Genomic DNA, 487587 nt, shown 5'->3' with positions numbered 1-487587 from the left:
TGGAGAGTTCTGACAAAACGTGGTATACTGGAGAAGGGAATGGAAAACCACTTCAGTATTCTTGCCTTCAGAACCCATGAACAGTATGAAAAAGCAAAATGATAGGACACTGAAAGATGAATTTCCTAGGTCAGTAGGTGCCCAATATGCTACTGGAGAACAGGAGAAATAATTCCAGAAAAAATGAAGAGACGGAGTGAAAGCAAAAACAAAACCCAGCTGTAGATGTGACTGGTGATGGAAGTAAAGCTCAATGCTGTAAAGAACAATGTTGCATAGGAACTTAGGATGTTAGGTCCATGAATCAAGGGAAATTGAAGTAGTCAAGCAGGAGATGGCAAGGGTGAACATCAACATTTTAGGAATCAGTTGACTAAAATGGACTGGAATAGGTGAATTTAACTCAGAAGACCATTATATCTACTACTGTGGGCAAGAATCCCTTAGAAGAAATGGATAGTCAACAAAAGAGTCCAAAATGCAGTACTTGGATACAATCTCAAAAACAACAGAATGATCTCTGTTCATATCCAAGGCAAACCATTCAATATCACAGTAATCCAAGTCTATGCCCAAATCAGTAACACTGAAGAAGCTGAAGTTGAATGGTTCTAAGAAGACCTACAAGACCTCCTAGAACTAACACCAAAAAAGATGTCCTTTTAATTATAGGGGACTGGAATGCAAAAGTAGGAAGTCAAGAAATTCCTGGAGAAACTAATGTCAGAGAATAAAAGGAAAGATATATCCATTTGAATGTAGAGTTCCAAAGAATAGCAAGGAGAGATAAGAAAGCCTTCCTCAGTGATCAATGCAAAAAAATAGAGGAAAAAAATAGAATGGGAAAGACTAGAGATCTCTTCAAGAAAATTAGAGATACCAAGGGAACATTTCATTCAAAGATGGGCACAATAAAGCACAGAAATTGTATGGAACTAACAGAAGCAGAAGATATTAAGAAGAGGTGGCAACAACATACAGAAGAACTATACAAAAAAGATCTTCATGACCCAGATAATCACAATGGTGGTCACCTAGAGCCAGACATCCTGGAATGTGAAGTCAAGTGGGCCTTAGAAAGCATCACTACAAACAAAGCTAGTGGAGGTGATGGAATTCCAGTTGAGCTCTTTCAAATCCTCAAAGACAATGTTGTGAAAGTGCTGCACTCAATAAGCCAGCAAATTTAAAACTCAGCAGTGGCCACAGAACTGGAAAAGATCAATTTTCATTCCAATCCCAAAGAAGGGCAATGGCAAAGAATGTTAACCCTACCACACAGTTGTACTCATCTCACACACCAGCAGAGTAATGCTCAAAATTCTCCAAGGAAGGCTTCAATAGTATGTGAACCAAGAACTTCCAGATGTTCAAGCTGTATTTAGAAAAGGCAGAGGAACCAGAGATCAAATTGTAAGCATCCATCAGATCACTGAAAAAGCAAGAGAGTTCCAGTAAAACACCTACTTCTGCTTTATTGATTGTGCCAAAACCTTTGACTGTGTGAATCACAGGAAACTGTGGAAAATTCTTCAAGAGATGGGAATACCAGACCACCTTACCTGCCTCCTGAGCAATCTGTATGCAGATCAGGAAGCAACAGAACAAGACATGGAAGAACAGGCTGGTTCCAAACTGGGACAGGAGTCTATCAAGGCTGTATATTGTCACCCTGCTTATTAAACTTACATGCAGAGTACATCATGTGAAATGCCAGGTTAAATGAAGCACAAGCTTGAATCAAGATTGCGGGGAGAAAAATCAATAACCTCAGATATGCAGATGGCATCACCCTTATGGCAGAAAAAGAAGAGGAACTAAAGAGCCTCTTGATGAAAGTGAAAGAGGAGAGTGAAAAAGCTGGCTTAAAACTCAACATTCAAAAAACTAAGATCTGGTCTTAGTGATGGAATCTGGTCCCATCACTCCATGGCAAATAGATCGGGAAGCAGTGGAAATGGTGAGAGACTTTATTTTCCTGGGCTCCAAAATCACTGCAGATGGTGACTGCAGCCATGAAATTAAAAGATGCTTGCTCCTTGGAAGAAAAGTATGATCAACCTAGTAAGCGTATTAAAAAGCAGAGACATTACTTTGCTGATTAAGTTCTGTCTAGTCAAAGTCATGGTTTTTCCAATAGTCATGTATGGATGTGAGATTTTGACTATAAAGAAGGTGAAGATTGATGCTTTTGAACTGTGGTATTGGAGGAGACTCTTGAGAGTCTGAAGATTGATGCTTTTGAACTGTGGTGTTGGAGGAGACTCTTGAGAGACCCTTGGACTGCCAAGAGATCCAACCCGTCAATCCTAAAGGAAATCAGTCCTGAATATTCATTGGAAGGACTGATGCTAAAGCTGCAGTACTTTGGCCACCTGATTCAAAGAACTGACTCACTGGAAACAACCCTGACGCTGGGAAAGATTGAAGGCAGGAGGAGAAGGGGAAGACAGAGGATGAGATGGTTGGATGGCACCACCTACTCCATGGACATGAGTTTGAGTAAACTCTGGGAGTTGGTGATGGACAGGGAAGCCTGGCATGCTGCAGTCCATGGGGTCAAAAACAGTCGGACCTAACTGAGCAACTGAACTGAACTGATAGGACCAGATGCCATGATCATAATTTCTTGAATGTTGAGTTTTAATCCAGCTTTTTCACTCTCCTCTTTCACCCTCATCAAGAGGCTCTTTAGTTCCTCTTCACTTTCTGCCATTTGAGTGGTATCATCTGCATATATGAGGTTGTTAGCATCCCCTGCCCCCCACAGTCTTGATTCCAGCTTGTGATTCATCCAACCTGGTATTTCACATCATGTACTCTGCATAAAAGTTAAATAAACATGGTGATAATATACAGCCTTGAGGTCCTCTCCCAATTTTGAGCCAGTCCATTGTTCCATGTCTAATTCTACTGTTGTTTCTTGACCTGCATATAGCTTTCTCAGGAGGCAGGAAAGGTGGTCTGGTATTCCCATCTCTTTAAGAACTTTCCACGTTTGTTGTGATCCACACAGTGAAAGGCTGTCTCCTAGTCGATCCTTTCTCTATGATCCAACAAATGTTAGCAGTCTGAGCTCTTGTTCCTCTGCTTTTTCTAAAACCAGTTTGTGCACTGGAAGTGTTTTGTTCACCTACTGCTGAAGCCTAGCTTGAAGGATTTTGAGCATAACCTTGGTACCATGCAGGAATCTTGTTTGTTTTGGTCCCTTATATACTCTTAGTGTATAGAATAATGCCTCCCACTCAGTACATGCTCAATGGATCTTTCTGCAGTGAGTGATGAATGATTAAACAGCCCATGTATCACCTTATACACTCCTGTGGCTTCAAGTACCAATTTTATGATGAACCCAAATCTCATTTCCAATCGAGTTCTCACTTGTAGGTTCCATACCCATGTGTTTCCATCTGGCCACTGAATATCACCTCTTGAATAGCTCCCAGACATCTCAAACTCAAAGATACCAAAAAAATAGAAATATTTCCTTCTTCCCTCCCCTGTTCAAGGCCCCTCTCCCTACTGGGTTCACTATCTCAGTAAATGGCCTCACATTTAAAGTCAGAAACCTGGGAGTTACTCTAGAGTCATCTTGCACTCACCCACATCCTGACAATTACCTGCTCTACCTTCTCCATGTTCACTTCATACCAGGCCCCTCTATTGTCCAGCCATCAACTTCCATGTTTTCATGGACACTGATCCTTCAAACTTCCTAATTCAACCCCAGGTTCAACATTTATACCAGGTATCATCTCCCTCCAGGATTCCTCTTGTGGTACCCAGAACATACAGACCACTATTACATTAATAATTGGCCTAGTTACTCCTCTCCAATACAAGGCTCTGTGGTCCTAAATGTGGAGACCATAGCTAAGCACATGCTAGTACCTAAGGCTGTATCTACCTCATAGTAGGTATTTAAAACGTGTTTGTCAAATAGATCTCAGTAAAACAAGTAAGATGCCTGCATTCCATATATTAGCTTAATGTATGATGAAAAATGGAGAAGGCAATGGCACCCCACTCCAGTACTCTTGCCTGGCAAATCCCATGGATGGAGGAGCCTGGTAGGCTGCAGTCCATGGGGTCGCTAGGAGTCGGACACCACTGAGGGACTTCACTTTCACTTTTCACTTTTCACTTTCATGCATTGGAGAAGGAAATGGCAACCCACTCCAGTGTTCTTGCCTGGAGAATCCCAGGGACGGGGGAGCCTGGTGGGCTGCTGTCTATGGGGTTGCACAGAGTCGGACACAACTGAAGCAACTTAGCAGTAGCAGCATGATGAAAAATACAGATTATCATTATAAAAATGATTCCAATCCTTCAGAGTGCCTGACCCATGGAAGTATTCAATACATATTTTGTTGAATCAAAGAGTAAATAAACACAGAGGAAGCATCCTTGTCTATGGCAAGGAAGCACAAAAGCAACATGAGATCAAGCAATGGTGACCAATTCTAAGACACCAGACTTCATAAACAGTGGTGGAAGGAGGGCAGAAGGGCAATGCAGAAGACAGAAAGAAGAATAGGAATAGACATAAAGGGCCCTGAGTTTGGGTTCTGATCTACAGGCAGTGAGGAGCTCTTTAAGATATTAAGTCAGAGAATGCAAATCAAAACCACAATGAGGTACCATTTCATGCCAGTCAGAATGGCCACGATCCAAAAGTCTACAAGCAACAAATGCTGGAGAGGATGTGGAGAAAAGGGAACGCTCTTACACTGTTGGTGGGAATGCAAACTAGTACAGCCACTATGGAGAACAGTGTGGAGATTCCTGAAAAACCTGGAAATAGAACTGCATTATGACCCAGCAATCCCTCTGCTGGGCATACACACTGAGGAAACCAGAAGGGAAAGAGACACGTGTACCCCAACGTTCATCACAGCACTGTTTATAATAGCCAGGACATGGAAGCAACCTAGATGTCCATCAGCAGACGAATGGATAAGAAAGCTGTGGTACATGTACAAAATGGAGTATTACTCAGCCATTAAAAAGAATACATTTGAATCAGTTCTAATGACGTGGATGAAACTGGAGCCTATTATACAGAGTGAAGTAAGCCAGAAAGAAAAACACCAATACAGTATACTAATGCATATATATGGAATTTAGAAAGATAGTAACGATAATCCTGTATGCATGACAGCAGAAGAGACACAGATGTATAGAACAGTCTTTTGGACTCTGTAGGAGAGGAAGAGGGTGGGATGATTTGGGAGAATGGCATTGAAACATGTATAATATCATATATGAAATGAATCGCCAGCCCAGGTTCAATGCATGATACAGGAAGCTTGGGGCTGGTGCACTGGGATGACCCAGAGGGATGGTATGGGGAGGGATATGGGAGGGGGGTTCAGAATGGGGAACACGTGTACACCCGTGGCGGGTTCATGTTGATGTATGGCAAAACCAATACAATATTGTAAAGTAATTAGCCTCTAATTAAAATAAATAAATTTATATTTTAAAAATTTTTTAAAAAGTTATTAAGTCAGCAGAGTGATTGAGAAGATGTGTGGTCTAGAAAGATCCCTCTGTCAGAAGAATGAAAGATAAATTGGCATGAATCAGGTGGGATGGAGTGGGTAAGGAGATGGCCTGACTTTGGAAGGTCCAATAGATGATAACTTTAGTAGCTTGAGGGTTTAAGCTGTGAAAGTCTACCTGGATTGAGTCCTGGATTTATGAGAGAAGTAAACCTGGATATTCCCAAGCTGATGGAAAAGACATTGATTTTCTCCCAAAGGCTGAACTATGAATGTACAAGGCTCCCAGAATCCCATCACTGTTATGGTAGAGCACCTATAAGTATGGATTAGGTTAAGTCATCCATCTTTTCTAATGAAATTCATGACCAGTTTGATAAGGCTGTCATAGGCGCCAAAAACCCATTCGAGCACATACGCTACCCATACTTCCATGGAAGTTACAGATGTTCCTCAAAAAGCTCTGGAAATACAGCAAACAGAACTGGCCAGTTGCTCATTATTTCTCTGGTTCAGAAATTAAGGGTTGCACAATGGGAAAATTGGGGTCTTTTTAGGCAACCACTTGCATTTACAAGATCTTTCTTCCTTCTCTGCATTTTTGCTCTAGTTTAAGTGAAAAGAAGCATTATTCTTTGGGTGCTGGTCAAAGTTTGATCCAGTTGTAAAATTGGTTTGGGCATCAAAAGATCTGTAAAACAGAGTGTTTTGAGAGAGCCCAAAACAATATGTTGAGGGGACTTGACTTGTTGTCAAGGCAATGCTATTGAGTCTTCACATTATTGATCTGACATGATCATTGGTTCTGGCTAGATCATGAGTCAGAGGTTTCTGAACTGCTGAAGCCATTCTATCAGACCAGTATTTCCTATGGTGCTATAATAAAACGGTCATTGTTTGTATGTGTGGTACAGTCTCACAACTTCGGTGAGTTGGCTATTGGCTAGAAACCCTGCTAGCAGGAATTACATCTGCCTCTTTCAATAATGATCCTCAAATGAGGAATGTACACTTGAGTTTTGAAGTGTACTTTAATAACATTAATGCTCTAGGAGAATATGAAAAGTTGAATTAATTTTAGTCATTTTAGGTAAAAACAACAATAACTTGAATGTTCCAGTGTTTATGTGTGTGTTCCAATGTTATCTCAGTCTCCTTTGCACCAAAGCCACGGGACCCACAGAAGAGTCTCCATTCTGTAGTCACCTATCCTGGCTCTGCCAAGCCTATGAACCAGAACATGAACATTCAGTGAGGGGCATGCTGCTGAGTCACTTCAGTCATGTCCGACTCTGTGCAACCTCATAGACAGCAGCCCACCAGGCTCCCCCGTCCCTGGGATTCTCCAGGCAAGAACACTGGAGTGGGTTGCCACTTCCTTCTACAATGCGTGAAAGTGAAAAGTGAAAGGGAAGACGCTCAGTCGTGTCCGACCCTCAGCGACCCCATGGACTGCAGCCAGCAGGCTCCTCCGCCCACGGGATTTTCCAGGAAAGAGTACTGGAGTTGGGGTGCCATTGAGGGGCATGAGTAAGTGTCTTTATTTACATTCCATGGGGGAACAAACTAAAATTAATGACCCTGCCAAAATTACAGTTGGTGATGGTCTGAGTCTTGAAGTTATACGCCAGACTCCAGAGGAATCCTTGTTCTATGGGAACCATCTCTGCTTTGAACTCATCAACTTGTCGAGCTGACACTCCATGCTACACAAGCACCCCCTAGGCTAGACTGCCTGTGTTCAATTCCAATTCTACCACTTCCAAATTTGTCTTTCTTTAGATTCAAAATTTTTATTCACTTAGTATAACATTAAATAGTCAAGTTTTTAAAACACTCTTAGTTACCGGGTAGAGGGTCAGTGGAAACAGAACTCTGTCTTCCCAGTCTTTGCTACTGTTGTTTTCTTTGTCTGGGACTCTCTTTTCCCTGTTGTATCACTGATCCTGCTCACAGTGCCAATTCTCTCATTGCATCTCACTGTGTGCACTGTTCATTGAACCCATTGTAGGCAAGGTGCGAGCTAAGAGGCTGGAAGAAGACGCATTTATTCTCTCCTGGCTGAGGCAGCAGCCAGTAGCTGCAGATATAATACAACATAACCACACACAACCCTCCAGGGCTTTTCCAGGGGAAGGTTGTATATACTTACAGAACAGAAGTAGCCTGTGGCCAAGCAAGTACCTTCTGAGGTGCATGCACAGTGCTATATGTGACCTCAGCTGTTGCATAATCATTATTCACAAAATGTGGAGCAAGAGCAGAGAGGCCAATGGGCAAAGAGAGCCTGACCACGACATCTTAGCTAATTTCTTTCCCTACACCTGCTTTCATGCCTATCTCACTCTTTAGATTTCAGTTGGAGCTTCATTTCCTTCGGAAAGAGTCTTTTGGCCCTGCAAGACTTGAATTAGGATCCCTTCTTCTGTGTTCTCCTGGCCTCACTTACCCCACCAGCAATTACCACCCCGGTTCCTGTTTCCGCTTGTCCCCCAGTGAGACTGAGAACGGAGAGCCCGACTTGGTTTTGCATCCCAAGCACCTAATAGTAGCAATTACTAGGTGCTCAGAAATTTGTAAAATGAATGCATGGATAGACAAATGAATGGACAGTCAGTGGATGAGAGAGTCAGAAATATTCTGCTTTGGACCCTGAATTCCAAGTGGGGACCTCCGAGGGCGCTTGACCTCCACCATGGAGTGCGCAGGGTCTAGTCTCCCTTCACAGGCAAGTTGGAGCAGTTCCCACCACCCTGCGCATCTGGCAGGCGCAAAGAAGGAGCGCACCTCCAACACCCCAACTTCTCCGACCTCAGCTTCCTCCCGGGTCTGCAGCCCGGGGTAGAGGTTCCACGTAGGGAAGGGGTCGGCGGGGCAGTGGCAGCCCCAGGAAACCTTCAACGGCTTCCATCCCCTCCCTGCGGCTGCGGCCCCTTCCTCGGGGACGCGCGCTGGGCCGGGGCCGCCGGGGCGGGGAAGGGTCGGCTCGGGGCGGGGAGAAGTGTTTATATAGCAGTGAAGAGGGGTTGGGAGCTAACTCCCGCCTGTGGGACACCGGGAGGCCAGAGGCTGCCCGCGCCGCCTCCGTCCCTGCCAGGGTCTCCCCGGTCACCGCGGGTCTCCCGGGCGGTGGGCACTGGGCACTGCGCTCCCGCGGGTGCCTTGCACTCGGCTTCGCGCGCTGCAAGGAGATCTGCCCAGACTCGGGAAGGGCCGGGGACAGCGAGGACGTTTCCCCGAGGTAAGTGCTGGAGCCGCGGTTAGCTGGACTGACCAGAGCCAAAACTAGGTCGGCAAGTGGTCAGTGGTTGCATGGAAGGGACGCGCCGGATGGAGGGGGCTACGTGAGGACCCCGGTAAAGGAACGGAGGTAAGAAGCTCAAACCCGCTTCTTCTGTTTCCACCTTCTCCAGGCTGCGTTCGCTGCCCTTCATTGCGACTTTTTCTCGCATCCTCCCCTTGGAGCGCGCACAGCACACTCGGGTCGCTCTCTGCACCCGGCTCCCTGTCCCCCACCGCACGACTGCCCCACTAACAGTGTCCCCACGCCCAGCACAGGGTCTGGAGTGTGGCAGACACCCGAGACGGCACGGGAAATGAATGAATGAGGTTATAACCAGCCGGGGTCAAGAAAAGTCCCTTCAAGCCCGTCCAGACCCTGCCTGTACGTTTGCTCCTGCAGTCACCCACGTTCATTAAAGTTGGTTGAAGTTTTATTGTTGACTGAAGGGAGGAGAGAAGACGGGGCGGGGGTGGGGGGCGGGGGTGGGGGTGGGGGCTGGGAATCCGCCCTTTTATGAATGCCCAGTAACATTCTACAATGAGTGGAACCCCAGCTTACTGGCTCAGCGTCAACTGTGCAAATGTGTCAACGGGGGGCGGGTAGGGGCAGGCAGGCGGGAAGAGGAAAAATATTGGCCCTAGGAAGTGATTTATTTTCTCCTGTGTCCTTTTGTGATAAAGATTTCTCATTTCTCTTTTTAGAAGTCTACTCTATGGAGATATTAGAGGTGGTCTTTGTCAGTTGGAGGAAAGGTTTCCATAGGGGACTAGGATGGTAATGTACATTAGCAATAGCTGAGGTGTCTGTAAAAATCATGAGGCTTAAGACAGGAAGGCCATTACAAGTCTTTCATTAAGAATTTCTGCAGTTAACCAAATCTGCAGTCATACTGCTTTTTTAAAAGAAGGATCTATTTGATGAGTACTATTTTAAGATAAAACTTTCCAGTATGGCATTGTGTAATACACAGGTGGCCTTAAAAGTTTTCCTTTATAAAGGAAGTTATCAGCTTTCTCTCTCCTCCCACATTTTATTTCAAAATATTAGAAGTGCAGAGGAAACCTGAAAGGGAAGCTTATCTTCTCCTCAAAAGGCTGGATTAGAAAACTGTCCAAAAGGCCGCTGTACCATGTGAAATCAAATTTTATAGTGTACATAAAAGACTTTAGGGGAGGAATCCTTGAAGAATCATCTTTAACCTTTTCTGTATCAAGAAAAACCATATACTTTTACTAAATTTTCTTGTGAAACAATTCTCAGAAAAGACCTTTGTTAAATATACTTGGAACTTGCACTTTTCACATCCCTTCAGATAGTCCAAATTGCAAGAAAGTTTGGATATTTGGAATGTTTATCAAGAATGAATTTTTTAAAATCTATTTACATGAACAGTGCCAAGAGCAACTAATTAAGACACTAAACAAAAGTCAGATTATAAGCACTATGGATAAAAGTTGATGCATTATGCATCTATATACATGGTATTCTATGTAGTCTTGCTAATACAATAGTATTAAAAATGACTGAAAATATCTTCTTTGACAGTAAATATCTACTGTCCCTGGAATTTCTCAAGAATATACCATTGCCAGGTATACAATCTACAAATAAATAAAAGTGATCCCAACTAATGAGGGTGTATTTGTAACCAAAAATCACTCATTCTTACAGTCCCAAGAAATAAGTATGAAGATCAGATTGTTCTAGGCTTCTTTTATAAATGTCATGAATATAAGACTTCTTCAGGGTGATCAAAAGTTGGACAAAACCTTTTTTTCTCTTGTCCTGACCTTTTTGTTGTTTCTTGTCTTTGCTATTTAAAGTAGGAAGTGGATTAGCTTTGCTATGAAAAGAATCCAGATTCAAATTATAGAAGAGCTTGAAGTGAAGTGAAAGTCGTTCAGTCGTGTGTCTAACTCTTGCGACCCCATGGACTGTACAGTCCATGGAATTTTCCAGGCCAAAATACTGGAGTGAGTAGCCTTTCCCTTCTCCAGGGGATCTTCCCAACCAGGGATCGAACCCAGGTCTCCCACATTGCAGGTGGATTTTTTACCAGCTGAGCCACCAGGGAAGTCCACAGAAGAGCTTGGACAGCCGCTTAATCTCTCTGAGTCTTTTCTCACCTGTCACAGGGAGCATGATACCTACATACCTCACAGGGATGTGTGAGGAAAGAAAAAAAAGATTCTTATAAAATGCCAGGTACACATGATCAATAAACGAGGATGATGGTGATGGTAGTGGGAGTCCTTAAGGGTCAAGGCCCCTAGGAGTGTTCCCAATAATTCATTTATCATTGGGCCCAATTTTAGTCCATATTTTGAGCTCACTGAAAAACCTTGTTGCCATGGAGTGTAAGATGATTGTAACATGATTCATAGACATGCATAGCTCACCCAAAGTTGTAATCTCACTTTTCCACCTGGAAGTGTTCCCTTTGGTGGAGATCATTTAAGGAAAGACCAGTCACTCAGGAATGCTGCCGTCCCGAAAGAGCTGCTGGGGAGTTGTGGCTGTTCTGATTCGTTCTGTGTCTCTTTGCCTCTTCTGCTTTACAAGCTAGAGGAAATTTTCTAGAAAAGTCCAGTGGTGCCTGCAGGTCAAAGACTTTGAAAAATGCACCCACTGTTTTAGTGTCTTTGGATAATGGTTTTGTGGTAACAAAAATATCTTCCTACTTTCAGCAGAAAGGCATTAGGTTTACATTTTCAGAATTTTAAATTGAAGGCCTATAAAACAACCTTCAGTTCTTCAAGGGAAAGGAAAATTTAGAAAGTGTACAGGATGCTTTACAGAACAGTCAAGGCCAAACTTTTTCAATGAAGAAATAGTAGTTAGAAAGATTTGGTCTTGCTCCTTTTCCAGATTCCTCGTCCTCCTTCCAAACTTGTCTTTTCTTGGGGTGACCCCAGGGTGCTGACAGGGAAATTTGGATGAAGATACCATGAGTAAAAATGGATACTGTTTGGCTAACATAAGCAATGCACAGAAGGAAAGGTCTCCTGTGGCCCTTGTAACCCTTATGTTTCCCACGGTACCTGGCACTTAGTCAGTATGCAAGAAATATTTGATAAATAAATGACTAATTTTAAGTCACTTTGCAATTTTAGTGAAAGAGTCTGGCTGAAGTACCCTTTTCATGTACATCTGGAGCAGTTGCACTTAGAAAATCCAGACAAAAGAATCGGGATCACCTCTTGCTTATGTCTTTTGCTAAAGAAGAAAGATTCTAAATCTTACCTTTATGAGTCATCTTGATTGACTGAGATAGCCCTAAAAACTAACACTTTTTATGATTCCAAATAGCAAACCTAAGGAAATTTGCTGATTTAATTTTGCCATGAAAAGAAAGTTTTCCCCCAAATGCTAAAAAGATGGAGAGGAGGCAAGAAAAAGAAAGCATCCAAACCAACTCTGTCTCAAGCCTTAGCATTCCCCTTAAGTCACAAAGAGATAATAAATATACATTTAACCATTCTTTTAGCCATTTATAGTTAAGGATGAGGTATTGATTTGACTCAAACATGTTTTTGCAATGCTTTAAGTACTGTATCCTAAACTTTAGAGGGGAAAGATTTTGCCAGAGTTAGTTGGCAAAGACATTTGTGTTGGCTTGAAAACCCATAAGCTAATCACTTATTGAGTCCTTTAAAAACAACTTGATGAATGTCTGGCAAGATATTATGACTGAAATTCTCCATTGCATGAGTCCAAATACAATAGAACTTTGAAGATTCTGGGCGAGTCAGAGTCATATTTGGCGATGTTTGTTTGGTGGGGAAAAAAAATACCAGAGTGTATCAAATGGCCCATGTGCTATCTTTCAGTACCCCACCTTACCGTAAGTTAGTAGGTGTGGATAACACTATGATCAATCCCATTTATGTATGCGTGTCTCTGGGCAGATGGCGTTTTGTGTTGTAGTAGATTTCCCTAATGCCCAGGCTTTTCTCTTCTCCGCTGGCTGGCAGAGGATATCAGAGCCTTGAGCATACCCCTTCTGCATTCGGCGTTTTGCTGCAGGCTTCTTATGTCAAGCCCCCCTGGAGGCCTTGAGGGTTTTCTCTGGCCTTGGGAGCATGGTCGACTCATGCAGAGCAGTCTAGAGGGGCCTGGAAGTTAATACTCTGGGAGCAACCCCTTAAACAGTAACTGGTGAAAGCTGGTGAATAAGTATCCTCTGGCTTCTCACACCTTGGGGGAGGCCACTCTTGAGGTCTGATCTTTATGTTCTTCCTGAAGTGCCCAAGGGGATGAGCTCCAGCTGCCCAGAACACTAACCCACTTGCTCATTCACAGTTCTACCTGGCTCCCTGTCTCACCTCCCTGACCCTCTACTAGTGATTGGAGGGATCCTCTCCTCAATAAACTTGTTGCACAAATTCTTGTCTAGACTCTGCCTTGAGGGAACCCAACCTACCACGTGCTTGTTCATGGTTTCAGTAAAGGCAGTGTTTTAGCCCTAAGTATTCTGTAGATTGTATCCTAGTCAAAAAGTGAATTGTATTGCTCTTCCTCCTGCTTGTGATGCTAGCTGTCTTGCTGTATCTCACCATGTACACTATTCGCTGAACCCATGGTAGGCAAGATGTGAGCTGAGAGGCTGGAAGTTTTCTTAGCATTTTTGCTAGGAGCCATGGGAACTGCAGATGCAGTTCTCTTCTGGCTGGTGCAGCAGCCATAGCAGCATATGTAACACAACATCACCACACACAACCTGTGTCCAAGCGAGTACCCTGTGGCATGCATGAAGTGAAGTGAAAGTCGCTTAGTGGTGTCCAACTCTGCAACCCCATGGACTGTAGCCCGCCAGGCTCCTCTGTCCATGGAATTCTCCAGTCAAGAATACTGGAGTGGGTTGCCATTCCCTTCTCCAGGGGATATTCCCAACCCAGGGATCAAGCTGGGTCTCCTGCATTGCAGGCGGATTCTTTATTCACAGGTAAAGAATTTTCCTGTGACATGCATGCACAGTGCTATAAATGATCTCAGCTGTTACACAGTTATTATTTATAAGGCGTGAATGAGAGCCTGAACATGCCGTCTTGGCTAATTTTCTCTCTCCCCACACTCTGCCCCTTCAGGGTCTCCTGTCCCACAGATTATGTAGGTTCTGCCCTCTGTAGCATCCCCCTAGCAACAGTGCCGCCAGTTGAGCACACATCCCGCAACAGCAGTAGAGGCTACAACAGCAAACAGTTACATCCCCAACACATAGCAAAACTCAATGCCAGGCACCACAAGGAACGCATGTTGCAGTCCTTGCCCTCACAGGGTTAGAAGAGCCACCCACTGCATGTGGAGCGCCTTTGTCTGCCATGGCCAAGTGCAGTCCACTGGCTGTCCTTGTGAGAGTGCAGGAAAGCCTCTGCAGAGGCAACTGCGCTCCTGCGGAATTTTATTACTATGGAACCACACAAGCCAGGCCCACCCCTTCAAGCTGGGGATTTTTCTTTTTACGGCATTCACAGCTCATCCATATGATCAATTTTCTAAATCTGAGGACGCAGCCTTCACAGTACACTGTCTACATAAGACACAGCCTTCACGGTACACTGTTCTCCATAGGACACAGCCTTCACAGTACACTGTCTACATAGGACACAGCCTTCACGGTACACTGTCTACATAGGACGCAGCCTTCACGGTACACTGTCTACATAGGACGCAGCCTTCACGGTACACTGTCTACATAGGACGCAGCCTTCACGGTACACTGTCTACATAGGACGCAGCCTTCACGGTACACTGTCTACATAGGACGCAGCCTTCACGGTACACTGTCTACATAGGACGCAGCCTTCACGGTACACTGTCTACATAGGACACAGCCTTCACGGTACACTGTTCTCCATAGGACACAGCCTTCATAGTGCACTGTTCTGCATAGGACACAGCCTTCACGGTACACTGTTCTACATAGAACACAGCCTTCACGGTACACTGTCTACATAGGACACAGCCTTCACAGTAGACTGTTCTATGTAGGACACAGCCTTCATTCACAGTACGCTGTCTACATAGGACACAGCCTTCATGGTACACTGTCTACATAGGACGCAGCCTTCATGGTACACTGTCTACATAGGACATAGCCTTCACGGTACACTGTGTACATAGGACATAGCCTTCACGGTACACTTTGTACATAGGACATAGCCTTCACGGTACACTGTCTACATAGGACGCAGCCTTCATGGTACACTGTTCTCCATAGGACGCAGCCTTCATGGTACACTGTTCTCCATAGGACACAGCCTTCATGGTACACTGTTCTACATTGGACACAGCCTTCATGGTACACTGTTCTACATTGGACACAGCCTTCATGGTACACTGTTCTACATAGGACACAGCCTTCACAGTACACTGTTCTACACTGGACACAGCCTTCACGGTACACTGTCTACATCATAGGACTCAGTCTTCACAATACACTGTTCTACATAGGACACAACCTTCTCAGTATACTATTGTAAATCTCCATCGTAGAACACAGCCTCTACAGTACAATGTTCTGCATAAGAAAGTGAAAGTGAAAGTGAAGTCACTCAGTCCTGTCCGCCTCTTTGTGACCCCATGGACTGTAGCCTACCAGGCTCCTCTGTCTATGGGATTTTCCAGGCAATAGTACTGGAGTGGATTGCCATTTCCTTCTCCAGGGTATCTTCCCAACCCAGGGCTCGAACCCGGATCTCCCGCATTGTAGACAGATGCTTTACCATCTGAGCCACCAGGAAAGTCCTATGTCTGCGTAAGACATAGCCTTTATAGTATACCTTTGCACAAATCAGTCCATATTTTCATCTGCATAACCCAGCTGGGGCCCCCGCCAGCTCGGGCCCCCTCTGGGGTCTTCACACTTTCAAAATGGCATCTCACATGCTGTTCCTTCTCAGTAAGGACCCACAAAACCCCCACAAGCGCTGGGCCTACTCCTGTGTCCCAGAGTCACAAAAGCCAAGCTGCCATGGTTCCCCTTGCTTTCGCCAAAATTGCTTACCCAAGTCAACCAACTCTGCCTGAGTATATGGTCGATATGTCATGAACTCAGTCACAATGGGGGCCCCTTGGGGATGCCCCCCTTGAACCATTGGCTGCTCACGCTTCACTTTCTGCTATGTGACAGTCCTCACTGCCAAGCGGGGACTGGTGGTCTCACAGTGCTCCTTGTCATCATCCCTCATTACCCCATAGTCCAAGGCACTGGGTTCCTCAAGGCCACACAGCTCTTGCTCCAGCATGCATATGCAATGCTCTAGCCCTCCTCCTGTCTCTGCAATGTGTGCCCTTGTGCAGTGTCATGGAGCTCACTGTCCATATTCACCATCAAGGCAATCAGGAACATCCACCCCCTGGTGCCAGCGGCAGTATGTGCCACTCTGTCCAGCAAATGGGAATTCACCCCCTGTAACACCTTCTCAAGGATGTCTGGTGACCAGTCCACCACCTCCCAGTCTTCCACCAGGGCCCACACCAAAAGGACCCTGGCCACCGTGTACCATATGCTGTATGGCCGCCACTGGCTTCCGCCATCCAGCGGAGTCTTAGACTCTTCTACCTTCTGCGTGTCCTGCCGACTATGCCCATTGTATCACTGACCCTGCTCACTGTGCCAATTGTTCTCGCTGTTCCTCATGGTGTGTGCTATTCACTGAACCCATGGTAGGCAAGGTGCAAGCTAAGAGGCTGGAAGAAAATGAGAGGAGGAACTTCAGACACAGTTGTTCTTCTCTGGCTGGTACAGCAGCCATAGCAGCAGATGTAACAAAGCACAGCATCACCACACACAACCCGTGACCAACCAAGTACCTCGTGATGCTCCTGTGCAGCCCTACAAAGGCTCTCAGCTATTACATAGTCATCATTTACAAAATGTGGGTTCAGAGGGCCTGAACATGTCATCTTTGCTAATTTTTTCTTTCCCCACATGAATCAAGAATGGAATTCTTGCTTTCCACAGGATTTTGAACAGAATTTTGTCCCCAGCTAGTGCTATTTCAATTGTATCTGGGTCAGTTGGCTTGTTGGTTGTGACCTGATCCTGAATTCCCATAAGCTCTCTGAGAACAGTGTCAGGAGCCTGTGGAGGGAGATATCAGCAAAGGCTCAGTGTGATCCCATCTTTAGAGACATAGCATCTTCCAGGGGTTATGAGAAGTGGCTCAAACCCATGCTCCACAGAATGGGACCAGTGTCTTAATATTTCTGGTGGATGTTCCTACCTGCTCACAGCTTTGGTCACCATTTTTTTCCTGCGGTAGTGTTCTCTCATAGGAGATATGGAGATAGGTAGAAGTGGATATTGATAGGAATTGACTCACATGATTATGGGGGCTGAAAAGTCCATTTACAAGCCGAGGCCCAGGAAAGTCAGTGGTGTCCTCAGTCTGGGTCTGAAGGCCTGAGAATCAAGAGCTCTGTTATCCAGCAGCAGAAGTAAATGGACTTTCTAGCTCGAGAAGGAGAGCAGATTCACCCTCCCTCTGACTTTGTGTTCTAATCAGGCCATCAGTGGATTGGGTGATGCCCACTTGCCTTGGTGAAGTTCATCTTCTTTATTCAATCTGTCAATTCAAATACTAACCTTTACAGGAAACACCCTCACAGGCAAACCCAGAGGTAATGTTTCATCATCTCTTGCACACGTAGTCGCTTCAGTCATGTCCAACCCTTTGCAACCCTATGGACTGTAGCCAAGCTCCTCTGCCTGTGGGATTCTCCAGGAAAGACTACTGGAGTGAGGTGCCATGCCCTCCTCCAGGTGATTTTCCTGGCCCAGGGATTGAACCCACATCACTTAATTTTCCTGCATTGGTGGGTGTGCTCTTTACCACTAGGGGCAACTGGGAAGCCCTTACCATCTCTTAGCTCAGTCAAACTGACACATGAAACTTACCATCACATTTCCCAGTTACTTACTAATCCACCTCCAACCCCAAGTCAGACCTCTCCATGGAACTCAGACCCAGACATCTAACTGTCCAAACATCTTCCACCAAAACAGCCTAAAAGCCCCGTTCTTCTTCTGAGTCTTCCTCAGTCCTATCTAATCAGTCTCTACATCTTGCCATTTGTTTCCCATTGATTTCTGCAAACCCCTCTCCATCCTCCCTGTCATCTCTGCTCTTGGTCCCCAAACACCATTCTCTTTTTCACCCAGACCACAATTGCCTCCTTGACCACCTCCCTGCTCTGATCTTTCTCCTAGCATTTTCCATATTTCAGCTTCAAGTGAGTTCCCTAAAACTGCCCACTCTTACTTTTTTTCTGCCTAAAATCCTCCATTGCCTTTGGATTTTAAATTTAAAATCCTTGTCATGATTGAAAATCCCTCACTATCCAACCTTTATTCACCTCTTCCTGCCTCCTGCTTATTTCTTTGCCACCACAGCCAATCCTTCAGGAGACATTGCTCTCTCACCTCCTGCCATTAACGTTTGGAATTTCCTCAACCTAGAACAGTACTCTCTGGACTTAAATCTGGCTTACTCCTTCTCTCTTAGCCTCAGCTAACACACCCATTCCTTGGGAAAGTGTTACTGAGTCCTGCCTACTAAGATACCCTTCCCTGAGTCCCTACTGTACCCTGTGTTCCCACCATTCCCACTGAACTGTGATTGCTGTGTCTTCCATGTTCACCAGGTTATCTTCAGTACTAACCACTTCTTAGATAATAAATATCCACTGTAGAATAAATGAACTGAAATCGGGGCTTCCTTACTAGCTGATGACAAAGGGCAAGTCACATAACCTCTCTGAATTTTCATTTTCACATCTAAAGTATAAATCCTATCCAAACACAAAGGTTGAGAGGATTTTGTTAGTTGGTACTGAACTACCACACAATTGCACTCATCTCACACGCTAGTAAAGTAATGCTCAAAATTCTCCAAGCCAGGCTTCAGCAATACATGAACCGTGAACTTCCAGATGTTCAAGCTGGTTTTAGAAAAGGCAGAGGAACCAGAGACCAAATTGCCAACATCCGCTGGATCATCAAAAAAGCAAGAGAGTTCAAGAAAAACATATATTTTTGCTTTATTGACTATGCCAAAGCCTTTGACTGTGTGGATCACAATAAACTGTGGAAAGAAAGAGATGGGAATACCAGACCGCCTGACCTGCCTCTTGAGAAATTTGTATGCAGGTCAGGAAGCAAAAGTTAGAACTGGACATGGAACAACACGCAGGTACCAAATAGGAAAAGGAGTACACCAAGGCTGTATATTGTCACCCTGCTTATTTAACTTCTATGCAGAGTACATCATGAGAAACGCTGGGCTGGAGGAAGCATAAGTTGGAATCAAGATTGCTGGGAGAAATATCAATAACCTCAGATATGCAGATGACACCACCCTTATGGCAGAAAGTGAAGAGGAACTAAAAAAGCCTCTTGATGAAAGTGAAAGAGAAGAGTGAAAAAGTTGGCTTAAAACTCAACATGCAGAAAATGAAGATCATGGCATCTGGTCCCATCACTTCATGGGAAATAGATGGGGAAACAGTGGAAACAGTGTCAGACTTTATTTTGGGGGGGCTCCAAAATCATTGCAGATGGTGACTGCAGCCATGAAATTAAAAGACACTCCTTGGAAGAAAAGTTATGACCAACCTAGACAGCATCTTGAAAAGCAGAGACATTACTTTGCCAACAAAGGTCCATCTAGTCAAGGCTATGGTTTTTTCAATGGTCATGTATGGATGTGAGAGTTGGACTGAAGAAAGCTGAGCACCGAAGAATTGATGCTTTGGAACTGTGGTGTTGCAGGAGACTCTTGAGAGTTCCTTGGACTGCAAGGAGATCCAACCAGTCCATTCTGAAGGAGATCAGCCCTGGGATTTCTTTAGAAGGACTGATGCTAAAGCTGAAACTCCAATACTTTGGCCACCTCATGTGAAGAGCTGACTCATTGGAAAAGACTCTGATGCTGGGAGGGATTGGGGGCAGGAGGAGAAGGGGACGACAGAGAATGAGATGGCTGGATGGCATCACTGACTCGATGGATGTGAGTCTGAGTGAACTCCGGGAGTTGGTGATGGACAGGGAGGCCTGGCATGCTACGATTCATGGGTCGCAAAGAGTTGGACATGACTGAGCGACTGAACTGACTGACTGACTGACTGAATAGAAAAATTTTGTTTTGTATTCATCAAGATAAGCATTATGCTTGGCCTGAGCCTGTGATATTCTGAGATGGTAAAGCCCATGTTCCAGGATGCCTAAGTTTAAAAGGCACTCTGACAGACGGGCTTTGGGTGGGAGCCAGAAGGAGGAAAGTACCATGTAGCCAAAATTATCTTGCTTTCAAACCCTAGGTGGAGTGTATGCTTGGAAATGAAAGTGATATAATAACAAATAAGGTGCCTAATTCCCTCACACACAGTTTCTTCCAAATAATCCTTCTCCTCCAGCTTCAAGATCTACATTTCCTGGGTTAATGCCATGAATCCAGTTTCTAAACTGAGGAGCTTTTTCCAAGAGTTTTGCCTTAAAATATTATTCTCCACTGCAATTCCTCCTCAGTTTCCCCCTTCTCCAGGACTTCTGTCATTGTTCTTGAAACACACCATTAAGCCTCTCATTCTTGGACTTCCAGGAACTTCTGAAAATCCTTACAAACCCAGTTTCACATTTGTAGATGTAACTGGGTGGAGGCAAGCATTAAATTAATTAACAGATTTGCACTGGGCAATGATTAAGGCAAAAAACTTTTTATATTTAAGTAATGGGAAAGTGGTTAAATATATAATTTGAGTAAAAATTAGGATAATAAAACACCTTCAAGAGCTATGTATCTGCACATGTTCAAGACTTTTATTTTTAATTTTAATCATTTAAAACTTTCTTGAAATATAGTTGATTTATAATGCTGTGTTAGTTTCAGGTATACAGCAAAGTGATTCAGTCATACATACATACAGATAGATTTTTTAGAATCTTTTCCATTATAAATTATTACAAGATACTGAGTTAGTTCCCTCTGCTATACAGTAGGTCCTTGCTGTTCATTAATTTTATTTAGTAGCTTGTGTATATTAATCCCCAACTCTTACTTTATCCCTCCCCTCCTTTTCCCTTTGTTAACCATACGTTTACTCTCTACATCTGTGAACTTATTTCTGTTTCATAGATATGTTCATTTGTGTTGTGTCTTAGATTCCACATATACAAGTGATAGCATGTGATAACTATCTCTCTTCCTGACTTATTCCACTTAGTATCATTATCTCCAGGTTCATCCATGTAGCTACAAATGACATTATTTCATTCTTTTTGTTGTTGAATAATATTCCATTGTGTATATATATGTGTGTGTGTGTCTGTGTGAAAGTGAAAGTTGCTCAGTTGTGTCTGACTCTTTGCGACCGCATGGACTATATAGTCCATGGAATTCTCCAGGCCAGAATACTGGAGTGGGTAGCCTTTCCCTTCTCCAGAGGTTCTCCAGGGGATCTTCCTAACCCAGGAATTGAACTAGGGTCTCCAGCATTGCAGGTAGATTCTTTATCAACTGAGCTATCAGGGACGTCTATCACATCTTCTTTATCCATTTGCCTGTGGACAGACAGGTTGCTTCCATGTCTTGGCTATTGTAAATTGTGCTGCAAAGACCCTGGGGAGCACATATTTTTTCAAATTATAGTTTTCTCCAGATATACACTCAAGAGTGGGATTACAGGACAGAAACTCATTGAAATTGCCTTTGGTTAATATTTTCAAGATTTCATTGTCAGTTTGTTGTTTAACTTTTCATTAAATTCCAGGATCCCACTCCTGGAATATGTTTGGAGAAAACTATCTTTTTAAAACTATAAATATTATAGTAGCTCTGTATTTAGTATTTTAAGAAAGACTTTTAAATATTATTTGGTAAGTTACTGCTTTGGCACACCTACCTAAGTCTATGGCAATCCAGTTTATTTTTAATATTAATTTATTTATTTTAATTGGAGGTGAATTACTTTACAATATGGTATTGGTTTGCCATACATTGACATGAATCCATCACGGGTGTACATGTGTTCCTGATCCTGAACCCCCCTTCCACCTCCCTCCCCATCCCATCCCTCTGGGTCATCCCAGTGCACCAGCCCTGAGCACCCTGCCTCGTGCATTGAACCTGGACTGGCGATCTGTTTCACATATGGTAACATACATGTTTCAATGCCATTCTCCCAAATCATCACACCCTCACCCTCTCCCACAGAGTCCAAAAGACTGTTCTATAATCTGTATCTCTTTTGCTGTTTTGCATGCAGAGTTATTGTTACCATCTTTCTAAATTCCATATATATGCATTATTATACTGTATTGGTGTTTTTCTTTCTGGCTTAGTTCACTCTATACAATAGGCTCCAGTTTCATCCACCTCATTAGAACTGATTCATATATATTCTTTTTAATGGCTGAGTAATACTCCATTGTGTATATGTACCACAGCTTTCTTGTCCATTCATCTGCTGATGGACATCTAGGTTGCTTCCATGTCCTGGCTATTATAAACAGTGCTGCGATGAACATTGGGGTACACGTATCTCTTTCAATTCTGGTTTCCTCGGTGTATACGCCCAGCAGTGGGATTGCTGGGTCATATGGCAGTTCTTTTTCCAGTTTTTTAAGGAATCTCTACACTGTTCTCCATAGTGGCTGTACTAGTTTGCATTCCCACCAACAGTGTAAGAGGGTTGCCTTTTCTCCACACCCTCTCCAGCATTTATTGCTTGTAGACTTTTGGATAGCAGCCATTCTGACTGGCATGAAATGGTACCTCATTGTGGTTTTGATTTGCATTTCTCTGATAATGAGTGATATTGAGCATATTTTCTTGTGTTTGTTAGTCATCTGTATGTCTTCTTGGAGAAATGTCTGTTTATTTCTTTGGCCTGTTTTTTGATTGGGTTGTTTATTTTTCTGGCAATCCAGTTTTTAAGTTCACTGAGCCTGGGATGCCCACCCCATCCTGAAACACAAAGTTTATGAATGCTCTTTATTTCTGTACATCCCCCAAATTTGTGCACACTTAGCCATTTACCAGCTTCCCTGGTGGCTCAGCTGGTAAAGAATCCGCCTGCGATGCGGGAGACCTGGGTTCAATCTGAGTTGGGAAGATCCCCTGGAGAAGGAAACAGCTACCCACTCTAGTATTCTTGCCTGAAGAATTCCATGGACTGTATAGTCCATGGGTTGCAAAGAGTCAGACACAACCGAGTGACTTTCACTTCACTTCACTTCAGCCATTTGTAATTAACAATCATTATACTGAGAAAAATGGGTAAATTAATGGTTGACAGTATTGTCTACATTTGAGACCCACTTCATAAATCCATATTTATGTAATCCCTAGATGCAAAGTACTTTAGATAGATGATTTTTTCCTCCCCAAAGCCTGAGGGTTTTATGTATCTCTTTTCTTCTTTTATTTATTTCTTGCTCCATTAGTTCTTTCCATTTCTTCATGAAGCAAGTTGCAGTTAGACATGGATGTTCTGCTGTTGTCTGAATCAACAGCTATCGAAGGAACAAGAAGAGACTATGACTCCATATTTGTATGTCTGTAACTCCCAGCTGAGAAAGATGTGTGCCCTGCATGCAGAGCTGTAGCTGTCCAACCAGCTTCATCCAGGAGCAATAGGTGATGAGGTTAGAAGCACCCGGGTAGAAAGAGATGGTTGCCTCCAGATTTTTTTCACACAGTGGATCTCCAATACTCTATGTCATGGAAATAGTCTGAGTGAACTCCGGGGCTTGGTGATGGACAGGGAGGCTTGGCATGCTGCCATTCATGGGGTCGCAAAGAGTCGGACACGACTGAGCGACTGGACTGAACTGAACTGATGGATACTCTATGTCAATTACCTTATCACTTATTAAGCACGTTACATGCATCATCACATTTCATCCACAACAACTCAATATGAAAAGTGGTACTATCATTATCCCCCTTTCACTGATGAGCGTCTGAGTGCATGAATTTCTTACAACCACACTGGCCTGAGGGGTATTTGAATTCACGATGTCAGAGCCACTGCTGCCTGTCTATTCTGCTGGGTCCGCTAGAAAATGTTTGCTTCTAAAGCCTAGACGATTCGAATGCTGACGCTCAACTTAGATCCCTGCATGATCCAAATAATAATTCATAAGTCGGGTTTTTCAGGATAAAGGGAAATTTCGACTCAATGTTATTTGGTTTTCATTTATCTCTTTCTTTTGCTTTTCAGTGGACTGAATCTTGGTCATTGAAATTGACTTTGTCTAATATTTTTAAAGCTCATTCTCATTTTGCTCTTTGACTTTTCATAGGAACCAAAAATTTCAGAGCAAAAATGAGTCTTACAAATTATTTCAAGTAGGTTTTGGGCTTCCCAGGTGGCGCTAGTGGTAAAGAACCTGCCTGTCAATGCAGGAGATGTAAGAGATGCAGGTTCGATCCCTGGGTCGGGAAGAGCCCCTGAAGGAGGGCATGGCAACTCACTCCAGTATCCTGCCTGGAGAATCCCCATGGACAGAGGAGCCTGGTGAGCTACAGTCCATAGGGTCACAAAAAGTCAGACACAATTGAAGTGACTTAGCATGCAATTGTAACATGGCCACATGTTTTGTAACAAAAGTGATGGTTTCTCCCCCATCCATGTCCACAATTAATATATATAATGTCCTCCCACTAATCTTGGGATAAAAGCAAAAATCATTAGTCCTGCAGATCCATGCATGCCCTGGCTACTTTTTCAGTGTCAACAAATGCTCCCTTTCACTCTGTTTTATAGTCATACTGGACTTCTTTTAGCTCCATGACCATTTTGTTCTTTCTGCCACAGGACCTTGACACAAACCCTCCTCCCCTAACACACTCCTTTTGGCCTGGTTAACTCTCACCATTCCTCCACATATCACCTTAAACAGCAGCCCCTTAAGGGAGCCTTTCCTGACCTCTGAATTAATCATTTCTCTTTACTACATGTCATCCCAGTGTATGATAATTTGACAAATAATTATTGAGTGTCTTTCTATGTGTTAGCCTTATTTTAGGTGCTGGGAAACAAGATGGACCAAGTCTTACCTCCAGGGAGAATATAAGTAATAAAGTCAACAAACGTGTTAAATGCTAGGGAAAAACAGAGGTGTTTAATGGGGAAGTGGCTGACAGTAAGGACATGGGAGGTTATTTCGGATGGGTGGTCAGGAAGGCCATCTCCTGCATCTCAGGAGGAGCTGACATTTGAGCAGAAAGCTGAGTGAACTTGGGAGCAAAGCAAGATTGCCTGAGGGAGAAGGGACATTTCCAGACAGGAACAACATGGGTGTGAGAAAAAGCAAAGGGGGCCAGTGTGACTGAAGGTGGGTAATGAGAGGGAGTGTAAAAAGGACGAAATCAGATCAGGGGGCATGCCCTCTGTCCTAGAGACTTGTGACCCATGCATGCAATACAGGGTTTTAATCTAAGCTTCGTGGAAAGTCATTGGAGATTTTGAACATGGGATATGGATCAAATGTATGGTCTCCAAAGATCATCCTGCCTAACGCCTAAAGAAAGTATAAAGAAGGGCAAGAGTCAAAACACAGAGACCTTCTAGCGTCATAGCCCGGCAAGAGCCAGTGGCGGAGTAGATCTGGGTAGGAGGTGGTAAGAGTGGTTAGATTTGCATGTCCTGTTGGCAGACTCACCGATGGATGGGCTGAGGAGCCTCAGGGAAACCTCTTCTTTTCAGCATATAACACTGCAGCCATTTTACACTTATTGGTGTCGTTCTTTCCAGAGTACGTTGCTCTCTCAGTGGATTGGAAGATCTATAAGGACGAAGACCACATCTGGCTTTACCCCCTGCCCACCTGCTGCCTACACAGGGCCTCATGTTTAAAAATGAATGAATAAATAAGTATATTGAAGTGAAGCGAAGTGGCTCAGTCGTGTCTGACTCTTTCCGACCCCATGGACTGTAGCTTACCAGGCTCCTCCGTCCATGGAATTTTCTAGGCAAGAATACTGGAGTGGGTTTCCATTTCCTTCTCCAGGGGATCTTCCCAACCCAGGGATCGAACCTGGGTCTCCCACATTGCAGGCAGACAGACACTTTACCATCTGAGCCACCAGGGAAGCCAAATAAGTATATTAAAACTACCTAATTTACAGATGAGGGAAATGAGTCTCTGAGAGTTGAAGTTAAAAGATCGGTCTAAAAGGTCTCTCAGTGTGGACTAAACCTACTTTTCCACCTTCTTCATACAAGCTACTTTCCCTTGTGCAGCAGAGCCCCTTCCAAACTCTGTATTCTTTTACTTGAGGGAGGAAGGGGTTACCAAATGTACTTCAAATACTCCTAATGGGAGACTCCACACAAATGCAGCAGCATTGTTCTAATAACCCTTGTGAGGCTCTATTGAGGCAACTTGAGTCTGTGACATTCTTTCTTTCTTTGAGCTTGTTTTCTTCTGCAGGAAAAAATAATTGACCTTATCTTAGTATGTTTTGTTTTATTTATTTAATTGTATTGTCTTTTATTGAAGTATAGTTGATTTACAGTGTTGTGTTGGTTTCAGATGTACAGCAAAGTGATTCGGTTCAGCTTCCTTTTCAGATTATTTTCCCTTATAGGTTATTACAAAATATTGAGTATAGTTTCCTGGGCTGTATAGTAGGTCTTTGTTGTTTATTTTGTATATGTTAATTCCAACCTCCTAATTTATCCCCCTTTCATAACTATACATTTGTTTTCTATGTCTGTGGGTCTGTTTCTGTTTTGGAAATGAGTTCATTTACATCTTTTTGTCTCATTATCGGTGAGTGTTATGCCTCAGACCAGGAGGTCAGCCTAAGCCATCTGACTTGAGCTGTTTTTAAAAAAAAAAAAAAAAATGCTACAGCTTCAGACAAGAGCAACTGGCGTGCTTAATCTTCATACAAGAAGCTAGCCATTCAAAAATGTTCACTCCCCAAGGGCATTTTGGAATAAAAGTCAGTTGAGGCAAGCTGTGATTAAGAGGGAAAAAAAGAACAGAATGCAGTTAAGAGTTTCTTTGGTTCATTTGGAAGGGAAAAGCGGCCTGAAATGTAACTTTCTCAAACAGTGATCACATCCTTGGACCTCTGCCTTTCTAATCAAATTCCTGAGATTAGAGAAATGTACATATGTACATGTATACGTACACACACACACATATATATATATATATTTCATTTAATGAACAGCTGGTAAAATTGGATCCTTACCCTCTGCTCTGTGGAGCTTTACAAACCACTTCAGTGTTGCCGTGTGACTGAATACTAATATTTAACCCTGGAATACAAAGAGAAGAAATTAGATCTAACCTAGCTGCGCCTCACCCAGGAGCTTCCTCACGGTACCCTTCCTGATCTGCACAGTAATTGGTCCTGTTATTTTCCATGTTGACTGGGAAAACACACGCACGACCTAAAAACTCTGAGTTGAGTTTTATTGAGTGTCTTACTGAGGACTATAGCCTGCAAGATAGCTTTTTAGTAGCTCTGAGGAACTGCTTTGAAGATATGAGGCTTGGGAGGTACAGGCCAATGTAGTGTGATTTTGGTTAAAGAATACATGCAACCCAAAATGCACCTCGGTAGAAGGTCACTGCTAATTGCAAGGAACAGACTTTTCAGTTAAAGATTTTTCAGTTAGTGCTTTTGTAGGTATGGGAAGATGTGAGGATGTGGGTTCATAAAAATTTCTCCTAAAATATATCTAATTTTCTAAAGTCTTCTTTGCCCTGTTTCCCCAAAGTGCAGAATATCTGTTCCTCTTCTTCATCCTTGAACGTCTTTCAGAGTGTACTGTAGATTAGCGACTACAGTGGCTAATGACTTAACCTTGTAGAACCAGATGGTGAGTGACATTCCTTTGGTTTACATCCGCCAGGTCGCCTCCAACATTGCCCACATTCCTCTTTCCATTGCCACTTCTTGGAAACACCACCCAGAGTGATTTGTACCTTTCTGAGCTCTTTCACATGCCTTGATTCCTAGCCTCCACCCTTGTGAAGTTTCCAGTCTAGCAGGGGGACAGACATGAATGAGATAAACACTCAAATGAAGGTTTAAACACAGATTTGTGATGTGGTGTGAAGAAAAATAATAAGGTGCCATGGGAGAAAAGTCACAAAGGAGATCTAATTTATGAGGACAGGAGAGGACCTCCCCAAGAAAAGAGGATTGTAATAAAGACCTGGAGGATGAGGACTCAGCAGGCATAAAAGTGGCCAGACAGATTTCCCTGGTGGTCCACTGGTTGAGAATCTGCCCACCAAAGGAGGGGACACGGGTTCAGTCTCTGCTCCAGGAAGACCCCATGTGCTGCAGGGCAACTGAGCGCATGAGCTGCAATTACTGAGCCTGTTCTCTAGAGTCCATGCTCTGCAACAGGAGAAGCCACCGCAGTGAGAAGCCTGGTCACTGCAATCAGAGTAGCTCTCACTTGCTGTTACTAGAGAAAGTGCCACAATGAAGACCCAGCACAGCCAAAAATTAAATAAATAAAATTTTAAGTGGTCAGAGAAACTACAGTGAGGTATCACCTCACACCAGTCAGAATGGTCAGCATCAAAAAACCTACAAACAATAAATGCTGGAAAGAGTATGGAGAAAAGGGAGCCCTTTTGCACTGTTGTTCCAACTCTTTTGCGACCCAGTAGACTGTAGCCCATCAGGCTCCTCTGTCCATGGGATTTCCCAGGTAAGAATACTGGAGTGGGTTTCCATTTCCTTTGCCCTCTTGCACTGAACCAGGGGCAGCCTTGATAGGAGGAGTAGATAATTGTACTCAAGTCCAAATACTGCAGTTTGCCACCTTGGGTCTTGGGAGAATCACTCATCCTTCCTGAGTTTCAGTATTAATATCGATAAAATGGGAAGAGTTGAGTCTCCTTCACAGAGTTGTTATAAACTTTCGAACTATGAAAGCACAGTATCACTGTCGTGTCCAACTCTTTTTGATCCCAAGGACTGCAGCATACCAAGCATTCCTGTCCTTCATCATCTCCTGAGCTTGGTCAAATTGATGTCCTTTGAGCGGTATTGCCATCCAACCATCTCATCCTCTGTCGTCCCCTTCTCCTCCTGCCCTCAATCTTTCCCAGCATCAGAGTCTTTTCTAATAAATCAGCTTTATGCATCAGGTGGCCAAAGTATTGGAGTTTCAGCTTCAATATCAGTCCTTCCAATGAATATTCAGGACTGATTTCCTTTAAGATGGACTAATTGGATCTCCTTGCAGTCCAAGGGGCTCTCTAGAGTCTTCGCCAGCACCACAGTTCAAAAGCATCAATTCTTCTGTGCTCAGCCTTCTTTATGGTCCAACTCTCACATCCATACATGACTACTGGAAAAACCATAGCTTTGACTAGATGGACCTTTGTTGGCAAAGTGATGTGTCTCTCTGCTTTTTAATACTCTGTCTAGGTTCTTCACTTTCATGCATTGGAGAAGGAAATGGCAACCCACTCCAGTGTTCTTGCCTGGAGAATCCCAGGGATGGGGGAGCCTGGTGGGCTGCCATCTATGGGGTCACACAGAGTTGGACACGACTGAAGCGACTGAGCAGCAGCAGTCTCATGTCCATGATAAAAAAGATTTGATTATAAGCCTAGGTCCAAGAAGTCAAGAAAACATTATAAATGATCATATGAATCAAGGCCAGCATTTTGGGCAAGCTCTCTACTTCTGATGTTGTTGTCTTCTCGCCTGGTGTGAGTGTAGTGTAGCTCCTAGGTTTGTTATAGCTTTTCTTCCAAGGAGCAAGTGTCTTTTCATTACATGGCTGCAGTCACCATCTGCAGTGATTTTGGAGTCCAAGAAAATAAGGTCTTTCACTGTTTCCATTGTTTTCCCATCAATTTGCCATGAAGTGATAGGACCGATCTTATGCCATGACCTTAGCTTTTTGAATGTTAAGTTTTAAGCCAGCTTTTTCACTCTCCTCTTTCACTTTCACCAAGAGGCTATTTAGTTCCTCTTCGCTTTCTGCCATAAGGGTGGTATCATCTGCATATCTGAGGTTATTGATATTTCTCCCAGCAATCTTGATTCCAGCTTGTGCTTTATCCAACCCAGCATTTCCTATGATGTTCCCTGAATAGAAGTTAAATAATCAGGGTAACAATATACAGCCTTGACGTACTCCTTACCCAATTTGGAACCAGCCTGTTGTTCCATGCCCAGCTCTAACTGTTGCTTCTTGACCTGCATACATATTTCTGAGGAGGCAGGTCAGTCTGGCATTCCCATCTCTTGAAGAATTTTCCACAGTTGTTGTAATCGAAATAGTCAAAGGTTTCAGTATAATTAATAAAGCACAATAGATTTTTTCTGGAACTCTCTTGCTTTTTCAATGATCCAACAGATGTTGGCAATTTGATCTCTGGTTCTTCTGGCTTTTCTAAATCCAGGTTGAACATCTGGAAACTCACGTTTCATGTACTGTTGAAAGCCTGGCTTGGAGAATTTTGAACATTACTTTGCTAGCGTGTCAGATGAGTGCAATTGTGCAGTAGTTTGAACATTTTTTGGCATTGCCCGTCTTTGGGATTGGAATGAAAGCTAACCTTTTTCCAGTCCTGTGACCACTGCTGAGTTTTCCAAATTTGCTGGCATACTGAGTGCAGCACTTTCACAACATCATGTTTCAGGATTTGAAATAGCTCAACTGGAATTCCATCACCTCCACTAGCTTTGTTGGTAGTGATGCTTCCTAAGGCCCACTTAACTTCCCACTCCAGGATGTCTGGCTCTAGGTGAGTGATCATACAGGTTCGTGACATTGTACAGGCAGCAGCAATCAAGACCATACCCAAGAAAAAGAAATGCCAAGAGGCAAAACGGTTGTCTGAGGAGGCCTTACAAATAGCTGAGAAAGAAGAGAAGCTAAAGGGAAAGGAAAAAAGGAAAGATATACCCATTTTAATGCAGAGTTCCCCATCTATTTGCCATGAAGTGATGGGACTGGATGTCACAATCTTAGTTTTTTTAATGTTGAGTCTTAAGCTAACTTTTTTACTCTCCTTTTTCACCTTCATCAGGAGGCTCTTCAGTTCTTCTTTCCTTTCTGACATTAAGGATGGTGCCATGTGCATTTGTTGTTGTTGTTCAGTCGCTCAGTCATGTCCGACTCTTTGTGACCCCATGGACTGCAGCACGCCAGGCTTCCCTGTCCTTTATCACCTCCCAGAGCTTGCTCAAATTCATGTCCATTGAGTCAGTGATGCCATTCAACCATCTCATCCTCTGTCATCCCCTTCTCCTCCTGCATATCTCAGGTTATTGACATTTCTCCCGGCAGTCTTTGATTCTAGCTTGAGCTTCATTCAGTCCAGCATTTCTCATGATGTGCTCTGCATGTAAGTTAAATAAGCAGAGTGACAATATACAGCCTTGACATACTCCTTTCCCTATTTGGAACCAGTCTGTTGTTCTATGTCCAGTTCTAACTGTTGCTTCTTGACCTGTATACAGGTTTTGCAGGAGACAGGTAAGGTTCTCTGGTATTCCCATGTCCTGAAGAATTTTCCACAGTTTGCTGTGACTCACACAGTCAAAAGCTTTGGCATAGTCAATGAAGCAGAAGTAGATGTTTTTCTGCAATTCTCCTACTTTTTCTATGATCCAACAGATGTTGGCAATTTATCTCTTATTCTTCTGCCATTTCTAAATCCAGCTTGAACATCTGGAAATTCTCACTTGATGTACCATTGAAGCCTAGCTTGGAGAATTTTGAGCATTATGTTGCTAGCATGTGACATGAGCACAATTTTGTGGTAGTTTGAACATTCTTTGGCATTGCCCTTTTTTTGGATTGGAATGAAAACTGACCTTTTCCAATTCTGTAGCCACTGCTGTATTTTCCAAATTTGCTGGCATGTTGAGTGCAGCACTTTAACAGCATCATCTTTTAGGATTTGAAATAGCTCAGCTGGAATTTCTTCACCTCCACTAGCTTTATTCATAATGATGCTTCCTAAGGTCTGCTCGGCTTTGCATCCCAAGATGTCTGGCTATAGGTGAGTGACTACATCACTGTGGTTATCTGGGTCATTAAGGCTTTTTTTGTACAGTTCTTCTGTGTATTCTTGCCACTTGCCACTTCTTCTTTTTTTTTTTTTTTTATTCTGTTTTTTTTTTTTAAGGCAGCCATGAGAAAAGGGCTTTTATTAATGTTTCTTTTTTTTTTTTTACTTTACAATATTGTATTGGTTTTGCCATACATCAACATGAATCTGCCATGGGTGTACACATGTTCCCCATCCTGAACCCCCTCCCACCTCCCTCCCTGTACCATCCCTCTGGGTCATCCCAGTGCACCAGCCCCAAGCATCCTGTATCCTGCATCAAACCTGGACTGGCAATTCGTTTCTTATATGATATTATACATGTTTCAGTGTAATTCTCCCAAATCATCCCACCCTCTCCCTCTCCCACAGAGTCCAAAAGACTGCTCTATACATCTGTGTCTCTTTTGTTCTCTCACATACAGGGTTATCATTACCGTCTTTCTAAATTCCATATATATGCGTTAGCATACTGTATTGGTGTTTTTCATTCTGGCTTACTTCACTCGGTATAATAGGCTCCAGTTTCATCGTCATTAGAACTGATTCAAATGTATTATTTTTAATTGCTGAGTAATACTCCATTGTGTATATGTACCACAGCTTTCTTATCCATTCATCTGCTGATGGACATCAAGGTTGCTTCCATGTCCTTGCTATTATAAATGGTGCTGCGATGAACATTGGGGTACATGTGTCTCTTTCAGTTCTGGTTTCCTCAGTGTGTATGCCCAGCAGTGGGATTGCTGGGTCATATGGCACTTCTATTTCCAGTATTTTAAGGAATCTCCACACTGTTCTCCATAGTGGCTGTACTAGTTTGCATTCCCACCAACAGTGTAAGAGGGTTCCCTTTTCTCCACACCCTCTCCAGCATTTATTGCTTGTAGACTTTTGGATCGCAGCCATTCTGACTGGCATGAAATGGTACCTCATTGTGGTTTTGATTTGCATTTCTCTGATAATGAGTGATGTTGAGCATCTTTTCATGTGTTTGTTAGCCATCTGTATGTCTTCTTTGGAGAAATGTCTATTTAGTTCTTTGGCCCATTTTTTGATTGGGTCATTTATTTTTCTGGAATTGAGCTGCAGGAATTGCTTGTATATTTTTGAGATTAGTTCTTTTTCAATTGCTTCATTTGCTATTATTTTCTCCCATTCTGAAGGCTGTCTTTTCACATTGCTTAGAGTTTCCTTTGATGTGCAGAAGCTTTTAATTTTAATCAGGTCCCATTTGTTTATTTTTGCTTTTATTTCCAGTATTCTGGGAGGTGGGTCATAGAGGATCCTGCTGTGATTTATGTCGGAGAGTGTTTTGCCTATGTTCTCCTCTAGGAGTTTTATAGTTTCTGGTCTTACTTTTAGATCTTTAATCCATTTTGAGTTTATTTTTGTGTATGGTGTTAGAAAGTGTTCTAGTTTCATTCTTTTACAAGTGGCTGACCAGTTTTCCCAGCACCACTTGTTAAAGAGATTGTCTTTTCTCCATTGTATATTCTTGCCTCCTTTGTCAAAGATAAGGTGTCCATATGTGCATGGGTTTATCTCTGGGCTTTCTATTTTGTTCCATTGATCTATATTTCTGTATTTGTGCCAGTACCATACTGTTTTAATGACTGTGGCTTTGTAGTAGAGCTTGAAGTCAGGCAGCTTGATTCCTCCAGTTCCATTCTTCTTTTAAGATTGCTTTGGCTATTCGATATTTTTTGTATTTCCATACAAATTGTGCAATTATTTGTTCTAGCTCTGTGAAAAATACCGTTGGTAGCTTGATAGGGATTGCATTGAATCTATAGATTGCTTTGGGTGGTATACTCATTTTCACTATATTGATTCTTCTGATCCATGAACATGGTATATTTCTCCATCTATTAGTGTCCTCTTTGATTTCTTTCACCAGTGTTTTATCAGAAAGCCACCTCTTCTTAATATCTTCTACTTCTGTTATGTCCATACTGTTTCTGACCTTTATTGTACCCACCTTTTCATTAAATATTCCCTTGGTATCTTTAATTTTCTTGAAGAGGCCGCTATCCTTTCCCATTCTATTGTTTTCCTCTATTTCTTTGCATTGTGCATTTAAGAAGCCTTTCTTATCTCTCCTTGCAGTTCTTTGGAACATAGGATTTTCCCCTCTAAAAGCAGAACAATTGCTTTCACATTTTTGGTGAAAGAATAACCAGTACAGGGAGTGAAATATTACCTTGAAAAATGCTAAACAAACAATAAATATATGAATTTGCATATCATAGTTTGCATTTTGTTTTAATTTATTTTCTTCTCCAATACCTTTTAGAGTAATGTAGGCAGAGTCCTTTCTGTGTCCTTCTGATATTAATATATAAATTACTTATTGGGACAGTTGCCAAGGCAATGTAATTTACCTCGTTATTGACTTCAAGTCTCCAGAAATGATGGTGCTCATTTATAATTCTACCTACCTCCCTTGTCCACGTCTTTATTTCTTTACTGAGCACCCATGAGTGAGTGAGTGAGTGCTAAATGACTTCAGTCATGTCTGACTCTCTGAGACTCTATGGACTGTAGCCCACCAGGCTCCTCTGTCCACGGGATTCTCCAGGCAAGAATACTGGAGTGGGTTGTCATTCCTTCCTCCAAGGGGGATCTTCCCAACCCAGGGATTGAACCCACATCTCTTATGTCTCCTGCACAGGCAGACAAGTTCCTTACCACTAGCACCACCTGGGAAACCCTGAGACCACCCATGCTTGAGACCAAATATTTGCCCTTCAGAATTGGGTGAGGCAGCCCTCTTCCAGAAAAATCACCTCGTCAACCCTCAGCCCTCTCCCCTGCCATGACATCCAGATGATGCTTTTATGATTTCCCGCAGCCCTCAAGGCTGACCACCTGCATCATAGCACAGATCTGGCTCCCTGCCTCCTCAGTCAGACTGCGAGTACCCATGGGGAGGGCTGTACTTGCTGGATTGGGTGTTCCTGGGGGCTCGCTGCCTCCCCAGTCAGACTGAGTATACATCAGGGAGGGCTGTGCTTGCTGGATTGGGTGTTCCCGGGGGCTGGCACGCAGTCTGGCTAAGCAAGTGACTGTGCTCATGAGTATGGTGATGACTCACTAGGCTTCAATCCCACTCGCCCACTGCCTACACTTCCACAATGCATGACACCAGAGATTTAGCACCTCAGAAAAGCTAAGCCTGGATCTTTCCCCCATGCCAGTTATTTAATATTGCAAAACAAATCAGTCCAAAACACTGTGATCTAAAAAATGGCAGTTTATCTCTTGTGGTTTTGTGGGCTCTCCTGGGCAGTTCTTGCTGAGGGGCTTGATTTGATGGTGGTTGGGACTGGAGGTATCAGAAAGCTTTTTAGTCATACATGTCTGACAAATGGGTTGAGGTGGCTGAATCATCTGAGGGCTAGCCAATTGTTTCTTTTTTGTCACTTAACTCTTCTATGAGTCTAGCTTCCTCAGAACATGGTGGCTTCAGAATCAGTTCACTTCAGTCGTTCATTTGTGTCCGACTCTTTGCGACCCTGTGAACTGCAGCACGCCAGGCCTCCCTGTCCATCACCAACTCCCGGAGTCCACCCAAACCTATGTACATTGAGTTAGTGATGCCATCCAACCATCTCATCCTTTGTTGTCCCCTTCTCCTCCTGCCCTCAATCTTTCCCAGCATCAGGGTCTTTTCAAATGAGTCAGTTCTTTGTATCAGGTGGCCAAACTATTGGAGTTTCAGCTTCAACATCAGTCCATCCAATGAACACCCAGGAGTAATCTCCTTTAGGATGGACTTGTTGGATCTCCTTGCAGTCCAAGGGGCTCTCAAGAGCCTTCTCCAACACCACAGCTCAAAGGCATCATTCTTCAGCACTCAGCTTTCTTTATAGTCCAACTCTCACATCCATACATGATCACTGGGAAAACCATAGCCTTGACGAGACAGACCTTTGTTGATAAAGTGATGTCTCTGCTTTTTAATATGCTGTCTAGGTTGGTCATAACTTTCCTTCCAAGGAGTAAGTATCTTTTAATTTCATGGCTACAGTCACAATCTGCAGTGATTTTGGAGCCCCAAAAAATAAAGTCTGACACTGTTTCCACTGTTTCCCCATCTATTTCCCATGAAGTGATGGGATCAGATGCCATGATCTTAGTTTTCTGAATGTTGAGCTTTAAGACAACTTTTTTACTCTCCTCTTTCACTTTCATCAAGAGACCCTTTAGTTCTTCTTCACTTTCTGCTATAAGGGTGGTGTCATCTGCATATCTGAGGTTATTGATATTTCTCCCAGCAATCTTGATTCCAGCTTGTGCTTCTTCCAGTCCAGCGTTTCTCATGATGTACTCTGAATATAAGTTAAAGAAGCAGGGTGACAATATACAGCCTTGACATACTCCTTTTCCTATTTGGAACAAGTCTGTTGTTCCATGTCCAATTCTAACTGTTGCTTCCTGACCTGCATACAGATTTCTCAAGAGGCCTGTCAGGTGGTCTGGTATTCCCATCTCTTTCAGAATTTTCCACAGTTTATTGAGATCCACACAGTCAAAGGCTTTGGCATAGTTAATAAAGCAGAAATAGATGTTTTTCTGGAACTCTCTTGCTCTTTTGATGATCCAGCAGATGTTGGCAATTTAATCTCTGGTTCCTCTGCCTTTGGACTTTTTACATGGTGATTGGTGGCTGCTTCTCCAAGAACCCCATGAACAAGGATGGAAGCTGCAGGCTTCTTTGACATGGTGTTGAAAGTCTCAAGACATCACTTCTGCCACATTCTACTGATCAAATAAGTCATAAAGATAACCAGAGTTCAAGGAGAGGGAAATTAGATCTCTGTCTCAATGGGAGCAGCAGCAAAGAATTCTACCACTTTTCTAATGAGTATAGTTTCTTGTTCCTGAAAATGATTTCTTTTATTTTTGTACTTATCAGTAATTTTTTAAGGGAATGTATAGTGGAATGAAATAGAAATTCATTTATTCTCTATCTGGGATATCAAGTTTCCTTACCAGCCTGGCTTTCATAAGACATGAACAGTCCCTTTTCAAGAGCCCCTGTTTCCTTCTTAATTCTTACACTCTATTGCTGAGAATTCTTTTTTCCTTTCTTCTTAATGATTAAAAAAATACACATAAAAGAACAATGTAATAAATATTCCTGACCCTAGTGTAATACTAACATCGTGCAATGGTTGTTTCAGCTGTAGTGGTGTGGGGTCGGGGAGCAGGGAGAATAGATAAGAAGGAGATGGGCTCAAAGGATTTATAAGACTCAGATGCTACAGTGCCTTAATGGACATAAGGAATTTTGAGTAGATGTATGATATAATCTTATTTTCTAGTTTAAAATAAATCACTCTAGAAGAATTTGTAGTTGGGTAAGACTGGAAGAGGGAAACCAATTAGGAGGCTTTTGCTATAACCCAGGTGAGACGATGGGGTCTTAGATTAGGTTAGAAGTAAAAATGGTGTTGAGACATGGTTGGATCTGAGATCTACTTTTTAAAATAAAAACACACTGGTTTCTGGGTGTGAAAAAGAGAAATCAACAATCACTCCCATAATTCTAGCCTGGACAACCTTGTAGAGGTCATGCATTTTACAGAGATGGCAGATGCAGTTAACAGGCATCATTTAACAGTTAATTGTTCTTTAATTATTGTATTTGTTACAGGCCAATAGTCAAATTGTTGGGGAAGGCGACGGCACCCCACTCAAGTACTCTTGCTTGGCAAATCCCATGGATGGAGGAGCCTGGTAGGCTGCAGTCCATGGGGTTGCTAGGAGTCGGACACGACTGAGCGACTTCCCTTTCACTTTTCACTTTCATGCATTGGAGAAGGAAATGGCAACCCACTCCAGTGTTCTTGCCTGGAGAATCCCAGGGACGGGGGAGCCTGGTCGGCTGCCGTCTATGGGGTCGCACAGAGTCAGACATGACTGAAGTGACTTAGCAGTAGCAGTAGCAATAGTCAAATTGTAGGTTTCTGTCCCTCAACACAGGCAAGTACTGTGTTCACACTTGATAGATGAGTTGATTCCACTTCTATCAGTTAATAGCTGTGTGACTTTTGGCAACTTGACTCAATCTATCTATAAAACAAGTATAGTATTTATTGATACTCATTAGGTTACTGAGAGAGTTAAGTGTTACCCTTAGAAAAATGCCTGGCATATAATAAATGTTCAGTAGATATTAACTCTTCTTATTCATTCTGTGAATCCTCCCTCCAACCAGGGATCTGATAAGTTGCTCTTTGCTGTATTTGCTCAATGTAAGGTCAGAATACTGTTCATACTGTTCATGGGGTTCTCAAGGCAAGAATACTGAAGTGGTTTGCCATTCCCTTCTCCAGTGGACCACATTCTGTCAGACCTCTCCACCATGACCTGCCCAACTTGGGTGGCCCCACATGGCATGGCTTAATTTCATGGAGTTAGACAAGGCTGTGGTCCATGTGATTACATTGACTAGTTTTCTGTGATTATGGTTTGTGTGTCTGCCCTCTGATGCCTCTCGCAACACCTACCATCTTACTTGTGTTTCTCTTACCTTGGATAAGGGATATCTCTTCACAGCTGCTCAAGCAAAGCTCAGCCGCTGCTCCTTACCTTGGACAAGGGTTATCTCCTCACAACCACCCCTCCTAACCTTGAATGTGGAGTATTATGAAAAGGCAAAATGATAGGATACTGAAAGAGAAACTCCCCAGGTCGGTAGGTGCCCAATATATTACTGGAGATCAGTGGAGAAATAACTCCAGAAAGAATGAAGGGATGGAGCCAAAGCAAAAACGATACCCAGTTGTGGATGTGACTGGTGATAGAAGCAAGGTCCAATGCTGTAAAGAGCAATATTGCATAGGAACCTGGAATGTTAGGTCCATGAATCAAGGCAAATTGGTAGCAGTCAAACATGAGATGGCAAGAGTGAACATCGACATTCTAGGAATCAGTGAACTACAATGGACTGGAATGGGTGAATTTAACTCAGATGACCATTATATCTACTACTGTGGGCAGGGATCCCTTAGAAGAAATGGAGTAGCCATCATGGTCAACAAAAGAGTCTGAAATGCAGTACTTGGATTCGATCTCAAAAACGACAGAATGATCTTTGTTTGTTTCCAAGGCAAACCATTCAATATCACAGTAATCCAAGTCTATGCCCCAACCAGTAACACTGAAGAAGCTGAAGTTGAACGATTCTATGAAGACCTATAAGACCTTTTAGAACTAACACCCAAAAAAGATGTCCTTTTCATTATAGGGGACTGGAATGCAAAAGTAGGAAGTCAAGAAACACCTGGAGTAAAAGGCAAATTTGGCCTTGGAATACAGAATGAAGCAGGGCAAAGACTAATAGAGTTTTGCCAAGGGAACGCACTGGTCATAGCAAACACCCTCTTCTAACAACACAAGAGAAGACTCTACACATAGACGTCGCCAGATGGTCAACACAGAAATCAGATTGATTATATTCTTTGCAGCCAAAGATGGAGAAGCTCTATAGAGTCAACAAAAACCAGACCAGGAGCTGACTGTGGCTCAGATCAGAAACTCCTTATTGTCAAATTCAGACTGAAATTGAAGAAAGTAGGGAAAACCACTAGACCATTCAGGTATGACCTAAATCAAATCCCTTATGATTATACAGTGGAAGTAAGAAATAGATTTAAGGGCCTAGATCTGATAGATAGAGTGCTTGATGAACTATGGATGGAGTTTCATGACGTTGTACAGGAGACAGGGATCAAGACCATCCCCATGGAAAAGAAATGCAAAAAAGCAAAAAGGCCTGCCTGGGGAGGCCTTACAAATAGCTGTGAAAAGAAGAGAAGTGAAAAGCAAAGGAGAAAGGAAAGATATAAGCATCTGAATGCAGAGTTCCAAAGAATAGCAAGGAGAGATACGAAAGCCTTCCTCAGCAAGCAATGCAAGGAAATAGAGGAAAACAACAGAATGGGAAAGACTAGAGATCTCTTCAAGAAAATTAGAGATATCAAGGGAACATTTCATGCAAAGATGGGCTCGATAAAGAACAGAAATGGTATGGACCTAACAGAAGCAGAAGATATTAAGAAGAGGTGGAGAGAATACACAGAAGAACTACACAAAAAAGATCTTAAAGACCAAGATAATCACGATGGTGTGATCACACCTAGAGCCAGACATCCTGGAATGTGAAGTCAAGTGGGCCTTAGAAAGCATCACTACAAACAAACCTAGTGGAGGTGATGGAATTCCAGTTGAGCTATTTCAAATCCTGGAAGATGATGCTGTGAAAGTGCTGCACTCAATATGCCAGCAAATTTGGAAAACTCAGTAGTGGCCCCAGGACTGGAAAAGGTAAGTTTTCATTCTAATCTCAAAGAAAGGCAATGCCAAAGAATGCTCAAACTACCACAGAATTGCACTCATCTCACACGCTAATAAAGTAACGCTCAAAATTCTCCAAGCCAGGCTTCAGCAATACATGAACCGTGAACTTCCAGATGTTCAAGCTGGTTTTAGAAAAGGCAGAGGAACCAGAGATCAAATTGCCAACATCCGCTGGATCATCAAAAAAGCAAGAGAGTTCCAAAAAAACATCTATTTCTGCTTTATTGACTATACCAAAGCCTTTGACTGTGTGAATCACAATAAACTTTGGAAAATTCTTCAAGAGATGGAAATACCAGACCACCTGACCTGCCTCCTAAGAAACCTATGTGCAGGTCAGGAAGCAACTGGACATGGAACTGGACGTGGAACAACAGACTGGTTCCAAATAGGAAAAGGAGTACGTCAAGCATGTATATTGTCATCCTGCTTATTTAACTTATATGCAGAGTACATCATGAGAAATGCTGGGCTGGAAGAAGCACAAGCTGGAATCAAGATTGCCGGGAGAAATATCAATAACCTCAGATATGCAGATGACACCACCCTTATGGCAGAAGGTGAAGAAGAACTAAAAAGCCTCTTGATGAAAGTGAAAGTGGAGAGTAAAAAAGTTGGCTTAAAGCTCAACATTCAGAAAACTAAGATCATGGCATGTGGTCCCATAACTTCATGGGAAATAGATGGGGAAACAGTGGAAACAGTGTCAGACTTTATTTTTGGGGGCTCCAAAATTACTGCAGATGGTGATTGCAGCCATGAAATGAAAAGACGCTTACTCCTTGGTAGCAAAGTTATGACCAACCTAGACAGCATGTTAAAAAGCAGAGACATTACTTTGCCAACAAAGGTCCGTCTAGCCAAGGCTATGGTTTTTCCAATGGTCACGTATGAATGTGAGAGTTGGACTGTGAAGAAAGCTGAGCGCTCAAGAATTGATGAACTATGGTGTTGGAGAAGACTCTTGAGAGTCCCTTGGACTTCAAGGAGATCCAACCTGTCCATTCTGAAGGAGATCAGCCCTGGGTATTCTTTGGAAGGACTGATGCTAAAGCTGAAACTCCAATACTTTGGCCACCTCATGCGAAGAGTTGACTCATTGGAAAAGACTCTGATGCTGGGAAGGATTGGGGGCAGGAGGAAAAGGTGATGACAGAGGATGAGATGGCTGGATGGTATCACCGACTCGATGGACATGAGTTTGAGTGAACTCTGGGAGTTGGTGATGGACCCGGAGGCCTGGCGTGCTGGGGTTGCAAAGAGTCGGACATGACTGAATGACTGAACTGAACTGAACTGAAGGTCAGAATATTTTTGAAACATTTTGAAGTTATTGTTCAAAAAAAAAGAAGAAGTTATTGTTCAGTCTTTAAGTCATGTCTGACTCTTTGTGATTCCAGGAACCGTAGCATGCCAGGTTTCTCTGTCCTTCACTATCTCCTGGAGTTTGCTCAAACTCATGTCTATTGAGTCAGTGATGCTATCTAACCACCTCATCTTCTGCCATCCCCTTCTTCTCTTGCCCTCAGCCTTTCTTAGCATCAAGGTTTTTTCCAATGAGTCAGCTCTGCATCAAATGACCAAAGTATTGGAGCTTCAACTTCAGCATCCATCCTTCCAGTGAATATTCAAGGTTGATTTCCTTTAGGATTGACTGATCTTATCTTTCTGCTGTCCGAGGGACTCTCAAGAGTCTTCTCCAGCACTCCAATTCAAAAGCATCAGTTCTTTGGCACTCAGCCTTCTTTATGGTCCAACTTTCACATCCATATACGACTACTGGAGCTGGTAGAGAAAATTCATGCTAACTTAAGCATGTTACCGTGTCTGAATCTCTTTGGTTATCTCTTGATTTTCTTCCAGAGAAGGCAATGGCACCCCACTCCAATACTCTTGCTTGATTTTCTTAACCTCCAAGTTAGGAGGTGAACAATTAAAGAGGATCAGTTAAGCCTAATTCCTACTTTCTGCCATCCTAAGCCATGTATGCTTTTCATTTAGCTGCAACAAATAAAAAATATTTTATCAATGACCCAATATATTTCATTACCTCTCTGGTCCTTCAGGGTATTGCTGGACAGCTCTCCAACTAGCTGAAGTCATTGTTGGCTTTTGTGAATTGTGTCAGTATGGCTGCCCTTCTGTCGATTCAGCCAAATAGAGAAAAAGAGAAACTTGGAGATAAAAGCCTTTATCCAGAGTTAATGGGATCAACTGCAAAGAGCAGGAATTCACAGTTGACATTCATTGAGAAAGAAGATAATTTAAAGAAATAATTTTCAGTAAAAAATAATTACAAACAGATGACCGGATACATTCTAACACACAAGATAAAATTCCTCCTTCCTCAGAACTTGATAGCATGCAAAGCTTTGCCCCAAGGGAAGCTCTGTGATGTAGTTTAAAAAAAAGTCCTGGACTCAGAATTCGGGGACTGGCCGGGATTTGGGCAATGTTTAGCTTCTTTAACCCTCACATATTTCCTCTGTAAAGTGGGAATAATAATTCCTGTCAGCCTCACAAGGCTGCTATCAGGATTCAGGGAGGTAATGGCTGTGACGGGACTTGGAAAGGTGCAGAATATAATTCCTCAGCAAAGGTTACGCCTATAAAAGCCTGTACAAGTATTGAGTCAAAATGTGTGGGGGGGAAAGCAGAAAAAGTAAATACATAGCCCTTCTAGGTCATTCTTGCTGGTGTTTAGTTGCTAATCACATCTGACTCTTTTGCAACCCCATGGACTGTAGCCTGTCAGCCTCCTAGATCCACGGGATTTCCCAGGAAAGAATACTGGAGTGGGTTGCCCTTTCCTCGTCCATGGATAAAACGTGCATCTCCTGTGTCTCCTGCATGGGCAGGTGGATTTTTTTTTTTTTACCACTGAATCACCAGAGAAACCCAGGTTATTCCTTAGACAGTGTGTTTTCTAGGTTGCTTTACTTATAAGCTGTCCCACTGTGAAGATGGCAATTACAAGAATAAAAATAATGCTGATAGTTAACATGTATTTAATATCAACTGCACAGCAATGCTACACCAACTCCTTTACATGTATCAGTTCATTTAATCCCAACAACAGTTCCTTGAAGTGGCTGTGGCTACAAACACCATTTTATAGTTGAGAAATGGGCTCAAAGGATTTAAATTACTTGCCTGTCCTGCAGTTAGTGGGTCACATGAGCAGGATTTTAATCGTTTAGTCTGATGACAGAGTCTGTGGGTCTAACTACGAGGCGACACAGCCTAGAGCTGAATCGTGGTGTAACTGGACTGCAACATCAGTGTAGTGAATCTCTCTGGGCCTCAGGAATTTTTTCTCACTCCCCTGTGCCCTGGTCACACCCTCTCCTGTTCCTCCTATTTCCTGCTACTCGACTAACGCAGATGTTGTGGTCTATATTGGTTTGGGTGAAACTTGGTACTGTAGCAAATACACCTCAAAAATGTACACTGGAAAGCAAAGTAAGTTACTTTATTACTGATGGATCAGAAGTGGGTGAATACACATGAATACATGAACACACACGTTCATGGGGCAGCCCCTCTCTACAGTCATTCTGACCCCAGGTGGACGTAGCTCCTCTCTTCCATGTTTGGCTTTGAGATTGTCTCCATTCAAGCAGACTAGAAGGGGAAAGGCATGGAGGGCCACCCTGCAAGAGGCATCAGGCTAATTGAAAGCAGGTGATGTCACTTCTGCTCATATTCCACTGGCCAGCACTCCATGGTTAGCCTCTGCAAGGGACATGCAGTCCCCAGCTGGCAGCCACAGCTCCGTAACATCTCTACAACATGGAGGAAAGCAGTACAGATTTTTGGTTAACACCTAGAGGGGTCTGCTACCAGACTCATGAGGCTAGGTGGTTTATCAGGGTGAAAATTTGTTGATTTGAGTTCCTTTATTTGGATCCCGTAAGATGCCGTGGTGAGTTATGTATTTCGGGAAAGTTTTTTTTGATCAAAAGATGTTCATGTTTCCTTGTTTCCCATGCCACTAAAATTAAACTTTTCACAGATGAAAGTCACAGGGGGAGAAATTTCTCCCTGTAACTGTTCCATATCTGCCCACAACAGATCACTAGGCCCTTGGCTAGAGTGCCCTTTTTTTTTTTTTTCTCTCTTTCCTCTAACTGTATTTAACTTTTAAAATTGGTTATTCTTTTCTATACATCTATTGGCTCTCAGGTACACAGATAGGATTAATTCTAAACATTAGTTCATTATACACATTCATCCATAGGTCCTTTCTATTTATTTGCTGCTGTGTAATAATATAACAAACCCATGAAACTCTACCCATGTGAAAACTAGAATATTAACAATAACATATATCTGTAATAAGTTCCCTGTCAATTCCATTCCCCTGCCTCCCACATCCTATACATCCTAGGTCATCTGTTTATTATTCTTTTGCCTTTTTTCCCATTAGATTTTATTTTTAAAAGTAGTTTTAGATTCACAACAAAACTGAACGCAGGTACAAAAAAGGCACAGAGATTTCTCATGTACCCTAACCTTGCCATATGCACATACATACCACATCAACATCCCCCACCAGAGTGGTACATTGGTTACAACTGATAAATCTACATTTACACATTATTACCACCCAGAGTCTATATATTATGGTTGACTCTTAGTGTTGCACGTTTTAAAGTGAGGTCACTCAGTCATGTCTGACAGTTCTATGTTTGAGGTTTTGAGGTTGAAGTTTCTGTGTTTAAGGTTTTGAGAGATCTCAATACTGATTTTCATAATGACTGCACCACTTTATATCACCACGAACAGTATACAAGTGTCCCCTTTCTCTATATCAGCGATTTCTTATGTCTTGTCTTTTTGATAATAGCCACTCTAACAGGTGTGAGCTGATCTCATTGTGGTTTTGATTTGCATTTCCCTGATGATTAATAATACTGACCATCTTTGCACTTGTGTGTTGCTTATCTGTATGTCTTCTTTGGGAAAATGTCTATTCAGATCTTATGACCATCTCTAAATAGAGTGGTTTGGTTTTTTGGTACTGCATGAGTTCTTTATGGGCTTCCCTGGTGAGTGCTTTATATATTTTGGATATTAACCCCTTATCAGATACATGATTTGCAAATATTTTCTGCCATTGGACAGGTTGCCTTTTCATTTTATTGATGACTCCTGAACACCTCACCTCACATATGTATGCAAGCGCTTCCCCAGGAGTAGAATTGTCAGGGCACAGGGCTTGAGGATGTTCACTTTTATAAGATAATGCCAAACTGTTTTCCAAAGTGGTTGTACCAATTTGCACTTGCACCAAAAATGTATATGAGTTCTTGCTCATCTATGTCTTGCTCATCTATTAATTTTGTGAGACTTTTAAATTTTTGCTGATTATAAGGTGACATCTCAATGTGATCCTGATTCATACTTCCCTGAGCATAAATGAATTTGAATATTGCTTCATATGGTTAGTGCCTATATGTTTTTTCAGGCAGGTCTATGCTTTCAGTTTATGTTTTTTGCCCAATTCATAGAAATTCTAGGAGTATTATATATTTTTAATACCAATTTTTTTTCAAAACTTTAAACTTTTTGTTTTGTATTGGGGATATAGTTGATTAACAATGTTGTGGTAGGTTCGGGTGAACAGCAAAGGGACTCAGCCATACACATACATGTATCCATTCTCCCCCAGACCCCCTTCCCATCCAGGCTGCCACAGAACACAGAGCAGAGTTCCTTGTGCTATACCATAAGTCCTTGTTGGTTGTCCATTTTAAATATTGCAATGTGAATATGACCTTCCCAAAGTCCCTAAGTATCCTTTCCCTCTGGCAACCCTAAGTTTGTTTTCTAAGTCTATATGCCTCTTTCTTTTTGTAAATAAGTTCTTTTGTATCATTTCTTTTTAAATTCCACCTGTAAGGAATGTCATATGATATTTCTCCTTCTCTATCTGACTTACTTCAGTTAGTATGGCACTCTCTAGGTCTATCCTGCTGCTGCTGCTGCTGCTAAGTCGCTTCAGTCGTGTCCGACTCTGTGCGACCCCATAGACGGCAGCCCACCAGGCTCCCCTGTCCCTGGGATTCTCCAGGCAAGAATACTGGAGTGGGTTGCCATTTCCTACTCCAATGCATGAAAGTGAAAAGTGAAAGTGAAGTCGCTCAGTAGTGTCTAACTCTTAGCGACCCCATGGACTGTAGCCCGCCAGGCTCCTCCATCCATGGGATTTTCGAGGCAAGAGTACTGGAATGGGGTGCCATTGCCTTCTCCACTAGGTCTATCCATGTTGCTGCAAATGGAATTATTTTATTCTTTTTAATGGTTGAGTAACATTCCATTGTACATATGTACCAGATCTTCTTTATCCATTCCTCTGTCGCTGGACATTAAGGTTACTTCCATGTCTTCGCTATTGTAAACAGTGCTGCAATGAACATTTGGGTGCATGTATTCTTTTGGATCATGTTTTTCTCCCGATATATGCCCAAGAGTTGGACTGCAGGCTCATATGGTAGCTCTATTTTTATTTTTCTAAGGAACTTCTATATTGTTCTCCATAGTGCCAATTTACATTCCCACCAAGTGTTAGGAGGGCTCCCTTCTCTCCACATTCTCTCTAGCATTTCTTGTTTGTGGATTTTTTAAGATAGCCATTCTGACCAGTGTGAGGTGATATCTCACTGTAGTTTTGATTTGCATGTCTCTAATAACTAGAGATATTGAACATCTTTTCCTGTTCCTATTGGCCATCTGCATGTCCTCTTTGGAGAAACTTCTATTCAGGTCTTCTGCCCATTTTAAAGTGGGTTATTTGTTTTGGTGCTGTTAAGCATCATAAGCTGTTTGTAAATTTTGGAGACATATCACTTATTGGTCACTTTATTTGCAAATATTTTCTCCCTATCTGAGGGTTGTTTTTTGCTTTGTTTATAGTTTCCTTTGCCATGAAAAACCTTTTGAGTTTAAGTAGTTCCCATTTATTTTTGTGTTTTTTTCCCCCATTATTCTAGGAGATGGATCAAAAAAAATGTGGCTGTGATTTGTGTCGTAAAGTGTTCTACCTATGTTTTCCTCTAGGAGTTTTATAGTGTCCAGTCTCATATTTAGGTCTTTGATCCATTTTGAGCTTGTTACTGTGTATGGAGTTAAAGACTAATCTAACTTCATTTTTTCACATGTGGCTGTCCAGTTTACTCAGTACTGTTTGTTGAAGAGACTGTCTTTCCAATATTGTGTAGTCTTGCTTCTTTGTCATTGATTAATTGACCATGGGTGCTAATGCTAAGTCACTTCAGTCGTGTCCAACTCTGTGCGACCCCATAGACAGCAGCCCACCAGGCTCCCCTGTCCCTGGGATTCTCCAGGCAAGAACACTGGAGTGGGTTGCCTTTTCCTTCTCCAATGCATGAAAGCAAAAGGTGAAAGTGAAGTTGTTCAGTCATGTCCGACTTAGCGACCCCACGGACTGCAGCCCACCAGTGCATGGGCTTAATTCTGAGTTTTGTATCCGGTTCCATTCATCTATATTTCTATTTTTATGCCAGTATCATACTGTTTTGATGACTGAAGCTTTGTAGTATAGTCTGAAGTCAAGAAGCCTGATTTCTCCAGCTCCATTTTTCTTTCTCAAGATTGCTTTGGCTATTTGGGATCCTTTGTGTCTCCATACAAATGTTGAGGGTTTTTTATTAGTTCTGTGAAAATGCCATTGGCAATTTGATATAGATTGCATCAAATCTATAGAATGCCTTCAGTAGTATAATCATTTTGACAATATTGATTCCTCCAATCCATAAACATAGTACATCTTTCCATCTGTTTATATCTAATAAAATAGACAACCTGGAAGAAATGGACAAATTCTTAGAAAGGTACAGTCTCCTTAGACTGAGGCAGAAAGAAATAGAAAATATTAACAGACCAGTCACAAGCACTGAAACTGAAATGGTGATTAAAATCCTCCTGGCAAACAAAAGTTCAGGACCTTACAGCTTCACAGGCATATTTTATCAAACATTTAGAGAAGAGCTAACACTGATCCTTCTGAAACTGTTCTAAAAAGCTGTAGAAAGGAAAACTTCCAAACTCATTTAATGAGGCCACCATCACCCTGACACCAAAACCGGACAAAGACAGCACAAAAAAGAAAATTACAGGTCAATAACAGTGATGAACATAGATGCAGAAATCCTCAGCAAAATACTGGGCAATCTGAATCCAATGATACATTAAAAAGATTTTACACCATGATCAAGTGGGATCATCCCAGGAATGCAAGGATTTTTCAATATCTGCAAATCAATCAATGTGATACACCACATCAACAAATTGAACAATAAAAAACATACAATCATCTCAATAGATGCAGAAAAAGCTTTTGACAAAATTCAGCACCTATTTACAATAAAAACTCTCCAGGAAGTGGGCATAGAGGGTATATAACTCAACATAATAAAGGCCATATATGATAAACCTATAGTTAGAATCATACTCAATAGTGAAAAGCTGAAAGCATTCCCTCTAAAATCAAGAACAAGACAAAGATGTTCACTCTCACCACTTTTATTCAACATAGCTTTGGAAGTCCTAGATACAGAAATCAGAGAAGAAAAAGAAGTAAAGAGAATCCAAACTGGAAAAGAAGTTAAACTATCTTTGTATGCAGATGACATGATACTATACATAGAAGATCCTAAGGATGGGACCATAAAACTACTAGAACTCATCAGTGAACTTGGTACAATTGCAGGTTACAAAATTAATTCACAGTAACCTGTTGCATTTCTGTACACTAATGTTGAAAGATCAGAAAAAGAAATTCAAGAAGCAATTCCATTTACCATCACATCAAAAAATAAAATACTTAGGAATAAACCTACCTAAGGAGACAAAAGACCTGTACTCCAAAAACTATAAGATGCTGATGAAAGAAATCAAAGAAGACATAAACAGATGGAAAGATACAAATTCTTTATCAGTATTGTAAATATCTTTTTCAAATATGTACACATTTCACATGCTAGCAGTGTTATGCTCAAAATCCTTCAAGGTAGGCTTCAACAGAATATGAACCAAGAACTTGCATATGTACAAGGTGGATTTAGAAAGGGCAGAGGAACCAGAGATCAAATTGCCGGCATCAGTTGAATCATAGAAAAAGCAAGGGAATTCCAGAAAAACCTCTACTTCTGCCTCACTGACTACACTAAAGTCTTTGATCATGTGGGTCACAGAAAAACTGTGGAAAAAAAAAAAATAGAAATACCAAGCCACCTTACCTACCTCCTGAGAAACTGGTATGCAGGTCAAAAAGCAGCAGTTAAAACCAGACATGGAACAATGGACTGGTTCAAAATCTGGGAAGGAGTACATCAAGGCTATATATTGTCATCCTGCTTATTTAACTTACATGCAGAGTACACCATGCAAAATTCCAAGCTGGATGAATCACAAGCTGGAATCAAGATTTCTGGGAGAAAGATCAACAACCTCAGATATGCAGATGATACCACCCTTAGGGCAGAAAGTGAAGAGGAACTAAAGAGCTTCTTGATGAAAGTAAAAGAGGAGAGTGAAAAACATGGCTTAAAACTCAACATTTAAAAAACTAAGACCATGGCATGTGTTCCCATCACTTCGTGGCAAGTAGATGGGGAAACAGTGACAGATTTTATTTACTTAGGCTCCAAAATCACTGCAGACAGTGACTGCAGACATGAAATTAAAAGACGCTAGCTCCTTGGAAGAAAAGCCATGACAAACCTACACGGTTAAAAAGTAGAAACAACACTAATCAAAGCTATGGTTTTTCCAGTAGTCATGCATGGATATGAGAGTTGGACGATAAAGAAGGCTGAGCACCAAAAAATTGATGCTTTTGAACTGTGGTGTTGGAGAAAACGCTAGAGAGTCCCTTGGACTGCAAGGAGATCCAACCAGTCAATTCTATAGGAAATCAACCCTGAATACTCATTGAAAGGACTGATGCTGAAGCTGCTCCAGTACTTTGGCCACCTGATGTGAAGAACTGACTCATTGGAAAAGACCCTGATGCTGGGAAAGATTGAGGGCAGGAGGAGAAGGGGACGACAGAGGATGAGACAGAGAATGGTATCACAGATTCAATGGACATGAGTTTGAGCCAACTCATAGTGAAGTACAAGGAAGCCTGGTGTGTTGCCGTTCATGGGGTCACAGAGTTGGATACGACTTAGTGACTGAACAATAGCAAAGCAAGGTTGAAAATATATCCACCTAAGTTAATACAAAATACTAGTTTTTACCTAATATTTTAAAGTTTTGTTTTTAACATTTAAGAACTTTATCCCTCTGTAATTGACTTTTGTATACAGTGTGAAAGAGAGATCCAGTTTCACTTATTTCCATGTAAATAACCATTTCCCTCCCACCCCACTGGTTTACCAAGGCTATTATGCATGTCATCTCTGGACTGTCTATTCCATTCCCTTGGTATATTGTTGTTCAGTAAATTTGTATAAACTTTGCTATCAACCCTTTCAGTTCAGTTTAGTTCAGGCACTCAGTCATGTCCGACTCTTTGCGACCTCATGAATTGCAGCATGCCAGGCCTTCCTGTCCATCACCAACTCCTGGAGTTCACTCAAACTCATGTCCATCAAGTCAGTGATGCCATCCAGCCATCTCATTCTCTGTCGTCCCCTTCTCCTCCTGCCCCCAATCCCTCCCAGCATCAGAGTCTTTTCCAATGAGTCAACTCTTCGCATGAGGTGGCCAAAGTACTGGAGTTTCAGCTTTAGCATTAGTCCTTCCAAAGAACACCCAGGACTAATCTCCTTTAGAATGGACTGGTTGGATCTCCTTGCAGTCCAAGGGACACTCAGAAGTCTTCTCCAACACCACAGTTCAAAAGCATCAATTCTTCGGCGCTCAGCTTTCTTCACAGTCCAACTCTCACATCCATACATGACCACTGGAAAAACCATAGCCTTGACTAGACGGACCTTTACATATTACATATTTTAATATTTTGGGGGGAAGAGGGTATTTGACGTTGATGCTATGTTAACATGACTCTTCTAAAAGAATTATTATGTTTTCTGATTCCTTATTGTATATATATGGAAACACAATTGGCTTTTATATCTTGATGTTATGTGAAGACATCTTGAATACTTGTTATTTTTAATAACTTGTCTAGAGATGTAGACAGTCATATCACTTGTAAACAGTGACAATTTTATTCATTCTTACTCTCTTTTTCACCCTTCAGGCTTTAATTTCACCAGAACCTCAGAGTAAAGGAGGACTACCTCTATGCTTCTTCATTTTAGAGAGAGTATTTCTAATATTTTCCCATTAGGTTGGTTATCTATTGCAGATTTTAAATATATATCCTTTATCGAGTTAAGCTTCATTCTATTCCTAGTTTACTAAGTTTTTGTAAAATTATGAATTAAGTGGTTTTCCTTTCATATTTACAGTTTATCTCCTTTAGTGTGTTGATGTGGTAATTAGGTATTTTCTAATTTTTTAGACCATATTCGGTCCTTTAAAAACTTTTTAATATACTTTATACAGGACTTCCCTGATGGCTCAGATGGTACAATTATAAATGTACTTTCATTTGCAGTTATTACAAAATATTGACTATATTCCCTTTGAGCCTGTCTTACATTTGTGCCTCCCATTCCTCCCACCATGTTGTGCCCCCTTCCCAAGTGGTAACCAGTAGTTTGTTCTTTGAGTCTGCGTCTTTTTTGTTATACTCACTAGTTTCTTGCCTTTTTTAGATTTTACACACAAATGATATCATACAGTATTTGTCTTTCTCTGACTTACATTACTTAGTCTAATGCCCTGCAAGTCCATTCATGTTACTGCAAGTGGCAATATCTCAATCTTTTTATGGCTGAGCAGTATTCCATTGTGTGTGTATATATATACACACCACATCCTCTTTATCTGTTCATCTGTTGATGGGCATTTCGATTGCTTCCATGTCTTGGCTTGTAAATAATGCTGCTGTGAACACTGGGGTGCCTGTATCTTTTTGAATTAGTGATTTGTTGTTTTGAATATATATCCAAGAATGGAATTTCTGGGTTATATGGTAGTTTTATCTTTATTCTTTGGGAAACCTCCATACTATTTTCAATAGTGGCTGAATCGATTTATATTCCTACCAACAGTGTACAAATGTTCCCTTTTCTCCACATCCTCACCAACATTTGTTATTTGTGTTCTCTTTGATGATGGCCTTTCTAAACAAGTGTGAAGTGCTAGTCTTGTTGTGGTTTTGATTTGCATTCCCTGATGACTAGCAGTGTTGAGCATCTTTTCATGTGCTTTTTGGCCATCTTCATTTCTTCTTTGGAAAAATGTATTTTCTAATTTTAAAAATCCTTGCATACCTGACATAAACCCAACTTAATAATGGTGTATTGTCTTTTTCATAAACTAAAGAAATTGAATGGCTAGTGTTTTATTTAGGATTTTTTTGTGTTTATACTCATGAATAAAATGGATCTTTAATTTTCCTTTCTCTTACAGTACTTAACTGGTTTGCATATTGAGATTTCACTGGTTCCATGTAATTGAAAGGATGAATACTCATCTTTTTCTAATCTCTGAAATAATTTATAAAAGTTTCAGATGATGTGTTTCTTAAAAGTTTGGTGGAACTTACCAAGAAATCCATCTGGACTTGGGATTTTCTTCCTGTGAATATTTCAAAATACTGTTTCAATTTTTTACAAGCCTTTGCCTTATTTATTACAGTTATATCTTCTTTTTCATTTATACAATTACGAATTCATGCCTTCTCTCTTTATTTTCACTTTGATCAGTCTATTGTGAGGTTGATGTTTTCAAAACTTAATTTTCTTTATGTATTTTTAATTGAATTTTAAAACTTAAAATTAATCAGTAAATTAAAATCAATTCATTTCAATTAATTTTCTTTTACTTTTCAATTAATTTCAACTTAATTTTATTTATAAATTCAGTTTATATTTTAAATTAAATTTTAAACATTATAATTAATTAATTTCAATTAAAAACTATACAGGCAATCCCTGAAAGTATTTTATGTTTGTTTTATAATTTGCTGATTTCTGCTCAAAGTTTTAGTACTTTAGTCTCTCTGGAGTACTTTTGGATTTATTCTGTAATTTTTCTAAGTTGGGCACTTCATTCCTAGTGGATCTGCCTCCTTGAAATTTGAGTCCCCTCAAGTTTATGTCAGGGGATCTAGGAGGATTTCAGCATCTTTAGACCTGGAAAGGATCAGTAGTCAAGATAGGCTCCTCCTCTGGCTGGAGTGAGCCCCTGCCACACAGAACCTACAGGGGTTCTAGGGCAGCTTCCTCCACAGGATTGTTTCAGAAGGTGGGCTCAGTATTTCCGTGTGTTCTTAGCTTAATTATCTGTGGGGTTTTTTTCCTCTTCTAGTACTATTTACTAGATCACAGAAGGGTTCCCTGTGTAGCTGCTAGAATTTAGAGAGAATGTAGCTCTTGTGCCTCAGATGAGAAGCGTACAGAAGTGAAGTGTATCTGAAGCCACATGACAGTTTAGAGACTTCATGAAACCAAGTCATGAGACTGTATAGCCAGAGCTCTTTCTGATGAGCCAAGCACCCGTCAACAGAGAAGACTGTGCATTTTATAGTGTCGAGGGCACCTGCATGACCTCGTTCAAATATGACCTCCATGCATAACCTCTTTCTGTGTTTCTAGAAATGCACTTGGGGGAAGTGTGACATGAACAGTAAACCTGTGAAACTGAGTTGGGCCGCAAGCGCTCACTCACGTGCTCTGTTTTGCTCACCATCACCGATTCAATGTGTATTTGTTGCTGCTGTCTGCCAAGGATTTATCCCATAGCATTTCAACATGAACCTAACTCTCACTTTGAATATTTTTCTTTTTAGTTTTTGACTTATAAGAAGGGAGGAAGGGAAACTGAGGAGACGAGGCATTTACTAAGCAAACAATCATTAGTCTTGAACTTTGTGACACAGACCCAGCGTTGTTTCTTATAATACAGAAGCTGACAGTATTCTTGTTACTGAAGAAAAGTAAAATTGGTACTCAGAAATGATGTTTTCTGGATGCTCATTTAAAAGGAAAGAAATGGCATGTATCTTTATTCTGCTGAAGTCTTTTTATATCCCGTACTGACTTTTAATATTGTTTCAAAGACATATCCTATTAAATAGATATGAATTGGCTCATGGGGCAGAGATCTCCCTGAAGCCCCTGGTTCTCATAGCCTCAGGAGAACTCTTGCACAAGTTCTAAATATTCTGGGTGTGGAGCCAAAGACTGGGTGACTGGATTGCTTTTGCAGCTGTAGTTTAAATTAGAAACATTCTACCTTCTCAACAGAAAGTTTAAAGAGATCCAGATTTTTTCACTCTATTTTTCTCAAATGAGTTATTATTAATATACATTACGTTAGTTTAAGGCATACCACATAGTGATTTTTTAACTTTTATACATTATGAATGGTCATTACTGCAAGACCAGTTACCGTCCGTCACCAGATAAAGTAGTTATAATGTTATTGACTATTGTGTATACATTACACCCTGCGACATTTATTTTATAGCTAGAAGTTTGTATCTCCTACTCTTCTTCCTCTATTTCATTTGTTCCCCACCTCCAGCTTCCCTCTGGCAATAACGACTTTGCTCTCTGTACTATGAATCTGTTTCCATTTTGTTTTGTTCATTTATGGTTTAGATTCCACATAAAAGTGAAATCAGACAGTATGTTTTTATCCATCTTAATCTAAACACAGAATAATGGATAAACAAGATGCACATATACAATGAAATGTTACTCAGCCATAAAAAAGAGTGGACTCTTGCCATTTGCAACCACATGGATGGACCTCGCGGGTATTGTGCTCAAGGTTTTGAGATCCATATTTTTTAAGGTTTCTCTTAAAGTGTTTAACTTTGGAAAAGGTATATTAGCCCAGTTTGCCCAAATCAGAATGAATAGAGTACTAAAAATTCTAAACAAGGAGATTTGTACTTTTGAGACTGTTTTTAAAATAAAGTGATCAATCAGACTATTGCTATATTAACATGGGGTGCACCATGAATTTAAGTTTTATGTTATTACTCTAAATACTATCTCCTTCATTCTCCCCTCATTTCTTTGAGTATTTACAATTTTGATTTTAAGTAATTAGATATTTTAAAAATTTAAGAATGTAAATCCTGACCATGTCTGGTAAAAGAACAACATACAGATTATAGGCAATCCATCATGTGGTTTGCCTATAATGGACCCATGGTTGCCCTGCTTTAGCCTGGGGATTCAATCTTCCTGCTCTCCCTGCTAGCCCTTTGTATGCTTTGTCACACTCCAAAGCAGTGCACATGAAACCCCAAGAGCCCCTTCCGCTGGTCTCCACTTTGTATATATAGCCTTACAGTACACTAGATTTTGCATTCCATTTAGAGGTTCAAAAAATTGTTTAACAAGATGCTATCTGAAAGAACTCAACTTTCCAGGAGATGGCAAGATTGAACACTGACATCTTAGGAATTGGTGAACTAAAGTAGACAGGAGTGGGCGAGTTTAATTCACATCGCCATCATGTCGACTACTGTGGGCAAGTGTCCCTTAGAAGAAATGGAATAGCCCTCATAGTCAACGAAAAGACTGAAATGCAGTACTTCGATGCAATCTCAAAAACAGCAGAATGATCTCAATTCATTTCCAAGGCAAACCACTCAGCATCACAGTAATCCAAGTCTATGCCTTAACCACTAATGTGGAGGAAGCTGAAGTTGAACGGTTCTATGAAGAGCTACCTTCTAGAACTAACACCAAAAAGGGAGAGGTGTCGTTTTCATAGTAGGGGTTATGGGGAGGGAGGTGGGAGGGGGGTTCAGGATCGGGAACACCCGTGGGGGATTCATGTTGATGTATGGCAAAACCAATACAATATTGTAAAGTAATTAGCCTCTAATTAAAATAAATAAATTTAAATTAAAAAAAAAACACATTTAACTTTTCACTGAAAAAAAAAAAAAAATAAGAAGTCAACAAGTTAGGCCTTGGAGTACAAAATGAAGCAGAGCAAAGGCTAACAGAGTTTTGCCAAGAGAATGTACTGGTCATAGCAAACACCCTCTTCCAACAATACAAGGACAATCTACACATGGACATCACCAGATGGTCAATACCAAAATCAGATCAATCATATTCTTTGCAGCTGAAGATGGAGAAGCTCTATACAGTGCAAAAACAAGACCTGGAGCTGAGGGTGGCTCAGATCATAAGCTCCTTTTTACAAAATCTGGACTTGAATTGAAGAAAGGAAGGAAAACCACTAGGCCATTCAGGTATGACCTAAATCAAATCCTTAGGATTATACAGTGAGGTGACGGATAGATTCAAGGGATTAGATATGATAGACAGAGTGCCTGAAGAACTATGGACTGGGGTTCATAACATTGTACAGGAATGGTGACCAAAAACCGTCCCCAAGAAAAAGAAATGCAAGAAAACAAAGTGGTTGTCTGACGAGGCCTTACAAAAGCTAAGAAAGGAGAGAAGCAAAAGGCAAAGGAGGAAGGGAAGAGAGATAAACCGACTGAATGCAGAGTTACAGAGACTATCAGGGAGAGAGAACAGAGCTTTCTTAAGAGAACAATGCAAAGAAATGGAGGAAAACAATAGAATAGGAAAGACTATAGATCTCTTCAAGAAAATTAGAGATACCAAGAAAACATTTCATGCAAAGATGGACACAATAAAGGACAGGACTTAGAAGGACCTAACAGAAGCAGAAGATATTAAGAAGAGGTGACAAGAATACACAGAAAAACTATGCAAAAAAAGGTCTTAATGATCTGGATAATCACATTGGTGTGATTTCTCATCTAGAGCCAGATATCCTGGAATGTGAAGTCAAGTGGGCCTTAGGAAGCATCACTATGAACAAAGCTGCTAGAGGTGATAGAATTCCAGCTGAGCTATTTCAAATCCTAAAAGATGGTGCTGTGAAAGTGTTGCATTCAATATGCCAGCAAATTTGGAAAACTCAGCAATGGCCACAGGACTGGAAAAGGTCAGTTTTCATTCCAACCCCAAAGAAAGGCAATGCCAAAGAATGTTCAAACTAGCATTCAACTGTGCTCATTTCATATGCTAGCAAGGTAATGCTCAAAATCCTTCAAGCTAGGCTTCAACAGTACAAGAACTGAGAACTTCCAGATGTATAAACTGAATTTTAAAAAGGCAGAGGAACAAGAGATCAAATTGCCAACATTTGTCGATGTTGTAGAGAAAGCACTGGAGTTCCACAAAAAACATACTGCTTCGTTGACTATGCTAAAGTCTTTGTGTGGATCACAACAAACTGTGGAAAATTCTTAAAGAAATGGGAATATCAGTCTTCTGAGAAACCTGTATGCAGGTCAAGAAGCAATAGTTAGAACCAGACATGGAACAATGAATGGACTGGTTCCAAATTGAGAAAGGAGTACATCAAGGCTATATATTGTAATCCTGTGTATTTAACTTACATGCAGAGTACACCATGTGAAATGCTGGGCTGGTTGAATCAAACTAGTTAATCCTAAAGGAAATCTACACCAACTATTCATTTGGGAAGACTGCTGCTAAAGCTGAAGTTCCAATATTTTGGCCACTTGATGTAAAGAGTTGACTCATTGGAAAAGACTCTGATGCTGGGAAAGATTGAAGGCAGGAGGAGAAGGGGCTGACAGAGGATGAGCTGGTTGGATGGCATCACCGAGTCAATGGACATGAGTTTGAGCAAGCTCCGGGAGACAGTGAAGAACAGGGAAGCCTGTTGTGCTATCGCCCGTGGGGTCGTAAAGAGTAGACACAACTCAGTGACTGAATGAGAACAGCAGTACTGACCACCTTCACGGGGAGATTTCCAGATGCTGCATGCTGCTGTGTCCTTACCTAACCCTCTTTTTCTATCCAGGTTTTAACTTGCCTTCAGTGCTATTTTCTTCCACCTGTTATTTATCCTATTGAGCAACCTAGAGCTTCTTCTCTTATCTCTCATAACTCCTAAAGATAGCACTCCTTTATAAAGTTCATAATGTAAACAGATGAGAAGTGAACAGCATAAAGCTCTGATTTGAAAAGCAAAAATAAAAAGGCATGAAAACAAATACCGGTATCCCTTCAGTCAGTCAGTTCAGTTGCTCAGTCGTGTCCAACTCTTTGTGAGCCCATGAATTGCAGCACGCCAGGCCTCCCTGTCCATCACCAACTCCCAGAGTTTACTCAAACTCACGTCCATTGAGTTGGTGATGCCATCCAGCCATCTCAACCTCTGTCATCCCCTTTTCCTCCTGCCCCCAATCCCTCCCAGCATCAGGGTCTTTTCCAATGAGTCAACTCTTTGCATGAGGTGGCCAAAGTATTGGAGTTTCAGCTTCAGCATCAGTCCATCCTATGAACACCCAGGACTGATCTCCTTTAGGATGGACTGGATGGATCTCCTTGCAGTCCAAGGGACCCAAGAGTCTTCTCCAACACCACAGTTCAAAAGCATCAATTCTTCGGCATTCAGCTTTCTTCACAGTCCAACTCTCACATCCATACATGACCACTGGAAAAACCTTAATACTTAGGAAAAAGAAGACATAGAACCAAAAACTTGGAGACACTTTTTGTGCTAATAATATTTTTTGGTATTGTATATAGAATGAATAAGCAACAGGGCCCTACTGTACAGCATTATTGTTCAATAAACCATAATGGAAAAAGGATAAGAATATATATATATTATATAAAACTGAATCATTTTTCTGTATAGCAGAAATTGACACAATTTTGTAAATCAGCTATCCTTCAATAAAATACATTTTAGAAAAATAATATTAGTTTGGGATGCAGAGGAGCTGAGTGCTGCAGTCCAGATTTTGAATCAGAGTGATTTGGGTTTTAGTCTTAACTAAGGCCCATTTTATCCATGTATCTTGAATAACATTCCCCTTTATGAATCTGATTCCTTATCTGCAAAATAGGGACAATAAGATGACCTGCTTATAGGTTTGCTATCAATATCAAACAGGAGAACACGTGTAAAGCTGCCGGGACAGGGCATGGCACATGGTCAAGGCTGACCAGAGGATTTGTACAGAGAGTATGACTTAATTTTCACTTTGGGCAATCCACGTTTGGGCTAAACTTTCTCTTAATGAGAGGATGGACTGAATATAACCTCTTAAGGGCCCCTTCCAGATTTATGATTTCCTCTGAAACAGAATGGATAAATTGACTCACAGCCTGAAAAGTTTATATCATCCAAAGTTCCTATGAAGGAAAGAACAGAATCCCAAATTCCAGAATGTCATAGGGACGATGGAGTAGGTGAGGAAATGGTGATGGAATTTTTTTGTGGCAAAGTTCCATTTTCTGAAAGGGTAAAATATTACACAACAGGAGACTGCCTGACAAAGGAATGAGATAGCCACATGTATCAAACACATGTTTGGGTAAGAATTAAGCAGGAAAGAGGAGATGAATGAGTGAATGAATGAGCCCAACCTGCTTAATTATCAGATTTATTGTCAATATCTTCAATATCCTATTTTATCCCATGAAATGAAAACTCAAGGTGGCTGAAAATGTTTTCAGTTCAGTTCAGTTCAGTCGCTCAGTCACGTCCGACTCTTTGCGACCCCGTGAATCGCAGCACTCCAGGCCTCCCTGTATATCACCAACTCCGGGAACAGACTCACATCCATCAAGTCAGTGATGCCATCCAGCCATCTCATCCTCTGTCGTCCCCTTCTCCTCCTGCCCCCAATCCCTCCCAGCATCAGTCTTTTCCAATGAGTCAACTCTTCGCATAAGGTGGCCAAAGTACTGGAGTTTCAGCTTTAGCATCATTCCTTCCAAAGAACATCCAGGGCTGATCTCCTTCAGAATGGACTGGTTGGATCTCCTTGCAGTCCAAGGGACTCTCAAGAGTCTTCTCCAACACCACAGTTCAAAATGTTTTAGGCCAAATTAGAATCAGAAAGCCCTTGAATCATATGGTTATAAGTAGTTGGAAGCAAAATGGTACAAACTGTCATTCTGAGGAGAAAGACATCATATGGAATATGGAGGATCACTACTTATTTCTTTATGTCTTCTCTCAAATCTAAGAATAAAGGGAAATGGTTACTTGCTAATTATGTAGGAAATGGAGTAAATAGAATTTTGACCACATCTATAAATACTTTTCAAATATGAAACATACCTATATGTTCATGGTGGAAAAATTACTAGTCAGGTCTTAGATTGTGTCCTAACTGTGAACTCTGAATTGTCTGTGTAACGAGTGGACAGAGGATGAGATGGGGGAAAATAATTACTGCTGCTGCTGCTGCTTCTAAGTCGCTTCAGTTGTGTCCGACTCTGTGCGACCCCATAGACGGCAGCCCACTAGGCTCTAGAAACACATAAATATTGGTGGAACTAGAATGCATCTGGCTACTTCCATTGACTATCCAAAATCTCATGTTTCTATGGGGTCTGGGGGCCAGAAGAAACTGTTTTATGATTCTGTAAATGTTGTAAATGATGGTGGTTAATTTTTCCACAAAGCACAGATCAAATAGTCAAGGAACCTCAGAAATTCCTCGTCTTCTGTTGCAGCGAATTTATTATGTAATTTTGTGTGCTCACATGTGTGTGAGTCTTGATTTCTAAGTAATATCCACAACAATTTTACATGTTTATGTTTTTGCCTTTTCAGATTTCCAGTTGGCAGTTTTTCAGGTTAAAGGATGAAAATGCTGCTCATTTTGTTCCTTATAATAATTTGTTCCCATGTTTCTGTCAACCAACATTCTGGTAAGGAAAATAATGAATTCGTTTCCTTAATTCTCATTATGGAAAATAGATAATACTCTGACTTGCTTAAAATTTAAGAGTCTTGTTTTGTTTTGACTGTGATGATGGTGGGGCAGTGGGGAGTGGAAGCTCAATTTCTTTGATGTCACCCCATGTTCCTTTGAAAATCATTTGTTTCTGGGGTTTATTCCCTTTTCGTGATAGAAAGATATGAGAGCTGTTTTCTTGTCCTCCTGTTTCAACTTCTTCTAGGTCTTCTGGGAGGTTGCATTTTCATGCAATCTTCTCTTATCACATTAAGTTCAGGCCTGGAAAATTTGAAATGTCTGTTCCTAGTTTGTTTGTTCCAAAATATTTGTCTTGGTCAAACATCCAGATTTGGCTCCAGTTTAAACTGTGTGTCTGCTTATTATAAAGCAGGTGCTTTTACCCTGAAGAGGGAACTCCAGAGCTGTCCACTGTCTGTCAGCAGTCTATATCCAAATGGACTTGAAGTCAAAATACTGGTCAAGCCTTCACGGCCCTTACCATCTCCTAAATAATCAGTCACTTCATGTCCAGGGCCACCTAGATTGGTTTTACAGTTTTGTTTTGTTTTGTTTTGTTTTCAAGGACTCTGACCTTGGAAGCAACTTTTCTGGAGAGATAAATTCTTCTTTGCCCTGAAAACATATTCCTTTGATGTCTCACTGGGCCTGATATTAAGCTTTTCAAAGAGAGGCGATGCTTTTTCTCCAGTTGTTCCATGGTTCAGATACAGGGATGGGCCCATCCTGTGCCAGTGGCTACATTTCTTTTCTCCACACAGGGTGTGGGGATTTGTCTATGAATAGCAAGGTCACTTTTGGTCCCCAGTTGAGCCACCCTGGGCAGTCCTCACCTGACAGTTCTCGGAGGGGTCCCGGCCTTCTCTCGTTGGTTCCCCCTCACTTAGTATTTTCCTGGAGATGCTGCTGGATATATGATCATCAAAGGAATCTCAAACTGGCTGAAATCAGGTTGCTTAGAAGAAAAGAATGGACGATTGGAATCCACTATGCCTTGACTGGACTACTCTAAAGAGAATAAAGTAACATGCAGGGGTACTAAGGCTGTTTTCCTAGCGGTTGTTGACAGGAAAAGACTGAAGTTCCTTTACTTTTATCAGAATTTATATAGTAACTATTTCAAATAATTAGAATATCAGAGTAAAGAGAGACCTTAGATATTTTCTAGTCGAATCTACCCATTTTAATTATGAGGAAACTGAGGCCCAAGTATGTCAAATGGCTTGACAGAGCTGGGAGAATTAGCTGATAACAAAGTTAAGACTCACATTGCCTGTTCAGTTACACTGTGTTTTCTTAAACACATAACATCCAGACACACACAGGTATGTCCCTCCCTTCCCTGGACAAGACATGGATCTTATAGTACAGTCATGAGAGCTCTGAATTCAAGCCAGCAGACAAACCACCAGCAAATTATATTTTGTGCTTGAACCAAATGCTTCTCTATCACATACAAATATAATTTCACATACCTAACATTCAATCTGGCATTGAATGAAGCCTTAAAAGCTCAGCAAAGTATTGCATTCCTATGTAAAAATTACATTATCAATAGAAACTTAAACTGTAATCTCTTTCCTAGTTTAAGGTATACTGGTTTCTGTCACATTTTTCATATGTAAGAATACATTTACCAATTATAATGCCCACTCATGACTCATCAAAAGGTATCATAAATAATTTTAAGATAGATTAATACATCTTATATTTATGATTTTAAGGATTTTGTAAAACTCATCAATTTGACACTTCGAATACAAAACTAATATGTTTATAAGTTTAATATGTTTATAAGTTAATTAGGTTACTTGTATTGTTTAAAAGGAAGTCAAAATTAAAGGCTATTTTTCAGATTTCTCCATTCAACAAATTTGATTCATTCTCAATGAAACTGTTTATCTTGTTTCTATAAACTGAGGTCAAATTCTGAAAGAAGAAAAGGACACGAAGGGAAATTATCCACTAAACATGTAAAAACCCATGATATTTTACTTCTTTATATGTAGCTACTTCTACTTAATTCCTTGCAAAAGTGGTGCTTAATTTCATGATCAATTCAAATGAGAAGGGATATAAAAGAATTAGCCTAAGAAACAAATACTTTTCTTGAGAGAATATGTATTATTTTTCAGTGCATTGGAAAGATATTACAAATACAAGTAAAAGAGGGAAGTCAGTTTCCCATGTGGTTGGCATTGAGCTTGGTAGTAAATGTTTGAAGTTTGCCCTCATTGTGTTTGTCTGTGGGTTTGCAGGCCCTGAGTATGCTGATGTGGTGTTTCTGGTGGACAGCTCCGACCACCTGGGAATTAAGTCCTTCCCGTTTGTGAAGGCCTTCATCAACAAGATGATCAGCAGCCTCCCCATAGAGGCTGACAAGTACCACGTGGGCCTGGCCCAGTACAGCGATGGGCTCCACAGAGAGTTCCTGCTCAGCACCTTCAAGAGCAGGGGCCCCATGCTGAACCACCTCAAGAAGAACTTCGGGTTCCTGGGGGGCTCCCTGCAGGTTGGGAAGGCTCTCCAGGAGGTGCACAGGGCCTACTTCTCAAGCGGGAGGGACAGGAAACAGTTTCCCCCGATCCTGGTGGTCCTGGCTTCCGGCGAGTCTGAAGATGCTGTGGAAGAGGCCGCCGAAGCACTGCGCAAAGATGGGGTGAGGATCGTCTCCGTGGGGATGCAGGGCGTGTCTGAGAAGACCCTGAAGGCCATGGCCACGGGCCAGTTCCACTACAACCTCCGGACTGTCAGGGACCTCAGCACGTTCTCCCAAAACATGACGCAGATTCTCAAGGATGCAGCTCAGTACAAGGACGGGGCAGTCAATGACGTCCTTGTGGAAGGTGGGTCAGGGCACGTGTGTAGGGATGATGATGATAAAATACTTTCAGAAAATCAGCATGAGGAAAGGATGCAGACTCTGTGAGCATCTCTTTCCCCAAAAGCTGACCTGCATTTTCAGATGTTAATTTCTGCATGCCCCACGACTGTGGCCTTTTTAATCCAATAAACTTGGAAAGCCTTGGTTTTCCATGTTTCACTTATCTTATTGCCTGTTGTTTATAGGCTGCCTCCTCCCTGCCACCCAGCTATCTAAGCTTTCTCCTTGGGCTTCAGCTGCTATGTAGTTTCATTTCTGGTTCATTTAAAAGGACAATTTGCTCCTAAAGAAAGCCTTAATTCCTAAAACCATATAAAGTCACCACAGGCTGTTACAGCTTGAAACAACTTCAGGAAGTCCAAAACCTCTGTTCCACAGAGAGGAAGCTGCAGGCGCTCTTGGAAGCGATATGACCTGGCCCTGGGCCAGCTGTGGTCTGGAGTTAGAGCTACACCTGTGTGGGTTCAGCCCCGCACTTGCTCCTTCCTGCAGCTCTGTTCTAAATTAGCTTTCCCGTGCTATGCTCCAACTCCAACCTGCTCTCTTGCTCTGTCCCCTTGTACTATTCTATTAGCAAGGATGGCCAAGCGTTTATGAACACCACTCAAGACAGGGACAGGGGAGAGCTGGTAAAAACAAAAAAACAAAAAACTTTGCTTTAAGTGTACAAGTCCAGACAAGTGACATAATAAACTCACATTATGTCTGGTTGTCAGAGTGAAGTGATGTATATTGACAACAGAGAATGCTTTCTTGTAGTAATCTAAGAAAACATAGAATCTTATTACTAGCATTTTCCCCAGATAAAGTATTAGAACATCAACTGCTATTACATTTCCATCCCTTAAGAATGTTTGGACTATAAACTGCTGATTTTAGTAGTGGGTTTTAATACGATAGCAGCAGCTTCTGTTAACTGAGTGACTTTTTATGAGCCAGGCCCCATGCTAAACTTGACATGATCTCATTTAATCGCTACAACAACTCTATGAGATCAATATTCTTGTTACCTGTATTTTACAGATGTAGGAATTGGAACCTGGAGGTGAGCTAAGATCCACTTTTTGTGCCCAGGACCCTTTGATCTCAGCTTCATCATCAGTTTGGATACCTCCTTCCTTAAGTGCACAATTGCTTGGTTATTCTATGTGTATTCTATTTATAATTGCTCATAAGTCTATGTGTCTTTAATGCTGAGCAGAGAAGCTGAATTAAAACTCTGCCTGTCCGTTCCTTGCCCGCAGTTTGCCAAGGCCCTTCTGTGGCTGACGTTGTGTTCCTGTTGGATATGTCCACCAACAGCAGCTGGGAGGACTTTGACTATCTTAAAGAATTCCTGGAAGAAAGCATATCTGCTCTGGACATCAAGGAGTACTGCATGAGGGTTGGCCTCGTGGCCTACAGCAACGAGACAAAGGTGATTAGCACGCTGAGCAGGGGCGTAAACAAGTCGGAGGTTCTGCAGGACATCCAGAGCCTTGCTCCCCAGGCTGGAAAGGCCTACACTGGAGCCGCCTTGAGGAAGATCAGGAAGGAAGTCTTCAGCGCACAGCACGGCAGTCGGAAGAACCAGGGGGTGCCGCAGATCGCCGTGCTCGTGACCCACAGCCCATCCCAGGACAACGTGACCAAGGCCGCCGTGAACCTCCGGCGCCAGGGGGTGACCATCTTCACCATCGGCGTAGAGGGGGCCAGCAACACCCAGCTGGAGAAGATCGCGTCTCACCCCGCTGAGCAGTACGTGTCCCAGCTGAGGTCCTTCTCTGACCTGGCTGCCCACAACCAGACGTTTCTGAAGAAGCTGCGGAATCAGATCACACACACGGTCTCTGTCATTTCCGAAAGGACCGAAACCCTCAAAGCCGGTAAAGCCTGTTGTGGAGAGCAGGATCAGTCTCATCCTTTTGCTTTTTTCCTTGTCTTGCAGGCGTTCTGTCTGCACAAGGGCTTGGTGGGTGTGATGCAGGGAGAGAGAGTTGAGTTCCTGGTTTCTTAATTTAACCCAATAGTTTCATTTAATTTAACCAATAATAGGAAATGTAAATTGGGAGAGAATAAAAGCTATTGAGGTGCTGGAATGGGAAGAAGGGATTTTTTTTTTAATTTCCTCTTTTGTGCAGCTTTACTTATATTCTTCATTATTTCTTGACACCCCGGAACACCTTCCTTAGCTATTTCTCCCCCTGCCCTGCTTCATTTCTTGCCTTTGCCTCTCGTGTTTCTCTGCTCTTTCCTTAGTTTCTTTTTGTGTGTGGACTTTTCTCTCCCTTCTCTCCTTCCCTCAGCCTCAAATTCCAATTTAGAGAATACACAGGAAGCATGGTCTGGACTGAGGACAGGGTAATGAATTTACTGGGAAGTATTATTCTAGTATCAGTGAGTTTAGAGGGAGACAGAGAGCAAGGTACTTGTATATTTCATACATAGACATGTATGCTACATAAATTATGTGTGCGTACACAAGGTGTACATATGTCTGCATCCTTCAACATGTATTTATAGCATGTTGACCATAAAAGTGTCATTGCCCAGTGTAAACTAGGCCCCTGACAATACCCCTGTTGTGTTAATTGAGCAGCCATGGATGAGGAGTAAATGACTCCTAGGTCCACCATGTCCAGATAAATACTTTCTTTAGTTAACAGAATGCCAGCTGACCTTTTGCTAAGCAGTTGCTCCCTGGTAAGAGAAGCGACTTATATAAAATGTCTTCAAGTTTTCTTTCTGATCTTTTCCTATATTCAAATAGACTCCAATTCTCAATGCAAATCGTCTTAAACAGTCACACACAATTGACCCACCCGATGCTAAGATTCCCCTGAGTCATGGCAGCAGAACAGGTCTTTCACGCCAAGAAGCTGTTTCCCTGTTTTCTGTCTGGTGAGGCCGGTGTTGGCCCTTCCTCTCTCCTGCCTCCGGGTCTCTGTCCCACTTGCCAGATGCCACACTCAGTTTTGGGTTGCATTTTAGGTTGTGTGGACACGGAGGAAGCAGACATCTACCTGCTCATTGATGGCTCCGGGAGCACCCAGGCCACAGACTTCCAGGAGATGAAGACCTTCCTGTCAGAGGTCGCAGGGATGTTCAACATCGCTCCCCAGAAGGTGCGGGTTGGGGCTGTCCAGTACGCCGACCGCTGGGACTTGGAATTTGAGATCAGTAAATACACGAACAAGCATGACGTCGGAAAGGCCATCGAGAACATCAGGCAGATGGGCGGGAACAGGAACACGGGCGCCGCCTTGAACTTCACTCTGGGGCTGCTGCAGAAGGCAAAGCAGCAGCGGGGAGGCAGAGTGCCCTGCCACCTCGTTGTGCTGACCAACGGTGCGTCCAGGGACAGCGTCTTGGGGCCTGCAAATAGACTGAGCGAGGAGCTCGTCCACGTCTATGCCATTGGGGTCAGGGAGGCTAACCAGACTCAGCTGCGTGAAATTGCTGGCGAGGAGAAACGGGTCTACTACGTGCATGACTTTGATGCCTTGAAAGACATAAGAAACCAGGTTGTTCAAGAGATCTGTGCTGAAGAAGGTAGGACTCCTTACCTCTGGACTTCAGCTCCCAAGCTGCCTCCCTGCAGTATTTTCTTAAATGTTTTGTTGCTGTTGTTGAAGTATAGTTGATTTACAATGTTCTGTTAACTTTTGCTCTACAGTGCCACGTATATAAACATTCTTTTTCATATTCTTTTCCATTTATGGTATAGTTCCCTGTGCTATGCAGTAGGACCTTGTTGTTTCTCCATTCTATATAGTTGGCTTCTGCACCCTTCAGCATTTGACATTGCAGGTGTGGAGAAAGGGCATAAGTATCCCAGCTGAAATTTCTTGACTTTGTAGAGCTGTTCATTCCCCAGAACAAAATGGAGGACCCATTAGAGTGTTGCTCTAACTATTATCTGATGCATAAAAAGAGTGTTTTATGTTTATTTAAATTGCTTTTTAACGAACCTTGTATAAAATCTTCTAGAGCTAGGTAAGTAGTTTTCAACCAGGGGTGACTTCCCCCCACCAGGGGATAGTTAGCAATGTCTAAAGACTTGGTGGTCATAACTGGGGAGAGTGCTAGTTAATTGGCTTCTGCTGATGCTGCTAAGTCACTTCAGTCGTGTCTGACTCTGTGCGACCCCATAGACGGCAGCCTACCAGGCTCCCCCGTCCCTGGGATTCTCCAGGTGAGAACACTGGAGTGGGTTGCCATTTCCTTCTCCAATGCATGAAAAGTGAAAGTGAAGTCTCTCAGTCGTGTCCGACTCTTAGCGACCCCATGGATTGCAGCCTACCAGGTTTCTCCATTCATGGGATTTTCCAGGCAAGAGTACCGGAGTGGGGTGCCATTGCCTTCTCCGAATTGGCTTCTAAGAAGTATTATTTAGTATCTCCCCACAAATTCCTATGAGGATAGATCTATGATTAGACCATTGCATGTGTAATATGATCAAATGATTTCTGATTTTAAGGAGTATTGGGGGTTTATTTGATAACTTTGTAATAAAACTTGTATGAAATCTTCTAGAGTTAGATCAGTAGTTTTCAACCAGGGGTGATTTTGTCCCTGAGGGGATGGTTAGAAATGTCTAGAGACATTTACTTTTGGGGGTCATCAGTGGGGGGCATCTAACAGGTAGAGTACAGGGATCCTGCTAAACATTCTTCAGCATCCTGCAGTGCCTGGATTGCCTTCCACAGCACAAACTTTCTAACCACAATGTTAGTTGTGCTGAGGTTGAGAAGCCCTGGATTATACGTTAAAGCAGATTTCTAAATAATAAAGAGGATAGGCTCCCCTTCATCATCTTCAACGCTTTACTTACCTGCTAACAACCCTTAGCAAAAACACACTTAACTTCGTATAGAATTGTTTGTGTTTTAGATTTTCCTGTTCACTCTTCATCTTTTCACATGAAGCCAACTTGAATAGCCCGTCTCCTTTCTCCCATGCAGCCTGCAAAGAGATGAAGGCCGACATCATGTTCCTGGTGGACAGTTCTGGCAGTATAGGACTAGAGAACTTCATCAAAATGAAAACATTTATGAAGAACCTGGTGAGCAAATCTCAGATCAGGGCAGATCGAGTGCAAATCGGTGTGGTCCAGTTCAGCGGCACCAATAAGGAAGAGTTTCAGCTCAACAGATACACATCCCAGGAGGAAATTTCAGATGCAATAGACCGAATGGCTCACATTGGAGAAACCACCTTGACGGGTAGCGCCCTGACCTTTGTGTCTCAGTACTTCAGCCCTGCCAAGGGAGCCCGGCCCAACGTCAGGAAATTCCTCATCCTCATCACGGATGGTGAGGCTCAGGACATAGTCAAGGACCCAGCAGTGGCACTTCGGGAAGAAGGCATCATTATCTACTCTGTAGGGGTGTTTGGCTCCAACGTCACCCAGCTGGAGGAGATCAGCGGGAGGCCAGAGATGGTTTTTTATGTTGAGAATTTTGACATTCTGAAGCACATTGAGGATGACCTTTTGTTTGGAATATGCAGCCCCCGTGAAGGTAAGCATGGGGACATTCACCAGGGGGATCATCGAAACACCACATATCCATGTGGGTCCTTGCTTCCTGAACTAAGCAATCTACTATTTGAACACTATAAACTGGTTTTGTTCAATTGAACTATTTATCCTAGTGGCTTTTGGCTCACATAGAGAAATGCAAGTTTCCTCAACAGAACTGTTAAAATCAGACAGTAAGGAACAATTCAGATCTACCTAGGTTCTTTCCCATTTGTAGACAAAGCACTAGGGGGACGAATCCTCCATTTAAGGAAAATAGTACCATACAGGATTTTAGGTCTGGTTCCCTAGTAGAATCTGAATCAGGAGTTCTTAAGGAAGCAATTTATTTACTTATTGCTTTAAAAAAAATTATTGAAGTATAGCTGATTTACAATGTCTGTTAGTTTCAGGTATGCAGCAAAGTGATTCAGTTACACATACATACAGTGTGTGTGTGTGTGTGTGCATGTGCATACGTGTGTGTGTGTGTATGTTCTTTTTCATATTCTTTTCCCTTATAGGTTATTATAAAATATTGAGTATGGTTCCCTGTGCTATATAGTAGATCCTTGTTGGTTGTCTATTTTATGTATGAGATATATATATATATATGTTAATCCCAGCCTCATCATTTATCCCTCCCCCCACTTTCCCCTTTAGTAACTGTAAGTTCGTTTTCTATGTCTGTGAGTTTGTTTTGTAAATAAATCTATCTGTATCTTTTTTTAAGAGTCTGCAAATAAATGATGTATAATATTTGTCTCTTTCTGTCTGATGCAATTTAGTATGATAATCTCTAGGTCCATCCATGTTGCTGGAAATGACATTATTTCATTCTTTTTATGAGTGAATGATATTCAGTTGTGAGTATATATATATATATATATATATATATATATACACACCATACCTTTATCCATTCATCTGTTGATAACACTTAGGTTATTTCATGTCTTGGCTAGTATAAGTGCTGCTATGAACACTGAGGTGCAGGTATCTTTTGAATTATATGATTTTCTCTGGATTTATGCCCAGGGGTGGAATTGCTGAATCATATGGCAGTTCTATTTTTTTTTATTTTAAGGAACCTCCATGCTGTTCTCCATGGTGTCTGCCCCAATTTACATTCCCACCAACCATGTAGGAGGGTTCCCTTTTCTCTGCACCCTCTCCAGCACTTATTACCTGTAGACTTTTTGATTTATTGAAGTGTCTTCAGAAGAGAAGTAGGGAGAGCAGGACAGGGCGTGGGTAGGAGTTAAGCAAGGAGGTTTTCTCAGCCGGAGTCTGGCTTCAGCCTGATCCAGCAGGGAGCACGGGAGCGTGAATTACAGCACAGAGTCGGTTCCACCTTGAGGCAGGGTCCCGGCCTTATATAATCTGAGTTTAGGAACTACATGTGGTGTGCAGAAGACAGGTAGTAGAGGGACGTAACCCCTGGACAAGGTGGCTCTCCTTTGACCTAACATCCACTATTTACATTTGTTCATTTTACAATTTTTTAAAACCTTTAAAATACTTATATGAAATGAGATAATCTTTGTAAGAAGATGTTGATATTTATTAAATCTTATAAAGGAGGGATAAGATATAGGAATTTGAGCAATGGATGCTTCAGAGGAAATAAATGGGTAGTCATCACGGTGTTCCCAGGGTGCTGCAGAATGAAAGTAAGAAAGGTTCAGCAGAAGTAAGGGACGCATGCGGCCTGACAACAGAGGCATTCTGGAAAACTAGGAAGGAGATGAATCTTAACGGAATTTTAAAGGAAAAAAGGGACGTCATCGTGTTGTTCAAATAACAGTTCTGGCCAACCTGCACTAGAAGTATTGGTGACTGCGATCTATGTTTTGTGGCTCGAGGAGTACACCTGGATTGTGCATCCCGGTAACTCCAACCCAAACAAATATGACCTCTTTGAAGGGTGCTTTGACTGAACAGCCTACCCTGCAGCCTCCCGGGTAATCCAAGCAGGCTCCCCTGAGCAGCTGAAGGCCCAGGGGACAGCGTTTCTATTTGTGTGAAGCCAAACTTCCTGGGTGATGTGGTCATGGCTCTGTACATATGGCCTCCAGTTAGGTGGGTAAGTACATTGGCTTTAGGGTTTGCAACAGCCCTACCGTGTTGTAAGGAAGTGGCTTCCAAAGAAGGGAATGTGGTGAGCCTTGGGGAAGGGTTAGGGAAACCTCTTCACAATTCCATTTCTCCAAAATGGATGAAGTAACAATTGAAACATACCTTCCTCAGGCCTGTAGACAGATGGTGCTACATAAGGACTAAATCATTCACCATCCTACATTTCCACTTCTCTAGAATGAATGAGTTGGAGTTTGGAACTCTGCACTTGAGAATACAATGTGATACACACATGGATTGCTTTACTTTTCCATGGCATTGACCCCACATTTAAAAAGTTAATAAGAGGTCATGCTAGGATCACTTGGTTGGGCCAAGTGTGAAATGGGCTAATTTCTATAACAAAGTCCAGACATGAATACAGATTATGTTTTAAGAAAGTCAGAAAAGGAGAAAATGCAACCTTGGAAAGTTAGCCATGAAGAAAATATAGTGTTGCCAAATTTATTTTCATTTGGTCATTTCCCCAAGGTTTATCTTAAGAATAAAACCTCATGATCCCTGTGGCTTAAAAAAAAATATATGGACGGATTTGTATAAATGAAAGCACATGTTGAAAGTACCACTTATACAGGAAAATTTCCTCAGAATTATGAATTGGGTTTTTTTGGTCCAAAAGCACTTGTCGTGTTTATCTCTGATGTCTTGTGACTGTCACCCCACCCGCTTCCCACCCACTGCAGCAGGCTTCATGTCACATCTGCCTTGTCCTAAAAGAGACACAAACGAGTATGTGTACTGTGTCTGTTATCCAGAGAGCAGACATTCAGATGCACAGCTTGATCCTATGGAGGGGACACCCTGGCATTTAAAATGCGGGGGGACAGGGTGGGGGATGTGAGTCCCCCATAATGTACAAGGCTAATCTCATCAGTTTTCCTTTTCCTTCCTCTTTCAGAATGCAAGCGCATTGAAGTTTTAGACGTCGTGTTTGTCATCGACAGCTCTGGCAGCATTGACCATGATGAATACAGTATCATGAAGGACTTTATGATCGACTTGGTGAAAAAAGCTGATGTGGGCAAGAATCACGTCCGGTTTGGGGCTCTGAAGTACGCGGATGACCCGGAGGTGCTATTTTATCTGGATAACCTTGACACCAAATGGGAGGTGATCTCGGTGCTCCAGAATGACCAGCCCATGGGGGGCAACACTTACACCGCTGAGGCCCTGGGCTTCTCAGACCACATGTTCACCGAAGCCCGGGGCAGCCGTCTGCACAAAGGGGTCCCGCAGGTCCTCATCGTGATCACCGATGGGGAATCCCACGATGCCGATAAGCTCAACGCTACAGCCAAGGCCTTGCGGGACAAGGGCGTCCTTGTCCTGGCCGTGGGCATCGCCGGTGCCAACCCTGTGGAGCTGCTGGCCATGGCAGGATCGAGTGACAAGTACTTCTTCGTGGAAACTTTTGGAGGTCTGAAGGGGATTTTTTCAGATGTGTCTGCCAGCGTATGTAACTCTTCAAAAGTAGGTAAGATTCATCCATTGCATTTTCTTAATTATCAGAAGAGGTCCAAATAAGCGGGAAACCAAATGGGGGCACTGAAGATTCTGTAGAAGTTCCCACCTTGTGAAATCTTCAACCTTCTACAGCATTCCTACTCACCTCTGCCTAAATTCTCCCAGTGATGGAAAATTCACCGTTTTTTTTTTTTTTTTTCTGTTGATGAAGAGGGGCTATACTTCCTTTTTTAATTAAAAAAATTTTTTTTAATTTTTATTGACACCAGAAACATTTTGTATTGGGGTATAGCCTATGAACAATGTGGTGGTAAATTCAGGTGAACAGTGAAGGGACTCAGCGCTTCATACACATGTATCCGTTCTCCCCCAAGCCCCCTCCCACCCAGGCTGGCACATAACATGGAGCAGGAACCATGTGCTACACAATAGGTCCTGCTATATTTAAAATGAATAACCAACAAAATTCACCATTTTTTTTAACAGGCTGTATCTATTGGAACACAAATGGGTTTTTGCATGCCACTTTTACCCACAGAAAGTTCTTCTTTCTGTTCTTTACACAAGAAATCAAGTCCCTCTCTTGCTCAGAACCACTGGTTGGAGTCCTATCTCCTCCAGTCCAGAAGTTCCCTGTGCCTTCACATGTTTCTGTTATGGCACAGGCTCATTTGAAACGTGGAGCCCAGTGCTAAACACCCCGTTTAGCCTCAGATGTTCCCAGAGCAGAGAGCATACAGGACTTCTGCCCTAGGTTCTACGTTTCTGTTCTGGCAGCTCGAAACTGCACTGCCACATCCATGTATGTATATATTCGTTCATTCATGTGTTCAGCTGCCAATTTACAGTTTCTTATCAAAGGGAGATTATGCTCTTTTAAAACTCCTTAGTATTTTTATTAGGATGTGCTTTACTAAAAATACCAAGTATTTTTGTTAGGAGTGTTAATATTAACCTAGGATTTCAATATCTTGGTGCAGTTCCTTTTAAAAATTATTTAACTTTCCTGTTTTTCATATGCTGTGCCTCCTGAGACTATAGCTACTATCTTTTTCGTTCACAAAACTAACAAAATCCATCTGGGTCTCAACAAAAGCTGGGATAAGTCTCTTACCTTCTATTGGCCAATGTCTTAAATTCAGTCTGACCTTTTCAAGTCCACTGTAGAAGTCGAAACTGAATTTTTATACTGAATATTCTCCGTTGGGCACAAAGAAAGTTCATTTCCTTTATTTGAATCTGAAACAAAGGCATTTAATGAACTAACCAGTTCCTGAGGGATCTATTCACCCGATAGTTTATCTCTTCCTTGCTTATCTCAGTTACAGAAATCTCAAGATATCTTTCATCTTTTCTGAGGCTAAAATGAGAATTAATAATGTTAGGTCAGTGATGAGCTCTATGGGGAATTCAAGGAAATTTTAATGCTTTCCAGAAGGCTGAAGAACACACATGAGCATGCGCCAAGCATAACTCACTCACTGGCAATGGGCTTTCACATTCTTTTTGTTAATTTGCTGTGATAAGACAAGGGCAGCATAGCACGCTAAACCGTCGTGAATTGTTCAAAATCACTTCTCTCAAGCCGACATTTTTGCCTGTATGCACCAGAAAATGGGCTGGTTAGGAGACAAAGAGACGAGATAGAGGCTGGAAGTCTTGTGTCTTAAAACTCAATTTGCCAGAAACGAGAAAAGTGCTTATTGACTCAACTGGCCAGCAAGGCCAAGTCAGTAATAAAGACCATCTGTCTGTGTGTTCGCGTCCCTAGATGGATGTCATTTATTTTTCTTGCTATGCTACCACTGTCACTGGGCTTTCTGGAAGTCAAGCCTAGACTGCAGGTGAGAGCTCATTTTCTGTCACATCACCCCCACTTCACCAGCATCTCAGAAAAGAAAACAGTGTGAAGCCAGACAGAAAAGAAGCCTAAAAGGATGTGGGACTATGCCTCACGCTGACCCTATGGCAGGGTAGGGTGTCTCTGTTTTCTCTCCAATTAATGGGACCACAGGGTGGCATAAGCTAAAACACCACCTTCAGAAATAGCATTTCCCTATCAGTTCAGTTCAGCTGCTGAGTCGTCTCCGACTCTTTGCAACCCCATGGAATGCAGCATGCCAGGCTTCCCTGTCCATCACCAACTCCCAAAGTCTACTCAAACTCATGTCGGTCAATTTGGTGCTGCCATCCAACCATCTCATCCTCTGCCATTCCCTTCTCCTCCTGCCTTCAATCCTTCCCAACATCAGGGTCTTTTCAAATGAGTCAGTTCTTCGCATCAGGTGGCCAAAATATTGGAGTTTCATCCATAACATCAGTCCTTCCAATGAATATTCAGGACTGATGTCATTTAGGATTGACTGGTCTGACCACCTTGTAGTCCAAGGGACTTCTCCAGCACCACAGTTCAAAAGCATCAATTCTTCAGTGCTCAGCTTTCTTCACAGTCCAACTCCCACATGCATACATGACCACTGGAAAAACCATAGCCTTGACTAGACGGACCTTTGTTGGCCAAGTAGTGTTTCTACCTTTTAATATGCTGTCTAGGTTGGTCATAACTTTCCTTCCAAGGAGCAAGCATCTTTTAATTTCATGGCTGCAGTTACCATCTGCAGTAATTTTCGAGCCCAAGAAAATAAAGTCTGTCACACTTTCCATTGTTTCCCCATCTATTTACCATGAAGTGATGGGAGCAGATGCCGTGATCTTCGTTTTTTGAATGTTGAGTTTTAAGTCAACTTTTTCACTCTCCTCTTTCACTTTCATGAAAAGGCTGTTTAGTTCCTTTTTGCTTTCTGCTATGAGGGTGGTGTCATCTGCATATCTGAAGTTATTGCTATTTCTCCTGGCAATCTTGATTCCAGCTTGTGCTTCAACCATTTTTTCTTCTTGAGGATGGTTTTGACCATGGCCGCCTGTACAGTGTTAGAAACCTCCATCCATAGTTCTTCAGACACTCTGTGTATCAGATCTAATCTAATCTAATCTAATCATAAGGGATTTGATTTAGGTCATACCTGAATGGTCTAGTGGTTTTCCCTATTTTCTTCAATTTAAGTTTAATTTTGCAATAACGAGTTCATGATGTGAGCCACAGTCAGCTTCCAGTCTTGTTCATTTGACTTCCCCTGCTCAGTTAGAGAAAGAATAACAATCTGATTTTGTTGTTGTGTTCTTTGTAGACTGTGAAATTGAAAAAGTCGATCTCGTGTTCCTCATGGATGGTTCAAATAGCATTCATCCAGATGACTTCAGGAAGATGAAGGAATTCTTGGCATCTGTCATTCAAGACTTTGATATCAGTAACAACAGAGTGCGTATAGGAGCTGCCCAATTCAGCCACACTTACCAGCCGGAGTTCCCCCTGGGAATGTTCATCAGCAAGAAGGAGATCTCATTTCAGATTGAAAACATCAAGCAGATCTTTGGATACACCCACATCGGTGCCGCCCTCCGGCAGGTGGGGCACTACTTCCGGCCAGACATGGGCAGCCGGATCCACGCAGGTACCCCCCAGGTGCTGCTGGTCCTCACGGACGGCCAGTCCCAAGACGAGGTGGCTCGGGCCGCCGAAGAGCTGAGACACAAAGGCATCGACATTTACTCCGTGGGCATTGGGGATGTGGATGACCAGCAGCTCGTTCAGATCACCGGGACCGCCAACAAGAAGCTGACAGTTCACAACTTTGACGAACTGAAGAAGGTCAAGAAGAGGATTGTTCGTAACATCTGTTCCCCCCGGGGCGACAGCAGTGAGTATCCAACAGGTCCCTAGGGTCTCTGCTTCTCTGGGGCTGCGGGGAGAATGCAGATTCGTGCCTGTTGATTTCAAATGGAACCTTGCACAGTTATCAAGTGTTTTATGTCCCTTGTAGATTGAGACACAGGATATGAGACTCTTGTCAGTTTTCTTCTCCTGGGAGAGCATGCCCTCTTTGTGATGGGAATGCCTCTCTTTCTGAAGGTCTGAGGACAAGGCCTGTTTACACTCTGGGTGGTTTCGGAGGCTGAAGAAGGTGTTCCCCGAAAACAAACTATTTGACAGATTTGGGTTGCCTAGCAGTGGGGCTCCCAACTGCTGCCACAGGTAGCGAGGGAGTATCTTAGAGTTTAGAGCCTTAATGTGAAACTTCAACACAGAAGTTGGTAAATATTTTCTTAAAAATTAGCACATTTTGACATTTTTTTCCAATAGATGGAAGAAAAGGTCTTGAAGGAGGAATAACTTTCTATTTTTATAAAAGTCCCCACTGGGTTGGCTGTGATTCTGTATAACTATCTATGGTAAAGAGTAAGCCTAGATTTCCACCAGGGAGAGGAAGGCTACCCGGTTGTTAAGAGGAAGCTCTGGAGATGAGTGGTTAGTGGACTATAAATGCCCATTTAATAGCCACTTTTTCCTGCACAAGTGGCTTAACTTTCCTAAGTTTAATTTTCTCATCTGTAGAAATGAACCACAAAGCGTCTAGTTCAAATGAAATGAGGAAACTCATATTTAACATTACTTTGAATAAACATGACACCTGGGACCTCGTCATCAAGTCACTGCACTTTTGTCTACTATCGACCCATTCGATTTATTCATGGGGTCACCTCTTGCCTTGCCCCCAGCCACTTTAAAGAAGTAAGTGGCCCTCTTCTTGGTGATGAATATGTCCATCCTTGGATAACTCTTCAGACTCCACACTCAGTCAAGTTCACTGTGCTTTCCCTGCTGCAGGCCAATCACCATGACCATTTTAGCTGGTCGGCATTTTAGCACCTGTCCCCCCCTCCCATGATGCCCCCTCCTCCCAGGCCTTGCCATCTCCTTACTGATCTTGGTGTCCAACCTCTCCAGCATGGCCAAGGGAGGTGGGCCAAAGAGGATCAGGAAAGTTCTTCACTTGATGGCACTTTTCAGAACTCCATTTCTTCAGCAACCCTTGTGTAAACTGGGCCCACTCATGACTGCTTCAAAGACTTCCCCTTCTGCACATTTGTCAGATGCATCTGTCCTTTGAGGAAAGTGAGCATCTCTCAATTCCAGCTATTCCCTTATGCCTTCCTCATCTTCGGGGCATCTAGGGATGCCTCCCGCTTTATCTTGGAGAAGGCAATGGCAACCCACTCCAGTACTTTTGCCTGGAAAATCCCATGGACGGAGGAGCCTGGTAGGCTGCAGTCCATGGGGTTGTGAAGAGTTGGACACGACTGAGCGAATTCACTTTCACTTTTCACTTTCATGCATTGGAGAAGGAAATGGCAACCCACTCCAGTGTTCTTGCCTGGAGAATCCCAGGGATGGAGAAGCCTGATGGGCCGCCGTCTATGGGGTTGCACAGAGTCGGACACGACTGAAGCGACTTAACAGCAGCAGCAGCACGCTTTATCTGCTGCTATCTCTTTGCCCCTCCAGGCAGCTTTCTTGGATGGGAGACCAGAGAAGCCCAACACAGCTCTTTCTTATGTGCAGCCGTATCAACTTCACAGGAAACAATTATGTGTCAGTTTCCCCAGGAAACTCTGGAAGTTCCAGCCCTCCAGTGTTGGTGTTCCAGTGTGGGTGCCTCTCCTTTATAGAAGGCAACATTACATCATGTCTCACTCTTTAGAATTTCTTGGCTGTATCATCTCCAGGTTGCTTCTCAAAGTGCCTCTCTCTTCACTTAAAGAGAACATTATCTCCTCTCTCTTTGTGTGTGTGTGTGTGTGTGCGCGCGCACACACACACTTGTGGGCAGAGACTCATGGCACACCAATTGTCCCCTCCATACGTCTTCTGGGCTCTAAGCACAAACCTTCCATAAGGCCCAGTGTGTGGGCCAAAGTTTAAGAGTCCTGCCATTGGTCAGGTCTGTCTGTGTAGATTGCACTCCACTTTCCTCCCATACTTTGTAATGTGCCTGGTGACCTCAGCCAAACCTTCCACATGAATTTCCTGTTTCACATGAAATGCCCCTTTCCATTTATTCATATCAGGCTGAAAATGATCTTGGAACTATTTAATCTGTCCTTAATAGGGTGAAAGAAAGCCAAGCGAAAAGTCAAAACAGAAGCCATGAATGTATAAATAAATAAGAAAAGTACACTTTAAAGATAATTCAAGTGATTACTGTAACAAACAAGAATGTGTGAGGCCTTTGTGGCCAAGCTGTGGTCTGAGGACTAATGGGGTTGGAATGATAAAGCCTGTGAAAACACAGTGGAGGATACCAGCTCCTCTTGAACAATAAACTCCCAAATCAAGGGAACTCAGACAGTAGCTTGATGTGTCTCAAAAGAAACCAGATTCAGAGCCTGAACATCCAACTTTGCTTCTTATTAAAACGTGCACCACTTTGGAGCGGTCACTAGCCTGTCTTAGTTTTCTCATTTGTGCAGTTAAATTATTTCTGTTTCTCTGATTGTACTTAGGATTTAGTTTATGGGAAAGGATGGTTAGCTGCATGGAGATATGAGGGAAACATCAGTATTTCTTGTGCCTCTATGGAGGGTCAAGCATTTTCAAATATTGTAAATGCATTATCTCATTAAACTCCCAAACTCTCTGTGGTTTGTATTTTCATTCCCATTTACAAATGAGGAAAAGGGAGCTCTAAGGAATATTGGAAGCCCAGCCCAAATTATACGGAAGGCAACAAACTAAGCAAACTTTAAAATCTGTGTCTGTCTGATTCCAACACATTTGTGGGTTGTTAAATTTGTTGATATAGTGGCTGTCTAGGTTATCTGGTGTTCACGTTATAAATATTGTGCTTCAACTATGAAGTGCTGGAACTTATTAAGACATCATGGGTTTATATCTCAAAAGCTTCTGCTATGTAAAGAAGCCACTCCCTGCTAGGCTGTCCCTTCCAGCAGCATAATATAGCACTTGAAACCTGCATGACCTAGCATCACTGGCCACCCAGGAGGTGGTGAAAATAAGGTCATTCAGTGTAGGGACTCCAGACAGGCCTGGATCTCATTCCCACATGCGAGGTCCACAATAGCAACCGTGAGACCTCGGGCAAGCCTCTCTAAGCCACAGCACCTTCTTCTGCAAAATGAGTATTAGAAGCATTTCTGCTTATTCTGTGTGTCATAGGGACACATGAGGAATGCATGAGAACAAGCTTGTGTAAATATTCAGTGAGTCTTAGTAACTCTCATAGCGTATTGCCAAAGGTATCTAAAAGTGATTTTATAAGTCCAGGTGCATGGAGTGATAGAGTAGTTAAGTTCACAAAAGGACAGTTTGCCAAGAGTTCCTTGGCTCAGCAACTCTAATTGTTTAGCAGTTCAGAGCTATATTTCAATTTACTGCCTCAATGTACACCAAATTCCCCTAAGCAACTAAACCGAACTCTGTTTTCTTATCTTCATCCATGCTAATCTCCTGATTTTTCTTGGAGTCTGCCTGTTCTAACCACCCAGAGGAGGCCCCCAGCAGTTGTCAGGATATGGACCTGCTACCTTTTCTGGCATGGAGCCATGACTAGGTAGCGAAAGAGTCGAGAGTGCCTCTCGTCTTTCACATCATCAAGGAAGATGAGTCAAAAAGGACATTCAGCCAAAGGCCAGTCCGATAAGAACGAAGTAGACACACCTTCAGGAACTGACTCAAGGAATATGGGAAATATAAGAAAAAATTGATGGTCATTTCCAACTTTTCTTGATAAGGACCTCTATGTCCCTGTCTTAATGGGGTCTCTAGAAAGCAGAGCTTGAAGCACAGTTTATGCTGCAGTGCTCCAGTGGGAGTACAGTCCCGGGGAAGCAAGAATGAGTGATACAAGAAAGAAGAAAGTAATATGAGCTGTGTGTTACCAAGCTCGCTACAGCTTCTGAGAAGGCATCACTGGTACGCTGGTCCTGCAGAAGGTCACCCGGGAAGTCCCGGAAACACTGCACAGACCAGCCAATCGGGGGAAGAAGAGCCGCTTATCTATTGGTTTTTTCCCACCTTCTGCCTTTCACTGGCCACAGTTCACCCCATGGAGAGCTGCCCTCCCACACTACAGAACTGTGTTATCCAGCCCTTTGGAAAGTCAGACACAGGAGTGGTGTTGAATCTGTGGCTGAAGTGGTGGAAGGGGCCAGAGCTCTCTTGAGTTCAGTTGGGTTGGACATGGGTTAGACCAGTCATTGAAGACCTACTGCAGGGAGGCTGTGTCAAACCCTGCCCAACACACACTGCGTGGGAGACCCAGCAGTGGTGCCACCGAGGCTCTCCAGGGGACACGTGTCCAGCTCCTGGGTGTGTGTGCGGACAGCAGATCTCAGAGGTACACAAACTAGGTCGTTACCTAACTGTGGGCGTCCCTTGTGGCTCAGCTGGTAAAGAATCCGCCTGCAATGCAGAGACCTGGGTTCGATCCCTGGGTTGGGAAGATCCCCTGGAGAAGGGAAAGGCTACCCACTCCAGTATTCTGGCCTGGAGAATTCCATGGACTGCATAGTCCATGGGGTCGCAAAGAGTCGGACACGACTGAGCGACTTTCACTGTCACTTCACTTACCTAATTATATTTTCTAGATCTTTCTTTCTCTTTTTTTCACCTAAGATATCCCCTTCTTTTAAATCTCCAACAAAATTTTTCTCTTATCCCAGCTAATAACCACCAACAGCCCAACTTTGCACTTAAGTGTTTTCTTCAGAATCTGTCTTCTAATCTTATTAATATATCCTACTATCTTGACTGTATTTTTTTCTTTTTTACAAAATTTTATTGAAGTATAGTTAATTTATAATGTTGTGTTAATTTCTGTTGTATAGCAAAGTGATTCAGTTGTACATATATATTCTTTTTCATATTATTCTTCATTATCATTTATGATAAAATATTGAATATAATTTCCTGTGCTACACAGTAGGGCCTTGTTGCTTTTCTATTTATGTATATGGTAGGTTGTATCTACTAATCCAATTTGTCTCTCCCCCGTCCCCATCCCTCTTTGGCAATCATAAGTTTTTTCTCTATGTCTGTGAGTCTGTTTCTTAAATAAGTTCATTTGTTGGACAGTGTTTCTTAATACTAAAACTCTGCCATCATTAATTCCAATTAAGGACTTTCTTTATAAGTCAGATAATTAAAATCAGCTTTGGGGTTTGGCAGGGAACCAGGAGACCGTTACTGTCTTGCCCAATCCTTTCTTTTCCCTGTTCTTTGGTACTTTTATCTTGAAATATATAATCTTCTTATTTTTATAGACAAGAAAATTAATGCTCAGAGAGGTGAAGAGATTTGGCAGAAGTGGTTTGGTAGTAACACAGTAGTGACCTGTACAGTACTGAAACTAAAGTCTGCCTCCCCACTCCGGGGCTCCTCGATGCTAGTTGTCAGATTCTCAGAGCACTAGTTTTTTTGTTTTTATCACCCTTGGTAGCCAGTCCTCACCCCCTTTTGATTCCCACTCCCATCCACTTTTAGCCTTCTTCCTAGCCCACTTCCAAAACCGTCTCTGCCTCCTCTTGCTAGCTCTGAAGGGCTCTTGATTTGAGGGCAGACATCTCTGTAGAGTCTGCAAGGTCATTCCATGACAGCCCACTTGACTTATATGATCCACTCTCTCTGATTGTATTTAGACATATGACTGCCACCTCTGGACTGTTCCCCAAATTCCATTTCTTTGATCGCATTATCATGGACTCATTCATCAATCTGAATTAGTTAAATAAACACCAGGAACTTATTTACTAGAGTTTGTAATTTTACTAATCTAGGTAAAAAGTTAAAATACTCCATTTTTCAAGAGGATAGTTCCTAGGAACACTCAATGATGACATTTTGGCATCTTTGTTTTATTTATTGGTTTTGAGTGTTTTCCTTGAAGGCGGTAATGTGTTCTAGTAATTCAGTGGTTTTCTGTTCAGGGATTAAATCATCAAAATCGTTCCTTTAGGAGTTTTTCTTTTTTTAATATATTTTTCTAAACAACTTTCTGTTTTCAAATGTTTTTCCCTTATTATTATAATTTAATATTTGTTGAATGACCTCAGTTGATAGGTAGCGTGAAATGAATTTCCTCTTTTGGACTATTAACATTTCCACAACATGTTTCAGCTATTTAAGTGACTCTTCATAGCTTCTTCAGTGGACACAATGAAATCTTTCAAAACTTTGTTATAGAATCATCTAGATTTTATAGATGCTGGGGGGAAAAAAAAGCCCCACTTTAACAGGTTGTGAAAGAGTGATTCTGAGCCTTTTCACTATTCACATTCTTCCTTGTTTTCCAGCTTTATAACTGGGATGGAAACAAGAATTCCAAGTCTCATGATTCAACCATGACATACAAGCCAAATAAAGTTCTTTATTGGTCTAATATACAATATGCTTTTCCCTTGAATCCTAGATTGCTTTGTGGACGTTGTGGTGGGATTTGACATCTCAACTCAGCAGAATGGGCAGACTTTGCTTGAAGGCCAGTCCTGGATGGAAACCTATCTTCAAGACATCTTACGTGTCATCAGCTCCCTCAATGGGGTAAGCTGTGAGGTGGGCACAGAGACTCAGGTTAGTGTGGCTTTTCAAGTGACCAATGCTGCAGAAAAATATTCCCCCAAGTTTGAGATCTACAGTGAAAACATCCTGAACAGCTTAAAGGATTTAACAGTTAAAGGACCATCTCTTCTCAATGCAAACCACTTGAGTTCTCTGTGGGATGCATTTCAGAATAAGTCGGCTGCTCGGGGAAAGGTAACTTAGTTTTATTTTATTTATTGGTTTTTGGTTGCAGTGACTTCCTTTTCACTCATTTTTCTTTTTTGAATACTCTCCTAGGTGGCCCTCTTATTTTCAGATGGATTGGATGATGATGTTGAAAAACTTGAACGAAAATCTGATGAACTTAGAAAAGAAGGTACCACGCATGGGGAGGGCTGGGAAAGGAGTGTTGGTGAACTTTGTAATCTCAAAACTGAGTCCTGGCTCTTATATTTGCAGACGCTCAGATAGCACTGAATTTGCAGCCTCTCCACTCTGAATGCACTTGGGAGGGCAAGCAAGCTCTCACAACATTTTGGCATCTACTTTTTTCCTCCTGCCCATATGAAATGGCACTGAATGGCACTGAATGTGTCTTATCCTTTCTCTCGTATTACTTTATTTCTTCTTCCTAAGCTTTCCTGGAGTATGTTCCTGCCTCCCTTGCCCCATGCTATCTAATATTTCTATGTCTTAAGTGCCAGCAGAAGTGAACCATGTACGTTTCTGCTTGACTAAGGAATGGGAGGGTTGGACGATTTTCTTCTAACACTCTTGAAGTTTTCAGAGTTCCAAGCGTTGGTGGACAAGTTTACTCATGTCTTGGGACTTCGTAATCAGTTCCTTCTCTCAGATGACAGATGGGCCAACTATGGTGTTAATGAGTTTTTCAAGCTCTGGCACCAGGCTTTTGGCTTTAGGAACCAATGCTCAGTCTGATTTATTGGCCATTTGTACTAAACTGTGGATCAGTGGAAGGAAAATGCACTCACATGTTTTGGTTTGACTAAGAATAGAAACAGATTTTTGTAAGTGGGTGTTACTGGTACCCCACCCAGACCCCCTTACAGACAGGCTCCCTCACCATCCAGCTGCTATGAGTGCTGGTTGCTCACATGTTACTCACAGGGTCCCCCTCTCTCTGAGGAACTGCCCTTCACCAACCTTGCCTGGAAGGTTACTCCCTGTCCCCATCTTTGGGCAGCAGGTGGAGTGCAGAGACTTGGATGCCAATTGTGTGGTGTAACTCTGGCTCCAGAGTTCCCCACGGGATCAAGCTGAAGCTAGACTTTCGCTGAAACACTGTCTCGCTCAGCTCCTTCTCCAGCCTGACCCTGCTTATCTTTGTTCCCTTCCTCAGAGAGTGCTTCCTCAATAAATCATGGGCATCTAAATGGCTATCTCAGGCTGTGCTTCGAGGGCATCTGACCTGTCTCTCTGGTTAACTATTAGAGGTGGATTGAAAGTGAAAGTGTTAATCACTCAGTCGTGTCTGACTCTTTGCAACCCCATGGACTATAGCCTTCCAGGCTCCTCTGTCCATGGGATTCTCCAGGCAAGAATACTGGAGTGTGTTGCCATTACCTTCTCCAAGAGATCATCCCGACTCGGGGATCGAACCTGAGTCTCTCATGTCTCCTGCGTTGCAGGCAGATTCTTTACCACTGAGCCACCATTAGATTTTGTCTTTTCACTGGTTCTTATTCCTCCATCTTAAACAGATTGCAAAGTTCACTGAAGTAACAGCTGAAGGGTAAGGGTTTTATTTTTATTGTATTTACTAAAGCTGTTTCTCTTTATTCTATCGTCTTGGCCTTTATTCTTGATCTGAAGAGGAAATATTAATGAAGACTGAGAACAGGACCCTCAGGTGGATAGGAAGGGCTTTTTCAATTTCAGCTTTTCTTTTGTGGGAGAAGATGTACCTTTGCAGACAAGATCAGAGTTTTCTCCAGAAAGTTTCTCTTGGAACACCCAGATTTCTAAGATCGATCTTCTTTCTTCCAACCCCTGAGGAAAACTGGTAAATGAATTTTGACTTCAGAAGCTAGATTTTGAATATCTTCAGAAATTTAGAATCTTTTTCCAGTATTCAAAATCAATTGTATTTGCAAATGCTGACAGTGAAAAAGTGGAAAACAAAATTTAAAAAGTCATTTGCAATGTACACATGACAGGAAGTGCCAAGGTATATATTTAACAAAATATCGTTGTCTGTTTGCTGAAAATTACTAAAACAATGATAAAGCAGACTGAATGTGGTAAAATGTCAATTCTCTCCAAACAGATCTATACATTCAGTTCAGTCACAATCAAAAGCAAAGCAGGATATTTGTTAATGTACCAAAAAAAAAAAAAAAAAAGGTTCAAAATGTATGTGGAAATGTAAAGGACCCAAAATAGCCCAAACAACTTTGAAAAAGAGGTAAAGGTTGGAGGACTCATGCCAGCTACAGCGTTTCAGTGGGAAAGATAAAAGAGTGTGGGCCACAATGTTCTTTGAAAGGTGTTGAATGTCTCCCAGTTGGAACAGAGAGCACCTCTGGCCGTGACCTCCCACATTTCACATAGATGCTGAGCCCTTGATCTGTTCACCCAGGAGAGCCTCTCTAACTTGAGGCCCAGACTCTGTACATGTAATCTGAGCCATCACTGTGGAACAAGAGGAGACCAGGAGAAAAGGATCCTCAGGGATGGATATCGCTTTATAACCAATCCATATAGATTGGGGTTTGTTTTTTTTTTATTTTATTATTTTTTTTTTATTTTTTAAAATTTTATTTTATTTTTAAACTTTACATAATTGTATTAGTTTTGCCAAATATCAAAATGAATCCGCCACAGGTATACATGTGTTGGGGTTTGAATCCGTTTTTTCACTTTAAAAAATCCAGTACTCTAGAATCTACTCAGTGATTCTTTATTCTCCCAATTTTTGAAAGCTTCTTTTTCTTAATTCATTTTTTAAGAATTCGAAACACTCTGTTTAAGATCATATGAACCAGATAAGTCCAGAAAGATCAGGATTGGAGTCCTCTGTCCTGAGAAAAGTGAAAGTGAAAGAAAGGGAAATCACTCAGTCGTGTCTGACTCTTTGCAACCCCATGGACTATAACCTGCCAGGCTCCTCTGTTCATGGGATTTTCCAGGCAAGAGTACTAGAGTGGGTTGCCATTTCTTTCTCCAGGGGATCTTCCCGACACAGGGATCAAACCCAGGTCTCCAGCATTGCAGGCACATGCTTTACCATCTGAGCCACCAGGGAAACCTGAGTTACAAATTATAGTTACATGCGTATTTCCTGCAAATCAACAACCCCGTGGTTCTCATAACTCTTAAACTTCTACCTTTCTTGGAACTTACAAGAAATATTAGATGTGAGATCTTTTCGCCTTCTAGATAGGCCCACTGGCATGCCTCCTTTTGATCATTAGACACGAGTTGATGAACCTGGTGCTCTTCGTGGCCTCTCCCAGCCCCGATCCTGCTTCTCCCCATCATTCTCACTCTTGGAAGTGACCTGTCTTTGTTTGCTTGAGACAAACCAGAGACTGTCAGCACTCAAACCAGGAGAGTTCTGGCACACTAGGACAGGTTAAGCACCCTATTTGTTGGTATTTCTTCCTTTATTTCGTGTCAGCAACCACATCGTTTGCTGTTGTAGAACTTGAGCCTTCCCACTATATCCCTGAAACTGTTCTCTTCACTCTCCTTTTCCTCCCAAAGTCATATAGAAACTTCTATAAGAAAGCACTCTTGACTCTGCCACATCCTTGGAATATTCTTTATCTATTCTGATCCACTGGTTTTCAAGTCCCATCCAAAGAATTCTTCACCTATCCCTAATAAAGTGAGAAAGGGTATGCCAAATAGTTATGTTTTCATAAAACTAAATTTATCCAACTTTAGGACTGGCCTTTATTATTATGTCTTTAGTACATTTTTGTTATTAAAGTGTCCTTTGAGTGTAAGCTTTGGAGTCGTGCTGTCGGATGAAAACCTTTGCTCATCTGTAAAATAGAGCTGTAATCACACTTACCTATAATGTTGTATTTATATCTTAAAAATAAGGTAATGCACGTAAAGCACTTAGCCAACGTCTAGGCACATAGTAATTATCAATAAATGAGAGCGCAGTTGTTGCATGGTTACCTCCACCCTAATGATTGCCCGGCTTATTACCATCACCATTTAATGTCCTTACTTTATAAAATAAGTCAACACTTTCTTAGTCGCTTAAAGTTTTCTTTGAAATATGTTGATCTATAAACTTCCAGAGTCTATGAGTCACAGCTCTGGTTGGTTATATGACATTTGCTCCTAATTGCCTTACAAGAGACCTTTAACTGTCTCTTGTACATGTAATTCCAACCAGATTGTCATTTAGAGTTATGCTTCTCAAGCTTTAATGTGAATCACCTGGAGATTTTATTAAAATATAGATTCTGATTCTGCGGGTCTGGATGGGGCCTGAAGTTCTGCATTTCTGATAAGCTTCCAGATGAAGACCCCACTACTGCTCCAAGGACCTCCCTTTCAAGTGGCAAAAATTAAGAATACTTACTTTCTTGACATATGAATTCCTCTGTGCTTTAGTATGATCTGTGGATTCCTTATTGCTGTTACTAAATATAGTTGACTTACAATGTGTTGGTTTGTGGTATCATGCAAAGTGATTCAGATATATGGAGGTGCAATCCTTTTCAAATTCTTTTCCATTGTGGTCCATTACAGAGTACTGGATACAGTTCCTTGTGCTATGTAGTAGGACTTTGTTGTCTATTTTATATATGGTAGTTTTTGTCTGCTAATCCCAAAGTCCTAATTTATCCCTCCCCACCTCCTCTCCCCGTTGGTGACCATATATTTGTTTTCTGTGTTTGTGATGACTCAAGCATAGAGTCTGTTTTGTTTTGTGAATAAGTTCATTTGTGTCGTATTTTAGATTCCACAGATAAGTGATATCATATGGTATTTGTCTCTAGGTCCATTCATGTAGCTGAAAATGGCATTATTTCATTCTTTTTTTTATGACTGAGTAATATATATACGATATGTATCATACCTTCTTTATCCATTCATCTCTTGATGGATATTTAGTTTGCTTCCATGTCTTGACTATGGTGAAGAGTGCTGCTGTGAACATTGGGGCGCATGTATCTTTTTGACTTATAGTTTTGTCTGGATATATGCCCAGGAATGGGATTGCTGGGTCACGTGATAGCTCTGTTTATAGTTTTTTGAAGAAACTCCATAATGTTTCTACAGTGGCGGCACCCGTTTACATTCCAACCACCGGTGTAGGAGGCTTCCCTTTTCTCTGTGGAGTCTTTTAAACTCACTATTTTACTTTAAGTCACCAGAGACCTCAAGGATCTGTTATAATTTATTATATAAATTATTCTCCACTTTAATTAGTTTTGAAAAATGGAAATTCTGTCATTCGCTAGTGATGACTCTGTCACCTGTCAGTTTTACAGTGTGTGGTTGGGGAGAGTGAATGAGGGTAAAATGAGTGTTCCTCTTGCAACCGGCCTCCTGGAATGGCAACTTTCATACCTATGCAAAGAGCTTAAAGGAGCCCTACTCTGCTTAACTGGAGGACTGTTGGCTGTGTTGGCTAGGCCTGAATGCCCTCATCACTGTTGCTCTGGATGGACCCACCAGTTCCAGCGACCTGGCTGATCTTCTGTACATTGAATTTGGGAAAGGATTTGAGTACAGGACGCAGCTCACTCTTGGGACGAGGGATCTTGGGAGCCAATTGTCAAAGTACCTGGTGAGTCACTCAGAAAATGCTCATGAGTTTAAATTTTTTATTTGTTTTGTATATAGGGTTCATATTTAGGCTTATGAATGTGAACTAATTTTGTTCATTTGGGAGTAGAACCAGGCTTTTCTGATTTTGTGAAAAGCCAAAATGAAGGGGTGTTTTGAAAGAAACATCATATCGTCATATTGTAGAGCAATGTCAAAGCATGTTTCTTTTTGTTATTGTTCTCTATTTATTTATCAAAGTATAGTTTATTTACATTGTATTAATTTCAGGTTACAGCAAAGTGATTAAGTTATAAGTGTGTGTATATATACATATATATATATATATATATATATTCTTTTTCGAATTCTTTTCCCTTATAGGTTATTATAAAGTATTGACTGTAGTTCCCTGTTGTATACAGTAGGTCCTTGTTGGTTATCTATTTTATATATAGTAGTATGTTTATGTTAATCCCAAATTCCTTATTATCCTTCCCCCACAACTTTCCCCTTTGGTAACCATAAGTTTCTTTTCTATGTCTGAAAGCATGTTTAATTTATGTGCTTAGCCAAGAGAAAAAGAAGAAGGAAGAAGAAACTAAATAGCACCTATAATCCTGCCCAAATTGCAGTCAATAAATATGCCACCAAAGGGTGTCTGAGCTGTAAGAGTGACTTGGCTGATCCCCCAGTCAGCCAGTTTTCACATTCCTTGCAGATACTAAATGCCAAAATTCACCACACTGAATATGATTCTGCTGTTTAAGATATGTGTTTTTTCTGCAAATGGCCTGTGAATAGAGCTGATTCCATAGAGTTCAATTGAAAAAAGAACATCTGTTCCAATCTTGGAAGAAAAACTAGTGATGTGATGATGGACCTCCCATGTTGTACTTTACGATGGAAAGATGTTTAAAGGTTGTCTTGACTGATGGAAATTTTTGCCTTATGATCTATCTATTTTTAGAACCTAATCCCTAAATAAGATGCATCACAATCCTTTTTCTTTTAGAAATATACAAGAATTCAAACTAGCTTGGTGAAGGTTTTCAAGTTATCTATGACGACTTTCACCTTTAATGAGAGACTGAAAATTTGCAATTTGCTTATAATTTATAAAATCTGTAATCAGCATATCAAGACACTTCCCAATAAGGTGCTGGCTCCTGCTACTTTCTGTTTTATAATTAAATTTATTTATTTTTGGTGGTGGTTTAGTGGCTAAGTTGTGTCCAACTCTTGAGACCCCATGGACTGTATGTAGCCCACCAGGCTCCTCTGTCCATGGGATTCTCCAAACAAGAATACTGGAGTATGTTGCCATTTCCTTCTCCAGGGGATCTTCCCAACCCAGGGATCAAACCCAGTCTCCCGCATTGCAGGTGGATTCTTTGCCGTCTGAGCCACCAGGGAAGCTCTATTTATTTTTAATGGAAGGATAACTGCTTTACACTCCTGCATTGGTTTCTGCCAAATGTCAATGTAAATCAGCTATGGGCATGCCTCTGTCCTCTCCCTCTTAAACCTCCCTCCCCACCCCACACTTTCAGATTGTTATAGAGCCCTGATTTGAGTCCCCTGAGTCATAGAGCAAATTCCCATTGGCTATCTAGCTTACATATGATAATGCATATGTCTCCATGTTAACTCTCTCCTTTCTTGCCTTCTGCCCACGTCCATAAGTCTGTTCTGTATATCTGTGTCTCTATTGCTGCTGCTGCTACTAAGTCACTTCAGTCGTGTCTGACTCTGTGTGACCCCATAGATGGCAGTCCACCAGGCTCCCATTCCTGGGATTCTCCAGGCAAGAATATGGAGTGGGATGCCATTTCCTTCTCCAATGCATGAAAGTGAAAAGTGAAAATGAAGTCTCTCAGTCGTGTCTGACTCTTAGCGACCCCATGGACTGCAGCCTACCAGGCTCCTCTGTCCATGGGATTTTCCAGGCAAGAGTACTGGACTGGGGTGCCATCGCCTTCTCCAATTGATGCTCTGCAAATAAATTCATCAGTATCATCTTTCTAGATTCTATATATATGCATTAATAAATGATATTAGTTTTTCTCCTCTGACTTAGTTCACTCTGTATAATAGGCTCTAGGTTTATCCACCTCACTAGAACTGACTCAAATGCATTCCTTTTAATGACTGAATAATATTCTATTGTATATACATACGACAGCTTCTTTATCCATTCTCCTGCTACCTTCTGACAATAGATCTTGCATATAGATATTTAAACAGTGTGTTCAGTGTAGTAACCATGTAAAAATAATTGCTTAGAGAATATCATCTCTAAGCATCTCTTGGCTTCCCTGGTGGCTCAGACGGTAAAGCGTCTGCTTGCAATGCGGGAGACCTGGGTTCGATTCCTGGGTTGGGAAGATCCCCTGGAGAAGGAAATGGCAATCCACTCCAGCACTCTTGCCTGGAAAATCCCATGGACGGAGGAGCTTGATAAGCTACAGTCCATGGGGTCGCCAAGAGTTGGACACGACTGAGCGACTTCATTTCACTTCACTTCAGTGTAGTAACCATGTAAAAATAATTGCTTAGAGAATATAGAAGTTTTCTTGTAACTTAATATGGAAGGTTTTTTTGTAATTCCTTTCTACATGGGAAAATGGTGTCTATTTTACAAAATTTTTTTCTGTCTCTGAAATTTGTAATTTAAAATTGGTAATTCATAGAGGGAGGAAGTTATTCTTCAAACAAGGTTATCAGTTTTTAGATGTCACATAAATGTAATACTGTATAAGAAATGTTTAATTTTAGAAATAGCCCATTTTAATGTTAATAGTAAAATATGCTGTAGGATGTTAGTGATCCAAAGAAAATTGATATCATCTAATATGAAATCACAGAATCCATTTTGTTGTTGTTGTTTGGTTTCACACATTTCAAGTTTTATTGGGTTTTCTGAGGTTTACAGGGTGGGGGGTGGGGGAACAGAGAATTTTCTAATATCAGAAAAGAAACAGTATATAAAAACAAACAATTTAGAGGAGAAATTGTGAAATGGTTATAAGAAAATATTTTCATTTTTCATCACACTAGAATTTTGATGGGAAACTTCTCAACACAAAAACTGATTCTACCCCACTGAGGCCAATCACAGTATTTATCACAGACGGAAGTTTCCTTAAAATAAATATTATGGGTTAATTGTTCTCTGGGCAAGAATACTGGAGTGGGTTGTCATTCCCTTCTCCAGGGGATCTTCCTGACCCAGGCAGTGAACCAGAGGGGATCTTCCTGACCCAGGAACTGAACCTGGGTGGCCTGCATTGCAGGCAGATTCTTTACCAACTGAATCACCAGAGAAGCCCCCAAATGTGATGGACTATGTCAGTTTTTCAGGGAATGACTAACTAGGTCCAGGATGAAATTCACTCAGATTTTTAAAATATATAACATGCTTCTTATCCAGAGTAAAAAAACATAACCAGAGTATAAAATCTCTTCATATGCCCACCCTCTACAGCAAGTGCTTCTGAATGTTGAACACATAATTGGTGTCTTTGAAACCCTGTCCCACACAAACTGTTCTAGAAGTGTTGACCATTGAACTCCATGCCAAGCAATGTGACAATGGACAATGTCTAAATTCTCCAGCATACAAATATTTCACAAAACAGGAAAAGGGAAAAATAAAAACCAGCATGTATTCTTTTTATTGAACAAACTGTTAGGGGCAGAATTATACAGGGTAATTAACAACAACATGGTCAATGTGGGCACAGGAGAACCCATTAATAAATTAGTGTGCAGTGAGTTGGCTGTGGCAAAACTGATGCTTTTTTGAGAACACAAAAACATCTTTGAGTTTATTCTGAATTCCTCATATGGCGGAGAATGCAGATCACAGAAGGAAAGATGAAAAGTAAAGACTGTCTCCCTCATCCTCTCTAGAGCACCTTGAGCTTGTGTGTGAGTGTGATTGGGCAGTGATACCACCAAATGTAATGTATTTCTACCCTCCTCCAGGTCAATGTTGCGGAAAGGACGTGCTGCTGTTTATTCTGCAAGTGCATTGGAGGAGATGGCACAAGGGGAGACCCTGGACCAGCAGGGAAAACGGTGATTTTGGTTGCAATAGTGGCTCATTTATTTGAATATAGTATGTTTTTCAGAAACAGGTTTAGGTAGAAATAAGGGCTCCTAGGTAGAGCCTTTGAGGTAACCATTTATCACACTGCTTATATGTCAAATTAGATAGGCTTCTTCTTGGTTTTCTAAATTGGAGTCTTTAAAAAAAAAAACCTTTTTATACAAGCATCAAGAGAAAAACTGCTGATGGGATGTCCCTGGCAGTCCAGTGGTTATGAGTCCATGCTTCCACTGAGGGAGTGTAGTTTCGACCTACATGCCAGGCGGAACAGCCAAAAGAAGAGAGAGAGAGAGAGAGAGAGAGAGAGAGAGACTGCCTAGATTGTTGATTATCCAGTGTCCTGGCAGTGATGACAAGATGCAGAAAAACCAACTGGGATCTCTTATGTTGAATAATGAAAGCTTCCTAAATACTAAGGAGTCATCTTAATTTCTGTTTCTAATGGCTGCAGAGTCATTTAAATCAGATAGGGAATAAGTTGTGTAGTCTGCTGAAAAGCTAGATCAGATCACCCTGTCACAGCAAGAGATGCCAAGATGTTTCATTCAGCTCTACCCAGACCAAAATACTGCCAGAAATATATAAGTAAAAACAGACCAAGTCTGAAAACAGTAACTAACAACAGATTCATATATTTCCTAACCCAAAGAAGTTAATGTACCCTTACATGAAAATATGATTTGGGCTTTGAGGAAATGTTCAAATATGCATAAACGTACTATAGATGTGTTTAACAATTTCAGTCCTACTTATTTACACGTGTTTGATTTTGGATAATTTATAGATAGCACTGTAACTTCCAAATCACCATGGCTGTCTCTCTGAAGAAAGTTTTTGGGCTAATTATTTCCTGAGTGCTTTGATTTCATGTACAGAGAATGGTAGAATTTTTTTAAACAGGTATCAGGAAAAATGGAAAGAAATATGTCTGGTCTATTTTACATGTAGCATAAATCCTCAAAAAGAATTTTTAATGAGAAGAGGATAATTCTAGCCTGTCAGGGGCAAATATAGCTGTGTTCATAGAATGTTTGTCTAGGAAAAAAACTCCAGCTGTATAAACCCCAGCTCTAAACCCCAGAGAGAGCTATGGAAAATGTTTCTCACACACCCACCCTTGAGTTATCTGGATACTTGTCTCAAAATTCCATTATTTTTATGTGTGTAAAAGTAGCTTAGGTTGGGGGGGCTGTATTTTGCAAACTCATACTGTTCTACATAAAGTAAAACTGTGAAGTTGAGGAATTCTTGCTTGATTACCTCTGAGTTTTGGTCTATGGATTGCTAATGTATCCTTCCTTTCCTTATTCCCAGGGACTTCCAGGTTTTAAAGGCAGTGAAGGCTACCTGGGAGAGGAGGGCACTGCTGTAAGTCAAGGTTTTTCCAGCTCCATTTATTCCTAAGAACATATCTATGCTATGAAAGCATTTGTATCAATTCAAAAGGAAGCGAAAAAAGTTCTAAGGATTCACTCGCAAAGTTTGAGGTTTTTCCAGGTCACCAATGTTTTATTAACCTACTGTCCCCTCTTGGACTATTCACCAACACTGTATAATCAACTCAATGAAAATCTTCTCTTTTTCACTGCTGCTGCTGCTGCTGCTAAGTCACTTCAGTCGTGTCCGACTCTGTGCGACCCCATAGATGGCAGCCCACCAGGCTCCCCCGTCCCTGGGATTCTCCAGGCAAGAACACTGGAGTGGGTTGCCATTTCCTTCTCCAATGCATGAATGTGAAAAGTCAAGGTGAAGTCACTCAGTTGTGTCTGACTCCTAGCTCTTTTTCACTAGGAAAGTCAAATCACTGCCATTTCCCCCTTCTATTCTGCATGAGTAAACCCACTCACCACACTGCTTATCTAGGACCTTGCCCTTTCTTGCACCTATTCATCCATTTATCTTTCCTTCCTTCTTTCCCTCCTTCTTTCCATCCATCCATTTAATAAGTGTATATTAACCATCTTACAATTTATCACATTATTTATCAAAGACTTCATCATAAATACACTCATCATTCATTTAACAGATACATCTTAAGGTATCTTTCCATGTGCCAGGCACAGTGCTAGACCACAGAAATAAAAATAAAGAAAAAAAAAGATCAATCCTATCTCAGGCAAATTCCAGACTATTGGAAAGACACATGAGAAGCAGTAGGTCTAGTTGTTATACACGAGAACTCTGCTCGAGGTATATGAGGTGCAATGCGATAGGGTGTGGAAGTGCAAATACTGAACCGCCTCAGGTGACAGCCTGAGAGGAAGGCTGCAGACAGGGAGTAATGCTTGGGTGGCATCTGAGGACAGATAGAACTTTCTCCAGGCTAAAGGGGGAAGAATATTCTACTACAGGGAGACCAGTGTGATCAAGGGTGTGTAACTGAGTCAGAGAATTGTGTGTTTGCAGAATGACATATGGTCAACATGGCCAGAATCCAGGACACAGTGAGAGATCAAGGTGCAAGACCCAGATTTCTGGGAGTCTCGAGTACTCTGAGAAAGACTTGGAGGTGTCTTCCAGTTGATGAGCATCACTTAATGATATTTAGTTAGTTAGTTCAGTCACTCAGTCATGTCCAACTCTTTGCAACCCCATGGACTGAAGCACGACACGCCTCCCTATCCATCACCAACTCCCGGAGTCTACCCAAACCCATGTCCATTGAGTCAGTGATGCTATCCAACCATCTCATCCTCTGTCGTCCCCTTCTCCTCCTGCCTTCAATCTTTACCAGCATCAAGGTCTTTTCAAATGAGTCAATTCTTTGCATCAGGTGGCCAAAGTATTGGAATTTCAGCTTCTGCATCAGTCCTTCCAGTGAATATTCAGGACTGATTTCCTTTAGGATGGACTGGTTTGATCTCCTTGCAGACCAAGGGACTCTCAAGAGTCCTCTCCAACACCACAGTTCAAAAGCATCAATTTTTTGGTGCTCAGCTTTCTTTATAGTCCAACTCTCACATCCATACATGACTACTAGAAAAACCATAGCCTTGACTAGACGGACATTTGTTGGCAAAGTAATGTCTCTACTTTTTAATATGCTGTCTAGGTTGGTCATAGCTTTTCTTCCAAGAAGCAAGCATCTTTTAATTTCATGGCTGCAATCACCATCTGCAGTGATTTTGGAGCCCCCAGAAATAAAGTCTGTCACTGTTTCCACTGTTTCCATGATGTTCAAGCACAGGATTAAAAATGGCTAGGGCATGGGTTTAGAAAGCATGCTCAGGCAACATCATGGAGGATGACAAGGTAGGGATTGCAGGTAGAAGTCTTGCAGCAGCAGGTGCAGGACAAAATTTAGGGCAGTGTGAATAGATATGTTAAGGAGGTTGAATGGATGTACCTTGGTGACCACTTGGGGAGACAGTGGCTGAGGATGACATCTTTGTTTCAGCTCACAAGACTGCACCGGCTGGTGGGATTACCAAGACCAGGATCACAGGAGTGGTTTTAGGTTAAAGATAGAAAGAGAGAAAGGGAAGGAATTTGGTCAAGAAATCTGCCCCTTGCTTAGGTCATACCTAGAGCATCATGCTCCAATGTCTCATCAATTCTTCACTGTCTTCCCAGAATGTCTTCTGAAATCTTGAGAATGCATCTTAGCTGCCAGTTGTTGTGTGTTTTACTTAGATACTATCCCACCCTGGAGAGTATCCAGGTGGGATCCAACACAGAGGGTTGTCATCAGAGTAGCTCTGATTTACTTCCACTGTCAGTTTTCATAAATATGAATTCTGGGTTATAAACCCATGAGCAGTTGCACTTTTTTAATCCAACACGAAGGTTGTCAGATTTCTAAGACAGATTCCAGATGATGATAGGAAAAGCTCTTCTGAGTGTGTGCTCTTCCTTAGGGAGAAAGAGGAGCCAGTGGACCTGTGGGAGAACAAGGTACTAAAGGATGCTATGGTACCAAGGGCCCTAAGGTAAGGATCGCAAGAAGCACTGTGAAGGCTTCCCAACGTTAATTCCTTTTCCTATACTAACCCCTGCTGTCCTTTCTATTTCCAGGGAAACAGGGGACTAAATGGACAGGAGGTATGGTACCAAACATCATTTATCTGCTCATCTGTTACTTAGAATTATTTTTGAGGTGATTGACCAGTAGATTGTACAAATGAAGCTTCGTTGACCTTCCTTTTTATTGCTAATAATTTCATTTTGTTTACTAATGCCTTTTATTGCAGACCATGTTTGGTTTTGGTTGACAATTTCTATGACTCAGTAATCTTTAATATGACCCAGGGCCAGCCTAGCAAAGAGCGCGTATATAGAACACAAAATTTGACTTTTAATTTGGTGTCTGGCTTCTTTCCACATAAATGCAGTGCACTATATTCTGATCACATCTGTCTTTTCAGGGAGAAGCTGGGGAAAGTGGAATTGATGGCTTAAATGGAGAACAGGTAGAACCTTCTCTTTGTATCATGAAAACCCTCTGAGCTAGTTCTCGTTAAGAAAATGAGAATTTGAGTTTATTGTTCTCTGTGTTTTAGGGTGACAGTGGTCTTCCTGGAACAAAAGGAGAGAAAGGCAATGAAGGAGCCCAGGTAGGCATTCAATAAAGGGATAACGTAGAAACTGTACTGGGAATTCAAGGTGTGACTTGTAAGGCAGCTACACCAGGTATAGCTGTCAGCTAGGATCATGAAAGTGTTTTAGGATAACCAGAAGACCTCAAATGCATGCAACAAGAAACAGTAATTTCTGATGTATCTGGGAAGTTCAGCTGATCTAGGCAGTGCGTGGCTGACCTTGGCTTATGTGTCTGTAGGTTGGCTGGGGGCTTTGTTTCACTTCTCTCTTCTTATTCTTCTGGGAGCAGAGAGCTGCCCAGCCTTTTATGGCCATGGCTGAAGCACAAGGGAGCAAGTAGAAACACACAGGCTCTCTCGAGGGCCCTTGGGGCCGAGGCTTGGAACTCTCATGGTGACACTGTAGATCTTACTAGATCTACAGTAGATCTAGTAAGATCTGTAGAATAAGTAGATCTTATTCTTTCTGTTGACCAGAATGAGCCACGACCAAACTCGGGGGGAGGGAGTCAAATATGGATAATCTCTCTGAATCTCAGTTGCCTCATCAAAAGAAGGATTAAACCAATACCTGTTGCATACAGTAGTTACAAAATAATGGACAAGACAATGAATCTGTCTGGAACACAGAATTTACCACTGTAGCGAATAATTGTGGCCACTGTTAAATTATTCACAATGTGCCTGAATCTATTGGTTGTTCCCCTTCTCTACAAAATAACTTTAGTAGGAAAACATTTAATAATTTAAATCAGGGAGAAGATAAGCTCCTTGTTTTTATTAATGTCACTTAAAATTCTTGTCCTTCTTCTCCTTTGTGTTGACTTTAGGGAATCCCGGGAGAGAGAGGAATTTCTGGGGACCATGGAGCAAAGGGCTTGCGTGGAGACCCAGTAAGTGTGCTTGGACCGAGGGGCTGCAAACTAACGTCACGTCAGGGCTCATTTCCCATCAGCGCTTCTGGTAGGGAGAGGGAGCGCTACTTTAAAGCATTACCATGGCAGTTCTGAATTGAAATCGTCATGGGCACAACTGTTTAAGAGTTTTAAAATCAAGTCCCTTGTGCCTGATACTCTTCATGTACAAGATGAGTATGGACAGTGAGACAGTCTTGCCACTGTTTGCATATATAATTTTTGAGAAAACATTTTCAGAACTTCCTTGTGCTTCAGAACTATGAAGGAATTCCACTTCATTCCATTATCTTCCTCAGGGTACCTCAAAATATGGACAGGATGAAAGAAATGGAGCCATCTCTTTTTTCTCTTCTCCAAGAGTCTTTCTCCATTGAGAATATTAGCTTCATTTCCTTGAGTCCAAGTCAGCTAAAAGTACATTAGGCAAAATGTATAGCCCAGAAATACCTGCTTTAATGGGGATGCAACCCAGTTGAGCAGGCAGAACCTACACCAAAGCAAACAGGACGCGTGCCAGCCTAGGGGATATGCCAAGTCCATTGGACATCAGTACTCTAGGACTTTGATCACCCACATGTCAATCTTCAGAACCTTAATGAATTAGGATTTTGTAGGTTTTTTTAAATATTCATTAAAACTTTAGAAGTTGAGATAAAATTGTGTATACAATGTGATACCTATATAACGTTGCATAAGTTTAAGATGTACAACAGGTTCAGTTCAGTTCAGTCACTCAGTCATGTCCGACTCTTTGTGACCCCATGAACTGCAGCAGGCCAGGCCTCCCTGTCCATCACCAACTCCTGGAGTTCACTCAAACTCAAGTCCAAGTTAGTTTGATATATTTACATATTAGGATTACTGCCTCAGTGTTAGCTAAGTCCTTTAACAGGTACATAATTATCACTATTTTTGTGTGGTAAGAATATTTAAAACCTAGTCTTTTAGCAACTTTGGAGTGTATAATACAGTATCACAGCTTATACTCACCATGCTATTCATTAGATCTCTTGAATTTACTGTTAAGCTGTAACATGCATCAGAAAAGTACACAAATTATGAATGCACAGCTTGGTGACTATAAATACCCTGTGCACTCACTACTCAGGTAAAGAAACAGAACATCAGACAAGAGTAGAATAATGCCCAACCCCCTCATGTGTACTTCAGTCACTACCAGCCCTCCCTAAGGTAATCACACTGTCTCAGGACCATGAATTAGTTTTACCCATTATTGAACTTTTCAGTGGTATTATACAGGATGTACTTTTCATTCCCAGATTCTTTTGCTTGAGTATATACTTGTGAGATGAATCAGTGTGGTGAATATCAGTAATTCATTCAATCTTACTCAGTTGAGTTAGGTTCAGTTCAGTCACTCAGTCATGTCCGATTCTTTGCCCCAGGGACTGCAGTACACCACACTTCCCTGTCCATCACCAACTCCCGGAGCTTGCTCAAACTCATGTCCATCGAGCCGGTGATGCCATCCAACCATCTCATCCTCTGTTGTGCCCTTCTCCTCCTGCCTTCAGTCTTTCCCAGCATCAGGGTCTTATCTAATGAGTCGGTTCTTCGCATCAGGAGGCCAAAATATTGGAATTTCAGCTTCAGCATCAGTCCTTCCAATGAATATTCAGGACTGATTTCCTTTAGGATGGACTGGTTTGATCTTCTTGCAGTCCAAGGAGTCTCAGGAGTCTTCTTCAACACCACAGTTCAAAAGCATCAATTCTTTGGTGCTCAGCTTTCTTTATAGTCCAACTGTCACATCCATACATGTCTACTGGAAAAATCATAGCCTTGATTAGACGGACCTTTGTTGGCAAAGTAATGTCTCTACTTTTTAATATGCTGTCTAGGTGGGTCATAGCTTTTCTTCCAAGGAGCAAGCATCTTTTAATATCACGGCTGCAGTCACTATCTGCCATGATTTTGGAGCTCAAGAAAATGAAGTCTGTCACTGTTTCCATTGTTTCCCCATCTATTTGCCATGAAGTGATGGGACCGAATGCCATGATCTTAGCTTTTTGAATGAATGAATATTTCATTGTGTGAATATTCCTTGATCTGTTTCTCCATTCTGCTACTGATAGATGTTTCAGTTGTTCTAGATTATGCTTTTATAAATATTACTGATATATACATTCTTGTATATGTCTTTCGTACACATTTCTACTGGGTCTATACTTTGGGAGTAGACCGTCTGGATGATAGTCACTTAAATCTTTACAGCCAAACAGTTTTCCAAAAAGTTTGCACTGATTTATACTCCCACTATCAGTGCACCAGAGCAGAGTACCACAACCATCAGAAACCCTAAAATGTATAAAATTAATGATACTAAGTGCTTATAAGGATGTGGGGCAACTGGGAATGTCACAGGACTTTGTCTTTAATAACCCCTCCTCCAGTACACGTGGTTGTTCAGAGAAAGAATTTTGTACAATACATACTGACAAATATCAATGTTATGTATGCATTGGAGATAACTCTATTTAAAAAGCAGAGGAATTTGCACTTGAAGATAACATTGACATATGATAATACTCTGATAATGCAAGAGTTTTAAACAACTTCAAAGTGTCTAATTAGAAATAAAAATCTATCCACAAATAAGGCTAATGAAGAAATAGTAGTTCAAATGCAAAGACATTTCAGTCATTGGTATATGATGGCCAAAAATTCACTTGGGGTGTTGCTATAAAATTGTGATTCAATTTAATCAGAATCCCCCCTAATTGTCTGCATGATTGTGTAACACCTTTAAAAGAATCTGAATAATGTAAAAATATGTTTATTTAAAGAGAAATGTTCTATGACTTCGAGATGGCTGAAAATTCAACCCATGGGAGCTTCCCTGTGCTGTATTGTCACTATACTGACTTCCGATGGTTTTTCAATAAATAATGACTCTTCTCAGCCACTTGGGAATGTACATCTCAAATCGATGAAAGCTCTCTCTACTTTTTCTGTGTATTTTTTGGTGGGTTACTATATGGGGAAAGCAAGATTGATAGAATAAATAGGACACAAGCATAATCTACATGCAAATGGCACAAATTCCTGAAAATATATGCTTTATTCAGAGTTTCTGATCACATAAAAGCTAGTTTGTTTGAAATTTACCATTTTGACATAATTCCTAAATTTATTTTATTGAAATACAGTTGATTTACAATTCTGTGCTAATTTCTGCTATATAGAAAAATGATTTTATATATATATATATATATTCTTTTCCATTATGGTTTATCAACAGGACATTGAATATAGCCCTGTGATAAGCCACTGAATATAGTCCAGGATTTCCCTGGTGGCTCAGATGGTAAAGTGTCTGCCTACAATGTAGGAGACCTGGGTTCAATCTCTGGGTTGGGAAGATCCTCTGGAGAAGGCAATGGCAACCCACTCCAGTGCTCTTGCCTGGAAAAATCCCATGGGTGGAGGAGCCTAGTAGGCTCCAGATCATGGGGTTGCAAAGAGTCAGACACAACTTAGCAACTTCACTTCACTTACTGAATATAGTTCCCTGTACTTGTTGCTTACACATTCTGTACATAACAGTTTGCATTTGGTAGTCTCAAATGTCTAATCTTTCCCTCCCCGACTCCTACCCTGGGCAAGCACAAGTTTTTTCTCTACGTCTCTGCATCTGTTTCTGTTTCAAGGTAAGTTAATTTGTGTCATATTTTAAATTCCACATATAAGTGATATCATATGATATTTATATTTCTCTGTCTGACTTATTTCAGTTAGTATGATAATCACCAGGTCCATCATGTTGCTGCAAATGGCATTTCTTTCTTTCTTTTTATGGCTGAGTAGTATTCCATTGTGTATATATATTATATCTTCTCTATCCATTCGTCTCTTGATAGACATTTAGGTTGCTTCTATGTCTTAGCTATTGTAAATACTGCTACAGTGATCAATGGGGGCATGTAACTGTTTTTATAGTTTTATCCTGATATATACCCAGGAGTGGGATTGCTAAATCATACAGCAAGTATTTAGTTTTTTGAGGATCCTCCACACAGTTCTCCATAATGACTGCACCAATCTGCACTCCTACCAACAGTGTTGGAGAGTTCCATTTTCTCCACAGCCTCATCGGTATTTGTTACTTGTGGACTTTTTAATGATGGCGTTTTGACCTGTGTAAGGTAGTAGTACCTCATTATAGTTTTGATTTACATTTTTCTATTAGCGATGTTGAGCGTCTTTTCATGCACCTGTTGGCCATCTGCATTTATTCTTTGGAGAAATGTCTGTTTAGATCTTCTGCCCATTTTTTGATTGGGTTGTTTGTTTCTTTATTATTGAGTTGTTTGAGCTGTTTATAGATTTTGGAAATTAAGCCCTCATTGGTCGCATCCCTTGCAAATGTTTTCTCCCCGTCCTTTTGTCAGTGGTTTTCTTTGCTGTGCAAAAGCTTATATGTTTGATTAGGTCCCATTTGTTTATTTTTGGTTTTATTTCTATTGTCTTGGTAGACTGATCTAAATATATGGGTAGGATTAAATTTCTTATAATTTGAGGGAGGGCTGAGGTAGGTCATTTGTCTGAGCAACACTTTAGTAAAGCTCATCATTCTAAAACATATCATTATTAGAAGCCCATGTTTAATCATCAGTTCAGTTCAGTTCAGTCACTCAGTTGTGTCCAACTCTTTGCAACCCCATGAACTGCAGCACACCAGACCTCCCTGTCCATTACCAACTCCCAGAGTTCAATCATAAATTTGTATTAAATGATACTCTTTTGTCTAATTTCATAAACACTTTAAGAGTGGGCCAGATCATACTCAGACTGACCACACAGCTGGTCTGCATGGAAAGTAGGACTTTCTGTTCTGTAGAATGTGCTGGCATATGGTTTTTTATGTCATCTCTTCAATCAAATAGTGCAGAGTTGAACTATAGTAAGCAGTGTATATACCCAGTGGAAGAAAATTTGGGACTTTACCTTCCTTTTTCTTCCTTGCTGTTCTAATGAAGATATAACTCTTTAATATTGTAATTCATCAGATAAATATTAAATAAGAATAAAACAGAAGATGTAAGGAAATAATCTTTGGCTTTGGTATGTGGGGAAGAGAAATAATTATTCATGTAAGTTTTAGTGCTAACAGTTGTAAAATAAATTCTAAGCCTATGTTTTGTTTTGTTTTGTTTTGTTTTTCACTCTGTCAGCCTATAAGCCCTGTGAGTATAGAAACTGCATGTTTAAAAAGGTTCCAAAGTATCTGGAATGATGCTATGGTCCTGTTGGTGATCTCAAATTACTTACTGGTTGATGAAGGTCATCTAGTCTGCTATCAGCCAAGCAGCCAGACAGCTGGCTGTCAGCAGGACTGGATAGTTGCCCTCCCCTCTTCATTTACTGATGAATTGGCGGGTTCAGTTGATCATCCGGGCATCATGGCTGCTCTGTTTGTGGTCTGAACTACCCAAGGGAGAAAGCTTTCAGTTTGACCTGCCTAGGATAACATCCCATAATGTGTGCCTGTTTCCAGTGCTCCTGCTAGAACATCTGTATAAATATTGAGAAAAACTCAAGATTCCAAGACTTTCTGAAAACCAGAAAAGTAGGAATAAGCCAATGGTGTTAGAAGGTGTCCAGGGACCCAGGAGGAGAAAGAGTGTGTGTGGCAAATAAAGCCCTCAGCGCTGTTTGGAGTCCTCATGTTCTTGGGGCAGAACCCATTACAAACCTTTGCCTTTGATATTACTCAGTCATAAAAAAAATGCCATTTGCAGCAATATGGATGGACCTAGAGTTTATCATACTAAGTGAGGTAAGCCAGAGAAAGATAAATATCATATGATATAACTTATATGGGTAATCTAAAAAAAAATGATACAAATGAACTTATTTACAATTGACCTACAGCCATCAAAAACAAATGTATGGTTACCAAAGGCGAAGGCAGAGTGGGGATAAATTAGGAGTTTGGGATTAACATACACACAGTATGTACTGGTCACTTGCTAAGTCATGTCTGACTCTTTGTGACCCCATGGACAGCCACACACCAGGCTTCCCTGTCCTTCACTATCTCCCAGAGGTTGCTTAAACTCATCCACTGAGTCGGTGATGCCATCCAACCATCTCATCCTCTATTGCCCTCTTTTCCTCCTGCTTTCAATCTTTCCCAGCATCAGGGTCTTTTCCAATGAGTCAACCCTTTGCATCAGGTGGCCAAAGTATTGGAGCTTCAGCATCAGTCCTTCCAATGAATATTCAGAATTGATTTCCTTTAGGATTGACTGGTTTGAATTCCTTGCTGTCCAATGGTGTCTCCAAAGTCTTCTCCAGCAGTATAGTTTTAAAGCATCAATTCTTCAGCACTCAGATATACACACTTCTATGTATAATGTAGATAAACAACAAGGACCTGCTATATAGCACAGAGAACTCTACTCAATATCTTGTAATAATCTATAAGAGAAAAAAATCTGAAAAAGAATACACACATATATATATATAACTGAATCACTCTGTTGTACACCTGAAACTAACACACTCTTGGAAATCAACTAGACTTCAATAAAAACAAATGGATGAAAAAAAAACTTTGCCTTCCCCAAGGGCAGGGTGTGGGGGGTAAAATCTACCAACCCTCAAATATAAAGTTGCTGAGGCCACAAGAATCAAGACCGGAAGCTAAGAGAAAGAGGGTAGTAGCAAGAAGGAAACACCTCCAGACCCAGGATAGGAGTTGCCCTAAACACAACTCATGTCTCCCTGCCTCCTCAGCTGTGTGTTCCATCACGAGCTCTCACTTGGGCCCCACGCACTTGCCTTAGGTCTCCATGCTCTCCTGCTAATGCAGAGCTTGGGAGGAAAGGAAGACATTTCTAAGCCGTTTATAATTTAGCCTACTTCTGCTTTCAAATGGGTTAACCTTCTCTTGTCACTTTTTGGGGGGTGACCAGGTATGTTACAACCATATTACATTTTTAAGGAGAAATGTTCAAAGCCTATTATTTTCTATTTTTTAGGGAGTTCCTGGATTTGACAATAGCATAGAGGGACCCAAGGGCTTGAAAGGAGAACTTGGAAGACAGGTAACTGTGGGCTTTTGGAAGTAACTTTGTAAATAAGTGACAATGGTGGGCTCAGGGCTTTAGTGATAGAATATGAAATGCGTATAAAAAACTTGGAATCAGAGTGAATATACCTGATACAGAGAATCTATTTTTTAGAAGCAGAAAGATTCTTTTATTCCTTCTTATTTGCTACACTGGAACTTAAGACACATTCTCTCTTCTGAATCTGATGCAAAGATCTAACCTCTGATTTAAAATGTAGGGCTAGCTGATAAAAAGCACTAGGAAAAGAACTCCAGGCCTTCCCAGAATCCAGAGGACACATGTCCTAAAAAGATATCATATTATACTTGGTACCTGATTTTAAAAAAAAAAAAAAAAGAAGCAGAGAGAGAATAAGATCTGGTAGATATCTACAGGCCGCACTCTCAAGGCAAGTCTCTAGAGATTAGTCTTATGGGATAGCATGCGTCTAAATCTGATCATGTAAGCTTGTTTTTCAGAACTTTCCAGAAAACAATTTTCTGGAAAATGTGTGTCACTGGATTCATGGTGGGGAAGTTCTTTGGTGACTCCACCTGTGAGAAAGCCCTTTGGGAAAAGGCCCAGCCTCCATTTCAGGCTCTGTTCCTTAGCCGCTCTGTGGCCTCAGCTACTTTCTACAAGCCTCTGCTTTCTCATCTTCAAAACTGGACAAGTAGCCTACTTTGGAAAGGGATGTGGGAATTAATGACAGAGCCTTCCACATCATAAACTTCCAGAGAATGTTACCTGTCATTTTTTATTAAGTGGCCAGTGTGTGTCTTGTTATAGACTCTATGTCCCCTTTTCCTACCTTGGGAGGATGTGTACTGGGAGATTTTATTCAGATTAGGGTTATAATTAGGCTGTTACACAGGCTAGCCAGACAGAACAGGAAGTTGCAGGAGAGAAATTCACACAAGTTGCAGCCACAGATGATTCTATGGCAACGCAGCGGGGACAGTTTGATTGAAATACTCTTAACTAAAAGCCCAAACACAAGTTAGACGGTGGTGATGAGCAGAGGAGGCCACATCATGCACACAGAGAGGTGTCGTTTGTGACCGGTGGGTTAGGGCCTCATCCCTCAGGGAGGACGTCTAACCTGTGTGTCCACATCCACCCTCCCGGGAACACAAGCGGGTGTTGAGGAGCGCACTCGTCAGTGCCGTGTCCTTACTGTCACACCTGTGTCTGTTCTTTTAACAGGGGAGAAGAGGCCAGCCAGGGCCCCCTGGAACTCCCGGCTCCAGAAGGAAGACAGTAAGGACCCACAGAGGCCAAGTGGCCGCTCTGGAGGAGCCTGAAGTGGGGTGATGAAATGGCTGATGTGGGGCGGTTCCCCGGGACTTATTACCCTGGGGAAACTGACTCAGGGCGGAGCTGGCAAAGGAGGCAGGAAGGGCCTGAAGCCAAGGCCAGACGGCGCTGGCTGCAGGGGAAATTACCACATCGGAGGAAAGCGCTGCCCAAGGAGAACGCAAGAGTAGCCAACTAGGGGAAGAGTAGTCAAAGTCTGGCCTGCTCACTAGGCCCACGGAGGTTTGAAGTCCAAGGCTCCATTCCTCTGCCAAGTTTTATGACTGCTTAGAAAAGTCAGTCCTGATGCGACTGCTCTGGTCTCCTTTCCATTTTCTCTGACTCGCAAAGAAGAGGAATGTGTTCCAAGATATAAACATATTTTCTTGGATGAACTACAATATATGGTTCTGTGAATTTCTCCTCAGAAAATAGAATGCATAATGAATGCAATATATTAAACTAGTGTTTATTTGTGCTAAATTTTTAAATGTTATAAATATATATTTTACTGAGATGTAATTGATAGACAATATTATATTAGTTTCAGATGTACAACACAATGATTCCATGTATGTATATATTACAAGATGATCATCATTCAGCTAGTAAGTCTAGTTAACATCCATCACCACACATAGTTATGATTCTTTTTTTCTTGTGATGAAAACGTTTTAAGATCTGCTCTGTTGTTGTGTAGTTGCTATGTTGTGTCCAATTCTTTTATGATCCCATGGACTATAGCCCACCAGACTCCTCTGTCCATGGGATTTCCCAGGCAAGAATACTGAAGGAAAAAAAAAAGAATACTGAAGAGGGTTACCATTTCCCTCTCCAGGGGATCTTCCTAACCCAGGGATTAAACCCATGTCTCCTGCACTGACAGGCGGATTCTTTACCACTGAGCCACCAGGAAAGCCCTTCTACTCTCTTAGCAACTTTTAAATATACAATATAGTATTATTGGGCTTCCCTAGTGGCTCAGCAATAAAGAATCTGCCTGCCAATGCAGGAAACGCAGGTTCAATTCCTGGGTCAGAAAGATCCCCTGGGTAAGGAAATGCAACCCACTCCAGTATTCTTGCCTGGGAAATCCCATAGAGAGAGGAGCCTGGTGGGCTATAGTCCACGGGGTCGCAAAAGAATCGGACACAATGCAGCAACTACACAGCAACATGCTATTATTGACGACAGTTACCATGTGAAGTGAAGTGAAGTGAAAGTCGTTCAGTCGTAGCCAACTCTTTGCGACCCCATGGACTAGCCCATGGAATTTTCCAGGCCAGAATACTGGAGTGGGTAGCCTTTCCCTTCTCCAGGGCATCTTCCCAACCAGGGGTTGAACCCAGGTCTCCCACATTGCAGGCAGATTCTTTACCAGTTGAGCCACCAGGGAAGCCCAGGAATACTGGAGTGGGTAGCCTATCCCTTCTCCAGGGGATCTTCCCCACCCAGGAATAGAACTGGGGTCTCCTGCATGGCAGACAGATTCTTTACCAACTGAGCTATCATGCTATACATTAAATCCCATGACTTATTTATTTTCTAACTGGAAGTTTATGCCTTTTGATTCCTTTTACCCATTTCACACTACCCCCCACTCCTCAGCTCTGTTCTCTGTATCTATGAGTTTAGCTGGTTGGTTTATTTGTTATGTTAAGATTCCACATATAAGTGAGATCATAGGGTATTGGTCTTTTTCTGATTTATTTCACTTAGTGTAATACCTTCAGGACTCCCCTATAGCTCAGACGGTAAAGAATCATCCTGCAATGCAGGAGACCTGGGTTCGACCCCTAGGTTGGGAAGATCCCCTGGAGAAGGGAATGGCTCCCCACTCCAGTATTCTTGCCTGGAGAATCCCATGGAGACAGGATCCTGGTGGGCTACAGTCCATGGGGTTGCAAAGAGTCAGTCACGACTGAGCAATTAACACTAGTGCCTTCAAGGTCCATCCATGTTGTCACAAGTGGCAAGATTTCCTTCTTTTTCATGACTGAATAGTATTCCACGGTGTGTATATACACACATATGTACACACACGTGGTGGGTATATCTTTTCGAGTTCATGCTTTTGTTTCCTTTGGATAAATACCCAGAAGTGGAATTTCTGGAAGATATGGTATTTCTATATTTAAGTTTTTTGAGGACACTGTACCACTAAAGAGATTATATATAATAAGTGAAAGTGAAAGTGATGTCGCTCAGTCGTGTCCAACTCTTTGCAATCCCATGGACTGTAGCCTACCAGGCTCCTCCCTCCATGGGATTCTCCAGGCAAGAATACTGGAGAGGGTTGCCATTTCCTTCTCCAGGCTATCTTCTAATATATGCCTATAAAAACATATCTGAGGGCAAAATTAGGTCACTTGCTTATGAAACCTTTTGGGATCTTTCTTGTTATTTTTTTCAATAAGTATAAGAGTTTCTGTGCTTGACTTCTTGGAAAAGAATTGACATTATAAAATAAAATCTTTATCCATTAAGAAAATATAACTTCAATAAAATATATTTAAATGCCTGCATTGGGTTCTGAACTAGGACCCTATGTCTCTTCTTATGGTGCAACGCTTTCTTTCCATTCTTTATTTAGTTATCCAGCCTTTTCTGACTTCCTTCATCCCTCCCTGCCCACTACATGTAGGGATAGATGTTAACTAGATTTATTAGCTGAATGATGGTCTTCTTGCAATATATACATATATGGAATCATTATGTTGTACATCTGAAAGTAATACAATTTTAATGTTTTAAATTTGAGGACAAATAAAAACTAGTTTAACACATTGCATTATTATGCATTGTATTTTCTGAGCAGAAGTTCATAAAACCAGCTATTATACTCCAACAGGAAAATATTTTTATATGTTGGAACATGCTTTTCTTCTTTGTAAGACAGAGAAAAATAAGAACAGGGATTATGTTTAAAACCTGCAGAATTTAATTGGTGGGAAAGCCCTTTCTAATGCATCTAAAGATTTTTAAAAGTACATTTGCTATTTATTTTACTTTCTAAAAGGGTGTAGCCAGTTTACATACCCCAGGAAAGTATTTTGAACTTAAAGAATATCATCCAAAAAATCCTGGCATGGGAGATGAACTTTTCTTACTTTATAGAGGCTATAATCTCTCTGGAGGATAAGGCAATATCACCATGTATTAGCTAAACTACACAACTCCTGAGAAATATGGCCCCTTCTTGAGTTATAGATTCAGCAGTGTCATTTAGGAGTAAAAGCAGAATTCCACCTAAAGATGGTAAAGTCAAGGGATTTTTTTTTATACTACTCCACTTCTATGCAACTCACCAAAAACAATAAAAGAAATTTAAGATGAATTAACAAAAAATGACCACAACTTCAAGCCACACATGATGACAGATATTGGCCAACTATTTTATTTTTAGAGGTTTTACTTTATTTTGTGGAAATACAGTTGATTGTTGTATTTATTTCTGCTGTACAGCAAAGTAATTCAGTTATATGTATACGTGTATATATGTATATTCCTTTTCGTATTCCTTTCCATTATGTTTTATTACAGGATGTTGAATATAGTTCCCTGTGCTACAAAATAGGATCTTGTTTTCTACCCATTCTATATACAATAGTTTGCATCTGATAATCCCAAACTCCCAGCCCATCACTCCCCCAAATGCCCTCCCCCTTGGCAATCATGAGTCTATTCTCTATGTCTATGAGTCTGTTTCTGTTCCACAGATATATTCATTTGTCTCCACTTCTAGATTCCACACATAAATGATACCATATGGTATTTGCCTTTCTTTTTCTGACTTACCTCACTTAGTATGATAATCTCTAGTCCATCCATGTTGCTGCAAATGGCATTATTTCATTCTTTTTTATGGCTAATATTCCATTGTATACATGTACCATGTCTGTTTCTGTTCATCTGTCAATAGACCTTCAGCTCACTTCCATGTCTTGGCTATTATCAATAGTGCTACAATGAACATTGGGGTACATATGCTTTTGAACTTATAGTTTTGTCTAAATATATGCCCAGGAATAGGACTGCTGGATCATCTGGCAGCTTGATTTTTAGTTTCTTGAGGAACCTCCACATTGTTCTGCATTGTAGCTGCATCAATTTACATTCCCACTAACAGGGTCGGAGGGTTTCCTATTCTCCACAGCCTTTCTCCACAGTCTCTCTCCACAGCATTTGTTATTTGTAGATTTTCTAATGATGGCCATTCTGCCTGGTGTGAAGTGGTTGTTGTTCAGTCACTCAGTTGTGTCTGACTCTGCAGCCACATGGACTGCAGCACACCAGACTTCCCTGTCCTTCACCATCTCCCAGAGATTACTCAAACTCATGTCCATTGAGTCAGTGATGCCATCCAACCATCTCATCCTCTGTCATCCCCTTCTCCTCCCGCCTTCAGTCTTCCCAGCATCAGGGTCTTTTCCAATGAGTAAGTTCTTTGCATCAGGTGGCCAAAGCTTCAGCATCAGTCCTGAATATTCAGGATTGATTTCCTTCAAGGTTGACTGGTTTGATCTCCTTGCAGTCCAAGGGACTCTGAAGAATCTTCTCAACACCATAGTTCAGAAGCATCAATTATTTGACATTCAGCCTTCTTTGTGGTCCAATTCTCACATCCATACATACATGACTACTGGAAAAACCATAGCTTTGACTATATGGACCTTTGTCAACAAAGTAATGTCTCTGCTTTTTAATACACTGTGCTGTGGTCATAACTTTTCTTCCAAGGAGCAATCATCTTTTAATTTCATGGCTACAGTCACCGTCTGCAGTGATTTTGGAGCCCCCAAAATAAAGTCTGTCATTGTTTCCATTGTTTGCTCATCTATTTGCCATGAAGTGATGTGACTGGATGCCATGATCTTAGCTTTTTGAATGTTGAGTTTTAAGCCAGCTTTTTCCACTCTCCTTTTTCACCTTCATCAAGACACTCTTTAGTTCCTCTTCACTTTCTGTCATAAGGGTGGTGTAATCTGTGTATCTCAGGTTATTGATATTTCTCCCAGCATTCTTGATTCCAGCTTGTGCTTTATCCAGCCCAGCATTTCACATGATATACTCTGCATGTAAGTTAAATAAGCAGGGTGACAATATACAGGCTTGACATACTCCTTCCCCAATTTGGAACCAGTCCATTGTTCCATGTCCAGTTCTAAGTGTTGCTTCTTGACCTGCATACACATTTCTCAGGAAGCAGGTAAGATGCTCTGGTATGTCCATATCTTTAAGAATGTTCTACCGTTTGTTGTGATCCACACAGTCAAAAGCTTTAGAGCAGTCAGTGAAGCAAAAGTAGATGTTTTTCTGGAACTCCCTTGCTTTTTCTATGATCCAATGGTGTGAAGTGTGTCTCATTCTAATTTTAATTTGCATTCCTGTAGTAATTAGTGATGTTGAGCATCTTTTCATGTGCCTATTGGCCATCTATTTTTCTTCTTTGGAGAAATGTCTATTAAGTCATTTTTCAATTGGGAGAAACCCATATTTCTGTCTTCCCCTTTCTTACAGCATCTGATATATTCTGTCTTGTAAATACTTGTAGTATTTATCTCCTCCCCACTAACCCAAGTGGTGAGGTCCTTCTGAGGTCAAGAACTTTATGTCACCTTTATGATCCTATGGTTCCCATCCTATATACTTTGTGGATAGTAGATGTTGGATAGATATTTTTCTGAATGAAATTGCTGTGAATTGAACCAGAAAAGATAAATCCTTGTGTGAAAGGAGTAGAGAAAACTGCTCTTCATCCCTCTGATATGGACGTTTTGACATTCATCATTTGGTGTTAAAGAAATAGGCCTCTAATCATATCCCCAGACACATAGTGTCTTTCCTAAATAGCAAGAGGTTTTCACTGAAATATAATTAGAAGAATTTAAAATTTTTGAGACCAGCCTCACATAGAAATTTGACTTGACTATCTCAAATAAATTTCCATCACAAAAATGTCTGATATGTATTGAATTTTACAAATCCTGGATATCAGTCATGCTCTAATCTGAGTTAGACAATAAAATGTCTTTGTCTCTTGATTCCCAGGTTTATGAAATATTGATCTAGAAATACTCAGATTTTCACTTTATACATGAGAGCAGCAGGAAAAATCCATTTAGTCTAGCCTTTTTTTTTTTTTGATCAAGTATTTTGTTAACATACTAAATTGAGTAATCGAGTGCTTAAGTTGATTTTTCATTTTTGACAGGTAAGCATATCTGACTTCTTGAAGGGGAAGAGGGATAAAATTAGTTTTGCTATCAATAGCTTCTGAAGTCAATCTATAATAATGTTGATGAATTCTCCTAGTGTTTCCTCTGGGTTCCTGCCTTTTGGCCATTTCTACACTTAATTTCTGGCTTACTTGGTAGCACTTTGGACACAATTCGAGTCAGCCAACTTTGGTGCTTATGCTAAGTTCTAGTAGTAATTTAGTAGAGGATGAATTGCTGACGACAGTCTGTTCCAACAAGTATGTATAGATTTACATTGTCTACGGTTTTACTCATCTGTTGCCCTAGGATAGAAATTCAGAGTTGGCAATATTTTGTTTTCATGGTGCAGTCAGTACTTTAAAGCAGTATGTGGTAACTTTTTGTTTTAATGTCGATGCCCCAAGGGGTCTGTTATTAATTTAAGTTAAACTTTAGAAAGAATTTTTCAGGGTTAATGATATCTACTTTTTTCCCTATTGTAGGCAGCTCATGGCCAGAGGGGACATACAGGCCCACAGGTACAGAGATCTTTCTTTTATTTTTTTATTTTCTAAACTGGCAATGATAAACAATGTGTGTCCAGTCAAGGAGCCTGAATAAAGCCTTTGGAAAGTCTAGATTTATTTTGCTTTTTGATAATATTGGTTGTGGAATCAAATTTGAGAAAACTTTTAGGCTATAACTTAACTCAGATCTTTAGAGACAATTAAATATGGGCACTTTGATAAAAAAAAAAAACTATAAATATTAAAGATAATAAATAATACTTGGCCCAGTTAGTATTAAGTTTAACTTTGTTTGGATTTCAAATGCAAACTCTAGTAATTCAGGTTGTTTTCAGAAAAATAACCTACAATTTTATACCTAGCTGTACTATGAGTGATTATAAGACATTTCCAGATAGACAAAGACCAAGAATTTACTGTCCACAGATGCTACACACACATACACACACACACTCCTTTCTTTCAAATTTTTGTTCAGTTAACTCTTAAACCTTATTCATAATTTACATAAACCCCTTTTTAACCAAGAGAGTACAATAAAACTTTAATACAAATTGGGTAATCTGAATGTTTTATTCAAAAGTTGACCATGCCAGCTATCATATCATATCCCTTTGTACATGTTGGTGAGATATTATACATGAACTTACAATATTTATAAAAGAGAATTAGAATTAGATTTAGAATTAGAATTAGAATTTAGAATTAGAATTAGAATTTAGAATTAGAATTAGATGATTTAGAATTTTACAAAATTGAAGAAGCACACATCCTCAGATTAAAAATACAATAAGGATAAATAATAAATCCATTCACAATCACATCATGGTAAAACTCACGAATGTTAAGGAAACATCGCAAACACTGCCAGAGAGAAAAAGCATTTTTACCCATGAAAGGAATAACCAATTAGAATTGCAGAAAGCTTCTGCTCAACAATGCTGCTGCTGCTGCTAAGTCGCTTCAGTCGTGTCCGACTCTGCAACCCCATAGACGGAAGCCCACCAGGCTCCCCCGTCCCTGGGGTTCTCCAGGCAAGAACACTGGAGTGGGTTGCCATTTCCTTCTCCAATGCATGAAAGTGAAAAGTTAAAAGTGAAAGTGAAGTCACTCAGTCATGTCTGACTCTTCGCAACCCCATGGACTGCAGCCTACCTGGCTCCTCCGTCCATGGGATTTTCCAGGCAAGAGTACTGGCTGGAGTGGGGTGCCATTGCCTTCTCCGCTGCTCAACAATAATACTTGCCAAAAACAACAAAGTAATGTTTTGCAAGTGCAGAAGAAAAATAACCTACAATTTTATACCTAGCTATACTATGAGTGATTATAAGACATTTCCAGGTAGACAAAGACTAAGAATTTACTATCCACAGATGCTACACACACACACACACACATACTTTTCAAAGTTAGATTGCAACAAAATGGATAGCAAATCCAAAAAAAAAAAAAAATAGCATGAAGTGAATGAGATGAGATTGGAGGGAGAAAGTGTTGAGAAATTTCCTCTTTATTATTTCTAGGAAAAGGCATCAGTGAGGGATAGTTAATCTCATCTGTGTAACGACTGAGACATAAATGTAGGCTATCCAATTTTCTAAATTAAACATTTTAATCTTATTTGAAATTCTTATCTGTGACACAGTTCAAAGGCAATGTGAAGGGAATGCTCAACTTTTGATCCCTAGATATTTAGGTATTTGAATATGAATATAATGTAAGATAGATGCATGGAGATCTTTTAAGAAAATGTGAATGAAGTAAGTTGTGAGTTGTTTTAGTTCAACACCCAAGTTTGGTACAGTATATAACCAGTGTTACAGGCAAAGAAGGGAGTGTTTGTGTGTTTGTGTGTGCATATGCACACACGCATGAGGTGTATGAAGAATGAAAGTAAATACACCAACATATTAAGCTGTGGTTATCTCCCCTTGATGAGATTATAGAAGAGTTTTGTTTCCCTTCTTGTATTTACATTTATTTTTCAAAGATCCTGCATCGCCATTATGAATAAAAAAAAAATTTAGAAACTTGCACATAAAGAAGACAAAGTTTCTCAGAAAACAATGTTAACAGTTTGATTTTCCCTCCCCATAGGGGAAACCAGGCATCCCAGGTCCAGATGGACTTGCAGGGTCACTGGGACTTAAGGGCCCTCAGGTACGTAACAAGACTAATCAGGCTATGAGAACAGAAAGAAGAATCTGAACCTTAATAGAATACAACCTCCTTGCAAAAGTACAGATGTTTCAAGTGATTCAGAGTAATGAAATAAGGAAGCAACACAGTCTTGACTTGTACAGCGTTTGTACATGTTGGTGATATATTTGAACTTACAATATTTATAAAGAGTTTTTCCCGGTCAGGAGGTGAAAAGGAAATGAACTCTGGGCAGCAGTCTCTGTATAATGATCCAGGCTGACTAGTGAATCCTAGGGAGACCTTGAGCCAAATAAAATGCTGGGCCTCAAAACTGGGAATTTTGGTCAATTTAGCTATGTATCTGGATGCTTGTAATGTAGAAAAATTGGCTCTACCCTAGCAAAGAGATCTTCAGTGGGGGTGATGTATAGTCATCTTTTCTAGCTCACTTCTCTAGGGAGCTGCCTCAAGCACTTTTTCCTTTGCAAAGAACAAGCCATGGTTGGCTCTTAACACTGCTTACATGAGGGGTAAGGAAACATGCCAGAAAGAGCAAAATGTAGCCTAAAGCAATCATGAGAAGGGAAGGGAAGTCCTCAGAAATGCTGAAAAAAGGTCAAGAATAAGACAGTAAAATATTTTTTTTCTCTCTGAATTTTTACTTTTGAAGTCTTGAGAAGTAAATTTGACCCTTGGCAAATGTAGGACAGCAATGATCCTGCAGCTTTTCAAGGTTGTAATCTATGTAGCTAAAAAAAAAAAAGGGTGGGGGGGCGGGAAGTAACTTCTATATGTTGTCAGCTTGCTGCATGGAAGTTGGGCAAAATATCCTTAAACATCAGAGGAGAAAGTTAATCCACATTTCAGAGCAGTAAACAGTCTACTCCTTGGACCTCTTATTGCTTTCTAGCTTGATTGCTTTTGTTTGTCTTACTTGGCAGCTAAGGATTGTTCACTTTTCTTACCTTCAAGTGAGAATATTTGCCACTGGGATTGTAGGGAGTCATTTCAATAGGTTGGCTGGCTTTATTTCATGCTAAACAAGTAATACTACATCTCTTCATCCATTTTATAGGCTGTTGCTTTTTTATGACATAATTTAAAATGAGATAAAAAAGCCAAACACAGTGTAAAGGTTTCTCTGCATAACATATGGAATCCAAAATTAATAGAAAACATAATACTCCAGATGTACAATTATCTAAATCTTGTCTTACAATGTGCTATGTCTTATTTATGACCAATCTTTAGTGTAGTTATTAAATAGAAAATCCACTTAATTATTCCAGTTTCAGATTTACATAAGTAAAAATTACTTTTAAAGTAACATACATGAATTTTAGTACAAAGATCCTTTAGAATAATTATAAAGCAATACTGGAAATTTTAGCTGTTCAGTGTTTCTTCACTTTGACTGAAAATGCCAAGCCATTTAGGCACTAGATTTGGACCCTTATGCCTTGGAGAGAAGGAGAACTTGACTGATCAAGACAGAACCAAAGGCATGAATGGAGTTTTCTTTTCAATTGCTGTCCATGTTACTGACTTAGCATTTCCATTTTTAATATTCAAGTTAATATTCTAATGTTCTCTTTTTGGGAGAAAATAATCTTAATTCTCTATATGTAGGGTCCAAGAGGAGAAGCTGGTGTGAAAGGAGAAAAAGGAAATCTGGGAAGTAAAGGTCCCCAGGTATGTAACAAGAGACAGTGTCTGCATCTGGCTCTAATCTTGGTTTGCATGTGGATGTCCTTGTGGTTGCCTCTCCTCAGATGGAGTTATCTACTGCCTGTGAACCAGCGAAGTGTATGAGGTTTGACCTTGGAGCTCAATATGGTGGCCTCATCATGTTCTGGTCACTACCTTGCAGAGTGGGTGTCATTACGTCAGACACAGAGGCGAAAGATAACAGCTCAGCCGTCACTGTGATGTTAAGAATTTCTTCTTTATGTAAATCAGGTCACATGACTCACTAATCCCAGTCCTCAGGGGCTTACCCTTACACCCAGAATACAAACTACTTCAGTGGTCCTCAGCTAACCACACATAAGAATCTCCTGGGAGGACTGTAAAACACCCTACCACCTGGAACCCTCTCCAGACCACTTAAATCCACATTCTCCTCAGGTGGTTCTAACATACACACCCAGGATTGGAAGTGGCTGTCCAACATCAACACTTCTTCACCTTCAAGATACTGAACGAACATAAAGAACTTAAACCGCAGATTCTGGTTGAGCAGGTGTGAGATGGGGCTTGAGGTGCTCCATTTCCAGCAAGCTCCTAGGTGATGCCAACGCTGCTGGTCCCTAGACCACACTTTGAGTAGTAAGTCTCCTACCTGCTATCATAGACTATATTTATTTTCTTAGCTTAGCTATTTATGAAATGGGCAAATTTAATCCGTATGACCATTATATCTACTACTGTGGGCAAGAATCCCTTAGAAGAAATGGAGTAGCCATCATGGTCAACAATGGAGTCCAAAATGCAGTAGTTGGATGCAATCTCAAAAATGACAGAATGATCTCTGTTCCTTTCCAAAGAGAAACATTCAACATCACAGTAATCCAAGTCTATGCCCCAACCACCAATGCCCAAGAAGCTGAAGCTGAATGGTTCTGTGAAGACCTGCAAGGCCTTCCAGAACTAACCCCTCCAAAAGATGTTCTTTTCATCATAGGGGTCTGGAATGCAAAAGTAGGAAGTCAAGAGATACCTGGAGTAACAGGCAAGTTTGGCCTTGGAGTACAGAATGAAGCAGAGCAAAGGCTAACAGAGTTTTGCCAAGAAAATGCACTGGTCATAGCAAACACCCTCTTCCAACAACACAAGAGACAACTCTACACATCAACATTACTAAATGGCAAATACCAAAATCAGACGAATTTTTTTCTTTCCAGCCAAAAATGGAGAAGCTCTATACAGTCAGCAAAAACAAGACCAGGAGCTGACTGTGGCTCAGATCATGAACTCCTTATTGCAAATTCAGACTTAAATTGAAGAAAGTAGGGAAAACCACTTGGCCATTCAGTATGACCTAAGTCAAATCCCTTACGATTATACAGTGGAAGTGATGAGTAGATTCAAGGGATTATATCTGATAGACAGTATGCCTGAAAAACTATAGAAGGAGGTTCGTAACATTGTTTAGGAGGCAGTGATCAAAACCATCCCCAAGAAGAAGAAATGCAAAAAGTCAAAATGGTTGTCTGAGGAGGCCTTACAAATAGCTGAGAGAAGAAGACAAGCAAAGGGCAAAGGAGAAAAGGAAAGATACATTGATCTGAGTGCAGAGTTCCAAAGACTAGCAAGGAGAGATAAGAAAGCCTTCCTTAGTGATCAATGCAAAGAAATAGAGGAAAACAACAGAATGTGAAAGACCAGAGATGGCTTCAAGAAAATTAGAGATACCAAGGGAATATTTCATGCAAAGATGGGCACAATAAAAGACAGAAACAAAATGGACCTAACAGAAGCAAAAGATATTAAGAAGAGGTGGCAATAATACACAAGAGAAATATACAAAAAAGATCTTCATGACCCAGATAACCATGATGATGTGATCACTCACTTAGAGCCAGACATCCTGGAATGTGAAGTCAAGTGGGCCTTAAGAAGCATCACTACAGACAAACCTAGTGGAGGTGATGGAATTCCAGTTGAGCTATTTCAAATCCTGAAAGACGATGCTGTGAAAATGTGCACTCAGTATGCCAGCAAATTTGGAAAACTCAGCAGTGGCCACAGGACTGGAAAAGGTCAGTTTTAATTCCAATCCCAAAGAAAGACATTGTCAAAGAATGTTCAAACTACCACACAATTGGGCTGATCTCACATACTAGCAAAGTAATGCTCAAAATTCTCCAAGTGAGATTTCAACAGTACATGAACTGAGAATTTCCAGTTGTTCGAGCTGGATTTAGAAAAGGCAGCGGAACCACAAATCAAATTGCCAGCATCCATTGGATCATAGATAAAGCAAGAGAATACCAGAAAAACATTTACTTCTGCTTCATTGATTACACTAATGCCTTTGACTGTGTGTATCACAAAAAACTGGACAATTCTTCAAGAGATGGGAATACCAAACCACCTTACCTGCCTCCCAAGAAATCTGTAGGTCAAGAAGCAACAGTTAGAACCGGACATGGAACAATAGACTGGTTCCAAATTGGGAAAGGAGTACATCAAGGCTGTATATTGTCACCCTGCTTATTTAACTTATATACAGAGTACATCATGTGAAATTCTGGGCTGGATGAGGCACAAGCTGGAATCAAGATTGCCAGGAGAAATATCAATAACCTGAAATATGCTGATGACACCACCCTTATGACAGAAAGTGAAAAGGAACTAAAGAGTGACTTGATGAACATGAAAGAGGAGAGTGAAAAAGCTAGCTTAAAATTCAGCATTCAGAAAACTAAGATCATGGCATCCAGTCCCATCCCTTCATGGTAGATAAGTGGGGAAACAATGGAAACAGTGACAGACTTTATTTTCTTGGGCTCCAAAATCACTGCAGATGATGACTGCAGCCACAAAATTAAAAGATGCTTCCTTTTTGGAAGAAAAGCTATGACCAACCTAGATAGCATATTATAAAGCAGAGACATTAGTTTGACGACAAAGGTCCATATAGTCGAAGCTGTGGTTTTTCCAGTCGTCATGTATGGATGTAAGAGTTGGACTATAAAGAAGGCTGGGCACCGAAGAATTGATGCTTTTGAACTGTGGTGTTGGAGAAGACTCTTGAGAGTCCCTTGGACTGCAAGGAGATCCAACCAGTCCATCCTAAAGGAAATCAACCCTGTATATTTATTGATAGCACTGAAGCTAAAGCTGAAACTCCAATACCTTGGCTACCTGATGGGAAGAACTGACTTATTGGAAAAGACCCTGAATCTGGGAAAGACTGAAGCCAGGAGGAGAAGGGGGTGACAGAGGATGAGATGTTTGGCTGGCATCACCTACTTGATGGACATGAGCTTGAGCAAGCTTCAGGAGTTGGTGATGGACAGGGAAGCCTGATGTGCTGCAGTCCATGGGGTTGCAAAAAGTTGGACATGACTGAGCAACTGAACTGAGCTGAACTAGCTCTTTGTCTTCCCTTCTAAACTGTAAGCTCTGTGAGAGCTAGAACTTTGTCCCAGAGCCCAGGATAACAGTGGTGCCACCCAACAGAATCAATGCATATTTGTATAATGAATCAATTATTAAATGAAAGAATGATTCTCAGTTGGGACTTGTGCTCAGGGCTAACATGAGGGTAAAGCAAATCCGTTACTTTGTGTCCATTAGTTAAACTGGGCAATGGTCTAACATTTAAGTGGATATGCTCATCTTCAAAATTTTTAAGAACCTCTTTGCATGAATGTGTATCTAATGACACAATATTTAAAAGCATATTAATTACTGTTCATAATGATATTTTTTCCTAATTTTGATGAATGTGCCCCTTCGAAAAGCATGAAAACCTTAAAATTTCATGTAGAATGAAATTAATGAAAAGTAACTGTTTTGCATTCACATCCTTGAATCTAAAAAAGCTTGCTGGTACCACAAATTGGGATTTTAAAATAACAGCAAGTGCCAAAGGAAATATATATATGCGGCAATTATATCATCTGTTTATGTGAAATATTGAGATGTAGATTGGTTGAAATCCAGAGCTTGATAATTCCCTTGCTCTAGAATCCAGAATTTTATCCAAGTGGCTATTACTCAAATAAGGTATTTCATTTGCTGTGTAGCATACTTCTATGGGTGGATGCCCCTTAACCTCGACTTGGCAGGATTGGTCATATCATAAATCATCCAGCCTCTTGGCATTGCCAGTTAGTCAAAAGCCACCCCCTCCCTCTAGCTGAGCTCTTCTGTTTATCTGCCTGGAAAGCATGGTTCCTTTCTTTGCTTTTCTTAAAACATCCTTGTCAACACAGTTAAAATACTATTTTTAAATGTATAGAATTTTCTCTGCTTAGGATGTGATGAACTAGATCTCAAAATTATTGCTTTCAGAGGAAAACCCTGGGAGACAAACAATCTGATAACAAGAGAAAGTTATTCTTTATTGGCTCTATAAATCCACCGACACAGGCTTCACAGTGTTTTACAGCCCAAGGACCAGTGTCTCAAATGGAATTACAGGAGTGTTTTCTAACTGCAGTCTTTTGAAGTTTTTCTTAGGATGTACAGTTAGAAAAAGGGATGTGATTTTTGTTGATGGTGTCCTGCAGACTTATCAGTTTATGCACTGTTGAAGCATTCTGCATAAATCAAACGTGCTGATGCAGGCAGGTATATGTGATAAAAGAAATACAGTCCATAGCATAATGAAAAGAAGAAAGAACTTTGAAAGGAATGGCATATTCTTTTGTACCTTCCTTTGTTCCCTTCTTGTTTGGTTTACTTTTAAGCCCTTTGCTAATGTAACCAATGCCTAGAAAAGAAATGGAAAATAGATGCAAAATACTAATTCCAGTTAGAACTGGCACTATTCCTTGAATACTTAGACTTATTAGTGAGATAATCACTAGCATCATATGAAATATCAAGGAAGGTTGAGATTATCCAGTGCAAATTTGGAATACAAAATATAATTTCTACTGTAAATTATACACTTCTACTGTAAATTATACTGTAAATGATCTATGTTTACAAAGCCTAGCATAATAGTGAAGGGCACAGAGTCTGGAGCCAAGCTGCCTGGGTTAGATTGCCAGATTCGTACCTTCTTAGTTGTGTAGCCTTGGGTAATTTATTTAACCTCTCTGTACCTCAACTTTCCCAGATGCAAAATGAGAATAGTAATAATAGCTATTATAATCATATAATAATAATAGCTATAATACCACATTGGATTGTGAAAGTTAAATGGTTTAATATATATAGGAATTTAGAATGATGCCTGCATTACAATAAGCATCATATAAATGTTTATTGCTACCATATTGTATCAACATTACCTAACAGGTACATTCTATACCCAAGGCATGCTAATGCCAATCCAAGGAAGGCCATAATTGTAGTACCTCCATGACAATACATAATCTGTATTGCAATTATTGAATTTCATCAGTCTGTGTAATCTAGGTTGCCTCATCGACCATTTCTTTCACTCACTTGACGAACAAGTACTGACGCACACTTCCTGTGAGTCAGGCCCGAAGGTGAAATAAAGGCTGAGATAAGCACAGACCCTAGCCTCAGATGCTCCCAATCTCATAAAGGAAACTCGTGCAAACACATCGTTGAGATGTGACGTGCTGAATGTTAAAATAGAATTATACCCAGGCGATAGAGTGGTGGGAGAGAGGGTGCAGTTTAAGGAGAAGGACAGTGGCTTAGCTTTTATAGGATAAGGAGGTGTTTTCCAGGTGACCAAGGGAGAGGCAGGCATGGGAAAGGCACCGTGTTGTACAAAAAGAGATCAAGGTGAATTTGGGAAGCCATAAATGGTTCAATGTGGATGGAGTGTAGGGTATACGAAGAAAGATCAGAAGTTGAGCTCGGGGGCTGTCTCCTAGACTAGAACTGTCCAGATCAGCATCTTCTCAGGTGTCTTGGCGTTTGTTTTTTGCATTAACCCTCTCCTTGCTGGTCTCTTGATTTTCATTTTCTCAGACTTAGCTCATATCTGGCTCTTCCAGAAGCTGAGAATTTTATCTCCTTGAGGTATTCCATCCTGGCCTGATATCTGGTGGTTGTGAGTGTAGAAAGAATTTTCCCCCCATAAAAATAGTGAGACGGATTTCTTTTCAGTGTGGAAAGGACCCACGTCTTCTGCCCCTGCCCTGTCATAGCCTATCCAAAGTCAAGGTGTTCTTGGCAGTGTCCCAGCCATTTATCCCAAACTCCTAGTGCAACCCTTTCTGATAAGATGCTACTTAAGACATTAAAAAAAAGAGAAACAACATTTAAACTCTAAGCATCTCCTTTCTATCCTCACTTAAGTGGTTGTGATTGCCAAGACTCTGTGTCAGAGTTGGAGGTTAGATCTCTCTAACCTGTTAGATCGCCCATGTTGGAGGTTAGATCTGTCCCAGCCTCCTGCATCAAGTTTGGAGATTCATGTTTTAAAACTCCAATCTCAGATGGTACATGTATGGTCAGTTTTGAAATCCTCTCTGAAACATGGGCCTCAGGACAGAAGACACAGTGGCTGGGAGTTCAGTCTCTAGAGACAGAATTGAGTTCAGTTCCCATCTCATCCTCTTATTAACTGAGTGATTTGGGGTTAAGTGCTTTGAGACTCTGTTTTTAACTGGAAAAATGGTGTTAACAACATGTATCTCATTGTGTTGTTGTAAGGGTTGAATAAGTCCATATACAAATATCCTGGAGAAGGGAATGGCTACCCACTCCAGTATTCTTGCTTAGAGAATTCCATGGACAGAAGAGCCTAGAGGGCTACAGTCCATGGAGCCGCAAAGAATATACACCTCTCAGTACAATGCCTTGCACAAAAGAAATGCTCAATAAAAGTCCACCATTACAGCAAAGCCGATGGAGACTTGACCTCTAACCAATGTCCTTTCCTTTTCAGTTCAGTTTAGTTCGCTCAGTCATGTCCAACTCTTTGCGACCCCATGGATTTCAGCACACCAAACTTCTCTGTCCATCACCAACTCTCAGAGCTTGCTCCAACTCATGTCCAGTAGGACTGATGCTCTGGGCACCTCTTTATTCTCCACAGCTGCTCTTCATCTCAGATCAAGTCAGTTTTTTGACTCAATATCTTGGGAGTCACAGGGAATTTTCCTTCTTTCTTTAGAAACATGTCCCTTTTACAATCAGCAGTATTTGAGTAGGTAACATATCTGGGTAACAATCCACTGAAGCTTGAGCACCACTCAAGCAGTCACAGAGCCCAGTTTGTGTGATCCGGCCCAGGAAATAGAATCAGGTTTTCTGATGTTCTAATTACAAATCTGTCCCTTTCCACCCACCCACCCATCCATCCATCCAAGAAATCTTTTACCTTGCATGACTTTCAAACAGGATAATCTCCCATTGTGCTTGTGTGTGCTTGTAGGGACTATACATGAGTAGCTCTGAGAAGTCTGCTTTGTATCATAGAGCCCTTTATGTCTAGGGAAAACACACAAAAAATGAGCTCTTAAATAAGACTTCCAATATATCCCTATTGTCAAGGAAAAATAAAAACTCTACTTTAGAAGTATGTTTCATGTCCATGTGAAATACACACAAATTTCATATGGAAAACCAACAAGTTAAGCACACTATTTCATCTCTCTTGGGGACCATTCTTGGATAAGTGGATGGATAGATAGAGGCATGGATGGGTGGACCGATTGGTTCTACATACAATACCAAGTTCCAGAAATACAAAGTCAATAAGACATGTCCCTTCCTTCAAGGATGGCATCTAGTGGATGAGAGAAATAAATGAACAACTACATACAAAGTAGAAGAATCTGTGGGACAATTATGAGGTCCAATTCATCCAGGGGATTCAGATCTTCCTGGAAAAGTGATGCTAAAAGTAAGATTTTTCAGGAAAGGGAGATTGTACCTCTCCCTAGATAGGAAATGGAATAGCTAAGGTAACAACTTGCCTAAGTGTGGAGCCATAAGACAACAAGAATTTGAGAACTTCACATGGTTTGACGAGCATGACCATAGAGTGACTGATGAATGCACAGGCTTGCAATAGCCACATTTTGAGGAATTTTACATATCAATAAAGACCTTCAGCTTTATTGTGAAACCTACTTAGAATTCAGAATTTCAGACAAAGTGAGAGCGTCATCAGCCTGACATTTTAAATCAAAAGGGAGAAAGAAAGGAGAATGGATTAGAGCAAGGCCAGGCTACATTTAGGGAAGCTGGGAATTGGGGCGAGAATTCAAGAAAGACCTGAAAGTAGGTGATGGCCTTGGAAATGAAAGAGAGATGGCTAGAGAAAGGAAATAGGATCTGTAGGACTTGTGGCTGAATGGCTTTGAAAGATGATCTAGAGGGAGGGGTCTAGGATGGTTCTTAGGTCTCTGACCTGGGTTTCAAGGGAAGTCAGGGTGGCAACATTCCTTATGAAAAGAATAGACTGAGCATGATTGGTGGTAAATATAACTATCTGGTAATCAATTTTTATGAAATACCCAATTGTTTAGTTGCTGAGTTGTTCCCAACTCTTTGCAACCCCATGGACTACAGCCTACCAGGGATCCCCCACCCATGGGATTTTCCAGGCAAGAATGCTGGATTGCCATTTCCTTCTCCAGAAATACCCAATAGGCATCTTAATAGACGAATCTGCTGGCCAGTTGAGTGGTTTGGACCAGAATCGTATATTTAGGATCATTTTATGGAAGTGGTATGTGAATCCATGGGGCTGTCACTCAGGAATAGCAGATGAAGTAAAACAATTAAGATCAGAGGAGCCCTGGGTACATGGAGATTTACGAGGCCAATAGAAAGGGAGTCTTCAGTGGTTACTGAGAAGGAACCAGAGAGGAGATAGGAAAACCATGGGAACTGGGTGTTACAGAAGTTAATGGAAAAGCTTCAAAGGACACAGTATTAAATTCAAATAAGAACATTATAAAGTTGACTGGATTGAACACACAGGTCATGGGAACTCCATGTAGCGGCTGAAGTAAAAGTTAGAAGGGAAAGGAATAAGAGCCATGGAGGGTGAAGAAATTGAGACTCTCCCTGTTTTTGGGTTGTAGGAAAACTATTATTATCTTCCCTAGTAACCAATTCGTTGTTCAGCAGTCTTTCCTATTAGGAAATTTTTTATGTCCATCTTATCAAATCTTTAATTTTTTAAATGATGAAAACTTAATGTTAGTTTTTTCATCTTGAACAAAATTAAGATACTAAGAATCATGCTTATTACACAGATTTGGTTTGTTTATTTTTAAATTATAGTAGCCATGGCAAAAAATGGGAAAATGACTCCAATTCACTGGTGTTTGGATTATTTACAAGTACCTGTAAACAGTTTAAACAAAAGAGATTTCTGTTGCCATATGTTTGGAAATGCCCAAGGAAAAATTCAATCCCAAGTGTCAATAACATAGGAAGGCAGTTGGGCTGCTCTGAGTTGGGATCTTTGAATGTTTCGCTCTAAAGCTGTTCCAACAAAGTGTGCTTTTCTCCACACCCTCTCCAGCCTTTATTGTTTGAGGACTTTTTGATGGCAGTCATTCTGACCGGTGGCGTGAGGTGATACCTCATTGTGGTTTTGATTTGCATTTCTTTAATGATAAGTGATGTTGAACATCTTGTCACGTGTTTGTTAGCCATCTGTCTTCTTTGGAGAATGTCTGTTCAGTTCTTCGGCCCACTTTTTGATTGGGTTGTTTGTTTTTCTGGTATTGAGCTGCATGAGCTGCTTGTACATTTTGGAGAGTAGTTCTTTGTCAGTTGCTTCATTTACTGTTATTTTCTCCTATTCTGAAGGCTGCCTTTTCACCTTGTTGTGAACAACGAGATGTTGTTCACCTAGTTTCCTTCATTGTGCAAAAGTTTTTAAGTTTAACTAGATCCCATTTGTTTATTTTTGGTTTTGTTTCCATCACACTGGGAGGTGGATCATAAAGGATCTTGCTGTGATTTATGTCAGAGAGTGTTCTGCCCATGTTTTCCTCTACAGTTTTATAGCTTCTGGTCTTACATTTAAATCTTTAATCCATTTTGAGTTTATTTTTGTGTATGATGTTAGAAAGTGTTCTGGCTTCATCGTTTTACACATGGTTGACCAGTTTTCCCAGCACCATTTGTTAAAGAGATTTTCTTTTTCTCCATTATATCTTTCTCTTACACTGTTGGTGGGAATGCAAACTAGTACAGCCACTATGGAGAACAGTATGGAGGTTCCTTAAAAAACTGGAAAGAGAACTGCCATATGACCCAGCAATTCCTCTGCTGGGCATATACACCAAGGAAACCAGAATCGAAAGAGACACGTGTACCCCAATGTTCACTGTTTATGATAGCCAGGACATGGAAGCAACCTAGATGTCCATGCAGACGAATGGCTAAGCAAGTTGTGGTACATATAAACAATGGAGTATCACTCACCTATAAAAAAGAACACATTTGAGTCTGTTCTAATGAGGTAGATGAAACTGGAGCATATTATACAGAGTGAGGTAAATCAGAAAGAGAAAAACCAATACAGTATATTAATGCTTATATATGGAATTTAGAAAGACAGGAATGATGATCCTATATGCAAGGCAACAAAAGAGACACAGATGTAAAGAACAGACTTTTGGACTCAGTGGGAGAAGGCGAGAGTGGGATGATTTGAGAGAATAGCATTGGAACATGTATATTACCACGTGTAAAACAGATGACCAGGGAAAATTCAATGCATGAAGCAGGGCACTCAAAGCCAGTGCACTGGGACCACCCTGAGGGATGGGGTGAGGAGGGACGTGGGAGGGGGTTTCAGGATGGGGGCACATGTGCACCCATGGGTGATTCATGCTGATGTGTGGCAAAAACCACCACAATATTGTAAAGTAATTATCCTCCAATTAAAATTAATTAATTAATTTAAAAAAAAGCATGCATGCTTTCTAGAATACTGAAGAGACTTCTATCACATCAAATAGATTCTCCATTTTGACACATAGTATGCTTATTTGTTTGTTTTGCTATTTTGTTTGTCAAGAAAATCTTAAAACTGTATGTAGATCTTTTATCTTTCTTGTTAAATTTATCCTGAGTATTTTGCAGCTTTTTTTCTCTTATTGGTAAATGGAAATTTATTTCAGTTTACTCTTCTGATTTATCTAAGAGAAGAAAATGTCAGAATGTTTATCTTGTACCACCTGTACATGTCTTATGAGTGTTAATTGTTTCTGGTAAAGTTTCTTGAGTTTTCTATCGTACTAATCATATTATTTACAAAGATAAGTTTACCTTAACAACAACAACACACTTTTTCAAAACGAGGAATAAGGAAGAATGCAGTCCTAGGCAAATGTCATCTGGAATGCCTTCTTCAAATGTTAGACATTTTGACAACATCTGCTCTAACAGCAAAACACTGAGAACCCAAAATCTCTTTGGAAGAGAAGACTCCCCGGGAAACACAGTCATTTAGGCAACATCTGGTCTGAATTACTTGATTAATTTTCTATTATTTACTAGTCTCCATTTGACAGTCATGTTTTTTTTCCAGAGCGGGAGTCAATAAAGCCGTAACTCTTTCTCCATCTGTGGTTCATTTTCCTCTTAGAAGAGATACAGAGGGTTTCAAGGAAAGTTGCTTTATGTTCTGCTGTATTTGCAATCCTTCTTTTATTTCAGGGGCTTCCAGGACCAGCAGGAGAGGCAGGGAGTCAAGGCCGTTTGGGAAGCCAAGGAAATAAAGTAGGTCACATTCTTTACACCCATGAAAGCTGAGGTTTTCTTCTCAAGGGAAATGTGTCTGGTTATATTAGCCAAAGCCCTTTCAACACAGAAGAGAACATATCTCATTGCCCCTGTACCCTGGCTTGATTCTTAGAGAGCCAGCAACATCTAAGGACGTGGGTGTGGACCCAGCTGAGGTCAGGGAATCCAGCTCAGCCTCAGCTCATGAGGGGCTACACCCAATCTGAGAATCTCGGGGAAGGGGGACTCTTCTAGGACAGCCCTTCCTCCTTTCTCCACCCCCACCCCTTCCTTCTCTTATTTCTATCCTCCATTCATACGAACATTTGCTGAATACCTTTAAAGACAAAGTCACTGTGCTGGCCCTCAGCTGGACTGACGTCAGCTCCGAAAGGGCAGAGGTCTTTGTTTTGCTCACTGATGCATCCCTAGAGCTTTGAATAGTACCTGGCATGTCATAAGCACTTAGAAAATATCTGTTTAATGAAAGAACTTCTGGGTTGTGAATGATAAATATGACAGAATCAACCCCACAAAATTGAGAGAATGTTCAAGACAACAATCTATGATGGTTCTCTGGTGGTTCAGAGGTGAAGAATCCACCTGCCAATGCGGGAGACACGGGTTTCATCCCTGACCCAGGGAGAGCCTACATACCATGGAGCAACTAAGCCCAAGCACCATGACTACTGAGCCTGTGCTCTAGAGCCTAGGAGCCGCACTACTGAAGCCCCTGTGCCCAGAGCCCATGCTTCACAGTAAGAGAAGCTGCTGCAATGAGAAGCCTGTGTGCCGCAACTAGAGAATCGCCAGGGTGGCCATGAAGACCCAGCATAGCCAAAAATAGAGAAATAAAATAAAATTATAAGAGCAAGAACCTATGACATAGGGATAGGGGACTGAACAAGGAGTTTAAACTCAGTGTTCATAGAAGTATTTCCAGACTGGAAAAAGAGGCATCATAAGGATATAGATTTTGCGTAGACTTTGGAAAATAAGTAGTGTTTGGCAAGGAGTGAGAAAGGGCAGGGGAAATTTACTGATGAAATATTGAAGAAATAAATGTTGGAGAAATAAATATTGAAGAAATAAATGTTGGAGAAATAAATATTGAAGAAATAATATTTCTTCAACAAATATTGAAGAAATAAATAAAACACAAGACTGGAAAAACGCCACGAGCAAGTGTTTGGGGGTGAAAATTATCCTCCTGGGGGACCACAAAGAACAGGAAAGTCTGTGGTGACTGACTGACTAGGCAGCCAGTACAGTGTTGTTTACAGGTTGTGATCAGCACGTGTGAACAGTCAGGTTTGGAAGCTTCTAAATAGGCAATTCAGAGTGGGAATATTTTGAAGATGGAGAGATTGTAAGCTGGGAGGAGTGCTGGCCCCCACAGGCTCCAAGACAAGCGAGACTGGTGACCTAACAGGGTGGGGCCAGGAGGGACTCAGGAGGGGCCTGTGGAGCTCTCCCAGGAGGGGACGGAGACACAGAGGAGAGGGCTGGGCGACTCTGGGCCCCGACTTGGGTGGGAACCCCATCTCAGAAGTGGGAAAGGCAGAGTGGGCAAAAGAGTGAGGGAAACCCCTTGGTCTGTGGGTGGAGGAGAGAGTCTAAGACTGACTGAAGATGCAGGTTTCAGAATCATTGGAATTTAAAAAAGGCTCTGGTGATGACTCTTTGTAAGAAGGGTAAGAAGAGGCAGAAAAGGAATCATTGGAAAGGAGGGGAAAGAAGCACATTGGATGCTGAGAAGGAGAGTCTTGGAGGAGCTGGGAGCCTCAGCTGGCATCAAGTAGGTAAGGAGGAAAGGACCAGAGAAGCCACCACTTCTGGTGACCAAGATGCACCAAAGAATAGATTGCAAAGTGTAGCAGTTGGCCAGCTGCATAGGACTAAACAGCATGTGTGGGAGGGAGACCTCAGTAAGGCAGACATGATAGAGCCAGCAGTGGACGGTCGCAAAGACAGCTGATCGCAGGATGAAATGAGATCCATCAGTGACGAAGATAATCAGCTCCAAAAGGGACTACTAGAGATGTGGCATAGCAATAACGGTCTGGAAAGGAGTTTGGAACAGATACAATGGTGCCTTCTCGCCCTGGAGAGGGCTGCAGGGGAAGTGGTGTCTCCGGAAAAACTCAGTTTGTCCTACAGTGAGGATGCATGCGTGCAGACATCATGGGCATATAGAGAAGGTTTGAGTGTGAAATGAAGGCACTCCATAGCGTGTGACAGAGGAGACCAAGACAGAGGTAGACAGAGACGGAGGGACCTAGAGCTGGATGTAGATAAGAGTGTAGAAATGTGCAAGGAGATAGATAGCAGCAGGGTAGTTGTGCCAAAGAATATCACTGTTAGTAAGAGAGATTTTTGAATGGGAGGGGCAAGAATTCGGGAGGCAAGTGCCCTCAATGCCAACCCAAACCCCTTGGGAACCTCAAGGTGGATCAAGTTCTCCAAGTCTGAGATGAGCCCCAGACACTTACTCCTGTCTTATTCCATTAAGCTCAAGTTCCCAGGGGAGCAACCAACCTGCCAGTTTATCCCAGGCTTGGTGTCTGGCTGTAACCAGTAACAAAGTGATCTTGAACAAGTCTTATGGCTTCCTTTGTCTCCCTATCTTCAAGCAGATGGCCTCAAACTTCAGTGTGTGTAAGAATCAGCAGAGAAGTGTATTTATAAAGGCATATCCCTGGGCTCCACCATCAGAGACTGCCACCAGTGGGATCCAGGAATTTCCTTTGGCGTGTGGACCCTAGGTATACGGGAGGCAGGTGGCTTCCAGAGCACACTTTGGGGGCCACTGCCCTGAAGAAAGTCTGCAAGGCAGGGGGTCTTCTGCCACTCTTCCATGGAGCCTTAGTCTCTGTGCCTGTCCGGGGATCAGTGTGGGTGGACATTTGCCCATTTGGACCCCTCACAAGTACTGTGTGGTCTTTCTAATCGTAACAACGAGTTCACCACTCCTTCAGTGTGGGCTGCACACACTTCCACTCTCTTGGAAAGGGAAAGGAGAATAACGAGACAGTGGAGAAAATTAGCCAAGCCTTCCTCAGCCAGATGGCCAAGGTCAACAGTGTCAGCCATGTTGACAGGATTCACTGTTGATGTGAGAAGAAGGACCCTTCACTTTCTCTCACTATGGGTCTTTTCTCCCCAAACTCATAAAGCATAGCATAATCATGAGGAAAACATCAAACTCCAATTGAGGGACATTCTGCAAAATATGTGATCAGTACTCCTCAAAACTGTCAAGATCATCAGAAACCAGAAAATCAGATAAACCATCCCCATCTAGAGGAGCCTACAGAGACATGGGATTCTGGGACTGGAAAAGGAAATTTGGTGGTAAAAACTAAGGGAATATAAATAAAGTATGGACTTGGGGCTTCCCTAGTAGCTCAGTTTGTAAAGAATCTGCCTGCAGTGCAGGATACCCAGGTTTGATCCCTGGGTCAGGAAGATCCCCTGGAGAAGGGAATGGCAACCCACTCCAGACTTCTTGCCTGGAGAATCCCATGGACAGAGGAGCTTGGTGGGCTACAGTCCATGGAATCGCAGAGTCAGACATGACTGTGCAATGAAATTTCCTTTCCTTTTAGTTAATAAGAATGATTTAATATCCATGGATTTGTTGTGACAAATATTTCCTAAGAATGTAACTAATGTGAAGTTACCAATAGGGGAGGCTAGATGTGGCCTGTATAGGAACTCTTTATACTGCCTTCACAACATTTCTGTAAACTTAAAATTGAGATTTTAAAAGCTTTTTTTTTTTTTTTTTTTTTTTCACAAAAAGGAGTTAACCTGCTTTTGTAAACCTATGTTAACTTTCCCAAGTAGCTGTATTTCCTCAGTGTGAGACTGAGACTGATTTATAACCCACAGTAGACGTGCTACTAGTCAGAAGTCAGAAACTGTTGCCAGTCATGTCGTGCTATCTTGGTTATCTTGATTAAAACTTGATTAATAGGTCAGTTTCTGCAGCATCCAGATCATTTGTACGGCTCCTCACAGAGAACAGCTTTGTTAATTTTTAAAACTGTCCAGAGCCGCCTCTTTGACTCATTGAGGTAAGACATTTCCATGGGTGCGGCTCATGGCCCCGAGTTGCTAAGATGGCAACTTGTACCAAACAATATGTCAGACTTGCCAGGGCTTCATTTATCAATGGAGGAGACTTCACTCACCACCAGCAGCACCTGTTGAATTGCTTACAAACTCAGTCCTGGCCACAAACCCATGGTCATGGATGCAATTGAAAATTCTTGTCTTAGTTCCATCATTTCTAATGTCCTTTACAAAAGCAACCTAATGAAGACATATGTCATTTTTCTGTTTGACAGGGAGAACCTGGCGATCTGGGGATAAAGGGAGCCATTGGCCTTCGGGGTCCTCGAGGCTTGCCGGTTTGTGTTTTATTCCTACTTTTGATCTGGCTTTTGGACTCTTTTTAGTTCAATAGGTATCTCTTGATGTGAGAAGAAGGGCCCTTCACTTTCTCTCACTTTGAGTCTCTAAAGTCTTTAGAGTGGTTCTCTAAAGAGAGTGATGGAGATAACAGCCCAATCTAGTTGTAGAACTTTCTAGCAATTGAGATTTCATCTTCGTCTTGGCCAGCTTTTCCAAATGACAACTTCCCAGGTCCCAAACATCCTGGGCAAGGGTGCTCTTAAAGCCAAACGACAAAAGGGACAAAGCCTGTGCTTGACATCCTCCAACCTGCTTCCACACTTTTGTCTCACCCAAACCCCTTCATGGGAAACCCAGTCCACCCTTTCACGCATGCTAGGGGCTTCTCACTGAGGCCTGTACAAGGATCCAGCAGCAGCCAATACCCAGACACTTAGGAGATCTTTCTTTTATCCAGCAAACTGAAATGCTTCAGATATAAGATATATCTCTATATAAATACAAATGTTACCCAGGAGAGATAACACTTCTGCCTTCTTTTATTAAGATTATTATACATCTGAAGTGTTCTCATTTCATTCTCAGAACACGATGAGCAGGTGTAATTATGATTTTTCCTTTATGATGAGACAAGTGAGACTAAGTGACAATGCCTTGTCTGCATTTGCTGCTGAGAGTTCCGTTGAGCGCCACTATGCCAGTGGTCTGTCCCCGAGGGAGACTCCTGCTGCTTGATTTTTCCTAAGCAAAACAAAAAACTGGCGGTCTAGTTCTCTTGTGAAGAAGCCTATCTGCATCTGCAGTTGGGGGTGTTTGTAATAATTGCTTCTTCTTGCAGGGTGATGATGGCAACCCAGGTTATGGGAGTGTTGGAAGTAGAGGAGCAAAGGTAAGACGCGTTGCCTGAAAGCTGGTCACTTTCAATTTTGTTGTTGCTTTTTTGGGCTGCATTTAAGAGGAAGAAAAGGAGTGAATAAGGTAGCCTTAGATCTTTGGAGATAGATTTTGATCATTTATTTGATGATATCTTATGGAGAATATGGTAGGAAAAAACTTGATAGTTTAAGGGGCATGCAATAATGGAAACTCGAAATTAATTTTCAGTTCTTTGCAGAGATGCGCATTCAGGGGCTGACTGGTTCCAGCCTGAACACTTCATCTAATCTAGAGCCTGAGGGAGGCTGTAGACATATTCCAAAATATGTCCTCTGAACATGTTTACTCCAACCATTTGTGAGAAGTTCTACAGGGCCTTTCCAAACGCAATGGGCCAAGCAGTAATTTTAAGATTAAACCTCATAACTTTATATGAGAATTATAACTTAACATTGTCACTGAATACTTAAGTGCTGGAAGTAAGACAGATAACTTTACCAAAAGCAGTGATTGCTATATACCAACAGTAACCACTTAGAAATCATAGTAACACCCATAAAAACATAATATAGTTAAGAATATCCTTTCTACAAAAATATTCAAGACCTATAACAAAAATTACTGGGATATAAAATTTCAATAATTGGAGACATACCAAATACTTGTTGGAAAGTCTAAAATATTACAAGGATCAATGTAATTTCAAGTGAAATCCCAATGAGAATGATGTAAGAGGCTGTCTAGAAGGATAAACAAACGCCCAAAAGCTAAAATTTCTTTTTAAAAAACCTTAAAGAATGAAGGATTTCCAGTGAAATTTTCATTGAAAGTAGCCTTAGTATTTGATAAAAGTGGAACTATTGAGTAGCTAATAGCCCTGGAATATTGAAAGTGTTAGTTGCTCAGTTGTGACTAAGCTCAGTTGAAACCCCATGAACTGTGACCCTCCAGTCTCCTCTGTCCATGAGAATTCTCCAGGCAAGAATACTGGAGTGAGTAGCCATTCGCTTCTCTAGGGATCTTCCTGACTCAGGGATTGAACCCAAGTCGCCTGCATTACAGGCAGATTCGTTACCATCTGAGCCACCAGCGAAGCCACTGAAATATTAGCCGCTCTTTAAAATGAATGTGAATGTTTTTATACATAATACATAGAACTTAGGTGACAATGTCAAGTAAAAATCAAAAGGTAATAAGAAAAAAAAATGTATCCTAACTGTGCTAAAATGCATTTTTAAAAGATTAAATAAAATATGGCAAAAAATTTATAGTAATGGTTCTGGGAAGTGAAATTTGGGTGAATTTTCTTCTGTCTTTTTATTATTTTAAATATATTTGAGGAGATATTACTTTTAATGTCAGAAAACAAACATTATCTTAAATACTTTTTTCATCAAGTTAGAATTATCATACGTTTACAACTATAGCCTGTGGCCAAAGTAAGGCAAATAGTACCAGAAAACAAACGATCAGATTTAGTCTGCAGGCTTCCCCAATTTCTCCCTCAAAGTTGAAATCCAGTTAAAGAAGACTGTTTCAGAAACACATGGTCAGATCACCAGCTCTCCTGTTGAATGTCTACATTTGAAGGAGAGCCAAGGTGTACGTTTTACCCATTGATCTTAGGTTGTCATGATGTTTTGGTGAGACCAGTCAACAGTTTAATTTAGAGACTGGAGTTAGTGTCTCAGACCATGCAGTACAGTTTATTTTGGCCCTTTCTTGGTTCAGAGGCATTTAAAATAAACAAGGCAGCAGGCAAAATTAAAGTCAATATGAACCGACGCCAATGATATGTGCATATATTAATTTTCTCAATTATAGGGGCAAGAAGGATTCCCTGGAGAAATCGGACCTAAGGTACTGTGTACTTTAAGCTAACTAGAGATCAGAGATGCTCCTGGGTTTATGAAATGTGTTATAGGACAAAAGAAGAAAAATTAATTATAAATGGATAAAAAGAAACCTTTACGGAACAAGGGAAGAAGAAAGAAGCAGGCTTTTAAAAATAATCTTTTATTTCTAGCTTTTTAATTCACAAGGAAGAAATCATCCATAGTTTTCTCCTCACGTGTCCTCCTCCCCCTCTACCCTATGTATTTTCTTCTTTGCCCAAAGGGAAGTAAAATATGAGAAAAACCAAAATTACCTGATCTCACTTGCCTCAGTTCTCCTAATGTGTTTGTAAGTCACCTTCAGGTAATAAGTTTAGCCATGCTGTCCTCTAGCTTAAGGCTTCCACTCCGACAGGAAACACTGACTGAGCCCAGTAAATACCAGCTCCTGTGATAGGGTCAGGGGACAAAGTAAAAAGCACAGTCCGTATCTCCAAGGAGGCTGTGTTCCATCTGGAGAGACAGAGAAATAAAACAGTGAGACTCCAGTGGGGTGTGCTGAGAATCAGAAAAAGGGGTTATCAGGGCAAAGACACTTCACAGAAGGCTATTAAAGATAAAAACATATGTGAAAAATGTCTTCATGTTGGGACCAGTATAAAAACACACTGAGATATACCTCTTTGGTTTTACTAACCGTTTTGTTTTATTTTTCTGAACTATTTAGGGTGAGGTCGGGGACCCTGGTGGCCCAGGACAAAATGGACCCAAGGGCGCTAGAGGCAAGACGGTGAGTTTTGTCGGTTGTAAAAGCCTTACAACCTCAACTACCGTGGGAAGTCCTTTCTCAGACTCTTAAAGTCGTTTGAGTTGGCACTCGATCCCCAAAGCTTGTAAAACGTGTAGTTTTTGTTAAGGCAAACTTGGGGCAGGGAGATGGATATTTGGCTCCTTCTTTGCCAGCAATAAGGCAACGAACTATTGACTCCTAGTGACCGGGTTCATCTGATCTGACTGATAAGGTACCATTCTTAACACTGGAAATAAGTTGTGCATTTTTTTTTTTTTTTAAGGAACCCTTGTGGTCCAAAACAGTGTTTGCACCACCAAATATGACCCTTTTAATCCTAGACCCTCAGCAGACCTCATAACTTACTGCCCACTGGCATCTTGTCTCCCTTGTTAAGGTCCCGTATAACTACTTTAAGGAGGTGATCTCCCAATTTAGCTCAGGAAAGTGCCTCTTGAGCTCTCTGAGAAAGTTTCCATTTATCATGTAAGACGGTGCCTAAAGCTTTGGGCCACTCAGAATAACCACCCATCTCCCGTACCCTAGAAGCATCCGCAACTCGAGCTTGCCTCGGGTTCTCGTGGGCTAACAATGGCTTTTGTCTTTGCTGACTCTATTTATCATACATTGCAAAAGTGAGATGGTCGCTTTATAAAAGACACAATCTTATGACAGTCATCTCCTGAGACTTTATCTCTTTTCATCAGAACAACTCCGACCAGGTAAATAGATCTTGATACCATGTCAATTTCTGGATAAGAAAAACACAAAGTCTGATGGAAAAAAAAGCTGTTACTTGAGGCAGCTTTTCAGTTTTGCCACCATAGTTAGTTTGACCCGGATCTGTTTTCTCCTACAAAGTACAACGAAAACTGTATGCGAAGAGACTATTCATGAGGGCTTTAGGGGCATGAAGTAAGGAAACTTCTTTCCCTCCATCCTGCTTTTCCCAAGAGGCCTGTTTCCTGGCTGTAATTCTTTTCCTTAAACATGTTTTTGGTTGACTGTCCCTTAACATTTTTGCTCTCAAAGAAAAAAAAAAAAAAGACTGATAAAGATAATTGGAAAAGACCTTCAAATTAATCTAGATGTCATCTGCATTGAAATACATCTGGATCTTTTCCCTCAATGTGTTGATGAGGTAGTTTACCCTTGAACACTGGAGGCCCGTAAACACGGCCAGCAGTTTCTTGGGTTCTCTTAGTGCCCAGTGACATATTCATCATTAAAAAAAAAAAAATAGCTAATGGGGAATATATAATCTTTTTCTCTTGGCCTTTGGTTACTTCATTTTTTTCCCCACATTGGACAATTTATCACTATCTTCAACTTGTTTATTTCACCTGCCAAGCTGCCTTTTTCTACAACTTGTGTTTTTGAGTTTGAAGTTTAGACACTGAAAAACTTCCAAGTTTTCATTGGAGGGTTTTGGTAATAAAGCTTTGAGTATCTCTTTAGTTCTCTTGGAATGATTACATTCCTAGTTTGCTGCTGCTGCTGCTGCTGCTAAGTCGCTTCAGTTGTGTCCGACTCTGTGCGACCCCATAGATGGCAGCCCATCAGGCTCCCCCGTCCCTGGGATTCTCCAGGCAAGAACACTGGAGTGGGTTGCCATTTCCTGCTCCAATGCATGAAAGTGAAAAGTGAAAGTGAAGTCACTCAGTCGTGTCCGACTCTTAGCAACCCCACAGACAGCAGCCCATCAGGCTCTTCCGTCCATGGGATTTTCCAGGCAAGACTACTGGAATGGGGTGCCATTGCCTTCTCCAACATTCCTAGTTTAAGTTTTCTAAATCTTTACCTTTTTTCACCCCAACTGAAGCATTTGTTTTTTTGTTTTTTGTTTTTCTGAAAATGCCATTATTTTTATCCTGCCTTATTTGGGGTATAAAGGTATGTTTGTATTTATACTTTTTATCAACTTTACACATGCACACCCTTCAAGGCAGGGCTTCTCAGCCACAGTACCACTGACGTTTTCGGCTGGGTAATCGCTGTGGGGGCTGTTCCTTGCATTGAAGGATGTTTAGCAGTGCCCCTGGCCTCTACCCACGAGAGTCAGCATCACCCACCCCCCTCTCCCCATCATGACAGCCAAAAATACCTCCAGACGTTGTCAAATGTCCCCACAGGAGTCAGGGTTGAGGGACACAGACTTCCCCCAGTTAAGGACCACTGGTTTAGAGAGTCAACTAATTTCACAAGGTTTGGTATGAAAAACTGGCAACTTGTCTGCAATGTAGCTCCTATTTCTCTAAAAGCTGTCTTGTTGCTCTACTTTCTGGGAGATTTCTTTGACTTTATCTTACAACGCTTCTCTCACAGTTTAATTTTCAAGCATTCTTTTTTTTTTTTTTTTTTTTGCTGCCTAAATATTCTTTTTTAAACTATCTTATTTTTGTTTCATGGCTGAAACATCTCATCTCTCTGAGGATATAAATTAGTACTTTTGAAGTCTCCTTTGCCCAACATAGCCTGTTCCCAGCAGTGTTTTTTTCTGCCCTGCTCTTTGTCTCTCTCTGCCCAGCTCACGAGTCTCTCTGTTGAAGAGCTGAGGACACAAAATCTAACTGGAAGCCCCAAGGAAATGAATGGGGCTCGTCAACTACAAGTTTCACTGAAGAGTGATCTGACTGAGTTGCTACTTAGCAAACATCTGAGATCTTGGGGTCTTTCTTCTCTGTCTAGTCAGATTCCCCTGAAAAGATTCTTTCAATCTTGCACCTAAGGGTGAAGGTCTGGCTGCCAGCTTTCCGGGAGCCCCAGCTTTCTAGGGGTCTCACATCTATTCCACAGCTTCACGATTGCCTTGTTTTCTGGACCGTACCACCAACCTTCAGCTCTGCCTGGGTTTCCTGGTGTGTAGCCATCTCAGTTTCACCTTTGCCATCAAGGAGAAAGAAGGGACATTCGACTCAACTGTTGAGAACGGGGAGGAAGCCCGGGAATTCCCCAACCAAGCTGCCTTATTTGCCCTCTCTCCTACACCTGCACTTCTAGAGGTACTTTATGAGAATGCATCATAAAACACTCAGCCTCCTAGCTTTCCCTGCTGCTGGCCTAGGATTCAGCTTTTTCAGCTCCAAGTCATTTAATGCTTTCCAGTTTGAAGGCTATTGTCTCATTTCTCATTCCCCTATGTTTGTTATTTTTTTGTCTTAAAAAAAGTGTGCTTAGTATTATTTTAGTAAAACACTGGAGGGAACAAAAGTAAACACTTATGTCCAATATACATTTTTCCCCCCTGGAGGTTAATCTATATCTTCTAAATAAAATAGTAAGGTTGCATTTTGTCTTGCTTTGTCACTCAACCCAGCATGCTGTGCATATCATTGGAAGACACCAAGGCCGTCTAGTAATTATTTGCTATTTCATAGGCAATGCTTTTACAGATTAAGTTGATTTTGAACAACCTTGTTTTTCACTCTCATAAAGCTTGTACATCTCATGACATTACGAATGAACAAAGAAATACTGTCCTAATTTTTAAACTAAATTCTAGCTTTCTTTATGATAAATTATATTGTTGACTGCACACACATAAAGTAAGTAGTCAACAGCTGTTGTCTTTTTTGCTGCTGCTATTCCCCATCTTACTACAAATATTTCCAGCCAAGTGTTCTATGCTTTCTTGTGGTTCTTTCAAGGGTTTTTATATTTAAATTTTTGCTTTTCTGAGTTTGTTGTTGTTGTTTTCATGTGTTTGTTAGTTTAGTCACCTACTAAATTCAGATAAATTGAGATAAAAAATTCATTTAGATAAGTTTCTCCCTTGACCCAGCAATTCTAGTTCTAGCAATCTTTCTTAAGGAAATAATCAGAATTGCACATATGACTTTATAGTGGCATGCTTATTTCAACAACAGCAAACTTAAATGCCAACAATAAGGGACTGATTAAATAAATCAGTATATTCATTTAATAGAATACTATGGCAGCCATGATGGAGAAGGCAATGGCAACCCGCTCCACTGTTCTTGCCTGGAGAATCCCAGGGACAGAGGAGCCTGGTGGGGTCAGACACGACTCAAGGGATGTAGCAGCAGCAGCAGCATGGCGGCCATGAAAGGCAATTTTTGTGAAAGAATATTTAGTTATATGAAAATGTCCAGAAATATATGTTTAGTTTAAAAGGCAGCAATAAAAAGTATATAAATGTATTAAGATGGAATGTAAAATGCCAGATATGAACTCTAATGTAAACTATGAACTTTGGGCAATTATGATGTCAATGTAGGTTCATCAGTTGTAACAAATGTACCACTCCGGTGGGGGATGCTAGTAATGGGGGCATCTAGGAGTGTGAAGGATCAGGATACATACAGGAAACGTCTGTAACTTAATTTGTTTTCTGAACCTAAAATTGCTTTTAAAAAATACTCTTTGGAATTAAAAATAAAGACCATGATTTATATATATATATATATATATATATATATATATATAAAGATATATATAGATTAACACCAAAAGGATAAATAAGTAAAGGACTAGAAAAAGAAACAACAAAATGTCAGCGAGTATTATCTGGGGGAGAAGAGGTTGCTGAGGATGTTTTTCCTTCTGTGTGCTTTTTGGGAATCTCAGTTTTCTAAAGTGAAAGTGTATTGCTTTTGAAATGTAAAACACCCACATAGCACACAAACATATATGTATAATTTTAAGGTAAATAAATTCTGCTTTAAGGTATCTGCTGGGCTTCCCGGAGAACCAGGATCCCCTGGGGAGCTGGGACCTCCTGGACGCAAGGTAAATCAAAAACCCATAAGTCACATCAGCTCCTTTTCCAGATAAAAAGTCAGTGCCCGAAGTCTTCATTATCCAAATGTGTATGATTTCTGTGTTTGCAGCTTGGCAATGATTTCCACCACTTTTCCACCTTCAGTGTCCTCAGGGAGAGGAGGAAAAAAAATGCTGATTAAATATCAGTTGGTATTTCTCGGGTGGTGGAGGGAACCGAGGAAGGAAGCAAAAAGACATTTCTTATTTCATCTAGAATGAGGTTTCTCAATGATCAGTGAATTTTATTTATCTGACCAATCCTTGCCTTTTTTCTCACAGTCAGTGATCAGTGAATGAAAGAAAGGGAGAGGAAATTAACAAATAGTGAATAAGCTCCCAACAGTGCATTCACATGGAACTTATTTTCTTGAGGAGTTTGGGTGGGGCGCCGTCACATTTTCCCCCGTCTCTTTGAGCTCAGCCAGACTCTTCCTGTTCCAACTTGAGACTGAACAGATGAAATACAAAGTAATTCCACTTTGTTCTTTCTATCCCCTACCCAGATGGATAGATATGTACATATATATATATATGTATATATATATATGATCATATACATATATATGGTCATATACATATATATGTATATTCATTTTTGGAAGACAGTGTGGATTACCTTTCCAGATATTTGGCCTGTCTAGTCCCTTTGTCATCCAGCTGATGATGGGCACAGATTCAGGCTCTGCTCAGCGGCTGCCCAGTGGCCAAGGCAAAGCCTTGGGGAACTCGATACCTCTGCATTAAGGAGGGCCCGGCACAGGGGATGGCCCAGCCTTATCTAGTTCTAGCCCCAGGATCTGCTGCAAAGCTCTCCCGGCCAGTGTCTCATTGCCAGCTCCGTCTTTATCTTCTGGACAACCCTTATTGTCCAGAGATACAGCAGGAGGACAGTGGCCGCTGGAGGCTCACTACATACAGTTCCCTCTCCTTAGATCGTTATTGTTAACCTGGTAATGAGTATCCTACAGGGAGTTTTTTTCTCCCTTTTAGAATAAAAAGGTTAAGAAGCTATCTTTTTCTTAGAGTAATGTTGATGCATATTCTGGCTCCTACAATGTGCTTCCAAAACCCTGAAACCACATTCTTTTTGTTTCCCCAGGGTGTGAAAGGGGCCAAAGGATTGGCTTCGTTTTCTGTACGTATCTGCTGACTCCAACAGAGCCCAAGCATCCCGTGACATTTATTTATTTCTCAACTTGCAGGACCTGGAGTCTGTTGGTTAATTCATTCTGTTTTATCTTTTGAACTGCAGACATGTGAGCTCATCCAGTATGTGCGGGACCATAGTCGTAAGTACCGTGCTTAGGATGATCACCCGGGGTGTCAGCATTTGTAGAAAAAAAGCAGCAAATTCTGCACTCAAAATTGAGACTAGTTACCAGACAGTTTCTTAAAATTAGCGATGTCACTGTGTGTATTTGGAGGCGGCATAGACTGATGTCTATTAACTCCCTCTATGGCTGCCAGCATATCTACTGAAACGTGTCCCAACACTAAGGAAGGATATATCTAGTGCTTTTAATCAGGGAAAAATGAATATATGAGGTCAGAACTCTCCTGATGGTGAAATCAACCAGTGAGGAGTCACATTAAACTTTATAAAATTATTAACCCCTGACAACAGCTAAGGATCGAATTCAGCTGCTGTGAAAGAGCCAGCCATGGCAAGGAGGTATCCTGGCAGGTGGGAACTCTGACGTTTATCATTCCCTGAGAAGGTGTGCTTGACTGCCTTGAATTAGACTCATTTGCTTCTAAAATTACCCAGTCTACCTGTATTTTCTTTACTTTCAAAGTTTTAATAGCAAGAAACGGGTTTTGATTTGGCAAAGGCTCTTTTGAATTTGCTTTGAGACCCTTAGAATAGCCTCTTCTATCAAAACACGTGTTAGCAGCATCAAAGGAATGCCATGGACAAGATGAGGAGACTTGGTTGCTTAATGTTCACCTACAAATGACTTCCTAGATAAACGTTAGGACTGAAAGAAATGTCACAGTTCCCTCAAGGCATCTGGGGGGAGAAAACAGACAAATTAAGATCCTATTTCTGGAGAGAGTATGGGTCTCAAAGACAGACTTTCCAATGCTTTGAATGCAGTGCCAATCTTAACTCTGCCTTGTAGCAGAATGGAACCATCCATTCTGGGAATCAAATCTATGCATTGGATCATGAAGATTGCTTGCTTTGAGGCTGGACTAACAGAGTGGGCTTTCTGACGTTGGAGCCATGTGACATATATTGGCTCAAGGGTAGACCCAAGTGTGATGAGATCTGAGCTTTCAAAATGTGAGCGATTTAATACAGAATTATAAATCCAAAGCGAGGTACAAAACTGCTTCAGAAGTGTCATTTGGAACAAGAAAGGAAATCACAGCCAACAACTTCTGCCTGTTAAAAAGTATGTGATCACGTGAACAACAGCTGGGCCCTTCTCAAGGCCTTGCCAGGGGCCCCTCGGGTGAGAGGTTGGCAGCAGCGCTGCCCAGAACTTTCTGCAATGATGGAAGTGCCCACTGCTCTGCCCAACATGTAGCCACTGGCCACAGGGGCATTTGAGCCTCGATGGATGGCTAGTGCAAGTGAAAAGCTGCATTTATCTCATTTAATTTAAATTAATTCAAATGTTGATAGTCACATGAGACTGGTGGCCTTCTTATTGGACAGTGTGGCCCTAAAGTTTAAGCTTCATTTGTGTTAGCCGCTCGTCGCATCCGACTCTTTTTAGACCCCCATGGACTGTAGCCCCCCAGGCTCCTCTGTCCATGGGATTCTCCAGGCAAGAACACTGGAGTGGGTAGCCATTCCCTTCTCAAGGGATCTTCCTGACCCAGGGATCGAACCTGGGTCTCCTGCCTTGCATGCAGATTCTTTACCGACTGACCCACTAGGGAAACCCACATCAGAGAGTAATCTGTCAACTTTTCACTTTCATGCATTGGAGAAGGAAATGGCAACCCACTCCAGTGTTCTTGCCTGGAGAATCCCAGGGATGGGGGAGCCTGGTGGGCTGCCGTCTATGGGGTCGCACAGAGTCGGACACAACTGAAGTGACTTAGCAGCAGCATTGAAGCTGAAGATGTTTGATACTCTGTGTCCCAGAAATTCTGTTTCGACACAAATCCCTAGAGAAAGCTTCATTTACTTAAGAGTAAATCTATCGAGGATGTTTACACATACACACAAGTATATAAATATGTATATATGTGTACCTATATGTAATCAATAGCTATAGATACCTACACGGGGAAATTTAGAGTGAAAAGGGGTTAAGACCTTTTAACTTTACAAATTCGGTGCCTCTCTCTGCAATGTGCTGCCCCCTCCCAGGCAGAGAGCCTTTCCCTCTGGCAGCTGGCTGCCTGCTGCTGACTTATGGCCCTCCCGAGTCTCCAGCCCTGTTTCTCTGTGGAAGGACCTGTGCTTTTACCAAGATGCTTGATCTGTCTGCATATCTTCAAACACTATTTGTGGCCTTGATTTATTCAGTCGTCTACAAAAAACTCACAAAGTACAGTCTCGGTTGCCATGATTTCTTACACAATACAGGATGCTGTTCTCCTACCAAATAATAACCAAACTTCTTTTGTTCTTCTTCCCCAGCTGGCAGACAGGGTGAGTAATTTTATTTATAGCATATTATAATCAAGCTCCAAAATGTCGCACATCTGGAAAGATGAGTTAGAACATTGTGTTGCCTGCCAAATTATAAAAAGTTTATCTAAGCCCTCTTGATAGTACAGCCGTATCCCTGCCTCCAATAAATCACTCTCGTTTAAGGTCTCACAACTCTTTGTCAACCAAGTGTTTGATCTTTTAATTATTAACATTTTAATGACTACCAGTACCGTTTACCTTACCAATAGACTTTTTGCAATAATATTTTTATATATTTAAAATAATATTTTCCTCCCTCCCTTTTCTCTCTCTATTTATGTCTGTAGTCTAGTTTTTAAGGATTAAGGGCAAAGGGCAAAAGTGCATGGAATAAAGCTAGGGATGATAAGATAGTAAGTAAGCTACATGTGTAGCTCAGATCGTGCTAAAACCTATGGAGATCATGGCTGATGTTGATTACCAAATTGGCTTAATATCTTTCTGGGCCAGTTTTCAGGAATATTATAAAAACTGGATACATGATGTTTCTGTTATAACCCAGAGGGCGATGGCCCTCCGTACCTTTATACTCTTATACTTTTTTTATATAAACGCATCTGTGCCCTCTGGTTCCTTGTTCACTCATTCAGCAAATATTTATTGGAAGCCCATTATGTTGCAGTCTCTGTCCCAGACAGTGCTGACTAAGAGGGGCACAATTCCTGTCTTTGGAAGCTTCCATTCTTGTGGAGGATCCAGATAAGTGAAAAAGCAAAAGAATTACAGAATCCTTTAGTTACTATGAAAGAGATAAAGAATGGAATATTCTGTTACAGAATCACATTAGAGAGGAGGGGAGAAATGCCTCTGAAGGGCGGGTTCATCAATAAGGCAATGACACTGAAGTTTGGATGAAGAATAAAAAAGAAGCTGGCTTTGCAAGATCCAGGCAGAGAATCCTGCAAGTGCAAAGGCCACGGCACAGGAGAGACCCAGGTGTTTTCAAGTTCCTGATGGAAGCCCACGGCCACAGAGACACGATGACGAGGGGGACATGGCATGTGAAGAAGTGAAGAAAGAAGCAGGGACTTTCCAATGGGCTTTGTAGGTTACATTTAGGGGGCCAGGTTTTATTCAAAATGGAATGGGAGGGCATTAAAAGTATTGAAGGTGTAAACGTGAACTGATGAACAAGTTTTTAAAGTTTATTTTGGCTGCTGTGGGAGAGTGCATTGTAGGGAAAGTGAAAGTCGCTCAGTTGTGTCCAGCTCTTTGCCACCCCATGGACTATACAGTCCATGGAATTCTCCAGGACAGAATACTGGAGTGGGTAGCCTTTCCTTCAGGGGATCTTCCCAACCCAGGGATCGAACCCAGATCTCCCGCATTGCACATTCTTTACCAGCTGAGCCACAAGGGAAGCCCAAGAACACTGGAGTGAGTGGCCTATTCCCTCTCCAGGGGATCTTCCAGACCCAGGAATTGAACCAGGGTCTCCTGCATTGCAGGCAGATTCTTTACCAGCTGAGCCACCAGGGGAGCCTTGTAGGGAGGATGTGTATAAAAGCCAGGGGACTCGCGTTAGAGGGAGGGGCTGTGTGGGGCTCTTCTAGGCCAGCTTGGCAGTGGCCTAGACGGGCCTCCGTTGCTGGGTGGTGGTCCCCTGGCGGGGCCTGGGTCCGCCTCCCTCTGTCCTCATTGTCACTTGCTCTGGGCCGTGCAGTGACCGTCAGCACATTGGTCCTCCACGTGGGGACTCACGTCTGGATGGGTCCTCCCCAGGGCCTCCACAGTCCAGCCCAGCATTCCTCAGAATCCTTGGGGTCCTGGCAGCACACTGGTGAGCCTTGAGGGGTTTTTCTCTAAAAACTTGAATTTTTTGTTATCATCAGCCAGTGTGCTTGTATCTTTTCCCGCCTTTACAGAGCTGAGGCTGCAATGCTGTTATTGCTGCCGTTGCTCCCATGTGAGATAGCAGCCCAAACAAAATACTAGCAGAAACTTGGTCGTGTTTGGTCACAATTTTACTTGGTTTTTAAGGTAAAATTGACGTGACCTTGATTTTTTGAAATTTCTGAAATTTTTAAGTTTCTGCTCAGCCCACTAAATTAGACTCAGAAGCTAGTAATTTTGCCCTTCTGCCTTGAGACGCGCAATTCAGGGGTTGAACATTTATTCTTGCTAGTCCTTTTGCCTGTGAAGGTCCCAGCGTCTAGGACCAGAAGGAGATGATAGCCTGGCACTAAGGTGATGGGGCTTCCCTGGTGGCTCAGTTGGTAAAGAATCTGCCTGCAATGCAGGAGACCCGGGTTCCATCCCTGGGTTGGGAAGATCCCCTGGAGAAGGGAATGGCAACCCACTCCAGTATTCTTGCCTGGAAAAATCCCATGGACAGAGGAGCTGGCAGGCTACAGTCCATGGGGTCACAGAGTCGGATGTGACTTAAAGACTAAACCACCACCAAGGTGATGAGGTCCAGGTGGACCAGCTGAGAAGGTGACCCCCTCTTGGGCCCGCTTGGCCAGATCCTGTGGGTCAGAGTCCTGAGCTTGCCTGGGAAGAGCTGACTTGCTAGCCTCTGAACGAGAGGAGGCCCCCCTCCAAGGGAAGGACATCCCACAACTTTCCTCTTTACCAACATGCATCTCAACACCAGGCATCTCATCCATCCTGAAAGTTCTGTTCTTCTTCCCGTCCCTGTTCCAAAGAACTGTCCTTCGTTTGCTTCTTTTTCATTCAACCTTTATGAGACCCCAGATACATGGCAGGGACTAATAATCTGGCAGATCAAGAGAGACCGTCTCTGTCTCCAGACTTCATAAATTGGTGGGAGAGGCAAACGTTCCTCAGATAATTAGATATAAATCTCTGACTGTGATAAGTGCAGGACACTGGGATTAGAATGAATGAATTGCAATCAGTGAATAAATCTTAACACATTCAAGTTTAACAGTCTTAAAGTTTCTCTAAGAAGGCATATTTATTGGTTAAGTTTGTTTTTCTAACATAAATAAAAATTCATCAGTTAACACTCTCCTCATTCTTTTAAGTAATGTAGCTCTTCTATCTCACAATGTGTAAGTCAACAACAATAATAGTAATGGCAGGCATTAATTGAGCGCCTGGTGTGTGCCAGGCACTATGGTCCCTGTCCATCACCAGCTCCCAGAGTTTACCCAAACTCATGCCCATTGAGTTGGGGATGCCATCCAACCATCTCATTCTCCGTCGTCCCCTTCTCCTCCTGCCCTCAATCTCTCCCAGCATCAGGGTCTTTTCCAGTGAGTCAGCTCTTCACATCAGGTGGCCAAAGTAGAGTTGATTACAATGTGGTGTTAGTTTTTGCTGTACATAAAAGTGATTCAGTTATAGACATACATACATGTGTATGTATATATATTCTTTTTCAGATTCTTTTCCATTGTGGTCGATTACAGGATATAGAATATAGTTCCCTGTACTCTACAGTAGGAGCTTGTTGTTTATCTGTTGTTTATATAATATTGTGTATCTGCTAATCCCAAACTCCTAATTTATCCCCAACCCCTTTCCCCTTTGGTAGGCATAGGTTTGCTTTCTATGTCGGTGAGTCTGTTTCTGTCTCATAAATGAGTTCATCTTTTGCTTTATTTAAGAGAGCAAAGTCAGTTTTTAGAACATAATCTTAATTATTCAAGATTTAAATATTTAAGTATGTGTTTTACTATTTGAGTTATTAACATGTAATGATTTAGTTGTTTCCATATTTTAATGTTTAACGTTTAAAATTACTTAGCCTTCTATGTACGCGTTTTGGTTTTTGTTTTTTTTTTCATTTTAAGTGAGTGGTCTCATGGTAAGGCGCCTGTTCTGGCCTTTTAGGAGCGCCTCAGTGCCCCGTGTACCCCACGGAGCTGGTGTTCGTGCTGGACCAGTCCCGGAGCGTCACAGAGCCCGAGTTTGTGCGGATGAAGGCGATGCTGTCCTCCCTGCTGAGCGGCCTCCGGGTCCGGGAGGACCACTGCCCGGCAGGCGCGCGCGTGGCCGTGCTGGCCTATGACTCCCACGCCAGGCTCCTCATCCGCTTCTCCGACACGTACAGGAAGGACCGACTCCTCCGAGAGATCGAGGCCCTCCCTTACGAGCGCTCCACGGCCAGCAGGGACATCGGCAAGGCCATGAGGTTTGTCTCCAGGCATGTCTTCAAGCGGATGCTCCCAGGGTCTCACGCCAGAAGAATCGCCACCTTCTTCAGTGGCGGCCCGTCCGTGGACCCCCAGACCATCACCACTGCTGGCCTGGAGTTCAGCGCCCTGGACATCATCCCGGTGGTCATCGCCTTCAATCAGGTGCCTGCCGTCCGGCGATCATTTGCGGTAAGAAGGGCCACCTGCCTCAGAAGTCTTCTCTGTCATTCTGCCCATGTTCAGGGGCATTTACAGGAAAGCGTGGAGCTGTGCGAAGTGTTTGTTACTATGTACCAGGGGCATGCCAAGCCCTTGATACGCACCTTCCTGTTTAGTTCACACAAGCAGTGCGTGTGTGAGATGGGAATCACGGTTATTCCCACTGTGTAGATGAGAACACTGAGTCTGCAGAGTGAGTGAGTTAGTGAAAGTTGCTCAGTCGTGTCCGACTCTTTGTGACCCCATAGAGTCCATGGAATTCTCCAGGCCAGACACTGGAGTGGGTAGCCTTTCCCTTCTCCAGGGGATCTTCCCAATCCAGGAATCAAACCCAGGTCTCCCACATTGCAGGCAGAGTCTTTAGCAGCTGAGCCACCAGGGGAGCCCAAGAATACTGGAGTGGGTAGCCTATCCCTTCCCCAGCGGGTCTTCCCGACCCGGGATTTGAACCTGGGTGTCCTGCATTGCAGGCAGGCTCTTTACCTGCTGAGCCACTGGGGAAGCCCAACAATACTGGAGTGGGTAGCCTATCGCTTCTTCAGCGGATCATCCCGACCTGGGATTGGAACCGGGGTCTCCTGCATTGCAGGAGGTCTCTTTACTCGCTGAGCCACCGGAGAAGCCCAACAATACTGGAGTGGGTAGCCTATCCCTTCTCCAGCGGGTCTTCCTGACCCGAGATTTGAACCAGGGTCTCCTGCATTGCCGGCGGGCTCTTTACCCGCTGAGCCACTGAGGAAGCCCGAGTCTGCAGAAGTGGACCCATATGCCCAGGTTCACACAGCTGACTCGTGGCAGAGTCAGGGCTTGGATCCAGGCCCCTATTCTCCAGGACTCCCTGAGTTGGCTCTGGTGTATAGATACCAAGTTGGAGGGCCAATAGACACTCAAGGATGTCACTGAGGTGGCCAGCGTGTTGGTCTCTGCTATGTGATGGGAACCTATGGACCGAGTTTATACCATTACCGATCGTGTAAATATCCACCCTTCATGAAGGAAGGATCATTCCAGTTACAGCCTCTTAGGTTGAAGATTAAAAATCTTGCCGCGTAATATTTCTATTGACACTTTATTTATTTTTCATTCTTGAGTGCCCAGCAGCCTGTGGGATCTTAGTTCCCTGACCAGGGATTGAACCCTCACCCTCAGCAGTGACAGCATGAGTCCCGAGCTCTGGACCGCCAGGAAATTCACTGTACTGTAGCATTTCTAGATAAACCACCCAGAACCACAGCGATGTTCAAAACTCCCTGTGAGTAGAGCCTCTATGGCAGAGGTTCCTTACAAAAAAAGAACACCCACTGGACCTGGCACAGTGTCCTTCTGGCCATCGGTGTCCACCCAGCGTGCTGGTTTATTCTCCATTCGCGGGAGGGCCATGAGAAGAGACTGCAGTGCCGCTGCAAAGGGTGTTGGGAAATACAACCTGAGCCAGGAAGACAAGTGTTTGAAAATTATTACATGGAGAGAAAGGGAAGTGAGAAGCAGCCGAGCCCCTGCCTTGAGGTGTGTGGAGGGTTATTACTGCAGAGAACTAACCAGCCCACTCCAAGAGAGCAAGCTCTCCCATCAGAGAAACTGGGAGCCATAGCAGTGGAAAACCCTGGTTTAGACTCAAGTAGAAACTTTCTGAAGGCAAGATTGATGGATGTTGTCACGGGCCAGGTGACTAAATGTAAGTGGGCAAGACGCCGCCTTTCTCTGAGGCCTTCTCTAGGAGTGGTCACTCGCCTGGCAAGGGCGACCTCATCTGTCCTGGAGAATCAGAATTAAGACGCCTTTTAGAGACCCTCTCCAACTTCCTAATATTTTCTGTGAAAGTGCTAAGCTAAGCAGATCAGAACTGAAATATAGTACTCTTCCATAAAATGCAGAAAGCGGTGCTTGTTTCCTGAAGTTGGTGCAAAGATGAAATGATGTTGCTCCATGCACCAGTGCCTGGGATATAGCAAACACTCAAGATGGTAGTTCTTGTTTTAGTTAGGACTGTGATCAGTTTCTTGATAGTGAACTGAACCTCATTTAATAATATTAAAGTCTGCATTGTTAAGGAGCTGAAACTGCGATTAGCATCATTGAACAAACTCAGAATTACGAAAAGAAACAGGTTGGTGTATGAGACTCACAAAATAAAATGCTTGCACATTGGAAGCTGGAACCAGCCTACACTAATGCAGTTGCTGTGAGAGGCAGTGGCTCAGGAGCTCTGTGAGTGGATACACAAAGAAAAGGGAAAGTCACTCAGTCCTGTCTGACTCTTTGCAACCCCATGGACTGAATTCTCTAGGCCAGAATACTGGAGTGGATAGCCTTTCCCTTCTCCAGGGGATCTTCCCAACCCAGGGATGGAACCCAGGTCTCCCACTTTGCAGGCAGGTTCTTTACCAGCTGAGCCACCAGGGAAGCCCAAGAATACTGGAGTGGGTAGCCTGTCCCTTCTGCAGTGGATCTTCCCCACCCAGGAATTGAACTGGGGTCTCCTGCATTGCAGGCGGATTCTTTGCCAACTGAGGTGCGAAGGAAGCCCAGAGTCCTCCTAATTCCCTGTCTTTTGGGGGAGCCCCCATTGTCCTTTGACTTTATTTAGTCACAGAAAAGGCAACTTAATATCCTGACTCAAATAATCGATGGTACCTGTGATACAAATTTAAACAGACACAATTCCACCCTCCCACTCACAGGTATGTGCATCGCATACAGCTTAAGAAAAATGTATTTTGTTGAGTTTTTCTTTTAAGCTTTGGAGGACTCACAATCCCACTTAGAGTTTCTACCCAAATCACCTAGAGACTCCTTGCTCCTTTATTGAAGGAGTTTATCTCAAAAGAACACCAGTGGAGGTTCAAATTCTTGACAATCACACTCATAAACCAGAGCAGTATTGTCTTCAACATCCCTTGGGCAGAAAAAGAGTTAAGACATGCAGACAGAAGTCAGGCTTGGTTCCAAGGTTCATTCATCCTACATATGTTGAGTGAGCAACTGAAATATACCAGGTGCCATCCGAGACCCTGGGAATGCAAGAGTAAGTAGAAAACCAAAAGACCTCACCCACTAGAGGATGGAGCTATGCAGGGTTGTCCAGAGGGCTCGGAACAAATGGATAGGAACCTAATATCAGGCATCGCTCAAGAGAGATGATGTTACTACTTTTCATTTTACCTTCGGCTTCTTTTTGAATTTATTTTTAATTGGAGAATAATTACACTATTGTAATGCTTTCCACCGTATAGCCACATGAATCAGCCATAAATATGTCATTTGTTAGTATTTTAGGAGCAGAGCTCAAAATTTTAATGACACAATACATTTTTATTTGGAGGCTATATTACAAAGCCATCATCTGTTTCATAACCATTGTGAGTCTTCTACATCTCCATTTGTCTGAGAGTTCAGCAGAATCCATCTGAAATTCAAAACTGGTGTAGACGTGTACGGCAGGTCTCAGACGCATCTGCTCTGACAACACAGGCTCATTCCCCTGTGTTTCTGAGTGAACAGATTGTGTGATCCCCATCGTGGACATTTTTCACGATGGTGTGAAGCTGAGTGATGAGCCATTCATTCTTCTGGAACGCAAGGCTATTTTGATTGAAAAAACTTTAACCTCAGCTTTGTTCTGTCCCAAAGGTTTTCCCTTATAATTTGTTGGGCAATTACCTCTTAATTCTGGTGGACTTTTATTTGCTGCATGTGAAGAATTCTAGTGTAGAATGGGCCTCCCTTTAAAATATACTTACAAGAAATGTATCCTTTTTGGCTAGCCTTATTTTCTTTCCTTTACTCTGCTGTTTAGCATTCCCAGTGAAAGAAACATTGGGTGTAATAGTTGACATGACAGATTTTTCTAGTGATGAGGCAGAGGTGAAATTGGGGGGGGTTGTGGGTAGTGGGAAACTTCAGCACTCTGAGCACCCAAGCTTTTTATTTTCTAAAGGATTTCCTTTGTTGATAGAGAATTGTCTAAAGAAAGAAGAGTACTGAGTATTAATTGTATCTTCTCGAATGCACACATTTTTGGAGCCCCATGATGTTGAGAAAGGAAAGAGCAAGGTATCACCCAGAACCATAGCCTGAAGATCATATCGCCCACCTGTGGACCATCCAAGCTGGTGCAGCTTTGAATCCACAGGATACTGAGCAATCGAAAAAGTGAACCTGACGCAGGGCGCCCAGCCTGGCACTCTGTGATGACCTAGAGGGGTGGGGTGCTCAAGAGGGACATGATTTATGTAGGAAATAGCTCAGCTGGAAATTCCATGGCCTCCAGTTGAGCTGTTTCCTAGAGGAAATCCTAAAGGAAATCAGTCCTAAATATTCACTGGAAGGACTGATGCTGAAACTGAAGCTCCAATACTTTGGCCACCTGATGCAAAGACTTGACTCGTTGGGAAAGACCCTGATGCTGGGAAAAATTGAAGGCAGGAGGAGAAGGGGATGACAGAGGATGAGATGGTTGGAAGGCATCACTGACTCGATGGTGATGAGTTTGAGTAAGCTCCAGGAGTTGGTGATGGACAGGGAGGCCTGGCATGCTGCAGTCCATGGGGTCACAAAGAGTCAGACATGACTGAGTGACTGAACTGAACTGATATATGCATGATCATGGCTGAGTTGTGTTGCTGTATGGCAGAAACCAACACAACATTTTAAAACAATTTTCCCCCAATTAAAAATGAAAAGTGAACCATAGGATACCTTTATTTTAAATCCCTGACTCAGCTTGGGTAATTTTTCTGTAATATGCTAACAGTAGTTTCTCAAAGCTGTGTGGCAGGATGAATGATCTCTAAGACCACATCTGCTGAACTTTATTGATTAGGAGATTACTTGGGGGAGGGGGAGGGGAGAGCACAGACCCCCTGGGGTCCCCCATGTTTAAAAAAAAACATGCGCTAGCATTGGTGAGTAGAAAGTATGGGTTTAGGTTAACACCACCATGTTGCCACAGGATTAAACATGAAGCCTAAGTTACCAACTAGCTGCCACATTTAGACTCACAGAACACACACTAGTGTACCAGGGGCAGCAGTCTCTGGGTGACACGGTGAAAGCTGTGTTCTGAGGTAGGTTTGAACCCTTGGTACAGAACTGCAGTCATCCAGGTAGCTCAGGCAGAGCGTGGAAGGCAGGTCTTACGTGCGGAAAAGTTTAGGCTGGAGGCGTCTTTGTTCCACCCTCCTCTGGGCTCACTGTGCTCATCGCTGAAACGGTAGAACTGGCTTCTGAGATTCCTTCTAGCCCAAGCGTTCTGTGACGTGCTTCCCTGCACCCTGACAGTTGGCAGGGAGAGGTGACTTTGCCCCTGTCACATGGTCTGATCCACATTCTCTGGATGTGCTTTCCTGGTCCCTGATCACAGTGCAGACGACGTCATGACACGATTCACTGGAAAGATTGCCCAGACACCTATTAAAAGCCACTAGTAATTAAAAACCATTAATGAATTATTAATAAGTAATAAAGACTGATTGTGTCTGCTGGTGGGTTGGGCAAGAGTCAAGACCCTGTGCGCACAGGCCCCTGTTGACAAAGCATCCCCATTTGGTTCCCGCTGCCCATCCCTTTTCTGCCGCCCGACCGTCACAGGCTCTTCCTTAAATTAATTTTTATTGGAATATAGTTGACTTACAGTGTTGTGTTAGTTGCTGCCATACAGCAAAGTGAATCAGTTACACAGTCACATATAACCCCTCTTTTTTTAGGATCTTTTCCCAAATAGGCCATTACAGAGTATTAGAGTCCCCTGTGCTATACAGTCTGTTCAGTGGCTCAGTCGTGTCTGACACTGTGACCCCATGGACTGCAGCACGCCAGGCCTCCCTGTCCATCACCAACTCTTGGAGTTTACCCAAACCCATGACCATCGTGTCAGTGAGGCCATCCAACCATCTCATCCTCTGTCATCCCCTTCTCCTCCTGCCTTCAGTCTCTCCCAGCATCCGGGTCTTTTCAAATGAGGTAGTTCTTTGCATCAGGTGGCCAAAGTATTGGAGTTTCAGCTTCAGCATCAGTCCTTCCAGTGAACACCCAGGACTGATCTCCTTTAGGATGGACTGGTTGGGTCTCCTTGCAGTCCAAGGGTTTCTCAAGAGTCTCCTGCAACACCACAGTTCAAAAGCATCAATTCTTTGGTGCGAAGGTAAACTTCGGTGGTATCTACCTGATACCAGTAACATGCTTTTCAGTTATGAACCCATTTTGTCTGCCCACTTGCCCTTTTAAAGAGTAACATGACTGTTCTGTTTCACAGATGAGAAAACAGAGGCATAGCTGCTTGTCCTCCAGCTAAAGGGAGAGTCACTGATTTAAACCCAGACCAGTGTTCTTAGGGCCCACTGACGTTCTGCCTTCCCGGGGACCCTCTGAGAGGAAGGGGGCTCTTTTGCTCTCCGTAGCTCTCTGAACCATCCTGGGAGGTTCCACAGCCCCACCCATGAAGCTCTTCTCACTTTTGCGTCTTGCAGATTGACGACACAGGCAGATTCCAAGTCATCATCATCCCATCCGGAGCTGACTCTGCACCAGCACTCGAGGGACTCCAGCGGTGTACTTTCTGCTACGGTGAGACCCCCGGGGAGTGTGTAACTTGCTCAGGTCATTCAGCAGCACAGTGAGCCACTATCGAAAGGAGGGGCTGGAACTCGGCAGCAGCAACGTGAGTGGTCTTGGGAAAGTCTCCCCGTGGCTCACCCTGCCACACAGCCTCGTCCACAGACAGACCCTCTCAGCTCATGCACGTTCTGGGAAACAGGAATCATTTTTAGAAAACCTCAGCCTGTCTCATGGCCAACTTCCTTGTGCAGTGAAATACTTTTATGAGCTTTCTAAACCTCAAATGTTCACAGTCCCAAAGAAATGCTTTACGGTGGAAGTGGAAGTTAGCAGAAATGGATTTCTCATTGGAAAGAGGCTTTCTCAAAGCCCCAAATGTTAGGGATCCGAAAGATTTGCGATGCCGATCTGCCTGTGACTGCTTTACACACAGTATGTAGTTCTAGCTAGAGAACTGGCTAAAACCTGCATTTGAGTGTTCTAATAATTTGAACATGCTAATAATTACAAGAATGGGAGTCGCTGAGGTTTCTGGTGGGTGTGAGAGCTAACGGTTGTCAGACTTTCGTTATTAGCCACACACTGCTGTAACTGCTTTACGTAACAGTGATGGTGGTGATGACAATTTTTACTCCTCAGGCTGTTGGGTTTAATGCATTCCAAGTGGAGTGCTGTGCAGTGCAAGTTGCTCAGTCGTGTCCGACTCTTTGCGACCCCAGGGACTTTACAGTCCATGAAATTCTCCAGGCCAGAATACTGCAGTGGGTAGCCTTTCCCTTCTCCAGGGGATTTTCCCAACCCAGGGAACAAACCCAGGTCTCCCACATTGCAGGTGGATTCTTTACCAGCTGAACCACAAGAAATGCATTCCAAACACCTTCTAATGGTTTCATTTGATCCTTATAATGGCCCTAAAGTTTTTGAATGATTATTAGATCCATTTTACAGATGAGGTGAAATAATTTGCTCACAGCCAAATCGAAATCAAGAAAGCTGGTTTTAAGACACCTGCAGTTTATGAGAAACACAGATCGCATTATACTGCTCCCTGAGACTCTGTACTTGGCCTTGAAGTAAGCCGTTAATTCCTCTCCTTCTCCACGTGTGTCAATGAGATGCTCCTTCTGGCCATGAGTGATTCATGGGCCGGTGGCAACTGAGAGAGAGAGGGATTCTCTCTTAACAACCCTCTCTTCCTGCTGTCTCGGCCTCTGCTGCCCTCTGATCAGTCATTTCCCCCAGCCTGAGGAGCTCACCATACTGCGGGCAGATTCTTCCCCCTCGAGTTCTCAGCTGTGGGTTCAGACTCCTCAGTGACACGTGCGCTAGTGTGATTTGTGGTCAGAAGTGATCCACGTGTGTCTGGAGATAGATCTGGGCTCCATTTCTTGGCTTAAAGCCTTGTTTTGTCTCTGAGGCACATAATGGAAGGTATTTTAGCTGTGGTTTCCTGCAATTAAGAAACCCCACAAAACTGAGCAAATGGGCAGGCTGCTGTCCCTGGTTTTAAATATGTATTTATTTGTTTGGCTTTGCTGGGTCTTAGCTGCAACACACGGGATCTTTAGTTGTGACACGTGAACTCGTAGCTGCAGCATGTGGGATATATTCCCCTGACCAGGGGCTGAACCTGGGCCCCCCTGCGTTGGGAGCTCGTAAGTCTTAGCCACTGGATCATCAGGGGCGTTCCCAGAGTTTATATCTTTAATGAGTCCATGAGCAAGACTGGAGTTCTGAAGTTTGCTCCGTCCATTAAGGATCTGCACTCTGGTTATTACCCTTTCATCTAATCGCTTTTATTCACAGCTGGGCCCTTGTTTAAGTACTGGCTGTCCACATGCGTGGCTTTTCATTTCTCTTTGTGTTTTTTTTTTTTTTTTTATGTTTATTTTATTTTTACAATTTATTTATTTATTTTAATTTTATTTTTAAACTTTACATAACTGTATTAGTTTTGCCAAATATCAAAATGAATCCGCCACAGGTATACATGTGTTCCCCATCCTGAACCCTCCTCCCTCCTCCCTCCCCATTCCATCCCTCTGGGTCGTTTTTTAACTTTACAATATTGTATTGGTTTTGCCATATATCAACATGAATTTAAAGAGAAAAGTCTCTTTAATGCTCATCCTTAACCATCAACTGGAGAAGGCAATGGCACCCCACTCCAGTACTCTTGCCTGGAAACTCCCATGGATGGAAGAGCCTGGTAGGCTGCAGTCCTTGGGGTTGCTAAGGGTCGGACACAACTGAGCGACTTCACTTTCACTTTTCACTTTTGTGCATTGGAGAAGGAAATGGCAACCCACTCCAGTGTTCTTGCCTGGAGAATCCCAGGGACGAGTCAGCCTGGTGGGCTGCCATCTATGGCGTTGCACAGAGTCGGACACGACTGAAGTGACTTAGCAGCAACCATCAACTGTTATTGAAAATGTAGGACTGCAGAGTGTTGGCTCTATAAGGGCTCTCGAGGTGCGTCTAATCCAACCATCTCATTCTATGCAACTGGGGCCCGGTGGAGGCTTGGACAGGAGCACACAGCATGTTTGTTACTGGGGACAGCCAGACCACAGCCCAAATATCCTGATTTTCAGGCCAATGGGCCTCCCCACCCTGCAGTACCGTGTGGCCTTGCCTCGAACAGTACAACACTGACTTCATATGCAGATACTTCTAGAAATACTGATGTGTCCTTTGGCAAAATGATTTTATTCTCCTGCCCTCAGGCTCTTTGGTAAAATTAGAAGATTAGATGACCTCTAAGATCCTTTAATTTCCAAGTTTTTTTTGTTCCTCTGAGTATTGTGGTCAGATTCAGTAAAATGCACTCTCTGTTTTATTACTACACCTTCTTTTAAAAAATGAGATATGCACACATTAAAATGATTTCATATTTTATGAAAACCCATTAACATATAGTATTTATATTCATTTATTTAATAAATACATACTGAGCTTTCAACTGATAGGTATAAAATATAAGTGGTAGCTCTGTCCTTAACGTCTCTACCAAAAAAAAAAAAAAAAGGACATGGAGTTATAAACCTTTATTTAAATTGAAATAAAAGATGCACTGCTTTTTTGCACTCTTACATTTTAAGCAGATTTCTTTTCGTAATAAGGTAGTGTGTGTAAAACGACAGGGGCGCTTGGTTTAACCTGTATATTATCAATTAGAGAGGTCATCCCTTTTTATGTCATGATACAGTAAACACACACACAAGCATGAGATCAACTGTCCAGGTCGATCTTTATAAACTTAAAACTCAGCCAAGGTGAAACTTCTGTTGAAAGCAACCTAATTTCAAAGAGTCAGATAGTGTCAGTGAATGGAACTCGAAACACGGGCTGAGTATAAAATCTGTACTTTGCGGATCAGGGTGCAAACCATATTCTAGGAAATGTTCTGTTGCTGACCTCAAAGTCATTCAGTTACTATATTAACATCAAAGATCATGCAGCCTCCAAATGTCGAAATGTTTGAGATGCTATCTTCCCTTTTTCTGTCCGTTTCTGTTTAGTAACCCTAAATGACTTTTGGTCTGCAGATGTATGCAAGCCGGACGCTTCTTGCGATCAAGCCAGACCACCCCCTGTGCAATCTTACGTGGATGCTGCTTTCCTTCTGGACGGCTCCCGGCATGTGGGAAGCGCAGAATTTGAAGACATACAAGGATTCTTGGGGGCACTGTTAGATCACTTCGAAATCACCCCAGAGCCCGAGACCTCTGTCACCGGAGACCGGGTGGCCCTATTAAGCCTCAGTCCCCCTCACTTCCTACCCAACACTCAGAGGAGCCCTGTTAGAAGCGAATTCAACCTGACCACCTACAAGAGCAAACGCCTCATGAAGAGACACGTGGAAGAATCTGTTCAGCAGCCAAATGGAGATGCTTTTATTGGTCACGCCCTCCAGTGGACTCTGGACAATGTCTTCTCAAGGACACCCAATCTGAGAAGGAATAAAGTCATTTTTGTGGTATCTGCTGGGGAAACCAGTCACTTGGACAGGGAAACCTTAAAGAAAGAATCCTTGAGGGCCAAGTGTCAAGGTTATACCCTGTTCGTGTTTTCCCTTGGGCCTTCTTGGAATGACCAGGAACTGGAAGATCTAGCCAGCTACCCTTTGGATCACCACTTGGTCCAGCTTGGCCGCATTCATAAGCCTGACCACAGATACGCTGTGAAGTTTGTGAAGGCTTTTATAAGCTCAGTCAGGCGTAAGTCATAAAATCATATTCTTTCTTGCACATTTCAGTATATTTGGTATTCCCCAAAGAAGGGCTGATGAACTGACATGGATTCTTGGAAGCCTCTGTCTTCAAGGGCACTGCAGGGTCAGAAAGGAAAATAGGGAATGTTGGATGGTGGAGGGAGGAAGCCTATGATTTCTAAGCATTGAATTCTCTAGCTCCTCTTTTTTATGCCTCTGGTTCCTATGGAGAAGCAGTCATAACAAACAGCTACTCACACATCTGTCTGCAGGGAGCTGCGTAGTCTGGGAGTGTGAAGTCACAGCCGGGATACTAGTTACAAAGTAGAAACCCTTGCCATGTAACATTATCACGCTGCCCTTTGATGGAAAGTTTGACCAGTTAACACTCCGAGAGAGAGCTAGAGAAAAATTCAACAATCCTTGGCTTTGCTTTTACAAGTTCTAAAGGCGGAGTTTGAAGTTTTAGGAGGCACCACTTTACATGTCAGAATGAAAGATGCATCCTTGCAAAACTTTCTTAGCTTTGTTAATGATTCTTTATGATGCCAGTAATTAGTGTAACTGTTGCCCATAAAAAAAGAAATGTGGGTTATATTTCTTGGCAGGAGCTTGTCTCAAAAGTATGCAATTCATTTTGAATGCAGCAGGATGGATTCAGAGAAGCCTGGTCCTGATATGGCTACGGAGGTCGAAAAGCACTGTCAGACTTCTGATGATTTTACTTTTGGAGTTCAGATAAGGGAAAGTGGACACGCAGGCTAAAGGGCACCCAGTGCCACATCCTAGGTTGCAAACTTGTCACTGACATTCACCGTGAGACCAGCTAAGGCTGCAAAGACCCTGACTGGTCAAGGCCGGGGAGGTCTGAGGGGCCTTGGGGAATGGTCAGTGGGGCTGATGCCGTGTCCTCGAGTTCTCTGCTACTCGAGGTATGAGTCTAGGACCAATGTCTCAGCATCTCCTGGGAGCTTGTGAAAAATGCGTACTCTCCCGCCCCACCTCAGACGTTTTGTTCCATAATCTGCATTTTATCAAGATCCCCAGTGATTCCTATATACATTATATGGTTTGAGAAACACTGATGCATGAGCCATATGCTCCTAGAATAAAATTTCTGTGGATTGGGTTCTGGAATAGGAACCAGAAAGAAGAGCTGGGAAAATGAGGGGGAAAAAATAAGTGAAGGCAAGGGGTCGTTTGGAAAGAAGAACTCATGAGGCATTTGTAAAGGTAAAACAAAAGAGCACCTTGAAACTCAGCCACTGAAAAGCCACTGACTCTGTTTATTAGCATTCCCTTCCCCCTCCTTCCTTCTCCTCTCTGCAAACGTGTTCTCCTGTCCTTCAGATCAGATCAGATCAGATCAGTCGCTCAGTCGTGTCTGACTCTTTGCGACCCCATGAATCGCAGCACGCCAGGCCTCCCTGTCCATCACCAACTCCCGGAGTTCACTGAGACTCACGTCCATCGAGTCAGTGATGCCATCCAGCCATCTCATTCTCTGTCGTCCCCTTCTCCTCTTGCCCCCAATCCCTCCCAGCATCAGAGTCTTTTCCAATGAGTCAACACTTCGCATGAGGTGGCCAAAGTACTGGAGTTTCAGCTTCAGCATCATTCCTTCCAAAGGAATCCCAGGGCTGATCTCCTTCAGAATGGACTGGTTGGATCTCCTTGCAGTCCAAGGGACTCTCAAGAGTCTTCTCCAACACCACAGTTCAAAAGCATCAATTCTTCGGTGCTCAGCCTTCTTCACAGTCCAACTCTCACATCCATACATGACCACAGGAAAAACTATAGCCTTGACTAGACGAACCTTTTGCTTGTGTCTTGCAATGTTCCAGACCCTGAATTACAAGTGTCTGCTGATCCCAAATCCATTTTCATGGAAAAACAGAACAGAAAACACCTTGAAAGACTGAGAAATTTGTCAAGAAACACTCCTTATAAGGCAAAAAGTTGAAAGGAGGTTAAGATGGAATTTACGTCCCTGGCCCCACAAAATTCTTAGTGGTGTTTGATGGTAACTAGTCAAACTATATGATTAGATAGATGACACCCTCACCACCACCCAGGGAAAGGGGAGGAGATGCTTTAAGAAGAATTACTTGGGGTGGGTGAGAAATATATAAAGTGCTTGTGAAAAACTATAGTCATGACACCACTTTTCTAAAAAGTATCTAGAAATCTCCAACATTTATTATTTTTTTTGTGTGTGTAATAAAGTTTTATTAAAGTATAAAGGAGATAGAGAAAGCTTCTGACATAGGCATCAGAAGGGGGCAGAAAGAGTACTCCCCTGCTAGTCTTCAGCTGGATGTTATATAGTCACTGCTGCTACTGCTGCTAAGTCGCTTCAGTCGTGTCCTATTCTGCGCGACCCCATAGACAGCAGCCCACCATGCATCCCCATCCCTGGGATTCTCCAGGCAAGAACACTGGAGTGGGTTGCCATTTCCTTCTCCTAGAAATCTCCAACATTTAAACTATAGCTTTCAAAGTACAAAAAGTTGAAAAGACTTTGACATTCCGTTTAGCTGCTCAGTCGTGTCCGACTCTTAGTGACCCCATGGACTGCAGCAGGCCAGGCCTCCCTGTCCATCATCAACTCCCGGAGCTTGCTCAAACTCATGTCCATTGATTTGGTGATGCCATCCAACCATCTCATCCTCTATTGTCTCCTTCTCCTCCTGCCTTCAATTTTCCCGTTATCAGGGTCATTTCCAATGAATCAGTTCTTCGTATTAGATGGCCAAAGTATGACTTTGACATAATCATATTCAATCCCACATCCTCCATTCAGAGCAGGCCCCTAGACCCACACGCACCTCTTCAATATTAACACATATGTAGGGGCTTCTCAGGTGGCTCAGGGGTAAAGAATCCGCCTGCCAATGCAGGAGATGCAGGATATGTGGGTTCAATCCCTGGGTTGAGAAGATCCTCCAGAGGCAGAAATGGCAACTAACTCCAGTATGCTTGCCTGAAAACTCCCATGGACAGAGGGCAGGCTCCAGTCCACGGGGTCACAGAGTCAGACACGACTGAGCAAATAGGCACACGGCACATTAGGTACCTACTTTGAGCCACTGACTGTTGAGGGACGGGGTATCAAGAAGGGACCAAAACAGACCTGGTCCCAACCCTCCCAGGCATACCCATCCAGCTCCCTAAGTAACTCCTGTTTATCACGCTACTGTGACAGAATTGGCTACCAGACACAATTCACAGAATAGACATATTTTCTAAGCAAAACTACTACTGACCAAAACTATTGCTGATACTTAGAGTGAAGACAGATAATGAAAAATCAGATGTGCATAAAGGAAACACCCCAGTCCGGGCCGTTCAGTCTAGAAGCACACAGCTCAGTCTGCAACAGCAGCTCAGGAGATGGTGCTGGGTCACAGCCCAGGACCAACTTGTAACTTACGGGGACCCAGGATCACCAGGAAGAGGTTTAATCATGTTTAACATGCAATTAAATTAAAGGCTTCAAGGAAATAAATAGTGCATTTTTTAAAGTTTCTCATCAAAAAAAGGCTTTTTAATGTTTTAAATGGTATTGGAAGAAGCATGCTTTAGTATTATGAAAAAATAATATGTTTCAGATGAAATGAATCATAATGAATTAAACCCAAAATGGACCACGGTTACTGTTGCTGTTAATGATGCAGAGAACATAAAAGGAATATCCTTTTCCCTTTGCAATTTGGCATTTCAAAGGAGCAAATAAAAAATAACTATTCTGATTAGTTCAGGTCAGTTAGAGGCCAGACTCAGGATGGGCTCATGATTTCTCCTCTAATGTTTAATGGACTTTGGGAACTAAGAGCATCTTATTGAAAAGTAAGTTGAATTCTCTACTTATACTTTTGGCAGTCGTGAATTTTCTCAACCTAGTTTTAGAGAGTCCGGTGAGAAATCTGCTTTCATCTCATATGGCCACCCTAGTTGGTCTTTCTTTCACAGATGCTGAGTACAGTGATGTGATACTTTGCACGCAAAGCAGATTGCGGTCATGTTAATTGCTGTGAATAAGAGTCTCCTCACAGATTTTCTTTTTCTTCCTAGGTGCAATCAACAAATATCCACCAATAAATATCAAAGCAAAGTGCAACAGACTCAGCTCTACGGAGCCGCAGCAGCCCCCACTCCAGTTTGTGCGAAGGTATAAACCTGCTTGGTATTTACTCGAACCATGAATGTGCCACCCTCTTCCCCTCCTTCTTTTCTCCTTCTTCCTCTATGCTATTTGGACAAAATATATCACCATGTGATAGTAAGATATAAGTTGAAGGAACAAGAGGTAATAAAAAATGCCAGGTTGATCTGAAAACAGAGTCATTTAAAATAGAAAATCTAATTGTTGAACTAAAACAACCAATGGGACACCCCAGTGGCAATGAGCACACAAAACAACCAGATCTTGGTTTCTAAGTATCATTCCCGTTGAAAGGAATCAGGGTTTCTTCCAGAAACAACTAATCCTAGGCTGTAACAGGGAAAGTACAATGTGAGCCTGGAACATTCATTATGCCAGAAAGCAAGAAAGTAGCAAAAAAATAAATAAATAAATAAATAATAATAATAATAACAGTCATGTCAAAAGGGCAAATGAGTTGTCTTGAAAGGGTTTACCACTGGCAGGATTTTGGGCTATTTGAACATTGCAAAGAATAATGATGGTCATGGATTACAGCACTGAATTTTAAAAATCTGCAGCTCTATGTAGAGACCCAAAAAGAGAGAAGGGGAGGAAATGTTCTTTTCTTATACAAGTATGCTAGCTAATAAATGCAGAAGTGGTAGAATTAGAAAACCACAAGTTTATAATCCCTGCTGTAATAACTGAGTCAGGCAAGAATCAAGGAACCCTAAACCCAGCCCCACAGAAGCCTTCCCACACTTACTAATTACAAACAAGGGATCCTAGCCTTTCCTGCTGAGGTCTGGCCACACCTACTGTGACCAGGATCTGATACTATGTATCTCCTGAGGGGAGGCAGGGGAGACACAGACACAGACAAATGTGGGATTCTAGCTGGAGAGCTTTGATCCAAGTCAAATAATGAGGAAACCACTGGACAATTCCAGAATGTGGATTGTCCTTCAAAACAGCCGGCCTGTCTTCTTTCTATGTGTCAACGTTATAAACAGCAGAGGGATGTGGGGTAATGTCCTAGGATGGGAGAGACTACAGACAAAATGGCCAGGTGGGGTGCTTGGATCTTAGAGCAGGAAAAAATAAAAAAAGCTTATATTAATGACATTTGGAGAAATGGCAACCCACTCCAGTATTCTTGCCAGGAAAAACCTGAGGACAGAGAAGCCTGTTGGGCTACAGTCCATGGGGTCACAAAGAGTTGGACACAACAGAGTGGCTGAGCACATACAACAACATTTGGGGGATAACTGGGGAAACTTGAGTATGAAAATATATTGGGTGATTTATTTCATGTGAATTTACTTACGCATGGTGATAATTATGTTTGTATAAGAGAATGTCTTTGTTTTTGAGAGAGGTATGTTGGAAAGTATTTACCATGCATGATGGCTACAACCTGCTTTCAGATGGTTTCATAAAAAGAAGCAAAGTGTATGTGTATGCATATGTAAGCATATATATATATATATATATGTACGTACGTATGTGTGTAAGGAGTATGACAAGACTGTATATTGTCACCCTGCTTATTTAACTTCTGCATAGAGTACATCATGCAAAATACCAGATGATGATCACAAGCTAGAATCAAGATTGCTGGGAAAAATATCAACAACCTCAGATAGGCAGTTAATAATGATTCTCATGGCAGAAAGTGAAGAGGAACTAAAGAGCCTCCTGATGAGGGTGAAAGAGGAGAGTGAAAAAGCTGGCTTGAAATTCAATATTCAGAAAACTAAGATCATGGCATCTGGTCCCATTACTTCATGGCAAATAGATGGGGAAAGTGGAAGCAGTGACAGATTTTCTTTCCTTGGGCTCCGAAATCATTGTAGATGGTGACTGCAGCCATGAAATTAAAAGACACTTGCTCCTTGGAAGGAAAGCTATGACAAACCAAGACAGCATATTAAAAAGCAGAGACATCACCTTGCCAACGAAAGCCTATATAGTCAGTGCTATGTTTGTTCCCGCCTCTTGAGAAATCTGTATGCAGGTCAGGAAGCAACAGTTAGCACTGGACATGGAACAAGACTGGTTCCAAATAGGAAAAGGAGTACGTCAAGACTGTATATTTTCATCCTGCTTAGTTAACTTATATGCAGAGTACATCATCGCTGGGCTGGAAGAAGCACAAGCTGGAATCAACATTGCCAGGTGAAATATCAATAACCTCAGATACGCAGATGACACCACCCTTATGGCAGAAAGTGAAGAGGAACTAAAAAGCCTCTTGATGAAAGTGAAAGAGGAGAGTGAAAAAGTTGGCTTAAAGCTCAACATTCAGAAAACAAAGATCATGGCATCTGGTCCCATCACTTCATGGGAAATAGATGGGAAAACAGTGTCAGACTTTATTTTGGGGGGCTCCAAAATCACTGCAGATGGTGACTGCAGCCATGAAATTAAAAGACGCTTACTCCTTGGTAGCAAAGTTATGACCAACCTAGACAGCATATTCAAAAGCAGAGATATTACTTTGCCAACAAAGATCCATCTAGTCAAGGCTATGGTTTTTCCAGTGGTCATGTATGGATGTGAGAGTTGGACTGTGAAGGAAGCTGAGCGCCGAAGAATTGATGCTTTGAGCTGTGGTATTGGAGAAGACTCTTGAGAGTCCATTGGACTGCAAGGAGATCCAAACAGTCCATCCTAAGGGAAATGAGTCCTGGGTGTTCATTGGAGGGACTGATGCTGAAGCTCAAACTCCAGTACTTTGGCCACCTCATGCGAAGAGTTGACTCATTGGAAAAGACCCTGATGCTGGGAAGGATTGGGGGCAGGAGGAGAAAGGGACGACAGAGGATGAGATGGCTGGATGGCATCACCGACTCGATGGACATGAGTTTGAGTGAACTTAGGGAGTTGGTGATGGACAGGGAGGCCTGGCATGCTGCGATTCATGGGGTCGCAAAGAGTCGGACACGACTGAGTGACTGAACTGAACTGAACTGATGTTTGTTCCAGTAGTCATGTACAGATGTGAGAGTTGGACCATAAGGTAGGCTGAGCACCAAAGAATCAATGCTTTTAAACTATGGTGCTGAAAAGATTGTTGAGAGTCCCTTGTACAGCAGGGACATCAGTCAATCCTAAAGGAAATCAACCCTGAATATTCATTGGAAGGTCTGTTGCTGAAGCTCCAATACTTTGGCCACCTGATGTGAAAGCTGACTCACTGGAAAAGACTCTGATGCTGGGAAAGATTGAGGGCAGGAGGAGAAGGGGGTGACAGAGGATGAGATTGTTAGATAGCATCACCGAATCAATAGTCATGAACTTGAGCAAACTCTAGGAGATAGTAGAGGATATGCTACAGTCCATGAGGTTGCAAAGAGTCAGACACAACTCAGCAACCGAACAACAACCAAATGTAAATATGTGTACACACACAGGGTAGCAGGGTGATAGCAGGTGGGAAAACCATTTAGATGAAAGGTATATTGGTATTTACCCATGGTTCTCTGTTCTTTACAATATTCTGCAAATTTGACCATTTTCAAAATAAAAAGATAACTTGTAAAATTCAATGGCTGGATCAAACAAAGCAATAGACACATCTGAAGAGAAACATAAAGAACTGGAAAATAAAGCTAAAGAAATTGTTCAGAATGCAGCAGGTGAAGCCATCACAGTGAGAAGACTCCAATGAGAGCAGCCCCTGCTTGCCACAGCCAGGGAAATCCTACTCAACAAAGACCCAGCATAGCCGAAAAAAATAAAATCAAATAAAAAAGAACTTATGACAGGCATGAATTAAAAGATGAAAAAATGCAAAGTGTAACAGGCAGGATAAATAGAAAAAGAAATGACAGTTAGAATGGTGCAGGGGAATGCAGAACACCAGGAAGAAAAAAACTTAAAAGCAGCCAGATAGAGCAGATCCACAGAGAAACTAAAATTAGGCTGATAGCTGAATAATCAGTAGCAGCAGTAGAAGCCACAAAACCATTGAGAACCTTCTAAATAATGGAAGGAAAATTTTGCCAGCTTAGAAAAGCTGTCTTTCAGTATTTTTAACAGAAAGAAAACCAAGTTGTACTAAGACTGTAAATGTGTGTTGATAAATATTTATTATTTATCAATAGACATGAGAAAAGATACCAAATAATGCAATTATCTTTCAGTTATTAAAAAATGAAGCCTTGAGCTTCAGTGCAGTGAGGGAAAATGGAATGAAGACAAACAATATAATATTTTAAAAATAAAAACGCAAGAAAGGAAAGAATAGAAGCAATAAGCACAAAGTAAGACAGTAGAATCCAATCCATTTCTATATGTCAGCAATCATAATAAAAATACACAGACTAAGCATGCCAGTTACAGTTAGTAGATTAAAGAAAACAAAATAAAATCCAGCTATACCTGTTTTTAAGATAAGGACAAGCTACAAGATAAGGGCATGGGAAAGTTGAAAGTAAACTTATGGAAAAAAGTATAGTACGCAAATATTTTAAAAAGAAAACTGGAATAGCCTTATATCCAATAAAATATACTTTATTTTTTTTATTGAAGTATAGTTGATTTACAATGTTGTGTTGTTTTCTAAGTGAAGTAAGTCAGATAAAATATACTTCTAAACAAACCATTTTGTATGGATAGAGTACATGATCACTACATGATGATAAAGTGTTTAATTCATGATGAAGATATAACAATTCTAAATTTATATGAGGGGCTTCCCTGGTGGTTCAGATGGTAAAGAGTCTGCCTGCAATGCAGGAGACCTGGGTTCAATCCCTGTGTCTGGGAGATCACCTGGAGAAGGAAATGGAAACCCACTCCAGTATTCTTGCCTGGAAAATCCCACGGAAGGAGGAGCCTGGTGGGCTACAGTCCATGGGGTCACAGAGTGAGACAAGACTAAGTGATTATAACACTTTCATAGTAATACTGAAATATACAAAGTGAAAATTTAAAAAGGAGTAGTTGCCATTAAAATATCATAAGAGTTGGAGATTTTAGTACATCAGATTTGAATAGTTAGGTCAAGCAGACAAAAATTAAAGTGATTTAATCATAAGTAACAAGCTTGAATAGACTCATATAGAATTCTGTACAGAAAATGAGACATTCTTCTGAACAAATGGAATGCTAATGACTCTCCATCAGGGTAGAGAGTGTACAGATGTCTATTGTGCAGTTTTATTTATAAAGCAACTATCAACAAATCTCTAAGAACTGGCTTCATACAGTCCAAATTGATCACAATCAAGTTAGAAATTCATACATGCAATATTTTCACAGTCCATATGTTTTTAAATCAAAATCACATTTCTAAATAACTAATGAAAAAATTCATAATAAAACTTAGAAATATTGTTAGAGCTACATAATAATCAAAATACTATATGCCAAAATTTGTGGGATGCTTGCTTCAGAATTCATATTTCAGCAAAGTTCATAGTTTTAATTCTCGTGTTAGGGGAATGTCTTTACAAACAATGTTATATTAGTTTCGGGTGTACAACACAGTGATTCAACATTTGTGTACATTACTAGACGATCACCATGACAAGTCTAGCTATTCTCTGTCACCACTTAAAATTATTTTTGAGAGGGGGGTTCAGGATGGGGGGCACAGGTGTACCTGTGGTGGATTCATTTCGATGTTTGGTGGAGCTAATACAATATTGTAAAGTTAAAAATAAAATAAAATTAAAAAAAAATTATAACCATATTGACTATATCCCATATTCTGTATGTTGCATCCCCATGACTTCTTTATTCTATAACTAGAGGAGTTTGTGCCTCTGAATCCCCTCACCTGTTTTGCCCATCCTCCCACACGCCCTCCTGTCTAGTAACCACCACTTCATGTTGATGAATCTGTTTCTGGGTTTTTTGTTCGTTTGCTTTGCTTTTTAGATTCCACATGTAAGTGAAATCATATGGTCTTTGCCTTTCCCTGTCTGACATATTACACGTAGCATAACACTCTCTAGGTCCACCCATGTTACAAATGGCAAGATTTCTCTCTTTTCATGGCTGAGTGATACAACATTGTGTATAAATTCCACATCTTTATCCATTCATCTACAGATGGACACTTAGGTTGCTTCCATATCTTGGGTATCGTAAATAGTGCTGCAGTGAACATACATATATCTTTTCAAATTAGTGTTTTCATCTTCTTCAGGAAAATACCCAAAAGTACAATTGCTGGATCATGTGACGGTTCTATTTTTAATTTTTTGAGGAACCTCCATACACTTTTCCATGGTATGTTAGGGAATCTTTTAAAGTCTAAAAGCTAATGAGCTAGACATTGCTCTTAAGATGTACTAGAAAATATATACAAAAAAAATTAAATAACAAGATTATACCATATAGCACAAAGAACTATATTCAGTGAAAGTTGCTCAGTCGTGTCTGACTCTTTGGAACACCATGGACTATACAGTCCATGGAATTCTCCAGGCCAGAATACTGGAGTGGGTAGCCTTTCCCTTCTCTAGGGGATCTTCCCAACCCAGGAACTGAACCCAGGTCTCCCACACTGCAGGTGGATTCTTTACCAGTGAGCCACAGGGAAGCCCATTTAATACCCTATGATATTCATAATGGAAAGGAATATTATTTAAATATTATATTGAATATTTAAAAAAGAATGTGTATATATATGTGTGTGTGTGTGTGTAACTAAATCACTTTGCTCTATGCCAGAAATTAACACAACATTGTAAACCAACTATATTTCAATTAAAAACTTTTAAAATACTTCAGTAAAAAAACTTCGATAAAAAAACAGAAACTAACACAACATTGTAAATTAACTATACTTCAATTTTTTTAAAGATGTAAAAATGTAATTAAAAATAATTAAAAAATTTTTAAAGTGTTATAGGACAAAAACAGAAATACTCAAAGAATGGAATGAGAGTAGAACATACTTTTTAAAATATCTTAATTTAAAAAATTGCCAGCAACAAAGGCAAAAGTTAGTTATTTTAAAACAATAATATACACATAGATCATATCCTTTGCATGTACAAATATTACTTATTTTTTTAATTAGAAATAATTGAAATCAAGCAGTTAGGAGAGTGTCTGTTTTCAGTATGAATCACACTGTACTAACACACATGTTCCCCACGTACAGCTGAAGTCAGAGTGCCCAGTCTGAGGCTGAGGCAGACGCCTCTGAGTGTGGCTTCTCTGGATGTGCAGAGGGTGCGTCCCTGTGCGGTGACGGGCCGGAGAGCCCTCCCTACCCGGCTCCATAGAGGGTGTGTCCCTGTGAGGTGACGGGCGGGAGAGCCCTCCCTACGCGGCTCCAGAAGCCGCAAGAAGCCTCTGCCTGGCGGCTGCTCACCTTGCTGGGAGGCAGGGGAACTGTCCAGCAGCAAGCGCTTCTGAAGTCAGGTTCCGTAAGCCGGCGCGGTCAGTCCGGGAGGGAGGGGCAGGGCTCCTCCTGCTGCGGTGTCTGTCAGTGTGGAAAGGGCCCTCGAGTTTGCATGTGCATCGGGCTTCATATATTATAGATAACCGCAAGGCACATGCGGGAGCCAGCCTATCAAAATTAAAGACATTTTTGGAAAACCTTCCCACCCTGCATATCCTCCTGCTTCTGCACTTTGCCCTAAGATGTACTCAGTTCAGTTCAGCCGCTCAGCCGTGTCCGACTCTCTGCGACCCCATGGACTGCAGCACGCCAGGTCTCCCTGTCCATCACCAACTCCCAGAGCTTGCTCAAACTCATGTCCGTCGAGTCGGTGATGCCATCCAACCATCTCGCCCTCTGTCATCCCCTGCTCGGATTCTCCTGCGTACCTGGAAGGGTGAGATGCCTGGAGACGCCGGGGCATATGGAGGAGACAAATCCACACTGCCGTCGGTGATTCCCTGACAGTGTGTTCAACCAAGACTCCCCGGGCGTGTCCTGTCGTCAAAGGCCGTAATAAAAGGTAACAAGCCACACGGCTGCTTCTGAAACTCCCTGCCTGAGCCTTTTAAGAACTGGGCACACGCGACTGAGGGAGACAAGAATGCCTGGCAGCAAGAGACCTGGTCACCAGGATGACTTCCTTCGTCCTCAGAATGACTTGCATGAGAAGTAGGTCATTCCACTGTCAGATTCTGAGAAATACAGACAGAAGCTGGTTCTTCTCCAAAGGAAAGAAAAAACAAACCCAAAAACATTGAACCAAATCACAAGCAACCAAGGAAACAGATGCCCATGAGGGAGAGATTGCAGGGCAGCCTCTACATAAGCACCTACATCCACTCAGACAATAAAAGACCAAAAGCCACCTGCCTATTCATCTCAGCAGGCAAGCACTCCTGCCAGACTTGGAGGCGATGGCAGGCCAGAACCAGAACAACTGAACTGTTAAAATGGGCACGGTTACCAGTGCCATGTAAATACACACCTGTTCTAATTCTAATTTCCAACGTGTGTTTTCTAGATGCACAAAATGTGTAAGATGAAAAGAATTCTTGAAATAAAAGCCATCTTGTCTGCATTTTCCACGCCACTGCATCCAGTCAAGTAATAAATGCAGCTTGACTGATTCCTGGTCATCTGCATAGTTGAAGGAACCTGTGATCACAGGGGAATGAAATCTGCAATTAGCCCCACCCGTTTTTCTTTCCCAAGTTTTACTGGAGCTGGGCACAACTGCAAAATGAATGGACAGTATTTCATTCCTGTTTCTTCATCTTGACTACATGCTGTTGAAATTACCCATCAACAAAGAAGTATCTGAACGACACAGAATGAGAGGAAGAAAATCAGCAAGTCTCTATGATTCCTGGAATAATCAAATCACTCTTACCTAGTGCTTAACCAATTATACACTCCATATATGATACAATGGAAAAGATGGAAGATTCAGAGATACAGTGTTTATTATGATCAACCCTATTAAGAATAAAAATACTCGAGGGGGAAAAGTAACATCACAATGCTGTAGAAGGAATTTAACTTTTTCTTAACAAAGAGGGAGGAGGAAGACAAAGACAACTAAATTTGAGGCAAAAAGGATCGAATATAAAGGGAGAGCATGAGGCTGGAGGGGAGAAAGCAGTACAGGCAAGGTAAACTCAGCCGTGTGTCCCAGGCCTGAGAGAATGTCCCCTCACTATTGTGGGGCCATGGTTTGTGCATATAGACAGTTACCACTTTGGAGGATTTGAGTTCATAACATTTAGTCTGGAAGTTAACAAGAAAATGGGGCTTCTCTGATAGCTCAGTTGGTAAAGAATCCACCTGCGATGCAGGAGACCCCGGTTTGATTCCTAAGTCAGGAAGATCTGCTGGAGAAGGGATAGGCTACCCACTCCAGTATCCTTGGGCTTCCCCTGTGGCTCAGCTGGTAAAGAATCTGCCTGCAATGCAGGAGACCTGGGTTCGATCCCTGGGTTGGGAAGATCCCCTGGAGAAGGGAAAGGCTACCCACTCCAGTGTCTGGCCTGGAGAATTCCACAGACCATATAGTCCATGGGGTTGCAAAGAGTCGGACACAACTGAGCAGCTTTCACTTTCACTTTAACAAGAAAATATAGAGAAAAGCACAACAGGGGAAGGTGTGCGGAAATTGCATTTGCCCTGGAATTGCGCCAGGGCTGCCATTCTTGGTGACTGAAGGAGCTTGTTAATCAACACAGCACATTCGTGAGAGCACGACAGAAGCCCAGACATGCTGTACACGAGGTGCAGCGGCCTCAGGGTCTGTGTTACAGGACTCCTCTGTTGGTCTGATGTCTCCCTTACCCGCAACCCTCACTACAGACGAAAGAAGAAAACGTGAGTGTGTGTGAGAGAGAGAAAGGGGGCAGCAAGATAACTTTCACTTCTTTTTACGGCCTTTACTTACTCATTTTCTCAATCACTGATGCTTTTGTGAGAGAGATCGGATTGACAGCTGGACGAAGCAGAAAAATCCAGACGCAGAGGAAGGGATGGTGGTGAATGTGGTGAGCGGCTGCTGCTGCCCTCCTGGGCTCAACATTTTGCAGTTCTCACGTACGACTCTTCCGCAATCAAAACACAGTGAGCCTCTCCTATGCCACCAGGCCCCTCTCATTTTTAATTTAAAAGTATTCATGAAGAGTTCATAGCTTCCTAACTTCTGCCCCTGGCAACCTGCCCTCCTGCGGCCCTGCACCCGTGCATCTAGGTCTTCTGACAGCATGACGTTCATCCTTTCACTTTCTTATTCCAAATATCGTGAGAGTCAGTTTCCTGGGTAAAAATCTAGTTTCACGGAAGTAACACAGGACTCTTAATCTCAGAAGGATCCGGTTGTAGCCTCAGCTCTGCCTCCCATGAGCCCCATACTCATGTCTGAGCAGCTGACACCTTGGGGCTTTGTCTCTCACAGCATTGGTGGTTTGTATTCTGACTTTCCACCTGAAGAAACAAGGATCCCTCTAGTTGAGTGGGCTGCTCAGCTAATAACTAGAGGACCTAGAATACAAGAGTGTTTCAGGACCCACAGCTCTTTCCACGGCCTCCCTGTAAGATAAGGTCTGAAACAGCTCCCTGTCCGTGCTGTGCACTTCTGTTGCCACCAGCTTTCAACTAAAAAAATCTAAAAATTCACTTCCTCTTCACACTACCCACATTTCAAGTGCTCGGCTGCAGGTGGGGCAGCAGCTGCCCGGCCAGTGCAGCCCACGGGACCTTTCCACCAGCACAGAAAGCTCGACGGGACAGGCTAGGACTTGTGGTCAGCAGCACTTGGCTTCTGACTTCCCTGACTCGCTGGTCTGGCATTCAAGGCCTCTCCGAGTCTGACCCTAGCTCCACTTTTTTGTTGGATTACTCTTGACTCCCAATCAAACACTGGCATGCCTGCCAGACTGGGCGCTACGTCTGCATCCCCCACTGTACTTAACACAGTGCTTTCGTTAGAGCGTGAACCTTTGGATGGATGGATGATGGATGGGTGGGAGGGAAACAGGAGGAAAGAAGGGGGAAGGGAGAGGAATTCATCCACGCTTTCACTGGATCAGTACTGACAGCTAACATGTGCTAAACACGCCTCTGGTTTCCTGGGGTTACTGCAGTCACCAAATATGGCTTCATGACACTTTCCATCTGGGGTGGTGGGAGGGTGGGGAAATCACAAAGAAGTTTACAAGTAAAAATTCAGATAGTGGTTAAGTGTTAGGAAAAAAGTAAGAGCATGTAGTGCTGAGTGTCTGGGGTAGGGACACCTGTACATACGGTGGTCTCTAACGAGGTACCACTCGAACCAAAATCTGAGCGAACAGGAGCCAATCATATGAAGTTCTGGGTAGAACATACTCCATGAAAAAGAAACGTTGCTGTTACACTTTAGGGCACTTTGACATGGTATCTTATTCATCCCCCACTGAATCATCTCAATGCACTTACCCTGAAGAAGGATAAAGCAAAGAATGGGTCCACGACCGCTTAGGAAGACAGGTTAATGCTGAGTCCGCTCCAGCTGACATGGTAATATTTATCTCCTATGTTGTCTCTCTTCTTTCACTGTGTAGCTTTGTTCCTGGGCCACACAGAGCTACCCTCAAAGAAGCTGCATTGCAGAAGGTGAAGTTCTTTCAATACAAAAATTACTTTTCAAGAATAGCAAGAGGCGGCAGAGATGGTACTGTTCAAAATTTTACCAGAAACATACTCCATGTCTTTGAAAATGGAAAAAGGGTGATAAAAGCAGCTCCCAAACAACATGATAAACGAAGCGCTCACAGAGTGTAACCTCAGGGAGCATGGTCAGACTCTCGGCTCAGACAACTGCATTCACAGTCACGTCGTCGGGCAACTTTCCTTGCACTTCTCCCTGCATCCGAGGCCCAGTCTGAACATGCCACAGGTGCTGGGTCACCGTGCAGCTTGACCCCTTCACTCATTGGTAGTTAAGATATATCTTGTGCATTTATTTGACCATTCCTGATAATTCTAGCACTCAGAGCCTGGTATGTTCAAGAACTGTTATCATCAAGACAGAAGAATAAGAGGAGTGTTGTGAGGTCTCATGGATATACGATTTGAAGATAAATGTTACATCACGTATACATGTGTGGACATGGGCCAGTGCTCATGCTTTTGAAACTGCAGGTCTGAGTCTAGTCCACCTTCTACAGGCTGAGCCCTTGCTTCTCAGCTTAGGACCAGTTCTCATCTATTTAGCCAAAGGTTCATGTTTTGGAAGATCTCAGCATCAACCCTAGAAAGCAATGCTATTTGTATGCCTAACTTTGAAAATCTGACCTTCCACACAATTCCGTTTCCACCCTCCTCTGTCTGCCGGGACTGACTGGACCTCCGACGGGCTTGTGCTGGAAGACTTCCTCCACCCTGTGTATTGTTGGCTTGGACAGAAACAGAGGTGAACTTTCCCAGCTCCCAATCCTGTTTACGCTCGCTGAAAATCAACTCATATTTGCTCAGAACATAAGCAGTATTTTGATAGTACTTTTCTTCTTTGCCATTACTGTCATCAGTATTATTTTTGTAACTAACCTGTGTATGCTCAGGCAAGAACAGTAAAGACCCAGCACATCGTGGGTGAAGCTCTGTGTTGCCGGCCAGGTAGCTCCTCTGTTAATCGTGAGCAGCACCAAAGAGGACAGGCAGAGATCTAAACAGGGCTTAAGTGCACACTGAGTTTGGAAAAGACAAAGGTGTCCTTGTCCTCATCTACAAATTCTTATGGGGGGGGGGGGGGGCAGGGAAACGCAAAAAGAGATCATTGTGAGTGACAGCAGGCAAGGTCTTCAAAGTGTATCTCTGGTGGCTCTTTCTTCTCACTCCCATCCAGAGCACATACCGAAGTTTTAATCAACTAAATAAACACTGAAGGAACAGTACTCAATTTAGACATAAAGCCAAGTTCTCAGAGCTTGCTCCACAGCCGGTCACAGGAGCCTGGCCACGTAGACAGCCGTGGTCTCTGGGGAGGGGAGCGCCCTGCAGGGGTGGGTGAAGCACACGGCTACGGACACCAAGACCGGCAGGGATCCCCTCTCCTCCCTACGCCTCTGCTCACAGAACCTGGGGAAGAGCCATCTGCAGTGTTTGCTCCAGATCACGCCTGCCATCCTTCCCCAGACAACTCCATAGAAACGGCTCCCAATGTCTCCAAAGAGCAAGGAGTTGAACCGCTGTACCCACACTCAGGTAACAGAGAAGAACACAGCACACTGGCCTTCTTTGTGTATCCTAAACGGTGCTTAGGGGTTCAGGAAAAATTCAAGTACTGGAAATTGATGAGCGATATGTAAGAGGTACTTGAATAAAAGGGATTTTCCTGGTTAGCTTTGGATTAAGCAAAAATTCTTCTTCTTGTTGTTTACTGTTGGAAATACTATTAAAATATTATTTGTCTAGCCTCTCTGTATTGGTTAAGTACACCAAACAAGTATCCTGTTGGCGATTTGAGATTATTTTAGCATTTTGCAGCATACTTTTAATCATCAGTAAGGAGTCTGAAAGCATTAATGTAAATATTAAGTTCCTTTAAAAAATATTAATCCCTAATATTAGCATTTTTCTGTGATTTATCTCTTAAAAGGGCAAGTACCACAAACTATAAATTAAATAAAACCCTATTTAAACCAAGAATCACACAAAATAAGCAGCGATGCTCTTGATAAAGAAAATCAAATTAACCAATTATAAAGGACAATTTCTTCTATTATCTCTGCACTGAATGTGAGTCAAATGTGTTAAAAAACAAACCTATGGACATCCAAAAGAGATGCAAACTTACTGTGGTAGCAGGCGGTAACACTCAGAAACGATTCAACCAAAGGGCCTTTTTTAAAGCGGTGGAGGGTGGAGTGTTCTTTAAGTGGGGAGAGTAAGTGGGGGGAAGACCGGGAGAAACGGGTGGCGGCTCCATCTGTCCCCTCGGGATCTCCAAGTCTGTCCCTCTGTGGCTTAGCTAACGGCTCCAGGCTTGAGGCCCCTTTTCAGCCTAAGTTGATGTCTCAAAAACTTCCCCCAACCTCTTCAGACTCTAAACCTGACTTAGTAGCTAGAAACTCTACCCATGTGGTCTCAGCAGAGCTTAAGGGAAACAGGCTCCGCAACGTGGCAGTGCCCACGTGAAACCTGCATGTTTTGGTGATCCGCTGGCGCCCGGCCCAGTCCTGACCTGATGGGGCTGCCTGACTGCATCACTGTTCACGTGTCTAAACACCAAGCGCACTGAACCCCGTGCCCCGCCAACTGTCACGTACCGTACTAGGTTAGGTACGTGATTACAGAAAGTGAAATTTTTGGCATACTTCTTAAACAAGTATTTCCCCTGGACTCAGGTTATCTGTTCAACTTCGTGGTTTTACAGACTCATGCTAACTAATTTCAAATCAAAATATTTGTGAACACCATAAACCCTTCGGCAAGTGGATGGACAGTGAGACGTGGATGGAGAAGTTCCGGTGCTAACAATGATCGATGAATTTGAAGGGTTCATTTTAGCGGGGAAGACCAAATTTTGGTCTCTTGAAAATATAAATTTTGGCATGTTTTTAACAGCTTAATCTTTTTATTTTTCTCTCTTTGTGCATTTAATAAATAATGCACACTGGATAAAAGCAAGTTGATGGGCCAAGTTTCAGAATTTATAGTAGAAACTATAAAAAAACAGTCATGATGACCAAGAAGAGACACATTTCTTTGAAGCTTACGCAGGAGATCAAGTCTCCAGGGTTAAACATCTAAGAAGGCCGGCTCTCAAACACAAGGGAGGAAACATGGGCCGGAGCAGGACACATGCCACAGGAGTGCCTGTGCCACGGGTCCACACACCGCTGAAGGTTATTCTGCCCACATTTACCATTAAAAACACCACAAAAACAGACAAAACCCCCTTAAGATGCTTGACTACAGTTTATTGGCTGGTTTGAATACCATTTTTAGTAGCAAAAGAAAAATGCGTTTATAATAGCTTACAACCAACATTCAACTGTCTTTTTTTAATACAAAGTAAATTGAGATCGTGTAAGTCATTTTAAACTCCTTATCTCTGTGATATATACAGTAAGAAAAGCGCCAGACACTGCTGTCTAGCTAATTCCAGCTGAGACACACACAAGGATGCCAGCAAGCTCCTTAGCCACCTTGCATGGGATCTGTTTAATCATGAAATAATAGACATGATTCTGAAAACTAAGCAAAGGAATCTGAGCTCACTCTGTTCTCTAAAGACACTTTTTCTCGAGTCACAGGGTATTGCTGTGTTTTTGCAACTTACACGCATCTCCCGGGCTTCACTTCCACACCTTAACAATGCCGTCCCTAGAGGCGGTCACGATGAAGCCCTGCGTGGTCTGGAAGGTGGCGACGTCCGTGATGATGTCGTGGTGGCCCACGGGCAGGGACTCTGGGCCCCTCCGTGGGCCGTCGTCACTCGGTCCCACCTTCTGCTTGTTCTGAATCTCCTGTGTGGTGGTTAAAAGCAAGAAGGCCACAGTCAGTGGTGGGAGCACACCCTGCCGCCTGTCCACACCCCTGCTTCTAGGGAGCGCTGCTCTTTGTTTAGGCCGGCCCTGGTTCCAAGGAGCCATGCTTTCACAGAGGCACTGCAGGGGAGTCCAAAGTGAGGGTCTAGGTGTCCAGTCCTGGACTCTATAAGCACCACTTACAGACATGGAAACTTACAGACAGGCTGATAACCTGTGCGTGTTACCTCTGTCAGCTTCAAATAACAAAGGGGAACAACTGAGAGGCAGCGACGACCGGGGCTTGGACACACGTAAAGTGTCAGATGCTCCAGCCCTCCCGAAGCTCGCTGCCACTCATGAGTCCCCGCACTGCCGCTTACGAGCCGGCTGACCTGAGACGAGCGACTCAACCTCGATGTGCTTAACTTTCTTATTTGCGGAAGGAAGATGATAAAGGCACAGAGTTTTTATAAAGGACCCGGCAAGTGTTGAAAATGCTTACTTTGGCTCATGTAATTATACACGCACTTTCTATGTTTATTCTACCTTAGTAAACTCGATTTTAAAAATACAGAAAAGTCAAGAGAAAATAAAATTTCTTAAATTCAGAGAAATACTGCCACTCTTGGCCAAAGCCATTTATGATATTTATGTCAGCTGTTTTTGTTCCTACAAGAGTTGACGGGAAAGCAAGGACTGCTGATACCTGGACGACTTCGGTGCCTTCAATGACCTTCCTGTAGTAGGACACGGATGGGGAGCCCGCGCTCCCCGCGACGATGTAGGACCTCTCTGGGTAGGCCAGGTCCCAAAACCTGTGGAGGAGGAGAAAAGGGGTCATTGCGTCGCAGGAGACAAGGGACGGCTGATCACTGACTGACACTCTTCAACACTGGTGTGTCCTTTTCTGTGTTTGGAATAGAGATTTTCTAGAAGAGCCTAAAATCAGTTACAAATGAAGTATTAACATCTGTCCCTACAGGGTGTGGATGACTGCAAACATCATCCCACTGCTGGTATCTACAATAAACACCACCTTGTGGTAACCACGGTATTCACACACATTTAACTGCCCTTCTCCTTTCAAGTGCTGAATATGAAGTCTCTTTACCTTATTTTCATGTCTGAGCCGGCCGTTAGCAGGATGGGGTTCCCATCTGCAGGACTGCAGTAGAGCCCGTGGACACTGTGAGAAGAAGGCTTAAAGGAAGTAAAGAAATAGAGTCAAATGTCGCCCATAAAGGATGCAGCCATTTCTAGAGATAAGTCAGCTATTAGCAGTTAACTGAAGAGACCAGAGACAGATCACTTATGGCTTAAATCTTTATTTGGGAATTTAAAATACATTTGTTCTGTATCACCCTGAATGAAGAAGCAAAGCCTCCTCAGCTTCCTAAAACTTTCCATTTGGAATGAGAAGGATCCCAACTAAAGGAGAGAAAAAACTTTCCTACCCTCTGCTGCCCCAACAAAGCAGCTTTAAAAAGTTATGTATGACAGGGTCACATTCCATTTTTCTAATGATCTAAGCTTTAATCTTTCCTTTTCTAATTAACCCAGATTCTACTGGGTTCCAAAGAAACATCACACACCTTATGGGGCTGGCAACCAGAACACCCGCAGAAGCAGACTTGGGGAACTGGAAAGCAGAGGGCAGCAAAGCCCGCTTAATACTTACTTAGTAAAAACCCAAACTTAAGGCACAACCCCAAAGCCCAACAAGGACCACGGCTGGCAAAGACGCCTGACCGAGCTGGGGATGTGGGACATGGCCTTACCTGTAACTCGGACAGCGGGGGCGCGCTGCTGGCCCAGAGAGTGAACCTTCGGTCGCCGGTCTCCATGTCCCACATGGACACCTCATTGTTGCCCTGGACAGCTGAGGGAGACAGGCCAGCGTTACTCGGACAAGGGCTCCACTCAGCGAGTCCACGTCCTGGCAGAGGAAGTTAGCCTGCACACATATCCATTTGCTCCCCATCCTGTAGGAAATGCTCACGGACACTTTAAGTCATGCTGTGACCCTGCCTCCACACTGAAGTGCAAAAAAGAAATGTTTCTGCTAACCTACTGGTCAGTATTTTACTGGTGTCGAGCTGAGTGTAGAGAAATGTCGGGTGGAAAGCAGATTCTGCCCTCAAGAAACCTACAGTCTAGCAGGAAAGAAAAAAATACAAAGCATAAGACAATGAGCACAGAAGAGAGAATGCAAAAGTCCACATGCACTCAAAAATGAAAGGTTACATCCAGCAGGCGAGATGGAGGCCGCTTCGGGGAGTGTGTCACTGGGACAGGCACGGGTGACACGCGGATCACGGGGGGCAGACAGAATGGAAGGAGCGAAGCACACATACCCGTGTCTGAGGGTCTTGGTCTGACTGGGGCACGTCTGTGATGGGGAGAGCTCAAGGAAGGGCAGAGGGAGATGCTGGGGAACGGTTCCTGCAGGCCTAGGAGGGGCTTTCTTGAAAGTACTTTTGAGCTGGGGAACGGTCCCTGCACGCCTAGGAGGGGCTTTTTCGAAAGTACTTTTGAGCAGCGTTTTGAGGAGTGACAATATCCCAGCCTTCACTTCTTCACTAATGTTTACTGAACAGACTATGTTTACTGTGAGCCAGTCTCTGTCCTAGGTCCTGAGGAAGAGAGGACAAATAATGCAGAAAAAAAAAAGAAAATTCCTTTTCACAGAACTCACACCCTAGTGGTGGCAACAACCCCACAAAAGCACAGAGGCCCTGAAGCAGGGATCTGCCCTAGCTCAGGGAGAAGTTCAGAAAGGCCCGTGGCTGGGACCATTTCAGTGCACCTTGGGAAACAGTCCCTGGATGGTACATCCGCCTCAAATGACCCTACTCTGGGCATGCCATCTGATTCCTGCTGGGACTGGCCGAGAGAGTCGTGAGGAAGCAGGAACAGGCCCCATAGAGCCTCTGGGCTGCGGGGATGAGCTGGGCTGTTCCGTGGGAGGCACTGGCAGGTATGGAGCAGAAGAAAGAACAGGCTGGGAGGAGGGACTCATTAATAGGAACACGACACGCTGTCATCTGGGCAAGGGGACGGTGGTGGGAACAGTACAAGGGGGTCGGCTCTGGATACACTTTAAGGCAGGACACGCAGAGCTGGCTGATGGACAGGAATTGGGAAGAGAAAGGGAAAAGAAACCAAGGACGATGTCAGGGTTCCTCGGGAGCTTCAAGCTGAGACGGCTGCCATTTCCTGGGACGATACTGCAGGCAGAGCGAGCTCGTCTGGGGGGAGGCGGTGGTGGGTGGGGGGCGGGTGGACAGGAGACCAAGGGTCCGGCTTGGGCAGGTCAAGTTTCAGCTGGCTGTCAGACATCTTAGGGAAGATTTTATTTTCTAATTATTAGACTTTTATTATTAAAAATGATGTTGAGATTTAACAGGAGTGATATAATCTTAGGTGATAATGTTGAACAATCTTTGTTGACTAAGTTGTCACCCTTCAAAAAATAATGAGCCAAACTGAACTTGAAAAGTAGAAGACCAACAAAATGAGCAGATATCCAGATAAGCAGTTCACTAACCGCTTTCCTTTGCATCGGTTTCCATGTCTTTAGAAACCTATGCCCTTCTCAATACACAGGGAGGCTGAGGTGCTGAAGCAAATCTTCAAAGATCAGTATTACAGAGTAATTTTCTTTTTGTGAGTGACAAAGCACTTCTATTCTTAACTCTCCTTAATTTTTTAATTAATTTATTTTAATTGGAGGATAACTACTCCACAATATTGTGGCTGCCTCTGCCAAACAGCATACATGTGTCCCCCGATCCCAAACCCCCCTCCCACCCCATCCCTCTGGGTTGTCACAGAGCACCGGTTGTGCAGCTCTGCTTCACACGTGGAACCTGCCCTGCCGTGTGTTTCACACATGGTGATACACACGTTTCAATGCTATTCTCTCAAATCATCCACCCTCGCCTTCTCCCAGAGTCCAAAGGTCTGTCCTTTGCGTCTGCATCTCCTCTGCTGCCCTGCATGGAGGATATCAGCACCGTGTTCTAAATTCCATATCCGTGGGTTAATAGACAGTCTTTGTCTTTGGCTTTCTCACTTCCTTCCCTCTGTATAATAGGCTCCAGGTTCACCCACCTCATTAGAACTCACAAATGTGTTCCTTTTTATATAAGTAGTATTCCATTGTGTGTACCACAGCTTTTAGGGAAGATTTTAAATAGATAGATATAAAAACATGAATAAATTTGGTACTGTTTTGCCTGGAACTGGATGTGCTCACACAGGGAGACAGCGCAGAAGGACCAAGACTGAGCCCTCGGGCTGGCCACAGATTAAAAGTAGAAAAAGGAGAAAAAATAGCAAATAAATCAACAAAAGAACCAAGAGACTGAGGTCCTCAACATCAAACAAGGAAAGTGTTTCAGAGAGAGGAAGTGATCAACCAAGCAAGCGCCAAGTCCTATAAGACGCAGGATGCGTCATGGCCATGGGAGGAGGCAGCGGAGTGACCATGACAGCAGGCCTCGTGGAGAGGAGGGGGCGGAGGAATGGAGGGGGCGCGAGGAGAGGAGGGGGTGGGGGAATGGAGGGGGCGCGAGGAGAGGAGGGGGCGGGGGAATGGAGGGGTCGCGAGGAGAGGAGGGGGCGGGGGAATGGAGGGGGCGCGAGGAGAGGAGGGGGCGGGGGAATGGAGGGGGCGCGAGGAGAGGAGAGGGCGGGGGAATGGAGGGGGCGGGGGAATGGAGGGGGCGGGGGAATGGAGGGGGCGCGAGGAGAGGAGGGGGCGGGGGAATGGAGGGGGCGCGAGGAGAGGAGAGGGCGGGGGAATGGAGGGGGCGCGAGGAGAGGAGGGGGCGGGGGAATGGAGGGGGCGGGGGAATGGAGGGGTCGCGAGGAGAGGAGGGGGCGGGGGAATGGAGGGGGCGCGAGGAGAGGAGGGGGCGGGGGAATGGAGGGGGCGGGGGAATGGAGGGGGCGCGAGGAGAGGAGAGGGCGGGGGAATGGAGGGGGCGCGAGGAGAGGAGGGGGCGGGGGAATGGAGGGGGCGGGGGAATGGAGGGGGCGCGAGGAGAGGAGAGGGCGGGGGAATGGAGGGGGCGCGAGGAGAGGAGGGGGCGGGGGAATGGAGGGGGCGGGGGAATGGAGGGGGCGCGAGGAGAGGAGAGGGCGGGGGAATGGAGGGGGCGCGAGGAGAGGAGGGGGCGGGGGAATGGAGGGGGCGGGGGAATGGAGGGGGCGCGAGGAGAGGAGGGGGCGGGGGAATGGAGGGGGCGCGAGGAGTGGAGGGGGCAGGGGAATGGAGGGGGCGGGGGAATGGAGGGGGCGCGAGGAGAGGAGGGGGCGGGGGAATGGAGGGGGCGGGGGAATGGAGGGGGCGCCAGGAGAGGAGAGGGCGGGGGAATGGAGGGGGCGCGAGGAGAGGAGGGGGCGGGGGAATGGAGGGGGCGGGGGAATGGAGGGGGAGAGAGGAGAGGAGGGGGCGGGGGAATGGAGGGGGCGCGAGGAGAGGGCGGGGGAATGGAGGGGGCGGGGGAATGGAGGGGGCGCGAGGAGAGGAGGGGGCGGGGGCCTGGAGACAAGAGACCATGAGGAAACACAGATGGTAAGCGCCACCGCTTATCAGGTACTCGTTGTGTACCAGACCATATGCATCACATGTGTTACCTCACATTCTTACAACTCTGCTAGACAAGTTTTTTAGCCACATTTTACAGTTGAGAAAAATGAGTTTCAAAGAGCTGCCCAAGTGTTTTGCCTAAGAATTTATACAAGGAAATCTGAACACCCAATAAGAGAAGGGGAGGGAGGCTTCAAGAAATACAACAGAAATGGCAGCTGAGAGGGATGACCTCAGGCTTCCAGCTCAGATTTCCAGGAAGATGATGGCAACTAAAAACAGGGAACACAGGAGAAAGAAGACAACGGGAAGGAAGCGGTGGTGGACAGGAATGGACGGTGGTGGTGTGACTGATGAGACCTCACAAAACACAATAAATGAGAAACGACAATGAGATATCCGTGGCAGGAACTTCCACGGAATCAGAACTGACCACAAAAGACAGCATTTGGCTCACAGGTAAAAACTCTTAAGGTCATGAACCTGGGCAGCAGGGTCGTCTGCCCCGGCCCCGCCAGCCCACCCGCCTCCTACCTGCGATCACCCAGGACTGGTAGAGTGGGTGCATGGAGAGGCGCCGGACGCGGGCCCGCGACGGGTGGCAGTGACTGGAGATGGGCAGCTGGAAGCGCATGTCCCAGCAGGCCATGGTGCCGCTGCTCGTGCCTGCGAGGGGAGAAGCGCAGACGTGACTGCCGCAGGCTCAGCATCAGTGCTGATTCCCGCCGACGTTACCTTCAACCTGGCTGGCCACTTAGGAAAGAGCTTTACTTCCAGGAAGCTGCCCACCCCACTCCTCGGTTCCAAACAGCACCTTAGCCCAAAGGTACAGAGTACTAGCACAGTGCTATCACAAACCTAGCAAGTGTGAAGCAAGAATGAATAACTGACACTTACTAACTGCCAAAGGCGCCCGTGGAAAAAACCCAGAAGGCCTAGAGAAGACATAAAACGAATCTGATAAAGCAAAACATTCAGACTGCCTTAAGTAAGCAGAGGTAGTTTACTGGCGCTCGGTAATCTCAGTCAGCCCTCAAGCAGCAGCAGCTCTGCAGCCGTCCTCAGAGCTCAATCTCTGCCACGTGCCCTTTTCTCTGAAACCTTCTGGAGACAGGCATGGCTGTCCGAGCACAGCAGACACTGGGGTGACTGCCTGCATGTGTGCCCATGACATCTGAAACCACACAGACAGAATGCCACCCAACCCGAAGAATAATGTGCACTCTAATGCCAAGGCTTGTCTCCAGGTCCAGTGGAGACGGGGGTGGGAGAAGACCAAAGGGGCGGCGGGCCCCTCTGCAGGCCCCTCAGAGCTGGTGGGGCTCTGCATGAGAGCCACCGGGGCAACTCACTAACCTTGTGGCGTGTGTGACAGCTACTTTTCCAAGCCTGGCACAACATCTTCCTGTGCCAGGGCAGCTTAGTCTCGCAAAAGGCAAAAAATAATGCACTTCACACAAACCATAAAGGGCTGATAATGTCACAAATGCAAGACAGGGAATCTATTGAACAGAAACTAATATTCAAGCGTAGCAGAGTCTAATTCTTCTGAAAGAGTGTCAAGTGACAATGAATAAGCTCCAGTACCTTCTAAAGGGGCAGGTTCAAAGCCTGGCAGGGGGGCGGGGGGAGTGAAACTAAAACAGGAGAGAAGCAAGTCATAGGGTGCTCTTCAGCAAGGAAAGGTGGGGGGAAGGGGTCACAAGGCCAGCAGCCACTGTTTGGCTCTCCTCCTGGGCTGGATGGACCCTTTCATCTCATTAAATCCTCAAAGCTGCCCTTGGAGGGAATGGGCCTATCTGAAGACGAGAACAGTAAAACCAGAAGGGTGAAGCAGCTTGCCTGTGGCTACCGGGATTTAAAACCGAGCTGCTCAAATTCAAATGTCCTCATCCTGTAAACCCAGCCTGTTGCTTCCCTGGCAGAGTAAGAAAACGCCAGCAAATCTGACCACCGTAGGGGCACGTTTAAAAACGAAGAGACAGAGTAAATTGTTACACGCACTGAATATTGACCTCACTCTTTCAAATTTGTTTTTTAATGAAAAAATTGAAATGTAAGTATTATAATAATTATAGGGGGGGAGAAAAGAACATAGGGGAAAATTAGCAATGAAGACAAAGGAAAAGAGCTTTCTTAAGAGGCACGCCCAACAGCAGCATCCAGACCCAGGCAAGGACCTGAAAGGCAGCTCCCTACCGATGCAGAGCCAGCACTGGTGGATGTCCACGGCAAAGGAGGTGATGAGGCCTGCCTTGAGATCGTGCCTCAGTGTCCAGGCGTTGCTGGAGGAGCGGAGGTCCCAGCCCACCAGAGCGCCGTTCACAGTGGCGTAGGCCAGCACGGACTGCGCCCCAGAGCTGAAGTGATGCAGGTCCACCACGCAGCCGTCCTCCTTCTGGTCTAGGACTCTAGGAGACACACATCAAGAGGCAAAGGCTCGTCCATCACGAAAGACACAGCACCCGCCTCCACTGCAGATCAATCTACGTCCATCACGAAAGACACAGCACCCGCCTCCACTGCAGATCAATCTACCTTCTGACCATAGTCAAGAAAAAAAACTGTGGCCCATCTAAGACAAGGATAGTTGAGCATTTTTAAAAAAATTACTTCAGAACTACAGGAGAGCTGCAAATGTAGCGCACAGACTTCCATGCATCTTCACTCACTCTCCCCTCATGCTGATCTTCACTCACTCTCCCCTCATGCTGATCTTCACTCACTCTCCCCTCATGCTGATCTTCACTCACTCTCCCCTCATGCTGATCTTCACTCTCTCTCCCCTCATGCTGATGACTTCTTTTATTAGAAAGAAGGATTTAAGATTCATTGCTGTTACTGCATGAATCAATCGTTCACTCCCTTTTATTACTAATAATAAAGTGAAGTAAATAAGATTAGTGATTCCTTTGTAAGTACTATTCCATTCCTTGATATACCTGTTTTGCTTTTGTTTTTTTTTCAAGCTGAGGTATTTTTAAACTAAAATAATGCCATAAACATGCTGGCCAGCTTTCTTGGTCAGTGCGTATCGGGCCTCTGCACACTGCTGTTTTGGCTTTGTTGAGGGTCAGCAGCATTGTCTGTGAGAGCCGGGCAATGAATCTGCCAGGATTTAAAGCCTCACGCATCTCTGCTGCATGTTCTTTTTTTTAAAACAACCCTTTGAAAATGCAAAAATCATTCTTAATATGGGCCATACTGCTGGCTGTAGCTTGCTAACTCCTGTCTTAGGCAAACAATTATATTTATAAACATTCTAACAATGACAATATTCCCTAAGGTGATGATGAAAAGTCCAAATGCCAAACAGTGAAAAGGATCCACAGATCCTAAGTATTCAGAGCCAAGGTGACATGGGTGGACCGAATGCGCGCCCCACGCGGGGTTTCCTGGGAGCACCTGCCGCCAGGCAAAGCCTCCTGGGGCAACCTGCCAATCCAGAGAGTCAGTGTTGCTCAGTTAAAGTTGCTCAGTTGTGTTTGACTCTTTGCAACCCCTTGGACTATACAGCCCATAGGATCCTCCAGGCCAGAATACTGGAGTGGGTAGCCTTTCCTTCTCCAGGGAATCTTCCCAACCCAGGGATCAAACCCAGGTCTCCCGCACTGTATGTGGATTCTTTACCAGATGAGCCACAAGGGAAGCCCAAGAATACTGGAGTGGGTAGCCTATCCCTTCTCCAGTGGATCTTCTCGACCCAGGAATTGAACTGGGGTCTCCTGTATCACAGGCAGATTCTTTACCAACTGAGCCATCAGGGAAGATATAAGTGTTGCTCAGGGTAAACAGTAAAAACTAACATTCGCAATGAAAAGTGCTGTCAGCTTAGAGGCTCTCCCGCACGAAACGTATACTCTGCTGCGGGGTCCTCACGCCATGCACTCCGCCAAGAGCCCTCTGGAGATTTACGCCACACAGAGGCTGCTCTGTAGCCGCTCTCTGCTGAAAGGACTTCTTAGTTCAAGGTTATTATAATGGGTCCTGGACAGAAGCTGCCCAAGTCTCTTTAGTGAATGCGTTTAAAAAAAAATAATAATAACATATCTTAATTGGTAAAAGCAAAACAAAGAATAAACAAAGTGATACAAAGAAATAATAAAGTGCCAGGTGACCCAATCATCACCCCCTTCTTCCTCAGCTGCCCAGTGGAGGTGAGCTGTAATCCACCGAAACTGTGATGAGGCGTCTGGGGGCTCTGCTTCCTCCCTGAGGGTCCCCGCTGTGCCCGCCCCGCCCTACGCCACCACCGTGCTGTGGCCACACCGGGTGCCGCCTCCTCCAGGCCGCCTCCCCAATCCACCTGTAAGCTGGTCCCCTGTCCCCGGAACAGGGCACGCTGTCATACTGCACCGAAGTCATCTGTTCGCTGGTCTGCCTCTCCCACTAGGCTCGTTTCTTAGAGAGTATAACAAACACATCTTACTCATTTCTGCAATTTTCCGTGTGCAGCACACACTAGTCAGCTGAAAAATTGTTCTGTTTGACCTTTAAATATCTTACCTTGCATGGGTTTAATCTACAAGCAACCACAATCTGTAAGAAGTGGAGGAAATTCTTAGATAAAGCCAGCCAGGATCTTCTTTTTAAAATGATAAGCAAACAATCTGACTGAACACTCTGCTCCATTCCCAGCAACTTCAGAGGCTTTACTGCCAAGTGACAAAATGCTGACACCACTTTTGAGCTTCCTTTACCGAAGAACACTCACATTTTCGAAACCAGCAGCCAGAGCTGAGACAGAAGATGTAACTGATAATTAGGTTATTCAGATTCCAGACTGGGATGAGCCACATGTTGAAAGCTGCCCTTCTGACCTTTGGACAAATTGGTAGAAATAGTTTCCTCGAACTGTGTGTGATAGATTTGAGTTGGAAACCCAATTTTATTCATTTCATGTGCTTAAAAACAGAAGCACATTGTCACAGGCCCTCAGCTGATCCAAACTATTACAGAAGGAGGGTTACATTATCCCAGGACACCAAATGCAGTTTAAAAAACACAAACAACAGACAGATACCTGCTTTGCAGAGGATGAATCTTGGGAGACTTGGGCAGCTTGGAGGCCTCAATCGCGAGAAGCTGGACGGCACCATTATCGGACGCTATGGCTAAGTAGTGGGAACCCTGGCAGAACGTGAGCGTCTTGACACGGCCCCCGACTCGGCTATAGGTGAGAATAGACCTGCACAAGGAGAAGCAGAACCGCGTTTCTGAAAGGCCACAGAGTATTAACACTGCCGACATTAAACAGCCACAGGACTGTTAACAAACAAAAAATGACACTCTGAGGTCTGTTTCCCTCCTTGATCATGTAACAAAAATAATCCCCCTCAGAAGCACTGGTACAAAACCACCTTTCCTTCTGATACTTTCAAGTGGCCGTCTTCACACGCTTCTCTCTGATCACGGAAAGACTGTCCACCCTCCTTTCCAGCTGGACTTCCCTCATTATGGCCTGACCCAGCCTGCTTCCTTTCTGCAATTCCTGAAGCCCTCCTCTTACCCCCGCGGTTATTCCATAATCCCGCAGATGCAGCCTGCCACAGCAGGACGGCATTGGCTTGGGAATCACAGGGCCGAGTTCCACTAACTGACCACCAGTATGATTTGAGTCAAGCCACTTAACCTGCACTGCACCTCATTTACCCGTTTACAGCCCAACACTTCTAAGCAGGACATAGTGTAGCTCAATTAACATGTAAATCATGAAACGTCTATTAACACACAGTATTACTGTAATATTCAGTCTCTCCCACACACACATTGACCCCTCAAGCTGTCTGTCCCCCTCCTTTAAATTTACCACCAAACTTCCTGAATATGATGAGCGGTGCCTGCCTCCCTCCACTGCAGAGTTCCTCCTTCATCATCCTCCACAAAGGTCACATACTCAGCCTTCTAAGTGGCCACTCCTTAAAGGTCACAAGCCCCAAAACACCAAATTTATTCACCTTTATCTTCTATAATTTATTATACAAGTTAATACATCTTAAATATACAAAAATTATTAAAAAAAAAAAGAAGTAAAAACATAATTCTAACACCCAGAGAGAAACGCTTTTGTTGTTTAGTCGCTAAGTTGCGTCTGACTCTCTGCGACTCCATGAACTGTAGCCCACCAGGCTCCTCTGCCCACGGGATTTCCCAGACAGGAATACTGGAGTGGATTGCCATTTCGTTCTCCAGGGGATCTTCCCAACCCAGGGATTGGACCCAGGCCTCCTGCATTGTTAGGTGGATTCTTTACCACTGAGGTACCTGGGAAAACCACAGAGGAACACTACAGACATTATTATATAGCTTCCCAAAGAGTTTTCTATGCATATTACAATATATTTATATTTGATTTATAAATAAATATGGAACATTTTATATATTAATCATGCCTCTCTAGTTCACTTTTTAATAGCAGCCTTGCTGAAATACATGTCATAAAGTATAACATTTTAAAGTGTACAACTCAGTGACTTGGAGCATGCATGGGCATTTTATCCCTTCTATGGCTAAATAATATTCCATTATGTGGATATACTATATTTGCGTATCCATTCAATAGCTGATAGACATTATGGTTTCCACTTTTTGGCTATTATGAATAATGCTACTATGAACACTCATTTATAGATTTTCATGTGAACAAATGTCTTCAACTCTCTTGGGTTTATACCTAGGAGTAAAACTGCAGAGTAATAGGTAACTCTATGATTAGCATTTGAGAAACTGCCAAACCTTTTTCCAAACTTGCTGCATCACTCTACACTCATACCAGCAAAGTACAAAGGTGCTAATTTCTCCACATTGTCTCCAGCACTTGTTCTTGTCTTTTTGATTAGAGTCATTCTAGTGGATGTGATGTGGTATCCCACTGTGGTTCTGATCTGAATTTCCCTAAAGATGCAGAGTACCTTTTTTGCATACCTCCCGGTTACCCTTTCATATTCTTAGGGGACTGGTTCCAGGACCCCCAGCAGATTCTGAAATCAGAATGCACTAGTCCCTCTAGGTCCTCTGTATCCAAGGGTTGCATATCAACAGAAAATATTCTATCCCTAGTTGACTGAATCTGCAGAACCCACAGGTATGAAGGGCCAACTCTATCTGAGTCCTCTGCTTTTTAATTACTTGTTTTCTTACTGTTGAGTTAAAACAGTTCTTTATATATTCAGAGTATTTATCTCATTCTGTGGGTTGTCCTTTCACTTTCTTGACAGTGTCCTTTGAAGCCTAAATGTTCATAATTTTGATGAAATCACATCTATTTTTGTCACTGTGTTTTCTGGTGGCATATTTCAGAAGTGAAAGTTGCTCAGTTGTATCTGAGTCTTAGAGACCCCATGGACCATACAGTCCATGGAATTCTCCAGGCCAAAATACTGGAGTGGGTAGCCTTTCCCTTCTCCAGGGCATCTTCCCAACCAGGGGTTGAACCCAGGTCTCCCTCATAGCAGGCGGATTCTTTACCAGCTGAGCCAGCAGGGAAGCTCAAGAATACTGGAGTGGGTAGCGTATCCCTTCTCCAGCGGATCTTCCCAACCCAGGAATTGAACCAGGGTCCCCTGCACTTTACCATCTGAGCTGCCTCAATCCAAGGTCATGAAGAATTACATGCCTATGTTTTCTTCTACAAGTTTTACAGTTTAGCTCTTACGTTCAGGTCTATGATCCATTTTGAAAAATTCTCTGCAAACCCATTCTTTTGCATGCAATTGCCCAGTAATCTCTACACCATCTGTTCAGGCTGTTCTTCCCCACACTCGGCTGTCCTGGCACCTGTGTCAGAAAGCAGCGACCATAAACGCACCTCTGCATGTCAGCTCTAGCCCACTGACTAATGCATTTATCCCTATGCTGGTAACACAGTGTCCTGACTGCTGTAGCTTTGTGGCCAATCTGGAAGTGTGATTTCTCCAACTCAGTTATTTCCTTAAGACTGTCTTGCTTTTTAAGTCCTTTGCATATCTTCATGAATTTTAGGATCAGAATGTCAACTTCTGTAGAAAAGGGCAGCTGGAAATTTCATAGGGAAAATCTGAGGATCAATTTGGGGATGTCAGCTATATTAACAAACAGCAAAAGTTTTCCACTGAATGAACATGGGATGTGTTTCTACTTAGGTCTTCTATAAATATTTTAAAATATTTCTTTCAGTGATGTTTGTAGCTTTCAGTATTCAAGTCTTGTATTTTTCTGTTAAATTTATTCTTCAGTACTTCATTGTTTCTGATGCTGTTACATATAGAATTGCTTTCTTTAGTTCATCCTTGGATTGTTCATTGTTGGTGGTGGTGGTTTAGCAGCTAAGTTGTGTCGGACTCTTGCAATTCTGTGGACTGTAGCCTGTCAGGCTCCTCTGTCCATGGGATTCTCCAGGCAAGAATATTGGAGTGGGTAGCCATTTCCTTCTCCAGGGGATCTTCTCGACCCAGGAATCGAACGCAGGTCTCCTGCATTGCAGGCAGGTGATTTACCAAGTGAACTATGAGGGAAGCCCATAGTTCATTGTTAGCATGCAGAAATCCAAATGACTTTTATACATATAAATACAATATGATCTTATGTTCTACAACTTTTTGTTGAACTCATTTGATAGTTCTAATAGGTTTTTCTTTTTATTGCTTACTGTCTGCCAATACAATTTTACTTCTTCCTTTCCAACCTGGATGCCTTATATTTCTTTTCCTTATCTAAATGACCCCACTAAGAACCATGAAAGCAGTCAGAGTGGACGTTCTTACCTACATGGCTCGCCTCAGGGGCAAGTGTTCAGTCTTAAGTGTGATGTTAGTGGGCTTTTCACAGACGTCTTTATCAGTACTAAACTGTAACTACTTGAGTTGCTTTTAATCATAAAACAGTGTTAGATTTTAACAAAATCTTTCTAAGAATCTTTTGAGATCATCTGTGGTCTTCATCCTTTATTCTACTAATGTGATATATTCACTGACTGATTTTCAAATGTTGGAAAGGGTTTGCATTCTTGGGATAAACTGCACTTGGTCACAGTATATTATCCTTTGAACATGCTGAATTCAGTTTACTAGTATTTTGTTGAGGATTTTAATGCCCATATTACCTATGCGTCTTGGTCTACTGTTTTCTGGTCATATATTTTGCCTGGTTGTGGTATCAGGGTAACACTGCCCTTATAGAATGAGTTACAAAATGTTCCCTCATCGATTTTTTTGAAAAAGTTTTTGAAGGATGGGCGTTAATTCATTAAGTATTGGTAGAATGCACCATGAAACCATCTCAGCCTGGGCTTCTCTTTGTGGGAAGTTTTTCTTTTAATTACTAATTTAATCTTATTGTTATAGGTCTAAATATTCAGGTTTTCTCTTTCTTCTTGATTACCTCTGATAGGTTGTATCTCTCTAGGAATCTAATCTGTCCATTTCATCTAGGTTATTTCATTTGTCGGCATACAATTGTTCATAGTATTCCTCTGTGCTCCACAGTGATGTACTCAACAGTAACATCCCCTCTTTCCTTCCTAGTTTTAACTTTAGTAACTCTCCCTTTTAAAATTGATTATTGTAGAAAAGGTTTGCCAATTCTGACCTTCCCAAAGAACTGATTTCTGCTTTTGCTGGTTTTTCTCCTTTACTTTCTATTCCCTATTTCATTTGTTTCTTCTTTGGTCTTTTATGATTTCCTTCCTTCTACTTGCTTTGGGTTTACTTTGCTCTTCTTTTTCTAGATTTAAGGTTAAAGCTAAGTTACTGATTTATGATTTTTCTTCTTTTTAAATACAGCTGCATGCAGCTATAAACTTCTTCAATACTCCTTTAACTGCACCCTTAAGTTTTGGTTTGTTGTGTTTTCATTTTCAGTCACCTCAAAGTATTTCTCTAATTTCCCTTTGAGCCACTGGTCATTTTGCCATGCGCTGCTTAACCTCTACAAACCTGTGAATCCCCCGAATTTCTGTTACTGATCTAGTTTCATTTCACCGTGGTTAAAGAACATGTATGTTGATACAGCTCAGTGCCTTTAAATTTATTGAAGCTTGGTGTCTGCCCTAGATAATCTGCTGCAGTCGGGTAGAGTGTTCTATACATGTCAGACCTGGTAGGTCTGCAGTGTGCTCAATTCTTCTTACGGGAAGAGCATTAAAATCTCCAACTTACTGTTGAACTATTTTCCCCTCCAATTTTGTCCGTTCTTCCTCAATGCAGGGGCTCTGCTGTTAGCAGCGTGCTTGTAATTGCTATGTTTTCCCGATGGGCTGACCCTGTTGTCATTATAAAATATCCTTGTCTATCTCAAGTATCGATTTTTGTGTTAAAATGTCTGAGATAAGCATAGCCACTCCAGCTCTTTTAGAAACTGCATGGTGTACCATTTTCAGCCCTTTTACTCTCGCACTGCATCTCTTGAATTTAAACTGTTGTCTCTTGTGGGAAACAGTCATATCATACTTTGTCTTACTTCCTGCCAACTCTGCTTTTTGACTACATTTAATGCGATTAGCAATAAGGTAGGGCTTACGTTTGACATTTTGCTATGTGTTTTCTCTATGTCTTACATGGGTTTTTTTTTTGTTTTTTTTTTTGGTTGTTGTTCTAGTCCACCACTGCTCCCTTGTGTTATAAAGGTATTTTCTAGTACATAATTTTAATCCCTAATTTCCTTTATTACACATTTTTGAGTTTTACTAAATGTTTTTAAGGGTTTCTTTTAGTGGTTTCCCTGGAAAATACAATCAACATCTAAAAACAATCAGATGAGCACCAATTTTGCTCCAATATATCTGCTCCCTCCTGCCTCGTCTGCACTATTACTGTCATACAAATTACACCTTTATGCATTATAGCTCTGTCAACGCAGTTTTATAATTATTTCTTTACGTAGTCTTCTTTTAAATCAGATAGCAGAAAGAGTTACAGAAAAAAACTAACTTGTACTGTCTTATGTTCACTCCTGTATCTGTTGATTCCTTTACTCGATGCTCTTTATTTCTTCATGGGGTTCAAGTTAGTCTCATGTCCTTTCCTGTCAGCACGACAGACTCCTTTTGGTATTTCTTTCAGGTGAAATCTGCTGGCAATAAATTCCCTGTTTTTACTTACCTTGGAATATCTTAATTTCTCCTTTGTTTCTGAAAGACAATTCTGCTGGATATAGAATTACTGTCGGTCTTTTTCTTCCTAGACTCTGAATATATCATCTCACTGACTTCCAGGCTCCATCATTTCTGATTAAATGTCAGCTATTAACCTTACTGAAGGTCCCTCGTACAAGATGAGTCTCTTTGCTCTTCTGCTTCAATATTTTTCAACAATTTGCTTATCATGTCTCTCGTATGGCTCTCTTTGATCTTTGTCCTATTTGGAGTTAGCTGAGCTCCTCGAATGTGCAGATGAATGCTTCTCAGCAAATCTAGGGGCGGGGGTGGTTCAAGCCGTACTTCTTCCAATACTCTTCTCTCTCCTTGCCTTCTGGGACCATCACGTGTATGCTGGCACACCTGACAGTGGTCCACAGGCCTCTGAGGCTCTGCTTGGTTTTCTTTATTCTCTTTTAGTTTTTATACTTCTGAATGGATGTCAACTATTTTCTATTTTCAAGTCCCTGGTTTTTTCTCTCGCCAGTTGAAATCTGCTGTTCAGCCCTGAACTCTTCATTTCTGTTATTATACTTCTGAACGCCAGGATTTCTGTTTATCATTTCTATCCCTTTATTGACACTGTCTATTTGTTGAGACATTTTTCTCATAATTTTCTTTTAATCCTTTAGACATAATTTCTTCTAATTTTTTGAACATATTTTTAATCACTAATTTAAAGTCATTGCCTAGAAAGTCCAATTTCTGGGATTTGTGAGGTACTGTTTCTACTGCCTGCATTTCTTCCTGTATATAGGACATACTTCCCTATTTCTTTGCCTGACTTTTAACTTTTGTCCAAAACTAGACATTTTAACTAGTATGTATTGACTTCAGAAATAAGATACCAATGTTGTCACTGCTTTTTTAGTGACTTGCCTAGAGACCAATCCTACAAAGTCTTTATTTCTCATGCGTGGCCACTGAACTCTCACGTCAGTTAAATGAATGATCAGCTAATGACTTTCCTGGGGTCATTAAAGAATCTGCCTGCCAATGCAGAAGAAATGGGTTCGATCCCTGGGTTGGGACGATGTCCTGGAGAAGGAAATGGCAACCCCCTCCAGTATTCTTGCTTGGCAAATTCCATGGACAGAGGAGCCTGGAGGGCTACAGTCCATGAGGTTGCAAAAGTCACACAACTTAGTGACTAAATAACAATGACATTCCTTACATTCATGAACTGATGCGAGGTCCAGCCTTTGTGAGGCTCTCCGTGCTAGCTGCGGCACACCCTCAACAAAGCATTTTACAGCTCGGCCTCATCCTTCATCTCCTGCTCGCACAGAGACTCAAGGTCGGCCACAGGTGAGAACCTGCAGCCTCCGGAGTTCTTTCTTGGGCTTATACACAACCCTGCAAGTGCATGTGGTCTTATAGACACCCATGCATACATCCAAACTTTTCAAAAGCCCCCTACTGATATCACACGCTTGCTTTCAAGTTTTTCGTCAGCCTCTTCTTAGCTACAACTGGGACTGCCACCTCAGGCAGCTGCCATGTTAAACAAATCCCATCAATAATTTCAACAAATGCTCCATGGGTAGAGTTTTTCCTCAAAGAACAAAGTAAAAGCTCAAATAAAGACAGGACAGGCCCTGATCATGGCGGTTTAAAGCAAGCTGGTCAAATGGTGATAATTCTCTGGAAACGGGGCTTTGGAGGAGTTCAAAGCCTTTACGACCCCTCCAGTGGCTACTAAGCTGCTGGTTTTCACGGTTACTGTAGTTGTGGGACTGTAAGTTTTCCAGGCCACTGTACAGCTCGCAAGTAGTGGGGGATGAAATCAGGGCTCACATCCATGGCTTGCTGTTCTGAGAGTCAGCCGTTTTTCTCAAACAACAATTTTCAGATTGATGAAGGACTTTAATTTCTAGAATTCTGAAAAAGTTGATTTTGACAGTTTTTGCCAGTGTTCTCATTGTTTTTAAGGAGGAAAAGAATTTTAAAAATTCTTACTCTGTCCTTCTAAAAACAGAAATCCTACATGAGTTCTTAAACCGACTTCTCAAAACTGTATTTTCACAGACTGTATCAATATATTCCATATCAAAAAAATGTATTTCTACAGCAATCACTTTATTACCACAATAATCACTTACTTATCCAGTTTCTCTCCTTCTGCTGAATCTTTAGTTTGCTCCCAGTTTTTTATAATTAAAAAGAAAGCAAGAAAAGACAACCCTCAGAATGGGAGAAAACAATAAGCAAGTGAAACAACTAACAAAGAATTAATTTCCAAAATATACAAGCCGCTCATGCAACTCAATACTATAAAAGCAAACAACCCAATCAAAAAGTGGGAAAAAGACCTAAACAGACATTTCTCCAAAGAAGACAAACAGATGGCTAATAAACACATAAAAAGATGATCAGCACTGCTCACTATCAGAGAAATGCAAATCAAACTACAGTGAGGTATCACCTCACATGGGTCAGAATGGCCATCATCAAAAAATCTACAAACAATAAATGCTGGAAAGGGTGTGAAGGAAATGGGCCCTCTTGCTTTGTTGGTGGGAATGTAAACTGGTACAGCCACAATGGAGAACAGTCTGGAGATTCCTTAAAATACCAGGAATAAAACCACCGTATGACTCAACAATCTGACTACTGGGCATATACCCTGAGAAAACCATAACTGAAAAAGACACATGTACCTGAATGCTCACTGCAGCATGTATACAACAGCTGGGACGTGGAAACAACCTGGATGTCCACCAACAGATGAATGGATAAAGCCAGCTTTGATATATATATATATACACACAATGGACTATTGCTCAGCCATAAAAAGGAACGCATTTGAGTCAGTTCTAATGAGGTGGATGAATGCAGAGCCTATTATACAGAGTGAAGTTAAGTCAGAAAGAGAAAAACAAGTATCATATACTAACACGTATATGGACTCTGGAAAGATGGTACAGATGAACCTACCTGCAGGGCAGCAGTGGAGATGGAGATTAGAGAAGAGATATGTGTGCGGACACAGCAAGGGGTGGGTGGGATGAATGGAGGGAGTAACAGGGAAACATATGCCCGACCATGTGTAGACAGAGAGCCAGCGGGAGTTTGCTGGATGACTCAGGGAACTCACACTGGGGCTCTGTGACAACCTACAGGAGTGGGATGGGGTGAGGGGTGGGAGGGAGATTCAAGAGGGTATATGTACCTATGGCTGATTCATGATGATGTGTGGCAGAAATCAAAACAATACTGTAAAGCAATTATCCTTTGATTAAAAATAAATAAAAATGTTAGGGAAAAAAAAAGCCAATCTGAACAGCCTCAAAACTAAATATCTGAATTTATTCTTTTTTCTTCTTAGAATATGTTCATCATAAAGGCTTGTGATACATAAAGTCCAAAGCCTTCCACGGATGATGGATGTATGAACTATACTCACCAAAGGTCACACTGTGTGAGAACACCCAATTGTTTTACTAGGCTTTCATGCCACTTGGCACTTTTACTGCATTTGAGAGCTGCTGATAAACCTAGATAGCATATTCAAAAGCAGAGACATTACTTTGCCAACAAAGGTCCGTCTAGTCAAGGCTATGGTTTTTCCTGTGGTCATGTATGGATGTGAGAGTTGGACCGTGAAGAAGACTGAGTGCCGAAGAATTGATGCTTTTGAACTGTGGTGTTGGAGAAGACTCCTGAGAGTCCCTTGGACTGCAAGGAGATCCAACCAGTCCATTCTAAAGGAGATCAGCCCTGGGATTTCTTTGGAAGGAATGATGCTAAAGCTGAAACTCCAGTACTTTGGCCACCTCATGCGAAGAGTTGACTCATTGGAAAAGACTGATGCTGGGAGGGATTGGGGGCAAGAGGAGAAGGGGACGACAGAGGATGAGATGGCTGGATGGCATCACTCACTCGATGGACTTGAGTCTGAGTGAACTCCGGGAGTTGGTGATGGACAGGGAGGCCTGGCGTGCTGCGATTCATGGGGTCGCAAAGAGTCGGACACGACTGAGTGACTGATCTGATCTGATCTGATCTGATAAATCTCTTTCTTAAACGCTCCCTTCTGTTGCAATATGACATAACTTAAATGGTTTCTTCTCTCTTCTTTTCTGACTGCTCTCTTCCTAGCCCCAAAATTCAGTTTTGTAAAGTTCAGGCCTCAGGTTAACACTTTACTTCAGGGTAGCCATATCACTCAAAAACTTCAACTTTTAATACTATCTCAGACTCTAAACTATGAATCCTAACACTGATAATTTCTTGCATTACTCTTCATTGGAATAACACTATACTTAGATGTTTTACCATCAAATTTGGCAAGTACCAAATACATCAGTGTTTCCTAAAATCGAGAAGCTAAATGAGCCAAAAACAGGGGAGCACAAAGAGCATATATGGAAAATACAGTTTAGAATACTACAAAGGATTAAATTTTTAAAATCTATGTAAAAGTTAAAAAAAAAAAAAAACACAGCAATTTTTCAAGAATTAGTCCACAAGGGAAAAACTAAAAGTTTAACTGAAATAAGAAAGAAGCAAACGGCAGAGCTAAGATCCAGATGGCCTAAATCACTGACGCAATTCAAGGAGAAAGTCAGAGCTGCAATGGGGTGGTCAGCCAACATACCGCATGAGGGAAATACCCAGGCAGTCAGAATGTACTAGTGAGACTGCCTAAGAAAACCCAGCACCGCTTTGAAGGCCTCCTTCTCCCTCATCAGCTCACAGAGGCACGTGATGAGGGCAGCGCTTCCTATTCCCTCCTCGCCCTCTTTCTCTCCCTGGACCTGGAATGAAACACCTCCAAGCTAACGCTGACAGTCTGCTCTTACAGAGGAGACAGCAGCCGTGTGCAGAGGACACCCATTCTCCTGAACATCATACAAACGTTCCAAAGACTACAGTTACTGTCAGCTGAACTGCCACAGTTTCTGGTTTACCACTGCCTAAAATATGACACTGGGACAAAGGCATGGCTCTGTGATAAAAAGCATCTGGAATTAACAAGAGAGGTTTCTGCAAAGTTAATGGATGATTCCAAGTTTTTACTTGAGAGGCTTACTCAAATCAGTTAAACTTACCCTCCTAATAAAAGCAAAAATGAATACAACCAATGATGATAATAACAAAGAACCATTTAGAAAATAGTTATCAGAGGTTTTTAAAACATTAATCAAAATGCTAATAATGGTGGGGGAAAATCAAAAGAATGGCTGTAGGCAGGGAGGAGGCAGGCATTTTATGCAAAGGAACATGAGGGAACATTCTAGTTATGTTCTGTATCTTGAGAGTGGTTTTTAAGTTGCACAAGTTTGTGTATTTGCTGGATCTTTTGGAATGGTTAAGATCTGTGTGCTTCACAGCATACAAACTTGATGCCCCAGAAGAAAGGGAGAACTATAAACAAATATTAGCAATATACATGGCTGAAATTTTTAGGAGAAATGTTCTGATATCTGTGACTCACTCTGAAATACATTTTTAAAAGATGAATTGATAGGAAGATGGATAATTATACGACACAGCAAATAAAGTAAAATTATTAACTATTTAGAGTCTTGCCGCAAGCATGTGTGTTCACTGGAAAACCTCTCTCAAGGTTTGAAAATTTCATTTAAATATTGACCAAAAAAATTGCCTCATGGAGCCAAGATTCTTTTACTGGTTTTCAATTTATGTTCTGACCAATGCAGTGCCAAGAGTGAATGAACATGAAAAATAACTAAGCGTGCTACAAAAATTAGAGCTCTTAAAAGAAAATTAACAGAACAAAATCATATCATGTGGATAAGGAGTAAACTTATTAATTATTTTAGTTTATCAAAGATATTTTGTTGACCTTTTTGTGGTTACTGGTCAAATGGTCAGTGGTCAATGATTAGACGTCAATGACTCAATGGTCATAAACTTGAGCAAACTCCAGGAGAGTGGGGACAGAAGAGCCTGGTGTGCTGCAGTCCGTGGGGTTGCAAAGAGTTGGACACAACTTAACTGACTGAAAAACAGCATGGCCAATGAACTGATAATGAGAAAAGCACCAAAGGTTCCCCACATCTTTTCATGTACGTAGATTCAATTTTGATTTCTAATAGCTTTCTTTTCGGATCCAGACCAAATTAGGCACACAACTACAAAGTTGTACAAATCTAAAATATCTCCCCCATTTATTATAACCTCATCATGCATATGTGAAGAGTCTTCAAGATTTCAAGTAATAATTACGTCTCTCGTGACTGGGCACTCTTATCATTTCCTACTTTCTCTGTTGCTCACACTCCATCTAACCCATTCAGCAAATCTTGTTGACGCCAGCATTAAAACATACCCAGAATCTGATCATTTCCCATTATGTCCCCCATCTTGCTCAGTTACAGAAAAAGCCTCCTAATCCTTCTACCCTGCACCTCCTCAGTCTATTCTCAACACAAGAGCCAGAGTAATTTTGTTGAAGTTTGACTCAGATCATGTCTCTCCACCATGCAGAATCATCCAAAGGCCCCACACCTCACTCAGAGGCTAAGCCCCTCACGACAGCCTGCAAGGCCCTGTGAACTCGGGCCCTCTGACTTCCTTCTCCCTCACACAGACCTTCCTGTTCTTCCCCGAACATGCCAAACATTCTTCTGTCTCTGAGGCCCATGTTTCCTCTGCTGAGAAGGCTCTTTCTCAGGACATCACGTGGCATTTTCTCTCATCTTTGTCAGCGGCTTCCTTAAATGATACCTTCTCTGTGAAGAAGTCTCTAGCTAATTTCTTTAAACTCTAGTCGACCCCACCCACTCACCCTCTACCCCTCTTTTTCTGCTATCATTTTTTCCCATAACATTTCTTGCCATCCAAAAATACAAGCTGTTTTACTTACTGACACACTGTTTATTGTCTGTGGCCTCCCACTGACGTAGAGTCTCCCAGAACATGCATTTGTGTCTATCTATCACCACTGTATTCCTGGTACCTACAACAGCACCCGTCACGGAGTGAGCACTCAGTGAATACAGTGACTGGGTGGGGCGTGGCCTCCCTGCCCAGGTGCAGGTTACCTGGTGGTGGTGGTCTTCCCCTCCATCTTCTGACTATTCCAGATTTTCACCGTGCCATCATTTGAGCACGTGGCAAACAGTGAATGCTCGTCAGAGACTCTAATCCGATTCACAGCAGACTTATGTTCGTGAAGATGTGCCACAAGGAGCCCCTTAGGCCGCCACCCTGAGGAAAACCAGGAGCGTGTCTTAAGTTTCAGTTTACAAATACAATCTTCCCTTTACACCCAGCTACAAGGATCGACAGCCAACAGGAGAACAGTTCATAAGAACTGAACAAAGGGTCCCAACAGCTAGTCAATACTGAGTGGCCTACTGGACCACATCAGATATTATCGCCTATGGAGGAAGATATCCTTTCAAACAGCCTTAGAAAGACTGCCCTAGGGCCTTCTCCAGCATCTGAGAGGGCACACTAGTCATCTGCTACCAGGAAAAACCCCAACTACTTGCTCAACGGCAAGAGGTAATGACTACCTTGATGTAGAGAAATGGGGCACTACGGAAAGAGCCCACTCCAAAAGCCTCAAAGACCCAGATCTATCACACCACAGTGTGACCTTGGGGTACTTAGGTTTCAATTTCCACAAATGTAAAATGAGGGGGAAATTATTCAACCCACACAATGACTGTATGGGTAAATGAGATACAAAGCGTCTAACACTGCCCCAGGTCCACAGTAAAACCCAAATGTGGACTTCTTCTCTACCTGCAATCATATATTCTATGACATCAACAGATTGGTATAAACAGGATTATAAATTAGGCTCAGAATACCCAAGGATTTTCTAGTACCTTATGACATCTATACACTCTGCTCATGTATATTCTTTTCATGAATAATTAATATCCTCTAGTAAACAACAAAGTCCCTGAGGCCACAGACTATGTTTTATCCATCCTGTATCATTCACAATATCCAGCATAGGTCTTTGCATATAACAATCTTCAATGTTTGATTAAAAAAAACCTTTATATTTAGGTATAACATTTAATAATATTTAATATTAATCAATTTTTTAAAAAAACCTAGAGCGTGGGATGGGATGGAAGGTGGGAGGGAGGTTCAGAAGAGAGGGGACATACATATATTGTTCACTTGCTCAATCATGTCCAACTCTGCAACACCATGGACTGCAGCACGCCAGGCCTCCCTGTCCATCACCATCTCCCAGAGCTTGCAAAAACTCATGTCCATTGAGTCAGTAATGTCATCCAACTATCTCATCCTCTGTTGTCCCCTTCTCCTCCTGCCTTTAATCTTTCCCAGCATCAAGGTCTTTTCTAATGAGTCAGCTCTTTGCATCAGGTAACCAAAGTACAGGAGCTTCAGCTTTAGCATCAGCATCAGTTCTTCCAATGAATATTCAGGATTGATCTCCTTTAGGATTGACTGGTTTGATCTCCTTGCAGTCCAAGGGACTCTCAACAGTCTTTTCCAACACCACAGCTCAAAAGCATCAATGTTTCAGCGTTCAGCCTTCTTTATGGTCCCACTCTCACATCCATACATGACTACTGGAAAAACCAAAGCTTTAACTAGATGGACCTCTGTTGGCAAGGTAATGTCCCTACTTTTCTAACACACTATCTGTGTTTGGCATAGCTTTTCTTCCAAGGAGCAAGCGTCTTTTAATTTCATGGCTGCAGTCACCATCTGCAGTGATTTTGGAGCCCAAGAAAATAAAGTATGTCATTGTTTCCCCATCTATTTGTCATCAAGTGATGGGACCGGATGCCATGATCTTAGTTTTCTGAATGTTGAGTTTTAAAACAGCTTTTTCACTCTCCTCTTTCACCTACATCAAGCAGCTCTTTAGCAGCTCTTTGCTTTCTGCCATAAGAGTGATATTATCTGCTTATCTGAGGTTATTGATTTCTCCTGGCAATCTTGATTTCAGCTTGTGCTTCATCCAGTCTGGCATTTCATATGATGTACTCTGCATATAAGCTAAATAAGCAGGATGACAATATACAGGCTTAACGTATTCCTTTCCCAATTTGGAACTGGTCTGTTGTTCCATGTCTGGTTCTAACTGTTACTCCTTGACCTGCACACAGATTTCTCAGAAGGCAGGTAAGGTCATGTGGTATTCCCATCTCTTTAAGAATTTTCCACTTTGTTATGATCCACATAGTCAAAGGCTTTAGCATAGTCAATGAAGCAAAAGTAGATGTTTTTCTGGAACTCTCTTACTTTTTTGATGATCCAACGGATGTTGGTAATATGATCTGGTTCCTCTGCCTTTTCTAAATCAAATTTGAACATCTGGAAGTTCTCAGTTCACGTACTGTTGAAGCCTAGCTTGGAGAATTTTGAGCATTACTTTGCTCAAAGTATGTGAAATGAGTGCAATTGTGCAGTAGTTTGAACATTCTTTGGCAATGCCTTTCTTTGGGACTGGAATGAAAACTGACCTTTTCCAGTCCTGTGGCCACTGCTGAGTTTTCCAAACTTGCTGGGATATTGACTACAGCACTTTTACAGCATCATCTTTTAGGATCTGAAACATCTCAACTGGAATTCCACCATCTCCATTAGCTTTGTTCATAGTGATGCTTCCTAAGGCCCACTTGACTTCACATTCCAAGATGTCTGGCTCTAGGTGAGTGATCACACCATCATGGTCATCTGGGTCATTAAGATCTTTTCTGTATAGTTCTTCTGTGTATTCTTGACACCTCTTCTTAATATCTTCTGCTTCCACTAGGTTCATACTGTTTCAGTCCTTATATCTGCCCACCTTTGCATGAAATGTCCCCTTGGTATCTCTAAATTTCTTGAAGAGATCTCTCATCTTTCCCAGTCTATGATTTTTCCTGTATTTCTTTGCTTTCCTATCTTTCCGTGCTATTTGCTGGAACTCTGCATTCAGGTGGATATATCTTTCCTTTCTTCCTTTGCCTTTTGCTTCTCTTCTTTTCTCAGCTATTGTAAGGCCTCCTCAGACAGACATTTTGTCTTTTTGCATTTCTTTTTCTTGGGGATGGTTTTCTTCACTGCCTTCTGTACAATGTCACAAACCTCTGTCCAGAGTTCTTCAGGCACTCTATCAGATCTAATCCCTTGAATCTATTTGTCACTTCCACTGTATAACCATAAGGGGTTTGATTTAGGTCATTCCTGAATGCCCTAGGGTTTTCCCTATTTTATTCAATTTAAGTCTGAATTTTGCAATAAGGAGTTCATGATCTGAGCCACAGTCAGCTCCTGGTCATTTCTGTTGACAGTATAGAGCTTCTCCATCATCAACTGTGAGGCATATAATCAATCTGATTTTGGTATTGACCATCAGGTGATGTCCATGTGCAGATTCAGCTCTTGCGTTGTTGGAAGTGTGTGTTTGCTATGACCAGGGCGTTCTCTTGGCAAAACTGTTAAGTCTTTGCTCTGCTTCATTTTGTATTCCAAGGCCAAACCTGCCTGTTACTCTAGGTATCTCTTGACTTCCTACTTTTGCATTTCAGTCCCCTATAATGAAAAGGACATCTTTTTTGGGTGTTAGTTCTAGAAGGTCTTGTAGATCTTCATAGAACCATTCAACTTCAGTTTCTTTGGTGTTAGTGTTGGGGAACAGACTTGGATTACCGTGATATTGAATGGTTTGCTGTGGAAACGAATAGAGATCATTCTGTCGTTTTTGAGATTGTACTCAATTACTGCATTTCAGACTCTTTTGTTGACTATGATAGCCACTCCATTTCTTCTAAGGGATTCGTGCCCACAGTAGTAGATATAATGGTCATCTGAGTTAAATTCACCCATTCTAGTCCATCTTAGTTCTCTGATTCCTAGAATATCGATGTTCACTCTTGCCATCTCCTGTTTGACCACTTCCAATTTACCCTGATTCATGGACCTGACATTCCAGGTTCCTATGCAATGTTGTTCTTTATAGCACCAGACTTCAGTTTCACCACCAGTCATATCCACAACTGGGAGCTGTTTCCACTTTGGCTTAGCCTAATTCCTTCTGGAGTTATTTCTTTGCTCTTCTCCAGTAGCATATTGGGCACCTACCAACCTGGGGAGTTCATATTTCAGTGTCATATCTTTTTGTACCCAGAAGTCAAAAGCAGGGCTGATAAACCATATTGAACTGTATTATAGAAACAAACATTCCAGGGTATTTATTTTCTTTAAAAAAAAAAAAAAAATTATGTGACTACACAGACCACTTAATAATATTTCTGAAATCTTTAAATCATTGGTCTCCACTGGCATTTTTCCTACATTCACAACAGAAGCCTGTGGGAACTCATGTGGTTTTTCAATCTCTACCCAATATTTTGACCACTTGATGCAAAGAACTGACTCATTTGAAAAGACCCTGATGCTGGGAAAGATTGAAGGCAGGAGGAGAAGGGGACGACAGAGGATGAGATGGTTGGATGGCACCACTGACTCTATGGACATGAGTTTGGGTAAGCTCTGGGAGTAGGTGATGGACAGGGAGGCCTGGCGTGCTGTGGTCCACAGCATCGCAAAGAGCTGGAAATGACTGAGCAACTCAACTGACTAACCCACAAGCATATATTCTGTCTCAGTTTTTAAGATGCATTTTTATTATTAAAATCTATACAGAAATTCATTAAAAATGTTTTAAAAAACCTGCCAATCCAATATCAGAGATGAGCTCTATCACATAACACTGGGCATGTCTGTTAACACAGCTGAGCCACAGTTTCCATCTAAAATATCTCAAGTTTCTTTAAATTTTCTCAGAATACAGAAGTGTTTTCCCAAAAATCTTAATGTTGACGATTGCTGAGTGATGGCTGGTTATAGGTGATTTTGGTTTATTTTTAAAGCACTCATTATTTTTCATATGTTTCTACCTATTTTTTAAATAAAATTCATAGCTATTAAACCCTTCAGAAATTGAAAGCCAGAGTTTACTCGAGGAAGTCTGACATTTAGTGAGAAAGTGGCACGACACTAAGCAGGCAAGTAAAACCCAGCACTATGAATGGGGAACATGGGCCACAGACAAGATAAAACAGTAGGTAACAGGCCTAAAAGGCATTGCCAGAGCCAAGATCCAAATTCCACAAATAATGAGTTGGGATTTCTCACTTCCTGGTTCTTCCTGTGGGCTTTCTTTTATATATATATATATGTATGTATGTATGTATTTAGGTTGCACCAGGTCTCAGGTGCAGTATGCAGGATCTAGTTCCCCGACCAGGGATCAAACCTGGCTTCCCTGCACTGGAAGCGTGGAGTCTCAGCCACTGGACCACCTGGCAAAAACATTAGGTATCATGGGCTTTCAAAGTGACAGCTTTGTGATCACTTCCTCTGCCAGTAACTGGTACCAGTTTCTTCCACTGGATTCCAGGCCCTGGCACCCAGGCTGGAATACCACTGCCCGTCAACGGCACACTTACCCGGGGGGGGCGGTTTACTCTCCCACTCAGCGTTGTCCATCATCTGCTTGGCTATCCTCTCGGCACTGCACTGCTCCCGTTTCTGTTGTATGAGCTGCTGAAGCTCAGTTTTACACGTTGTGATCCGGATCTGGTAAGTGGACGGTAAAATTGCACTACTTAAAACCTGTATTGTTGGTTTTCTATTCTGGGCATTTGTCACTTCTGGAATCTGCAAAACCAAAGAATAAGTATCTGTGTCATAAGTACAGTATGTTTGATGGTTAAAATGTACCCATGTTCTATTTATTACACCAGACTTTTGTCCTTATTTATGTACCAATTTTTAAATCCATCTAAATACAGCGACATATTTTTCAGTGAAAACCTAATTAAGATAAAGTTTAACCACTAATTCCAAATCTCCATATTTTAAAAAAATTATCAGTGTAGGAATAACATTAAACAAAAATATTCATTAATTTAACTGAAAAAAAGAAAGAGAATGTTATCAGTTCATTCAATTAAAATATATTGCCTAGGGAAGAATTACTGCAAATTAAAAACTTACTTCAAATATATCCAAATCATGACATTTCTCACACAGAGTAAACTTGGGACTTTTCTTCCCAGAAGTATTTTTGCTATCTTACAGATGTAACTATGCTATATTAAATGAAGAATAAAAGAAGATTTTAAAGGTTCACTGCAGCCTATGAGTAGAATCATAGTTCATAATGACGACCTCACCCCAGTTTCAGATCACCTTATTTGGTGCTTTCAATACTAGATTTCCCTTTGGCTAGGAAGATAAACCTCTTCTGGAAAGAGAAACATCCTTCCTAAAAGACAAGTCACTGTATGGATTTTTCCAGTACAGTACACAGCCTTTAAACATCCAAACAGTAGAATGAGATCCACAGACAAAAAGCGCGCTACTGCCGGGATGACAATACCTGCGGAGAAGTCGACAAAGGGGCGCAGACAGCAGCGGAGGACTCAGAACGAGGCGGCTTCCCAGCCGGCACCACCTCCTGATCACTCCCTTTAGGCAGGGCCTGCTGCATGCTCGGTGGCTCCAGAGAGCCAAACATGCTTTTCCACTCTTCATTGACATTTGAATCTTGTTTAACATGTTTTCTAGCTATGAAAAAAGATCAGAATAATCTGAAGGAAGCGTCTATGACAAATCCGTGCTTTTATTACTCTTTGCGTGTGTGGGCTGGAGGAAAGGGGACAGCATGGACTTCATGAGGGCCGATTTATTCATATTCACGTATAAACATGTTAGCTCTCATTTCATCTCTAGGGCAGATGGACAGATGCACTTTCAGTAGTGTTAGTAATCAGACCTAATTGCTTCCTAGTTGTCCAAGGCTAGCTCAATTTCAAGGAACCACTTTATCTGAAGAACCAACAAAAATGTAACTTTTTCAAATGTCCTGACTACACTGATAAATATGACCTCTCTATATCCAGAATCAGTTACATGGGGTGAAGAAAAGAAGAAATAAAAAGTCATTTGCATTCTTATGCATATTCCTTCACATGTTTGTCAGCGTTTCTATGAGAAATTTCCAGAACTGAAAATATAAGTCAAATAGTAAAAAATAATAACAATAATATTAATAATATGTTCAATTTATAAGCTCAAAAACAGTGAATTCAGTGAAAATGCCCATTCCCTGCCGCTTGCTGACACAAGCATCATCAGTCTTCACTAATCACAAAGGCAGACAATGGCATCTCGTTTCTATTTGCATTCATTTCACTGTTTACCTTTTAAATGTGTATCTCTATTCTATAACTTGTATGTTCAAATCCTTCACTATTTTTCTTTCGGGAGCTTGTGGTTTTTCTTATGAACGGTATAAATGCTTTACATTTTATGGCTATAAATCAGGGGTCCCCACCCCCAGGTCATGGACGGTTAGGAACCAGGCTGCACAGCAAAAGGTGAATAGCCAGTGAAACGGAAACCAACCTCATCCCTCACCTGTGGAAAAACTGTCGGCCACTGGTGCCAAAAAGGTTGGGGACCACTGCTGTAAACCATTAATAGTTAAGTTGCAAATACTTTATTTCAAGTTCAACAGTTAGAGGTCTTTCCTTTTTTTAAAGTAATTCATCAGCTGCCCTCAAAAGCTGATACTAGAATGTTGTTGTTAGGTTGCTAAATTGTGTCCGACTCTTTGCAGCCACATGGACTGTAGCCCACCAGGCTCCTCTATCCACGGAATTTTCCAGGCAAGAACACTGAAGTGGGTTGCCATTTCCTTCTCCAGGGGATCTTCCCAACCCAAGGATCAAACCTGTGTCTCCTGCATAGCAGGTGGATTTTTTACCACCCAGCCACAGGGAAAGCCCGATGCTGGAATATAAGGATTTTAAAAGGCATGTACTTAGAGGTCAGTATATCTCCAAAAAAGGTTAAAGGGAAGAATGCATGAGATTTTAAAACCCTCACACAATCAACATCAATGTCACAAGAGCCAACAGGTTTAAATCTCAAGACTTAAAATAATGAAAATTCCATGTACAGAGGAGCCTGGTGGGCTACAGTCCATGGGATCAGAGAGTCAGACACGATGGTACGACTAACACTTTCACTTTCAAATCATGAATGCATCTCTCCTTTGCAAGACTATTCAATTCACTGGCCGTTACCCACTAGTAACAAGATAGGAAACTTTACCCTCATTTTACATAGACTATTGACCTTGGGTTGGTGCTAAAAGGATTAAAAAATAGAATTTTGCCTTCAATCATATACTGCCACAGAGGCAACTAGGCTTTGGAGTCAGACTTTGGATTGAATTCTGACTCCACATGTACAAATCCATGAATTTGGAAAGTTACTTAATTTTTTAACTGTACGTCCACTTCTCCACCTTTCCTCTCCCAAGTCTTCTTGCAATTAAATATAAATGGAGTCATTCACTCACTGTATTTGAAAGTTCTATATGTGAGAAATGTGACTTCTTAGTTTTACTACTAAAAACTTACGAAATAACTAATAATAACAAGCTAACACGCACACACAGAAATATACTAACCTCGCTTGTCATCTGGTTCTTGTTTCGTTTTAACAAGATCAACTTGTCTCCCAGTTATACCTAACGCTGCCAAATCAATTACACCTTTCTGACTACTATCATGGAGATGACTCTGATCCACTATATTGGCCTTTGCCTTGTTAGATTTCATCATGAAGTCTTTCAGAGCCAAAAGCTTGTCTTCCTCTTCCTCTGTCATTCCCTAAAACAAATAAAACCATATGTCCTAGGTTATTTTGCAAGTAATAATAGGCCTCAAAATGACTCACAACTGAAGGGTCAAACCACTCAATTTAAACTTTAAGAGTGAGAACAGTAAAATGAAGCAAGCAAAGGCAAGAGAAAAGGAAATTATCAATACAGAACCACATTACTCTCATCTCCGAGGACACTCTCCCTCTGCTGGGCATTTTCTACTTTGTATCATGATTTATATCTTAACATTCTTTCTAAAAGGCAACATTCAAATACAATTCACCTTTGAAATCTCCAAAGAACTTAATACAGTGCCTGGTAGATCTTTAATGTATAACTATGAATAAACAAACATTTAGTATCTAAACAAAACTTCTGTAAGTACATGAAGCAGAAGAAAGCGTGTGTACTTGGACTTTGTCCCCAGATGTGTTGGAGTATGTGGTGGGACACTGCTGTGAAGGCACTCTGGGATACATGAAGCACTCTGAGCATTCTGGCACGTCTCATGGACTGACAGGCAAGTGTAAGCAACACACTGGCATCCCAAGGTAACAGGAAGACTAGGGTCAGGCCGCTGCGGTTCAAATTCCAGCCACATTACTTAAAATCTGTATGGCCGCGAGCAAACCACCCACTTTCTCTGGACCTCTGTTTACCTATGAGGGTAATTACTAGTACCCATCTTGTAAGACTATTATAAAATTCTAGTAAATTAATCCACGTAAGACAAAACACTTCAAACTGACAGCTAATGAATACTACTTAATTTAAATAATGAATTCGATGTGCAAAGTAAACATTCTGGTACTTGGAGCAGTTCTGCATTTTCTTAACTTTCCCACCTCCAAGAACTCCTGTAGAATGTTTTTATTATGCAAATGAAAAAATTAATAAAATGACAATTCCCTAAGGCCTCAATCTAAAACCCCTCTAAAACTGGAGCTTAAAGTAATAGTCACAATCCACTGGCACAAGAGGAAAATCAACTCTAGAAAGTCAAAAAGCTAAGAAATAATGAAATAAAATAACATTAAAGTATAATACTTGTACAATATCCTTGACAAATTTTTTCCAGTATTAACCTGAAATTCATTTATTTACATTTCTCCTAAAATCTACTTAGACAATGACACAGCTAACAGTTCTACTCTTTTTTTAGCCTACGTTTCAGCTCATAGGAAAGGACGGCTCTGCTTCAGTCCACACGAGGGAAGGCCAGAAAGAAGGCTGAGTGGAGAGACTCCCCAACCATGGAGCTCTAAACATATTCTGCAGAGCAAAAGCAGCCAGTCACAAAAGTCACATATTGTGTGATCTCGTTTACACGAAATATTCAAGACAGGCAAATTCACAGAAACACAAAGCAGACTGAGTGGTTGCCAGGGGGAGAAGCAAATAGGGAATGACTGCTAATGGAAAAGGACATTCTTTTCAGGCTGATGAAAATGTTCCGGGGGCTTCCCTGGTGGCTCAGAAGATAAAGTGTCAGCCTGCAATGCGGGAGACCTGGGTTCGATCCCTGGGTCAGGAAGATCCCCTGGAGAAGGGAATGGCTACCCACTCCAGTATTCTTGCCTGGAGACTCCCATGGATGGGGGAGATTGGCAAGCTACATACAATCCATGGGGTCCCAAAGAGTCAGACACAACTAAGCAACTTCACATATTCTAGAAAATGTTCTAGAATTAGTGGTGATGGTTTCACAACTTTGTGAATACACTAAAAACCACTGAACTGTGTGCTTTTAAACACTAAATTTCACTGTCTATGAACTGTATCTCAATTAAAAAAATGTTAGGAATGCATCATCAAAAAACAAAGAAAAAACCCTGACAAGGACAATCAGCTCAGTTCAGTTGCTCAGTCGTGTCTGATTCTTTGCAAACCCATGAACACCAGGCTTCCCTGTCCCATCACCAACTCCCGAAGCCTACTCAAACTCATGTCCATTGCGTTGGTGATGCCATCCAACCATCTCATCCTCTGTCGTCCCCTTCTCTTGCCTTCAATCTTTCCCAGCATCAGGGTCTTTTCCAATGAGTCAGTTCTTTGCATCAGGTGGCCAAAGTATTGGAGTTTCAGCCTCAGCATCAGTCCTTCCAATGAATATTCAGGACTGATTTCCTTTAAGATGGACTGGTTGGATCGCCCTGCAGTCCCAGGGACTTTCAAGTCTTCTCCAACACCACAGTTCAAAAGCATCAATTCTTCAGCGCTCAGCTTTCTTTACAGTCCATCTCTCACATCAATACATGATTACCGGAAAAACCATAGCTTTGACGAGATGGACTTTTGTTGGCAAAGTAATGTCTCTGCTTTTTAATAGGCTGTCTAGGTTGGTCATAGCTTTTCTTCCAAGGAGCAAGCGTCCTTTAATTTCATGGCTGCAGTCACCATCTGCAGTGATTCTGGAGCCCAAGAAAATAAAGTCTCTCACTGTTTCCATTGTTTCCCCTTCTATTTGCCATGAAGTGATGGGACCGGATGCCATGATCTTAGTTTTCTGAATGTTAAGCTTTAAGCCAGCTTTTTCATGCTCCTCTTTCACTTTCATCAAGAGGCTCTTTAGTTCTTCTTCACTTTCTGCCATAAGGGTGGTGTCATCTGCATATCTGAGGTTATTGATATTTCTCCCGGCAATCTTGATTCTAGCTTGTGCTGCATCCAGACTAGCATTTCTCATGATGTATTCTGCATATAAGTTAAATAAGCAGGATGACAATATACAGCCTTGACATACTTCTTTCCCCATTTGGCACCAGTCTGTTGTTCCATGTCCAGTTCTGTTTCTTCCTGACCTGCATACAGATTTCTCAGGAGGCATGGAAGGTGGTCTGATATTCCCATCTCTTGAAGAGTTTTCCACAGTTTGTTGTGATCTACACAGTCAAAGGCTTTGGCATAATCAATGAAGTAGATGTTTTTCTGGAATTCTCTTGCTGTTTCGATGATCCATTGGAGGTTGGTAATTTGATCTCTGGTTCTTCTGCCTTTTCTAAATCCAACTTGAACATCTGTAAGTTCATGGTTCACGTACTATTGAAGCCTTACTTGGATAATTTTGAGCATTACTTTGCTAGTGTGTGAGATGAGTGCAATTGTGCGATAATTTGAGCATTCTTTGGCAATGCCCTTCTTTGGAACTGGAATGAAAACTGACCTTTTTCAGTCCTGAGGCCCCTGCTGAGTTTTCCAAATCTGCTGGCATATTGAATGCATTTGTTCGTAGTGATGCATCCTAAGGCCCACTTAACACTGCACTCCAGGACGTATGGCTGCAGGTTAGTGATCTCACACCGTGATTAACTGGGTCTGAAGATCTTTTTTGTACTCTTCTTCTGTATATTCTTGCCAACTCTTCTTAATATCATCTGCTTTTGTTAGATCAACACCGTTTCTGTCCTTTATTGAGCCCATCTTTGCATGAACGGTTCCCTTGGTATCTCTAATTTTCTTGAAGAGATCTCATCTTTCCCATTCTATCATTTACAGCGAAAGTGTAGTCCCTTAATATCCATCAGACTTCTGCTTCCAGCCATGATGTATAACAGGGACAAGATTTACCCTCTCACTTAAAACAATTTTGAAACCAGACAAAAAATATGATATGACACATTTCAGACACTGGAAAACAGGAAGCACAGGGCTCTGATTTCCCCAGATAAAGGTGAGTCCTATGACTGTCCCAGCTTACTCTTTGGAGAGTTTCCAGGCCATGGCATGAGGAGGGCGATGGTGGCGGGGACTCAGAGTTCATCAGAGCCGCGTTCAAGAGACAAATCAGAGTTCCAGGAAGCCAAACGGCCAAGCGTGGGGCAGAGCCCTGAAGAAGAGAGATCCCCTGCCAAGCAAGAGCTGTGGTCAGGGCGTCGCCAGTCTCCCACTGAGTGCTGAGCTACATGCATATGAACACCAACACCGGGGACCAGGAAAAGGCAACAGAAAGCAGCAAGCCAAACAACCCCAGAGCTGACAAGGCTGAGGATCACTCACTCTGCTCCCACCAGCCAGAAGTGAGAGACCTCTTGCCACACAGAACATCATGTCCTCACAAGTCCCTAGGAATCGAGCTAAGCTGGCCACTGACCAAAGTCTGATCTGGATCTCTTCTAACAAAGCTCAAAACCAAGGCTTAACATTATCAAACCAACTCCAAATAACTTTAACTACAGAACAAATCCAACACAATACAGCCATCCTCAGGACCCCCAACAAAATCCACAGATGCTTGATCGTCTAAATAAAATGGCAGCACAGTATTTGCAAGGAACCTACAAACATCTTCCTATATACTTTACATTACCTCTAGATTACTTATAATACCTAAAACAATGTAACTATTATGTAAAAAGTTGTAAATACAATGTTAACAGTTAACAGTATGAGGCAAATTCAAGTTTTGCTCTTTGGAACTTTCTGGAATTTTTTTTTTTTTTTTTTTAATATTTTCGACCCATGGTTGGTTGAATTCATGGATGTGGAATGTGTGGATACAGAGGGCCAACTGTGTAGTGTAAAGGGATTCAGCACCCAACAGTATAAAATTCACAATCAACAGAGAAAGAAAAATGGATGGCCAGGAGTCAGAGATTAGACGAAAACTTACATTTTATTGTATATCTTCTTATATAGCTTTTCAATTTTACACCATGCATCTATACTACCAAGTCAAAATCTTTTTAGTTAAAAATATGTAAAAGTTTAAAATGTTAATTAAAGTATCTGTTCTAGTATCTGATTAAATAAATATGAAAAAAACAGGGAGCTCTCATAGATGAGATCAATCTAAAATAATCCTGACATGTGTTACCTCCAGATGGGAAATCCTATTGAAAATCTGGAGTACAGGCAGATTTCAACTCCCACAGAGGTAATTCCAGAAGTGTACTTTAAGTCTATTATCTGGTGCTCTGAATATATCAGAGAAACCACACTAGGCTGCTCTGGAAAGGCCTATTTTAGTCACAGCGTATCTCAAGTGTCCCCAAGTGGTCCTACAGAAAAGAGCACTGAAGAACCCCGAGCAAAAAAAAAATATTCTGCAGGAGGGTAAACTCTGCAGAGGCTAATTTCTCCCCTCTGTATTCCTGACATTAGGACAAGGACTCAGTTCCCACCTCCAAAACCTCCTCTGGCTCTAGGCCTCTTCTAGTAATCCCAACAAACTCAGTAGCACAGGGACCAAAAAGACAGACTCACAAAGGGCTGGAAGAGATGAGCGGCCCAAGGGCCTCTTCCTAAGTCCACATAAAACCCCAACAAGCCTCTCAGCTTTAGTCCCTTATCCTCTGGGCACTTTGAGAGGCAAGATGGCACTTTGCGGGGGTGGGGGACCGGGGGAGGCATGTAGAGTGAAGACAGGTTTAGGTTGCAACATTAGCTTTGAAAAGTAATGTTCACTAACTGTGCGTGCACAGGAACCTAACTACCCTCACTGAGCCTCGGTTTCCTATCTAATGAAACGATGCCAATATCTACTCATCAAACCTATTTCAAGGACAGGCACACAACACAGAAAGTAGACTCACTGTGTGTTCTCAACCGGGGAAGCCAGTGCCGTGCTGCCGCCGCCGAGGGCCTCGGAGACTCTAGCCTGCCGTCCTTTCCAGCAGCAGCACCTAGCCCTTAAAGCAGAGCATCCTTGCCCCTGAGGAGTCTCCTGAGACTATCTGTGACTAGTCTCCTAAGATTATTCACAGAAGCAGCATATCCCCGTTTCCACTCACAGGAAGGAGAGATGAGTGAGGACCTCAAGCACTGAGGCTCAGGAATACAAGTCAGCGAGAGTGCAGTGCTTTCACTGGGACCCCAGTGATGGGGGCTGGTGCCGGGGAGCAGCAGGGCCCTGGGGCTGGGAAGAAGAGCAGCAGGACGCAGAAGGGCTATGCCACGGGTAAAGGGAGGCACGCTGCCCCTCCCCTCGCCCTCCCTTCACCCGTGGCAGCGGAAAACTGACACCCACGGCAAGGTGAAAAGCAACAATCAGGAGCTAGGGCAGTTCCACAAAATAACTAACGACCTACACGGAAGAGAAAACTTCCGCATAGAAGATTTCGGCTTAATATACGGGATTTGCATGGAAGAGAGAACTACAAAAGAATCACACTATTCAAGCTCCAAGAAACATCTAAACTGGGGTGGTTTTTAATGCATGCAGAAATCTTTTTGATAAGAATTACTTGCTCAGGAGAAAGAACTGGAAAATGTGATTCAATACCCAATTTTCCATAAACTGGAAAATACATCTAATGTACAAGCCAAGGTTGAAAGAAAACTCAAAGAAACAAGCTCTCTGGCAATTCAAGTCATATCAAATTGAAGTCCTCTGAAACACAGGAAACAGAACCACTGGCTTGCAAGGGACTTTCAGAGGCAGCTCAAGTCTCCAGATAAAGTTAGACCTCAAAGAACCAAGATGGTTATTAACCAGCATCCACAGAAGCCTATTGCAGAGTTCAATCACCCAAACCGACATCTGAGCATCAGACAGCACCGGATATTCAGTAACAGGCATCGATGTGAGAAAGTATTTATCTCCCGAAGCTGACCGATTCTCTCTCCGCAGCAGAGGTGTTCTCTCTTCTTTTCTCTTAGACAAGATAGTGACCGATACTCATGCTCTTAACCATCATGTCCCACAGACTTAAAGACACTCATTAACAGTGACCCCAAGCATTCACTTTAAGGCCCACAGAACATCTTTTCAGGAACCGTACCCTTTATTTCTAACCAGTTACACTCCTACTTCGTCTTCTCTAGGATCCACACGTCCCCTCTAGAACAGGATGCTGAGTCTAGATTTAAATAATGCCAAGCATAATAACAAGGATTCCTAGTTCTAACGAGATTTGTTAACAAGGACTCAGATCCACAGATTTGCAAGATACAGCAGTAAACGGCTGGTTTATTCAATCTAAGACACATTATAAGTCCCAGCGTTTCAGCTGTTTGCATGTAGTGAAGACTCTAAATTTTGAGCTGAATTAAACCAAGAGTTTTATTGCATTTGTGTTCTGTAATTTTTTTTTCTAACTGAATTTCTTTATATTTTTGACGAAATATGAAATGCAATCAAGAATATTACTTAAATCTAAGGTTGTATCTACTTTTCCCCTCATTTACATAGCCAGTAACCACAAACAAACTTACACGGTCTCCCATGATTCCTCATTTAACTCAACCCAGTGCCTTATCATCATCACAGCATGCCTTAGATACCAAAGCAAATGCATATCTGCCAGATTTGTTTACTCATTTGCTATGCTACAACTTAATCAAAAATATTCTTACATGCTAGATGTATCCCTCCATGTTTTTATAAAATCTGCATTTAAATGTAAGATTTCAGAAAGGTGATATTACCTGTGAGAGCAACTTCTTCAGCAGCTGTGCTATGGCAGGATCCTCGGGTGGAGGGCAGTCAGGAAGAGACCCGTTTCGCTTCTTCTGACGCATGTGAAGATGTCTGAACAAGCTAGTGATATCTTTAGACCTCAAAGCATAATCAAATATAGAACGACTTACTGGCTCTTTTAAAACACTGAGTAGAACAAGTTTTCTTTCAATCTATATTAGAAAAATAAAAAGAATCAACCAAAGATATAACATACAGTACAGCTGTTTTCAAATTCAATAAATATAACCTGTGTAAAGTTAACATGGGCATTCATTTTCTAAGAAAACAGGAGATATCGACATCTGCAACTTTTGCTTAGAAGAAAAAAGAACACCAGGGACCTTTAGAGAGTGAAGGTATTTCTTCATTCATTTTTAGCATCTGAGTATACATTTGTGTCTCTCATACTTGAGTATTACCAATGTCCAGACTAGAAAAGTTTAGACCCCAAGTTCTCTACATCTCAAAACGTCAGATGACTTTCCAGATCTCTGAAGTATCTGAAGTTTACAGGTCTAACAGCCAAAAGGTACTAATCCAGAGAAGATGCTCAACAGCCTCAAGGCCACCCTTCAGTCATCAGGTTTTCCCAACAGCTTCAACCACTTCTAAAAAACATTACTCTCTCCATATAGTTCTTAAAATCTCTTCATTTTTAATCCCCAAGAATATTCTCCTTGTCAATGCGTTTATAATAAAAGGGGTTAAACAGTAACCAAGAGGACTTTTTTTAGATAGATTTAACTACCTGGTGAGTTGGCCAATAGAAACCAGCATACAAAGGTATCTTTTGTCTAATCCAAATTGCAGAAAAGTAAGAATTGTGAAGCATATAGATAAGCAGTCTCTCAGCTCCTAAACCTGGCCTTTCAAAATATACAACAATGATAAAAGCAAAAAGTAACACTAATAACAATTTCTGAAAAACAAGGAGAATGGTGCAGATTTCTAACAAACCACGTAAATATCAGGTTTATTTTAGTGAAACACAACTAAAAGTTATTACAAATGAATCTAATTTTTCAATCCCAGAAACACTTCTTTCTTTCATTAATAGTTTAAGAGCCAAACTTGCTTGCTTGTTCAGTCACTTCAGTCGTGTCTAACTCTCTGCGACCCCATGGACCACGGCCTGCCAGGCTCCCTGTCCATGGGATTCTCCAGGCAAGAATACTGGAGCAGGCTGCCATTTTCTTCTCCAGTGATAAAGTATGAAGTGAGTGAAGTGAAGTCACTCAGTCGTGTCTGACTCTTTGCGACCCCATGGACTGCAGCCTACCAGGCTCCTCCATCCATGGGGTTTTCCAGGCAAGAGTACTGGAGTGGGCTGCCATTGCCTTCTCCAAAGAGCCAAACTTCTATGGCTCAAAATAGAATAAGCAGTCAAAGCAGTAGGAATCTCTAGACCTGGCTTCTAAGAAAGCCTTAATAAACTTCAAAAAAGGTCATATTTTAGCAATATTATCTATCTTTCAAGGATATATAAATTGTTCTCAGGATGAAAATTTTAATTTACAAACTCTATGAAAGAAAGAATGATGATTCCCCACGTTGGATTAATCTATTATGAAAAGTAAAGATGGAAGGCAGTCATAGCCACTTATTTGCAGAGGATATCCAAGGCCATTTTCTCCAACCACAGGGAAGGCACACTGGGCTTATAAAAGTAGAAGAAAGCTAGAGAGGAATAGGAACTTGCAAAAGAAAAACAGGTATTTTAGGATGCTTTAGAAACTAGAATCACCTCTCAAAAGTCCATTCAATTTAAATATCTATCAATATTTTGATAGCTGGCTATCCAGCAAAATGAAGGGTATATACACTGACAAGCTGGATAAATAACTGCCTTGTACAAACCAAAGATCCAAAGTTTATCAACAAGTGCTACACTGCTTAGGAAGGGGTGGGGGAGGAGCAGGGAGCAAGAGGGGTCAGTTGTCTTTAGATTGAAAAAAAAAAAAAAAGAAATCAGAACCAGTGAGTGCTCTAAAAACCAATTTTGGAAAAAGCCTGCTTCCAATTTATTATCAACGTGGACTTGGGCTGGAATCAGCTATACACTTATAACAAAAGCAGGTTCATCAATATATATTCCTGCTACACTTCCCATAACAGCAGACGCTTCAGACACCACACGAAAGGAGAAAGGGTGAGCCACGGAGCTGCATTACACTCAACATGATGGACAGCATACCAGCTCCCTGGCTCCTCTCACAGTCCAGAGCGTTTGTTCATTAACATTAACTACCGCAAAAGAAATGTGAAAAGTCTACAGTCCAATTTAAATCTTTAAAAGTTTAAATAAAAATAGGACTCTCCAAACCTTTTTCTTAAAGGGGCACAGTTAGAAGGGAGGGTTGATTCCAAGCTGGAACGTGCATACCTGTATTATTGGTTGAGTAATATATGGGTCAAGGTAAGGCATCAGTTTGCAGTAGACATCAGCTGTGCTTATTTGGTGAGCTACCACAGTGATAAATCCCACAGCACCATAGCGTATCCATAGATTGGGATGACACAGAAAGGGGGCTAAGAGGGAAAAAAAGGCATGGATTAAACCATGTTCATAAAGAGTTCCATACTATCAAGATACCATGTTCATAAAGAGTTTCCCACTATTAAGATAAACAAATTTTTACCTTATAACACTATTGATAAAGGGATTATACCAAATGTTACTATCAGGTTGCCTCTGACTGTCCTGGGACATAAACTGAGCCAGGCGAACATACTGACATTATACTATTCCCGCCCATAAATATGAACAATACCGTAAGAGAGCAAAACAGTTCCCTCTTTCCTTGGGATTCAAACTGTTATGTTTGTAGTCAGGGCTGAAGATGGGGGACACATACTCACTCAAGAGACTGAGTTAAAAACCACAGGACAGAGACCCGAGTCCCGACAGCACACGGCAGACTGAGACCCCATATAATGCGCCCAAGGGAGGCTCAGGGACGCACAGCCACCACACAGAGGCCAAGGCAGCAGCAAAGGCATTTCTCCTCCAAGTCACGGCTTGGGTTAAGGGAATGATCTCACCTGACGGACACTCATTTAAATACAAAGATCTGACTGTACTGAATACAATACTCATGAATTCATTCACAAGGCAATATGAATTGAGACTGAAAGGCAGAAAACATATGCTGCCCATTGTTAAAGAGTTAAGATGTAAGATTAAACCACAAAATTCAACGAGTATCTTTTCACATCTTTTAACTATTTTCTGTACTACACTTAAAGTCAATGATTTCAACTAACTGAAGATTTAGGATAAAAGTCAAACAGCTAAACTAACTGGATTTAACAACAATAAAGCAAAAACCTATTAGTTCTGCGGACACAAAGACATCATCATTTAGAGAATACTGACGCCATAAGAAATCCAGGCAACAGAGGAATAAGAATTCTGTCATCACAATGGAGCACTATGGTGCAGTGAGATGCTCCCTTTGTCTTTCCCCTTTACAATCAGTACAACACCAAAAACTCAACAAAGGTGCCTCTGCCCAACACAGCCAGGTGCAGAATTCCACTCACCTAGACGTCTAGAGGTGGGGGGACCGGAGCAAACAGGGAAGGTGGGACCAGGGAATACACGGTGGTGACTGCAGTCTGCCCTCCGCCCACGGCAGCTGAGCCGCGCCCCCAGAGGCGGCGGCTCTCACGGCTCTGGCCTCCCCTGCAGCAGCACCGACAGCCTCCAGTGACCGGGCGGCAGTGGGCCAGGACCCCGTCCCCCTAGTCACAGAGGCGCCACAACTCCAGCCCCCACACCTCCCGCCACGGCAGCAAAGCCCTCAGACCTTGCAACACCAGACTGGTCAGAGATGGGCCCGTGACCCCAGCTCTTGTCCACCCTCCCCTCTCCTGTGAGAACAGCGCCTGGGGCTCGGGAGACCCTGCACGTGACCAAGGGCCCACTACCCTGGTGCCCGGGCAGTGACGCCAGCAACAGCGGCAGCGCAAGGCACACCACCACCAGAGGCTCGGGGAGCGGCCACGAGGTTGCGGGGCGACACCTCTAACCGAGGCAGCAGAGGGTGGGAACCTCGGGCTCCCAAAGATAACCAGAGGCAGCACAGACAAATGAACTTTACAAGTTAGGCTATAGTGCCACCTAACGGACAACAGAGAAAGACTACTAACTTCTGGCCTGGTTAGGAATCAGAATCAAGAAGTGTTCACTATTTCCAAGGCACAGGAAGAGAAACACTCTCATCAAGCACCCTGAAGGACAGCAGGAAGACTGTGTCACAAAAAGGAAATGAAAATTCTCCAGAAACTAAAGCCACTGAATACAGGGATCTGACAGAGAATTCCAGATAGCTGTCATGAAGAAACTCAAAGAGCCACAGGAAAACTCAGAGGCAGTCCAGTGAGCTCAGGAATGAAATTAATGAACAGAAGGAACACTTAACCAAACAGACTAAAATACAAAAAAAAAAAAAAAAAAAAAGTTGTTTGCGCTCATGACTCTGTCAGCGAGCAAGGACGCCTCTGAGAAAGCAGAATGGCATCAGCACCCGAGAAGGACCACCCCCTTCAGTGACCATCCCACCCAAAGGTCAGAAGGCATCTTCTGAGGTCTTCCGGAGCCCCACGTGGGGCTCAGCCTCTGCGACTGCAAGGAGCCTGCCGAGGTGCGCAAGGTGCGGGCAGGCTTCCCCGGAGGAAAACAGAAGTCTTTCTCCCAATTCACCAGAAAAACACTGACCACCGTCATCGCTGCAAGGAGGTCCCAGTGTCTGAAACTGAAACCTTTAAACCCATGCCTCTAGAATAAGAACACACGAGGAGCCCCTTGTGCTGGGACTGGCAAGATCCAGCCCTGAGCCTCTGGAGTGGGAGCACTGACTCTAAGTCTAGACGACCAGAGAACTAACCCTAGGGAGTATCAAATAGTGAGAACTCACACACAGGAAACCACCTGAATACAAGACCCCACATCACCCAACCACCAGCAGCACCCTGTGCAGGATGCCTCATCTGAACAACAAACAAAACAAAAATACAAACCCAATCATCAGCAGACAGGATCACCACCTCACCCAGACTTGCCCATCAGAGGAAAAACAAACAAACAAAAACTCAGCATAAATCTCACCCTATATGAAGCTTACACAAACCACTGGACCAACCTTAGAGGGCAGAAACCAAAAGGAAGAAAGAATTCAAGCTTGAAGCCTGGGAAAAGGAGACCTCAAACACAGTAAGTTTAAAAAATAATCATGAAAAGGCAGACAAATATTACACAAATGAAGGAACAAACTTAGAAACACAGAAGTCCAAATAAACAAAGTTCAGTTCAGTCCCTCAGTCGTGTCCGACTCTTTGAGACCCCATGAATCGCAGCACGCCAACCCTCCCTGTCCATCACCAACTCCCGGAGTTCACTCAGACTCATGTCCATCGAGTCAGTGATGCCATCCAGCCATCTCATCCTCTGTCGTCCCCTTCCCCTTCTGCCCTCAATCTTTCCCAGCATCAGGGTCTTTTCAAATGAGTCAGCTCTTCGCATCAGGTGGCCAAAGTATTGGAGTTTCAGCTTCAACATCAGTCCTTCCAATGATATATATATGCCATATATATATATATATATATATATATATAAATGAAGAGGAAACTACAAATCAAAACTACAATAAGATATCACCTCACGCTGGTCAGAATGGCCATCGTCAAAAAGTCTACAAACAATAAATACTGCAGAGAATATGGAGAAAAGGGAACCCTCTTGTACTGTTGGTGGGAATGTAAATTGATTTAGCCACTATGGAAGACAATATGAAGATTCCTTAAAAAAATCAGGAATAAAACCACCATATAACCCAGCAATCCCACTCCTAGGCATATACCCTGAAGAAACAAGAATTGAAAATGATACATGTACCTATGAGATGTTTTATATAAACCTCATGGTAACCACATGGACTGTAGCCCGTCAGGCTCCTCTGTCCATGGGATTCTCCAGGCAAGAATACTGGAGTGGGTGGCCATTCCCTTCTCCAGCAGATCTTCCCCACCCAGGGACCAAAGCCAGGTCTCCCTCATTGCAGGCAGATTCTTTACCATAGGGGCCACCAAGGAAGCCCATGACATCACTTATATGTGGAACCTAAAAGCAAATGTTTCAAATTAACTGATCTGCAAAGCAGCAAGAGACTCACAGACTTAGAGAATGAAACTATGGTTGCCATGGGGGAAGGATGGTGGAAGGCACAGGTAGGGAGCTTGGGGTGGATTTGTGCACATTGCTAGATTAGAAATGGATAACCAACAGGGAACTACCCTATAGCACATGAAACTCTCTCAATGTCATGTGGCAGCCTGGATGGGAGGGGAGTTCAGGGAGAATGGGTACATGTTATGTATGGCTCAGTCCTTTGCTGTTCAGCTGAAACTATCACAACAGTGTTAATCGGCTATAACCCGATACAAGATAAACGGTTAAAAGGAAAAATAAGACCCAACTATATCTGCTGCCGCCAGGACACTTACCCCGGCTCTAAGGACAAACATAGGCTCAAAGTGAAGGGACAGAAGACTCCAAATTACAGCCTAAACAGAAGGAATGTAGCCATACTCGTATCAAGTAAAACAGGCTTCAAGCCAAAAAAGGTAACCAAAGACAAAGATGAACAGTATATAAGGATAAAATGGACAATTCATCAGGAAGACATAACAGTGATTTATATATACATACACACACACACCCCTAACTCAGGAGCATCAAAACATACAAAACGATCATTATCAGACCCAAAGAAGAACTGACAGCAAGAGAGGAACTAAAGTGAGAGGAACTAAAAGTCGTGCCCGACTCTTTGCGACCCCATGGATAGTAGCCTGCACCAAGCTCCTCTGTCCATGGGATTTTCAAGGCAAGAGTACTGGAGTGGGTTGACATTTCCTTCTACAGGGAATCTTCCCAACCCAGGGATGGAACCCAAGTCTCTCACATTGTGGACAGACGCTTTACCATCTGAGCCACCAGGGAAGTCCAAGAGAGGAACTAGGGGACTTTAACACCCCACTTACATCAGTGGATAGATCATCATCCAGAGAGAAATAAACCCACACTTGTGGACAAGAGCACATAATATACAATGGAGAAAGGCCAGTCTCTTAAACAGCGCTGGAAAAAGCGGAACAACTAATGAAAACATAAACAGCATGCTCTCTGACAAAAGTCTTGGCAAAAATCTTTAGACATGTCTCCTCAGACAAGAGAAACAAAAATAAACAAATGGGGCGACACCAAACTAAAAAGCTTCTGCACAAAACAAGAAATCGTCAACAAAACAGACAACCACTGAGTGGGAGAAGCTATTTGCAAGTTATGTAGCTGATAAGGGGTTAATGTCAATATATATCAAGAACTCAGACAACTCAACAGCCAAAAAACAACAACCTGCATCACAAATGGGCAGAGGAGCTGAATTTCTCCAAAGAAGACATACAGCTGGCTGGCAGAGACATGTGAAGATTTTCACCATCATTGATTACAAGGGAAATGCAAATCAAAATCACAATGAGCTACCACCTCACACTCTTAGCATGGCTGTTATCAAAAAGATGAGAAACAGCAAGTGCTGGAAAGCGTGTGTAAAAAAGGAAGCCTTTTTTACACTGCAGAAGTGGAAACTGGAAGAGTCACTATGGAAAACGCTGTGGAGATTCCTCAAAAAGGTTAAGAACAGAACTCCCATAAGATCCACCTATTTCTGGCTATTTGGTGTGCCACATGTAAATGATTTATCCGAACAATAAAACACTAACTCAAAAAGATATATGCACCCCTATGCTCATTATAGCTTTATTTACAACAGCCAAGATGGGGAATAACCTAAATGCCCATCAATGGTTAAAGAAGATGTGGAATAAAGATGCGATGGAATGTTACTCAGCCATAAAAAAAAAGCAGAATCTTGCCATATGCAACACGGATGGACCTTGAGTATATTGCTGCTAAGTCGCTTCAGTTGTGTCCGACTCTGTGCGACCCCATAGACGGCAGCCCACCAGGCTCCCCCGTCCCTGGGATTCTCCAGGCAAGAACACTGGAGTGGGTTGCCATTTCCTTCTCCAATGCAGGAAAGTGAAAAGTGAAAGTAAAGTCGCTCAGTCGTGTCTGACTCCCTGCGATCCCATGGACTGCAATCCACCAGGCTCCCCCATCCATGGGACTTTCCAGGCAAGAGTACTGGAGTGGGGTGCCATTGCCTTCTCCCTTCAGTGTATTAAGCTAAGTTAAATATGTCAGACAGAGAAATAAAAATGCCATATGATTTCACTTATTTGTAGCACACAAAAAACAAACAAAAAATAATAAATGAACTCAGCCAAAAAAAAAAAAGCAGCATATAAATATAGAGGACACAGTAACAGTTACCAGACAGGGAGGGGCAGGGAGGAGGGTAAGATGGGTAAAGGGGATCAACTGAATGATGGTGGACAGAAACTCGATTTTTGGTGGGGAGCACACTGCAGTGTGCACAGAAGCAGAAATACAATGCTGTACACATGAAACCTGGATGACGTTACAAACCAGGGCCAGTTCCATAAAAAATAAATTTAAAAAATAAGAAATTATTTAAAAAAATCCTATTTTGTACTAATACTAAATAGGGCAAGAGAAAAAAATTGTTCAAGGTATCTGTCTCCAGAGTTCTCCCGTTTCCAATTCTTCTACACATGGAGGTGATTTTGATTATTCCATTAACACCCTGCAGCTTCTGAGACAGCCAACGATGGAAGGGCTGGAGTTTCCCTCTGACAATAGAGAAAATGAGGGCTGGAAAAACACTGAAAAACCTCCAAAAGGTAACTCAATTGAAGACGACCTGGCAGAAGTGGGCAGAAGACGAGGCTGAATCAGCGGCCCAGTCCTCTGTGTTACCTGTGTTACAGTCACACCCTTACCTGGCGCTCACCTGCACCAAGGGTCCATCTCCGCCCGCCCCTCGTCTGTCACAGCACCTGCTCTAGCCAATGGAACGTCTGCAGGTGTAACAGACAGAGGCTCGAAATGCGCAGCACAGCTAGGCTTCTGCCACCACCCAGGATGTCACCTGGGTAGCTGCTGCCCCTCCAACGTGGGCCCAGGAGGAGACAGATACATCCCAGTCCCCACAGACAGTCCGGGAGACGCAAGGCCTGAAGCAGAGCTGCCCAGAGCTCGCACCTAGATGCATGATGAGAACCTGACGGAAGCGCTTCCTGAGATCTCGTGGTTGATTTTTGCACAGCATTACTGTGTCGGTGAGCAGCTAACGGATACAAAGAACTTCAAAGATGCCAAATACAAGAAAACAGAATCAAGAGGATTTTCTGTAAAACATCCAATACACTCCCAGTTTTCTGGGGACAGGTGGAGGGAAAGGTAGAGGCTTCCCAGGTGGCTCAGCAGTGAAGAACTCGCATGCCAGGGAAGGAGACGCGGGTTTGATCCCTGGGTCGGGAAGATCCCTGGAGAAGCAAATGGCAACCGGCTCCAATATTCTTGCCTGGGAAGTCTCATAGACAGAGGAGCCTGGTGGGCTACAGATCATGGGGTCGCAAAGACTCGGACATGACTTGGCGATTGAACGATGACAAGAGGGAAAGGTTTCATAAATTCAAAGTGGGAAGATTGATTAGTATCAATCACGATCATCACCACCACCAATACAATTCCCACTAAGAATCACTAGAACAGACTAACCACACACAGTTTAACGACAGAACAGAGAGATGCATACAGTTTATCATCTGTTCTGTAAGTAAGTAGGTGTTTCTAAGTTATTAAAAACGTTTTTCTTTTAAACAGTTCAAAATGCCAACAAATGATTATTTGCTTGATTTTTCTCAGCAAGGCTCGTCTTCATCCCCATAGGTAGTATCAAATTCAGTTCTAGTTCCAAGGGAGTTCCACATCCAAAATGCTGCAAATCCAATGTACCACACTGGATTTATTCTATACCTCAAGATAATTATTTTTACATTAAACTTAAGATACTTGAAGACCCCGACTAGAAACAGCAGAACTCAGAAAAATCTCTGTAGATTTTGACAAGAGAGGTAAAAAACTATCTTTTATGATAATTTTTGCTTAAAAATTGATAGACATCCATTTTGCAGATAAATAAAATGCTACTTAGCTACTATAGTAAATCTCAAAAACAATTTCCTAATAAGCAACAGAATACATTATGTGAAATTATAATATACAAGTACATATTTATACACAGAGGATTTTCATTAGAATAAAGAATATCAAAGTCAAAAGCAAGGAAAATTTGACCCTTAAAAGGCAATGCCACTTTCACAGGAGGAAAAAAAACAATACTGATGCTAGAAATGAGCAGGAAAATATTCCAGGAAGCAAGATATTTGTTAAGATGATACATTTTCTGTTTAATATTCTTATGAAAAGGGGTGCTTTCTACATCTGCCTTATACTACATAGGACAAGAAACTCAAAAGACCTTCTAACATCTTTTATTATATTAATAATTTTTGCTTCCCAAGCTATTAGCTCTTTAAAAACTGAGGAAAAAAGAGAGATGATTCCCTCAAGGTTTTGTACTTTGTAGATTACACCAAAAAAAAGCATTTCAGTGTAGCAGAGATTTTTATCACAATTACATTGCCAATACTCAAAACTTCACTATTAAATTCCTTTTAACATAATCATCAAAAAATTCAAATTAGGATTACAATCTAAAAGAATGATTATAGAGTACAAAATAAGAAATCTACATATACTCAAATTTCCACAATTTTTTTCTTTTAAAAATCTATATTCATGCATAAAACTTCCAGAAATTTTATACCTCTACTATCTAACCATCTAATTTAAATAATCAAAATAATAATTTCTTTGTCTTTTTTTCTCCAAGGATTGCCTCAAGAAAAACTTATCAACCAAATCTAACTAATTTTGAGTTTGTATCAATTTTATTGGCAAAGCATTAAGCAGTAATAAGATATTATATCTAAAAAGGTAATTGTCTAAGATTTTATGTCTTCTCAGTACAAAGCCAACTTGAAATCTCACACTGGTTACTTCCTTAAAATGAAGTGGTAAGAAAACTGAAAGCTTCTAATATTTTTACTTTTACAAAGGGTCACATGTATCTGTTTGTTCTTACTCTGAATTTTAAGTTGATAAACATAGGTTAACTATTATAAAGGTCAAGGAATTAATCCTTTCATTGGTTAATAAAATTACTAACAGTAGTAATGGCAATACTACAAGTGTTTAACTGGTGATCAGTGTCATGACAGAAGTCATAGACAATCCTTTCACATACAGTTTCAACGTAACTAACAATCAAGTGTCCAAAAACATAAGCTAACTCTTCAGAGCAGTTAAAGACTTTATCTACATTGTGTTAAAAAAAAAAAAATCTTCATCTTTCAAGGATCACCAAGACTTAACTACAGATTAAAATACAGATGTATTTCCCAGCCTGGGCTGGAGAACCAACGCTCCTGTGAGTGGCCTGCTTGTCACTCACATTCAACACGCATGCAGGCATAAGCATGCATGAGGGTATGCACGCTTGTGCACACACACAAAAAAGAGACAAAAGAACTGAAAATCTGACTGTAGATTGTCTAGGAATTTCACAATGCTATCAATCAGTTGTAGTCATTCTCTTTCCAGGGGATCTTCCCAACCCAGTGATCGAACTCAGGTCTCCTGCACTGCAGGCAGATTCTTTACCATGTTAGCCACCAGGGAAGCCCATATTTCTCTTACCTCTCCCTCATTTTCCCATCCTAATTTTAAGAAGCAAACACTTACCAATATCACTGGCAAACTCGTAGACATGGGGCTTTTGCAGCAGCCCTAATTGACACATACAGGTAAGGGCGTTAAGAGCTTTCACAATAACAAATTCCTCAGCATCACTAAGACCTTGTTGCAGCAGGGGTTTGAGAATTGAGGAGCTTTGCCAGCCAACATAGGCAGCGACACCTGAAAAAGAGACGCAACCATATGTCATTTTTTTATACTTGAAAGTACAAATGTCATTAGTCAAAGTGTTAGTTGCTCAGTCGCGTCCTCAACTCTTTGTGACCCCATGGACTGTAGCCTGTCAGGCTCCCCTATCCATGGAATTCTCCAGGCAAGAATACTGGAGTGGGTTACCATTTCCTTCTCCAGGAGATCTTCCCGACCAGGGATTGAACCTGGGTCTCCTGCACTGCTGTCAGATTCTTTACCACTGAGCCACCAGGGAATAAAATGAATCAAAAGCCAAATATATTAAGCAATAACCCACGGAGAGACACTGCATTTCCTACTCAGCACAATAAATAAAAAAGACCCACACCAATGCCAATCATCAAGAAAATCTGCGACGCTAAGGGGAAAAAGATCCTATAAGCTTACAGAAAGGAAAATACAGATCACCTAAAAAAGAAGTAGAATCAGACTGGCATCAGATGATCATTTCAGTACCCATGCAGGCTAGAACACAACAGGGCAAGATCTTCAGGATTATGGAAGAAATGTTATACCCAAACTGTCAATAAAATAAGGATACAAAAATGAGCCATCATGAGACATGCAAGAACTATATGTGGTTACCTCCCATGCAAACATTTCTAAGAAAGTTTCTTGAGGATGTTTGCCAACAACATGAGAAAAATGTAGAAACACAAAATGGTAGATATAAACCAAGATTCAAGGGGGGAAAAGGATAAAACCTAGTAAAGACCTAGAAATCAATCAGCCCAAATTAAAACTAAAAGTCAATAAACTTCAAAAATGTTATTAAGAAGAAAAATGGAAGACATTACAAGCAATAGATAAAACTAGGAAGAAAGAAGCTAGATATTATAGACAGAGTGAAGAAGGTGTATTTTCTCTCTAAAAGGAAAACAAAAAAGTCAAACTCCAGGACGAAAAAAAAAAAAATTGTTCAAGAAAGTCATATGCAAAAATGAAATAAATTACAATGTGCTATGTATTTAGTTGTTTGCAGAGGATAGAATCCATTGACCTTGACGCTATAGACATTCTCATCAACTGATAAGAGTCACGGCATCAGAACTGTGGTGAAGCAATTATAAATACAGCCCACTACTTGGTGCTAAAGTCAATAAAAGTTACACACTCATGTAAATTATTTTGAATTTTCAGAATCAGTCTGTACAAGCAGAAGAGAATTTAAATATTATCAACTATAAAAATGCAACTGTTAGTTGAATTAGCAAACAGAAGCAGCAGAAAGAAAGAAAAATGAAAAAGGAGTGAAGGAAGTGAAGGAGGAAGGAGGGAAACACAAAATTCTTTGCAGTCCAAATCAGAAGGCCAATTAAGAAACAACTGAATTACTTAAAGTTACAGAAACAACAGTCTAAAAACAACCACTGCGAACACAGTGATCAACACCTCAAAACAGAGAGGACAAGGGCGATCAGATTATGATATGAGTGACTTAACTCTTCATCTGGCACAGAAAAAAGTCAAGAAATAAAGTATAAAACTGATACTCCTAAAAAGAATAATATGAAAACACTACATAAGATAGCGATAGTCACCTGAAGGCGTCAAAACCACAACCACGCACCAGGGTACGTGCTGCAGGTGCAACCGCTGCCTGTCAGACATCACTTATGTTTTGAGTAATTTGCAAAAGCACATTTCCCTTATAATTGAGAAAGAATTTTAGAATTTTTTTCTGTAGTAAAAGAAAAAACACTGTCTAAAATTCCAGTGAATTCTATTTAGAAACTTTACAAACTAAAACATGTAACAGACTAAAATAGCTCAAAATATTTTGAAAAGGAAGACTGACATTTGGGGAGCTTATTCTACCAGATACTAAAGTTGCTTATAAATATATAATAATTAAAATATAACTATAGAGAGTATAATATTGAGTAGCAAAGTGAAAAAAAAAAAAAAATCAATGGAATAGGATACCCAGAAAAGTGACCCTAAAAGATATATGCATGCAACAGACACTAACAGAAGCTTCACAAATAAATGGAAAATAAATGAAATGTTTAGTAAACAGTGTTGGGAAAATTGGTTACATTCCTGAGAAAAATTTAGATTTCACCTCATACCACAGCCCCAAATAAAGATTAATTAAGCAGTTCATGCTATGCTGTGCTTAGTCATTCAGTCGTATCCGACTCTCTGCAACCCCATGGAGTGCAGCCTGCCACGGTCCTCCGTCCATGGGATTCTCCAGGTAAGAATACTAGAGTGGGTCGCCATGCCCTCCTCCAGGGGATCTTCCCAACCCAGAGACTGAATCCAGGCCAGATTCTTACTTCTACATAAAAAAAAAAAAAGCTTTTATACAAAAACAAGACATGCACCCAACGTATAATTAACCTAATTCTGGAATGGAAAAAGATTTAAGTGCAAAAGTAAAAAAAAAAAAAAACAAGAAGGAAAAGATCAAATAAGTTGACAACACTAAAGTTATTTTAAATGACATAAAAAATTATAGTCAACTTATTTGAGAAAAGATTATTTGCCATAGAAGTGATAAAATGTTGTTTTTAATGTAGATATAAAAGGCTCAAAAAAATTATAAGAAAAGCATAACACCATCTAAAAATGGGAGCCAGAATAATAGATTAAAAATTCATAGTAAGAAATATGAATGAGTAATCAACATGAGGAATTTTTTTCACCTCCAATGATAAGCAAATAAATATACATCAAAACAAGTCATCACTTTAAGCTATCAACAAACACTGACTGAGGCCTAGTCCATACTGGAAGGCTGTGCAATACTATTGAACAATGCCCACCGACGATATTATCTCTTTGAAAAGCTTACAAAATGTGTCAAGTTCTAAAAATATACTCATATTATTTAACTCAGTAATTAAAATTTCTGACTCCCAACCTGAGAAAATAATGAGAAGAAAATATTCATGTAAATGGTTAGATGTATAATTGAAGGCGGGAGGAGAAGGGGACGACAGAGGATTAGATGGTTGGATGGCATCACCGACTCAACGGACATGAGTTTGAGTAAGCTCCGGCAGTTGGTGATGGACAGGAAAGCCTGGCATGCTGCAGTCCATGGGGTTGCAAAGAGTTGGACAAGACTGAGCAACTAAACTGAATAGATGTGTATAATATATGTTGACCAAAGTAAAAACAATCTAAATATTCAAAAGAACAGTTCATTAAATTTTGGTAAAGCTATAATAAAATATTTCTACTTATTAAATTATGGTTTCAAAGAATTTTTAATAACATGAGAAAATGTTTAGAATACACACATTACTAAATAAAGGTTTAAAAAATAACAGGACTGAGAAGTAATATAATACATACAGAGCACTTAGGTGCTAGGCATTATTATATATGTTAATTCATTTTATCTTCAAATCAACTAGTGGGTTAGTAATATTGTTATCCTCATTTTACAGACAGGGATACAAAGGCACACAAAAGATTAAATGATTTCCCCTAGAACCACAATCAATAGGTGACAAAGCCACAACTTGAACCTAGCAATCTGGTGTCAAGAGTGGCTGCTCTTAAACACTCGATGCAAGTGTTCAAGAGCAACCAAATCAAAGCAAGATCCTTCTATGACCCACCTTCTAGAGTAATGGTAACAAAAACAAAAATAAACATGTGGGACCTAAATAAACTTAAAAGCTTTTGCACAGCAAAGGAAGCTATAAGCCAAGGTGAAAAGACAATGCTCAGAATGGGAGAAAATACCAGCAAATGAAACAAGTGACAAAGGATTAATTTCTAAAACATGTAAGGAGTTCATACAAGTCAATATCAGAAAAACAAACAACCCAATCAACAAGTGGGAAAAGATCTAAACAGACATTTCTCCAAAGACATACAGATGCCCAGCAAACACATGAACAGATGCTCAACATCACTTACTATTTCGCCGGGTAGCTCAGATGGTAAAGAATTTGCCTGCAAGGTGGGAGACCCAGGTTTGATCCCTGGACTGGAAAATCCCCTGGAGAAGGGAATGGCAACCCACTCCAGTATTCTTGCTTAGAGAATTCCACAGACTGAGGGGTCTGGCGGGCTACAGTCCATAGGGTCACAAAGAGTCAGACACAACTAAGTGATTATTAGAGAAATTCAAATCAAAACTACAATGAGATATCACCTCACACTGGTCAGAATGGCCATCAGCAAGAAGTCTACAAACAATAAATGCTGCAGAGGGTGTGGAGAAAAGGGAACGCTCTTGCACTGTTGGTGGGAATGTAAATGGGTTCAGCCACTATGGAAGGCAGTATGGAGATTTCTTTAAAAAAACTAGGGATTAAAAAAACCACCATATGATGCAGTAATCTCACTCCTAGGCATATACCCTGAGGAAAACAAAATTGAAAAGACACATGTACCCCAGTGTTCATTGAAGCACTATTTACAATAGCTAGAACATGGAAGCAACCTAGATGTCCATCAACAGGTGAATGGATAAAGCAGCTGTGGTGTGTGTGTGATGATGGAATATTACTCAGCCATAAAAAGGAACGCAATTGAGTCAGTTCTAATAAGGTGGATGAACCTAGAGCCTATTATATGGAGTGAAGTAAGTCAGAAAGATAAATATAATTTATTAACACATATATATGGAATCTAGAAAGATGGTACCGATGAGTTTATTTGTAGGGCAGTGATGGAGAAACAGACATAGAGAACAGACTTATGGGGTGGGTTGGGGGGAGTGGGTGAGATGTATGGAGAGAGTAACATGGAAACTTTCATTCAATTCAGTTCAGTCGCTCAGTCGGGTCCGACTCCTCGCGACCCCATGAATCGCAGCACGCCAGGCCTCCCTGTCCATCACCAACTCCTGGATAGACAGCCAATGGGAATTTGCTGTATGATGCAGGGAACTCAAACAGGGGCTCTGTGTCAACCTAGAGGGGTGGGTGGGGAGGGAGATGGGAGTGAGGTTCAAGAGGGAGGGGACATATGTATACCTATGGCTGATTCATGTTGATGTTCAACAGAAAACAACAAAATTCTGTAAAGCAATTACCCTTCAATTAAAAAAATTAAAAAAAAACAGTGCTGCTCTTAGCCAGTACATAACAGTGCCTCACAGCATATATGGCAGAATGGGACATGGGTGGAAAGAGGAGGCAAGGATGACCCAGAGGAAGGGAAAAAACAAAACATTAACAGAGGCTGTACATGGGCTGGAGAACTGGAGGGGAATTGTTTTCTTTAAGCTTTTTAAGACCTTCCAATTTTTCTACATCTGTGCTAAGTCATGTCAGACTCTTTGCAACCCTGTGGATTGTAGCCAGCCAGGCTCTTCTGTCCATGGGGATTCTCCAGGCATTAATACTCGAGTGGGTTGCCAGGCCCTCCTCCAGGGGATCGTGACTCAGGGATCAAACCCACATCTCTTACGTCTCCTGCATTGGCAGGCAGCTTCTTTGCAACTAGTACCACCTGGGAAGTCCAATTTTTCTATAGCATGTATATATTAACTTTTATACACAAAATATAAATGAAAATTACTTTAAAAGTGAAAAAAGAACATAAAGGCCATGTTTCAAAATACACATGGGGGTCTCGCTGGTGGTCCAGAGGTTAAGAATCCACCTTGCAGTAAATACAAGGGACACAGGTTCCATCCCTGGTAGGGGAAGATCCCGCACGCGCTGCAGCAACCAAGCCTGTGCACCACAACTACTGAGCTCGCGCCCTAAAGCCTGCAAGTCGCAACTCCTGAGCCTGCGCGCCGCAACTGCTGAAGCCACGCGCCCGGAGCTTGCACTCCACCACAGAAGCAGCCACGGCAGTGAGAGGCCCACACTCCACGACAAGAGTAGTCCTCGCTCGCCACAACTAGAGAAGCCCAAGTGCAACAACAAAGACCGTGCAAAAAATAAAAAGCCAAAAAAAAAATCAATTAATCTTTTTTTTTTAAAGAAATCCACATGAATTGACCAGTAGATAAAGTTTCAAGAACTATCTTTTCCAAAGAAAAGAAATAAAAACAAGATTACTTAAAGGAGCAAGACAGACAGAGGGAGGTGAGAAGCAAAGGATACTGTGTCTAGGAGCTGAGTTAGCTGGAGTCCAAGACAGAAGGCTGAGATGAATCAATGAACTAATGCAAAAGTTAAAAACAAACTAGAAAGGTCTGAAATGAGGAGGTACAGTAATCTCCAGTTATAATGAAGCAAGAACAGTAATTTCAAGACTTTTCAAAAGTAGGAAGTATTCTTTTCTCTACCACGTTATACAGTTATATTTGTAGAAACAGGAATACTATTGCTAGATGAGTTTCTTTCCTATTTTTATTTTTTAGGAAAAACATCCAACAGCAAACCTTTTATCAGTTACTTTCCCAGATTACTGAAAATCAAAATCTATAAACTCCACAGCTTCTGCTACATGAGAAAGTCTGGATACTGTAAAAGCTTACCAGTGTGCAGAACCGTTTTTAAGCTTTTTTGAGTTAATAGACAAGTTTTACAATCATGTGTAAAATGATATATAAAGGGTTAGTGGGTAATTGTAAAAATATAGCTTTAGCACATAGTATTTCATAAATAACCAAATCTAAAATTGAAAAGGTCAGTACAATCAGGTGGTAAACAATGAGTTATTACTCCAAAATGAAAAATATTAAATCTTAGTGTAAAACATGACTTAATCTACTCAAAATAAGTTCATTTCTAATTCTGAATCTAAATACAGCAGGAATCATACATAGATAAAATACAAGATTATTTCTCTTCTTTAAATAAATCTGAAAATTAAGAATTGCAACATTTTGAAAAAATAGTGGGAAAAAAGTCGACTAATTTTTCACAAATTTTTGGTTTTACAAAAAAGCAAAGCCTCTAAGCTTCCTTTTTAATTACACTGATTTTCAATCATAATTATACTGTTATTTTCTGATTGTAAAAGTGCTGCATGTTTACTATAGAAAATTTGACAAATACGGAAAAATGAAAAAAAAAAAAAGAACCCAATTACCTGTAATCCCAGCCCCAGAAATAATCACTGTTCACGTTAGTATATTCAGCCTTTTTAATAAACATATCATTTGTTATTATTACCTGTACTCAACTGAGTTCAGTCACTTTAGTAATACTTCATGGTACCTTCCCAGGTCATTAAATATTCTTTCAGAACACACTTTTTAATGACCACATGGCATCCCTTTGTATGTGCGTCTCAATCTCTTGATCAGCTAAGATATTCCCATCACCTAAGATATTCCCATCAACCAAAAGCATGAAGACAGAAAGAAATACCAGGAATTCATTTCCTTTTTAATGAAATTTGGTAGTATTGTCACCTTTCAGACCGCATGGAAGTTATCTGTTTGAGAAGATAATTCAAATCTTAAAGATAAATTTGAAAACAAACAAAAACGTACCAACTATACTATCAAAAAAAGCTCCACGCAGATGCCAATCATTTTTATCATTCAGGAAAGTGATCATGTGGGACAGCAAAACATCATTGGCTTTCTGACGTCCAAAGAATACACACAACCGTGTTATCCCATTTTCCATTAAGGTTTGTTTCACGATATTTTCAGGGTCACTTAGCAAAGTGACAACTTTCTGCTGGACCATTTCATGTAAGGCTTGGAGCTCTAAAAAAAGAAAACAAAGAAAAATGTGATCAATTTTCTTTTCTCCAAACATACAGACCCAGTCTTTCTCACTCCTTGCAGGAAATAGAATGATCACAGGAGCCGCCAAAGAAAACCTACAATCACTAAGCTTTTCCACTACGCAAAGCATGGGAGGCTAGCTGGGAAGATGAAACATAGATCGAAAAACACTGCAATAAGCAGACGCTACAAGCATGGCCACTACCTCACTATTTACTAGCTTTATTTATGAGGCTCAGAGAAAAAAGCTACGGGAAAGCACCAGATGCTGTCCAGTAAGATCGACCTAAGGATGCGAAACCGCTTAAGACTGGTCAGGATATAATCTGATGGTGCAGGTGTTGGTTAATTACAGTTTAGAAAGCCAGAAAACACACTGCAAGTCCTGACAAGACTTCACATGATCTGGCCACCACCTCCTTCTCTGATCTTATCTCCTACCCACCCTTCATTTTTCACTCATTTATTTACTCAGTTGGTTGTCTTCCCCTTACTAAACCAGTCTCAAAAGAGCAGGGATCTTTTCTGTCTCACTTACCACCATATCCCTAAATGCTCACAGTAAGCACACAAACCACCTGGTGCAAAGCTTATGTTTAACAGTTATCCACTGACTAAATGAATGAAGGCGGAGCCTGTAACAGTTATCCACTGACTAAATGAATGAAGGCGGAGCCCACTTCTGGTGTAGCCACCATCAAGGGAACAGGTGGTCTGAAAGACACAAGTCTATATTCATGTTAAGAAAAACTTGAGATTAACTCCCCCAAAGTTTTATTGCCTAACTTCATTAGTTAAAACATCCAAGGACTTTCCTGGTGGGCCAGGGGTTAAGAATTCACCTTGCAATGCAGGGGACGTGGGTGTGAACCCTAGTCAGGGAACTAAGATCCTACATCGCCTGGAGCAACGAAGCCCCTGCGCCACCAAGAAAGATCCCAATGACACAGTGAAAATTCCAAGTGCCCCAACTAAGTCCCAATGCAGCCAAATAAACATATTTAAAAAAAATAAACAGTCCAATTACATGCTTATAGGATGTACAACAGTATTATTTTCCAAGTAATTCCAAGAATTTCCTTTCTGATACATTATTTTGTAAGTTTAAAATTATTCCCGTGTCTTCAACTCCAAATAATATTTGTTGCATAAAATGGTCCATTTAACAAGTAAATGAGACACTACAGCCGTCTTCAGTGCAGTTTAGTTCAGTCGCTCAGTCCTGTCCGACTCTTTGCGACCCCATGGACGGCAGCACGGCAGGCCTCCCTGTCCATCACCAACTCTCGGAGTCCACCCAAACCCATGTCCATTGAGTCGGTGATGCCATTCAACCATCTCATCCTCCGTCGTCCCTTTCTCCTCCTGCCTTCAATCTTTCCCAGCATCACTGTCTTTTCCAATGAGTCAGTTCTTTGCATCAGGTGGCCAAAATATTGGAGTTTCGGCTTCAACATCAGTCCTTTCAATGAACACCCAGGACTGATTTCCTTTAGGATGGACTGGTTGGATCTCCTTGCAGTGCAAGGGACTCTCAAGAGTCTTCTCTAACACCACAGTTCAAAAGCATCAATTCTTTGGTGTTCAGCTTTCTTTATAGTCCAACTCTCACATCCATACACGACTACTGGAAAAACCATAGCCTTGACTAGATGGACCTTTGTTGACAAAGTAATGTCTCTGCTTTTTAACATGCTGTTTAGGTTGGTCATAACTTTCCTTCCAAGGAGTAAATGTCTTTTAATTTCATGGCTGCAGTCACCATCTGCAGTGATTCTGGAGTCCAAAAAAATAAAGTCTGCCACTGTTTCCTCATCTGAAAAGTAGATTTCTCTAGTTTTTCTGAACTAGAAATACCTTAGAAAACATCTTAGTATATTATTTGACTTACAAATATTCAACCCAATAAACATTAACTAAAAGCCTGTTAAAAACCTGTTATCGATGTAGAGAAACATGAGTCAGGGATAGACCTTACAGAGTTCACCGTTACATTGTTGCTTTATGATAAAAGGTATGGGTTTTGATACAAGAATCATAGGTAGTATGAAATAAACAGTTTATGACTGAGTGTATGTCAGAATATTCTTACATAAGCAGGAAAGGTTTAGATTCCTTAGCTATGGTGTTATCAATGTTTTTCCTTTTATCCTATAATTATTTTATAATTCAGCTAGCTTTGCTGTTGATACAAGTCAATTCTGGCTGAAAAACTACTGAGCTTAGAGTCTGTGGTGACAGGTTGGTCGTGTTCTGGAGAGATAACAATGCGTAAGAAAGAGCAGAAGAGAAGAGTCACACAGCAGCCCCCCTCCACTGCCCCCCACACGTCTGGTGTCCTTTTGTTTCGCATCAGAATCACAAAAGACAGTTTGCTGCGCGTTCACATTCTAAACACAGCGATTCTTTCTAAATAACAGAAAATCTGGAAGAGAAAATCATACTACCTGTGTCATAATTTCCATTGGGATGTGTAACTTCATCTATTTCTTCACTATTTGGGTCATTTTCCATATTGAGATTTTTCAACTGTACTAATTCCAGGAATCTCAAAGCTGTTTCTGCCAGCAGAGCTATGTTTTCTATAAAAGGGAGAAAATTTATAATAATTATAATCATAAATTTGTATAATGCTTATAACTTATTTTCCCTAAATTTTAATACATATAAATAATACTAAAACTAAAGAAAAGCAAGACTTTCCAATTTAGTACTTAACCTAATCTGACTTTTAGCGACTAATCTCATAATCTACAACTATACCCAAACTACCAGTTTTAATCATAAAACATAAACTTCTTTTAAAAATACAGAAATGTACAACATGGTAACTACAGTTAACATTGCTGCATGGCACATATGAAAGTTTTGGAGTAAATCCTAAGAGTTCTCATTACAAGGAAACAGAAGTTTTTCATTGTTTTTATTATATCTTTTAAGACAATGGGTGCTAACTAAACTTACTGCAGTAATCACTTCACAATATATGTAAATCAAGCCATCATGCTCTACATCTTAAAACGATACAGTGAGGTATGTCGATTACATCTCAATAAAACTGAAAAAAATACCAAATAACCAAAATATAGCACTCAAATCATTTGAGGCAAAAAAAAAAAAAAAAAAAAGCTTAATTCTTCCACAAAGACCTATCTTTGCAACAGCATCATCTTGAGTAAGAGATATGCAATAGGCTACCAGAGAAACACATTTCACATTAAATTAAAAAGCTGACCTTTAGGATCACCCAGGTCCTGGCTCAAACCTTGCCCTTGACACTTACCAGCTGAGTGCTCAGCCAACCTGAGTCTCAGTTTCCTCACACAGTTATAACTGCGTCAGGACTAGCTCAGAGGACCACTACCCACGCGCAGCACCCCTTAAGGGCCTGCCTTACAGTGGTCCTGGGGTTCCTGCTGAACCAGAGTAGCGCTGTCTGCCATGCTCCTGCAGTGGTCCGCCTCCTCTCCTTTCTCTCTGATGGTCTAAGCCTATTCCCCACTCCTGGCCACTGTGAGAACGCCTGCTCCTTAGCGCTGCTGCCTCACCTGAAGCTAACTCTACCTGCTCTGGGCTTACGCTTTCCTCCTCCTCCCATTCTTGTGTATTCCTGCCTCTGCCCTTCCCCTCTCACTCCCATGCTTAATATATGACCATACCCTCAAAGACACACTCTTTCTCTTCTCAGCAGTCAGTGGCACGGAACATGAACTACCTTGTTCTATTCATTCTAAGACTCATTTTTTCTTCACTTTTTAACATCTCTGAAATAGAGATGCATCCCACCATAATTGACGTTTTTTAGTCTATCAAATACAGTGATTCCCTTCATCGTGGAGTCCCACCCCCTACACTTGCTGCTGCCACTGCTAAGTCGCTTCAGTCGTGTCCGACTCTGTGCGACCCCATAGATGACAGCCCACCAGGCTCCCCCATCCCTGGGATTCTCCAGGCAAGAACACTGGAGTGGGTTGCCATTTCCTTCTCCAATGCATGAAAGTGAAAAGTGAAAGTGAAGTCGCTCAGTCGTGTTCGACTCCTAGCGACCCCATGGACTGCAGCCCACCAGGCTCTTCCATCCACGGGATTTTCCAGGCAAGAGTACTGGAGTGGGGTGCCACTGCCTTCTCCCTTAGTTCAACACTTTTCTGAATAGAACAAAAATATTGATACCTTGCAGCGCCTACTCAGCCTAAAGGCAGGAGAATCCTATACCATTCTCTGATGATTCCAGATGAATACTTCCACTTTAACTTTATTAGGAAAAGTCTCTTCTTTTCCTGGGCACTTCTCAAGTCTGAATAGATCTATTACTTATCTCCCCATTTATGCTCATAAACCACAACACATTTGCCAGTTCACTTGACACAAGATACAAATCCATACCAGCATCTCTTGAGTTTAAAAACACTACAACAAAAGAAAATTTTAATTATTTTTAAATATTTATCATTATTGACACGTGTCGTTTAATTACACTTAGCCATACAAGTTCAAAGAGACTTCTTACTCTATGTAAAAACACAGCCTGCTCATGCTTATGCCATGGCTCACCACGGCTGGGTGGCACGGGGCACTGCAAGGTCCTGGCACTGACCCTGGGTCACCACGGCCTCTCACCCTGAGACCCAACAGACAGATAAAAGCAGGGTGCCTCAAAATCCAGGTCCACACCCGCAGCTCTGAGAACTGAGAAAGAACCAGTCCTGGTACACTCTGGTGGTATACCTCAGCTTCTCCCATCCCAACCCCTCAGCTGGGAAATGAAGACACTCTAATACCTACTGCTCAAGACTGGTGTGTCAGCTTCAACAGCTAGACAGAACCCAGAACCTAGAACCTGGAGCCGATTATACAGAGTGAAGTAAGTCAGGGAGAGAAAGACAAACACTGTATATTAATGCGGATATATATGGAATTTAGAAAGACGGCACCAACGATCCTACATGCAGGGCGGCAAAGGAGACACAGATGTAAAGAACAGACTTCTGGCTCAGCGGGAGAAGGCGAGGGGGGATGATCTGAGAGAACAGCGCGGAAACACGTACATTACCAAATGCGAAACAGATGGCACGTGCAAGTCCAATGCCTGAAGCAGGGCACCCACAGCCGGTGCTCGGGACAACCCAGAGGGAGGGGGTGGGGAGGGAGGCGGCAGGGGTTCAGGATGCGGGGACACACGTATACCTGTGGCTGATTCATGCTGATGCACGGCAGAGCCCATCACAGTATGGTAAAGGAATTATTCTTCAGTTAAATTAATGAATTAAAAAATAAAGAATCCAGAACCTATTTCAGAATCTCTATATCTTATACAATTAACCCTTGCAACCAGGAGCAGTACATGCCCTTACACAAAGCAGATTTTTCAATAAACAGTTGCTACTGTTTTTATGCTATGACTGCTAATAAATGAATGTAAATACGATATATTAATACCTACACATCAGAATCTTACCTATTCACTACAACTGAGAAAAGACTAAGATGGACCAAAAGTAGCTCATAATAGTCTAAAAAGCACAGCTTGTTTTTAAAAACCATAGGCTTTTCTTTCATTTAATTTTATTTAGTGCAATTAAGTTGATCCTTGAACATCTGAATTTTTTCAATATTAAATTGAAATATTAAACATTTTATATTTATATTACTAAATAATATTAATAAACAATTCAATATTAAATTAAATTACAGTATCACACAATCCATGGCTGGCTGAAATCCACAGATGCAGAACCATGGATGGAGGGCCAACTATAAATTATAAGAGGATTTTCAACTGTGCGGAGGGTCAGTATCCCTAAGCACGACGTTGTTCAAGGGTCAACTGTATTTCTCTTTACCAAGTGAATTATAAACATGCTTTGTTCCAAATAATAAACCTGGATATGTCTTTAAAGAAATCCTGAATTTCCTAAGCCTAAAATTTACACCTAGACAGCTATGGAAATCAGAAACTGTAAATAGGCAGATGGATAAATATTTTTTAAAAAGCCAACAAGCACCGATCACTCTGTGGATGTGTGTAGCCGTAAAGACAGAGTCCAAAGATCATTTCTCATAGTCCAGTAAAATAACAAGTATACCACCAAATAATGAACTAATAATAAGCAAGTATCTTTCAAAGAAAGAGACATTATCATCACCACACATGTCACATACTATTTACAAAGACTTCAGAATTCCTAATTTCCATCAGATTATATTTTAGAAATAAATCATGGAATTATGTGAATATTTCAATGACACTTTCCATGCAGAAATAAGAATTCAAAATTAATTTAGGGAACCAAAAATACAAATCTGTATCACTTGATTTTATGAGAATTAAAAATATTTATAAAAACAGGTAAATGTGTTACTGTAACACACCCACTTCACCACAAAGAAGCCACACTTCCTAAGCATCATAGTAACTGAAAGCACCTTCAAATTCAGTAACCTAACAGGCTAGGTCCTTTCAACACCAAACTACCCAGCAAAATTAATCTTTTTTAACAGCAATAGACTGTTATATCCTAATACTAATATTCAAGCAAACATATCTGTTCAGAGAAACTTCAGAAAGGCCTAAAGACACTAGACCAGAAGCACATACTTGTAAACATCTTACTCCAAATTAAATGTTAATACTCCCAGTAAAATCATAAAATTATGTGCTATATATTTTTCACTTAATAATTCTGATCACCTCAAATAATAAGAGTACACACAAAGCTTGAGTTTCATGAACAGATCAGCTATAAATATTACCAAAATGTACACAAATAGTTCAAGGACCGAAGTTCAAGGTTCTCTTTGGAACTTCCAAAAATATCAGCGAAACAAGAGGTATTACGGTCACTCACTTCAGGATGTCAGTGGTCACTTACTGGGACAATAAGCTCTTACCGGCGTAGGCTAGCCTGACGATCGTGGCGTCATCCTGGGCCAAGTGGGCTATGCCTGGCAGGATGTACTCTGGGTAAATGTTGACATCATTGCGAGGAACCTCCTTCACCAGAGCAAGAACTTTAGTCAACGTCCGCAAGGCTTCAGCCCTTACTCTGGGAACAGAGTCATTGCTGAAATGTAAAAGATAAGGAGTAATACGGTCCAAAAGAATTTCTACACTTAATCTTGGGGCCAAATGGAGAATAAGTTCCAAAGCGGCAAGCTTGGAGTCACAGTATTTCAGGGTCTGCAGGCAGGATGTTATAACCGACACCAAGATAACCAGCCCATTCTCCTTGGGCTCTCCATCTGCTTTCTCCAGCAGATCGTGTCCACAGAGATTGTGAATGATGTTGTCCAAATCCTTCCTTATAACCAGAATACGCTCATCTGCAGAAAGAAATGTTTCTTTGGCAAACTGGGCCATATAGGGCTGAAGAAAAGTGTAGAATATTTCAGGAAAGGCATTGCCACGTTGCTGCTTTAAGTAATCTTCTGCCTCTAAACGTTTATCTGGTTCCCGGTGAATCATCTGAGTTACCTACACCAAGGGGAGAATGGGAGTAAAACACAGATTTAAGAAAAGCAAATTAAATCAGACCAAAGCTACACCACCAACTTACACGTGATTTAAAGGGATTCTGAGGTAATACTGACTCTTTCCAATCTTCACCTTTCAAACTACTTTCAGAACCTGACTACTGAGTAAAACGTGCCTCTACTGTCATCCTATAAAGCAAGAGGAAATCACGCAGTAACATACTCTAGATGGTCCAGACACATAAAGAGGATCAAGTCTTTAAAAGTAGTCAAATTCATTCCTTTCACAGCTAAGAAAAGGTAGGCCCAAATTCATAAAGTTACTTAGCCAACACAACACGATAATGGGCGCCACCCCGAGAACAGACAGGTATGCCAGCTCCTAAACACAGTGTACTGTTCACTGGCGTGAGCTAAACTGGCTTGTTCTGGAGTATCTTACTTTTTAATATTTGCCATTTTTTAAAGAAATCAAAATGCATGTTTCCCTCCCTTACTAAAGAGTATTTTAAATATACCATAACCTTTCAGCAGCTCAGAGTCATTATCAGATGCATCAGTTACTGTAGTAAATGCCGTAAAAAACATCCCCTCAAAACAGCAGGGTGGATACACGGCTGACATGACCTCCCAGAATTCCTCACGTCCAATCTGCTACAATAACGGGTGATTCAACAGCGCCCCTGCCAGAACTGCCCTCAGGTCAAGGGAGGTCTACAAAGCTAGCTGCTTCTACATGAAATGCCCCTATACTGCTGTATTACACTCAAGCTGATTCTCCTGTCTCCTCATTTTACATATTTAACCTCTTTATTACTTACCAGCAAGCTCTATCTTGGACAACCTCTCTAATGCCCAAGCACCTCCTTATTTCCTTCCAAATCTGTCCAAAGAAAAGTTAGGATTCTAATGGGAAGATGTGTGTGTGTGTGTGTGTAATATAAAGTCAAATGAGCTCTGTGTCTAAGAAGGGGGAAAAATTATACATTTCTGCCTAACAAACTAAAAACAATAGGAGGCTTATATTAGTCTGTGGGGCTTTATTGCTTGTCCCAAATTCAGAACGTTCCAGAGAACTAATACTGAAGGGAGAATATAATTCTATTTAAAACATTATGGTAAATATTTGCAGCATAGTTACCAATTCTCTGATACTGCGATCTTCAATTTTACTCAGCACCTGCTCAGGGAAAAACTGCCCGTTTCTATAGGCCAAAAGTTGAGAGAGATCAAACAGAGGCACGCCTTCTGTAAAAAGCTCAGCGATCACACAACCTGGAAAACAGCAGGAAATGATTCCATTAAAACTGAAAGGCAAGAGATCCGTAATACAGATCAAGAATTCAGAGAATTCGTGAAACTCAAGATAAAGAACTTCTTTAATGTAACATACAACTACAATCAAGCAAGGCAGAAAAAACGTCTACTGGTGAATCATCAGTTTACAAAAGTATGAAGTCAAAAAAGGCCTACTTAATTTTTCTCCTTAAAAAAATTAAATCAAATAAAATTACTTCCTTGTTCTGTAGTTTAAAACAAATGTACTACACATGCATTATACATACACATATATTAAGAGATACACAGATAGATTGAAAGTCATCATAATAGTGCTTTTATTATGAATTTATAAACATTAAGTTCATAAGAAACTACTAAGAAGTCATATCTGACAACTCATTTACTAACCATTAAACAGAGAGTTATCAGGTGCCTAGCACACACTAGACTTTAACAGTGCACGAAACAGATAAAATCTCTACCCTCATGAAGCTCTTATTCTAGAAGAGAGAAAATAAACCAGTAAACAAACACAATTATAAAATGGGAAGTGCTAAGAAGTGTGGTTGTAAGATTAAAGGGGGAGAAGAGATACCCTGCATAGTGCACTTAAATAATCTTCAAACAAGAAATAAAGTATCTACATTCCCAAAAAGATGAAGCAGTTTCACTGAATCATTACATGACCCAGATTTAACAAGTTTTAAGGAGATCTTTGAACAACCTGAGTCACAGCTTTGCATGTGCCAGTCCCTCTGCTTGGGATGCAACTCCGTCGAGAATCTTCATGGCTTATACCTAAACCTCTTTCAGATCTTGAATCAAATGTCATCTTAGCAGTGTGGCATTTCTTGACTGCCCAGTTTAAAACTGCAAGCCCCCTAACACAACTACCCCACGCTCAACACGTAGCACAATCCTCTCCCAACAGCACTGAACACCACATTTTATATTTTATGCATGTATTTCTTTACTGTCCATATACCCACTGAACTCCATAGGGATTTTTGTCTATTTTGTTCACTAAAAAATCTCTTTTGTTCACTAAAAAGCGACTAAGACAGTTCCTGATATAAACACTCAATAAATTTCTTAATTTCTATCCATATAGTATCAAGTTTTATAATTAAAAAAAAAACTAAAAATGGCTATTAAGAACACCAAAGCAAAAAGAAAACAGAAGAACTGAACAACACTGTAAACTAGATCTAACGGATATCAAAGGAACACTCACTCCATCTAACAGAATACAAAATTCTTCTCAAGTACACGTGGCACACTCTCCAGATGAAGCCATATGCTAGAGCATAAAACGAGCTTCAAGGGTTTTAAAGGACTGAAATCATAGAAATTATGTCCTTCAAACCACAGTGGAATGAAATAAGTCAGTAACAGAAGAGAAATCTGAAAAATTCAAAAATATGTAGAATGAAACAACATATTCATAAATAACGAATGATTAAAGAAAACTTACAAAATACTTTGAGATGAATGAAAATGAAAGCAATATACAAAAATGTATGGGATGCAACTAGAGCAGCATTTGGAGAAAATGTAAACTATAAACACCTAACTTGTAAAAGAAGAGCTCAAAACAATAACCTAATCTTAACCTTGAGAAACAAACTAAAACCAAAGGAAAAAGGAAAGGAAAACCAGAAATTGGAGAGAAAATTTACGCAGTAAGGTATAAAATACACTAGAGAACATTACCAAAACCAAAAGCTCGTGCATTGAAAAGCTCAACACAACTGACAAACTTTTGCTAAGATGACTCAAACTACAAAAATCAGGTAGGAAAAACAGGACATAAATCCAACCTCACAGAAATGAAAAGAATTTTAAGGGAATAATTTAAACAAATGTATGCCTGCCAAAAATTAGACAAACTAAATGAAATGGACAGATTCCTAAAAAGATAAAGATTACCAAAGGTGACATAAAAGAAAATCTGAATAGACCTTATAAAGTGATGGAATTAGTAATTAAAAACCTCCCACAAAGAAAAACCTAAGCCAATTAAACAAGTGAATTCTGCCAAACATTAAAATAATTAACAGCCATCCTTGACAAATCCTAACAAAACAGAGAGAAGGAACACTTTCCAAGTTATTCTATGAGGCCAATCTTACCCTAGTAGCAAACTAGACAGAAGGATCATAATTAAAGAAAACTATACATTAATATCCCTGATATAAATATCCTCCAAAGAATATTAGCAAACTGCAGGTAGGAAATGAAGAGTCCATAGTAGTAGTAGTGAATTTGCTCAGTCGTGTCCGACTCTTAGCGACCCCTCATGGACTGTAGCCTACCAGGCTCCTCCATCCATGGGATTTTCCAGGCGAGAGTACTGGAGTTGGGTGCCACTGCTTCTCCAGAAGAGTCCATACCAACAATAATAAACAAATTAGGGGAAAGAAAGGATACTTGAGCCCACAGAATGCTGAAGGCCTACAGTGGAAGGTGCTGGAATTGGAAGATCATCATTTTGCAACCATCACAGTAAAGATCAAATAAGACAAGAATGATTAACAGATGCCAAAATCAAAGAGGAAATCATGATGACTGGCAGGATACTAGTATGGTGCTGAAAGTTTCTTCCCACAGGTTGCTTTACTAATTGCAAGGGATTAAAAACAAAAACTAAAAGTAACTACAGCAAGGAGAAATTGGGCAAGAATTTGAGCACATGATCAAAATAAACATCACCAATACATACCATTTGCTCCAGATACCACAGTATGAAGACATCATCACCTACACAGAGGCCCTGAGAACGAATAACCCGAATCTAACCACAAGCCTTCTTACATGAACAGTGCAAAGACAGAGGAAAACAACAGAATGGGAAAGACTAGAGACCTCGTCAAGAAAACTGGAGATACCAAGGAACTATGTCATGCAAGGACAGGTACAGTAAGGGACAGAAACGGTGGAACCTAACAGAAGCAGAAGAGATTACGAAGAGGAGGCAAGAATACACAGAAGAACTATACAAAAAGAGTCTTAATGACCCAGATAACTATGATGGTGTGATCACTCATCTAGAGTCAGATATCCTGAACTGTGAAGTCAAATGGACCTTAGGAAGCATCACTATGAACAAAGCTAGTGGAGGTGATGGAATTCCAGCTGAGCTATTTCAAGTCCTAAGAGATGATGCTGTGAAAGTGCTGCACTCAATATGCCAGCACATTTGGAAAACTCAGCAGTGGCCATAGGACTGGAAAAGGTCAGTTTTCATTCCAATCCCAAAGAAGGGCATTGCCAAAGAATGTTCAAACTACCAAACCATTGCACTCATTTCACATGCCAGCAAGGTAATGCTCAAAATCCTTCAACTTCGGCTTCAGCAGTACGTGAGCCAAGAATTTCCAGATCTACAAGCTAGATTTAGAAAAGGCAGAGGAACCAGAGATCAAATTACCAACATCCACTGGATCACAGAGAAAGCAAGGAAATTCCAAAAAACCATCTGTTTCACTGACTACACAAAAGCCTTTGACTGTGTGGATCACAACAAACTGTGGAAAAATTCTTTAAGAGATACCAAACCACCTTACCTGTGTCCTGAGAAACCTGTATGCAGATCAAGAAAAAACAGAATCACAGATGAAACATCGGACTGGTTCAAAATTGGGAAAGGAGTACATCAAGGCTATATATTGTCAACATGCATATTTAATTTCTATGCAAAGTACATCTTGCGAAGTGCTGGGATGAATGAACCACAAGGTGGAATCAAGATTGCTGGGAGAAATATCAACAACCTCAGATATGCAGATGATACAACTCTAACGGCAGAAAGTGAAGAGGAACTAAAGGGCCTCTTCATGAGGGTGAAAGAGGAGAGTGAAAAAACCGTCTTAAAACTCAACACTCAAAAAGCTATGATCACGGCATCCAATCCCAACACTTCATGGCAAACAGGTGGGGAAAAAGTGGAACCAGTGACAGATTTTCTTGGGCTCCAAAATCACTGTGGATAGTGACTGCAGCCATGAAATTAAAAGATGCTTGCTCCTTAGAAGAAAAGCTATGACAAACCCAGACAACACATAAAAAAGCAAATACTACTTTGCCAACAAAGGTGTGTATAGTAAAAGCTATGGTTTTTCCAGTAGTCATGTATGGATGTGAGAGCTGGACCATAAAGGCTGGGTGCCAAAGAACTGATGCTTTTGAACTGTGGTGCTGTCCCTTGTACAGGAGATCAAACCAGTCAATCCTAAAGGAAAAATCAACCCTGAATATTCATTGGAAGGACTGATGCTGAGGCTGAAGCTCCAATACTTTGGCTACCTGATAGGAAGAGCCAAATCACTGGTAAAGACCCTGTTTCTAGCAAAGATTGAAGGAAACAGGAGAAGAGGGCAGCAGAGGATGAGGTGGTTGGATGGCATCACCGACTCAATGGACATGAGTTTGAGTAAACTCTGGGAGCTGGTGAAGGACAGGGAAGCCTGGGGTGCTGCACTCCATGGGGTTGCAGAGTCGACCACAACTCAGCATCTGAGCCATAATCACCTTTCAGGTTTCAGCGTAATTATCATCCTTCCAATAAAGATTCCTTTCCTGATTCTGCCTCTCCACCCATCACCACCAAAGACTCATTTAAGTATCCTTATGTTCCTGTAACAGTACCCTAAGCACATCACCACCACAGCAAAAAACAGTGCACCGAAATCTCTTTTCAATACCAATCTCTCCAATTAAAGGGCAAGCACCTTGAAAAGAGAAACATAACTATTCATCTCTCTCACTTAAGACAGTGCCTGACACATACAGAAGAATTCAAATATTCCTTAAACATCTGAATAAGCAGACCACTCTCTGCATTTTCTAGGTACTTAAAACACATTCAATGAAATAATACATCTGTCTGAAGAGTAGGTGGATTTACCAAAAAGTTAATTTCTGTATTCAAGAGTTAAAGTAAATGCACATTCCCACCTTAGCAAAGCTGACCAACTCAAATACCTGCTGAAAAGATATCCATTGCTCGCTTCAATTCTCCTCTTGTTCTCTGATTGCTGTTTAAGTCTACAAGTGGAGTTGAAGGATCTCTCATATATTCTAACTCTGTGGCAAACAATCCACCATCGACAAAACGTTCAGGAGCAATGTAACAAGTTCTCCTCCGTGAAGTGTCAAAAAAATAGTTGAAATCTGCCGGGTTGTCCTCTGGAAGGTAAGTGGGCTTGAAACTGGCAAAATCCGTTAGAAGAACCCAGTTCCAACTGGTGACCATCACGTTCTCCGTCTTGATGTCCCCATGACGGACGCCAGATTTGTGCGCTTGGTCCACAGCTGTGAGGATCTGGAAAGCGACCCAGCGCTTCTCGATGTTATTTAGGAACGGACGGGTGCTGATGCGGTCGTACAGGTTGTCCCGCACGTACTGCCTGAAGAGCATGGCTGCCTTCTCAGAGGCTTTTTCGGCAGCTTTCTGGAAAGGCAGACAGTTCTGGGCAGAATGAAGCCTGATTTTCAGTTCCTCCAGCTCTTGTTTATAGCTGGTGAGAGGCAACGTGGGATCCTGAATTGCAAAGACCTTCACAACCACCAGGCCTTCTCGGTGCTTCGCTCGGGCAACTTTAAAGAACCGAGTACTCCCCAGACTCTTATCATATTCAAAGTCATGGATGTCTGAGAAATAACTCTCCACAGAAAGGATCTGGGAGGGAGCAATGCCAGCGAGCTGGTTTCCCATGATGGCAGCAAGCACCTCTGAGACAGCAAGTTAGGATACAACATGTACTTTCTGAAAAAAAGAAAGAAAAAAAAAGAAGCAATGAAACATCATTTTTTATGTGGCATCCTTCTACAAGGTAGATGCATCATATTTCTCTTCCACCCCACAGGACTGTACTTAACAACTTCTTGGCAGCCTCTAAATTTCAGACATATTTATCTTAAAAGATCTTATTATTTTGTCGTCCTTTCAGGGATATTAAAGGAAAATAGGCCCCATCAATATTAAATTGAAATGTCACAATGTGTATTTCCTGATACTTGAAAAATTTAACAAATCTTTACTACGTGTTCAGTATTGTGCTTGGGGCTGAAAGAGGCACCAAAGTGCTATGTGACACAGTTATTTGTCCAAGAAGAATGTGTAATCTCGAATAAGAAACCCAAGCACATCTTAAATCTAACTGCTGCTGCTGCTAAGTCACTTCAGTCGTGTCCGACTGTGTGTGACCCCATGGACGACAGCCCACCAGGCTCCCCCGTTCCTGGGATTCTCCAGGCAAGAACACTGGAGTGGGTTGCCATTTCCTTCTCCAATGCATGAAAGTGAAGTCGCTCAGTCGTGTCCGACTCCTAGCGACCCCATGGACTGCAGCCTACCAGGCTCCTCCGTCCATGGGGTTTTCCAGGCAAGAGTACTGGAGTGGGGTGCTATTGCCTTCTACAGTCGCCAAATACAAACAGGTTAGGCTTGGCTTCCCTGGTGGCTCAGATGGTAAAGAAACTGCCTGCAATGCAGGAGACCTGTGTTCAGTCCCTGGGTGGGTAGGATCCCCTGGAGAAGGAAATGGCAACACATTCCAGTACTCTTACTTGGAAAATCCCATGGACAGAGGAGCCTGGTAGGCGACACAGTCCACGGGATCGCAGAGTCGCATACCACTGAGTGGCTTAAAAAAAAAAAAAAAAAAACCCAAACTATCACCATATCGTGGACCCGTCCGGCCTTAACTCCTGCGTGCCTTCCCACTCAGCTAACTGAAGGCAGAAGAGCTGTTTGGTTTACAACAACAGGGAAGAACCCCGGCAGAGATGTTAAAGGAAAGTAAATCAAAACACCCTCCTTGCAAAAACACAGCCCAAGGTTCTCCTAGTTCGGATCTTGCAGGAAATCAAAACACCCTCCTTGCAAAAACACAGCCCAAGGTTCTCCTAGTTCGGATCTTGCAGGAAATCAAAACACCCTCCTTGCCAATCACAACCCAAGGTTCTCATAGCTCAGATCTTGCAGGAAACCAAAGCACACAAGCACGCACGGCTGTGCACACACGCAAACCTTTACCCTGGGGCAGTGGGAAGTGTCACAAGCCGACGGCCCGCTGCCTCACTTGGAGCTCACGGCGGATCCCTTCGGGGTCTGGGCGGCGAAGGGAGCCAGCAGCCGGGAGAAGCCCCCTCAGAGGGAGGACGAGGGAGCCGCGGAAGGCGTCCGGGACCCCGGCGGCCCGCGCGGGACACGCGGGGAGCTCTTGGGGCCGCGGCTGACGAGAGCCCAGCCCCGTCGCTTCAGAGGCCACGCGTTCCCGGGCCTCGCCGTCCTCTCAAGCGGGCCTGAACCGTCAGGGTCCTCCGACTCCCCCAGGGCCTCCCGCACAAGCGGGAGTCGGAGCCCGGAGGACAGGCCGGCTTCCGGGTCCCGGGGAAACGCAGCTTCTCCTGCGGCCGCCGGCTGACACCTCGCGGGCCGAGCTCCCGGGAGAAGCCGCCGGCTCGGACCCCACTTCCTGTGGCGGAGAGGAAGTGACGTCGGGGCGAAGCTAGCGGAGGAGGAGCGAGGGGGGGGCGGTGGGCCTGGTTGCTGGGAAACCGGGGAGGGGCGTGGCCTCACTCCAGAAGACTGGAGGAAGAAAACATGAGGGCGTCTCTGGTGGCTCCGCTGGTAAAGAAGCCACCTGCGGTGCGGGAGACCTGGGTTTCATCCCTGAGTTGGGAAGATCCCCTGGAAAAGGGAACAGTTACCCACTCCAGGATTCTTGCCTGGAGAATCCCATGGACAGAGGAGCCTGGTGGGCTGTGGGTAACTCCAGGATTCTGACCTGGAGAATTCCATGGACTCTATAGTCCATGGGGTCGCAAGGAGTTAGACACCACCGAGCAAATAAGCACACTTGTTATGCCACAGTTTGGGGATTTATTTATTAAAACACACTATTATTTAATTGATATAACTCCTTAGATTATTACCCAAATTATAACTGAGAAGCAGTTGCCCTTGTTGTTGTATTATTTGTATTTTTAAATTTATGTATTTGATAGGTTGGGCTTTCCTGGTGGCCCAGTGGTAAAGAATCCATCTGCCAATGCAGGAGATGCGGGTTCCATCCCTGCGTCAGGGAGATTCCCCTGGAGAAGGAAATGGCAAGCCCACTCCAGTGTTCTTGCCTGGGAAATTCCTTAGGCAGAGGAGCCTGGTGGGCTGCAGTCTATGGGACTGAAAAGAGTCAGATAGGACTAAATGCTAAAATAGCATACATCAACAGTAATTTGATAGGTTAGTCTTCACCTGTTGACTTCCAGAGCTTATATATATACATATTGTTTTCCTTGTAATTATTTTTGTGAAAAAGGTTATAATTACCATCCTGGTTATATTATTAGATAACAAACATTTGTATGCCTACTACCTGCTGGTCCTTGAAAATGGGGATATATCTATGTATAAAACAGGGGCTCTGTTTTCTAGTATGGGATAATCTGCAATTAGGTAAGAGCAGTTATGCTACTTGTGCTTTGAGACCATCAAAGGGATAAATGGCTAATTGAACCCAATCGTGGTGTTGAGGGTCCTTAACGTGTATTTTGATGAGATTTTATTTACCCATGTTGTTCTTATAATATTGTTTTCTCTCATTCTTGGTGGACAAGAGCCATACATAGCCTGAGTAAAATATCCTTTTACAGGAGCAAAAACTACAAGTATATTTTTGGCAAATTGGTGCTACATGGGGGTATTTCATTTAGGTGTATGTTTTGGGCTTCCCTTATGGTTCAGCTGGTAAATAATTCGCCTGCAATGTGGGAGACCTGAGTTCGATCCCTGGGTTGGGAAGATCCCTTGGAGAAGGGAACTGCTACCCACTCCAGTATTCTGGCCTGGAGAATTCCATGGTAGTTCATGGAGTCACAGAGTTGGACAGGACTGAGTGACTTTCACTCACTTATTCCCCATCTAGGTCTTATTCCCCATCTAGGTCTTCTACACAATTCCTAAACTCTGAGGCTTTCTGACATCCCACACAGCCTGTTCAAACAGCCTTCACCCAAGTACACCAGAGCAGAGTCCTTTAAGAGAATTCACAGGCTTACTTAGGAAAATTACAAGGAGATCCAACCAGTCCACTCTAAAGGAGATCAGTCTTGGGTGTTCTTTGGAAGGACTGATGCTAAAGCTGAAACTCCAATACTTTGGCCATCTCATGCAAAGAATTGACGCATTGGAAAAGACTCTGATGCTGGGAGGGATTGGGTGCAGGAGGAGAAGGGGACGACAGAGGATGAGATGGCTGGATGGCATCACCAACTCGATGGACATGAGTTTGAGTGCATTCCAGGAGTTCGTGATGGACAGGGAGGCCTGGCGTGCTGCTATTCATGGGGTTGCAAACAGTCGGACATGACTGAGCAACTGAACTGAAGTTGAATTTTTTAAGAGCTTTATAGAGATATAATTTACAGACTATAAATTTCACCTAATTAAAATACACAAATCGGTGGGGTTTTTGTATATTTACACAGTTGTGCAATCATCCCTATAATCTAACTTTAGAACGTTTTCCTGACCCCCAAAATGAAACCGTGTAACTGTTAGCAGTCACTCTCCATTCTGCCCATTGCTCATCCCCTTCCCAGCCCTAAGCAACTGCCAATCTATTAACACTTTCTGTTTCTTGCCTATTCTGAACATTTCCTATAAATGGTATACAGCATGTGGGTCTTTGTGACTGACTACTTTTATTTCACAGGTTTCTGAGGATTATACCTGTTGGAGTTGTGTTTCATTTCCTTTTACTGCTCAATATTCTACTGTATAAATATATCACATGAATTGATAAGCATCTGGGTTGTTTCTACTTTTTTGGTTCTTACAAATAATGCTGCTATGAACAGTAGTGCGTAAGGCTTTTTGAGGTCATATGTTTTCACTTCTCTTGAGTAAACACCTAGGAGTGTGGAGTCACAGGTAACTCTGTTTAAAGAATTTCAGTTCAGTCACTCAGTCATATCCAGCTCTTTGTGACCCCATGAACTGCAGCACGCCAGGCCTCCCTGTCCATCACCAACTCCCAGAGTTTACTCAAACTCATGTCCATTGAGTCAGTGATGCCATCCAACCATCTCATCCTCTGTTGTCCCCTTCTCCTCCTGCCCTCAATCTTTCCCAGCATCAGGGTCTTTTCAGATGAGTTGGTTCTTTGCATCAGGTGGCCGAAGTATTGGAGCTTCAGCTTCAACATCAGTCCTTCCAATGAACACCCAGGACTGATCTCCTTTAGGATGGACTGGTTGGATCTCCTTGCAGTCCAAGGGACTCTCAAGAGCCTTCTCCAACACCACAGTTCAAAAGCATCAATTCTTCTGCGCTCAGCTTTCTTTATAGTCCAACTCTCACATCCATTCATGACTACAGGAAAAACCATAGCTTTGACTAGATGGACCTTTGTTGGCAAAGTAATGTCTCTGCTTTTTAATATGCTGTCTAGGTTGGTCATAACTAAATTTGTAACCTGACGTATAATATCTGGTTTCCACAAGGAGCATCAATGAATTCTAAAACCGTGTGTTAAAAGGCTCCGGGGCAACAAGATAGACTTATGGTGCCCAAAGAATATTTGCAGGTTACTTTTTACATTAGAAAGAAAGGGGGGAATGAATCTTTCACGGTGGAAAACTCTGGTAGTAAATCTTTTATCCATGTGTTCAAACTTGACATCACTAATAGCACAGAGTATCCACCAGCAAAGCATTCTCCCGAGGATATTTAACCTGAATCTAATCCAGCCCTTAGACCTCACCGTTCAATACAGTAGCCACTAGACACATTTGACACACTTGAGATGTGACTTGACTCAACATGTGACTCCTCCATATTGAGATGTGCTCTAAGTGTGAAACACACACAGCATTTTAAGAGCTCGATACCAAAAAAAGACAAGTTTAAGTCTCAAGGATAGCTTTTCAATATTTATGATATTTTGAAGTCATATTTTAGAAATAATGGATTAAATAAAAATCTTGTATGTGTATTAAAATTAATCTTTTTTAACTTTTCAAAATGTGGCTACCAGAAATACTTTCACAAGTAAGATGAAGACAAATACCATATATCATTTATATGTAGCATCTAAAATATGACATGAATGAACTTATTTACAAAGCAGAAACAGACTCACGGACGTGGAAAACAAATTTATGGTTACCAAAGCAGAAAGGGAGGGATAAATTAGGAGTTTGAGATTAGCAGATATGAACTACTATATATAAAATAGATAAACAACAAGGACTTACTGTATACCACAGGAGACTATATCTAGTATCTTGTATCTATATCTAGTATCCTATATCTAGGATCTGAAAAAGAATATCAGATCAGATCAGATCAGATCAGTCGCTCAGTCATGTCCGAGTCTTTGCAACCCCATGAATCGCAGCACGCCAGGCCTCCCTGTCCATCACCAACTCCTGGAGTTCACTGAGACTCATGTCCATTGAGTCAGTGATGCCATCCAGCCATCTCATCCTCCGTCGTCCCCTTCTCCTCTTGTCCCCAATCCCTCCCAGCATCAGAGTCTTTTCTAATGAGTCAACTCTTCGCATGAGGTGGCCAAAGTACTGGAGTTTCAGCTTTAGCATCATTCCTTCCAAAGAATATATATATATGTATAAATGAATCCATCCTAAAGGAAATCAATGCTGAATAATCATGGGAAGAACTGATGCTGAAGCTGAAGTTTCAATACTTTGGCCACCTGATGTGAGGAGCTGACTCATTAGAAAAGGCCCTGATGCTGGGAAAGATTGAGGGCAGGAGGAGAAGGGGATAACAGAGGGTGAGATGGTTGGATGGCATTACTAACTCAATGGACATGAGTTTGAGCAAGCTCCAGGAGATAGTGAAGGACAGGGAAGCCTGGTGTGCTGCAGACCATGGGGTCACAAAGAGTCAGATATGACTGAGGGATTGAACAACAACAATATAAGTGAACCACTTTTTTATACACCAGAAGCTAATATAGCACTGTAAATCCACCATACATCAATTTAAAAAAAATCAAGCCTTCACAGCTACCATAACTCTGTTTGACAAAAAAACTGGGCACTGTGGCCCAGCCAACTTAACACATGAAATTAACCATCAAGGAACTTTCCTGGTGGTCCAGTGGCTAAGACGTCATGATCTCAATGCAGGCAGCCCAGGTTTGATCCCCGATTGGGGAACTTGATCCTAAATGCCACAACTAAGACTCCACACAGCCAAATAAACAAAATAAGAAAATAAAAAGTATATTCTTAGAAAAGAAAAAAGAAACTAACCATCTTAACCAATAATGATTAAAATTTTTTTAATTTAAAAATTGAATGCAACAAAGGCATGATTGGGCTGGGGGTGCATCGGGGCCTTGAAGCCTCAGTCTCCCTGAAAACTGGGAGGAGCCATTTGGAAGAGGGGATGATGTTGGAAGAGGGTCTCGTGAGACCTGACACGCAGCTAGTGGTGGCAGGGCCCCTGGCCTTTGCCTTTGGCCTGGGCGGCCAAGGAGATGGGGTGGGAAAGACCCTGAGGCTGGCTGATGTGGGTGAGGGAACCAGAGGTCCATGTACAGCTGTGCCGTGCCTGGCGAATCCACAGCAGCCCCCGTGCTGGTGAAATGTTGTAGCTGAACCACGAAAAATGCCGGGATTCTTGGCCTCCAGAGAAGAAGAATTCAATCCAGGGCCAGAGACAAGGCTTGATTGCTCAGAGCTTTTGTGTAATACAGTTTTATTAAAGTATAAAAGAAATAGAGAAAGCTTCTGACATAGACATCAGAAGGGGGCAGAAAGAATACCTGCAGGCTAGTCTTTAGCTGGCTGTTAAATGGCTACTAGCAGTCTGCTAATTTGAGAAAGGAAACGTCTCAAAAATCTGCTAATTAGAGAAAGGAAACATCTCAAACCTCAGAGACTCACCAGGTGAGTCATCCCAGGCCATAAAATGATTGACATGAATCTTGAAGAAAGCCAGGTTTTCCATACAAATATATAGCTTCATTAACATAGATTAGGAAAACAATGCATGAGTATAAAATATTGGTTTGTCAAGTGGTTCTGAGTCTAAATCTGAGCCTTTGAACAACTGGAAGATAGAGTCTAAGGTAAATGCATAGCACATTAACATAGCTAGAGACAAACATTTCCATGAGAAAAATACATTGGCAAGCTCAAGATTTGAGAAAAGCTAAGTTCGGGTGGAACCAGGTGTCATCATGGCAACACAGAATTTTAAGAGAAATCTCTTTTTAAATTTGTATAGAGAAGGGGAAAAAATGTAACACTAGTTCGTTTCCTCCTGCCCCTTAGATCAGATCAGTCGCTCAGTCATGTCCGACTCTTTGCAACCCCATGAATCACAGCACGCCAGGCCTCCCTGTCCATCACCAACTCCCGAAATTCACTCAGACTCACGTCCATCGAGTCAGTGATGCCATCCAGCCATCTCATCCTCTGTCGTCCCCTTCTCCTCTTGCCCCCAATCCCTCCCAGCATCAGTCTTTTCCAATGAGTCAACTCTTCGCATGAGGTGGCCAAAGTACTGGAGTTTCAGCTTTAGCATCACTCCTTCCAAAGAAATCCCAGGGCTGATCTCCTTCAGAATGGACTGGTTGGATCTCCTTGCAGTCCAAGGGACTCTCAAGAGTCTTCTCCAACACCACAGTTCAAAAGCATCAATTCTTTGGCGCTCAGCTTTCTTCACAGTCCAACTCTCACATCCATACATGACCACAGGAAAAACCATAGCCTTGACTAGACGAAACTTTGTTGGCAAAGTAATGTCTCTGCTTTTGAATATGCTATCTAGGTTGGTCATAACTTTCCTTCCAAGGAGTAAGCGTCTTTTAATTTCATGGCTGCAGTCACCATCTACAGTGATTTTGGAGCCCAGAAAAATAAAGTCTGATACTGTTTCCAGTGTTTCCCCGTCTATTTCCCATGAAGTGATGGGACCAGATGCCATGATCTTCGTTTTCTGAATGTTGAGCTTTAAGCCAGTTCCTCTTCAATTTCTGCCATAAGGGTGGTGTCATCTGAATATCTGAGGTTATTGATATTTCTCCCGGCAATCTTGATTCCAGCTTGTGTTTCTTCCAGTCCAGCGTTTCTCATGATGTACTCTGCATAGAAGTTAAATAAACAAGGTGACAATATACAGCCTTGACGAACTCCTTTTCCTATTTGGAACCAGTCTGTTGTTCCATGTCCAGTTCTAACTGTTGCTTCCTGACCTGCATACAAATTTCTCAAGAGGCAGATCAGGTGGTCTGGTATTCCCATCTCTTTCAGAATTTTCCGCAGTTTACTGTGATCCACACAGTCAAAGGCTTTGGCATAGTCAATAAAGCAGAAATAGATGCCTTTCTGGGACTCTCTTGCTTTTCCCATGATCCAGCGGATGTTGGCAATTTGATCTCTGGTTCCTCTGCCTTTTCTAAAACCAGCTTGAACATCAGCAAGTTCACGGTTCACATATTGCTGAAGCCTGGCTTGGAGAATTTTGAGCATTACTTTACTAGCGTGTGAGATGAGTGTAATTGTGCGGTAGTTTGAGCATTCTTTGGCATTGCCTTTCTTTGGGATTGGAATGAAAACTGACCTTTTCCAGTCCTGTGGCCACTGCTGAGTTTTCCAAATGTGCTGGCATATTGAGTGCAGCACTTTCACAGCATCATCTTTCAGGATTTGGAATAGCTCAACTGGAATTCCATCACCTTCACTAGCTTTGTTCGTAGTTCGCCCCTTAAGAGAGAGAGAAAAAAGGTCTGAGACTGGCAGCCTATTTCCTCCCTTTGGAGACCCCTGGCCTTCCTGTCTGTTACCCTCTCACTGGAGTCTCAAGACTAGGGGGCTGAGTTGAGCCGGAGCTAGCCCCTTGCCCGAGGAGCATCGTCACCCTCTCTGGAGACATGGACAGCTCACTCTGGCTGGAGACAAAGTCCAGGCAAGGCTGGCGGAAGGCTTTCCTCTCCCCCAGAGCCTGGCGATTTTCTGACAGCTCTCCTGCCTTGCCCGGGGCTGGAAGCCAGCCCTCCAGGTGGGCTGGGGAGGAGGGCTAGGATATGGATGGACTGATGGAGCGTCAGCCTGAGCCAGGGTGGCGGGGGAGTGGGTGGTGCTCATCCCTGCTCCACTGTCATCCCAGGCAAGTCACCAAGGGGACCGTCTCCTGTTTGGGGGCAGCGTGTGCTGCAGGCTTGCTTCCCCCTAGAAGCAGTTGTAGGGAAGGAGGAAACAGACAGAACAGGCTCCATCTCGAAAGCAGGACTCCATCTTGGGCCGGACTGTGGACTTTGAGCTATTTGCCCAGTATCTATGGAAACGATGTACCAACGGGAAAACCAGACGTCCCAGAAGGAACAGCCCCGGGGCTCGTACCTAGACTCTCCATCGCCTAAAAGAATACCCTAATTATCTGTGTAACCAAATAGAATCATACATTCTATTATGCTTATTGGGATATGACCACAGGCCTATTGATCATTGTCCACTGTTAACTACCTAGGCTTAAGGCATATGAATCACGGGTTAACTTTGATTGTATCTTTCTTTTCCTTTGTTCAGACTAGTTTCAGGGAATTTGGGGAGGCAGGTTTGTGCACATACACTTAGAGTATATAAAGTTTTCTCAAAAAACGGGTCGGGGTCCTTGGCTAAGAGGAGACTCTGCCTGGGGCCCGCCGGTGTAATAAACTGCACTCCACTATCTGCATCGTCCTTCTGAGGGAGTTTGTTTCCTGGAACGCGTGGCTACAACAGTGGAGCGTAGAAACTGTCTAGTTTTCTGTGTCTCTTCCCACTGTGTTCCTTGCAGACCGTTCAGTGCCTTCCCCCGGGGTGTCATTTTCCACTCGCCCTCCCTGTTGTTTGAAATGGCCCAGAGCTCCTTAAGCTGTAGCCTGAGGTCATCTCTGAGAGAAACCCTCTCTGCACACTTACAGTGGAGACATGAGCTCACAGCACAGGGTTGCTGGCCGGGGTGAGCCCCACCAGGGGGCCCTGAGGTCTGGGGTCTGGAGGGGTCGCCAGAGTCAAGCTTGGCTGCCAGGGGTCAGCACCCCCGAGGGAGGGCTGGGGAGAGGTGAGGAGGGGGCTGCAGAGATGACTGCTGGGCTAGCTAAGCTGGCCTGGTACGTCCTGAGTTCACTGTCAACCCAGAGGAGCATCCCACATCCGCACAATCACCCCAGCCGGGGGCGCCTCTGTCTGGAAAGGCCACCGGAGAGGTCCCCAGGTTGTACCCTGAGGTCTGCAGATCAGTTTGTGGATTGCATTCTCTGTCTACAAACTGAGGGTTACTGATGGAAGAGACGCCATTGTCAGGAGCCTGTGATCTCACGGTCTGGGCCCCAGGACAAGTGCAGGGCTCGGGGATGCAGGTGGCTGGTGGGCAGTGGCTGGACCAAGGCAGATAGAGGAATGCCTCGCTTGTTCTGGAAACTTCTTCAATCTGTGACAACCCTTAACGACCCCCAGAGAAGAAACCATTGTCCTCAGAATTATGTTCTGCAATCTTTGAATGAGCAATGCTTCTTCTGGGGTGGATTGTGGCTCAATGGACGGAATATTTACCTTACCATGTCCCCAGGAGGGGGATAAATTTGTTCCGAGTCATTCCTCGTGGACACATCCCTGTGACTGCAGGAATATGTCCAAGGTGACCTTGAACCTCCAGCGACAGCTTTCATTGTTGACTCGTTTCCCACTCAGGCTGTTTTAAATTGCATGTAGACTGGATTCCCTGGTCCAAAGCGACTCTTTCTCTACCGTCTAGTGTGTGCGTGCTCCGTCGTGTCAAACTTTTGTGATCCCATGGACTGCAGCCCGCCAGGCTCCTCTGTCCATGGAATTCTCCAGGCAAGAATACTGGAGTGAATAGCCATTTCCTTCCCCAGAGGAATCTTCCCGACCCAGGGAGGAAACCTGTGTTTCCTGCTTTGGCAGGCAGATTCTTTAGCACTTGCACCCCCTGGGAAGTCCCGAGACTCTTTTCATTATTTGCTTATTTGCCTGTGTCATGTCTTAGCTGCAATGTACAGGATCTTTAACTGTGCCACGCGAGCCCTTAGTTGGGACAAGTGTGTTCTAGTTCCCTGACCCGGGATCGAACGCAGGCCCTCTGCATTGGGAGCTTGGAGTCTTAGCCACTGGACCACCAAGGAAGTCCTACTATGACTCTCTTTATGAATTGTGTCCAGAAGGGGAGAGACCATTTCAAACTTTGTAGCATGAGAAGAGGGCACTATCTGCTGTGTTTTCCCAGCCCTTTATTGTGTGTCTTTTCTCTCTTGTTAAATTGTAAGTTTCTTAACTGCAGAGACCTTTCACAAATTCTATCTTTCCTATGGGGGTTTTACCAATGCCCTGTGAGGTTAGCTACATATGTGAGATGAATGATACTTGTCATACTGCTGCTGCTGCTAAGTTGCTTCAGTCGTGTCTGACTCTGTGCGGCCCCATAGACGGCAGCCCACTAGGCTCCCCCGTCCCTGGGATTCTCCAGGCAAGAACACTGGAGTGGGTTGCCATTTCCTTCTCCTATGCATGAAAGTGAAAAGTGAAAGTGAAGTCGCTTGGTCGTGTCCGACTCTTAGCGACCCCATGGACTGCAGCCCACCAGGCTCCTCCGTCCATGGGATTTTCCAGGTAAGAGTACTGGAGTGGGGTGCCATTGCCTTCTCCGGATACTTGTCATAGACAGTAATAAACAGTAATAAAAATTATCTTTGAGGCAGTGGGCTGAAGCTGGCTTCTGCCTTCTTCTGAGACCCAAGGACGGAACCCTCATCTCCTGCTTGGCAGGAGGGTTCCTTACCACTGAGCGCCAGGGAAGCCCTCTTCTTGAAACAGCCAGTAAATATCCAGGAATTTAGGGGATCTGGTTGCTAAGCTGTTGATGCCTTGACATCAGCCATGGTAGGAATATTTACACCATAGAAACTGGCAAAGGCTGCAAATCAGGATTTTGAGTTTCCTCTCAAAGAAACAGTTTATGGACTTCCCTGGTGGCGCAGTGGATAAGAATCCGCCTGCCGGCGCAGGGGACTTGCATTCGATCCCTGAAGATCCCACGTGCCGAAGGGCAATTAAGCCTGTGCGCCCCAACTACTGAACCCAGTCTCTGGAGCCTGAGAGCCAAAACTACCAAAGCTCTCATGCGTGGAGCCCGCGCTCCACAAGAGAAGCCACCTGCACAGAGAAGCTGGAGCATTGCAACGAAGTGTAGCCCCTGCTCACGGCAACTAGAGAAAGCCAACACACAGCAACGAAGACCCAGAGCAAAGATAAACAGAGATGGTTTACCAGCACATGGCTTTCTGAAGATGAGAAAAACCTGTCATTCATTACTGGAGGAAAATGAGGAAGACACATGGGACCCCCCCCCCCAACCCACCCACCACCACCCCACCTCATTTGTACAGAGGATAAAATTCAACTATGCTTTATTTCAGAGAAGGCAATGGCACCCCACTCCAGTACTCTTACCTGGAAAATCCCATGGATGGAGGAGCCTGGTGGGCTGCAGCCCATGGGGTCGCTAAGAGTCGGACACGACTGAGCGGCTTCACTTTCACTTTTCACTTTCATGCATTGGAGCAGGAAATGGCAACCCACTCCAGTGTTCCTGCCTGGAGAATCCCAGGGACGGGGGAGCCTGGTGGGCTGCCGTCTATGGGGCCGCACAGAGTTGGACACGACTGCAGCGACTTAGCAGCAGCAGTAGCATGCTTTATTTGCTTTCTGGAATATGTTTTCTTTTTTTTTTTTTTCTCAATATCTGGGTTAAAGATGGGTAACTGAAAATACTCATAATATTCCCAGGCACATGTGCTATGGAAATGTAAACAACTCCTCCCCCACCCTTTCTCATGTACGCTTTGGTTTAGCCAGGAAATTTTTGCTGAGAGAACGCAAGTCTTTGCAGATGCTCAGAATGTTGAACCGCAGGTCTTACCGTCATCATTTTAGACACTTGTTTACTTTAAAGAAACTGTAGGGTAGGAATGTGAGATTCAGCTAATATCACAAAGTCTGGTTTTCTGAAAATAACTTGCCATTTGGGAAGATGATAAAGAGTGTTGATCTCAATGGCTTGGCTGAATTTCCTAGTACAGTTTTAACTTTGCCAATCCTGAAACCAGACGAAGTTGTTTCTTAAGGCATAAGTCATTTTCAGGGTGTTTCTTGGGTTCTGAAATTTCAGCGTGCCAACACTAAACCATCCCTTCAGAAAGAACCACTGTCCCTTGAGAATCGCCAAGGCCTCACACAGCTGAGTCTGACAGATACGCGAGACACTGAAAGACTGGATTCTTTTTCTTTTTCAAAATATATTTAACTTCAGTAAACCTTAAGCCAAGTCTCTTGCAGATGGCAGACAGCTTAATTGCTGTGGTAAACTCGTCTGACGTTTTTGGGAGAACTTTGGGTGCTATAATTATCCATCAAACCCAGAGAAAAAAGATTTCAACCCACACAAAAGACAGGCATATGGACTAGCCTCTCGACTTGGAGGCTGAAGTTTTATCCAAGTCTGCTCCTATTTCCCCTTCCTTTTTCAGGCTTTCTTGAATGGCTGGCAAGTGCAGAATGTATTATAGGAACAGCGTTAGAGATCTGGAGGCTTCCGTCATGGTCCAGTGGTTAAGAATCCAGCTTCAGTGCAAGGGACTCAAGTTCAATCCCTGGTTGGGGAACTTAGATGCCACCTGCCTCGAGGCAGCTAAGCCTTCGTTCCGCAACTAGGGAGAAGCCTGCGTGCCACAACTAAGACCTGATGTAGTCAATAAATAAATAAAATTTTTAATGGATTTCCTTTTAAAAAAAAATTGAGAGGCCCAAGATAAAGAAGGCTGAGCACCAAAGATTTGATGCCTTCGAATTGTGGTGCTATAGAAGACTCTTGAGAGTCTCTTGGATTGCAAGGAATCAAACCAGTCAATCCTAAAGGAAATGGACCCTGAATATTCAGTGGAAGGACTGATGCTAAATTTGAAGTTCCAATCCTTTGGCCACTTGATTCCAAGAGCCGACTCATTGGAAAAGATCCTGATGTTGGGAAAGACTGATGGCAGGGGGAGAAGGAGGCGACAGAGGATGAGATGGTTGGATGGCATCATAAACTCAATGGACGTGAGTTTGAGAAAACTCCGGGAGATAGTGAAGGACAGGGAAGCCTGGTGTGCTGCAGACCATGGGGTCACAAAGAGTCAGGCAAGACTGAGCTACTGAACAGCAGCAAGATAAGACAGCTTTGCTGTTTCTGCCCCCACTCTGTTTGTCTTCCTTGAATAGCTGAGATGGTGAAGGACAATATCAGTGGACAGTATTCATGTACTAGCTTCATTTATTTACTTATTTTTAAATTTCACAGGCACTCTGTCCCTGTGGGCTTCCCTGGTGGCTCAGCTGGTAAAGAATCTGCCTGCAATGCGGGAGGCCTAGGTTTGATACCTGGATTGGGAAGACCCCTTGCAGAAAGGAATGGCTACCCACTCCAATATCCTTGCCTGGAGAATTCCATGGACAGAGGAGCCTGGCCAACTACTGTTCATGGGGTTGCAAAGAGTCAGATGCTGCTGAGAGACTCACACTTTCACTTTCCATACCTCTAGGCACATCGTTGGTCCCTGGTAACATGAGCTGTAAACTGCAGGAGACACAACTTTTTCCATGAATGCCATCCACTTGCCAGGCACCGCCCAGTTTCTATTTTCAGTATCTGTATCAATAATGGATCTTTTCTAAAATAATGACTTATGAGTCCACATAGAATTTATAATTGGTGGATTGTAAGAGAAATATTCAGCTTGAAAGCTGCAGTTCCTCACCACACCCAAGATTCTTGCCATCTTCATGGCAAAGGTGGAAACAGAACCCACTGGAGAGTGACTTGTTTTACTTCAACAACCAAAGCTATGGGGTTTAATTCCTTTTTTAAATAAACTGTGTTTATAAGCACTTGGGAACAGCCCTAGCATGCGTAGTCAATCCATGTTTGGACATGAATTTGTTTTAACCATCTCCCCTTATGCGTGTCACTGTGTGTACTGATGAGAGTCTGGGCTTGCTCAGCCTCTCTTGGCCTCTAGGGGCCAAGGATCTGAGGGACGCATGATGTCGTCCACGCCTCAGCACACTTCATCTTCTTCTTTTCCTCACCTCTCATTCTGGGTGGCTCTGTCGAAGCTCTCATTTAACCAGACGGCCTTTGTTCCGTTTAATGCTTTCAGGTACTCTTCTCTCACAGGCGCAGTCTCAGCTTAGACAGTTTCTTCCCACAACATACATGGGTGGTTGCTGCTGATCTGCTTGCCTTCCTTTTCCTTTCTCCAGGAAAATTGAAGATGTTAAGTCCCTTTGCAGGGGGTAAAAAAAAAAAAGGGCAGGGGGGGCGGGGAACTTTCCCTGTATAAGCAGGAAAGGCTGTATTGTCATTAGGAAGTTTTGCGCTGTAAGCCCTGGAGAATCCTAGTGAAAATGGCTTAAATATGAAAACAACTGCGTTGTAAAGCCCGGAGGCAGTACTTCTGCAGTTGAGTGGCTCAGGGGTGTCATCAAGGACCAGCTTCCCTTCCCTCTTTGAACGGATGGCTTCTTAGCTTTGTCCACCTCTGGCCAAAAGATGGCGCTGCTGCTCCAGCCATCGCGTCAACACTCAGCACTGTTGACGCTCTCTGCCTGTTTCAGAGGCAGACTCACTTCTCTTCATATGACCTTATCGAGGAGGAAAAGTTTTCTCAATACCTCGGCTGCTCCCCAGGTTCCTTCCAGCTCACCCGCACGATCAGCCAATCCTTGACCCTCCGCTCAGGCACGTGGTCTCCTGCACGCTGTACCTGGACCAGTGCGGTGGGGGTGGGGTTGGGGGGGACCTTTCTCAGTCTCATCTAGGTTCTGATTTGAGCTGAGGGCTGGCGTTCTCCACAGGGGCTTGAGGACAGCCTTCCTCTGTGCCTTGGGTATTCTAAGCCTTCCATATATCTTTCTGGATTTTTCTAAAGGCTCTGAGTCCCAACCATAAAGGTGTGGGCCCCAAGGGGTCAGATTTTTCACTTTCTCCTGCTCTTTTTCCTCCTGTCTCTGACCTCCTGATTACATGATGCAGGAGCTGAGTTTCTGACATTGTCTTTTTTTTTAAACTTATTTATTTTCAGCCGCACCTTGACGGCTTTCAAGATCTTAGTTCCTTCGCCAGGGATTGAACCTGAGCCCACCGCAGTGACAGCCCTGAGTCTCAACCCCCCTGGACCACCAGGGAATTCCCTTGACAACACTTTCAACTTCATGGTCTCTTCCCCATGGCGTGGTCACAACAAGGGAAGCACCTTGATGATCTGAACTTAAAAAATCCTCCTTCTCAGTGAGAACAGGCTTCCCAAGGGACAGGCTCGCTGAGCTGCAGACAGGTGAGCCACTCGACACTCAGTTAATTTGTGTGAAGCGCATAGACGATTCCTTGGCATGTAGGGAGCCCTCAGCAGGAAGCACTTGCTGATGTTATGATTTTTATGATGACAATCACTGAGCTTCATTCAGGTCACCATCCATCCTGCCTGCCCCCCCCAAGGATGAACAGGCACCAGGGTGTTGCCCCCCCACCTCAGGCGCAGGGAGGAGGCTGTGGAATGGCTGTTTCTGAGACAAATGAGGGACAACCACAGTGCCCGTGAGATTTCTTAGGAGCAGATGGAGCTGCTTGCGGGGATGAGAGGAGGGGAGAGTGAGGGGGTGGCTCTGGGGGGTGGGTAGGGTCCAGCTTCGGCACCACCCCCCCCATGGGATTCCAGAACTCCCCGGACAGGGAGCCCTGCAGACTCAAGTGCAGCTTTCCAGGTTTGTTACAAGGTTTCTCTGGGCTTCCCAGGAGGGGCTCATGGTAAGAGCCTGCAGAAGACCTAAAGAGATGCGGGTTCGATCCCTGGCTTGGGAAGATCCCCTGGAGGAGGGCATGGCAACCTACTCCCGTCTTTTTGCCTGGAGAATGCCATGGATAGAGGAGCCTGGTGGGCTACAGTCCTTAGGGTTGCAAAGAGTCAGGCATGACTGACTTAGCACAGCACGTAAAGTCTGTCTATCAAATTTTGTTGTTCAGTCGCCAAGTTGTGTCCGACTCTTCGTGATCCCACGGACTGCAGCTGGCTAGGCTTCCTCATCCTTCACCATCTCCCGGAAGATTGACATCTTCCCTATCCGTCAACACCCCTTTCACGGATCACAGCCTTGTCGTGGCGAAGGGACTTCTGTAACTCAATGAAACCATGAGCCATGCCATGCAGGGCCACCCAAGACTGACGGGTCATGGTGGAGAGTTCTGACAAAATGTGGTCCACTGGAGAAGGGAATGGCAGCCCACCCCAGTATACTAGCTGTGAGAACTCCATGAACTGTATAAAAAGGCAAAAAGGTGGAAACTAGGACTCAAATGGACTCTTTTTCCACTTGATTTATCGCTTTAAAATATTTAGTTGTGTGGTTTGTAGGCTTCCATTTGTATTCTTACCCTGGGCAGCCCCCCAACCCTCCACCATTCCCAATGGGAATGGTGTTCCTGAGATGCCCTTATGGTGCCTTAACCATCGATGGGGAGATTGTAATTTATGTTATCGTGTTCAATCGCTCCTGTTAACTTTCAAAGCAAGCGCGGACTGGGGTTTTACCGTGATCCCACCTGACAGCATCGAGCGTTCTGAAGCTAATACAGCACGTAATTCCATGGGTGTCGTTTAAATTTTCTTTCCTAGAAGAAAAATGATCCAGGCGCTTCACACACGGGGCCAATGTCCACCTGGCGCTGGGAACCCTTGCCCACAGCAGACCTGAGTCCTGGGGAACACAGCCCCTTTGTTACCCTAATGGATCCACTCTGCTGCTGCTGCTGCTAAGTCGCTTCAGTTGTGTCCGACTCTGTGCGACCCTATAGATGGCAGCCCACCAGGCTCCCCCGTCCCTGGGATTCTCCAGGCAAGAATACTGGAGTAGGGTGCCATTTCCTTCTCCAATGCATGAAAGTGAAAAGTGAAAGTGAAGTCGCTTAGTCGTGTCCCACTCTTAGCGACCCCATGGACTGCAGCCCACCGGACTCCTCCATACGTGGGATTTTCCAAGCAAGAGTACTGGAGTACTGGAGTGGGGTGACGTTGCCTTCTCCGATGGATCCACTCTGGCCTCTGCCATTCTCCACTGCCTCCTGGCTGCCCCGGGGAAATGCCACCTCCTAACAAATACTGGACGCTTGGCAAGCAAATCGAGGTAGGGATGTTTGTGTTCAGGGATGGGCCAGGTTCAGCCACTGATGGAAAGCTATAGGATGCGGCTCCTGCTCTCAGAGTAGTGAGTAGAGCTGAGGAAGAAAGGCAGAGTGAGAGAGTGCGTGCTTTTAAAAAGTTTACTTCTCAACAATTTTATTAGAACAATTGAGTAGGTACCCTGGGTGTTCATTGGAAGGACTGATGCTGAAGCTGAAACTCCCATACTTTGGTGACCTGATGTGAAGAGCTGACTCATTGGAAAAGACCCTGATGCTAGGAAAGATTGAAGGCAGGAGGAGAAGGGGGGATGACAGACGATGAGATGGCTGGATGGCATCACTGACTCGATGGACATGAGTTTGGTAAACTCCAGGAGTTGGTGATAGGCAGGGAGGTCTGGCATGCTGCGGTTCATGGGGTCGAAAAGAGTCAGACATGACTGAGTGACTGCACTGAACTGAACTGAATATATTCATGTGACTCAAAGTTAATAAGCCACAGATGACTCGTCCCTCGACACGAATCCTCCAGTCACCCAGATCTCTTCTCCATAGGCAATCAATCTTACTCATTCCTTCCAATGATAATTTATGTATGTATATTTTATATTTTTTATATATATATATATATATATATATATATAAAATTGGGAATCCCCTGGTAGCTCAGTTGGTAAAGAATCTGCCTGCAATGCAGAAGACCCTAGTTTGATTTCTGGGTCTGGAAGAGCCCCTGGAGAAGGGAGAGCCTACCCACTCCAGTATTCTTGAACTTCTCTGGTGGCTCAGATGGTAAAGAATCTGCCTGCAATGCAGGAGACTCGGGTTCGATCCCTGGGTTGGGAGGATCCTTTGGAGGAGGGCATGGCAACCCACTCCAGTATTCTTGCCTGGAGAATCCACATGGACAGAAGAACCTGGCAGGCTACAGTCCAAGAAATTGCAAAAGAGTCAGACACAACTGAGCAACTAAGCAAGTGCAGCACAAGAATTATTACTGTTGTTTAGTTGCTCAGTCATGTCTGACTCTTTGCAAGCCCCTGAACTGTAGCCCATCAGGCTCCTCTGTTCATGGGATTTTCCAGGCAAGAATACTGGAGTGGGTTGACATTTCCTTCTTCAGGGGCTTTTCCTGACCCAGGGATCAAACCTTTATCTCCTACATGTGCAGGCAGATTCTTTACCACTAAGCTATCAGGGAAGTGGTATGAGTATTTCATGTATATAAAAGTCAATACATATACATGTACGTTATGTATGTATATAATAAACACGCACTCATTTCTTCTCCCTTTTGCATATTATGTAATTTAAAAAATAGGCTATTTAAAAAAATTGAAGTCTAGTTGTTATAGTTCCAATTAGCGTAATAAAGGCTCTGAGAAATCCTGCAGTGAAATAACCTGTGTATGCAATATTTTCCTGCTATTCAGTTACTGCACCATTTCCTAATGATGCTTGGTCATTAGGATGCTGCTCCTCCTCCTCCTTCAACACAGAATATGTGTCAGCTCCTTGTAGAACTGGTATTCTGAAGAACCCAGATTGGGACATGTTGGCCCAGAGGTCCTGAAGCTTTTGACAGCACAGTTTGGAAGCGGTGGGAAGAGTCCAAGAAGGATTTTCGGAAACGTTGGAATTTAAGTCTAAACAACTCTTTTCTTTTTAATAGATAAGAAGTGGATTTATTTAGAAAGATACACATTCCACAGACACAGTGAGGTCCATCTTGAAAGGTGAGAGCGGCTCTGGGAGAAGCACACTCCAGAGACGGGTGGTGGGCCATCTCACACAGCTTTCTCGAGCTCACCTTCAGATGGAGAGATTCTCTGGGGGGGAAGCTCGTATCCGCCATGCACAGCAGACTCTTCTTCATCCCCTATCCACCACTTTCCCACCTGCTGCCAGCCTGGTCCTCCCCACCTCGGTCAATAGCAACTGTATTTATCCAGCTGCTTGAACCGAAAACCAGATTTGTTCATGACCCCTCTCTTTTCTGTACATTCCACATACAATTCATCAGCAAGACTTTTCAACGCTGCCTTCAAAACACATGAGGAATCCAGCTGCTTCTCACCACCTTCGCCCTCACGCACCTGACCCGTAATAGTTAACACCCCATCCCTCAAGTATTCCTAGAGCAGTGATCTCCAGAGTGGGGAGGGGAGGAAGCCATTAAATCTTTTATCTATATTTTCTCATTTCCTATCCTTCTATTTTAAAATGTACACAGTGTTCATTTTCTAATGTACATAATGTATGACTAAAGCAGAGCACGCTTATAATTTATAAACAGTGTGTGTGTGTGTGTGTGTGTAGAGGAGGGGGTGGAGAATCTGGGTTATTTTTGCATGCAGTCTATCACACACAGGAAAGAAAATCCAACCCTCCTCCGGAGAATAGCTAGAAATGAAGACAACAGGACAAATATTTGAAGGCCTTGGAGAGTTAACAGAGCAGGTAACAGAGCAGTGGAAAATTTTAAGACCAAGATCTGGGAGAGGAATAAAGTACAGAAAGGTGAGCCAGCATTTGTGATCCCTTTCCCCCAGGTGTCCTTTTTTTTTTTTTTTTTTTTTTTCCAGAAGAAGAAAGAAGCCAAGAGAATAAGAAGCTGACAGAGCTGTTGATAGACAGTGCGGATAGAAGGACGTGGGTATTTGGGGCTCGTGAGGAGCTGAAAGCTTTGGACACCAGAGCATTTGGTCTGGGAAAACCACTCCTAGAGCTTCGGTCTAGGAGTAAGGGGTGACAGATTCACTTCAGTGACTGAAGCCCAGCTTTGAATTGTTTCAATTCCAGTTTGGATCAAGGAGCTTATGCACACAGCTGCCTCCTGTAAGTAGATGCAATTTCTCTCTAGACCAAGAAAATATCCTCTGAGATCTCTGTGGTTTCTATACACAATGTCTGGCATCAAATCAAAACAATCTGTGTACAAGGAGACAAAACAATGGTACTAAAACAAAAAAAAAAAAAAAAACAGAGAGAAAGAGAATTGAGAAGTAAAGGAAACATACCTACGGGAAATCCAAAATCATGGGCTTGAGAAAAACTATGCTTGATATCTTCAAGGAAATGAATACAAAATGAGAATTTTGGTGGAGAAATAGAAACTATAAGGGAGAATCGAAAGAAAATCTTGCAAATGGAAAATCCAAGTTTTCTTTCTTTCTTTTTTAAACTTTTTGGCTGCACCAGGAGGCATGTGTAATCTCAGTTCCCCAACCAGTGACCAAACCCTGAGTGGAAGCGCAGAGCCTGACCGCTAGACCACCAGGGAAGTTTCAAGACCCTAAGTTTTCACTCACAGGTCTGACACAGTGGAGGAGAAAATTAATGAGCTGGAACAAGAAAAAAAACAGGTAGAAGGAAGCGCAAAGGGAAGAAAGCAGAAAAGAGAGACATAAGGATGCAGAGAAAGGTCAAACATGCATGGATCTGAAGTCCCAGGAGAGAAGGGAGGAAATGAGGCAGAAGTAACATTTGAAGAGATAAAGGTAGAAAAAAAAAATCCAAAATAGCTATCAGAGCACATGTTCCAGAAGGCCTCTGAGCTCTAAGCAAGATAAAGATGAAGAAAACCACATCTAAGTGCATCAGAGTGAAAGTGTTGGCCACCAAAGACAAAGGGAAACCTCAGAAGAATCAAATCCACGTTTCCTACAATGGCCGACAAACGTTATATGACCTGGTCCATCTGTTCAGTTTCATCTCTTAACACCTACACCTTGTTTACAGCACAGAACTGGTGATTTCAAACTGGTGCAGAGAAGACTCTTGAAAATCCCTTGGACTGCAAGGAGATCCAACCAGTCAGTCCTAAACGAAACCAACCCTGAATATTCATTGAAAGGACTGATGCTGAAGCTGAAGCTCCAATACTCTGGCCACCTGGTGAGAAAAGCTGACTCACTGGAAAAGACCCTGATGCTGGAAAAGATTGAAGGCTTTTTGGAGAAGGGGACGACAGAGGATGAGACGGTTGGATGGCATCACTGACACAACGGACGTGAGTTTGAGCAAACTCCGAAAGCTGGTGAAGGACAGGGAGGCCTGGCGGGCTGCAGTGTGAGGGGTCACAAAGAGCTGGACACAACTGAGCAACTGAACAACAGCAAGCCTTTTTTGGTGTGTGTTTCACATTTGATTATCATGACACCAATTTATAACAATAAAAATAGATAAATAAAATCAAGGTCAGTTACTTCTTCACGTGTGGCTGATTATACGTGTTGCAACTCACTGGTTCCTTTATTTTTGTTTCAGTTCAGTTCAGTTCAGTTGCTCAGTCGTGTCCGACTCTTTGCAACCCCATGAATCGCAGCATGCCAGGCCTCCCTGTCCATCACCAACTCCCGGAGTTCACTCAGACTCACATCCATCGAGTCATTGAAGGGAAATTGCTTTATAGTGTTTCAGGGAAGCAAGGGAGATGCAGATGTAAAGAACAGACTTGCGGACACAGTGGGGGAAGGAGAAGCGGGATAAATAGAGAGAGTAGCATTGACATGTATACATTATTATGTGTAGAATAGACGGCTGGTAGGAAGCTGCTGCATCATGCAGGGAGCCCAGCCTGGCGCTCTGTGAAGATCTGTGAGGGGTGGGTTCCTGGGAGGGGAGGGTGGCTCATGAGGCAGGGGAAATACCTATAGTTATGTCTGATTTGTGTAGTTGTGTGGCAGAAACCAACACTCTAGCCTTTTGTCCTCTGGTTTCATTGAGTTACAGTTGTCATGCAGCATTGTGTTAGTCCAAGGCATACAGCATAATAATGTGATGTATGTCAGTCAGTCATTCAGTCAGTTCAGTCGCTCAGTCGTGTCCCACTCTGCAACCCCATGAATCACAGCACACCAGGCCTCACCAACTCCCGAAGTTCACTCAAACTCACGTCCATTGAGTCGGTGATGCCATCCAGCCATCTCATCCTCTGTCGTCCCCTTCTCCTCCTGCCCCCAATCCCTCCCAGCATCAGAGTCTTTTCCAATGAGTCAACTCTTCGCATGAGGTGGCCAAAGTACTGGGGTTTCAGCTTTAGCATCACTCCTTCCAAAGAGATCCCAGGGCTGATCTCCTTTCGGATGGACTGGTTGGATCTCCTTGTAGTCCAAGGGACTCTGATGTATGTATATATTGCTAAATAATTGCCAAAATAAGTTAACATTCACCACCTCATATGGTTACAAATTCCTTCCTCTTGTGACGATAACTTTTAAGATTTCTTCTCTTAGAAACTTTCAAATATATAATGCAGTATTGGCTAACTACAGCCACCATGCTGTATGTTACATCCCACAACTTATTCATCTTACAACTGGAAATGTGTACCTTTTGACCCTCTTTACCCATTTCACCCACCCTGTATCTCTGGCCACCACAGACCTGTTTGCTATATCCATGAGATTTTTTTTTTTAAGATTCTGCATATAAGTGAGTTCATACAGTGTTTGTCTCTCTGATTTCATTTAGCATAATGTCCTCAAGGCTCACCCATCCATGATGCTACAAAGGGCAAGATTTCCTTCTTTTTTTATGGCTGAGTAATATTCGTGTGTGTGTGTGTGTGTGTGTTTATCTCACATATTCTTTTTTTAAAAAAACTATTTATTTTGTTTTGGGGGTATAGCCGATTAACAAACAATGTTGTCATAGCTTCAGGTGAACAGTGAAGGGACTCAGTCATACACATACATGTACCCATTCTCCCCCAAACTCCCCTCCCATCCAGGCTCCCACCTAACATTGAGCAGAATCCCATGTATCCGTTTATCCATCAAGGGATGCTCAGGTTGCTTCCATCTCTTGCCTAGTATAAATGATGCTGCACTGAACACAGGATGCTAATATCTTTTTGAGACAGTGATTTGGTTTCCTCTAGATAAATACTCAGAAATGGAATAGCCGGATCATATGATCATTGTATTTTTAATTTTTTGAGAACCTGCCATATTGTTTTCCACTGTGGTTGGACCAATTCATAGTCCCACCAACAGCCACAAGGGTTCCCTCTTCCCCACATGCTCACTAGTACCTGTCTTCCCTTGTCTTACTGATGACGAGCAGGTGTGAGGTCACTCCAGCCTTCTGGACTGGCTGGTCCCTGAACACAGCAAGCTTGCTCCCAAGTCAGGACTTCTGTTCCCTCTGCCCAGCAAGTTCTTGGGTATTTGTTTTGGCTTCTTCCCCCTCATCACTCAGGTCTTGACTCAAACATCACCTCCTAAAAATCCCTTGGCTCCTGGCCCATAGTTCTCTGTCTACTCCCATGGTGTTATTTTTCTTCACTATCCAAGGCATTATTACGTGTATATTTATGTATTATTTGGTCCCTGTCATGAGAATGACATCCCATGGAAGCAGGGCCTTGCCTTGTTCTCCCCTGTATTGGATATACTTAGCACTTAGCACAGTTCCTGGCCCAGAATCAGCCTCAATAAATATTGCTAGATGGAAGAGAAAAGAATGAATGAGTGAAGACCTGGCGGATGCTGTAGGCATGTGGAAGAATTCTAAGTCTTCTGGCAAACGTGCATTTCATTCTGATGAATTCATCAGAAGATGCTTCCTGCAAGGTTGGATGCCCTCTTCATCAGGTGTATGCTTAGTCGTTTCAGTCGTGTCTGAATCTTTGTGACCCTACAGACTGTAGTTCACCAGGCTCCTCTGTCCATGGGATTCTCTAGATGAGAATACTGGAGTGGGTTGTCATGCCCTTCTCCAGGAGATCTTCCCTGACCCAGGGATGGAACCAGCGTCTCTTACCTCTCCTGCGTCGGCAGGCAGATTCTTTACCACTAGTGCCTCCTGGGAAGCCCCTCTTCATCAGGTGCAGACAGTCTTAAGTTTACCAAGGAAAATAGCTCTTTACAGGCAGTAGAAGGCTGTTGCTCTCCCCTCTGTTATATGCCGAGTACATCATGAGAAACACTGGGCTGGAAGAAGCACAAGCTGGAATCAAGATTGCCAGGAAAAATATCAGTAACCTCAGATATACAGATGACACCACCCTTATGGCAGAAAGTGAAGAGGAACTCAAAAGCCTCTTGATGAAAGTGAAAGTGGAGAGTGAAAAAGTTGGCTTAAAGCTCAACATTCAGAAAACGAAGATCATGGCATCTGGTCCCATCACTTCATGGGAAACAGATGGGGAAAGAGTGGAAACAGTGTCAGACTTTATTTTTTTGGGCTCCCAAATCACTGCAGATGGTGACTGCAGCCATGAAATTAAAAGACACTTACTCCTTGGAAGGAAAGTTATGACCAACCTAGATAGCATATTCAAAAGCAGAGACATTACTTTGCCAACAAAGTTTCGTCTAGTCAAGGCTATGGTTTTTCCTGTGGTCATGTACGGATGTGAGAGTTGGACTGTGAAGAAAGCTGAGCGCCAAAGAATTGATGCTTTTGAACTGTGGTGTTGGAGAAGACTCTCGAGAGTCCCTTGGACTACAAGGAGATCCAACCAGTCCATTCTAAAGGAGATCAGCCCTGGGATTTCTTTGGAAGGAATGATGCTAAAGCTGAAACTCCAGTACTTTGGCCACCTCATGGGAAGACTTGACTCATTGGAAAAGACTCTGATGCTAGGAGGGATTGGGGGCAGGAGGAAAAGGGGACGACAGATGATGAGATGGCTGGATGGCATCACCGACTCGATGGAGGTGAGTTTGAGTGAACTCCGGGAGTTGGTGATGGACAGGGAGGCCTGGCGTGCTGCAATTCATGGGGTTGCAAAGAGTTGGACAGGACTGAGCGACTGAACTGAACTGAACTGTGAAAAGAAACAATGTAACACAAATTCTCAGAGGCTTCTGGGGACATTAGGTTCCTTTTCAGAAAGCCATCATTTGCTCTGGCTGGTATTACGTGTTTTGTGATTTTTGAGTGTCACTTAGAAACTTTACAACAGCCAATTAATCTTTTGTAAAAGACCTGGTTAATGCAATTGAGTTTCCTCCTCCCCCCACCCCGAGGTAGTTGAGATGAAGCCTGAAAGAGATTTAAAGGATTTAAGAGAGATTTAAAAAACTTTTTTTAAAGCAGGCTTTTTCTTTATCGAACAGCTAAAGGCAAAACCATCTGTTGCCATAATGAGTGTCTTTGGAGGGGATAAAGATGCCAACAATGAATAAAAACGGCCTTAAATGCCCACCAAGATCCTGAGTCGTGGTTCCTTGTCTCACTGTCTTCTGGACCTGCCTTTAGACAAGCGAGGAGTAAATGACTCCAAGTGTTTGCTGGTGTTGCTGAGTGAGTTCAGAGCTTGTGTCTCTCTCAGGGTTCACAGCACTAGTATCTGATTTGTTTGATGTCAGTTTCCTGGAGACAGAGATGGGAGGCCTCGGGGGCAGGGGCCAAATTTCCTCTCGGGATGACTTTTGACGTGTCCTTTTCCTAGAGGTCCCTGACACACAATACTTCCCTGTGTCATGCTGGGTCAGCTCACACCAGGAATAATTAAGCAGAGCTTTGCTGCCGGAAAACCCAAGGCCAATTTGGGGCTGTCATGGGCCGTGATGGCCTCCAGTCAATGACTGCTGTGCCCCCTCCCCCCCGCCCGCCCCACGCATAGGGATTTGCCTGATTTCTGAGACCTACCTTAGGAACAGCCATGTGGCCGTGCGATCATGGCACTCTAGAATCTGACTTTCGAGAATCTGCACACCAAACGGTGCGTTACAAGTTAGAATCCATGCTCTGCCCTGGGCTGCGTCCCCACGAGGCTCTCTCCTTATAAGTACTATTAAGCTGAAACCCTAGTCTGCCATCCCTGTCTCTTTCGAACTCCCTTGCAGGTTTCAGATGGAGCCCGGTTTTGTACCAAGGATCGTGTTCACGCTTCAGATAGATGTGCGGGAGATTCAGCGGCAGCTTAATGTCAGAGACAAATTCCCCAGTCCTGGCTTGGGTGTGTGGAGAAAGTCTCCAGATGGTTCTCTGAGGTTTTTCACCCCAGGTACGTGGGGGGTGGGGGGCGTCCCCTGAGCGGTCAGCCATGGACACCTGCCATCACAGGCAGAGACTGCTGGTGTCACGGACAGCCCTGCTCCCAGGCGTAATGACCGGCGGGCCCCAGTGCAAGAGAGCTGGCACTTCTGCTCCTGATGGAAACCAGATGCTAAGGGGACCGTGTAATTACAGGAAAGCTGGTTAATGGTGGAGGGGGGAGGGGAGGCCCTGCCACCGAGCACGGGATGGGGGAAGGGTGGGCTCTGTCTTCCTCCCGTCTTTGAATGAAGTCTTTTTCATCAGCACTTTGAAATGCTGACACTGGCCTGCAGCCGCTTGTTCAAGGAATCACACAGGCGATTTTTGCATGCTTGACACTTTCTTACTCAGAGGAAGGGGACAGGCTGGCAGAATCAGAGGATGCTTTTGCTTTAGGAATGACGGTTTCTGGACTTTGTGACTCAGGTCCTGAGTTGACCTGAATGCCATCGGGGACATGTCTTTCCAGACTGGAGGGTGTCCAGCCCGCAGGCAGGCCCGCCCAGGCCCCTTGGGCAAGAAAGGGAAACTGCACACTCATGTTTCTCCCTTCAGTTGGAGCCTGGTAAGGCTTGTCTGAGTCGCCACAAAGTTCACTTCCACTTCTGGCCCGCCTGTTTCTCTCACTTCCCCAATATCTTGTTAAAACCGCAGGAAAAAGAACACATTGCTTCTTGCCTAAGGTCATCTTTGGAAGGAGCACATTTGACTTTTAGAAGCATCAGACTTCCTGGCCTCGATGGAGAAACACACTTACTTGGTAAACTTTTGAGCTGAATGATCCCGGCAGAGGAACATGTACACAGGGGCCTAAAGAGGCAGAAAGGCCATGGGGACGGGAGCGGGGCGCAAGGCGGAAACCAGGGCGAGTCCAATTGCCCCAGTGTTTACCAAGACGGAGGCAGGTTAGGGAGCCAGGTCCTGGCGCGTCTTACTGCTGCAGACACGGGACCAACTGACCCACCATGGCAGGTCTTCCTTCTTCTTGGAGGGCATGGTCATGTCAGGGGCCAAGTTTTGACCTGACTTTTAACCTCTCTTTCACAGCCCAAGGCCTCTACGGGGAGCAGGGGGGCAGCCCCCGGGTGCCTAAGCATGCTGCAATACTTGGCAGGATCCCACTGCCCGTCTTGTGCAGCCCTTGTTTGCGGGCCTCAGTTTGCAGCCTCAGTTTGAGGGTCTCCATCATGCCACCCCTCCCTCCACGGCCCTCATGCCCCACCTGCCTGGGCGCCTGGTGTGTTCTGGATACCCCTGGTCTCTACAGCTGGCTTCCACATTGTCCAGACGCCCTCATGACCCTCCACACCCAGCAGTGCCACCCACGCACGTCAGCACCATCCAAAGGGCAGTTCTGTGACACCCCTCCTTGGGACCCTAGCTCAGTTCCCTAGCCACCAGAGTGAGCGTGGTCCACCCTCCTCGAAAGAGCGCTTTCAAGCCAGCGTTTATCTGGTGTCCAGGTGCTGCCCAGTCGTCCAGGGACCAGCTCGGTTTTCATCTCAATTTAACCACTTGGTACTCGGTCCAAGCAAGTACAAACAACAGGTGTTTAACACGCGTCAGCTGGAGGAACACATGGCTTAGGTGGTGGGATCATCTTCCAGATTTTCTAGGAACTGAAAGAGAGTTCACCATCAAGAAAGAGCATGGGAAGGCTGTGTCCCCAAAGAAATGTCCAGGAGGTATGGCTGTCATATCAGAAATGGCAAGTGACCCATAGCCTTAGGAAGAGATGATGATTTGTCTGAGAATTCTGAGTCTAAAGAAGCCTAAGATTTAAGCTTTCTGTCCATCCATCCATCCATTCATCCATTTATCCATCTATCCATCCATCCATCCATTTACCCATTCATCCGTTGACCTATCCATCCAACCATCCATCCATCCATCCCTTTATTCATCTATTTCTCTCCTTTGATTTTTCCCCAATACTGATAAGAATATGAAAACAGGGAGCAGTCTCTCAGAACTACCTGAGGTGCTGTCTCCCAGGCTGTAGTCCTCATTTTGGGAGGCATCTAGGCTTGAGAAGCATCTAGATTTTTTTTCTCAGATTTTTATAGCTATGTGATTATTATTAGGAGAATATTAAAAAAAAATCACTTAAAAGTAGGGGATAGATACATCCCTTGATGCAATGTTACGTAGCCTTGAAAATGATGCCTGCCAAAGGCTGGCAATAATATGGAATATGGTGTCATAGAAGGTGAAGTGAAAAAGTGTATACAGCATTTGAAATAAATATATTCAATGAAGAAGAGTCTGGAAGGACACGGATACATGTGAACAGCAGCTCGAGGGGTGAGGGAGGGGGGATTCGTCTCCTTCACTCCATCTCTGTTCTTTTCCTGTCTTGCCTAATGAGCTCATTCTCACTGAGCAAAATGGTGTTCCAGAAATTTCTGCCACATTCTCCTTCCTTCCTTTGGACCCCTTGAATCATTTCAGTAGAGTTTGCTCCATATAGCAGGAAAGAGGTACTGTCTCTAAAATATATGTACGTATGTATGTATTTGGATGCGTTGGATCTTGGCTGCGTCACGTGGGATTCTTTGTTGCAATGAACAGACTCTCTCGTTGTGTCTTGTGGGCCCAGGAGTTGCAGCATGGAGGCTTTAGTGCTCTGTGGCATGCAGGATCTTAGCTCCCCAACCAGGGATTGAACCAGTGTCGTCTGCACAGCAAGGTGGATTCTTAACCGTTGGACCACCAAGGATGTCCCCTTTCTTTCTTTTTTAAAGAAGGAATTGGAAAATTTCATTTGAGCCAAATTTGAGATCTATAACCCTGCAAGAGCATCTCAGAAAGCTCTGAAAACTGTTCTCATGTACTGTCTTTCTGTGATTAAAAGAAGAATGTGTGTGTATATAAAATAAATACATAAAATCAAACATAAATACACAGACATGTACATATAAACACATATGTGTGTGTGCATGCATGCTCAGTCACTTCAGTCGTGTCCAACTCTTTGTGACCCCATGGACTGTAGTCTGCCAGGCTCCTCTGTCCATGGAATTCTCCAGGCAAGAATACTGGAGTGGGTTGCCATGCCCTCTGCCAGGATCGTCCTGACCCAGGGATGGAACCCACAGCTCCTACGCTGTGGCAGATTCTTTACTGCTGAGCCACCAGGGAAGCCCCAAGAACACATATATATGTATATATGTCCATCTAGTCAGAGCTATGGTTTTCCAGTAGTCATGTATGGATGTGAGAGTTGGACCGTAATGAAAGCTGAGCACCGAAGAATTCATGCTTTTGAACTATGGTGTTGGAGAAGACTCTTGAGAGTCCCTTGGACAGCACAGAGAGCCAACCCGGAAATCAGTCCTGAATATTCATTAGAAGGACTGATGCTGAAGCTGAAACTCCAATACTTTGGCCACCTGATGCAAAGAACTGACTCATTGGAAAAGACCCTGATGCTGGGAAAGATTGAAGGCAGGAGGAGGAGGGGACGACAGAGGATGAGATGGTTGGATGGCATCACTGACTCGATGGACATGAGTTTGGGTAAACTCTGGGAGTTGGTGATGGACAGGGAGGCCTGACGTGCTGCGGTCCATGGGGTCACAAAGAGTTGGAGATGGCTAAGGGACTGAACTGAACTGAACTCATGCATATTCTTTTAATTTTTTCCCCCAATGCTTCTATTTCCAACCAAATTAAATGTGGGTGGGCTTTGCTGCTGGGCCCCTCTGGATCCCCTGCTGGGAGCCTGGCTAGGAGCCCAAAGACTTCAACTCAGTCACTTGAAGGAGTATCCTCTCACCTGTGGCCGAACTGAAGAACCCGCTCTTGAGGGCCTTCCTCCAGGAGACATTATTAAGAGGCCCATTGGCAAGCATTAATGTGAGCATGCCTGTTTCCACCACACAAACCACACTTTTCTTGGCTGATGTTAGCTCATGGTGTTTATCTGAGCTTCGAATCCTTTGCAATCTAATATCCAATGTCACAGTATCCCCCCGGGTGCTTTTCACCACGTGTCTCTGAACCTCTCATTTTTCTGCTGCCGTTACCTCGCTGGTGGTCCTGTGCATGAAATTAGCCTCCCTCCCACCCCCCATCCCCCTGCTTCACTTCTGAAATTCATACTGTAATGCGATGGGAAGCGTTTTTGTTGGCAGCCTCTGCGCAGAGAGGTTCTGAAGGATCAAGAAACATGTTCCCTCCGAGGGCGTATGTATGTGGCTCCATTTCTTGGAAAAGGCAGCAACTTTTCTGGTGCCGGTTCAAAACCCCAGGACTGTACCCTCCGACCTGGCTAATGAGAGCTCCGGGGGGGGCTCTGCCAGGACAGCAGGGTGCGCCCCCACTGCCCCTCCCCGGCCCCTGCCATCACAGGCTTGCCCTGGGGATGCTCTGGGGTCTCTCGTGCTGACCAGGCCTGGGGAGGACCCTGCCCCTTGACGGGGCTCCCTGTAGCCTTTCCTGGGCTGGTGGAGCAAATGGTAAAGAACCCGTCTGCCAATGCAGGAGACATAAGAGACCTGGGTTCGATCGCTGAGTTGGGAAGATTCCTCTGGAGGAGGGCATGGCAACCCACTCCAGTATTCTTGCCTGGAGAAGCCCATGGACAGAGGAGCCTGGTAGGCTACAGTCCATGGGGTCACAGAGAGTCGAACATGACTCAGTGACTTAGGACAGCACATGCTTCATGTTAGTGCTCAGTGCTGGGCACACCTCGATGTTACTGGGTCCTGACTCAGGCTGGAAAGAGTCACCTCCCTTCCTCAGGGAACACAGAGGAATTGCCCATGGTCAAACAGGAAGGTGAGAGCTGGGCCTGCATTGTCTGTCATCTCCCGAATCTTCACACGCCACCTCTGTGCTTGTGCTTTCCGGAACCTCACTCGGCCACAGAGCACAGGGGGCTCCTGAGTCCTGGGCTCCCCTTCTACCAGCTTTGCCTAACTTTCTTAGGTGGGCTTTCCAGGTGGCGCTGTGGGAAAGAATAGGCCTGCCAATGCCAGAGATGCAAGAGATGGGGGTTTGATCCCTGGGTCAGGAAGATCCCCTGGAGGAGGGCATGGCAACCCACTCCAGTAGTCTCACCTGGGGAATCCCATGGACAGAGGAGCCTGTTAGGTTACAGTCCATGGGGTCACAAAGAGTCGGACCTGAGTGAGCGACTAACACTCACTTTTTTAAGCTCATGAGGACTCGGTGAAGGAGGTTTGAATGTGGCCTCATTCTTCAAAGAGGAGGTCACTGACACCCACGAGGACTCTGTGTAAAGTGATGCTGGAGTTTATGGATCTCATCTGCTGGACCTCCCTGTGACGTTACGTTCCATCTGCCCTCACCCTGGGCCCATGCACCCAGCCGTTTCAGCTCTTCTGTTTCTCTGTCCTGGTCTAGGGAAGAAATCCACGGTGCCTTTCACATTGGATGACATGGAATTTGGGGGTGAAATGTTTTAGCTGCTCTCTCTCTCTTTTTTTTTTTTTTAATATTTATTTGTTTGGCTGTGTGGAGTCTTAGTTGCGGCATGCAGGATCTTTCCTTGTGGCCTGGGGCCGTCTCTCTAGCTGCAGTGCTCGGGCTTAGGTGCCCAGGGCATGTGGGATCTTAGTTCCCTGACCCGGGATCAAACCCAAGTTCCTGGCAATGGCAGGTGGATTCTTAACCACTGGACCCCCAGGGAAGGCCCACTGTTCATTCTGCAATCGTGCTGAGATGTTATAAATGAATAGATCAGGATCCTTCTTCATGCGCACAGTTTATTCGTCGCAGTAAAGCTTTCAGAACATTCAAGGTCTCAAAAGGGCAGAGAAACCTCGGAGGGTGATGGCTGAGCTGAGCTCTCTCAGAGTCTGCTGTTTGGTACAACTTTGCTGTAGCGAATCTGGGGTGGGGGGGCTTTGCGGGCAGATAGGCCCTAGGACCCCCATCCCACCGTCGAAGCCACGCATCACCAGGTGCAGATATCCCGGCAGAGACCCACTCACATTCCGAAGGCCCTTTTGGGAAAAGGAAAACAAAAGAAAACAGTGACAAACCGCAAGTTTCCAAACCTCACAGCGGATGCGTTTTGTCAGACAATGCAGCCACCCTCTTACTCTCCACTTTTTATTTAATCAGACTAGAACTGACGTACTTTGAATACCAGGAAAAGGGGAACTCATGTTCCCTGGTATCCCCAAAGAGGAAGTGAAACAAACAAGCAAAACAATTCCATTCAAGAAAAAAAAAAAACCCCAAACTGCTTATAGAAATATGACTTGTGCTTTCAGCTAACCAGGCGTCTAAAATAAGAATGGTGTTCAGCACAGATTCTGGGAAGGCTTTTTAAGAATGGGAGGAGGAAATGAGTTGTCATCCTGGGCTCCTTGGGCGCAGGGCTCGCCTTGGTCGTGGTGTCTGAAGATGACCTCCTGCCAAACCAAGAGCCAGGGTCCGCGGTTGGAAAACTGCCCACCGGCCACTGATGTTAAAAAGAAGCTGGGGAAAGTCTACTTAAGCGCCCTGTGCCTTGTTTGTGCCTTTGAATGATGTGTGACTTTTCTTATTCAATTTAATTCGGCACTCGCAACCTGCCGTTTCTTCTTCTTCTTTTTTTTCTTGCATGCATGATCTTAGCTCCCAACTAGGGGTTGAACACACACCCTCTGCAGTGGAAGCACAGAGTCTTAACCACCGGACAGTCAAGGAAGTCCCTGCAACCTGCCACTTCTGTTGTTCTCAGCTCCTTCCAGAATGGGTCGCCCTTTCCCTGGGACTCCTCACCTGGACAGGCCCTGCCTCACCTGGGGAGACAGGTGAGAGTATATTGGCCAAAGAGTATATTGGCTGGTTTCTGCACACGGGCTCCGATGGATGGGGAATAAGGAAGGAACAAGGAGAGGGGTCTCTTAGGTACTTTCTGCCTCCCTTGACAACTCCCGGGTCTTTGCTCGGGGTTACCACTCTGGCTGGCACATCATCCATTGTCACAGTGACAGGTCAGTTGGGGAGAAGCTGTACCTGTTGGCCATTCAATCTCGCTGGGGGCTGGAGTTGGCTGTACGGGCACAGACTGTGGAAAACTTTGTGAAAGATGCTATCTGCCCGGGGCCACTGCTCGGTCATCACCAGGGTCTCACAGTTGCAGGCAGGGTTTAGCGGAGGCCCATGGGTGTGGGAGAGTCTGGCCAGGCTGGTGGAGGAGACTCAGGCATTAAGAATGGATGCTGGGGAGGCAGAAGAGGGGACATGGAGTCCACAGGGGCCCCTCGCCCTCCTTCCAGTTGAGCTCTTCTTTTTTTAAAAAAATTAATTTTTATTGGAGTAGAGTTACTTTACAAGGTTATGTTAGTTTTCTGCTGTAAAGCAAAGCTGATCAACTCCACAAATACATACATCCCCTCTTTTTTGGATTTCCTCCCCATTTAGGTCACCACTGAGCACTGAGTGGAGTTTCCTGTTCTGCACAGTTGGGTCTCGTTAGTTGTCTGCTTTATGCATAATAGTGTGTATATGTCAATCCTAATCTCCCAATCCATCCTGCTTTCCCCCTCGGTATCCACACATTTGTTCCCTATGTCTGGTCCTCTATTTCTGCTTGGCAGGTAAGTTCACCTGTACCATTTTTTCTAGATTCCACATATCAGCCTTGCTAGATGACATTTGTTTTTCTCTTTCTCATCTTCTTCACTTTGTATGACGGTCTCCAGGTCTGTCCACGTCTCTGTAAATGGCACTATTTCATTTTTTATGGCTGAGTAATATTCCACAGTACACATGTACCACACCTTCTCTATGCATCCGTCTGTTGATGGACATTTAGGTTGCTTCTTTGTCCTGGTAGGTGTAAATAGTGCTTCAGGGAACACTGGGGTGCATGGATCTTTTTGAATTATGGTTTTCTCCAGGTATATGCCCTTTTTAACCACAGATCCAATTCAGTTGTCTCCACAGGAACCTCAGGGGACTTCCTGTTCCCATACAGTTGCTACAGAGATGCAGAAATCAGGTTCACTCTTCACTCCTTCAAAATGTACGGCGGGTGTGTTAGACTTGAGTTAAAGGGACACATCTGGTTTTCTACCAGAGATGTAAGAACGGTTTTGACCAGACTGTGTGTTTCAGAATCACTGGCTTCTGCTGTAATCGTTTGTGATTTATTTTACATATTTGAGAACATCTGATGGCTCCCCCCACCCTGCCCCACGGCTGCCGTGGTGGGAGCCTTGGATACAGAGGGCTTCTCCTCCCTTTGGCCTCAGCACCCAACACTCCACACTTCTCCCAGGAACCCATGCTGCTTCAGCTGAAACTTCATCTGATGCTTCACAGGGAATTGGCATCAAGTTGGGGGCATGGTGCCTTCCAGGCCAGGATGGCAGGGCCTCTCCAGTGGGAAGGGTCAGAGGTTCAGGCAGCGTGGGGTCAGGCACCCGGGGAGCAGATGAAAGTCTAATCTTGGACCATGGTTTTTCTTTGGTTTCTTCTCAAAGGCTGCGTTTGGAACTCAGACCCCACCGATTGGCTGGTCTTTTGACTTGTGTTTTGTTTCTAAACACCCTCCTCCACGGAGAGGTCCCTGGAGAACCAAGGTGGTCAGTGAGATGAATGGAAGACTTTTTTTCCCCCTTTAACTTTGTTTAAAAAGAGCTATTTTGTTATGAAAGTATCAGTGTTTGCTCACTGTAGAAAATAGATCACATAAAAGGAAAAACATCCTCGCTGCTTTCTGATACCCCAATAGGCTGTCAAGGATGTAGGGTCTATCTTTCCATCCTGGAAGGCAGCCTGGTATCCACACTGCTTGTCACCCTCTTTTCCTCTTGCTTAGTAATGTATTGTGAATATCTTCCCACGGTAAAATGTTTTGCCATGCTACAATCCCTTCCATACAACTTACTCCATCAGTGTACGGAATTAACTGTTATCCTCAGTGTATTATTTGTTCAACTTCCTGGTGTTAGCACACTGACTTTTTTTACTATTATAAGTGATGCCCATCTTGTGTCCATGAATCAGTATTTGTTTAGCTCAAGAGAAGCTTTGTTTTTTTTGGGTCACAGTCTACAAAGGAGGCTTTTCTTTCTTTCCGGCAATGCTATGAGACATAGAAATTAAAAATAAAAATTGAATCCTTCAAGTAACCAGCTGGAGTTAGCTGGTTGCCCATTCATGAACAGTTTCAGCCCAAACCCCACAAACTAACTCTCTGGTGGCCCAGGAACCAGCCAGGAGAGCTGCCCTCTGTTGGCCCTACCTCTCTGGAATTTGTCCCACCTGTCCCCCAACTCCACGCAGGGTAGAAGTGGAGACAGGGGCACAGCAGGATGGGAGGTGGTCAGCGTCCAGGGGCTGGGTCTGGGAGGGACCAAAGGAAGGAAGAGTGTGTTGTCCAAGCCATGAACTGACTCCCTAAAAGGGTGGGACACAGTGAGTGGCATGTTGAGTACAGAAAGTTCTAGAACCCGGAGGACCAAGGCCTGGCTTTGTCTCCAATTGGCACCAGACTCTGAGCTTAACATTACCATTTGTGGCCTTTAGCTGAGCACCTACTTTTTATTTATTTTTCTTGTGTCTGGCCTCTTTTAAGGCTCAAAGTAGATACTATTGGTAAGGGTGCTTAAGAACAGCTTATTTCATTAAAGGAGCCAAAATCTAGTCTCTCTTGTAAGTGAATGTACCTTTTGTTAAAAAAAAAAAAAGTTTTGAGCAATAAAGTAATTTGTTTATTGGCTGTACCCGTGGCGTGTGGGATCTTAGTTCCCTGACCAGGGATCGAACCCATGTCCACTGCATGGGAAGCACAGAGTTTTAACCACTGGACTGCCAGGGAAGTCCCAGTAAATTATTCTTAGATTAATGTATAACGTACCTTTTCTTAATAAACACAGAGCACCATCCTCCCAGTTGTCACAGGAAGAAGCCCCTTCTGGAGGTGTCCTTGACCCCCAACACCTGCCGAGAAGCTGAGTTACCTCCATTCTGACCTCAGGGTACCGCCTCTTTCACTCACCCTTAGCCTGGGACCACAGACCCCAGAGACAAAGCCAGGAGTCAGGGGTCCCAGGCGACTAGCCTGAGCAAATCCACTCATTCCTGCAGCTCAGGAGCCAGCCAGAGCCTAGGGGCCCAGGCCTCCCGGAAGTCCTCCTGGGCCCTGGTCTCCTCCACCCTGAAAGGACCAGTGCCAGGCTCTGGGCTCCGGGCATGAGTGTGAGCTTGGGGCCTGTTAGGGGGTGTCTGTGTCTCCCAAATGTTGGAATCCTTACCCCCTAGTACCTCAAAAATGACTTGATGTGGAGACACAGTTTTCACAAAGGTGATCAAGTTACAGTGAGGTCATTAAGGTGGCCCCAATCCAATAGGAGGGCTTCTCTGGTGGCTCAGTGGTAAATAATCCACCTGCAATGCAGGAGATGAGGGTTTGATCCTTGGGTCAGGAAGATCCCCTGGAGGAGGGCATGGCAACCCACTCCATTATTCTTGCCTGGAGAATCCCATGGACAGAGGAGCCTGGTGGGATACAGGTCATGGGATTACAAAGAGTTGGATACAACAAAGCAATTGAGCAACAACAAATCCAGGACTGTGTCCTTATTCAAAAAGGAAATTTGGACACAGGCAAGCACAGGGAACTAAGATCATGGCATCCGGTCCCATCATTTCATGGCATATAGATGGGGAAACAGTGGCTGACTTTATTTTGGGGGGCTCCAAAATCACTGCAGATGGTGACTGCAGCCTTGAAATTAAAAGACACCTACTCCTTGGAAGGAAAGTTATGCCCAATCCAGACAGCATATTAAAAAGCAGAGACATTACTTTGTCAACAAAAGTCCATCTAGTCAAGGCTATGGTTTTTCCAGTAGTCATGTATGGATGTGAGGACTATAAACAAAGCTGAGTGTCGAAGAATTGATGCTTTTGAACTGTAGTGATGGAAAAGACTCTTGAGAGTCCCTTGGACTGCAAGGAAATCCAACCAGTCCATCCTAAAGGAGATCAGTCCTGGGTGTTCATTGGAAGGACTGATGTTGAAGCTGAAGCTCCAATAATTTGGCCACCTGATGTGAAGAGCTGACTCATTGGAAAAGACCCTGATGCTGGGAAAGATTGAAGGCAGGAGGAGAAGGGGACAACAGAGTATGAGATGATTGGATGGCATCACCAGCTTGATGGACATGAGTTTGAGTAAACTCCGGGAGTTGGTGATGGACAGGGAGGCCTGGCGTGCTACAGTCCATGGGGTCGCAAAGAGTCAGACATGACTGAGTGACTGAATGGAACTGAACTGAGGCACAGGGAGGAGAGGAAGCCATGTGGAGAGGAAGCCATGTGAACAGGAAGGCAGAGATAGGGGTGATACTGCTCAAGCCAAGATGATCAGCAAAACATCAGAAACTCAGAGGGTTCTGGACACATTCCCCTTCACAGCCCTTGGGGCTCCTCTGTCCATGGGATTCTCCAGGCAAGAACACTGGAGTGGGTAGCCATTTCTCTCCAGGGGATCTTCCCAAACTGGGGATCAGACCCGCGTCTGTTATGTTCCCTGCATCAGCAGGCGGATTCTTCACCACTGCCTCAGGCTCTGGGACTTTCAGCCTCCAGAGCCTGAGGCAGTGACCTTCTGTAACCCCTCGGCCGGTGAGACTTTGGTGGCCAAGCACCCGGCTGCCTTGACCTCCTGGGAAACCGGATTGGCTTTGCTCTCTCGGCATTTCTGATGTGCTTGCAGGCTCTGCTCCTCTGGAACATCTCAGAGACCAAAGGAAAAAGTCCACAGCAACCACCCAACCAAACAACAACAGCAAAAAGGGAAGAAGTGACGACTGGACACCTTCTGGGGTCAGCTCCCACTGGGGGAAGTGCTGGGGGGAGGCTTTTCTTTCAGCTGCGAAGGCGGCTCAACTCAGCAAAAACTGTGGGGAATTCAGCAAAGAAAGGCTGGGAACTGGCTCTGTGAGTGTTGTGCTGATTGAAGGCCCGATCCCTGTGTCCGCCACGTGGATACAGCCAAGCTTTGCTTTCAAAAACTCTGGCCTTGGATTTTTGGCAGCTGCTCCCGACCCTGGCTGGAAATTAGCATCACCCCTGGGCCTTAAAAAAATGTGCCCCTAACAGAGCCTAGCACAGACCAATGTCTTCAGAATCTCCAGGGAGGGTCAGACAGCAGAGATATAGAAAGTGGATTCTGGCATGCAACATGCCTAGGTGGCCACTGATCCAAAGGGTGAGGGCAGAGTGTTCTGGATCAGTCAATGGCCTGGCCGCCTTCCCACCCCACCCAGCCTCTCCAGGCTCTGCCTTCAGTCCTGACCCGCCAGCCAGACTCTGCTGCACCTGACAGTCACCACGGAGTCCTGTCCTGGGGCTACTGCGAGTAACGCAAGTACCACAGACTGGCAGTGAAAACGAAGGAATGTGTCTGCTCATGGCTCAGGAGGCCAAAGTCAAGGCTCTGGCTGGGCTGGTTCCTTCTGGTTCCCCGAGGCTCCCCCAGTTCCTGGTGCTCCCCACAATCCTCGCATCCCTTGGCTTGTGGATGCATCACTCAGATCTCTGCCTCCATCTTCATATAACTTGGTCCTGTCCGTGGGTCTTCTTTTCTGTCTCCCATAAGGACACGTTGTGTGCTCAGTCACTCAGTCGTGTCTGACTCTTTGTGACCCCATGGACTGTAGCCTGCCAGGCTCCTCTGTCCATGGGATTTCCCAGGCAAGAGTACTGGAGAGGGTTCGGTTCAGTCGCTCAGTCATGTCCAACTCTTTGTGACCCCATGGACGGCAGCACACCAGGCCTCCCTGTCCATCACCAACTCCCGGAGTTTACTCAAAACTCATGTCCTTCGAGTCGGTGATGGAGTGGGTAGCTACTTCCTTCTCCAGGGGATCTTCCCGACCCAGGGATCAAACCCACGTCTCTTATGTTTCCTGCATTGGCAGGCAGATTCTTTACCACTAGTGCCGCCTGGGAAGCCCCAAAAGTCATTGGGTTTAATGTCCACCCTAATCCAGAATCACTTCATCTAGAGAGCTTTACCTTAAAGACATCTGCAAAGGCCCTTATTCCTAATCAGGTTGTGCTCTGAGGTTCCAGGGGTATATATTCCAGGGAGCAACACCTCTCAGCCCACGACCCCTGGAGGGTTTTATATGTCCTGCTGGGCCTGGACACAGACCCGGGAGTCTTCAAAGCTCCTGATGATTCCAACCTGCAGCCTGGGTTGCAAAACCCAAGGGAGACGTGTGTCCTCAGGTGCCTTTTATATTGAAAAATCTGAAATGAGACCGGCTTAGTGGGGATGCCCCTGGTGGAGGAGGTCCGTGCAAGGTCTAGTCTTCCCAAGTCCATAGCTGTGGGCTGTGTGTCTCTGTGTGTGTGCGCGCGCGTGCGTCTTTTTTCAGTAAATGAACCATCATGAAGGGCAGTGTGAGCGCCGGAGCTCCGGCATCAGCTGTCGTGTGTTATTTCTGGCTTTCTGCACCTGGGCAGCCTTGGCTTCGCAAGGAGATGTTTGTTGTCACTGGGCAGTGCCGGCCACTTTGTAATCCGAATCTCTGGTGGTCACGCAAAGGCTTGAACAAAGGTTTACTTCACTCCTCGACGACGTCTGAACAGTTTTCTCGTAAGAGACCGTGAAGCTGGTTTTCTTGGGTCTGTCAGCTGGATTTCCAGCCAAGGGCTTTTGATCCACAAAAGGGCCATTCAGGGCTCGCCTCAGCCTTAATTAATCACAGGCCCTTGGCCGGCGGGCCCTGAGGGGCTGAGAGCTCCGTCTGGTTTCCATCTCGCCCTGAGGCTGCACCCGCTCCACCAGCCCCCTGGGCGCTCTGTGCCTGCGGCCTCCGCTCAGACCCCAGCTGGCTCCTTTTGGGGCAGAATCAGAGCAAACAGGAGCCTCAGGCGCCAGCTCGGGGACCAGCTTCCACGCCGGGTGGCCATAGGCTTTCGATCCTGGACCTCGCTCACTTCTAGGGAAAGGGGATGAGCACCAGGGAAGGGCCCGCAAGCAGAGGGCTGGCTCGTGGGATCCACATCTGTTCCAGCCCGGGGTACAGCCCTTAGACCCATGTGGGTTCACAACCTTGCTTCACTGTGTCACGCTGTTCGACCTGGAGCAACTTCTTAACCTCTCTGTGCTTCCTGGATGCCCTGGAACGTGGTTATGGCCGCAGGTGACCGCATGTGGCCCTTGGCTCCCATTGCGTGACAAGTGCTCGTGGTCATTGCTGGGGTCTTGTTGGAGCCGTGACTCTGCCTGAGGCTCCTCGTGTTGGAGGGCACAGCTTGGTCATCAGAGATCATGTAAGGAAATACCATTCCGTATCCATGGCCTGCAAAGACATGAAAGGGCTCCAGTCCATCAATCATGCCCAGCAGCCCAGCTCACTTCTCCTTCTCCTGGGCACTGCTGCTGTCTTCCCCAGATGCCTTTCCATGCCTGAGGCTCTTCTTTGGAATTCCTTCCCAATTTCTTTTATTTTAATTTATACTTATTTATTTGGCTGCACTGCATCTTTATTGCGGCATGTGAAATCCAGTTCCCTGACCAAAGATCAAACCTGGGCCCCCTACGTTGGCATCATGGAGTCTTAGCCACTGAACCACCAGGAAAGTCTGATTCTCAGTTTTTTGATCCTCCAACTCAAATGCCTCCCAAAGCAGGACACTCACCTGACAGGTATAGGAAGCAGGGACACTGGGTCTATGAAGCCAGATTCTTCCAGAGTAAACCAGCTTTTGCCAGGTTAATTGTGCTTAGTCACCCAGTCATGTCTGACTCTTTTCGACCCCATGGACTGTATGTAGCCTACCAGGCTCCTCTGTCCACGGGATTCTCCCGGCAAGAGTACTGGAGTGGGTTTCCATGCCCTCCTCCAGGGGATCTTCCCAACCCAGGGATCAAACCCAGGTCTCATACATTGCAGGCAGATTCTTTATTGTCTGAGCCACCAGAGAAGCCTAAGAATACTGGAGTTGGTAGCTTATCCCTTCTCCAGGGGAATTTCCTGACCCACATTAATAGTTACGCTAATATTATTAATAAGAAATAAGGCTGGAACTTGAGCCCAGGTCTGTTGATGCCCTGGCCCTTGCCATTTAATCAACAGAAGCAGGTGAGGAGGGCTTGTGTGAAGTCCCTTGGAGCCAGGTTGACTGTGAGGCAGGGTTTTCATTGGGCGGTGCTGCCTTCCTGTCTTTGTAAAGGACCTAAAGCTCACCCCCAGCCCTCAGGACAAATGCCAGGTTGATCTGACTCGTTCCGAAGGCTGTGCCTATAAATCCAGAAATTGTTCACACAGCAAGAATGACATAAGATTTCTTGCTTCTTGCGACAAGGCTTTTACTGGCATCAGCTTTTACTGAGCACCCTGGTGATGACTTTCTTGGGTGCTGAGCAGTTCAAGGGAAGCTGCTTTTGAAGACCAGCATTTTCAGTCAGAAAATAAACAGAAATTCAAGTGCCAAATGCTGAGGGCAAGGTTTCTCCATGAATGGAGAGTGGGCAGGTCAGCAAGGGCTGGAAAGGGCCAGAGAAGATTGGTTCCTGATTGAGGGGAACTTGAGCTTCGGAGGGTGAGGGGTGGGTGGGTGTGGGGTCGGAGGGGTGGCGGCAGAGGCTGGAAGGCTCAGCATGTTGTGTGATCCCCAGGAGATGAGCGGAATTGCAGCAGGAGCGCAAAGTCCAAGTCCGCTCAGTGGGGACCAGAGGGTTCCCTGTTTCGTCCAGAGCAGTCACTGGCACCAGCCCTGCACGTGCATCTGTGAGTCCGGGGGTATTTGATCTGTGCTTCAAGCTGGTAGAGAAAGCACACTCCACACTGGGCTTTGCAGTCCTGGGACTCTGAACTGAAATGCGTAAGGATCTGGTCAGGTTTAGGGGGCTATTTTGGCACAAGACAGACCAAACCAGAACCTTGGAGGGGTTGCAGCTCCCTCCGCTCTCAGTAGCCTTCCCTGCAGACACGCCTGCCCTGGGAGCTGTGCTCTGTCCCCAGTGAGGAGGGAGGTGTAGACAGCTCCCTCTGGAGTAGCGAGACCTGGACACGTCCATGCCCCTGGGAAGCTCGGTCTCCCCTGAGATTTGCCCACTTCAGCTACATCAGAGTCACCTGAGGGTGGGATTCCACCTCTGGTGTCTCTGATTCTGCAGGTCTGGGAGGGGCCTGAGCATCTGCATGAATCTGACAACCTCCCAGGTGGTGCTGATGCCGCTTGTCTGGGGACCACACTTTGAGAACCACTCGTCTAGGGGATTCCCTCGTGGCTCAGACAGTAAAGAGCCTGCCCTCAGGGCGGGAGGTGTGAGTTTGATCCCCGGGTGTGGAAGATCCCCTGGATAGGGAAATGGCAACCCATTCCGGTATTCTTGCCTGGAGAATTCCACAGACAGAGAAGCCTGGCAGCTACACACACTCGATAGGATCACAAAGAGTCAGACATGACTGAGCAACTACACGTTTTCATCTAAGATGCGGGTCCCAAATTTTGGATGCCTGAAAATCATCTGGGTCTAGTTTCTGGAAATTTAAAAAAAAATTTAATTTATTCCTTGTTTTTGGCTGTGCTGGGTCTTCGTTGCTATGCATGGGCTTTCTCTAGTTGGGGTGGGCAGGGGCTACACTCTAGCTGTGGTGTGTGGGCTTCTCACTGCAGTGGCCTCTCTTGTTGCCGAGCACGGGTGAGAGGGCTTCAGTAGTTGCGGCCCATGGGCCTAGTTGTCCCATGGCATGTGGAATCTTCCTGGACCAGGAATTGAACCTATGTCCCCTGTGCCGGCAGGTGGACTCCCAATCACTGGATCATCAGGGACGTCCCAATGGAGATTTTGATAAGTCTGCCATATATCGGGGTGAAAGTGAAAGTTGCTCAGTTGTGTCCGACTCTTTGCAACCCCATGGACTACACAGTCCATGGAATTCTCCAGGCCAGAATACTGGAGTGGGTAGCCTTTCTCTTTTCCAAGGTATCTTCGCAACCCAGGGATCAAACCCAGGTCTCCTGCATTGCAGGCAGATTCTTTACCAGCTGAGCCACAAGGGAAGCCCAAGAACACTGGAGTGGGTTGCCATTTCCTTCTCCAGCGGATCTTCCCAACCCAGGGATTGAACTAGGGTCTCCTGCATTGCAGGCATATTCTTTACCAACTGAGCTATGAGGGAAGCGCCAGCTACCAGGGAAGCCCTGTTCTGGGGCAGATGCATGCATTTTGATGATGTTGCTGGGGACTCTGGGATTTGCGAATCTCTGGCTTACAGAGGGGGGTACTTGTTGCTGCAGTTCCCCAGGTTCCTCCCCAGGTTCCAAACTTGCATCTTTAACACGCGGCCCTCTGACTCTTACAATGGGCCAGACGATACTGGTTGGGGAGAGAGTGGGAGTCGCAGCTCCTACGTCCCGAGGGAGGAAGCATCTGTTGTCCCTTTGTCAAGCCCTGGGTGTCTCCCACTCCCTCTGCCAGCTCTCCTCTTCCACAGAAGCAATGCAGCCACTGGCATGGATTCAGAAAGTGCCCATTGTCCACTATGTTTTGCTTGGCACGTAGTGAGTTGCCCATACCATACCCTTCAGTATTCTCAATGGTGGAAATGCCCAGCAGTGTGAGGAACATTTTGACCTTGGTCAATCTCATCAGGGCTGGGTCCTGCACCTCCCAGTGTTCCCTGCCGCCCCGTCACTTCCCCAGCTCCAGCCTCAGCTGCTGTCAACTGTTTCAAAGGAGTGACTGCTTGCAGCACTTTTAGTCCTTACCTCCAACCGCAAGAAAACAGAGATGCTATCCAATACGGCTAATGACATGCCTGCTGATGCTCATGCAATCACGTGCCCTGGGATTCTTGCTCATCTTTCCTGTGCAAGGCTGATGCAACCTCCCCAACCCCCTCCCCCACCCCAGCATTGAGGAGATTGGAGGCCCCTAAATATGAGCACTTGCAAAACTGTGCCGTTTAAACAGGATCTGGTTTCCTAAGCAAAATGGTCCAGCTCCACCCCATGCAATTCTGTGACTACTACTTTGGGGAGATTCCTTCAAGGAAGTCCTAGAGACTGAAGGGAGATTTCAGAGGTCAGAGGGGAGGGGAGAAGAGGGCAAAGGGCAGATTTTTACTGCTGTGAGGCTCTAGTCTGGAGCAGTCACGACTGTAGAACACAGAGGAAGGGAAACGCAGACTTGGTTGCCTAGATGGTAAAAAATGTGCTTGTAGCGCTGGCGACCTGGGTTCGATCCCTGGGTTGGGAAGATGCCCTGGAGGAGGGCATGACAACCCACTCCAGTATTCTTGCCTGGAGAATCCCACGGAGAGAGGAGCCTGGCGGGCTACCGTCCATGGGGTCACAAGGAGTCAGACACGACTGAGCGAGTAACACTTTCACTTTCAACTCAGACCCACCCAGAAAGCGGAAGCCTGTGCTCTCTCCCCCGACTAGGCAGAACCAAGAAGTGCGCGTGAGATGAGAGCTCAGGACGGGGAGCAAGCCCCAACCTGGCTTCCCCCACCCCTACACGAGTGGAATCCCTCAGTTTATGCATCTGTGAAATGGGAGGGAAATGTCTCTCCGGCTCCCTGCTGAGGGAGACCTGGGAGGATGCAGTGTCTGAAGCTGGTTTCCCGGGAGGTTTATCCATCACCAGGCTGCTGGCAGGGCCCTCCCTGGTAGCAGTGGCTGGGAGGAGGCACCCTGTTCCACCCCCAACCCCGTCGGGTGTCGATATTAGTGGGGAATCCTTCTGGAGAGGCCCGAGGACTCTAAAGGCAGTGGTCAGGAAATGAAAATTCATCCTGACCTTTTGTGTACATTTTTAAGACTATCCTGGAGGAAGTGGGCGGCGGGCGGGGCGCCTCCCTGTTTGTTATTTTCACTGATGCCGTTTCTCCTTTCCTGGCTGACCTGGCATCTTCAAGCTCACCCGGGCAGAAGATGGGGAGATACCGCCATACTTTGAGAAAGGAAGGGGACCCCCAGGCCGATAAACAGGCGCGCACTTGTCCTTGTCACATGGTGTCCCATCCTCCCAAGTTCAGACAGAGGGGGACACAGAGACAGGTGAGCTCGGAGGTGGCCACACAGAGTGCATGCACCGCGCAGGCCGGTGTGAAGGATGCTTGGGCAGAGGGCAGACGTCGCCAGGGTCCGGGCTTAAGTCTGCAGGACCCCTGGGCTGAGCGATGCTGGGCAGGAACACATGTATTTCTTTGCTTTGGTTTCTTTATTTTAAAAATAGCAGATCTCCGATGTGTTGTTAGCCTTGCAGTTACAGGGTTCTGGGGCCGTGGCTCACACAGCAGCTGTAAAACTGTTCGGTGAGAATGAAACATGTATATAACCAGCTCACTCTGCCCTGCAGAAAAGCTTGAGTCATTTAGTCACTGTGAAGTGTGAAGGTGGTGAAAGTGCTGATGGAAGCCCAAGGAGCATCCCTGGAGTCTCAGCTGCTCATTGGCTCACGGGTTGTGGGGCAGCCTCCGACCCAGGCCCCGGGGTGTGTCCCTGGCGCCATGAGCTTGACTCTTGACTAGGGCAGGGGTTCTGCCTTCTGGTCCTGTGACACCTTTGAAGAAGCCTGTTGGCTCCTTATTAGGATAACGTTTTTAAATGTATAAAATAAAACACTCAGGATTGCAAAGGAAATCAGTTTATCTTCTCTGGTGGCCCAGATGGTAAAGAATCTGCCTTCAGTGCACAAGATCCAGGTTCGGTCCCTGGGTTGGGAAGGTCCCCTAGAGGAGGGAAAGGCTACCCACTCCAGTATTCTTGCCTGGAGGATCCCATGGACAGGGGAACCTGGCGGGCTATGGTCCATGGAGTCGTAAAGGGTCAAAACGCGATAACAAGAAGGAAAGATACAGTTATCAAGTTAAGAAAATGTACTCTTGTTTAAATGTGTTTTGTAATAAGATCTACCAGCGGTTCGGATAACCGCTCTAATTTGAGAGTGGTGGGAGATTATTCTGAGATTTGCACACCAAGTGTAATGTTAGATCAAAGCATCTGCTGTTTCTAATCCATGACCAGGTCCCAATATTTATTTGTGCTGTGTGTTGTGTCCATTCATGATGGAAAGAAATGCTCGTTTTCAGTTGGAGATTAGAGAAAATATGAATGTCATTATTTTCCTATGCAGTTTCAAAGACTCCCTAAATTCCGTCCATGGACACTCCTGACTAGGACCCCCTCGAACTAGAGCTCATTTACCAGGAATGTCTGCCTGGCTTCCTGCAACAGTGCTGTGCACTTCTTTACCTCCCTCCACCCCTTCTTCTCTCCCTTCCTTCCCCACTGTTTGCCCAGCCTGATACAAGAAAACCCTTAAAAAATATTTCTGGAAGGAGTGAATTCCTTCAATTGCAGACACGAAGGGAGGTTGTGTTATGAGCCCAGGGCTGTGTAAGGTGATGGCTTAAAGAAAGCGCTCCACCAAGGTCCTTACTCTCCACGTGGAGCTCCGCAGTTGGGCCGTGGTCCCCGCTGGCCAGGATTGGAGGCAGCCGGGTAGGAAGCCTGCAGTAGAGCTTGGGGTGTGAATCCAAGTTCCAGGCTCACCACCTGTGTGACCTAGACACTTTTTTTTTTTTTTTTTAATTTACAGTGTGAAGTAAGTCAGAAAGAGAAAAACAAATACTCTATATTAATGCATGTATAGGGAATCCGGAAAAAATGGTACTGATGAGTCTATTTTCAGGGCAGGCATGAAAACGAAGACATACATAATGGACTTACGAGCACAGTGGGGGAAGGAAAAGTGGGGACAAATGGAGAGCGTAGCACTGACATGTGCACTGTCATGGGGAAATAGGCGGCTAGCGGGGAGCTGCTGTGTAACACAGGGAGCTCAGCTCTGTGCTCTGTGACAACCTAGACGGGTGGGATGGGGTACGTGGGGAGAAGCTCAAAAGGGAGGGGATGCACGTATGCATATAGCTGATCCACGGAGGTGTATGGCAGAAACTAAGGCAGCATTGTAAAGCAAATATCCTCCAATTACAAAATTTAAAAATTGAGATATGTCAGTCATTGACATATTGTGTAAGCTCAAGGTGTACAACATATAGCTTTGATACATTTATGTTACAGTGTGATTGCCACTGTCGCATTAGCTAAAAGCTCTGTCACATCCCATAATTATCATGTCTCCTAATCCCTCCTGACCTGTCAAGTCCACACCTGTTAAGAGGCGAGGAGCGCAGGAGCTGCCCCATGGGTGGTCCAGGTCAAATGAACTGATGCATTGGGCGTGCTTAGAACACTCGGCACACGGTCAGGGTGACCAGTTGTCTCATTTTCCTGGCGCTTCCTGGAGGCACTGAGGTTCACTGAATGCTGGTGGCCTCCAATATTAAAGACCTCAGTAGATCCAGGCAAAGGGGAATGAGTTGGTCGCCCAACAAGTGCTCAGCAAACGTTAGTTACCATCACTCTCTTGGGTGGTGTTGCCATGGTGCAGGAGGAAAGGAAAGGGAAGTGATGTGATGGGTGGGAGTTTGCTGGCCTGACCTTCAAGGAGAGGCATCCCTGTAGGATTTTGATCTTTGCAATTATCTTAAAAGGATGCCCACTCTTTGTGACCCGATTTAAAATGGAATGCCTCCAAAAACAGAATGCACTAAGTCCAAGCCTCAGCATGACAAATGGAGAGGTTGAGAGGGAGACCCAGGCGCTGCTCACAAGGATCCCAATTCACCATGGAACTCCAAAGCTGGCAACACCTGCCTGGGGTTCTGGAGCTTGAATATTTTGCTGTAACGACAGACTGACTGGTGAGTGAAACTGCTTTGTTTTACAAACCCACAGTTTTGGGGATCTCTTTGAGGATGTAAGTGTTGTAACAGCAGGATTCTATTCTGCAGGCTGATATTTCAGTGGATTTGTTGCAGTTTCCATACCCACCTGCCAGGTGCTATTAGCTGGTGCTGAAAGCTAGAAAAGTCAATATTCTAATCTTTGCTTCCTGAGCGTATGAACACTGAGCTCATGGAAATGCAGATCTGCTGGGAGCCGCTAACGTTATTATTACAACTGCTCGTACCAGAGAGACAGGTAAAGATGTGATACAACATCTCTTTACTTGTTTTTCATATTTGGGCCTGCCAAAAGCTTTGAAAACTGACAATGCTCCTGCTTACACTCCTAAGTCTTTTCAGAAATTTTGTATAAAGTTTCAAATTAAACATAATACAGGCATCCCTTATTACCCACAGGGACAAGCCATTGTTGAAAGAGCACATCAAACATTAAAAATCCAAATTCAAAAACTAAAAGAAGGGGAGTTTAAGTATAGTTCTCCCCATCAAATCTTGCAACATGCTCTTTTCATAATAAATATTTTAAATACTGATTTCAGCCAGAACTATTGCAATGCTTCGTCATTGGTGCCTGGAGCAATTAAATGCAAAACCATTAGTCAAATGGAAGGCCCTCTCAGGACAATGGAAGGGTCCTGACCCATTATTAACTATCGGTCGAGGATGTGCTTATATTTTTCCACAGGATGCAGATTCTCCAATTTAGACAGGCTGATTCACCATGTTGCAGACCCCCAGACATCCAGTTCACCCATTGCTTCGATCACAAAAGAGGAGCCCGCCAGAAGGGGAGGCAAGATAAACATCGAGATCCCGGCGGGACCGACGGGGCTGCTGCAGCGCGAACTCCAACCAGAAAATAATTCTACTTATTCTGATTTGGCTTGTCTACCCTCTCCTTATGTTTTTCTCTTTACCAACGATTCTGGAAAACTTAATGTACATGTGACTTTAAACTGGTGGACCCAATGTAGTGACCTGTGAATAATGTATGCTCTCATCTTGTTTAAACCCTCAATATAATGTTTGCTCCTTTGTAGTGTTACAACGTCCACCTTATCTTATAATGTAACCACTTATTGATATAACTATAGTCTTGCTGTATTACAACAACTTCAGGATTTAATGCGATTGCGACGATTTGTGGGCTTACTTATTTTAGGAATATCAGCTTTAATAACCGCAATTACTTCTGTTACTGTGGCAGCAATATCATTGACTCAACAAGTGCATACTGCCCAATATGTTGATACCATGTCTAAAAATGTTTCACTAACTCTAACAACACAGGAAGCTATAGATAGGAAATTAGAGATGAGAGTAGACGCCTTAGAAGAGGCAATAATGCATATTGGGACTGATTTACAGGCTTTAAAAGTGAAAATGGCTTTGTCTTGCCACGCTGATTACCGGTGGATATGCGTGACATCTTTAAAGGTAAATGAGACAGATTATGAATGGAAAAAAATCAAAAATCATATCTCAGGTGTTTGGAACAGCTCTGACATTGGCCTGGACTTAGGGAAACTTCATAATCAAATACAGACCCTGAAACACTCTTGACTGGATTTTACCGCAGCTAATGACTTTTTTCACACCTTCTCTAACTTTCATTTCAAGAAAAAACATTCTGTCTAATATCCTTGGATACATCGCTGCTGGTGCTTTAGTTTTGCTTCTCATATTCATTCTTCCTTGTATTGTCAGGATTCTTCGGCAGAACATTCAGAAGCTCGCGACTGAGCTGCATCTGGCTGTTTTAAGAAATAAAAAAGGGGGAGATGCTGGGAGCCGGCACATTGCATATTGAGTGAGGATCTGGAATAGCTCAACTGGAATTCTATCACTGCTGAGAGCCAGCGTGAGGCACTCCACCCATGACAAAGGTCATGAGGAAGGAGGCTCGGCATACGCAAAGGCGGGATCGAGCCTCAGGAGTCCCCCTGGAAATTCTCGAGCATCTACCCCCAAAACCAGAGTCTGCCTACTTTCTGCTTTGTGCTTTCACCTACACCTCTGACTTTACGGGGGGCTGTCTCCCACTACCTCTCTCTGGAAAAAGAGTTAGCTTACAGCTCCAGTTAATAATTCCTGGGTGTGACAGTGTTTAACCTACAAACTCCTTTGGAAATCCTCTAGCCTGCCTGAATGGGTTTTTCCGGCCACATGTGATTGTTCAGAGCCTCCCAACTGTGAGAGGCAGGAGATGTTCTAAACTGCCTAAACACAGATTCCTTTGAGTAGTTAAAAGATTGATTAGAAAATGTATTGGTGAAGGGTTTTTCACTTGTTGGGCCAATGTTTGCTGCTAAGTCTCCATACTCCTACTGTGTCCTTGGCAGTGTATTGATTGATATAATGGGTGTATAGAAATGTAAAATGCAGCTTTGTTCAATGCTTTTTGGAAGGCTGGCGCCTGACTTTGGAATAATCACCTTTAGAGAAAGATAAGTTTCTTAAAATGTTAACAGGCCTCCGGGCCAGAAGATGATGTCTATCACCTGAACTTTTGCATATGATAAGTTTGCAGGAAGAAAGCCTGGCTTGCTGCATGACTCTACCCCTTCCCCCATTATCCTCTATGCATACCTTAAGGTATAAAAACTACTTTGGAAAATAAAGTGCGGGCCTTGTTCACTGAAACTTGGTCTCCCCATGTCACTCTCTCTCCCAAATTCCGGCTGAGCGTCCATCTGGAGCGTGGATGTCCTCTGCGACCATTTATTTGCCTGGGCTTCTAAGACCCACTCGAGAAGGTGTCTAAGGTGGGGCACCTTCCGCTATTCGAGAGGGCGCCTGCGGCCTCCGTGGTCAGAGCTAACCTGGTGTCACGGGTTATATTGATTTTCCGCGTAAACCAAGCCACTCAGCTTCTTTTCTCCACTGAATTTTCCTACTGAGCTATCCTTATTTCAGCCGCTTTTCTCCACTGAATTTCCTCACTGAGCTATCCTTATTCTATTACTCTTTGTATCCTTAATTAAAGTGTAATTAAACAGTTATTCCCTGACCCTCGCCTAGCCGTCTCTCCTTCGAATACCCTGGATCAGCCGGGGCTGGTCCCCGGCACAGATCTCTCTTGGGTACATGCTTGGCTTATACCTTGTATGTAAGGAACTGGGAAAGATGCAAGCAACACTGGCTGGTAACTATTAGAGGCCTTTTCCGTATTTTTCAGTTGATTGTGGAATTTCATTGTTGCCTTTAGAATTAATTTCGTACCCCTGTCTCTTTGGGAAATAAATGAACATCTCATTCTCGCTATACATAAAATATAAAAAAAAGACAAAACAGTGTAAGCTTTATCTTTTTCTAATATTTCTATTTATTTATTTCTTTGACTGTGCCAGGTCTTAGCTGTGGCATGCAGGCTCTAGTTCCCTGACTGGGGATTGAACCTGGGCCCCCTGCATTAGGAGTGTGGAGTCTTAGCCACTGGACCACTGGGGAAGTCCCCAGGAAATACTTGTTGATTGGCTCTACCGTCTGCTTCTCCTGCCCTGGTCACCTCCCCAGACAGCACGAGGGGGGCCATGAAATGGAACCACAGGTGTTTTTCCTCACTGGCTCCAAGAAGTCCTGATGGATGCATTAGCCAGAGGTTTCCAGTTCTTCCTGACTGTAACCAAGAAAAGTTTAGCAAAATATATGCACACATATATGTGTGTGTGTGTGTGTGTATAATTACAGAGTTTCTGTGAACAGTTGGGGAGGCTTCCCTGGTAGCTCAGATGATAAAGAATCTGCCTACAATGCAGGAGACACGGGTTCGATCCCTGGGTCGGGAAGATCCCCTGGAGTAGGAAATGACTACCCACTCCAGCATTCTCACTTGGAAAATTCCATGGACAGAGGAGCCTTGTGGGCTACAGTCCATGGGGTCACAAAGAGTCAGACACGACTGAGCCACTCACACCTTATCACTGTTCTGTGAGCCATGCTTACCCTGAACATACTCTCCCATGCCAATGCTTTCAATTCTAGGCTATGAGAATATGCCTGTACCCACATGTTTTTACAGCATACACATGTATGCACATGTACGTGTGGCTGAAACAGTGTAAAATGACACCCTTACCCTACGGAGGCTATGCATTCTAATCTATTGTATTCTATTCCACTCTCACTTTGCTTTTATTGGTTGCTGGCTGTGACATCTCAGTTGATTTCAGGACTTACTGGTGATTGAGATCCTGGACAGATTGCTGCTGGAGAACAGATCTTACAGGTGTGGGTAGGGTGCCCTAAGGCCTATGAACCAGCCAAGGAATTCCTGGGGTAAGGTGGGGTGGGCTGCTTCTAGTGGCTTCTGCATTTGGGCCCTTCCCCCTTTCTCCTGGCCTTGACCTCTGCCTCCCTTTTTTTGCATCAGACTCATTTTTTTCTTTAAACCTCAGTGTATGCACACTCAGTCATGTCCAACTCTTTGCAACGCCATGGACTATAGCCCTTCAGGCTCCTCTGTCCATGGGAGTCTCCAGGCAAGAATAGTGGAGTGGGTTGCCATTCCCTACTCCAGGGGATCTTCCTGACGCAAGAATTGAACCTGTGTCTCCTACATCTCCTGCGTTGGCAAGAGGAGTCATTACTACTGAGTCACCTAAGATGCATAAGAGAGAGTAGGAAAATATAATCTAAATTTAGAGAGATTACTCTCAAAAAACAGTATGGCAAAAGGAAAAATCTTTAAGAAAACATGAACAAACAAAACATGCACGCATAGAACATCCATTTGGAAGATCAGACAGAACATTTACATCTCAAAGACACAGAGAAACACAAGTTTCCCCCAGAAAGCCTTTATTTAAAGTCCAAAAAGATATTTTTACTAAGTCAGCTTATAACGTTAGTTAATGTAACTTAACTGCATATGCAATGAAAGAGCCCCCTCAATTTTTAGGGTGAGATTTTCTTTAATTAAACCTCAGGCTATCATCTTAACCCGTTGCCCCGAAGGCTGCTTGGTCTCTGTGGGGTCCCCTCCACCCAGGCCTGCACTAGCTGGTTGTGAGAGATCGGGGGGAAGACCTCACTGGCTGTCAGCGCCTAGCCTTGGGGTCACGGGCACGGCAGGTGAGGTGGCTCATCGAGGCATCTCTGTGAAGCTGCTGGATCATCACCCAGGTTTTCAGAGCAGGAAACCCTGCCCCCTGCAGCTCTCTGACTCACCCTGTCTCCAGGTCCTGCTGCAAGTAGGGTAAAGGGTTTCTCTCCAGCCCAGACCTGCCCGGCTCCCAGGCCTGCAGTTTTCATCTCTGCTCCCTCCAGACTCTTCTTTGCTTTTTTGGAAACCGTGGTGTAAGGGAAGAGCTCTGACAATGTCCTTGGAGCGAGGATGCCCTCTGCTTCATGGGAATCAGCTCCTTAGAAGTCGACTGTCAACTCTACCTGAGTTCAGGAGCTTCCCAGTAAGTCGTCGAATGTGAAAGTGATTTTGCCTTGAAACACACCAGCAGTGATGAAGGCTGTCATCAGTCGGTGATCCTTTGTTTACCTGCTGTTTCCTGGGCTCCTTGCCTGTTCTCTTTGTATCTGTATGTGGTGGGGGTGCCTGTTGGTATTTGACTGGTGGGAGGATGCTTTTGGGCTGTGGTGTTGGAAAGACTCTTGAGAATTCCCTGGACCTCAGGGAGATCCAACCAGTCCATCTTAAAGGAAATCAACCCTGAATAATCATTGGAAGGACTGATGCTGAAGCTGAAGCTCCAATACTTTGACCACCTGTTATGAAGAGGCAACTCATTGGAAAAGACCCTGATGCTGGGAAAGATTGAGGGCAGGAGGAGAAGGGGATGACAGAGGATGAGATGGTTGGATGGCATCACTGACTCAATGGACATGAGTTTAAGCAAACTCTGGGAGGTGGTGAAGGACAGGGAAGCCTGGCATGCTGCAGTCCATGGGGTCGCAAAGAGTTGGAAATGACTGAGAGAATGAACAGCAACAACGAGGCAGGTATGGAGTCATACCGGGAGGTTTAGGTATTTCTGAGGAGGCAAAGCACTGTCCAGTCATGGGGTAGGATGTCCTGTGTGGGTCGTGAGCGCCCCACTACCGGAAGTGTCCAGATTTCCCAGAAGACCTCCTGGAATGCGTGATTTGGAATACCCAAGAGGTAGCGTGGTGCCTGTATACAGGAAGTACTCAATAAATGCTTGTTGGATGAGTGAGTTTCTGAGCTTGGGTGCCCCCTTTCTGCCCTGATGAATCTCGGAACAGGGTGAATGTTAGAAAAGACATTAAGGGGTTTGTTGGTGAATTCATCAGCCCTGCATCTTCAAAACCAGCCCAGCCAGACGGTGGCCACCTTTCCTCAAACTCAACTCAGCTGCTCATGTTGAGGACTTCAGATGCTTCATAATCAGGAAGTTCTTAAGGTGCTGTCTTGAGTCCCTTCTCTTTTTTGGCCACATCATGGAGCATGCAGGATCTTAGTTCCCCCACCAGGGATGGAACCCACAGCCCCTGCAGAGTCTCAACCCCTGGACCACCAGGGAAGTTCCTCGAGTCCCTCCTGCCATGAGCAAATTCCACTTCCCTTGGCATGCTCACCAGCACTGAAGATGTGATTGTGCCTGTGCCCATATATGTGTGGAAAGTGCGTTCTGACCTGTCCTGTCCCGTCCTGGCAGGAGGAGATCCATCCTTCATGGAATGGAGCACTGGTATGCGGCTACCTCCTTCTGCGCTCGTCCTAGAGCTGAGGTTGGCACACTCTAGTCTGAGGGCCACATCTGGCCTGCTGCCTGGGGCTGTTTTTTTGCGAATGAAATTTTATTACAGCACCGTAAATGTCATACACATAGTCTGTGGCTGCTTCATGCTGCAGAGGCAGAGCTGACCACAAGGCCCATGAAAACGAAACTATTTACTTACCTGGCCCTTAGAGGAAAAGTTTGCTGGCCTTTGATCTTCAGCAAAAATATTCAACATAAAGATTGAAAATATGAGCAGATATTGCACTGAATACCCTGAAACGTATGGTCTCAGTAACATCGGCTGTGTGGTCAAAATGGTGAGGATGCAGAGTGATTCCAGCCCTAGGTATGAGCCCCAGAGCATTGAAGTCAAGGACCCAAAAAGTACTTGTACGTGAACTACCATGGCAGCATTACTCACAATAGCCAAAAGCTGGGGATTACCCAATGTCCACTAGCGGACAAAATGTGACATTTCCACACAATACACTACTATTCAGCGATGGCAAAAGGTGAAGTCCTGATGCATGCTTCAACATGGATGACCCTCAGAAACATTATGCTAATTCAAAGAAGTCAGATGCGAAAGGTCATATATTGGAATTTCATATAATTCCATTTTTATGAACTGTCCAGAATAGGTAAATCCAAAGAGACAGAAACAATTAGTGTTTTCCAGGAGCTGGGGGTACGGGAAAAGGAGGTGACTGCCTAATAGTTGCAGGGTTTCATTTTGGGCTGATGAAAAAGGCCTGGAACTAGAGAGAAGTGATGATTGTATAACACTGTGAACACATGCCTCTGAATTGTTCACTTTCAAATGGTCAGTTTTCTATTGTGTGAATTTCAGCTCAACTGGAAAAACTGATAGGGATGCCAAGCAGTATAATACATCCCAGAGTGGCAGCTGCAGCCTCAGAGTCCGGAGTGTGAAAGCCTCCCTTTGTCTGTGATGCATTTGGGCTTGTGCATCTGTGACGTTTGAGTCCCTTACAAGGCAACACCATGACCATGGTTTTCTCAGGGCAGAGTTCTTTAAGGGAAGCGACTAGAAAGAATCTCATTATCCCTCTTCAGAATTTTTCCTTCATGTACATCCCATCAATTGCTGCTTAAATTCCCATTCCAACCTTCATGGTCCTTAAAGTTTCCTGCACAAGCAACAGTTGTTTACATAGAAGCCACAGTGCATCCATGTTAGGTGCACACACTTCTAAGAGGTGTAGGTGGGGAGGGAATGCAGAGAATGAGGTGGAAATGCATTAACAGGAAGGGTCTTGTTGCAAGGTTCTGTAAGGAACGGGATGGGGAATAGGAGAGGCTGAGAACTGTGGCCAGAGAGTAGGTCCCTGTGAACAGTTAGCATGAAGACAAGGGAAGGATAATTTGCTGAAGACATGCTTGCTGTGTTACACAGTTTTAGAGGCATCATAACCTGAGCAACTGTACATGGTGGTCTTGGGTGAAAATCAGTTCACCAGACTGAGTAACTTTAACTTTGATGTTCAAGTTGTAGACTTATCTGAGATCATTATCTCATCTAAGACTCAAATATTGCATGGGACATACTTATACTGAATAATTACTGTTTATATTACAAATAAATATATTATACATTTATCTGAAATTCAAGTTTAACTGGGTATTCTGCAGTTTTATTTATAAAATTGACAGTTCTGTGTCTAACGCATCCTTCAGACACTGGAACTATACGTGCGAGATACCAAGTCACTGATGTGGGTCTGGAACCCAAGCTGGGCTGACATGTCTGAGTAATGGAAAATAAACCAGTTACAGGAGCTGTTGGAATTCTGGTCTGTGTTAGTTTCCTAGGGCCTTTGTAACTTTGTTTACAAAAAAAAGTCTCCCTGGTGGCTCAGACTATAAAGAATTTGCTTGCAATGAGGGAGACCTGGGTTCAGTCTCTGGGTCAGGAAGATCCCCTGGAGAAAGAAATGGCAACCCACTCCAGTATTCTTGCCTGAAAAATCCCATGGACAGGGGAACCTGGTGAGCTACAGTCCATGGGGTCCCAAAGAGTCCGACATGACTGAGTCATTAACAATTCTACTTCTTTGTAACAAAGTGCCATAACCTTGGTGGCTTAGAACAACAGACGTTTCTTCTTTCACGGTTCTGGAGAGTTGAAGTCTGAGCTCCAAGTGTCGGAGGGCCAGTGCTCGCTCTGAAGGTGCTGGGGAAGGATCTGTCCAGGTATCTCCCTCAGTTTCTGGGGTCCCAGATGGTCCTTGGCTTGTCACAGCATAGCATCAGCCTTCATGTGACGTTCTCCTCCATCTCTTCACAGCGTTCTCCCTGTGTGTGTCCAAATTTTCTGATGCCGGTCACATTGGATCAGGGCCCACCCTCATGAGCTAATTTTAATGTGGTTACCCCGGTGAAGACCTGATCTCCTGATAAGGTTGCCTTCTGAGGTCCTGGGATGTCTCAGTCTGATTTGTGGTTGTTGTTTAGTTGCTCAGGTGTGTCTGACTCTTTGCAACCTCGTCGACTGTAGCCCCACCAGGCTCCTCTGTCCATGGGACTTTCTGGGCAAGAATACTGGAGTGAGCTGCCATTTCCCTCTCTAGAGGATGTTCACGGCCCAGGGATCAAACCTGGGTCTCCTGCATTGACAGTCAAATTCTTTAGCACTGACCCACCAGGGGAGCCCCCTTGGTATCACTGGGTGGCTATAAAGGAATCCCATAAACTGAGTGGCTTGTATGTTGTATCTCACTGTCTGGAGGCTGAGAAGTTAAAGATCAAGGTGCCTGATGAGGGTTTGGTTCCTGGTTCACAGAGAGTGCCTTCTTGCTGTGTCCCCAGGTGTAGAAGAGGTGGCAGAGCTCTCTGGGGTCCCTTTACAAGGGCACTAATGCCATTCATGAGGGCTCCACCCTCGTGACCTCATCACCTCCCAGAGGCCCCACCTGCTGATACCATTCCATGAAGGTTAGTGTTTCACATAAATTTTGGACAGACTCAGGCACTCAGTCTAGAGCACAGATGTTAGAATTTCAACATATCTCTTTTAGGGAACACTGTTCAATTCATAACACGGCCCTAGGTCTGTCCAGGGCCTTTGTTTTCTGAAACTGAGTTGGATGGCTTCCATGTGGAGGGCTGGATAGCCCTCATGTATCTGGCCTGTGGACAACTGGTCTTAACTAATGACAGTTCAAAGTGTGGCTGAGAGTCACGCCCTCACAGAGGGGTCAGGTCTTGGGAAGGCAGATCCTCAGAGGGCAGGCACAGAGGCAGCAGCCCAGCCGTGAGAGAGGGGAGTGTGTCTGCCGGACGTGTGGAAGTTTTCGAGGGAACGGGCAAACGTGCATGCTCACTTCCTCACAGTAAACATCTCTGGAAACCCTTGCTTCATAGAAAGGGCCCACGAGTTTTGCACAAAATGTTACACAAGCTTTGGAAGTCATGGGTGGAAACTGTTTGCAAAATCCTTCGAGCCTCATACCAAATGTTTGCTTCAGCCTTGAAGCCTGAAACAAACAACCCTGCTGTGTCGAAAATGTGGGCTATGTATAAATAGGTAAGCAACAAGGATATTCTGTTTCACAGAGAAAATTATAGCTGTCATCTTATAATAACCTGCCATGGAATATAATCTGCAAAAATACAGAACCAGTGCGCTGTACACCTGAAACGGACAGTGTTGCAAATCAGCTGTCAGTGCAGTTCAGTCGCTCAGTCGTGTCCGAATCTGCAACCCCATGGACGGCAGCACTCCAGGCCTCCCTGTCCATCACCATCTCCCTGAGTTCACTCAAACTCATGTCCATCCAGTTGGTGATGCCATCCAACCCTCTCATCCTCTGTCATCCCCTTCTCCTCCTGCCTACAATCTTTCCCAGCATCAGGGTCTTTTCCAATGAGTCAGCTCTTCACATCAGGTGGCCAAAGTATTGGAGTTTCAGCTTCAACATCAGTCCTTCCAATGAACACCCAGGACTGATCTCCTTTAGGATGGACTGGTTGGTTAGGATGGACTGGTTGGATCTCCTTGCAGTCCAAGGGACTCTCAAGAGTCTTCTCCAACACCACAGTTCAAAAACATCAATTTTTCAGTGCTCAGCTTTCTTTAGAGTCCAACTCTCATGTCCATATATGACCACTGGAAAAACCATAGCCTTGACTAGATGGACCTTTTTTGGCAAAGTAATGTCTCTGCTTTTTAATATGCTGTCTAGGTTGGTCATGAGTTTTTTTTCCAAGGAGTAAGTGTCCTTTAGTTTCATGGCTGCAGTCACAATCTGCAGTCATTTTGGAGCCCCCCAAAATAAAGTCTGCCACTGTTTCCACTGTTTCCCCATCTATTTGCCATGAAGTGATGGGACCAGATGCCATGATCTTAGTTTTCTGAATGCTGAGCTTTAAGCCAACTTTTTCACACTCTTCTTTCACTTTCATCAAAAGGCTCTTTAGTTCTTCTTCAAATTGACTATACTTCAAAAAAAAAAAAATCAGCTAATGAGACATTTTGTTCTTTTTCAGCTGTACTTGTAATAGGGAAGAAACTTTGTATTCTATTGCAAGTTAATCACTAAAGGGATGTTTCCCATAAGCTTAAATTATGCATCATGGTCCATCTCTGGGAACCCTGCCTCCCAGGTAATGAGCATTATTCTAAATTACCTTTGGTTAGTTTATAGGAAACATCCTGATCAGGCCCACCTCTGAATGGCTGCAGGGAGGAAAAAATTGGCATACCCCTCTGGAGTCTGGTTGGAAATGGGAAATGTTGGCCTTTACTCCCTCCCCTTTCAGTATGAATGAGTTTGAGTAAACTCTGGGAGTTGGCGATGGACAGGGAGGCCTGGTGTGCTGCAGTTCATGGGGTCGCAAAGAGTTAGAGACGATTGAGTGACTGAACTGAACTGAGTCTAACTCAGGCAAGATGGTTCTTTGGGGCATGAGCTCACCGTCTTCTCAGCTGTCTGCCTTTCTGTCAAAGTTTCTCACTCCAGAGACTCATCACTTGATTTATCAGCCTGTGTATCGCAAGCAAAATGAGCTTGGATTTGGTAACAAAGGCAAAGGTATCATTAGGAAAAAAGCCCTAAATGTATCATGTTGGTCAAGAAAAGAATCAGCTGAGGACTCCAGTCATGCTTGTTGCTTTGATCAGAAATGAGGCTGATATCAGCTTAGCTAAGTATTTTGTTGGACAGGCTTAAAGGTCAATTTAAAGGACAAGCCTCTGATACCTGGAACTAGGTATGTTCAGTCAAGGGTCAGCAGGATAATCTTCAAAGGAAGACCTGGCTAGGCTGACAGAAAACTTGTGGCAGATAAATATGTGGTCCCTTTAGCCCCTTCCTTCTGCTTTCTAGACAGAAGAGATGAGATGACAAGACTATTTTGACAAGCTGATAAGTTTTATGAATTTTCAGAAAAGAGACAATCGGATATAAAATGGTCTTTAAGAATACTTCCAAGAATCATAGCTTTGAAGTTTGGGGAGTCCCTTAGATCAGGGCTGCCCAAGAGAAATATAATCTAAGCCTTTTTTTATTGGATCTAAAATTTTCTCGTGGCCACATTCAAAAAAAGAAGAAAGAAACAGCAAAATCAGGTTTAATTATATAGGTTATTTATATCCAAATATATCCAAAATATTACCATTGCATCATGTATGTGTGTTAGTCGCTCAGTCGTGTCCAACTCTTTGCAACCCCATGGACTGTAACCCTACTGGAATGGGTTGCCATTTTCTTCTCCAGGGGATCTTCCAAACCCAGGGGTCAAACCCAAGTCTCCTGTGTTGCAGGAGGTTCTTTATCATTAGATCTACCAGGGAAGATGGCCTGACTTCTTGGCCCAAATCTCTTAGCCTCTTGGTGTCTCTGTTTTCCCATTGATGACATGGAATTTACGTTCCTGGAGGGTCTCTCCTGAGTTTGAAGGAGGCATTTTGGAGCCACTAGGGGAGAGAAGTACTGTTGCCTGGAGAATCCCATGGACGGAGGAGCCTGGTAGGCTGCAGTCCATGGGGTTGCGAAGAGTCGGACACGACTGAGCGACTTCACTTTCACTTTCCACTTTCATGCATTGGAGAAAGAAATGGCAACCCACTCCAGTGTTCTTGCCTGGAGAATCCCATGGACGAAGAAGCCTGGTAGGCTGCAGTCCATGGGGTCACACAGAGTTGGACACGGCTGAAGCGACTTAGCAGCAGCAGCAGCAGCAGCAGCAGGGGAGAGAAGGGATGAAGTGCAGGCTCTGTGAGGGACACACATCCAGATGCTACACTGAGATGCTGAAGTGATAATCTCCAAGCCAGGAATTCCAAGAAACCCCCATGTTCAGATTTTACCAGAAGGTCAAACCATCCTCAGGCAGGACTGAGAAAAAAAGAGGAAAACAAAACTAGACAAAACCACAAAGAAATCCAAGCGGTGATGGAGAAAAGAATCCAGCCCAACCCTCCCAGGGTATAAATGACCTGTAGGAATGGACAAGCCTGCTGATGGCTGTAGACATGTTTCCAGCCCGTCTGGAACTTTTGAAGCTGGTGGGTAATGTGAGCCTTGCTCAGATCTCTGTCAGTAATCCTTTCATATGATTTTCTTTTGTTAAAACTTTATTTAAAAATGCTTTACAGTATTGTATTGGTTTCTGCCATATATCAACAAGAATCGGCCATAGGTATACATATGTCCCCTCCTGAACCTCCCTCCCACCTCCCACCTCATCCCACCCCTCTAGGTTGTCTCAGGGTACCAGAGTAGTCCTTTCATAAGATTTTAAAGAAAGATTTCTAGGAAGTCATTGGCTTACAAACTTCTTTTATGCAAACACTCCATAACGAGTTCCCGGCTGTGGGAGGTGGCTCAGGGCAGGGTCTCTGGGGACATGGTTGCTAGTAGAAATATCGCCAGGCAGATTCCGCCAGTGGTGCAGGGGGCAAAAGCCTGATGTCTCGTGGAGAAAGGCATGCGAAGAGCATGCCAAACCCTCTGCATCATACCTTTCTCCAAAGCTATAAAGGTGAAATGCCCAAGTCATCTCCAGCCAGAAGTTTCTAGAACAGTGATTGTGCTGCGTGCAGTCAGTTGTTCAGCCCTGTCTGACTTTTGCGACCCCACAGACTGTAGCCCACTGAGCTCCTCTGTCCGTGGGATTTCACAGGCAGGAATACTGGAGTGGGTTGCTGTTTCCTCCTCCAGGGCCTCTTCTCCATCCAGGGATGGAACCTGTGTCTCCGGTGTCTCCTGCATTGGCAGGGGGATTCTCGACCAGTGCGTCACTGGAGAATGGTGAGCACCTAATAATAACGCACCAGGCTCTGTTCCTTTGGGGACATCCAGGTAGTCACATCTGCGAAATGGCTGTGAAATGACTTTGATGATGAGGACTTCTGAAAGCACAAATAAATCCTTCATTCCATCACATGCTTGCTGCCTTATTTTAAAAATCAAGTGAATACATTCACCATTTCATGCCAGGTGGAAATTTTAAGTGCTAAGATGCATTACTGGATGGGATTAGCCCTTCCAAGTTGACTCATTGGAAAAGACTCTGATGCTGGGAGGGATTGAGGGCAGTAGGAAAAGGGGACGACAGAGGATGAGATGGCTGGATAGCATCACCGAATCGATGGATGTGAGTTTGAGCAAACTCCGGGAGTTGGTGATGGACAGGGAGGCCTGGCGTGCTACGATTCATGGGGTCGCAAAGAGTCGGTCACGACTGAGCGACTGAACTGAACTGACTGAAAGAATGTTTCCCAGACACATGGGTGAAGAGTCAAGAGCATTACTTCAGATGGCTCATCACTCTCTACTCTACAAAATTAAAATATAAACATTTCTCCTAATTATCAGTTTTACATGCCCATGGTAGAAAGCCAGAAATTAGAGTGTAGACTAAGGAATGAAATTTACTAATCCCACCAGCCAAGATAATATCTACTGGGGACATTTTGGTCTAAAACATGTTTATTTGAATAGCTTAGATGTTATTGTGTTTACTTTTTCCCTTTTCTACTTAGTATAGTGAAATTGTTAGTCACTCAGTTGAGTAGATAATGGCATTTGCCCATGTCACTGAAAATTATTTGCAAGCAAGATTTCAAAACAGTTCATTATAAAATTTTAAAATGTACCAAATTCAATAGCAGTTTATCATCAACTGGAAACACTGACAATTATCAGGATGTGGCCAGTCTTGTTTCTTTTAATCCCACAAATCATCCCACCCCCAGAATTTACTGGAAGCAGTTTCAAGGAATCACATAATTTTATCTCTAAATATTTCAGTATGTAACAGAAAGATGATGAAAAGACAGAGAACTTAAATCATGCCAATAAAACCACAGTACCATTACCTCGTTTAAAAACAAGCACAAATTTTTAGTCAAATTAAAATAATATTTTTTTTTTTATCATCCAGTCAATGCTTACATTTCCCTGAATGTCTTGAGAGTTTTATTTTGTTTTTGGCATTTTATTTGAATTGGGATCCAAAAACTTTGGTTTGTTTGGATTGGTCCATACATCTCTCTCTCTCATTATTCAGTTATTCTTGTAACTTATTTATTAAAAGAACCAGCACACTCGTCCTGTCCTTTCCTGGAGTCCCATGTTGCTGATTACATCCCTGCAATTTTTTCAGTTTTGCCCTGTTTTTTCTTTTTCTTACCTGTTCGTGGTTCCTGTTGCCTTCCAGTGAGCCTGCAGGCTGTGACATGCTCCCAGGGAGATTCAGTGTCCTGAGAGAAGGTGTCAGCAGGAAATTCCATCCTGCCCATGACTCCTCCTCTAAGGAAACAGGCAGCCTTGAGCTCTGTGGTTCCGTCAGGAGGGACTGAAAACGTGGATGCACAAAGGGAAGACCAGAGGCAAGATTCTAGAAAATGTACCAGGTCAGGGTGAGGGGCCTGTGTGTGTGTGTGTGTGTCTCCAGAGTACACTGTGTGTGTGTCCAGAGTACGCTGTGTGTGTGTACTCTGCCTTACCTCTAAACTGGAATTTGTTGGTTGAGATATAATCAGATTGGTGCTCAAACTTGGAATATTTCTATTATTGATAGAAAGTAGCTTGGTGTTGTTGAGTCACTAAGTCATGTCCGACTCCTTGCGACCCATGAACTGCAGCAAGTCAGGCTTCCCTGTCCTTAATTATCTCCTGGAGATATATATATATATATATATATATTGCATGGTATCATTCTATTTACTTACTTATATTGCATTTTCTCATAACTGTAATTCATTTTTTTATTGTGGCAAAATATGCCTAACACAAAAGTTATCATTTCTGCCAGTTTTCAGTGTGCAGCTCAGTGGCATGAAGTATATTCAGTTTACTGTACAACCACCACCACCGACCGTGTCCAGAACTTTCACATGTTCTCCAATTAAAGCACATTGAATGCTAATTCCTCTCTGTCCCCTCCCCAGGCCCTAACAACCATCGTTCCACTTTCTCTGTGGATTTTACACTGTAGGAACTTCATGTAAGTAGAATCACCATTTTTTTGTCTTTGAATTGTGTGATGGCTTACTTCACTTATTGTAATCTTTTCAAGGTAGCATTGAAATCCTAACGTTATTAAGTCTTTTAATCCATGAACCCAGGATGTCTTTCCATGTATTGGTATCTTCTTTAATTTCCTTCAGCAACATTTTGTTCTTTTTGATTTTATTTTAAATGAAGTCACTAATTTCCTTTCTGGATTGTTCTCTGTTAGTGTACAGAAACGCATCTGATCTTTGTGTAATGATTTTATATCTGGCAACTTTGCTGAATTCATGGATTAGTTGTCACAGTTTTTCTTTGCTGTAATTTTTAGGGTTTACTATGTATGAAATCATACATAGTAATAGATAGACAGTAATAGATAACTGATAGAGTGCCTGATGAACTATGGATGGAGGTTCGTGACATTGTACAGGAGACAGGGATCAAGACCATCCCCATGGAAAAGAAATGCAAAAAAGCAAAATGGTTGTCTGAGGAGGCCTTACAAATAGCTGTGAAAAGAAGAGAAGCAAAAAGCAAAGGAGAAAGGGAAAGATATAAGCATCTGAATGCAGAGTTCCAAAGAATAGCAAGGAGAGATAAGAAAGCCTTCCTCAGCGATCAATGCAAAGAAATAGAGGAAAACAACAGAATGAAAAAGACCAGAGATCTCTTCAAGAAAATTAGAGATACCGAGGGAACATTTCATGCAAAGATGGGCTCGATAAAGGACAGAAATGGTATGGACCTAACAGAAACAGAAGATATTAAGAAGAGGTGGCAAGACTACACAGAACTGTACAAAAAAGATCTTCACGACCCAGATAATCATAATGGTGTGATCACTCACCTCGAGCCAGACATCCTGGAATGTGAAGTCAAGTGGGCCTTAGAAAGCATCACTATGAACAAAGCTAGTGGAGGTGATGGAATTCCAGTTGAACTATTTCAAATCCTGAAAGATGATGCTGTTCAAGTGTTGCACTCAATATTCCAGCAAATTTGGAAAAGGTCAGTTTTCATTCCAATGCCAAAGAAAGGCAATGCTAAAGAATGCTCAAACTACTGCACAATTGCACTCATCCCACTCCAGTACTCTTGCCTGGAAAATCCCATGGACGGAGGAGCCTGGTAGGCTGTAGTCCATGGGGTGGCAAAGAGTCGGACACGACTGAGTGACTTCACTTTCACTTTTCACTTTCATGCATTGGAGAAGGAAATGGCAACCCACTCTAATATTCTTGCCTGGAGAATCCCAGGGACAGGGGAGCCTGGTGGGCTGCCAGCTATGGGGTCGTACAGAGTCAGACACGACTGAAGTGACTTAGCAGCAGCAGCAGCACATGCTAGTAAAGTAATGCTCAAAATTCTCCAAGCCAGGCTTCAGCAATATGTGAACCGTGAACTTCCAGATGTCCAAGCTGTTTTAGAAAAGGCAGAGGAACCAGAGATCAAATTGCCCACATCCGCTGGATCATCAAAAAAGCAAGAGAGTCCCAGAAAAACATCTATTTCTGCTTTATTGACTATGCCAAAGCCTTTGACTGTGTGGATCACAATAAACTGTGGAAAATTCTGAAAGAGATGGGAATGCCAGACCACCTGACCTGCCTCTTGAGAAACCTATATGTAGGTCAAGAAGCAAGAGTTAGAACTGGACATGGAACAGACTGGTTCCAAATAGGAAAAGGAGTACATCAAGGCTGTATATTGTCACCCTGTTTATTTAACTTCTATGCAGAGTACATCATGAGAAATGCCAGGCTGGATGAAGCACAAGCTGGAATCAAGATTGCTAGGAGAAATATCAATAACCTCAGATATGCAGATGACACTAACCTAATGGCAGAAAGTGAAGAGGAACTAAAAAGCCTCTTGATGAAAGTGAAAGTGGAGAGTGAAAAAGTTGGCTTCAAGCTCAACATTCAGAAAAAGAAGATCATGGCATCTGGTCCCATCACTTCATAGGAAATAGATGGGGAAACAGTGGAAACAGAGTCAGACTTTATTTTTTGGGGCTCCAAAATCACTGTAGATGGTGATTGCAGCCATGAAATGAAAAGACGCTTACTCGTTGGAAGAAAGTTATGACCAACCTAGATAGCATATTCAAAAGCAGAGACATTACTTTGCCAACAAATTCCATCTAGTCAAGGCTATGGTTTTTCCAGTGGTCATGTATGGATGTAAGAGTTGGACTATAAAGAAAGCTGAGCACTGAAGAATTGATGCTTTTGAACTGTGGTGTTGGAGAAGACTCTTGAGATTCCCTTGGACTGCAAGGAGATCCAACCAGTCCATCCTAACCAACCAGTCCATCCTAAAGGAGATCAGTCCTGGGTGTTCATTGGAAGGACTGATGCTGAAGTTGAAACTCCAATACTTTGGCCACCTCATGCGAAGAGTTGACTCACTGAAAAAGACTCTGATGCTGGGAGGGATTGGAGGCAGGAGGAGAAGGGGACAACAGAGGATTAGATGGCTGGATGGCATCACCAACTCAATGCACATGAGTTTGTGTAAACTCCAGGAGTTGGTGATGGACAAGGAGGCCTGGCGTGCTGCGATTCATGGGGTTGCAAAGAGTCGGACACGACTGAGCAACCGAACTGAACTGATGTATGAAATCATGTCATTTACAAGCAAAGACAATGTCTCTTCTTTCTTTCTGATTTAGTTGAATTTATTTGCCACATTAAATCTTTATTAATTCCATTCCTATAATGGAAAGATAAAGTAGTTCAGAGAAGGAGAAAGCAGAAGCTGGGCTAAAGACTGTGCATTTGATTAATTTCTTCCCCACCCATAAAAGAGTCTCTTGGTTCAGACAATTTTGACTGAGGGGCCTGGTTTAAATTAACAGAAGAGCAGCTCAAAGTCTTAATTTGGGACTGAAACGCTTTGCTGAGTGTTCACTGAGGCTCCCAAAAACAAGACCATCTGGTCAATAAAGAAAGGACCAGAGAAGGCTCTGCTGCATTTCCAAACAATGTTCATGGATCTTGAATTCTCAGTATTCAGGTTGAATTAGCAACATCTCCTTTGTTGATAAGCTGAACCTGCTTCTGAACCAAGCATCATTGTATGGTATTTTTCCATAAGCAAGAGTGGTCATATATCATTTACATAGATCTGTAATATATGTAAAGTGCTAAAAAATAACAGCACCCTATAATACATGAATCTGGAACATTTCTCTGGATTAGAGGGGCCTGCAAGATTTGGGGAGAGAAAACCAAGTGTGATGGTAGGTGGTGACCATGTCTTGGGATTTCCCTGCACAGGACTATGTCACTTAGCTATGTCTGCAAGTGTGCATATGTGAGAATTCTGAGATCCAATTCTGAGTTTGAAACAGGAGCTGTTTGACTGAGTCACCATAGGTTAACCTCCATAACAAACAATCCCACTGTTTTAGTGGCTTAGTATAATAGAGTTTATTCTGTATCTGGTGGTGGGAGTTTGGTGGGAAGGAAGTCTGCTCTACAACCTTGTTCAGGAACCCAGGCTCCTCCTGTCTTATGGCCATGCCTTCCTCCAAGACCTGGGGTCCTCCCTTCCCAAAGGATATGGGAAGAGAGAACATAAGCAGGATTTCCCAAAAGATTTCTCAGGGTCAGATCAGGAAGTAGCTTGTGTTCTTTCTGCCCATGTTCCATTGGCTAGAGCCGTCACCTGTCTGCAAAGGGGACTGGGGTGTTGGTCCAGGTGGGAGCCTCAGAAGCAGAGGAGCCCACTGGGACACGAGGCATTCTCTGTCATTCTGGCCAACCTGAAAACTGGTAAGTCAAACCATCCCGGGGATGGGAAAAAAGGCATTTTTATTAAATCAAAGGATTGTAAATTAGTATCTATTACATTTCTTCGGTATTCAGTTACTTTTCGACTCAGTGAAAAGACTTTCAAAATTGATATAATTTTCATAACTTTTTTTCAGAGTTTGGTTAGGCTTCAAAGGCTAAAATAAAATTTTCTGTATAAAGGCCTTAAGACGTAATTTTTTTCTTCTAGTTTTATGGAGATAGAACGACATCCAGCACTGTACGTCGAAGGAGTACAGCATAATGATTTGACTTGCATACATCACGAAATGATGACAGACTGTAGTAAACATCCATCATCTCATAAAGACACAAGATGAAAGAAATAGGAAAAAGTTTTCTCCTTGTGATGAGAGCTCTTACAATTTCCTCTTTCAACAACTTTCATATATAATGTACAGCAGTGTTAATAGTATTGATCATTTGTACATTACATCCTTAGTGCTTTTTTATAACTGGGAGTTTATACCTTTTGATTACCTTCCTCTAATCCCCCCTCCCTGTCCCCACTACACAGATTCTTTACCAGCTGTGTCACCAGGGAAGCCCAAGAATATTGGAGTGGATAGCCATTACCTTCTCCAGGGGATCTTCCCAACCCAGGAATTGAACCAGGGTCTCCTGCATTGCAGGCAGATTCTTTACCAGCTGAGCCACTAGGGAAGCCCATTTAATCCCCCTTCCCTGTTTCCACTACTGGTAGCTACAAATCTGATCTATTTTCCTATGAGTTTGTCTGCTTTAGCAATGTCAAGAACTATGAAGGGTCCTAGATTTTAACCCTACTTGTAAGCTAACAAGTCAGCATGCCTGTCTCATAGTAAAAGACATGAAACTCCCAGGCCAGAAACATTATTTATCTTGTTCACAGCTGTCTAAGCAGTGCCAAGAGCACATTGTGTGGCACATAGGAGTTTCAGGTAATATTTAGGAAGGAATGAACAAGTTAATATTCATGTACTATGGATTTATTAATATTCAAAATAAATGATGTGTACACACTAGTATATTTAAAATAGATAACCGACAAGGACCTATGGTATAGCACCTGGAACTTGGCTCAATGTTGTGTAATAACCTAAACGGGAGGAAAATTTGACAAAGAATGGATACTTGCATGGATATAACTGAATCACTTTGTTGTATGTCTGAAACTAACGCAGCATTGTTAAGCAACTCTACTTCAATGTAAAACAAAAATTAAACAAAATCGAAGCATAGTTAAGTCAATGAATACTGGTATAACAAATGAATGAGGAAATACCATGACCTAGTCTCATCAAGCCCCCTCTTATACTTTGTCCTCTGTCTCAGTAAAGGACACTCTCAGTTGCCAAAATAAAATACAGAGGGCCACTCTCAACTCTCCCTGTTGTTGTTCAGTCGCTGTCATGTCTGACTCTTTGCGACCCTATGGATTGCAGTTTGCTCAAAGTTATGTTCACTGGGTTGGTGATGCCATCCAACCATCTCATCCTCTGTCATCCCCTTCTCCTCCTGCCATCAATCTTTCGCAGGATCAGGGTCTTTACCAATGAGTCAGCTCTTCTCAACAGGTGGCCAGAGTATTGGAGTTTCAGCTTCAGCATCAGTCCTTCCAATGAATATTCAGGGTTTATTTCCTTTAGGATGGATTGGCTGATCTCCTTGAAGTCCAGGGGACTCTCAGGAGTCTTCTCCATCACCGCAACTCTCCTTACTGAAATGGAAACAGTCACATTCACGAAACTACCTATCAGCCAAACATGGGCCCTCCACGTGTCAGCTCCTGCTGACTTGATCTTGCTGTTGGCTTTGAAGATGGAGGGAGGGCCCGTGGAATGCAGGCAGCCACCAGAAAGCTGGAAAGACCAGGAAACAGACTGTCCCCAGAGCTTCCAGGAGGAACCAGAGCTGCTGAGACCTCGGCTTTGGTGCCCATGTCAGATGTCTGACCCCAGAATTGTAAGATGACGTATCTCTGTTGTTTTAAGCCAGTGCGTTTGTGATCATTTGTTACAGCAGGAAATCAACACAGGAGAGAAAGGGCTCCCTGGGACCCCATCCCTCCCACTGGGAACTGGCCAAGGACTCTGATGACATCTTGAGAAGATTTGTTTGTAGGATGAGCCTAGATGGGGAAGGGGTGTTTTGTGGGTGATCAGAAACAGGAACTGGAGAGCTTCTGAAACAAATTTCCAGGCAAGGCTGGAAGGAACCAGAAGGGCGTGTCCCAGGTCCTCCATCCAAGTTCTTGAGACTCTTCAGTGCTCAGAAGGGCGTGGGGACAGGTGGGGAAAGGAGAGGTTAAAATTAGTACATAGGTTAAAAAAAGAAAATTAGCAAACAGGTGCACAGCCATGCAAGAAAGCCAGACCTGCTGTTTCGGGAACAGGACTTTTTTTCTTTCTTTCTTTTGCAGGGAGACTTCCCAAACTGTCTCACCTCCCTGTGAGCCAGATCTTGGCAGCTCTGTGAGGTCCACCTTCCTGGCTCTGTTCTGCCTGCTGAGGTCGTAGCTTTTCTTCCGCTCCCCCTTCCTTTTAAATATTCTTTTCTTCTCATGATGGCCTCTCCCTCATGGTTTTCCAGTAGAACTTGGGATGTAGTACAGGGGAAAAACAAATGACAGATGAGACTTAAAAGTGGAAAGTTCTGAATTTCTCAAAGGAGACTATGAAAAAAGGAAAAATGTTTAAGTAGCGTCTACAAGGGAGGAGAGAGGACAAATGAAAGGAACAATTTTTAATGGGATTTGCAATAGGCGTGGATGGGCATGAATCGAGGGGCCTTGAATGAGCGTATACCCCACCAGGGACTCTGGTCTCCCAAAGAGGATGGCTGGATGGGGACACAGGCAGAGGATGGGCCAGCATTTCCCGCAAACATCAGAAAGGCCAAAGGAAGGCACACGTCACGAATGTGATGGCTGGATTTTCTTTTTTTTTCCCTTTTAAATGTCGATTTCTTTTTAATGTTTTAATTGGAGTCTGATTGCTTTACATTGTTTTGTTGGTTTCTGCTGTACAATGAAGTGAATCAGCCATCGTTGTTGTGTTCAGTTGTTCAGTCGTGTCCAGCTTTTTGCAAACCCATGGAGCACAGCCCGCCAGGCTCCTCTGTCCAGGGGATTTCCCAGGCAAGAATACTGGAGTGGGTTGCCATTTGCTTCTGCCATCCAGACCTAGGGATCACGGTCATCTCATACTGTGTCTCCTGCTTGGCAGGCGAATTCTTTACCACTGAGCCAGCAGGGAAGCCTGAATCAGCCATATGCATATGCATATATAGCCTCCTTCTTGAGCCCTCCACCCCCCCCATCCCACCCTCTAGGTCATCACAGCTCCCGGAGCTGAGCTCCCTGCTATACAGCAGCTCCCCACCAGGCGTCTATTTTACCCGTGGTGAGGTAGATGCCATGCTTCCAATTTGTCCCGCTGATGGTTTGATTTTCCTATTCTGATTCTTGGCCTTCTCTTAGATGTTTTTTCTCAAAGCCCCACCACACTAGAAAGAAGACACGGGCCTTGGAATTCTGTACTTCCATTCTCGTACTTCCCGAATGGCAACCCCGGTCATGTAGACTGGGAGCACCGACCGCGTTTTCTTCCGCAGCTTGGCCCTGTGGCATTTTGTGCCCTGTCCATTGTCACCTGACTCCAAATATGTCTATGGCCCTTATGGTTGAAAGGAACAGCGGTTCAGGTCTTGTGAAAGTTGCTCAGTCGTGTCTGACTCTTTGTGGAATTCTCTAGGCCAGAATACCAGAGTGGGTAGCCTTTCCCTTCTCCAGGGGATCTTCCCAACCCAGGGATGGAACCCAGGTCTCCCACACTGCAGGAGGATTCTTTACCAGCTGTCAAGGAAGCCCTTCAGGTCTTACGCATGTACACATCTGTGAAAAATGCAGACTGCTTTGTCTTCGTACCCAGCGTTAAGGAACTTGTGTGGACTCGTCGAGTGACTTTGTGGGTTATTCTTCAGGAGTCATCCTTTAAACTTGCTTAGAAGTTATGAAATGTGTCTTGATATCAGCCTTGGTCTTTGAGTTGACAAATGGTCTCAATAAAAAATAGTTCCAAACACTGGCATGCAGTCAGGTTCCTGGATGCCTTCTGCCACTCATTAGAGCTTTCATTTGCAATTGTTTTTTGATCACTTATCCATTGTGTTAATTATGCTTTGTCAGTTTGTTAATGTCTCGTATTTGCTGTCACGTGTGATCATAGTATTGTAATAAAAGCCAGTAATTTGTAGGTGATGGCAGGTGGTAGGCATTCAAATGTGACCTAGAGGGAGAAGTGAATTTATAGATTGCATCACAATATTTTTCTCTTCAAAGTTCCCATAATGTTCTTTTGCAAAGCTTTTTTTTTTTTTTTTTGGTGTGTTTGTCTTGAGGACACAAGCCTTTGAAATAATTTTTCTCCAGGAAGTTTCTCTGGTGCCAATTCTCCATGACAACTGTTTAAAATACCCTGAGATGTTTTATAAAAAAGAAACCCCAAGCCCAATAATAGTAATAAAATTACTGGAAGCAAGGGTAGAGATCAGCCAAGGCAATTAAAAAGTTTCTGAGTAGCAGAGCAGTCATTTCTGCAGTTGCAATTTTAATCATGTTGAAAATTGTCATTGTCTTGAATCCCTTTGATGAGAAATCTCCCTGGGTCGCTTGTAACACCTCTGGTATGAGTGTCTTGGAAAAACAAGTCTAATTTCAGGCTTCCCTTAGGGTAGTGGAAGGTGGAATATTTTTTCCTTTTCTTGAGCAGCATGTAATTTTGCCAGATTCCCTCTGAGAAGCTCCACATGGCATCAGTGTGATAAATGGCTATGTGGCTCTGCAAATAATTTGAAATTCTGGGGAAATCCTGCTGGGTTGGCAGAAGAAGTGGGGGTCTGTGCCACATTTTGGGGAAAGTAGATATTTGAAATGACGCCCCCCCCCATCTGGAGTACACACCACTGGAGTACACACGTATTTTATGTCAGTTGCCCACCTAGACAGGGCAGACCAAGAGGACATTGACCATCTCTCAGCGGGGGTACTGATCAATCTCAGTCTTTGGAGGTGGCTGAACTCTCCTTGGAAGACCTGCCTGCAGAGAAGGCAGCTTCATCCCACACCTGGGACTTCAGAAAGTTGGCAGAGGGCTTCAATTATGTTGGGAAAGCATGCAGATGAAGGTTTCCCTGGGAACTCTTGTTCTGACTTGAAATTACTCGAGCTAGTTACCAACCTGGGAGGCGGGGCACCTTCCGATGTGGGTGGGGCGGGGGGCAGGTGGCAGGGTAGGCATCTGAATGGCTCCTTGTCTGGATCCTAGCAACTGTCAGAGTGGATTTGCAGTTTCCTGTGGGAGGCCAGCCTCCTTGGGGACCCTCTGGCAATTAAGACACGGCCGATTTTAGGGCCTGAAGCCCACACTCTGGAGCCCCAGGTGTGTGATGATGCGAGGGGAAGAAGGGGTTTGTCCCTTTCTCCCTTGGTCCTCTGTGGGCTGGTGTTTTCCTCGAAGAGGGAATACATGCCATCACCTTCCTAGGGCCTCAAGCATCACACAACAAACATTAGTTCTAGTTCCCTCATCAGATCCCCAAGAATCTCAACTTCCTTGAAAGAAACCCTCTGATCCTGTGGAATCTCTTCCCTGGAATTTCACTTAGGGCAACCAGTCAATAAGGACCGGACCAGCACTTAAACCAGATTCTGCACAGAGTTTAAGCACTTTGGGGAGGCCCTTCACCCTGAGACTCTGCCTCCATGGCCTTGCCCCCTTCATGGGGAACGTCCTCCTAGCAAAGGGCAGGGCTGGGGAGATCTACATGGGCCGTTCTCAAAGCCCCACAACTAATTTTTTTTATATGTGTATACCGTAACAGTCATCCTTATAAAGGGCACAATCCAGTGGGTTCTTTTTTTAATTTATTGAAATATAGTTGATTTACATTGTTGTGTTAGTTGCAGGTGTACAGCAAAATTATTCATTTCTCTCAGTCTCAGTTCAGTTGCTTAGTCATGTCCCACTCTTTGCGATCCCATGGACTGCAGCACGCTAGGCCTCCCTGTCCATCACCAACTCCGGAAGTTTACCCAAAGTTGGTGATGCCATCCAACCATCTCATCCTCTGTCGTCCCTTTCTCCTCCTGCCTTCAATCTTTCCCAGCATCAGGGTATTTTCAAATGAGTCAGCTCTTCACATCAGGTGGCCAAAGTACTGGAGTTTCAGCTTCAACATCAGTCCTTCCAGTGAACACTCAGGACTGATCTCCTTTAGCATGGATTGGTTGGACATCCTTGCAGTCCATATACATATATTCATTCTTCCCAGGTTATTTTCCCATTTGGGTTATTATAAAATGTTGAGTAGAGTTCCCTGTCTTATACAAAAGGTCCTTAGGCCAATAGGTCCTGTTGGTTATCTATTTTATATTTGGTAGTGTGAATGAAGCAGAGCAAAGACTGATAGAGTTTTGCCAAGAAAATGCACTGGTCATAACAAACACCCTCTTCCATCAACACAAGAGAAGACTCTATACATGGACATCACCAGATGGTCAATACCAAAATCAGATTGATTATATTCTTTGCAGCCAAAGATGGAGAAGCTCTATACATCAAGACCAGGAGCTGACTGTGGCTCAGACCATGAACTCCTTATTGCCAAATCCAGACATAAATTGAAGAAAGTAGGGAAAACCACTAGACCATTCAGGTATGACCTAAATCAAATCCCTTATGATTATACAGTGGAAGTGAGAAATAGATTTAAGGGCCTAGATCTGATAGATAGAGTGCCTGATGAACTATGGAATGAGGTTCGTGACATTGTACAGGAGACAGGGAGCAAGACCATCCCCATGGAAAAGAAATGCAAAAAAGCAAAATGGCTGTCTGGGGAGGCCTTACAAATAGCTGTGAAAAGAAGAGAAACGAAAAGCAAAGGAGAAAAGGAAAGATATAAACATCTGAATGCAGAGTTCCAAAGAATAGCAAGAAGAGATAAGAAAGCCTTTTTCAGCAATCAATGCAAAGAAATAGAGGAAAACAGTGGAATGGTAAAGACTAGGGATCTCTTCAAGAAAATCAGAGATACCAAAGGAACATTTCATGCAAAGATGGGCTTGATAAAGGACAGAAAAGGTATGGACCTAACAGAAGCAGAAGATATCAAGAAGAGGTAGTATGAATACACAGAAGAACTGTACAAAAAAGATCTTCACGACCCAGATAATCACGATGGTGTGATCACTGACCTAGAGCCAGACATCCTGGAATGTGAAGTCAAGTGGGCCTTAGAAAGCATCACTACGAACAAAGCTAGTGGAGGTGATGGAATTCCAGTTGAGCTATTTCAAATCCTGAAAGATGATGCTGTGAAAGTGCTGCACTCAATATGCCAGCACATTTGGAAAACTCAGCAGGGCCACAGGACTGGAAAAGGTCAGTTTTCATTCCAATCCCAAAGAAAGGCAATGCCAAAGAATGCTCAAACTACCGCACAATTGCACTCATCTCACACGCTAGTAAAGTAATGCTCAAAATTCTCCAAGCCAGGCTTCAGCAATACGTGAGCCGTGAACTTCCTGATGTTCAAGCTGGTTTTAGTAAAGGCAGAGGAACCAGAGATCAAATTGCCAACATCTGCTGGATCATGGAAAAAGCAAGAGAGTTCCAGAAAAACATCTATTTCTGCTTTATTGACTATGCCAAAGCCTTTGACTGTGTGGATCACAATAAACTGTGGAAAATTCTGAAAGAGATGGGAATACCGGACCACCTGACCTGCCTCTTGAGAAATCTGTATGTAGGTCAGGAAGCAACAGTTAGAACTGGACCTGGAACAACAGACTGGTTCCAAATAGGAAAAGGAGTATGTCAAGGCTGTATATTGTCACCCTGTTTATTTAACTTATATGCAGAGTACATCATGAGAAACGCTGGACTGGAAGAAACACAAGCTGGAATCAAGATTGCCAAGAGAAATATCAATAACCTCAGATATGCAGATGACTCCATCCTTATGGCAGAAAGTGAAGAGGAACTGAAAAGCCTCTTGATGAAGTGAAAGTGGAGAACGAAAAAGTTGGCTTAAAGCTCAACATTCAGAAAATGAAGATCATGGCATCCAGTCCCATCACTTCATGGGAAACGGAGAAAGAGTGGAAACAGTGTCAGACTTTATTTTTTGGGGCTCCAAAAATCACTGTAGATGGTGACTGCAGCCATGAAAGTAAAAGACGCTTACTCCTTGAAAGGAAAGTTATGTCCAACCTAGAGAGCATATTCAAAAGCAGAGACCTTACTTTGCTAACAAAGGTCGGGCTAGTCAAGGCTATGGTTTTTCCTGTGGTCATGTATGGATGTGAGAGTTGGACTGTGAAGAAGGCTGAGCGCCGAAGAATTGATGCTTTTGAACTGTGGTGTTGGAGAAGACTCTTGAGAGTCCCTTGGACTGCAAAAGTAGGAAGTCAAGAAACACCTGGAGTAACAGGCAAATTTGGCCTTGGAATATGGAATGAAGCAGAGCAAAGACTAATAGAGTTTTGCCAAAAAAATGCATAGCAAACACCCTCTTCCAACAACACAAGAGAAGACTCTACACATGGACATCACCAGATGGTCAATACCAAAATCAGATTGATTATATTCTTTGCAGCCAAAGATGGAGAAGCTCTATACATCAAGACCAGGAGCTGACTGTGGCTCAGACCATGAACTCCTTATTACCAAATTCAGACTTAAATTGAAGAAAGTAGGGAAAACCACTAGACCATTCAGGTATGACCTAAATCAAATCCCTTATGATTATACAGTGGAAGTGAGAAATAGATTTAAGGGCCTAGATCTGATAGATAGAGTGCCTGATGAACTATGGAATGAGGTTCGTGACATTGTACAGGAGACAGGGAGCAAGACCATCCCCATGGAAAAGAAATGCAAAAAAGCAAAATGGCTGTCTGCGGAGGCCTTACAAATAGCTGTGAAAAGAAGAGAAGCGAAAAGCAAAGGAGAAAAGGAAAGATATAAACATCTGAATGCAGAGTTCCAAAGAATAGCAAGAAGAGATAAGAAAGCCTTCTTCAGCAATCAATGCAAAGAAATAGAGGAAAACAGTGGAATGGTAAAGACTAGGGATCTCTTCAAGAAAATTAGAGATATCAAGGGAACATTTCATGCAAAGATGGGCTCGATAAAGGACAGAAAAGGTATGGACCTAACAGAAGCAGAAGATATCAAGAAGAGGTAGTATGAATACACAGAAGAACTGTACAAAAAAGATCTTCACGACCCAGATAATCACGATGGTGTGATCACTGACCTAGAGCCAGACATCCTGGAATGTGAAGTCAAGTGGGCCTTAGAAAGCATCACTACGAACAAAGCTAGTGGAGGTGATGGAATTCCAGTTGAGCTATTTCAAATCCTGAAAGATGATGCTGTGAAAGTGCTGTACACAATATGCCAGCACATTTGGAAATCCCAGCAGTGGCCACAGGACTGAAAAAGGTCAGTTTTCATTCCAATCCCAAAGAAAGGCAATGCCAAAGAATGCTCAAACTACCACACAATTGCACTCATCTCATACGCTAGTAAAGTAATGCTCAAAATTCTCCAAGCCAGGCTTCAGCAATACGTGAGCCGTGAACTTCCTGATGTTCAAGCTGGTTTTAGAAAAGGCAGAGGAACCAGAGATCAAATTGCCAACATCCGCTGGATCATGGAAAAAGCAAGAGAGTTCCAGAAAAACATCTATTTCTGCTTTATTGACTATGCCAAAGCCTTTGACTGTGTGGATCACGATAAACTGTGGAAAATTCTGAAAGAGATGGGAATACCGGACCACCTGACCTGCCTCTTGAGAAATCTGTATGTAGGTCAGGAAGCAACAGTTAGAACTGGACCTGGAACAACAGACTGGTTCCAAATAGGAAAAGGAGTATGTCAAGGCTGTATATTGTCACCCTGTTTATTTAACTTATATGCAGAGTACATCATGAGAAACGCTGGACTGGAAGAAACACAAGCTGGAATCAAGATTGCCAAGAGAAATATCAATAACCTCAGATATGCAGATGACTCCATCCTTATGGCAGAAAGTGAAGAGGAACTGAAAAGCCTCTTGATGAAGTGAAAGTGGAGAACGAAAAAGTTGGCTTAAAGCTCAACATTCAGAAAATGAAGATCATGGCATCCAGTCCCATCACTTCATGGGAAATAGATGGGGAAAGAGTGGAAACAGTGTCAGACTTTATTTTTTGGGGCTCCAAAATCACTGTAGATGGTGACTGCAGCCATGAAAGTAAAAGACGCTTACTCCTTGAAAGGAAAGTTATGTCCAACCTAGATAGCATATTCAAAAGCAGAGACCTTACTTTGCTAACAAAGGTCGGGCTAGTCAAGGCTATGGTTTTTCCAGTGGTCATGTGTGGATGTGAGAGTTGGACTGTGAAGAAAGCTGAGCCCGGAAGAATTAATGCTTTTGAACTGTGGTGTTGGAGAAGACTCTTGAGAGTCCCTTGGACTGCAAGGAGATCCAGCCAGTCCATTCTGAAGGAGATCAGCCCTGGGATTTCTTTGGAAGGAATGATGCTAAAGCTGAAACTCCAGTACTTTGGCCACCTCATGCGAAGAGTTGACTCATTGGAAAAGACCCTGATGCTGGGAGGGATTGGGGGCAGGAGGAGAAGGGGACAACAGATGATGAGATGGCTGGATGGCATCACTGACTCGATGGACGTGAGTCTGGGTGAACTCTGGGAGTTGGTGATGGACAGGGAGGCCTGGCGTGCTGCGATTCATGGGGTCGCAAAGAGTCAGACACGACTGAGCAAGTGAACTGAACTGATGCGTGATACTTAAACGAGTGGTCACAGCTGTGTTCCAATACAATGTTACTTGCAATAACAGGCAGGGGGACTTCCTTGGTCATGCAGTGGATCGGAATCTGCCTGCCAATGCAGGGACATAGCTTTGATCCCTGGTCAGGGGAGATTTCACATGCAGCGGAGCACCTAAGCCCATGTGCCACAATTCCTGAAGCCTGTGCACCCCAGGAGCCATGACCTGCAACTACTAAGCCACTGTGCCCAGTTCTGCGTCCTCTGCAGGTTTGGCCCAGGGCCTGGGTTTGTGACTCCCTAGCGCCCTGCCCCCCCCCAAATGTTCAGTCACTTGCATCTGTGTGGCCTCGAGGGGGACAGCAGATTCCTCACCTGGTGTATGTGTCTCAGCATCTTCATCTGGGAAGTGATGCCGGCCTCCCCCCTCCCTCCACCCGCGACAGAAAAGCATTTCATGGTTTGATGGTTGATTTCATTTGTCAACCTGGCCAGCTATGCTGTCCAATGATTTCATTAAATGCTAATCTAGGTGCTGCATGGAGATATTATGTAGCCAGGATGTTGGTTTAACCTCAGTGATCAGCGGACTTTAAGTCAAGGAGGTTATATTATCCTCAGTACTGTGGATGGGCCTTGTGCAGTCCCTTAAGAGGCTCTCAGTGCACATCCTAGACTTTCCCGAGGAGGAAGAGATTCTACCTTCAGTTCCTGCCTGAGATTTTGCAGCCCACCCTACAGCCAGAGGCCACAACTGTAGGTGCCAATTCCTTGAAATCAGGTCATCTGTCTGCCAGTTTGTCTACACACACACACACATGCACACAGAGCTGGTTCTGTTGCTCCACTAGAACCCTCACTGATACACATGGTAAGAAAAGACAGAGATGCAACTGTGATGATGCATTTAATTAACAAAGTGAGAGTTTAACGATGTGTTTTCCACTGGGAAGGTAGAAAAAAGAGCCTGTCTTGAATGGAAAAGGTGGATCTATTTTTGGTTCTTTTGCTTTCATCCCAGGGGTCATTAAGAGACAGACGTCTGTTAATGCAGAAGTGTTGATGACTCTCTGCCCAACCCCTCACTCCCACCAGGTTGGCTCAGTGGGCCTTGGAGTTGTTCACTTATGGTTCTCAGGTATGAATCAAGACAGGCTAGGCCTCGTAGACGCTTGCCTAACTCCAGCTCTGCAGGTGAGATTACGCCCCATCATGCACACCCCAGCAGGGCTTTAGGGGGAAATCCAGTGATGCGTTCAGGCATTATTCACTCTTGCTAATGAATAAGTCATCTTGGGTAGACAACAGAGGTCTGAGGAAGTGACTTCAGGGCCTTAGAAGAAAGTTATGAGCCATGTTGAGTCTGAACCTTAAAGCAAATTACCCGTTTGGCGTCCAGGCTAAATGCCAGGCACAGGCCACTGGGCTGAGTCTTCTTGCAGCAAGCGGCTGTGTCAAATTACCCTGATGCCAGCTCATAGGAACACAGTCCAGCACATGTTTCAGTCCTCACAGGCAGAAACTTCTGTGTCATGGGGCTGGTGGCCTGTGGACCTGAAGATCTCTGAGAACCAAGGCGGCAGACATCAGGGAGGGCAACAGTCTACCTGCAGGGCCCAGAGAGTCCAAAAGGCACCCGTTTCGACTCTGGGACATCAAGAGCGGTGCCACTGACACCACTGACCCCACCAGGAGTCACGAGCTGACGACCTGCGGTTTGTCCTTGGCAGCCCTTGCCCGGTGCTTAAGGCCAAGAGCAGGAGGAAAATGTGAATTCATGCAGGGAGGAAAGAAAAGGATGAATACCTCCTCCAGAAAAGATCAGCCCGAAACTGCCGAGGGTTAGGGAGCCCCCTGCTTTCAGTGGCTAAATCTCTGACTAGGCCTGCCAAAGGTAACAAATAAAAATACAAGATGCCGGGAAAAAATGGTGCTGGGAAAGCTAAATGGCCATATGAAAAGTGTGAAGTTGGAGTCTTTCTTATGTCATATACCAAATGTGCTCACGGACTTAAACCTAAGAACTAAAACTGTAAAATGGGCTTCCCTGGTGGATCAGCTGGTAAAGAATCTGCCTGCAGTGTGGGAGACCTGGGTTCCATCCCTGAGCTGGGAAGATCCCCTGGAGAAGGGAAATGCTACCCACTCCAGTATTCTGGCTTGGAGAATTCCATGGACTGTATAGTCCATGGGGTGGCAAAGAGTTGGACACGACTGAGTTTTTTCAAAACTATAAAACTATTAGAAGAAAATTAAGGGTAAATCGTTGTGCCTTTGGGTTAGGCTAAGCCTTCTTAGGTATAACACCAAGAGCATAAGCAACAAAGGGAAAAAAATAGATTAATTAGACTTCAACAAAATTGAAAAGCTTTGTCTTTCAAAATGGCTCAATGGTAAAGAATTCTTCTGCCATTGCAGGAGTTGTGGGTTCAGTCCCTGGGTGGGGAAGGTTCCCCTGGAGAAGGAAATGGCTCACCCACTCTAGTATTCTTGCCTGGGAAGTCCCAAGGACAGAGGGGCCTGGCAGGCTACAGTCCATTATGTTGCAAAAAGTAGGACATGACTGAGTGGCTAAACAGCAGAAACATTTCCAAGAACTCAATCAAGAAAGTGAACAGACAGTTCACAGAATGGGAGGAAGTATTTTTAGGCAATTTAACCAATATGAGTATAGTATTCAGAACTTATAAAGAACTCTTAAACTCAATACTAAAAAGATGAGAAACTCAATTAAAAAATAGGCATAGAATCTGAATAGGGGACTTCGTTGGTGGTCCCATAGATTGGACTTTGCCTTCCGATGCAGGGGGTGCAGGTTTGATCCCTGGTCGGGGAGCTAAGATCACACATGTCTCAAAGGGTCAAAAAAAAATAACAGAACAGAAACAATATTGTAACAAATTTAATAAACACTATAAAAATGGTCCACCTTAAAAAAAAATCTAAATAGATGCAACTTCAAAGAAGATGCACAAACAGCCAGAAAGCACATGAAAAGATGCTTCTTGGTCATTAGGGAAATGAAAATCAAAACCACAGTGAGTCAGCACTTCATACCCACCCACCGAAGTGGAATAATAAAAAAGCCCAGAGACTCTTTTAGTAATTGTAGCAAAGATGTGGAAAAATTGAAACCTGGTGTATTGCTAGTGGAAATAAAATAGTTTATCTGCTGTGGAAAATGGTTTGGCAATTTCTCTAAAGATTAGAGTTATTGAATGACCCAGCAATGCTACTCCTAGGTACACACCCAAGAGAAATGAAAACACACATCCACACAAAAACTTGTGCATGATGGATGTTCACTGCAGGAGTGGTGGCTGCATGGGCGCAGGAGGGCTAAGAGGAGCTACTCTGCATTCAAGGTCAGGAGGGGCGACCTCGTCCAAGGTAAGGAGCAGCGGCTGCACTTTGCTGGAGCAGCCGTGAAGAGATACCCCATGTCCAAGGTAGGAGAAACCCAAGTAAGACGGTAGGTGTTGTGAGAGGGCATCAGAGGGCAGACACACTGAAACCATAATCACAGAAAACTAGTCAATCTAATCACACGGACCACAGCCTTGTCTAACTCAATGAAACTAAGCCATGCCGTGTGGGGCCACCCAAGATGGGCGGGTCATGGTGGAGAGGTCTGACAGAATGTGGTCCACTGGGGAAGGGAATGGCAAACCACTTCAGTATTCTAGCCTTGAGAACCCCATGAATAGGATGAAAAGGCAAAATGATATGATACTGAAAGGGGAACTCCCCAGGTCAGTAGGTGCCCAATATGCTACTGGAGATCAGTGGAGAAATAATTCCAGAAAGAATGAAGGGATGGAGCCAAAGCAAAAACAATACCCAGTTGTGGATGTGACTGGTGATAGAAGCAAGGTCCAATGCTGTAAAGAGCAATATTGCATAGGAACCTGGAATGTCAGGTCCATGAATCAAGGCAAATTGGAAGTGGTCAAACAAGAGATGGCAAGAGTGAACGTCGACATTCTAGGAATCAGCGAATTAAAATGGACTGGAATGGGTGAATTTAACTCAGATGACCATTATATCTACTACCATAGGCAGGAATCCCCTAGAAGAAATGGAGTAGCCATCATGGTCAACAAGAGAGTCCGAAATGCAGTACTTGGATGCAATCTCAAAAACGACAGAATGATCTCTGTTTGTTTCCAAGGCAAACCATTCAATATCACTGTAATTCACGTCTATGCCCCAACCAGTAACATTGAAGAAGCTGAAGTTGAATGGTTCTATGAAGACCACCAAGACCTTTTAGAACTAACACCCAAAAAAGATGTCCTTTTCATTATAGGGGACTGGAATGCAAAAGTAGGAAGTCAAGAAACACCTGGAGTAACAGGCAAATTTGGCCTTGGAGTACGGAATGAAGCAGGGCAAAGACTAATAGAGTTTTGCCAAAAAAATGCACTGGTCATAGCAAACACCCTCTTCCAACAACACAAGAGAAGACTCTACACATGGACGTCACCAGATGGTCAACACCAAAATCAGACTGATTATATTCTTTGCAGCCAAAGATGGATAAGCTCTATACAGTCAGCAAAAACATGACCGGGAGCTGACTGTGGCTCAGATCATGAACTCCTTACTGACAAATTCAGACATAAATTGAAGAAAATGGGGGAAACCACTAGACCATTCAGGTATGACCTAAATCAAATCCTTTATGATTATACATTGGAAGTGAGAAATAGATTTAAGGGCCTAGATCTGATAGAGTGCCTGATGAACTATGGACAGAGGTTCATGATATTGTACAGGAGACAGGGATCAAGACCATCCCCATGGAAAAGAAATGCAAAAAAGCAATTTTTTTTTTTTTTGTCTGAGGAGGCCTTACAAATAGCTGTGAAAAGAAGAGAAGCGAAAAGCAAAGGAGAAAAATGAAAGATACAAGCATCTGAGGGCAGAGTTCCAAAGAATAGCAAGGAGAGATAAGAAAGTCTTCCTTAGTGATCAATGCAAAGAAATAGAGGAAAACAACAGAATGAGAAAGACTAGAGATCTCTTCAAGAAAATTAGAGATACAAAGGGAACATTTCATGCAAAGCTGGGCTCAATAAAGGACAGAAATGGTATGGACCTAATGGAAGCAGAAGATATTAAGAAGAGGTGGCAAGAAAACAAAGAAGAACTGTACAAAAAAGATCTTCAAGACCAAGATAATCACGATGGTGTGATCACTCACCTAGAGCCAGATATCCTGGAATGTGAAGTCAAGTGGGCCTTAGAAAGTAACACTACGAACAAAGCTAGTGGAGGTGATGGAATTGCAGTTGAGCTCTTTCAAATCCTGAAAGATGATGCTGTGAAAGTGCTGCACTCAATATGCCAGCACATTTGGAAAACTCAGCAGTGGCCACAGGACTGGAAAAGGTCAGTTTTCATTTCAATCCCAATGAAAGGCAATGCCAAAAATGCTCAAACTACCGCACAATTGCACTCATCTCAGTTCAGTTCAGTTCAGTCGCTCAGTCATGTCTGACTCTTTGCGACCCCATGAATTGCAGCACGCCAGGCCTCCCTGTCCATCACCAACTCCCGGAGTTCACCCAGACTCATGTCCATCGAGTCAGTGATGCCATCAAGCCATCTCATCCTCTGTCGTCCCCTTCTCCTCCTGCCCCCAATCCCTCCCAGCATCAGGGTCTTTTCCAATGAGTCAACTCTTTGCATGAGGTGGCCAAAGTACTGGAGTTTCAGCTTTAGCATCATTCCTTCCAAAGAAATCCCAGGGCTGATCTCCTTCAGAATGGACTGGCTGGATCTCCTTGCAGTCCAAGGGACTCTCAAGAGTCTTCTCCAACACCACAGTTCAAAAGCATCAATTCTTCGGCTCTCAGCCTTCTTCACAGTCCAACTCTCACATCCATACATGACCACAGGAAAAACCATAGCCTTGACTAGACGAATCTTGTTGGCAAAGTAATGTCTCTGCTTTTCAATATGCTATCTAGGTTGGTCATAACTTTCCTTTCAAGGAGTAAGCATCTTTTAATTTCATGGCTGCAGTCACCATCTGTAGTGATTTTGGAGCCCAAAAAAATAAAGTCTGACACTGTTTCCACTCTTTCCCCATCTATTTCCCATGAAGTGATGGGACCAGATGCCATGATCTTTGTTTTCTGAATGTTGAGCTTTAAGCCAACTTTTTCACTCTCCACTTTCACTTTCATCAAGAGGCTTTTTAGTTCCTCTTCACTTTCTGCCATAAGGGTGGGCACTCATCTCACACACTAGTAAAGTAATGCTTAAAATTCTCCAAGCTAGGCTTCAGCAATATGTGAACCTTGAACTTCCAAATGTTCAAGCTGGTTTTAGAAAAGGCAGAGCAACCAGAGATCAAATTGCCAACATCTGCTGGATCATGGAAAAAGCAAGAGAGTTCCAGAAAAAACATCTATTTCTGCTTTATTGACTATGCCAAAGCCTTTGACTGTGTGGATAACAATAAACTGTGGAAAATTCTGAAAGAGATGGGAATACCAGACCACCTGATCTGCCTCTTGAGAAATTTTTATGCAGGTCAAGAAGCAACAGTTAGAACTGGACATGGAACAACAGACTGGTGCCAAATACGAAAAAAAGTACATCAAGGCTGCATATTGTCACCCTGCTTATTTAACTTATATGCAGAGTACATCATGAGATGCTGGGCTGGAAAAACACAAGCTGGAATCAAGATTGCCAGGAGAAATATCAATAACCTCAGATACGCAGATGACACCACCCTTATGGCAGAAAGTGAAGAGGAACTCAAAAGCCTCTTGATGAAAGTGGAAGTGGAGAGTGAAAAAGTTGGCTTAAAGCTCACATTCAGAAAACGAAGATCATGGCATCCGGTCCCATCACTTCATGGCAAATAGATGGGGAAACAGTGGAAACAGTGTCAGACTTTATTTTTGGGGGCTTCAAAATCACTGCAGATGGTGATTGCAGGCATGAAATTAAAAGACGCTTACTCCTTGGAAGGAAAGTTATAACCAACCTAGATAGCAGATTCAAAAGCAGAGACATTACTTTGCCAACAAAGGTCCATCTAGTAAAGGCTATGGTTTTTCCAGTCGTCATGTATGGATCAGAGAGTTGGACTGTGAAGAAGGCTGAGCACCGAAGAACTGATGCTTTTGAATTGTGGTGTTGGAGAAGACTCTTTAGAGTCCCTTGAACTGCAAGGAAGTCCAACCAGTCCATCCTAAAGGAGACCAGTCCTGGGTATTCATTGGAAGGACTGATGCTGAAGCTGAAATTCCAATACTTTGGCCACCTCATGTGAAGAGTTGACTCATTGGAAAAGACGCTGTTGCTGGAGGGATTGGGGGCAGGAGGAGAAGGGGACAACAGAGGATGAGATGGTTGGATGGCATCACCGACTCGATGGACATGAGTTTGGGTAGGCTCCAGGAGTTGGTGATGGACAGGGAGGCCTGGCGTGCTGCAGTCCATGGGATCCCAAAGAGTCTGACACGACTGAGTGACTGAACTGAACTGAACTGAGATCTTGGTTGCTACCTGTGGGCCTTCTCTAGCTGCGGCGAGCCGGGCTACTCTCTCTAGCTGAGGTGCCTGGGCATCTCACTGCAGTGGCTTCTTTTGTTGCGGCACATGGGCTTAGGGGCCCCAGGCATGCGGAATCTTCCTGGACCAAGGGTCAAAACTGTGTCCCCTGTACTGGTGAGCTCTTAACCACCATGCCACCCGCGAAGCCTCTTGTGTCTTCTGGCTACTCTCAGATCAGTGAAAATCCTCTGGGCTCCTTGTTCCCCACAAAGTCTTGGGTTAGTAACTAGGACGTGTCCAGCCCCTCATCCTCATGAAAACTCCTTCCTTCCCTCCCCCCCAAGCCTGGGGTAAAGGGAACCAGGGGAGGGGGCTGGTTCCTTCTTTGTTCCATCAATTCCTTCCTAACTATGGCATTGACCTCTCCATGGAGTGGTGCACCCAGGACAGGTTGTATTAATACATTTCTGGTACCAATGTGGAGCTGGTCTCAGAGAGTGTTTCAATTAGACGTTTTCATGTTCTGTACAAATTCATGAGAATTTTTGGATTGTACCTTACTTTGTAGCTGACTGCTTTATTCTTAAAATAGGTACACTGGTCACCAACTAAATATTGGACTTTTTTATCCCCTTGTCCATGTTTCTGTCCCTGCACTCAGATCTTCTGGTCAAACGTCTGCTCCAGGGATGCGTGGCAAGGCTGTCCTGGCTCACATCCGAGGGTGGATGGGAATCACCCAGTTGGAGGAGTGCTGAGCTCCGGCTTAGGACCCACAGCCCCCAGAGAGTCATCTTTGAGGTCACCAGGCTTGTGTGGAGGCCTCCTGCTTGGAGGTCTTCCTTTGGAAACTCCAGGTCATTTTCTTTACCCGGTGCTCTTGGGTCCTGATCTATATCAGTCACACACACACATGCACACACACATGCACATACACACAAATAATTTATGGCATGCGATGCAATTATCTGAGGTTTGCATTGCATAGAACCTGATAATAGCCACCGAGAAAAACCACCTACTAAGGCAGGTCCCCAGATATTCCTGGCAAGAAAGACAGTGACTTCTCTGGGCCATTCAGCGGGTGGGTTGACCGTGTGTCATTTGCACTTGTACAGCAAGGGGGGACTCTGGGCCCCACCACCTGCTTTCTGAGAAGTGTCCTGGAACTTGTTCTGGAACAGCCACCTCCCCAGATGAATGCAGAGGGAAGGCACGACGTCAGCATTGCTTTCACTGCTGGGAGGAAGGAGCCTGGGAGGAAGGAGCCTGGGTGCTAATGTCATCAGAAAGCCAGTAGAGGGAAGATCTCCCGGGCTGGGAGCAGGTAGAAAGCACTGTGAGTGGTGGCAGCGATGGAGACAGCTCTGTGTGTCCACGACTGCTCATCTTCATCACTCAGAGTGGCCAGGCGGTGGAAGCAACGTGAGCGTCCATTGATGGATGCGTGTATAAGCAAAGTGTGGTCCATCCATAGGACTGTTCAGCCTCATTGCTTATTACTAATATTATTCAGCCCTCAAAAGGGTGAAATCCTAACACACGTTCCAGTAGGGGTGAACCTTGAGGACGTGATGATAAGTGAAATAAGCCAATCACAGCAAGACAAATTCTGTTAAGATTCTACTTGATAGAAGGTTCCTTGAGTAGTCATACTCATACAGACACAAGTGGAATAGTGGGTGCGGGGGGAGAGGGGCGGAGGATAGGGACTTATTGCTTAATGGGGACAGGGTTTGAGTTTGAGATGATGACTGGAGGGTGGTGGAAGGTTGTTCAACCATGTGAATGTGCTTAATGACAGACCTCTAACTGAAGAATGATCAGGATGGTAAATTTTGTGTTATGTCTATTCTACGACAATGAAAAAAAAAAAGGTGAAAAAAAGACACTATGAGGAATAGCTCCCCCACCCTCAATGGGAGGAACTTGAGATGGTTCTTCCAAAGTGCTGGACACACCATGATGAAGGTTGTGTCTTCATGTACCTTCTCAGTTGGACTCTGCAGCCTCCCTGCTGAGCCTGGAAGTTAGAGCAAGTCTCCTTTCTGTTCCGAGGTCAAGATGCTGAATTTGCACTTATGCAAATCTGCAGCATGAACAGATGCTGAATCTGTTCTCAACAGTACATTCTCTTTCACTGGCAAATACTTGTTCCAAGTGGAAAACCGAGTGCCAGGCTGTTCCAAGCACTTTCCATCTCTCTTCCAAGGCTCACGCTAGCTCCACACTAGTCATGTAAGTGACTTGTCTAAGATCCTGCAGCTAGGAAGTGCTGGAAGTGGAAACTGAATGCTTGTCAAGTCTACTCAAAGGCCTGTGGTCTTAACTGCTATCCATTATGGCCATTTGGTTTTCGACCCTCAGCTATGATTCCCGTTCTCTATGAAAGCATCTCCGGCCTGGTAGCGATCAATATCACAGCTGCTTCCTGTCCCTCTGAATCACTGTAACAATCTGGCCCACCTCTCTGAATCCCTGGAGCCTTAGCTATGAGCATGATGCCGCCTGCAATCCCTCTGTTTATGATGCACAGAGAAAAATGACTTCTGCTCTGCTAAGGAATCAAAATATTAAAGGAAGATGATGTATTTCAAAGCTGGGAGCAGCTCTGATTTTTCTATGCTTCCTGTCTTTCATTGACTTGTGCTTCAGTATTCTTTTGGGAATATCTAACTTCCACAGTTGTTCTGAGTAGAAAACAGATTTAGTCAGCATGGCTGGCATCATGCAGTTAGATAAACTCCTGCTGATTACTGAACGGGGGAAAGTCCTCTGAGCCCAGTGGAGCAAAATGCCAAGATCTCCTTTGTCCTTCCAAATGCATCTGCGCCAATAGTATTCTGCCCATCACATTAACATGAAGAATTTCTGAGAGAAAAACAAAGATCGTTTATTAATGGGTATATGTGGAGTCTAAAAATATGGTACAGATGAACTTATTTGCAAAGCAGAAATAGAGACACAGATGTAGAGAACAAACATATGGATACCAAGTGGGCAAGGAGCGGGTGGGAGGAATTGAGAGATTGGTGTTGACACGTATATACTGTTTGATAGTGTGTATAAAATAGATAACTAATGAGAATATACCATATAGCCAGGGAACTGTACATAATGCACTGTGATGACCTGAATGGGGATGAAGTCCAAAGCGGAGGGGGTGATATATATGTATGGCTGGTTCACTTTGCTGTGCACTGGATATTAACACAACATCATAAAGCAACTGCTGCTGCTGCTGCTAAGTCACTTCAGTCGTGTCTGACTCTGTGCAACCCCATAGATGGCAGCCCACCAGGTTCCACCATCCCTGGGATTCTTCAGGCAAGAACACTGGAGTGGGTTGCCATTTCCTTCTCCAATGCATGAAAGTGAAAAGTGAAAGTGAAGTCGCTCAGTTGTGTCTGACTCTTCAAGACCCCATGGACTGCAGCCTGCCAGGCTCCTCTGTCCATGGGATTTTCCAGGCAAGAGTGCTGGAGTGGGGTGCCATTGCCTTCTCCGATAAAGCAACTATACAACAATAAAAATTATTTTTTAAAAAAAGAAGAATTTCTGTTCAATAAAGAAGACTTTCCCTTCAGTAAACAAGATAAGACAGACACGCAAGTATTTTCACACTAAGAGAACATATTTGTAATATTAAAACTGACAGAAGATTAAATTAGAAAAATATTAACTCAATCTTGCTAACTTGTGTTCTCACTTCCTGACTTAATGGTAAAAATAAAGTTTGATGGCAGAAAATAATCAAGTCACTAAAGAATTGAGTCTTAATGTTGATGTTGTGGCTAAAAATATCTAAAATTTTAATGTGATCTTCTCTGATATATTGATACATAAAGGAAGCACAGTGTAGTAGTAAGACCATATTATGGTCTGAATGTGTGTGTGTGTGTGTGTGTGTGTGTGCACACCACATACTCAGTTGTGTCCGACTCTTTGTGACCCCATGGACTGTAACCTGCCAGGCTCCTCTTTGCTTGGAATTTTTCAGGCAAGAACACTGGAATGGATAGCCATTTTCTTCTCCAGGGGATCTTCCCGACCCTGGGATCGAACCTGAGTCTCTTGCATTTCCTGCACTGGCAGGCAGGTTCTTTACCGCTGAGCCACTGGGGAAGACCTATTGTCTGAAGGTGTCTCCTCAAATTCCAGTGTTGAAGCCCTGACCACTGGTGTGGCTGTATTGGAATTGGGGGCTCTGAGGAATTAATTAAGTTTAAGCAAGATCATAAAGGTGGGGCCCTGCTCCCAGAAGATTAGTGTCCTTGTAAGAAGAGACAAGAAGACAAGGTCTTCCCTTGTGGCTCAGCTGGTAAAGAATTTGTCTGCAATGTGGAAGACCTGGGTTCAATCCCTGGATTGGGAAGATCCCCTGGAGAAGGGAAAGGCTACCCACTCCAGTATTCTGGCCTGGAGAATACCATGGACTGTATAGTCCATGGGGTCACAAGGAGTTGGACAAGACCAGGTGACTTTCACAAGAAGAGACAAGAATGGACTTGCTGTCTGCAAGCTAGGAAGAGTGCTCTCATCAGAAAACCACCACATGACACCTTGACTGTGGACTTCTTCCCAGCCTCCAGAATCAAGAGAAAACACGTTTCTATTGTTCAAACTGCCTGGTTTGTGATATTTTTGTTATGGCGGCCTGAGAAGACTAATAGTGGACCAATAGTGTGGGATCAAACCCAATTAGGTTGGAATTCTGATTCTTCCACTTTGCTGGTTGACCTTGGACAAGTTATTTCATTTTTCTGAACTTGATAAATAACACAGGATCAATGTATCTTGTTGGTAGGTTTGTTGTTAGAGATAACATTTGACATGATCAAATTGCCAACATCCCTTGGATCATAGAAAAAGCAAGGGAATTCCATAAAAACATCTACTTCTGCTTCATTGACTATGATAAAGCCTTTTACTGTGTGGATCATAACAAACTGGAAAATTCTTCAAGAGATGGGAATACCAGACCACCTTACCAACCTCCTGAGAAACCTGTATGCAGGTCAAGAAGCAACGGTTAGAACTGGACATGAAACAATAGACTGATTCCAAATCGGGAAAGGAGTACATCAAGGCTGTATATTGTAACCCTGCTTATTTAACTTTCATGCAGAGTACATCATGCAAAATGCTGGGCCAGATGAAGCACAAACTGGAATCAAGATTGCTTGGAGAAATATCAATAACCTCAGATATGCAGATGATACCACCCTAATGGCAGAAAGTGAAGAGGAACTAAAAAGCCTCTTGATGAAGGTGAAAGAGGAGAGTGGAAAAGCTGGTTTAAATTTCAGCATTCAAAAAACTAGGATCATGGCATCTGGTTCCATCACTTCATGGCAAATAGATAAGGAAACAATGGAAACAGTGAGAGACTTTACTTTCTTGGGCTTCAAAATCACTGGAGACAGTGACTACAGCCATGAAATTAAAAGGCCCTTGCTCCTTGGAAGAAAAACTTATTAGAAAGAACAGCATGTTATAAAGCAGAGACAGCACGTTGCTGACAAAGATCCGCAGAGTTTTTCCAGTAGTCATGTATGGTTGTGAGAGTTCGACCATAAAGAAGGCTGATCACTGAAGGGTTGATGCTTTTGAACTGTGATGTTGTAGAAGACTCTTGAGAGTCCCTTGGACAGCAAGGATATCACACCAGTCAGTCCTAGTGGAAATCAGTCCTGAATATTCATTGGAAGGACTGATGCTGAAGTAGAAGCTCCAATACTTTGGCCACATGATGTGAAGAGCTGACTCATTGGAAAAGACCCTGATGGTGGGAAAGACTGAGGGCAGGAGGAGAAGGGGGTGACAGAGGATGAGATGGTTGGATGGCATCACTGACTCAATGGACATGAGTTTGAGCAAACTCTGGGAGATGGTGAAAGACAGGGAAACCTGGTATGCTGCAGTCCAAGGGATTACAAAGAGTTAGACATGACTGAGTGACTGAACTGAGACACTCAGTGGGGCTTCCCTCGTGGCTCAGTGGTAAAGAACCCACCTGCCAATGCAGGAGATGAAGAGACAAAGGTTTGATCCCTAGGTTGGGAAGATCCTGGAGTTCGAATTGGCAAACCACTTCAGTATTCTTGCCTGACAAATTCCATGGACTGAGAAGCCTGGCAGGCTACAGTCCATGGGGTCACAAAAGAGTCAGACACAGCTGAGTGACTAAACACACACACACACACACACAGGCAGATACTCAATAGAGTCTAATTCAGTTGTAGTATATACTCTAAGCCAGTTTTCTTTCCTAAAAGCCAATCCTTGCCTAGTCATTGAATTATGAGACACTGAATATTTGGTAACTTGGAGGATATGTGTTGTTGTAACTGACAGAGCAAAGGGAATGCTTTCCCAAACGCAATAGGTATTTCTGTATTTATTCTTTCTGTTCTAAGATATTGGCACAGAATCCTCTTGGGAAGAAAGCAGTTCATGCCACTATTAATGACCACACAGGCGGTCATTCCTGTTCTAAACTCCCCAGTGAGGCTCTGAGGAGCTGGAAGCTTACAAATAGAATCTCCTCCCTTAGACCTGGCCAAGAGAAATGCATCTTCACTCCAAGGGAAAAGCTTTTAAAAGAGCCTGAGTGTTTACTTAAAATGTGGTGAGCGCCTTCAATTCCAGCCACACATCACCAATATTTAACTAAACACTAACTGCTAATTCTAAGGTGAGTCTTTGTGGAGGTGTCAAAAATACTGAGAATCAGACAGTTAAATGCTGCTCCAATACCTGGTTCTTGCAATTTTTGTGTGGATTGTGGCAGGCAGTGTGTGGAGAGGTCTTTGCCAAAGCTGACATTTTAGAGGTAGTCTCAAAATTGCTTCTTCAAATGTTGGAAAGCTGTCACTCGACATTGCACAAATCCTTAGGTTTAGCACTTCTGTTGAGCCTGAGTTTTTGTGGCTTTGATATAGTCACTGCTTTCCAAGCATGGTACATATTCTGATGCCCTCATTATCAATTTATCAGATGAACATGTGGGAAGAGATCAGAAATTCTTTTGTGATTTTGTTAGTTTGGATTCCAATAGGGCAAAATGTGAAACTGGAGAATTTATGTCACCCTTTTAAACTGTAGAATAAATAATACTGACCATGAAACAGTTGGGACAACCCATGAGGAATCTAGCTTAAAATTGAAGGTAAGCTTCATTTCTTTTCTTCCTCGGACAACCTTTGCCCTTTGATTATGCTTCTCCTCATTAGTCATGGAGACTTTCGTTCAGTGCTTAAATTATAGGCTCATCTACATTCCTGAAAGCCTGTACCAACTGTACATGTCTTGAGCTATTGGCTATTGGGAATTCCAGATTTTCTGTGTCATTGCCATGGCTGATGAACTTCATGGGCAATTAAACTAGGTGGGGAAACTGGTTGGCAAAAAAATATCCCGAGGGGCTAAAAGCATTTATCAGGCACCTCTGTGAATCACCTGTCTGTTCACTGAGAATGTGGCAAGTGCAGTGTTGTTTTCTTTTAGACTCGCTCGGGCAGAGTGCAAACAACTTGGTCTGACCCTATGCCTGGGATCCTGGCGTTGGTTCTGATCCTGAAAAGACATGAAGGGTGAAATACCTAAGAGGCACCACCAGCATTCCATGCCAGGTGGCAGAGCATCATTCAAGAATCCACAGGGGAAGGCTAGCCCAGGAGAGGACTTTTCTGAGATTATACATCTCTTCTTGAAGAGATTCTTCATGAAGAGATTTATAAGAATTTATCATCTGAACAACTGGTAGCAGAATTCTCAAGGAGGAAAAAAAATCACTGTATTGTTTGGAAAACACCTTGAATGCTTAGGGTAGGGAAAAGACCCCCTGCGTTGTCAGAGATGAGAAGAGGAGGCTGAGAAAAGAGGAAGGAGGAGAGACAGGTTAGGGGATGGAGGTGACGGGGCTGTGGGTCTGCAACTGGAGAGAGTTTTCATATGAACTTCAGTTTGAACCCTTGTCCATCTATCTCTGGACTTCCCTGGTGGCTCAGGGGTAAAGAATCCCCCTGCCAACGCAGGAGACTCAGGAGGCGTAGGTTCGATCCCTGGATCAGGAAGATCCCCTGAAGGAGGAAATGGCAACCCACTCTGGTACTCTTGCCTAGAAAATCCCACGGACAGAGGAGCCTGGCGGGCTGCAAGCCATGGCGTCCCAGAGTCAGACACAACTGAGTGACTGAGCACAAACAGCATCTCTCGGTCACCAGTCTGCAGTAAAGCTGGTAACCCTAGCGTGTGTTCTGTGAGAGTTAGTTTTGTGAGAGAGTGAGCACGCCTGTTTATGTACACATGCTCTCATACATGTATACCTCTCCAGGTGTGTTCATGCATGCACACATGAATATCCATGCACACTGCTGCCCACATGTGCACACGTTTGCTGTGTTCGGCTCTTCACCTGGGCTTGTGTGTTCCTATGCTGGAGAACTTCCCCAGGGCTGGAGCCTGGAGGCCACAACCTCAGGGACCCATAGGATGAGTGGGGAGGAACTCATGTTGCCACAGCTGACATAGAACTGGGGGCCAAACTCAGGTCATTGAGGTCTGGGGGCAGAGAGAACCTACCTCTTGTGGCTGTTCAGTCACTAAGTTGTGTCTGACTCTTTGCCATCCCACGGACTGCAGCACACCAGGCTTCATTGTCCTTCATTATCTCGCAGGGTTTGCTCAAACTCTCATCCGTTGAGTCGATGACGCCATCCAACGTCCCCTTATCCTCCTGCCTTCAATCTTTTCCCGCACCAGAGTCTTTTCCAATGAGTTGGCTCTTCACATCAGATGGCCAAAGTATTAGAGCTTCAGCATCAGCCCTTCAAGGAAGGTTCCTCCAAGGTTCAATCCATGGGTCGGGAAGATCCCCTGAAGGAGGAAATGGCAACCCACTCCAGTACTCTTGCCTAGGAAATCCCATGGACAGAGGAGCCTGGCTGGCTGCAGTCCACAGCGTCCCAGTTTGTGAAAAGTTCCACTCTTTCAGCAACTTTCAGTTATTCAACACAGTATTCTGATGACAGTCACCAAGTTACACATTCAGTCCTTAGATCTTCCTGATAGCTAAGTCTGTACTCTTTTACCAGCCTCTCCTGTTTCCCCCACCCAGACCCTGATAGCCACCATCCTACTCTCTGTTCCTATGACTCTGACTTTTTAATTTTTTAGATTCCACATTGGGTTATGACTTTAGCTGCAAGCATTTCTTGCCATGGTTATGCTTTTGCCTCAGCTAGGTTTCAATCAATCACACTGTTACAAGGACCCTTGAGCAAAGGGCTGGGCTCACAAGGTGTACAAGAATAGCTTTCTGTAGCAGACGCTGGAAGACTGGCCACTGACATTGGTTTCTTGGGGTATGATGTGCATCACTCCATATTCTACACCTGATGAGTTCTCACCAGCTGCATCTCAATACACGGAGTGTCTCCATCGAGGCTTCGCTGAGACCTTATACCCAAGCAAGATCCTGGGATGAAGGATGCTAAGTGCTTATGACAGTTCCTGGCAGAGAGCAGGTGCTGGTTACTGGAACATGAACGTATTTCAAGTGCTACTCTCTTAAAGCTTATTCCTACCACACTGGAATCCCAAATTGGATTTTCTTGAAAACTATGAACTAAGATGATGCCAACATACTGAGGCTCAGTGGGGTTTGTCCTGGGGAGATAGGCAGAGGTGTTCTTCTCCAGGGCTCTGGATGGAGCCACTCCATTTCAAGGAGCCTCCCCAATGCCTTCAGCCCCTGGAATTAGGGTATACCTGCTGAGCTGTCCCCAGAGGTGCAGGCTCAAGACAGGGACCCTCTGGCCAATGCAAGGAAATGCCTGGGTTTACATTTTCCTACAGTTTCTTCTGTTGAATGTATGGTTTTACCTTTCGCTTTTTAGATCTTTAGTCCAGGAAGAGTCAAAGCTGATAATGAAGTTATCTTTACTTTGCAAAACAAGCCATGCCGTGTGAGCTAAGTTGCTTCGGTCGTGTCTGACTCTTTGCAACCCTATGGACTACAGCCTTCCAGGCTCCTCTGTCCATGGGATTCTCCAGGAAAGGCAATCCACTCCAGTATTCTTGTTTGGAGAATCCTGGACAGAAGAGCCTGGCAGGCTACAATCCATAGGATCACAAGTAGTCAGATATGACTAAAGCAACTTAGCATGCACGCAAGCACTGCATGGCTTGTTTTGCAAACTAAAGATAACTTCATTATCAGCTTTGACTCCTGCTGGGCTAAAGATCTAAAAAGTGAAAGGTAAAACCATAAATTCAGTTGAAGAAGATATAGGAAGATGTCTATAGCCTTACAGAGGGAAAAGGATTAGTAAGACAAGATTAGAGAAAGATGACAGATTGGTGGAGTCAGGTTACACAGAGATATGTCCACAAATGAAACCAGTAAAGAATACTCAAGAAACGCCTACAAACCAGTAAGATAGAAAAGGCATTGTATGAGATAATGCCATTGGCAGCAGCATGGAGGGACCTGGAGGTTATCACACTAAGTGAAGTGACTCAGAAAGAGGAAGACAAACACCATCTGATATCACCTATATGTGAATCGGAAATCTGATTCACATGAATTTATTTATGACACAGACTTACAGACATAGAAAACAAACTATGGTCAAAAAGAGGGAAAGGGAGTGGGGGATAAATTAGGCATTAGAAATTAACATAATCATACGACTATATATAAAATACACAGACAATAAGGTCTTACTGTCAAGCACAGGGGACTGTATTCAATATCTTGTAATAAACCATAATGTAAAATAATGAAAAAATATATATGTATATAAATGAACACACACACATGTGTGCACACACACACACACACACAAACTGAATCACTTTGTTATACACCAGAAACTAACACAACATTGTAAATCAACAATACTTCAATTTAAAAAGAAGAAATTCTAATGGAAAAAAAGGTGAAGGAAAAACAGGTGATTTACAGGAAAAGTCGACCCCCAAAGGTGCTGAAGCATGGGAGGAGACCTTCATTAGGCAGAGGGATGGGAAAAATGCACAGCAGAAGATACCACCTTAAATCTATGAGGCAGGATCAGGAAGGCTTCTGGCACTAAATGTTGGTGGGGCAGTGGATGGAGGAGCCCTCGGGCCTTGCACGTGGGGCATTCATGGTGCTGGACTCTGCTGGGCAACATGGCAGCGCTTGAACTAAGTGGACCCCCGGTCAGGTTCCATGATGGGCTCCCAGTAGTGCTGGCGGTGGGGTTCCCAGGCCGGAATTCAGGTGCAGTCTCATCAGAACCCCAGGGGCGTGTGGGTGAGGCTGGGCGATGCAGGGCTGAGGGTGGTCTTGGGAAGCTGGACACCCCTGGCTGCCCAGCCCTGGACTGGGGAGGGCACGTGCAGGGGAGCCCCTGGAGGAGCAGCCGTGGGAGAGGGGAGGGACCGCTGTGCTGGACACACCTGGCTGGGACGCATCTGTTTATGTTTCCCTCTTTCCCTCCCTTTCAGTGTGGATCTCCAAGTCTTTGTCCATTTGCTTATTCTCTTCACGATAAGCCATTCACCCCAAACGACTTGCCATTTCCTCTTGGAGCGTTTGCCTACCTTTGCACTGAAGTGTAGTGGAGTGTTAGTCGCTCAGTTGTGTCTGACCTTTTGTGACCTCATGGATTGTTGCCCACCAGGCTCTTCTGTCCATGGGATTCTCCAGGCAAGAATGGTGGATTGGGTTGCCATTTCCTATGTTTGCATTAGCTGCACTATTTAGTGATAGTTAATGAAAATGTCCTCAGGTTGGTTCCGCCTGCCCCGCCACCAAACATGGGCCTCCGCCACATGTAAGTGCTGCCGGGGACACAAGCTTGACCAAGTCCGCGAGTGGGCTGGCCCCCTAGAACTTAAGGTGGAGGAACCGATAACCAACATCTCCTTGTTTGACAGGCCAGGATTCTCAAACTCTTTGGTTTTGGAATCCCTTAAACTGTGGAAAATTCTGAAAGAGATGGGAATACCAGACCACCAGATCTGCCTCTTGAGAAATTTGTACGCAGGTCAGAAAGCAACAGTTAGAACTGGACATGGAACAACAGACTGGTTCCAAATAGGAAAAGAAGTTCATCAAGGCTGTATATTGTCACCCTGTTTATTTAACTTAAATGCAGAGTACATCATGAGAAACGCTGGACTGGAAGAAACACAAGCTGGAATCAAGATTGCCGGGAGAAATATCAATAACCTCAGATCTGCAGATGACACCACCCTTATGGCAGAAAGTGAAGAGGAACTAAAAAGCCTCTTGATCAAAGTGATAGTGGAGAGTGAAAAAGTTGGCTTAAAGCTCAACATTCAGAAAACGAAGATCATGGCATCTGGTCCCACCACTTCATGGGAAATAGATGGGGAAACCGTGGAAACAGTGTCAGACTTTATTTTTCTGGGCTCCAAAATCACTACAGATGGTGACTGCAGCCATGAAAGTAAAAGACGCTTACTCCTTGGAAGGAAAGTTATGACCAACCTAGATAGCATATTCAAAAGCAGAGACATTACTTTGCCAACAAAGGTTTGTCTAGTCAAGGCTATGGTTTTTCCTGTGGTCATGTATGGATGTGAGAGTTGGACTGTGAAGAAGGCTGAGCACTGAAGAATTGATGCTTTCGAACTGTGGTGTTGGAGAAGACTCTTGAGAGTCCCTTGGACTGCAAGGAGATCCAGCCAGTCCATTCTGAAGGAGATCAGCCCTGGGATTTCTTTGGAAGGAATGATGCTAAAGCTGAAACTCCAGTATTTTGGCCACCTCATGCGAAGAGTTGACTCATTGGAAAAGACTGATGCTGGGAGGGATTGGGGGCAGGAGGAGAAGGGGACAACAAAGGATGAGATGGCTGGATGGCATCACTAACTCGATGGATGTGAGTTTCAGTGAACTCTGGGAGTTGGTGATGGACAGGGAGGCCCGGGTGCTGCGATTCATGGGGTTGCAAAGAGTCGGACACGACTGAGTGACTGATCTGATCTGATCTGATCACACTGTTAAAAATTGCTACAGACCTCCAAGAGCTTTTGTTCTGTGTACTGTTCTAACCAGAGCATTTTTACTGTATTAGAAAGTAAAAGAGTAAAAGCGAGATATTTAAAAGACATTTAATTGACTAAAAATAATAAACCCACTGTAGGTTGGCATAAATAATATATACTTTTAAAAAACAAACTACATGTTCCAAAGCAAAGTAGTCTAATGGTGAAATTAACATTATTTTGCAGTTTTTTTTTTTCAAGTCTCTTTCATGGCTGGCTTACTGGAAGACAGCTGGGTTCTGATTCCTGCCTCTGTATTCAATCTGGCGCGGTATCAAATATCACAAAACTTCTGGAAAACTCCATGGTGTATTGAGAGAGCAAGAGTGAGAAAGATGGGTCTCAGTGTTACTATGAGACTGTCTGTGACCTCATGGAGGCCCCAGAAGGGTCTAAGACTCCCAGAGCTCTCTGGCTAGACCACACAGACAACCGCAGTGCTGGCCTCGGTTGGTGCTTTTATCCCAGAATCCAGACATCAAGTGCTGTGCTGTGATCCAGGGCTGAAGTCTGGCTTAGATCCTCAGACACTAACCTAGAAACTGGGGGAAGCTCCGGTGGGCTGCAGGCATGAAACTTGCCTTTTAGTGTTTATTCATCTCTTCCTAGCGTCTGCTGCTGCTGCTGAGTTGCTTCAGTCGTGTCTGACTCTTTGCGACCCCGAGGATTCTAGCCCACCAGGCTCCTCTGTCCGTGGGATTTTCCAGGCAAGAATATTAGAGTGGATAGATGTGCCCTCCTCCAAGGGATCTTCCCAACCCAGGGATCAAACCTGGGTCTCCTACATTGCCTGCATTGCAGAGATATATATATATATATATATATATAGATATATAGATATATATATATATATATATATATATTTTTTTTTTTTTTTTAATGCTGAGCCATCTGGGAAGCCGGAGTGTTTAACTGGTTCTTATATTATTGACCACAGGAAGTGGGTTGTAGGCGGCTCACTGATTTTTACCTGTCATTTACTGAGCACTTGCTATAGGGTAGTCTTTTGCTGAATGCTTTCTCTTGCTAAAATTAGTTTACCTCTGCACATCTCTTAGCATGCAAAGGCTTTGAATCAAAGCATGCTGGGTGAGCGGAAAGGAAAAGGTGCTTGGGGGCCCTGTATTGTGTGGTGTCTTTGGTCTTGTTTGAATCTGTAATACCCCAAGGTTGGTTGTGTACTGAGAGCAAGAGGATTTCACATCCTTAGACTGCAGGAAAATTCTCAGAAAAATTCCTGGAAGAATTTAGGAGGAGAGGGGGAAACCTTCAGCTCCAAACTTCTGTGGGTAAAAATGTGTGCTCGCTGTTGGAAATGCACTTTTTTACAACCAAGACGCCTTGTCTTGGGGCCCTGGTGTGACTGGTGGTGATCTTTTCATCACAGGATGGCTTCCTCAGGCTCTAATGAACAAATCACATCAAAAAATAGAGTTGGGTGATTTTGTAACAGCAAAAGGTTGGCAACAATATATCTGTTCCCTAAAACAGCGGTCCCTGACATTTGTGGCACCAGGGACTGGTTTCATGGAAGACTGCTTTTCTGTGAACTTAGAGTAGGGGATGGTTTCAGTATGATTCAAGCACACTGGATTTATTTTATTACATTTATTGTCTTCCGGCTTAAAACTCAACATTCAGAAAACTAAGATCATCACATCCGGTCCCATCATTTCATGGCAAATAGATGAGGAAACAATGGAAACACTGACAGACTTTATTTCTTGAGGCTCCAAAATCACTGCAGATGGTGAGTGCACCCATTAAATTAAAAGATGCTCGCTTCTTGGAAGAAAAGTTATGACCAACCAAGACAGCATATTAAAAAGCAGAGACATTACTTTACCAACAAAGGTCCATCTAGTCAAGGCTATGGTTTTTCCAGTGGTCATGTATGGACATGAGAGTTGGACTCTAAAGAAAGCTGAGTGGCAAAGAATTGATGCTTTTGAACTGTGGTATTGGAGAAGACTCTTGAGAGTCCCTTGGACTGCAAAGAGATCCAACCAGTCCATCCTAAAGGAAATCAGTCCTGAATATTCATTGGAAGGACTGATGCTGAAGCTGAAACTCCAATACTTTGGCCACCTGATGCAAAGAACTGACTCATTGGAAAAGACTCTGATGCTGGGAAAGATTGCAGGCAGGAGGAGGAGGGGACAACAGAGGATGAGATGGTTGGATGCCATCACCGACTCAATGGACATGAGTTTGAGTAAACTCTGGGAGTTGGTGATGGATGGGGAGGCTTGGTGTGCTGCAGTCCATGGGGTCACAAAGAGTTGGAGACGACTGAGTGACTGAACTCAACTGAACCAAACTGAACTGATTGTCTTCTTGGTGGCCCAGTGGTAAAGAATCTGCCTGTAGTGCAGGAGACCCAGGTTTGATCCCTGGGTCTGGAAGATCCCTTGAAGAAGGAAAAGGTAACCCATTCCAGTATTCTTGCTTGGAGAATTCCAAGCACAGAGGAGCCTGGCGGGCTCCAGTACATAGGGTTGCAGGATTTGGACACGACTTAGCAACTAAGCCACCACCACCTTGCTTATTGTGCACTTAATTCTATTATTATTACACCAGCTCCATCTCAGATCATCAGAATTTGGGGGTCCCTGCCCTAAAAGAAGACTGATTACGTATATTATGGGACATCCATACATACAGTGAAATTCAACAAGGGGTGTGCCTTTTACATCCTGACAGAGATTGGTCCAAGACAGAGTGTTAAATTACAAAGGAAATTACAGTAAGTCCACTGCATATGAACGTTCAAGCTGCAAGCTTTCAGAGATATGAATGTGTGTTCATTTGTCAGGTGAGTTAGTTCACGTCTGGCACACCTTGTCATGTGCGTGCATCCTCTACCAGTGGTTGTGCTTTTGTGTACTTTACGGTACAAGTGCTGTACAGAGGCTGAGATGGTTGGATGGCATCACCGACTCAATGGACATGAGTGTGAGCAAGCTCCGGGAGACAGTGAAGGACAGAGAAGCCTTGTGTGCTGCAGTCCGTGGGATTGCAAAGAGTCAGACACTACTGAGTGACTGAACAGCAACAACTGTGTGGATTACAGTCATATGGTATCTTTATTTCAAGCCCAGAACCTGTGCCATCAACGTCAGGTAGGAGTGACACTGTGGCTCTCCCTCCGTCCCCCATGGCTGACCACCCTTCAGCTCTGCCATCTCCCGCCTCCTCTCCCTCCTCTGGTCAGTGACTGCTCTCGCCTGTTCACTCCATGCCAGCCCCTGTGTGCCAGCTGTTGTATTGGACTACCCTCCTTTTCAAGGTATTGTACTGTAAGATTACAAATGATCTCTTTATTTTTTTATGCTTGGTTTTATGTATTATTTGCATGAACAGTATTATCAACTTATTACAATACAGTACTATATAGCTGATTCTGTTAGTTGGGTACCTAGGCTAACTTGGTTGGACTTATGAACAAATGGGACTTATAAACACGCTCCATGAACAGAACTCACTTGTATGTAGGGGACTTGCTGTACAGAGTAGGGTTCAGAGTATGCTTCCCTTTGTGTAAAAGGGGAGTATCTATTTGCTTATATTTGCATAATAATCTTTGAGTATTACTAGATAGAAAGTAATATATAAAACCACCTCCTAATTGTATAGCTTCTTACAGTTTTTGATACAGTGTAAAGTATTACCTAGTCAAACATTCAGTTCAGTTTAGTCACTCAGTCATGTCCGACTCTTTGTGACCCCATGGATTGCAGCACACCAGGCTTCACCAGCTCCTGGAGTTTACTCAAACTCATGTCCATCAAGTCAGTGATGCCATCCAACCATCTCATCCTCTGTCATTCCCTTCTCCTCCCGCCTTCAATCTTTCCTAGCATCAGGGTCTTTTCCAATGAGTCGGTTCTTCACATCAGGTGGCCAAAGTATTGGAGTTTCAGCTTCAGTTTCAGTCCTTCCAATGAATATTCAGGACTGATTTCCTTTAGGATAGACTGGTTGGATCTCCTTGCAGTCCAAGGGACTCTCAAGAGTCTTCTCCAACACCACAGTTCAAAAGCATCAATTCTTTGGCACTCAGCTTTCTTTAGAGTCCAACTCTCATGTCCATACCTGACTACTGGAAAAACCATAGCCTTGACTAGATAGACCTTTGTTGGCAAATAAGGTCATCAACCTGACCAACCTAGACAGCATATTAAGTCAAACATTAACTATGTTTAAAAATAAATTAAAAACCCAAAATAAAATGCAGATAGAAAGCAACCCAAGTGCTTTTCACTAAAGCCCCTTGGTTTTTCTGGACAAAGCTGCTAAACTGCTGCTAAGTTGCTTCAGTCGTGTCCAACTTTGTGCGACCCCACAGACGGCAGCCCACCAGGCTCCCCCGTCCCTGGGATTCTCCAGGCAAGAACACTGGAGTGGGTTGCCATTGCCTTCTCCAATGCATGAAAGTGAAAAGTGAAAGTGAAGTCGCTCAGTCATGTCCGACTCTTCTCGACCCCATGGACTGCAGCCTGCCAGGCTCCTCCGTCCATGGGATTTTCCAGGCAAGAGTACTGGAGTGGGGGTGCCATTGCCTTCTCGATCTGGACAAGGAGGAGTCCCTCTGTAAACGGAGGCTGTCCTGAAGCTGCCATGACCTTTTAGTTTCAATGGATGCCAGACTTTCTGACTGCACCATTGTGATAAACGCAAAAAGGCATGTGCTGAGATTGGCCGAGCAATTGGCTCAGCAGAGCCAACCTTTATGGATCTGCGTGGCGTCTTACTGGCTTGGGTTTTAGAAAGGGAACACACACCCAGTGTTCAGAAACACTGGATGGAGGGCGGAATTTTTACCGTTTTCTTTGGACGGGTTTCAGGGGCTGTGAACATTCTTGGAGAGAGAGCCTGAGTGTGCAAAGCCGTTAGGTTGGCCCCCAAGCACCCCATCATTTAGCTCCTTCACAGGAAAGAGGCCGTGTGAAGGGGAGCGGGGACTGAGCTGACTGGGTTGCAGTGTCTCTGGGGAGGCTCTCTACGATCAGAAGCTGAAGAAGGTCAGAGGCACTTCCAGTGCCAATGGGGTGGGGATGGTGGGGTTCTGGGGGCATCTCAGATCTTTGCAAGATAGAAAAGGATTGGGTCCTGACAAAAATGATCAGTGTCGCAAGGGAACTTATCTACCAAACAGAAACAGACTCACAGACTTAGGAAACTGACGGTTACCAAAGGGGAAAGCGCAGGAAGGGATAAACTAGGAGGTTGGGATTAACACACACACTACTCTACGTAAAACAGGCAACAAGGGACTACTGGATAGTACAGGCAATTCTACTCAGTATTCTGTGATAACTGACATGGGGAATGAATCTGAAAAAGAATGGATGTATGTACACATGTAACTGAATCATTTTGCTGTATGCCCTGAAACTAACACAACAGTGTAAATCAATTAAACTGCCAGACAGGATACAATTTTTTTAAATGATCATTTTCAAAATGTTTCAAAAGCCCCGTGATTCTCATCCTGTTACATAGTGAGCATATATCAGAATTTTTGCTTAATTAACGAGGAGACAGTGGCTTTAAACATTTACTCGTGCACATCCCTTTTCTCAAACATTCTTTCAGCGATCACAAATGATAAAGTCAACTATTAGGGTAAATCCAAGCCACGTCGACCTGTCCCAGCCTCCTTGACGTCACACTTGTGTCCCAGCTATATACATGCACTCAGAAGGGCCCTGCTCTTGGTTCACTCTCTGTTGTAATCTCATAACTTTTTAAAATGGAGGTCCTCATATTTTCATCTTGTAGTGGGCCCCAAAACTATACAGCCATCATGCACTTAACTCATTGTACCTGGAACCAGAATTCCACTATCGCTTTAAAAATAAATGTATCGGGTTGAACATGCTTTAAAACAGAGGTCTGCTTTTCTTGAACTGTATTTCCTTTTAAATGCACTCTATAGACTGGTTTTCTGTAAAGGGCCATCTGTCTACTCAGGAGTTGTTTGTGCAATGATCCCTGATAATTAGCTCATCATCTTTCCCGGAATGAGATGTTTGTTCTTAGGATAGGAGGGGCCCAGGAGCCAGAGAAAGAGAGCCCCGTCCAAGGTAAGTGAAACTTGGCACCATCGAGTTGGTCTATTACAGGCACTGAGTGTTTAAACAGCTCTGACATCATCACTGGGTGTGCGTTTAGGTTTGATTTGAAGTAGAACTTTCAGTGCGATCAATAGAGATACCAGGGGAAAATCCTTCTATTTTTTTTCTTGGAATGCATGAAGTTTCCATTTGAAAGAGCATGTTGGGCAACGATTCATTCACTGTTTCATCTGAGAAGGGTTTGTATGTGGTGATAAGAACACGATGCCATGTTCTACTGCAGCTGCAGGATTAACCATCAGCCTAACCAAGGATATGTTAAAATAAAAGCAGAGGGTTTCTGTTAAAGCAGCCTTCCTTGATGGCTCAGACGGTAAAGAATCCAACTACAATGAGGGAGACTTGGGTTCAATCCCTGGGTTGGGAAGATCCCCTGGAGAAGGAAACGGCTACCCACTCCAGTGTTCTGGCCCGGAGAATCCCATGGACAGAGGAGCCTGGCGGGCTACAGTCCGTGGGGTCACAAAGAGTCAGACACGGCCGAGCGACTTTCACTTTCAGTATTCTAAGGGAACAGCAGGACCCTGGCGGGGGAGCAGTGCTGTGCTGCAGACTTCCTACTTCGTCAGGATGTGTCGGGGATAATGGCGCAAACAGTTATGGTTGTGACTCATTCATTTAAGAAAGACTTAAATATTCATTAAATAGTCAAATGAATTTTTCCTCAAAAAGTTTAAAATTGATGTTATTTTGTTTTATCCTATCATCTTCCCTTAGCCTCCCTCTGTGGGTTGGAAGATGAATAACCTCCGACTTAGGTCCAAATGTTCCAAGTGTTCCTGCTCAGTGTACCACCTTGCAAATGGTGCACTCCAAATTTGGAGGATGATGTGGACATAGTTAGCCTATGAATTATAATGTATACAACAATATCATAAGAGTTCTATATAACTTTAAGGGTGGCTTTTATATTACATTGTCAAATTATAAATGTAAACATTATAAAATAGTTCCACTGCTGTGTAGGTTCTCTGTGCTCCATCTATTCTTTATATATATATGTATATACATATATATATATCATATATTAGACCATTTTTCTTTTTCATTTAGCAGTTTTATGTTTACAGAAAAACTGAGCGGAAAGTACGGAGAATTCCTATGCACCACCTCACTCCTCCTAACGCCCCATTTCCCTGTTCTGAACATCTTATATTAAGAGTGGGACATCTGCTTCAAATGTTGAGCCAATATTGATCATTATTTTTTAATGCATTTTTTATTGAAGTATGTCTGTGTGTGCTCACTCAGTCGGGTTCAACTCTCTGTGACCCCACGTACTGTAGCCCTCTGGGCTCCTCTGTCCGTGAAATTTCCCAGGCAAACACTGGAGTGGGTTGCATTTCCTCCTCCAGGGAATCTTCCTAACCTAGGGATTGAACCCGCATCTCTTGTGTCTCCTGTGTTGGCAGGCAGGTTCTTTACCACTAGCGCCACCTGGGAAGCCCTATTGAAGTATAGCTGATTTACATTGCTATGTTAGCTTCTGGTGTACAGCAAAGTGATTCGGTTATATAATACATGTATGATATGTATTCTTTTCCATTATGATTTATCACAGCATATTGAATATAGTTCCCTGTGCTATACAAGACCTGGTTGTTTATCCATTCCATGTATAAAAGTTTGCATGTTAATCCAAGGCTTCCACCCATCCCTCTCCCATCTCCCTCTCCCCTAGCAACCACAGTATTGATATTATTATTAGCTCAAGTCCCCAGTTTACATTCGAATGTCATCTGCACCTCACCTATTCATCCCCCTCTTACCCACCCTGAATCCCTGACAACAGCTGATCTTGATACTGTCTCTACTGTTTTGCCTTCTCCAGAATGTCCTACCATTGGAGTAAGGAGTAATATAACATGTAGCTTTTTCAGATTGGCTTCTTTCATTTAGTATAATGCACTTAAGGTTCTTTAGTGTCTTTTTGTGGCTTGATAACTCTTTTAAAAATATGGCCAAACAATATACCTCTGTATGCATTACCATAGTTTGTTTATCTGTTCACCTACTGAAAGACATCCTGGTTGCCTTCAAGGTTTAGTAACTGTGAACAAAGCAACTGTAAGCATCTGCCTTTGTGTGGACATAGATTTTCAACTCATTTGAACATGTATGTGTATGTAGATATCAGTTGTGTCCGACTCTGTGACCCCATGGACTGTAGCCCACCAGACTCCCCTGTCCATGGAATTTTCCAGGCAAGAATACTGGAGTGGGTGGCTATTCCCTTCTCCAGGGGATCTTCCCAACCCAGAGACTGAACCCAGGTCTCCTGCATTGCAGGCAGACCCTTTACTGTCTGAGTTACCAGGAAAGCCCACTTTCATATATATAAATAAACTTATGGTTTATGAAAAATACCATGCATTGTTTTAGAATAGCATTCCTGGGTTGCATGTGAACTGTGCTGTGTGTTAGGCATGTAAGTTGAAAGTGCACTTAGTGCCTGTAGAATGCCCTGCCCTAGGCATCTGGAACAGGCAGAGGTGATTCCATAGACCCCAGTAGAGGCTTTGCTCGGATCTCACCCTGTCCTGCTAGTCACCAGGGGCATGGTCTGGATCACACACTAGGCCTCCGTATTGACCTCTGTATTCCATTCTCAAGGGACCCAATGCATTCCTGGCTTTTATGGTTGCCTGGTATGAATAGGACGAGGGCTACCCACCAGACCCTTGTTCCAGGGTTTCCTCAAACTTGTAAGAGATGGAATTTCCAAGGAGGCAAGCCAAGAATTAATCACATGCTTTGCTTCAATTAGGATCAGGCTTCCTGCCAACGTCTGGTCTGTCGACAGCCCCCATCACCACAGGATCTGGCCTTTGAGCCAGGTTTTCCATCTGTGTTTGGAAACATTGCCCATCTTCTCCCAGGCTGGGTGGCCTGTCATATATCCCAAAACAGCCTCGCTTCTGTCATCTTTGATGTTGTCCTTGGCTGAATATTCTGAAGACCCCATACATTTCTGTCCATGACCCCCAACTGTGTTCGTGCTTTCTTCTCCTCTCTTGATTTCTTGATGTACACAGTACATGCTATTTCTTTGCTACTCTGATCATCAATTGTTTCCATCTAGTTTTAGAAATGAGTAATATTTGCCAGGGCTTCTCTGGTAACTCAGGTAGTAAAGAATCTGCCCGCAATGCAGGAGACCCGGGTTCGATCCCTGTGTTGGGAAGATCCCCTGGAGGAGGGCGTGACAACCCACTCCAGTATTCTTGCCTGGAAAATTCTATGGACATCGGAGACTGGCAGGCTACAGTTCATGGGGCCCCAAAGAGTTGGACACAATTGAAGTGACTTAGCACGCATGCATAATTTACAACTCTTTCTCTTAAAACTTTAATGTTACTTTGGTTACAAATGTATGCCCTCTGGGTTGGAATATAGTCATCATGGACTAATACTTTAAAAGGTTGCCTGGGGACTTTCCTGTGGTCCAGTGGTTAAGAATTTGCCTTCTAGTACAAGGAATGCTGGTTCGATCCCTGGTTGAGGAACTAAGATCCTACATGCTGAGGGGCAACTAATGAGAGTCTGTGTCCTGCCACAAAGATCCAGTGCAGCCAAAAGAAATAGAATAAAATAAGGTTACCTGGCTTATTTTTTGGTCTCAATAACTGTGGATGCAAAGTCATCAATTTCTTCCATCAAAGTGCAAATGGAACTGAGAACCAAAGTCACTGCTCAGCTTCCACTGTAAATGTTGAGATATTTTTAAGTCTGTAGTGGATATGGCAACCCACTCCAGTGTTATTGCCTGGAGAATCCCAGGGACGGGGGAGCCTGGTGGGCTGCCGTCTCTGGGGTCACACAGAGTCAGACACGACTGAAGCGACTTAGCAGCAGCAGCAGCAGTGGATATGATGATCTCAGAGGCTAGGCTTTTGGCAAGCTGACAATAAAGTGATAAATAAACGAGGAGAAAGGAAGGCTTTCTTACAGCAGGATGCTGAGTGGATAAATGAAATGGAAGTGTGGCCTTTGTAAAAATCATCATGCTGCATGCATTGTGGCAAACATTGGCTGAAGCAGATATATTGATGCTGAATCACATGTGTGTGTATGCACACGCGAATCTACTGAGAAGCAAGTTTACATGGTTTCCACTCGGATTGTGCAGATGACATTATTTTCCAAGGAGAAATAGAGATGATATGGCACACGTGCCAGGCAGCACCTTTAACGGGATTAAGATCCCAGATGAGGGCAGATGACATCGGCTGCTTCCAGATGGGACACCCAAGGAGGGTACAGCATTCCACAGGATGTATCCAGCTGGGAAGCATGGCCTGAATCTAACCAGGAGGAAACATCAGGACTTCCCTGGTCCAGTGGTTAAGAACCTACCTGACAATGCAGGAGACTTGGGTTCAATCCCTGGCCCAGGCAGATTCTACATGCTGCAGGGCACCTACACCCATGCTCTGCAGCAAGAGAAGCCACTGCAATGAGCCACCCAGGAGCCACAGCTAGAGAGCGGCCCCCACGACCTGCAAGTAGAGAAAACCCACACGGAGCGGCAAGACCTGGAGCAACCAAAGACGGACAGGAAACACCGAGCTAACCCGAGCAGAGGCACATTCCGTACAATAACTGGCCTGTGTTCTACAAATGTCATCAAAAACAAGAAAAGTTGAGCTGCTAAAGGAGATTAAAGAAGACTAAAGAGACATGACAACTGAATTCTGGACCAGATCCTTTATTAAAGGGGATTAAATGCTGCAAAGTACACTATTGGAATAGTTGATGGAATGGGATATGGAATATAGATTGGATAAAACCACTGTGTCAAAGCTAAGTTTTCTGAATTCAGTAGCTTTCCTGTGGATCTGTAAGGGAATATTGTAGGAAATTACATTAGGGTGTAAAGGGCCATGATCTCTATATCCTCCTTTCCAGTGGTTCAGACAAAATAAATAATATGTGTATAACATGCATAAATGATAACACGTGTATAATAGGTTTTAGTGTGCATGTACCTATATAGGCACTTGTTTTATTGTGCTTCAAAGATACTGTGGATTTTACAACTGAAGGTTTGTGGCAACCCTGCAAGTCTATCGGTGCCATTTTTCTTTTTCGTTTTTTAGCTTTTGGGTTCCATTCTTTTATTTTTTTTAATTAGTTTTCATTGGACTATAGTCACTTTACAATGATGTGTTAGTTTCTGCTGCACAGAAAAGTGAATCAGCTATCCATATATCCCCTCTTTTTTGAACTTCCTTCCCATTTAAGTCACCACAGAACTGAGTAGAGTTACCCGAGCTACACAGTAGGCTCTCATTAGTTATCCATTTTATACCTGTATCAGTCGTCTATACTGTCTGTCCCAGTCTCCCAACTCATCCCACCCACCCGACCCTACTCCCTTTGCTCTCCATACGTTTCTTCCCTACCTGTCTCTCTGTTTCTGTTTTGCAAATAAGATCATCTCATCAGTGCCATTTTTCCTAAGCGTTTGCCAACTTTGGGATTCCAGGTCACGTTTTGGTAACTCTCACCATAATTAAAATTTTTCATTATTATTTTATTTGTTATGATGATCTGTGACCAGTGATCTTGGATGTTACTGCTATGACTTGCTGAAGGCTCAGATGATGGTGAGCATTTTTTAGCAATAAAGTATTTTTTAGTAATAATGATTTTTAAATTATAATAAGTGCGCTACTTTTCTAGACATAACGCTATTGCACACTTGATAGACTACAGCATAGTGTAACTTTTATATGCACTAGCTTACATACAAAACATTTGTGTGGCTTGCTTTATTGCAATATTCACCCTATTTCTGGTCTGGAACTGAACCCACAATATTCTCGAGGTATGCCTGTATGTATGGCTGTACATATTTTTTTAGAAAGAAGATAAAGCAGAGCAGGTAGGAAGGAGAGGTGCCATTAGGGGTGGGAAGGGATGGGCAGATTGCAGTAGTCAACAAAGGGGTGGGTTAGAGTCCCCAGGGTGCCATAACAAAGCGAGGGGCTTATAACAGCATCCGTTTACTCCCTCCCAGTTCTGGAGGCAAGAAGCCCAAAGTCCAGGTGTCGGCAGGGCTGTTGCTCCCCCTGAAGTTTCTAGGGAAGTGTCCTTCCTGGCCTCTCACAATTCCTGGTGGCTCCAGGCACTCCTTGGCTTGTGGCCACATCCCTCCTGCCTCTGCCTCCATCTTCCTGGCTTTTTTCCCCTGTGTGTCTCTCTGTGCCTCAATTCTCTTTCCTCTTCTTACCCAGACGCCAGTCACAGGCTTTAAGACCCGCCCCAAATCTGGGATGATTTGATCTTGAGATTGATTCTCAGCTAGTCACATTTGCAGCATCCCAGTTTCCAAACCTGGGCTTTTCAGGTGACTCAGCAGTAAAGAATCCGCCTGCCAAGCAGGAGATGCAGGTTCAGTCTCAGGGTCGGGAAGACCCCCTGGAGAAGGGAATGGGTACCCACTCCAGTATACTTGTCTGGAGAATTCATGGACAGAGAACCCTGGTGGGCTACAGTCCAGGGGGTTGCAAAGAGTCAGACACGACTGAGCGATGAACACTTTCCCTTTCCCTTTTTTCAAGACCATAACAGTAGCTAATATGTCACGGTTCTCGCTATGGACCAAACTCTGAGTACTTTGCCTGCATCAACTCATCTAACCCTCACAATAGCTATGAGGTGATGCATACATGCTTAGTCGCTGGCCCGAAGTCACACAGCTGGTACAAGGAGGTACTGGGTGCACTCGGCCATCTGTTTCCAGCGCCCACATCCTTCACTTACACGGCTTCTCTGTATGTGTGCTTGGCATCCACTACCCTAAACACTCAAAGAGTACTCATGTGTCAAGTCAGGGGGCAGAGTTGGGAGGATCAGGAATTATTGGAGCTTCAGCATCCATCCTTCCAATGAATATTCAGGGTTGATTTCCTTTAGGATGGAGTGGTTTGACCTCCTTGCTCCAATACTTTGGCCACCTGCTGTGAAGAGCCGACTCACTGGAAAAGATGATGCTGGGAAAGTTTGAAGACAAAAGAAGTGGGTGGCAGAGGATGAGATGGTTAGATGGCATCACTGACTTAATGGACATGAATCTGAGCAAACTCCAGGAGCTAGTGAAGGACGGGGAAGCCTGGCAAGCTGCAGTCCATGGGGTCGCAAAGAGTTGCACATGACTGAGCGACTGAACAACAATCAGGAATTATAAACAAAGGAGTCCAGGAGGAGGGAGCAAGTCTCGTTGTTTTCCTCATTCCCCCCATGTAAGTATGAAGCTGGGAGCAGACAGGGGGCGTGTCGGGCTAAGAGATGAGAAGGATGGGTTGTTCTGTTCCAATGACTTAATATGTTTCAGTAGATCCTCTTGGGGGCCCTTTTCTTCATATCCTGTTATCTTTGGACAATCATCTTCTTGATTCTTGTCTTCCTATATTGCCCATCTCCCTTTGGGTCTTTGTCTATTTTTATGGAGAAGAGAATCATGTAACATTTACTCAGGACTCTAGGGTTCCACAAACCAGAAGTGCTTCCTACAAGCCTGGAAGGCAGGATGGAATGGGGTTCATGTTCCCTCCAGTTCTGCTGCCATCCCGCAGGTCCCAGGGTGTTTGTCCCTGAGGTCAGGGTTTGGGGTGGGCAACTGTCCTGGGCTGTCATGGCCCCGTGTTTGGGGAGAGCAGACAGGTAATGTCTAGGAGGTCTCTCCCCCAGCAGAAAGACAGCAGGTGTGGCCTTGGTGTTCTTGAAGGTCTCCTGACAGAGGAGTGACTTTGAAGATCCACCTCACATTGACGGACACAAACTGCCCTGGTGAGTGATCTGTTTCAGAGATGCAGCGGATGGAAAACTCGTAGCAGACAAATGCAACCCATGACGCCTCGTGAATGTCACAAGAGTGCCGAGGGGGTATGCCTGCCTCTGAAACACATAATACTCGCTTGGCCTGTTTCCAAACCTAGGGTCTGGGCAAGGGTGATGCTAAAATAGATGCGAAACTATTAATAAACCTCCATTCCTCACAGGCAGAAAAGAAGTACAAGGGATCCCACTCCTGGAGACTTCTGGGGTCATTCATTTATGGATGTGGGTGGTGCCTTCTGCCTCTTTTCTTAAAAACAGTACTAACCAACTTGCCAAACCAAGGAGCATCAACCACAAACCCCAGTTTATTTTTCTGAGAAGACAATCATAAAATCATTGGAGAGCAGATGGGAAATTCAGAGACATATAAAGAAGAAAATTAAAACCACACACTGCTCTGCCACTGTTAACGTTTTGGCGTATTTCCTTACCAAGGTTTTTCCTGTGTGTATGTATTTTCATAGTTTTACAGAATTGGATACAGGTCTGATTTACCCATTTTCAACTTTGTATGTGATTTCATTCAACTTTGAAACACTGGTTTTAATTAAAATCATCTTTATGAAAATGATTGTAATTGATCCTTTTTCACCATATTATCTCCTGCTGCTGCTGCTGCTACTAAGTCGCTTCAGTCGTGTCCGACTCTGTGAGACCCCATAGACGGCAGCCCACCAGGCTCCGCCATCCCTGGGATTCTCCAGGCAAGAACACTGGAGTGGGTTGCCATTTCCTTCTCCAATGCATGGAAGTGAAAAGTGAAAGTGAAGTCGCTTAGTCGTGTCCGACTCTTAGCGACCCCATGGACTGCAGCCCACCAGGCCACTCCGTCCATGGGATTTTCCAGGCAAGAGTACTGGAGTGGGGTGCCATTGCCTTCTCCGATATTATCTCCTACGCTATTGTAATTGATAATACCAGTTTAGCACTGTTGGGCTGTTTCTAATTTTTTTGTAACTGATTATCCTGCAATGAACTCCCAGACAAATAAATATAGGTGCGTATCTCAGATTCCTTGCTTTGGATGGTGGTTCTCCAACTTTCCTTCCTATTCCTAAAGTGACTCTAATAGCAACCTTGAGGTCTTCATCTTTCTTTTTCTTAAAATGTTATGAGAAGTTTATCTTCTTCTCTACAGTGGACTCTGTCGAGATGCCTGAGAAACACACCTCAGTGAAGAGATGCAAAAATGGAATTGCAAGATTAACGAGTGGGAACTTTTCAGAAGTTCCTGCTTCATATTGCCATCAAAATAAATTCCATGTGTACAGACAATGAAATCACAGAATAGTTAGGAAATACCGATTAACACTGACCGTACTTCGGGTAAAGGAATTCCTAGACATAGAAGCAAAGGAACAGCATCCTGAGAAAATGAAAGGATTTAACTACATATCCCAAAGTGACATCAACAAGACTAAAATCTAAACAGTACACTAGGAATCTCTATTTGCTGTACACTTATATCGTATTTGTATCTATCTGTGTACATGTGTGTGTGAGAAAATATGATACAAATCTAGATAGATACACTATATATGTGTATGTGAGAGAGAGTGTCCATCTCTTTACTAAGGAGCCCTTTCAACAGAAATGGAGCCAAAACACCTTATGGGAAAATGAGCACCGAACATACACAGATATTCACAAGAAGGGACAGAAATGATGAATACACATAAGCACTCAGCCTCACTAGCTATCAACAAAATGTTATGCATACAAAAGGCCACTCTCACCCAATGTATTGGCAAAGATTTTTTAAAATGCTAATGGGGTCGTTTATGGAGATGTGGATGGGCCCGGGGTCTGCCATAAAGAGTGAAGTCACAGGGAGCTCAACCCTGTTCTGAGACAGCCTAGAGGGGAGGGTTGGGGAGGGAGAGGGAAGGGGTGTTTGGCGGGGAGGGGACGTGCGTCTACCTGTGGCGGATTCATGAGGATGCGTGGCAGAGACCACCACAATCCTGCAGAGACCACCACAATACTGCAGAGCCACTGTCTGCCGGCGGTTGTGTCTTGTTCCATATGTCTCAATATTGCACGATTACAATCTTTGATAATTATTCTTTTTTAATGTAAAAAAAAAAAGAGAGAGAAGTGAGAGAGAAAGAGAAAAGCAAATATCAGTTCAGTTCAGTCGAGTAGTCTTTGCGACCCCATGGACTGCAGCACACCAGGCCTCCCTGTCCATCACCAACTCCCGGAGCTTGCTCAAACTAACATCCTTCAAGTCAGTGATGCCATCCAACCATCTCATCCTCTGTCATCTCCTTCTCCTCCCACCTTCAATCTTTCCCAGCATCAGGGTCCTTTCAAATGAGTCATTTCTTCGCATCAGGTGGCCAAAGTACTGGAGTTTCAGCTCCAACATCAGTCCTTCCAATGAATATTCAGGACTGATTTCCTTTAGGATGGACTGGTTGGATCTCCATATTAACCCTTATATGTGGAATCTAGAAAAATGGTACGGAGGAGCCTATTAGCAAGGCAGGAGTAGAGATGAAGACGAAGAGCAGATGTGTGGACACAGTGGGGGAGGGGAGGGTGGGATCCACTGGGAGCTTATGGTTGGTACAAACTCTACCATGTGTAGAACAGGGGGCCAGTGGGAAGCTGCGGTATAAATCGGGGAGTTCAGCTCAGTGCTCTGTGATGGCTGAGAGGGGTGGGGGAAGGCCCAAGGGAGTGGGTATATATATATATACGTGTAGCTGATTCACTTCGGTGCACAGCAGAAACTAACATGATATTGGAAAGCAATTACACTCCAATTTTTTAAAAATGCTAATGAGCAGGCCTGGCCAGGGCTGAATTCTCCACCCAGCACTCTCCTGCCCTCCTGCCGTGAATGTAATGAGTTTATGTTTGTCCCCTGCCGGAGCCTGGTGACCTCCCAGCCGTGTGCCTCAACTCCCATTCTGCCGTGGGTGTGTGTTTCTTTCTCCCCCAAACCCAGGTAGAAACAAGTTCTCCTTAGTCTAAACCCCCGTCACCTGCATCTATGGCTCCCTTAGGTAATATGAGCTATTTTATTGGCTCCTATTGATGCCAGAAATAACTATGGTTTGTTATAGTTTAGAAATAAATAGCATTATGTTGCTGGATCTATTCAGCGAATACCTCTCTTGGGTAGGCTATGTCCCAGGCCCTGTTCTGGGCGCTGGGGCTGCTGTAGTGGACAGGACAGACCTGGTTCCCTAAGTCCTGGCCTCCTGGTAGGGGCCATAGATGCAGGCAGAGGGGATATGGATGATACATTAAAGAGTAAGTGTGTGGTTTCAGTACATGTGACACCAGGAAATGACAGAGACAAACATGAGATGAATGGGTTGGGGGCTTGGAGGCATTTAGCTCAAGGTGTGAGAGAAGGTGGCATCAGAGACCAGACCTGCCTAGAAGGGGACGGCAAGCTGTGGGAGACCCTGGGAGGTTCCTCCAGCAAAGGGAGCAGCTGTGCCAAGGCCCCGAGGCAGGTCTAGGTCTAGGAGAGAGGTCAGCGTGGGCACTGGGAAGTGGCAGGAGGTGTGGGCGGGTGTGTGGGCAGGCAGGTGGCCAGGGCGGAAGGTGCAGGGAGGGGTCAGGGGTCAGCGGGAAGCTTGCCAGTATACTCAGCTGGGGAGGGGAAGCCTCCAGATTCAGGACTGTATGGAATGTTATGGCCTGACTTCTTTTTAAAAAAATGGAGATAAAGGTCGCGTAAAACAAGATTCACCATCCTATTTAAAGTACGTCATCCAGGGGCTTTTAGAATAGTCATGATGGGTAGCTTCCCCCCTGTCTATCTCCAGAACAATTCATCACCCGGAAAAGAAACTCCTAACCCATCAGCCGTGTCTCCCCACCTTCCCCTCCCTCCAGCCCCGCAAACACCCGTCTACACTCTGTACATTATCTGCTCGGCGACGCCCCGCCCCCGGCGCCCCTCCACCGGGACCACATCCACCTCCTGCTCCTTCTTTAGCGCCGATGGCCTGTGAGCCGCATCTGGAGGGAGGGGTGCCTCCTACCCCCCACTGGAGACGGGTATTGATAGCGATTTTCCTCTGGGGATGGTGGGGGGTGGGGGGGAAGGTGCTTATAGAATTAGCAAGTCAGGACGAGGGGCCCCGCAGAGAAACCTTCCAGAAGCTACCGCACTGCGGCTGCAGGCTGCGCCCCCTCGGCCCTCGCTGCCCGCCTCTGCGGGGGCGAAAAATGAGCGCTCCGAACGATTCCTGAAAGGAAGTGCCAGCTATTTTAAACCGGAGAGCAAAAAAGCCTCCTTCAACAGACAGGATGGATGCACTGGACTTGATTCCGGGCTTCCAGGACTCTGCAGGGGCTTCGGGTCGACGTCCGAGTGGCAGTGTGGCTCTGTGTTTTATCACCAAGGGCGTCATCATTTATAGTAAAAAAGGAAACATCACAAGTTCTGTGAGATACAGGGATGGCGTTCAGTCTGCAGTTAAGAGTCAGGTTTCCCAATGGCCACTCTCAACATGCCCATCTTTTTTTGATGTTTAAAATTTTTCTTTTTTTTTCACATTTTAAAATAACTTAATTTTTTTTAATCGGAAAATAATTGTTTTACAACGTCTTGTCTGTTCCTGCTGTACAAGGAAGGGCATGAGTTGTATGTGTTCATACACCCCCTCCCTCTAGAGCCTCCCTTCCCCTTCCCATCCCATCCCTCAGGTCATCACAGAGCGCAGAGCTGAGCTCCCTGTGCTGTTCAGCAGCTTCCCACTAACTATCTGCTTTACACGTGGTAGTGTAAATATACTCTCAATTCGCCCCACCCTCTCCTTCCCCTCAACCCCGTGTCCAAAAGTCCTTTCTCTATGCCTGTGTCTCCATTCCTGCCCTGCAAATATGTTCTTCAGCATCATTTTTCTCGATTCCATATATATGCGTTCTAATACAAAATTTGTTTTTCTCTTCCTGACTTCTGCAACTCTGTATAACAGGCTCTAGGTTCATCCACCTCCGTTACAAGATATTTTTACATATTCCCAATGGAATACAAACTGATGCAAGGTTCAAAAATTATGAAGGAGAGCAGCACAGGTCAGGCGCTGACACCAAGGGACAGAGCTGGCCTGGCACCCGTGCTCACCCGCTCCTTGGTACCTGATGCTTTTCTCAGCTGCTCTGGAGACTGGGAGCTGACTCACTGCGTCTGCACTGCTGCCCGACTCTCAGCTCTGTGCGCCAATTCACTCAGTCGTGTCTGACTCTCTGCGACCCCATGGCCTGTAGCCCGCCAGGCTCCTCTGTCCGTGGGATTCTCCAGGCAAGAGTACTAGAGCAGGTTGCCATGCCCTCCTCCAGGGGATCTTCCCAACCCAAGGATTGAACCCACATCTCCGTGTCAAAGGCCGTCTCCCACGTCGCAGGTGGATTCTTTACCAACTGAGCCACCAGGGTCTTGCCTTAGTTATGACTTGCTGTCTAGAAGGAGTGCAGAGAAGAACGTGGACAGATGCAACAGTCTTGTGTTGGTGTGATGATGGGCAGGGTGTTGGCTAAAGCGTTCCCAGGTCCTCTTCACCTGCTTTGAGCAAGGGCTTGATGGAAGCTGACGAGCAGAAGATACAGCAAGACAGGGAGGGTGCTCCTGGGTCTTGGACCTCAGATCTGTATCTTTATATCTACATGGACATCTATGTCTATTTCTATATCTATTTTTACATCTATAATTATATCCATATGTTTTCCCAGAAACCCAGCTTTGTGAAGACCCATGGATGCTTCTGAGTCCCAAATGAATGCTCACCTCATCCTAACTGGAATTAGCAACTCACAGCTGCCCTGGTCATCACGTGTTTGGGTGGTGTGGTGAGGAGGTCTGCCCATTCTCGGCCCCAGGCTGGTGAGTATTCTCCAGATCGCCTTCTCCCCTCTTTCTTATATATTTTCTGCCTTTCCCCTCCCCACAGGATTTTTTCAGAAACCAATTGATTCATCAAGTTGCCCTGGTGGAGAATCTGGATCTGAGCCCCCGGCTCTCCGCCTACGGCCAGAGCCCTGAAACCCCCACCAGGGTTCCTGGAAATCCTGTGGGTTCACAAAGAAAGGAATGAATGATGTTGTGAAGGCAGAGGTGCTTGGAGGTGGTCTCCTCGGGGAGGTGCGGTCCTCCCCGATGGTAGCCTCTGCCTGGGAAAGGGGGTCGCAGCTCTCGGGGACCCAGTGCAGGAGGCTCACCTTCCCTCTGTCTTCTGGTGGCAGGAGCCTGCTCGGTCACCCAGTGGAGTGTCTGCAGGGCTCTGAGACGGAGACGATGCTTCTCAGAGCAAGCCCTTCCCTCCCTCACTCCCAGAAGCAGAGGTGACCTTCATTCCACTGGGTCCAGCTGTACTGCACGCACCTGTGTGTTCTGAATTGAAGGATATCCGTCCACCCGTACCAGCAGGACAGGAAGGAAGGGGGCAGGAAAGATGCTCTGGCTTTGGGGTCAATTCCTCAGTTCCAGTCCTGCCTCTGCCCCTTCCTGATAGTGTGACCTCAGCTAAGCCGCTTGGGCCCCTGAAGTTCCAGTTTCCGGATTGTAGGACACGGCCGACACTCTGGGAGTGGCCGTCAGGACCCAGGAAGGTTGTTTTATGCTCCTCCGTGCAGTGCATGGGTCCTGTGACACACAGCACGTGGGTCTGATACACTCGATGACAGGTGATGTTTATGCGACATGTTTATGCTTCCTCGTGTGGGTGGCTGTTCACCTCCCCTTCACCACATCTTCCCGTGTTCAGGGCCCCGCTTGTCTGCCTCCATGAGCCCTCCCTCAGCCCCCTCCCCGGCAGACCACGATGGTTTCTTCTCTTCTGTGGTCAGTTAGTCCATTTCACTGCACCCCACAAGCTCCCTGTGAGTTTGGACTCTGTGAGTTTCCTGCCCGCGAATATTGCATCACCAAGAGCAGCAGGTGGTGGTTTAAGATGATGGCACAAATGCAGACTAGAGACACATTTCTGGGTTCAAATAGTAAGTTACTGGGGGCAGTAACTCCTAGGGACAAGAGCCCTCCCCAGACTCCCCTTCCTTTGAGAGTTCTGGCCAGCGCTGGCCAAAGATTTAGCAAATAAAATAACAGGACTCCCAGTTAACTTGAACTGCAGATCAACAACAGACACTTTCTTAGTATAAGCATGTCTCAGATACTGTGTAGGATACACTTAGGCTAAAAAAATTGTCCACTTACTATTTTTTTTTAATTTTTGTTGGGATATAGTTGCTTTACCTGTGTTAGTTTCTGCCGTACAGCAAAGTGAATCAGCCAGTTGTGTACATATATCCCCTCTTTTTGGATTTCCTTCCCATTTAGGTCCCCACAGAGCACTGAGTTCCCTGTGCTACACACGAGGTTCTCATCTTATCTGTTTTACACAGAGTAGTGTGTATATGTGTGTATACGCCAATCCCAATCTTCCAATTCATCTCATACCTCCTTCCCACCTTGGTGTCCATAGGGTTGTTCTCTATGTGTCTCTCTTTCTGCTTTTCAAATAGATTCATCTGTACCATTTTCTAGAGTCTGCATATATGCATTAATGTATGATATTTGTTTTTCTCCTTCTGACTTACTTCACTCTGTGTGACAACCTCTAGGTCCATCCACCTCTCTGCAAATGGCAGAATTTTGTTCCTTTTTATGCCTGAGTCATATTCCATTGTATATATGTGTCATGGCCACTTACTCGCAATGTGACTTTATTTTGTTATCTGTTAAAATGAATTAAGTGAGACCTTATATATAGACCTCTTTGAAATTTGCTTAACCTTGAACTTTGATGCTTTGTTGCTGTTGTTCGGTAGCTAAGTCATGTCCAGATCTTTGCAACTCCATGGACTGCAACACACCAGGCTTCCATGTCCTTCACTGTCTCCTGGAGTTTGCTTAAACTCATGTCCATTGTCTCAGTGATGCCATCCAACCATTTCATCCTCTGTCGTCCCTTTTTCCTCTTGCCCTCAATCTTTCCCAGCATCGGGGTCTTTTCCAATGAGTCAGCTCTTCACATCAGGTGGCCAAAGTATTGGATCTTCAGCATCAGCATCAGTCTTTCCAATGAATATTCAGGGTTGATTTCCTTTAGATTTGACTGGTTTCATCTCCTTGCCATCCAAGGGGCTCTCAAGAGTCTTCTCCAGCACCACAATTTGAAAGCATCAATTCTTCAGTGTTCACCCTTCGTTACGGTCCAACTCTCACATTCATACATGACTCCTGGAAAAACTATAGCTTTGACTAGATGGACCTTTATTGGCAAAGTAATGTCTCTGCTTTTTAATATGCTGTCTAGGTTGGTCATAGCTTTTCTTCCAAAGAGCAAGCGTCTTTTAATTTCGTGGCTGCAGTCACCATCTTCAGTGATTTTGGAGGCCAAGAAAATAAAGTCTGTCACTGTTTCCATTGTTTCCCCATCTGTTTGCCTTGAAGTGATGGGACCGGATGCCATGATCTTTGTTTTTTGAACGTTGAGTTTTAAGCCAGCTTTTTCACTCTCCTTTTTCACCCTAATCAAGAGGCCCTTTAGTTCCTCTTTGCTTTCTGCCATAAGGGTGGTGTCATCTACATATCTGAAGTTGTTGCTATTTCTCCTGGCAATCTTGATTTCAGCTTGTGAGTCATCCAGCCCAGCATTTCACGTGATGTACTCTGCACATAAGTTAAATAAGCAGGGTGACAATATACAGCCTTGACGTATTCCTTTCCCAATTTTGAACCAGTCCATTGGTCCATGTCTGGTTCTAATTGTTGCTGCTTAAGTGTTAGCTATTATTATGATTCTCACTTATAAAGTTTTTCTTTATACGTTAATTTCTTCTTTCTGAACCTCCGTTTTCTCATCTGCAGTTGTAATAAACCTGTCCTCCTTGGCTGTAGGAGTTATTGTGTGTGTGGGGTTGCTGTACAGTACACACTCAGTCCTGGCCGAAATTGTTATCAACTCCTGGGGGCAGGAGTCCTCCCCAGACTCCCATTCCTTCGAGAGTTCTGGCCGGCGCTGGTCAAAGATTTAGCAAATAAAATAACAGGACTCCCAGTCAATTTGAATTCCAAATCAACAACAAATACTTTCATAGTATAAGCATGTCTCAGATACTGCATAGGATACATTTAAGCTAAAAAAATTGTCCAGTTTTTTTGGTGTGTGTGTCCAGTTTAGCTCAGAAAACTAAGATCATGGCATCTGGTTCCATCACTTCATGGCAAATAGATGGGGAAACAGTGGAAACAGTGGCTGGCTTTATTTTGGGGGGCTCCAAAATCACTGCAGATGGTGACTGCAGCCATGAATTTTAAAAGATGCTTACTCCTTGGAAAAAAGTTGTGACCAACCTGCTACTGCTGCTACTAAGTTGCTTCAGTCATGTCCAACTCTGTGTGACCCCAGAGACAGCAGTCCACCAGGCTCTCCCGTCCCTGGGATTCTCCAGGCAAGAACACTAGAGTGGGTTACCATTTCCTTCTCCAACGCATGAAAGTGAAAAGTGAAAGTGAAGTCGCTCAGTCCTGTCTGACTCCTAGCAACCCCATAGATTGCAGCCTACCAGGCTCCTACGTCCATGGGATTTGCCAAGCATGAGTACTGGAGTAGGGTGCCATTGCCTTTTCCAATGACCAACCTAGACAGCATATTAAAAAGCAGAGACATTACTTTGCCAACAAAGGTCTGTCTAGTCAAGGCTATGGTTTTTCCAGTGGTCATGTATGGATGTGAGAGTTGGGCTATAAAGAAAGCTGAGCACCGAAGAATTGATGCTTTTGAAGTGTGGTGTTGGAGAAGACTCTTGAGAGTCCCTTGGACTGCAAGGAGATCCAACCAGTCCATCCTAAAGGAGATAAGTCCTGAATATTCATTGGAAGGACTGATGAAGCTGAAACTCCAATACTTTGGCTACCTGGTGCGAAGAACTGACTCATTGGAAAAGACCCTGATTCTGGGAAAGATTGAAGACAGGAGGAGAAGGGGATGACAGAGGATGAGGTGGTTGGATGGCATCACCAACTCAATGGACATGAGTTTGAGTAAACTCTGGGAGTTGGTAATGGACAGGGAGGCCTGGCGTGCTGTGGTCCATTGGGTTGCAAAGAGTCGGACACGACTGAGTGACTAAACTGAACTGAACCATCCAGTTTTGATGTGCAATTCAAATTGAATGGGAAATTCTGCATTTTATTTGGCAATCCTGCCTGAAGAACTCATGTTGGGTCTCAGAAAGCAGTTGTGGCCAGAGGTGGCAGGGGACAGCACAGAGGTGCCCACGGGTTCCCTCTTATTCTCAGCTCTGCACGGGCTCTCTCCCTGCTGCTGGGTCTGCTGACGGCTTCCTGGTCACAAGCTCCCCCTTGGTGGTCCCCCCTGGCAGCTGGACAAGTCGGTGCTCCCAAGTGAGGCTTCCAGCCCTTCCCACCTAGTGTTAGGTGAATTCTCACCGTGACCCACGGTGCCCCTGTCCGCCCCCCCAGCTCCCCAGAAAACACACCCGACTTTGGCAGCCCAGTGGCATCTGCGTGGTACCTAAACTCCTCGTCTGTTCTCTGACCTTCAGGATCCCTTTCCTGGGGGAAGGAAACAAACTCCATCGCATTGGGAGGAACTCCAGTAACTCCCTCCCCTCCTCTTGGTGTGAAGAGTAGCCCCATCAGAGACTGTTCTCTGGGGATGCTTGCAACTCGACCTCCTTTCAACAGCATCTTGGCGACGGGTGCAAAACATAAGTGGGAAAGCACTTCCGGTTACTCAGGGTTCTGGATGAGGTGTGCGCTGAGGCGGTTCTGGAAGCAGGCTGGCTCTGGCCAGTTTTCCGGCAGGCGTGGGTGGAATCACTTCCCCACCCTACGTCCCTCCCTAGGGATTCATCCACCAACATGGTCACCCAGTGTGACCTCTCTACCCCACCTTCCTGATCACCAGTCCTCTCCTTGTGGGGTCTTCCAGTCTCAGTAAGTGGCAATTCCATTATTCCAATTCCTCCAACCCAAACTTTGGCGTTCTTCTAGACTTCTCTTTCTCTGACATCATGTTCACAGGCACCTCTCTTAATGACTATTCACAGACTGGTCCCTTCTCATCCCCCCTGCCACTTCTGCCCTAGTCCCAGCGCCCACCATCACTGGTGAGCCCCCAGCCCCATTTGTGCTGACCCCCTACCGTCCCCCGCACAGCAGCAGAGCAAACCTTTAAAGACAGGACTCCTCACTCAAAACCCTCTCGCGTCTCCCCTCCTCATGCAGAATAAAACCTTGGAGCCCTTCCCCTGCTTTCAGGGCCCTAGGTGGTCTGGCCCACGGTGGCTCCCTGACCCCTTCCCCACCCCTGACTGTCCCTGGTTCAGATGCTCGGGTCCCCTCGCTGCCCTTTGGATACATCCCAGTCCCATCCGGCTTTGCACTTGCCGGCTGGTCTTCCCAGATGAAACCTTCCTTCCCACCACCCCCAGGTGAAGGAGTGCTCATCCCCTCACTTCTTGATGGCTTCATCCAAATGTCTGCTCACCTCGCCTAACTTTTCTCTCTTAGCCCCGGACTCTGTGTGGACTGCCGCCCGGCCCTCATCACACGGGGTGCTCCCAGGTCATGACCTCTCAGCATGTAGGTGCAGAGGGAATACATCACTCAGTGGTGGCAGGGTGGGGGAGGCCGAGGGGCTGGCTGGCGGGCTTTAGTGACCGTGCTCATGAAACACGTGGTGAGGCCTCCCGTGGCCGGAAGAAATCACGTGGGGGTAAACCAAGTGTCTGAAAGTTTCTGCCACACCCCTCATGTGTGCTGGTCGGGCTCATTTTACACCTGCTCTTTCCTCCTCTTCCTTTGTTGCCAAGAGTATATATTGGTCACAGAGCACCCTGGGGCCTTTAAAAAAAGAGCTTTGCCCTCCAATAGCAGGAATGATGGAAGGTTTTGCTTGGTGGCCTTGGCTGTCAAGGGGATTCCTTATCCTTAGGTCATTCTGGCTAGTGTGAGCCCCACAGCTCCTTCGGAGGTCAAAGGGCTGCATATTCTGTCCATTCTACAATGAGTTAGAAACCCAAGGTGATGGCGATTTAGTCATCCAGGCTGTCCAACTCTTGCCATCCCACGGACTGCAGCCCGCCAGGCTCCTTTCTCCATGGGATTTCGCAGGCAAGAATACTGGAATGGGTTACCATTTCTTTCTCTGGAGAAATTCACAGTATGCAGAGTTAAACACTTTCTCCTAATCTCACAACCTGTTGGGTGGTAGAGATGATACAAACCCATTGTTTCTTCCTTGTTTTTAATTAACAAATGAAGAGACGTCTAAGATAAAATGCTAAGAAGGAAACGGTCCGTAATTCCTCTCCTCCACCACAGCTCTTTTTGTTTCCACACCAGGACTTGCTCGGGTGACAGGCATCTCACTCAACTGTACTAACAAGTATGACTCACCATGGCTAGAACTATTTTGTCTCTCAATAATAATTTTTAATGACTGCATAGTAGTCCAACAAATAAAAATTCCAAATAACATGCCTTCAAGTTATTCCTATATATTTTAGATGATCTTTTCTAAAATTAGTTTAATTGGAGGATAATTTTACAACACTGCGATGGTTTTTGCCATTTGTCCACATGAATCAGCCACAAGTGCACCTGCGTCCCCCCATCCTGAACCCCCCTGCCACCTCCCTCCCCATAGATGACCTTTGAAATAGGGTCTTTACTTAAATAGACGTCTTCAGGTTAAGCTGAGGTCCTTGAGGAGGGTGCTAATCTAATGACTGGAGTCTTTAGAAGAAGAGAAAATATGGCTGAGGCAGAGACTGGAGTGATGGGTCTGTGAGCCAAGCAGCAGCAGCGCCCTCCAGAAGCCAGCAGAGGCCCAGAGCCTTCAGAGAGAAGAGCCTGCGACTCCTTGATCCACGCTCCAGCCCCCGGACATTGAGAGGAAACATTTCCTGTAGCCGGGAGCGCTTGCTGAGGACCGCCCCAGGGAGTCAACACGGGCTCTGAATCTGAGGTTCCGTCACGGGCTCCACGTGGCCCCTGCATCTCGTGACTGTGTCCTGCTGGGCTGGCCCAGGTCTGGGCACCCTGGGAAGAGGCAGGAGCCGTGGGTCAGCCTCCAGTGGGCTCCACGGGGCGGGGGCCCCGGCTTCCCCCGGGCTGGCCACTCTGAGAACTCTGCTCCTCAAGGCCTGCTGGGGTGACCGCAGGGCCAGCCTCACGTCTCTCATCTGGGTTTGGCTATGTGTCCTCAGCATGGGGGTCCGGAGCTGAGCCTGTGGGCTGGGACACGGGTGTGCAGCTTCGTTCGGGTTTCCTTCTTCTTCCAGCACCTTGAAAATGGCTTCTTAGAGGCTTTTTTCTTGCAGGCACAATGGGTGGGGAGGTAGGGTGGGAGCTCTGGGCGGGGTCTTGGCTCAGCCTCCCATCTGCTTGGTGACCCAGCCTCAGTGTAACCCGGCCACTGGCCCAGCCCCCTCCCCAGGGTGGAGAAAGATGGGGAGCGGGTCACTGGAGGTGGGTGTGTGTGAGCTTCCAGAGCAGCTCCTGAGAGCTTGCGGGTCCTGTCCTCAGCATCACTTTTTTATTGGTTGTGGCGGGTCTTCGTTGTGCGAGGGCTTTCTCTAGTTGCTGTGAGCAGAAACTTCACGGGCTGCTCACGCAGCAGCCTCTCGCGTGGAGCATAGGCTCAGGAGTTGCTGACGCTCAGGAGATGCTCAGACTTAGTCTCTCCACGGCACATGGGATCTCCTCGGATCAGGGCTTGAAGCTCACATCCCCTGCATTGGCAGGCGGATTCTTAACCACTGGACCACCAAGAAAGTACCCCCACGATCAACTCTTTGATTCTACAGTTGGAACACATTTCCAAGTGAGTGTCTGGTCACTGCCTGAACCCACGAGGAAGTGGAGGCAGAGAGGTGTGTCGCACGAGTCTGCAGCGTTCCCTGGTGCCCTGTTTGGGACAGAGGAGCCCCCGTGTGTGTGATTAACGACAGTCACTGTGACTGTGACATCTCCTGTGGCCACTGAGGGAGCCGGTCCAGTGCGCGAGGCGCTGGATGCTGCCTTTCCCCAGGGGTCCATGCATGTGGCTGGAGGCAGCTCCAGGGCCGCCCCCTGAGGCGGGGTGGGGGCTTCCCCTGTGCCACTGCCTCCAGAAGCCTGAGCTGACCCGGGGACGCCATGTGTAGGGCTGCAGACAGGGTGCAGATGGCCCCGGGGGAGGACAGCCCTTGTGGTCAGGTGCTGGAGATCATGGCTGGAGGGGAGGGACCACTGGGCAGTGAGCCAGGTGTGGGGGGTGGAGCACGTAGGGGAGGGGTTGAGTCCAGAAGCCCGGCCACCCCCACCCAGGGCAGGACACTAGCCTCCAACCCTCATCTGCCCTCCAAACGTGAAGGCTCTGGCCAGCTGGACTGAGGCCCTGTGGGTGCAAAGCTTGTGTTCACTCAGCTTTGGAGCCTCCCACAAAGGACAGTGAGGAGCTGCTGACAGATGACTTGGAAAGTAGACGGGAGATGTGAGTTTTTCAGGGACAGCTCCCTGGGTGGAGAGGATCCCCTGGAAAAGGGAGTGGCTTGCTGCTGCTGCTGCTGCTAAGTCTCTTCAGTCGTGTCTGACTCTGTGAGACCTCATAGACGGCAGCCTGCCAGGCTCCCCCGTCCCTGGGATTCTCCAGGCAAGAACACTGGAGTGGGTTGCCATTTCCTCGCTCCAGTATTCTTGCCTGGAGAACTCCATGGATGGAGGAGCCCGGTGGGCTATAGTCCATGGGGTCACAAAGAATCTGACAAGACTGAGGGACTAACACTTCATGATTTTTCCAGTAGTCATGTAATACGGATGTGAGAGTTGAACTTTAAAGAAGGCTGAGTGCCGAAGAACTAATGCTTTTCAACTGTGGCGCTGGAGAAGACTCTTGAGAGTCCCTTGAACTGCAAGGAAATCCAACCAGTCCATCCTAAAGGAAATCAACCCTGAATCTTCATTGGAAGGACGGATGCTGAAGCTCCAATACTTTGGCCACCTGATGTGAAGAGCTAACTCATTGGAAAAGACCCTGATGCTGGGAAAGATTGAAGGCGGGAGGAGGAAGGGATGACAGAGGATGAGATGGCTGGATGGCATCACTGACTCGATGGACATGAGTTTGAGCAAGCTCCGAGTGTGGTGATGGACAGGGAGGCCTGGCATGCTGCATCCATGGGGTCTTGAAGAGTCGGACACGACTGAGCAGCTGAACAACAGCTAAAACCGGAAGCCTGCTGGGCCCTGAGATGGTCTTCCCTGCTGCTCTGTCCCTTCCCTTCCTTTCTCTTCCCCAGGCTCCCTGCCTGCTTGTCCTCTGCAAGGTGGGCTGTCCCCTCTCTGCTCCCTCCTCACTGCAGCTTGTGTTCAGGGCTTCCTTCTGGGTGCAGAGCCCTGACCCCCGCCTCCTGTCCCAAGGCCTGCTCAGCAGGATGAACCGACTGCTCTGGGGGTGCTGGGCAAGCTGGTGTTCCCCACCCAGGGCCCCCTTCCAGCTCACCCTGCCCTGCCTCCAGCCCCAAGCTCCCTGGCAGGTCTTGGGAGAACTGTCCTCCTACTAAAAACTGCATTTAATGCCCAGCTTCATGAAAACGGGACTTCCGAGCAGGGCCTGCTCTGTGTCCCTGTTCCTTGAAAACAGAGTGCTGCAGAAAGTGGACACAGAGCAGGCCCTGCTCGGAGCATCCTGTATCTACAAGGACTCACCCACTTGCCTGGACCACCCTGCAGAGTCCCAAACTGCAGACAGGCCAAGCTGCAGCTCTGGCCCCTTGGGGCACCGCGTCCCTAATACTGGAGCCAGAATTTCCATGGTGGCTACAGAGACAGCCAGCCCGGCTCATTGGCAGTGGCCAGGTGGCCTGAACATCTGGGAGCAGAGCCAAAGGTGATCACAGGGTGTCAGCTCTCCTTCCGGGGTGTGGGAGGTGGATTTGTTGGTGGGGGTGAGCCCTCCCACCCCACCCCTCCCGGGGGATGTCAGCCTTACCCAGGACACCTGCCCTGCTGCAGTGTGGCTTAGGGCGAGGATGTTAAAGTCCCAGAGGTGACATTTACAAGATGCTGTGAACCTTTCACCCCGCAGTTGAAGGGCAGGAGGGGGCAGCCGCTGCTGACAGCAGGAAGCGACACCTCCGGGTTGGCAGGGGAAGGGTTTCGCCAAGCACTTGCTATGTCTTTGATGTCAGCTGTCCTTTCCTCTCTCCCCAGCCGCTGGACAGCTGGGGGCTGTAGGGGGCTTAGGGAAGGCAGAGGCGAGCATCCGTTTCCAGGAAGGCAGCCTTGGCGAAGGTCACATCAGGCAGCCTGAACAGGGACACAGTGCTCCTTAGCTCCTCCCACAGGGCCCTGCTCCAAGCCCCCAGATGTGGCTCCAAGCCTCATCTCCAACCCTTGTGGCCACTTCCAGCCTCTCCAGGTGAATTCCAGCCATATGGCAGCTTCAGCAAGAGGCCCACCCTGGGGTCATGCTTAACAAATCCACGGCAGAGGGAAGGAACTGGGTGGCTATGTTACTGCACAGAGAGGGTTGAACAAGAAGAGCCTGAGATGCATTTACGGAGTTTAGGAGCATGATTTAAAACAGAGAAGAACAGGTCTTTAAGAAATGTAATTTTTCCAAAGTTGAAAGGATCTTAAAAGTAACATTGCTTTTTTTTTCTTTTTTCTTATTTTAGAAGATTATTACAGAAAATCTAGAAGTGACAGTGAAGTTTTGGGATAAAGCCAAAAATCTCATTTTGAATTCTACCAGAAACTGATAACCAACCCTTAGTAAGCTTATGGTCTAGTCTTGATCAACAAACAAACATACAGACACATAAACAGATACCCCTTCGCACCCATATGAGACCATCCTGCACATACAGGATGCAGCCTCTTCTTTCCCTGTAAAATTCCACCACCTGCATTTTTGCCAGTGTCTTTGAAACATACAGGCTGCACAGGGGGGTCTTTGTTGCGGTGTGTGGCCTTCTCTTCCTGCGGTGCTCAGGCTCCAGTCACACTGGCTCGGTGGTCGTGGCTACAAGCGTAGTTGCCCCACGGCACATGGACTCTTGGTTCCCCGATCGGGGGTTGAACCGGTCCAGTCCCCTGCACTGGAAGCACAGTTCTTTTTTATGCCTAATTTTCTGTCTTGTTTGCCTCTGGCCAAGCTGGGTCTGCGTTGCTGTGGACGGCTTTCTCTAGTGGTGGCGAGCAGCAGCTCCTCTTTGTTGTGGGGCAGTGTGTCTCGCTGCAGCGACTTCTCTCATCCTGGAGCACAGGCTCTAGGGCACATGGGCTTCCCTAAATGCTATGCCGCCTAGGCTCGATCATTGCAGTTCCCACGCTCTAGAGCTCAGGCTTAGTTGTTGGGGTATATAGGCTTAGCTGCTCTGGGGCCTGTGGGATCTTCCCAGACCAGGGATTGAACCCGTGTCTCCTGCATTGGCAGGCAGATTCTTGACCCCTGTGCTACCAGGGAAGTCCCCCCGAGTATCTTTGAAAAATGTGAATTTTTGACAGCTACCTTCTGCTCCACAGAAAGCCTAAGGCGTTTATTTGGAAATTTTGATTTAAATGAATTGAAACATACAAGTATGTCTTACGAGACAGAATGAGAAAGGTGCCACTCAGCACCTCAGTTTTCCCCACCTATATGCAGGTCAGGAAGCAACAGTTAGAACTGGACATGGAACAACAGATTGGTTCCAAATAGGAAAAGGAGTACGTCAAGGCTGTATATTGTCACCCTGCTTATTTAACTTACATGCAGAGTACATCACGAAAAATGCTGGGCTGGATGAAGCACAGGCTGGAATCAGGATTGCCGGGAGAAATGCCAATAACCTCAGGTATGCAGATGACACCATCCTTATGGCAGAAAGTGAAGAGGAACTAAAATGCCTTTTGATGAAAGTGAAAGATGAGAGTGAAAAAGTTGGCTTAAAGCTCAACATTCAGAAGACGAATATCATGGCATCTGGTCCCATCACGTCATGGCAAATAGATGGGGAAACAGTGGAAACAGTGTCAGACTTTATTTTGGGAGCTCCAAAATCACTGCAGATGGTGACTGCAGCCATGAAATTAAAAGATGCTTACTCCTTGAAAGGAAAGTTATGACCAACCTAGATAGCATATTGAAAAGCAGAGACATTACTTTGCCAACAAAAGTCCATCTGGTCAAGGCTATGGTTTTTCCAGTGGTCATGTATGGATGTGAGAGTTGGACTGTGAAGAAAGTTGAGTGCCAAAGAATTGGTGCATTTCAACTGTGGTGTTGAAGAAGACTCTTGAGAGTCCCTTGGACTGCAAGGAGATCCAACCAGTCCATTCTGAAGGTGATCAGCCCTGGGATTTCTTTGGAAGGAATGATGCTAAAGCTGAAACTCCAGTACTTTGGCCACCTCATGCGAAGAGTTGACTTATTGGAAAAGACTGTGATGCTGGAAGGGATTGGGGGCAGGAGGAGAAGGGGACGACAGAGGATGAGATGGCTGGATGGCATCACTGACTTGATGGACGTGAGTCTGAGTGAACTCCGGGAGTTGGTGATGGATAGGGAGGCCTGACGTGCTGCGATTCATGGGGTCGAAAAGAGTCGGACACGACTGAGCGACTGAACTGAACTGAAAGTGGGACAACATGGCCTTAGTTCAGGCGGCTGGTGTGGCATTTAATTAACATTTAGGAAGGGCCTGGCAATTCACGGGTAAAGGATTGCTACTTAAGATTTTGTGTCACTGTCCATAATTATTATAATTTTCTCATTACAGGCAATTAGCATATCTCGGGACAACAGAGGAATTTATGTGGGAGCTGATCTGCACCTTGGTCTCACTTGAGCTGGCGATGGAGGTTCAGAAGACTCGTGATTTTCTTCCGGGCTAGAGAGACAAGGATCGGCCAGGAGGCATCAGCTCTAAATGGGTGGAGGTAGCTGCTGACAGAGAGCAGGGGAGGAAAGCCCCACCCCTTCCACTTGTGTATACACACACACACACACACACACACATATGTGCAAGCATGAGCACAGCATGAGAAGTGGGTGCAGAAAGCCCCCCACCATTCCGCTTTGCTGTTCTGATTTTTGTCTCCTAGAAGACATAGATAATTCACCAGGATTTTCATCCTAAGCCTTTAGAGGCCAAAGGTACATTGGTTCACTTATCCTTTGCACAAATTTTCCTAATGACCCATGAGCTATGATATGGTGGTGACTTTGAATGCTTTAAAATTTCTCAGACATGACGACTGAGGCCTCTTACCATCCCCATGGAATGAGAAAAAAGAGGTAGAAAAAAGCATTTAGTGACCAGTGTATTGAGCATACCTTTGCCAAAGTTTGTAGAAATGTTTGAAGTTCATCTCCTAAGAGATTATGACTGTATTTCACCCTCAAATCCAGACACAGGATCTGACCAAGGCCCATTTTCCTGGTCTGAGAAGACAATTATATACAAGCCAAGGGGTTGGAACATTTACAGTGGACACTAACTTAGAAAGTCCAGGCCACGTGGTCACCTCGCACTTGTAAGCAATGTCTATAGTCCTCGGAATGTCTTAATAGCCTAGCTGGATTTTCAGAGTATTCGGGATCTTGTAGATTGCCTGATGTCAATTTCAGAAATACCAGGCTTCCCAGGTGGCTCAATTGGTAAAGAATCTGCCTGCAATGCAGGAGACCTGGGTTTGATCCCTGGATTGGGAAGATTCCCCGAAGAAGGGAATGGCTACCCTCTCCAGTATTCTTGCCTAGAGAATGGACAGGAGCCTGGTGGGCTACAGTCCATGGAGTTGTGAAGAGTCAGACATGACTGAGTGACTTAACATTTTCAACAGACACTCTTAGGAACAGTGATGACGATTGGACCTGTTTCATTGCTAACATCAATCCTGACATTGTTTCCCCTTGGGTGTGGGGCATTGAGGAAGGGCTCTTTAGACCATTCTTGAGCCAGCTTCTAGTTCTGGGGGAAAGATTTAAACCTGAGATGATGGAGCGGTTCACATTGTTGGCCAGATTTAAGTTGGGACCCACGGGCTACAGAAGATAAACAAGGATTCATCCCACGTGTACTGTTTCTATGGGCATCCAATAATGGCTCATTCCAAAGCTAGGCTGACCCCTTAGAGTCACGGTCAGACCTTGAAAAAGAAGTTGGGGTGCTTTCAAGTCCTTCAGAGAGCAAAGCAGAAGGTGGAAGGAGGGCAGCTAGGTCCTTCTTCTCCAGTTGAGACAAAATAATAGACTTATTGTCCCCGTAGCTCAAGATTAACCGGTTTTGAGCAAACCAAAGTCCTCCTGCCAGTTTGGAGCCAAGTGATTCTAGCATGGCCCTACTTGGATTGTGAAATACCGAGTTCCTTTTCATTTCTCTCTTCAAGACTGGTGATTATAATCTGGCCCGTCTTCATTTTACCAAACTGTCTCAGAATGTGATGTTGAACGCAACGTCAATCCTTGATCTCTCGAAACAGTAGGCTAATAGAAAACATAGGTCTCATGAAAATTGTCTCATTTGCTAGATCAGATATCTCCAAAATGGGTGCACACACTTCCGAGACTCTGTCAGACGATCCGCTGGAGGAGTTCAGAGAGAAAATTCCAGAATGTTGATTTATGTGTTCTTCAATTTCACCTTGTTGATTTTTTGAGGGTGTTTTATAACATAGACAATGTAGTGTGCGTGAGTGCCAGCAGAGGTGAACGTAACAGTTTTGTTACTGATTGAAGTGTCTTAGACCAGGGATCAGCCATCTTTGGTCCACAGGCCAAAATCAGCCTGCCCTCTGTGGGTATCACCCGCACGCTAACAACTGTTTTGACATTTTTAAGTGGTTTAAAGGTAAAAACAATAGTTTTTACATTTTTTTAATGGGAAAAAAATCAAAAGAAGAACAATGTTTTGTGACACATGGAAATTATGAAATTTAAACATTAGCATCATCCATAAATAAGGATTTATTGGAACATATTCATGCCCAATCATGTCTATGGTCAATGCTGCTTTTGCACACTCCACTGGTAGAGCTCAGTGAATACAGAAAAACCAAATGGTCCAAAAAGCCGAAAATATTTACTAGCTGATCCTTAAAGAAAGTCTGCCAGCCTTGCCCTTGGGTCATCAACTTCAGGTCCTGATACAGTATTTTTGTACCTACTTACCCTTGTGGAAAGGTTATTTTTAAAAAAAAATGGCGTAGTAGGTAGAGAAGCCACTTGCCATGCAGGAGATGCAAGAGACTCGGGTTCGATCTCTGGATCAGGAAGATCCCGTGGAGTAGGAAATGGCAACCCACGCCAGTAATCTTAACTGGAGAATTCCACAAACAGAGGAGCTGGGGGGGCTGCAGTCCATGGGGTCACAAAGAGCTGGATGTGACTGAGCATGCACAACGCACATGGTCGATTTACAGTGTCGTGTTAGTTTCCTGTGTGCAGGAAAGTGAGTCAGTTACACACACACACGTACATATATATGTGTATATATTCTTTTTCAGGTTTTTTCTCACTATAGGTTATTACAAGATATTGAATATAGATCCTCGTGCTATATACAATCCTTGTTTGGTGACGATAAGTTGGTTTTCTATGTCTGTAAGTCTATTTCTGTCTTGTAAATAAGTTCATCTGTATTATTTTTGAGATTCCACATGTAAGTGATATCATGTAATATTTGTCTTCCTCTGTCTGACCTCACTTAGTATGATAATCTCTAGGTCCATCCACGTTGCTGCGAACAGCATTATCTCATTCTTTTTTATGGCTGAGTACTATCCCACTGTATATTTTTGTTATTCTTGTACTACACACACACACACACACGCACACCATCTGGAAAGAGCATTGTTAAGCTGGATAAGCATAAGTTCCTAAAGTAATTTGCAGCGTGTGTCTTGGAAGACCTCTTCAGAGCATTTTGCTGGTCAGGTGGGAGTTGGTGGCAGAGGAAGGGCAGGGAGAAGCTGAGAAGCTTTTCCGAGAAAGTCTTGAAGAGAGACCTGAAGAAATCAAGCAGCTGCACAGTTGCGACGCGATGGGAGCTCGCCCAGGACAGGCGCTCCCTGCCCTCTCAGCTTGTTATCATCTTTGTTTGGATGTTGGCGCAGAGTCACCCTGTAGTTAGAGCGGCATCTCGCTGTCAGGCTGCCCATCACACTGCCCGCACTATACTTACCCAGCTCCCGTCCCCTCGCAGCTGGCAGCCCTTCCACCCTAGAGGGACCAGAGGCCTTGCAGAAGGAGGCAGCTGGTTCCAGAGGTTTGTTGTTCTTGTTCAGTTGCTCAGTTGTGTCCAACTGTTGTGTGTGTATTTCTCCCCAGCATCCCTGGGAGTGGGATTTCCACTGGATAAGCTCCCTCATGATTGCTTCCCTTTAGGCACATGAAAGAAAAACAGTCAAACCCTCATCAACATGGGAGGACCTGCATTTCTTTTTTATGGCCGAGTACTATCCCACTGTATATTTTTGTTATTCTTAAACTATACACACACACAACCCACACACACACACACACCACACACCATCTGGAAAGAGTATTTTTAAGCTGGAGAAGGAAATGGGAACCCACTCCAGCGTTCTTGCCTGGAGAATCCCAGGGACGGCGGAGCCTGGTGGGCTGCCGTCTCTGGGGTCGCACAGAGTCGGACACGACTGAAGCGACTTAGCAAGCATAACTTCCTAAAGTAATTTGCAGTGTGTGTCTCATGCAACACTGCAGTGTGCAAAGTGCAAGTGGTTGATTACAGGTATCTTTTATCCTGTGTTCTTAAAGAATAGAGGCGAATACTCAGGTCCAGCGGCTATGTGTCAGTGGATCCGAAATGAAGCCTTGCCTGTCTGACTCCCACTTGGTCACCCATATGCTACCAAGTGTAGGAAGATGGAGGAAAAAGAACCCTGGATATCTCAAAGTTTCACTGAAGCACCACAGGCTCCTTCCATGGGGTAAAAAGTTCATCTTAGGAGGATTTTTTTTGGGGGGGTGGATGTCCAAAAAAGCAGCTCTGGAGAACCCAGGTAGGACAGGACATGTGGGTTTAGATAACTAGTTAACCTCCAGAAAGGAGTCCAGTCCACCCTAGAGGGACCAGAGGCCCTGCAGAAGGAGGCAGCTGGTTCCAGAGGTTTGTTGTTCTTGTTTAGTTGCTCAATTGTGTCCAACTGTTTGTGACCCCATGGTCTGCAGCACACCAGGCATCCCTGTCTTTTACTATCTCCAGGAGTTTGCCCAAGTTCATGTCTATTGAGTCAGTGATGCCATCTTCTGATAAGAGGATGCCATCTTATCCTCTGTCGTCCCCTTCTCCTCCCACCTTCAATCTTTCCCAACATCAGAGTCTTTTCCAATGAGTCAGCTCTTCGCATCAGGTGGCCAAAGAATTGGAGTGTCAGCTCCAGCATCAGTCCTTCCAGTGAATATTCAGGGTTGATTTCCTTCAGGATTGACTGGTTGGATCTCCTTGCAGTCCGAGGGGCTCTGAAGAGTCCTCTCCAGCACCACTCCAAAGGTTGGAAGGAAACAAAAGACTAGATTCTGAGTCTGTGTCATTCAGACACGGACAGTCCAGTTGGACAGTGGGTGGAAAACCTCTCAGTGCTGAAAGAGAAGGAACTAGCTCCAGTAGGGCAGCCCTAACTCGGGGAAAATGGACAGTTTCCTTCCAGGAGGGATATGTGCTCCCTGACATTCACTGGACTCCCGTAGCTCAGGAATCCTACGCTGCTCTGAGTAAACTGTGCTTACTAATATCGGGGGATGACTTAAGCATAAGGATTATGGAGCAAACTTTCCAAGAAAGCAGAAACCACCCCAGTGGGCAGACTGCTCACTTCTCCTTTGCTTGCACGTCGGTGATGGCTCACGAGATTTCTGCAGAGGCTGGGGGTGCCCCTCCAGGGCCAGCCAGGAAATGCGAATCTCTGGATGTTACTAATCGTGTTGGAAGTTTCCTTTTCGTGGAGAGCATGGTGTGGTGACCTAGAGGGGTGATGTGAGGGCCAGACCCCCCTGAAGCTGTGTTGCTTGGTGACCATGTCACCAGATGAGGGAAGGAATGAAGGTCAGCAGATGAGGGAAGGAATCCCAAGGCCCACTTGAAAGGTCAGAGAAATGAAAATGGACTCATATTTCCCCTTTTATTAAAAGTGTTTTAAAATTGTGAAACGATGGCCACATTAAAGACATAAATGAAGAAACTCCAAATCCACCCCTCTCACATGATGACTATTTTCATTTTAAAATGCTAACTTCTCTGAATTTTAACACACTCTCAGGAATGAGGCACACACATTTTTTCTTCCCTCCCATGGGGAACCCTCAAAATGTGTGAAATCATGATTTTTTCAGCAACTTGTGGCACAAAAGCCCTTACTTATTCCCTGATCTGCCTGCTGTGTGTCTCAGGGGACAAGGCTGGGGCAGAGGGTTGGATTGGATTCCCGTGTCTGTAGGCAGGGCCGGGGCAGGTGACAGTAGAGCGGCCTTCAGACAACTCTCTGCGACCCCATGGACTGTGGCCCACCGGGCTCCTCTGTCCATGGGATTCTCCAGGCAAGAATACTGGAGAGGGTTGCCATTTCCTCCTCCAGGGGATCTTCCCGACCCAGGGATCAAACTCGCGTCTCCTGTGTCTCCTGCATTGCAGGCGAATTCTTCACTGCTGAGCCCGAGAGGTAGCCCTGGGGCGACACACCTGGTCCTTCCATGTGATGGGTTAACATGAGCCATGCTGCTGCCCAGATCACCTGCCCATGGCTGCTTCCAGAGGCCTGTCTGTCTCCTGATGGCTGGGCCCCGTGCACCCTCCCCCCATCCTCACCAGCCCCGTGCAGGGCCCTCTTTTCCTGTAGACACGTTCAAGGCTAAAGGGAATCAGTGAGAAGTAGAAGTGCCGCTGGCAAAGATGGGGTGGGCACCTGTGAGGCTGTGTGGGCATCCAGGAGCGTGTCTGAGGGCGTGGACCTGAGTTTGGGTGAGTGTGCGTGTGCGAATGTGTGAGTGTGAGTGAGCGGGTGTGTGTAAGCTCAGCGTGGCTGCAGCAGGCCTGGCTCACAAACGCAGCCCTGGAGGGTCCCAGGACAGTCGTTCCCAGAACATTCCAGGGAGCATCTGTACGGAGCTTTGCTGGATGAGCCTGCGGTGGGCGCCCAAGGGTGCAGGTGTGAACCAGGCCCTGTGGGTGGGTTTGTTCTGAGCCGGGCAAAACCCTGCCTCACTGGCACATCTTACATAGGGGGTGGTCTGCTTTGCCTGAAGCCCAGTCTGGGGAAGTGGGATGTGGCGGCTTCCTGGAGAGGAGGATTTCCCCGTGGGCCACAACCAGCATCTCCACGCCTCTACCCCAGGGGGTGGGGGGCAACCGGGGAGTCTGTCCATAGAGCAGTTCCAGGGAAAAGTTCCCGAACAGTTACGAGATCATCTTGCATTCTCCCAGGAGAGAATCCTCTGTTGGGGAGGTGGGGGACCCTGCCCCAACCCCAAATGCAGGTGTTTCCAATATGGAGAGTCATCATAACTTGGGGAACCACCTACTCACGGTAAACATGCTGTGCAAGCAGACTCTCTGAGGAATGAAGGCCCCGGATGGTACAGAAAATGTCTTTCCCAGCGTGTGTAGACTAAGGGAAACACCGCCCTGGTATCTCAAGTATTGTTGTTGTTGTTGTTCAGTCGCCCAGTCATGTCTGACTCTTTGCGACCCCATGGACTGCAGCACGCCAGGCCTCCCTGTCCTTCACCAACTCCTGGAGTTTATTCAAACTCAAGACCATTGAGTCAGTGATGCCATCCAACCATGTCATCCTCTGTCGTCCTCTTCTCCTCCTGCCCTCAATCTTTCCCAGCATCAGGGTGACGCCCCCAAGTATGACCTGAGTCACCTTTGACAAGCCTACAGCCCACCCCTCAATCTACACCCCTGGAAAGTTTGGAGTGCTGTGTCATGTCCGAGTGTGCAGGAAAAATGTGTGAAGTCATCCATATTCCACTAGCCCAAGGGTCCTTTTACTGTGGGAGGAGATGGTGTGTCACACCAGTGCTAGGTTCTGGGATGTTTCTGTCTATGGAAGAATTAAGCGTGTGCACTAGCAAAGAGATGGCAGGACGTGGGCTGCTGGGGACCCGGCTCCCCTTCCCTGGTCTTCCTGATGACGAAATGATTCATCTCTGCCGGCACTGGAGTGATGATCTGGTACTCCTCTGGATGGTCTTCTCCAGCTGCGCATCTTCAGGGGAGGTGTGGTGGAGGGGTGGGTGTGGGAACGCTGGTGTGTCCACCTGCAGAGCACCTCGCACTTGTGAGCAACGTCTACAGTCCTTGGAAAGTCTTAATACCCTAGCTGGCTTTTCAGAGTGTTCAGGATCTTGCAGACTGCCTGAAGTCCATTTCAGAAGTACTAGGCTTCTCTGGTGGCTCAACTGGTAAAGAATCTGCCTGCAGTTTAGGAGACCAGGGTTCGATCCCTGGGTTGGGAAGATCTGCTGGAGGAGGGCATGGCTACCCATTCCAGTATTCTGGCCTGGAGAATCCCTATGGACAGAGGAGCCTGGTGGGCTGCAGTCCACGGGGTTGCAAAGAGTCAGACACGACTGAGCAACTCACACAGCTGGGTGTCTGAATGCATAAGAAGAAGCCCGTTCCTGTGATGACTGGTCAGTGGCCCCGAGCTCCCTCATGCCCCTCCTTATGGGTTTCCTCCAGGCGAGGGCCCCACGGGCGGGCGGGCGAAGGGTTGGACAGGAGGCCTGGCTGGGCTGAGTCCCAAGCTGGATGAAAGTCTCGTGAGTTGGGCTGGTTCTTTTCCTTTGTGTCCAGCCGTGGTAGCTGCTTGTGTTTAAGAGATAAGGGAGAGGGAGGAAGTGGTGGGGGGAGACACTTCAGCACAGAAGACAATGATGGAATTCTTGCCAGAAGCGGTGACTCAGTAGTGGCCCCCTGATGCCAAGGCCTGGGTGACGGGGGTCTGAGAGCTTTGCTGTGTCACCTCAGTCTCCAGCGGGACCCAGCTTTGAGCTGCCTCAGTCTCCTCAGCTGAGAAATGGCCTAATGACTCTCACAGGCATGCATCTTAAATGAGGCTGCTGGGGGGAGGTAGTGAGCCAGGGCAGGGATGAGACGTCTGTCTCCTTGTCGAGTGCTTTCAAATGGTTCAGACGCCATGGTTGCCTTGGTAACGGATACTGCTGTTTGGCGAGTTCCCAGCCCAGGTACTTGACCTGGGCACGGCTGATCCCATTCTCACCCCTCCAGGACCATCTGCAATGAGGGTGAATTTGGACCCCGAAGCACGAGGCTGCTCCCAGGACATCACATGCACACACACAGACATGACACGCTCATGCTGAATCACACCGTTGTGCCCCGTGCTGCAGTGAGGAGGTTGCTGCTGCTCAGTTGCTCAGTCGCGTCTGACTCTTTGTGACCCCCTGGACTGTAGCCTGCCCGGCTCCTCTGTCCATGGGATTTCCCAGGCAAGAATACTGGAGTGGGTTGCCATTTCCTCCTCGAGGGGCTTTTCCCAACCCAGGGATTGAACCCGCATCTCCTGCATCGGCAGGCAGATTCTTTACCACTGAGCCACCGGGGAAGCCTCGCTGCAGTGACAGGGACAGGGTGACAAATGCATGTGACCATCCCAGGCGCTACGCCGACCTTTCCCCTTTGCTTCCAGAAAGGCTTCAAGTGTTTCTGGGACCTGTGGCTTTTAGGAAACAGCCCCTTCCTCCATTAGATGCTATCTCCTGACGAGAAGCAGCTGAGAGATGGGGTGGAGCCATGAAATATTTTCACAGCAACCCTCCTTTTGAACGACTGAGAAACCAAAGTCGGGAAATTAGGATGGGAGCCATGTGACCTTCCTGGGCTGGGACGCTTGGTTCCCTCTTCCTTCGGGGATCACCTTTCTCAGAAGTCAGGTTCTCGCCCAACTGTGCAGTTGGCCCCTGAAGGATGGTCAAAGAAAGTAGATTGCTTGAGGTCACCAGCTCCTCAGCACCAAAGTGAGACCACGAGGTCAGTCACAGAGCTTGCGTGTGCCGTGAGCCGGTCTGTGCTCCGGGACCTCCCAGCACGACTTTGGTGCCACAGACCCGATATCACAACCTCTGAGATACAGACTTCATCCCCATTTTACAGCTGGAGACACTGAGGCAGAGAAAGGAAAAAGCAACCAGGAGCCAAGCAGTGTGCTTTCCAGAGCCCTGGCTCTGAACACAATATCCTCCTTCCCCTAAACCCGAATTCAAGCTTCCTGGGGGGATCCCGCCTTGCCAGGAATTGGGAAGGGTAGTGGTGCTAGGAGCGGGGCTGACACGCAGCCCTGCAACCCAGCAGCTCCAGGACCTGGGGCTGAGTCCTCAACCTCTGACGCTCAGTGAATCTCTGAACCTCCCCAGGACTCAGTATATTCTGTAAAGCGGGCAATCCTGGCAGATACCTCATTGGCTGTGGTGACGATTAATTGCGTGATGTATGAAAAATGCCAGTTAGATTTTATCTGCAAGAGCCCCTTATCTATTCTTCCTCCTTCAAGACTGGAAGTGCCGCCTCCGCCTGCCTGCTTGCCTGGCCTGTGCTAACGCGTCCATCAGATGAAGGCTGTTTCGGACATTTCAAGGATTCTGCAAGAAACGACCCACACGTGTCTTATTGTCTTGGCCTAATCAGCACAAGAGCTTGTCTCTGTATCTATTGTTTTAGTGTTTCTTGATTCCTGACCCGAGGTCGATTTCCATCAGCTGTGGGATCATCCGCCCTGCCGTGTCACCAGGCATCCTGGCCTGGCTGGTTTGGGCTGGGCCGTCAGCGGCTGCGTCCAGGACCAGGCTCTGCACCTCACCAGAGAACCCCAGGTCCTGTCCATCAGGTGGATATCAGGGCTTCCCAGTAGGTGTCTCCTCCCTGGAGACAGGTGTCATCGTCCCCTCCCGGCCCTGGGCTCCTCTCCAGCCTCCTGGCGTGAAGTACCTGCCTCCCTAACCCTCCAACCACTGGCTCAGCCTGGCGGGGGGACTGGGTAGGACCCTGCCTCTGTCTCTGTCGTCCTGCAGCTACCCAGCCTCTGCTGCTGCTAACCACCTGCGGGAGGCACAGGGCTCTCCCTGGTGGCAGCCTGGGTTTCAAGGCATCATTACCTAATGGGATAATTACATGCCAGAGAGGCTGTCCTTGTGATGTGGGCCACGGCCTCCTCCCAGAAAGCCTCTTCCCTGTTGAGAAACGTTGGCAACCCCGAAGACGTCAGATCCCTCTTATTACATCCCATTCCCATTTTTATGGTCCTAGAAACGAATGTTAGCCCCGATCAGTGTATGCATGTGTGCTAAGTTGCTTCAGTCCTATCTGCCTCTTTGTGACTCCATGAACTATAGCCCGCCAGGCTCCTCTGTCCGTGGCAGTCTCCAGGCAAGAACACTGGAGTGGGTTGCCACGCCCTCCTCCAGGGGATCTTCCCCACCCAAGGATCAAGCACACGGCTCTTACATCTCCTATGTGAGCAGGTGGGTTCTTTACACTAGCGCCTCCTGGGAAGGGGAGAAGGCAATGGCACCCACTCCAGTACGGTTGCCCGGAAAATCCCATGGATGGAGGAGCCTGGTGGGCTGCAGTCCATGGGGTCGCTCAGAGTCGGACACGACTGAGCGACTTCACTTTCACTTTCCAGTTTCATGCATTGGAGAAGGAAATGGCAACCCACTCCAGTGTTCTTGCCTGGAGAATCCCAGGGATGGGGGAGCCTGGTGGGCTGCCATCTATGGGGTCGCACAGAGTCAGACATGACTGAAGTGACTTAGCAGCAGCAGCAGCAAGTATTTCATATAAGTGGAAGCAAACAGTGTGTGGAATCTAGAAAAATAGTACAGGTAAACCTATTTGCAAATCAGAAATTGAGACACAGACATGGACACCAAGTCCAGACACCAAGGGGGAAAGGAGCCATAAGATAAACGGGGAGATTGGGATTGACATACATTCCCTACCATGTATAAAATGAATCACTAACGAGAACCTCCTGTACAGCACAGGGGAGTGAAAAAAGAAGGGACAATCTGTTTGTAAGATGTGTATTAAGTTAACCTTAAAAACCCATTTCTATGATTAATTTTTAAGTGATACCGAATATACAGTGATCATGGCTCTTCCCAGGTGCTGCTGCTAAGTCACGTCAGTCGTATCCAACTCTGTGCAACCCTAGAGACAGCAGCCCACCAGGCCCCGCTGTCCTTGGGATTCTCCAGGCAAGAACACTGGAGTGGGTTGCCATTTCCTTCTCCAATGCATGAAAGGGAAAAGTGAGAGTGAAGTCGCTCAGTCATGTCCGACTCTTAGCGACCCCATGGACTGCAGCCCACCAGGCTCCTCCGTCCATGAGATACCTAGAAGAGTCAAATTCACAGAGTTAGAAAACGCACTGGTAGATGCCACGGGCTGGGGCAGGGTGGGGTCAGGGGGAGGGGGATGGGAGTTCGTGTGTGATGGGGACAGAGTTTCAGTTCAGGAAGGTGAATTCGGGAGACGGATGATGGTAAGAGTTGCACAACAATGTGAACGTACTTAGTGCTGCTGAACCATATGCTTTATATTAAGTGACTTTTATCACAGTGAGAAAACGTAAAGGAAAAAATTGCTCGTAGGTTGGGGGAATTCCAAAAGTACATATGAAATGGCCACGTTGAGCTGGCCCTTTCTGGGTTCTACAAGGGAAGCAAAGGCTAATCAGACATCATCCTCTCCTCGAGACCTCTGGCATAGCAAGGATACGAGTGTACGTACACACACACACACACCCAGAAACATATACACAATATAATGTTGCAGTAGTTCTGCTATTGTAGTGACTATTTACCATGAATTTAGGGGATTCAAACCACAGAAGTTTCCTCACTTACTGTCTGGTGGTCACAGATCTGACCCAGGCCTCACTGGTCTAATATGGAAAGGTCAACACCACGTGCATTTCTTCCTGGAAATTCTGTTTTCTTGCGTTTTCCGGTTTCTAGTGGCTTCTTGGCTGGTGGTCCCTCCATCCATCTTTGATTCCTCTCCCTTGTCTTTACGTCTACTCTGTGACCACAGCAGGGACCCGGTCTCTGCTTTTAAGGCCTCCTGTGGTTAGATTGGGCCCAACTAGGTCATCCAGAATGCCCGCCCTGTCCCCACCCAAGCACACAGTCACGGCCCCTTGCCATGTGATGTCACAGGCAATTTTCAGGGATTAGGATGTCGGCGTAATTTGGAGGGAGGGCGAGTGTTGTTCTGCCCACCAGAAATATATATACACATAAGTAGTAACTACAATATGACATAAACTCAAGTTGATACACTTACAAACATAAATTTTAATAGACTATAGATTAGTTATTCCAAGTCGCTCAGAGTGGTTGTCTGGTGGAAGTAGGTAGTCTGGATCTGGGTTGGGAGGTGAGGGCTGTAAGAGTGGGGTGGGGAAGATTAATTTGTGAAAGTATGCATTCAAATAGCAATACAAGATAGTGTGTTTTTGTTCAGTCACTAAGTCGTGTCCCACTCTTTGCAACCCCATGGACTGCAGTATGCCAGGCTTCCCTGTCCTTCACCATCTCCTGAAGTTTGCTCAGATTCACGTCCACTGAGTCAGTGATGCCATCCAACTATCTCATCCTCAGCCGCCCCCTTCTTCTCCAGCATCAGGGTCTTTTCCAATGAGTTGGCTCCTTGCCTCAGCTGGCCAAAGTATTTGAGCTTCAGCATCAATCCTTCCAATGAAGATTGAGGGTTGATTTCCTTTAGGATTGACTGGTCTGATCTGCTTGTAGCCCAAGGGACTCTCAAGAGTCTTCTCTAGCACCACAGTTCAAAAGCATCAATTCCTTGGCACTTAGCCTTCTTTATGGTCCAACTCTCACATCAATGTTATATGACTACAGGAAAAACCACAGCTTTGACTCTATGGACCTTTGTTGGCAAAGTGGTGTCTCTGCTTTTTAATACACTGTCTAGGTGTGTCACAGTTTTTCTTCCAAGGAGTAAGTATCTTTTAATTTCATGGCTGCAGTAACTATCTGCAGTGATTTTGAAGCCCAAGAAAATAAAATCTGTCACTGCTTCCACTTTTTCTCCTTCTAATTGCCATGAAGTGATGGGACCAGATGCCATGATCTTAGTTTTCTTAATGCTGAATTTCAAGCTAGCTTTTTCACTCTCCTCTTTCACCCTCATCAAGAGACTCTTCAGTTCCTCTTTGCTTTCTGTCATTAGGGTGATATCATCTACCTCTCTGAGGTTGTTCATATTTCTCCTGGCAATCTTGATTCCAGCTTGTGGTTCATCCAACCCTGGCATTTCACATGATGTCCTCTGCATATAAGTTAAATAAGCAGGGTAACAATATACAGCCTTGATGTACTCCTTTCCTGATTTTGAACCAATCAATTGTTCCATGTCTGCTTCTAACTGTAGCTTCTTAACCTGCATATGGATTTCTCAGGAGACAGGTAAGGTGGTCTGGTATTCCCACCTCTTTAAGAATTTTCCACAGTTTATTGTGATCCACACAGTCAAATGCTTTAGGGTAGTCAATGAAGCAGAAGTAGATGTTTTTATGGAACTCCCTGTTTGTTTGTTTGTTTTTATTCAATGGATGTTGGCAATTTGATCTCTGATTCCTCTGCCTTTTCTAAATCCAGCTTGAACATCTGGAATTTCTTGGTTCACATAGTGTTGAAGCCTCACTTGAAGGATTTAGAGCATTACCTTGCTCAAAGCCTGGTATCTATCTATCATCACCTGTCTAATTTTACATGTTGCTCACAAGAAGTCACAGGGAATGATTCCTGCTTTACAGGCATATAGGAGGAGAAGGTGATTTTTGTCTTGGGGGCTGCAAAGTCTTCTAAGGGGAGGCGTGCTTTGAGTACTTGAGGCTAGGCCTTGGAGGACAGGAGGTTTTGGACCCATGGAGACAGGAGACCAGAACAAACAGAGACCAGAGGGAAGATGTCACGGGCAGCTGAGGGGACCAGATTCTCTGCTGGGCTGTCGGTCTTGAGCAGCTTTCAGAGATTCGGAGCAGGGAAGCCCCCAGGAGCACCAGGGGGAGGCGTCAGCCACAGGGCAGGACCAGACAGGAGAAGGAAGGATGAGAGTCTAGAGGGAGCAGAAGACAATAGAATAGTAGTTCTCAGCCTGAGGGGCATCAACACCCCCTGGAGGGCTTGGGTTCTTTGGGAAACCCCGATGTCTAGGCGGTCCCAGGGTCTCTGATTCAGGATGTCTGGCTGGGGCCAGAGATTCGCCCTGCCGGCGGCTGTGGGGGGCTTCTGACGCTGAGATGGATGAGAACACCCCTCTCAGGAGAGACACACAAACAGCCCTGCCGGCCATCCAGCTCTCTGTGCCACCCTGGCCTCACCGTGCTGAGCAGTGAGTGTCCTTTCTTTCTTGGCAGACTTTTTTCTTTCAGGGAAGCTTTAAAAAATTTTTTTTTATTTTTAAATTAATTTTTATTGGAGCGTAGTTGATTTATAAACATTGTAAACGCATCCCAACATCACGGGTGAGTGTCTATCAAGCTCAAACCCATCCCAACATCACAGGCTCCTCTCCCAGGGCCTCCCACTTGCTGGACAGAGGGGTGACTGTGCTGTCTGCCACGTGGCCACAGCCCCTCGTGGTGACCCTGCTGCTCTCCCGCCAGGCGGCAGCGTTTGACAGGGAGCTCCAAAATTCATCTCATCAGGTCTGCCCCGTCACCCTGATTTCCTCCCAGGAGTGTATTCAGGTCACCTTCTCCAAGCCAGCCCCTGGGGACTCAGGGTGTTTCCAGAGGGGACCCAGGGGCCCCCAGAAGACCTGCATCTCCACTGCCCCAGGACACGCCCTGGTGCCTCCCACCAACACCCCCAAGTGCCTGACATCAGGGGGGTGGTCCTCCTGGCCAGCCCATGTGACTTGGGCTGCTAGACCGCATACCCCAGGACTCTAGAAATAGACCCACAGACGTAGAAACCAAACTTATGGTTACCAAAGTTGGAATGGGTGGAGAGGGATAAATTGAGAGTTTGAAAATAGCATATACACACTACTATATATATATATATATATAAAATAGACAATTAATAAAGCACAGAGAACTCTCCTCAACACTCCATCATGACCTATATGGGCAAAGAATCTAAAGGAAGAGTAGATATGTGTATATGTATACCTGTTTCACTTTACTGTACCACAAAAGCTAACACAATGTTTATAAATCAACTACGCTCCAATAAAAATTAATTTAAAAATAAAAAAAAAAATTTTAAAGCTTCCCTGAAAGAAAAAAGTCTGCCAAGAAAGAAAGGACATTTGAAAAAGGAGATCTCTCACCACGTCAGCAGCAAACATCCAGAGATCGTATCGTGAGTTCAGCGGTAGTACAAACACGTCTTCTGAGAGGTGTAGCTTGAATAAACAAGGCTTTATCTTCAAAGCTAGAGTAATATTTATTGTTCGACTTGAAGTGGGAGATATATATCTTTGCTAAAAGATTAACCTCTGCAGTGTGGGCCCCAAGGCCAGCTCATTCATTTGCTTGTGCGCAGGCACACACGCGTGCAACGCCCACACACGTATGTATGCTGCATGCAGAGCTGGGGTGGCCGAGGGCTCCAAGGCAACGAATACTCATTCAGTTTGTGTGGATCCAAGGATAGAGAAGGCTTTTGGTGTGTGTTCGTACTATGGAATTCACTTCTCTTTTTCCTTTTTTTATGGGGTTGGTGGCTACACCACGTGGCATGTGGGATCTAATTCCCTGACCAGGGATCAAACCCAGCCCCCTGCATTAGAAGCATGGAGTCTTAAACACTGGACTGCCAGGGAAGTCCCTTCATTCCCCTTTTTCTGAACCAAGAGTCTCTTTGGCTCCACTGCCCCAACCGCTGCAGCTGCGGAGACCTGGGCTGTGCTTTGCTCAGTCAATGCAACTGTATCCAACTCTTTGCGACCCCATGGATTGTAGCCCGCCAGGCTCCTCTGTCCATGAGGATTCTCCAGGCAAGAATACTGGAGTGGGTTGTCAAGCTGTCCTCCAGGGGATCTTCCCGCCCCAGGGATCAAACCATCGTCTCCGATGTCTCCTGTATTGGCAGGTGGATTCTTTACCACTAGCACCCCTGGGACCTGGATCTTCCTTAACCACCGCCTCTTGCCAGGTTCTTACTCTCTGCAGCTCTCACCATAGATCACAGCTGCTCCTTGAAATTCTCTCGGCTTCTGGGACACCCTTTTCTCTTGATTTCTTTTTTTAGTCCTCTGACTCTCAGGGAAGCCTGCCCCAACCCGCTGGTTTGGTAGCACAGCCCCCTGGAGTGGGGTAATTAGAGGAGAATTTAATAGGGGCACCAACTTACCAATTTAGGGGCAGGGTGGTGAAACCCCTCAGGGCCAGCAGTAGCGGGGAGCCCCTGCTGACTCTTGGTCTGGAGGATAAAAGTGAGGAAGCAGTTTTATCATCGACAGGGCCTGGAGAGGGAGCGCAAGGAAGCGCATCTCGGAAGCACCCAGCAGGGAGGGGAGTGGGGGTGCAAATGAATACCTCAACGCCCTCCTCCCTGTGAGCTCACAGAAGCTGGCTGGTGGGGACACTGATGCATTTCACTCCCCCGGGTCCTGGGGCAAAGTGTGGAGAGGACGAACGTGGAGAGTGAGTCCACAGGGGCGAGCAGAAGCATCCAGCCACCACCCTGCCTGGTACGGGCTGAATTCCATCCCCGTATGGTGAACTCCTAACCCTCAGCACCTCAGGATGTGACCTGAAGTGAAGATCAGGTCTTTAAAGAGATAAGGTGAAATGAGGTCACTAGGGTGGGCCCTAAGCCCATCTGACTGGTGTCCTTATCAGAAGAGATTAGGACTCAGACACACACAGGGGGATGCCCGTGTGAGGATGCGAGGAGAAGACGACCGTCTGGGAGCCAAGAGGCCTCTGAAGGCACCGGCCCTGCCTCCACCATGCTGGATTTCCAGCCTCTGGAACTGAGACAATGAAGTTCTGTGTTTGAATCAGCCTGGACTGTGGAACTTTGCTACGGCAGCCTGAGCTAAGACGATGCCTAACTTGAGTGCTCTCAACCCCTTTCCCCCTTTCCTTGCTTGATTTTTCTCTCTAGCCTTCATTACCATCTGAGATACAGTATGGTATTTTTAGTATGGTATTTATTTATTTATCTTGTCCTTTGTCCCAAAGCCACCTTCCTCCCTGTGTCAACTCCATAAAGGTGTTATTTCTGTCTCTTTTGTCCAGTACAGAAGCCCCAGGGTGACCTGATATAAAGAAAGTGGCTGATTCATGTTGATATATGGCAGAAACCAACACTATACTATAAGGCAACGATCCTCTGATTAAAGATCAATAAATTTAAATTAAAAAAAGAGAAAGGGCTCTATTGGGACAAATGTTTGTTGAATGAAAGTTTTTCCACGTCTCTCCTTTTTAGTCACCTTTGCTGGTTTCCTTTCTAATCTCGTCTTAGCCCCAAAGGCCCTGAACTGCACTCATCGGTCTTGGCCTCTGCAGACCAGCATCTCCTCTAGTCCCCCTCTGATAAGTGACATGGCAACACAAGGGTGTCTGGAGCCAGCTCCAGAGCCATGCCAACCACGGCCTCTCCTATGTCTCTGCTGGCCTTCTGACCTCCCCAGTCCTCTCATCACAGCCTCGTGCTCAGCTGCGTGAGGGAGACTCCCCATGCCCTCTGGGAGCTGGAGGCTGGGCTACGGTAGCTGGTGAGGGGAGGTGTTCTAAGTGTTAATACCTCATCACTTCATAGTGTCAGCTGTGGCTGGGCTGGTCCAAGGGAGGCACCAGGAGGTGGGAGGAGGCTGGTGTGTGAGTGAATCAGACATGCGGCGGTGTGTGAGAGAGACAGAGACAGTGAGACACAGAGAGGGAGATGGAGACAGAGACAGAGACACAGGGAGACAGAGGGAAGGATAGAGGGAACACGTGTATAAAAGCTAACAGATTTCCTTCCTCTTCACATGGCATGATCTAATCCTATCAATCGTCAGGATATTGGCATTTGGCCCTTGTGATGAATAAGTCACCTGGGATTTTTTTTTTTTCTGGAAGAAGAAAGAACCCCCCGAGTCATCCAGCATGCAAGTTCTCTCTGTGCAAATACACGTTTCCTTGGACACCTCTTGGGGATCTTTTGCTCATCTGAGATACAGCCCTCCGGGTCTCAGGACAGGACCTGCATGCATGTGGACTCTCTTCCACATGCCTACACTTCATCACAGGGAGAATTAGGACTGACCCAGGGTCAGGGAATGGGGACAACAAATTGGAGCCCATTTCTTCAGAATGCGTGGGTGGCTGCCCTGTGCAGAGAGTGGGAAGGCTCTGGATTAGGGAGAAATATTGAGGGTTCAGGTGTAGGTGTTGGCTCTCGTGGGGAGGTCCTCAGACTCTGCTCATACTCTCTCGGAGATGAGGACCATGGACTACAAATGGGGACCATGTGTGCAGGTGTGTGCGTGTGTGAGTGGGGCGTTCACGTGTGTGCGTGCTCGTGCCTACTTGTGCACGTGTGTGTGTGTGTGTGTGTGTGTGTGTGTGTGAGTGAGGCCGCTTAAATTAGCACAGTCAGTTATTAAAGTAGAATGAAAGGCTCTTTGGGGAAGGCAGCAGGGCTGCCCCGGTCCAGGGCATGCTGTGGACAGCTGGATCGGTGGACTCTTTCCGGGCAGTTGGAGCCTGTATCTGTCTGGACATGATCTGGGGGTGAGCAGAGGCCAAGAACCAAAACTCAGAGAGAAAAGCACAGAAGAAGAATGTATGCAAAGGCAGCCTGCCAGGAGTTATTTGCTTTCAACAACGTCTTGTCTTACTTCTTGGGAACTCAGAAAAGGAAATAAAGAGAAGAGAGTGTAGAATGATCTGCGTTTCAGAATTTAGGGTGTCAACAAGACATTGTGCAACTGCTGCTGCTTATTATGAGGGTTCCTTATTATGTGAATCTGGTTATGCAATTCCTGGCCCTTGAATTCATTCTTTCATTCACTTAACTAGTGAACAGATATTTGTTGAGTGCCTTGATTGATTGATCCACCAATTCAGTCAAGCGACAGGTAGTTCACCCTCTCACTACATGCAAAATTTGTTGTTGTTGTTCAGTCACTAAGTCATGTCCGACTCTGCAACACCATGAACCGCAGCACACCAGGCTCCTCTGTCCTCCACTGTCTCCTCAATTTTGTTCAAACTTATGTTCACTGAGTTGATGATGCCATGCAATGGTTTCATCCTCTGTCACCCCTTCTCCTTCTGCCCTCAATCTTTCCCAACATCAGAGTTTTTCCAATGAGTCTGCTTTTTGCATCAAGTGGCCAAAGTGTTGGAGTTTCAGCTTCAGCATCAGTCCTTCCAATGAATACTCAGGGTTGATTTCCCATTGGATGACTTGTTTAATCTCCTTGCAGTCCAAGGGACTCTCAAGAGTCTTCTCCAACACCACAATTCAAAAGTATCAATTTTTAGGTGCTCAGCCTTCTTTACAGTCCAGCTCTTACATCCATACATGACTACTAGAAAAATCACAGTGTTGACTAGATGGATCTTTGTCAGCAAAGTAAAATCTCTGCTGTTTAATTTGCTGTCTCGGTTTGTCTCAGCTTTCCTGTCAAGGAGAAAGCATCTTTAAATTTCATGGGAGCAGTCACATTCCACAGTGATTTTAGAGCCCAAGAAAATAAAATTTGTCACTGCTTCCATTTTTCCCCCTTCTATTTGCTGTGAAGTGATAGATGCTATGATCTTAGTTTTTTGAATGTTGAGTTTCAAGCCAGCTTTTTCACTCTTCTCTTTCACCTTCATTAAAAGGCTCTTTAGTTCCTCTTCACTTTCTGCCACATACACACCATCATGGTAATTTTGCCAAAGTATTTAACTCTTTTGTATAATGTGTGCATGCTAAGTCACCTCGGTCATGACTAACTCTTTGCGACCCTATGAACTATAGCCCGCCAGGCTCCTCTGTCCATGGAATTCTCCAGGAAAGAATAGTGGAGTGGGTTTCTGTGCCCTCTTCCAGGGGATCTTCCTGACCCAGGGGTTTAACCTGTGTCTTTGTGGAATAATTTTATTACAGAAAAATTTCCCTTCCTCTCTTTAGCCTCCTGCAAGAATTCTAAATAATCCTTAGCATGTTATTTCAATATTTTTACATCACTTGGTTAAAAAAATTCCTAAAGCCAACCATTGTGTTTTTATGTCAAGATATCTGCAAAATGTGTTGCTATTGATGAAACTGTAGGAGAGATGACATTAGCCAACACAAAAATCTTTAGACTGTGTCTCTACCCCTGATCACAGTCACAGATTGTGGAAGGTGGGAACAGACTTGAGTTCTTACAACACTGGGGAGATGCAGGGTCAAGAGCAGTTTGGAAACAATTGCTTCCTCTATTTTATAGCGGAATGTCCCAAACCTTATCCTGGCCTTTTCCTTCTTTTGTTTGGAAATCTTCTGGTCTCCTTGTCCCTGCTCTGCCTGACTCTGGAATGACTTACCCGCTCTGACTGGCTGTTCTTTGCAGACAAGTGCAATCTATCAATGTGATATTTTTCTTTCCAGAAAGCCAGCTAGATTGTTCATACTGGGAACCAGATTGTGCTGTTACTTGTCACTTGGGCAGAAGCTTATCTTCGTCCCCACGGGCTGCAGGCCAGAGTCCTCCCAGAGCAGAGATCAGATTGGCCTCTTTTCATCAAGTGCCCCAGGCCCCTAGCGCTTCTTTCATTTAGAGCACAGAGCTGGTGTCTGACTGCTGACATGATTAATGTTCCCATCTGAGCCTCTTATTTCAGGGAGGTGGAGAGAAGGGACTAGAAAGAGGCCCCAGAGAGGAGGGGACAGGGCTTTGTACCCTGGGTGGGATGAGCTCCTGCCCTTCTAGCCTGACCACAAGCACCGAGGGTCAGCATCAGCCTGCGGGCCCTGCCTCGGGACCCCCACCCTGTGAAGAGCCCCAAAGGGGGGCTTTGCTAGGCTGTCTGCTGCTGCAGCCTCATCCAGTGATGATGGAGAACCTGGGAAAGTCGATCCTTTGTCTCCGTGCATGTTCTTCAGGGAAGAATGCCATGGACCGGGGTCAGAAATCCCTTAGGGGCTGCTCCCCCATGTCCATTCCCTTCTCAGTAGCTTCTCCCAGCCCCGACCTTGGCTGACAAAGGTGCCCCCAAGTCTTGCCTTACTGACCTCTCCAGGCCCATCCAGGCTGCGTCTCCAGTCTCCAGCTCCCGGAGCTTTGCCCTGCAACCAGTCTGAATGTCTCCCAGCGGCTGGCGCTGTACTCACTCCCCTCTGGGCCATCACACATGCTGTTCCCTTTTGCTGATACACCCTTCCCTGCCCCAGCCTTGCCGTGTTCTAATCCTACAGCAGTTTTGGCTTCCGTGGGGGGCATCCCTGGGGGTCTCACCCTTGGCCTCCGAAGCAGATGAGGGGCCTGATCCTGTGCTCCTGGGAGCCTCACGCCCTCCCTGCTGGCCTCCTTCTCCCTGACATGTCAGCTCTGTAGGGACATATGGCCTGGCTGTGCCACACTGCTGTCTCCCCAGGGCCTACATGTCACGGCCGGTTGGTAGCTGTGGGAGTAAAGAGTCCTGGGCACTCAATGCCAGGTGCTGAGTGAGGTGCTGAGATGCAGGGATTAGAAAAAGGCACAGGACTGGGCCTTCCCGGGGCTGGACTGGGGGAATCAGAAGGACCACATGGCGCCAGAAGTGTTCCATGATGTGGGACTCTGGGGTTGTTTGAGAGGCTGGAAGATGGAGGCAGGATGCCCAACGCAGGGGAAGAAGCAGCAGTCAGGGAAGGCTGCCTGGAGGAGGTGATGCCCTAGGTGAGGGCTCTCCTCACTGCCTTGTTCTGCCCACTGGACTCCTGGAACCATGGAGCTGTGAGCTTGAGCTGTGCTTGGGAACCAGGGGTTGGGGCAGGGCCTCCAGGACCCCAAGGGGGCAGTTTGGGGCCAAGGCATCCAGCCAGGGGGAGCCTGTTGCCTCTGACTCTCTCATGGTAGCTGTATTAGTCAGCTGGGGCTGCCATCATCAAATACCTGGGATGAGTGACTTCACTAGAATCTGTTTCCTCATGACTCGGGAGACTGAATGTCCAGGTGCTGATGAAGCTGGCTTCTCCTTAGGCCTCTCGCCCTGACTTGCGGGCGGCCGCCTTCTCCTGTTCCTTACACGGTTCTTCCCTCTGTGTTCAAACCTCCCCAGTGTGTCTCTCGGTGTCCAGATTTCCTCTTCTTATGAGGACACCAGTCAGACTGGGTTAGGACCTGGCCTAGGGCCTCATTTTGCTTTAGTGACTGTTGTAGAGACCCAACCTCCAAATATAGTCAGGTCTGAGGTTGCTGGGGTTTAAGGCCCCTGCATATGAATTCGCCATGGGGGACACTATGCAACACAGCAGTAATTAAGGGATACACTAGGGGCTTCTGTGGTGGCGCAGGGGTATAGACTCGGCCTGCCAACGTGGGAGATGTGGGCTCCGTCAGCGGTGGGCGACTGAGCACGCACACACAAGGCACACACTGTCTGCATCACTCATGCAGCATTTGCACACCTCCGGAGAGCAGGTGCTTGTCACCTAGAACCTCCTAACAGCCGCTACCCTGTCCATCACCTTTTCCCCTTGCTCCCCAACTGCGATCAAAGCCGAGCTGCCTCCATGGCCACACGCTGGGCCAGCGTCCAGGAGACGTGAGGAAATGCTGCGAAGGCTGTCCCTTCTGGCTCCCGGAGCCCCTCTGACCACAGTTAGGCTGTGCTGCCTACTGGGTGCTGAAACTGAGGCTCATGTAAGATTCCACTCATGGGTTTACTTTTGATTTCCCAGAGAAGATTTTCGAGCTCAGATGCTTTCCATCAGTGTGAGGTGTGTTCCTGGAAGAAGCACCCCGACTGCAAGGGGGGTAGGATTTCCCAGATGATGAGTCCCTTTGAAAGGACTGTGGTTACTGAGACATCTTGAGTTTCATCCTCATTAAAGCAGATGGGAGCGAGCAAGCCTGCTGCTGTTGATGGTAAACAAGTTTATTTATTATTCTTTTTTACTGGCGGAAAGATTCTTTACATTCTATAGAGCTTTACAATTTTCAAACGTTTCACACACATGATATCATAAAATCCCATAGTAACCCCTTTTTTCCCCAGGTGGCTCAGTGGGAAAGAATCTACCTGCCTAATCTCCTGTGTAGGAGATGGGGTTCAGTCCCTGGATGGAGAAGATCCCCTGGAGGAGGAAATGGCAACCCGCTCCAGTACTCTTGTCTGGGAAATCCCATGGACAAAGCAACCTGGCAGGCTGTAGTCCATGGGGTTGCAAAGAGTCAGATGACAGAGAGTCTGAGCATGCATGCACCCCCGTATTGACCAGTTTCCCTCTCCGCACTGGTAACCACTCATCTGTTCTCTACATCTGAGTCTGCTTCTTTTTTTTGTATTGTTCACATATGTCGTATTTTTCAGATTCCACATATAAGTGATATTGTATAGTGTTTGTCTTTAACTGACATTTTATTTAGCATAATGCCCCCCAGGTCCACCCCTGTTGCCACAAATGGCAAAATTTCCTCCTTTGTTACGGCCAAGTAGTATATGGACAGCGGTGTTTTCTTCTTCTGTCCCCTCGAGGGCCCTAAGTTCTCCAGAAGGGGCTCCGCTCAACCCACCTTCTGGGGACTGGCACTAACTCCTCACTGGGGTTCTTGCTTCCCAGGCAGTGACAGTTTTAGAAGGACTTAGGAACCCCCAATTCCACTTTCTCACCTAAAAGAAAGAGGGCTGGCATACCTCCTCATCACGCCCTCCCCCGTGCTGGAATGGTGTCAAGTAAACCCAGCAGACGTTAATTATAGCCGAGGACTCCATGCGGAGTTTTATATGCAAGCCTTCTGTGCTCTGTTTAATGTCCTCCGAGAAACCTCATAACAAATTAATGTTTATATGGGCTTATTAATCTTCAAAGCATTTCAATGGCTTTAGTCAGTCCCACTGACCCTCTTTTTCAGGTAATAATCAGACTTTCTGGTCTCAGATTCTTTCCCCTTCTGCGTCTACATTCTTGGTGGAAGACAAAACAAACACAGAGACATGAAATGCCCGTGTGCTCCTGCCTTGGGGCCGGGCCGGGGTTCGGGTGGGCGGCATTCCAGCCTTCATGTTCCGCTCCCTCCAGGCCTCCCCTCGACGCAGGCTGGCTCCGCAGTGAGAGGCTCAAACCACATTTGATTCCTGAAGACTGTGACCAATGCTTCAGGCCGCTTTTCGTTAAACACACACACGCATGCACAAACATGTGCGTGCACACACGCTTGGGCTGGCATGTGTTCTCACACACCGGCAAGGAGCTTTCCGTGGGGGAGGTGGGAATGGGGTGGGGTCCTCTGAAGACCCCTGCATCAGTCATCGGGGCATTGACTAGCTGCTGGGTGAAGAACACTGGTGGAACGTGTCAGAAAGGCCACCCCTCCCGGGAAGACCACTCTCACTCTGACAAGCTCTGGTGCACGTACAGCTAGGATGGGCTTCTGCTTAGTCACGCAATCCTGCCTGACCCTTCGTCACCCTATGAACTGTAGCTCTCCAGGCTCCTCTATTCCTGAGATTTTCCAGGCAAGAATACTGGAGCGGGTGGCTATGCCCTCCTCCAGGGGATCTTTGAACCTGCATCTCCTGTGTCTCCTGCATTTCAGGTGGATTCTTTACTCTCTGAGCCGTGGGGGTCGGAAAGATCCCCTGGAAAAGGAAATGGCAACCCATTCTAGTATTCTTGCCGGGGCATGACTGAGCAAATGAAGACTGGCTTAGTGAGTTCAGTTTCCACAGTGCTTTTCCCACCAGTCTTTTGGAAAGTTTTTTGCAGACAGAGCCCCTCTATTTCCAGGGGACCCCAGGAGATATTTGGGTCATGTTCTTCCTCTGTGGCTGTTCCTGCAAAGACCAAGGACCCAGCTCCTTATTTCCAGCTCCATGTCTCTCACTGGCAGAGCTCTCACCAAAGGGATCTTTCTCCAATGGTTCAGGAAAGGTCAACGCAACAGCAGTTCAGAGCAGTGGATTTGGAGGAAAGAAGTCATGAAGAATAATCAGCATAAAATGTCCTTCTGGGTACAGCCTGATGCAAAGACTTCCTAGAAAATGCAAAGAGGGCAGATGACCCAGCAATGAGTCCCTGTGCATTTTTGTTCCATAGAAATCCTCCCCAGAAAAGGCCAGACTCCTACAGCCTGGATCAGGAAGTTCAGGAGGGGAACTTCCCTGGTGGTCCAGTGGTTAAGAATCCCCCTTCCAATGCAGGGACCTCGAGTTTGATCCATGGTCAGGGAACTAAGATCCCACGTGCCGAGGAGCAACTAAGCTGGCGCAACTGCTGAGCCCAGGGGCTCCAGAGCCCCATGTGCTGCAACAGGAGAGGCCCGAGTGCCACATCAAAGACCCAGTGCAGCTGAGAACAGTAAATAATAATAAAACATCCTGGGGTGGATGGACAGCCACCCAGGTCCTGCCAATGCCCCCTCCCTCTGAGCCTCGGTGTGGGAATTTTTTTGGACCAGGACATGAACAGGCATGTAACCCTGATGTGAGCAAACAAATCCCCTGCAGACACTAGTCTGATGTTTATTATCTGGCCGTTTTGCTTTCCCATCATCACCAGCCTAATGTCAGCCTAGCACCCAGAGCACAGAGACCACCATGGGATTCTGTTAAAAGAGATAACTACTCAGCCATCCAATAGCCTTGCCTGTCCAGGCTCACAGGCAGAGATGATGACACGAATTTTCCAGTTGAGAAAGAAAAATCTTTCACTTCTGACTTATCACCTTAATCACATTTTTGGTTGTTGCTGTTTTTGTTAGAAGGACCAGGAATCCCGAGAGGAAAGTGATGGCTAGAGACGGTGGCAGGGGGTCACAGCAAGGAGCTCAGATAACGACCCTCCAGTTCTGCTGGGGGTGGAGACCCAGGCCTCTGCTTCCAGGCTCAGCCTAGCTCCAGGCAACTGACCAGAGGACACTCTTTCCTGTCTCCGAGGATATCTATTCGACAGAGCAAGGCAGGCTCGCTCACCTGGTGGACTGCGTGAGCAGTGTGTATTGCTGCCTACCTGTCTCGAGGGCACTTCCTCTGAGTGCTCACCCAGCCCTTCCCCCCACCATCTCTTCCACCCAAATGCAGATTTGGACCCCTAGACTGTACCTGTACTGCATCCATGGTCTTTGTTATTGTTCAGTCGCTCAGTCGAGTCTGACTCCTTGCGACCCCATGGCTCCTCTGTCCGTGGAATTCTCCAGGCAAGAATACTGGACTGGGTAGCCATTCCCTTCTCCAGGGGATTTTCCTGACCCAGGGATCAAACCCACGACTCCTGCGTGGGCAGGCGGATTCTTTACTACTGAACCATCTGGGAAGTCCATCCATGGTCTGGGCACCGACAATTTTCTCTGTGCTTTGGGACATTCCTGCAAAAAGTCAGAGGTGATGCGAAGCTTCCCTGTGACCAGGGGTGGGTAAGGGAGAGCTGTTGGACTCCCAGCTACCAGTGATGCTCCAGTGGGAACAAAAAGCTGCCTGCCAATCAACACCTTTCCAGGATAGCTCGTGCTTAGTTCTCTGAACAGAGAGAGATAGCTGTGGAGCAGTGGGTGGGGGTGGCCTGCAGAGAGACAGATAGACAGGAAAATCAGGAATAGGTGCAGTTGTTTTTTGTTGTTCAGTCGCTCCTTGATGTCCGACTCTTTGTGACCCCATGGACTGCAGCACGACAGGCCTCCCTATCCTTCACTATCTCCCAGAGTTTCCTCAGATTCATGTGCATTGAGTCAGCTACCCTGGAAATTAGCAATCAGATTCTAGGCCAGCGGTCTTCGAAAATTATATGCTTTCTATGGGATTTCTTTGGAAGGAATGATGCTAAAGCTGAAACTCCAGTACTTTGGCCACCTCATGCGAAGAGTTGACTCATTGGAAAAGACTGATGCTGAGAGGGATTGGGGGCAGGAGGAGAAAGGGATGACAGAGGATGAGATGGCTGGATGGCATCACTGACTCGATGGACTTGAGTCTGAGTGAACTCCTGGAGTTGGTGATGGACAGGGAGGCCTGGCGTGCTGCGATTCATGGGGTCGCAAAGAGTCGGACATGACTGAGTGACTGAACTGAACTGAACTGAATGGCTAAAAAAGCCTGATTTTAAAGCGATGTTTCTATTCTCATTTTAAAGATGAGGCAGCAATGGGGCAGAAATCTTGCAGGGGGGATTAGTGATCCAAAGCCCACCTGTCAGGATTGGAGCTCAGGCTCTCCTGATTGCTGCTTGATAGGGAACCCCGAATGTGTCCAGACGACCCATCAGCAGAGACCGTGAAGGTGGAAAGACTGGGGGTGGTAGGGAGGGGTGAGGGGCAAAAAGGAGAGCTGCTTCTCTTCGGGCCGGATCCTGATTCACACTGCTGCTGGGAATCCAGCTCCAGCTGCCTTGACTGTTGGGGCAGGAGAGGAGACAGCCCCCCCACCCCCAAGCCAAGAGCATCGTTCCAATCAGGTTTGGATGGGAAGAAAGGGCTTGAGGAGGAGGATTGTCTTGGCGAGTCCTTGGAGAGTTGTCAGGACAATTAGGAAATGAAAATCAACTTTGGAAACCATCACGTGCATTATTCTGAAACGATCTTATGTGAAACTGGAAATGCCCACGTGAGCTACTTACTCTGGGGATTCCTTGCTACACATTTTAAATTCCACGTGGTTCCCTTTGTCACTCCTCACATCTTGTAGCAGCTCTGCCCCCAGGCTGCAGAGAAGTTGGAGGGAGTAGAGGGGACTGGGTGGGAATCATCGCCTCACCCATATCTCTGATTGTCTCGTGGCAGGGTGGTGATGGCATAAATACAGGGCACCCAGTCACCTTGAAATTTCATTATTTTTTTAGTATAAATGTGCTCTGAATATAGGGCTTCCCAGGTGGCTCACTAGTAAAGAATCCACCTGATGATGCAAAAGATGCAGCTTTGATTCCTGGGTCAAGAAGATCCCCTGGAGGAGGAAATGGCAACCCACTCCAGTATCCTTGCCTGGGAAATTCCACAGACAGAGGAACCTGGCAGGCTACAGTCCATGGGATCGCAAAGAGTCAGCCACGAATGAGTATGCACACATGTTTTAAGAATTGCTTGGAATATACTTATACTAAAAAATAATTCATTGTTTATCTGAAATTCAAACTTAACAATTTTTTTTTGTTTGTTTTGCTAAATTTGATGGCCCTTCTTCAGGGAGATTCAAACAAACTTAGCCAAGAATTATTCTTTTTCTGCCAAAAGCCCTAGCATACATGCATGGGGAACACAGAATGCCACCCTTTGTCACAGGACAGTAAAGGACAAAAGATGGCCATCTTCTAGCATCAAGCAGCTGAGGCAATGACTTGTGGGCGGAGTACCTCGGCAGCTCAGGGGTCTCCTAAATTTTCAACCTCAGATCAGAGCATCCTTTAGAAACAGTAAGAAGTGGGTCTCTGTAAATAGTTACTGAGGACCATCCATTCACGTGGCCGCTATGGATTGTATTTTACCTGAAAAAAAGATATGTCGGAGTCCTAAACCTTGCTACCTCATAATGTGTCTTGGTTTGGAAATGGGATCTTTGCAGATATAACTAGTTAAGATGAGGTCACTCATAGTGGCCTAGGATGGGTCCTCGTCCAAGGGGACCAGGGTCCACATAAGAAGAGCAGCAGTGGCCCAGACACACGGGAGATGCCCGTGATGACGGCGGCAGAGATGAGGCGATGGGTCTACAAGCCACGTGAGATGAGCGCAATTGTGCGGAAGTTTGAGCATTCTTCGGCATTGCCTTTCCTTGCGATTGGAATGAAAACTGACCATTTCCAGTCCTGTGACCACTGCTGAGTTTTCCAAATTTGCTGGCATACTGAGTGCAGCACCTTAGCAGCAGCATCTTTCAGGATTTGAAATAACTCAACTGGAATTCCATTGCGTCCACTAGCTTTGTTCGTAGTGATGCTTCCTAAGGTCCGCTTGACCTCACTTGACTAGTGGAGTGGATATACAAAACAGAGATGGTCTACTGGGATTTGCAGATCTAGACACAAATGTAAGGGGAGTACCTGGCGTCTCCTGGGGGAGGGGAGCTATTTCCCATGCCTGCCACAGGCTTGATGACAGCAGAAATGCATTTCAGATGTTCCTAGCTTACGTGTGTGTCAGCGTGTGTAGATAAAACTATGTGACATTATCTATTGACTGCAGTCTGTATATAATGCCTTCCCTGGTAGAGGTCATACTCAAGTAATCTTGATTGGCATTTTGAAGTCTCACATTAAAATAATTGCTTGCCATGCTGTCAGCAAGGTAAGTAGATCAGGATACTCGAGAGGCCCATGTCAGTCTCATATCTAGGTGAGAAGAGCCTCCACCCTCTTAAGAAATGTGTCTTTCTCATACGCTTCTGCTGGTGACATGTGTTCTCTTCCACCTCCAAACGCCATCAGTGGCTGTATATTCTGAAAATATAAAGTGATTTGAATGTGATCTAATGTGCACTCAAATTAAAAAAACCAGATATATTCTCCATCATTTAGGGTAATGCAATCTCCATCATTCAACTCTACTTCATTCAGCTCATCCACAAACAAAAAGTGGTGATGAGTTTGAGGTCAAAGTTCTAAAATTAAACAGAGGTATTTATTCATTTCCCACTAGGTAGAACTCTTAGGTGACACCAGCCTTAGATGTACCAGGTATCTATGAATTTGGTGTCATGGGGACTCTGGGTAACATTAATGAACAGCTTGGTTGTTTTGACATGGGTTACAATTAAGGTTGTAGGGGAGATCTCTCAGAGCTTTGCTTACAGCCAGGGGTAAACATCCTCTACCCTCCCCACCCATCGTCTCTGAAGGATACTCATCCTTGGGTCAGGTTCCTTGTGTTGAGGTTTCAACCATGGGGTTCTGGGTTCTTCAGTTCTGCTTCTACCCTTTTCTTGGCTTTCATGCCCATTCTTTCCCACACATTTGTCCCTCAACTGTGCACATCATCTCTTTTAAGAGCTCGCCTCTTCCAGGAAGTCTTCCTGGAATCACTGCTTTGCCTTCCATCCTTGGCATTTTGGTTTTCTTTAACTTTTTATTTTATATTGTAATATAGTTGATTAACAATGTTGTGATAGTTTCACGTATACAGCAAAGTGATTTAGTTGTATATATACATGTATCTTTAGTTGTATATATACAAGAGACTTCCCTAGTGATTCAGATGGTAAAGCATCTGCCTACAATGTGGGATACCTGGGTTCAATCCCTGGGTTGGAAGGACCCCCTGGAGAGGGAAATGGCAACCCACTCCAGTAGTCTTGCCTGGAAAATCCCTTGGATGGAGAATCCTGGTAGGCTACAGTCCATGGGATTGCAAAGAGTCGGACACGACTGAGCGACTTCACTTTCACTTTTCATACATATATCTCTTCTTTCTCAAATTCTTTCCCCGTCTAGTTTGTTACATAATACTGAGCAGATTCTCTGTGTTATACAATAGGTCCTGTTGATTATCTATTTTAAATATAGCAGTGTGTATCTATTGATCCCAAACTCCCTAATTATTCCTTCCCCTACCCTTCCCTTCTAGTGACCATAGGTTTGCTGAGTCTGTTTCTGTTTTGTGAATAAGTGTGTTTGTATCATTTTTTAGCTTATATCGACATATAAGCGATATCCTAGAATATTTTTCTTTCTCTGTGTGACTTACTTAACTCAATATGATAATCTCTAGGCTCATATTGGAGAAGGAAAAGCAACCCACTCCAGTATCCTTGCCTGGAGAATCCCAGGGATGAAGGAGCCTGGTGGGCTGCCATCTACGGGGTTGCACGGAGTTGGACACGACTGAAGCGACTTAGCAGCAGCAGCTAGGTTCATCTATGTTGCTGTGAATGGCATTACTTCATGTTTTTAATGACTGAGCAGTATTCCACAGTGTATATGTACCACATCTTTATCCACTCCTCTGTCAATGGACATTTAGGTTATCTCCACCTCTTGGTTATTGTAAACAGTGCTTCAAGGAGTACTGGGGTTCATGTATCCTTTCTGACCGTCTTTTTCTCTCAGTATAAGCCCAAGAGTAGAACTGATAGATCATATGGTAGCTCTATATTTAGTTTTTAAAGTAACTTCCATACTCTTTTCCATAGTGGCAACCTCAGTCTACATTCCCACCAGCAGGAGGAGAGTTCCCCATCCTCATAATTTATATAATCCATCTAAATCTACCATAAATGGGTTCACAGTGATAACTGCTTTGCCGTGTGTACCTGATTCCACCAAAACCTTTTCTTGGTGTCTTCTCAGAGTCCTCAAATTTCACTGTACCCCATGGGCCACCCCACCCTCCTCCACTTCCACACAATGCTTTTTTGTCCACTCCCACGTGACCTGAGTCCACAGTGCTCTTCTTAAATACACTTTACGACATTCACAAAAGTTAAGGAGATAATTTTCTTCCTATTAATTCATAGCAAAAATTGCCGAGCCACCTGGAGCAGTCACTCCACTTATCACTCAGGGTTTTATCCCATTTCCCCCGTAATTAGATTACTTGTGACGCAGCCACCTAATTGCCCGCCCTGCCCCCGGGAACTCCCGCTCTATCTGTGGACAGATGTCGGGCGCGGTCTCCTTTCCACGCAAACATCTGCTCTGTTGTTCTGAGTCCACCACAAGAGCCAGCCAGCTCCGACTAGTGAGGGGTGTGTTCCCAGGCGAGGCACCAAGTCTGGGCCCCCCTCAAACTGTGTGAACCCTCGTCCCTGACTGGCAGAGCCTCTGAGCCCACACCTGGGAATAAGCCACCACTCCCCATACTGTGCCCACAGGTACTGGTGGCCTGCGGCTAAAATGAGTCCAAGGGACCAAATGACTCTCGACATTGACGTGAATGCGCTGGTGCCTGTTCAGACGTGTCCAACTCTTTGTGACCCTGTGGACTGTAGCCCTCCAGGCTCCTCTGTCCCTGGGATTTTTACACTAAGTAGTTTTTATTTGAGGCAGTCACAGATTGTTTTTTTTTTCCCTTCTATCTAATGGAAGAGTGAATGATCAGCCTACCAGGATCTGGGAACCGAGACTCCAGCACATAGGGTGCGTCCAGCTGTGTCTCCAGATGTCTCCACAGGCTTCCTAGGAGCCTGGGGTCCTGACCCAGCCGCCTCCTGGCCCCGAACTTGCCCCTTGGTCCTGCAGGAGGTTCGGCCCAGCCAGGGACAGGGGGTGCAGCTTGCGATGGCAGTTTGTTTTTTTTTTTTAAGCACATAATAATTTGCAGATGTTGGCAGTCACCAGCAAAGTCAGAGCAAAGTTCCAAATGCCAAACCACACAAATATATCATTTTTACTGTCTGATTCCTGGAAATGAGGCCGTATCGCAATACAGCAGTTCATGGTGGTGAGTAGGCCTGTTCCCTGTAGGCAGTGGACTGGGGCTGACCTGGGCTTCCCTAGTGGCTCAGATGGTAAAGTATCCGCGGGCAATGCAGGAGACCCCGGTTCAATCCCTGAGTTGGGAAGAACCCCTGGAGAAGGGCATGGCTAACCGCTCCAGTGTTCTTGCCTGGAGAATCCCATGGACAGAGGAGTCTGGTGGGCTACAGTCCACGGGGCGGCAAAGAGTCGGACACGACTGAGCGACTGGCACCGGTGCAGCCTGGTGGGGATTACTGGCTGTTTATCAACTGTGCTGGTCTACAAAGGTGGGGCGACGTCGCTTTGCTTCTGTTAGTGAGCAAGAAGATCACCTGTCTTCTTCGCCTGAGGATGCATCTTAAAAAACTCCAGCTGCACAGAGCTCACGTTGACAGAGATACGACAGCACCTGTGTAGGCTTCTCATGGCTAAATCTGGCATTCTTAACCCCTTTGTGCTGAGACTCCTTCGGCAGCTGGAGAAGCCTGGGACGCCTTCTCAGAATAAAGAAGTAATTACATAGGATTACCTAGGAAACCATTATGCTGAAGCAGAGTTCACCAAATAGTACAAAAAACCAGATCTGTGAAATGGTAATCCAAGCACTTCTTTATTAATATATTAAAAACAAGACTGAGTAGTCTGTCCAAGAGCTACCATAATTTCTGTTTTTATTTATTTATTAAAAAAATTTTAAACTGTAAAATATACTTCTAATTAAAATAATAATAAGGAAGTAGAATAGAAGCATGGTGTGGTGAAAATTGTACAATTATATATATATAATCCATGTGAACATAAATCATCAATATAAGAATATATTAATTATAATTGCAATAAAAATAGAAAGAACATAATTCTACCTAGAGCCCAAAGATCACCCCTAATATGTAATTTTTTTTTTTTTGGCCCTCCTTCACTTTGTTTTTTAAAATATGTTTTATTTTTAATCAGAGGATAATTACAGTATTGTGATGGGTTTTGCCATATATCAACATGAATCAGCCACAGGTATCCATACGTCCCCTCCCCCTTGTACTGCCCTCCCACCTCTCTCCTGTCCGTGTTTATTGGAGTATATTGCTTTAGAAGGCTGTGCTAGTTTCTGTCGTACAGGAAAGTGACTCAGCTATACGTATTCAGACAGCCCCTCTGCCTTGGGTTTCCTTCCCATTCAGGTCACCACAGAGTACTGAGCAGAGTTCCCTGAGCTCTACAGTCGGTTCTCATCAGTCGTCTCCTTTATACACCACAGTGTAGCTACCAGAATGTCAGAGTAGAGATGAGCGTGGAAGGGATTTAAGATTCTTGCAACGGTGGTAATGCAGTATGAACGTACCTCTGGGTTCAGTGGTCACAGGGGTGACGGACCCTGTGGGCTTTTTTGTCTGTGCTCCAAATGGAAGGAACTGCAACGTTCTGCAGGAGGTCAATGAAAATAGAGACAGAATCTCTTCCCATCCACGTTTACAGACAGTGGGACTTCTAACCAGGTGAGGCCCTGTGTCCTGTGGCTCCGTGGTGGCGGCTTCAGGCACATGTGGACACTCCCCTGCAGCTGACATCCTGTTGCAAACCCCTGCTTGGCCTTGCAGCTCTCAATACCCTTGACCTCCCACCATTTCTGAGTCTTGGTTTATCTTCCCCAAGGTCTCCGACTTGAACTGGATCTTCATGATGAGTCTAGAGATTTACCCACCCCCCGACCCATCCAAGGAGTCAAGCCAAATGGAAGGAGTTTGTTCTTTTTACATAGGCCTAAGTCCATATAGGCTTACTTTCAAGGCTTACTACTCCTTGGAAAAAAGTTATGAGCAACCTAGACAGCATATTAAAAAGCAGAGACATTACTTTGTCAACAAAGGTCCATCCAGTCAAGGCTATGGTTTTTCCAGTAGTCATGTATGGATATGAGAGTTGGACTATAAAGAAAGCTGAGCACAGAAGATTGATGGTTTTAAACTGTGGTGTTGGAGAAGACTCTTGAGAGTCCCTTGGACTGCAAGGAGATCCAACCAGTCCATCCTAAAGGAAATCAGTCCTGAATATTCATTGGTAGGACTGATGCTGAAGCTGAAACTCCAACACTTCGGTCACCTCATGTGAAGAGTTGACTCATTGGAAAAGACTCTGATGCTGTGAAAGATTGAAGGCAAGAGGAGAAGGGGACGACAGAGGACGAGATGGTGGATGCCATCACTGACTCAACGGACATGAGTTTGAGTAAGTTCCAGGAGTTGGTGATGGACAGGGAGGCCTGGTGTGCTGAGGTCCATGGAGTGGCAGAGTCGGATATGACTGAGCGACTGAAAAACATCAACAGTGTCCATATAATGGATCTACTCCATTCGAAAGAGTTCTCCCACAGAAATAAGACACCAAATAGTGAAGCCTGGTTTCCAGCAAGGCAGCCTGCTCCACCTGTACTTGTTTCCTGTGGCTGCTGCAACAAGAGACCCAAAACAGCAGAGAGGTTGTTCTAGAGGCCATAAGCCCTAGATGAAGGTGTCAGCAGGGCTGAGCTCACTGAAGACCCAAGAGAGGACGCTTCTTGCCTCTTCCAGCTTCTGATGGCTCCAGGTGTCCCTTGGCACGTGGTCACCTCTCTCCCATCTTTGCTCTGTCTTCATGTGGCCTCCTCCCTCTGCGTCCTTTATGACGATGAAATAATAAAAGTCACTCAGTCATATCTGACTCTCTGCGACCCCACGGACTGGAGCCTGCCAGGCTCCTCTGTCCATGGAATTCTCCAGGCAAGAATACTGAAGCGGGTTGCCATTTCCTTCTCTGGGGGGTTTTCCTGACCCAGGGATCAAACGTGGGTCTCCCACATCGCAGGCAGGTTCTTTACCCTCTGAGCCACCAGGGGAAGCCCTGCCTCCTTGATGAAGACACAATTCAAGTCACTAGAACACCTGAGTCACTAATTGTCCACAGGAGTGACGGAGTGTGGAAAGCAGGAAAACGGAGAAGCCAAAACTCTCCAGATTGCACCCCAGCAGGCTGGGCTGCCGCAGATCCAGGGAGCCCAGCTTTCTGAAGAACTTGCCCTGTGCCCAACGCAGAGCCTGGAGCTTGCATGCCTTCTCTCACAACCATACGGTTGCTGTATTCCCATTTTACAGACGAGCAAATGGAGGCTCAGAGAGGTTAAATTAACTTGCCCACATCTGCAAATCAGTCCTGGAGTGAATCCAGAAAGCTTCATTCCAGGGGTTCTCACCAGCTGCCCCACGAGGCCATCCAGGATGCTAGTCACTTATGACGTGTGACTATTTGAATGTAATGAAATTTCAATAAAATCTAAGATGCAGTTCTTCCACGGTAATGGTGGGAAGTAGCTGCCATATTGGATGACATGACATGGAATATTTCCGTCAGAACAGAAAGCTCCATGGGATGGTACTGCTCTGCACCCACGTTTATATTTATTTTATAATAATACTTGGATCGATGCCCTGACAACTAACCAGAATCCTCAGTTAACCAGACATTTCTTTCAACATGTAATTTTGTGGAGTAAGAAGCAAATGAGAGGCAGCAGACAGTGGAAGAGAGATTTTAAAAAGTTCAGCCACATTCTGAGTAATGCTAGGTGAGTGGCTAAGTGTAGCTCCGCCTCTGGGTTCAGTGGGGTCATCGTGGACCTATGACCTCCGGGCAGCAGTTCAAAAAGACAGGAGTCAGTTACGTTCACATCATAATGACTAGGGCAAGAAGGTAGATGGGGTTTCTTTCACAAATGTCCAGAGTTTGCATTATCTTTGAGCTCTTTATAGAACTAAGTGAAGTGAAGTGAAACTGTTAGTTGCTCAGTCGTGTCCAACTCTTTGCGACCCTATGGACTGTAAACCCACAAGGCTCCACTGTCCATGGAATTCTCCGGACAAGCAACTCCCAACAAATCAAGTTATCATTCTTCATTTCAGAGAAATTAAAGGAGCCAGAGAAACTCAAGAGACCACCTGAGACCAGATTAAAGGAGTGCAGACTCTGCATACACCCTGGTCTTATCAGCAACCCCACCCTTGAACCCTCGCTATAAAACTCCTCACCAAATCCTCCTGGGTAGGACACATAGTTTTTGAGAGGCAAGAGCTGTGTCCTCCTTTGCCTGGCAAAGCAATAAATCTCTTCTTCTCTCCTACACCCCAAACTCTGTCTCCTGGATTCAATTTGGCACTGGTGCACAGAGGCTAAGTTTTCAGCACCACCATCACCTAAACCCCCAGACACATGGGCAGAGGTGTCCCTTCAAGCCCTTGGTAAAGGCCTGTGCACCCGCTCCCATCCATGCCAGGCACTCAGAGTGGCTCCACGAGCTGCGTCCACAGGGTCTCCTGAGACCTGCTCATCTAATTCAGCAGGAAGAACAGCCCCTGACAGATCTCCTTGGGTCTGTGCATTTACAGGGGGATCCTTCTTAGCCCATCAGGAACTAGCAGGACTGGATTTGGGGTCTGATTCTAGATTCTTCTGATCCTTGATTCTTGTCTTTCTAGTCTTCTTGCAAGTCTTCAGGAATTCAGGCACCTGCAAAGAAATGTTCACCAGGTTTGCTGAGGAGCTGGGGATGATGATGGGGAGGTGGAGGGACAAGCTGCCTTATAGTCTAAGAAGACTCCCTTCAGGGAGTAGAGCATTTCTCTCTAATGGCTAAGGGCCAAGGTTAAGGACAGAGCCACAATTAGTGGGAGCTGGTTGCAAAGGTCGCTTTGGGATCATATGAGCCCACTGTTTGGCAGCCCCTGGGGTGGTGGGTGGATAGAGCCGTGGGGATGGCCTCAGTGGAGGCTGACCTTTCAGGCCATAAACTGCAATTTTGAAAAGATAATTACCCCATCACATTGCTTATATTTATTTCAAGAGCTTGTAAAACTACTCACTCACTGTGCTGGAAGCTGTGGGGTCAGCTCTGTTTACTGTCGACATAAATAAATGTGGTTTTTTTTTCCTAAGAAAAGTCACCATTAGTTGCGTAAATAGTCTTTTGTCTGTGTCCTCTCCCTGGTTTACCTGGTTTGGGGAAGAGTGGGTTTGCTGGTAGCTGAGATGCTTCCATCACTAAGAGGTCAACAGAGAGACAAGGTGGTCCTGGGAAAGATGACTGTGTCCCCCTCAGGTGCCATGTCCCCCAGGGGGTGCCCCCAGGGATGAGTGGCCATGCGGCTTGATGAAGTCAAGGCTGGATCCCACATGTTAGTGTCTATTAGATTCACCTGAGGATCTAGAAAGAACACAGATTCCTGGCCCAGGAAACTGCTTTCTCATGAGTGCCCCAGGGGCAGCCCAAATGGAAGAACCCCAGTGTGGATCCTGGGGGCCAAGGCCCTCCATATGAAATCATCTGACAGGGGTCACAGTAGCTGACTCGAAGTGCCAACGTGATGCTTTATGGAAAAATAGTCTCTGTCCGGACTGGAGTGGATAGCCATTCCCTTCTCCAGGGGATCTTCCCAACCCAGGGATTGAACCCAGGTCTCCTACATTGCAGGCAGATTCTTTACCAGGTGAGCTTCCAGGGAAGCCCGAGAAATGTTCCACCTAGAGGTATATTTGGGGCTGAAAGAAGCACAAAGGGCCAACTATAAAGCCAGTGCTTCTGCTGCTAGTAGCCGCTTCCAGCTCCAACCAATGCTTGCCTTCATTTGGATCAGAGGCATCCCCTTCACTTCACTCATTAAATCACGATTCACTGAGCACTTCTGAGTGCCAGGCATGGGGGACCCAGTGATGAGCAAGGCCGGCCCCTGGGCCTGCCCTCAGGAAGCCTGCATTCCAGGGAAGGGATCAGGCCCCAAACACTGATTGCTTTGTTTTCCCTTCCATTTATCTTTCCCATCTCTTCAGCCAAGACACCCATTGTCTTGCAGAGAAAGGACAACTCAACATTTATCATGACTCTTGAAGTTCATTGTCTTTTCTTCAAATTTATATATTTTTCATTGAAGAATAATTGCCTTGCAATATCGTGTTGGTTTCTGCCATACATGAACATGAATCAGCCAGAGGTATGCCTATGTCGGCTCCCTCTTGACCCTCCCTCCCACCGCTCTAGGTTGTCACAGAGCCCCAGCCTGAGTGGAGTCACACAGCAAATTCCCCCAGCTGTGTACTTTACATGTGGTTGTGTATGTGTCTCAGTGCCAGCCTCCAGCCTCCCAATTTGTCCTTCCCGCCCTGTGTCCACAATTCTGTTCTCTGCATCTCCATTGCTTCCCTGCAAATAGAGTCATCAGTTTATTTGAAGTTTGTGGTCTTGGAATGCAGGGTTTCTGATGGCCAAACTATGTGTTCAATGCTGAAGCCCCTCAGGTATCAGTGTGAGTCCCAGTTCAGTGGTACGAGGTACAACCCCGGCTGCAGAAGCTGGGTTACCTAAGGAGACTCCCCACCCTTGCCTGGCCTGAGTGCTAAACCAAGGTGGGATGTGTCTGGGAAGAAGTAAGGAAGGCTCTGGACTGTTGTCCCCAAAACCAACCCCCATTTGTGATCAATCCCAACATAATGCCCTGCAGAGTACCAGAAGGACCACAGCTGAGATGTCACTTCTATCTCCTCGTGGCTTCTCGCCTGGGCCAGCCTGTTTCGGTGCCTCTGTTGCCCCTGGTACACTGTAGTCTAACTCTGGTGACTCTTGATGTAAATGCCTCTGCATAGTCACAGAGTCGGTGCTGGTTGTAGTTGAATCGTAAAGTCAGAGTCATGGCCATTGGGGCATCCTTGACTCTGAATGCAGGTAGGATAAGGAAAGAACAGAACCAGTAAGGACAAAGTCCGATGCACCACTGAGCAAACTCAGAAGTGGGTGGCTCTTCTGGTCTAGGGTCAGCCCCTCCCAGGGGGTTTAGGAGCTGGATTGTCAGACCCCTCTGCTGGGGAGGCTGAGCGGCCTAGGCAGGGCTGGTCTCATGGCCTCTGCACCCTCTCATCCTCTCCTTTCTCCCAGCAGTGGGCACACCACCAAGCAGGCTGGGAACTCTCCTGACAGCCCAGACTTGGGGCCACCTGACGGTCCTCTGAGCTCTGACTCTGCTATTCCCTTGCCCACAGATCACTTCCAGACACCCCTCACTTCCCGAATCTCACCTGTTCATAAAGTCTAGCTGAGATGCCTGCACCTCCATCAGACTTTCCGAACCCCACCTTTAAACTCCTACTGAGCCCTTCAGATGTTCAACTTGTTTTAGGTTTCAGTTGCCATGGTGATCCTCCTATTTGATTCATAGGAAAAGATTTCACCAATCTCCCTCACCTCCCCTGGAGGGCCTGGGTCTGAACCTAACCTGGGGTTAGCAGAAGGACTACCCCGTGCTCCTTCAATTGCCTTGGACACGAGGCAGCAAGATGCTGCTGCAGACAGCTGGGCTGGGCACAGAGCATGTGGCAAATGTGGTCAAACATGTCAGCTCGAACTGGCCGGCAACCATAGTGACACAGTAGAGAAGTAAAATCCTGTGCTTCACAGCATGAACTGCCCAGATTACCAAGGATAATGACAACAAAACAGTATTTCTAAAAGCTATGATGTTTAAAATGCTCCCAACACACCAGATGATTTGTCTATGTTATAATTGACTCTTACAATAGCCCTGCAGGGCTTAGTCAGTCACGACCATCATCACCATCACCAGCATCACCAACACCATGATCATCATCACCATGAACACCATCACCATCATCCTCATCACCAGATCACCATCACCACCCACATCACCGTCACCATCATCTCCAGTATCACCAACACCATCATCACCATCACCATCACCCACATCATTCTTAAATGGGATGACCAAGATTGGAGCAGACTGAATGACTTGCCCAAGATCCCACAGCTCTTTAGGGTCAGCATGAGCTAGGTCCTTCTGAGCTTGGTCTCAGCTTGGGTCCTTCTGCTATTCAAATTCATGCTTTACACAAATACCCTAAAACTGCTTTGAAAAATAATACTTATGTTATTTATTTTTAAATGGATTCAGTGCTTTTCCATTCACTATCTCATTTAAAATAAAAGGGAGATCTTAGAAGTTATTTTTACTATGTTGTAATACCAGTTGAATCTTGTTTAAACCCTGGGTTCCTACCAGGCTACTCATTGGGACCACCTGAGATCTGGTTAAAACCAGACTCTGGTTCCTAGATTCCGGGCCTCATCTTCCAGGTGACTCAGATGGGTCACCAGATCCAGGGCTTCCGTCCACCCAGGATGTGATTTGGCCTCAAAGCCAACAAAACTAGACTGACACTTTCTTTTGAGGGGACAATTGGCCATGGGTGCCGTGGACTATGGGGAATCAGGACCCTTGTGACCCTCCCCACCCCCGTCCTGGGGTTCAGAGGGTAGGCCTGGTGTCCCAGAGCCCCCACTCACAGGCTGGCCTTCTGAGAATTTGTCTGGAGGTCTAACCCCAAGGATATGTCCCTTCCCTCCCCAACCACTGTTCTCTGTTTCTTAAAAAACAAAACAAAACTATTTTTGGTTTCATAAGTTGCCAGGTTATTCATACATCCTTACTCCCACACTTTTATGGGTGGATAAAATGCATGTGGGGAAGAGGATCCCATAGCAGGAGTGGGAAACAGCAGCTTTGCTCCTGGGGCCCAGTCCTCACCATCTACATATAGTCCACGTGGCCTTATAAAGGCCAATTCTGGACGCTTTCTTTCCTACCCTAACTAACTCACTTAGCTCCAGGGAACCATAAAAATCTTTTGAAAAATATAAAGCCCAGTGCAATGGATGATGGACTTCTCAGGTGGCGCTAATGGTAAAGAACCCGCCTGCCAATGCAGGAGACTCAAGAGATGCGGATTCCATCACTGGGCTGGGAAGATGCCCTGGAGGAGGAAATGGCAACCCACTTCAGTATTCTTGCCTGGAGAATCCCATGGACAGAGGAGCCTGGTGGGCTACAGTCCATGGGGTCGCAAAGAGTCAGACACAACTGATGTGACTTAGCACGTGTGCACACACAATGGATGGTGAGACTGGGGGCAACGTGGCCCAATGGAACTGGCATTTTCTGATGTCACAGGTGGGATGACCTGGTCCCCTGGTTTGCCTGGGGCAGTCATGGTTCACACTAGTGACCTTTCAACTCTCAAGACGGATAAAAGACACCATTAACTTCAACATAAGCCCCAAGTCTTGAGACATTGGGCAAATCACTGAATTTCTCTAGGTCTTAGTTTTCTACTCTATAAAGTGGAGACCATAATGCATGCATGTGAATACATACTTTGAACATCAAGAAATTATATTAGAGAACTCTGGAAAAAAAATCATACAAGGAGTAGGTTTTATTATTGCTGAATCCAGGTGATGTGAAGTTGGGAAGCACCATGTCACCTAGGCTCTGGAATCTACTTCTTTGCTGAGAGTTAGCCCATCCCTGCTTTAGACATTTTCCTCTTCTAGCTCAAGAGGCCATTGACCTCCCCAGTTACCTTGTCTGAAAACCAGAGTGACTGGCGTCTAGGTTTCTGAGCTGCCTCTCGGGGTTGACATTCTATGATTTCACGATTCTTAAGAATGTTTGGCCTGCTGGGATGGGTTGGTTGTTTTCTTAAGAACAAAGACAGACAGACAACCTAAACATGAAACCCTAGCCCAGCAGTGAATTACATGGACTTTGAAAGCAGCAATAAACAGAATGGTTATGTCTCATACCAAGCCTGCCCACCTTGCCAGGGCCTGGTAACTGGAATCAGATGTCTGAACTTGATATACACCTGCAGGTACGGTTACAGCTTTTAATCCTCCAGGCTCTGTTGTTGAAACTGCTTGAGAGCATTCAATAACTTTCTTTAAAAGCCTTGCATTATATGGTTCTTTGTTTTCCCAAGCAAAATCACTCACATTGTATTACAGCTGACTTCAGCGCCTTGGCCTCTTGTGGCAGGTTTTTTGGGGTTGGATTTGTTTTGCTTTTGCAGACTTTCCACGCAACCTCTGGGGATGTCTCCCGGCAGCTAACGAATGCGCGTGATGTGTTTGGGGATTGTCCTGGGTTTCTTCTGTGCTCTGGACAATGAGATTGCTGGAGGGAGTCTGGCTAGAAGATTCACAGATGGAATGTGAGAATGTAGGCTCCTCAGAACCTGGGCTCCAGAGAGAAATAGTAGAGATGAGAGAGAGAGAGAGAGGGACAGAGAGAGAGAGAGAGAGTCTTTGCATCCAGGCCAAGCATCCTAGGGAAGTGCTCATTCTTGGGTTAGCCCTGAGCTCAGGCTCTGCCTCTTAGAGATGGCAAGTCACCCAGGGTCCCCTGAGCAGACCCACTTGGGTCTGATGAGCCCAGTGGCTTGAGTATCTTTGCCCCCAACTCAAGTAGCTGTCTTGTTCTTGGCTGACAGACAGTAGTTGCAAATCCCTCCCAGTCCTCTCCCCTGGGTCACATGAAGTCATTGCTGTGCCTGCTTCACAAAATTCAGTGGAATAAAATAGACCCACAAAGGGCTCTTTCCTCCACCTGACTCTTCTGTGCTGTGGGTGGTATTTCCTCCAGGTTCCATCCTGAAGCCAGGCCTGCCCCTTGCTCATGAAGAGCCCACACCCTCGGATACTCTCTGCAAGGCATCTGTTCATTCTTGGTCCGGGCGGGGGTGGAGTTCTTTGCCAAAAATGTCAACTGTGGTCACTTGGCCACTGAAACTCTCAGGCTGCACCAAACCCAGTCTACAGGTCATGGAAAGTCCAATTTCTCCAAGCTTCTGCTTCAGCCTAGATGCTTCCCTTTAGAGACCGTCTCATCAGCTTCTTCTGCCATCCCTCTTCCTCACTGTGGTGGACACACACACTCTGGGTGGCCAGACACGGAGTTCCAGGGCTTTCTGCTACAGATACACTCAGCAAAGCGTTGCGTGCTTTGGCCGGTGGCTTGGGGAACTGGAGAACTTAAGGTCCGTCGACACCTATGACTTTGGGAAGAACTATGTCTGTGCCCCAAACAGTTCCCCGGGGCCGTTTGCTCAGCTGTAGCTCACTTCCTCCTGTGGTTTCTGCTCCCTACACCATCGCCCCTTCCTTGCTTGAAAAAGCCCTTCCTTGTGCTTTCTCACCCCTGATTTCCTAAGACAGCCCCCAGGGCTGCAATTTCCCTGCTCCTTTTACACTAACCCATGTCCCCACCTTCACAACTTCTACCCCAAGCAATTGGATCAACATGCTTTGCCAAACAGAGGCAGCTGCTTCCCCAAAAGATAGTCCAATGACCTTAATTTTAATTCGTATTATTTTTTTTCTTTCCCATTAGGGTTTATTTAGGATATCAAATAACTGAACAACAACAAAAAAATTGAATATAGTTTTCTGTGCTATACAGAAAGACCTTGTTGATTGTCCATCTGATATTTAATAGCTGGCATCTGCTAATCCCAAACTCCCAACTCATCCCTCCCTCCCACTCCCCCACAAGTATGTTCTTTACGTCTGTGAGTCTGTATTATAATTAAGTTCATTTGTGTCATATTTTAGATTCCACATATGACATCATATGGCTTTTCTCTTTCTGACTCCCTTCGCTGAGTATGGTAATCTCTAGGTCCACCCATGTTGCTGCCAATGGCATTGTGTTGTTCTCTTTTATGGGTGGGTAATTTTCTGTTATATCTGCACTGCATCTTCTGCATCCAATCATATGTCAGGGGCGTTTAGGTTGCTTCCACATCTCGGCTATTGTAAATCATGCTGCTGTGAACACTGGGGTGCATGGATCTTTTTGAATTTTAGTTTTGCTCAGATATATGCCCAGAGGTGAGGTTGCTGGATCGTATGACAATGCTCTTTTTTTTTTTTTTTTTTTTTTCAGTTTTATGAGGCACCATCACACTGTTTTTCATAGTGGCTGTACCAATTTACATTCCCACCCATGGTGTAGGAGGGTTCCCTTCTCTCCATACCCTCTCCAGTACTTGTTATTTATAGACTTTAATGATTGCTGCTCTGACTGGTGTTAAGTGGTATATTCTATAACTTTATGATATACAGTTTTGGAAATGAGTATGACATGGGTTGGCACTAAATGGGAATTTAAAGTCACATTTATTGGTCAGATCAATATTTATTAAGCTTCCACTCTCGGGGATAGCAGGATGACCAGGCCCACATTCTCTGTCTCCAGAATCGTTTAGTCTCATAAGAGACACAGCCCTCAGTGACCAGCATTACTCCATGGAACAGAGCATCTGTTGTGCTGAGATGAGAGGGAGCAGGGCTGTTGAAAGTTCCAGTTGGGGAATCAGGGAATCCTTTACTAGAGGAATGTGCCTTCAGCCAGACCTAAAAGTTGTTGGAAATGGAAAAATGAAGGGAAGAGAGGGGAGAGGACTCCCACCTGGAGTTCAGAGTATCACCCAAGGCTCAGAGGCAGTGCCATAATAGATATCAGAAGGTATGTTGGAAGTGAAAGCAAAGGTTAGACTTCTGGTTTCTTGTCTGGCATGCTATGAGCTTGGAAGTCACCCTCCAGCCATACAACAAGAAAAACACTCAAAAAAATGGAAAATTAACAACCAGATACAGAGAATCTGGAATCAGAAATGCATGAGCAAAAACCTCTCTGGCACGAGTATTGGATCCTTTTACCTAGTACAAGATGTCTGTCTTTTAATCAGAAATTATGAGACATTTGCTGTTCAATCACTGAGTCATGTCCAGCTCTTGGCAACTCCATGGACTGCAGCATGCCAGCCTTCCCTATCCTCTACTATCTCTTGGAGCTTGCTCAAATTCATTGAGCTGATAATGCCATCCAGCCATCTCATCCTCTGCTGCCCTCTTCTCCTCCTGCCCTCAATCTTTCCCAGCATCAGGGTCTTTTCCAGTGAGTCAGCTCTTTGCATCGGGTGGCCCAAGTACTGGAGCTTCAGCTTCAGCATCAGTCCTTCCAATATTCAGGGTTAATCTCCTTTAGGATGGACAGGTTTGATCTCCTTGCAGTCCAAGGGACTCTCACTACTGGAAAAACCATAGCTTTGACTATGTGGACCTTTGTTGGTCCACAAAGTGATATCTATCCATGTTTTTTTAAAGACAAATGGGAGTTGGTAGAGACCAAACAAGCATCAGGTCCTGACTTACATATGGCGGAGATGTTGGAATCATCAGAGCAGGAATTTAAAACAACTATGATGAAAAAGCCAAGGGCTCCCAGGCACCAAGTGAAAGGAACGGACCCTGGTGCGGGGCCCGGCTGAGGGGAAACTGAGAGCAGGCGTGTGTTCCCAGCTTGGGGGAGCGGCTGTGCTCACTGTCCACAGCAGGACACCCTCCCTTGCTCTGTCCTCACAGGCTGCCTGAGACTGGCCAGAAGTAGCTTCTTCTAAACCACTGATTTCTCTCTAGGTCCCTGTCCAGTGACCCCAGTGCCCAGATTGGCATGAACAGCAACAACATACAGAAGGACTGCTTGCCTGGCCTTTGGGTGGGGTCAGGAGCTGACTGAAGTCTGGTTTCCTGGAGTGGAGGGCAGGAAAGGGGGCTTGGTAACCAGAGCCTGACGAAAACAACGCCTTTTTATTGTTTGAACAGAAGGATGCTAGACCAGCTCCTCCTTCCTTCCTTCCTTCCTTCCACCATTCAGCATTTGTCACCAGGCTAGGCAAGCACATCCCTGACTCTCAGCCCTGATGAGAACTGCCCACCAATAGAGGCGGTCTCAGGAGGATGGGGACTGGGGCCATCAAGGGTTGTAGGCTGGTTGCTGGGCGGAGGTTAAGGTGTGAGAGGAGAGGGTGGTGAGTCTTGAGTCCAGAGGGAGGCCAGCTCATCCCCTTGAGGGGGATGTGGGTCTTGCCTCCTCAGACTCCATCCCCGTCTCCAGACTTTATTTTTTGGGGCTCCAAAATCACTGCAGATGGTCACTGCAACCATGAAATTAAAAGACGCTTACTCCTTGGAAGAAAAGTTATGACCAGCCTAGATAGCATATTGAAAAGCAGAGACATTACTTTGCAAACAAAGGTCCGTCTAGTCAAGGCTATGGTTTTTCCTGTGGTCATGTATGGATGTGAGAGTTGGACTGAGAAGAAAGCTGAGCGCCGAAGAATTGATGCTTTTGAACTGTGGTGTTGGAGAAGACTCTTGAGAGTCCCTTGGACTGCAAGGAGATCCAACCAGTCCATTATGAAGGAGATCAGCCCTGGGATTTCCTTGGAAGGAATGATGCTAAAGCTGAAACTCCAGTACTTTGGCCACCTCATGGGAAGAGTTGACTCATTGGAAAAGACTCTGATGCTGGGAGGGATTGGGGGCAGGAGGAGAAGGGGACGACAGAGGATGAGATGGCTGGTGGCATCACCGACTCGATGAATGTGAGTCTGAGTGAACTCTGGGAGTTGGTGATGGACAAGGAGGCCTGGTGCGCTGCAATTCATGGGGTCGCAAAGAGTCAGACACAACTGAGCGACTGAACTGAACTGAACTGACCCTTTATCCATCACTGTCCCTAAGCAGGAAGCTCCAGGTTGGACACAGCCTGTTTGTTAAGGGCTGTTCTAAGACTTTGTCCCCCCATTCCCATCTATGCGAGACAAAGTCAAGGCTGACCCCACATGAAGCCCCTTCTGTGTTGGGTCAGATACGCACTTCACCTGGCCTCCCGAGAAGGAAAGGGTTTGATCTAGATGAGTAGGTGCTATCCTCTCTCTCCTTAGCTTTGAAGTAGGTGTGTGGAGTGGCCGATGGTCCAGGAGGTGGACACTGGGCTGCCCAGAGCTGTCACTGATGGGTGTACCATCTCCCAGGAATCACTGGCTCTCCCCACACCCCAGCGTGTTCATCAACCGACAGGGGTAGTCACTGTGTATAGTAAACGTAGAGATTCGTCACCTAGTTTTTATTGGAATAAAGTAACCATGGGCTTACGATTTTGGTGGATGACTGAGTATATTTAAACCACCAGCTCAGCCTCACTTGTTTTCTCTGGAACATGACGTCATGCTTATGGGTGGCCTGGGAGGTTGTGTTCTCTGGAAACCCAGCGGGAACGCTGGGCTGAAGCTGGCTGTAATCTCCCTGTCCTGCCTCCTCACTCCCTGCGGAGGTGGCCCCGTTTGGTTTCTATGGGCGCTGCCCCCTCTCCTGCTCAGCCTGAGGTTGGAGCCTGCTAACCACAACAATTAGAGGGCTGGTTTTATGGGGAGGCTCAGATTGCTGGCTCACTTCGCCTAGGCAACTACAGCAGGCTGGAAGCTGGAGGTTGGCTCTCCCAAGAGTGTGGAACACCAGCATCATCGTGGCTCTCGTTTCTTTACTAACACGCTCAGGGGTTCTCAGCCTTGGCACCGCTGACACTCTGGGCCAGTTCACTCTTTGTCGTGGGCGCTGCCCCATGCATCGTAGGATGCTGGGCAATGTGCCTAGCCTCTATGCCCTCTGCTCCAGACCAGAACATTCGCACTTCCATGCGGCTTCAGACACAGGGCCTGGAGGCTTTAGGGCACTGTGATCATGACCTATCTAGGACTCAGGTAGATCTTTATTTATTTCTTTTATTTCGGCCACACTGCACAGCAGGCGGGAATCTTAGTTCCCCAACTAGGGATCGAACCCCCTATAGTGGAAGCATGGATTCATCACCACTGGACCACCAGAGAAGTCTCTGAGATAGATGTTTTCGATAATCACAAAACACAAGCCAGCGTGCTGAGAACCATGGGTCCCAAAGAGACAGCATCTGGACCACAAGGCTATAAGGAGCCACAAGAACCATCCCTGGATTCCTGCTCTGGTTGCCTTGGGAGAGGGGAGGGGCCACAATTCCAGTTCACAAGGAAAGATGTCTCAGCGGTCTTGATTCCTTCTCCCCAGGGTGACGATCTTCTATTGAGGACCATCAGGTAACAGAACATCGTGCTTATTCAGTAATGTCACGGAGTGTCTCCCTGAAATCTCAGAACCCAAACAAAAGGACTGAAATGTGAACAACGTGTCTACCCTGGGAAAGGTGGTAGTCGTGATGCCACATGCCAGCAGGGAGATTTTTGAGCCAGGAATTAGGAAGAGCCAGGGATCGTTCATTACTAGGGGGCTGTACCCCTCAACAGTGCTCTGCCCCCCAATAACTGCACCATAATTCAGATGTGCTCACAGGTGGGCTGGGCAACAGCATTGTCATTCAGTCTCTAAGCCGGGTCCCACTCTTTGCAACCCCATGGACTGCAGCAATGCCAGGCTTCCCTGTCCTTTACCATGAGTTTGCTCAAACTCATGTCCATTGAGTTCATGATGCCATCCAGCCATCTCCTCTTCTGTCGCCCCCTTTTCCTCCTGCCCTGGGCTGCAGTGTAGGTTCCAGGATTCCCCCCAAAGAGAAGTTTGCGGATAGAACCAGGTTGGAAGAAAAGGTTAGGTTTGCACATCCAGTTTGCAAACCCCTACTTAGATGTTTCGGATCAATAAAAGGAGTGAGAAGCTTTTATCCACGTTTGTAAAAGTTTAGGAAAATCAACTCAATCAAATAACATTATTTCTTACTTTTTTTCCCCAAGAGGGTAGCCTTGAAGTTGCCAGTGGAAAGCAAAATGGGACCTAATGGGCATGTCCCCAGGTCTTCTTGGGGGTCCAGGGGGAGCCAGCCACTTCCACTTCCCTCCTGCAGCCTGGGAGGAGGTCCCCCAGAGGGGCCCTCTCTGTGCCTTTCAACCTGCCCCCCTTGCAAAGAGACGGTGTGAAGTCGTGTCCCTTACCTCCTGTACGTCCTGCTTTCTCTCTGACTCTGTGACAGGAGCCCGAGTTTAAACCCAAGTCTTGTCGTTCAACAGCCCGCGGTGACCTTGAACCAGTCACTCACCCTCTCTCAGCCTCAAGTTCTTCATCCGTAAAATGGGAATCAGGGGAATCCCCTCCTCAGAGGGTATTTTCAGACTAAATAGGATAATGGTGGGAAAGCGGCTGCCGTGGTGCCTGGCAGGTTTAAAATGTTCTGTCTACACAGTTCTTGTTAGTGCTAGACCTCGACGTTAGAGGTGTCCACGTACATGCTCTTGGGCTTCCCAGGCGGCTCAGTGGTAAAGAATCGTCCTGCCAATGCAGGAGATGCAGGAGCCACGGGTTCAGTCCCTGGATCTGGAAGATCCCCTGGAGAAGGAAATGGCAACCCACTCCAGATTCTTGTCTGGAAAATTCCATGGACAGAGGTGCCTGGAGGGCTACAGCCCACGGGGTCCCAAAGAGTCGGACATGACTGAGCGACTGAACACATACACACACACACATATGCGCTCCTATCAGTCCAGGGGCCTGCAGGCAAGGCCAGAGTCTCAGGGAGTCTTTAATATTTTTAGAGGAGCTAATGAATTGCCCTTTTGCTGGAAAAAAAGACTGCTGAGCTTAGTTGTTGTTCTGTGGGCAAGTTCATAAATAAATGCCCATTTGAGATTTTGGGTACCCTTTTAAGTGTTGAAAAGTGCAAACAAATTATTTCCCCCAAAGACCCTTTGCAACTGTCAGGACACCCTAGGGTTATGCTGCTGTAACAAATAGTCCTAAAGATTTCAGTGGCATGGTTCATACAAGTTTATTTCTTTCTCATTGCAAACTCATCTTAGGGCAACAGTGGAGGGGACTCTGCTTTGAATTATCACTCAGGGCCCCGGGCTCACTCTCTGGAATTTTGGTAGTGGCAAGACAAGGGAAGGAAGGATGAAGACTTCCTCCAGGCTTGTCACTGTCCCAGCCTGGAAGTGACACATATATCACTTCTGTTTGCATTTCATGGGCCAGAACGGGTCACACAGACTGGGAAGGGCGGGCTTCCACCTGCCTAGCAAGGAGGGGAGATGGGATACCCGTGAGCCCAGCTGGCCACCTCCACGTCCAGACACCACAGACAGGGCCAGAGGCCATTTGGCCAGTCTGGTGCATTGAGAGCAAGAATACACAAACATTTTCTAAAGGGCCAGAGAGTAAATATTTTAAGCTTTGTGACCACAGTGACTTTGTCCCAACTGCTCACCTCTGGAAAACAGTCACAGACACTGTGTCAATAAATGGATGTGGCTGCGTTCTAATAAAACTTTTATTTACAAAAACAGGTGGGCCATAGTTTGCTCAGCCTGGAGTAGAGTGAAACTATCCCTTAGAAGTCACCAATTATGTTCTTCATAAAAGCCATAGCATTCCAATTGAATTGTCTCGTTTGCCAGAGGGGAGGAGCTAGACAAAGCGGGGTGTGTGTGAAGGTGTTGAAAATGACCACAGTCAGGATTTCAGCAACTCGGGTGTCAAGACGTTGAGTTTCTACGTTTGACCCACAGACTCTTAAAGAACCTCAGCTTTTTCTCTGACTTTTTCAAGAGAAGCAAACTCTCCCAGTATTCTGGAGCTGTTTGTTTCTTAATTGAAATGCAAAACATGACCATTTTAAGGCAGATGAGGAAAGAGAACAGCTGGGTCTTTGTTTTTGTTTATCTGTTTATTTTACGAAGTATAGTTGATTTACAATGTTGTGTTAATTTCTGCTGCACAATGAAGTGATTCGGTTATACATATATATGCACTCTTTTCCTATTATTTTCCATTATGATTTATCCCAGGGTACTGAATATAGTAGGAACTTGTTGGTTACCCATTCTATACATGCCCGTTCGCATCTGTTAACTCCAAACTCTCTCTCCATCACTCCCCAACCCCACACGCCTCGAGGCAACCACATGTTTGTTCTCTACCTCCGTGATTCTATTTCTGTTTCGTAAATAAGTTGATTTGTGTCACCCCTTGGATTCCACATACAGGCAGTACCTTTGATATTTGTCTCTGACTTGCCTCACTTAGTGTGATCATCTCTAGGTCCCTTCACGTTGCTGCAAATGGTATTTCATTCTATTTTGTGGCCCAGTAATTTCATCATGCGTATGTACCACCGCTTCTTTGTCCATTCATGAGTCCGTGTGTCAGTGGGCATCTAGGTGGCTTCCACGGCTTGGCCGTTGTAAATCGTGCTGCTGTGGGCACAGGGGTGCACGTACTTTGTCGAATAACCGTGCTGCCCGGATGTTGCCCAGCGGTGGGAGTGCGGTACGGCAACTCTACCTCCAGGTTGCTGCAGTGTCTTCTTAAACATAATTTATTTAACCTGTAGCCTCTGTAGCCTTTATTTTCAAGTATTTCAAGTGCTCCAAAAATACCTTGGGAAGTTTCTTAAAGGAGAAGCTGAACTTAGAAATTCCTTCCTCCCCAACAGTAATTTTCCCTCTACCTTTCTGAGTTCCTGCCTAAGGCTGGCTGCACAGGAAGAGGTTAACAAGAGGAAAAGGAACAGAATTGTACTGAGATGTACACCTCCTGTGTGCGTGGGAGAGACCAGGGAACACGAACAGACTCCCGGGATGGACCAATCCATCACCTCCAATAGCATCTTCAGCCGAAGACAAGGACAGACGCCCTTGGGGGGAGGGAGGCAGGTTAAAGGAGGTGACGGAAAAGTGTCATGAATGGGTAGGTTGTTCTGCAGATTTAAGTCGGGTTAAATCCGACTGACAAGAGTTTCTTGTGAAGAATCAGCTTTCTCTTCCAGACAAAGAGAGAGACACTTTTATCAATGGAGATTTCCTCTATAAATTTAAATTTTCTTTACAAAAGGACAACTTGTGCTCTGTTTTCAGTTTTCCTTCTGCCTGAAGTTTCTCAGAAATAACCAGTTCAAAATAATCCTTCTGCCAAAGAGAGGCCTTCTAGGGTGGCATTCTCTGCTATGCTCACCACTTCTTCCCTGAGTGCTCTGCAGGTACCAAGTCCTGGGCCAGGCATGGGGCTGGGGGGCTCTGAGGCAGACAAGGCTGGTGTTCCCAGCATTCAGGAGGAGACTCAGCAAGCATCGAGAAGACAGTGGACCAGGTCTTCAAGGAGGAGGGCGGTGGTGCAGTCTGAGTGGACGCTGTGGGTCGGTTCAGCCCCAGAAAGGCAGCCATTCTGGCCACATGAAGCAGAACGAGATTTAAGGCAGAGAATCAGGTGCTTCCTGAAGCCTTTGGAGGCCTGGGCCATCAGATGGCCCGCTGGGAGCTGCACCCCTTGCCACTGTCAGGAAAATGAGGACCAGCAGCAGGTGATGGGAGCCTGGCTCAGGAAGACGTGGGAGGAGGAATCCAGGAATAGGGAAGTTCCTAGAAATGCCCCTGGATGCCACCACGGCTGGGTCCAGCCCCTGCTCCCCCAGAGAAGCCTTGGAGGCTGGCAGAACCCCCCTCCTGCGATGCCATCACTGTGCTCTGGGACAGTGCCAGCCCCCCGCCCCCTACAATCTCCTGCAAAGGCGGGAGTCCCAGCCCTGGTGGTGGCTGGCTTCCCCAGCGCGTCGGGTCCTAGGGCCGCCGTGACAACCCAACACACACGGGGCAGCTCACGACCAGGGGTGGGGCTGGGTGCCGGAGGCCCAGATGCCAGCGGCTGGGTCCCCCAGGGAGTTTGTCCCCGCAGCTTCCGGTGGTCTACTGGCCTCACCCCACCTCTGCCTTCATCTTCACCTGATGTTCTCTGCCTGCACTCTGGCATCGGTGTCCCAGTTCCCCTCTTTGTAAGGATGCTTGGCATGTCGGATTAGGACCCACCCTAACGACCTCATCTTAGCTGATTACATCTGCAGGGTCACTGTTCCCAAACAGAGTCTCATTCTGGGGGTCTGGGGCTCAGGACTTCCCCATGTGACTTTGGGGGACAGGGTTCTGGAGGAAGAAGACCCTCAAAGTGGGATGGACTGGAGATGAGGAGGGTCTACACTCTACCATGAGCGGGGAGTGGGGGGCGGCCGTTCGAGGCAGACTCAGCTCAGAGGGAACCTCTGGGGCCCAAGGTCTAGGGCAGGAGTGAGTGTCCTGTGAGGGGAAGGGGAACCTTGGGGCTGCAGGGCTGGAGTGAGGGGCGGCCTGGGATGGGGTTGGCCACATCACAGGGCCTTCAGAACACTTGAAACTGCTGACTTTCACTGTAGATGGGGTGAGAAGCCCCCAGGAGTTTCTAATCAACAAATGACACAGTGGATACACATCTGGGGATGCACTTTGGCTGCTTCATGGAGCAGGGGTGTAGGGGGCCTATGGGGGCACAGGAGGGTGGTTTGAGGGGCTCCTGCCATAGTCCTGGGGAGAGACTATGATGACTTGGGGAGGGAGACGGGGGCTTCCCTCATAGCTCAGTTGGTAAAAAAAATCTGTCTGCAATGCAGGAGACCTCAGTTTGATTCCTGGGTTGGGAAGATCCCCTGGAGAAGGCTACCCACTCCAGTATTCTGCCCTGGAGAATTCCATGGACTGGATAGTCCATGGGGTGGCAAAGAGTCAGACACAGCTGAGCGACTTCACTTTAACTTTCTTTTTTCTATGGTGACTTGAGCCTGAAGGAGTGGTGGCCAGAGAGAGGGGATGGATTTAGAGTAAGTTCTTTTTTTTTTTTTTTTTAAATTTTATTTTATTTTTAAACTTTACATAATTGTATTAGTTTTGCCAAATATCAAAATGAATCCGTAGAGTAAGTTCTGATGAGAGCTGCCTGGATACACAGAGCATGAGCTTCCAGTCCACGAGGATGTAGGTTAGAGAATGAGGATGTGGCGGCTGGCATCGCCAGGTACCTTAGAGCTTTCCAGTGGGCATTTGTTTCCTGGGATGACATTCACTGCACAGGGTAAGGGGGTTTCCCATTTGGTTTCTAGTGACCACATTTTCTTAACACCAGATCGGTACTCTGAGTCAGGCGGGAGAAAGAACATTTACTGGGCGGTGTGCATGTGTGTGCGTGTGTGTTTGTGCGTTCTAGAGGGCTGGACCATACATGCTATCACCTTGGGATGCCAGGCCAGGGGGCCACAGCCCCTCCTTCCCTCCTCTGACATGCGTGGCCTGTGTGGTGTGGCTGGGGTCCCGGCTGGCCTGAGGGACATGGATTCTCAGTTCCCAAGGGCTGTGTCACCTTTCTTGGCAAAAGAAACTGCAGACGTGAGTAAGTTAAAGATGTGGAGAGGAGGAGACGATTCTGGATTACCTGTCAGGGCCCAATGTGCTGACGGGGGTGCCTGTGACAGAGGCAGCCGGGCACGAGTGAACAGAAGGTGACGTGATGATGGAAGCCTTGGTCTTGCTGCTGACTTTGAAGATGCAGGAAGGGGCACCAACTAGGAATTCTGTGGCTTCTAGAAGCCGAAGAAGGTGAAGAGAAGGACTCAGCCCTAAAGTCTTGAGAAGGAACAAGATCTCACCAACACCTCGGTTTTAGCCCACTTAAGCATATTGCTTATAGAGTTCTGCCCCAAGGTCACAGAAACAGCACCCAGAACCAAGGTCATCTCTGAAGCTGACGGAGCCCCCTTGTAGCCATCACCCCAAAAGCCCCTGATCGTCACCAGCCAGCTCCCTGACCCCATAGTATGCAAAAATGCCCTCCCCTGTGCTCACCCTAACCGATCACCGAAGGCCACCCTTCCGGCAGGAACTCTGTCCTGAAGCTATAAAAATACGCTACTAACCTGCGGAAGGGGTCAGCTCTCCCTGGTCTGTGTGCTCACAGTGCCCTCATTATCTCTGCTCTTTGCTCTTAATAAACCCACTCCCTTCTGAAATGCTCTGTGTCCGGAAATTCTTTTCCAGTCTGCCCTCGGACTGCCCCAACATTGTTGAGCTTCTGGAATCCAGAAGGATAAGTTAGTAAATTGGCTTGTTTTAAGCCATGACGTCTGCAGTCATCTGTTACATTTGCATTAGGAAACGCGTCAAGGTGGAGAGAAGAAAGAGCCTACAACTAAACCCCTCCAAGAAATCCCAAAATGAACCTAAGGGGTATTCCAGGGGTCTGTATGTCTCGTACCAGCACCAGTTACACTGGCGGAGAAGAGTTTGGTGTGGGAGGCAGGGTGGGGTGGGGGGCTCAAGTCCACAGCAGGCTCTCCAACCAGAAACAGTTGGAGAAGTATCAGTCACGTGGCTAACTTAATTTGTTGTCACTTTTTCTCTGGACAAACAGAACATCACTACAGAAGCCGTAGCAGGTGATAGACTAGCTGCTGTCAATTACACACCCAAGTTAATTTCTCTTTGGCTTGCAAACTCTCTTTTGCTCCCACTGAAAACACTCACTCTGGCTGTACTCAGCACACAAATACCCGCCAGGCCCTTAGGTCTCAGGGGCTGTGATTTCAGCCAAACTTCAACCTGCCTTTTCCACATGCAGGTGGATGGAGACCTAGGAAAGGAGGGTGAGCAGGGGAGGTCAGAGATGATGGAACAACTTCTTATGTCAGAGCAGGGGAAAGGCTCAGCTTGGACCTGACCTCTCCCTTGGACACGTTCCCCGGGAGAGCATAACGCTGCTAATATCTGAGTGTACCCACCACCGAGAAGGACTCGCTGTGTGTGGCTGGAGCCACAGAACGAAGATTTCACAATCTTCCCATCTGTTTGTTGCCATTCAGTCGCTCGGTCGTGTCCGACTCTTTGCAGTCCCATGGACTGCAGCAGGATCTCTCCAACCATCTCATCCACCTCTGCCCCCTTCTCCTTTCACCTTCAATTGTTCCAGGAAAAGAGGGTACTCAAACATATTTTTTTTAAAAACCCAACATGGAGTTTGGGATTTGCAGATGCAAACTATTATATAGAGAATGGTTAAACAGCAAGGTCCTATTATATACCACAGGGAGCTATACTAAATATCCTGAGATAAACCAAAATGGGAAAGAATGTGAAAAAGAGTGTGTGTATATATATATATATATACATAACATATAAAACTTTATTTTTATATTAAAAAAACTTTATATGTTATGTGTATATATATAAATACATGTAACTTTTTATGAGTCACCTTGCTGTAGAGTAGAAACTGACACAGCACTATATACTTCAGTAAAAATAAAATTTTTTAAAAACCTGACATGTTTAGAATATTGAGAAGCCCTCACTGCCTGGGGGAGACGGGGTCCCTCGGTGATCCGAGGATCTGGTGCTGGGGAGGCTCTCAGAGCTGGTTTAGATCCTGTGTAAATACTATGGATTAGTGGGATATTGGCCCATGAAACACGTAGGTCCAGCCAGCTACCAGAGTATTTTGAGAGCTGCCAGTGCGCTTAATGCCACCGGAGTCTGAATAACATGTTTTGGAACAGGCGTTCAGGCAGACTTGAATTTCACTTGGAATGAATCTGGAGCAGGATGGTTTTCTTGAGGGATTAGTTGCTGCTGAGAAATTGAAAAGCCAGCATCCTGCGTTACACTCATCTGGGAAGTCTCCAGAGACGCGGGATCCCACAGGAACGCGTCATTGCTGCCGTTGCTTCACCCCACAACTGTTGGGGCGACGTCAGGAGCCATCAGTCATGGTGAGTACCATGTAAAATGCCGTGGCCCAAGTGCCTCCGCCCTCTGGGCCGGTGAGAGGGTTTGCAGAGTCTCTGGGGACACGCCTGCCTTCAGCACCTGTCAAGACTGCTATCACACCCCAGACCTGTGATCCTCTAGTCTCTGCCCTTCAGAACCCTCCACGACATCTCCTGTCCTGGGATTGTGGTTATAAATGGAAACAGAGGCCGGAAATTCTGCGTTCAGTGTCCTCGGGTCCCTGAAACTCCTTGTGTGACATTCTCTGCTGCCCTTGTCTCAGCCTGAAGCCACCTGTTCAGCCCTGACCCTCTGGGGGGGGGGGGGCAATGTCCTGCTGGCCGCTCACGTGACATCCGACCGTGTGAGTGTCTCGTTGCTACTGCAACAAGACAAATGACCACAAGGTTAGTGGCTGAAAAAACACCCATGTGTTACCTTCCAGCTCTACAAGGAGACTTCAGACTCAGCGTGACTCAGCTGGTGTCCTGCTTGGGGCCTCATAAGTCCAAAGTCAAAGGACCAGAAGGATTGTGTTTCCTTTTGGAAACTGTATCCATTTCTGAGGGCTGCTGTGACAAAGGATTACAGACGAGGTGGCTTCAGTTCAGGTCAGTTCAGTTGCTCAGTCGTGTCCGACCCTGCGACCGGACCACAGCATGCCAAGCCTCCCTGTCCATCACCAACTCCCGGAGTTTACCCAAACTCATCTCCATTGAGTTCGTGATGCCATCCAACCATCTCATCCTCTGACGTCCCCTTCTCCTCCTGCCTTCAATCTTTCCCAGTATCAAGTGGCTTAAAACAACAGAAATTGATGCTTTCGCAGTTTTCAAGGCCAGCGCCTGAGATCAAAGTATCCGCAGTGTGATGCCTGCTCAGAAGGCCCTTCGGGGGAATCCTTTCTTGCTCCTGGGGCTACTGGTGGCTCCAGGCATCCCCTGGCTTGTGGCCACATCACTCCAGTTTCTGTCTCCATCTGCGTCTTCCGTCTCTTATGAGGGTATCTGTTGTTGGATTTCAGGCCCACCCTAAATCTAGGATGATCCCATTTTGATATCTTGAACTTAATCACATCTGGCAAAGCTCCTTTTCCCAAATAAGTTCACATTTACAGGGTCTGAGGGTTAGGATGTAGAGATAACTTTTGGGGGTCACCATTCACTCCAGCCTGGTGGCTCAGATGGTAAAGAATCCACCTGCAATACAGGAGACCTGACTTCAATTCCTGGGTTGGGAAGATCCTTTGGAGAAGGGAATGGCTACCCACTCCCGTATTCTTGACTGGAGAATTTCATAGACAGAGGAGCCCGGTGGGCTGCGGTCCATGGGGTCTGAAGGAGTCGGACACAACTGAGTGACTAGCACTTTCGCATTCTCTCCAGCCGCTCCGGCTGCCTGGCTGTGGTTACCACCACTACCCTCTACACACAGCAATTCAGAGCATCCTAGGTATTTTACTAGGTTTTATCAGGCAAATCTCTCACACTTATTCTGATATCACGTCCGAAAGATCTCCAGTGCGGAAGGGCAGCATCTTCAGGAACGTGACATGGAATTGCGTTCTGTTCACTGAAATCAGTTGCCTTCTATTCAAGGTATAGGTGTGAAACCCAGATTAATCATCACCCCCTGGGTTAAATCGGGCAGCACCTGCTGGGATGTTTGCTTTGGATTGGCTTGCCGTTGAGGTTTGAGCTTAATTGCTCCTTCATGTCAGGCAATCAATGCGATGCTTGTTTAAAAGAAATACTTGCCAGCCTGGAAGTCTGGGAATGAGGAGGAAAGTTTTTCTCACGTGAACTGTTCTATCCTCTATTTTATTTTGATAAGCCCTGCACAATAAACCCCTGAAGACCTTGGAACTTATCATTTACTTACTTACTTCTAATTATGATCTTTTTTTTTTTTTTCAAAGGCTGGTCTTCAGAGCAAACAAGAATCGAGTTACAAGTTGTGGTCTGTACCTGGCTCCTCTCCTGGGGTCAGCAGCTCAGGGCAGCCTCAAGGACAGAGGCAAGCGTGCAACTCAGGACTCTCATTTCCAGCTATTTGAGTCCTCCATCCAAGTGTCCTTTCCTGTTAGTAAACAGAGGGCTGTGACCTAATCTTGATGCTGCCGGGAAGGATGTTGCCACAGCTCCGGGCGCCTGTCACCACCGGCCACAGACATAGATGTGGACTCTGCCACCTCCGGGAGGCCCTGGGCAGAACTTCCTGCTGAGGCCCCCAGGTTGGGATGCCGTCCAGGCAGTGAGGGAGCGGAATGCAGTCTGGAGGAGCCGCGACTGTCTCTCTGCCCGTCACATCCCCAGTCCTACCCGTCAGCCCATACTCGCTTCCCTTATTCGGCACCGCATCCTTGCAACAGTCTCCTTGCCCTCCTCTCCCTAGCTGCCCGCCTCCTCAGCCAGCTCTGCCAGCAGCCAGAGTGAACACACTAAAACATGAGCCCTTTGAGCAAATCAGTGGCTCCAGCGTCCCTCGTGGAGACCAGCCGGCTCTCTGTGGACCCCCTTCAGCGTCCCCACCGCAGCCGGCTGTATGGACCAGCAGGCCTGTTTGCTCAGCATCCTCTGCCTGGAGGGACCACTCTTCCCAGAAAACCTCAGGGCTCCCTCTTCAGCACCTTGCCAAGTTCCCCTGAGGCTGTCCCAAACTCTCATTGCAGCCCCTCCACCAGCCCCTTCTCCCCAGTGTTCTTTCTCATAATTCTCTTATTTATTTGTTTTTAAATTGCTGGCTGTGCCACAGGGCATGTGGGACCTTATTCCCTGGCACAGGGGCTGAACCTGTGCCCCCTGCAGGGGAAGAATGGACTCCTAACTACAGGACCACCAGGGACGACCCTCTGAGTTTTGGTGATGGTGTAACTCATCCCCACATGGTGGAGATTTCCTAACAGCTGCCCCTCTGAGCCCCACCAAGTGGAAGCTCAGGGAAGAGCAAGTGTCGGGGCACCATTTCTTGTGCTACTGCTGCTGCCCCAGTGCCCACCGAGCACCCAGGGGCTCTGTGAGCGCTCGGTCATGTGGGCTGAATGAATGAAGCTGAGCCTGCGGGAACGCATGAAGTGGTGGCATTGGCCAGTGACCCGGCAACCCGTCCGTTCACAAACGGCCTTGTCATTTCTCTCTGAAATGAGACATCATGGGCCTCGCGGCCTCACGATTGATTCTTCCTCCCTCTTCGCCCACAGGCTTTTTTTTTTTTTTTAGTGATGAAAGGCTGGATCGTGTGAGGTCACCCTGGGTTGTGCACTCTTCCAGCCCTGCGTGTGGCATGGACGGCGTGATTTTCCAGGCACTCGTTGAGGGAGGCAGTAGGTTTCCACCAAGAAGAAGGAAGAAGCTGGTGGCAAAATCGAGAGTGGGATTTTCCCGGGGAAATCCAGGGATGGCTGGTTCATACAGCCGGCTGCAGGCCCAGGGCTGACACCAGGGCTCTCCGGCAGGTGTAGAGTCTTCATTTAAGAATCTCCAGAACAGAATGTTTATGGCCTATTTGAGATTACACATTTTCAGTTGACCCTGCCCCCAGACTGACTCCTGAGAAAAGCGGCATTGTCTATGGTGTGGCTGTAAAAGTGATAGCCCCGCTCAGTTGAATGAGCTGGAGAGCAGATGTCCATGCTCACCTTTGTTTTAAAAAGGGGCTTCTAACAAACCAGCCACCTGCCTTGTAAAGCAAGCTGGCTAGACTGGAGGAAAAAGACAGGAGCTTTCATTCACGTCCGCATGTACTGCTCTTACAGAGCTGCCCTTCTTTTTTTCTTTTTTCTCATTTCTCTCCTTAAGAGAGCTGTGTGCCCAGCACAAGGATCTGCAGGGAGGGGAATGTTCCAGATTTATCTGTGGGCTCACTGACCTCCTACAACACCTGCAGACAGGCTCAGTTTGTGTTGGGTCACAAGCTGCCTTAGGACATTGATAGCCTGTGTTGCTGCTGTTCAGTCACTCAGACATGTCCGACTTTTTGTGACCCCATGGACTACAGCATGCCAGACCTCCCTGTCCTTCATCAACTCCCAGAGTTTGCTCAAACTCAAGTCCATAGAGTCAGTGATGCCATCCAACCATCTAATCCTCTGTCGCCCCCTTCTCCTCCTGCCTTGAATCTTTCCCAGCATCAGGGTCTATTCTAGTGAGTTGGCTCTTGCATGTGACTACATGGCCATTGTTTATGGTTCATCTGAAGAGTGTAGTATAGTGGAAGGCAAACTTACAGACTCCAAAGCCAAAGACTCGAGTTCACATTTGACCACCTGCTGACTGGCTGCATGACCAGAAGAAAGTTCCTTAACTTCTCTGATCCTGTTTCTATAAAATGGGTCCATTCATTGCCAACTCATGGAGCTATGATGGGAATTAATTGCAAGAATTTATGTAAATCACTGAGCACCGTCCTGGCGTGAAGGAGGCCTTTGGCGCATGGTGGCTACTGCTAGTTGAGTTTCTGGGCACATCTTAGTCTGGAAGCTGTAGGAACTGGGGGACTCTGGGGGACTGGGAACTGGGGGGCTCCAGCTGCTGGACAAGCAGGGAACATGGAAGCAGAGCTAGCATAGGCCTACATCCGGAGCTCAGAGCTCTGGGAGCCTCAGCTTCTGGAACACCTGCTCTGTGGCCTTGTTCCGCAGCCCAGTGAGCAGCATGGTCGGCCTCACTGTTGTTGGACTTCCCCATTGGCTGAGATGGTAAAGAATCTGCCTGCAGTACAGGAAGTTCAGGTTCCATGCCTGGGTCAGCAAGATCCCCTAGAGAAGGTAATAGCAACCCACTCCAGTATTCCTGCCTGGGAAATCCCATGGGCAGAGGAGCCTGGCGGGATACAGTCCATGGTGTTGCAAAGAGATGGACACGACTGAGCTACCAACACTTCTCCTTCCCTGTCGTTGCTGTTTAGTAGCTAAGTCCTGTCCAACCCCATGGACTGTCGCCCCCCAGGTTCCTCTGTCCATGGGATTCTCCAGGCAAGAATACTGGAGTGGGTTGCCATTTCCTTCTCCAGAGGATCCTCCAGGCCCAGGGCTTGAACCCACATCTCCCACATTGGCAGGTGACTTCTTTACCTTATCATTAGTCAGGAGCTTGTTCAGGATGATTCCACGGCCAGGGTCGCTTTCTTACCTCCACCACAGGATCCTCTGTGCCTGGCTCCCTGGATCACAGGGTCAGTCTCTGGCAGTGGACAGGAGGCCCTGGCAGGTCTGGCCTTGCCTCCTGCAGAAACTGGCCTCCCTGCTCACTGACACCCCACCTTTCAGCTCTGTCTTCTCTGGACCTAGAATAGGATCTGGCCTTGCAGGCAGAAACTGGACACAGTGAGCAGGACCCAGAGCAAAAGGAAAAGGGGAGATTCCACACTCAAAAAGGATTCAGCATTTCAAGATAGTGACCGAGCATCAGAACAAGAGTGGGCCCTTCTGGGGATGGCGTCCTGTGCCAAGAGACCAGTGCTGTTTGGAGGCAAGAAATGTGTCTTTGGTTGAATTAAATAGAAGATGTAATTCGGTTTGCTTATACGCATATGGGTCCCAGTGAACCTACTGTTTCACAGCAGGGTGGTGCCTGAGCCTTAGGCCCACAGCTGCTGGTTGGGTTGAGCTCTCATCTAGTTTGGTGCCATGCAGCTGAGCACACAGTAGAGCCTCTAGGAAAACCTGACGCTCAGGACACAGCCTAAAGGATTCAATCTGCTTGGTTAGGGTGGGCACTGGGCATTGAGGGTTTTAATCCTGCTTCCCCTCTGCCCCATCAAAGGGACTCTCAAGAGTCTTCTCCAGCACCACAGTTTGAAAACATCAGTTCTTCAGTGTTCAGTCTTCTTTATGGTCCAACATTCATACATGACTACTGGAAAAACCATAGCTTTGATTATATGGACCTTTGTTGGCAAAGTGATGTCTCTGCTTTTTAATACATTGTCTAGGTTTGTCATAGTTTGGACTGCAAGGAGATCCAGTCAGTCAGTCCTAAAGGAAATCAAACTCTGACTATTCATTGAAAGGACTGATGCTGAAGTTGAAGCTGCAATACTTTGGCCACCTGCTGCGAAGAGCTGACTCATTGGAAAAGACCCTGATGCTGGGAAAGATTGAAGGCAGGAGGAGATGGGGGAGACAGAGAATGAGATGGTTGGATGGCATCACCAACTCAAGGGACATAAATTTGAGCAAACTCTGAGAGATGGTGAAGGACAGGGAAGCCTGGAATTCTGCGGTCCGTGGGGCTGCCAAGAGTTAGACACGACTTAGTGACTGAACAACAACAGCCCCTCTGCCCAGTGGGTGGACTCTATGTGAGTCAAGATTGACATCAACAGACCCAATGAGTTGGGGTCCACTATGAAGCATGCTTTTCCTCTTTCCTTCGCAACAAAGACAGTATTAGGGCAAACGTTATTACCTGCTGTTAGTAGTAGTTTTCTTCATTTTTATTTTTAAAAGAGTATAGTTGATTTATAATGCTATGTTAGTAGTAGTTTTAAGTTGAAGCAAAATACATATAATGTAAATTGTCCCATCTTAACCATTTTAAGTGTGCATTTCAATGGCATTAATTGCTTTCACACTGTCATATAACCATCACCACTTTTCACATCCAGAACTTCTTCATCTCACGAAACTGAAAATCCATGTTCCTTAAACACTGACACCCCATTCCCTCCTTCCCCAGCCCCTGGCAGATACCATTCTATTTTCTAAGTCTATGAATGTGATACTCCAGGTTCTTCATCAAAATGGAATCACACAGTATTTGTCTTTCTGTGGCTGGTTTATTTCACTGAGCACAGTGTCCTCAAGTCTCCTCCGTGTTGGAGCCCATGTTAGGACTTCCTTCCTTTTTAAGGCTAAATTCTATACCTACCCTGTTTTGCCTAGAATAGTCATCTGTCGATGGACACTTGGTTTGCTCCCACCATTTTGCTACCACAGGCAAACATAATTTTTATAACTGTGAGGTTGGATCATGACCCCCATTCACAGAGAGGAATACTGAGGCTGAGAGTGGGGGCAGCTTGTTCACACAAGCTGAGACGCAGAATCCAACCCAAGATTGTCCCCTCAAGGGCCCTTTTTCTCCATCTTTCCAGACTTCCTTTTATTCCTACTGAAGGATTTTTTTTTTTTTTTTAGCACGAAGATAAACAATGACTATTTACCCAATGAGTAGCTTAGTAGTTTTCCTCTCTTTCACGTCCAGTGGGTGAGCTGGTACTGGCAGGAGATTGGATAGCACTCAGGTGTCCTCTTATTGGAGTCCTGCATATACAACATCTGTAGGCACCTGGTCACTGGGAACTGGGGGCTCACTGGGCAGGTGAGTAGGTTGAGGAGCCTTGTGCTTCTCCAGGGCTCTGGTGAGGATGTGGGGAGGCCAGACAGAGGTGCCACAGCAGAGCTGGGGGTTACTGTGCAGATTCTTCTGCGAGGGCCTTCATGTTTTATTAACACCTTTCAAATGCAATGGGAAAGGCAGGGCCTGAGTCATCTAGCCTGATCCAATGAATATTAACAAGTGAGGCTGACATGGGTGATTTGATTCTCCCTGAGTACTGGTTTCCTCACCGTTAAACAGAGATCACAGTGCCTGCTTGCGGGGCTCTTGGGAACATTAAACTGGAATTGGAGTTTCAGCAGCCAAGATGACACCATGCATGCTTGTTCTGTGCTTCATTCATGTCCGACTCTTGTGACCCTGTGGACTATAGTGCACCAGGCTCCTCTGTCCATGGGATTCTCCAGGCCAGAACACTGGAGTGGGTTGCCATGCCCTCCTCCAGGGGATCTTCCCAACCCAGGGATCGAACCTGTGTCTCTTGCAGCTCCTGTACCGAAGGTGGGTTCTTTACTGCTGAGCCACCAGGGAAGCCCGCACAGTGACATTAGTACTCTCCAGTCAGAGCACACCAAGGCCTCCTGCCATGGGGACATACGTTTTTAATTATTAATGTTTCAGTGTGTATATTTTTAACACAGTCATCTATTTTTATGTCCAAAAGAATGGAAACTTTTCTTTATTCATATTTGGAAGGAATATTGGTTCTGTGTAACCAATATATTTGTCTTCTTTATTTAACATGAAAGATAGTGGGACACTGCTTTCTCCAAAAGTTTTGAGACAGAAAGCAGGGTTCCCCCCCTCCCAAAATCTATTATAAATGTGGGAAAGTGAAAAAAAGGAAAGAGGGGAAAGTTTCAGTTCAGTTCAGTCGCTCAGTCGTGTCCAACTCTTTGTGACCCCATGAATCGCAGCATGCCAGGCCTCCCTGTCCATCACCAACTCCCGGAGTTCACTGAGACTCACGTCCATCGAGTCGGTGATGTCATCCAGCCATCTTATCCTCTGTTGTCCCCTTTTCCTCCTGCTAGGTTTTCTAATTTTTCCATTTTTCAAAAATTGAACTCTTCTGACCTTTCTTAGGTTTGCTGATCCTTCAGTGAGTCTAAAGAAGACCTAATTAGGGATGGAAATCTCTGGAATGAACTTAAAATAGTATGTGTGTGTTCTGTTGGCATTTCCCCAAAGACCCTAAAGCAGATCCTCAATGTCAATTTCCATAAAATATCGAGTTTGAAACTGGGACCCAGATTCACTAATAGAGGTTGTGGCCTCCACTGGTCATTTCTTGTTCAAAGGTGGGAGGTTAAGTGCACATTTCCTTCCAGGCTGCCCTCCTGGCCAAGGCTCCATCCACATGGTTAATAGGTAAAAGGGGCACTGTGGGGCAGGCATGACCTGTATGTCTCTGCACATCCATGGGTTTTGCTGCCATGTCATCACCAGCTGGTGATACAGAGCATGGTTTAGAGGGGAGGGAAACCAAGCTGCTGTCCCAGTGTGGTTGGTGATGGGGTGCATGGTCAACATGGCCCCCTATAGGGTTGGTGACAGGGTGTATGGTCAACATGACCCCCATAGGGTTGGTGATGGGGTGTGCGGTCGACCTACTCCCCTATAGGGTTGGTGATGGGGAGCATGGTCGACATGGCCCCTTATAGAGTAGGTGACGGGGTGCATGGTCAACGTGGCCCCTTATAGAGCTGGTGACGGGGTGCATGGTCAACATACCCCCCGTAGCAATCACACAGATCACTACAACAAATAAGCATGAAAAAAATGGAAATCTTGCAGAAATTGCCAAGAATATGGCAGAGAGACATGAAGTGAGCAAACGCTATTGGAAAATTGGTGCCCATAGACTTGCTCAACGCAGGGTTGCCAAAAACTTGAATTTGTAAAAACACACAGTCTCTGCAAAGCACAATAAAACAAGGTCTGCCTTCATTTCAAATGATTAAAAACAGCAACTGAAATACTGACACCTGAGCGTTCACAGCAGCTGTAATTCACAGTATCCAAGGGTGGAAACAACTCAAAATGTCCATCAATGGCCAGAGGAGTAAACAACCCCACAGAATGGACTATTGGGGGCTTCCCTGATGACTCAGCAGTAAAGACTCTGCCTTCAGTGAGTGAAGGAGATGCAGGAGACGGGGGCTTGCTGGGTTTGATCCCTGGGTCTGTAATGGAATATTCAGTTCAGTCAGTTCAGTCACTCAGTAGTGTCTGACTCTGTCGCCCCATGAACTGCAGCACACCAGGTCTCCCTTTCCATCATCAACTCCCAGAGTTCACTCAAACTCACGTCCATCGAGTCGGTGATGCCATCCAGCCATCTCATCCTCTGTTGTCTCCTTCTCTTCCTGCCCCCAATCCCTCCCAACATCAGAATCTTTTCCAATGAGTCAACTTTTCACATGAGGTGGCCAAAGTACTGGAGTTTCAGCTTTAGCATCATTCCTTCCAAAGAACACTCAAACCGATCTTTAGAATGGACTGGTTGGATTTCCTTGCAGTCCAAGGGACTCTCAAGAGTCTTCTCCAACACCACAGTTCAAAAGTATCAATTCTTCGGTGCTCAGCTTTCTTCACAGTCCAACTCTCACATCCATACATGACCACTGGAAAAACCATAGCGTTGCTAGATGGACCTTTGTTTGCAAAGTAATGTCTCTGCTTTTGAATATGCTATCTAGGTTGGTCATAACTTTCCTTCCAAAGAGTAAGCGTCTTTTAATTTCATGGCTTCAGTCACCATCTGCAGTGATTTGGGAGCCCAAAAAAAAAAGTCTGACACTGTTTCCAGTGTTTCCCCATCTATTTCCCATGAAATGATGGGACCAGATGCCATGATCTTCATTTTCTGAATGTTGAGCTTTAAGCCAACTTTTTCACTCTCTTCTTTTACTTTCATCAAGAGGCTTTTTAGTTCCTCTTCACTTTCTGCCATAAGGGTGGTGTCATCTGCATATCAATGGAATATTACTCAGATATAAAAAGAAATGAAGTTTTCTGATGCACACTCCTGTGTGGGTGAACCTGAAGAGAATTCTGCAAAGAGAGAAAGACATAGAAGACCGCATAATGTATGACTGCATTTATTTGGAACATATAGAATGGGTAGATGCCAAGGAACAGAGAGGAAGTTGGTGGTTGGCAGGGGCTGTGCGGAGGGAGGGGTGGGGAATGGCTACTTGGTGTGGGGGGGCACGTTCTTCTCAGGGTTCAATGCCAATGCGATCAACGCCACTGTTTAAAGTGCATTTAAAGTGCACTTTAAACAATGCCAATTGTTTAAAGTGATTTCCAAGTGAGCTTCGCCTCAGTGATAAAGCACAGAGAACACTACTCAGTGCTCTGAGGTGACCGAAACAGGAAGGAAATTCAGTTTAGGAGGGGGTATGTGCATGTACATGGCTGATTCACTTTGTTGTTCAGTAGCAACGAACACAACCTCATAAAGCAACTATGCCTGTGTGCTCGGTCGCTCAGTCCTGTCGGACTCTTTGTGACCCCATGGACAGTAGCCCGCCAGGCTCCTCTGTCCATGGGATTCTCCAGGCAAGAATACTGGAGTGGGTTGCCATGCCCTCCTCCAGGGGATCTTCCCCACCCAGGGAGCAAACCCTAGTCTCTTGCAACTGCTGCATTGGTAGGTGAGTGCTTTACCACTAGCATGACCTGGGAAGTGAGAAGATGTGAACGGACCTAAAACAGGGCGTGACCAGCTCTGCATTAGCTGGATAGGTGAGATTTTTTTTTTTTTTCTTCAAAAAGTGGTACAAGCCCCAGCAGGGCGAGCAGGGTCTTCAGGCTTGTGAGACATCAGAATCTCAGCCCCGCTCCCACCTCCATCTGTATGAGAACCTGGGCTGTCCCAGGACCGGCAGGTGATTGTCACGCTAATGGTAAGGACCGTGCAAAGGCCTGAAGTCCTGCTGCCTGACTGCATTCCCAGGCAAGGCTCCCGGATCCAGATCCACCGGCCCTCCATGGTAAAAAGGAGACAGAAATAACCAACCTTGAAGAATTTAGCTGACTTTAGGATGCTGCACTGAACACGGTCCCACCCACACAGGCATCGCTCCGTGGAAACCTGTCCCATCTCCCCTAACATATGCGATTCTTAGAGACTTTTTGGAGTTACACTGGGTCTGCTTCAATTCTGATGAAATCTTCTGCTTTCAGCCTCCATATTCAGAGTTGAAATTTGACTTTCAGACCTGAAGACACTCAGTTGGGTTTTTCTTATACAAACGTGACCCAGGAAATCCAAAAATGTAGGCAAGCAGACTTACATATAGAGATGTTTAATGAGTCACTGTGCCTGGACAGTCTTTAAAGCACGCTTTATAAGTGTGTGAAGTCAATGCTCACCAGCAATGAACTCTGACCGCCCCATAAACCAAGAGGGCAAGGGCCACTGGGCAATACGCCACCCCCGTAATAAAACTATACTTCCGTGGGTGGAGGGGCTCCAGTCCTTTCCTGTGCTAGCTGAGAAAAGGAAGAAAGTGGCCATTACATTTTAATAGGATATGTTTACGAAAGCTTTTTCATAAAACCAGGTCAGTATACACAGTGAACAGTCTGTCTATGTATACTCTCCAGGGTGGAGTCTAGGTTACTTTTATGGTAAACATATAGAAACTTATTGGGCTTAGATTTTTTTTTTCCCCTCCTAATGAAGTTTTTCATTAACCCAGGCTTCGACTTTGGCTGATCCACTTCTACTGTTTCCCAGGCCAGAAATGCGAGTTGGTGTCTGGACAAAACATCCGTACTCTTCACTACAAACAAAAGAGTTAAAACACTGGCTGACGGCACTGAGATTGTACTTGAGTGAATCAAAGAAAACCAGAGGTAGAAGCAAGGGTTTTTGAGATCTCAAGCACGATAACCTTCTGAGTCATGGTGCATTTCTGGGACACAACCGAGCTGATTAAAAACTGCTGATACTTAAATTGCACACGTAAAAGTTGTTCTTCAGTCGTCTCTAAGCTTATGATCATTTGCACTGGGTTTTCATTGCTCTGATGTGAACTGTTGCGTATTCAGAAAATTTTCATAATACATATAGTACTACCATTCTGTAGATTAAAGATAATTCCACACTGTGCAGAACTTGTAAGGACAATGTCTTCTCCTTGCAAAGTTTTCAGTGGACTGCTGTTGTCTGGTCACTCAGTCATGTCTGACTCTTTGCAACCCCATGGACTGTATCCTGCCAGGCTCCTTTAGCCATAGGGTTATTCCAGCAGGAATACTGGAGTGGGTTGCCTTTTCCTTCTCCAAGGGGTTTTCCTGACCCAGGGGTCCAACTCACATCTCTGGCATCTCCTGCATTGCTGGTGGATTATTTTCCGCTGTGCTACCTGGGAAGCCTCTTTTGAATGGATAATCCTGGTTAATAATACGTTATCAAAAATCAAAGAACAGTGTCACGTATCTTATTCCTGTTACCTATGTTCTTTCAGTTAATTGAGTCAAGTCTTGCAAAGAGATGAAAACACAAAAGTCATCCAGGGAGTTATAATCTAGCTGCTTTCTCTGAAGCAGAGAAAATTAATTGAGCGATACAGCCTCTGCTTGATCTGCGGTGTGGATAAGGCCTGCCACGGGGTTCAGAATAAGCACAGGACACTGACTCTTGGATAAAGATGCTCCACAGTGCCCATCAGCCACTCTCCCATCAATGGGGCATTTCCCCCATGTGTGCTAAGTCACCTCAGTTGTGTCCGACTCTGCGACACCATGGACTGTAGCTGGCCAGGCTCCTCTATTCATGGGATTCTCCAGGCAAGAGTACTGGAGTGGGTTGCCTTGCCCTCCTCCAGGGGATCTTCCCAACCAAGGGATCGAACCCAGATTCCTATGTCTCCTGCATTGGCAGGCAGGTTCTTTACCACTAGCGCCACCTTGGAAAGCACATGTACCCCACCAGACGCCAAAGTATGTCTCAAGATTCCAGTTAGAAATAAGGTCTGTGTTTGTTCTGTTCTTTGCTTTCATGTTGAGGAAATGCAGATATTGGATTAGGAATCATGTTACTCAATAGACATTAAAAAAATTAAGATCATTTAGGTCCAAAGATACTAGGACTTCATAGCATTGATATTACCTAAACATTTGTTGAAATGATCAGGATTCCTCACTGAAGTGACAAAAATTGAGAGTTCTGACTAACTTAAGCAAAAATAAATAAATAAAATTTAAAAAAAAAAATAAAAATGAGGAGTCTTCAGGCCCCACTGGATCCAGGGTCTCAGATGATGTCATCAGCGCTGCCTCCCTCTTCCCAGTTTCCCAGATTATTATTTGAAATCCTATGTGCTTTCTTCCATAACACCTCTCCTGGCCATGGGTGGAGGAGGTCTCACCCTGCCTCTCTTTCTGGGTCTTATAAACCTGGGTGCTTCAGCTTTGTTGTTGTTTGGTCACTAAGTCATATCTGATTTTTTGTGACCCCATAGACTGTAGCACACCAGGCTTTTCTGTCCTCTACTATCTCCTGGAGTTTGCTCATATTCTTGTCCATTGAGTCGGTGATGCTATCCAACCATCTCATCCTCTGTCATCCCCTTCTCCTTCCACCTTCAATTTTTCCCAGGATCAGGGTCTTTTCCAATGATTCAGTTCTTCACATTAGGAGGCCAAAATATTGGAGCTTCAGCTTCAACATCAGTCCTTCCAATGAATATTCAGGGTTGATTTCCTTTAAGATTGACTGACTTGATCTCACTTCTGTCCAAGGGACTCTCAAGAGTCTTCTCCAACACCACAGTTCAAAAGCATCAATTCCATGGCACTTAGCCTTCTTCCTGGTCCCACTCTCACATCCGCACATGACTACTGGAGAAAGCAGCGCTTTGACTGTACGGACCTTTGTCAGCAAAGGGATATCTTTGCTTTTTAACATGCTATCTAGGTTTGTCATAGAAATTGATCTCTGGTTCTTCTGCCTTTTCTAAAGCCAGCTTGTACATCTGGAAGTTCTCGGTTCATGTACGGCTAAAGCCCAGCTTGAAGTATTTTGAGCATTACCTTACTGGCATGTGAAATGAGCACAACTGTGCAGTCGTTTGAGCATTTTTTGGCACTGCCTTTCTTTGGGGTTGGAGTAAAAACTGGCCTTTTCCAGTCCTGTGGCCTCTGCTGAGTTTTCCTTATTTGTTGACATATTAATACAGCACTTCAACATCATCTTTCAGGGTGCTTCAGCTAGAGGTATAGAAATTGTTGATACTGGATTTAGGGTAATGGTCTCTATGAGGGGTGTTTGTGATTTTGCCCCTAAAGGACATTTGGTGGGGTCTGGGGATATTTTTGGTTGTCATATCTGGGGGCGCTGTTGGCTGAGCCACCTGGAGCCTTCTTGCTGCTTGGAACACAGATGTGGTAACTGGGGCACCACCTGGACCAAGAGACAAGGACCTAACCACAGGGGTGGCCAAGGGGAAGGATGATGGAGCTTGGGGGAGCTGAGCTAGATGGCTTCTACTGGGCTTTTCAGGAGAGGGATGCCCCCTTTCACTCTGTTTGAACCACTGTTACTTTAGCAGTGGGCTTCTCTAATGGCTCAGTGGTAAAGAATCTGCCTGCTAATACAGGATGCATTAGACCCTGGGTCAGGAAGATCCCCTGGAGAAGAGAATGGGTACCCATTCCAGTATTCTTGCCTGGGAAATCCCATGGGCAGAGGAGCCTGTTGGGCTACAGTCCCTGGGGTCACAAAAGAGTCAGACACGACTCAGTAACTGAACAACACCAATCATAGCAAATCCTAACTGATAGATAGAACATGTTCATCCACCCTTTGACTTGCAGATTTTTAACATCTAAAACTTTGGGGGCTAAAATGGAGGCGAACTACCTGGAGGAGAGCGGCAGCCCACCTGCAAGATGCCCAGGATGCAGACGCACTAGGAAGGGCGGGGTCTCACCCAGACCCGGGTCCTCTGTCTCCCGTGTGTACCTTTGTCGCAAATTGGAAAGGCCCATCTCTTGGATCACTCAGGAGAAACTCTTGACATGTATGGCGTGCCTGTCAGGTGCAAGGCGCAGTCTGAGGCACCCCAGAGATGCTGTAAGGTGAGCACTGATGCTCAGTGTAACCTGGCCTGCAGGGGACTTAAGGGTTCTTAGAAGGGGAGGTGACATCTCAAGTTAGAGGAGCAGGAAGAACACAAAAACAGAGGAAGCACTATGTCCAGGAGGGTCCTGGGATGCTCCCATCCTAGTAATCTCAGGCTCTTAATGAACCAGGTCCTTGGTTGGCCCTGCAGACACAACGCACGGTGCAGACATCTCCATGGTGGTCCAGGCTCACTCGGGTCCTGCTTTCCTCCTGAAGATCCTGGGGCATCTATTCCCCCATCCCAGCGTCTCTGTTTCTGAAAGTCTTGGGAGGAGAGAGAGATGGAGGAGGGTGCTCTTGGCCCCTCTGAAGAGGTCTTGCTGCTCTGTAATTACAGTGTGCCCCCAGCCTCCACACTCTGGCCCTTCCTCCCACGGGGGACCCCCAGCTGCAGCAGACAGGGCTGGTTCATCCTCTCCCTGTGCCCTGGCCCCGCCCGTGTGCTCCTGCACCCTGCTCATCACCCCTCCCCGACCTCAGCTCCCCTTAGCTTCTCCTTCTGAGAGGTCATGCCCTCCCAGTCCACAGAAGAGAGGCAGCCCCATCTCTGTGGTCCCAGCTGATCCCGGGAGGGTAGGGACCCTTCTCTAGACACAGTGTGTAGGCACGAGAATGAACCAGGACTCAGACCCAAACCTTCTGATTCCAGGACGCTCTATCCCTCCATGGACCACGGTTCCCTTGGACACAAAACATCTGATAGAAATATAGAAATACAGAAAATTTCACCTATATAGAACAACCAAGCTTTCAGATGGCTTCATTATTTCTTTTTAGTGTAGAATAAAGTCTAGGTTTTATTTTTGGGGGGGCGGGTAACGACAGTATAATAAAATGCTATGACTAAGCGCTGAGTCATACTCATTTAAAATAAGTTTCTTTAGCAGAGCTAATGAGCGATGCTAAAATTACCTGCCGTGTTCTCCTCAGTGACCAAGAGGTTGGAAACACCAAGTTCCCCAGCAGGAGTCCGAGACTTAATAAAATATCCTTTAAGAGGAAAAGTCCGTTCTCAAAAAAGTGTAGACCCAACAGCAGGGAAACAAAGACCAACTCTAAATGATAGAAGTGCTTCTCTGTGGGGCTGGGGAAACAGAAGACTCCAGAGCTTTCTTCAAAGACAGAAAGGAGCACTGTTTCTGCAGAGCTGGCAGAGGGCTGGCTGCGACGGTTACATAAGCAAAGGAACGCTCTGCCTGGCTGATTAGATGTATTACTTTGCTCTCGAGAAATAATGGGAATTACCCACTTAATGCCTGGCACACGGTGCTGCTAACGTACCAATTAATGACTAATTAGGAAGATTTTTCAGACCATTAGGTTCTGGGAGAAAGCCCCTGTTTGAGATTCATCACTTCCGTCTCTTCTCTTTTCCTTCCTGCAGTTTTCAGCTCAGCGGGCTTCCCCAGTGAGTGTGGTCTGGTTTGCAAGGACCCCGTGGCTTCTTCATCCACTTATTTAGTTAAAGCAGCTGGCGTAAAGCAGGCTGCACTGACCCTGGTCATCCCCAAGCTGAGGGAGCAAAATGTTAATGCTGTCTCCCACTGTGAGAGGGACTTCCATCTAACCACCTCCCTTCCTGAATTCTTGAATGTGAAACACAAGTAAGCCAGGAAGGAAGAGGAGATGATGCCTGTTTTTGGAAGAGAGAGGAAGGGTCGGCTTGGGTTCCTTTGCTCCATTTCCTAGGACCCTGGGATCCCACCTACCTCCACAGCTTCAGGTTGGAAGGATGGAGACCAGGGATCAGTCTAGGAGCCTTTGCGCAGTGATGAGGGGGCCCCTGTGGACCCCAGGGGTGGAGGAGAAGCAGGAAAAGGGAAAATTGAAAGTGATTCCCAGTTTTCTGACTTGGAGAAAGGAAGAAATACTGATGGGTGACCAGCTACCAGCCAGTTATGGATAGACAAGAATTTCCTGTGCTTTAGGGAACAATCCTCAACATGTTCACTGAGTCCAAAACATCCACGGAGCACATTTCAGCCTGTGTCCTAGGGTCTGGGACACAGTGATGACTAGGAAATTGCTGTCCTCATGAAATTCATAGTTTTAGATAGGGCTTCTCCGTCTCAGCCTTATTGACACTTTGGACCTAATAGTTCTCTGTTATGGGGCTGTCTGTGCATCGTAGAATGTTTAGCAGCACCCCTGGCCTCTACCTGCTAGATGTTTGTAGCATCCTTGGTCATTCATGAGATTCAAGACGGTCTCCAGACAGGCACAACCGGCCCCTGGGAGGACATCAACCCCCGCTGAGAACAATTGGTCTAACAGAAAAGCCAGATGATAAACAAAACAAGTGAAAACACATGTGCTAAACTGCAGAGAGAGATAAAACAAGGGTGGTTGGGGGAGGGGGGCCTGGCAGATCTTACTGAGAAGTGACATTTGAACAAAGCCCTCAAGGAGGAGGAACCAATGCTGGGCAAATGCTTTCAGGGTGAAGGGGCAAGGGATGTGCAGAGCGATTATCAGCAAAGGGAGGAGGTTGCTCAGCTGGAAGAGAGGGTGGTGAAGGAGCACGTGGAGACCAGACAGAGGCAACGGGCTTCATGGTGCTGGAGGGGTGGGACTTCACTGTGATGGATGGGGGCCTCAGCCAGGTCAGCAGAGGGAGGGATGGGACCAGCACTGATTGGATACAGGTCTGCGGCCAGACCACCTGACCTGCCTCTTGAGAAACCTGTATGCAGTTCAAGAAGCAACAGTTAGAACTGGACATGGAACAACAGACTGGTTCCAAAGAGGGAAAGGAGTACATCAAGGCTGTATATTGTCACCCTGGTTATTTAACTTATATGCAGAGTACATCATGAGAAACACTGGGCTGGAAGATGCACAAGCTGGAATCAAGATTGCCAGGAGAAATACCAATAACCTCAGATATGCAGATGACACCACCCTTATGGCAGAAAGTGAATAAGAACTAAAGAGCCTCTTGATAAAAGTGAAAGAGGAGAGTGAAAAAGTTGGCTTAAACTCAACATTTAGAAAACGAAGATCATGGCATCTGGTCCCATCACTTCATGGCAAATAGATGGGGAAACAGTGGAAACAGTGACACTTTATTTTGGGGGGCTCCAAAATCACTGCAGATGGTGACTGCTGCCATGAAATTAAAAGACGCTTTCTCCTTGGAAGAAAAGTTATGACCAACCTAGACAGCGTATTAAAAGGCAGAGACATTACTTTCCTAACAAAGGTCTGTCTAGTAAAAGCTATGGTTTTTCCAGTGGTTATGTATGGATGTGAGAGTTGGACTATAAAGAAAGCTGAACACCAAAGAATTGATGCTTTTGAACTGTGGTGTTGGAGAAGAGTTTTGAGAGTCCCTTGGACTGCAAGGAGATCCAACCAGTCCATCCTAAAATAAATCAGTCCTGAATATTCACTGGAAGGACTGATGTTGAAGCTGAAACTCCAATACTTTGGCCACCTGATGCAAAGAGCTGACCCATTTGAAAAGACCCTGATGCTGAGAAAGATTGAAAGCAGGAGGAGAAGGGGACAACAGTGGATGAGATGGTTGGATGGCATCACCGACTCGATGGACTTGAGTTTGAACAAGCTCCAGGAGATGGTGAAGGACAGGGAAGCCTGGTGTGCTGCAGTCCATGGGGTCACAAACAGTTGGACACGACTGAGTGACTGAACTGAACAGAGCCTGTTTCCCTGTGGTTGTAGGACTGAGGTCCGGTTTCCTCATATCCACCAACAGGAGGCTGCCCAAGCTCCTAGAGGCCTGTCTCTGGTCCTTGTATCTCAGAGACAAGAAAACCAGGATGAAGCCTTCTCATTCTTGCACCTCTGACTCTCCGTCTGTTGCATCTCTCCTCTGCTTCCAGTCGGAGAAAGTTCTCTGCTTTTGAGGACTCATGCAATTAGCCTGGGCTCACCCAGATAAGCCAGGATAATCTCTTTATTTTAAAATGTGAACCTTAATCATATCTCCTGTGCCACATAACATGATGTATGCCCGAGTTCCAGGGATTACAATTATTCTGCCTATTGCAGCTCTGAAACAAAGGGCATGGTTTTATTCATGTGATGAGGCCTTTATAAAGTGAACCCTGGGGAGGGCTTGGCTGGGTGTGCCTCGCTTAGCTCTTTTTTTTGTTTTTTGACATTGACTTTCCCCCATGACAAGGTGTATGTTCACAACAGTGAACATCTATTGAGCACCCGTGCTCCATGCAAGGCCAGGAGTTCAGGGCTCCCCTCGCCGTCTCAGCCTAGGTTTCTGAAGAGGAAAATGGAAGAGCCAGGCTCAGTCTACACTTGCCCACACCAGGAGGCAAGTCCTGTTCTTCCCTGAGATCCTTCTCTTCCTGGGAAGCCCCCTCAGGCACCCAGAGTTTTTCGTTTACATCCACTGGGAAACGCTGGCCTTGGGACATCCTGATGCCAGTGTTCTGCTGTTTCAGAGATGCTGGCGTGTCAAGAGGAAGGAAGGAATTTCAACAATGAGCAGAGTGCCAGGGCCCGTGGAGGAGCCAGTGTTGGAAATGGTTCAAGTGAAGGGGATGCTGGACATCTGAGACGGGCCTCAAGATGCAGAGGTTGAGGGGGTACTGCAAGGCCCGGGAAAGGTGAGGGCTGAGAAGGGACGATGAGAAAAGGTGACATGAGCTGCGCTGGGGACCGAGGGCGACTCACCATGTCATCTGTGAAGATCACGTGGAGCAAACATTCCATAGCAACCAGGCTGAGAAAAGGCCAGGTGCACGTAGGTGTGGGGAGCGCCAAGTACTGAGCGGAGTGGAGCCCAGCACGGAGCCTCGTTGTTCCGTTTTAACAAGGCTCTCCCATCAGCAGCCATCGGGAGGGGTGGACCGTTTAGAGGGGAGAAGCACCTTCAGATAGCACTGATGTAATTACGCTCCTGACCTCTCTGGAGCCCAGTACGCTGTAAACACTCAGCAAACCTTGCATCCGGTTTCCATTTATAGGAAGTTTATATTTGATCCCATTCATCTAAAGTTCTAGAAAAGGAAAGCCAAGCTTGCAGTGTCAGAGAGCCATTCAGCAGTTGCCTAGGGCCAGGAGTGGGATTGACTGCAAAGGCATATGAGAAAATTGGGGGGATTATCAGACCATTTCATACATTTACTGTGGTGCTGATTATGTGCTTATATCTGCCAAAGCTCATTGAACTGTACAAACAAAATACATACATTTGTTTGTAAATTACACATTCATAATATAGATTAAAGGGCTTCCCTGGTGGCTCAGTGGTAAACAGTACACCTGCTATGCAAAAGACAAGGCTTCAAGACATGGATTCTCTTCCTGGGTCAGGAAGAGCCCTTGGAGAAGGGAATGGAAACCCAGTCCAGTATTCCTGCCTGGAAAATTCCATGGACAGAGGAGCCTGGTGGGTTACAGTCCATGAGGTTGCAAAGAGTCAGACACGACTGAGCGACTAAACAACAGCATTAATTGAACAGTCAAAGTGGAGAGTGCTTGGGAGAAGGAGCTTCACAGGACTGAGATGGATTCACATCTTGCCACTGATAGGTGTGCTGGGCCTGGGGCACGTGCCTGGGCCTCCATGGTCCTGCTTTTTCCCACTATCAGATTGAAGCAGGATCTCACATTCCACCCCATGGGCTGTGCAGATGAACTCACTGGTCATCACGTGGCTCTTAGAACTGACGACCAAGGGTGGCGTAAGTGCTGAGTGGCAGACTTGCTTGTAATCATGGGCTCGTCAGGTCAGGTGGCTATTAAGTTGCCACCCAAGTAAAGATGAAGGATTAGATGTGGTTTCTGGTGCTTTAATCTGATGCTGGTTGAGTGTGTGCACAACAGTTGTTCTTTGAAGGATGAAAAATAAGCAAAGTCAGGGAAACGCGAGTTTCTTTTTAGACTCCAATGGTTCATGTCCTCGCAATAATGGGCAGGGTGGTGAGCTATGCTGAGGGTTTCCTAAAGGGCCTTGGGCAGATCTGGCCAAGCTCCTTTTAATTCTCTGATGCCTGTTTCCCCACGTGAACAATCAAAGAGCCAGTAGCCTGATTGTGCACGTGCGCTGAGTGTAAGTTGGGGCGTATCCTTCTTCGGTGTCTTTGCTTTGGCAGAATTAATTGAAATAGGATTAGATTTAAATAACAAGTGTGATGACTCTTGTGGTCTGTAGTGAATTTTTGTGTTATCATCTCCATGACTTAGGTTTTATTCTTTAAATATATGTTTTTTCCCCTTAGAAAGTCCGAGTCAACACCATCATTTCTCATTTACATGTAACTTGTGGCTCAGCTGGTAAAGAATCCACCTGCAATGCAGGAGACCTGGGTTCGGTTCCTGGGTCGGGAAGATCCCCTGGAGAAGGGAGAGGCTACCCACTCCAGTATTCCAGCCTTGAGAATTCGGTCCATGGGGTCACAAAGAGTTGGACATGACTAAGCTACTTTCTCTTTCATTTTCATATATATATGTGTGTTTATGTGTGTGTGATTTTGGGACTACTATTGAGAGCTAGAATGGTAACAAAAAAAAAAAATAGAGGTAAATAAATAGCATCTTTAATTCTCTTTGCAAACAACCCTCCCTCCATGAATATGTGTATATATCCAGAATTTTATATATATTGATCAATCAATTGATTGAACAAGTTATTAATAGATATCTGTCCTTCTTAGTGACATGCCAATGACTGACTCCACAAGGGGAAAATATGCTGACAATAGAGGACGGCATTAGTGATAGAACATTTTTCTCTCTGGTGTCCTGAACCATTTATGTCATGGGGTGCTTTGGCAGTCTGTGAAACCAACAGACTGCTTTTCAGAAGAGGGTTTTTAAGCACATGGAATAACTCCATAGGTTATAAAGGAAATAACTTATATTGAGATACGATCATCAAACAAATGAATAACAGAGCAACATATATCCTACAGGGCTTCCCAGGTGGCTCAGTGGCAAAGAGTTCACTTGTCAATGCAGGAGACTCAGGTTCGATGCCTAGGTCAGGAAGATCCCCTGGAGAAGGAAATGGCAACCCACTGCAGTATTCTTGCCTGGAAAATCCCTTGGACAGAGGAGTCTGGTGGCTACAGTCCATGGGGTCTCAAAGAGTCGGACATGCCTGATCACAGCACACACACATACACGCTCTATCATAACGGGACCCACGGCAGGACTAACTCCTAGGATCATTTTGAAGCACTGATGAGCAGTGATGTGTGGAGGCATTGGCAGTAAATGTAACTTTGGGTAAAACAACAATCTGTGGTTTCTGTTGTCATTGTCGCGGGAACAGCACGCAGCCCATGGCGGCTGCCTGCCTGCCTGTTGGGAGGAAAAGCTAATGACAATAAAAATGTCCTTTACTACTTAGGCCCTTGGGTCCTGGTAAGGAGCCGCACGTTCTTGACTTGGTCCATGGCCTCTCCTCTGTGCCTCCCCGCCTTCTCGGGCCTCCATCCCTCCTCCTTCTGGGGTCCAGAAGATAGAGCTAGGCTGCCCTGGTCTTGGTCTCCCAGCCCTGGAACCCCAGGTGTGACTAGCAGAGACACATCTAAGAGTGGCCCAATCGTCTTCTCAGAGACAGCGGTATTTGCACCGTATGACGTGTCTCAGGAGATAAAGGGAACCTCGTGTCCTGTGGGAGGCCAAGGAGGTGGCTGCACCAGCGTCCTCAGCATCTCACTGAGTGCCACTGGGATATAAACTGCTTACAGCCCCAAATGTAAGAAGTGACTCACAGGCTGTCCTCTGCGAGGTGGCACAGGCAAGCACAGAGAGGGTGCTGGCCTTTGTCCCTGGGACAGTGCTGAAGCCCCAACACCAAAGCAGAGTCAACTAGGGCACTTTAATAACCCGAGGTCGCCGGGAGAAATGAAGGTGGTGCCTGATGAGGAGTCAGGCAGGATGCTGCAGCTGTGTTGCCCTGGCAACGGTGCCCCGGCCAATCCCAGGCCTGGCTCAGGCTCGCCTTCTGAATGAAGCGCTTTCTCTAACGTCCTCCATGGTTTTGATACACCACCCATGTGAGCATCTATTTGTTGCAACAAATTTAAATAGAATCTCTGAGACAGAGACGTGAAGAAGGAGAGAGGTAATAACAGAGAAAGACAGACAGACGGAGAGAAGCACTTCTGGTAAAGTTGGTGACATTAGGAAAAGGCACATTTCTCTTGGGACAGATTTGCTGCTGGGAGTAGGCTGGCTTGTGTCTCTCCTGGCGCCTCTTCTGCTCCAAGAATGGCCTCAGCAGTTTTGACAAAACCAGCCCAGAGTTAAAGTTACCTTCAGCCCACTGCTCCTGAGATGGTCTCCCCTCCGTCACAGGGCTACCATGTGTTACAGTCGTACAGGTTGCACACTGCACCAGGAAGCCAAAGGAGAGTTACAGGAGGCTGGGCTCATGGGCTTGAGCTCATTTCACATGAGCCCCAATAAGCATCAGAGTCTCCCTGGAGAAAGGGGAACCTTCCCCAACTGGGGACAAAGGCACCAGCAGCAACCCATTCCCTCCTGCATTTTTCACTTTGCAATTAGGAGATTGGGGAGGCTCTTAAGAGCTATTTATATACCGTGGTGACTTCCCATCTTCTACCTCCTCCCTTTGAAGCAGAAGATGTGGTGATTCCAAGTGGATCTTGGGGTTTGTGTGGGCACCAAGAGAGTCCTTGCCTGCCCTTTTTGAGGTTGATGTGCAAAGCTGCAGTGCCCTGTAGGTGACAAGGATGTTAGAAGCTCAGCTCAGCCACCCTGAGCTGATGCCTCAGATAAAACTTCAGCCCCAGAGCCTCAGTTTAGTCATCTGTACAATGCGGGGAGGTGGTAATAATACCAACTTTAAAGGGTTGTTGCTGCTACTGCTGCTAAGTCACTTCAGTCGTGTCCGACTCTGTGTGACCCCATAGATGGCAGCCCACCAGGCTCCCCCGTCCCTGGGATTCTCCAGGCAAGAACACTAGAGTGGGTTGCCATTTCCTTCTCCAATGCATGAAAGTGAAAAGTGAAAGTGAAGTCGCTCAGTCGTGTCCGACTCCCAGCAACCCCATGGACTGCAGCCTGCCAGGCTCCGCCATCCATGGGATTTTCCAGGCAAGAATACTGGAGTGGGGTGCCATAAAGGGTTGTTACGAGGGTTCAAAGAGATAAAATATATGAAGCGCATAAAAGTGAGTGAGTGTGTGTGTACGTGCTTGTGTCTGTGTGTGTGTGTGTGTGTGTGTGCGGAGCCTGACTCCCCAGGGTGGGGTGAAGGCCCGCATGCCGTTGGGAGGCTGAGAGGGCAAGATGAGGTCTCTCTCTCTCTCTGTGTTGTTGTTCAGTCACTAAATTGTGTCCGACTCTTTGCAACCCTACAGACTGCAACGCTTCAGGCTCCTCTATCCTTCACTCTCTCCTAGAGTTTGCTCAGAGTCGTCCATTGAGTCGGTGATGCCATCCAACCATCTCATCCTCTGTCGTCCCCTTCTCGTCCTGCCCTCGATCTTTCCCAGCATCAGGGTCTTTTTCAATGAGTCAGCTCTTCGCATCAGCTGGCCGAAGTATTGGCGCTTCAGTTTTAGCATCAGTCCTTCCAATAAATATTCTGGGTTGGTTTCCTTTAAGATTTACTGGTTTGATTTAATTTATGGTGTATGCCTATTGTGTTTTAAGAAATCCTTCTGCCCCCAAGTTAGAATATTCATCTCACTTTTCTAGTACAAACTTCGCTATTAGAATTTCAGACCCTAAGCTCTTTGGAGTGGTGTGGATAGTGGGAGAAAATGGCACAGTTTCTTTTCCTCCACATGGAAAAGCATTTTTTCTCTACCTCCATTCACGCAATCCCTATTTTCTTCATCAGTAAAAGGATTAAGAAATTGCTCTTTGGGAAACCAGAACGGGCAGAGACCCTTTGAAAATTTTTCTCATCATCTCCTACAGTTGAACATTCACCCCAGGCACATATCAAGAAGAAACTCCTGCCTGAATTGATCAGAAACGTGCAGAAGAATCTTTTGAGTCAACACTGTTAGGAATAGCAAAAGCCTAGAAATAACCCACTGCCCACCAGCCAGACAGTAGATGAACAAATTGTGGCAGAATCATATAACAGGATGTGATAGAATGGTGAGAAAGAGTTAACCACAACCCACCACCAGAGGAGTATATCTGGGCAATTTAAAACATTGAGTGAAAAATGTGAATCCCAGAAAACTCCATTCAACTTGATAACCTTTGGTCAAAGTGAAAAACAACTAAAACTAGAAAGTATGTTTTCAGGAATATGTGTGTATAATACAGTTATGTGTGTGCATGTGTTTTTAAGGTGAAAAACGCCCACGGCTCTCAGGATTTATGCTCCTCTAAAGGGGGAAGGACATGTCAGTGGATGTGAGTTCTTTTTACTACTCTGGACCTCATGATCCATGGGGAGCTCACTGGGGTTCATTATAATACCACACAAGCTATAGATCTATCCATGCATGTCCAATGTAGAGAGGCTGACAGCCCGTTTCTATGAAGCTGAGATTGGAGAGGGATTGAGGGAGAGAGAGAGACAGAGGGCGAAGTATCGGGGACTGGTTTTCTCTAAGTGATCCTTCCCGAATGGTCCCTCTCTGGCCCCGGCCTGGCCTGGGGACAGACAGGAAGGGAGGGCTGTCAGTTTCACAACCATCGGTGATAAACATAAGCCAAAGCCACTGTGTCCTGAGCAGAGTTTGTGGGCTAATCTTTGAGACAGGGCATTATAATTCTGTAGAGAGAGGACATGCTGGGAAAGATTGCAGGTGGGAGGAGAAGGGGACGACAGAGGATGAGATGGTTGGATGGCATTACCGACTCAATGGACACGAGTTTGAGTAACTCTGGGAGTTGGTGATGGACAGGGAGGCCTGCGGTCCATGGGGTCGCAAAGAGTCGGACACAACTGAATGACTGAACTGAACTGAACTGAGGAAGAGGACATGGGGCCTCCAGGTGGCTCAGTGGTAAAGAATCTGCCCTCAAGGAAGGAAACGTGGGTTCCATCCCTGGGTGGGGAAGATCCCCTGGAGGAGGACATGGCAATCCACTCCATCCAGTATTCTTGCTTCGAGAATCTTATGGACAGAGGAGCCTGGTGGGCTGCAGTCCTTGGGGGTCACAAAGAGTCAGACACAAATGAAGCTACTAAGCACTCATGAACAAGAGGGCACAAACAGCAGCTCAGAGGTTTCCACAAGAGGAAAAGAAATATGGTTTTGAAAGAGTTCAGAACGTGCCACCCCAAAACATGCCACTGTATGATGCTTTTGAACTGTGGTGTTGGAGAAGACTCTGGAGAGTCCCTTGGGCTGCAAGGAGATCCAACCAGCCCATTCTAAAGGAGATCATGAATGTTCATTGGAAGGACTGATGTTGAAGCTGAAACTCCAATACTTTGGCCACCTGATGCAAAGAGCTGACTCACTGGAAGAGACCCTGATGCTGGGAAAGATTGAAGGCAGGAGGAAAAGGGGACGACAGAGGATGAGATGGTTGGATGGCATCACCGACTCGATGGACTTGAGTTTGAACAAGCTCCAGGAGATGGTGAAGGACAGGGAGGCCTGGTGTGCTGCAGTCCATGGGGTCGCAAAGAATCGGACAGGACTGAGTGACTGAACTGATCTGAACAGATCATACTGATGACTTTGAACTGCAATCACTGGGAAAACAGTCACCACAGGAAGAGACCTCCTCTGAACTCTCCTTGTCCACCTAAAGAGAGATTCTCCAAAAAGAACTCAATTGTTCTATATCCCCTCCAGGAGCGCTATGAGCTGGGAAGATCCACCCTTATCCAGGGTGGAGACCAGGAGTTGGCACGCACCCTGACAGACGTCCTCATTGACTCTCCCCCTCCCATCTGCACCTCTCAGGGTGCCTTCACCTTTCCCGAGTCCTCTGCTGGTCTCTGAACCATGTCTTCCCTGGCTTCTTCTATTGAGACAGTATGTAAGCACTCACATTGCATCAGTTTATTTAGTATTAGCCCCTACCCCCACCGTGATGCTCTCGTGCATATAATAATAAAAATAAATATTAAACACCTTTTCTGCTCTCAATCTGACTGCTTTGGGTTGATTTCAGAGCCCCCGCTATCACCCCTAGAAGGGTGCAGGGTAAGTTTTTCCTGCCTTATAGTTCATGGAGTATCACTGTATGACTACAAATCAAAGCTGCTTACTTCAAACACAAAAAAGCTCCCATTCAGTTAGGTTGGTTGGTAGTTTAGTTGCTAAGTCTTGTCCGACTCTTTGGGATCCTACGGACTGTAGCCCGCCAGGCCCTTCTGTCCATGGGATTCTCCAGGCAAGAATACTGAAGCGGGTAGCCATCCCCTCCTCCAGGGGATCTTCTTGACCCAGGGATTGAACATAGGTCTCCAGCATTGCAGGCTGATTCTTTACCAACTGAGCCACCAAGGAAGCCCCTTAGTAAAAGGAGGAAAATGAGTATTTCTGCTGCATTAACCTTGTACCTGCCTGGCACCACGCTGGGGGGTTTGGGAGGTTGTCACACTTAAACCACAGGACAAGCTCCACCCTTATGACCCTCCTGGCTGGTATCCCCACTGTCTGTGTGTTCATCTCTAGTTTGAGTTGTACGATTGCAGGGAATGCTCAAAATTCATTCCTGAGGACACTTAACAATATTCAAACCATGGATGAATGGAAAGAAACTCTGAATAAACACAGCTGAGACAGGAGAGAGGGGGGCAGGGCGCAGGCCCTGAAAGGATGACTCAGCCTTTGAGGACATGACATAAACAGATTAGAACAGACTGGGCCCAAGACGGTGGAAGACTGGGCTTCCCGCGGACCTTGAGCCTCATCTTATGCTCACTGTAATACATCATTGTTGTCGTTCAGACACTAAGTGGTGTCGGACTCTTTGTGACCCATGGACTGCAGGACTCCAGGCTTCCCTGCCCTTCAGCATCTCTGGAGTTTGCTCAAACTCAGCAATCAGCTGGACTCACAGACCCGGAAGAAGTGGTGACAACTTCTCGGTACCTACAAAATAGAGAAAATGACAAAATGTCTTCGATTGTTTTCTGAAACCAGCTGTTGCCTGTTTGTGTGCCTGCTCAGTTGCTCAGTCATGTTCGACTCTGCGACCTAAGGACTCTAGCCCGCCAGGCTCCTCTGGCCATGGGATTCTCCAGGCAAGAATACTGGAGTGGGTTGCTATGCCCTCCTCCAGGGGATCTTCCTGACCCAGGATTCGAACCTGCACCTCCTATGTCTCGAGCATTGACAGGCGGATTTTTTCTTTCTTTTTTTTTTTTAACCAGTGAGCCACCTGGGATTGCCTATTTAGCCTCATTTAATTGAAAAAAGAAAAAAGAGAATCATCAACTTAGATCTTTATGACTTTTTTTTTTTTGGCTTGGAGGCCATTTCGTCAAATGAGGGCTTTGTGGGGGGAGGGGGTGGACAATATGAGGGTGGTCTGAAAATAAATGCCTTAACCAGCCTCTGCATCTGGATGGAATGTTCTGGAAGGAAGTCATATACGTTTAATGATGTGTTTGTTAGGATTTAAGTTCACTGGGACTGTTCTGGGAGCCATTTCTCTAAAAGCATGCTTTTTTTTTTTTTTAAAGGGGGAAAAAATCCCTGCTGGGTTGGAGGATGAAAATGAGCTTAGCCCAACCTCCACAAACACTTTGCAGATTGCATCCACCCTGCTGTGCTCTGGCAAAAGGGACAGAGGAATGGGTGACCTCACTTCCCATAAGCAAAGTATTGCACAAGCTCAGAAAGAAGGAGCTGTTAGTCTTGGGGATGGTGCCCCTTCCGGGGTTTTCAAGTCTCCCTCTGCTTGACTGTGGTTTGCCTCCTTTAACGGAGTGGGTGACCATGGCTCAACCTTAACTAGCTCGGCCCTTGTCATCTGACCTTCATTCCTTTAATCCCAAACTATCTTCAAAGATGGAAATGTCTCCAGGAAAATATTCTGGGCAGTCCTTGCAAGAGAGTCTACCACACCCCAGGGAGTAGCCTCCCAACGCACAGGGTGCCAAATTGGCTTGTGTCCTGATTTAATGACCCTGACCACAACTAACGGAGCCTGTCCTCCAGGCTGGCTGATGACCAGTACAGTGGCCTGGTACCAGCCTTCTACCTTAAGGCATGTGGTGGGCTGAATAATGTCTTTCCTGGAAACATGCGCTTGGACCCCTGAATAGGTTACCTTACATGGCACATTGGGGCTTTCCTAATAGCTCAGTTGGTAAAGAATCTGCCTGCAATGCAAGAGACCTTGGTTCGATTCCTGGTTCAAGAAGATATGCTGGAGAAGGGACATGCTACCCACTCCAGTATTCTTAGGCTTCCCTTGTGGCTCAGCTGCAATGCGGGAGACCTGGGTTCGATCCATGGGTTGGGAAGATCCCCTGGAGAAGGGAAAGGCTACCCACTCCGGTATTCTGGCCTGGAGAATTCCATGGACTGTATAGTCCATGGGGTCACAAAGAGTCGGACACGACTGAGTGACTTTCGCGTGGTACAAGGGACTTTGTTGATGGGTTTGAGGATCTTGAGATGGGACATTATCCTGGATCACCTAGATGACTCCTAAATGCCTTCACGAGGGTTACAAAAGACAGAGGGAGCTTTGACACAGAAGAGAAGGCACCGCGATGATGAAAGCAAGAGGCCGCAGCGCTGGCTTCAAAGACGGAGGAAGGGACCGCCAGCCCAGGAACCAAGGCACAGCTCTAGATGCTGGAAAAGCCAAGGAAACAGGTTCTCCTTGTAGCCCCAGGCAGAGCACAACCTCGTGAAACGGTTTGGATCTCCAGCCTCCAGAACTGAAAGGTCAAACCAGCAAATCCTAAAGAAAATCAATCCTGAATATTCATTGGACGGACTGATGCTGAAGCTGAAGCTCCAGTACTTTGGCCACCTGATGTGAAGAACTGGCTCATTGGAAAAGACCCCGATGCTGGGGAAGATTGAAGGAAGGAGGAGAAGGGGATGGCAGAGGATGAGATGGCTGGATGGCATCACTGACTCAATGGACATGAATTTGAGCAAGCTCCAGGAGTTGGTGATGGACAGGGAGGCCTGGCGTGCTGCAGTCCAGGGGTCGCAAAGAGTCGGACACGACTGAGCGACTGAACAGTAACAGCAAGAAAGAGCTAAGAAAGCCCGCATTGCTGTCGTTTTAACTTCCAAGTTTTCACTAATTTGTCACAGCAGCAAAAGGAAAATAATACCTCTTGCTAAATAATTTCTCTGTGAAATAACAAGGCCCCATCCCTGACAGTCATCAGAGACCAGAATGCTTCTCAGAGTGTGTCCATAAAGGAGAAGGTGGCTCTGGTGACATGGGAGGATTTTTCGAACCCTTCCCAGATCTAAGACTGGGCTTCCCTGGTAGCTCAACTTGAATCTGCCAGGAGTGCAGGAGACCCAGGTTTGATCCCTGGGTTGGGAAGATGTCCTGGAGGAAGGAATGGCAACCACTCCAGTATTCTTGCCTGGAGAATCCCCATGGACAGAGGAGCCTGGCAGGTTACAGTCCATGGAGTTAAAGGGGGAGAAAAAATCTCAAAGTAAAAGCCCATGGTATCAGCAAATGCCTACAACTTTAAGCCCTGCATCCAGGCGCTTCTCTGGAGGAGGACCCAGCTGGGTGTGGTCCAGTTTCTGGGAGCTCCGAGCAGCCCCGGAGCCTGGGGTGGTCTGCTGGCCCGTGCTTCTGGCTCCGGCCCATCCTGGGACTTCCCCTCATGATGCACTGTGAACCACACTTAGTTGTCCATGGCACATCCGGCCTCTGCCAGAAAGCCTGCTAAACAGACAGAAAACCCACCCCACGGACTGAAATAGAAACTCATTTAAAATTTCCGATGTGTGACAAAGGAGAGAGGTGTTTAATTTGGGAAGGAGCTGAGCCAGCTTATGGGTCACTTTTTTTTTTTCTGGAAGATCATCCTCCTTCGCAGACTCCCTGGCAGGTCTTTTTCTCCATCCATCAGCATTTTGAATGGGATTATTCTCTATTCTCAGGGGAACACCCTGCCCGCAGTAGGATGCTGAAGAGCATCCCTCCCCCTACTCTTTAGATGCCAGTAACAACCTCCCCCCCCACCCCACCCTCCACCACCTTTGGTGCCAACCAAAAACGTCTCCAAATGTCCACAGTGTCTCCTAGGGGATAAATCACCCCCAACAGAGAAGGAAAACAGAAGGGGTGGAAAGAATGGCCTGTGTCCTGGCTTTGCCCTTTTGTTGAGGCTATGATAAGCTGTGTGAGGATAAAGGTTTGGACTGTTCCAGGTGGATGGAGGTACTAGCAGAGAAGATAAGAGCCCCAGAAGCTATGGTAAGGGGCACAGGAGGCCAGTGTCCTTAGCTGTGGAATCAGACAGGTCCTCCACTGTCCCCCTGTGTGGTTCAGGGCTGCAGGTGAGAACAGTGCCCTCAGAGGACGAGAAGCCGTCCCCCTCCTCACTGATGCTCTGAGTGAGGGCCCTTCCCCACTTCTGTAAACTCAGCCCTGACAGGTCCCACTCTCACTTCACTCTGCCCACGTACTGGGCTGCTCCTTAAACACCTCAGTCTCCCAGGTCGTCCAGGGGTAAAGAATCTGCCTGCCAGCACAGGAGATGCGGATTTGATCCCTGGGTTAAGAAGATCCCCGTGAGAAGGAAGTGGCCACCCACTCTGGTATTCTTGCCTGGGAAATCCCATGGACAGAGGAGCCTGGTGGGCTCCTCCCTGGGGTCACCAAAGAGCCAGACAGGACTGAGCACGCACCCATGTAAACAATTCAGACCCTTCCTGCCTCAGGACCTTTGCACCTGACGCTTCACCCCCACACAGAGCTTTTCATCCTGTGTCTCTGCTTCCCTTGGCATCCCCGAGATCTAAGCTTGGCTGTAGCTTGACCATCCATCTAAAACCACTGCCACAAACATATGGTTACCAAGGGGGAAGGGTGGGGTGGTGGAAGATAGTTCAGAAGTTTGGGATTGACATGTGCACACTGCTATATTTAAAAGCAATAACCAGCGAGGACCTACTGAATAACACAGGGAACTCTGCTAATACTCTGTGATGACCTAAATAGGAAAAGGATTTGAGAAAGAATTGATTCATGTATAACTGAATCATCTTGCTGTACACCTGGAACTAATGCAACATTGCTACTCAACTATGCTAAAAAGTTAACAAAAACAAAACCCCACTCCCAGCGCTCTTCAGCACATCACTTCACTTTCTTTTCTTCACAGCGCTGCCCTTATTTTCAGACGGAGAAATGGAGGCTCCAGCTCAAAGCTTCACCAGAGGCAGCCCCTGCCTACCTGCTCCCTTCTGGTTCTTCACAGTCTACAGAGTTTCCGGAAAGTCTGGGACGAGCTTCTTCCGGCTGCCCTTCATTCCAGAGCAAGGGGCACCCCCCTGCTCCCCATTTCCACCCCCTCATTCAGCGCACTAGGGAGGTCTTTGCCTGGGGTCCATATCGGGCTTGTTTATGTCTGTGCAGGGCTCCAACCATGCCTGCCTTCCAGGACCACAAAGCGTGTACACGGTTGGGAAGGGCTCTCCCGTGGCTTATCCTAGGACCTCCAGAAGAAAGCTCGTACTTCTTGCTGCCCAGACTTTAAAGGAGGGCAGCAAAGAAATGTGGGCAAAGGCCAGCAGAGCGGAGTGGGAGATAACCACGCCTAAGTCATTTTCCTACTCTACTCTGAGCTAGTTGTCATGGCCGGTGCAATATGGTGCCCAGCCTGACATCTCAAGTGGCGACAACCAGGTCCAGCCAAGTCCCTAGCCCTAGGCACTGTATTTGCACTATATTATACGGCTGTTCCCCCAGCCCTGGCCAGAAAGAGACCTTTCTAACTGTTCTGGAAACCAGTGGTAATTGAGTTCTTATCCGTCTTTCCCATCCCCTGCGCCCCTAGGGTACATCAACAACTCTGCCTAGAAGCGTGGAGAGAGGTTACAGCCAACCAACAGTACATTTGAATCACTCCAAATTACCCCCAATTAAGAAATTGAGAATGATCTGCATGTGAAAACCATCTGGCAGGCTTTTTACTTGGAAAGTTTATCTGAGGACTGAGTATGTGGTCCACCCAATCCTTATTTCATGCAAATGCCTTGTAAAGACAGGAAGGCGATACAACAAATAAGACGTTCAGAGCAAATCCATCCAAAACAGAGGAAAACATACATAACAGGGATTATTTCTGGAATGTTATGACTGGTCACATTATGTAGATATCTCTTAATATGTCATTCTGAAATGTGTGACATGCTTTAAAGAGAAAGCAAGAAAATACATACAATGTGGGTGTTATGACCTCTGTGGTCACGCCAGAGACACTTTCAAAAACGAAGTTCTCAAAGACCTTTATTAGAGTGGGAAGAATAAAGATCTTTTTCTTTTTTTTTTAACCTCGAACAACAGAATACTTCTTCTGAGGTTTGTGGCTAGCCCAGTTAGTCGCCCTTAATGGGCAATCAAGAAGTCTGTTATTATGAGCCGCAACGCTTTATGGGACTTATCAAAAATTATCTCACACACAAAGGGCTTCAACACTTGGGCTGGCCACACAGTTGGAAATAAAACACAGAGCGAGTGGTCTGGAGATTAGGGTGAATTTTATGGCCAAGCTGGAGGGTTGCATGTCTTTGAATACTCCGTGGCGGCCCATTTATGACACAAGAACAAAGGATCTGTTAACTGATTGTAACGACCACAGTGACTTAGAACATGTCTCAGGAGCCATGAGATTTCATCAGTTGAGACTTTTTTCCCCAGGAAGGCTGGCTTCACCTTCCTTCTGCCAAGACCATCCGGCAAAGAGTGTGAGAATACCACCTCCCTCAGCCAGAGCCTCACCCGTTCCGGATGAGGGGGGACTTAGGTTTATCCTGTCTTAGCTCTGGAGAACCAGGAATGCGGCTATTTCTGGAATAGCAGAGTCAGGAAGATCAGAAACAAGCAGGGCAAAGTTGGGACACAGGTATTGCTCAATGTCGGCTCCAGAGAAAAGAGAAATTTCTGTGTTCGTTGGGTGGGGTGGGGGGGCGGGGCGTGTAAAAGACACATAACAAAAATTGACCACTTTAACCATTTTAAAATATTCTGTTCAATAGCATTAACAGCATTCACCCTTTGGCCACCTGATGCGAAGAATTGACTCACTGGAAGAGATTCTGATGCTGGGAAAGATTGAGGGCAGGAGGAGAAGGGGACGACAGAGGATGAGATGGTTGGATGCCATCACCGACTCAATGGACATGAGTTTGAGAAAACTCCGGGAGTTGGTGATGGGCAGGGAGGCCTGGTGTGCTGCAGCCCATGGGGTCGCAAAGAGCTGGACACGACTTAGCATCTGAACAGCAACAAAATACCATGATGACATTCATCTCCAGAACTTGTTCATCTTTCCCAAGTCACTCTTCTTATCCATTAAACACGTAACTGTTCACTTCTCCCCACTCAGCCCCCGGCAACCACCATTCTGCTGTCTTTCTCAGTGAATCTGACTACCGTAGGAATGTCATATCAGCGGGGTTATATAATATTTGTCTTTTTGTGATTGGTTTCTTTCACTTACATTATGTCCTCAAGGTTCATCCATGTTGTGACCTGGGTCAGAATTTCACTTCTTTTTAAGGCTGCGTAACATTCCATTGAGTGGATGAACTACATTTTGCTTATCCATTCATCTGTCAATGGACATCTGGTGAAAACAGAACTTTTCACATTATTAGTTTGTACAGGGACATGATTTATTCTAAAGAGCATTATGCAACTTAACTGAATAATCTGCCCAGTCTCTTTAATCCAATTGAAATAGTAGACCATGAAAGACAAAAGCAAGTGGGCAAATAGCACGTAATACCAAGCTGGTAAACAGGGGTGTCATTACCCCCCTCCTTTCTTTTTTTGTTCTGGGAGAATATTCAGGGTACAGAGTCTACATTTCAAAAATAGAATTTATGAGTCTAATCATATTAACTCAACAGGGAGCTTAGATGCCAAAACAGCCTCTGTGAGTCATTCCCTGGATTCTAAAAGGAATGTTTCAGACGGTAGTTTTCTCCTCTTTGAGCTTTGCTTTAAAGAAGTTTTAAAAGCAAACAGCAAAACAGCCTAATGCCTGGAGCCACAGATCTCAAAGTAGCACTTCAAAATGGCAGCCTCAATGCCAGAAATCAGAGGCTGGCCCTGGCTAGGGCCACACCATTCCTTGGGTGGTTCAGGCTGCGGGCTCACGCTAAGTCTCTATTTGATTTAGGAAAAATGTTGCTGAGGGGCAAACGTGGGGGGTGGTGGAGAAGGGGTGTGTGAGAAAGAACGCAAAAGGATGTAGGGGTTTTGGAATGGCATCACCATTTTTTAAAATAAGTGCCATTCAGTAGGACCAAGTTGGTTTAACGGGTTTTTTGTTTGTTTGTTTGTTTTTAGTCCTCAGCCAAAGTCTAGAGCAAGCTTAAATTTAGGGCTTCAGTGTGTTTGCTGCAGGATGACATCACGTGTGCCACTGTGGGAACCAGTGTTAGCTGCTGGGCCAGGGTCTGACCTCCTGGTCTCCAAGGTATCCACCCTTTTTCCTTCCCACCAGGACCGCTGGGTGCCATCTTGGATTTTTGTCTTGAGTTTAAGCCAGCACTGCACTGTCTTACTGGCTCATCCGTATCCATCCCCTATGCCTGGGGGACAAAACCTCTCTGTTAAGAACAGACAAGCCCACGTCCACATCAACACAAACACCCTAGTCAACCAGGATGGATGCCCATCTCCAGACCCTGCAAACAACAGAACAGCTGTGTGCCTCGGTGGCCGCCGTGTTCTTGATCTGTGTGGGCCAAGGGTGCTCTGATGCTAGCTTCTTGTTTTTCCACGAGCAGGTAAGTTTAGTGTTCAAGTCAATGAGGGAAATCCTGCATTAGCCAATGACTGTAGGAATTATCAGAAATTTAATGTGCACTGGAAATCTCCAGGAGACAGAAAAGAGATAACACGTTTTCCAAATGTATTTAATCATCAAACCCTATTATCAAGGAATACCTCCCTGGAACAGTGTCCTCAGCTAGCACTTAACAAAGCTGCAATTTAGACACCTGTTAAATTCAGTAATTTAATACACTGTTCAACACATAATAGGTAATCAACAGAGTATCAATAATGCTTCAGGGAACACGTATGTAAAGGCACCAACAATTCTACACTCTCTTTCCCACTCCATCCCCAAACCCCCCCCCCTTTCTGGAATGCCAGTTTAGTCTTGATATTTCGGGTATAGGGGAAAATAGTGGTAAAGAGCCTGTCTGCCAATGCAGGAGACGTAACAGATGTTCAATCTCTGGTTCAGGAAGATCCCCCTGGAGAAGGAAATGGCACCCCACTCCAGTGTTCTTGCCTGGAAAATTCCATGGGCAGAGGAGCCTGGCGGGCTACAGTCCATGGGGCCGCAAAGAGCTGGACGTGACGGAAGTGACTTAGCACATATAAGGAAAATAAAAGAGAGGGAGAGGGAGCCGATGGTAGAATTTTCAGTGGAGAGGTTTGAGAACTACAGCTGCTCAGAAAAGAGAAGGGGAAGCAGGGAGGATGTGGTAGGACAGAGGGGCAGAGTTCGGGCAGGAGAGGGAGTCTGAAAGAATTGAAATGCGGACACAGAGAAGAATGGAAGAGAAAGGCGGGAAGGAGCGTCACTGTGTGTGGTGAAAGACTGTTTCCTTTGGCCTTTCCAGGGACTGGACTTGCTCTCTGTTTTATTCTTTGCCTGCTGGGTTGTTCGGTTTTTGAATCAGGCACCGCACCACGGCTGGCTCCAGGGTGCCAGCAAAACAACCCAACTCACTGCAGGTTTCACTGATAACAATACCGTCTACTATTATTTTACCATCATCCACGTAGGTCTTCCTATGTGCTCTCCCGAGGAGAGGATATGGAAATTGGAACCGAAGATCTGAATACTGGCCACCTCGATGGGATCAAATGCCACCTAAAGACCCAGAGTCTCCAAAGTCTAAGTAAAGAACTGGCCAAGGAAGGCCAAACCAGACAACCCAAAGGATCCCCTTTATGCCAGAATCTTGGACCACAAGGTGAGCATTTGTTTCTAGCAGGTAAATCTGGCATGTCTCCTCCAGCCTCAGCCCAGGTATTGGGATGTAGAAGCACCTCCGGGTGGCGGGGGGAGGTCAGAGCAGACCCTGAAATGTGCACTGTCCGTCCTCCCTCTCCACGCGCGGTCCGCCATGGTGCTTCAGCCACGGGTAGATCCCAGTGGTAATTCTGAACCCCGGGGGTCCTGCCCAACTGTGTGAAATCAATGGAGCGCATTTTGATTCTTGCTTATAATTTCCACCCGTGGCACTAATGGCGAAGAACCTGTCTGCCAATGCAGAACAGGTAAGAGACATGGGTTCGATCCCTGGGTTGGGAAGATCCCTCGGAAAAGGGAAGGACAACCCACTCCAGTATTCTTGCCTGGAGAATTCCATGGACAGAAGAGCCTGGCAGGCTACCGTCCATGGGGTCACAAAGAATCTGACATGACTGAGTGACTAACACTACTACTACTAAAGCATCTCTGCAGGTGACTTCAAGGCCTGCTTTGAAGTCAATCTCCAAAGCACAAAAGGATTCTTTCTGCACCTCTTTACTTCGGGGGGGGGGGACTTACAAAGGGCGGTTGACGATTCAACACAATGAACTGGCTGCCCCTTAGAGCTCTGATTGGCTCTGACAAAGGCTCCTTGAGCTTGGTTGCAAACAAGATTGGTTTTGTTTTTTTTTAGTCTCAGCCTTTTCTGCTGGAGACCTTCACTTAAGTCTTGACCTTCACTTAAGTCTTGAGAGGCTGGAGGTTTGCTGGAAGGTTCTGTAGGTTGAGGTCTGTCCTTGGTGGGGATGGCTGAGGGGCCTACATGAAATGGTCATCCAGTCACTTCGAGGAACACCTGGGGATGGTGCCAGCCAAGGACATTTTGGGAGATGATTTTTATACAGTGCATCTTTTAATATTTAAATATGTGATTTCAAAAATTAGAATGGGTTAGAAAACATAGAAAGGATTCAGGAGGAAGAGGAGTATCGTAGAGAAGTGATATCATGACTGTAATCCTGGAATAGCCAGGTTTGAATTGACTTTCTCATAAAGGTGTTATCACGTGGTTGAATTTATATGAGTAATCTACGTTTGTAATGAAGTTCCAGCATTTTTTTCAGATTTATATTTTATTCTATAAGCATAGCTTTAATAATAAAAAAAACACAATAAATGGGATATTTGAATTTTTTTTAAAAAAGGTGTTAGAGTTTTCTTTCATTATTTATTGATCTGTTCATTTCTGTCCCAAAGCTCCCAGGCACGGACAAGGGGCTCCCATGGGGGCTTTTTGAAATGCACTGTCATGGGTTCCCCCACCAGAAAGTCTGACACAGCCAGGATGGTGGGGGTGGGGGGCAAAGAACTCTTCAGACACAAATCATATCTTTCTTTTGTAACTGAGACACAGCTGGGTGGGGGGTGGAAATCAACCAGTAGAAAACTAGAGTTCTCTGCCCTACCGTCTCCTCTGCACTTGAGCTCTACAGAAATAACCATTTCAAATGAAATTTTAGACTACTTCTCTTCCTAGTCCTTTGAGAATCACTGCCAAGTTGCTAAGTAAAGTATGTACACCACTTTAAAAAAAGACCCATTTATGGCAATACCTATAGACTTGCTGTCATGGGAAATGAAAATGTCCTTCTCTCTTTCGGCTCTCCCACCAATATAATTATGAAACAATTTGGCTTTTTCAGCTGGTTGACTTTGCAAGTTAAAGTAACGGATTCGTCGCCCCCACAAATGCTTCTTTGGCCCTCACTTGGCAAGATAAGGATTGTCCGGTCCTGACCTTCTTCACCACCCCTGCCAGCCCCCAATCCCACCCCCACTTCCCAGACCCCTTCCAGTCTCTCTCCTCACCCCCCCACCTCCCCCCCCCACTCCAGGGTATCATGCTGACTTTGGACCCACTTCAGCTCTCACTTACCCCCTCTATGGAAGCCAGACCTCTCCCCTCCCTCCCAAAGAAGTTAACTGTGCTGCATGGCACTACCTCTCTTTAGAATCTCCCAGCTCAGGGCTTTTGGAAAGGCCTAGAATATTACTGTTTTAGCAGATGGCTGTGATGCAAGTGGTCTGAAAAATGCACTCTAAATCCTCGCAAACAGGTGACATGAAACAGCAGTTCCTATCTGGGCAAGGACAACCGACACCAACACAGGAAGCTGAAACGGGCACCATCCTACAGCCAACCCTATGTCCCCACGGACAAGTGATTACAATATGCTGTAAGCTATCGTTAGGGGCTAGAATGCCTTCATCTCACAAACGTTTACTGACCTCGTTCTGACTGTGTATTTCCTTTTTGGTGTGCTTTTTCTTCTTCAAAGTTTCAGATGCTTTTACATAGTTCTAATTCCAGGAGCGTTTACTCAGCGTACTGTTACAAGATAAAGAAGGGCTCCACAAGCGGGTGCGACAGGCCCCGGCCTGCGCTGGGGGAGGGGCTCCCCGTGATGAAGCGGAAGGCCAGGAAGACCTTTTACTTCTTTCTAATTTCTGTTCTGAAATTAACTGAATTTCAGTTCAGTTCAGTCGCTCAGTCATGTCCGACTCTGCGACCCCATGGACTGCAGCACACCAAGGCTTCCTTGTCCATCACCAACTGCTGGAGTTTACTCAAATGCACGTCCATCGAGTTGGTGGTGCCATCCAACCATCTCATCCTCTGTCGTCCCCTTCTCCTCCTGCCTTCAATCTTTCTCAGCATCAGAGTCTTTTCCAATGAGTCAGTTCTTCGCATCAGATGGCCAAAGGATTGGAGTTTCAGCTTCAGCATCAGTCTTACCAATGCATATTCAGGACTGATCTCCTTTAGGATGGACTGGTTGGATCTCCTTGCAGTTCAAGGGACTTTCAAGAGTCTTCTCCAGCACCACAGTTCAAAAGCATCAATTCTTCAGTGCTCAGCTCAGCTCAGAGTTGTGTCCAACTCTCACATCCATACATGACTACTGGAAAAACCATAGCTTTGACTAAATGTACCTCTGTCAGCAAAGTCTTTCAGATTTACATGTGGATAATCAGGCTAGGATGAGATGGAATGGCTCTGTTTTAAGGAGTCCTGTTTGCTTGGCTAGCATATTTCATCTTTCATTCCTTCCTTCAATCTTTATTTTCCCTCCCTCCTTTCCCCTTTTTTCCTTTAATCAATGCTTATTTCTAACCAAAAGCACTAGAAAACACAAATACACAGTTCAGCAACCTAACAGGTATGCTTTTGATTAGCTCCAGTAACTAAAATAACCAAATCATATGGAATCTCACTGCTGTTGATGTACATTTTCCTGGTAGCGCATGATGTGGAACATTTCCTCCTATGCTTACTTACCATCAGTGTATCTTTTCTGGTGAGGAGTCTGTTAAGCTCTTTGGCCCATTTTTCAGTTGGGTTGCTTGTTTCCTTATTGTTGAGGTTATGAGTTCTTTGTCTATTTTGGATGACAGCTCTTTATCAGAGGTATCTTTTCCAAATAGCTTCTCCCAGCCTGTGATTTGTCTTCTCTTTCTTTTGAGATTGTCTTTCATAGAACAGAAGTTTCAGTTTACTAAAATCCAATTTATCCATGATTCCTTTCAGGAACCATGCCTTTGGTGCTGTATCTAAAACGTCATTGCCATACCCAAGGTCATCTAGATTTTCTGTTGTTTTTTTTTTTTTTTTTTCCTAGGAGTTTTAGAGTTTTGTGTCTTACATTTAGGCCTAAGATCTATTTTGAGGTCATTTTTGTGAAGATGTAAGGTCTGTGTCTAGATTCATTTGCACATGGCCGTCCAGTTGTTCCAGCACCAGTTGTTGAAAAGATTATCTTTATCTCATTGCATTGCCTTTGCTTCCTTTGTCAACGATTGGTTGACTGTGTTATATGGATCTGTTTCTGGGCTCTGTATTGATTCCATTGATCTATTTGCCAGTTTTTTTTTTTTTTTTTCTGATGCCACACAGTCTTGATTTGTTGTTGTTGGTGTTGTTCAGTTGCCAAGTCATGTCTGACTCTTTGGGACCCCATGGATGGCGCCATATCAGGCCTCCCTGTCCTTCATCATCTCCCAGACTTTGCCCAAGTTCATGTCCATTGAGTCGGTGATGCCATCCAACCATCTTATCCTCTGTTACAGTCTTCTCGTTCTGCCTTCAGTCATTCCCAGCATTAACAATTTTTTCCCAATGAGTTCACTCTTCACATCAGGTGGTCCAAGTATTGGAGCTTCAGCTTCAGCATCAGTCCTTCCAATGAGTATTCAGGATTGGTTTCCTTTAAGACTGAATGGTTTGATCTCCTTGCTGTCCAAGAGACTCTCAAGAGTCTTTTCCAGCACCACAGCTCCAAAGCATCAATTCTTTGACACTGTCTTGATTACTATGGTGGTGGTAGTTTAGTCGCTCAGTCATGCCTGACTCTTTCGACCCCATGGACTGTAGCCTGCCATGCTCTTCTGTCCAAGGGATTCTCCAGGCAAAGAATACTGGAGTGGGTTGCCATTTCCTTCTCCACTTGCTTACTGCAGGTTTATAGTAAGTCTTGAAGTCAAGTAGCATCCATCTTCCAAGTTTGTTCTTCTCCTTCAATATTGTATTGCCTATTCTGGGTCTTTTGCCTCCATATAAACTTGAGAATTGATTTGTCATCTTTTGAGTTTTCTAAGGTGCATGGAACTTAAAATGGAAAAATAATCCAAGGCATAGAGAAGTGCCTACTATAAGTGCCTACTATAAGAAGTGCCTACTGCAAGGATTTTGCAGACAATCTCTTATTGAATCTTTGCAACAACCTATCAGGGAACTGTTTTTACCATTGTTCATGTGAAGATGGAGACCCTAAATCTAAAGGGAGTTAATTAGCTAATAAATGGCAGAAATAGAATTTGAACCCTTGATACTATAACCAGCTGCCAAAAAATATACCCAACACATATTGTCACATGTAAATCGACCTACTTATGAAGGAAATGTGTACACACTGCACTCATCAAGAGTCCATCTAGGTCCATTCAAGCTAGCACTTCAAATCATTTTGACCTAAATACAATGGATTTGGTTTAACTGTATCTTTGAAAGGATACCCTGAGTTCCCTGCCTAGTCCTAAAAATGTCCACAGCAGCATTTAGAAAATAGTTAATAATCCTAGTTTAAGGAAAATGGGTACAATTTTCAATGAAAGGCCCAGAATGAAATCCGGGTCAGAATACTTCTCATTTTTCTCTTCTGAAGCTGATCTATAGGCTGTGAATAGCTGCTTCTGTCACTGTCCCTCCTTTAGTCATTAGAATTCTTGATCTAATGCCTT

General features: G+C 44.6%; 2 protein-coding genes across 5 annotated transcripts; one reads left to right on the top strand and one right to left on the bottom strand.

Annotated features, from left to right (window-relative positions):
* The first annotated feature begins 8557 nt into the window (after positions 1 to 8557).
* On the top strand, positions 8558 to 179738 carry LOC102393741 (collagen alpha-6(VI) chain). 3 transcript variants are annotated; one of them, XM_006043435.4, is made up of 37 exons: positions 8558 to 8745; positions 60938 to 61035; positions 63341 to 63928; positions 65211 to 65831; positions 66937 to 67497; positions 68910 to 69467; positions 72504 to 73079; positions 76258 to 76827; positions 83395 to 83738; positions 83823 to 83901; positions 89150 to 89304; positions 93273 to 93365; positions 94711 to 94764; positions 97254 to 97325; positions 97411 to 97437; positions 97761 to 97805; positions 97896 to 97949; positions 98765 to 98827; positions 105859 to 105924; positions 107137 to 107190; positions 113930 to 113965; positions 116051 to 116113; positions 117725 to 117787; positions 129392 to 129454; positions 133810 to 133872; positions 134715 to 134765; positions 136577 to 136612; positions 137315 to 137377; positions 142064 to 142126; positions 143259 to 143294; positions 143412 to 143448; positions 145761 to 145772; positions 149616 to 150109; positions 156607 to 156703; positions 160243 to 160914; positions 164982 to 165078; positions 176545 to 179738. In XM_006043435.4, the coding sequence occupies exons 2-37, from the start codon at positions 60969 to 60971 to the stop codon at positions 176762 to 176764; spliced, it is 6813 nt and encodes a 2270-aa protein (XP_006043497.3). In that variant the 5' UTR covers positions 8558 to 8745; positions 60938 to 60968; the 3' UTR covers positions 176765 to 179738. The 3 variants fall into 3 exon arrangements, with proteins under 3 accessions (XP_006043497.3, XP_006043498.3, XP_025149867.3); XM_025294082.3 differs by lacking the exon at positions 8558 to 8745 and adding an exon at positions 8750 to 8874; XM_006043436.4 differs by lacking the exon at positions 145761 to 145772.
* A 145-nt stretch (positions 179739 to 179883) lies between these two features.
* Positions 179884 to 256036, bottom strand: PIK3R4 (phosphoinositide-3-kinase regulatory subunit 4). Of its 2 annotated transcripts, none has more exons than XM_025294050.3 (20): positions 255593 to 256036; positions 253543 to 254326; positions 248420 to 248553; positions 246697 to 247279; positions 242253 to 242387; positions 239563 to 239784; positions 231993 to 232166; positions 222579 to 222724; positions 220162 to 220365; positions 212602 to 212803; positions 210502 to 210689; positions 209567 to 209777; positions 204176 to 204341; positions 191076 to 191240; positions 188252 to 188463; positions 186587 to 186718; positions 182235 to 182335; positions 181568 to 181656; positions 181163 to 181271; positions 179884 to 180453 (listed from the first exon to the last, which is right to left on the bottom strand). In XM_025294050.3, the coding sequence occupies exons 2-20, from the start codon at positions 254273 to 254275 to the stop codon at positions 180283 to 180285; spliced, it is 4077 nt and encodes a 1358-aa protein (XP_025149835.2). In that variant the 5' UTR covers positions 254276 to 254326; positions 255593 to 256036; the 3' UTR covers positions 179884 to 180282. The 2 variants fall into 2 exon arrangements, with proteins under 2 accessions (XP_025149835.2, XP_025149829.2); XM_025294044.3 differs by having other exon boundaries at positions 255599 to 256036.
* Between the last annotated feature and the right edge of the window lie 231551 nt (positions 256037 to 487587).

Source organism: Bubalus bubalis, chromosome 1 (assembly GCF_019923935.1).
Source record: "Bubalus bubalis isolate 160015118507 breed Murrah chromosome 1, NDDB_SH_1, whole genome shotgun sequence".
Lineage (NCBI taxonomy): Eukaryota > Metazoa > Chordata > Mammalia > Artiodactyla > Bovidae > Bubalus > Bubalus bubalis.
The sequence above is the reverse complement of the archived record's forward strand: the minus strand, read 5'-3'. Positions and strand labels throughout refer to the sequence as shown.

Bases quoted from the DNA above. Each gene is read 5' to 3' on its own strand.
- LOC102393741 (XM_006043435.4), top strand. From the start codon at position 60,969: ATGAAAATGCTGCTCATTTTGTTCCTTATAATAATTTGTTCCCATGTT. The intron at 97,326-97,410 runs GTAAGGATCGCA...TTCTATTTCCAG, and splicing joins ATGGTACCAAGGGCCCTAAG to GGAAACAGGGGACTAAATGG. The intron at 134,766-136,576 runs GTAAGACGCGTT...TCTCAATTATAG, and splicing joins TTGGAAGTAGAGGAGCAAAG to GGGCAAGAAGGATTCCCTGG.
- PIK3R4 (XM_025294050.3), bottom strand. From the start codon at position 254,275: ATGGGAAACCAGCTCGCTGGCATTGCTCCCTCCCAGATCCTTTCTGTG. The intron at 239,785-242,252 runs GTAGTATGATTT...TTCTTTTTTTAG, and splicing joins CAATGGAAATTATGACACAG to AGCTCCAAGCCTTACATGAA. The intron at 212,804-220,161 runs GTAATATCACCT...TATTTGTTTTAG, and splicing joins TGAAGAAGTTGCTCTCACAG to GGAATGACAGAGGAAGAGGA.